This window comes from Geotrypetes seraphini, chromosome 5, assembly GCF_902459505.1.
Source record: "Geotrypetes seraphini chromosome 5, aGeoSer1.1, whole genome shotgun sequence".
Taxonomy (NCBI): Eukaryota; Metazoa; Chordata; class Amphibia; order Gymnophiona; family Dermophiidae; genus Geotrypetes; species Geotrypetes seraphini.
In genome coordinates, this window is record NC_047088.1 from 41887127 (window position 1) to 42411875 (window position 524749).

At 43.8% G+C, this 524749-nt stretch overlaps 2 protein-coding genes across 6 annotated transcripts; one reads left to right on the forward strand and one right to left on the reverse strand.

Moving 5' to 3' along the window:
- The first annotated feature begins 84965 nt into the window (after positions 1 to 84965).
- Positions 84966 to 374364, forward strand: MAP7D3 (MAP7 domain containing 3). Of its 4 annotated transcripts, none has more exons than XM_033945723.1 (20): positions 84966 to 85360; positions 103909 to 104010; positions 104112 to 104192; positions 135269 to 135432; positions 175944 to 176058; positions 188470 to 188550; positions 204270 to 204368; positions 211776 to 211874; positions 229755 to 229880; positions 232387 to 232412; positions 238818 to 238951; positions 247982 to 248229; positions 270798 to 270909; positions 292895 to 293075; positions 310018 to 310122; positions 330811 to 330864; positions 342376 to 342451; positions 343967 to 344180; positions 354526 to 354821; positions 372340 to 374364. In XM_033945723.1, the coding sequence occupies exons 1-20, from the start codon at positions 85315 to 85317 to the stop codon at positions 372345 to 372347; spliced, it is 2367 nt and encodes a 788-aa protein (XP_033801614.1). In that variant the 5' UTR covers positions 84966 to 85314; the 3' UTR covers positions 372348 to 374364. The 4 variants fall into 4 exon arrangements, with proteins under 4 accessions (XP_033801614.1, XP_033801612.1, XP_033801613.1 ...); XM_033945721.1 differs by having other exon boundaries at positions 84967 to 85360; positions 232279 to 232412; XM_033945720.1 differs by having other exon boundaries at positions 84968 to 85360; positions 232255 to 232412.
- Positions 374365 to 389726: 15362 nt separating this feature from the next.
- On the reverse strand, positions 389727 to 483592 carry FHL1 (four and a half LIM domains 1). 2 transcript variants are annotated; one of them, XM_033944493.1, is made up of 7 exons: positions 483494 to 483592; positions 483210 to 483252; positions 400256 to 400437; positions 399398 to 399572; positions 397880 to 398049; positions 396039 to 396225; positions 389727 to 391305 (listed from the first exon to the last, which is right to left on the reverse strand). In XM_033944493.1, the coding sequence occupies exons 3-7, from the start codon at positions 400409 to 400411 to the stop codon at positions 391151 to 391153; spliced, it is 843 nt and encodes a 280-aa protein (XP_033800384.1). In that variant the 5' UTR covers positions 400412 to 400437; positions 483210 to 483252; positions 483494 to 483592; the 3' UTR covers positions 389727 to 391150. The 2 variants fall into 2 exon arrangements, with proteins under 2 accessions (XP_033800384.1, XP_033800383.1); XM_033944492.1 differs by lacking the exons at positions 483210 to 483252; positions 483494 to 483592 and adding an exon at positions 439460 to 439608.
- Positions 483593 to 524749: the final 41157 nt, after the last annotated feature.

Here is a 524749-nt window from a genome sequence, read left to right on the forward strand (position 1 = left end):
GTACCTAGGGCAGATTTCTGCATAATTTATGTTTCTGTATGTACAAAAGAACAGCTTACTGATCATAACTTTTAAAACCACGTCACATAAGCAGTCATTCATTTGCAAAAGTTGCTGCTCAAATAATTCAAAATGACAAGGTACACTAAAGGCAGTATTCTTTCTATGATAAGGTTTCTCTTGTGACAGTCTTGATGCTTTGATAAACTTCTCTAAATTAATGGCCTTGGAGAGAATGAGAGCCAGAAGGCCTTGAGCATGCGCAGATGCTCAAGGCCCAGCCCAGGCAAGAGATGGGATCTTGCTGTCACTCGCACCGGCAAGCACAGATGGGGTAAAAAGCCGCTTCCAGCACGGGGGTGCGATGCGGTTCTCGTGGAGGGGGGGGCGTTTTGGGGGAGAGGGTACGATGCCAGTTTGGGGGGGTGCAATGCCGGTTGAGCGGGGGAAGGTGCTCGTTTATCGGGACATGCTCGGTTTGCGAGTTAAGGTTTGCGGGAGTGTTTTGCTCGTCTTGCAAAACACTCGCAAACCGTGTTACTCGCAAACCGAGGTTCCACTGTACTTATCTCATCTTATGTAGCCCCATTCAGTGTATCTATTTAAGATGAGATAAGTTATTTATTGGCTCTAAGTATATATATTTATTCAAAAACTATAAAATCAATTCAAAGGCCGATGAGGAGGCTGGCTACTTTCAGGCTCGAGCATATGATACTCGAGTGTAGCCGCTGAGGCCGTGTATGAACACTCTGAAAGAAAGTTTTTGAAATGTTTTGAATACAAGAAAATAAATGATCATGAAATGATGTAAGCAATAAGTGATATTAAGAACACTAAGGGCTCCTTTTACGAAGGCGCGCTAGGGCTTTAACGCGCTTAATAGTGCACGCTACATTGCCGCAGGCGCTAGACCTTAACGCCAGCATTGAGCTGGCGTTAGTTCTAGAAGGGTAGCACACGGTAATTTTCTGCATGCACTAAAAACGCTAGCGCACCTTAGTAAAAGGAGCCCTAAGATATAGGAGAGTGCGGTATTTATTGATATTTTTTTACATACTGATAAACTTCTCAACATTGGTTGTTAAAATGAACAGGGGTTTTTTTTTTCTTCAGATACTACACTTCCCTCTGTAACCCAACAGTTACTGAAAAAGACAGTTCAGTTATAAAATCTTGTCTGTTAAAACAGTAAAGTTTACTAGACCAGTGTTCTTCAACCACCGGTCCACAGACCAGTGCCGGTCCACAGAAATTTCCTGCCGGTCCACAGGGCCAGCACATGCATCAGGCCCAAAACAGTGTTCTTCAACCGCCGGTGCGATCGATGCAGTATTATCTTCAAGCCAGCTCCCTCTTCCTAACTGATTCAGTGCACAAAGCCACGGGCAGAGGCTCCTACGGGCATCCTGCGCCTGAACCGGAAGCCTTCTCTCTGACGTTGCAACATCAGAGGGAAGGCTTCCAGGATGTGCAAGGTGCAAATAGTACTATTATGGGGGCGGGGTCTGTGGTGGGGTCTTGTCCACGACTTAGCCAGTGTTCTTCAACCGCTGGTCTACGGACTGAGATCCACAGAATAATTCTTTTATTTCTGCCGGTCCATAGAAGTAAAAAGGTTGAAAAACGCTGTACTAGACAATGGAAGAGAGAGTCCGGAGATTCCGTTCTGTTCATACCGAGCCACTGGAGTCGACTGCCCCCTCCCCCCCCCCCCCGCAGATTTGATGCCTTGAAGGGCTCCTCAACGACAGGAAAGCAATAAAAACATATCTCTTCACCTAACCCACCCTGCCCTTGACCGATGCATTACAAAGAAATGTGAATTGGCAGCAGTACCCGGTATGTGTCACGTAAGGAAAACTTGTATTGTAAAATCGTATTCTGTAACTATGGCAAATCCAACCTGTAAACTGTCTGTGTGTCAATTAGGATAAAACTTGTACTGGAAAACCTGCTCTGTAAGGATAACTATGACAAATTGTAACCAGCAAACTGTATATTATGCATATTAATATTAAACTCCTAGTATGTGTCTAGATAGGATAAAAACTTGTATCTCAAACTTGTACTGAAATTACGGCAAATCCTATGTAAATTGTAACCTGTTAAATGTATGTTTAACTCAGGGATCTCAAAAGTCCCTCCTTGAGGGCCGCAATCCAGTCGGGTTTTCAGGATTTCCCCAATGAATATGCATTGAAAGCAGTGCATGCACATAGATCTCATGCATATTCATTGGGGAAATCCTGAAAACCCGACTGGATTGCGGCCCTCAAGGAGGGACTTTGAGACCCCTGGTTTCACCTGTTCTGAGCTCTTTGGGGACAACGGGATAAAAAAACAAATTAAATAAATAAATACACAGTGAATTAGCTCAGCGAGAGAACTCTCTAATACAGGGGTGTCAAAGTCGATCCTCGAGGGCCGCAATCCAGTCAGGTTTTCAAGATTTCCTCAATGAATATGCATGAGATCTATGTGCATGCACTGCTTTCAATGCATATTCATTGGGGAAATTCTGAAAACCCGACTGGATTGCGGCCCTCGAGGACCGACGTCGACACCTGTGCTCTAATACAATGGTTCCCAACCCTATCCTGGAGGACTACTAGGCCAATCAGGTTTTCAGGCTAGCCCTAATGAAAATGCATGAGAGAGATTTGCATATAATGGAAGTGAGAGGCATGCAAATCTGCTCCATGCATATTCATTAGAGCTATCCTGAAAACCCGATTGGCCCGGTGGTCCTCCAGGACAGGGTTGGGAACCACTGCTCTAATACACAATGTATATTGAGAATAATAAATAGTACTTGGAAATGTAGTGGATGAAGCAGGTTCAGTAGCATTGGCTGTGGGAGCTTCAGTTGAAGGCATAGATGTGGATATAACAGTGGACGGAGGCGCCGCAGCTACTGATGATGTGGTTCTCAATGTTCGATCAGGCGTCACTGTTGATGTTGTTCCCGCAGGTGTCGCTAAAGATAAAGATAAAAGGCTAATTTTAATTTATCTTGAAGCAGAAATGTCATTAGCTTTAGTACAGTGGCATATCTAGACTTTCAGTTTTGAAGGGGCCTGAGCCCAAAGCAGATAGGCACGCCCAAAGGTTTGACCCACACCCCACTCTCTTCCCCTACCCTGTTCGCCATACCACCCCCCAAATCCACCACTCAAACTTTAAATACTTGAGCTGGTGGGGAACCCAAGCCCTACCAGCAGAAGAGCTCCTCCTCCAGTGGCTGGAAACTGCCCAGTGCTTGTAGTCAGCAGAGTTTTCTGTGGGCTCTTACTGTGCTCCCCCCCTCCCGCCCCACATACTTGCATGCTCAATTTTTGTGCATGAGCGAAAAACAAGCACGCATGGGGGAGGGGCCAGCATGGCAGTAGCCCATGGAAAGGGCCACTGACCTTGAGCATTAGGGAGTTTCCAGCCGCTGAAGAAGGACTTCTGCTGGTGGGGCTTGGATTTCCCATAAGCCCCAGCAACAGTGCTACAGTTTGAGAGGGGGGGAGAGGGAAGATCTGAGTCCTTGTGGCTACATCACTGTTTAAGCTAGATGACTGCCAAACAATAAGGGTGTCCAGTTCAGTCCTGGAGGGCTGTGAGCAGAAGTATGCCCGAGATTGCTTTGTCCGCTGCCGCCACGGAATACAAATCTCAGACGGACTCTTCAGTAGCATAGCGAGGGTGAGAGGTGCCCCTTCCCTACCCTCATCTCCACCCCTCCTCGCTCCTTCCCTGGTCCCCTCCTGCCATGCGCGCTCCCCCTTCCCTTCCCCCGTACCTCGAGTTGTTCACTGCCGCGAGCAACAAGACCTTTGACGTGCTCCTCGTGAGCCCGTCGGCTCTTCCTCTGATGTCACTTCCTGTGCGCGGCACCCCGAAGCGACATCAGCGGGAGAGACGGCGCGGTCGCGAGGAGCACGTAGAAGTTGTTGCGGTGAACTGCTAGAGGTGCAGGGGAAGGAAAGGGAGACCGTGCATGTGGCGAGAGGAGGAGTGGGAAGAGACGGGGGTTGGAGAGGATGAGAGGTGCTGACGTCCCCACCAACATGGCACCCAGGGAGGACTGCCCCATCCCGCCCCTCCCCTTACTACGCCACTGGTACTCTTTAAAATATATATGGAGGGCCTGATCTGTCTGAGTCCCTCAAGGACTGGAAGTGGACATGCCTGCCTACACATATGGGTCCTGTTCTTCATCCCTAGGAAATTAGCTTCTCTGATTGGAACCGGCAGAGCAAACTTTAGGTTGTCTGCACCAAACAAATTTTAGCTGCCTCCCTCCATGTATATTTGTTGCATTTTACTCATACCTGCACTTTGTAAAATGCATTAGAACTTTTTAATGTATGTGACAACTGACCTCAAAACATTCGAAGTCTCACTAAAAAGCTGCATTGGTTGCCGATGGAGGCCAGTTTTATTTAAATTTGCAAGTATCTGTTTTAAATCAATTTTTGGTATATCTCCAGGTTACCTGGTTTTCCATTTCTCCTCAAACTATTCCAATAAGCCTACACGTAGAGTTCATCTATTTACATATCCTACCATAAAGTCTTGTTGCTTCAAGAGATTTCTTGACAGAACTCTCTCTTTTCAGGCAGCCAAAATGAACGTCTGGTTTGGTAAAATTATGCCAGGTGTCTCATCTTATTATTTTTTTAGAAAATTAGTGAAGACACAATTATTTGACAGATTCGTAACCTAAGCCTAAGCCTTCCACTGTTTTTATCAGTCATAATCATGTATCTTTTTATGACTGTACAAATGTATGTACACGTCCCCCTCGATATTCACGGTTTCGTTAACCACAGTTTCAATTATTCGCAGTTTTTCATTCTCTGGCTCCGCCCCCAAATTTACATCACAGGAAATAACTGCTCCCGGCGTTGTACAGAGGAAATCGCTGCTCCTGGAGCAAATCAGGTTAGGTTATTTGCAGTTTTTTTAATCTTTTTAGGAGTTTGTTACCGAAAAACCACGAATAACATATGAAAAGTTATTCGCGGTTTTTCGGTATTTGCTGTTATGCTTTTCCCCGATCACTGCAAATGCAGAGGGGGAAGTGTATCTTTTATGACTTGCATATATTCGCTGCTGTCCAGCTTATCTTTGTTGTAAACCGCCTAGAACCGCTAAGGTCTGGCAGTATATAAAAATAAAGTTATTATTATTATTATTATTATTATTAATAATAAAAACACTTTTGTTTAAAGAGGCATACCCCTCATGAAGATCTGAAGTAATAACTGTATTGCATTACCACAGAGTAGTTGTGTAATAATCAGTCACTAGAACCCAAGGCCGGTTTTAGATGTGCAGGAGCCCAGGGCAGAAATTAAGGAGGGGTCCCCTGATCCCCCTCCTCTCTGCACCCTTCCTCCAATATCACCATCTTCCATTACCACTACACATAAAACAACTTTAAATGATTTTTTTACACACAAAATATAGACAGACCTTTATCAAATATAAAACAAGGGATCACAAATGGAAATTGAACTGGGAACCCCGAGAAATTAAACTCAACAAGCATTACAACACTGGCGGAATAAAACCATATATTATACACTTCTTTCTGTATAGAACACACAGAGGTCCAGGTCCACCAAAAATTAGCCACCTTCCCTGCTGTGGCTAAAGGGGATCCCCAAACCCTGCCAGTTGAAGACCACCTCCTCTGGTCTGGCAGCCAGAAATCTCCAAGCTCTGCAGCTAGCAGCAGTGTCCCTGAGCTGCCACAAGCTGCAGAGCTTGAAGAGTTCAGGACGCCAGACTAGAGGAAGAGGTCTTCAGGTGGCAGAGCTTTAGGAAGACCACCAACTTAAGTATTTATATTTTGCATTTGGGCAGGAGGCATGGTGGGTAGAAAATTTAGTGCCCACCCACTTTGGGCTCAGGGTCATTGCCCATCTCCACTGAACACAATACAAATACTGTATCTTTGATACACATATCCCAAAGCTAACGTATTCCAGGTAATACATTTTAAAATAAACCACTTTTATTATACCTTTGTTGTCTTGACATTTGGTCCCATTTTGTCATCATGTTGGTCCCATTTTGTCTCTTTTGCTTTCCTGTGTCTTCTGATAATTCCCTTTCCAGTGGTTACTGTCCATATGTCTTTTCTCCTCTTTCCTGTCTTGTTTCATTCCCTCACAACTTCTGTCTTTGACATACTGATTTTTCCTTTTTAGCTCTTCCTGTCATTTTTTTTTAACTTTTCTGCCTCTCCTTCCACTCCAATTTCATCCTTGTTCTTCTTTTTACTTTTCAGCTACTTACCAACTTTCCATCTCCCTTTCTCAGGTTCTAGCTCTTCCATTTCCTTCACCAGCCTCCTATTTCCTTATACCTTTCATCTACGCCTCTGTACTTATTAGCCTCCTCTCATCCATCTACTTGCCACCTCTTCAGTCTCTCTCACATGATTCCACAGTTTCCAGTATATCGTCTCCCTCCATTCTGGTAATCCAGCATCTCCTTTTCCTCTGCCCCTCTTAGTCTGACATCTCCCTGTCCTTTTACTCCACTATCTTCCTATCCAATCTCTCTTCCCTCCTGTCCCTCCCTCCCCCCACCCCATGGTCCATCATCTCACATCCTCTCTCCTTCCATTCATTTATTTATTTATTCAATTTTCTATATCGTTGTCCCAAGGAGCTCAGAACATTTTACAGAAACAGGAAATTGTATCACAGGGGAAGCTTCAGGGCAGCTGCTGGCAGCTTGTAAGAATGCCTACTGCGCTGAGGCCCTTCTGAATATGAAAACTTTGATTTTCAAAGGTGGCTGCAAAGGTAAGGGGAAGGGAGGGAGCTAGACCAACAAGGGGAAGAGATGTCTGGACCATGGGGTTCCCCGGAGCTGTGGGGCCCAGGGCAGCTGCCCTGTTTGCCCTCCCTTAATGCTGACCCTGCTTTAGGTATACCATTTACTCAAATTAGCAGCATTAATAGGTGAGGAGGGGGATCTGTACAAGTTCTTCAAACTCGCAAAAGAGTAACTACCTGCTCCTTATTTACTGAACAAGTAAAAGAAAACCAAGGTTGCAGCCCTGACAGGTACTGCTCTTTCTACCTACAGGTTGAAAAAGCTTCTGCATTAGTGCAGACTGATTGCTTGAGCCATGGTGAGGGCCTGGTTTCATATACAAGTTTTATGCATGTTGAATCCCTCATGAAAGAAGTATAAGACCTAAGAGATGACTAGGGGACATCTGTAAAAATCAGAAATCCATCCCAGATTTGCATATTGATGCATCAGGGATCTCCAGCAAAGGGGATGGAGACATTGGGCTAAAAGAGGACAGTTGGACACAAATTACCAGACTTCTGTTGGACTGAAGAACCGATTTGCAGCCCTAGAGGTAGAAGATAAAATAATGAACCCCCCCCCCCCAATGGGGGTGGATTTATGAAAGCTTGCAAAGAAGTGTTTGTGAACAGTGGATTTAAAACAAGCAATTATTTGTCTGTGTTAAAACTGTAAAGGGGTTTCCATCTGCCACTGCAGGAGAAGTGTATCCAGTTTGTGAGTCACATGGCTGAGTATGCAGAAAGATTTGGTTAACACCCTATGCAAATTATACACTGAGGGATGAACACTCAAACACTTGGGTGAAATGTTGTGCATTTTAAGAGATTATTTCATGAGTTTATGGCCTCAAATGAATAAGGGATATGAGCAGAGCTGAATCAGAATAGGGGAAGTGGAAATCCACTCCCCATAAGTTCAAAGAAGGAAGGAAATAGTGGTGATGCAAGCTCAGGGAGTTAGAAATTGGTTCTAAGGAGTATAAAATCTATGCATTTGCATTGCATAGAATCAAATCTGTGTATTATGCTCATTTATGAGATAGCTCTCTAGAAGGGACATTTTTTTATTAGCTGATAAAGAGCACTTTTTAGAGCCGGTATGCTGTGTACTAGCAAATGTATACCATTAGGGAAACTCCTGAAGAAACAGATCAACAGTTCCAGGGGGGAGCTCAAGGCAGAAGACCAACAGCTCTTGGGAATTAGATTTAAGGCAAGCAGCCTTTGAGAGCATCTGAGGGCAGAAAAAAAGGGTCTGCGGAGGCACTATCGGTGCTTAAGGACCAAGAAAAGCAGAGGCAGCCTTCTAGAGGGAGCCCAGTTACTAGTGGTTGCTGAGCCCTGCTGAGAGCTGATAACTGGGGCCCCAGCATGGAGCTACCCCATAGGCTCCTCTGATCAGCATTAGTAGCCCAAAGGAGTTGCCTGGCTGTTGGGGTGCAATCATCACCAGTGGCGTAACTAGAGAGAAGGCTCCCTGGAGACTAGCAGCAGAGGTGGAGGGCTCTTGGGAGAGCAAAGGCCCTCAGAGCTCAAGGATAGCCACCAGGGAGGCAGGCCCACCAGCCAGGAAGGACAGCACCCACCTACCCCTAAGAGCCTCCACAGATTGGGTGAGAACTTGGGATCTGGGTGAGGGTGGATTGGAAAGGATAGATCTAGGTACACAGCCATGCCTACCTAGTGAGGAGCCATGGGTCTGACCAATGGGCCATCAAGCCCAGTAGCCCATTCTCACAGTGGCCAATCCAGGTCACTAGTACCTGGCAAAAACCCAAAGAGTAGCAACATTCCATGCTACCAATCCAAGGCAAGCTGTGGCTTCCCCCATGTCTTTCTCAATAACAGACTAAGGACTTTTCCTCCAGGAAATTGTCCAAACCTTTCTTAAAACCAGCTATGCTATTCGCTCTTACCACAACCTCTGGAAATGCCTTCCAGAGCTTAACTATTCTCTGAGTGAAAAATTATTTCCTCCTATTGGTTTTAAAAGTATTTCCCTGTAATTTTGTCGAGTGTCCCCTAGTCTTTGTAATTTCTGACAGAGTGAAAAATCGATCCACTAATACCCGTTCTACTCCACTCAGGATTTTGTAGACTTCAATCATATCTCCTCTCAGCCTTCTCTTTTTTAAGCTGAAGAGCCCTAACCTTTTCAGTCTTTCCTCATATGAGAGGAGTTCCATCCCCTTTATCATTTTGGTCGCTCTTCTTTGAACCTTTTCCAGTGCCGCTATATCTTTCTTGATATAAGGAGACCAGAGATAAGGAGACCAGGTGAGGTCTGAAGAACAGGTGAAAACAGAGCTCAAAAATCTCAAAACTGCTGGAGCAGTAGCCAATAAGAGGCAAAAGGTAATGGTGGTTGGCGATTCCCTTCTGAGGTACAGAGGCACCCCTCTGCCGGCCAGGCAATGTGTCATGAAAGGTGTGCTGTCTGCCTGATGCAAAGATTCGAGATGTAGCAGAACATTTGCCGAGACACATAAAGCCTAAGGACTGTTATCCTATGCTACTTATCCATATTGGCACAAATAATACTGCTAGGTATCCCACTGAATGTATCAAAAATGACTTCATGAGCCTGGGACAAAGGCTGAAGCAATTAAGTGCACAGGCATTGTTCCCATCGATCCTTCCTGTCTTAGGTAGAGGACAAATGAGAGAAACTTGCAACATGGAGCTGAATGCTTGGTTGCTTGGGTGATGCCAATGCTTGGATGAGCGTTTTGGATTCTTAGACTATGGAATGATTTGCCTAGACCCGGTCAGCTGAGATGGTGTCCATCTATCCAAGAAGGGACGAAGTGTCTTCAGTAACAGATTGGCTAATGTACTATAGAGGGCTTTATGCTAAATTTACTGGGGATGGGTATAAAATGCTCCGAGATAATTAATAACTCTCAGGAATATAAAACATCAAATGCCATTATTGAAATGAGACAAAAGAGCGATAGCTGGAAAGCTTTGTACATATACTAATGCCCATAGTATGGGAATCAAAATTCCAAATCTAGATGCTCTAAATAGTAAAAACTGAATAGGAATTAGTGCCAGTCACAGAGACGTGGTTCATAGAGAACCATGATTGGGATGTAGTTATTCCTGGCTATAAACTATTTAGGAGGGATAGGGTAGGTAAAAAGGGTGGAGGAGTAGCGCTATATGTTAAGAATAATATTAAAGTGACAGAATTGCAACACATAGGGATAAAGAAGAAGCACTGTGGGTTAATCTGAAGAGAGGAAATGGAAAATGTATTTAGATTGGTGTGATACAGGCCTCCTTCACAGTCAGAAAAAATGGACAAGGCTTTAAATAAAGACATTCACAAGATAGCTAGGAAAGGGGAAGTACTACTGATAGGTGATTTTAATATGCCAGACGTTGATTGGACTGTCCCTGCTGTAGGGTCGTCTAGAAGCAAGGAGATCTTGGGTTTGCTACTGGAAGAATTGTTCCGGCAATTAGCAAAGGAACCCTTGTGGGATAGAACTATTCTGGATTTAACGATTACAAACAGGGAAAGTGTTTCTGAGGTTACAGTGGATGATCATTTGGCATCTAGTGAACACGGAATAGTGAGGTTCAATATTAAAATGTGGGATGAGAGGACTTACTAAAATTTGAAGATTCTAAACTTCAAAAGAACTAACTTTGTCAAAATGGGGGGGAATATCTGAAGGAGGGGTTAGTTTGATGGGAACAGCTAAACGAAGTATAAATGCAGTGTGCAAAACTGAAAGGAGCTATTCTAAAGGTGGCAAGCCTTTATGTTAGGTAATTACATAAAGGTAAAAGGAAAATAAGGCCACTTTGGTTCTCAAATGTAGTAGCTGAAAAGGTGAGAGAAAAAAGGTTAGCCGTCATAAATTACAAAACATTTCAGAAAGAGGAAGACAGAAAAAATATGTGGAAAAGCTATGAGAAGCGGGAAAAGCTGTCAGAAAAACAAAGATACAAATGGAAGAAAAGACAGCTGATGTGGTAAAATTGGGGGACAAAACATTTTTTAGATATGTAAGTGAAAGGAAGAAGTGTCAAAATGGCATAGTGAGGCACAAGGGTGAAGGGGACAAATATGCAGAAACCAATAAGGTTAAGGCTAAACTGCTTAACAATTACTTCTGTTCTGTGTTCACTGATGAAAGACCAGGAGTAGGACTGTAGAAAATGAATGCAAATGCAAATAGATGTGTAGTAGATCCAGTATGATTCTCAGAAGACTATGTTTATGAGGAGCTAGCTAAATTAAAAATAGACAAAGCGATGAGGCCTGATGGGATACATGCAAGGGTACTCAAGGAACTCGGAGAAGTTCTGGTGGCTCCGTTGTCTCATCTTTTCAATGCTTCCTTAGAGTCTGGTGTAATCCCAGATAACTGAAGAAGGGCGGATATGGTCTCTCTGCACAAGAGCAGAAGTAAGGAGGAGGTTGGGAATTACAGGCTAGTTAGTCTGACCTTGGTAGAGAGTAAATTAATGGAAATGCTCCTTAAGTGGAGGAGGATAGTGAGATTTCTAGAATCAAATGGACTCTTATGTAGAAGAAAATGAAGCTGGAGAAATGATGAGTATTAAGAGAGGAAATGGGGGCCACAAAGTGGATAAAAGATGAAAGACATGTGAACTATGGAGGTAAAGTTTAAACTGTGCCAGGAAGGCTATGAAAAACCAGTGGCATAATTGCAGTAGAGGTGCTGCATTCATCCTTTCTGGACCTCTGAAAATCACACCAGTGGCCATAATAGGTTTGCAATTTAATTTCTTGGAGACTCTTTTACTAAAGGGTGTTAAGCTCTATTGTGTACTTAGAGCATGAGAAATGCATTCTCAGTAATTTTGCATTTGTAATGAAATTTTGAAATTATTTTTATTCAAGGGGGGCAATCCATGGACAGGGAATGGTCATGTCTGCATTTACGAGCTATCACATAGGGCTCCTTTTACTAAGCTGCGATAGTGGTTTTAGCACGTGCAGAATTGCCCCGCGCGCTAGATGCTAATGCCAACATTGAGCTGGCGTTAGTTCTAGCCGTGTAGCGCGGGTTTAGCGCACGTGGCAATTCTGCGCACGCTAAAAACGCTATCGTAGCTTAGTGAAAGGAGCCCATAGCAATTAGCATAAGCTACATGGTTAATGTAGAGCAGTGTTTCTCAACTTGGTCCTGGAGTAACCCCTTGCCAGTCAGGTTTTCAGGCTATCCACAATGAATTTGCATAAACTTGATTTGCATACACTGCTTCCACTATATGCAAATGTCTTTCATGCATATTCATTGTGGATATCTTGAAAACCTGACTGGCAAGGGGATACTCCAGGACCGAGTTGAGATACACTGATGTAGAGTAAACACAGGAGCACCTAGCTGCTCTTAAATTGGAGGCGGTAAATGCTCTTGCATTAATCGTTGAGCACTAATTGAAAAATTAACCTGGGACCTGCTAAAATAAAGGGGAAAAAAGCCCTTTTAGAGGGCAAAGTGTGTGAGGAAAGTCCCATGTTAAAACATGCAAAGTCTATTTTTTAATGCATTTTAGTAAAAGGGCCCCTTAATTCTTTGGGTATATACTGGTCCTGGTGATATTTAATTTATTTATTTGTTCAATTTTCTATACCATTCTTCCAGGGGAGCTCAGAACGGTTTACATTAATTTATTCAGGTACTCAAGCATTTTTCCCTGTCTGTCCTGGCAGGCTCACAATCTATCTAATGTTCCTGGGGGCATTGGGGAAATTAAGTGACTTGCCCAGGGTCATAAGGAGCAGCGTGGGTTTGAACCCACAACCCCGGGGTGCTGAGGCTGTAGCTTTCCCCACTGCGCCACACAGTTTACTCTAGCGCAAGGATGCAAAAGTTCATTTCTTGAGGGCCACTAGCTGATCAGGTTTCAGGATAGCTTTAATGAATGTGCACTGAGACAGAGGGCTCCTTTTACAAAGGTGCGCTAGCATTTTTAGCGCGCGCTACCCGAAAAACTACCGCCTACTCAAGAGGAGGCGGTAGCTGCTAGCATGCGTGGCAATTTAGCATGCGCTATTCCGCGCGTTAAGGCCCTAACGCACCTTTGTAAAAGGAACCCAGAGTTGCATATTCATTAGGGCTATCCTGAAAAGCTGACCTGCTTCCAATCCTCAAACCCTGAACTTATACAGAACGGTGTCAGGTCAAAAGCGCGCCGGGACAAAGGCGCGCCCAGACAATTGAGCGCAACGCGGAGGCGTGCACTGCTCAAAATTACTGTTTTTAGGGCTCTGACGAGGGGGTGTGGGGCGGAACTCCCCCACTTTACTTAATAGACATTGTGCCGTGTTGTGGGGGCGTTGGGGGTGTGTGGGGGGTTGTAACCACCCACATTTTACTGAAAACTTCACTTTTTCCCTGTTTTTAGGGAAAAAGTTAAGTTTACAGTAAAATGTGGAGGGTTACAACCAGTGGCGTACCTAGGGTATGTGGCACCCGGGGCCCATCATTTTTTGACAACCCCCCCCCCCCCCCCCCCCATGTAAAAAAAATTTTTATTTTTTTTTTTTTGCAATAACCATGAAATGGAATAAATGGTCAGAATAGAAACAGGCAGTGAAAATTTTCTTTTATTGAACCTCATATATGTAACCATTATTCCAAACATAACATAACATAAATTATGTCTAAATTGTCATGACATTAGAAGTACATATGGAGTAGTTGCAGGTGATGCTTGGGACAGTTCTGATTGTGTTAGTTCGGTTTTATGTGTTTTTTGAATAGAAGGGTTTTTATTTCTTTTTGAAGGTTTTGCAGTCTGTGGTTGATATCAATTGGTTGTAGAGTTGGGGGTCGAGTGTTGCAGCTCGAATGGCTAGGAGGTTGTCGAACAGTTTTTTTCTTTTGACGTTTTTGGTTGGAGGGTGTGTGAATGGTGCACAAGTTCTCCTATGTCTGTTTGAAGTGGATTGAATTATTTAGCTGAAGAAATTAGTTACCCCCCATTCCACACACATTAATTCTCTTCCATTTTTGTTCCCATTATAAAAAACACTGATAAGTTCCCAGAAAAAAAATACATTAAAATAAGAAGTGAAAACAAAGGCCCCTACAGATGAGAACATAACATAAGAATAGCCTAACTGGGTCAGACCAATGGTCCATCATGCCCAGTAGCCCATTCTCATGGTAGCCAATCCAGGACACTAATACCTGGTCAAAACCCAAAGAGTAGAAACATTCCATGCTACCGATCCAGGGCAAGCAGACACTTCCCCCATGTCTTAATAACAGATTATGGACTTTTCCTCCAGGAATTTGTCCAAATCTTTCTTAAAACCAGCTACACTATCTGCTTTTACCATAACTTCTGGCCACTTCATTTTTAAGTTTAGATCTTTCCTTTCAAACAGAGACCTTGCTAGATGTCAAATACAGCACAAGGTAACTTCACATGGACTTAGCTGTGCAGGAAATGTGAATCTCCTCATACACCCACCATATAGTGCAAAAATGTGCAAAGGTCTGTTTTTTTCTTTCGATCACTACATAGCCTAATGCCACACAAGCAGCGCTGTTACAAACATATTCTGTAGGTCAATGCTAAGGATAACAAAGTTTCCTTCCTTGGACCAGAAGGAGATAAACCACTGGAAGAGATCCCAAAACAACACCCAAAGACCAACTCAGTGTGTGAATCAGTTGAGTGGAGTGGACTAACTGGGGGGTGGAAATGGGCCCGTAGTTTGCTCAGCAGAATTTCCCAGACCACCTCTTCCTCTCAACACATTGACACGCTGCCACCATCACCACTAGGAACACCTCACTGGGTAGGCCAGCTATGCTATAAACTTTATAAAACACATTATTATATTTTCTTATAAAGCACATATTTTAACTGACCTCTCTGACATCCTCAGCCTTTCCATTCACAAAAATAGAAGGAAGAAAAGTTCCCATTTCCTGCTGTCTCATGTCCCCGGCCTATACAATATTTTTTTTCTGCAGACCCTTCAAAAGTCTGACCAAATCCTCGTTTCACTTGCATTATAAAGTACTGAGGATGCCATCTCTCCCCAATCCCAGGTCCTAAAGTCTAAGACAGTAGCGCAAACTAATGCTGCCAGATACAGGAAAAAAAAATTTTGATTCGATTCAGCCCTATTGAATTGGTTTTTCAATTCGATTTTCCTGCCCAGTTGGGTGATTTTTTTCAAAACTCCTGGTGGGTTTTATAGCTTTTTCACCCCCTTTGGCTTCTCCTAACCACACTGGCGCTGTGGTGTAAATAAAATAAAGAAACAAAAAGGACTTTTCCTCTTTCTGTTAAATCCTAGCTCACGTTTGCAGTCCAACACCAGCTCTGGCAGGATACACATTTCAAATCTGACATGTTATAATCACAAAACAGAAAATAAAATTAATTTTTCTACCTTTTGTTGTCTGGTTATATTTCAAATTTTGTTGGTCCAAGGCTCTGGTTTTCTTCTGATAACTTGCTTGCCAGGGTCTCCTTCTTTCTGCATGCTAACCATCCATCTGCCAACTCTGTCCTCCCTTTCCATTTCCCTTCCCTTCCCAGGAAGTCTGGTATCTTTCCTTTTTTTCATCTCCCTCCACAGATCCACCTTTTCTTAAATACCCTTTCATCCGGCATCTCTCCCTCCTTCCCCACCATCCCAGAGTCCACCATCTCTCCGTTTCTTTTCCTAATTACCCTCCTATCCAGTATCTCTATCCCTCCTCCACACCATCCCTTGTGTCCAATTTCTCTCCCTTTCTGTTCCTTCCCTCCCTAAATCCCATGGTCCATCATCTCTCTCCCTCTCCTCTATTTTCAGACCCATTATTTCTTCCCCCCCCCAAAGTTTGGCATATGCATGTCTCTTTGAACACCCCCTTCCCTCTGTGTACTTCTAAATCATGGTCCCCCCCCAAAGGCCTGTCCCCCCTTAAAGGTCTGCCTGTCCCACCTTGAAGGCCTGCACCCCCCTTGAAGGCCTGTCCCTTCCCCTTGTAGGCCTGTCCCCCCCCTTGAAGGCCTGCCTGCCTGTCCCCCCCTTGAAGGCCTGCCTGCCTGTCCCCCACTTGAAGGCCTGTCCCACCCCCTTGTAGCTTCTCCCCCCCCCCCTTGTAGGCCTGTCCCCCCTTGAAGGCCTGCCTGCCTGCCTTTCCCCCCTTGAAGGCCTGTCCCCCCTTGAAGGCCTGCACCCCCTTGAAGGCCTGCACCACCCCCCTCGAAGGCCTGCACTCCCTTGAAGGTCTGCACCCCCCCCCCGAAGGCCTGTCCCCCACTTGAAGGCTTGTACCACCCCCTTGTAGCTTCTCCCCCCCTTGTAGGCCTGTCCCCCCCTTGAAGGCCTGCCTGCCTGCCTTTCCCCCCTTGAAGGCCTGCACCCCCTTGAAGGTCTGCACCCCCCCCCCCGAAGGCCTGCACCCCCCTGAAGGCCTGCCTGCCCCCCTTGAAGGCCTGCACCCCCCCCCCCGAAGGCCTGTCCCCCCTTGAAGGCCTGCCTGCCTGCCTGTCACCCCCTCCCCCTTGAAAGCCTGCTTGCCTGCCCGCCCGCCCCACCCTGAAGGCCTGATGCCCCGACCCACCCCGAAGGACCGCTCGCCCCCCTGGCCTCCCCGCACCACCTATGAACAGCCGCAGCAGGATCGCGAAGTCAGCGTCAGCGATCCCTGCGCCACGGTCCCGCCCCTCCTCTGACATCAGAGGAGGGGCGGGATCGCGGCGCAGGAAGCAGCGCAGGGATGCTGACGCTGACTTCGTGATCCTGCTGCGGCTGTTCATAGGTGGTGCGGGGAGGCCAGGGGGGCGAGCGGTCCTTCGGGGTAGGTCGGGGCATCAGGCCTTCAGGGTGGGGCGGGATCGCGGCGCAGGAAGCAGCGCAGGGATGCTGACGCTGACTTCGCGATCCTGCTGCGGGCTGCTTCACAGATGGTGCAGGAAGGTCAGTGGGGCGAGCGGTCCTTCGGGGGTGGCGGGGGACTGAACGGCAAGGCCGGGAACACCCCCTTAGGGCTGGTACCCGGGGCGGCCCGCCCCCCCCGCCCCCCCCTAGGTACGCCACTGGTTACAACCCCCCAAATCCCCCATAACGCCGGCACGATGTCTATTAAGTAAAGTGGGGGGGTTCCCCAACAAACCCCCCCGTTGGAGCCCCTAAAAACTGTAATTTTCTTCGGCGCGCGCCTCCATCTTGCGCTCAGTTGTCGGCGCGCGCCTTTGTCTTTCGCGCCGTTGTCTATGAACCATACAGAACTATTGAACTGAACTGAACTATTACATCTTCAACAGTTTCTCATTATTTGCTTAAATTCCCCTGAAACACCATCAAAAGAATATTTCCAGCATGGATATCTTCCAGACTTTCTCCTCAGTACAGATCAAAGCAAAGAATTTAGATCTTTTTTAAACTATTGCTTTTTGTTCCCTGAGTGTACCTTTTAAGCCAACTTCCTTGCAGGTTTCATGCTTTGAAAGCTGTTTTAAAATGTTTTATCATTAATTTTTTGTCTCCCTTGCATGCTTCTTTTTAAATTTTCTCTTGGCCTACCATAATTAAAATGTAAAGAATAACACATGCTACTTTTTACACATTATGTTTGCATAATTTACTTTTTATTTGTAGCTCTTAATCATATAAAAAAACTAATATACCCCCTTTTTACAAAACCGCAGAAGTGGTTTTTAATGCAAGCCGGTGCACTGAATGCTCTGCGCTGCTCCCGACGCTCATAGGAACTCTATGAATGTCGGGAGCAACTTAGAGCATTCAGCATGCCAGCCAGTGCTCAAAACCGCTTTTGCGGTTTTGTAACATAGAGGGGGGGGGGGATAATTCATAGAGGGCAAAAGAGATAGGGGAAAAGCATAGAATATGGGGTGATGAATCAATGACATTAGAAAACTGTCAAGCTGTATAAACATGAGCAAGTCAAAGAAAGCTCTGCATAGAGAACTGATGCTCCAGAATTGTCCACCTTCATATTGAAGACGGCATTTGATGATGAATAAAATTAACTTTCATTTAAAGTTATGCAATTAATATGCAGTTTCCATACCAACAACTTGATTCTTCAGACTGCATAGCTCTCTGTATCCTCAGAAATAAATAATTTCCTACGTTTTCTCATGCATTCCCACCACAAAGTTGCTGGTGTAGGTAATTAGGGTCTTTTATGACACATTTACAGAACATAATCAGTGTATAACTGAATTACTGAATTTTGACATACAACTCAGAGGCTGTATAAATCTAAAGATATTTGTCATTTAATTTTTGTTCTTCCTTTTTCACAATCCATTGCTGAAAGTAAGCAAATGCTTTCCTGTCTCTGCTTAGCAACATGAAGTACTTAGGCATAAATTCCACAGTTGGCTGGAGAAGTAATAAAAAAAAAAAATGGAGAAGAAAATTTACAAAGCAATAAAAATATGTGAAGGTTTAATGTCGTAGCAGTTGACAAATTCTCAAACACAATTAAAATTTACAGTCTCAGGTGGCAATATAATGTACAACCCACTTGTTCCTTCTGACTAAAGATTGCTCACTTCACTATATATATATGCATATATATTGCTGTCAGCCACTGTGGCAACTCGTGTGCTCGTACTCCATTGTTAAATTTATGTTCTGTCCCTGTACTGTGAATGAACTGTACTTTTTTCCCTCCAAATAAAACATATTTTGTTTTTAGACTGTGGTGCAGCATGGCCTCACAAGAAAGAAGACGTGACAGAGTTCAAACACGTGAAAAGAAGTGACTTACAGAAGTTACGCTGGCAGGAAGAAATGAAAGGTGGAAGTGAAAAGTTCCAGGGGAAACCCAAAAACAAGAGTGAGGTAGAATATAGAAACATAGAACAAAGAAATATGATGGCAGATAAAGACCAAATGGCCCATCTAGTCTGCCCATCCGCAGTAACCATTATTTCTTTCTCTGTCTGAGAGATCCCACGTGCCTATCCCAGGCCCTTTTGAATTCAGACACAGTCTCTGTCTCCACCACCTCTTCTGGGAGACTGTTCCATACATCGACCACCCTTTCTGTAAAAAAGTATTTCCTTAGATTACTCTGGAGCCTTTCACCTCTTAACTTCATCCTTTGCCCTCTCATTGTAGGCAGAGAGTGGTTAGGACTGCAGATCCCACAGGAGGTGGAAGCAACAAGAAGGCAACAGGGTGGTCCATTCAGGTTCTAAGAGCTCTAGAATAGAGTTACAGCTTCAGATCCTTCCACTTTTAATGAAATTAGGCATTTCATTTTTTAATTGACTAACAAATTAAAAACATTTGTAATGATGGGAAATGTTAATATCCCAATAGTTCCTGATTTGTTAGAATGGGGAAGTGTGAGGTTTTAAATTTTATAATGGATCCGTTTTTTTTTTTTTAGGTCAGAAGGTAGATTTTTCCAGCTACATTTTGCATACAGTTTTCAATCATAGGAGGGCTTATTCAGAGTTAATTTAAGAGGAGACGGCACCTTCATAAAGAAATAAACAGGATGAAGTATGTCCAGAAAAAGACTACTAAAATGGTTGGAGTATGGGAACATATTTTAAGATCTCAAAATGTATACTTTGGAGGAAAGCCACGACAGGGGAGATATAATAGAGATGTTTAAATACAATCAGCAAAAAATTTTTTATTAGTCTAGTGGTGGACGGAGCAGGAGAGAATGTGATTGCCCTGACGCGGCTGTTGTTCGGCGAAACAAGAGCCTTGTTGGTGACATCCAGTTCCTTGTCTTTTTTTCAGCGTGAGAAGTGCTATAGCAGGAAGATCTACTCGCTGCTGTTGTTGCCATCGTTAGAAGATAAGTGAACTGTTTTGTTCTTTTTCTGGCTCCCTGTGCACAGTGGTGGCTTTGGTCCTGTTTTGAAAAGTTACATTTTGAAACGTGTGGAGTTCTTTTGCCTATGATACAGAGCAGGACTGGCTTAAGAACTCATTGGGTTGCCTTCCGTATATTGTTGATAAGTTGAGGCTTTTTCTCCACCTATTATAAATGTACTTCCATGGGGTATCTCCACTACTAGGCTAATAACAATTTTTTTGCTGATTGTATTTATATTTTGTTATTGCGATTTGGATTCTTGAGAGATGTTTAAATACCTATGTGACATAAATGCGCATGAGGCAAACCTCTTTCAGATGAAAGGAAACTCCAGAGTGAGAGGGCATGGGATGAAATTAAGAGGTAATAGGCTCAAGAGTAATCTAAGGAAATACATTTTTACAGAAAGGTTGGTAGATGCATGGAATAGTCTCCTGGTAGAGGTGGTGGAGACAGAGACTGTGTTGAATTGAAGAAAGTGTGGGACAGGCACATGGGATCTCTTAGGGAGAGGAGGAGATAGTGGATGCTGCAGATAGGCAGACTAATGGGCCATTTGGTCTTTATCTGCTGTCATATTTCTATGTTTCTGTACTTGGTCTGACCACCAATTGATTCGCTTCCTTTTGGACTCAGGATCAGAAGGTGTCTAGGAATTGGGCTGTGATTATAAATCAGAAAGTGTAGGTAGTGTTGTTCAAAGTACTAGGTCACAGAACTTAAGTAAAGGTAAAAATAAATGTATATTTTAATACTTAAGTAAAAGTCAAAAGTATAGTGGAGAACATATTTTAAAAATGTACTTAAGTGAGAGTAGAAAAGTTATTGCCTAATATATTTTTAGGGTACAAAGTAAAAGTACCACAACTACAATGACTGCAACTATTGTTAATAGTTTCATACCGACAACTTTACTGTTCTGTAATTCAAACCACTTTGCTTTAAGTAAAACTACATTTTGGAAATGACAGCCACTCATGCAAGTGTGCTTGTGAGTCATTAATCCAACACAGCAAAAAAGGCATTCAACAGCTGCACTGGCAGGAAGTGGAGTATTCAGTCTGATAAAAAGTTCCTTCAAATCAGACAGGCTGACTTCCACATAAGAAAGAATGCTTTATCATCATCATTGTCATTATCATTTGCATTAGAATTAATGCTATGTAACTCATCACTTGCGTCTTCACCTTCACTTGCGTTATTATAATCATGCTGCCCTATTACAGAGAAGGCTTTCACAAAATTAGAATCATTGTCTGTTGTTAAGAACATAAGAACTGTCATACTGGGACAGACTGAAAGTCCATCAAGCCCAGTATCCTGTTTTCAACATTGGCCAGCCCAGGTCCCATGTACCTGGCAGAAACCCAAATAGTAGCAACATTTCAAAGCTCAGATTGTGATATCATAAAGCCTCATTCCACCAATACCTAAGAGCAACCTCATCAGTGATGTCACAATGCCTTGATTGTCCTATACTTGGCTCACATAAGAACAAAAGACCATGCATTGCCATACTGGGACAGACTGAAGATCCATCAAGCCCAGGGCAGGATTAATTCTTTGAGGACCCCTAGGCACACAAGTACACTGGGTTCCCCTGGCCCTGCCCCACCCCCATTTATCTGTTTTCTTATTTACCTATTTATTTCCACTTGTATTTCTTTTTTTTTTAAACAAACAAAGATTAGCATACCAGTGCACAGGTTTTCTTCTATGCAACCCCCAAACATCTCTGAACAAATCCTCCTTCCTTCCCTGTGAACTGCATATGTAATTTGCATAAATTTGCTTGAGGAGACAGCTGTTGATAAAAAGGCTTTTTTGAATTAGTTTAGGATCTTTTTGAGGCTTGGGGCATAGCAAGTGGGAGAGAGGCCTAGAAAAACTGTTAAGTCAGGCCATGCATACCATAATTCACAGGGAGAGGGGGGGGGATGAATCCTCTCACCCTAACCTAAAAGAGCTCCTTGAGAAGAGACCTCTGGCTGGTTTTAACCTCTTAGGGTTAAATTTATTAAGTTTTCTGAATCAGAACAATCTGTTTTGGGTAGATCTGATGATTTCAGAACTCTAAAATATGCAGATGGAGGTGACTGGAGAAATCCCACCATCTGCCTGTATGGATCATGCATGTATGGATTGTGCAGACCTGTCTAAACTGTGACTTTTTTTTTTTTTATCTTTAAACTTTTGTGAGCCTGTGGGTTAAACTGCTTTGGGTTAAAACCCACAGGTTTGGGCAGGCATGTTTGAGGCTGACTCTCCTGCTTTTATGTGGTGGCAGCAGCCCCTTCCCTTCAGTGCCAGACTGTGGGGAAGGGCAGCAGAGTTGGGGCGAGCAGGCAGGAGAGATTGGGACAAGCAGGGGGGTTCAGGTTTGGGGCAGGTGTGCTCGGGGTTGACAGGGTAGAAAGCAGGGGGGCAAAGGTCTTCAGCAAATGGTCCTCAGCAGTCGCTTTTTTTTTGATCGGACAGCCTAGTCGGTGTTGCAGAGTTTTGTTTAGTGAACTGAGTTCCTGCCTAGTTTGTATGCCGTTGCCCTCATTTGCATGCGTGGATCGGAGGATGGTCATCAGAGAGGTAAGTGAATCGGGCCAGGGTATCTAAGTGGTCGCAAACCGATCGGTACACAATCGGTTTGCTTTGTGAATCTAGCCCTTAGTATGAAACTGAACTCTGAGAACTTTCTTAAGAGATCAGATTGCACAGGTGATCCTTGAAGAATCTAGCTTGGGGCTAGATTCACTAACCTTCTGATCCATGTGCAATTGAAGGCAGGGTGACCGATTGATTCACCAACCATCTTCATATAAATGGGGGTGGTTGGAGGCATGCATGCATGGATCGGATTGAGTCAGGCCACAAAATGAGAAAAAAAAGCCTCCCCTACCTGAAAAAGCACCCCTGTGCTGATCACCCCTCCCTCCATCCGTGCCTGGCCTGGCACCCCCCCCCCCCCCAACCAGCACAGCTCACCTATGGCAAGGCACAACCCAACTCAACACCCTCTACCTAAAAGTTGGGAGCAGGAGTGGTGCTCAGTCCCTCCTTCTCCATAGGCATCCCTCCTACCACCGGCACAGCCAACCCCTGGCCCAACCCAACACCCTCGTACCTAAAGGTTGGTAGCAGGAGGGGTGCTCAGTCCCTCCTGCTCCTCTGTATTCCAGTGACACATCTGTCTGGGCCTTAGGCCTCTCCCCAGTGCATCATATGATGCACAGGGAGGAGCCTAAGGGCTGAGCCAATTAGGGACTTCCTTAGGGCTGAGCCTAAGGAAGTCCCTGATTGGCTCAAACTCTCAATCAACCTGGTTCTAAGAGAAAGGTTGTAAAGGGTCTGCATTAAAGATAGTTTTCCCAACGGTCTATGAACTGCATATATAATTTGCATAAATTTCCTTGAGGAGAGAGCTGTTGATAAAAAAGCTTTTTTTGGATTGGTTTAGGACCTTTTTTAAACTTGGGGAGTAGCAAGAGGGAGAGAGGCTTTGAAAAACTGTTGTCAGGCCATGCATGCCATCTTTCATTGGGGGGGGGTGTAAGTGAATCCTCTCACCCTAACCTTAAAGTACACCTTGAGAAGAGACTCCTGGCTGGTTTCAGCCTCAGTATAAAAGGGAACTTTGAGAACTTTATTAAGGGATCAGAGTATACAGGTGACCTTTGAAGAGGAGACACCTGGCTTAGACTAGATTCACTTACTTTCTGATTCTGTCTGATCTGTATTCAATTGGAGAAAGACCAACCAGTTCACCAACCATTTTAATGCAAATGGGGGTAATCAGAGGCATCCCCTGCAGTAGTGCATGGTCAACAAGTAGTCTATGTGTGTAATACTGAAAGGGTTTCAGTGCTGTAGTTAATATGCACAGTAGATGTTAACATATGATATATGAAAATATATATTATAGAGACTATTAATTAATCCACAGCACTGCAGAGAAGTTAAAGCTGTATGCTGATTACCAGGCAGGCACATTGTGAGAAATGTACTGCCTAATCTGAGATGGCAGATAAGGGGATCCCCCCCAATCTGAACCCCCTGCCCTTATATAGCTTTCTGCATCAGCTCCAATATCCCTGGTAGTCTAACAGCACCCTCCCTATCCCTCAACCTAACCTGATCTCCCCCCCCCCTCCACTCTTCTGACTTAAAAAATAATTCTGTGGTATCTAGTGGCAACACAAACACACACATGGCTACCTCCCCTGATTTAAAAAAAACAAACAAACCTCCCTCCTAATTTAGAACTTGCTGTCTGTTGCAGCTTACCCTATTAGCTAGGGTTACCAGATTTTATATATGTAAAATCCAGACCCCCCTAGACCTGCCCAGTTAAACTCATGCCATGCCCAGCCTTGCCCCTATCCCCGCCCCCTCAGCCTGCTCATATCAGTCAGGAGGGCATGCACGGATGCCCCTCCTGACGTGATTTGCTTTTCAAAACCCGGACAAAGTGCTGGGTTTTGAAAAACCGTCCGAATGCCCAGACATGCCCTCTAAAAAGATGCCATGTCTGGGTAAATCCAGATGTCTGGTAACCCTACTCTTAGCCATTCTCTGAGCATAGCATTGTACACAGATGCCTAGAATTTCAAGGCGGGGTGTTAAACGAATGAAAACCTGAAACTTTAAATAAATAAATGGATAGATACCATGTAATCCATAGATAACCACCTGACAAGCAGAGTCTCTAAGTCCTCTCTGCTATATAGTTCACCACAGTGCCTGCACCACCCAATGGAAAGAGAGAAAAGCAGTTCACTTACCACAGCGCAGACGCGGGTCATGGGTTGGATCTATCTCGTGAAAGTCCCACATCTCTGTTTTCCAGTTGATAATATTCCCTTCTGAACAGTTGTCAGAAGGCGGTTTCAAGTAGTCCCACATTTGAAAGAAGTACAAGCACCCTACAAAGTTTGTCAGATTCATCACTTGAATATCATTCCCATTCTTCGTATGGTTATAGCCTAACACCAAGCTGCCGTTTCCTTCTAAACTCGACGAAGAGGAGTATATACTAGTGTTCAGTATGCTGGTGCTGTTCACATACAGTTCTAGCTGGTGGTTCTCACCGTTATACAAGCAGCACACAGTGTGCCACGTCGAGAGCGCCAACTCTTTCTCAATCTCATAAACAGCATCAAAATGATGTAGTAGTAGTTTTTTACCAGATCCTACTAGTCCAAACTTTTGGTTTTTTTGTCCGCTTACATAAGTAAACACTGTCCAGTCCATATTGTCGACGGTTCTCTGCAGGTCAATGCACACCGTGAACTTGAGAAGACTAGGGATGCTTTTATTGTTTAGTGCCACATACTTTGTGGAGTTTCCAAAATACTCCACCTTATTTTCTCTTAGCGAAGCTGTATCTGCAAAACCGGAAAGGCAAAATTGTCCGTTATTAGCAGGACTAGAATTAAGCACACTGAGGGCGCAGGGGAGAACTAATGAGTGAGCCTGGCGCTACATTCGTCTAGCAGCACTATAGAAATGATAAGTAGCAGCAGTAGTAGTAGTATTATTTTGCACAATAGTTTATATTGGAAATAGAGCACTACAAATAAATTATGTAAATTTGGGGCGATAAGCTCTCTCAGAAGTTATTGCATCACTTGTCACTCTGAGTTTGGTGCAAAGTTAGCCACCATAAACACACTGTGGCTTTTAGTTTCAGTTTTAATTATTATTATATTATATTATTATATTCTGGCTTGGATACTGCGGGTTTAGCAGAGGGATGCAGACTACAAGTTCTGACAATCCCCAGCGGTCCTCACTGGTTCATATTCACACAACCAAACTAATTTTTCCCAGAAATATCTCTGCTACAGCTAGTTTTATTTTAAACCCAGTGGCGGAAGAACCAGGCACAGAACTGACGCCCCTTGGCTATTGAAGCTGAGATAATTGGGGAAGGGAATATATTGCTTGCAGCAAGATAAAGACTGAGCATGGAACCAAGATTGTAAGAAAAAAAAAAAAAATACAGGCTTTGTTCTTTGGGTTTCTTTTCTCCTTTTTGAAGCTTGATCCTGATTCTAACTATTTCTCTTTATAATTAGCTGCTCATAATAAATAAAACTACCTTGGATTTTCTGACTTTACCTCCCTTTCAGTTCTCACTCACTGGTTACTGCAGATGGGCATACTAGAAGGGCCATTTGGCCTTTATCTGCCATCATGTTTCTTTTTTTTTTTTTTCAGATAAGACACTATTGGCTGTCTTGTATTTTAAAAAAACTATATCAGTTGGGTTTTCAGGATATCCACAATCAACAGGAATGAAATAGACAAGCACATACCCTTGGATTCTATATAGGTCAGCCAAAGTTTGGTGTCCAAATTTGGGTCAAGAGCCCAGAAGCAAACATAAACTAATTAGTCTATCAGGTGCTAACAACCAATTATTGAGTTAATTGAAACTTAATTGGCACAAATTTAAATATACCTATGCGCTATTTTATAACACTGTATGCTCATAATGTTTTGCACAGAACCCAAAAGGTGATGTGGCCATGAGAGAGGTATGGGTGGTCTGGGGTATTCCAAATATTTTAGAGAAGTGCAGTGTTATAGAGCACAGTTCTTCAACCGCCGGTCCGCAGACCGGTGCCGGTCCGCAGAAAATTCCTGCCGGTCCACGCAGGACCGGCAAGATCGAGGAGCTGTCCTTCACGCAGGGCCGGAGAGATAATAGGAAGCCTCACACTGTGCTTTCTCCCCTCCCAGCGGCTCTCCTTAGAAACGCAGCGATTGAAGAAGGAAGCCTTGGAGCTTTTGGGCCGCCTCTGATGATGCAACTTCCGCTTTCCTCAGAGGCGGTGCAACCCAACAAAGGACCCGAGGCTGCCTTACTGAATCGCAGCGCTGGCAAGTAAGGAGAGTTGCTGGGAGGGGAGAAAGCTGCTGGGCATGGTGAAAAAAAAAGGGACAGCTGCTACTAGACCTGGATAGGGAGAAGGAGAGGCTGCTGGGAGGGGGGAGGAAAGGAGTCTGGGAAGCTGCTGGGCAAGGGGAAAAAGGGACAGCTGCTACTGGACCTGGATAGGGAGAAGGAGAGATGCTGCTGGGAGGAGAGGAGGGAAAGGAGTCTGGGAAGCTGCTGGGTAAGAGGGAAAAAGGAACAGCTGCTACTGGACCTGGAGAGGGAGAAGGAGAGATGCTGCTGGGAGGGTTGGAGGGAAAGGAGTCTGGGAAGCTGCTGGGCAAGGGGGAAAAAGGGCAGCTGCTACTGGACCTGGAGGGAGGGAGAAGGAGAGATGCTGCTGGGAGGGGAGGAGGGAAAGGAAAGGGAAGAGAGTTATTGCTGGACAGGGGGAGGAAGGAAGGGAGAAGAAAAAAGGAAGAAAACAGCTTGCAGGGAGATTAGAGGAGGGGAAGGGGAGAGACAGGAATGAGATGGGAAGGTAGGTCAGCAGAGAAATTGAGAGGGACAAAGATGCTAGATCTGGTGTAGGAAAGATAAAAATGAAGTGAGCAGTGAAGCTGGAGTGAATCGTGTAAAAAGGAGAGAGGGGCATAGACTGGATGGAAAGGGGAGAGGGGCATAGAAAGAAGACAAATACCATATGGACAGTAGATGGAAGGAGCAGATGATGGATTGAAGAGACAGAGAGGGCAGACGCTGGAAGGAAGAAAGTGAAAAGAAGATGAAAGCAGAAACCAGAGACAACAAAAGGTAGAAACAAATAATTTTATTTCTATTTTGTGATTAGAATATATCAGATTTGAAATATATATCCTGCTAGAGACATAACTGGGGACTGCAGTATTCTGTTAGCATGATATTTCTATAAACTTGGCTTGTTCAGTTTTCTTGATAGTAGAGGGGATATATGTGAAGGGGAGGGGAGATAAGGGTTTTGTTGGTCCGTGCTCTGTATATTTGTATTTATAAAATCACAATTGTTCAGAATATTGTTTCTTTTTATACTTTAATAAAATACGTTCAATATAAAATCATAATTGCGGCTTGTGCAGATGGGATCAGATGAGTTGCGGGGACCGAGCTCGCAGAGATGGGGCGTAAACGGTGTTTTTAAATTTTAGTCCTAGTAGTTTGCCAATCCACAAAATAATTCTTTTATTTCTGCCGGTCCACGGGTGTAAAAAGGTTGAAGAACACTGTTATAGAATACTGGGCTTGACAGGTCCCTGCATGCCAAGATTTATATCAAGTTTCAGCTGGCGTAATTCCTTGTGCCCAAAGGGTGGGAATCCACTCTAAGCATTACAGTTCATGAGGTCAAGAAATCTCCAGATGTATATCGTTTCCTTCACTTCAAGGAATAAAATCTTTACGATACTTTCCTGGATTTTTTTCATATGCTTTTACATTTATTTGGAATGAACTTCCAGAAAATATTAGAACTCTTCCTTTACTTTTAAGTTTTAGGAAATCTTTAAACACACATCTTTTTAATAGATCCTATTGAAGTTGTGGATTATGTTTAAATCATTTGTCTCATAATGGCTAATTAGATCCGATCTAAATTTGTTAAATATCTTTATGTAAACTGAGTCGAGCTTCTTTTTTGGTAGAAGAATCGGTATATAAACCTAAGGATTGGATTAAGCACTATTCTAAAAAGGGTGCTCAGCCCATAGCACCTTTAATCAAATAGCGCTTAGCACAGATCTTTTACGCCGCCTAAATTTGAGCGCCTCTTACTGAATCTGACCCATAGAGGGTATCCAAACTATGCACATATATCTCATGCATTTCATTGTGGATATTCTGATACCCGACTGGCTGGCTGTATGGCTGTTTAGGCACCCCTGAGCTTAGCTGACTGCGCTGAATGTAGCAGTACGTGAGTCGATCCTCACCAAAAATCCAATATTTTTTAAAAGACTGGACTTAAGCAGAAAAAAGATCCCCTTAGAAAAAATAAGTGAAAGTTGTTTTTTTTTTTAAAATAAAAGTTCAACGATGAAAGCACTGCGGCCACTATGGAATACTCACTCCTAGTGTGAGGTTGTTATAAAGTATTTTGCTTGGATCTTTTCATTATTAAATGGAGATATCTCCTAATAAAGGCAACATGTAAGGCAGCAAATTTAGGGTCTGGCGAACAAATTGCATAATCTGCAGTCATTTCCTGCACACCTGCAGCAACATTTTTATTTTCTTTTAATAAATTCTCAGGCACCAGTGGTCTTCCCATCAACATAAAAAGGTTATCTTGCAAAATTTGTCAATATTGCTCATTGGCAACTGGGTTACCTGAGAAATTGAAACTAGTAAAGAGAATCATCGTGCAAAGAAGCTCAATGGATCGCTTATCCAACTCAAAGTATGGCCTCATTTTTGTAATGCTGAATCTGAAAAAGAAAAATACATGTTTTTTCTTAAACAGAATATTCAGACACTCTCAAAAGTTTGTTTAAACCAGTGGTCTCCAACTCAAACCCTTTGCAGGGCCACATTTTGGATTTGTAGGTACTTGGAGGGCCTCAGAAAAAAATAGTTAATGTCTTATTAAAGAAATGACAATTTTGCATGAAGTAACACTCTTTATAGTTTATAAATCTTTCCTTTTGGCTAAGTCTTAATAATAATAATATAATTTATAGCTAAAGAGACATATGATCAAGAAACTGTTTTATTTTACTTTTGTGATTATGATAAACATACCGAGGGCCTCAAAATAGTACCTGGCGGGCCGCATGTGGCCCCCGGGCCGCACGTTTCAGACCACTGGTTTAAATCTACAGGACTAATAATTATTGTTGCCTAAAGACCACAAAATGTTGTAGCCAACATTTTTATATAGCGTGGATATCTGAATGTGTGCTAAACATTCCTTTACCATAAATGTATTGAATCAGTCTACGCTTTCTCCGTGTTTGCGGTTTCAGCAATCGCGGTTTCGATTATTCATGGTTTTTAGCTTGCTGGCTCCTCCCCGCAAATTACATCAGTTTGCATAGAGAAATCGCTGATTCCAAGCGTTTACAGAGAAAATCGCCGATTCCCAGCACTTTCTTCACTGTATTTTGCCTCTCCTTCAGGAACAGGCCAGGTCTCCCACCATATTATTCACAGCGGTTTTTAATAGAAAACAGCGAATAACATATGAAAAAGTTATTTGCGGTTTTTCTATATTCACGGGTCTGTTATTCCCCTATCACAGCGAATACGGAGGGAGAAGTGTATATAGTTATTATGACACATTGATTCATTACATCCATATTTCTAGCTGAAATAAATGTATGCCACATCAATCATCTAAAAATGTGTATGTAATGTTTTACCTACATTCAAATTGTTTTAGCTTGTTTATAGTCCTATGTGATTAAAAAAACATATAGGAAAATGTAAATGAACAATATATAATTACCAGGATCAAGATTCTAATCAAGAATCTGTCTACTTTGCCTGGTTTCTTCTTAACTGCTGAAGTATCAAGGCATATTGACGGAACTTTCTTTAACAAAGTGACAGCAACTAGTTTTCAGACATATCAAAACTACAAAATATTAGAAGACCACTATTAAGTAGGGTGGCACTCTGTACTGAAAGCAAAGGTTTTTCCCTTAATTCTTTTATACCATGAACAAGATAATCCAATATTTGTATTTATTTATTTATACCCCACCTTTCCCAAGGCAGGTAACAATAGAATACATACACAAACAGAATCACACACAGTACAACAAATCAAACATGAATAAAACATAATAGTGATAATGTAAAGCCTCCTAAAATTACAAAGAGGCTACCAGCGCCTCGCATCAAAAAAACTATAAATCAAGTCCCTTATTTCATTTTACAGAAGAGGTATTTCTTGCGACATTTTCTTAAAACTACTCAAACATGTTTGCTGTCGTAAACATCCCGGAAGCTTCCACTCCCGAGGACCCACACACGAAAATATGCTAGCTCTAGACACAGCTAGCCGCAGCTGTTTCACTGTCGGAATAAGGAGATCATCATGAGTCTCCAAGCGCAACATGCGCTGTGGTTCGTGTGGCAGAACGCTATCCATCAAATGTTTCGGTGCCTTATTGTGTATCCAAAGATGCACCAAGACCAGTAATTTATAAAGGATTCGATGTTCTAATTTTAACCAGTTGAAAGATCTATAGCATTCTGTCACATGATCACTCTTTCTTAATCGAAACAGAGTTCGAACAATCCTTCCCACACCTGCATCAAATCCTTTCAACTTTCTTCTTGTGCTTTTTGACATCATACAGTGAAAACTGTATTTCTGTTGTGCACTTTCTTGTGTTTTTAAAGAATTTCTAAGCATCAAATGCAAGTTATCATGCCTTATCAGTATAACGTTTGCATTTATCTTAGCACTGATATTGACTTATAAAACAAATTATTTGCTCCTAGAACATCTTCTTTTGACCTGTAGCTTTATATTCTTCAGTGGATACATGTTTTTTTGTTTTTTTTTGCTTACTTTGATTAAATCTTCAACCCATACCCACGACAAAGAAAACTAATAGACTGGGATATAATATGTTATCTACTTGAAATTAAATTGTACTGATTAATACACTATAACACAAAATATATCCTTACAGAGTAGATTCAGATGTCAAACAGATATCAAACAATCCCAAATCAACCAATCAAGGTTTATAACCATTTCACGATTTTATTATAAACTTACTTCCAAAGCTCCAGCAAATAGTGAGCGACAAGACTCCAAGAAAACAAAAATATTTCAAGAAAAACAAATTGGAGATAAATAAAAAAGTATACACAGCGCTATAGAGTCAGAAAAGTTACATAAGTTAGAAAAGTGCATGGAATGTAATGATAGAGGATGTCGCCCCTGGGTCACATTCTGTTGAAGTCAGTGGAAAATGTTCTGGCTTCTCTGCTGCCGTCTTTGTTACTGCAGGTCTCGTCCTGCTGAAGTATTATATCACCGCCCAAGCCTAGTGTCTAATGATCTGATATACAACATCACAAAGATATCTCCAGAAGGTTAGCCATACTATGGATAGAGGAACAAACTATGCAACATGTTATCAGATAAGGTACTTTTTTTTTTTTTTTTACTTCTGTTTTGTGATAGATGTGTAAACATTCCCATCAGTTTCCTGCTTGAACTTGTACATTCTCAATACAATAACATGCAGCCTCAAACTGTAGAGTCAGCTTGTGCTCTGGCTTGGTACAAAAGGGTTTGAGCTTCATTCTCCTTATCTGGGGATGTGTTCCTGTTCATTTGGTATGGTTGGGGGTGGGTTGGGTGAAAACCTGATGGCTTCTGGTTTGATCGTTTTCTCTGATGTTGTTTTCTGCTTTGGACTGCTTTTGTTACATTGCCTTGCTTGTTTGTGGTGTTTGTCATCAATAAAAATCGTTTCAAGCTAAAGGGTTTGAGAACTCAAAACATGGGTAAGTGTCAGTCACGTTGACCTCAGGACCTCAGAGCAGAGCAAATCAGATTTTAGAATTTAAGTACAAATCCCATTGCGGTCCACAGGCTGAGCAGTAATAACTTTGAAAGTCTTATTTGATTCTGCAACTCATTCTATCAGATGCAATATTTTTGCCCTTTAACTATAGTTATTGTTGCTTATCTAGATTTCTTCTTTGCATGATATGCAGGTACGTTAGATAGATTGTGAGCCCACCGGGACAGATAGAGAAAGTGCTTGAGTACCTGATTGTAAGCCGCTTAGATCAGTGTTTCTCAACTCGGTCCTGGAGTACCCCCTTGCCAGTCACGTTTTCAGAATATCCACAATGAATATGTATGAAAGAAATTTGCATATAATGGAGGCAGTGTATGCAAATCAAGTTTATGCAAATTCATTATGGATATCCTGAAAACCTGACTGACAAGGGGGTACTCCAGGACCGAGTTGAGAAACACAGGCTTAGATAACATTGATAGGCGGTATATAAATACATAAATAAATAAATGGAACAAAGTTGTGTAGGTAAATTTGATTAAAGACAAATCTAGACAGACACATTGCATGTGATCGCAGAAGAGGTTCATCTAATCCAGGGTTTTCAGCTCAGTCCTTGGGACACAATCAGCCAGTCAGATTTGCATACAGTGGAGGTAGAGCAAGGAAATTTATCTCTTGCCTATTTATTGTGGATATTCTGAAAACCTGACTGATCGAGTATCTTGTCTCTTGGTCTTCACTCCCAATCCTCATGGGCCAGCTATGAATCAGATTTTCAGGATATTCGTAAGAGGGATCTGCATGCCTACTACCTTCATTCAATGCATATCTCTCTCGTGCATATTAATTAGTGATATCCTGAAAATCTGATCCATTGAAGGCCCTTGAGGAGTGAAGACCAAGGATTTAGTATGACTAGTTTCATCCCTGTTGCAGTGCTACAGACCCCAGTTTATTTCTGGCATTCTATTGCCCTCTTTACAACCCCATGCTTTCTTGAATTCTATCCTTGTTCTTCTTGTAAAAGAATAATGAAATGAGAGTTGATACCATTTTCAACTGTGCTGAAAAATAAACTGCTGGTAAACCCCAAAAAGAGTCCCTCAACCTAAGAGTGCACAAAACCCTATCCACCCACTTGCACTCTTAGGTCTATAAACAATCACAAACTAGTTCTTCCTGACTCTTTCCAAACCAAATGGGAATTAGCACAGAATAGAGCATTTTTCTTTATAGCACCCCCTCCCCACCTCTGAAATGTCTTGCCTTTATTTCCTTGCTCAGAGCTATCATGCCTGTCGGACCTTACTGAAAACATATTATTTTAATATAGTCTTTGGTGGGCTAGCAGGGTCTAAGCTGCAGGCCTTGACTCTGTTGAACTGGAACAATTAAGACCATCTTAAACTGCTTGGGCCCAGTTCTATTCAGTCTGTTTACTAGTAGTACGGCACTAAGCGCGATTCTACAAAAGTTAGGCACGGTTTATAGATTCAAGCTTAGGGCCGCCTAAGTGGGCTTAGGCATAGCTAGGCATCCTAACTTTAAGCGTACCCAATTTATGCCAGGGTTTTCTTTGTCTAAATACCTGCGCCTAATTCACAAAGAAGCACCTAACTTGAAAACATAATAATAATAATAATAATAATAACTTTATTTTTCTATACCGCCATAGTCAGGCGACTTCTAGGCGGTTTACAATGTAAGAAGGCTGGACATTCAGCGAATAACAAAGGTCTTAGTACAGTACAATGCTAATACAATACAATAAGTCCACATATAATACAATACAGTAAGTCTAAATACAATACTATACAATAAGTTTAAATACAGTACCGAACAAAGAGTCTAGATGCCGTACAATAGTCTAAATGGTAAACTTACATATTAATTGGAGATCTAAGGGTAATGAGTGTCTGAAAGATTTAGAACATCCATGAGGGGGGTCTTAGTGGGGGAGGGGACCGTTTTAGTCAATGAATTTAGCGAATAGGGTGGTTTTGATCGATTTGCGGAATGTATTATAAGTCATATTTGGTTCGTTTATGTGGTTTTTCAGCCAGGTTTGCTGTCTGTTCGCTTGGAACTTAAAGGTTCTGTCCAAGAAGGATTTGTATCTGCAGCCTGTGGTCTTTGGGTATGCAAAGATGTTTTTGTTTCTGGTCGTTCTTGTGGGGTTGTGTAGGGTGAAGTGAGTTTGTAGGTATGAAGGTGCTAGTCCCCAGGCTTGTTTGAAACAGGTGCAAGCGAATTTGAATAGAATTCGCGTTTCTATTGGAAGCCAGTGCAGCTTTTTGTAGTAGGGGCTGATGTGGTCGTTTTTTCTAAGTCCGAAAATTAGGCGAACGGCGGTGATTTGTATTAATCTTAGTTTTTTTATTGTTTTTTGTGGGATGCCTAGGTAGATGATGTTGCAGTAGTCAAGAAGGGATATGCCTATGATCCACCCCGTAACCACACCCATTTTTAGATAGGCACTTTGGACTAGGCTCCTACTTTTTATAGAATTGTGTTTTTCAAGTTAGGTGCCTAATTTTCAATTAAGTCCAATTAAAGCCAATTATGAGGTGTTAAATGACAATTATCGGCGCTGGTTAAGCCTATTAATCAATTAAATTAGGCGCTTACTTAGGTCACTGATGTAGGTGCTTAACCTTAGGCAGACTTTAGAATTTGCCAGTTGAGCGTATACCGTTGCTATTTATTATGGCGTCCTTTCATTTTTCTTTTGAGTGTACATCATTTTGACTTGCTTTGTAAATGAAATGGTAGAGCAAATCATTAATAAACCATAATGGCTATGCAGGCTCAATAGGCTTCTTAACACAGTCATATGCAATTTCAGATTTATAGTTATATATTTATGAAATACATTTCACTAAGGTTCACCCCCCCCAAAAGATAAGGCTTGATTTCTTGATTAATGCCAAGGCAACAATAACCTAAGCAAATTACGATCTGATCTAGTACCCTAACCATGTGGTATGTTAATTTGCACTGAACTTGGCATGATCCACGTAAGGGAATGGGATTGTGACTTGTATAACGCCCTTTTCTAGTTATACAACCATATTCAAAGTGATATAACATACAGGTACTTCAAGCATTTTCATTATCTGTCCCGATTGGCTCACAATCTATCTAATGTACCTGGGCAGTGGAGAATTAAGTGATTTGCCCAGGGTCACAAGGAGCAGCGTGGGTTTCTTTGAACCTACAACTGTGGAGTGCTGAGGCTGTAGCTTTAACCACTGTCCCACTCTAGAAATGAAAATGTAGTTGAAGTGAGTCAAGTATAGGACAGAGAAGCCATTGTGACATCACTGATGAGGTTGGCTCTTAGGCAATGTGGAATGAGGCATTATGATGTCACAATATCAGCTCTGGTTATCACAGGCTGAAACTTTTCGCACTATTTATTTATTCAGTTTTCTATACTGTTCTCCCAGAAGAGCTCAGAACACTTTACATGAATTTATTCAGGTACTCAAACATTTTCCCCTGTGTACCCCAGTGGGCTCACAATCTATCTAATGTACCTGGCGCAATGGGGAGATAAGTGACTTGCCGAGGGTCACAAGGAGCAGCATGGGGTTTGAACCCAAAACTTCAGGGTGATGAGGCTGTAGTTCTAACCACTGCACCACACTCCTGAAGCAGTCTTAGGTGAAATGCAAGTTTTAAATGAATCAATGTCAGAGCTCCAATGACTTCACCTCTTCCATGCAAAAAGTCAGCCATTATTTTGATCTCCTGCAAATTTTTGCTTTCATGGAGCTAAAGAGAGAGCCCTCTCACACTACCCTTTCTACCACCAATGAACATCTTTTCTAGAGGTTTCATCTTTTTTTTCTTGTAACATTAGATGTGATGAGCCTAAAGTTTGACATAGCCCATACAATACTTCTCATGCATTGTTGATCACAAATAAAGGCCAAAGGCATCCTATTTAATTTCACATTTCAACAATGAACCTCTTTAAGCTTAATTTTATATTTTGGATCTAATTTTATACTGTTGTTGCAAATTAGAATTTTATAAAAGCTCATAAGACACATACAAGTTAGAAATTGCATTATATCCATTTGGGGTTTTTGGACAAAAAAAGAGTATGCCTTCTTCTTTAAAATTAAGGCGTGAGGAAAAGATTTTCTTCCAGGCCTTGAATAAGTGATTTTGGAATATCCTTTATTATCATCTAATATAATAAAACGCTAGGCCGCGCATGCGTACTTCCTATGTGTGTGCCGGTTTTACGTGAGCTGTAGCGACACATAGGAAGTGCACATGCGCGGCTTACGTTCTGTCCTGTTCCCTGTTCAAAGACGCAGCGGTCGTCGTCTCTCTGCTCTCTATCTTCCTCTCCCCCCCCAGGCGGATGTCGACCGCAGCAGCCAAACCCCTGTGCCGCTCACATCAAAAGCCAATCCTTCCAGGTTTTAAGTTGGGCACTGCTTCTCCTGCGGCACGGCGGCACGGGTCGGATGTCGGCCTCCTCCTTCCCTCCCCCCCAACCCGGGCAGAGGCGCAGCCGATAAACCTACCCGGAGCTGGAAACGAAACGCCGAGGTAATCTCGCTGTGGGAGGGGCGGATGGGAGGGTCAATGGGGTCGGATGCACGGTGGCGGGAGCGGGGGAAGATGGAAACAGGCTGATCACCGGTTCTACTGCACAGGGGGGGATGGGAGGGGGGTACAAATTTAAAGATGCTGCTCATTGGGTCTACTACACAGGAGGATGGGAGGGAGGCAGGCAGGCTGGCTTCGGGGGGTGGGGTTGGGTCAAAGTCTGGAAGGCAGTGAGGGGGACATAGGAAGGAGGCACTGGGGGCCACTAAGGACATAGGAAGGGCCACTGAGGGCACTAAGAACACAGGACAGAGGCACTGGGGGCACTAAGGACACGGGAAGGAGGCACTGGGGGCACTAAGGACACAGGACGGATGCACTGGGGGCACTAAGGACATGGGAAGGAGGCACTGGGGGCACTAAGGACATGGGAAGGAAGAACTGGGGTACTAAGGACATAGGAGGCACTGAGGGCACTAAGGACATAGGATGGGACAGTATGGACATAGGAAGGGGGCCATTGAGAGACAGGCAGGCATGGCACAACAGAGAAATACAGAGACAGAAAGAAAGATAGACAGGGGGCCAGGGTTAGACACAGACAGAAAGAATGACAGACAGACAGCATCCAAGGAGAAAGAGACAAAGAAAAAACAACAACCCCAAAATAGATGTCTACTCTAGCACCCGTTAATGTAACGGGCTAAAATACTAGTATATAATAAAACCCTAGCCGCACATGCGCACTCTTACCTGCGTGATCTGTGATCCTTAGGTCCGTGGCCGGCAGGAGTGCGCATGCGTGCATACATCGCTCCCTCTATCCGTGAACGCCAGGACTGGCCGGCAGCGCTGGACTCCCTACACTCCACCTCTCAAGCTGCAGTGTCGGCTCCTCTCACGAGCCTGTACCAGCGTCGGAGAAGGCTTCCGACGCTGGCGGGGATTGTGAGAAGAGCTGCTGCCGGCACTTTTAAACTTAAAAAAAAACCCTTTGGCCGCAGCAGGCCAGCTCGCGGGAAGGGAAGGGGGGGGCGAAAAAGAACAGGACTCCAGGTACAGGAACACAGGCTAGACCAAGGGAAGGGGAGGGGCCGAACGGAGCAGGCTAGATCACGTTAAGAGAAGGGAGGGGCCGAACAGAGAAGGACAGCTCGTGGTAAAAGAAGGGAATGGGGGGTGGGGGAAAATGCTGCTATTGCCTCATAGGGACCTGGAGGGGAAGGGAAATACTGCTGCTGCTTCTGCAATAGAAAGTGGGGGGGAGAAGAGAATGGGGGGTGGGGAAAAATGCTGCTACTACTTCACAAGGACCTGGAGGGGAAGGGAAATACCGCTGCTGCTTCTGCAAAGGAAAGTGGGGGGGGGGGAAGGAGGGAAATGCTGTTGCTGTTGCACAGGGAAATGGGGTGAACATGCTGCTGCACAGGGAAAAGTAGGGAAATAATGACAGACAGACAGTGGGAGGAAGGGAGACAGAAAGAAAGGAAGAAAGACACAGGGGCAGGGAGAGGGACAGAAAGACAGACAGAGAAAGGGGGCCAGGGAGAGAGAGAGGGAGGGAGGGAGAGAGACAGAAAGACAGACAGACATATATTCTAGCACCCGTTAATGTATTGGGCTAGTCTACCAGAAAATGAAAAACTTTTGCCAGGTTAGATAGATTGTGAGCCCACCGGGACTGATAGGGAAGCAGAGAGATACAATGGGTATAGTCTGACAGTAAAAGCCTGCTGAATCCTGCCTGCCACTAATAGTGCACTTTTACTAAAAGGTGGAAAATAGCCCCATAGTACTATTTATGTAAATGCTTTTTTAAAATCCATTTTCTGACAGCTTGAGTCTCATTGTCGATGAACTCTTCTGCTGCATAAATTGCCCTTTGATTGACTTCAAAGGCCTGAGCACAAGGCTCAGAGCCTTACATATTCAGCATAAGCTGAGCTGTGACAGAGGATCCCACACCTGCAAGCACCATCTCTTAAATAACTCTCAACCTATGAATTAGACACAGGAGGAGAAACAATTTCCTCCACGATTCTAGTAGGAAAAAAATAGCAACATGCTCGTATAGCCTTTGAGATGTGCATCCGGTGTGTAATTAATAGAAGGATCAGACAGCTTTCAAGCTGTCTTTTCTAACATGATTATTGCACAAAATAAGCAACATTACGAAGGGCCGCTGAAAAGTCCTCAGCCCAATCAACAAAGCTGGGGCAGTCTCCTTTGAGGGCTATACACTTAGGGGCTCATAATCAAAACAAAAAAAAACATCTAAAAAGTGGCCTAAATCGGTACTTGGACGATCAGGTAGCCAATGATACTCCTTCAAAAGAGAGGTAGCAATTTTTATTCTTTACTTTTTAACAGTCTGCTGTGGCAGGATATATGTTAGAAACACGGAAAAACTTTAGACAAATAACAGTTAGAGCACATCAGTATTAAACAGTAATATTTTAACTCCCAAAATTGTGTAGTAAACATGTTTTGATTGCTTTAAAATTCATACAGATAGAATATAACTAATTCATACTTACTCAGAAACTCAGCTACTGGTAACATCTTAAAGGTATTTATCCATAAAGTAAGATTCAACTGCAAAACCAGAAGGTTGATAATAGCTCCTGAAGCAAGCCACCGATCGAAGATCGCTAACCAGCAAGGACTTCTGTAAGAGCAGAATTACGGGTTATAAGTAACACATTACATTATAAAACATAACACTATGAGTTTGCATTATGAAAGACCCGGGAAAGAAATTATATGACAATCAAATAAAAGATAATTCATTTTATCTTATTGGTTGCAAAAGAGGCAGCCACGATAAAAATAAAAAAAAGGGCATTGTGACGAATTTCCTATTGGATAATCAGGATGGCAAAATGTTAGATCTAGCCATGACCTTGAGTTTAAGCTTTGAGCAAGCAAAACTGATGCCGATTCCAATCGATGGTATTTCCTGCATCTGCTCTTGTTTTTAACTTCAGGGAAGGCTCTGCACCTCAGTCAGTCTGAGATTGAAATGTTCTGGTGACAACAACAAAAGTGGAAAACCATGTTTAATATATCCGAGAAAGGGATTTAAATATTCATTACATTCTATAACATTTCCAGGGTTGCACAACATGAAAAGAAACTCTCCATGCCCCTCCCCACAATTTATATTACCTAGTAAATAATGCTTTAAATAGCTTTCTATAAATAGTTCAGAGATCTGCTTAAGTAGAAATTTGTTTAAAGTCACTCAGAGGTATGTAACTCTTCAAGGACTCTGGTTCACCACTAGGGGGGCGCGGTTCCCTCCTTGAAGAGTTACATACCTCTGAGTGACTTTAAATGTGGCGGTTACAATTCTGAGGTTTGGTCACTAATCTGAATGTGAGGTCAGTTTGACTTGTTTGGACTTTAGCATTTTTCTGACTTCCTCTAGTTTCTAACTAGTATTACCCCAGTGATATCATAAGGAAATTGCATAAGTAGAAACTTGAGCAGTATTTGAATGAAAATGCCATCATTGGCTCAGGAATAGCCTCCCATTTTCACTTCATTTCTCACATAATTTTACTGGATTTAGAATGAAGAAATCAAGAGAGAAAATGTGAAATTGAAAGAGAGGCCGATGCTCAAAATCTAACGTTGGCGCTAAAAGCGATTAAACACCAGCTTTAGTGTGCTGCCTGATGCTCTAATGTTTTTAGCGCAGGTACTGAAACCATTAGCACAGACCGTATTTAAATGCATTTAAATGTGGTCATTAAATATCCCTCAGTAATGCAATCAGATGGCTGAACACGTTGAAAACAACTATGGGGATGACACTGGAAGACCTTTCTGGACTAGCAAAAAACTGATTTTTTTTTTAGATCCACAATTCATGAATCGCTAGGACTCGAACAAGAGTCGATGGCATCTAACAACAACAGCAATGCTAAACCAAAAATGCTGACAGGCACATTCAGTGCCAACACAAATAATGCCAGGTCCGGAGCAGCGTTAGAAAGATTGGTTGAGAGAGGGGCTATCAAATAACACCCCTTCTCTAACACCAACTCAATCATCCTGCCTCAGATGAGTTTCCTGTGGCACCCCCCCCCCTTCCAACTGCCCTGCCTTGCCTTTCCCTTAAAAATATTCTCTGGTGGTCCGGTAGACCCTGAACCCCCAAAGGCCCAGTTGTCCAGTGGACTTCAAACTCAAACCTAGACAAAACCCTGGTAGTCCAGTGGACTCTGACTCCAAGATCAAACCTAGACAAAGCCCTAGTAGTCCAGTGGGACCCCGGGCTGGGCCAAACCCCCCTCCCCACCTCACTGGAGTCTTCCTTGGTGGCCTAGGGTGGCACTGACATACCCTTAGCCCAATATACCTTTGCTGATAGAGAGGAAGGAATAGGCATTCTTTCCTCCTCCCTCCTGGGTGGCATCATCAAAATGGCATTGCCCAAACCCCACAGTGCATTCTGGGATGCACTGGGCGAGGGTGAGGCCTAACTATCAAATAAGTGAAAAACTATTTGTAATGGTTTCCACTATTTTGCCTGGAATTGTAGTCAGACTTACAGGGTCGGTAATTTCTGAGATCACCCCTAGAAGATAAATAAGAAAACATTAAGAATTACTACTGAGAGGGTTTCGAGAGGGAAGTGACGTCACCTCGCTGAATGGCAGCGTGAAGCAAAAGCTCCGTCGGGCTTTTGTGTAAATTTGCGAGTGGCGCTTCCACAGAGTTGATTCTTAGCCACTATTTTTGGCTGCCGGGGCTCCCCTGCTGATGGCGACTCGAAAACGCCTGGATAAATTTAAATTTTTCGGCGATCCGCCGGAAAAATCGGGCCCGGAGGTGGTGAGTGGCATGGGAGAGAAAAAAAAGATGGCGGCCGGGCCGGCGACTCAGTCTGAGTCGGAGGATGAAGGCATCTCGGATCAGCGGGGGGAGGCTGGAGAGGCACCGAAAAAATCCATGGCTGCCTGGTTTACGGAGCTGAAGGCTGAAATAATTGGAGTGAGGGGAGATGTGCGGGCGGCGGTTGCAGAGCTCCGTACGGAGGTCAGTGAGCTGGGAGCTCGGGTTTCGGCCTCCGAAGACAACGTGGTGGCTCTAACTGCCACGGTCTCCACCACCTCTGATGTTACAGGTCGCCTAACTTCTGAACTTCGGGAATTACAGGCTCAAGTTGAGGACTTGGAGAACCGCTCTCGGAGATGCAACCTGCGGTTCAAAGGTATTCCGGAAACAGAAGCATTTCGGGACAGTAAAGAGGTGGTGAGAGCCTTTTGTGCACATCTATTACGGGCTGATGGAGCTGAAGTTCCTGAGTCTATCGTTTTGGTAAGGGCCCACCGCAGTCTGGGAGCACCCAGGGTCCAGGGCACACGAGATATAATAGCCTGCTTTGGAGAGTTTACACTGAAGGAACGTATTTTACTGGCTGGCCGCAGACAAGCAGCTCTCCGATGGAAAGATCTGGCAGTGGGGGTTTTCCAAGATTTGGCGTGGTCTACTTTGCAGAAGCGCAGAGCGTTTAAAGATGTCACACAAGCGCTGCGCTCTGGGGGCCATAAATATCGATGGCTATTCCCCTTTGGCATATGGATGACCATTAACGGCACTTCTCGTCGAGTTACTACGGTGTCAGAAGCTTGGGCGGAGATGAGAGCCCTGGGCTGCGGGATTCCGACGGAAGGGGACGGACCTCCGGCAATAGCATCCACTTCTGCGCAAAGTGAACCTTGGAGAACAGCGTTGCGATCTGGCAAGAAATCTGCGAAATCCCAGACCTGACCATGTTTGGACACTGGTAAAATCATTTTGATCTGCCTCGTTGCGGGGCTTTGCCTGGACCTGTTGAGCGCAAGCCCTTGGAACTGGGGGAGAGACTTGGAGACCTTGGTTTGACACTGCTCCCTTTGAATGGGGAGTGGTGGTTCATTATTATGTACTGTTCTCATAGTGTAAGTTTGCAGTTGGATGGTTCTCTGGTTGGAGGGGTCTGGGTTCCGGGGGGTTCAATGTTGGCATGTATGGGGTGTGTGAGAGTGGGGGAGTGCTTGGTAGATGAGTGCAGGATGGAGAGGGGTGGAGTGGCATATAGTGATAGTGGGGGTATTCATTTGCTGGAAGTTTCATTGATTTTATGGATGAGTGATGATTGCCTTTGGGGGAGGATTGCACTTTCTACACGCTGGCGAATCCTGAGGCTCGGGATTCGAATCAGCAAAGGGGTGGGGGGAGGGGGGAGGGTTCTGGGGGGGGTTAGGGGGGGAAGAAGGACAGGGAAGGAGGGTGATAAGCTTTTCATTATAGGTTCGTGGAATGTTAATGGACTTAATAGTCCGGGTAAGCGCAGTATTGTATTTAAGGAATTGACACGCTTGCAATGGGATGTTTGTTTACTCCAAGAAACACATTTAAGGCCTCGAGATGTAACAGTCCTACAATCTCCATATTTTGATCAAATTTGGACCCACCAGGGGTCGGTGCCGGGGAAGAGGGTGGGAGGGGTGGCCATTTTGGTTCGAAAGGGACTGGGTCTAGAGGATCAACAAGTCTTTCGGGATGGGGCAGGGAGATGTTTGGCTCTAGTGGCTACCTTACAGGGCCGTTCCATCACTATTATAAATCTGTATGGTCCCAACACTGGTCAAGCAGCATATTTTAGGTCCCTTAGAACTGAATTGGTGGGTTTTGTGAAAGGCTCTGTTTATCTGGGTGGAGATTTTAATGTTACCCCGGATGTTCATCTGGATCACTCTGTGGGGGGGACACGTTCTCCGACTAGGACCGCTAGAATGGCTCTTCTCTCTTTGTTTTCTTCTCTGGGCTTGGTAGACAGTTGGAGGTTGTCTCATCCTGCGCAGCGCTCTTACACTCACTACTCTCATGCGCATAGATCGTATGCGCGTATTGATGGGGTTTGGGTACATCGTAATTCCTGGGGTGGGATTCGACAGGCTGAAATTGGAGCTATCCAAATTTCTGATCACGCGCCAGTGTGGGTAGCCTGCGTGGGTTATTGGGAGGGGGTGGGACGTCGATTTTGGCGACTTAATGAGTCTTTATTGAAAGATCCAGCGGTAATTCGAGAGGTGGGTGCGACCGTGGCTCAGTACCTTCAACATAATGATAATAATACGGTCACTGATGCGACTCTGTGGGATGCACTGAAGGTGGTGGTGCGGGGCGTTTTTATTAAATGGGGGGCTCGCCGAAAGCGTTTGCGGGCGCAGCGTTCTTTAGCGCTTCATGAACAGCTGGAGCGATTGACGAAGTTGCATCAGAGACATCAGGACCCCTTGGTGTATGACCATCTTGTTAAGGTTCGTGCGGAACTCTCCTTACTACAGATGGAAGAGTATGAGTTCTTGCGGCTGCGCCTACGCCACACTGTTTATGAGTATAATAACACACCTGGATCTCGTTTAGCTCGACTTATTAAGCTAAAGCAGGCGAGAGCGAATATTACAAAGATTAGGGATACCGCGGGCACTGAGCATCGTACCGATTCGGCTATTAGTGCTGTGTTTCTCAATTTTTATTCAGACTTGTATCGGCCATCGGGAGGGCATGATTCCACTGCCATTGAGGGATATCTTTCTGAGTTGCGGCTGCCGCAGCTTTCGGACGCTGATAGAGATTTGCTTAATGAGCCTATTGAATTAGGGGAAATTTTGGGAGTCATAGCTAATTTGAAGTTGGGTAAATCGCCTGGGCTAGATGGGTATACTAATCAATTTTATAAACTTTTTCGGGAGATTTTGGCTCCGTTATTGGTCCGCGTAGCGAATGGAGTGCGGGGAGGGTCCCCGTTGCCCAATTCAATGGGGGAGGCAGGGATTTCGGTCTTGCTCAAGCCGGGGAGAGATCCTATTGGATGCGGGTCGTATAGACCGATTTCGTTATTAAATACTGATGCAAAAATTTTAGCGAAAGTTTTGGCTCTTCGTCTGGGAAAGGTTCTACCCTCCCTGGTACATTTGGATCAATCTGGTTTTGTTCAAAAGAGACAGGTTTGTGATAATATTAGACGAACGTTGCATCTTTTGTGGGCAGCACAACGGACTTCGGCTAAAGTTGCCTTTTTGGCGATTGATGCGGAAAAGGCTTTCGATCAAGTGGCGTGGGAATTTTTATGGCAGGTGATGCATCGGATGGGGCTGGGCTCTTTCTTTTTGGCGTGGGTGCAAGCCTTTTATAGGGCTCCTAAGGCTACTGTGCGTATTAATGGGATTTATAGTGATTTCTTTGCCATAGGGAGAGGCACTCGACAGGGCTGTCCTTTATCTCCCTTGTTATTTGCTCTTTCTATGGAACCCTTAGCCATTCGTATACGGGAGCATGGGGATTTATTGGGGGTGAAAGTGGGAGATCTTGAACATCGTTTAGCACTGTTTGCCGACGATGTGTTGTTGTATGTTCGGGACCCGGAGGTTTCATTGCCGATTCTTGTTGCCCTTTTCTTGGAGTATGGGAGGGTTTCGGGATTTACGGTGAATATGGATAAATCTGAACTGTTGAGTGTTACCTTGGGTGAAGAAGACCAACGTCGTTTGGCTGCTCGGTTTCCTTTTCGCTGGGCACCAGGGGTTATTCGTTATTTGGGGATTCGGTTGCCTGCGGACTTATCCCAATTGTTTACTGTTAATTATGCGCGGCTTATACAACAAATTAAGACCGATATTCAACGCTGGAATGGGTTTTGGTTGTCCTGGTGGGGTCGTATAGCAGTTCTTAAAATGAATGTTTTGCCCCGCTTGCTTTTTCTTTTCCAAACACTGCCGATTTCGGTCCCTACTCTAGTTTTGAAACAGTTGCATACTCTGTTTTTTCGCTTTATTTGGCAGGGGAGGCCTCCTCGTATCTCTAGGGCAGCGCTGTGGGCGGCCAGGACTAATGGGGGGCGGGCGGTACCGAATTTATTTTGGTATTTTCGAGCAGCTCAATTGCGACTTTTATTGGATTGGGAGATTGCAGATTATAAATTGGCGGTCCGTCTGGAACAACACTTTGTGGGGCGCCCCTGTTTGAAACATTTACTTTGGTCATCTTCCATTGGTACTAGGAGGTTCGAGGTTCCGGGAAACCCATTTCTGGAACACCTTTTGAAAGTGTGGTGTGATACCCGTCGCCGTTGGGGGGGGGGGGATGGTTCCGTCGATGTTGGGGGCGGTACGGGAGGAACCCCTGTTCCCTGTTGGAAGGGAGAGTTCTGCATTTGTGAGGTGGGCACACTTAGGGATGCATACTTTTAGGGATGTGCTTCACAGAGGGGTCCTGATGTCTTTTGAGACCTTCCGGCTTAGTGCTGCCTTGCCCAGAGGAGACTTTCTAGCCTATTCTCAAATACGTCATTTTCTTCATTCTCGGGAGTGGGATCGGGGATCCTTTCAGTCTACTGATCCCTTTGCTCACATGTGGTTCACTCTTAAGAGCCTTCCTAAGCCTATCTCTGTTCTTTACCAATATATTAGAGGCTCCTATTCCTTTCCGTCTCTTTATCAGCGAGCTTGGGAGGTGGATTTCAATTGTACATTTTCTGTTCAGGAGTGGGCCCTGATCACCACTGAGGTAGGCAAGGCCACCTCGTGTGCACTCATTAAGGAAAATGCTTACAAGGTGGTGATGAGGTGGTATTATACGCCGGAACGTCTTCACCGTATGTATCCCGGGGTTTCCGCTTTGTGTTGGAGATGTGGGTTGGCCTTGGGGACCTTTTTGCATATCTGGTGGGCCTGTCCAATCCTACAGCCTTTCTGGAGGCAGGTGGTGGGGTGTTTATCACAATTGTTACAATTATTGTTACCTTTTTCTCCGCAGGGGTGCTTGCTAGGCCTTTACAATGTATGTTTATATTCCTGGCAAACTAAGATCAGACGTTGGGGCCTGGCAGCGGCTAAATGCTTGATAGCTGCTCGTTGGAAACAGGGGCAAGCGCCCACCCAATTGGAATGGACTGTTAAACTTCAGTTTATTTGTAATATGGAACTGTCTATAGCAAAGCGTCATGGTTATTATTATACTTATACCCGGACTTGGACACGAATCCTTGACAAAATTACATCTTTGTCTTGAGCTTATTTCTGTGGGGGGGGGGGGGGTTGAGGACTGAGGGGGCTCTCCTGAAGGAACAACTGGGGGCCCTCTTTGCTGGTGGTAAAGTTTGGGGGTGGGGGGGGAGGGAATTGTGGAGTTTTGGTTGTTGCTGGGTATCAGGGGCTTGACTGTATTAGTGGGGGTACTTCTGTGATTTGTACATTGATTGCAGTGCTCTCTGATTGATGGCTATATGTTATGTTGTCTATGATATTCATGGTATGGTTTGTATATTTACAAAACTTTTCAATAAACATTTATTGATTAAAAAAAAAAGAATTACTACTGCTAGTACTATTTATTATTTCTATAGCTCTACCAGATGCATGCAGCGCTGTACATTAAACATGCAAGAGATGGTCCTTGCTTAAAAGAGCTTACCATCTAATGATGAAAGACACACTGGACAAAAATGGTGAATCAATATATGCTGCTCATGTAGGGAAATACAAAGGGATGAAGAAGTGGAGAGGTTAGAGGACTATGAGGGAATGACATACAAATGTGGTGGTTTACAAGTTGATAGGGCTAGGACTTAAACACAGCTCTGCACTAATCTTCATATAATTGGTTTCCCAGAGAAAGCTGAAGGTTCCAATATGGTGGACTTCCTTGTGAGATGGCTGCCCAGGGTACTGGGTCTGGAGATGCAGTCCAATTGCATTAAGCTGGATTGGGCCTATCATTCTCACAGAGCCTAACCACACACCTAGAGCAGTAATTTTGTACCTGCACAATTTTGGAGATATGTGTCACATTCTAGAGGTAACATGATTTAAAAAAACTGTATTATGAGAATAACCAGATTTATATCTTCCAGGACTTTTCCCCTAGCCTGCAGAAACAGAGGCAGAGGTTGGTTGGTTTTTTTTCCTTCACTACACCATCAAGTTTCAAGTTTAATAAAAGGGAGCCATAGTGCAAAATATAGACAGCAGATATAAATTCTCAAAATGGACACATTTTGATCACAACTTCTAGCAGCAGCAGCCTCTCAGTTCTAACATTAGTATCACGACACTGCCACTAGAGCTCATGGACAGCCATCTTGAAGCCAGGAAATAGATCAGGATAGTGAGGGGTCTTGTTGGAGGATCCAGTTCTCTTCAGGGGGAAAACTGAAATCAGGGGAGGGAGGGAGGAGGTATCAGAATTGGAGGGGTGGGGATCCCAAATAATATTCAGCCAGGGCCTAGATTAGATCTGGCAGCCAGCACATACCCTCAAGTCCTCAGATATTCAATGCTAATGTTCTGACATGGCCCAGCATTGAATACTGAAGCCTAATCCTGCCTGCAGCAGTCAGCATTGAAAAAAAAACACTGACCATCACCAGCTGAGTATTACCCAATTAGTGGATCAGACCATAACAGAGGCTGAAATATATTTGAGATTTTGAGTACGGACACGAAGCAATCTATGTATTGTTATCCAGCATATTGCGTTATTTCTTGTCTATTGCTAATGAAAAATGGTACTCATCATACCTGTCAGACTGCTGAAACTGTGACATCAGTTCTCTAGTTCACTTTATTGGAAAATCCTCTTCTTCCTCAGTTGCTAATAAACATTGATTACAATAATTGCTTTCGAAAGGACTCTGTTTCAAAACCTTTTATTGCTCAGCTGTAAAACATGATTGCACAAATTAAACTTCATGTGCTACTGGACTTTGAAACAGAGAGATAATTGGAGTTTGGAAATATTTCACTCAATTGGACAGTAATCAAATAAGATCAAACATATTCTCATCTCTTTTTTCAAATAAACAGGGTAATTCTGTAAAGGAACATAGGTGCCTACTTTCCTTTTTTTAATACTAGCACAACTCCTTAAATACATGGAGGGGCATTTTCAATAGGATGTCTTCTAAGTCCAACCTTGGATGTTTCCCGCAAGACATCCAAAACCAGAGGCAGAGAAATGGCCATTTTCAAAACCAACACTAGACGTCAAAATTTTTTTATTTTTTTTTTTGAGGGGGGGCCGAATTAAAAAATGGTGAACAAAGTTGGATACTCCAAGATCTGCATCGGCTTCAGGAGACTTTTCTGAAGTTGACCACTCAGCCCAGTTTCTGCAACAGCTGAATCACTCTTTGAACCGCTACCCTGCCTTTGGATTCGGCTCTAATCAGCCAATCGTCCAAATATGGATAGACTTGTATACTCACTCTGCACAGATGTGCTGCAACTGTGACCATCACCTTAGAGAAGGTCTGTGGCGCTGTGGCCAGCCCAAAGGGTAAGGTCACAAACTGAAAGTGTTGCTCCAGTACATCAAAAGGCAAAACCTTCTTGTGATCTGGAAAAAAATGAGAATGTGCATATAGCCCTCCGTCAAATCCAGTGAGGTGAGAAATTCCCCAGGCACCACTGAAGCAATCACCGACCATACCGTTTCCATCCAGAAATGGAGTACAGTACTCCCCCGATATTCACGGGGGTTCCGTTCAGTTCCTAAGGGCTTGAAGTCTGCTGCCGGTAAAGACTTCATCTTGCGATCCTGCACATTGGCCATAAGATCATCTAGACCTTTCCCAAAGAGTAAATGTCCCTTAAATGGTAATTTACTCAAGGTTGCAAATCCCCCCACCCACTGTCTGTTCCATAGTATCCTGCGGGTAGAAATAAAATAAGCAGACATTTTGCTCCCTACTGAAAAGATCATACAGAGCATCAGCTACATAATCCACTCAAAACATTGGAAACTGGTGATCCCTTCTAGCAATTGCCTCCAGTCCAGATCATGGTGGAGTGGCAAGCTACTGCAGCTATTTTAAACCTGAGGCTGTGGCTTGGAAAAGCTGCTTATGAATAAAATCCAGCCTGTGGTTCTGGACATCCTTTAATACCATGCCACCTTCGCTGGGAAGGGAGGTACACTTGGTAACCTGCGCCACCAGGGAATCCACTTTCAGTGGAAAAAAGAGCTGGTTAAATGCAGCATCCATCGGATAGAGCTTCGACCACCAGAAGGGACCCCTCCAGGACTTCCCAATGGTCCGTGAGCATTTTTTTTTTTTTTTGCGATGTCTTGATGAGAGGGAAAACAGATGGTCTGTGCTGCTCAAAAGTGAGCACTGTGTAGTAGAGGACTGCAAAGTCTATCTTTAATTCTTGAAGGGATTCTGTGATCAGTTCCAAAAGCGCTGAAAGCTTAAACAGCCTGCACACAGTTAGATTCTCTCCAAGATCTAGGGACTCCACCAGATCCGAATCTGTCCTCCCCCTAGAAATTAAGCAGTATCTCCTGCTAAAGAGGACCCTGAATGGAAGAGTAAAGGCATTTGAATAAAGCCCTCTTCATCCCAGTCTTACTCAGACTGGACCTCACCATCTTGTGCATGGCACTGTTCATTGTAAATTGCACTCTTCAGAGTAAGAATCACCATGGAACTCGAAGTGTTCCATACAGCCCTTATTAATCATGTAATCTTCAAACATCATATTTATGAATTCAGGGGAAACTCCTGTCCAGGATGTCCAGACAGCCTCTGTGGATGCTTACGAGCTTCTTTCTGGGGTGTTGCAGCTACACTTTGCCCGGTAAGCACTGGCACTGCTCCCCAGTTCAAACCTGGACTTTTTTTTCCAGGCCCTTGCACCACCTGGACACTAACACTCCCCCAAGGGAGGGTTACCATATGGCTCCAGAAAAAGGAGGACGGATTGAGACATCCGGGTTTTACTTCCAATGGAAGCAATAAAGACAGATAGAGACATCTGCGTTTTATTTCCATTGAAAGCAGTAGAAGAAAACCTGGATGTCTCTATCCGTCCTCCTTTTTCTGGAGCCATATGGTAACCTTACCCCAAGGGCCTAGAGGAGGCTAAGCCAGTGACTCCTGCTCCCTTCATGTACCACGTGGGATAAGGATGATCCCCAGATGGCCATCCATCGCAAATCTGGCACAAATCCAAGGTATCTTGGCCTGAAGAATCCTGTTTTGAGCAAAATCGAGGTGTTTTGAGGCAAATCGAGGCTTTTATTTTCAAATCAGGAAATCCATTATGGCCACCACAGCAGCAATTTTAGCACCAAAAACAGCCTGGGAGAGCTACACATGGGTCCAAAAACTAGCAATTTTGAGATTTTAGAGGTGGGGGAACCTGGGAAGGAGAGAGGTGGGGGAACGGCCTATTTCCAGCTGGAAAGTTTCATTGATTTGTCTTCCTGGTTTGTTTGTTTTTATTTGCGCCATGTTTTTTTGGCTTTTCTTACCTCTCTTTTTTTCAACCTCAGGGTTTTTGTGAACCATGGAGATGATTTCTGATATGAAGTTGATTTGATTTTCTTTGCTATTGCCAGGCTTTCATAGCATGCTTTAACTTATTTCATGCTGAGGATGCTTCTTCTAGGGAGAACATAAGAACATAAGCAATGCCTCTGCTGGGTCAGACCTGAGGTCCATTGGCCCAGCAGTCCGCTCACACGGTGGCCCAACAGGTCCAGGACCTGTGCGGTAATCCTCTATCTATACCCCTCTATCCCCTTTTCCAGCAGGAAATTGTCCAATCCTTTCTTGAACCCCAGTACCGTACTCTGCCCTATTACGCTCTCTGGAAGCGCATTCCAGGTGTCCACCACACGTTGGGTAAAGAAGAACTTCCTAGCATTCGTTTTGAATCTGTCCCCTTTCAACTTTTCTGAATGCCCTCTTGTTCTTTTATTATTCGAAAGTTTGAAGAATCTGTCCCTCTCTACTTTCTCTATGCCCTTCATGATCTCATAAGTCTCTATCATATCCCCTCTAAGTATCCTCTTCTTCAGGAAAAAGAGACCCAGTTTCTCCAATCTCTCAGGGTATGAAAGGTTTTCCATCCCCTTTATCAGATGCATCACTCTCCTTTGAACCCTCTCGAGTAACGCCATGTCCTTCTTAAGGTAAGGCGACCAATATTGGACGCAGTACTCCAGATGCGGACGCACCATCACCCGATACAATGGCAGGATAACTTCTTTCGTTCTGGTTGTAATACCCTTCTTGATTATGCCTAGCATTCTGTTTTCCTTCTTAGCGGCCGCTGCGCACTGTGCTGTCGGCTTCATTGTCATGTCCACCATTACCCCCAAGTCCCTTTCTTGGGTACTCTCATTTAATAACATCCCTCCCATCGTATAGTTGTACCTCGGGTTTCTGTTTCCCACAAGTAATACTTTACATTTCTCAACATTGAACTTCATCTGCCATCTCGTTGCCCATTCCCCTAGTTTGTTCAAGTCCCTTTGCAATTCTTCGCAGTCCTCTTTAGTCCGAGCTCCACTAAATAGTTTGGTGTCATCCGCAAATTTTATTATCTCACACTTCGTCCCTGTTTCTAGATCATTTATGAATATATTAAATAGCAGCGGCCCGAGCATCGAGCCCTGCGAGACCCCACTCGTGACCCTCCTCCAGTCCGAGTAGTGGCCTTTCACTCCTACCCGCCAACCAGTTTCTGATCCATCTATGTACGTCTCCTTCCACCCCATGGTTCTTCAGTTTCTAACTGGTTCCAGTTTTCTTGTCAGTTTGGAAATACCAAGTTAGAAAGATTCAAGGTTGAGGATCAGGGTTGAGGATTGTATTTATTCAGGGTTTATCCATGTTCATGATTAGTTTAGTTTAAACCTCCTGTCTTTTCTATTTAAACTACAGTACTCTGAAGTGACTGAGGTCACGTGGTATCATGCACGAGTGAGGACGTCTCCTCGTTTGCTCCGGGGCTGCCCTGAAAAAAACTGATCAGACCGAGCCTAATTCTGCCGGCCGCCGCGATCGCAGCACTTTCGGAGGACCCCTATTACATGGACAGATACCTCACGAGAGCACGAGACTCCATGCAGGCGAAATCAGCTAGGAAGGAGCGCGAACGAGTGCGGCCGACCGACTCCAACATGGCGACGAGCCCCGCGGCGGCGGTCTCCCACCTAACAGAGACTGCACTCAGCGACATTAAAACTGCGTTGGCACAGGTCCTGGGACCCCAAATGGACACCTTGACTGCTCAGATTTCTAACATCGAAACTCTCCTGGCTGCGGCCGCGACTCGTACCACAGCATTAGAGCAACGGGTGTCTGACCTGGAGGATACTTCCACAGCACGTGCCACAGAGGTAGAGACACTGCAGGAGCAACTGCGAGCCCAGTCCGATAAGCTAGACGACCTAGAAAATCGCTCGAGACGCTCTAACTTGCGACTGATAGGGGTCCCTGAGACCATTGCTGACCGTCTCTTGCTGGAAATTATGGAAAAATGGTTGCAGGATGAATTTCCCTTTCCATCTTCTATGGGGCCTCTGCGCCTAGAACGGGCACACCGCTTGGGCCCTAAACCTGGACTGGAAACGCGACCCAGGGTGGTAATACTGAAGATCTTGAACTTCAGACATAAAGTGGCTCTATTACAACAATATCGTGCTAAGAAAGAGAGTCTGAAATATGATGGGCACTCGATTCGCATGAGTCAGGATTTTTCAGTAGCTCTACAGGAACGACGGAGGCCTTATTACCCTCTTTGTGCAAGACTTTCTGAATTGAAACAACGCTTTCAATTTAACTACCCGGCCTTACTGCGGGTCCAAAGCAACGGAGTCTGGAAATCCTTTCAAACCCTGGAGGCCGCAGATGAGTATATAAAACACCTAGCGAGTCCTGGTACCGGAGCGGATTGACTGATTGCTTTGAACCATTCTTAGAGGGGCATGTTGACTGTTTGAAATGCTGACTTTTGCAGTTACTCAGAGAAAGGGTGGCCTATTGGCTCTTTAGAGACTATTATTTTGATGATCGGGGTGGCCCTGGGGGAGATATCTTTCGTGACCGCATCCCCCCACGGGATGGGGGTACTTGGGCATGTTGGGGGATACAAGGGGGAAAGGGATTTCTTGGGGGCAGCAGCGGTGTGGTATTGCTATTTTATATGTTATTTTGCTTTTTGCTTTAGGTTGAACTTTGTACAGTGGGGTGGATGGACTACTTGGGCGGAGTATGTGAAGTCTAGGGGTGAGGCTGGGCGCCCTGGGACATTTACCTTTAGGTGGTTTACAGGCATATACATGGGGGGTAAGGATGCTAATAGGTGAGCGGAAGATACGCATACTCTCCTGGAATGTATCGGGTATTACATCCCCTGTAAAGCGCACAAAAATATTATCACAATTGAAACATCATTCAGCAGACATAGCTTGCTTACAAGAGACTAGGCTTACTGATCTTGAACATCAGAAACTTTTGAGAGGTTGGGTTGGGGAGCTGTATTATGCATCCGCACCTGGGAGGAGGGCCGGGGTGGCCATATTGATTCGGAAAGGCTTCCTGGGCACGGTGCAGGTCCTGCGGCGCGATCCGCAGGGCCGGTACCTTCTGGTGAAAGTGGTGGGACCTGGTGGGACCTTTCGACTATTGGTGGGATACGGTCCTAATGGATACCAACACTCATTTTTTCAGAACTTGGTGAATATTTGTGTGCAGGATTCTGGTTGCCCGCTGATTTTGGTGGGCGACCTGAATCAGGTCCACAACCCCACTATGGATCGCTCTGGGTTGGCAGGGGTGGCGACGGTGAGGCAGACTAGGGGTATTCCTTATCTGTGTAGAGCTTTGGGGTTGGTGGACCCGTGGAGACTGCTTCACCCTACTGAACGAGATTATACCCACCAGTCTAGGGCGCATAGCTCTTTCTCAAGACTTGATTACACTTTAATCTCGGAAACTTTATTTGCTCGGGTCTCTGAGGCCACGATAGGCCCGCTCGAAATATCAGACCACAACATGATCTGGATTGATGTAGCACTAGGTGGTAAAGCTGGACTAGGGTCTGGATGGAGATTTCCCTCATACTTACATAAAGATACCCATTTTCAGAAATTCTTAATTGAAAAGTGGGAGGCGTATTCCACACACAATGCCCAACATGTCGACCAACCAGCCCTGTTTTGGGATACTGCCAAGGCGGTATTGCGTGGGGACATTATTGCTTATGTTGCTGCCAGAACTCGTCGCATTGCACATCGCATAGTACAACTCGAACGGCAGTTAGCACGGTTGAAACAGGACTTATTGCATGATCCCTCGGAGGCTAATAATGAGGCTTATAGAGCTGTGTTGGTGGCGCTTAACTCTCTCATTCATGAACGTACTAAGAAACTTTTGTTTTACCGTAAATTTCATTTCTACAAGTATGGTAATAAAGCAGGGAAATTGTTAGCATCTATAACTAAAAGTTGGAAGGGATCTAGATACATACCTTCGATACGTGAGAGCTCGGGGAGGTTTCTAACATCGTCGGCGGATATTTCGTCCGGCTTCCAGAAATATTTTGAAGCCTTTTATGCGTCCCCAGATCCTTATACAGGTCCAGATGTAGGTGACTACCTAGAAGATGCAGGATTGCCTCGTCTGACGGCAACCCAGATATCCAGATTAGATAGGCCGTTGCATGTTCAAGAGGTAACGCAGGCCATACAAAAATTGAGGCCTTGCACTGCACCGGGGCCGGATGGTTATTCGCCAGAGTTTTATAAAATCTTGTCCCTCTCCATAGGCGACTCTCTTTTGGATTACTATATGACTATACAGGACCGAGGGGCTTTTCCCCGTTATTGTAACGACGCACTGATTACATTAATCCCTAAACCATCTAAACCTCCGGAAGACATAGAATCATATCGACCGATATCTTTGTTGAATGTTGATGTTAAAATATTTGCTAGAATATTGGCTGATAGGTTAGCACTTATTTTGCCTTCTATCATTGTACCCGAGCAGGTGGGCTTTGTTCGGAACAGACAATCAACAATTAATGTTCGGCGGGTTCTTTTGGCTTTCTCTCGCGCACAGCAAGAGCATTGCCCTGGATTGCTGGTTGGGCTGGACGCGGCTAAGGCCTTTGATAAGGTCAATTGGCATTACTTGTTCCAGGTGTTGCAATATATGGGGATCCCCGCCAGTTTCTTGACATCGGTACAAGCATTGTATACTGGACCAACAGCCTCGGTGTTGGTCAACGGAGTGAGATCGTCCTCCTTTACTATTGGTAGGGGGACCAGACAGGGCTGCCCACTATCTCCCTTACTCTTTCTATTATATTTAGATCCCCTGTTACGCACCTTGCAGAGAGATGATGTGCTTACAGGTTTAGCAGAGGGTACGTCACAATTGAGGGTGTTAGCCTTCGCGGATGATCTCTTGCTTGCATTAGGTAATCCTCATAGCTCATTACCACGAGCACTGGAAATACTGGATGAGTTTCACATTTATTCAGGTTTGGTTTTGAACAAGCAGAAGTCATTGGCACTTCCTACCTTACCAGAGGTGCGACAGACATGGCAGGGTGAGTTTCCTTTGCAGTGGGCCCCCTCTTCTTTGACATATTTAGGAGTGATTATCCCCCAAAATTTAAATAGACTCTATACGGCCAATATACAGCCCTTGCTTCATCGAACCTCAAATCTGCTGAGTGGCTGGCGGAGGTTTCCTATTTCTTTATCTGGCCGGATAGCACTCTATAACATGATGATATTGCCCCAGTGGATATATATATTACAAATGCTTCCTGTTATGTTAACCTCGCGGCACATGGCGCTCCATAGGTCCCACTTGTCCAAATATCTATGGCAGGGTAGGCGAGCGAGGATATCATTGGCCAAATTAATGCTTCCACCTACTCAAGGGGGGTTGGGACTATTAAGTATATCTAGGTTCAACTTGGCGTGCCAATTGCGGCACATTCATGATTGGTTTTGTAACACTACAGATTTTTCATTACCTGAGATTGAATGTTTTCCTTTTCAGCCCTACCATTTCAGCTATCTTTTACATGTTCCTCAGTTGCCAGACTTACCGCAGTTAAAGTCCCATCCACTCTTGCCAGCGATGCGTGGGGCATGGAAGTTGCTGTGTAAGCTGTTGCAGATTTCCCCGCACAGTACGCCCTGTCTTCCTATAGTGGGCAACGGGGACTTCCTACCAGGCTTGGACTCTACAATATTTCGACGTTGGTCCAGTGTGGGCCTTCAATATGTGTCGCAGATGGTGCAGAGTACTGGTTCTCCACTCTCTTTCATTGACTTGCAAACGAAGTTTTGTTTATTACCTAAGGACTGGTTTGCATACCGACAACTTCATCATTACGTGCAGAACCTGACCCCGACGAGGCTTCAGGAGGAGGTTCAGGACAAACTGCGAGAGGCGCTATCCCTTACAGCTCAAGAGTCAGTACCGCTACGATTTTATCACAGGTGGCTGCAGGAAAGTGCTGGTGACTTGGATTTCTCCAACCTGGCTCAGAAGTGGTCAACAGATCTTCAACTGCCTATCTCAGCCGATGCGATCCGCAAAGGCCTGCGCTTGGGACGGACCACGACCTCGTCTTCGGTGGAGAGGGAACGCAACTATAAGTTCTTATTGCGTGCATTTTACACACCGAAGAGGGCCCATGTGATGGGGATCGGTACAGGACACTGTTGCGGGAAATGTGCCTGCCCTATGGCATCATTTGGACATATGTTCTGGTCTTGCCCCCTGGTATCTTCATTTTGGATACGATTGGTGACCTTGGTGGCACAACTTTGGAATTGCTCTTGGAGACTGCACCCCAGTTTCCTCTTCACTTTGCAGATTCGATTTCACCCACCTAGGCCAGGGTGTGCAGCCTTCCTCCGAAAAACTGTGTTGCTGGGACGGAAATGCATTCTGTTACAATGGCTTTCGCCACAACCGCCCACTATTCCCCAATGGAGAGCGCTAATGCTGCACCAAATGTTATTGGAACGACGGGAAGTTGTGGATATGTCCACTAAAACTGGACGATTGTTTTATCAATGTTGGTACCCCTTTAGCTTGACTTTTACTCCTTACGTTCAAAACCAAGTTTGGAACACTTAATTGTTTTACTTTTTCTTCTATACATTTAATCCACCTTGTTACCGCTGCTGCCAGGGTGGGAAGGAGGGTGGGTGGGTGGTAGGTTGGGTGGGTGGGGATTGGTTTCGTGTTATGTTATAAAACTGTGTTGGTAATGAGCATACTTACTCTTGTGAAACTTAATAAAAATGATTTAAACATAAACTACAGTACTCAATTTAGAGGAGTTTCTATAATGTTTAATATTTTTTTATATATATACAGATTATTCTTACATGATCCGAGTTACATACAAATTCAACTTAAGAACAGTTTTTAAAAAAGGAACTCATTCTTAACTCGGGGACTACCTGTAGTTTTGTTTGAACTGCAGGTTGTTTTATGTGGTCTTGTATGATAAAAGTTGAGGGTAGGAGTACACTTCTCTCTCTGTATTCGCTGTGATAGGGGATTAACAGACCCGCAAATACAGAAAAACCGTGAATAACTTTTTCATATGTTATTCGCTGTTTTCTATTAAAAACCATCGTGAATATGGTGAAACCGCAAATAACATGGTGGGAGACCTGGCCTGTTCCTGAAGGAGAGGCAAAACACGGCGAAGAAAGTGCTGGGAATCGGTGATTTTCTCTGTAAACGCTTGGAATCATCAATTTCTCTAAGCAAGTGATGCAATTTTGGGGGGGGGAGGAGCCAGCAAGTTAAAAACCGTGAATAACCAAAACTGTGAATGCTGAAACCGGAGGGAGAAGTGGAGAAGAATTGGGTTTAAGGAGTGGAGGAATAGCCCTCTAGTTAGTGCACTGGGCTTTGATCCTGGGGAACTGAGCTCAATTCCCACCACAGCTCCTTCTGACCCTGAGCAAGTCACCTAAGCCTCCTTTGCCTCAGGTCCAAAAACCCCCCAACAACTTAAGATTGTGAGCCAAAAGGGACAAAAAAAAAAGTGCCTGCATGTAATGTGTACAGCACTGCATATGTGTACTAGTCTATAGGAATGATTAGTAGTAGTAATCAGCTTTAGTTACCTGTATTTATTAACACCAACTTGAATAGATAATCATCCCCAATGTGTGTAAATGTTTGATCATTAGTCTGCCTTTTTCTCTGACTAGCAGTTTGCATATCCAGCCCACTGTGCTGTTCTGTTCACTGAATGTATCAGAATGTTACTTTTTCAGAGGTCTCCAGCCAGAGCAGCACAGAGCATGTCCGTTATAATTTAGCTCAGACAGGTCTGCCTTCCAAAATCACTTCAATAAGAGATATTTCTTCTTTCCCTTCTTTTTTTTTTTTTCTGAAAACTCTCTTCCTTTAGGGGAAGAGGGTTCCTTACTTTTAATTGTAAAGTATAATTATTAAAAAATTAAAATAAATCAAAAAATAATAATAATACAGGTTTGTAGTTCTTTTGTTCAAGATTGCAAATCACCTCAACTGAAGAGTCAGCATGGCAAAAAAATAAAAACATTTGGATTACTTTATTTTACAGGTGAATGCAGGGAAATATTACATGTGCCAAAATGCTGATAAATGCAAATAGAAATGGCTAGAACATAAAACCAGGAGCTCCATCAGATCTGCAGTGTAGGATTTTGTTTGTAGTCAGCGATTATTCTGCTCACCCACATGATGGCACTGTTGGTCTGCACATAAAAGTATTATTCTTCTGCTATAATCCTATCACTGCTGTTTGTCTATCATACCACAACATACAGTATGCAATAGATTCTATAAATGGTGCTCAAAATATAGTGCATTAAATTCTGTGTGGATTGTGTGCCTAACTTTGGGCACCAAACTTACACCTGCTGGAACCCTTTGTAAATGCTGCCACCCGTTAGGTTTAATGATCCAGAATTCTATAACTGCGCACGCAAATCTTCAGAATGCCTTCCCATGGCATGCCCCCTCTTGAGACACATGCTGTAGGTGTTGTTAGGTGCACTGCATTATAAAATAGCACACAACCAGATGCACATACAAATATTGAGTGTCAATTAACATTGAAAATTGGTTGTTAGCACTCAATTATTGATGTCATTGAGCTTGTTAAACAATTACCGTAATTTGTGTACACCTTCAGCACGCAAATATGTGCGCCATATATAGAATTCATTCCATTTAGGCCCCGATTCACTAAAGATCGCTGCTAACTGACCCGATTCACAAAGCGGTCTATCGCGTGTTTTCCCCCTCAATTGCCCATTTTCCGATCCGGCCATGCAAATTTGTAAAACTCCATGTAAAATAGCCAAGCAATTGATTCACTAACATTTGCTTGGCTATTTTGCATCGGGTTTTACGATCCTAAAACCTGACAGATCTGCCTGGGGTTTTTTGGGTTGTTTTTTTTTTATGGCACTGATATTTTGCGTGTATTATACACGCAATTTTTTAAAAAACCTGAAAAAAGCCCCCCCCCAACTGACAAAGTGCCTCTCCCTCTCTGAACCATATAAAATGGCAGGAGGGATGCCCACTCCCTCTTGCCATTGCCTTCCCCGCACAAACTGATATGGCAGGAGGGATGCTCACTCCCTCCTGCTGTTGGGCCCCCTGCCATCTCCCTCCCCCTCCCTGTACCTTTAGTTGGGAGCAGGAGGGGTGCTCAGTCCCTTGGGAGGGGCCTGAGGCATCTGAGTTAATCAGAGACTTCCTTAGGGAGGAGCCTAAGGAAGTCCCTGATAGGCCAAAACAATGCACGTGTGCGCATGATGTCCTTGCGTCGCATCCGTGCATGCACGGATGACATCTTGAGGCAGAGCTGGGGGCAGAATGGGGTATCACACAGGTGGAACAGGGCAGGCCTGGGGGTGTGGTCATGGGTCCCAATAAATTATACTCAGCAAGTATTATACTACTGGAGAAATAAAAACAGATATGCATTTCTTTTAGTACTGAACACAAAGGGGGTCATGGGCCCAGGTCCACCAAAATTTAGCCACCCCCCCTTGCTGTGGCTGGTAGGGATCCTAAAGTCCTTCCAGTTGAAGATCACCTCCTCCGGTCTGGTATGTTAGCAGCAGTGTACCTGAGCTGCCACCAGCTGTAGAACTTGGAGAGCTCTGACCATTGGACTGGAGGAAGAGGTCTTCAGCTGGCAGGGCTATGGGATCCCCACCAGATTAGGTATATATATTTTGCATTTTGGGCAGGGGGCATGAGAGAGGGCAGAAAGAATTAAGTGCCCACCCACTTTGGTCTCAGGGCTACTGCCCACCCTCATCTCTCATCAGCTATCTGGTAAGCCACTGGACACAATATAAATATCTGTAATGCACATATCCCAAAGCTAACATAGTCCAAGTAATAAATTTAAAATAAAACACTTCTTCCTATCTTTGTTGTACAGATTTTTATTTTTGCATCATGCTGGTCCCATTTTGTCTCTCCTGCTTTCCTATGTTTTCTGATAATTCCTTTTCCAGTGGTTGCTGTCCATATGTCTTTTCTCCTCACTGCTGTCTTGTTTCATTCCCTCACTACACCTGCATTTAATATACTGATCTTGCTTTTTTTGCTCTTTCATCTCTTTTTTCTTTTTTGCATCTCCATGTACTCAAATGTCAGCCTTTCCTTCATTTTACTTTTCAGCTACTTATGGTAACCTACCCATCTCCCTTTCTCATGCTGTAGCTCTCTCATTTCCCATTTCACACCTTTCCCAGTCTCCTATACCCTTCTATCTTTCATCTACTCCTCATTACCACATTTCTATTTCTGTACTCACTCTCCTCCTCTCATTCATCTCCTTGCCACCTCTGTCCCTTGGTCTTTCCCACATGATTTCACAATTTCTAGTATATCCCCTCCCTCTATTCTTGTAGCCCAACATCTCCTCTCCCTCTCTCTCTCATGGCCTGACATCTCCCTGTCCTTTTTCCTCCACTATCTTCCTATCCCATCTCTTTTCCCTCCTGTCCCTACCTCCCCCCCACCCCGATCCTTCATCTCTCTCCTCTCTTCCCTTCCCCTCAAGGTCCAACATTGCTCCAGCTCTCTTTCCTGCTGTTCTTTCCTCTTATGATCCATACCAACTCCCGCCTGCCCCTTCTAACATTTCCCCTTCTCGCCCTCCCTCTTACCCCCTTTTCCAGCATACTGTATTCTTGTTCTTCCTGACTGCCCTTCATCCAACATCTTCCCCTCCCCAACCTTGCCTGTCACCCCTGGGTTCAACATCTCTGCCATCCTCTTCCTCCCAGGGGTGTAGCCACAGAGAGGGGGGGTGGCTGGCTCATTCTCCCCAGTCTGGCATTCTCCTCACCATATCCCACAAACTATGCAATCTAGTAAATTTCTCCTTTTCCTCCTCCCCATGGTCTGGCTTTTCCTCTAGCTGGCCCAAAAACTTTCTCTCTGCACAATGCTGGACTGTGCAGAAGGGGAAAGACATGCCAGACTGTGGGAAGGAGGGAAAAGAGAGAAACACGTGACTAGATCATAGGAGGTGGGAGAGGAAAGAAAATGCATATGCACATACCAGGGGGTAGGTGAGAGGAATATATTGAACCCACAATCTACCCATGCCCTCCCTCCAAACAGGAGGGCAGCCTAAGTCCTTGTAATCCCTCCCTCCCATTGTCCATCATCTCTCTCTCTCTCTCCCACTCCTTATTTCATAATTTCTTTTTCTAGTCCCTCCCCTCACCTCTGGTCCGCATTTTCCCATCTCTCTCATCCCTCCCCACCCCTGGGCTAACTTAAAACAGCTCCAGGGGGCCCCATCATCCGGGCATCTATTCTCCTTCTTGTCCACCTCCTTCATTTCCCCTCACCTTCCTGGTCTCCTTTCAACATCCAAATCTTCCTTTTCAGAGGGGCCCTGGTACGGCAACTATTTTCAGAAGCTGTCGGTGGCTGCCCCAAAGCTTTCCTTTTGCCTCCTCCACCCCCTCTGATTCAACTTCCTGTTTCTGCCTGGGCAGATTGCAGCAGAGGGAAAGCTTTGGGGGCAGCAGCCAGCTGCTTGTGAGAATGGCTACCGTGCTAGGCCCCCCCCCTAAAAAGAAAGATTTAGATGTTGAAAGGAAACCAGGAAGGTGAAGGAAAGCGAGTGAGATGGACAGAAGGGGAAGAGATGTCCAGACCGTAGGGCTTCCTGGAGCTGTGGGGCCCAGGGCATCTGCCCTGTTTGCCCTCCCCTATTGTCAGCCCTGGTTGGGCAGGAATATTTACATGAACTTTTGACAAGTGTAAATGATCACATCCAAAGTTGGGTGCAAGAAGTGCATCAAGTTCCAGCATACCAAAGGTGAGTGGTGGGGGTGATCTGCCCCAGAAGCAAGGAATTGAGGGGTGTTGTGGAGCAGTTGTGGGGCCAAGGTCGCTCTGCTCGCCTCTGCCCCCTCTGATGCCAATTTCCAGGTAGCCAGGAAGCTGGTATTCTGTAAAAGACACTGAACACTATCTTAGCACGTATCATAATGGCACTTAACTTTGGGTGCCATTTATTGAATCTGGCACCCTTAATGCGGTTTAGTGAAAGAGCCCCTGTGAAAAAGTTTGGTCCTCATAATGAAACAAAAATCTTAGGGCTCCTTTTACTAAGCTGCGATAGCGGTTTTAGCGCATGATCAGCGCATGCTGAATTGCCACGAGCGCTAGACCTTAATGCCAGCATTGAGCTGGCATTAGTTCTAGCCACGTAGCGCGGGTTTAGTTTGCGCTAAAATCCTGCGTGCGCTATAAACGCTATCGCAGCTTAGTAAAAGGAGCCTTTAGTAAATCAGACACTAGAAATATACACAGAAAATTTTTAATTTTATTTATTTCTATTTTTAATTTTATGTGATGTTTATTGCAGTTAATTTAATTTATTAAAAACAAAATAAACATCAAAAATTTAAATAAAAACATAAAAGGAAATGTAGGGATATCTGCTGGGAATCCCCAGTACTCTCATTCAAAATTTTAACCTCTAGGTCTTCCCCACGCTCCTTTCTCTTGATGCTACAGCAGGGGTGTCAAACTCAATCTCATACGGGGCCGAAATCTAAAACATAGGCTAAGTCGCGTGCCACTTTTTTTTTTTTTTTAAGATATGTAGGGGTCCATTTATTATTAAGGTATGCTTTTGCAATTTAGTGCGCGCTAAATGCGCACCTTAATAAAAGGACCCCTTAGTCTTAGTAGAAGTATAGAGTTACAACCTCTCCAACCCTACGCCAGCTCTGTGATGTAAACAAAATAAATAAAAAAAGACTTTTCCTCTCTCTTTTAGGTCCTAGTTCACGTTAGCTATCTAACACCAGCTCTGGCAGGATACTCATTTCAAATTTGACATATTGTAATCACAATGCAGAAAATAAAATTATTCTTCTACCTTTTGTTGTCTGGTCATTATTCAAATCATGTTGGCCCCAGACTCTGGTTTTCTTCTAATAACTCACTTGCCAGGGTCTCCTGCCCATTTGTCGTTTTCTTCTTTCTCCGTGCTAACCGTCCGTCTTCCATCTCTGTCCTTCCTGACAATGGAGGAACAAGTGCATCCAAGTAATATGATTCAGGTGGATAGTTCTCCTGCAGTGAATTGCTCTCACACAGCCTGCTGTGTCCACTTCTGATCAACACTTGGCATTAGGCTGCATCTGGGACACCCTCCTTCCAGAACCTGCTGGCAGGAAGCATGGGAGTGACTCATCATCCTCTATCAGGAGCAGGGCCACCAGCTGCTGGATCTGCTGAAGGGCAGACACTGGATCTTGGATTAACAGTGGAGGTAATGGAGCTTTCTTCTTCTGACTCTTTTTTACTTTGATAATTATGAAGGAAAAAACTGTAATGTAGCGTCCGCAGCACATTCCCTCTGCCGCGGTCCCACCTCTCCTCTTATGTCAGGGATGTGACCGCGGCAGAGGGTACGTGCTGCGGAGGCTATGGCAGCCTGCTAGGATCGCTACAGCTGATCGGTGATCCTCTGCAGGCTATTTTGGAGGTGAGACTGGGAAACCGGGATGGAGGGAAGGAACAGAGTGCCCAATCTTGGGCCAAATTTAATTACCCTGTGGGCCAAATTTAACCTGCAGACCTCAGTTTGATACCCCTGTGCTACAGTATTATTGGATCTCCATAGCTGAAATGGGGGAAGAGTGATTCCTAGTCTCTCCTGCCCTCCAACTGGTCATCATTTTTGTCCCTTTCAACTACAAAGACCCCACAAAAAGGGTGAATGGCAACTGGGAGGGAGGTCATAATGGAAGGCCCAAGGATGTTCTCTTTTTTCTGTATGAAATAACATTAAACAAAAGCACATTTTTGTTACTTTTCTTTTTTACAAAATTAGGGGGAAGGAGTTGTTGCTTTTTTAATTATTATTATTTTGGCCCTATTTATCAAGCCGTGTTAGGGGTTTTTTTTATCGCTGGCCATTGCAGTAAAAGCTCCGACACTCATTGGAATTCTATGAGGGTCAGAGCTTTTACCGCAGCAGCTGGCGATAAAAACCCCTAACGCAGTTTGATAAAAGGGGGCTCTTATCTAAAAATGAATGTATGCCCTTATTAGATGCGGATAATGGTTTTGTTAAAATTTCATGCAGAAAATATTAAGCAGGGACACTACAAATCTGCAGAGATTTTGTGAAAGCTAGACCCTTCTCCACCCAGTGATTTAGATATAGCTTTCATCTTTTTATTGGGAGCTCTAGACCAGTGTTTTTCAATCTTTTTACACCTATGGACCGGCAGAAATAAAAGAATTATTCTGTGGACAGGCGTCGGTCCGTGGACCGGCGGTTGAAGAACACGGGGCTAAGTTGTGGGCCAGACCCCGCCCATCTCTACCCCAGACCCCGCCCCCCCTAATAGTACTAATTGCACCTTGCACGTCCTGTGCCTCATCTGGAAGCCTTCCCTCTGACGTTGCAACGTCAGAGAGAAGGCTTCCAGTTCAGGCGCAGGATGCCTGTAGGAGTCACTGCCCGTGGCTTTGTGCACTGAATCAGTTAGGAAGAGGGAGCTGGCTCATCGATCGCACCGTAGACCGGCGGTTGAAGAACACTGTTTTGGGCCTGATGCACGTGCTGGCCCTGTGGAGCGGCAGGAAATTTCTGTGGACCGGCACTGGTCCATGGACCAGTGGTTGAAGAACACTGCTCTAGACAACATTCAGTGTATCCCTGTTCCCAAAATACTTACAATTTAGACATACCTGAGGCAACAAGACCGTGAAGTAACTTGCCTCAGGTTCACAGAGATGATCAGAATCAGCAGGATTTGAACCCCAACTTCTCTGTTACTTGCCTCCTGCACTAAGCAGTAGGTCACCCCTCTATTTGAAGTCACTTAGAAGGTGCAAACATATATGTGGCAAACACCCCCCCCCAAAAAAAAACAACAAAAAAAAACACCCCAAAACAAAACAACATACACATTACAGGGGAAATGTCAACCACTATTCCTGAAATTTTCTGGAGCATTACCACTCATATTGTTTCTGAGTTCAATATGTCAGTGCTTCCCTGAGTAACAGCATAGTTTCTCCCAAAAGAGGAAGGGGAAACGTAAAATGTTTGCTCAGATTACAGCATGTGTCTGATTCACTGGAGCTGTAGACATGTGACAGGGCATTCCAAGACAGATGACTTTTTATCATATAATGTTGAACACATATGTGTTTTGCTGCTCATTTTACTTCATCCCTTTTGCCCACTATGATTTTCAAATCTGTCTCTGATCTCTCCAGCTGATGATTTGGCTTCAGGAAGTTAGAGGTCCAAAACCCTCACCTCATAATCTTGCAAAATAAAGAAAAAAATATATATATTGGAAATAAAACTTAAATTACAAGGAAACTGTGAAACAGCCTCCCATCTGTAGCTTTCTGTCCTGGAGACTGCATCTCCAAATATACTCCACTGTGAATGTTTGCTTGTAGGCCGTTCTGAGCTACTGGGAAGACCGGATAAAAATCGAAATAAATAAATAAACAGAATAGAGACAGAAGACTACCAGAACGATGTGGTCTCTGCACTAGAAGTCCTTTGTAGATAGACTTCATGGCCTGCATATACAGTATATATCCTGAGTACTGGGAATTTGAGAGAGATTTGGATGCCTATTTCTCTGGAAACACAGAGGGGCATTTTTGATAGAATATCTAAGTCCGATTTTGGCCGTTTTTAGAAAAAAAATGTCCAAAATTCAGGTGGAGAAAATGTCCATTATTTCTGCGTCTCGGCAAGAGGGAGAATTAGAAGTCCTTGAGCATGTGCAGATGCGTGCTCAAGGCAGGCAGAAGCCGGAAGATCTTCTAGGCACCGGCACGATCTGTGCCTGCGTGCCGGTGCCAGATGGGGGGGGGGGTAAGTTTAAGTTGTTCGGGAGGGGGGCCGGTTCGTGTGTGTGTGGGGGTGCCGGTTGGAGCGAGGAGGGCCTTTGCAAGCGGGGGGGGAGCGATGCCGGTTTTCGGGGGGGGGGGTGCTCGCAAATCGAGTCAACACTCGGTTTGCAAGTCAGAAGTTTGCTGAGTGTTTTGCTTGTCTTGTAAAACACTCGCAAACCGAGGTTTGACTGTATTTTTTAAATCATCTATCTATATGTCCAGGTATTTCATCGTCCAGACCACCACTACGTTTATCTTTATATCACATTGTCGACCAAAAATTCACCCAAGTCTAAAACGTCCAGAACAAAACTATTTGGACATTGGAGGGGCCAGAATTGTGATGGACTGGCCACCCAAACATGACAACAGAGCAGTGGGGCATCATATAGGGCACTGCTGTGAACTTCACAAAAAGAGTGCCATATAAACATCTCACCAGAACTCCCTTATAGGTTATGGTGAGCCCTCCAAACCCACTATACTCACCTGTCTACAACCCCAATAGCCCTTATGGCTGCAGGTGACACCTATATGGCAACAGAGTAGGGTTTTTGGTGGGCTCACATTTTCTACCATGAATGTAGTAGTTAGAGTGGTTTATGGACCTGGGTCCTCCTCTCTATGGTTCACTAGCCCACCCACCAAACTACTTAAGCCACCTCTGTGCAGCTCTACTAAGCTTTCCTATACGAGGTGCTGATATTCTGGAGGCAGGTATGTACGTTTTGATTCTGAACTTTGTGGGGCTGCGACAGGGGTCAGTGAACACGGGAGGGGAGTCTTTTCTTTGTCCCTGCAGTGATTATCTGGTCACTTTGGATACATTTTGGGCACTTATACCTGTCTTTACATCATCTAACTCACAGCGTATATGTTCCGTCTAGGTAGTCTCATCAAACATTTGATTATCCCTGCAGGGTGACTAAGTCAAGGTTGGCCCACATCCCACCCTAACCACTCCTCCAAAAGTGCCCCTTTCAGCTCTGGTGCACAGCAGGATTCAGAGGCCTAAAAGGTCCCCGGATACGTCTAAAGAGATGTTTCGATTATTGGCACTTGAACAACCTGTCTTTTAGATCATCCAAGTCCTGACTTCGGCAGGTTTATAGACGTATTTAAGTTTCAGTTATGAGCCCCATATTGTTTGTTTTTTTTTGCACCGGTGAGACTATTTAACATAAATATAATGTAAGCAGATCCCAAAATTTCTAAATATAACCAGAAATAGTGCAGTTTAGGACAGGATGCATGTCCAGTTTTAGCATAGTTTTCTACAGGAAGAATTGTCCATTTGCAGAGCTACCAGAGTGCTTCTCAGGAGCTAAGCTGAATCAGGTCTAGGAATACCTAGGAAGATGAAATAGAGCTGTCCACTGGCTCCACATTCATCTGACATGTTCCAGTTCTGGGGCTTACCTCACTGCATGCAGGGACATGTAGTTCTGATTTCCCAAGTCCATTTTCTAAGAGAGCAAACCTAATCCCTGTATGCAGTGGGGTAGACTCAGGACCAGATCAACTGTGTTAGGCAAATCTGGAACCAGTAATCAACCTCACCATTAAGATCAATGTGTCTCTCTGTCCCACACCAATACCATTTATCAAATATAATTCAAATTTTTGTACCACAGTTAGTACAGTAGCAGTGCCTCTCAGACTATGTTTCATGGGTTTCCAGCACTTTCAGCTCTTATAATCTTTTCTGTTATTTACAATAATGAAACAGACCAGTTTCAATGATATCTCAGTGATGTCGCACATCACAGCCCACTGAGTTGTCATTGAGCATTTTGCAAATTGTCCTGATGTTGGTTAATAATCACAACCATATAAAACGTTCTGTACCAAAGAAGGAAACTTTACATCATGAAGCAGACTTTGGTTCTTGAAAGGTCTGGTCTTTATAAATTAGTCTATAAGATGCCTCCGTTCTATCATCATATTTGCTACCCCTCTGAAAATTTTTATCATCATCCTGGTGTATTTGGATGCAGATCTGCGTGATTTCCTTGTGAAAAAAGACAGAAACCTTACATAGTCTAATGGCCTGATTAAGGGCTTCTCCATAGGTTCAGATAAAAAAAAATCTTCTATATTAGGCACCAAAAACATCCTCATTAAATCCAAATTCATGTCTAAATAAGTTAACATGTTTGTACTTTTCTTAAAAATAATCTGACAATTCTGTTGTGGAGCAGGAGGCTGATGTCTGAAATCTGAAATGAATAGTTAATTTTTTTCATAATCTGTCTGGAATACAACTCTTTGTACATAAAGGAAATCAACCGAGTCCCCGCCCCAACTGGTTTCACAGAGGTCACCAAACAACTTCCTTTTGTTAGCTAGCCAGTTTCCTGCTGTTCCTCTGGGCTTCCAGCTCAATTAGAATTTGCCTCCATTTTTAGTATTTGGTAATTGATGTCACCTTTCATTCTAGGGTTGGGGTGGTAATAGGGAGATGATAGTAATATATGTGGAATAATTTGAATTGTATTTTGTTTAATTAATTTATTACAATGTTATAATTAAAAATTATGGGGGGATGGGGGAGAGGTGAATAGGGAAAAGGGAAGGGGGAAGGAAATAGGGGGAGGGTATTGAGAGATGTAATGGGTAATTTGGAAGTATATTTGAAGAAATGAAAGACATTTGATGGAAATTAATATGATTAATTTTAATGTAATGACTATTTTATTGTATTATATTATTGTATATTTACTGGATTTCTTCAATAAAATGTTATAAATTAGAATTTGCCTCCACTGGAGTTAATGGTGCCAAAATCCTTAATTTCCAATTAGGGTTTAAAAATAAACATTGTAACCTTCTTCCTCCCTCATCTAGCCCAGCCATCACAGTAACAGTCCACAATGAAGGACCACATACTATGGCTCCTAGTAGAATAAGAGGCCACAGTGTGTGGTTCTCTGAGTCTGGGCACAATGTATTGCTGCTGTGTGCCATAGGGATTCTCTTTGCACCCCCCCCCCCCCAGTTTGTTCCAGGCATATGGTGCAGCAAGGTATAAGGGACAGAGTCTGGAGATAGCTGTAGAGGAGAAGGGTAAAAATATTCCTCTTCCCCACCCACCCTCTCCTCCCTGTGGGTTTTGGCATCTAACTCCTTCCCTTCTGCCCCCCCCCCCAACAGCCTTAGAGATCTATTGCCAGTGACATAAACTGACTACCGGCTCCACCAGGGCCTTTCCACTGCTATATCCCTCCTCTCTGATGTCACTTCCTATGAGAGGGATGTGGCAGAGGAAAAGCTCTGAAGGTTCTGACAGTCATAGTAACATAGTAAATGACGGCAGATAAAGACCTGAACAGTCCATCCGATCTGCCCATTAGTCTTTATCTCACTGACTCTGCCAGTCACCCATTATCCACCACGGTGGGGAGGGGGGGTAATACCAGACCTGAGGGTAGGATTTCCATATGGCTCCAGAAAAAGGAAGACGGATTTGGATATCCAAGTTTTACTTCCATTGCTTTCAATGGAAGTAAAGCCAGGATGTCTCTATCTGCCCTCCTTATTTCCATTGCTTTCAGTGGAAGGAAAACCCGGATGTCTTAGTCCGTCTTCCTTTTTCTGGAGCCATATGGTAACCCTACCTGGGGGGGGGGGGGGCCTGAGAGAGGGGAGAAATGTTAGGGGAGAAGAGGTGCCAGGACAGGTAGTAGATGAAGTGCCTGAAGCAATGGAAGATTAAGGAAGTTGTCCAAAATCACAAGGAGCAACAGTGAGATCTGAACCCTGGTTTCCCTGGTGCTCAGTCTGCTGCTTTAACTAATAGACCTCTCCTCCACTCCAATAGACTAAATAACAATAAAGTCGCTCATTTTGTCATCGCAGTACTACAGTCTTAGAACAGCGTGAATCCATTATTAGCTTTCTTATTTTAATTTTAAGAAATATACATATAGGAACAAAATGTGTAAGCAAACAAAGAGAGGAACAAGCCAGTAGCAGAGCTGCCAAAGGGTCCAACCCACTCAGCTCCACCCCTAGCAGTGCCAGTTGGCAACCAAAGGCAAAAAGAGTGGTCTCCCAATGCCACGGCAATAGGAAACGCCTTCATAAAAGGTAATCTCCTGCTGCTGCGGAATTAGCAGCAGCAGGAGATTATGTTTTATGAAGGCATTTCTTGATGCCACGGGACAGGCAGGCAACTCAGTGGGAGATCGTGGCTCATTGGCAGGACAAGATCCACAAAAGTAGGAGACTTGGCAGGTCTGCAGTAGGGAAGCTTTACTTTTGCAAAAACAAAAAGTTAGGAGCAGGGTGTCTGCAAACAGGGCAATTGCCTTAGGTCCCCTTGATACTGAGGTCCCTATCGGGCCCAAACCAGCCTGAAGCTCTGTTAATGGTATTTACATCTACTATAGTCTGCCTTTCTTTCATCTGTATACCCACTGTGTTCTTTGTACACTGGAAAGTTGATAGTCTTTGTGTTAACCTTGTTCTTTTGTAGCTCCTTGTGTATACACATGAGTTCTTGACTTTATACATCGCCTTGATCCTTTATAGCTGGGGTCTCAAAGTCCCTCCTTAAGGGCTGCAATCCAGTCGGGTTTTCAGGATTTCCCCAATGAATATGCATGAGATCTATGTGCATGCACTGCTTTCAATGCATATTCATTGTGGAAATCCTGAAAACCCGACTGGATTCCGGCCCTCGAGGACCGGAGTTGCCCACCCCTGGTCTAGACTCTGAAGCTAATCTAGAAATGTAGTACATTGATCAAATAAAAGGGAACTTCATATATTTTGGTTGCATCTTTATTTCTATGCAAACAAAGGTAAGGTATAACTAGGCCTAGTAGTTATGCATTCGGTTCTGCCCTAGCCCAGTTGTAAAAATTGAAAACACCCCCCAAATGTGCTGAAGGGGAGTAAATCCTGATGGAAGAGAGAACCTGTCACAGTGCCTCCCTTCCCCCACCACCCTAACAGAAGCGAAGCAATACAGTGATTGCTGGCACCAGGGAGTGTAAGACACAAGAAGAAACACCGAGAGAAGCACAATAAAGCGAGCGACAGCAAAACATCTGCACAGCAGCAACAATATTATAATTGTTATGGGATTTAGAAGAAATTCCAGCCCATTCTCTCAACATGGATCTGGCTTTAGAGAGAAGTCTGCTCTGGGGCTGGACAAGAGAAACAGCACAGAGATCAGTATTTTCTTAAATGCTAGAGTGGAAGCTTTGACAAGTCACACTATACCTCACAAATTTCAAACATATGTTAACTTCACCCCTTTGTGTATATTTTGTAAACAAAGATAATTAAAAAAAAAATGTTAACAATGACTATCTTGAGAAAGTAAAAGAACATTTTTAAGACTAAAAATTCGGTGTCAGGTCAAAGGTGTGCGCAGACAATTGAGTGCAGCGTGGAGGTGCGCGCCGCAGAAAATTACTGTTTTTAGGGCTCCGACAGGGATGGCGTGGGGGGAACCCCTCCCACTTAATACAGATCGTGCCGCGTTGTGGGGGGTTTTGGGGACTGTAACCCCCCACATTTTACTGAAAACTTCACTTTTTCCCTGTTTTTAGGGAAAAAGTTAAGTTTACAGTAAAATGTGGAGGGTTACAACCCCCCAGACCCCCCACAACGCCGGCGCAATCTCTATTAAGTAAACTGGGGGGGCTCCCCAACAAAACCCCCTGTCGGAGCCCCTAAAAACTGTAATTTTCTTTGGTGCGCGCCTCCGTCTTGCGCTCAGTTGTCGGCACGCGCCTTTGTCTTTCGCGGGGTTGTCTATGAACCAAAAATTCATGTTTCTATAGGGCACACAGCGTTACACCCCAAGGGACATGGAGAGTACAATTCATCAGATATAATTGGCTACACCACTAGGGATACTCTCAACCAAGCCCAGATGTCATCTGCTTGTTCCTTAGGTTGTTGAACTGCTTAACTCAGTGCATTGCAAACTGTGTGCTGCAGCAGATTCCAGGTGTGCCCTAATGAGATGCCGGTAAGGAGCAGAGGCGTTGGCTGACTGTTTATAGGACGCGCCTTTCACGAGAGGCACGTCCTGTAGGCAGTCAGCCGGCACCGATGACTCTCCTTCTCCCCCCTCCTCCAGGATCCCCCACCGAAGTGACAGGTTCAGGGTCACGGGCCTTCGCGCATGCATGGACATTGATGTGATGACATCACGCATGCGCGTGAGGCTATCGCATCGATGTCTGTGTACGTCTGGGTGCCTTCTGGCTGGGGCACCGGATTTAGTGTTCCACCAGCCAAAATGTTTGCGGGACAATGTCTTAACTAGATGCTCTGCACTGTGAGATAAGCCCTCCTTGGAATCTTCTTCAGGTTCCTGGGTTTCCTCAAAGGGGAACACTACAATACCCACAATAACAATTCCTCTCTTTCCTCCAAGCATAGAATGGTTGGATAATGTGAGATAATTTTTTTTTTTAAATAAATAAGTGCCAGAGCCACCCGAAGATTATGCAAACTTCTTGACTGTATCCAGGGAGGGGTAATTTACACTGGGCTTAGCATCATCATTCATTTTGAAAAGTTGGCTCCTATGCCTCCACAAACTGACTCCCCCTCATCCCTCTTTCTCCATTTCTGAGGACTGAACTATTATCATCCTAGTCCCCTCAGTCCGTCACTTTGGAGTCATCTTTAACTTCTCTCTTTTATACACACATCCAAAATATTGTTAAATCATGTAGGCACTTTATCCATAGATACTAAGTTACCCAGTTCCAGGCTGGAGACTTTTTGGCAGTCCTGGTTTTCAATGTATATCCCAAAACAGTATAGGATTTGTAGTGCCGAATTATGTCTATTGAAATCAGTGTGCAAGTCTCAGAATGCACCAGAATAGAGTGTCCAGAAATCTAAGACTATCCCATAATCTACAGCCTAGAACTGGGTAACTTGGCATTTTTTTCCTTCCTGAAGAATAGTGGAGCAAATACTTTACTGACTAAAGGGTTTCTCTCATTTTGCATCAGTACAAGAAAACGCTTTGGTAAATTGTACCCTGGAGTGCGAGAGATGTACATATCACAATTAGAAGTTCTTTTACTAAAGTACAGTAAAATTTTGCACTTACCACTTCCCAAACTGTGGGTCGCAACTCTGCATGCTGCGTTTGGAGTTGCAGCCTAGGCGGGCACTACATAGGCACATCATTATGACAAACCTTGGCGGGGTCACAGGTGTTACTCCAGCCACAATCATGGGGTCTCAGTCAAAAAAAGACTGAGCAGCATTGAAAAGTAGTTTACTGTGTGGTAACTGCAATTTTGGATAGGAGATGGTAAATGCATTGGTGTTATCTGAATCAGTGACAGCATGCAATATGACCACACAGTAACTGCAATGTACAGCGCATGTTCATTTTCCGTTCCTTTTCCATCCCATAATAGGGTATAAAGTTAGCACAAGAATTAGTACATACTATCATGCCAGTACGGTATCAGTTACTGTGGTCATGCATTAATAACGCATGCTGTTTTATGCATAAGTATACTTTAGTAAAAGGGCTCCTTAGTCCCAAAAAGTTTCCAAATTTTACTAACTGAACAGAACTATTGTACTTAGATGGGACCATTGGATTTACTTTTCAGGGAAACTTCTATGCAGACTTTTTCATATGAAGCCAAATAGTAACATTAATGATCATTTATCCTCATCCATATACCTATTTATCTCTTGAAAGCAAAACTGAAGCAGAGGCCATGTTCGATACACTGGCACCTGGGACATAAATTAAGAACATGGCTGAGCCAGTGCCAGATACTACAAAGTTCTGCTTCAGCATCATCGCTTAGCTTTGCCAAGAAGACTTCTTCTGGTATATGGGCCCCATGCAGCTGCCCTGCATATTTTCCTTCCTCTATGGGTCTGCAAAGAAAAAAGTGTAATTTTCTTTAGCTCTCCATATTGTTTGCACCATTTTGTTTCTTTTTCTTTCAGGTACAATATCATTAAGAGTGCACCATATAAACTGTGAGCCCTCTGGAACAGGTAGGAAAATATGTGGAGGGGCATAATCAAAACATACTCTAAGTCTGATTTGGGTGTATGGCACTAGACGCAAAAGTCGGCAGTGGAAAAATGCCCATTTTCAAAAAAATACATCTAGAATAGTGTTTTCCCCCAAAATTGTCTATCTGGATGTCCAGGCTACTGTTCATCCAGACCGCCAGGACGTCTATCTTTTGACCACATTTTCGACCAAAATTTTGTCATGTCCCAAATGCCCTGAACAAGACCATTTAGACGTGGGAGGGGCCAATCTTGTAATGGACTGGCCACCCAAACATGGCAACAGAGCATTGGGGCATCTTACAGGGCACTGCTGTGAATGCCCCCCCAACCCACTCTACCCACCTGTCTACAACCCCAATAACCCTTATGGCTGCAGGTGGCATCTATATGACAGCAGAGTAGGGTTTTGGTGGGCGCACATGTTCCACCATAAATGTAGTGGTTAGAGTGTCTTATGGACCTGGGTCCTCCTATGGTTCACTAGCCCAACCCCAGGCTATTTAAGACACCTGTATACAGCTCTATTAGGCTTTCCTATACAGCTCTACTAGGCTTTCCTATACCAGGTGCAGATGCTCTGGAGACAGGTATGTACTTTTTTATTCTGATCTTTATTGGGGTGTCAGGGGGTCAGTGAACACTGTGTGGGGGTCTTTGTCTCTGAAGTGGTTATCTGGTCAGTTTAGATACCATTTTGGCACTTATACCTGTTTTTTACATCGTCTAACTCACAATGTTTAAGTTTCATCCCTGCAGGATAACTAAGTCTAGGTCGGTCAACATCCCGCCCACATACTGCCCTAACCACTCCTCCACATACGCCCCTTTCAGTTCTGGGCGAACAGCAGCATTCAGAGGCATAAAAAGTCCCACGACACATCCAGAAAGTTGGTTTGATTATCGGCACTTGGACGACCTGTCTTTTAGGTCACCCAAGTGCCAACTTGGGCGGGTTTTAGATGCGTTTATGTTTTGATTATGAGCCCCTTACTATTCAGTTTAAATTGCTTACGATAGATAAGCAGTATATAAAAAATATAAATATTTGCAAAAATTGCACCCTATTTGCCAAGAGTATGCTCTTTGCATAATGCACAATCTTTGAACACTGTACTGTGCATATTAACAACAGATGAAAAGTGATGACATTTTTTTTACTGTCATTAGAAAATGACATGAATCCAGATGACTGCATGTTGTTAGCTTCAGCTTCTGCCCTGAACTGCAGATCAGTACCATCAAAGAATGAGTTGTTGCTTCATATTCCTGTTACATTTCCCAGCCTAGCCAAAGCCAGCAGATGAATCAAGAGTCAACGAGGCTTAAACAAGGAACTTTTTATTCATAGAACTAGAGAAAGCATAAACACATTCTGCCTGGCAGGGTCAGTCCAAGGATATCTAATGTCCTAGGTGACCTTTCAGCCATGCATTCCTCCTCCCCCTCTCCTTCTGCCCCCGCCCCCTGCATAGTCCAACATTTCATGCACTGTAATCCAGCACATGGGATCTCTGAGAGAGAGAGAGAAAGAGATAATGGTTACTGCGGATGGGCAGTCTAGATGGGCCATTTGGACTTTAACTAACATTATGTTTCTATCTTACTTTCCCTATCTCTAGCCCCTCGTATCTAGTTCCTTCCCTCCCCTTCACCACACTGTGCCAGCATCTCTTCTCTCCTACATCTACCATATCTAGCATTTCTCCTTCACTTCTCTCTGCTACAACCTCCACCACCTTATTTCCATCCTCCGCCCAAGTAGGAAATGCGGTATTGGGCCTTTAGTAGGTGATTCCCCAAAAATAAAATATCTACAGTTCTTCAAAGTCAGGCAAAGCAATACAAAATAAAAAATGGTAAATCAGGGTCCTTAGACTTGAAGTACTTCTTAAAACATCTTCTTCCTTGTTCTCTTTTGGGTTGGTCCTAATTGGGACACTTCCTTCCTCCTCATCCACAATGCTTTAGTTCTTTCAAAGAGGCAGTATTTTCAGATACATGAACATTTAAGTAGGGCACCTCCTGAGCCCATCTCCCTGTAGCACTGCTGCTGGAAGTCCTGGAAGCCATTTTGACCCGGAGCTGCCATGTGCAGCAGTGAGTGGGGACGCTCCTGCACCCATTCTTGCCAATGACAAGAAAAGCCCAGGAGGGGGGCTGCTGCTACTGGGGATGGAGGAGAGGGTTCAAGAAGGGGCTATTTTTAGTTGGGTTGGGGGTGGGAACGTGGGCTGAAGCAGGGGGGAGGGGGCCAGTTTAGTTTTCAGCTTTGGTTTTTCCAAAAATAAGCAGACAATTTTGGTCATACTGTAGATTCAGTTTCAGTAGAAGCAGAAGATCTTGTTTTCAGTAGGGCTCTATTTCAGAAGCATGATTTGGTATTTAGAAAAACATAAACATCTAAATCCTGATTTTACTGGGATATACCCTTTAAAACTGAAAAATATGTATCTGGCAAAGGGTGTGGTCTGGCATGTTTTGGATGTGCCAAAAAATAAATATACCCCATTTCAAAAGGGGAATGCATATCTAAGTTCATAAAGATTTGGGATTTACATCTGCTACCTAGGCCACCTTGCTTTAGAATACTGTTCCTATTGAGCAGTGCTTCACTAAAACGATTAGAGGTGTCACCTCCTTAATCCCCCAATGATTGATGTCCCCCCACAAATGCAAAACGTGCAAGGGATACTGGACTCAGGCCCAGTTGCACTATAAATGGTGGCTCAAGCCGATTAGGTTGTTGAGGTCTGCCATAATCCTACCCCACCAGTCTTTGGAAAACCAACTTTGACACATGTGCAGAGCTGGTAGGGAAGCCTGAACAGCTGAGCTGCAAGGAAAGCCACAAAGCAGTCTCCTGCTGCTCAGCTGTTTGGGCAGGAAGACTTTTATTTTCTTTTTTACGTTCAAACAATTTTTATTGCTGAAAAGAACAAGCATAAACATACATAGAAAAAGGAACAACCATAGAACAATAAACTCTACGTTTCTAAATTCAGCGAAAATGGTACAATACAGTAGAGCCACAAACTCCATCATCAAATTTTTTTTCAAATGCAAGATAACAAACCAATAACTGACCTCCACCCCCCCTCATTAAAAACCCATCTACATTTGATCCCCAAATCCAATATCCAAGACCTTGTGTTCATATAGGCCCTGGAGAACATCTATACCCAATCTCCCAGTCAACCCACCTAAGCCCCAGAAAAGAGAAAAAACAAAAAAAAACAAAAAACAATCCACCCCAAGTCACCCCTCACCCACCCAACCAACCGGAATGAGGTATAGAGAATGCCCTAGACTTAGCATAAGAATAGGAAATTACAAATTAGCAATATGAAGCACAAAACTTCTGGCCCGGGTGGGAAGATCCGTTATATAAGTCTCCCAAATGGACCAAAACCTCCTTTTCCGTTTATAGGTAAAGGAGGCTTTGAAGAGAAGGGAACTGGTGAAGGGGGGAAGAAGGGGGAGTTGCGCTGAGGGGGGTCCAGGTTAGGGTTAAGCCATCTATAAATTTTTTGAATAGGTCTGTTGCCCTTACAATATCTCCTTTCAATTTTCCCTACCTAATTCCAATTTCTTCCAGAAGTTCCCATCCAGACAATTCCTTGATGTAATCCCCCATCTGAACAAAGTTATTTTTTTTTTTATTTTAGAACCTTTTTTTGAATAAGCCTTCTCTACACCTGTCTTAATATTAAACCACACCATGCATTGATCACTGGATGAAAGATGATCACCCACTGTAACATAAGAAACACTTTCCCTTTGTAAGTTCTAAGTCCAGTATGACCCCAACCTGCGTGGGTTCCATTACCAACTGCTGGAACAGTTCTCCTTGTAGAGAATCCAGGATCTCCCTACTTCTAGAAGACTCCGCAATAGGAATACTCTAATCTTTATCTGGCATGTTAAAATCAACTATTAGTAATACCTCCCCTTTTACAGCTATATTTTGAATGTCTACTATAAAATCTCTGTCCACTTCTGTCTGTGAAGGAGGCCTGTTATGTTATACCAATGAAAATACATTTTCCATTCCCTCTTTCCAGATTGACCAACAGTGCTTCTTCCTTACCCTGAAGATCCTGCAATTGTGTGGCTTTAATATGATAGATCCTGCAATTGTGTTGCTTTAATATGATTTTCCTTGGGAGACAAGTTGTTTATCTATCTTTATAGCATAAAGTTTTAACACTGCACCACACAGAGCTTTTTCAATCAGTGGAGGTTGTTTTATGCCAGTGAGGTTATCACCCCGCACACCCTGAACCACACTTGGAAGGGGATAGGTTGGAAGGGGATAGGTTCACTTCTGAGGCTTTTTCCTCCTCTGATTTCTTTGTTCAAGCCTGTGAGATTGCAGAGTGTGTATTTAAATTGCTCATTGCTTCATTTTTTTAGTACCTAGCACTGTCTTTGTGGAAGGATTATTTATTTATATTGTTATTGTTTTTAATATGATCTTTAACATATAACAACACTCTCTCTCCTTTTCTTGTTACCCTTTCTTGAACAGATTATAGTCCAGTATAACTTTATCTCAGTCATGGTTCTCCATGAACCACGTCTCTGTGATTGCAACCTAATCCATCTCAGCCTCTTCCATCACAGCCTCTAGATCCAGAACCTCGTTTCCCATACTTCAAGCATTAGTATTGCCCCCTTTTCCCATTTGTGAGAGGAATTTAGTGAATCTCTTACCTGAGGGCTTATACTCACCTGGGGGGCTGTGATCACCCTGCCCCAATGATTCTAGTTTAAAGCCCTCTTCAGTAGGTTAGCCAGTCTGCTGCTGAAGACTCTTCTTCCCTTCTTTGATAGATGTACATTATCCCTGCTCAGCAGCCTTTGGAAAATCATCCAATGGTCCAGGAAGTCAAAACGCTCTCGACATCACTATCCATGCAGCCAAGTATTCATCTCCATCCCACTACCCATCCTTACTCTAGAAATTCCATAGTATTGAAACAATCCTCCTTGACATCATAGATGACTGCTAGAAAATCATGGATAAAGGAAAAGATATCCTTCTGGTGTTACTGAATCTCAGCACAGCCTTCGACACCATTGACCATCCACTCCTCATTACACAACTCTCTGAAATTGGCATCCAAGACAACACATTACACTGGTTCACTTCTTTTCTGAGTAATAAATTTCAAAGTGTACTACTCAACACGGTCCTATCGGAACCTAAACCAATCAAATATAGTGTTCCACAAGGGGCTCTACTTTCCCCACTATTATTCAATCTCTACATTAGACCCGTCCTAGACAAACCTAGAAAACAGCAAATCCAAATTCACTCTTTCACTGATGACATCCAACTGTATCTACCACTGGGTGAAATCGTGATGCCCAGATTGCGAAATTCATGAACTGCCTCTTGGAAATCAAAAGCTGGATGATCATTAACAACTTACAACTAAATGCCTCTAAAATGGAACTCCTTTGGATCCACAAAGAACATTGTACTCGCACCCACCCTTCTCTATTTTCCAATCATATCTCACAGGTGGTCTCTACTTCATTCTACTACCTACAGCAACTCCGGAAAATAAGGAACTGCTTCTTGGAATCTGACTTTACACAACTTCTAGATGCCTTCGCCCTTTCCTGCATGGACTATGTGTTATTCAATGGTCTCACAACAAAAAATATACACCGTTTCAGAGGCTCTATCATCAGCCCACTGGCTACCCATAGCCAAATGATGTATCTTTAAGGGCATGATGTTAGCATACAAATCCCTGCACAAAATGGCATTGGCCTACATGACAACCAAACTTCCCCCTTACGTACGTTCCCAAGAAGAAACATGCCTCCAAACACCTCATGGCCATGCCCTCCAATTGCAGACTGCAATATGATAATCCTACTCGCATTTCTTACCAAACTACTGGAAACAAGTACCCCCACAGATAAAATCTATTGAAGGGCTCCTGAACTTTAGGAAAGCAATAAAAACATACCTCTTCACCTAATAACTTGCCTACTACTACTGTAGGTTTACTAGGACAATCACATTTTTATGTATGTTATGTATGTTAACAATGTCAAATAGTAAACCATCTGACTTTATATTATGTATGTAATCATGACAAATTGTAAACCGTCTATATATTATGTATGTTAGAACATAAGAACATAAGAATTACTGCTGCTGGGTCAGACCAGTGGTCCATCATGCCCAGCAGTCTGCTCATGCGGCGGCCCTCTGGTGAAAAACCAGCGCCCTAACTGAGACTAGCCCTACCTGCGTACTTTCTAGTTCAGCAGGAACTTGTCTAACTTTGTCTTGAATTCCTGGAAGGTGTTTTCCCCTATGAAAGACTCAGGAAGAGCGTTCCAGTTTTCTAACACTCTCTGGGTGAAGAAGAACTTCCTTATATTCATACGGAATCTATCCCCTTTCAATTTTAGAGAGTTCCCTCTTGTTCTCCTTACCTTGGAGAGGGTGAACAACCTGTCCTTATCTACTAAGTCAGGGGTCTCAAAGTACCTCCTTGAGGGCTGCAATCCAGTTGGGTTTTCAGGATTTCCCCAATGAATATGCATGAGATCTATGTGCATGCACTGCTTTCAATGCATATTCATTGGGGAAATCCTGAAAACCTGACTGGATTGCGACCCTCAAGGAGGGACTTTGAGATCCCTGTACTAAGTCCAATTCCTTCAGTACCTTGAATGTTTCCATCATGTCCTCTCTCAATCCTCCTCTGTTCACTGTACGGCAACTCCTACAGCCCCTTAACCATCTTAGTTGCTCTTCTCTGGACCCTTTTGGATAGTACCGTGTCCTTCTTCATGTACGGCGACCAGAGTTGGACGCAGTACTCCAGGTGAGGGCGCACCATGGCCCGGTAGAGTGGCATGATAATCTTCTCCAATTTGTTCATGATCCCCTTTATCATTCCTAGCATTCTGTTTCCCTTTTCGCCACCACCGCATATTGCGTGGCTGGCTTCATCGACTTGTCAATCATAACTCCCAAGTCTCTTTCCTGGGAGGTCTCTCCAAGTACCGCCCAGGACATCCTGTATTCGTGCATGAGATTTTTGTTACCTACATGCATCACTTTACACTTATCCACATTGAACCTCATCTGCCATGTTGATGCCCATTCCTTGAGCATGATTATGCCACATTGCAGATCTTCGCAATCCCCCTGTGTCTTCACCACTCTGAATAATTTTGTATGTTAACCTGTAACCCATTCTGAGCTTGTTGGGGAAAATGGGATAGAAAACAAATTAAAAAAAAAAAAATATTGTAACCTCCATACTTCAGCAATAAAATAATTTAACACGTCATACAACTATGTGTCAAGGAACTTCTTGCAAAATGAACAGGCAATAGAAACTGGAACTCCTGGAACCTGCTTCTTTAAACACTTTAATCCACTCTCTAGTAATCTAATATATAGATATTGCAACACCATCCACCCAGAAATCTGATAGACTGTTCAACGATCACCTACAAAAGCATCCCTCCCAGTTGGAGAAAAAGGCCTTCTCCCAAGCCAAAAAAACCCAACAATCCATAACACCCATCCAAACCAAGAAGCCTCCTCCATCCAAAATGCACCCACACTCCCAATACAACGTATACATCAATAGCCTGTGCATATATGAACATAAGATCGATAAACCCAAAGGCAGACCTCACTAAGGACTGGATAATCAAAGAACAACTAGGCTACCTATTCCTAGCTGAAACAGATCTAAACGGATACAATTAAAATATAGGTTCTTAAAACTTACCTACCTGTCCCAATTATTAAGTAGTAAAGATATAACAAAATTCAATAATAAAAAAGATTAATTATAAATAATTTTAAAATATAATAAAAATAATTTAAGGCAGAAAAAAAAGAAATAGAATAAAATGAAACATCACCATCGGGCCGCAGCACCGACAAAAGAACAAGATGAATGTAAAAAAAAAATCAATAAACCAAAACAGGTGAAAGCAAAAACCAAAATAATAAAAACAAACCTTAAGTCCAGTCTGAGATCTACTCAGCGCAAGATATCTGTTCAGGAGTCAGGCTGCAGGAAGCAGAAACCGCTCACAACAGAGACAGCCATAAACATCCAGCAAACACGGTACGGCAGGCCAAAGACAGCGGCAGAGAAAGAGGCAGACCACTGCCAGAGATTCCAGCAACGAAGACTCCACCCATAGGGAAGCAGCGTGCAACCACCGCCAACCGAGCACAGCATCCGATGGCAGAGCTGCCGCCAGTATGTAAGGGAGCTGAAGTGAAGCCATCTGCGGGGAAGCAGCATAGCATCCACCCAGCAATAAGACCAGGCCCTGAATACAGGAAGCTGCCAGCGCAGCCCTTGGGCACGGCTCAGTCTCGTCAACAGTGCAACTAAGCCACACTGAAGCTGGATCCATCGCCCTCAACGGAGAAGTCGAGGAGGTGGAAAAAGTGCGTCTTATGGTGCGAAAAATACGGTAATTACAAAATCCTTCCACTGACATTTAAAACTCTTTCAAGTAACCAACCTGAATTCATCAACAGTCTTATCATACCTTACTGTCCATCTAAAGCTCTCTGTTCAAAGACTGAAAATCTCCTAACGATTCCCTCCCTAAAGCACATACTATTAGATCAAATAATTTTGCGGTAGTCGCTCCTTCTCTTTGGAACTCTATCCCTAACTATCTTCGCCTAGAAGCATCTCTTTTCCACTTTAAAATTAAGTTAAAAACATTCTTATTTCAAGATGCTTTTGATATTTAACTGCCCTCATCAGGGTTAAACTCTTTCCATCAAAAAGTACTCAGACCTCCTCCCTTTCGTTTTTTCCTTTTTATGTCATCTTTCCTTTAATTACTGTAGTTCTTGCCTCTTGTTCCTGTCCGTCTTAAGTTTGTGTCTTATTCGTTCTACTAACTTACCCTGTAGTCTATTTTTGTAAAGTTTTAACTTATAATACCGTTTTGTATGTTGATAAATTTTTAATTGTACACCGCTCAGCATATCAGGCTCAGAAGCCTGATTGAGCGGTATAAGAAATTTTAAATAAAACTTGAAAAAAAATAAACTTGAAAAAACTTGCTGGGTTTTACTAAACAGTGCTAGAGGTTTTTAGCATGGGTCAGCGAGGTAAATGCTCCACCACTCATAGGAATTTTATTTACTTAGCAACTCTCTCCCTCTCTATGGCTTTTAGACAGTGTACATTTAAAATGTACATACCATGTTTGCTGCATTGGGAGTAAAACATTCTTTTTTTAGTACATGTATTAGAAAACTGGATGCTGTAGTTCAGTGCACAGTTCTAAGATGTGGCTTATTATGTGGATTTAGAGAGCAATAATAAGAGCAGGTTGGGATGGAGTTATATTCTAAAAGGAAACTTTAATGCTCATCTACCCAAAATTAATAGACCAAAAGGGAAGCAAACTAACTTAGGGTCCCCTTTTACTAAGCTGCGTTAGGCCTAATGTGTGCATAATGCAGCTTAAATGGTGTGCTGCAGGGCACACTCAGGTATCTTGTGTTAAGTGGCAAACGTATATGCCGACCACATGCTAAAATCTAATTAAAAAAAAAAAAATGTTAGGGGGGTATGTCTGGGGGCCATAGAATGAGCAATTTCTGTGCTAATCAGAAATAGCACGTGGACCGTTACTGCCTGCAAAATGGGGTGGCGGTAAGTGCACACGCACTAAACTTTTTTTTAATGGCTGAACGCTAAGGACAATATTACTGCATGTACGTAAAGTTAATGGCAAGGATGCTAAAAATAATGAATAATTTCTATCATCCTTACCATTTACTTTATTTATATTATCTATTTTGTTTAAATCTAGTATTAATATTACGGCATGGTCATTAATAGAAAAAGGACGTTTTTACAGCTGTGTAAAAAAATGGCCTTGGGTGTGCAGGAAACTGTGCAAGGATGCGCTAGGGTCTTTTTTTGCTGCAGCTTAGTAAAAGGCCCCTTAGATAAGAACCATAAATATATGACTATATCGAAACAATTGATTTTGATTTATTCAAACATTTTAAAAATACCAACAGTTGCATTTCTTGTGGTCAGCAGACAAGACTGCGGTTTAATTTTCCTAACACTAGCTGCTGGACCAATTCTGAAAAAGGCTCTTCTCCTTCCTCCTCCACACATAGGGGGAAGTCGGATGCTTAGCTAACGTTTCGGCGGCAGCGTCTGAGGAGGGGCAGGGGATCCGGGGGGCCAGTGCTGCAGGGCCGCACAGTTTGCACCCGCACCTTGGCAACAGCGGCGGCGGCGGCAGCAGCACCCTGCGCATCCCCGCGCTCCTGCTTCCCGCGCGCTCTGGAGCCTGCGCACTGCGGAGGCAGCGGCAATAGCGGCATCAGCAGCTCGCAGCTTCGGACAGGCGGCCGAAGATGGCGGAAAGCGGCGTGTCTCTGAAGGGACTGCGGGAGCAAATGGGTAAGACAGCAGCAGTCTCTCGGCGCTCGCCTCTCGTCACGGTGTTTTTTGGGTGTTTTGTTGTTTTGTTTTTTTTTTATTGCCTTCGAGCCGGTTGTTCGTAGCTGTAGGCGGGACAAGCCGAGCTTCAACGGCCAAGTCAACTCCGTTAAGTGTCGGGGGAAGGGCGGGTAGGTTGCGGAGAGGGTGGTAAATAACTTTTTTTTTTTTTTTTCTCGGGAGCACTTAATTTAAGTGGTGCACCTCCGGCAGTTGAGCTCTGCTATGGGCTAGAATTTAGAAAGTTTCGCGGCTGGGTACAAAACAGACACCCGGCGCCTGTGACGACCGGAAACTGACAGTAGAAAAAAAAAAAGAGAGAGAGAGAGAGAGCGGCTCAGAGATTGAGGAGTGAAGAGGTTGTTATGCACTGTCGTAGTTATAGCCTCTTCTCCCCACCACCAAATTCTCCCAGCATGATTATGAAACACAAATTGAACATATAAAGCGAAAGGGAAGTTAGGGGCTGAGAGTGGGGTGTGAAAAAAAAAGCACTCCGGGGCCGACGACTTCCCTGTACCGTTAACCTCAAGTAGCAGAAAGTGCTGACAAGAAGAGCAGAGCTTCAGATGTGGAGCGTTCTGTCTCCATAAGCGTGACAGTATAGCAATAAGCATTTTCATTCAAACGTAGACTTCTTGAATTTCCCAAAGTTTTTTTTTAAATTTAATTATACGCCGTAGATTAGTTTGGTTTGTTTTGTACTGCACGTACTTGGCTGCAGGAGAACGTCGGAGACATGATTGCTGTGAAAAGTAGCATAATATACAGTAGATTCTAATTGGGACAGTTCACCGTAAGCAAAATCGTACGGTAGGAAAAAAGAAATAGTTAATTCCTTTGCAGACCCAAAGATAATAATTAAAAGCCTTCTCTTTGCACTTATTCCAAATTTAATATACACAGTAACTATTTTTTAGTCTCAAATAGGCTTTACAAAGCTGCCATGGTGGTAAATGCACTAAAGTCCATTCATATCATTATCACTGCTTTTAAAAGGGGCCCTGAATCTAGGAGCCAGCTTAAAAACTTAGAATATAACTATTATTTAGCCTCAAATTAGTCAAATTGTTGCTAATGAAATTAGAAGCTAGATATGTAAAATAGATTGCTTCTACTGGATGCAAAATTTAAAATGGAATGATTGTTGGTGCATCATAATTCAGTTGTTGATATTCAGCTTTAAACAATGCACATATCAGAGACAATATGATGCATTTCTCTATAAAATATATATGGTATATATATATATATATATATATACACCAAATGTCTAGGAACATATCAAAAAGCGTCTACAAAATGAAGTGAATTTTACATATTGAGAGGACCAGCATCATGGTTATGTAATAAATAGGCAATTAGGTGCTTTTGAAAAACATTTTCAAGAGAAGACAGTGCTCTAGCTGTGAAAATAGGCTTTAGAAAATTGCCTATGTAATTTGTAGATGAGCTTATGCACATACACCCTGTCGGTGTCAGACCTAGGGTATTGAATATCCTAGGGCAGACCATGTGTTCTTAACCATTGGTGAGAACAGGTCAGATGCAGTGTGAATTGTCTTGAAATCTAAAACAATTTATTGAAACTTTCTAGACAAGTGAAAGTAGTTGGACAGTTATTGGAATATAACGGTAATACAGTACTGTAATTTTAGTGACATGTAAACAGCAAGCAGTGTTAGAGGTTAACAGTGACATACTGTAGTTAGTTATTAGTATTCTTTTTTTTTTTTTTTGTAATATCATGTTTATTAGGCAATCGAAACCATGTACAGGATGCAGGAATTCAAAAAAGACAAAACAGTAACAATATACATGTGGCATCCAAGAGCAAACACATGAAGAGCAATACAAAAATCGGTTCACAATTGCACTTTTCTAAACAAAACAAGGAGATAGAAGTATAAAGAGAGCCATGCGAATCCCCAAACGATTTCACAATTGAAACTCACTCGCAAACAGTTCAAACACTCACGCACACCCATTCAACCAAAGGAAATGAAGAATACGCTAGTCTGGGCTCACCAACATCAGTCAGCGAATAATAATAACAAGTAAGAAAAAGAAAAAGCTACAAAAAACACAAAAGCAGAAATGAGAACCAAGCAGTCCATATCGTGAGGACAAAAAGGTCATTGAGATGCAGGCGAGGGTAGAGCCAGAAAACGTTCCCATAAAGCACAGTAGGCAGTCCATAAGGCCTGGGGTCTGACAGAGTAAGAGTCCAGTTCAAAGCGTGCCTGCAGGGTCATCTTGGCAAGCCAGAGGCTAAAGTCGGGGGCCTCTACAGCAGACCACTGATGCAAGACAAGTTGTTTGCCCAAGAGAACAGCATGAAGAATGAATTTCTGAGCAGGGAAGTCCACACTCTGCTGAATCAAATCCTGAACATCCCCCCAGTAAGAGTGCCACACAATTCCAGTCAAAAGAGCATTGCAGTACCATTTCAAGACAGTGATGTATACGACTCCAAAGGGAGAGCTCTGGACATTCAAAAAATGTATGAAGGAAGGTTCCGGGCTGCAGTTTACAACGAAGACAGAAAGCATCAGTCCATAAATGCATATGCATACCTCGGATTCTGGTGATATACGCTCTATGGAGGAGTTTAAACTGTGTCTCCTGCAAAGATACTGCTTTAACAAAAAGATAAATGTTCTGGAAAAAGATATGCAGATCCTGGACCGTAACAGGCCTACCCAGTTCAGAAGACCACTCCCTAGCAAGGGGCATCAGACACAAGTCAGGTTGATAATCTCTGCTTGCAGAATACCAGCGGGAAACAGTATTCATGGAAGTCGGGGTATCCAGAAAAATTTTATCAAGAGACCCACACTCCCATCGTCCGGTATAACGAGCAAGCAGAGGGGTAAGGTAATGCTTGATCTGGAAATAGGTGTGAAAATTGTGTAAGGGAAGACCCCATTGGGAGTGGACCTGAGAAAAGCCCACCCCCCAAATCCAAAACCGCCCCCACAGTAATGTCCCGTTCCCCTCGATCCAACAGACCCCAAAGACGCTGCATACCAGGAGGGAAATCAGGGTTGCGAAGAAGGGAGAGAAAAGGAGAAAAACCAGGCATCAGTTTCTGTTTCGTGCGCCACCACGCCCAGGCCTTCTGAAAAGAGAGGAGAACGACCATGCAAAAAGGAGGAAAAGGAAAGAGGAAAACAACAGGCCTCCAAGATTGTCATGGAAGGGGGTCAGGGGTCAGGTACCAGCTGGGCATGGATCCAGCAGAACAATGCCACAACATTGTAAGTATTCTTTAGTAAACGTGTATTTTAGGTTGGAGGTGTGAGGGTTGAATTAAAAAGATGCAGGAACCAAAAAAGGTTAAGAACCCTTGCCCTCTAGGTGAACCTTTAGCTACATGCCCCTCCTTCCTCATGGACTATCCTGTATTCTACCATTTCCTAGCCTCCCCTCCCCCCCGCCCAGAGTAGCCAATATCTCTCCTCTCTAAGGACCAGCAATTGCTTTGTGCCTCCAGCAATTCATCTCTTTCACTTCTCACCTTAGCCATTATCCCAGGACAAGCAGGCAGCATATTCTCACATGTGGGTGACGTCATCTACGGAGCCCCGACGCAGACAGCTTTTCAAACAAACTTGATTGAAGATTCAAGTTTGCTGTGCTGCACCACGCATGCGTGCCTTCCTGCTCCACTAGAGGGCGCATCCCCTCCTCGTGGTCTCCAGTTCTTTCGTTTCCGTGGAGCCAAGAAGTCCTGTTTTTTTGGTCTCTGCCCTAACGTGCCTTCTAGCACCGCGGCTTTCTTATTTTTGTACCGGAGAGTCGCTGTGCGTATGTTGTTTGTTGTTTTGTTCGATCTTTTTCCAGCCCGGGGGCTCCCGGGTTGTCGTGGCTGCGTGGCCTCGTCGGCCGCGGCCTTAATTGCTTATGTCCCGGCCCTTGACTGAGTTTAAAAAGTGCACCCGGTGCGATCGTCTCCTTTCCATCACCGACCCGCATCGCTGGTGCATTCTTTGTTTGGGGGCTGATCATCCGACCGAGTCCTGCCCTAAGTGTGCCACGTTTCAGCACCGGGCTCTTCGTCGGCGTAAGGCCCGAATGGCGGATCTTTTTGCGGTCGACCAGGCCTCGACTTCGGCCCCGTCCTTGACCTTGGCCTCGGCCCCGCCTCGGGACTCGACCCCGAAGATCTCGGCGAAGACCTCGGCTCCGGGTAAGTCCCCTCTTCCTCTCGCAGGTTCTACTCCGGCGAAGAAGCCTTCCTCGGGGACGCTGACTGGGCCTGGTGGGAGCTCCCAGCCCGTTGCTTCGGCGAAGTCCTCCAAATCCTCAGGTTGTGCCTCCGCTACTAGGGAATACTCTGCATTGAGGTCGCCCTCAGTGGAGTGCACGATGGCACCGGACATGCCTTCGATGATGTCCGTGCTGGTATTCCAGGATATGCTCTGGGCGATGATTTCATCGGAGCTGTCCGCCGCGCTGGCCCATCTTCAACCGGCCTCGACCTCGCGTGCGCTGGACCAGCCTGAGTCACGCATCGGAGCTCCGGAGGCCAAGGTGCGCCGTTCCCGACGGTTGTCCTCGTATTCGGACTCCTCCCCCCGGGCCTTGAGGCGCTCTTCCCCCGCGGGGCTCCGCGGGGTGAAGCGTCGATCGAAGCACGATGCGACCTCGATCCGGAGGTTCCCCTCCGAGGCGGGGTCGCTCGCCGACTTCTCGTGCGGTGGGACCGCTAAGGGTTACTGAGTTGTCTCTCGATAACCCTCGACTTTTGCTCACTCCCCCTCGGTCCGGGGCTCCGGACCGATGCTCAAGGCTTTCGCCGAGGGAGTCCGGGGACAGGTCCCCGACCCGTCGTCGGTCGGTACCCCGTACCCCGGCATCGTCTCCGAGGGGCTCCTCGAGATGTCGCAGGTCCTCGACCCCTGCGTGCCCTTTGAGTGCCTCTTGGGGTTCGGAGCGTGCTACGGAGCGGGAACCTCACTACTCGAGGGAGGCTTCCCCGTCCTTTTCAGCCCCGAGGCGGTCTCGTTTGGCATCGCCTACCGAGGCCAGGGGGGCGTCCCGCCCATCCTTCACACGATTTGTTCAGGACATGGGTCGGGTGCTTAACTTAGACCTCCAGTCTGACTCCAGGTATTCGAAGGAGTATCTGGCGGAGTTGGACATGCCGTCTCCGCCTAGAGAGTCCCTTAGGCTGCCGTTGAACCCTGTGCTCCGGCAAACCCTTATTTGAAATCTTGAGACTCCCTATATGGTGACGGCTGTCCCTTCTAAGATGGAGTCCAAGTACCGTACGGTGCCCTGCCCGGGGTTCGAGCGTCCGCAACTGTCTCACCAGTTGTTGCTGGTGGAGTCGTCCCTTAAAAAATCTCACCCGTCCTGTGTCTCGGCGGCGGTCCCACCGGGTCGAGAGGGCAGGACCCTTGATAAATTTGGCCGCAGGCTTTATCAAAACTCTATGATGGCCTCTAGGGTGCTGAATTATTCCTTCACCTTTACGTCCTATTTGAAACACCTGATTGGATTGTTGACGGCCTTCCAGGCTGACTTGCCGGCCTCACGCCAGGGGGCGTTTGGCCTGCTGCTGGAGGATTTTTCGAATTTACGGCTTCATCTGTTCCATGTGGCGTATGATGGGTTTGAGCTATCATCCAGGGTTTCCGCTTTTGCGGTGGCCATGCGCTGGCTGGCTTGGCTGCGCCTGGTCGACATGGATCCAAATCTGCAGGATCGGCTGGCAAACCTCCCCTGTGTGGGCAAGGAGCTGTTTGATGACACCTTTGAGGCGGCTACCAAGTACCTCTCGGAGCATGAGAAGTCGTTTGCTTCCCTGGTCAGGCCGAAGCCGAAGAGATCCACGTCGAGGCCATACCGGGCCCCCCCGCAGCGTTATCCGCAAAAGTCTACTCCGGCGTTCTCCTGACCGCCGCCCAGACGTCAGCAGGCGCATCCTAGGGCCTTACCCAAGTCCCAGCCAACTGCCGTTGCTAAGCTTTCTCCGTCTTTTTGACGGGATGAGTGGATAGGGGTAGGCCCTCTCCGCTTTGCAGTCAGATCCCACTCCGATCGTGTGGTTCTAGTCCGTACGGACAATCAGGTGGCGATGTATTATGTAAACAAGCAAGGGGGAACGGGATCCTGGTCCCTGTGTCAGGAAGCTCTTCGTCTCTGGGAGTGGGCGATTTCCCAAAACATCTTTCTTCGTGCGGTCTACATTCAAGGGGAGCGGAACTGTCTAGCGGACAAGCCGAGCCGCCTCCTACAGCCGCACGAGTGGTCTCTTCACTCTCAGGTCTTACACCAGGTGTTCGAGCGGTGGGGGACCCCTCAGATAGATCTGTTTGCCTCCCCCCCTCAACCACAAGCTGCCTCTCTTCTGTTCCCGGATGTACTCCCTGGATCGTCTCGAGGCCGATGCCTTCCTCCTCGCTTGGGAGGGGAAGTTCCTTTACGCGTTTCCGCCTTTTCCCCTAATTTTGCGGACGCTGGTGCATCTCAAGTCTACGCATGCCACTCTGATCCTGGTTGCTCCTCGGTGGTCTCGCCAGCTGTGGTTCTCCCTGCTTCTTCAACTCAGTGTCAGGGAGCCTCTGCTTCTGCCTGTTTTTCCGTCTCTGCTGTCTCAGAGTTGGGGTTCGCTGTTACATCCCAATTTGCGGTCTCTACATCTGACAGCTTGGTTCCTTTCCACCTGAATTCTCTTCCCTTGTCGCAGTCGGTCAGGGAGGTTTTGGAGGCTTCTCGTAAGGTCTCGACTAGACTCTGCTATTCTCAGAAGTGGACTAGATTCTCTTCATGGTGTTCATCTCATCATCTGGATCCTTTGTCAGTTCCGGTGTCCTCGGTTCTGGAGTATTTGCTTCATTTGTCTCAGTCCGGTCTTAAGACAAATTCAATTCGAGAGCATCTTAGTGCGATTGCTGCTTTTCATCGGCAGCTTGATGGGAAGTCCCTTTCTCTTCATCCTTTGGTTTCTCGTTTCATGAGGGGTCTCTTAAATGTCCATCCTCCTCTCAAGCCTCCCCCAGTGGTTTGGGATCTCAATGTAGTTTTGGATCATCTTATGAAACCTCCATTTGAGCCTATGGATAAGTCTCATCTCAAGTTCCTCACTTGGAAGGTGATCTTCCTGCTTGCGTTCACTTCTACTCGAAGAATTAGTGAGCTGCAGGCATAGGTAGCGGATCCGCCATTTACTGTATTCCATCATGACAAGGTGGTTCTCCGCACTCACCCTAAGTTTTTGCCTAAGGTGGTGTCTGATTTCCATCTCAATCAGTCCATTATTCTTCCGGTGTTTTTTCCGAAGCCCCACTTTCATCCTGGCGAGGTGGCGCTTCACACTCTTGACTGTAAGAGGGCGTTGGCTTTTTATATTCAACGCACTCAGTCTCATCGGACGGTTCCTCAATTGTTTTTGTCCTTCGATCCTAATCGGTTGGGGCGTCCTGTTTCCAAGTGTACCTTGTCCAACTGGTTGGCGGCTTGTATTTCCTTTTGCTACGCTCAGACTAGTCTCGCGCTGCATGGTCAGGTCATGGGACATAAAGTCCGAGAGATGGCGGCTTCTGTCGCTTTTCTCAGGTCAACGCCTATCGAGGAGATTTGCAAAGCTGCCACTTGATCTTCGGTTCACACTTTCACCTCCCACTACTGCCTGGATTTTTTGTCCAGGAGCGACGGCCGGTTTGGCCAGTCGGTTTTGCGTAATCTGTTTTCTTGAATTGCCAACTTCCCTCCGTCCCTTTTTGGTTAGCTTGGAGGTCACCCACATGTGAGAATATGCTGCCTGCTTGTCCTGGGATAAAGCACAGTTACTTACCGTAACAGGTGTTATCCAGGGACAGCAGGCAGATATTCTCGCAACCCTCCCGCCTCCCCGAGTTTGGCTTCTTAGCTGGTTATATGAACTGGAGACAACGAGGAGGGGATGCGCCCTCTAGTGGAGCAGGAAGGCACGCATTGGTGGTGCAGCACAGCAAACTTGAATCTTCAATCAAGTTTGCTTGAAAAGCTGTCCGCGTTGGGGCTCCGTAGATGACGTCACCCACATGTGAGAATATCTGCCTGCTGTCCCTGGATAACACCTGTTACGGTAAGTAACTGTGCTTTATCTCCTTTTTTGATCATTCCTCAGATCCAGCTTTTTATTTCCCCCCTCACCCAACTTCAGCATTTCCTCTCATTCCCTACTACCTCCCCCATCCCCAGCAGCTTGCATCCCCTCTCCCTATCGGTTCCAGCTTCTTTCCTTCCTCTCCCTCCTGAGTGTAGCATCTCATCTACCTTTTCTTACCCTGATCCTGTGTTCAGTATGTTTCCCCTGCCTCTGTGACTCCTGCCATTTCACTTCTTTCCAGTCTTTTTGAAATTACTGTATGCTGGTGGTGGTCCTTTTAGTAGAAACAAACCAACCAAACGGAAGGAAGAAAACCCCACGGATAAACAAGAAAAAAACAAAGAAAGAGTGGGGAAAGGACAGAACACATCAACCTAAGGAACAAATGTAATTTTATTGTAAACGAAAATAGCTTAAAAACATATCATATATGTAAAACCAAGCCTTATGTGAAGTCCAAGTCTTGTTGATTTAATGGACCCAACATGTCCGTGTTTCGGCTTCTGTAGAAAAGCCTTCCTCAGGGGTCTGCCCAGTGGGTGATGCACAATAAGAGACTCTTCAAAAGACAAGGCTTAAAGGCTGGAAAAACAGGGTCAAAATGATCATATAGTCAAAACGCACTGGAAATCTACACACAGCATTAAAACTAAAACCTTTTAGTAGAAGCCCACACTCAAGCGCTCCTCCTTCCTATCCTTCCCTAGGATGAAGAACTTCATATTGGGGGAAGGGTGGGCCTGGAATTACTTTAGAAGTGGCTGGGAAGAGATACAATGGCAGTAGCGACAAGGGAAATGCATTCAACACAGGACTTGGGTGGAAGTGGAGGTTAGAAGACATCTCCTACTGTGCTGTCACTTCCGGAGTGCTGCCATGTAGGTTGATGCCTAGTCCAGGGTTCTTCACCCTTTTTACACCTATGGACTGGCATAAATTTTAAAAATTAATTTGTGGACTGGCACCGGTCCATGGACCGACGGTTGAAGAACACTAGGCTAAGTCGTGGGCTAGACCCCGCCCATCTCCACCTAATCTCCGCCCCAGACCCTACCCCCATAATAGTACTAATTATAACACTATTTTTTCCATTCATTTTTCATATATACATACAATATAATCTTATTAACAACACAAATGGTTAACCACAAAATTAAACTACACAAAGCACATTGTATGCAATAATGCATCTCAACCAGAACACAGATAACCCCTATGCAAATACAGGACCAAAAACTAAAAATACTAATATATACAAACAAACCGTAAGATGCAAGACAGAGACTGTATCTGAATTCAAATGGGCCTGGGATAGGCAGATGGGATCTCTCAGAGAGAGAAAGAGATAATGGTTACTGCGGATGGGTAGACTAGATGGGCCATTTGGCCTTTATATGCCATCATGTTTCTATGTTTCATTTCTTCCTGAACAGTGCAAAATAAAGACAGCAGATGTAAATTCTCTAAATTGACACAATTCAATCACTAAATTCAAAAATAAAATCATTCCCCCTTATTTAGTTGTCTCCCTCCCTCCATGTTGTGCCTTACCTTCTGGCCTGCTCCCGTCTGGCTGTTTTATGCCGCCCCCGGTGTTATCTTTGGACCGGCTCCCCTTTCATCAATGACGCAGTGCACATAGCCGCGGGCAGAGAGAAGACTTCCGGTTCAGGTGCAGGATGCGCCTAGGAGCCGCTGCCCGTGACTTTGTGCACTGTGTCAGTGATAACGCTGCATTGATCGCACTGCAGAGTGGTGGTTGAAGAATACTTTCTCGGGCCCAATGCACGTGCCAGCCTGTGGACTGGCAGGAAATTTCTGCGGACTGGCAGTTGAAGAACACTGGCCTAGTCTGCCTAGGGAGAGAGCCTGCCCTCGCTGGCTCAAAGGATTATGACATCCTGAGCTAACAATTTATTTTTCTTCTCCATCTTTGGGCCAGTTTGTGCAGACAAAGGTAAAATTTAAGCCAGTATGGGACTGTCTAAATACCAGTGCTTAACTTAATCTGCATATTCCACACCACAGTCTGTAAGAGCATAAGAATAGTCATACAGGGTCAGAGCAATGGTCCATATAGTCTAGTTTCCAGCAGTGGCCAATCCAGGTCACAAGTACCTGGCATAATCCCAGATAGTAGCAAGGTTCCATGCTACTGATCCCAGGGCAAGCAGTGGTTTCCCCCATAACTATCACAACAGTAGACTGGACTTTTCCTCCAAGAATTTGTCCAAACCATTTTTTAAACCCAGATTTGCTACCTCTGTAACCACATCTGGCAGTGAGTTCCAAAGTTTTAATTAACTATTTGTTGAGGGGAAAAATATTTCCTCTTAAAAAGATATGGGATCAGAGAGGTCCAGCAGAACAAAACTTGAGTCTCACGAGGGACGGAAAATGTACCCTTAAAGTGACACCTTAAGTTTGGACACCTGGGAATACTTCTGAGATAGTAAAGATAGTTGTTCTGAATATACAGAGTGCATTGACTTTGCTGGCACTGTCTGTTTAATGTAGGGACTGCTATTTGGCAGGCCTAAACTTATCCAGATAACAGCCAAATATTGCCACTATCCTGTTTCTTTCATTAACTTAGCCTGTAAATATACAAATAGTAACTGGCTCTTTAGTGATTGAACAGCCCAATGTTTTCTGTATAATTTTTTAAAAATATATGAATAGGTTAATTATGTGTTTGCTGGTGAATGCATAATGCCTTTGAATAATGGTAAAACAGAGCAGGCCTCAACAAATTTTTTATTAAGGGTCCCTTTTACAAAGCTGCAGTAGTGATTCTGCTGTGGTAAATGCACCAAAGCCCATTCATATCATTTTAAAAGGGGCCCTGAATATAGGAGCCAGCTTATAAACTTAGAATTCAGCAGTCAAAAACTCATTTATCTTCCACCCCTCCACTGTCTGCAGTGAATGTTGGGGGTTTTTTTGAGGGGGGGTGACAAGGAGGGGAAGAGGGGTGGAAATCCCCTCACAGTTTAGCATTAGCTCTTTTAGAAACTGATTTCCTTAGCAACAGCAGCAGATGAATCCAGAGACCAATGAGATAGCACACATCTACCAGCAGGTGGAGATAGAGAAACTGATTAACAGGTGGTCCTATTGGCTGGCACACCTCATGCATCTTCAGTATGCTCTGTCTCCCAGCAGGTGATGGTCGCTATTCAACTAGCTCCTGAATTCTGGCTATGACTGGAAAATTATTTTCTCCTGTTGAGGTTTCTCTTCAGTGAGATGGCAATTTTATTCTCCTGTTGAGGTTTCTCTTCAGTAAGATAGGGGTGTCCGGCTGAATGGTGCCGGCTTTAGGGGTTACACCTGGGCCCCCTGCCTCACCCTCCCTCCAATGATAGAGGGTCTGACTGGGTCTCGATTTTTCTTCTTTCCCTTCACTGTAAAAAAAAAAAAAAAAGAGACCACAGTGACTATTAAACAATTCTGCCCTCATAGTGCTGAGCAACCGGCATCTCCCTGCACTGTCAACAAAGTTGTGAGTATTTATTTTATTTGCACTTCTTTTCTGGTTTCTGGTTGTGGTGGAGCTGCGGGTTCGGTGTGAGCCTACAGAAGGAATATGTTTTTTATCAAACACTATGTTTTGTAGAGTTGTGGAAATGGTTTAGTGACTGATCAGTAAATTTACATTTGTATGAAATTTATTCAGTAAAGGGCTTCGAGTGTATGGATAGAGCTCCATTGACGGAACTAGTGCCTTCCCGCGTGTTGTAGGCGCGCGCTTGTTTTCATACTCTGGCAGCAGCGCCGCCACAGCGGTAGCAGAGTCCCTGCTTGGCAGTTCCTGCGGCCGGGTGGAGGTAAATATTTGTACGGCTCCGGGTGTGTTCTTCACATAGCCGGTTCCTGACTGAGCGCAAGAAGCGTGTGCTTATTTTCTTAAGTTGAGAACGAAGCAGCATTCCTTTATTTCTCTCCAATGTTTATTTTAAACTAAGCTAAACTAAACCTTGGGTTTGTATACCGCATCATCTCTACATTCGCAAAGCTCGACACAGTTAACAAGGGTTAGGGTAGAAAGGAACTCCAGTGAAAGGAAAAGACAAAATGAAGAGAAAATTTAGGACAGAGTAACCAGAGAGAGGAAGAGTTACATTTTTGAAAATAACCAGGTTTTCAGATTAAGCATTTTATATACCATGACAGTGGGAAAAATATTTTAATGGTTGGCTCCGGGTAGGTTTTTAATGCATTGTTGATAGAGCCAGCTCATTTCAGCATGAAACAGGCACACGCTTGGGTCTCCGGCGCTAGCGGGACCACCACAGTGTTCACGGAGTTTATTTTGCAGCTGACTTAGGTCACTATCCCACGGCTTCCCTTTTTTGGGGGTTCTACGTGTCAGGAATGTTTCAACAGCTTTTGCCACTGTTGCGGTGATATACCTTGTGTGTGTGTTTCCCCACTCTCTCTGCTTGAAAAGACTTAACTACTTTAATTGCGACTGTACTGTTATGCCTCACGGTGCTTAAGAAAGAGATTCATACATTCTGGTGGAATTCGTTGTGCCACATTTACAAAATGGAAAGAACAATTGCCATACAAAAAGGGTATTATAATAATTTTAAAAAGATTTGGGGACCATTGACAAATTATTGCAATGATTAGACATCATTTTCTATTGAAAGTACATTTATATTTAGGGGGAGGGGGATGGTATAAAGTTCTATTAAAGATTTAATTAATAGATAAGAATATAATATTTATATGCTATTTATGGATAAATTATTTGTGAGGAGGGTATAAATTTATGTATTTAAGATGATATAAGAAAGAAATTCAAGTGTTGTATACAAATTTTACCTGATGTAATATTGTGTACTTGATGTAAGTTGGAAAAATGAATAAAGAATTGGAAAAAAAAGAAAGAATCATAGTCCTCATCATGTTGCCCTATAGACCTGGAATGGTGGCAGGAGCGACAAGGGGAGCACCCAGCATGTCATCTGGTCATGTGTGCTATGATGTCTAGGAGTAGAGCTATGACCTCGGGGGGAGTGTTGACGTGGCTGCTGGGAAGGCCATCGAGACTCATAGGATGTGCTCTACCCCCCGATGACATTGTGGCAACCCCCAATGACAATGTGGCCATAGACACAGGATATAGGTCTGAGTCATTGACACCTTCATTAAGTGTACATAAAGCACAAGCAGGAGTCTGTGCCTAGTGGTCTGTGGTATCTCTTTTACCTTGCTCGGACTCAGTCAAGGCTAGGCATGTTGATTGGATTTAGCACAGCGTGCGACTGCAGTAGTCCAGCCAGCCCATTTTATAGCAGCATATTCAGGTGATTTTGGAGAAAAGGGGCCTTTATTTTAGACGGTACATATGGCGCTTTTTGTTGGAGCTGGAGCGCCTGTGTGATTGGTGGCACAGAGTTCACTTGCTGCTGTGAACATAGCGCTTGAGTGAGTATCTGTCCATTGCCTTTTTGATGGAAAACCAAAAATAATTCCTCACAGTGTCAAATTTCTTAACATTTTAGTCTGTTTTGACTTTATATTTTATTTATTTAGATTATGATTTTCACATTATAAAGCACAAATTGTTCACAACACGTTGGTGGCATCCTAAGATGGTATGTCAGATGGAAGTGGTTAATTTTACTCTTTCCTGGTCTGTGAAATCCTAAGCAATGGAGTGTTAAATCTTTAGGCTATTTTAGCTTATAATGTCACATTGAGAATACTCGCATCTAATATTAGTTAAATTGAGCAGTTTTATTATACGTTATGCAGAATATTATAAAGTGTCCCGAACAGACTAAGATTTTGAGAAATTTGACACTCAGGAATTTTTTTTAGATTCACTAGTTAAGTGTTCCTCTATCTTGGGGTGTTACAGATTGTTTTTTGATGGAGAAGACATTTGTGATTCAGCAGCAGCAGCAGCATTGGAGGGGGAGCAGTGCATGTACTTCTTAGCTTTCTTACACTGAATCTTCTAAAATAGATATACACTGTTCCATTTCTGATGTTCTTGTATTACAACTAGTCATCTGCACTGAAATACAGTGGAATCTCGGTTTGCGAGCATAATTTGTTCCAGAAGCATGCTCGTAAACCGAAGTGCTCATATATCAAAACAACTTTCCCCATTGGAGGTAATGGAAACGCAGGCGATTCGTTCCACATCCCAAAAAGACCCCCCCCCACCCAAGGTTACTGGCGCGCTTCCACCCCATCCCACCACATCCCAAAAAGACCCCCCCTTCTGAGGCCACTGGCACTTTCACCCTACCCCACGCTTGAGAACCGGCATCACCCCGCCCAAACTTACCGCGATCGGGCACCGGCATGCAGCACCAACCCACAGGACGTGCTGGTGCCGAAAGAACCAGCCACCTGCCGCTGATCTCTGCTGGGCCTTGAGCATCTGCATATTCTCAAGGCTTTCTAGCTCCCGCCCTCTCTGAGAGTCTAATGATTCTAATTCTTGGTTTCTCATTAGAATCTCGGAGAGAGAGGGAGCCAGAAGGCCTTGAGCATGCACAGATGCTCAAGGCCCAGCAGAAATCAGTGGCAGGCTCTTTTGGCACTGGCACCGGCATGTCCTGTGGGTTAGTGCTGCGTGCTGGTGCCCAATCGTGGTAAGGGTTTGGGTGGGAGGGGGCGATGCCGGTTCTTGGGGGTGGGGACTCGCATATCGAGTCAACACTCAGTTTGCGAGGCAAGATTTGTGAGAGTGTTTTGCTCATCTTGCAAAACACTTGCAAACCGAGGTTTGACTGTACTTGCAACTTCTTGTTGTAAGGCTGAGATAGTAACAGAACTTTCTTTAATCATGTCCTTTTATAGCTGCCAGCTCCGTCATAACCAGCTCAATCACTTCCTCTAGCTACTTACTTTTGTTGTGCACAGTTTGGGTACGCATAAAAGCTGGTTTAAAACATTCTCACAATGGTCCTGTCTCAGAAGATATTTAACTACATCTGCATTGATTAGGGAACCTAGACATGCCTGATTTGTTGAGAAGTCCTTGCTAAAATCACTTTCCCAGTTGTCAGCCTGTGCTTGCAGTTCTTGTGACTAGAGCAGCGATGGCGAATCTATGGCACGCGTGCCAACTGTGGCACGCGAAGGCCTTGCAGCTGGCACGCGCAGGGCCGCCATCAGGGCAGTACTACCAGGGGGTGCACAGGAGAGAGAGCTGAACGGGGACGATGGGGGACCCGCGGGGTTAAATATAACTGGAGCCGCGAGGCTCGTCTTCTACTCTGACTGCCCTGCCGCTCACACAGCCGATCGGAAATCTTCCGCAACGTCAGCGCTGACTCAGCAAAATGTAGCTCGAGCCGCGTAGGCTTGTCTTCTATTTCCTGCCTGTCCCGCCGCGCACACATAGCCGATCGGAAATCTTCCCCGACTTCAGCGCTGACGTCGGAGGGAGGGCTTAAGCAAAGCCCGCCCTCCGACGTCAGCGCTGAAGTTGGGGAAGATTTCCGATCGGCTATGTGTGCGCGGCGGGACAGGCAGGAAATAGAAGACAAGCCTACGCGGCTCGAGCTACATTTTGCTGAGAAAGTTGCTAAGATGGGCTGGGAGACAAACGGGGAACACAAAAGGGGGAGGGAGTGCGTGCGTTTTGGACACAAGGCATGAACTTGGGAGAAAGGAAGGGAGGGAAAAAGATGCTGAGGTGGGGGAGGGAATGGGTTTTTGGACACAGAAAGCATGAACTTCGGAGAGAGGAAAGGAGGGAAAGAGATGCTGAGGTGGTGGAGGGAATGGGTTTTTGCACACAGAAAGCATGAACTTGGGAGAGAGGAAAGGAGGGAAAGAGATGCTGAGGTGGGGGAGGGAATGGGTTTTTGGACACAGAAAGCATGAACTTCGGAGAGAGGAAAGGAGGGAAAGAGATGCTGAGGTGGTGGAGGGAATGGGTTTTTGCACACAGAAGGCATGGACTTGGGAGAGAGGAAGGGAGGGAAAGAGATGGTTGTGTACACGGGGAATAGAAGAAAGGAGAATTTTTGGTCATAGGGAGGGAGTGAGGTACAGACAGTGGCATACCAAGGTGGGGGTGGGGGCGGTCTGCCCCGGTTTTACGCCCCAAGGGTGTGCACAGCTGGCCACCCTCCAGTGTTCTCCCTAGGCTGGCAAACTGCGTCTCTTTAGCCACTTGAGTGCTACCGCCGCCATTGGGAACAGGCCGGTGCCAAGTTCTCCCTGCTTTTCCCTGTGGGGCCGACCAACTCTCGCCACCCGCGTCAATTCTGATGTCGGAGAGGACGTTCTGGGCCAGCCAATCGCTGCCTGGCTGGCCCAGAACGTCCTCTCCGATGTTAGAATTGACGTCAAGTGGCGAGAGTTGGTCGGCCCCGTGGGGAAGAGAAGCAGGGCGAACTCGGCGCCAGCCTGTTCCCGATAGCGGCAGTGGCAGCCTATTCCCCAGTGGCGGTGGCAGCATTTTCCCAATGGTGGTGGCATAGGGGAGGGCAAGGAGAAAGAAAGAAAGGGGGGGACAGGGAGCCAAAAAAAAAAAAAGAAAGAGGGCTGGGTGAAACAAAGAAAAATGGGGCACGGAGAGAGAGAGAAAGACAGACATACAGAATGAAAGGGGATATGGAGAGAGAGAAAAAGAAAGAAGGGGGCAGGGTGAAACAAAGAAAAAGTTTGGGGAGGGAATGAGGTCTGGAGGAGAGAAAGCATACAGGAGGCTGAAAAAAGGGAAGAAATATTGGATGCACAGTCAGAAGAATAAAGTGCAACCAGAGACTGATGAAATTACCAAAGGTAGGAAAATGATTTTATTTTCAATTTAGTGATCAAAATGTGTCCGTTTTGAGAATTTATATATGCTGTCTATAGTTTGCACTATGGCCCCCTTTTACTAAACCGCAATAGCGTTTTTTAGCGCAGGGAGCCTATGAGCTTCAAGAGCAGCGTGGGGCATTCAGCGCAGGTCCCTGCGCTAAAAACCGCTATCGCGGTTTAGTAAAAAGGGAGGGGGAATATTTGTCTATTTTTGTATAGTTGTTACTGAGGTGACATTGCATAAAGTCATCTGCCTTGACCTCTTTGAAAACCCGCGGAATATAAATGATAATTAACATTTTCTCTGCGTACAGCGTGCTTTGTGTTTTTAAAATTTTATTGTTGGTAGATCATTTTGACTTGGCCACAAAGGTAAGGGGGAGGGAGGGGAGCTGCTGAAAGAGTCTACCTTGACGTGGTTGCAGGCTTACAAATCTTTTGGTCAAAGAGTGCGGCGACAGAGAAAAGTATGTGTGTATTCGGCCCATGAATGAAATCATTAAAACATTATAAATTGCCAATAAATTGAAATGAAAACCAAAGGATTGTGAATCAAATTGATTCTCTGACAATACAAAGATTCCAACCTTTAAAAATGATGTTACATAATTCAGGCAACTTTATAAAGAGTTTTTAGATACTAAAATCTTGTTATTAAGGTTTAATTGACGTGCTGGCACTTTGAGGAAATTCTTTGGTTTTGTGCGGCAGTTTGGGCACTCGGGCTCAAAAAGGTTAGCCATCACTGGACTAGAGGATAATAATCTCCTGTGGGTTTAGCAGAGGGCTACTGACTGCAAGCTCTGATAATCCTCAGTGGACCTCGGTGGTTCACATTCACATAACTAAACTTTCCATTGCGATAGAGATATTATGCTGTACTGTAGGGTAATCGATCTGATTCCGCCAGCATATGCAGAAGGTCCCACTCAAATTCTTTCAGCCCCTCCTCTATGCTCATGCTCTCTGCAGTTCTTCCTTCTGCAAGCCAGCTGGAAGGTGTTAATCTGCTCTGCCTAGCTTTTCTTATTTTGCGGGTTTCTGCAGTTGTTTCGTGTTCTTTTTTGTGGGTTTTTCTTGCTTCGCAGAGTCCTAATTCCTGGTGGATTTCTGCTTGCTCTGAGAAGACGCAGACGTAGGTTCTGCAGCTGGCAGGTTAATCTCTTGGGGACCTGTTCAGCCAGACTGCTGAGGATTTCTGGAGCTTGGGGTTCTTTGTTCCTCTCAGCGCTTTGCTTGCATCCTTGACTGAAAAACCTGTGTTCAGGTGGTAAGGCACTTGTGCATGCGTGGTATGATGCTACTAGAAGTTTCTACATAATAATAACTAGTTAGTTCCTTGCTGGGCCAGATGACTTCACTCAGCTATGAGAATATTTGGCCTGCTATCCTTGGAGGACACCTGCTACAGGTTAAGCAATTTTGCTACATCTCTCTTTTTGACTTTTCTCCTTGTAGAAGACCCCTAACTTATTTAGCAGTTTATATACGTAGTTTGGTTCATAAATACAGAAGTTAATTTGTATGTTGGACTTACCAATAAGCTGGTTGCTGAAATTCAGGGCTAGTAGGTTCTTCATTTATTTGTGTTTAAAATTAAAATGTTTTTCTCCCCAAACAGTTGCTGCAGCACAAGCAATAGCAGATGAACGAAGAAATCAAAGTGGAAGTACGCCAGTCTTTGTCCAGTCACCAGCAATCATAAAGACATCAACCAAGCCAGGTATAAGTCACATAAAATGATGTATTCAAATTGTATTTTCTTTAAAGGTACATTTTTCATATTCAACTTTAATTTTAAAAAATGTTTGTTTTTGTTTGCAGTGATAGATGGTTCCTCTTTGAAAACAGATGAACGGCAACGACTAGCCAGGAGCCGTAGGGAAGAGTTAGAAAAGCATAATGGTAAGTTACTACTACTACTACTACTTACCATTTCTGTAGTGCTACGAGACATACGCAACACTATTCAAAACATAGAAGAGACAGTCCCTGCTCAAAAGAGCTTACAGTCTAGTCAGTACAGACAAACTGGATAAGAAAGTGCATCTATACACAGTACTAAGGTGGGGGAATTATTGAGGGAATGATAGGACAGATATTGGTGCTTAGCAGGTGGGTTGGATTTTAGAATTGAAAGCATCTTCAAATAAGTGGGCTTTGAGTCTGGATTTAAATACTTACCTGAGACGGAGCTTGATGTACCAGGTTAGGTAGTTTGTTCCAGGCATACAGTGCAGCAAAGTAGAAGGGACAGAGTTGGCTGTAGAGCAGAAAGATAGAGATGAGAGAGAGTTAACTGATGAGGGGAGTGTGGGGAGAAATGAGAGAGGAGAAATACTGAGGAGCTGCAGAATAAATACACTTGTAGGTCATTAAAAGAAGTTTGAACTGTATGAGGAAAGGGATAGGGAGCCAAGGAAGTGACTTGAGGAGAGGACTAATATGGGCATAGTGACATTGGCAAAATATAAGGCATGTAGCAGGTTCTGAACAGTTTGAAAGAGAGAGAGATTAGTGGAAGGCCAGTGAGAAGCAGGTTACAGTAGCCTAGGTGATGAGGGTATGGATGTGTGTCTTAGCATTGCGCACAGAATGGAAGGGTCTGATTTTAGCAATATTGCAAAGAAAGAAATGAGAGGGGTTGGCAGTCTGTTGAATATGTGGAGAGAAGGAGAGAAATGAGTCAAAGATTACCCTGAGGTTGTGAGCCAACGAGACAGGGAGGATTAGGGCGTTGTTCACAGAAATAGGGAATGGGGGAAGAGGAGAGATGAGTTTAGGTGTAAAGATAAGGAGCTCGGTCTTGGCCATGTTTAATTTTAGATGGCAGCAAAACATCCAGGTAGCAATGTCAGACAAGCAGGTTGAAACCTGGTTTTGAATATCTGTTGAGATTTCAGGTGTAGAGAGTTCAAGTTTAAGTTTCAAGTTTATTCGTTATTTGATTGATCGCCTATCACAGTTACTAAGCGATGTACATAAACTATAAATATAAGGTAAACAATAACAAGAATATATAAAAAATATAAAAATCTTTTAAAAATAGACCAATTACAACAGGAAACACTAGGATAGAAGGGAGCGAAATACATTTTATGATAGGTAAGGAAGAACATTTAAGGGTAATATACAAAGGGAAAGGGAAAACGAAATAGTTTATTGGGAGTAAAATACACAATTGAACAAAATGAATGGCAGTTATAAAGAGCAATTGGCATTTCAATTAGATATTGAAAGCGTCTTTAAAAAGAAAGCTCTTAAGTTGGCTTTTAAATTTATCAAAATTTTTCTCCTGTCTTAAGTAAAGTGGGAGAGAGTTCCAAGTTTGTGGTGCTGTAACGGTAAAAATATATTGCCTTCGTGTATTAATCATTTTAAGGGTAGGAATAACCAATAAAAGTTGTTCATTCGATCTTAAAGTTTTTTGAGAAGAATATGGAATTAAAACTTTGTAAATAAATGATGGAGTTTTGTATAGCAATGATTTAAAGGTGAGTAAAGATAATTTATAAAGAATGCGGTGTGCCACAGGGAGCCAATGTGCCTTTTGAAGTAACGGGGTGACATGATCAAACTTTTTGGCCCCCATAATTAATTTGATGGAAGTGTTTTGGATAATTTGTCGGCATAGAGGTGACACTGAAAGCCATGGAGGAGATTAGAGCACCAAGGGAAGAAGTGTAGATGGAAAAAAGAAGTGGTCCCAGGACAGAGTCCTGATGTACACTGACTGACAGCAGGATGACAGTGGTGGAGGATCCATCACAGCATGCACTAAAGGTGCAATGGGAAAGATAGGAAGAAAACCATGAAATAACAGAGCCCTGAAATTCAAGCGAGGACAGTATATCAATGAGTAGATGGTGATATACTGTGTCAGAAGCTGCGGATAGATCAAGAAGGATGAGAATGGAGTAGAGGCATTGGAGACTTTTGTAAGGGTAGTTTCTGTAGAATGAAAAGGGTGAAAGCCTGATTTGAACGGGTCAAGGATAGCTTGAGATGAATGAAAGTCAAGATAAAGGCGTTGTTTCTGTTCTTCCAATCAAACTACTTCTCCCTAGTCTCTGTCCTCCCCAACCTTCCAAGCTGCCTCCACTATCTTCCTCAACTGCCCTACTACCTCCTGACTGCTCCAAACTCTCAAATTATTCTCATTTCCTTAGGTGACAAGATGCATCCTTGCCTGACGCCACATTTTATTGGAAACTAATCAGTGTTGCCATATTCAGTTCTCACTGCAGCTTCTTGATTTTCATAGAAACTCTTTATCAGCTGAGTTATGTGTTTGGGTATTCTCATTTGCGGTAGAGTTCTCCATAGTTTATCGTGATCCACTCAGTCAAAAGCTGTGCTGTAGTCGATGAAACAAAAGTATAGTGGTTTTGGTATGCTTTGCTCTTCTCCAATATCCATCTAATATTGGCAGTAATGTCTCTTATTCCTCAACCTTTTCTGAAACTAGCCTGAAGTTCGGTTAGAAAAGTGATGCATTAGTCACAATGAAAATCAAAGAAGATAGACAATTTCTAATCATGCATAGGCAAGATGTTTCATCATGCAGCATGGCCAGCATTGACACTGTACTTGGAAAGAGCATAGTAGTAGTGGTAGAGCGCTAGAAGAATGATTTAATAAGTTTTGCAGTCAAAGTAGAGGTGGAGAATGTCATTGTCAATAGTTCTACACAGCCAACTGCTACTTCTCTCCCTCTGACTAGTGGATTATCTGATTCCAAGAATATTGCTGAAGTTGATAGTTGTTCAAATTCAGATGCTGTTTTGAAGTCAGCAGAACCCGTTGCTCCAGTTCTCGGTCAGAATGACCAAAGGTAAACATCCTTGCACATCCTGAAGTTGCTGGAGTGTTAGATCGTGTTAATGTGCCACACAGGGGTGTCACAATTGTCATTCCTTAGCAACAGCAGCAGATGAATCCAGAGACCAATGGGATAGCACACATCTACCAGCAGGTGGAGATAGAGAAATTGATTAACAGGTGGTCCTATTGGCTGGCACTCCTCCTGTATCTCCAGTATGCTGTATCTCCCAGCAGGTGATGGTCGCTATTCGAATAGTTCCTGGATTTTGGCTGTGACTGGAACTTTATTTTCTCCTGTTGAGGTTTCTCTTCAGTGAGACTGCCATTCTATTTCTCCTGTTGAGGTTTCTCTTCAGTGAGACAGGGGTGTCCGGCTGAACGGTGCCGGCTTTAGGGGTTACACCTGGGTCCCCCCAGGTCCCTGTCTCACCCTCCCTCCATTGCTAGAGGGAGACCACAATTGCTATATTCTGCCCTGTTAGTGCTGCACAACCAGCTCTTACTGGCTTCAACCGGCCCTAACAACAAGCTTGTGAGTATGTATGTGTTTTTTACTGTTGTTTGAACTTCAGGTTCTGTTTGGGAGTCTTAGTACTGTAGGTTCGGTCATCGTATGTTTAAGGAATGGATATTTTATTGAGGCTAAGTTTTATGACTAGAAATCCGTTGAAGGAGCTGGGACTTTCCCGCCCTTTGCATGCATGCGCTTGGTTTCCTTGTTGATTACAGCGCGGCAGTAGCGGTGCGATTTCATGCTCGCACTTGTTCTCCTCATTGGGTTTCAGTGCAGCAGTAGTAGTCCTGTTTATTCCCAGGCTCTCTTTCGTCGGTGTTTGTCACGGCCATGTGCAGCTAATTGTGCAGGTGCCGGTTTATAGCAGCACGCATGAGATGGGACATGTTTTTTCCCGCACTGTGGGAAGCACCGCACCATTCTTCTGGTTATTCCCTGAGTCTGATTTTCTTACTATGCAGGCTGCAGCAGGGTAAATTTTGCGGGGCTTGAATCCGACTATTGTTTCTAGGAGCGTTGATGCAGCGGCCATGTGTCAGCGAGAATTAGGCAAGCGCTAGGGTCTTCAGTGATGGCGGGAGAGCTGCAGCGTTCCGGTAGTTTATTTACAGCTGACTTTGGTCAGGGTATGCCGCGGCTTCTCTCCTTTCCGGTTCAGACAAGTTGTATGTGTTTCACCAGGTTTGGGACAAGCTTGGGCAGATTTATATGTCTATGTTTGTGTTACTGCTGTATTCTCTTGAAGGAAGCTGCTAGTTTAATTGGACTCTGGGGTTAGCATTCAAGGGGATTACCAGAGAGACTCTGCCCTGTGCTAGGTCACCCAGTCTCGGTTTGTCTCCGGACTGGGTCAACATACAGCAACTCACGGCACAGTGAGATCGGCAGTAAGATAGTGCCCTGTATTTCACACGGGTATCTCATTGTCTCTCTTAGGGTCCCTGCGGATTGAGCCTTTGACTGTTGGTAACTGTCCTTCTTATTTGGGCCTCTGTGCTGTGTCTAGTAGTGGCATAGGATATATATGCCTAAAGGTTTATATGGTTTATATATGCCTAACAGTTTCCAAGTTTGTGCTGTCTCTATGGGCATAATGACACTTCGCATCTTCCTGCGGTCAGGACTCTCTTTCTCTATTTCTAAGAGGGCCTGGACTTCAGATTTCCATGCTTATCATGCTGATTTCTCCTGTCGTCATCTTCTCATGGCACATGCTAGACGGACCCCCTGACCAGACAGGAAGGGCTATGCAGCTCCTTCTAACCAGGAGCCAGTTACCTATTCTATCAAACCCGCAGAGGAGTGCGCACTATGTGGCTGTAGCCTCAACCTGAAGCTCTCATTAGCGATGTGAGCTTTGTCTGATACCTGTTAGGATGCTGTTGTTTTCCATGGGGCGGTAGATGTAGCAACTTTATTGCGTCTAGTACATATTCACTTTAAAGGACATACGTATTTCGCTCACGTTGCATGGAGTTTGTACTGTTTTCATGGTTCCAGTATACTCCTCTTTACATTGCGGAACTTGATTTTTCCTAGGATAATTTCTTTCTTCTTACAGATCCTACAGTTCTCATCCTGCCGTTCTCTGACCTTCTGCACTTCATTCTGAGGGGATCTTGACTTCTTCCAATGACTCTTCAGACTTTCCCATGAGGAAGAAGACGCTATAATGTCAGGTCAAGGGGCTGTGAACATTTTTCAGGTTTCCGGTTCGTTCTTGGAGTCTCTATGTTTTGTGTTTCCCTTTTAAGTTTTACTGGTCCTCAGGGAAGTTCTTGTAGTTCTTCAGGAACTAAGGGATGTTGTTCCGCTTACTTCATGGTGCCCAAGACGGGGGTATTGGGCAGGCTGGATCCCATTCTGCTGAATTAGTTTCTCAGGGTTACACATTTCTGCAGAAAAACTGGGAGAATATTTACATTTTCACTATGGACTCCGAATCGGCACTAGGTTTGCTTGCCTCTCTTGGAGCAGTGCTTTCAGTTTTGGCACATGCCATTTCGCCTACCCAAGGCTTCACGAACATTTTAGAAAATGTGGGCAGTGGTACCATTTTGGTGCTACCAGGCGATTCATCTAATTTCTTCTTGACTGACTGCTTGATTCGGACAACTTCAAGTCGGGCCATTTGACTGACACGAAAAGGGTGGTTTCTCTTCCTCAGTTCTTTGGACGTGAATCTTCGAATTTGCACAGCGCTCTTTTCTCCTGTACTATTTATAGGTATATCGGGGAGATATTTTTATTCATATAAGAGAGAAATGTGTTTTTCCCCAGAGACTAGGGTGATGGGTCACAGTCTCAGGTTTGCATTCTTCTTTGGTCATCATGACCCAGAGTATAGGATTCTGTACAGGTTCTAGGATCCATGTTGCTGACTCCACTGGGAACTTCGGCTTGCTTTCCCATTATAACGTTACAGCAGTCGATTTTGTTCCGGTGCTTCCCGGTATCTCAGGGCTCCAATTATTTGATAGGCTCCTCAAGCATCACTCTGTATGATTTGGTGGCTCAGCGAGATTTCTCTTTTCAAAGGCATGCCTCAGTCTTTGCTGGACTAGCTAATGGCCACCAAACATCCCGGGCTGTTGGGTTGGGGGGCTCGCTGCATTCCATCCTCAGCTCCAGGAGTCTGGTCTTAAGAGGTGACTCAGTACTTGTTCATTCTTCTACTCTGGAGCATGGTCAGGCTACCGTTTCTGGAGTTTCAGACCATTCTTCTGGAATGACGCTGAAGGTCTTTTCAGTCAGTATTATGATGGGGGTATTTCTCTACAGCTTGGGCACAGTAGGTGATGTACTCAGTTGGCGGGTAAAGTTGTAGTTCTACTTCAATGGGTGGACCCTCATCTTCCTCTTCTGTTGGCAGATCATTTTATGGGTCAGGAAAAGAGTTTGGATAGACTTTCTCTCTGTGAAATCTGAGCATGGTCCATTTATTGTATGTTACAGTGTACAGTGCTGTGTACGCTCTAGAAAGTGTAAATGTTAGTAATAGTGAAATCTTCTACATCCTGGATATTGAGAATTTTGGGTCAGGCGTTCCAGCTCTTTTTATGGAAGTGAGATCTCCTGGAACTAGACCTCATGGCTTCGTCTCAAAATTCTAAGCTTCCTAGCTTCTTCGGCGGGCACAGGGAGTGGGAGTCAGAGGGGGTAGCAGCGTGGCTTCTTTCTCGCCTCTGGTTTCTCTTTTTTCAATGTTTTCCCCTGGCTGATGATGGCTTGGATTTGCCATATCAAGCTCGCTTTCAGGGCACAGTATTTGTAGAATCTCTGGATTGGCTGCGCCATCTTTGCTATGCGGATCTGTTGAGTCTTTCGACAGCAGGTCTGTTGAGTTTCCTGATATCTCCGGATTTGGGCTCACCTAGGGTCTGATCAACATGGATATTCGTACTACTTTGGTATTGCGACCTAGTTTTTGAAAAGTCATGACTGACGTGTAAGGGTTATGCGAAGCAGGTTGTTTCTTCTCTTATCCAGGCGATACAGACGTCTTCACCTGTGGCTTCTGCTTCCTTTTGGAGGTTTTTCCTTTCTTGGGTACTTCTCAACATTTGCACCCTTCCAGAGTTCTTTTTTGGCGCAAGTGTATTGCCAAGGGCTTAGTGTTCAATTCCCTTCAGCTTCAAGTGCCATTCTTAGCTTGTTACAAGGGCTAGGTATATAGCTCTTCGCTTACTTCTCAGTTCCTAAACAGAGTACGGTATATTCGTACACCTCTTAGAAAGCCCTGTCCGGAGTACAGTCTTAGGTATTTCTTCGCAGTTTACCGAAGGCTTCATTTCATCCTTGTCCTTTGAGACTCTAAAGGACTGTGCCATTGAACACGGGGTTTCTTGTGGCCATGGCTTCAGCTCGGCGGTTATCTGAGTTGCAGGCCTTGTTTGGCGGGGATACCTATTTCTGATTTACAATATCTGGGGTGTCAGTTTGGACGGTACCACAATTTCTTTCTTTTTTTAATTCTTTATTTATTTTTAACATGAAAACCATCAAGAAAAAATAACTTTCTTGTTCAGATTATTGAGAAAGACATTACAATATATAATAAATGAATATAAAATATAAAGAAAATAGTTTTCTTAATCAATCTTTAGTCCATTATTTATAGATCCAAGAATGTTAATGAGTGAAAAAAAAAGAGGAAATGGAATCATCCAATTAAACAATAAGATAGTGATTTCCTGACTGTGGTTACAGGATTAACTACTAAATTAACTTGATGTTATTGGACCCCCTTCAAGGCGTTTCATGGTGAGAAAACCTGTTAACTGAGATGGTTCAAAGAATATATATGTATTGGATCTATATTTTACAATACATTTACATGGATATCGTAAAAAGAAAACTCCCCCCACTGCTGCCACCCCTGGTTTAAGAAGCAAAAACTGTCGTCTACGTTTTTGGGTTTCCTTTGTCACATCCGGGAACATCTGTATCTTATGTCCAAGAAATTCTTTGTCTCTATTTTTGAAAAACAATTTCAGTAACCAATTTTTATCAGGTGTTAATACCACCGTAAGTAAAAGAGTAGCAGGTTTTACTATTTCTTTAAGAGAAGTTTCCAAAATTGTTGTTACATCCATTGGAGAATTCTGATTTTGTTCCAACTGAGAAGATTCTTCTTTTATTTTTGTTGGCAAGTAAAACACTTGTAGGAAAGGAGGAAGCATATCTTCAGGAATATTTAATATTTCAATCAAATATTTTTTCAACATTTCTTTTGCGGATATCGTTGAAGTTTTAGGAAAATTCAAAATTCTAAGATTATTTAAACGCGAAGTATTTTCTAAACTTTCAACTTTCCTTCTTAAATTGGTATTATCTCTGATTAAAGTACCCTGTACCTGTTTTACTTCTAATAGTTCCTTCTCAATTGTGTCTACTTTAGTTTTCAGTAGAGAAGTATCTTCTTTCACAACTTTAAATTCTTCCTTTTGTTCCAAAACTTTCTTTTCCAAATCCAATATTTGTGGAGATAAAGTCTGTCCCAAGCTTGCAACTAGGTCCCAAATTGAATCCAGGGTGATATTAGTAGGTCTTATTGAAGCAAATGTACCTGGTTGTATTGATTGAATTCCTCCAGTCTCAGGGCTTATCTCTCCTTTGCCTTGTTCTTCTAACTGCTCCACCGCTGTTTCTGCCTCAAGATTGAGAACTTCCGGGGCCAAGCTCAAATTAGCCTCCCGGGGTAGAGAGTCCACCACTTCGGTTAGACTGTCGTCCCTCGGTGAGCTGGCTCTCTGGGGCTGTGGAGGCGGGGATCTTACGTCGGGGCTCAGCGTCGACTCGAGCCCAGGGAAGTTCACTGCCGCCTCACTCGTTGCCGGAACTTCCAGCGGGCGAATCCCCGACAAAATTGGATCCCGTTGTAGGCGCCTCAGAAACTCATCTATAGCCACCGTAGGAGGGGTATCTGCACGCCGCGAGGCTCCGACTGCGCTTCTACCCCTTCTCTTCGGCATTTTGCGAAGGTAAAGTAAGAAGCTATTCCGAAAGCGTCTCACCCACAGTCATTCAATCGCGGCCATCTTGGATCCACAATTTCTTTCTAAGGAGGTGTCATCCTTTCTTTTATGACACTCTCACTTTTCCTTCCTTCTTCCTGGGAGGAGAAATGGGGAGACGTGCTTTTATTCACTGCATTTTTTTTTTAAGTGCTTAGCGTTCTCCGCAAGCTTGGTTTCTAATGACTTTTAGTTGTTTAGATCACCTTTTTGTATTCTTCATATGGCGTCCAAAGCCTCCATTGCTCGATGGGTCCAGGAGGACATTATTTACGCTTGCTTGATGGCAGGGAAGTGGTTGGCAAAAGAACTTCATGACCATTCCGCCAGAGCGATGGCTACTTTTTGGACTCGGTCCAGAAGTTTTTTTCCTTGGAGGAGTTTTGTCTTGCGGCTAGTTGGTCTTCCGAGAGTGCTTTCTCTCAGCATTACTGGTTGGATGTGGGGGCGCATGCGGTAGATGCGTTTAGTGCTTCGGTTGTTGCAGAGACGGCATTTGCTTCCCACCCAGATTGAGGATTGCTTTGCTACATCCCATTGGTCTCTGGATTCATCTGCTGCTGTTGCTAAGGAAGGAAAAATTATGTTCTTACCTGTTAATTTTCTTTCCTTTAGACGCAGCAGATGATTCCAGAGCCCCACCCTTTCTGGATATTGTCTGTCGTTTTTTTCTTTTCCAACTTTCGAAGTTTGTTATTATTGATGGTTCTATTCTGTATTATTGCCTTTTGAGATTTGTTATGGGAAAGAAGTTTTTTTACATGATATGCCTATTGATGGTTACGGATGCTTGGGCAAGGAGCTATACTGGAGATTCAGGAGGAGTGCCAGCCGGTAGGACCACCTGTTAATCAGTTTCTCTATCTCCGCCTGCTGGTAGATGTGTGCTGTCCCATTGGTCTCTGGATTCATCTGCTGCGTCTAAAGGAAAGAAAATTAACAGGTAAGAACATAATTTTTCCTTAGTGCTGTTGCCAAAATACTTAGCTATGATGTAAATGATATGACATTGTCAAGAAGCTCAGTGTGCAAGAACTGTGAGGAAGAAGCCACTCTGAAGGATGAATTTATTTATTTATTTTTTCTCAATTCTTTATTTTCAAAACTTACAATAAGTGTAACAATAACATACAACATTATCCCAGGACAAGCAGGCAGGTATTCTCACTAGTGGGTGATGTCATCCGACAGAGCCCCGATACGGACATCTTGCAAGCATGTCTTGCTTGAAGAAACTCAGAAGTTTCGAGATGCTCGCACCGCGCATGCGCCAGTGCCTTCCCGCCCGATGTACCGGGCGTGTCTCCTCAGTTCTTTTCTTTCCGCGGAGCTGAGAAGTTTCTCTTCATTCTGCGCTGACTGAATTTCAGTTTTTTGCCTTCTTTAACCCGCGTTTTTTGTTTCTTTGAATTTATTTCACTTTTAATTTATATTTTCTTAAAAAAAAAAAAAGTTAAAATTATTTCTTCCGGCGGTTCGGCCGGGTCGGCCTCGTGGCTGCGGCCTAGCGCCTTCGACCTTGCAGCGTCGATTTTCCGGCCTATGTCCCGGCCAATCACCGGTTTTAAAAAGTGCAGCAAGTGCCAGCGTGCGATTTCGTTGACGGACCCGCATCGACGCTGCCTTCAGTGTCTTGGTACAGAACACGTTCCGAAATCGTGCCGGCCTTGTTCCACGCTCACTGCGCGCTCGTTTAAACGGCGCTGCTTGCTCTGGGAGTCGATGTTCAAGATGGAGACTGCCAAGGACATGTCTGCTTCTACGTCTGTTGAGGTTTCGCCGGTCCGTTCGAAACCTGCATCGACGACTCCTGCATCGAGCATCGTGAAGCCAGCATCGTTCACACCGGCTTCAGCATCGAGTTAAGCATCGGCGCCTGCCTCCGTCTCCTCGGTTCAGGTACCGCCTTCCACTGTCCCTCCCGTGGTCATCAAAGTGCCTAAAGCTAGTAAGCAGAAGCACTTGGCCACGAAGGAACGCGAAGACCGTGCAGGAGGACCCCCTTTCGGTGTGGATCCCTCCATATCGGCTTCGCTGCGATCCCTGCTAGAAGCTCAGTTTGTCGAGCTTATGCAGACTATGGGACCCCGGCTTATTGCCACCATTCAGGGTGACATTCCAGCCCCGGTTCCAGGGGGCGGTCCGCCCCCTCCCCCTCGTCGTTCGATCTCCCTGCTCGACGAGGGGGATCGGCGGAGGGCGGCGGAATCCTCCAGGAGGGCTTCCCTTCCTGATATGCCGCCTTTGGAGCCCATCACACCTCCACGACAACAGGGTACTAGATCGGCCCCTGATAATCGGAGTCCTGGGCATACTGCATCGCAGGAGGAGTTCTTCCGCACTCCATACCAGACTTGGGTGGCGCTGCGTGAGTCCGCATCTCTACCACCTTTGCGATCCACTGCATCTAGTCCTATCCATTCCTTCGAGACTTCGAGGGATCGATCGATGCATAGAAGATCTCGTTCCCCGTCCCGTCATCGGGAGGGGCATCGATCTCGGCACTCTTCTCGACACTCCTCACGTCATTCGGAGGTGTCTCCGCAAAAGAAGATGCAGCGTTTGGGATACTCCTCGTCTGATTTATCCCAGCCGGAGGGACCAGAGTATGAGGAACCATCTACCTCCTATTCTCCATGCCGCTCCCAGCTCTCCCTGGAACCGGAGGCTTCCACTTCTTCTAGTCCGTCTCGCCGGCCGGCCTTGGCGGACCAACTGTCTTTTTCATCCTTTCTCCGACAGATGGCGGATGACTTGGATGTGACTTTGGACACTGGGTCTCGATATTCTAAAGAGTATCTGGACACCATGCATTTGCCTCATCCTCCGGCGGAGACGCTTCGGCTTCCTCTGCATAAACTGCTGGACCAGACTTTCATGCGTTGTTTTGAGACACCGTATTCTATACCCGCAGCTCCCAGTAAGCTGGATGCTCGATACCGCATCGTTCACCACAAGGGGTTTGAGGGAGCTCAACTTTCTCATCAGTCCCTTCTAGTCGAGTCCTCTCTCAAGCGTTCTCATCCCTCCCAAGTCTACGCTTCCGTGCCTCCGGGCAGGGAGGGGAGAACGATGGATAAGTTTGGCAGACGTATCTATCAGAACTCGATGATGGTGACTCGAGTGCTCAATTACAACTTTTTCTTCTCTTCATATTTGGATTTCTTCTTGCCGGTACTTCGCAAGTTCATCCCTTTCATCGATGCTCAGGCTCGTTTCGAGTTTGAAGAGGTGGTGGCGACCCTGTCCCAGTTACGCCTGCAGCTGATGCAATCCTCCTACGATGCCTTCGAGCTCTCGGCACGTGCTGCGGCCTGTTCGGTCGCCATGCGTCGCCTGGCATGGCTTCGTACCATTGATATGGATCCGAACCTCCAAGACAGACTTGCAAATGTGCCTTGTGCGGGAGCGGATCTGTTCGATGAGTCTATCGAGACTGTTACTAAAAAGCTTTCGGACCATGAGAAGTCCTTTCAGTCTATTCTGCGACCTAAGCCGAAGCCTCAGCAGTCTCGTCCCTCTAGACCGCCTCTAATCTACCAGCGGCGTTATCAACCGAGGCAGACTCCTCCTGCGAGACAGCCTGCGAAGAGACAGCCTCCCCAGAAGACTCAGCAGAAGCCTCAGATGCCGGCTGCACCCAAGGCTACTCAGCCTTTTTGACTCTCTTCCAGGGAGCATAACCGACGTTCTGTCTTCCCCCGTTTTTCCCATAGGGGGTCGTCTCCATCATTTTTCTCATCGATGGGAGACAATCACCACAGACCTTTGGGTCCTTACCATCGTAAGAGAGGGATACTCTCTTCATTTCCAGCGGGTCCCCCCGGACCACCCTCCAAGAGAGTATCCTTCCAACTTAACGCAGACCGCTCTTCTCCTCCAGGAGGCTCAGGTTTTGCTTCGACTTCGGGCCGTTGAGCCGGTCCCGTTGGATCAGCAAAACCGAGGGTTTTACTCCCGGTACTTCCTGGTCCCGAAGAAGACGGGCGATCTGCGTTCCATTTTGGACCTTCGAGTCCTCAACAAGTTTTTGGTCAAGGAGCGGTTCCGTATGCTGACCCTTGCCTCTCTCTATCCCCTCCTCGAGCAGAACGATTGGTTATGCTCTCTGGACCTCAAGGAGGCCTACACTCACATCCCGATTCATCCTGCCTCCCGCAAGTTCCTCAGATTTCGGGTGGGACATCTACATCTGCAGTATCGAGTGCTTCCATTTGGCCTTTCTTCGTCGCCCAGAGTCTTCACGAAGTGTCTGGTGGTGGTGACTGCTGCACTCCGAAACATGGGTCTCCAGGTGTTTCCATACCTCGACGACTGGCTCATCAAGGCCCCATCGGCTCCACAGGTCATTTCGGCGACCTTGACTACAATTTGTTTCCTGCAGAATTTGGGCTTCGAGATCAACTTTCCCAAGTCACATCTTCAGCCCACCCAGTCTCTCCCCTTTATTGGGGCGGTCCTGGATACCACTCAACTTCGAGCATTCCTTCCTCCTCAACGCATGGATGCTCTCCTTCTACTCTGCCAGTCGGTGTCTTCTCGCCAATCCATCTCAGCGAGACACATGATGGTCCTCTTGGGCCACATGGCATCTACAGTTCATGTGACGCCTTTTGCCAGACTTCATCTCAGAATTCCTCAATGGACCCTGGCATCTCAGTGGACTCAGGTGTCCGACCCGTTGTCCCATCACATTGTAGTCACTCCTGCTCTACGGCAGTCTCTTCTCTGGTGGATGACCTCTTCGAATCTATCCAGAGGTTTGCTGTTTCACTCTCCTCCCCACCAGAAAGTTCTCACAACCGATTCATCGAACTATGCGTGGGGGGCTCATCTGGATGGTCTTCGCACTCAGGGGTTCTGGACCAGTGCGGAACGACTTCATCAGATCAATCTTCTAGAGCTCAGAGCCATCTTCAATGCTCTCCAAGCTTTTCAACATCTGCCTCACGACATGGTGGTCCTTATTCGCACCGACAATCAGGTCGCCATGTATTATGTCAACAAACAAGGGGGCACGGGCTCGGCCCTTCTTTGCCAGGAAGCTCTTCGAGTCTGGGATTGGGCGGTCCGTCACAACACCTTCCTCAGAGTTATCTACATTCAGGGGAAAGACAACGTCTTGGCAGACAAATTGAGTCGTCTTCTCCAGCCTCACGAATGGACCCTCCATTCCGACCCCCTTCATCAGATCTTTGTACAGTGGGGGACGCCTCAGATAGACCTCTTTGCAGCCCCCCACAACTTCAAACTGCCTCAGTTTTGCTCCAGGATCTACACTCCTCATCGCCTCGAGGCAGACGCTTTTCTACTGGATTGGGGGAATCGCTTCCTATATGCGTTCCCTCCATTTCCTCTCATTCAAAAGACTCTGGTCAAGTTGAGATCAGACCATGCCACCATGATTCTGATTGCTCCTCGGTGGCCCAGACAACCTTGGTTCTCCCTTCTACTTCAACTCAGCAGCAGGGAGCCAGTACTTCTTCCTGTGTTTCCTTCACTACTCACTCAACATCAAGGTTCACTACTTCATCCCAACCTGCAGTCCCTCCACCTGACAGCTTGGTTCCTTTCAACATAACTCCTCACCAGTTTTCTCAAGCAGTGAGGGAGGTCTTGGAGGCTTCCAGGAAGCCTGCTACTCGACAATGCTATTCCCAAAAATGGACTAGATTCTCTTCCTGGTGTATTTCCAATGCCACGGAACCTCAGCGAGCTTCCCTATCTTCTGTATTGGACTATCTTCTACACCTGTCTCAGTCTGGTCTCAAGTCTACCTCTATACGAGTCCACCTGAGTGCTATTGCGGCTTTCCATCAGCCTCTACAGGGGAAACCTTTATCTGCTCATCCTGTGGTTTCCAGATTTATGAAAGGACTTTTTCATGTAAACCCTCCTATCAAACCTCCTCCAGTGGTTTGGGATCTCAATGTTGTCCTGTCTCATCTTATGAAGCCTCCGTTTGAACCTCTCAACAAGGCTCCACTTAAGTATCTCACCTGGAAGGTGGTTTTTCTGGTGGCCCTCACGTCAGCTCGCCGGGTCAGTGAGCTTCAGGCCCTAGTGGCGGATCCACCGTTCACTGTATTCCATCATGACAAGGTGGTTCTTCGTACTCATCCAAAATTCTTGCCTAAAGTGGTCTCTGAATTTCACATCAACCAATCCATCGTGCTTCCAGTGTTCTTTCCAAAGCCTCATTCTCACCCTGGGGAATCTGCTTTACACACTCTGGACTGTAAACGTGCTTTAGCTTTCTACTTGGATCGCACAAAGCCACACAGAACTGCTCCTCAACTTTTCGTCTCCTTTGATCCTAACAAGTTGGGACGACCTGTATCGAAGCGCACCATCTCTAACTGGATGGCGGCTTGTATCTCTTCCTGCTATGCCCAGACTGGATTATCCCTTCCCTGTAAGGTCACAGCCCATAAGGTCAGAGCAATGGCAGCCTCTATAGCCTTCCTCAGATCGACACCGATTGAGGAGATTTGTAAGGCTGCCACTTGGTCCTCGGTTCACACATTCACCTCTCTGGATACTTTCTCCAGACGGGATGGACAGTTTGGCCAAACAGTGTTACAAAATTTGTTCTCTTAAATTGCCCACTCTCCCACCATCCCATTGGGGTTAGCTTGGAGGTCACCCACTAGTGAGAATACCTGCCTGCTTGTCCTGGGATAAAGCAATGTTACTTACCGTAACAGTTGTTATCCAGGGACAGCAGGCAGCTATTCTCACGTCCCACCCACCTCCCCTGGGTTGGCTTCTCAGGCTAGCTACCTGAACTGAGGAGACACGCCCGGTACATCGGGCGGGAAGGCACTGGCGCATGCGCGGTGCGGGCATCTCGAAACTTCTGAGTTTCTTCAAGCAAGACATGCTTGCAAGATGTCCGTATCGGGGCTCTGTCGGATGACATCACCCACTAGTGAGAATAGCTGCCTGCTGTCCCTGGATAACAACTGTTACGGTAAGTAACATTGCTTTTTCTTCAATACCACACTTAATACTCTATTAATATCTATTTCAGAATTAATTCTCCCCTCCCTCCTAAACAATCAGAATGTTTAACATATAAAATTTCTATATTGACCCTCAAACTAATATATCCAAATTTATTATCCTGTCAGACCCTCAACCTCCCCCCTCCCGGATGAAGGATGAATTTATTGACAAAACAATAGAAACTCCATTACTGCTGCATTGGGATGGAAAGCTCCTCCTGGGCATTACTGGAAGTAATGAAATGGTTGACAGAATTGTGGTACTTGTTATGGACAACAGAAAAGAGAGATTACTCAGAGTTCAAAAAATAGGTCATGGACCTGACAAATAGCAAGCTGAAGCCTGGATGAGTAGAGTCTTTGGAGATGAGTCTGGGAACTGGTGTTTGATACAGGCCTGAGGAACGGTGCGTGCACCTTCATTGACTCATCAGCAGGACGAGAGTTAGCATGGTTCGCCTGCCAATATCATATGATAGAACTGGTGCTTGGAAGCATCTTCACCTAACTGTTTGGAGTTAGTAGAGGACCAGATGTTGCGGTGTTCAAAAAATTTCAGCAAAATTGCCAATATATAGACCAGGATTCATACGAGGTTGCCATGGTGATATGTTTGATGCAGACACATCAGACCTTTGAAAAAAAATTGCAACTTTCTGCAGAACAGCCTTGAATGCTTTACAGCCAAGGGAAGACTACAAGGAGTTTCTTGAGCTCTGAGTTCATTCCATACAAACTGTACAAATTTTCAAAATGATCCCCACCTTACCATTTCCAACTTCAATGAAACTTGGCACATAGATGCTCTGACTTGAAAAACTAAGCCATGCAAAGTTTCAACCTCAAAAACATGAAATTCATGTATTAAGAGGTGCCTAAATAGAGGCCCTAAAATTTTTGTGCGTGTTGTACGAAACAAATGGTCAACTTCAAGGACCTCCTGTACACAAAGTATTGCTAACATCAGCCTGAAATTTGATCTACATGTACAACCTTTTGTACTTAATAAGCTTTTAGAGTTCAAAAGTCTAGGCTAAGTATTCTTCTAATGCCTCAGTACCAAAGTTGGCCAAAACTCAATTCACTAATTTTTGGCTTCATCTTTGGGGTACAATATTCTTCAAAAAAAGAGTCATAAAAAATTTTAAATACTATAAAAAAAATTTTAAATTCTTAATTTATTATGCTTTATAACAACCAACACACACTATACAGTAAGCACAGGACTCTATCAGGTCAAACTTCAATCATTATTAGACTACTCCCTCTCTATTAATAAATAATTCAAATAGCAGTAAAAAAATAGCAGCACACAATAATGAGAAGAGAGGAGTACTTATCTTCACTGAAAAAGTTGGTTAAGTCCTGGGCTCCGCTGCAAATCCAAATCCAAAGTGCTCAGTGCTCTCCAATCACAAAAACAAAAACAGCTAGCAGCTATTTTTTGCTGCTATTTGAATTATTTATTAACTAGTCTTTAAGCCCGTTAGATTAACGGGTGCTAGAACATATGTGTGTGTGTCTGTCTTTTTTTCTCTCTCTCTCCTTAGCCGCTTTCTTTCTTTCTGCCTTTCTTTTTCCTTGGCTGTCCATCACCACCCCTTGCCTGCTCCCCCTGTCCATTTTCCCTTCCTTTTACCTCTACTGTGTCCACCACCACCCCTTCACTGCTCTCCTTATGCAGCAGCAGCCCTTCTCCCTTTGTTTTACCTCCCCCCTGTCCAGCAGCACCTCTTTCCTTCTCCCCCTGTCCAACATTAGTCCTCCGTTCTTTTTTCTTCACCTCCCCTGTCCATCAGCATCTCTTTCCTTCTCCCCCTGTCCAGCAGTAGGCATCCCTTCCTTTTTTATCCTCCCTCCTCCTTCTTATCCCTATGATACTCTTACCTTGCTCTGCCCCTGATCAGAGGTTCCCGACAGCTGCCCAGTTGCACCCATTGGAAAAGTTCCCACTGCCGCATCCCGCACCCCTCCTGACGCGGCTCCCACTGTCCTTTCTGTCTGTCTCTGTCCCTGGCCCCCTTTGCCTGTCTGTCTTTCTGTGTATCTCCCTGACCCTGTGTCTTTCTTCTTTCCTTTCTGTCTCCCTTCCTCCCTCTCTCTGTCTGTCCAAAGCAGCATTCCATCCCCCTCCATTTCCCTCCCCCCACACCAGTTCCCTGAGCACCTGCCCCTGTGTATTTCTTATTTTCTTTGTGTTTCCCTTCCTCTCTCTGTCTGTCTGTTCGTCCAAAGCAGCATTCCCTTCCCCTCCATTTCCCTCCCCCCCCCACCAGTTCCCTGTGCAGCAGCATTAGCGTTTCCTCTACCCGCCCCTGTCCCTTCCCCTTCCCGCAGGCCGGACTACAAAGGTGGTGATTCCAGCAGCGCTTTTATCAGTCTCCACACGCTGCTTCGGGCCCTTCTGCCCTGATTTACTCTGGCACGTCCCTGATGACATCAGCAGAGACGCGGCAGAGCAAATCAGGGCAGTAGAAGGGCCCGAAGCAGCGTGTGGAGACTGATAAAAGCGCTGCTTGAATCGCCATTCGGACCCGCGGGAAGAGAAGGGGGTGGGCGGCAAAGGAGAAACGGAGATCGGCGGCGGCGACAGGAGAAACGGAGAACGTCGTCTGGCTGCGGTCCGGCTTGTGGAGGCGATCTGGTTGTGACGTATTCGCGCGCATGCGCACTCCTTCGGCCACAGACCTACAGCGCACGGAACACGAAAATAGGACTGCGCATGCGCGAGTTAGCCTTTTATTATATAGGATAGAGAGGGAGGAGTCTAATAATGATTGAAGTTTGACCTGATAGAGTCCTGTGCTTACTGTATAGTGTGTGTTGGTTGTTATATAGCATAATAAATTAACTATTAAAAAAAATTTTTGACTCTTTTTTTGAAGAATATTGTATTTTTAATAAGAGAATTTTTGATTATAATAATTTGATACTTCCATTTCAAGTGAGCATGTTCATCTTTGGGGTGCCATAGATTTGTAACAAATTTAAATGGTTTCCTCTTGCTTGGTTCACCTGCTCAACTACTGATTGTTATCGATTTGTGAAAATTAAGGCCTGCTTTCGTTTATATTACTAACAAATTTTACCCATTTTGAAGTCTTGTATTTCAGTTTTGACACCAGCAATCACTTTGGTTCAAAAAGTATTGGATAGAGCAATTTTTTCTCTACCAGATATCAAATTTTCATGAGGGTGTTTTGTATAGGGAATTGAATTCAGATAGTCTCAGCAGCGTAACTAACTATTTATGTTCAAATCTCTTTTTATTGTATAGCATAGACAAAATACAAAGGAGCATCAGCCAACAATAACAATATTCACAAACAACAAAGGCCAGAGAGCATTATCCCCCTCCCTACCCACCCCATCTCACACCCAGCCCACCAAAACCCCAGTACCCCAACCCCTCCCTTAAAAAAAAGAAAGAAAGAAGGCAAAGAATAGGAACAGAACCAAAAGCAACCAATAGGTCTCAATCACTCTAAGAACCTTTACTGTTGTGGCCCCTGGGACCTCAAAACTTCCTCCCCCCCTAAAACTCCCCCCAATAAAACAACAGATTTAAATGTGTGCAGTGTCCAATCCCAATCAAAGCAGTTTGTCCACAAGACTCTTTAAGATGTAATATTTATAAGCAGGCTGTGGCCTCAGGGCGATAAGGAAGCCAAATAAGCTCCCCAAACAAGCAGAAAACCTTTGTCTGCGAGCATGGCCTACCGCCTCTTGCGCCTCCCATGAGGTCAAAATATGCACCAGCGATCTCTAGCCCCAAAAGGACGGAGGTTCCAAAGCAGTCCAAGATTGCAAAGATACATTTACGAGCAAGGAGACACACGATACTTAAAGTCCTAGATTTCAAACGAACGGACTTTAATGCAATGGGAAAGTACCTGAAGAAAGAGCTGTTAGGATGGGAGGACATAAGAGAAGTGGAAAGACAGTGGTCTAAGCTGAAAGGAGCGATAAAAATGGCTACGGATCTTTATGTGAAGAAAATCAATAAAAATAAGAGAAAAAGGAAGCCAATATGGTTCTCCAACCTAGTGGCTGAGAAAATAAAGGCAAAAGAGTTGGCGTTCATGAAATATAAAAAAACCCCAAGAAGAGGAGAGCAGAAAGGACTACAGGGTGAAACTGAAAGAAGCCAAGAGAGAGATACGTTTGGCGAAGGCACAGGCGGAAGAACAAATGGCTAAAAATGTAAAAAAGGGAGACAAAAATTTTTTCAGATATATTAGTGAAAGAAGGAAGATGAAAAATGGAATTGCTAGGCTAAAAGATGCTGGGAACCAATATGTGGAAAGTGATGAGGAGAAAGTGAATGTGCTAAACAAATACTTCTGTTCTGTGTTCACAGAAGAAAATCCTGGAGAAGGACCGAGATTGTCTAGCAAAGTTACATGAGAAAATGGAGTAGATTCTACGCCATTCATGGAGGAGGGTGTTTATGAGCAACTTGAAAAACTGAAGATGGACAAAGCGATGGGACCAGACGGGATCCATCCCAGGATACTAAGGGAGCTCAGAGAGGTTCTGGCGAGTCCTATTAAAGACTTGTTCAACAAATCTCTGGAGACGGGAGTGATTCCTGGGGATTGGAGGAGAGCGGATGTGGTCCCTATTCATAAAAGTGGTCACAGGGATGAAGCAGGAAACTACAGGCCGGTGAGCCTCACTTCAGTTGTTGGAAAAATAATGTAAGTGTTGCTGAAAGAAAGGATATGTACATCCTTGAATCTAATGGGTTACAGGATCAAAGGCAACATGGCTTTACAAAAGGTAAATTGTGCCAAACGAACCTGATTGAATTTTTTGATTGGGTGACCAGAGAGCTGGATCGAGGACATATGCTAGATGTAATTTACTTGGATTTCAGCAAAGCCTTTGATACAGTTCCTCATAGGAGGCTGCTGAACAAACTTGAAGGGCTGAAGTTAGGACCCAAAGTGGTGAACTGGGTCAGAAACTGGCTGTCGGACAGACGCCAGAGGGTGGTGGTTAATGGAAGTCGCTCGAAGGAAGGAAAGGTGACTAGTGGAGTCCCTCAGGGTTCGGTGCTGGGGCCAATCCTGTTCAATATGTTTGTGAGTGACATTGCTGAAGGGTTAGAAGGAAAAGTGTGCCTTTTTGCAGATGATACAAGATTTGTAACAGAGTAGACACCGAAGAGGGAGTGGAAAATATGAAAAAGGATCTGCAAAAGTTAGAGGAATGGTCTAATGCCTGGCAACTAAAATTCAATGTAAAGAAATGCAGAGTAATGCATTTGGGGATTAATAATAGGAAGGAACCGTATATGCTGGGAGGAGAGAAGCTGATATGCACTGACGGGGAGAGGGACCTTGAGGTTATAGTGTCCGAAGATCTAAAGGCGAAAAAACAGTGTGACAAGGCAGTGGCTGCTGCCAGAAGGATGCATATTCAGTAGAAGGAAGAAGGTGTTGATGCCCCTGTACAGGTCATTGGTGAGGCCCCACTTGGAGTATTGTGTTCAGTTTTGGAGACCATATCTGGCGAAAGACTTGAGGCGGTCCAGAGGAGGGCGACGAAAATGATAGGAGGCTTGTGCCAGAAGACGTATGAGGAGAGACTGGAAGCCCTGAATATGTATACCCTAGAGCAGGGGTGCCCAATACGTCGATCGCGATCGACCAGTAGCTCAGGAAGGCAACGTGAGTCGATCGCAGAGCCCATCCCGGGCTCCGTGATAGACTCGTGTTGCCGTCCTGATCTACGGGCCGATCAGCCTTCCTCTCCAGTGTTCTCCCTAGGGCCTTTTAGCTGGGCGGTCCGCCCAGCTGTCATCTGCCGCTGCTGAACATTTAAAAAAAACCCAAAAAACCGACTTGGAGATTTCAGCCCGAAGCGAACTTATGCTCCGGGCTCTAACGTGTGCGTGCCGGCTTCTCTTCTCTTCCCTCCGAAACCGGAAGTTATCCCCGGGGGTTGGGAGAAGGGAAGCCGGCACACACATGTTGAGAGCCCTGAAGCAAGCGTTTGCTAAGGGCTAATGCGGGAGACAGGTTAGTGAAGCATTTGTTCTTCTTCCTGCCGGGTCCTGCCTACTTTCTGTTTCTGCGAAGGCAGGACCCGGCAGTATTTCCCCCAATAGGTTGATCACGATCTTGGGCTGATCAGCCTTCCTCTTCCCGACACAGAATTGACGTCGGAGAGAGTAATGCTGGTTGGCCGAAGCAGGGAGAGCTTGGGGCCTGTTATTGGTGGCGTTTGGGTCCTGGTCCCTGATGGCGATGGCAATGGCAGTGGCAGTGGCTTGGGGGAGGGCAGGGAGAAAGAAAGAAAAGGGGCAGGCAGGGAGACAGAAGGAAAGAAGAGAAACAGAAAAAAAAGAAAGGGAGGCAGAGAGAAAGAAAGGGCAGGGAAGAGGAAGGAAAAGTTGGGGGAAGGAATGAGGTCTGGAGGAGAGGAAGCATACAGGCTAAAAGAAGGGAAGAAAGATTGTATGCACAGTCAGAAGAAGAAAGTGCAACCAGAGACTCATGAAATCACCAGACAAGGTAGGAAAAATGATTTTATTTTAAATTTAGTGATCAAAATGTGTCTGAATTTATATCTGCTGTCTATATTTTACACTAAGGTCCCCTTTTACTAAACCGCAATAGAGGTTTTTAGCGCAGGGAGCCTATGAGTGTCGAGAGCAGCGCTGGGCATTCAGCGCAGCTCCCTGCGCTAAAAACTGCTATCGTGGTTTAGTAAAAAGGGAGGGGGGTATATTTGTCTATTTTTGTATGGTTGTTACTGAGGTGATAGTGTATAGAGTCATCTGCTTTGACCTCTTTGAAAAACCCTGGAATAGGAATGATAATTAACATTTTCTATGCGTACAGTGTGCTTTGTGTTTTTTTAAAATTTTATTGTTGGTAGATCATTTTGACTTGGTCATTTAAAAAGTAGCTCGCAAGCCCAAAAAGTGTGGGCACCCCTGCCCTAGAGGAAAGGAGAGACAGGGGAGATATGATTCAGACGTTCAGATACTTGAAGGGTATTAACGTAGAACAAAATCTTTTCCAGAGAAAGGAAAATGGTAAAACCAGAGGACATAATTTGAGGTTGAGGGGTGGTAGATTCAGGGGCAATGTTAGGAAATTCTACTTTACGGAGAGGGTAGTGGATGCCTGGAATGCGCTCCTGAGAGAGGTGGTGGAGAGTAAAACTGTGACTGAGTTCAAAGAAGTGTGGGATGAACACAGAAGATTTAGAATCAGAAAATAATATTAAATATTGAACTAGGCCAGTACTGGGCAGACTTGCACAGTCTGTGTCTGTGTATAGCCGTTTGGTGGAGGATGGGCTGGGGAGGGCTTCAATGGCTGGGAGGGTGTAGATGGGCTGGAGTAAGTCTTAACAGAGATTTCGGCAGTTGGAACCCAAGCACAGTACCGGGTAAAGCTTTGGATTCTTGCCCAGAAATAGCTAAGAAGAAAAAAAAAATAAAATAAAATAAATTTAAATTGAATCAGGTTGGGCAGACTGGATGGACCATTCGGGTCTTTATCTGCCGTCATCTACTATGTTACTATGTTACCTTACGACACCAGTGAGGACCCTCCTTAGGAAGGTCACGAAAAGTACCCGGTATATCAAGAACTAATTGCTCCACCATACTCAGAAGAGCACAACGGAAGAGACTTTTTTATATAATGCACTATAGACATCCAAAAAGATTGAAAAATCCAGCGATCCCAAAATGAATGAGCAAAAGTATTAGGTTCCCGGCCATATTTCAAACAAAGAGGAGAATCACTGTGTGTAATAAGCCCTATAGAGCACTCTAACATAACATTCCCGAAACAACTCTCCCGCAGTCAACCTAGGGATCCTCCCTACTGAAGCCAGTGGAAGTAAGGAAGAAGTAGGGAATTACAGGCCGGTAAGTCTGACTTCTGTGGTAAGCAAATTAATGGAAACACTTTTAAAACAGAGAATGGTCAAGTTTCTAGAATCCTGTGGATTACAGGACCGGAGGCAACATGGATTCACTAGAGGTAGGTCTTGTCAGACAAATCTGATCAATTTCTTTGACTGGGTGACCAGAGAATTGGATAAAGGATGTGCGCTAGATGTGGTGTATTTAGTTTTTAGCAAAGCCTTTGACAAGTGTTCCACACAGATGTCTAATAAATAAATTGAGTGCTCTTGGGCTGGATCAGGAATAGAGAATGACACGGTGACAAAATTCATCACCGTTCCCGTCCCTGCAGAAAACCGCGGATAATAAACCCATGTCATTTTCTAGTGTCTATTTCATCCTCTGTCCTTCTACACCAGCATTATTCAAAGCAAAGCTTGCGGGTCAGTGGTTGTGGCCATTCATATTCTGATTCTTCCCTCTTTCCTTAAAGAATGACATGAAGATGGTTTCCCGTGGTTATTCGCGGGGATGGGAACGGTGATGAATTTTGTCACCGTGTCATTCTCCAGGAACTGGTTGAGTGGAAGGCGACAGAGGGTAGTGATCAATGGAGATTGCTTTGACGAAAGGGATGTAACCACTGGTGTGCTTCAAGGTTCTGTTCTTGGGCCTGTTCTTTTTAACATTTTTATAAATGATATTGCTGAAGGGTTGTCGGATAAAATTTTCCTCTTTCCAGATGATATAAAAATCTGCAATAGAGTAGACACGCCGGATGGTGTGAATAACATGAAGAAAGACCTGGTAAAGCTTGAAGAATGGTCTGAAATTTGGCAGCTAAAATTTAATGCTAAGAAATGCAAGGTCATGCATTTGGGCTACAAAAACCAGAGAGAACGGTACAGTTTAGGGAGTGCACGACAGAAGAGTGGAACTTGGATGTGATTGTATGTGATGATCTTAAGGTGGCCAAACAGATTAAAAAGGTGATGGCAAAAGCTAGAAGGATGCTAGGTTGCATAGGGAGAGGTATGGCTAGTAGGAAAAAGGAGGTATTGATGCCCCTGTATAAGACTTTGGTGAGACCTCATTTAGAATATTGTGTACAATTCTGGAGGCTGTACTTTCAAAAAGATATAAAAAGGATGGAGCCGGTCTAGTGGAAGGCTACTAAAATAGTATGTGGTCTTCATCATAATGCGTATGGGGACAGACTTAAAAATCTCAATCTGTATACTTTGGAGGAAAGGCAGGAGAAGGGAAATATGATAGAGACATTTAAATACCTATGTAATGTAATGTAAATGCGCATGAGTCGAGTCTCTTTAATTTGAAAGGAAACTGTGCAATGAGAGGGCATAGTATAAAGTTAGGAGGTGATAGGCTCCGGAGTAATCTAAGGAAATACTTTTTCACAAAAAGGGTGGTAGATGCATAGAACAGTCTCCCAGAAGAGGTGGTGGAGACAGAGACTCTGTCTGAATTTAAAAGGACCTGGGATAGGCACATGGGATCTGTCGGAGAGAGAAAGAGATAATGGTTACTGCGGATGAGCAGACTAGATCGGCCATTTGCCCTTAATCTGCCATCATGTTTCTATGTTTCTACTATAACAACATTTTCTGGCAGCAAAGTCTGTGAGTTTATGTATGTGCTGAAAAAAACAAAAATGCACAGCCATGTATTAAGGATTGCTTGTATTTGCTTTAAGGTTCCTGAGAAAAGCACTAAGCACTGTACCATTGGTTTGGTTTTACACTGAAAAAATGCTCTGTTATATGCATGTGATATTCTGATATGTTTGTAAAAGTGTCTTGTTTTGCTCACAATAAAAAAAAGCAAGAAATTATTTGCTGTGAATTTGTGAACTGATTAAGAATTAAAATTTTGGGAAGAGGACTGAATAAAAACAAAAATTAACATTGTTGACAGAACCAGAATTAAAGAAGAATTAAAATTTTGTGTTTGCACATGAATAATAACCTCTGTAGAACTAAAATTATTTTCTGGATTAAAATATCACTGGTGAAGAAGACCTGTGTGCTTCTGGCTGGGCAGTTGGGCAAAGAGCTACCAGTCAAACTAGAAACTGATTCTGCCTACAGTGCTGAATACTTGGAGGCCTTAGATTATGATGGTATTCTCAAAGAGACTTTTCACAAGAACTGGGAAATGCCCCTAACCATTACAGTGGTTCCCAGAAAATTGGATACTCTGTGTAAAATAATTTCTTTTCCAGGTTTTGGCAAACCACAGCTTCAGCACCAGTCCCTAGTGGTAGAGTTGACTTTGAAAAAATCTACTCCTTCGAGAATCTATGCCTCCACCAGGGCGTGAAGGACACATTATGATAAATTTGGACATCACTTGTACCAAAATTCCATGTTGGCAAATAGAGTTCTAAATTACAATTTCTATTTTTCCTGCTATGTAAAGCACTTTGTTAAGAAATTGCCTTCTTTTAATAGATACAGTCCTCCACAACATTTACAGGAATTTTATCATATCTCTCGCACCCTTGCCCTAGCTAGAAGATATATGTCAAGATCTGCTTATTATGCATTTGAATTATCTTCCAGAGTATCAGCTATGTCAGTGACAATGAGAGATCTCGCATGTCTAAGAGTATCAGATATGGACATCAATCTTCAGGACAGATTAGCGAACATTCCCTGCTTGGGAGATGAGGTGTTTGGTGACTCTTGAAAATGCCACACAAAAGCTCACTGATCATGAGAAACATTGGGATGCTTTGGTTAAATCCAAGCTTAAGTCTTCAACTTTTAAATCTTTTAAGCCTTCTTCATATCAAAGGCGTTTTCTTTAAAACCAGCTGCTCCTCCTAGACCGTAGCAGAAAAAGCAAAAACAACAGCATCCTCAGAAATCTCAATCAGCAGCTCCTGAAAGGCCTGCTCGGTCTTTTTGACGGGCTTCTTGATAGCATAGCCACTGTTCCTCTTTCTGAGCCTCTTCCTCAACCAATCAGAGGTTGGCTCCAAATGTATTATCCTCGTTCCTTGTTGGGAACTGATAACCACAGACCTCTGGCTCGGAAAAACTATGCAAGAGGCTACTTTCTATTTTGATTTTAGAAAACTGTTAAAGACACATCTGTTTGATAGGTTGATATTTTAATGCGTTCTGTTTTAAACTATCTCGTTTTTTAATTGATGTATTTTAATATTTGCCTGTTTATCTGTATGTTATTTTATTTGCACTGTATGTATCAACTTTTCCTGTTGTGAACCGCTTTGAACCTTTTTGGTATGGCGGTATATAAAAATAAAATTATTATTATTAAAAGTCAATCGAGAGGAATACTCTCTTCGTCAATATGCCTCCAGATCAATCTCCAAGAGAGTCTTCTTTCAGCCCTCAGTAGATGTCCCTTCTTCAGGAGATAGTATCTCTTCTTCTTCTCAATGCTATAGAAAATGTTCCACCTGCGAGAGAAACCGGGGGTTTTACTCCCGGTATTTTCTCATCCAAAGAAGACGAGAAGTCTATGTCCAATCTTAGACCTCAGGGGCCTGAACAAGTTTCTAGTAAAGGAAACATTTTGGATGTTGTCCCTGGCAACTTTATATCCCCTCTTAGATCGCAGCAACTGGCTATGCTCTCTAGATCTCAAGGAGGCTTATACTCACATTCCAGTGATTCCGACCTCCAGGAAATTCCTCAGATTTCAGATAGCACGGCACCATTATCAATACAAGGTCCTGCCCTTTTGCCTTGCATCCTCTCCCAGAGTATTCACCAAGTGCCTGGTTGTAGTGGCAGGGGCATTGCGGGCTCAGGGTCTCCAGGTGTTCCCCTATCTGGTCGATTGGCTGATCAAAGATCCAACCTCTCAAGGGATGATTGCAGCGACTCGCCTAACAATTTTCTTCCTTCAGCAATTGGGTTTTGAAATCAATTTTCCTAAATTCCAAATTCAGCCCTCTCAGACTGCAATTTATCGGAGCTCTGCTAGACACCATTCATCTCGGATAGTTTCTCCCTCAGCAAAGACTAGAAAATTTTGATTCAGCTTTGCACTCGGACTTCTCATCTTCTATCACTCTCGGCCAGCAAATGATGGTACTATTGGTCACATGGCTTCCACGGTGCATGTTACTCCATTTGCGAGACTTCATCTCAGGATGCCTCAATGGGTATCTGTGGTCTCAAGCTCTCGACCTACTGTCTCAACATGTTATGGTCACTCCTTCACTTCGACAATCTCTGCAGTGGTGGATGAACTCTTCCAATCTTCCAGAGGGTTGTTGTTCCACACACCTCCACATCAGAAGTTTCTGACAACGGACTCGTCCACCTAAGCTTGGGGGGCTCATCTGGTCTTCACACTCAAAATCACTGGTCTACCCAGGCCAGCTTTGCCAAATCAATCTGTTGGAACTCGGAGCCATCTACAATGCTTTCATAGCTTTTCAGCACATTGTCACCAATCAGGTTGCAATGTATTGCATAAATAAGCAAGGCAGCAAGGGCTCTCTCTGTCTTTGTCAGGAGGCCCAAAAGATTTAGACCTAGATGATTGCTCACAACATATTTCTGCAAGCAATATAATTCAAGTGGAACAAAATTCTCTTGCAGACACTCAGCAGGTTTCTTCAACCACAAGAGTGGATGCTCAACTCTGTAGTTCTGCATACCATCTTCTCTCAGTGGAGGTCTTGTTTGCGTCCCTCCCCCAACCAGAAGCTGCTCCAGTTTTGCTCCAGGCAGTACTCTCTCCTCAACGTCTAGAAGCAGAAGCTTTTCTACTGGATTGGACACAAGTTTTTCTATGCATTTCCTCCAATCCCTCTCATCCTCAAGACGCTTGTTAAGCTCAAACGGAAGGAGACAAACTATGATTTTTATAGCTCCTCGGTGACCCAGACAACCCTGGTTTTCCCTTCTACTTCAACTCTGTATCAAGGAACCAATCCCTCTTCAGATTTTTCCATCTCTTCTCACACAGAGTCATGGATCTACACTTGACAGCTTGGTATCTCTCGGGCTGACCTTCATCTTTCCCAGCCTGTCAGGCTTATCTTAGAAGCAGCAAGAAGACCGTCTATGTAACAGTGTTATCAGCAGAAATGGAAACGGTTTTCCATGTGCTTTACTCTTTTTCATCATGATGCTAAATCCACCTCTGTATCTTCAGCATTGGATTACCTTCTACATTTATCCAATTCAGACCTCAAGACCACTTTGATTAGAGTTCATCTCGGTGCTATCGACGCTTTTCATAGACTAGTTGATGGAAAACCTCTCACTGCCCATCCTCTTGTATCCAGATTTATGAAAGGACTTTTCAATGTCAAACCAACTCTCAAACCACCTCCAGTGGTTTGGGATCTTAATGTTGGTTGTTGCTAGACTAATGAAGCCTCCTTTCGAACCAATGTCTAAGGTTCATCTCAAATACCTCACTTGGAAAGTAGTTTTTCTCATCTCCCTTACTTCTGCTTGAAGAGTAAGTGAACTTCAAGCGCTGGTGATGGACCCACCCTTCAGTGTTCCACCATGACAAAGTTGTGCGTCACACCCATCCAAGGTTCCTTTCTAGTCATCACTGAATTTCATCTCAATCAATCTATTGTACTTCCAGTGTTTTTCCCTAAGCCTCATTCTCATCCTGGAGAGATGGCTCTTCACACTCTAGATTGCAAAAGAGCTTTGGCTTACTACTTGCAGAGAACTCTGCCACATAGAACTTCTCAACTTTTCATCTCCTTTGATCCTAACAAGTTAGGACATCTTGTATCCAAGACAACGATTTCTATATGGTTGGGGGCTTGTATCGCCTTCTGTTATGCTCAGGCAGGGCTCCAACTGGAGAGTTGAGTCACAGCCCACAAAGCCCGAGCTATGGAAGCTTCAGTTGCTTTCCTATGTTCCACTCCTATTGATGAAATCTGTAAAGCTGCTACTTGGTCCTCAGTTCATACATTCACATCACACTACTGTCTGGAATCTTATTCCATATGGGATGGTCAATTCGGCCAAGCAGTATTGCAAAATTTATTTTCCTAATGGCCAACTCTCCCTCCATCCCATTCTAGTAAGCTAGGGAGTTCCTACATGTGAGAATATGCTGCCTGCTTGTCCTGGGATAAAGCACAGTTATTTACCGTAACAGGTGTTATCCAGAGACAGCAGGCAGCTATTCTCACAACCCACCTGTTGGCTTCTTAGATTGCTTATGAAACTGAGAAGCCGTGAACAGCGTTGTGCGGGAAGGCACTCATGCATGCGCAGTTCAGGCAGTTCGTGAACTTTCTCAAGTTCTTAAAGTGGCGATGCACTTTTAAAGCTGTAGTTCCATGGATGACTTCACCCACATGTAAAAAAATATCTGCCTGCTGGATAACACCTGTTACGGTAAGTAGTACATCATATAATGATGAAGTAGTACATCACATAATGATATCACATTTACAAGAGATTCAGAACTGAGTTTAAAATAATATTCACAACCCTTTATTAATACATTCACAATAGCTGTTTTTAGTTTGTTTCAAAGATATACATATCTTTATCTTTAATATTTTCACATTTTATTACCAGAGAACTTGGGAATGTAAATGTAGTTATCCACTTGTATCCGTTTATTTAAGAAACTTCGAAATGACTATGATTCTTTTTGTTAAATTCATTATTGTTTATCATTTACCTTGATTTGATATATTGTAAAATATTATCCAGGCTTAGGTAGTTTATATAAAATCTAAATTATAGTCGGAGAAAGGTAAAGGAACTCCATTGTAATATAGGAAATCCTAACAACATGCATAACAGGCAACTTATAACAGTATAAAAGTTAGATAAAATTAAAATTGCAGGCAAACTTGATGATCTCGACCACAGAATACAGAAATACACAGAAATAGTTGCACAGAATACACAGAAATAGTTGCACCTTCAAAAGTACCTTAAATATTAACCTGAAGTTGCAGTGGTAATTGATTCCAAAGTACTGGGCCCATATTCTGTTGGATGCTACCAACATTTGTTCACTATAGGGTTAAACAGTCTTGTCTAATAAAATTTATCAGAGCAGAGAGTAGGAATAAGGAAACGTGGAGAATATTTTGGAGAACAGAGACAATATTTTCTTAAAATATAAGGTGTGCTGCTCTCCCACTGCTCTTATCTATTGTTATGTCAGGTTAAAAAAAAATTCACAGCACATCTAAGGTAGATTGTCTTTTCCAGCTAACATTCCCAATATTTTGTCTTATCTGCTAGCTGCAAAAGAGTCACAGATATTGGAACGAGAGAAGAAAGCAAAACTACAGTATGAAAAACAGATGGAAGAAAGACAAAGAAAACTGGATGAGCAGAAACAGAAAGAAGAGCTGCGAAGAGCTGCAGTAGAGGAGAAGAGGAAACAAAAAGTAGAAGAAGAAAAGGTATAGTCTGTGTTTGTAAAGTAGTTTTGTCATATGTATGACCTTACTCATTTGATTTGTGGTATAAAAAAGAGTAGTTAAATTTAAAAAAAACCTTTCTTTCTGGGGTAAAGATGACTTGGGAAGGCAATGGCAGCCCCCATAGGTCGTTCATGATTTGGTACTTGTATACGAAGGACTGTCTTTATTTTTAATCTTTGAGCTTATCTACCCTAGAAGAAAAAGTTAATTCCAGTGCAATAGGAATAGTATTTGCCCATTCTTGTGAGCATACTGCAGAAAAATGTCAATCACAGTTATTGAAATAGAGAGTTTTGCGGGGACAGAAATTCTGCCCGTTCCACCCACCCGCCAGAATCCCCTCCGTCTCCACCCGTCCTCGCGAGGAATCCCCTCCGTCCCTGCCCGTCCTCATGAGGAATCCTTTTTGTCCCCGCCCGACCACGTGAGAAATCCCCTCTGTCCTCGCCCATCCCCTCAAGGAATCTCCTCTGTCCCCCCATAAAAGTTACTTGTCCCCATAAAAAGCAGCAATTACTTCTGACAGTTTTGATTTTTTTTTTTTTTTTTAAGTCTTAGTTTATTTAAACCAACAATAAAATATAATATAAACAAATAACAGTGAACAGAAATAAGAGATGCATACATTTCATGTTCCAAGCAAGCAAACAGCAGTCTTTGTTAGGTAACTATATCAATGGAGCCAGACTGACTTACAGCGCCTTTCGGAAAGAAATTAAAATTGTACTGTTTGACAGATTTATCTCCTAAACAGAAACCACACCAAATTTGTGTATTCCTTCTGTCTATTTCTTGTATAATATGTTGTACTTTCTCCATTTGCATTTTGTAACTTGCTGATTGTCCATCTCTCTTCAGTGTGAACCACCTAGAAGTTATCCGACTATGGCGGTATAGAAGAATAAAGTTGTTGTTGTTATTATTACATCACCAGAAAGAATTAGACATTAGGTCATGTGACTAGGGTCGACCATTTCTTGTTAAAAGAAATAAAAGAGTTGGATTTTTTGGCGATATAAAGCTCATGACTGTAGTGCAAACAAATCTGGTTCCACCATCTGACATAGATAACTTGTGAGAGGTCATTCCAAGATCCACAAATGGTTTTTAATACAACAATGAGGAAAGAATCGGACAATACAGCATCAAAATCATTTAAGAGAGGCACTTTTCAGGGCAATGGTTGCATAAGAAAAATGTGCCAAAACTGAACTGGAAACCCTAAAACAAACTTAGCAAGTACAGTGGTGCCTCACACAACGAACTTAATTGGTTCCAGGAGCAAGTTTGTTATGTGAAACGTTCGTTATGTGAAACGCGTTTTCCCATAGGAATACATGTAAAAAAAAATAATTCGTTCTGCAGCATAAAATATGCTAAGATGACATAAAAAAGATAAATTTTTTGTTATTATTTTTATTTAGATACATCTAAAAACATACATCTCCCTGTCCTTTTACTTCCACTATCTTCCTATCCCATCTCTATTCCCTTTTGTCTCTCTCCCCATGATCAATCATCTCACCACCTCTCTCTGCCCTCACCCTCAGGGTTCAAGATTGCTTCCACTCTTTTTCCTGTTGTTCTCTCTGCCTGTCACCCTATGATTTAGCATCCCTTCTGCCCTTGTCCAATATTTCCCCTTCTCTCCCTCCCTCTCATCCCCTGCTCCAACATGTGCTTTCAGCGGCCTTCTCCCCCATTAAGCGTCTTTTCTTCTCCACTCCACCTTTCCTCCCTCCCTGCCTCCACCTTTGTGGCGCTTTTGCACCCGACCGACAACAGAACAGGCCCGGTCGGACAAATCTCCCTGTCCTGTAGCCGCGAATCTAAATTACCTTCTTACAGCAGCTGGATTATTGAAGCTGCTGTAAGAGGTAATTTAGATTCGCGGCTACAGGGCAGGGAGGTTTGTCGGCCGGGCCTGTTGTCGGTCGATCAGGGGACCTGACCAGCTGTGCACATTCTTCGAGGCGGACCGCCCCCTCCCCCCTCTTTCGTTCGCCATTGCCTTCTTCCTACTCGTAGACACTTCTCAATTCTTATAAAGCAAAAAAGTATTTGGCTATTAGTACTTAGCTTTTATCCGGGGCCCAGGGCAACTGATGACTGTATATGATGATAAATACAATCAACACTCGGCTATGATTAAACGCTCAACGGAGCGTCTCCGTTTCGCTCTAACTGTAGGTTCCTCGAGAGATGAAGTCTTCCTGATGTCAGCGCTGACGTCGGAGGAAGGGAGGGCTTTGCTTAAGCCCTCCCTCCGACGTCAGCGCTGACATCGGGAAGATTTCCGTTCGGCTGTGGGCTGCGACAGGGCAGGTAAGGAGAAGGAACCCCGGAAGGATGCAGCTCGGGCGACTTCGTTGTGTGAAACGAAGTCCGTTGTACGAATCACGGCATAAAGTTCGTTGTGCGCAGCGTTCGCTGTGCGAGGCGTCCGTTATGCGAGGCACCACTGTACTTCATTTTGTACTAAACACAATTGGTGACATAACTATGAGAGGGGGCTGGGCTTCCTACTTTGAGCATAGCCCCCCTCCAAATGAACCTCTCCCTTGCTGTAGCTGTAGTTTGTTTTTCCATCATCTTGGTACCAGTTTCTGCTTTTGTCTATCTTCTACTAATTCTCTTTCCAGGCCTTGGGAACACTTGTTTCATCCCCGCGGGAGTCCTGTGAGCCTGGTGGGGATCCCCACGGGAGTCCCGTGAGCCTGGGGGGGGGGGATCCCTGTGGGAATTCTGTAAACTTGGGGTGATCTCTGCGGGACCCGCAGGATTCCCGTAATCCCCATTCCCGTGCAGACCTTTATTTTGAAACCTCCTTCTCATGGGAGTCTGCTGCCCCTTCAGTTTCTCTTTCTGCAGTTGAGTATGAAAGGTGTCTTCTGATCTGTTCAGTTTATTTTTAATTTTATGATAGTTTTATGGTTTTTTGCTCTCATTGTGGTCTTCATGAAATCCAAGATCCCTTTTGATGGATGGAGAAGAGCAGATTTTAAATCTGCCACTGGCAGGTGTGTTTGCTCACCCCTTTGACTTGGTCAGGGACTAGAGTGTAGACTGTCCAGGTACTTATAGTGTTCCTTTGGGGTGCTCACGGTCTTGGTTGTATTTTGTCTCCTCCACCCCCCACACACACACTTTTTCACCCGAAGATCACAGCAAAGTGGCTGAGGGTCTCTCCTAGAACAGTTACACCTGAGAGGAGCTGAAGCAGCCAGAAACAGCAATTTTCCTAGCATATGGCCTGCGAGTAAGGTTGTGTCAGCCAGTAGGTAAAATGGGGGTGGGTGGGTGATTGTCTTCAACGCTGTTTTTAACTCTTTCTACAGCTAGGGCTTTGGTCCCCTCCCCTAAAATCCTTGTTTTTTTGAGGCTTTTGGTCAGCCTTGAGGTGATTGAATGCTGTTCTTTAGCACTAAAATTTACCAGCTTTAGCCATCTTGGATTTTCCTGATTTTTTTCTAAGTTGGCAAACTTCTCCAAAGCACCTCGTTTCCAAAGTGCCAGAGATGACTTTAATACCCCTATATCATGCCTTGTTAGTGAAGGACGGGCAGCAGAAGAGTGCTGCGTCGAGCAAAGCAGGGAGGTGGGAACTTCAATTCTGGGGCATGGCCCATGCTTTTGAGCCTGTTAGGGGAGCGAAAATTTCCCCAGGAGCCTCGGAACAGCGGTACAGCATGCCGAAATGGCGCAGAGGCTCCGTAGCTTAAGAAGAGGTGTCTCCTTCCTTCTAAAGGGGAAGGAGAGTTGCCTATTAAGGTCTTTACCCTAGAGTTCATTAATCTGCTCTGGTAGGTGTATGTGCACGGCCAAAATACATAATTTAGGTCTGCTGAAGAGCGACTCTCGGTGCATGCGTCTGAGTCCTCAGAGTGCTTCTTATATGGAAGCGGAACTTCGGGGATGAAAGTTCAGTCTTGAACCCCTTACTGTCTCAAAGTGAGGCCTCCCTAATGGGAGATTTAGCCTCCTATGTTGAGAATCAGGATGAAGTCCTGGCTGCGTATCTGGGAGAGGAGCCTGCCATACGGCAGCAGTTCATGTCTTCAACCCTTCCAGAGGTTATTACAGAGCTCAAGATTGATCCGCCTCAGCCCCAGTCATCTCAATGTTCTCTTTTGAGCAGGATCTGATCTCAGCCCACATCCTTTCCTTGTCATCCAGACATGAAACTCCTGGACAGAACCCTGGGAGGTCCCACTAGGCTCCCTCAAAGGGTCAAAAGCCATGACTAGGCTGTATCCTCTGGATCAGGAATTCCAGCAAATGTTTGCTATGCCAAAGGTAAACTCCTTGATGGCACAAGTGACTAAAGGCTCGTCCTTACCCAGTGAGGGAGGAGTCGTGCTGAAGGATACACTGGACTGCAGATGCAGAATGGATATGGTCCTCAGGAGGCATTTTGAGGCCCTAGCCCTAGATGTTAAAGTAGTGTCAGCTGCTTCCTTCATAGCATGCGCCTGCCATTCATGGCTGCGAACCCAGACTTGATAGCAGCTGAGCCATTACCTCAGCTCATGCTAGCAGGAGGGCAGCAAGAGTCTCCACATACTCCATCTCTGCCCAATGCATGCTGTGGATCAGACAATGGGTGCGCGATTCAGCCTCTAAGATTATGCTTAGCAGGCTCCCTTTCAAGGAACAGATGCTTTTTGGCAAAGGCCTGAATGATCTTATGGCCAGGGTTCAAGATCATTGTCCCAATTCCTTACTGAACAGCAGACCTCGAGCAGCTAGAAGCTAGAAATTGAGCTCCTTTTGGGAGTTCCGATGTTTTTGCCAATACTCCTCTGTGTGGAGGCTCATCTCGGAGGACCTATCAAGGTTCCATACGGAGATATTTTGGAAGCTAGAAAATCCAAAGTACAGGTTCCTTGGCCACAATGGTAACCAAGAAGCCGCAATGATGCTAGGCCTCCAGCCACCTTTCAGAAAATTGGGGGTCGGCTCTTGGACTTTCTGGAGGCCTGGGAAAACATAACAACAGATCTTTGGGTCTTGGATATTGTTAGTGAAGGTTACAAAATAGAGTTTGCATACCCTCTGTATGACTGGTTCATGGATTCTCTGGCGGGCCGACCAGATTGGGTGATCCAAACCTGTGCAACATTATACAGATTTCTGGATATTCAAGCCATAGAATCAGTTCCAGAAGTATACTCAGGCTCGGGCAGATACTCAATATACTTTGTTGTGCTCAAGAAGGATTCTGACAACTGGAGGTCAATTCTGGATCTCAGCCATGTCACTGTGGCCCTGAGGGTTCCGTGTTTCTGGATGGAGATGGTGAAATCTGTCACTGCAGCAGTCAAGCTGGGAGAGTTTTTGGCCACCCTGGATTTGACAGAGGCTTATCTCCATATTTCAATTTTCCTGGCACACAGAAAATTCCTGAGATTTCATGTGTTGGAGAATCACTATCAATTCTCTGCGCTACATTTTAGGCTAGCAGTGGCACCCCAGACATTCACCAAGGTGATGGTGGTGGTAGCAGCTCATCTCCACAGGGCCACAGTGCAGACTTTCTAGTTCATCCTTATTTAGATGTGGCTTTTCAGAGCCCCCTCTTGAGAAGAGGGAAAAAGAGCAGAGGGGCAGTTGTGCAAACTTCGCAGAGTCTGGACTGGATTGTAAACTTTTGAAAGAGCCAATTATTGTTTATTGTTTTTGATTTATTTATAATCCGCCTTTTACATGATGAAGTACATCAACACATTCATAAATATACACAAATGACATTATAATCATTTTACAAAAAATTAAATATCACCAAATTACATGACAAACTAACATAAGAACATTAATCTCTCCAGACAATAGAAACATAGAAACATGACGGAAGATAAAGGCCAAATGACCCATCTAGTCTGCTCATCCACAGTAACCATTATCTCTTACTCTCTCTGAGAGATCCCATGTGCCTATCCCAGGCCCTCTTGAATTCAGACACAGTCTCAATTTCCACAAACTCTTCCGGGAGACTGTTCCATTCATCTACCACCCTTTCCGTAAAAATGTATTTTCTCAGATTACGCCGGAGCCTATCACCTCTTAACTTCATCCTATGCCCTCACATTGCTGAGTTCCCTTTCAAATGAAAGAGACTCGACTCATGCGCATTTATATTATGTAAGTATTTAAATGACTCTATCATATCTCCCGCCTTTCCTCCAAAGTATACAGATTGAGATCTTTTAAGTCTGTCCCTATATGCCTTATCACGAAGACAACACACCATTTTAATAGCCTTCCTCTGGACCGACTCCATCCTTTTTATATCTTTTTGAAGGTGTGGCCTCCAGAATTGTACACAATATTCTAAATGAGGTCTCACCAGAGTCTTATACAGAGGCATCAATAACTCCCTTTATCCCAGGACAAGCAGGCAGCATATTCTCACATGTGGGTGACGTCATCCACGGAGCCCCGACGCGGACAGCTTTTCAAGCAAACTTGATTGAAGATTTCAAGTTTGCTAGTGCTGCACCACGCATGTGTGTGCCTTCCTGATCCACTAGAGGGCGCATACCCTCCACATGGTCCTCAGTTCTTAGTTTTCCGCTGAGCCAGAAAGACCTTGTCTCTCTTCTCTGCGTTCTTCTAAGTGCCTTTCTGGCACCGCGGCTTCTTTATTTTGTTAGGGAGTTGCTGTGCGTTTGTTAATTGATCGTGTATTTTCTTTGTTTCAAAAAAAAAATTAAAAAAAAGGACTTTTTATTGTGTTTTTCCACCGGCAGGCCCTTCTTGGGCCTCAGCCATGCGGCTAGGCCTCATTTGGCTGCAGCTGTATTTTCTTCTTCCCTGGCCTCTCTCTGGGCTCACCTCGTATGAGCAGAATGGCCGGGACCCTCTTTCCTTTGTTGGAATTGGACTGTGCATCTTCGATCCCCGGTAAGTTTTTCTTTCTTTCTTTCTTCTAGGTGCGTTACCTTGGTAACGCCACCGGCTGAGTCTCAGGCATTCCAGGCATCGAGTGCGATCGTGCCCGCCTCTACGAGACCTCCGATGCGTGCCTCCTTTCATGGGAATACTCTTCACGAGGTTGCCCTTATGGAGCGTACTGCTGCACCTTTCTTACCAGTTTCATTGGTACGGTGCCGACTTCTGAACCTCGACTTCGGTGTCCCTCGACGTCGACTGGGGCTTCGTGCCTCGACGTCGACTGAGGCTGCGTACGTCGACTGAGGCTTTGTGCCTCGACGTCGACTGAGGCTTTGTGCCTCGACGTCGACTGAGGCTTTGTGCCTCGACGTCGACGGAGGTTTTGTGCCTGGACGTCGACGGAGGCTTTGTGCCTGGACGTCGACGGAGGCTTTGTGCCTCGACGTCGACTGAGGCTTTGTGCCTCGACGTCGTCTGAGGCTTTCTGCCTCGACGTCGACTGAGGCTTTGTGCCTCGACGTCGTCTGAGGCTTTGTGCCTCGACGTCGACTGAGGCTTTGTGCCTCGACGTCGACGGAGGCTTTGTGCCTCGACGTCGACGGAGGCTTTGTGCCTCGACGTCGACGGAGGCTTTGTGCCTCGACGTCGACGGAGGCTTTGTGCCTGGACGTCGACGGAGGCTTTGTGCCTGGACGTCGACGGAGGCTTTGTGCCTGGACGTCGACGGAGGCTTTGTGCCTGGACGTCGACGGAGGCTTTGTGCCTGGACGTCGACGGAGGCTTTGTGCCTGGACGTCGACGGAGGCTTTGTGCCTCGAGGTCGACGGAGGCTTTGTGCCTGGACGTCGACTGAGGCTTTGTGCCTGGACGTCGACTGAGGCTTTGTGCCTGGACGTCGACTGAGGCTTTGTGCCTGGACGTCGACTGAGGCTTTGTGCCTGGACGTCGACGGAGGCTTTGTGCCTGGACGTCGACGGAGGCTTTGTGCCTCGACGTCGACGGAGGCTTTGTGCCGCGACGTCGACGGAGGCTTTGTGCCTCGACGTCGGCTGAGGCTTTGTGCCTCGGCGTCGGCTTAGGCTTTTTGCCTCGACATCGTCTGAGGTTTTGTGCCTCGACGTCGACTGAGTCTTTCTGCCTCGACGTCGACTGAGGCTTTGTGCCTCGACGTCGTCTGAGGCTTTGTGCCTCGACGTCGACTGAGGCTTTCTGCCTCGACGTCGACTGAGGCTTTGTGACTCGACGTCGTCTGAGGCTTTGTGCCTCGACGTCGTCTGAGGCTTTGTGCCTCGACGTCGTCTGAGGCTTTGTGCCTCGACGTCGACTGAGGCTTTGTGCCTCGACGTCGACTGAGGCTTTGTGCCTCGACGTCGACTGAGGCTTTGTGCCTCGACGTCGACTGAGGCTTTGTGCCTCGACGTCGACTGAGGCTTTGTGCCTCGACGTCGTCTGAGGCTTTGTGCCTCGACGTCGACTGAGGCTTTGTGCCTCGACGTCGACTGAGGCTTTGTGCCTCGACGTCGTCTGAGGCTTTGTGCCTCGACGTCGTCTGAGGCTTTGTGCCTCGACGTCGTCTGAGGCTTTGTGCCTCGACGTCGACTGAGGTTTTGTGCCTCGACCTCGACTGAGGCTTTGTGCCTCGACCTCGACTGAGGCTTTGTGCCTCGACCTCGACTGAGGCTTTGTGCCTCGACGTCGACTGAGGCTGTGTGCCTCGAAGTCGACTGAGGCTGTGTGCCTCGACGTCGACTGAGGCTTTGTGCCTCGGCGGCGTCTGAGGCTTTGTGCCTCGCCGTCGTCTGAGGTTTTCTGCCTCGACGTCAACTGGGGCTTGGTGTCTCAGCATCGATGGATGCTTTGTACCTTCGACGTCGGCTGAGCCGGGTGCTCCGCGTCGCCTGATGCTTGTGCTTCGACGTCGACTGAGGCTGGGGGCCTCATCGTCGGCTGGAGCTCTGTGCCTCAGCGTCGACCGAGGCTTCGTGCCTCGCCGTTGACTGGAGCTTTGTGACTTGGCGTCGCTTGGGGCTTTGTGCCCTTTGGTTGACTGTGGCCTTGTGCCTCGGAGTCGACTGGGGCTTGGTGCCGCAGCGTCGTTATGGGCTTTATGCCTCGGCATCGGCTGAGGCTTTGGGCCTCGGCGTCGACTGCGGGTTTGCGCCCCGGTTTCGACAGGGGCTTCGTGCCTCGACTTCGTCTGTGGCTCTGTGCCTCGGCGTCTCCGGCTCCTATTTGGTTGTGCTGCGGAGTTTGGTTTCCTGGAGGAGACTCTCTCCCTGCTCCGGCTCTATTGCTCCCGCCATGCGTCATCTCGCTTGGCGCAGAGTGTGGCTGTGGATCCGACCCTCCAGGATCGTCTCACCACCTTTCCTTGCGTGAGTACTGCGTTGCTTGAGGCCTCTCTTGCGGAAGCCACTAACCACCTTTCAGACCGCGACCGGTCCTTCGCCTATCGGGACGCCTTCAGCTGAATCCCTTCTGCCTTGGTGGTTTGGACTCCTTCTCCGGAGGGGCCCTCCGGATACCTTTCTTGTGTTATCTCGGCCTCCTTCGCAGCAGTCGCAATAGCTGCAGCAGCTCCGGGTTGTGGTCCAGCCGGCTTCGGCGACTCCTGGCCGTCTTTTTGACTATCCTTGCATAGCCTCCGGGCTGCTCTCTTCTGGGGATTCCTTCCCTCCCTTCGGGAGGGGTGTCACCGTGTCTACGCACTGGGAGCATAGCCTCGCCTCTGTCGGTTGGGCTTTCCCATCCTCCCGGCTACGTCTGGTCCTGGCCCTTCGGGACCTGCACTAGTTTCTAATCTGGGAGCGTTTCAGTCTCTGTCCGCCCCAGTCTCGGGAGTCCGTCAGGGCGGACCTGGACCCAGTTTGTCTGCGCTCCTTCTTGTCTCGACCTCAGGGAGAGGGCCTTGTCTGTTTATACCGGACGATGGCCCCTCTGTCCTCGATCCGCCTCCGGTCTTTTCTGCCACTGCCTCGGCAGGCCGCCTGTCTGCGCCTGAGTCAGCTGGTGACTCAGCGGTTTTCGACCTCGGCCGAGCTGATGCTGATGCTTGGGGATCTTGGGTCTCCACGGTTCATGTCCCGATGTTCGCCTGGTCTCCTCTTCGTGTTCCCCACTGCACCCGAGCATCTCAGTGATGGCAGGATAGGGATCCCGCTTCCAAGCGCTTTTGTGGTGCGCTGGTTTCGTTGGTGGGCCACCTCTTCGTATCCCTGCATCAGAAGGTTCTGCCGATGGACTCCTCGGCAACGGCTTAGGGGCGCAACACTACAGCCTTCGGACTCGGATTCTTTGGTCGGGTGCGGACCGTCGCAGCCGCATCAATCTGCTGAAGCTCCGGGCCATTTCCTGTGCCGTGAAGGATTTTCGTTATTGGTTGCTGGATTGCGGGGTCCTTGTGAGTCCCGTCATCCCGGGGGCGATGTATTCTGTGACCAAGCCAGGGTGTACAAGGTTCCCTGTTACTTTTCAGGGGAGCCCTTCGTCTTTGGCAGGGGGCGTTACACCGCTACTTCTTTCTTTGGGCGGTGTATTTCCGGGGCGTGCAGCATTGTCTGGTGGACACGTTGCGTCACCCTTTTTAGCCGCATGAATGGTCGCTCCATTCTCAGACTCTGCGGCATGTGGTTGCTTGGTGGGGAACCCCACAGGTAGTTCTGTTCGCTTTGCCCCTCACTCACTGGTTGCCTCGATCTTGCTCGAGGATGTTCTCCCAGGGTTCGCATCGAGGTGGATGCTTTCCTTCTCGATTGGATGGGCAGGTTCCTCTATGTGTTCCCTTCCTTTACTCTGATTCTCAGGTCTTTGATACTCCTCCTGTCGGTCTGCGCCACCATGATCTTGATGGCTCCTCTGTGGCCCTGGCAGCTGCGGTTCTCCCTGCTCCTCCAGCATGTCAGGGAGCCTCTGTTCCTACCTCTGCTCCCTTCTCTGCTGTCTCAGAGTTGAGGTTTCTATTGCATTCCAATCTGCAGTCTCTACACTTATCAGCTTAGTTCCTCGCAACGTGCCTCCCTCCTTCTGTTTCAAGTCGGTGGGGGTGTTTTCGAGGCCTCTCGAAAGATCTCCACTCGGCAATGCTATTCCCAGAAATGGTCCTGATTTGCTGCGTGGTGTGCTGAGCACCACATGGATCCGCTCTCTGTCTCCTTGCCTTCAGTGCTGGTTTCTCTGTTTCACTTGTCTCGGTCTGGTCTCGAATCGACATCTATTCGAGCCCACCTCTGTGCTTTTGCTGCCTGTCATCGGCCGCTTGATGGGATGCTGCTCTCCGTCCATCCGACGGTTTCCCGCTTTATGAAGGATCTCTTCAATGTACATCCTCCGCTCAAAGCCCCTCCGGTGGTTTGGGATCTTTGTGTGGTCCTGACTCAATTGGTGATACCTCTATTGATTCCATTGCTAGAGCTCTTTGAATTATTTCACCTGGCAGGTGGTATTCCTGGTTGCTCTCACGTCTGCTCGCAAGTCAGTGAGCTGCAAGCTTTGGTTGCGGACCCGTCTTTTCCTGTATTTTTTCATACACGGTGGTCCTGAGTACTCAACCCCAGTTCTTGCCCAAGGTGGTTTCGGACTTTTCTCTCACTCATTTCATTGTTCTTCTGGTCTCTTTCCTGCAGCCCCACTCGCCTCCGGGCGAGGTGGCGCTTTACACACTTGACTGTAAGAGGGCGTTGGCTTTTTATCTTCAACGCACTCAGTCTCCTCAGACGGTTCCTCAATTGTTTTTGTCCCTCGACCCTAATCGGTTGGGACGCCCAGTTTCCAAGCGCAACTTGTCCCTGGTTGGCTGCTTGTATTTCCTTTTGCTACGCTCAGACTGGTCTCGCGCTGCATGGTCGAGTCGCGGGACATATGTCCGAGGGATGGCGGCTTCTGTAGCTTTCCTCAGGTCGACGCCTATCGAGGAGATTTGCAAGGCTGCCCCTTGGTCTTCGGTTCATACTTTCACCTCCCACTACTGCCTGGATACTCTGTCCAGGAGCGATGGCCGGTTGGGCCAGTCGGTTTTGAGTAATCTGTTTTCTTGAATTGCCAACTTCCCTCCGTCCCTTTTTTGGTTAGCTTGGAGGTCACCCACATGTGAGAATATGCTGCCTGCTTGTCCTGGGATAAAGCACAGTTACTTACTGTAACAGGTGTTATCCAGGGTCAGCAGGCAGATATTCTCACAACCCGCCCGCCTCCCCGAGGTTGGCTTCTTTGCTAGCTATCTGAACTGAGGACCATGTGGAGGGTATGCGCCCTCTAGTGGATCAGGAAGGCACACACATGCGTGGTGCAGCACTAGCAAACTTGAAATCTTCAATCAAGTTTGCTTGAAAAGCTGTCCGCGTCGGGGCTCCGTGGATGACGTCACCCACATGTGAGAATATCTGCCTGCTGTCCCTGGATAACACCTGTTACGGTAAGTAACTGTGCTTTTCCTGCTTACTATACCTCTCTCTATGCAACCCAGCATCCTTCTAGATTTCGCCGTCACCTTTTCAATCTTTTTGGCCACTTTAAGATCATCACATACAATCACACCCAAGTCCCGTTCTTCCGTGCACATAAGTTCTTCAATCCCTAAACTGTACCATTCCCTCTGTTTTTTTGCAGCCCAAATGCATGACCTTGCATTTCTTAGCATTAAATTTTAGCTGCCAAATTTCAGACCATTCTTCAAACTTCACCAGGTCTTTCTTTTTGTTATTCACACCATCCGGCGTGTCTACTCTATTGCAGATTTTGGTATCATCCGGAAAGAGTCAAATCTTACCTGCAATATCATTTATAAAAAATGTTAAAAAGAACAGGCCCAAGAATAGAACCTTGAGGCACACCACTGGTTACATCCCTTTCCTCAGAGCGATCTCCATTGATCACTACCCTCTGTCGCCTTCCACTCAATCAGTTCCTGACCCAGCCCATCACTTTGGGATCCAGCCCAAGAGCACTCAGTTTATTTATTAGACATCTGTGTGGAACACTTGTCAAAGGCTTTGCTAAAATCTAAATACATCAAATCTAGCGCACATCCTCTATCCAATTCTCTGGTCACCCAGTTAAAGAAATTGATCAGATTTGTCTGACAAGACCTACCTCTTGTAAATCCATGTTGCCTCCGGTCCTGTAATCCACAGGATTCCAGAAACATGACCATTCTCTGTTTTAAAAGCGTTTCCATTAATTTGCTTACCACAGAAGTCAGACTTACCGGCCTGTAATTTCCTACTTCTTCCTTACCTCCACTTTTGTGGAGAGGGATCACATCCGCCCTTCTCCAGTCCTTTGGTGCCATTCCCGACTCTAGAGACTCATTGAAAAGGTCAGTCAGTGGAGCTACCAGAACTTCCCTAAGGACTAGATTTGTGTCCGTTTGCATGCAGGCTGACAAATTCACTAAAGTCCTGCATGCAAATGGGGACGATCGTTGGGATGCCCCAACCGACTGCACGGATTGCTAGAGCCCTGATAGTAGTGACAGGAGAAGCAGCCTCCTGTCACTGCTGTCAGGGCTTCTGCCTGCTTTTTAATTTTTTTTATTTTAATTGGGCAGATATTTTGCCTCTCCCGACAAGTGCCCCATTCCCCCCTCCCTCCCCGAACCCCCCCAAAATGTGTCATGCCGCCGTCCACCTTTAAAATTATGGCAGGAGGGTTCTCACTCCCTCCTGCCATCAGTCCCACTCCCAACTTTCCCACTCACCCACCAACCAAAAACAAATGGCAGGAGGGATGCCAACTCCCTCCTGCCACCCACCGGATGCCCCCTCCCCTCCCCACCCCACCTCCCTGTACCTTTAATGGAGCAGGAGGGGTGCTCAATCCCTCCTGCTCCAATGTCTCCCATGACGCGGCTGAGGCCTTAGGCCCGCCCCAGTGCATCATGTGATGCGCGGGGTGGGGCCTAAGGCCCTGATTGACTGAAGCGCCTCGGGCTTCTCCCTTGGGAGGGGCCTGAGGCGCCTCAGTGAATCAGGGACTTCCTTAGTGAGTACCTCAGGAAGTCCCTGATTGGCAAATCAGGGGCTTCCTGAGGTACTCACTGAGGAAATCTCTGATTGGCTGAGGCGCCTTAGGCCCGAGGTGCCTGAGCCAATCAGGGCCTTAGGCCCTGTCCTGTGCATCACATGATGCACTGGGGCGGGCCTAAGGCCTCAGACGCATCACGGGAGACATTGGAGCAGGAGGGATTGAGCACCCCTCCATTAAAGGTACGGGGAGGTGGGGAGGGAAGGGAAGGGGGCATCTGGTGGGTGGCAGGAGGGAGTTGGCATCCCTCTTGCCATTTGTTTTTTGGTTGGTGGGTGGATGGGGAGGCATTGGAGCAGGAGGGATTGAGCACCTTTCCTGCTCCGCGGGGAAGGGCAGGAGAGTCGGGTCTGAGAGCAGGGATTTTGCACAAGCTACTGGTCCTCACCAGTTGCTTGCTTTTGGATTGGCCAGCCACTCGGTGTGTCAGGAAAAAATTAGTGAATCGCGTCCTTCCTGCTTTACATGCTGTTTCTCCTCATTTGTATGCATGGATCAGAATCGGATTGGAGGAGAGGTTAGTGAATTAGTTCGGAGGGAAATCGGGTCACAAAGGCTCGCACACCGATTGGTACACGATCAGTTTGCTTAGTGAATCTACCCTAAGTTCTTTCAGCACCCTCAGATGTACACCATCCGACCCCATCGCTTTGTCTACCTTTATTTTAGCTAGCTCCTCACGAACACAACCCTCTGAAAATCAATCAGGGTCTATTACTCTTTCTATTCACATTTGTCTTCTGAGGTTCCGTTCCTGGTGCTTCAGCCATGAACACAGAACAGAAATATTTGTTAAGCAATTCGGCCTTTTCTTTATCAGCTTCTATATATTCCTCCCCTTCACCTTTGAGTCTCACAATGCCACTTTTGCACTTCTTCCTATCACTAAAATATCTAAAAAATACCTTGTCTCCCCGTTTTACTGTGTCAGCTAGTTTTTCTTCCATTTGCATCTTTGCTTTTCTGACTACACGACCAGCCTCTCTTAACTTTTCCAGATATTTTTGCCTGTCTTCCTCTTTCTGCGATCTTTTGTAGTTTATGAATGCTATCGTCTTATTCCTTACCTTCTCAGCTACTGCTTTTAAGAACCAAAGCGGCCTTCTTTTCCTCTTACTTTTACTTACTTGCCTCACAAAAAGGTTTGTCGCCCTTACAAACGCTCCTTTCAGTTTTGCCCACCACATTTCCACTCCTTCCAGACGTTCCCACCCAAACAACAATTCCTTGATGTAAACCCCCATTCGAACAAAGCTAGTTTTTTAAAAGTCTAGAACCTTTGCTTTTGAGTCAGCCCTCTCTATATCCATCTTAATATTAAACTGTATCATGTAGTGATCATGGATGCCAGATGATTGCCCACTGTAACATCAGAAACACTTTCCCCGTTTGTAAGCACTAAGTCTAGTATAACCCCATCCCACGTGGCTTCCATTACCAACTGCTGGAACAGTTCTCCTTGTAGAGAATCCAGGATCTCCCTACTTCTAAAAGACCCCGCAATAATAATAATAATAATAACAGTTTATATAGCGCAGTACTGTGAAGTTCTATGCGGTTTACAAAAGATTAAGTAAAGGTACAAATTGACTGACTTAAGAGGGTAGAAGAAAGAGAGTAATAGGACATACCCCAGCAATAGGGATACCCCAGTCAACATCTGGCATGTTAAAATCACCTATTAGCAAGACTTCCCCTTTTTTAGATATATTCTGAATGTCTGCTATTAAATCTCTATCTACTTCTTCTGTCTGTGAAGGAGGCCTGTATGTCACACCAATGTATTCACCATTCCCGCTGTCTAAATTGATCCACAGTGCCTCTTCCTTGCCCTTCAGTTCCTACAATTGTGCCATCCATAAATAAATAAATAAATACATATATGAGACTGAAGAATTTTTTTTCTCAGTGGAATTATATCAGACTTTATTTTCTTGTTAAATATTTTCTTTGTGTGTGGGGTTGTGGGTTCAAATCCCGTATTTCTCCTTGTGACCCTGGGCAAGTCACTTAATCCAAAATTTATATATACAGGAAATACGAGAGAAGAAAAAATCTTTCCAAAAATACCTCTCTTCTGGATTCTTTAAACTTTATCTTGGAGAAATGGTGGTGAAAAGTCTTCTTCCCCACTTCGTCTCTCATATATTTTTAAAGTATATAAATCAATTAAAAAGGGGAAGGAGCCTCAGATCCCCGTGCGTTGTGTAGTATGTTAACTGAACAACCGCACTAGAAAGGGAAAACTCCTCACTGGCTCCATCCCGCTCCTGCCTAATGTTGTCGTTCTGTGCTAACTCTTTAGTATGTTAATAAGTTAGTTTCCCTAGCAACAGCAGCAGATGAATCCAGAGACCAATGGGATAGCTCACATCTACCAGCAGGCGGAGATAGAGAAACTGATTAACAGGTGGTCCTATTGGCTGGCACTCCTCCTGTTTATCTAGTATTCTCTATCTCCCAGCAGGAAAAGGTCGCTATTCAACTAGCTCCTGAATTCTGGCTGTGGCTGGAACTTTATTTTCTCCTGTTGAGGTTTCTCTTCAGCGAGACTGCCATTCTGTTTCTCCTGTTGAGGTTTCTCTTCAGTGAGCTGGCAGTGCTATTTCTCCTGTTGAGATTTTCTCTTCAGTGAAACAGGGCTGTCCGACTGAACGGTGCCAGCTTTAGGGGTTACACCTGGGCTCCCCCAGGTCCTTGCCTCACCCTCCCTCCAGTGATAGAGGGTCTGACTGGGACTCAATTTTTTTCTTCTTTCCCTTCTCTGTAAAAAAAAAAAAAGAGACCACAGTTGCTATATTATGCCATGCTTTTGCTTCAAACTGGCTTCAACCGGCCCTAACAACTAGCTTGTGAGTATGTCTGGCTTTTACGGTTGTTTGAACTTCAGGTTCTGTTTGGGAGTCTTAGTACTGTGGGTTCGCTCACCGTACATTTAAGGCATGAATATTTTATTGTGGCTAGGTTTTATGACTAGAAATCCTTGGAGGGAGCCGGGAATTCCCGACCTTTGCATGCACGCGCTTGGTTTCCTTGTTGGTTACAGTGCGGCAGTAGTGGTGCGATTTCTTGCTCGCACTTGTTCTCATTGTTGGGTTTCAGTGCAGCAGTAGTCCTGTTTATTCTGAGGCTCTCTTTCATCGGTGTTTGTCACGGCCATGTGCAGATGATTGTGCAGGTGCCGGTTTATAGCAGCATGAGATGGGACATGTTTTTTCCGGCGCTGTGGGCCGTTCTTCTGGTTATTCCCTAAGTCTGATTTTATTTCTATGCAAGCCGCGGCAGGGTAAATTTTGTGGGGCTTGAATCCAACTATGTTTCTAGGAGTGTTGATGCAGCGGCCATGTGTCAGTGAGAATCCGGCTTGCGCTTGGGTCTCTGGCGATGGCGGGAGAGCTGCAGCGTTCCGGTAGTTTGTTTCCAGCTGACTTTGGTCAGGGTATGCTGGGGCTTCTCTCCTTTCTGGTTCAGACAAGTTGTATGTGTGTCACCAGCTTTGAGACAAGCTTGGGCAGCTTTATATGTCTGTGTTCCTGCTGTACTCCCTTGAAGGAAGCTGCTTGTTTAATCGGACTCTGGGGTTAGCACTCAAGGGGTTTACCAGAGAGACTCTGCCCTGTGCTAGGTCACCCAGTCTCGGTTTGTCTCCGGACTGGGCGACATACGGCAACTCACAGCACGGTGAGATCAGCAGTAAGATAGTGCCCTGTATTTCACACATGTATCTCATTGTCTCTCTTGGGGTCCCTGCAGATTGAGCCTTTGTCTGTTGGTAACTATCCTTATTTGGGCCTCTGTGCTGAGCTGCATGTGTCTAGTAGTGGCACAGGATATATATGCCTAAAGGTAGTACAAACAGTTTCCAAGTTCGGGCTGTCTCTATGGGCATAATGACACTGCGCATCTTCCTGCGGCCAGGACTCTCTTTCTCTATTTCTGAGGGGGCCTGGACTTCAGATTTCCATGCTTATCACGCTGGTTTCTCCTGTCACCATTTTCTCATGGCACATGCTAGACGGGCCCCCCGACCAGACAGGAAGGGCTGTACAGCTCCTTTTAACCAGGAGCTAGTTACCTATTCTATCAAACCCGCGGAGGATCACGTGCTATGTGGCTGTTAGCCTCATCCCTGAAGCTCTCATTAGCGATGTGAGCTTTGTCTGATACCTGTAAGGATGCTGTTGTTTTCCACGGGGCGGTAGATGCAGCATCTTGATGAGTGTAGTATGTATTCACTTTAAAGGGTATTTCGCTCATGTTGCATGGGGTTAGTACTGTTTTCATGGTTCCAGTACTAACCCCATGCAACATTGTGAAACTTGAATTTTCCTAGGAGAATCTTCTTGCAGATCCTACAGTCTCATCCTGCCATTCCCTGACCTTCTGCACTTCATTCTGAGGGGATCTTGACTTCTTTCAATGACTCTTCAGGCTTTCTCATGAGGGAGAAGACGCTATAATGTCAGGTCAGGGGGCTGTGAAGATTTTTCAGGATGCTTGCATCTTTGCATCCTCCTCAGGTTTCCAGTTCGTTCTTGGAGTCTCTATGTTTTGTTTTTCCCTTTTCAGTGTTACTGGTCCTCAGGACAGTTCTTGTAGTTCTTCGGGAACTAAGGGACGTTGTTCCACTTACTGCATGGTGCCCGAGACGGGGGCATTGGGCAGGCTGGATCCCATTCTTCTGAATTAGTTTCTCGGGGTTACACATTTCTGCAGACAACATGGTAGTATATTTACATTTTCTCTATGGACTCCGAATCAGCACTTGGTTTGCCTGACTCCCTTGGAGCAGCGCTTTCGGTTTTGGCACATGCCAAAGCCTACCCAAGGCTTCACGAACGTTTTAGGTGATGTGGGCGGTGGTACCGTTTTGGTGCTACCAGGCGATTCCTCTAATTTCTTCTTGACTGCCTGCTTGATTCGGACGACTTCCAGTCGGGCCATTTGACTGACACGAAAAGGGTGGTATCTTTTCCTCAGTTCTTTACACGTGCATCTTCGAATTTGCACAGCGCTCTTTTCTCCTGTACTATTTATAGGTATATCGGGGTAATGTTTTTATTCATATAGGAGAGACATGTGTTTCTTTCCGGAGACTTGGGCGTGAGGTCTCGGTCTCAGATTGGTATTCTTCTTCGCTTACCATGACCAAGAGTATGGGATTCTGTACAGTTTCTGTGATCCATATTGCTGACTCTACTGGGAACTTCGGCTTGTTTTCCCCTTCTTACGCTACAGCAGTCGCTTTTGTTCCGGTGGTTCCTGGTATCTCAGGGCTCCAAATATTTGGTATGCTCCTCCTGCATCGCTCTGTATGATTTGGTGGCTCAGCGCGATTTCTCTTTTCAAGGCATGCCTCGGTCTTTGCTGGACTAGCTCATGACCACCGACCATCCTGGGCTGTTGGGTTGGGGAGCTCGGTGGCTTCCATCCTCAGCTTCAGGAGTCTGGTCTTCAGAGGCGACTCAGTACTTGTTCATTCTTCTACTCTTGAGCAGGGTCAGGCTACCTTTCTGGAGCTTCAGATCATTCTTCCGGATTGGCGCTGAGGGTCCTTTTGGTCAGTATTATGATGGGGGTATTTCTCTACTGCTTGGGCAGTAGGTGTTGTACTCAGTTGGCAGGTGAAGTTGGTCTGCTTCAATGGGTGGACTCTCATCTTCGTCTTCTGTTGGCAGATCCTTTTATGGATCAGGATAAGAGTTTGGATAGACTTTCTCTCCGCGGAATCTGAGCATGGCCCATTTCTTATATGTTACACTGTACAGCGCTGTGTACGCTCTGGAAAGTGTGCATGTTAGTAATAGTGTAATCTTCTGCATCCTGGATATTGAGATTTGTGGCTCAGGCGTTCTAGCTCTTTTTATGGACGTGAGATCTCCTTGACCTAGACCTCATGGCCTCGTCTCTCAATTCTAAGCTTCCTAGCTTCTTCGGCGGGCCCAGGAAGTGGGAGTTAGAGGGGGTAGCTGCATGGCTCCTTTCTCGCCTCTGCCTTCTTTTTTTCAGTGTTTTCCGCTGGCTGATGATGGCTTGGATTTGCCATCTCGAGCTCGCTTTCCGGGCACAGTATTTGTAGAATCTCTGGATTGGCGGCGCCATCCTTACTATGCGGATTTGATGAGTCTTTCGACAGCCGGACTAAGAAGTTTACTGGTATCTCCGGCTTTGCTCGCCTAGGGTCCGATCAACATGGATATTTGTACTACTTTAGTATTACGACCTAGTTTTTTGAAAAATCTTGGTTGACGTGTAAGGGTTATGCGAAGCAGGTTGTTTCTTCTCTTATCCAGGTGCTACAGACGTCTTCTCCTGTGGCTTCTGCTTCCTTTTGGAGGTTTTTCCTTTCTTGGGTGCTTCTTAACGTTTGAAACACTCCAGAGTTCCTTTTTGGCACAAGTGTATTGCCGAGGGCTTAACTTTCAATTCCCTTCAGCTTCTAGTGCCATTCTTGGCTTGTTACAAGGGCTAGGTATATTGCTCTTCGCTTATTTCTCAGCTTCATGTAGTTCAGTTCCTAAACAGAGTGCGGTATATTCAAGCGCCTCTTAGAAAGCCCAGTTTGGAGTACAATCTTCACGTACTTCTTCTCAGTTTACCGAAGGCTTCATTTCATCCTTGTCTTTTGGGACTCTAAAGGGCTGTGCCATTGAACACGGGGTTTCTTGTGGCCATGGCTTCAGCTCGGCGGTTATCTGAGTTGCAGGCCTTGTTTGGCGGGGATTCCTATTTCTGATTTCTGAAATATGGGGTATCAGTTCGGGTGGTACCACTATTTCTTTCTAGGGGGGTGTCATCCTTTCTTTTATGTCATGCTCGCTTTTCCTTCCTTCTTCCTGGGAGGAGAAATTGGGAGCAGTGCTTTTATTCACTGCATTTTTTGATACGTACGTAGCGTTCTCCGCGAGCTCGGTTTCTAACGACTTTTAGTTGTTTATATCTCCTTTTTGTATTCTTCAAGGGACGCCTCAAACGTATGGCGGCGTCCGAAGCCTCCATCGCTCAATGGGTCCAGGAGGACATTCTTTATGCTTGCTTGCTGGCAGGGAAGCGGTTGGCGAAAGAACTTTATGACCATTCCGTTGGAGCGATGGCTACTTCTTGGGCTCGGCCCAGAGGTTTTTTCCTTGGAGGAGATTTGTCTCACGGCTAATTGGTCTTTCGAGAGTGCTTTCTCTCCGCATTTCTGCTTGGATGTGGGGGCGCATGTGGTAGGGGCGTTTTGTGCTTCGGTTGTTGCGGAGGCGGCATTTGCTTCCCACCCAGATTGAGGATTGCTTTGCTACATCCCATTGGTCTCTGGATTCATCTGCTGCTGTTGCTAGGGAAGGAAAAATTATGTTCTTACCTGTTAATTTTCTTTCCCTTAGACGCAGCAGATGAATCCAGAGCCCCACCCTTTCTGGATATTGTCTCTCGGTTGTTTTCTTTTGCAATTTTCGCAGTTTGTTATTATGGCAGGTTGTTTTCTGTATTATTGCATTTTGAGATTTGTTATGGGAAATAAGTTTTTTACATGCTATGCCTATTGATGGTTACGGATGCTTGGGCAAGGAGCTATACTAGATAAACAGGAGGAGTGCCAGCCAATAGGACCACCTATTAATCAGTTTCTCTATCTCCGCCTGCTGGTAGATGTGAGCTATCCCATTGGTCTCTGGACTCATCTGCTGCGTCTAAGGGAAAGAAAATTAACAGGTAAGAACATAATTTTTCCATATAATGCTACTTCAAAACTTATGCAGTCAATGACATGAAGGTAATACAAAGAACTTACACAACACATGGGGATCTGATGCTCCTTCCCCTTTTTGATTGATTTATATACTTTAAAAACATATCAGAGACAAAGTGTGTTAGATGACTTTTCACCATCATTTCTCCAAGATAGTTTTTTTTTAAAGAATCCAGAAGAGAGGCATTTTTGGCAAGTCACTTAATCCCCCAGTGCCCCAGGTATATTAGATAGAGTGTGAGCCTGCCGGGGCAGACAGGGAAAAATGCTTGAGTACCTGAATAGTTTGTAATCCACATAGAATTGTAGGTTATTTGGAATATAAATAAAATAAAATACATAGTAAATGATGGCAGATAAAGACCCTAATGATCCATCCAGTCTACCTAACCATACACACTCTATAAATTAATCATTTAATTTAAATGGTCCTTTTTCTTAGATATTTCTAGTGTGCTTAGGTTCTTTCTAATGGAGTCTCCGTCAAGCTTACTCCAGCCCATCTAAACCATCCTAGCCATCGAAGCCTTACCCAGCCCATCCTCAGCCAAATGTTCATATACGGGGCACAGACTGCAAGTCTGCCCAGTACTGGCCTTAGTTCCTTCAGAGATTAGGTTACTATCTCAAATAACAATCTTTCGAAAAATGTTAAAAACATATATTTATTTCAAAAATCTCTGGTTGATTCTTCTGTTTTAAGATAAGTGTAAGATAGAAATTATCTTTATCTAGTTGTTCTTAAAAGAAAATTTTTTAACCGAGTCGAGCCCTTTTACAAGGGATGAATCGGTATATAAAGTCAAGGATTGAATTGGATTATTATCCCAGGACAAGCAGGCAGGTATTCTCACTAATGGGTGACATGATCCATCGGAGCCCCGATGCGGACGCTTCTTTGAAGAAAAACTCGAAGTTTCGAGTTGCCCGCACCGCACATGTGCGAGTGCCTTCCTGCCCAGACCAGGGCGCGTCTCCTCAGTTCTTACTTTTCCGCGGAGCCGAGAAGTTCATCTTCGACCATCTGCGCGAAGTTTTCTTCACTTGTGCCTTCTAAGTCCGTGGTTTTGGTTTTATTTGACCCTAATCGCTGACTTTCGTCGTGTTTTATTGTTTTAAAAAGAAAAAAAAAATTTCATCATTCCATTCATAGCACATAGAAACATAGAAAGGTGACGGCAGAAAAGGGCCACAGCCCATCAAGTCTGCCCACTCCACTGACCCACCCCATTAAGTCTGAGTGCTGATGACTTAGTTCCTTAGCTCGACCCTCGTAGGGATCCCACGTGGATATCCCATCTATTCTTAAAGTCGAGCACGCTGGCGACCTTGACCACCTGCATCGGAAGTTTGTTCCAATGATCCACCACCCTTTCCGTGAAGAAGTACTTCCTGGCGTCACCACTAAATTTCCCTCCTCTGAGTTTAAGCGGGTGCCCCCTTGTGACCGAGGGTCCCATGGGAAAGAATATGTCGTTTTCCATCTCGACACGACCTGTAACGTATTTAAATGTCTCAATCATGTCACCCCTTTCCCTGCGCTCCTCTAGAGTATAGAGCTTCAACTTGCCCAGTCTTTCTTCGTATGAGAGACCCTTGAGTCCGGAGACCATTCTAGTGGCCATCCGCTGGACCGACTCGGCTCGAAGCACATCTTTACGGTAATGCGGCCTCCAGAATTGCACACAGTATTCCAGATGAGGTCTCACCAATGATCTGTAAAGTGGCATGATGACTTCAGGTTTGCGGCTGACGAAGCTTCTCTTGATACATCCCATCATTTGCCTTGCCTTGGATGAGGCCTTATCCACTTGTTTGGCAGCCTTCATGTCTGCACTGATGATAACTCCCAAGTCCCGTTCTTCTGAAGTCCTAGCTAGTGCTTCTCCATTCAAGGTGTATGTTCTGCATGGATTTCTACTGCCAAGATGCATGACCTTACACTTCTTAGCGTTGAAGCCCAGCTGCCATGTCGAGGACCAGTTTTCTAACTTGATCAGATCTTGCGTCATACTATCCATGAGATTGCTTTCACTTACTATATTACACAGTTTGGCGTCGTCAGCAAACAGTGTTACTTTTATCCCAGGACAAGCAGGCATGATATTCTCACATGTGGGTGACGTCATCTACGGAGCCCCAGCGCGGACAGCTTTTCAAGCAAACTTGCTAGAAGTTTCAAGTTTGCACACTGCACCACGCATGTGCATGCCTTCTCGCCCACTAGAGGGCGCATCCCACCTCGTGGTCCTCAGTTCAATTTTTTCCGCGGAGCCAGAAAGCCCTGTGGATTTGAGCTCCAATTTTGCATTGCCTTTCTGCTGCCGCGTTCCGTTTTTTCTAATCGATTCGCGGTGCTCTTTTCTTCTTTGTGTTTTTCGTTCGTTTTAATTAAAAAAAAAATAAAAAAATATATTTTTCTTTTCGTTGGGCTCCGGGGGCTCCCGGCAGCCGTGGCCGCGGGACGTCGGTCGTTCCCGGCCTCCTTTTCCGTTGATGTCCCGTCCTGTTACGGGATTTAAGAAGTGCAGCCGGTGTGAGAGGTTACTTTCCATCACTGACCCTCACCGGTGGTGCATTGTTTGTCTCGGGCCGGATCATCCGACAGCTTCGTGTGATCGCTGTGCTACTTTTCAGGCCAGAGCTCTCCGCCGCCGACGAGCCAGAATGGCGGAATTGTTCGCCGTGGACGCGCCGGCAAAGGCCTCGACGTCGGCCTCGGCCCCGGCCTTGACCTCGGCCTCGGCGCCCTCGGGGGCCTCGGCTTCGCCTCGGCCCTCGACTTCGAAGGCGTCCTCGGGAAAACCGGCTTCGGGTAAGTCCTCTGTTCCATCCCCGTCAGCGAAGAAGCCATCCTCTGCCCCGGCTAAGGCAAGTGGGTCGACCCCGGCCCCGCCTCGGACCCCGGCATCGCACACCCCGAGGGAATACTCGAGACCGAGGTCGCCCTCCAGGGAGTGTGCTCCGGACGCGGAACTCCCGACCTTCGTCGGGATTCCGGCCTTTCAGGACCTCCTCCGAGCTCTTATTTCATCGGAGCTGTCGGGGGCCCTGGAAGTGTTGCAGCGAGCTTCGGTTTCGGCGGCCTCGACCTCGGAGGCCCCGGCCTCGGCGGCCTCGACCTCGGAGGCCCCGGCCTCGGCGGCCTCGGTCTCGGGTACTGTGGCCCCTTTAACCTCGGCCCCGGCTGTGCCCTCGACCTCGACCTCGGGGGTGCCGCCTGAGCGGAGTGTGCGGCCCAAGGACAAGTTGCGCAGAGTGCGCCGTATTTGCCCCCCGGACCCCGGGGTCCTCACCCAAGGGTTCTTCGAGACGGAGAAATTCTCCTTCCCCCTCAAGGGCCTTGGAAAGGGAATCCTGGGGCTCGGGGTCGGCCAGGGATCCTCATTATTCCCGTGAGGCCTCTCCCCTTTCCTCGGTGGGGAGGTCGAGAACCCCGTCTCCTCCAGCCAGGCCGTCCTCATTTTCCACTTTTGTTCAGGACATGGCCCGAGCCCTGGGGTTGGACCTTATGGTCGGTTCTCAATATTCTAAAGAATTTTTGGAGGAGCAGGACCTTCCCACTCCTCCTAGGGAGGTGCCTAGGCTCCCCCTCAATAGAGTCCTCCTGCAGACCTGGTTGAAGAATTTGTCGAACCCTCTTACAGTCACGTCTGTACCTTCTAAAATGGAAGCGAAGTATAGGACGGTGCCCCCTAAAGGGTTTGAAAAGGCGCAGCTCTCCCACCAGTCTCTTCTGGTGGAGTCTGCCCTTAAGAAATCACAGCCCTCACGGGTTTCTGCGGCGGTCCCACCCGGCAGGGAGGGGCGGACCCTGGACAAGTTTGGCCGTCGCCTCTATTCAAATTCCCTGATGGCCACTAGGATTCTAAATTATGCCTTCACCTTTTCCTCCTATTTGCGTGGCATGGTGAAGGACCTTCCTCAATATCGAGACTCCTTACCGGACTCCCAAAGAGCAGGATTTGAAAAGTTTATGTCCAACCTGTCTCAATTGCGGTTGTACCTCTTTCATGCGGTGTACGATGCATTTGAGCTTGTTTCGAGGGTGTCGGCCTTCGCAGTGGCCATGCGCCGTCTGGCCTGGCTTCGCACCCTCGATATGGACCCAAACCTGCAGGAACGTCTTGCAGACTTGCCTTGTGTGGGGTCCGAGCTATTTGATGAGTCCTTAGATGCGGCGACCAAACGGTTGTCGGAGCAGGAGCGCTCGTTAGCATCCCTGGTCCGCCCCAAACCTAGGCCCCCGCCGCAGAAACCTTTCCGTCCTCCGCCGCGCCGATACCCTCAGAAGTCGACTCCGGCTTTTTCGAGGCCGCCTCCGAGACGTCCGTCTCAGCGAGGCAGAGGGGGACAAACCCAAGCTCCGGCGCAGGGTCCTTCTAAACCCGCGCCTTCCTTTTGACAGGCGGAGCGGACGGGGCGGGTTCCCCTCCGCGAAATCACAGGAACCCCTTCCCATCGGGGGGCGTCTTCGGTTCTTCTACATGGCCTGGACCGAGATAACATCAGACGCTTGGGTGCTCCAGACCGTCTCCGAGGGCTACTCGCTCAACTTTGTGTCCACGCCACCGGATCAACCCCCAGGGGTTGCCTCTTGCAACCGAGCGCAACTTCCCCTCCTTCTGGCCGAGGCCAGGGCTTTGTTGAAGCTTCGGGCGGTCGAACCGGTCCCCAAAGACCAGCTGGGGACGGGATTTTACTCCCGTTACTTTTTGGTCCCAAAAAAGACCGGGGACCTACGCCCCATACTGGACCTCAGGAAGCTCAACAAATTCCTGGTCCGGGAGAAGTTTCGAATGCTGTCTCTCCCGGTTTTATATCCTCTCTTGGAGGGAGGGGACTGGATGTGCTCCCTCGACCTGAAGGAAGCATACACCCATGTTCCGGTGCATCCCGCCTTCCGAAGATTTTTACGGTTCCAGGTGGGAGAGCTGCACCTTCAGTACAGGGTCCTGCCCTTCGGCCTGGCCTCGTCCCCTCGAGTCTTCACAAAGTGCATGGTGGTGGTCGCGGCAGCCCTGAGGTCTCGTGGGCTTCATGTGTTCCCTTACCTGGACGATTGGCTCATCAAAGCCCCGACCAGGGAGGGGGTTATCTCAGCGACCCGACTGTCTATAGCCTTCCTGCAGAGCCTCGGGTTCGAGATAAATTTTCCCAAATCACAGTTATCCCCGGCCCAGTCTCTTCAATTTATAGGCGCGGTGCTGGACACTGTGCGCCTGCGCTCGTACCTCCCGCCTCCGCGGTTGGAAACCTTGGTTCGGATGGGCCGTCGAGTTGCTCAACTGCCGGTGGTGTCGGCCCAGCGCATGTTGATACTGCTCGGCCACATGGCATCGACGGTCCACGTCACTCCGTTCGCCAGGCTACACCTGAGGATTCCTCAGTGGACCCTAGCTTCCCAGTGGCGTCAGGATTGCGATCCGATGTCTCGTCGCATTACGGTGACTCCGCCTTTGCGGAAATCGCTGCGTTGGTGGACCAACTCTTCCAATCTGTCCAGGGGCTTGCTGTTTCTCACCCCTCCCTTTCGCAAGGTTCTAACCACGGACTCCTCGGAGTACGCGTGGGGAGCTCACCTCGACGGTCTTCGAACGCAGGGCCTATGGGCTGCCGAGGACCGTCGGTGTCACATCAACGTGCTGGAACTTCGTGCCATTTTTCTGGCGGTTCGAGCGTTCGACCACATTCTGCGAAATCAGGTAGTCCTTGTTCGCACGGACAATCAAGTGGCGATGTACTATGTGAACAAGCAAGGTGGGACGGGTTCTTGGCCCCTCTGCTCGGAGGCTCTTCGCCTGTGGGAGTGGGCAGTCTCCCGGAACATCTTCCTTCGGGTGGTTTACATCCAGGGAGAACAGAACTGTCTGGCAGACAAACTCAGTCGACTTTTACAGCCCCACGAGTGGTCTCTACACACAGGAGTCCTGCGCGAGGTTTTCGATCGCTGGGGAACGCCGCAGGTGGATCTGTTTGCCTCTCCGGAGACCCGCAAACTGCCCCTGTATTGCTCTCGGATGTACTCACGGGATCGTCTGGAGGCGGATGCCTTCCTTCTAGATTGGGAAGGGAGGTTCCTGTATGCGTTCCCTCCCTTTCCTCTGATCATGAGAACGTTAGTGCGTCTCAAATTGTCCGCGGCCACTATGATTCTCATTGCGCCTCGGTGGCCGCGTCAGCACTGGTTCTCCCTGCTACTTCAGCTCAGTACCAGGGATCCTCTGGTTCTGCCTGTGTTTCCTTCTCTGCTGTCTCAGAGTCAAGGATCGATGTTGCATCCCAATCTTCAGTCATTACACCTGACAGCTTGGTTTCTTGCTCCTTAACTTCGCCCGGTCTGTCTCAATCGGTGAGGGAGGTGTTGGAAGCCTCCCGCAAGGTTTCGACTAGGCTTTGTTATTCGCAAAAATGGACCAGGTTTTCCACCTGGTGTTCTTCTTTGCACCTGGATCCTGTTTCGGTTCCGGTGTCCTCGGTCCTGGAATACTTATGGCATCTGTCGCACTCTGGTCTGAAAACAACATCTGTGCGGGTTTATCTTAGTGCTATTTCGGCTTTCCATCAACCGATGGATGGGCGTGTTCTGTCGCTTCATCCTCTGGTGTCACGCTTCATGAAAGGGCTACTCAGGGTTTGTCCCCCTCTTAAGCCTCCTTCCGTCGTATGGGATTTGAATGTGGTTTTGGCTCAACTGATGAAACCTCCGTTTGAGCCACTCGACAAGTCTCTCTTGAAATTTCTGACTTGGAAGGTGATTTTCCTGATTGCTCTCACATCCGCTAGGCGGATTGGGGAGTTGCAGGCTTTGGTTGCGGACCCTCCTTTCACTGTCTTCCATCATGATAAGGTGGTTCTCCGCACCCATCCTAAATTTTTACCTAAAGTTGTGTCTGATTTCCACCTCAATCAGTCCATTGTCCTTCCTGTGTTCTTTCCTAAGCCCCACTCCCATCCTGGCGAGACGGCGCTTCACACGCTTGACTGTAAGAGGGCGTTGGCATATTACCTTCAACGCACCAGGTCTCATAGGAAGGTTCCTCAATTGTTTTTGTCCTTTGATCCTAATCGATTAGGTCATCCTGTTTCCAAGCGCACTCTGTCTAACTGGTTAGCTGCTTGTATTTCTTTTTGCTATGCTCAGGCTGGACTTCCGCCCCCGGGCCGAGTCACGGGGCATAAGGTCAGAGCAATGGCAGCCTCTGTAGCCTTCCTCCGTTCTACACCTGTGGAGGACATTTGCAAGGCTGCCACTTGGTCTTCGGTTCATACGTTCACCTCCCACTACTGTCTGGACACTTTGTCCAGAAGCGACGGCCGGTTTGGCCAGTCGGTGTTACGTAACCTGTTTTCTTAATTTGCCATCCTCCCACCTGCCCTTTTTTTTTGGTTGGCTTGGAGGTCACCCACATGTGAGAATATCATGCCTGCTTGTCCTGGGATAAAGCACAGTTACTTACCGTAACAGGTGTTATCCAGGGACAGCAGGCATATATTCTCACAACCCGCCCGCCTCCCCGGGGATGGCTTCTTTGCTAGTTATGGAACTGAGGACCACGAGGTGGGATGCGCCCTCTAGTGGGCGAGAAGGCATGCACATGCGTGGTGCAGTGTGCAAACTTGAAACTTCTAGCAAGTTTGCTTGAAAAGCTGTCCGCGCTGGGGCTCCGTAGATGACGTCACCCACATGTGAGAATATATGCCTGCTGTCCCTGGATAACACCTGTTACGGTAAGTAACTGTGCTTACCCTGAAGCCCCCGAGTCAAGTCCCCTATGAATATGTTGAAAAGGGATGGTCCCAGGACTGATCCCTGCGGCACTCCGCTAGTCACCTCCGATGTCTCAGAGAGGGTGCCGTTGACCACCACTCTCTGAAGTCTTCCACTCAGCCAATCAGTGACCCATGCAGTTAGTTTCTTACCCAACCCCATCAATTTCATCTTGTTTAATAATCTGCAGTGCGGGACACTGTCAAAAGCTTTACTGAAATCCAAGTATACTATGTCTAGAGACTCTCCCGAGTCTAGCTTTCCTGTCACCCAGTTAAAGAAGCTGATAAGATTGGATTGGCATGACCTGCCCCTAGTGAATCCATGTTGACAGGGATCCCTCAGATTTCCCTCATCCAATATTGTGTCTAATTTACCTTTAAGCAGGGTTTCCATGAGTTTACACACTATTGATGTGAGACTCACCGGCCTGTAGTTCGCAGCCTCTACTTTGCAGCCCTTTTTGTGCAGAGGAACAACATTGGCTGTTTTCCAGTCTAGGGGGACTTTCCCCATACCTAGGGAGAGATTGAAGAGCGTGGCTAACGGTTTCGCCAGAACATCGCATAGTTCTCTGAGCACTCTTGGGTGCAAATTATCCGGTCCCATAGCTTTGTTCACCTTAAGTCTTGACAGTTCTCTGTAAACATCAGTTGGTGTGAACTCAAAATTCTGAAATGGGTCTTCCATGCTTTGCTTTGCTTCCAGCCGTGGCCCGTGCCCTGATGCCTCGCAGGTGAAGACTGAACAGAAGTAATCATTCAGTATTTTGGCCTTATCAGAATCTGTATCCACATAGTTTCCTTCTGGCGTTCTAAGGCGTACTATCCCGTCTGTGTTCTTTTTCCTGTCGCTAATGTACCTGAAGAAGGATTTGTCCCCTTTCTTAATGTTCTTCGCTAGAGTTTCTTCCATTCGAAGTTTGGCCTCTCTGACTGCTGTTTTGACCGCTGCAGACTTTGTCCTGTATTCAATGTTTGTTTCTTTTTTCCCCGTGTGTTTGTATGAGAGAAATGCTTTTTTCTTTTCTTTGACGAGGTAAGAGACCTCTTTAGTGAACCATTGGGGTTTCTTTTTTCTTTGCTGTTTGGTTACCGATTTTATGTAGCGTTCAGTTGCTTCATGAAGGGTCAACTTCAAGGTTGACCACATAGCTTCCACATTATCAGTTACTTCTTGAACCTGCAACATCTGATGGACGAAATCTCCCATGCGTGCGAAGTCGGTGCCTCGGAAATTGAGTACCCTTGTTTTTGTTTGTGACCTGGGGAAGCCTTTCTTAAGGTTAAACCATACCATGTTATGGTCACTGGTGGCCAGCGTCTCTCCCACCGAGACCTCTGAGACGCTCTCCCCGTTCGTAAGTACCAGGTCCAGGATGGCCTGGGCCCTAGTGGGCTCTAGTACCATTTGTTTGAGCCGTGCTCCCTTCATGGATGTTAATATCCTCCTGCTATCACAAGTTTTCGTTGAGAGTGTGTTCCAGTCTACATCAGGCATGTTAAAGTCTCCCATCAGAACGACGTCCCCCCGTAAGGTGATATTCTCAATGTCTTCGATTAATTCTGCATCCTTGTCCTCCAATTGTCTTGGGGGTCTGTATACCACACCAAGGTACAGGCATTTTTCTCTGCCTCTGGCCAGGTTCACCCAGATGGATTCCCCAGTATACTTGACATCCGTGATCCTGGTTGTCTTGATGTTCTCTTTGATATAAAGTGCAACCCCTCCTCCTAACTTACCCTCTCTGTCTTTTCGAAGCAGGTTGTATCCCGGCATTGTTATATCCCACCCATGAGAGTCTGTGAACCATGTTTCGGATATTGCTACAACGTCTAGGTCTGCATTAACTATTTCTGTTTCTAGTTCTAGAAATTTATTCCCTAGGCTGTGTGCGTTAACATACATAGCTCTCCACTCTTTCTGTCTGCTAGGCTCCTGTAGTGAGCCATCCATTTGAATTAAAGTGTCACCTAGTGATTGTTTTGCAATAAGGGTACTTACCTCAGACTTAGAAGCGGAGATTTGGTTCACCCCATCAGGATTGTTACTTACTGCTCCGGTGTAAAAGTGTGTACCCACCCCCGACTTACCTAGTTTAAAGCCCTTCGAAGTAGGCGGGCTAGCCTGTGTCCGAAGACATTCTTACCTCTGTTGGTCAGGTGGAGTCCGTCTGGTCCCTGTAGTCCCTGTAGTGCCTCTCCGTGATTCAGGAATCCGAAGTTCATTTCCTGGCACCATCGTTGTAGCCACTCATTCGTCTTCAGGATACGTTCATCCCTGTCCCTTCCTCTGCCCCTAACTGGAAGAATTGAAGAGAATACTACCTGTGCTCCTGTCTGCTTTAGCCTCTTTCCCAGAGCTCCGAAGTCTCTAGCTATGTCCTCCAGGGAGTTCTTGGCAGTGTCGTTCGTCCCGACGTGAATGAGCATCATGGGGAAGTGGTCTTGGGGCCTGAGAAGTCTATCCAGACAGGTGGTCACATCTCGTATTCTGGCTCCGGGTAGACAGCAGACCTCCCTTGACTGCATATCCGGTCTGCATACTGGTCCCTCGGTGCCCCTCAACATGGAGTCCCCAATTACTATCACTCTACACTTCTTTTGGGGGTGTCGATCCATTGTCCTTGGAGATGCGTGTTGTTCCTGTTCCATGTCCACATTGGTAGTTTCTTCCTGCAAGACCTGGAATCTGTTCTTCAAGGTCAGATGTGGAGTCGATGTGGAGCTGCCCTGGTGAGAGAAAGAGTGAGAAGGTGAAGAGATTGTAAATGGGGGGGGGGGGTGTCTCCTACATTTACCTGTGGAGGAGGTCACTAACTGCCAGGAGTCAGTGTCTCCATCCATCTCCTGAACAGCAACAGTTGGTTTCTTTGTTGACTGCCCTGGTGTTATCATGGGTGATCGGTCACGAGCCCGTTCTGTGATTTGGGATAGCTCCTGCACTATCCCATCGATATAGGCCTCATCCTCTCTAATGCCTCTCAGACGTTTCACCTCCTCCCTGAGGCTCCTTAGTTCCTGCATGATGTCATCATCTTGCTGGCCGACCTCCTCTGTCTGTGTAGAGGCCATAATGTACTGCCGTGTGATGAGCTCGGTTTGCACGGAGACGTCCCTTCCCGGTGCTTTGTCCTCCTCTGTCTGCGCGTAGGCTGAGGCCATCTCCCGGATCACCTCAGTGCAAGGGATGCCGACCTTGCTTGTAGATTTCACACTTCTTGTCCGCCCTGCCATAACAAAACAAAAAGGGAGAGAGAGAGTTAATGCGATAGAGTAAATGAGGGAGAGTAAATGTGAGAGTATGAGGGTATAAGAGAGTATGGGGGTATAAGTGTGAGAGTATGAGAGATAGTATGAGAGATAGTAAGAGAATGTGTGAGGTTAGGGCTTCTGATAGGTAAGGTTGAAATAAAGTTGAAAGTTAGGTGTTAGAGAGAACAGTAGGATATCAGAGATGACGAATTTGCCCTAATGTGTCCTGGTGTCCCGAATTTTCGCCGCGCGCCAAACGGCTGCGCGCCGTTGGCTCGCCTCCTTTAAAGGAGGAGCCCGGTCGCAAGCTGCTGACGCTGTGGGGGTGGGCAGAGTTACTCTCGCCGCTGCCCCGAAGTTTTCTCCTCGCGCTCCGGCGCTCCTAGCGCCTTACTCTGCCTCCCTGCCTGTTCGCCTCTCTCCTCCTAGCAGCGATCAGTGCTGCGCCCGTTGGCTCGCCTCCTTTAAAGGAGGAGCCCGGTCGCAAGCTGCTGACGCTGTGGGGGTGGGCGGAGTTACTCTCGCCGCTGCCCCGAAGTTTTCTCCTCGCGCTCCTAGCGCCTTACTCTGCCTCCCCGCCTGTTCGCCTCTCTCCTCCTAGCATTCGACCGGGCAGGCCACGTGGCCGCAGTCCCGCAGCTTTGATCTTGCGGCGGAGCTATATCCCGGCCTATCACCGGTTTTAAAAAGTGTGAAAAGTGCTGGCGCGCGATTTTGCTAAAGGACCCTTATCGACGCTGTGTTCAGTGTCTCGGGCCTGAACATCTCCCAAAATCGTGCCGGCCTTGCTCCAAACTCACCGCACGTGCTTTCAAGCGCCGTTGCATCTTGTGGGAATCGCTGTTCATGGAGTCCTCGACGGAGCCATCGACCATGAAGGGACCTTCGTCTTCGACATCATCCGCAACTCCACAGCCTACCACCTCTGCAGCGCCGAGTCTCATCAAGCCCGCCTCGTTTGTTCCGGCTCAGACTCCGGCGCCTGCTGCGATGCCTTCCTCAACCTCCTCAGGTCAGGTAGCCCAGCAGCCCATTCCTCCAGTAGTGTTAAAAGTGCCCAAGGCCAAGTCCAAGCACTCACACACTGCTCCGAGGGAACGTGAGGCCCGCGCAGGTGGTCCCATTTCAGATGCGGATCCATCCTTGCCGGCCTCGTTCCAAACCATGTTACAGAAGTAATTCATCGAGCTCTTTACCACGATGGGGCCTCAGCTTCTTTCCCAAATCCAGCCTGGGCACGTGGAGGCCTTCTGCGGGGTCGAGCCCCCTCCAGTGTTGCAGTGGGGAACACATTCTCAATAGGGAGCAAAGTCTCTGTGAGTGTCTGGTCTGGCAACAACGCATGCATTGCAAGGAGCAGAGTCTTTGCCCATGCCTCCATTGGAACCGATACACTCGATGCAAGGAGAAGAGTCTTTGCGAGTGCCTCCATTGGAGCTGATCACCCCGACGGGGTTCGAGCCTCTACGGCAACCACCCCTACTTCGATCGACCGCTTCCAGCCCCATCCACTACCTGGGGGGCCTCAGCGAAGACCTACTCGCCTCGCCCATCGAGGCCGACCTCTCGACACAGTCTGCATCACCGATCGAGGCACTCCTTGAGGCACTCGTCCAGGCAGGCCTCGCCTCATCGGAAGCAAGCATTCCTGGAGTATTCGCCACCGACTACTACTCCTCCACCGATGCCAGAGCTCGAGGACACAATGGGATCTCTCTCACCTGTCCCCCATGGATCCAGAGGCCTCGACCTCATCGAGCCCGTCCCGGGGCCCTGCAACAGCTGACCAACTGTCCTTCTCCTCGTTCCTTCGACAGATGGCTGATGACATGGACATCCCCCTGGATACGGGGTCCAAATTCTCGAAAGAATACCTTGAGACTATGCCCCTCCCTCAACCACCTGCGGAGTCCCTCAAGCTTCCCTTACACAAGCTGCTGGACCAAACCTTCGCACGGTTCCTCGAGACACCTTATTCGATCTCTGCAGTGCCGAGTAAATTGGACACCAGATACCGCACTGTCCACCGTAAGGGGTTCGACGGCTCGCAGTTTTCCCACCAATCCCTTTTGGTGGAGTCCTCACTGAAGCGGTCCCATCCCTCCCAGGTCTACGCCGCCGTCCCACCTGGTAGAGAGGGAAAGACCATGGACCGGTTCGGCAGGAGAGTTTACCAGAACTCCATGATGGCCTCGAGAGTTCTGAATTACAATTTCCACTTCACAACATATTTGGAGTTTCTTTTGTCCGTACTCCAGAAGTTTATGCCCTACGTGGATCCTAGGGCTCAGTTCGAGTACCAGGAGGCGCTGGCCTCGTTATCCCAACTTCGGGTACAGCTTATGCAATCCTCCTACGATGCCTTCGAGCTGGCGGCTTGGGCCGCAGCATGTTCAGTGGCCATTCGCTGGCTGTCGTGATTGCTGTGACAGGTAAGCTCCTGTCCCAGTGAAAACTACTGCTTAAACTCCCCAGCATGCAGCACAGGGTTCTGTAAAACCCGACCTGGAGCCAGAACAGCTGGCTCAGCCCAGAGAATGCAAGAAAAGGCAGGTCCCAGCACAGCTCAAGAGCCAGATAGGGAGGGCTCTGAAAACCACTAATTTCCCCTATCACTCCTTTCCCCAAGGCAGGGAGAAACTTGACACCAATTTGGAAAGGGGTGGAGTCAGCCCACGGAGTTTGGAGGCTGGGAAGCCTCAAAGCCAAAGTCAGTTAGAGAGGAAAGGGGAGGACACAGCTGGCTCTGATTACAGAAGCCAAACGACTCACTGAGATGCCAGCTCTCACAGGTTGCCTAAGCCCCAGCAGGGACGTGTTGCAGAAGGCCAGCTCATAAGGAGAGGCAGTACAACACCCGGGAGGTACAGTGACTGGCAGCTTAAACCCCAGAGAGAAGGGCTGGAAGATTACCCCCATGGAAATGCTGCAGGGGATTTGGCAGACATGCAGGAAGGGGGATGGGATGTAAAGCCTGGAATGAATGTGGAAATGGAAAGCCAGGGTTCCCAAGAGTGCGAGTGGGAAATGTGTAGGGATCCTGGGGATAGTGTGGGTGATGAAGACATGGACCTAGGAGAGTACAATGTATGAGGGTCCCGTCCATTCCTATAAAGAAAGTTTTCTGTTTCCTTTAAACTTGAGCCAGAGCATGGCTGCATGCAGGGCTGAGGCAGCCCTGCTTAATTAAGTGAGAATGCTTGTGTAAATAAACCCCGTATTCAGACTCCCTAGGAGCAGGAACTAAAGAAGATAAGGGTCACATCAGGAGGGCCTGGAGACCTTAAACTAAAGGAAGGCGTGGCCCTCACAGCCTGGCAGGCAGGGCTGTGGATGTTCCTTGGGAGAACAGCAGAAGCAAAGTTAAGTTTGTTTATACTGGGACTGTGAAGTAGTTGAAACGTGAGCAAGCTGGCACGGGACGTGCTCAGCTGTAAAGCAAGGAACTGTGGTCAGGAGAAACTGATATACCCCAAAGGGGATATGAGACAGTGAAGGTACTGAACTACTGGGGCAATTTTGAGTTTTGGAATTTTGATTATTGTGGTGAAAATGGGCTATCCAGTCCCTGAGTTAAGCCCAATTTGTCAGATTCCGGGTGGGAAATCTTCATCTGCAATACCGAGTGCTCCCCTTCGGCTTGGCCTCATCCCCCAGAGTCTTCACCAAGTGCCTAGTAGTCGTAGCCGCTGCACTCAGGAACCACGGCCTCCAGGTGTTCCCATACCTGGACGACTGGCTCATCAAGGAATCCACGTCTCAAGGAGTCACCCTCGCGACTCAGAAGACAATTTGGTTACTACAACATTTAGGTTTCGAGATAAACTTTCCAAAATCCCATCTACAGCCTTCCCAGACTCTCCCCTTCATCGGAGCGATTCTGGATACTACCTGTAGTAATATTTATGGTAGATACTAATCAGTTACATAAACAAATTACGTCTCTGTTAAGTTTGTCTAGGGAAAACCATAAACTCTTATCCAGGTCCAAATATCATGGTCTATTTATATAACACAAAACCCAGGCTAATGAGAAATATCTTTATTATGAAAATAGAAAAATATAATTCATAAGCCAGCTGCAAAATCTAAATATTGTTCACAAAATATCTGATTACACAAATGAAACTCAGTACATAATTATCACAATACAATTGTTAGACAATTAAGTAATTCTACTTGTTAAACACACACTAAACAATTCCTTATAATGATAATCCCTGATTAGCAAATGATTATATTATCACCAATGGATCTTTACGAACCTTGTCCTTATCACAATTGGATCCTCAACTAATCCAGCTGATAAGAGGTTAAATTCCGTATTCTCACTTTAGGATCAGCCGCTCAGGCGAAATTAGGTGGAAGGGAAAACTTCTTGTTAGCTTTGGAAGACGTCAGAAATCCTGTTGTTAAAGGTACACGTATTGACAATCCTTGATGAGGCTATAAATCATCCGCAAACAAGTCCCGTTTAGTGCTGAATTCAGAGCTGTTTAAAAATTCCGAATTTCTCTCTCTTAGGCAGAGAGTCACACGAGGTAACTTACAGGTCTAATTATTAAAAGAAAAAGTTTACATATAGAACATCTGTGAGAAGATCTGAGCTTCCCCGCACCTTATCACAGACTAATTAATTAATTAGCCGTCTTTCTTGTATCCCATCAGATGACCTCCTCGGACCAATCCAGAAACAGACTTAGATGAATAGCCTTTCTGTGTAAAGTATCATATAGGCTGGTAGACCCAGGGCCGTTAGACAGATAAGAACAGGATAATTTCTTCAAGATTCACACTGTCCCATTATGAATGCACAGATGAATGTCCTTGAGTAGAATAACATTCTGGTACATACCCATAATGCATCAGGCAGAAACAGCAAAGCTGTGTACTTCTTTCTTCTTGCAATTCATGCTGGAAAAATCTCTTGTTCAGCAGAAAGATTTCTTGAGAATGGTTCAGGCTTTGATGACATCAGAGAGGCCTAACCCACAGGTGTGAATACGGAAATATCCCTACATACCAAACTCTGAGCATTCCTCCCTACCCCACACATGGAGGCTCTGCTTCATCTTTGCCACTCAGTGTCCTCTCGCCCATCCATCCCGGCGAGACAGATGATAGTCCTGCTAGGCCACATGGCCTCTACAGTACATGTGATTCCGTTTGCCAGACTTCACCTCAGGACTCCTCAGTGGACCTTGGCGTGTCAGTGGTCCCAGACGTCCGACCCTCTGACTCAACATATCCAGGTCACTCCTGCTCTACAACAGTCTCTTCGCTGGTGGATGCTATCCTCCAATCTCTCCAGAGGTTTATTGTTCCAAACCCCCCGCCATCAGAAAGTCCTCACGACCGACTCGTTGACTTATGCCTGGGGGGCTCATCTGGACGGCCTCCGCACCCAGGGTTACTGGACCAGCGCGGACTGCCAGTGCCACATCAATCTCCTGGAACTCAGGGCGATCTTCAATGCTCTCCAGACCTTTCAACACCTCTTTCGCAACCAGGTTGTCCTCATTCGCACAGACAACCAGGTCGCCATGTACTATGTGAACAAGCAGGGAGGCACAGGATCGGCCTCCCTCTGCCAGGAAGCTCTGAAGGTGTGGGAGTGGGCGACTCGCAACAACACCTTCCTCAGAGCGGCCTACATTCAGGGGGCGGACAATGCCTTAGCAGACAACTTGAGCCGTCTCTTGCAACCTCACGAGTGGACTCTCAACTCCTTGCCCCTTCATCACATCTTCTCCCTGAGGGGTACGCCTCAGATAGACCTCTTTGCAGCCCCCCACAACTCCAAACTGCCTCACTTCTGCTCCAGGATCTACACCCCTCAGCGCCTCGAGGCAGATGCATTCCTCCTGGGCTGGACGAATCGCTTTCTATATGCGGTTTCCTCCATTTCCTCTCATTCAAAAGACTCTGGTCAAGCTGAAGTCAGACCATGCCACCATGATTCTGATTGCCCCACGGTGGCCCAGACAACCTTGGTACTCCCTTCTACTCCAACTCAGCAGCAGGGAACCTTACCTCCTACCAGTTTTTCCATCTCTGCTTACACAGCATCAGGGATCTCTGCTTCACCCCAACCTGCAGTCTCTACACCTGAAAGCTAGGTTCCTCTCAACGTGACCCCTCTACAGTTTTCCCAACAAGTGAAGGACGTCCTAGAAGCTTCACGGAAGCCCGCTACTAGACAGTGCTACCACCAGAAATGGACTAGATTCTCTGTCTCTCAGCGCCAGGAGCCTCAACACTCCTCCTTGTCTTCGGTTTTGGACTATCTTTTGCACCTGTCTCATTCTGGCCTCAAGTCTTCCTCGATACGAGTCCATCTCAGTGCAATCGCTGCTTTCCATCAGCCTCTTCAAGGGAAACCTCTATCTGCTCATCCTGTGGTTTCCAGATTCGTGAAAGGACTGTTCCATGTCAGTCCTCCCCTCAGGTGGTTTGGGACCTCAATGTTGTTCTTTCACAACTTATGAAGCCTCCATTTGAGCCTCTTCACAAGGCCCACCTGAAGTATCTCACTTGGAAAGTGGTGTTTCTCATTGGCCTCACTTCTGCCCGAAGAGTCAGTGAGCTACAAGCCTTGGTTGCGGACTCACCTTTTATAGTATTTCATCATGACAAGGTGGTTCTCCGTAAACACCCGAAATTCCTTCCTAAAGTTGTCTCACATTCTCAGCCCAGAGAATCTGCCCTGCGTACTCTGGACTGTAGCGTTCTTTAGCCTTCTACCTAGAACGCACCAAGCCTCACAGAACTGCTCCTCAACTTTTCATCTCCTTTGATCCGAACAAGTTGGGATGCTCTGTTTCCAAGCGCACCATCTCTAACTGGATGGCGGCTTGCATCTCACTCTGTTATGCCCAGGCTGCATTGCCCTTTGACAGAAAAATCACAGCCCATAAGGTCAGAGCGATGGCAGCTTCTGCAGCCTTCCTCAGATCAACGCCGATTGAGGAGATTTGTAAAGCTGTCACTTGGTCCTCGGTTCATACCTTCACTTCTCACTACTGTCTGGATACCTTCTCCAGACGGGATGGACTGTTTGGCCAAACTGTATTGCAAAATTTATTCTCCTAAGTTGCCAACTCTCCCACCATCCCTCTCTGGTTAGCTTGGAGGTCACCCATTAGTGAGAATACCTGCCTGCTTGTCCTGGGATAAAGCAATGTTACTTACCGTAACAGTTGTTATCCAGGGACAGCAGGCAGCTATTCTCACGTCCCACCCACCTCCCCTGGGTTGGCTTCTCTACTAGCTATCTAATCTGAGGAGACGCGCCCTGTTCTGGGCGGGAAGGCACTCACGCATGTGTGGTGTGGGCGACTCGAAACTTCGAGTTTTTCTTCAAAGAAGCGTCCGCATCGGGGCTCCGTTGGATCTTGTCACCCATTAGTGAGAATAGCTGCCTGCTGTCCCTGGATAACAACTGTTACGGTAAGTAACATTGCTTTATCTGATTAGAGATCCTCTGTGTTCATCCCACGCTTGTTTGAACTCTGTCACCGTTTTCCTCTCCATCACCACCTTCAGGAGCACATTCCATGCATCAACCACCCTCTTCGTAAAGAAGAATTTCCTAATATTACTCTTGAGTCTACCACCCCTCAAACTCAAATTATGCTGTTTGGTTTTACCATTTTCCTTTCTCTGGAAAAGATTTTGTTCTACATTAATACCTTTCAAGTATGTGATATAATACAATAATACAATATAATATAATATATATATATAAATAAAATATATAATGTAATCAAGTATAATACAGTATTTTTAATTTAACCAAGACATTATTTTCTTATAGGAACGATATGAAGCAGCTCTACGGCGCACTTTAGAGCGTAGCAAACGATTAGAACAACGACAGAAAAGATGGTCATGGGGAGGTGCGCCAACTTCAGAACCAGATAGTAAAACCAGTAAGTGAAAGCTTTTGTTTTGATGTAGTTAAAATTAGATACCGAGACAAATTAAATGTTTCTGTCAGTAGCTGGTTTTGACGAAAAATTTGTAAAGCATCGTTTATTTATTTTTTAAAAATGTATATCCTACCAAATCCACAGTTCTGAGCGGGTTACAGAGATGATGTCAGGTAAAAACTGTCAGAGTTGTCTTGTTTATTCATTATCCTGATTCTTTTAACCAGTGTCAAGCATTTTGGTGGGGAGATGTCACTGGTGTTGTGCACATAAATTTTGGGAGAGAGGAGTCGCGCCATTTTATGCTGGTTATACTTTGTTATCCCAGGACAAGCAGGCAGCCTATTCTCACATATGGGTGACGTCATCCACGGAGCCCGGATGCGGACAGCCTTGCAAGCAGACTTGCTGGTAGAAACTCAGAAGTTTTGAGTCTGCCACACCAAGCATGCGCAAGTGCCTTCCCGCCCAGCACAGGGCGAGTCTCCTCAGTTTTCCGCGGAGCCGAGAAGTCTGTCTTTGACGCTCTGCGCTGAACTTCGTTCACTTCGTGCCTTCTCTTCACCGCGGTTTGTGTTATTTTATTTTAGCCGAATCGCTGTGCCTTTTTTCTTTCTCTTAGTTGAAAAAATAACACTTCTTTTTTTTTTTTTTTTGTCTGACTGGCGGGATGGGTCACGTGCCTGCGGGCTTCGACTTTGCAACGGCTATCTTCCCTCCTATGTCCCGGCCAGTCATGGGCTTCAAGAAGTATATCCAATGCCAGCGTGCAATTTCCCTCACGGACCCACACCGCTGGTGTCTTCACTGTTTCGGGCCTTACCATAGTCCGAAGTCGTGCCCGCGCTGTGCTACTCTTCAACCTCGAGCCCTTAAACGTCGTCAAGTTCAAGTGGAAAAGCTGTTCAGGATGGACTCTTCAGCTACACCCTCTACCTCAATTTCTGACTCGGTCAAGACTTCATCCGGGGGTCCTCCTGTTTCCACAACTCCGACCTCAAGTCTCATCAGATCTTCCTCGTTTGAATCATCTTTGACCTTGAGTACATCTGCTTTATCTTCCCCTGAATTTCCCTCAGGTCAGAAGGTTCCTGCAGTGGTCCTCAAGCTTTCCAAGCATTAATCCTCCAAGCTGAAGCATGCTTCTACTGCCGCCTCGGAGCCTTTAGCCTCAACAAGTGGTCCAGTTTCAGTCTCGGATCCACAATTGCAGGCTTCTCTCCAGACTATGTTAGAGCAGAAGTTGTTCATTTATTGAGCAAATACGGTTCTGCCTCAACTCTGCTTCCTGCAGTCCAGCCTGGGCAATCAGCAGTCTCCCACGAGGTCGAGTACCTGCCTGTGCCTCGAGCTGAGTCTACACACTCTATGCAAGGAGTTGAGTTTTTGCGAGTGTCTGGTCTGGAATCTACACACTCTATGCAAGGAGTTGAGTCTTTGCGAGTGTCTTGATTGGACTCTTCACACTCTATGCAAGGAGTCGAGTCTTTGTGAGTGTCTCGATTGGACTCTTCACACTCTATGCAAGGAGTCGAGTCTTTGCGAGTGTCTGGTCTGGAATCTACACACTCTATGCAAGGAGACGAGTCTTTGTGAGTGTCTGGTCTGGAATCTACACACTCTATGCAAGGAGTCGAGTCTTTGCGAGTGTCTCGACAGGAATCCTCACACTCCATACAAGGAGTACTCCAGATGCCGGCACACCATTGTCCGATACAACAGCAGGATGACCTCTTTCGATCTGGTTATAATGCCTTTCTTGATAATAGCTAGCATTCTATTCACCTTCTTAGAGGCTGCCAGCACTGTGCCGACGGCTGATGAGGTCATCAGTCATTTGACGAAGAAAGGAAGAAAAGGACAATTGATCCGTCAGAGCCTGGCCTCGAGAAGGACTCGATAACCTTGAGGCGCCTCGAGTGGAAAACGAAGGCAAAGCCTCTCTGGAGCATTGGTAACCCAAGGAATAGACAGACTTGGAGGAGGCATTGGAAGCAGTTGAGTCCTCAGGGTCTGCAATTGGTGACCTCGATCGAGGAGTTGGAGGCCTCGAAGAGCTGGAAGGCTTGTACGAAGAAAGCTTTTCTGCAGAAGACCTGCACCTCGATGGATGCCTTGATGAGGGCCTCGATCTATAACGAGAGCGCTGCCTGGAAGTAGGTCTCGGTAGAGATCGAGGAGACTTTGTCCTATGCCTGGAAACGGGCAGTGCCGCTGGTGAATGAATAGGGCTAGAAGCTGTAGATCGAAACTCCATAGATTCAATGGTTTGGATTGAGGAATCTCGAAGCACTCCCAAAGATTTGGCTCCTTGTATGGAGTGTGAGGATTCCTGTCGAGACACTTTCAAAGACATTTCTTGAACAATATCTCTGGAAGCTGAACGGGTGGGATCTTGTATCTCTATTAGCTTCAGCTGCAGGGCAATTAAAAGATGATCCCTCCCCTTTGGGCTACCTGCCCGGGAGCTTCCTGTCTTGTTCAGTTTGTTCCTGCAGCTTCACTGCTTGGTTTCATCTCAGTTAATTCTGCTCATGATTTGTTTTCACTTCCTAGTCTTTTTTTTCTTTGCGGGTTTGCCCACGTGCTGCAGATCAACTCTGTGTGAGTGATCCTTCGGCGGGAGATCGCAGACATTTTAAATTTTGTCTGCTTCTGGAGGGTGCTCTGTAAGCCTGAAACTACAGTAAGCCATCTGGACAGCCTGCAGATTGAATCGGGTCTCCAGGTTAGGGAGCCATCTCTCCCCTGGTTCGTCCTCAAAGGGGTAGAGCGCAGGCTGCTGCGGTTCTGAGGAGGTACACCGGGATCGGAACTGCGCCACGTGTCTTCCCTGATTTCCCTGAGGGGTCCTGGTGGCCATGATCTGAGGTGCAGGGAAGTTGAGGTGGCCAGAATATCTGAAATTCCAGTTTAATCAGCTCCTGAGGTAATGATCTCCCTATGCTTGCACTGTGTAATGCTGGCTGCCATTGAAATGCATTGCAGCACTTGTCTCTGTGGTGTCTGAGTCACAGAGTCTGCTGATTTTGGGGGATCCTCAAATCGGGGGTTTGGGGGGTTTCCCTGCATGCCCTGGTCTCCCCCCCCCTGTAAAATCCTAAAATCACCATTTTTAGCATTTTCCTGCATTTTAACGGCTGTTTTTCTGTCAAAATCAGCACCTGTGGCGGCCCGCCATCTTGGATTTTCTTTAAAGTTTTGGGGTTTTTTTCCCAATTCTTTATTCATTTTAAAATCAAACAAGTGCACAAAAATATATCATACATTGATTCCAATATAGCACTTTAAAATCTAACACATAAAATCTAATAGACCATTAATGATAAAAACCCTACCCACCCACCCTTCATCAGTTATTCTATATAAAATATATTATACTATTATTATAAACATAATTATAAAATTTCCTCCCTAAATCCTCCCTCCCCCCTGAGTGTGCATATAATAAATCTAAAAAAGGAAGAAAAATGATGCCTATTCATTACAATACTTTTCCAATGGCCCCCAAATAGCAACCCCAGTCAAGATTAATAATAGTTTGTTATTATGTGCTGATATTTAATTTTTTTTTCCTCAGAGCCATGCCAAACAGAATAGTATTACAGGATAATGCAACATGGTTTTCTAATGGACAATTTACTTGAGTCCAAATTGAATTCCAAAATAATCTTATACAGGGACAATGGTAAATTAAATGATCAAGTGTCCCCGCTTCCAGATTACAATGCCAGCATTTATTAGACTTAGAGCTATCTAACTTTTGTAAACGAACAGGGGTCCAAAACTCTCTATGCAACAAAAAGAACCAAGTTTGCCTCATAGATGCTGATACTGTACATCTCATTCTCCAAGACCAAATTCGTGGCCATTGAGATGCAGAAATTTGCTGCTTAATCTCAATGCTCCAAATGTCTCTAAGACCGTTTTTTGGTTTTTTATTCATATCTCCAGATATAAATTTATCGTCAAATATATTTTATTGAGCATCAAGAACATCAACAATCCAGAACAAGGGCAAAGATCAACAAGGCAGCTCAAATTTTTCACACCAGAAGGCAACCAACCCACCCCACCAACCCAACCCACACTCCAGTCCTCCCCCCACCCACTCTCACTGATGCCAAACAAAAAACAGAAGAAACCATGAGCAAAAAGACAAGTACCAAGGGGTTAACAGTTCAAAAGGCGGCTACAAGCCACCGGAGACAATGTGGTCCAAAAGGGCTCCCAAATTCGTTGAAAGGCTCATCCTGGCAAGGAAGAAATGTCCGGAACTCCTCTCCGTTCCCAGGAAAGCAACGTAATCATGTGGCAACGCCAAAGGGAATAGGCAGGTGCCTCCGCTTCCATCCATTTAAGCAAAATACATTTGATAGCAATCACTGATGTCCAACGCAGGAATGCGGAGGCCCCGGGCCGACGGGGATGGAAGTGTAAGGAGGCTCCAAATAACACCAAAGCTGATCTCTGAACCGTTATGTTCCAGATGTCGTCAACAAAAAGAAAAACAGCATCCCAAAAGGTCTGAATGGCTGGACAAGACCAAAACATGTGGCCAAGACTGGCGTCCGGAGCACCACAGCGTCGACAGTCCGCAGTCGGGCACAGCCCTGCCAGAAAAGCTATCCGAGGAGAGATATACAGGCGAAGAGTCAATTTGTAGTGTTTTTCCCAAAAAATAGCATATTTACTATATAGAGGTAACTTTTTGATAGCATTCAAAATTACTTCATCAGAAAATTCCACATTCAAATCGCCCACCCAAGCATCCCGCAATCTAATAAAAGCAAGCATAGGGGACTCGTCCTTCAGATGTCTATGGTAAAATTTCGATGGGACAGGCTGTTGAGAGCCAAATGTAAAGGCCTCCAGCAACAGTTCCCGACTAGAGGCCAAAAGATGATTACTAGACAAAGAGGATAAGTAGTGGCGAATCTGTAAGTAGGCATAGACATCTGTGCGAGGCAGAGTAAATTCCTCACAGAGCAGGTCAAAGGGTTTGATCCGACCCTCATCATCAACCAAATGAAATAAAAAACTAATCCCCTTTGCTTCCCAATGCACAAAGCTAGCATTGTCCACCCCCGGAGGAAAGCGAATATTATAGCGCAAAGGTAAAAATGGAGAGACCAGAGGACTGAGAGAATGAAACCTACAAACCCAGTGCCAGGTCCGGCGAAGAGGGAAATGCAACAACGCACTGGGTGCAGATTCCCACTTAGAAAGCAAAGGAGAGTGAAGAAACGCACTAAAGTGAGTAGAGGTAAAGCAAGAAAGTTCCAACGAGGTGTTAGTAAACGTGGAGGTACCACTAAAAAGATCATTAATGTGGCGCATACCACAAGCAATCGTTAAGAAACGAAGATTCAATAACCCCAAACCACCTTTGTACCAAGGTAAGGCCGCCCTCTTATAAGGAAGGCGAGCACGCTTACCTATCCAGAGGAATATGCTTCTCATCGTGAGGGGACAGATAGAGGGGAAGAACCTGAAAGACATACAGCCACTGTGGTACAACAAGCATATTATACAGATTCACCCTACCCAACAAAGAAAGTGGAAGACCCCGCCACAACTGCAACCGTGTCCCAAAGGTAGAAAACAAAGAGCCAACATTTAATGAAGGGCAAGATCCATAGGTATGCGGATGCCTAAATAGCGAAGCTCTGACTCCGCCCAGCATAAAGGGAAGGAACCCTTCCAAGAAGTACGAACTGCCGGAGTAGAAGGCATAGCCAATGATTTGTCAAGATTAAGGGAAAGGCCAGAATGAAAACCAAATTCTGAAATAAGGTTCAACGCAAGGGGCAAAGACACCTCCGGACTGGTCAGGATTAAAAACATATCGTCCGCAAAAGCCAGAGTCTTCAGAAACTCACCCGCAACCTGAAGGCCCCGTACCTCATCAAAATGGCGTAGAGTACAAAGCAAGGGTTCCAGAAACAGAAGAAAAAGAAGAGGAGATAGGGGGCAGCCTTGTCGAGTACCTCGAAAGATAGGAAAGGAATCCGTGCGAGTACCATTAACCAAAAGAGACGCCCTCGGGTTAGAATATAAAGACTGGATTGCACTAAGATAAAACCCACCCAATCCCACATGTTCAAGGGTGGGAAACAAGAAGGACCAATTGACACTATCGAATGCTTTAGATGTGTCTAGGCTAACAAAGAGTGAGTCAATGTGCAAGTCCTGGCAATGAGCCAGCGCAAAGAGGACTTTGTGCACATTGCGAACTGAGTGCCGACCCCTAACAAAGCCCACCTGGTCTTCATGGATAACAGAAGGAAGAAGGGGCGCAAGACGGTTGGCCAAAAGACGAGAAAACAATTTTAAATCAACATTAAGTAAAGAGATCGGGCGATAAGACCCCGGGTCATCTGCCGCTTTACCCGGTTTTAATAACAAAGTAACTAAGGCCTCGTTCGCATAGCGTGGAAAGGAGCCCCTATTTACAGCCGCATTGTAGTAGTCAAGTAAGGGCCCACAAACGCGGTGTGAGAGAATACGATAAAACTCGCCGGAAAACCCATCTGGACCAGGAGCCCGACCCGATCTTAGAGATTTGATAGCAACCTGTAATTCTAACACCTGAAGGGGCTCATTGAGACGAGTCACTACGGCTGCATCCAAGCGCGGCATGCCTGACGAGTGCAAATAGTCAGAAATGAGGTCCCCAGAGATCTCTTCCGGTGCAGCATAGAGGTGAGTAAAAAAATCAAGAAGTGTGTCTGCCACCTGCGAAGTTTTTGTCACTCGAGCCCCACCCGGGGTCTTGAGAGTCAGGATCGGTTTGCGGCCCAGCCGAGCATCGACCAGACGGGCCAATAGTCGCCCCGGTCTGTTACCAAATCTGTGAAATCGATGTTTGTGGAAGGCCGCCCATTTCATCGAACGAGAGTGGAGTAACGAGTTAAGCGTACCCTGAGCAGACAGATAGTGTTCTCTGGTAGCAGGAGAGGGAGTAGCTTGAAAGGCTCGCTTAGCTGCACCAAGATCACGTTGTAGAGTTATAATACTACTGTTAATGTGTCGGTGTCTGTTACAGAGGAAGGAAATGATGTGACCTCGAATCACGGATTTGGCAGTCTCCCAAAACAAGACGGGATTGTCTTGATGTGGACCATTATGTTGGAGATAGTCATCCCACTGAGTCTCCAAAAAAGTTTGAAACTCCACATCCTGGGCCAAATAAAAGGGAAATCGCCAAAAAGAAGAACGAACATAGGAAGGATCCAGATCGATATCAATCCAAATAGGCGCGTGATCGGAAATGGCCAAAGGGCCAATCTCCGCTGACGAAACTGAGGGGAACTGACCTACTGATATAAAAATGTAATCAATGCGAGACCAAGTATTATGGGCTCTGGAGAGATGAGTATAGTCCCGGACCTCAGGATGTAAGAGGCGCCAGGGATCCACCACAGAGAGGGTGTCGCAAAAATCAGCGAGAAGTCGGCCTCGAGCCCCAAAGGCAGAGGGAGGAAGCCCCGATTTATCTAAATCAGGATCACTAACCAAATTGAAATCACCTACCAAGAACAAGGGATCGCCAGAGAACCGGGAATGAAGCGCAACCAATGCTCACAAAAATGTGGATTCCGACGAATTAGGACCATAAACCACCAGTAACAAATAGCTCCGGTCTCCCAACGAAATTCGCAAAAATAAATAACGACCCTCCGGAGATTTGTCAAGGACCTGCACTCCCAGAGGTGAAGATTTTCTAAACAACACCGCAACCCCACCGTGGCGTCCAGGGGAAGACGCAAAATAAACCTCTCCCACCCATGAACGCTGTAACTTAAGATGTTCCTCATCGGTAAGCCTAGTTTCCTGCAAACAGGCAATATCAGCATGATGTCTCTGCAGCGCCACCAAAATTTTAGGCCTCTTAATCGGGGACGTAATGCCCCCAACATTCCAAGAAATTAGCCTAAAAGGCGAGCTTATAGCAGCCAGAAAACAGAAGGAGTAGGACCCACAGCTAAACGATACCACAAAAGCAAACCCCCAGGAGCCCAGCCTCTCCCAGGGATATCAGTCTCACTAAGTACTAGAACCCAAGACAGGGAAAAGGAAAAGCACTCAAAAACCAGCAGCTCACATGGGCAAGAGGTTAGTGTCACACAGAGAAATACGGAGAAAAGAAACCCCAAACTCCCAGGAAGGAATAAACAAAACAGCAGGTAGCTCAAACCCAAAAAACAAACCCCAAGCATCTGAGAGTAAAACCAAGCCCCCCATGTCCCCAACAACCAACCCACGGTCTAGCCCACCGAAGTGGAGTGAAGCCCCAACCAAACCCAAACCCCAAAGGCCCCATCCAAAAGGCGCTCTCCATCCCACACTTGTGGAACGGAGAAGGAGTCACGCTGAGATGTAGACGGGGCCCCCTGGTCCCCCCACTTCATTCACCTCAGACACACCCCACCAAAACCCCAGTCAAGACCACCCCTCAAACACAAGCCCATCAAACCCATCCTCCCCACACGCATTCAGTCAGCCCCCCAGGAAGTCCAAAACCCAGACAAACCCCACTCAACACAGGTAACAAACCAGGGTCATCTGGTGCCCCATACAAACTAATAACAAACAATCGCCCCCCCCCCCCAGGAAACCAACCCCCAAAACACAGTCACACAATCCACCCCAGTGGAGAGTGAAGCCCCCTCAAATTGGCCACAACTACTTTAAAACAACAAGACAGGCCAGCAAGACTAGGACGGCTGGCAAAGTCCGATCACCCAGCTGCCAACAGAGTACCAGAGGAGCAAGAAGATGCCAGTCGAGCGGCCAACACACAAGTGAAGGGCCAACAAACAAGGCCACAAAGCCACAAAACGGGGTCCAGAAAATCAAGTGGCAACCAAGATGATACAGGCCAGGAGTAGCATAGCAAAAACCACCTGCAAGCGGTTCAGCTATACTGGGGGAGGAAGGCACAACGAAGGTTCAATATCCAGCCTTCCGGCGGTTGCAGACCAAACTCCATCAGGCAAGGAGAAGTCACATGTTTGCGCCCAACCATGTTAAGGAGCCGAGGACGGCCCAGACTCTCCCGGAAAAGCATCCACAAATGCCTGGGCCTCCTCCACCGAGGCATAAGTCTTCCATCCCGTTGTCGTCCAGACCTTCAACAGGGCAGGATAAAGCAATTGGAAGCAAAATTTCCGATCAAAAAGTGTCGAGCACACTCTGGAGAAGCGACGCCTTCGTTCCTGGAGTGCAGGAGAGTAGTCTTGAAAGAGACGAACTGGGGTGCCTTCATAAGTAACAGTATTATGTTTTTGGTGGTAAGTTCTCATTAACTCCATCTTGTGGGCTGAGTTATGCACTTTAAAAATGGTGACTCGGGCCCTGGTATGGTCATCAGCACGTCTCCCAAGACGATGGGCTCGGTCCAACCGCAAAGGCCCCATACCTTCAGGGAGCGGGGACTCAGCACGCAGCCAGGCCTCTAACACCGCAATAAGTTGGGACTCGGGCACCGTTTCCGGCAGGCCAATAAGGCATAAATTGTCCCGTCTCGAGCGATTCTCGAGGTCCTCAAGTTTGTCGGCCTGCCGGGATAACTGATCCTGCAGAGATCTCAAGTCCGTCCCCGAGGCTGTTTGGACCTCTTCCACATGTGCTAGTCGGGTTTCCAGTTCTCCTGTTCGTCTAGTCGTTTCTGACAGGAGGGACTCAAGCGATGTCAGTTGACCCGAGAGCTGATCAAAGCGGGCATCTAAGGCCCTGACAATGGAAGCGGACAAAGCTGCTATGTGAGCTGCCGACAACGGGAGCTCCGAGCCCGATTCAGCCCCCACCGCCGCCATCTTAGGATCGGGTCGCAGCGTCCGTCCTTCCCGATCCTGGTTGCTGCGCGTTGATTTACCGCTCATAGCAGGGCTCCCGGGTTGTACAAAACGATCCATAAAGAGCCAAACAAAATCAGCGGTGCAAGTTCACGTAGGCTCTGGGAAAAGGTGCAGGGGGGAACCCGAGGCCCCGGAGCTCGAGCAAGGCACGTCCTGCTCGGCTCAACACATCACGTGACTCCTTTCCAGATATTAATTTATGAAACAATGCGGCTTGATGTCCCAGGAAGTCCGCTTGAAAGCATAGGAACTCTAGACTATACTGATTATTCAATGTTTTCCATTCAGGGAACCCCACCTGAATAGCCTGCTTCAGCTGCAACCATTTAAAACTTTGTGATTTATTAAGACCAAATTTATGCTGCAGCTGTGAAAATTCAAGCAGTTTACCATCTGAAATAACATCATTCAGAGTTCGAATACCTGCAATAATCCAGTTCTTCCATAAGATTTTAGATCCGCCAATTTGAATCTTGGAGTTTATCCATAAAGACTGATTCGTTGATTTACTAATTGGAATAAGTGTTAAGTTACTAATGTATCTCAATGTTTTCCATGTATCAGATAAAATTCTGTTATCCTTATACCTTCTCGGCATTTTAATACTAAGAACATGAACTAAATTTAAAGGAAAAAAAGAGACGCCACTCCAAATACAGCCAATCCGGGGCATTATCTATGAGTTCTGGGAGGATCCAATACATACCCTGACGTAAAATATAGGCTTGATGATACGTTTTCTATACTCTTGTTGATCTAATTGTAATTCAATCCATACTCCTGCATGGTCAGATATAATAATTGGATCTATAGAAGCTTTAATCACATGTTGAACTTTATGAGTTGGTATAAAAATATAATCTATTCTTGAAAAAGACTTATGAACCTTTGAACAAAATGAAAATTCCTGATCATTAAAATGAAGAATATGCCAGATATCTTTTAAATCACATGACTGAACCAAATTATCTAACCCTAATGATTTTATATTTTTACTTGGTTTTTTTTTTTAAATCAATTAATGGATCCATCACAGCATTAAAGTCTCCAGCCACTACTAAATTAGAAGGCTGTGTTTCTTATTGCTCTCACTTTTGCCCGTCAGGTCAGTGAGCTTCAAGCCTTAGTAGCGGACCCTCCTTTCACTGTCTTCCATCATGATAAGGTGGTGCTCCGTACCCATCCTAAGTTCTTGCCTAAGGTTGTTTCTGAGTTTCACATCAACCAATCCATTGTTCTCCCTGTGTTTTTTTCCAAAGCCTCATTCTCACCCTGGAGAGGTGGCTCTGCATTCTCTTGATTGTAAGCATACGCTGGCCTTCTATTTGAAGCGCACCGCTCCTCATCGTACTACTCCCCAGCTGTTCATCTCTTTCGATCCTAATCGCTTGGGTCGTTCTATTTCTAAGTGGACCATTTCTAACTGGTTGGCCACTGGTATCTCTTTTTGTTACGCTCAGGCTGGTCTCTCTCTCCCGGGTCGAGTCACTGGCCACAAGGTCAGAGTGATGGTGGCGTCTGTTGCTTTCCTCCGCTCGAGGAAATCTGTAAGGCTGCCACTTGGTCCTCGGTTCATACGTTTACCTCGCACTACTGTCTGGATACTTTCTCCAGGAGTGATGGCCATTTTGGCCAGTCTGTTTTACAAAATCTGTTCTCCTAAATTGCCAACTTTCCCTCCATCCCATTTTGGTTAGCTTGGAGATCTCCCACATGTAGAGAATATGCTGCCTGCTTGTCCTGGGATAAAGCAGAGTTACTTACCGTAACAGGTGTTATCCAGGGACAGCAGGCAGATATTCTCGCAACCCACCCACCTCCCCGTGGTTGGCTTCTTTGCTAGCTATCTGAACTGAGGACACGCTGAGGAGACGCATGCCCTAGACCGGGCGGGAGGGGCATGCGCGCATACGCGGGCCAATCACAAGCTTGAAGGTCTTCTAGCAAGTCTGCTTGCGAAAACGTCCGCTAGGGGGCTCTGTCGGTGGCGTCACCCACATGTAGAGAATATCTGCCTGCTGTCCCTGGATAACACCTGTTACGGTAAGTAACTGTGCTTTGTAGTTAGGGGAGTTTTCCCCTACCCCTCCTTCACATGTGTTTCTATATTAGGCTATCACCCGCTTTGGTACAAACTGAAGGGGGCAGCAGAGCACTCCAGGAGTATTCAAAAGCTGGAGTGGATTCCTTCTGCACGGTTTGTGAGCATGGGGATATTATCCATCTGTCCAGAATGACATCTATCCATTAGAAAAGATATTAGCAAGATAAGAACCTAATCTCTTTTATGATGATCTGGAAATTTATATATGTAGGACATATTTGTACAGCTTTGCTAATACAAGCTTCCATGTGACTAATGCTGAGGTTTGATAAATCACAAAACAGGTTAAAAAATCATTTGATAGTTAAATAATAGCATTTAGAATCGACATTCTGAAGGCAATTATTGTAAGTGACCACTGCTAAATCTACACTTCAGTTTTTGAATCTTTTGCTCATTGTTATAAGAATTGCTTACATTTTCCCCATGATTTCTTTTATTTAGGCATATCAAGAGATAACCCATCCACTCCTGTAGATTTAATTGACAAAATTCCCATGGAGTCGGCGGCTGCAAATGAAAGCGGTATTAATTTCATAAGTACATGTTTGCTTTTCATTTATTGTAACCACTAATATTTTCAACTAAAAAGTCATTTTCTTCATTTGGGGAATAAAGGAGAAGTTTAAAAAGTCAGTATATTTTGACATATTTATTGAGATGTTTTAGTCTTACAAAAATGCATGTTTATTAATAAATTAATACATTAGTTTGCAGTTGAAACATATTCAACATTGAGGCTTTTCAAACCTATCAGTATTATAAGCATTACTAACCTGTGCTCCATCCACGTTTTACACATGAAATAAAATCTATTTTCTTGTGTAGGGTTACCAGACATCTGGGAAAATCCGGACATGTCCTCTTTTTAGAGGACTGTCCGGCTGTCCAGATGGATTTTCAAAACCCAGCAGTTTTTCCGGGTTTTGGAAGGCCCTTAGCTTGGGGCTGTGTCTAGAGGGCCTCTGAGTATGCACAGATGTAACACGATGACATCACGCACACATGTGACCTCATCACGTTGCATGCTTGGAGGCCCTTCAGACATGGCCAGACTCAGGGAAGGAGAAGAGACAAGGTTTGTGTAGGGGTGGGGCTGAAGGAGGAATGGGGTGGGGCCATGTGTCCTTTTTTTTTCTTTCTTTAACAAATCTGGTTACCCTATTCCTATGCAAACAGCATATGATTCCTTACATATGGGTTAAATACCTCAGCTCGCGAGTTGCTTGCAGAAAACCTCAATCATTTTTTTTTTTTCTCTCGATCTCCTTGTCTCTCTGGACAGCGCCTCCGCTCCTCAGACTTAACTTCTGCAAGTGAGTTGAAAAGATGTCTGAATTCTGTTCTTGTTTGAAGCTTCCCTGTGGTAAGAGGTTCCAAGTAGTCCTGGGACAGCTCTGCCTGGGAGAAGGGCCCGATGTTGCAGTCTGTAGCCAGGCGGGTCACTCTTTTAAAAGGCCTAAAGAATCGTATGGGAACCTAAATAAAAGGTAGGCTGAAGACACAAGCCGTTGGAGCTACCCCTGCTTGGCTGAGACACAAATTCCTTCTCCATTTCCAGCTGCAGTGAGAAGATGAACAGGCACAGCATATGGCAGTTCTATGTGTATTAGAGAATGTCATGGGTAACCTGCAGGAACTGGGCGATAAAAAGACTGGTAGCCGCGGATACGGGGACACGGCCATTCACCACCCACTGGAGCAGTGAATGGCCTTGTCCTTGCAGTATAGTATCTGCCGCGCGTTGCCTCCCTTCCCACCCCGCCCGGTCAGCAGTCCTCCTCGTGATTGTGCGGACCAGCAGCTGTGGTCCAGGCATCTCTTCTGGCCATCTCCCTCCCTTCCCCTCGCCTTCACTTGTGCTTTTCAGAGTTTTCTCTCTCCAAGTGGCCCGGCGCCACAGCCTTCTCACAAGTCGTATGCAGTCCTTAACTCTTTTTCTTTAATTAAAGCAAGAAATAAACAACTCTACGAGACCATTAAGAAATGGTTGTAGCAGATCACACAAGGTCATCACCCTAGACAGTTTTGGTTTTGGTGTTTTAAACCTCTAGGGCATTTAAAATGAGTTTAATGGTGTATAATGAATAAAGCTTTTTGGTACCACTTGAGTGTTGTGATGAGAAAGTGAGTCTTACAAAGACGCGACTGCCTTACGCTAGCAAAAACAAAAAAGGTTAAAAAAAAGTAGGTGACTTAGAAATAGTCACTATATGGAACCATGTTCCCCGCACTGAATAAAAAGGATTATAAAACAAAGGATCTATGATAAAGGTACGACCTAATTTAAGCATTAGAATAATAGCAAACAGTTCCATGTGATGCTATAAAAACTTGCACACGCAAACTTGTACCCTTGCATATTCATTTCCTCTGTCCAGAGATTGAAAATGAACTATAATAATAATAATAACTTTATTCTTCTATTCCACCATAGTCGAGAGACTTCTAGGCGGTTTACATTCGAAGAAGGCTGGACAATCAGCGAATTACAGGAGGCAAGAATGAGAGTTACATAAGAAATAGAAAGAGGATATTAAATTGCATTGTGAAAGATAGGGAATATATCCTTGAGAGTGGAGAGGCTTCTGTTTAGGAGATTAATTTGTCAAACAGAGCGGTTTTAATTGATTTTCGGAACGCACCGTAAGTCAGATTGGTTTTATTTATGTAGTTATTCAGCCAGGATTGCTGTCTGCCTGCTTGGAACTTGAAGGTTCTGTCCAAAAAGGATTTGTATTTGCAGCCTGAGATCTTTGGGTATGAAAAGATGTTTTGATTTCTGGTTGGTCTTGTGGGGTTGTGTAAAATGAAGTGAGGTTGTAGGTAGGAAGGTGCAAGACCCCAGGCCTGCTTGAAACAAATACAGGCAAATTTGAACAGAATTTGCGCCTCCATTGGTAACCAGTGCAACTTTTTGTAGTAAGGGCTAATGTGGTCGTTTTTTCTCAGTCAGAAGATTAGACGGACTGCCTTGTTTTGCACTATTCTTAATTTTTCAACTGTTATTTTTGGGATAGCTAGATAAACGATGTTGCCGTAGTCCAGTGTTGATAGGATCAGAGACTGTACCAGTAGTCTAAAGGATGTAGCGTCAAAGTATTTTTTGATGGTCCTTAGTTTCCAGAGTGTACAAAAACATTTCTTCATCACTAGGTTTGTGTGGTCTGCCATGGTTAGGTGTGTGTCCAGTGTGATACCTAGTATTTTTATGGTTTTGGAGATTTGGTAATTGTGGCCGTTTAATTGTATTGTTGTGCTGGAGATTTTGTCTTTGGGACTTGCCAAGAAGACTTTTGTCTCTTCTGTGTTTAGTTTCAGTTTGAAGTTGGTTGTCCATATTTCGATTTCGGTCATTATGTGAGAAAGGTTATCAGTTTTTCCCTTGCCCAGCAGCTTCCCAGACTCCTTTTCCTCCTCTCCTCCCAGCAGCATCTCTCCTTCTCCCTCTCCAGGTCCAGTAGCAGCTGTCCCTTTTTCCCCTTGCCCAGCAGCTTCCCAGACTTCTTTCCCTCCTCCCCTCCCAGCTGCATCTCTCCTTCTTCTCCAGGTCCAGTAGCAACTGTCCCTTTTTTTCCCTTGCCCAGCAGCTTCCCAACCTCCAACAGTGGCTTTCTCCCTTCCCAGCAGCTCTCCTTACTTCCCAGCGCAGCGATTCAGGAAGGCAGCCTTGGGTCCTTTGTTAGGTCGCACCGCCTCTGAGGAAAGAGGAAGTTGCATCATCAGAGACAGCCGTGACTCAGCAAAAGCCCCAAGGCTGCCTTTCTGAATCGCTGCGCTGGTAAGTAAGAAGAGCTGCAGAGAGGGGAGAAAGCCACTGTCGGAGGCTCCCTATGATCTCTCCTGCCCTGCGCGAACCAACTGAAAATATCTCGATCTTGCTGGCCCTGCGAGGACCGGCAGGAAATTTTAAGTTAATCAATCTCACCAGCCCTGCGCGGACCGGCAGAAATTTCCTGCGGACCAGCACCGGTCCACGGACCGGCGGTTGAAGAACAGTGGTCTAGCCAACTGGCCTTGCCAGGGAAATGAACTTTTTGATGATTCTATTGAAGCTGCTACAAAGTGTCTCTCTGAATATGAACGCTCTTTTGCTTCCTTGATTCGACTGAAGCCTAAGACTCCTCCTGCTCGGCCATACAAACAACCACCACATTGTTATCCTCAAAAAATGACGCCAGCTTTCTCCAGGCCTCCGCCTGGAAGGCCACCACAGCAACAACAACAGCAGAAAGCTCAGACTCCTGCTACGGCTAAACCAGCTCAGTCTTTTTGACATTCCCAGTCTGAGCATACCAACCTCCCTTCATCAGACTTCTCTTCTGCCAATAGGAGGTCGTCTTCACTATTTTTATCACCAGTGGGAGATGATCACCTCAGATCTCTGGGTTCTCACCATCCTTCAGGAGGGATACTCACTTCACTTTCTTCAAGTGCCTCCAGATCACCCTCCAAGAGAGTGTCCTTCAAATTTGTCACAACTTCCCCTTCTTCTTCAGGAAGCTCAGGCTCTTCTTCGCCTTCGAGCTGTCAAGGAAGTTCCCTTAAACCAATGGGACATGGGCTTTTATTCTCGTTATTTTCTAATCCCAAAGAAGATGGGGGATTTGCGACCCATTGTGGACCTCAGAGCCCTCAACAAATTTCTAGTCAAAGAGAAGTTTTGGATGCTTTCTTTACCAACCTTATATTCCCTGATGGATCAGGGAGATTGGCTATGCTCTCTGGATCTCAGAGAGACTTACACTCATATCCCGATTCATCCAGCCTCTCGCAAATACCTTCGATTCCGGGTGGGGAATCTTCCATCTACAATACAGAGTTCTTTCTTTCGGACTCGCCTCATCCCCCAGAGTCTTCACGAAGTGTCTGGTGGTGGTGGCTGCAGCCCTCTGTGCCCAGGGTCTTCAAGTTTTTCCATACCTGGACGACTGGCTCATCAAGGCCCCCTCTCAAGAAGGGGTTATTGCAGCAACCCAACAGATTATTATGTTCCTCCAATGTCTTGGGTTCGAAGTCAACTTTCCAAAATCCCAGTTGACCCCCATCTCAGTCTGTTTAGTTCATTGGGGCCACTCTGGACACTGTCCAACTCAGAGCGTTTCTACCTCCACCAAGTCGGGATACCCTCATTCGCCTTTGCCATCAAGTGTCTCATCTCACATCAATTTCAGCAAGACAAATGATGGTTCTGCTCAGTCACATGGCTTCTACAGTTCACGTGACACCTTTTGCCAGACTTCACCTTCGCATACCTCAGTGGACCCTGGCATCTCAGTGGCAACAAGCTACCGATCCACTTTCTCAACAAATTACAGTAACTCCTTTGTTGAAGCAGTCTCTCCACTGGTGGATGCTTTCTTCCAATCTTTCCAGATGTTTGCTGTTCCACACTCTCTCTCATCAGAAGGTTCTCACAACAGACTCGTTGACAGACTAGATGGGGAGCCCATCTAGACGGTCTCCGTATCCAAGATCATTGGTCTCCTGCAGACCATCTTTGTCACATCAATCTGTTGGAACTCAGTGCGATTTTCAATGCTCTCAAAGCTTTTCAACACCTTCTTCATGACCAGGTAGTCCTTGTCCGGATGGACAACCAAGTCAACAAACAGGGAGGTGCGGGATCTCACTCCCTTTGTCAAGAAGCTCTGAAGCTGTGGGATTGGGCAATCCATCACAACATCTCTCTCAGAGCTGTCTACATTCAAGGTCGGCACAACTGTCTGGCGGACAAATTGAGTCGTCTTCTGCAACCACACGAATGGACCCTCAATTCCTCGCTTCTACGTCAGGTGTTTGCTCGCTAGGGGACTCCTCAAATAGACCTCTTTGCCTCCCCCCTCAACAACAAGCTGCCTCAGTTCTGCTCTCGAATATACTCTCCCCAGCGTCTCAAGGCAGATGCTTTCCTCCTGGATTGGACGGGTCAATTTCTCTATGCCTTCCCTCCATTCTCTCTGATTCTCAAGACTCTTGTCAAACTCAAGACAGAACATGCCATCATGATTATGATAGCTCCTCGGTAGCCCAGACAACCATGGTACTCCCTTCTACTTCCTTCTACTTCAACTCAGCACCAGGGAACCTCTGCTTCAACCAGTTTTTCCCTCTCTACTTACTCAGAGTCAAGGGTCCTTGCTACATCCTTACCTGCAGTCTCTACACTTAACAGCTTGGTTCCTTTCAACATAACAAACTCTTTACAGTTCTTTCAGTCTGTACAGGATATTATAGTAGCTTCCAGAAAGCCGTCCACTAGGCAGTGTTAAGGCCAGAAATGGACTAGATTTTCTGTTTGGTGTTCCACTTGCCCTATGGAGCCAATGTCTACCTCCTTGGCTTCTGTTTTGGACTATTTACTTCACTTATCACAATCTGGACTCCAGTCTACATCTATCCGAGTCCATCTCAGTGCGATTGCTGCTTTTCATCAGCCTCTTGATTTGAAACCTGTCTGCACGAGAGGGCGTGGCTTAGCGCGAGCACGGATGGAGGTGTGATCCTGAAGCTCCTCACCATTCAGGCAATGAAATAAAGAAAAATTTATTTTTCCTTCAAAATAATAGTATATAAATTTATATACGGAAAGCTGAATAAAAGATACAAAACAAAATCCTAAATTGCGATATTTGAAGAAGGGTATGTGCAGACAGGAGACGGAAAAACGGAAAGCCGTTTGAGCTGACGGTTACATAGAATTGAATACAGCGCTGAAGTATGTGCTTATATTCTGATCAAATATAACAAAGAAGCTGAGGGGAATTGAGAAAGTAGTCTGTGATTTCGGATGCTTGGAGAGGCTTGAAAGCAGCGCTGAGACGGAGAGACGAACGTAAACTAAAAAAAAAAAAAGCTGAAGGGAATCGGTAAGCAGAGAGCTGTCAATGTCGGCGATTTCAATAGACTATGAGATATATGTTAGATTGAGGAAAAGTAAAGAATGAATATGTTCTAACAAAATATAACTAAAGAAAAAAAAAAAAGCCGAATTACTATATTTAAAGCGAGATTTGTGCGGATGAGAGTCGGGAAGACATAGAACCGTTTGTGCTGGCGGTTTATTGAAGTTTGAATGCAGCGCTGAAACCGCGTGGTATACGTGATTGAACAGTTTGGCGAAATAGAGGAGAAAAGTTTATAGTCTGAACAAATATATACTGAAACATAAAAAGGAAGCTGTTTAAAGTCAGGAAAGTTGAGAACTGTCTGTATTTCAACTGATTCGAAAGACTTTGCAGCAGTACTGATACTGTTGAATGTGAAAGACCAGAATGTGATCTGATCAAATATAGCCAAAAAAAAAAAAATATAACCTGAATTGAGGCAGTTGAAGTGAGATAAGTGCAGACAAGAAACGGGAAGGCAGAAAACCATTTGTGATTTTGGCGGTTTCATAGAAATTGAGTGAAGCGTTGAAACCAGCGAAGTACAAGTGAAAGATCAGTATTGATTGGAAAAAATATAAAAAGGAATTTGTGTTCTGACCAGTTATATTGAAAAAAAAAAAATTACTCTTTGATAAAAAAGGGGATTAAAAAAACTGAGAGAGAGGAGGACTTACATTTCTCTTAGAAATTGGGTGCTGAAGCACTGAAGACAAATAAATGTCAGCTTACTAATAAAAAACAAATACTGAACTGAACTGAATATCAATTTCCTCTGGCAAAGCTGCGATTGGGCTTGTGAGAGAGGAGACAGAAAAAAAAAGGTTCAACGGAATTTTAAAAAACTGAAACAGCAAGATATTGAGGAATTTGAGAGACGCTGATAAAAAACAGAAGAAAATTGCTTAAAGCTGGTCAAAATAGAAAAAATAACTCTAATAAAGAGTTGCTCTCCTTAATCAGAGCTGCGATTGGGCTTGTAAGAGGAGAGAAAAAAAAAAAAGAGTTCCCCTACATCATTGAAAAAGTGAAAATGAGAAAAGAATTTTCAAACTAACATAGGTAAAGGAAAAAGAAAAGAACTTAAAAAGAAAAATTTCTAATTCAAAGATATAACAAAATCTTGGAAGAAAAGAGATTAAAAACCTAAGAATACCAAATCTAAAAGATTTAAATACAAGAAATAATAATAAACAAGGAAAAGAGAACAATAAAATGGCAAGTACTAGACAAAACAAAAATGAGACAGGTACATCTGCAAAAAGACAGAAACAAGAACAAATAACACCAAGTAAAATACCACTTCCTATCGAAGAATCAGACACATTAAGCAAAGCTGAAGTCATGGAAGAATTAAAACAAATCAAACAAATGCTGAAAGAAACTATTACTAATATGTCTGAAATGAAAGAAGAAATTTTAAATATACATAGACAAATGGAAGTCAACAACAAAAGAACAACTGAATTAGAATCAAAAATGGAAATTATAGAATGTGAATCAAAAAGATGTAAAAACGACAACTTGGAATTAAACAAATTAAAAGATCAACTGGAGGATTACGAGAATAGAGGAAGAAGAAAGAACATCAAACTCTTTGGAATACAAGAAAATCTAGAGGGAAAAAATACTATCCTTTTCCTTGAAAATTTAATTCCAAAAATTCTACAATTAGACTTGAAACAAACAATTGAAATTGAAAGGGCACATAGAATCCCAATAAAAAATTCAGAAAATAAAAACAGACCAAGACCAATCATTTTCAAAATGTTGAGATACCAACAAGCACTAGAGATACTAAATGCTGCAAAAAAAGATAAAAACTTAAACTATAAAGGATCAAGATTATGGTTTTTACCAGATTTCGCCAAAAACACAGCAACAAAAAGGAAAAGACTACTAGATATGAGACCTCTACTCAAAGAAAAAGGATTTAAATATGGTCTATACTATCCAGCGAAAATGAGAGTGTCATCTGGAGACAAGTCGTTATATTTTGAGGATCCCGAAAAACTAAAAGAGTTTCTTTCTAAACCAGAACCTATGATATATTAAAAAAATATATTAAAAAGGTTTTGAAGACTCTATGAAAAATTAGGAAATACAACATATCGAAATATTGAAGAAATGGAGGAAAACAATACAAAGAAAAGACAATAATAATTATATGAAAGAAAGAACAGAATATATGAAAATTATTAAATAATACACTGCATATAAGTTTAAAATAATTATATGTTGAAATCATAATACTAAGGAAATACAAATTAACATATTGTTAAATGGAAAATGATACATTAATAAAATGTTATGAAAAATGATTAAATAAATATAAAAGATCAATATAGATAGATAGAAGGGAAATTTGTTTAAACAATTGTATATTGATTGCCTGGAATGGGGAGAATGTTAGGATTATATTTCCAATGTGTATCCTTAAGCAGCCAATGTATTGGGTGGGAAAGGGAGGGATAAGAAGAAAATTTATTAGAATAATTAAGGGAGATACATTAGGGTTTAATATGTGTGTCATAAAGAAAATTTTTTGGTTATTAAATATGAAAGAGGAGAGGAAGAATAAGAAAATGAAAAGTATTAAAATATATAATGTCTTTTAAAATATATTCTATTAATGTCAATGGCCTGAATCATGTAATTAAAAGGGAAAAAATATTAACATATTTAAAAAAACAAAATGCAGATATTTATTGTCTGCAAGAGACCCATCTTAATATAAAGGAATCACAAAAATTATCAGGTGGATGGATAAAAGAATGTTTTTTTGCTCCAGCAGTGGGTAAAAAAGCAGGGGTTGCAATCCTTATAAATAAAAAATGTATGGCCAATATAAAGATAAAAAATTCAGATCCACATGGAAGATGGATACATATCGATATAGGTATGGGAAATGATACCCTGACGTTATTTAATATATATGCCCCTAATTCGAATCAATCAGAATTTTTCAAAAAGCTACAAAATATGTTATTACCACTGGCTGCCTCTAATTTAGTGGTGGCTGGAGATTTTAATGCTGTAATGGATCCAATATTAGATAAAAAACCAGGTAAAAATATTAAATCTTTAGGTCTAGATAATTTAGTTCGATCATGTGATTTGAAAGATATATGGCGTATTCTTCATTTTAATGATCAGGAATATTCATTTTGTTCACAGGTTCATAAATCATTTTCAAGAATAGATTATATTTTTGTTTCAACAAATAAAGTGCAACAAGTGAGTAAAGCCTCCATTGATCCTATTATCATTTCGGATCATGCAGGAATATGGATAGAATTACAATTAGATCAATTAGAAAATAATAGACCTCTTTGGAGATTTGATAATGCATTGCTTGTAGATGACAAATTTTTGGAAAATTTTAAAACACAAATTAATGAATTTTTTCAAATAAATTTAGTGGAAGATACATCTATAGAAAATGTATGGGATGCATTTAAAGCAACTATGAGGGGTAATATCATATCATATTCAGCTTTTATTAGGAAACAAATTAAAAAACAACATATAGAATTAGAAAAAGAAATAAAAATATTAGAAGCTAAATTGATAAGCAAATGGGAATATGAAGTTTTGCAAGCTCTTTTGAAAGTAAAAGGTAAATATAATGAATTAACTTCAAAAATGATAAGAAAAGATTTGTTTTCCAAACAAGCGATGTATTATGGAAATTCTAATAAGGCGGGAAAATTATTAGCAAATTATCTTAAGGCAAAAAAAAGGAGAACAATTATTAATGGAATTAAAGATGATAATGGTATAATAACAAATCAAACAAATATAATATTAAAACAATTTTTAAATTTTTATAAGGATCTATATTCTTCCGAACCTTATTTGGAGAAACAAAAAGATGGAAAAAAATTTTTAGATCTAATAAATGGACCTAAGATTCCTGATCATATAAAACGAAGTTTAGAAGAACCTATATCATTAAAAGAATTAGAAACAGCATTGAGATCTCTTAGAGTTGGATCCGCTCCAGGTGGTGATGGTTACACAGTAGAATTTTATAAAACATTTCAAAATATCCTCTCCCCACATTTATTAAAATTATATCAGACACAACTTATTAAAGGTAATATAAAAGGTACTATGGCTGAATCAATAATAATTGTTTTGCCTAAGCCAAATAAAGATCCTACTTTGGTTTCAAACTACAGGCCTATATCTTTGATAAACGTTGATAATAAACTTTTGGCGAAAATTTTGGCTTTGAGATTAGCCAAAGCTCTCCCACATATTATAGATATGCATCAAACGGGTTTCGTTGCTAAAAGACATTCCTCCAATAACTCTAGACTATTATTTCACATGCTAAACTTGTCAAAAAAAATGGATGAACCGGCATTTACAGTTTCATTAGATGCTGAGAAAGCATTTGATAGGGTAGAATGGAATTTTATGTATCAGGCTTTAGAATGGTTTGGTATAGGTTCTGGATTCATACAAATGGTAAAAACATTGTATAGCTTCCCGATTGCAAGATTAAATATTAATAATAAGATATCTGATGGTTTTCAATTGCAGAGGGGAGTTAGACAAGGTTGTCCTTTATCTCCTTTGTTATTTGATGTTGTATTAGAACCCTTATTGTTAGCAATACAGCAAACGAGGGAGATACAAGGAATTCCATATTCAGATATGGAATATAAAATTTCGGCTTATGCTGATGATATTTTGCTTTATTTGAGAAATCCAGAGTCTACCTTATCTTCTTTATTGGAATTAATTGATAAGTTTGGCAAATTTTCAGGTTATAAAATTAATTGGAATAAATCTGAAATTATACCCTTGAATGTTTACTGTGTAAAAGGATTATTTGATACTTTTCCATTCATATGGAAAGAAGAAGGATTTAAATATCTAGGCATTCAAGTTAAAAAAACAATTGAAGATACTGTAAAAGAAAATGAAAAATATGTATTAAAAAAAGTTACGGAGTTATGTGAGCAATGGAACCCATTACATATATCTTGGTGGGGCAGAGTTCAAACTATTAAAATGATGATCTTGCCTGTGGTTTGCTACCAAATGAGTATGATACCTATTTATTTTCAGGGGTCCTTTTATAAGAATCTTAATAGAATTTTAACAAAATTTCTTTGGCTTGGTAAAACATCTAGAATAGCTTTAGTAACCTTACAAAAATCAATTAAGGAGGGAGGGGTAAATTTTCCAAATTTCTATAGGTACCATCAAGCCTATATTCTACGTCAGGGTATGTATTGGATCCTCCCAGAACTTATAGATAATGCACCAGATTGGTTATATTTAGAATGGCGCCTTATGTTTCCCCTAAATTTAGTACATTTACCAAGTATTAATATACCTAAAAGATACAGAGAAAATAAAATAATAATGGATACTTGGAAAACATTGAGATTTATTGATAAATTAACACCCATCCCAATATATAAATCAACTAATCAATCCATATGGATAAACTCCAAGATCAAAATTGGCGGAGCTCAAATCCTGTGGAAGAACTGGATTATTGCAGGAATTAGATCTCTAGATGATATTATTTCAGAAGGTAAACTGCTGGATTTTTCACAATTGCAACATAGATTTGGTCTTAATAAAACACAAAGTTTTAAATGGTTGCAATTGAAGCAGGCCATTCAGGTTGGGTTCCCTGAATGGAAATCATTAAACAATCAATATAGTTTAAAGTTCTTATGCTTTAAAGCAGACTTCCTAGGACATCAAGCCGCATTGTGGTATAAATTAATATCTGGATATTTGAATAAAAAACCAAAAAACGGTCTAAGAGACATTTGGAGCATTGAGATTGGACATCAAATTAATGCATCTCAATGGCCACTAATTTGGTCTTGGAGAATGGGATGTACAGTGTCAGCGTCTATGAGACAAACATGGTTCTTTTTATTACATAGAGCTTTTTGGACCCCTACTCGTTTACAAAAACTAGACAGTTCTAAGTCTAATAGATGCTGGCACTGTAATCTAGAACCAGGGACATTAGATCATTTATTATATCATTGTCCTTATATTAAAATATTTTGGAATTCAATTTGGCCACAAATTAATAAATTAATGGAAAATCATATTGCAATATCATATGATACAATTTTATTTGGAACAATGATGAGAAAAAAAAGTCAAATTTCACCAGAAAATAATAAACTTTTATTAATTATGACAGGGGTTGCCATTCAACATATAACTAACAATTGGAAAAATTACAACAACCTAAATTATACATTTTGGTGGAATACAATATGCCATGTTTTTAAAATGGAAAGAACAATATCAATACAAAAGGGGACATATAATAAATTTATAAAAATATGGGGGCCATTGACAAAATACTGTAATGATTAAATAATAGAATACTTTTTCTTCCTTTCTTCTTTTAGAGATCTTCTTATGACACACATATAGGGGGGGTAAGGAAAACAATTTAAATATAATATATTATAATATATGATACAAAATGTAACAAATGATTAAGGGATAATAGAAGGGTGGGGGGAGGGAAAATGAATAAAATTTATACAGAATATATTGCAGTAGATATAAATATGATATTGAATAATTATCAATTGTATTCAAACATGTTATATACTTTTATAGAATTTGAAAAAATTATATTAAAGTGATGAAGGGGTGGGGGGAGGGTGAAGGGGAAAATCAAATTCAGACATACATTGTGATAGATATAAAAGTGATACCATGCATGTATCAAATATATTTTATTATTATGTACACTTTTTATGAAATTTGAAAATAAAAATATAATGGAAAAAAAAAAAAAAAAAATGAAACCTGTCTGCACACCCTGTGGTTTCCCGCTTTATGAAAGGACTTTTTAATGTTCATCCACCACTCAAACCACCTCCAGTGGTCTGGGATCTCAATGTTGTGTTGGCTCAGTTGATGAAGCCTCCATTTGAACCAATTGATAAGGCTCATCTCAAGTACCTTACTTGGAAAGTAGTTTTCCTGATTGCCCTCACGTCTGTTCAAAGAGTCAGTGAGTTACAAGCTTTGGATGCAGATCCACCTTTCACAGTTTTCCACCATGACAAAGTGGTCCTCTGTACTCATCCCAAATTCTTGCCTAAAGTTGTGTCAGAATTTCACATCAATCAATCTATTGTTCTTCCAGTATTTTTTCCAAAGCCTCATTCTCACCCTGGAGAAGTGGCCCTCCATACTTTGGACTGCAAGCATGCCTTGGCTTTCTACTTGCAACGCACTCAACTTCACAGAACAGCCCCACAACTTTTCATCTCCTTCCATCCAAATAAGTTGGGGCATCCGAAGCGAACCATCTCCAACTGGATGGCTGCTTGCATCTCTTTCTGCTATGCTCAGGCTGGTCTCCCTCTACAGGGTCGAGTCACGGGCCACAGTTAGAGCAATGGCGGCGTCTGTAGCTTTCCTCAGATCAACTCCTATTGAGGAAATCTGCAAGGCTGTCACTCGGTCCTCGGTTCATACATTCACCTCTCATTACTGTCTGGATACTTTCTCCAGAAGGGATGGCCATTTTGGCCAATCTGTTTTGCAAAATCTCTTTTCTTAACTTGCCAACTCTCCCTCCATTCCATTATGCTTAGCTTGGAGGTCACCCACTGTTGAGAATATGCTGACTGCTTGTCCTGGGATAAAGCACAGTTACTTACCGTAACAGTTGTTATCCAGGGACAGCAGGCAGATATTCTCACAATCCACCCTCCTCCCCTGGTTGGCTTCTTAGCTAGGTATCTGAACTGAGGTACCTCGCAGGAGACGCACGCCCTAACTTGGGCGGGAAGGCACTCGAGCATGTGCAGTGCAGCACTCGGAAGCTCTTACAAAGATCTTCAAGCTAGTCTGCTTTCGAGGCTATCCGCTGCGGGGCTCCATTGGTGACGTCACCCACTGTTGAGAATATCTGTCCCTGGGTAACAACTGTTACGGTAAGTAACTGTGCTTTTCAGTTCCTTGATGACCCTGGGATGGATGCCATCCGGTCCTGGGGATTTATCGCTTTTAAGCCTATCACTCTGCCTGCATACCTCTTCTAGACTGACCGTCTAGTTTCCTGTCTTCATTTCCAGCATATAGTCTGATGGGTTCAGGTATGTTGTGTCTATCCTCTTTGGTAAATATAGACGCAAAAAATGTGTTCAGTTTGTCGACAATGGCTTTCTCCTCATTTAGCACTTCCTTTATTCCATGGTCCCACCGCTTTATTCGCGGGTCGTTTCCCCTTAATATATCGAAAGAATGGTTTGAGGTTTTTCGCCTCCTTGCCTATTTTTTCCTCGTAGTCTCTTTTGGCCCCTTTTACTGCTTTATGGTACCTGTGTTGATGTTTGTGCTTATTCCAGTTTCCGTCTGTTGCCCCTCTCACCTGCCTTCTTCTGACCTTCCCCTTCTTTCTCTGTTGCTTTTCTTCATTTGATTTTCTTCCTTCTCTTTCTACCTCCCAACTTCTCCTGGCTGCCCTGCTCTCTGACTTTTGATTTGACGAATAAAATTGCACACCAACAATATTCTGGACCTCAGCTGTTGTTCTTGGTTCTTGAACTTGTTTGCAGAGGTTCTTCTCCTGGTTTTGTCTTGCCATTTTACCTCCCTAGTCACTGCCATTGCTTTGGTACGTCACCTAGTTTACTGAATCTTGAAGGGATGTAACAGAATGGAAGATTAGGTTTTCACCTTCGATAATCTTCTTTCTGTTAATCTCTGGAGGATTCAGTATGGCCTACACTCTCTGTGTAAGCTCAGTTGTTTGGAATTGCCTGCTTTCTTTAACCTCGGTTATTCTTTTTATAGGCTTCAGGATCTTCCAACCAGTAGACTGATCCTGTGGGGAGTTTGCTCTTCTGTGAGTATGTGTGTTATCAAAGGTTGTTTCTTGTGGGTGCTTGTTATTAGTTCTACATTGTTCCTCAATGTTTTTTTTCTGTATTGCCTTTTGCCTGTTTGTTGCTCGTTTTCATGTTTTGCAGAGCAGCCCATAACAGAAATTTGTTTATGATACCAGGGAGGTTCCCCCGTGCCCTTTCTTTTGTCATGGATTTCTTCCGGTATGTTGCTTGGCTTTGGGAGTGAACTGTAGAGGGCTCTAACTCTCTAAGGTAGGAGTAGCACATGCTCAGAAAAGTGCTTGGATTTCTACATCGTCTGGATTGCGGGAAGGGATTGAACACCTAGCATATTGAATCCTCCAATGATTAAGAGAAAGTAGATTATCGAAGGTGAAAATTTGCTTTGTTGCATTACTGTTGCTTGTAGCTGATATTGGGATATTATAGTTTCTAATTTTCTTATAAAATTGTAATTATTTAATCATATCATTTACACTTTTACTTACAGGTATAAAACAGAGAAGTGCCTCATTAAACAGACTGAATAACAAAGCTCCTGTTCATTCCCAGCAGCTCCTATCCAAAATGGCACATATGGAACAAAAAGGTGCAGGAAACTCTGTGTAGATTTTTGAGTTAACAGTACAAGAAGATTACATAAATGAAATCTGAATTTTCTAATTATAAGAAAAATACTTACTATACAATGTTCTCCCCAGAAATTTTTTCCAGCTGGGTGGCATGAAAAAGTAGCCATGCAGGACGGGGAAATTTGGTGGTGGGGAAAATTAAAGGGTCCTTTTACTAAGGCGCGCTAGCCGTTTTAGCGCTCGCTAAATGCTAATGTGTCCATTATAGTGTATGGATGCACTAGCCATTTTAGTGTGCACCAATATTTAACGTGCGCTAAAACGGCTAGTGTGCCTTAGTAAAAGGACCCCTAAATGTGCACTATTTTTATTAGTTGATTGTTATTAATTATTTTCCAATGCTCAATATGACTTTCTTTTTTAAGGTTTGACACTTAGGCAGTGTTCCAGTAGCATTTAAGCCACCCTTGAAAAAAAGTAATGCAGATCCTCTTATTCTGAATAACTACTGGCCAGTATCAAACCTTCCATTTCTTTCAAAACTATCAGACTTGAGAGAATGGTATTCAACCAACTTCAAATTCATGTTGAATCAGTTAATGCTTTGCATCCCTGGCAATCTGGTTTCTGTTTAAGACATAGCACAGAGACAGTAGTTCCTGCCTTAGGGCTCCTTATACAAAGCTGTGATAGCAATTCTGCCACAGCAAATGCACTGAAGCCCATAGTAATTGGATGGACTTTGGTGCATTTGCCATGGGAGAATCACTACTGTAGCTTTGGAAAAAGGGGCCCTTACTGAGTGAACTCCATAGTCACCTAGACCAGTGTTTCTCAACTTCTTCAAGCCAAGTACCCCCTAAGTCTAACAAATACCAACCAAGTACCCCAGCCCAAGCTCCGCCCCTGACCTCACCCCTATTATAATAGTACTAATTGTAATGCAATTTCTTCCATTCATTTTTCATATACACACAATATAATCTTATTAATTCATAATGGTAACCACAAAATAAAAAAAAAAAACAAAAACCCACAAAGCACACTGTATGCAGAGAAAATGTTAATTATCATTTATATTTTTTTATTTTTCAAAGAGGTCAAGGCAGATGACTTTCAAATATGCAATGTCACCTCAATTATAGAAAAATAGACAAATATAGTGCAAAATATAGACAGCAGATTATAAATTCTCAAAACTGACATATTTCGATCACTAAATTGAAAATAAAATCATTTTTCATATCTTTGGTGATTTAGTTTCTGGTTGGACTTCCTTTTGACTGTGCATCCAACATTATTTTTTCTGCCTCCTGCATGCTTTCTCTCCTATGGACCTCATTCCTTTCTCCAGTCAACATCTCTCTCTGTCCCTCCATGAGTCCAACTTTTCTTCCTCTCTCCTCCACCACTGTTGGCAACATGTCTCCCTCTCTCTCCCTCCTCTGTTATGATCTTGCATCTCTCTGTACTTCCTCAGAGTCTCTCCCCCTCTTGTCTCTTCTGTCTGCATTTCTCATAGTCCAGTATCTGCCTCTTGTCTTTCCCCTTGGGTCCAGGCCTCTCTCGCTCTGTCTTCTGCTTACAACAACCCCCTTCCTCCATATGTCCAGCACTGAGTCTAATAAGTGCTCCAAAAATGAGCAACGCAGCACTTTTTCAGTGTTCAAAGAGCACATTATGCAGCCAACCAAGGAAGGCAAGGTCACCTATGCTCTTAGTCACTGTTTCTGACCTTCCCTCAGTAAAAACAAAACTAATAGCCAGAACAGAAAGCCGCCAGCACACATTTAAGACTGAGCACCCTCAGGGTAGGCCCTGCATATAGTTTTTGAGTGCCTCCAGAATATCACAGGTCATGAGTCCAGAATCTGCCATAATACAGACCACAATAAATAAATAAATTTATGCCATAATACGGCCCTTGGAGGTGTGATGCTCAAAGACTCCCGGGATCGCAGAGTGGCCCTTATCTTTTTCAGGTATTAAAGCTGCTGTGGCAGCCTCCTTCGGGGTGCCTTCAAGTCATTTGAGATTGTGCAGGGTGCCCTCTGTGAATGTGAATGCCTGTCCCCACCTGGTGCTGGGGGACGTGGATTATGTGACGGATGCCCTTTATGCTCTTATGCAAGTTCTCAGTAATATCTCAGCTTATGCAGTGTCAGTGCACCAGACTCTATGGATTTGTCCTTGGGCAGGTGATTTTGTCCCTAAGGCGACTCTGCGCAGACTCTCCTTCAAGGGTCAGCTACCTTTTGATGTCTGGAGGCCATTGTGGTGGATCCCATCCTAAGTCTCTCCCTGAGAACCAGTTTCGCTGTGCTTCATGAGGGAATCACCATTCCTTATGTCCTTCCTGCAGATTTTGCCAAGGTCCCTTGGGCTCTTCATCTCACATATATTCCCTGGGATACTGCCATCTATTTCCAGACATTCATATGCATCGGGATACTGTTCCCGAGTGGTGCCTACAAAGTCACAATGATTCCGAAAGTCCCCCTCAGATTGGGGGTTGTCTTTCAAGTGCATGTTGGACATCATTCGGGAGGGCACAAAATAGATTTCTTTCGCCTCCCTCCACAACTGTTTCTGTACTCCAGGCAGGTCGACCGGAGAAGGAGTAAAGGTATACACTATCCTGCAGTATCTTTTGGCCATCTGAGTGATGGAGCCCATCTAGAATTGGGCTTAGGCAGATACTCCTCCTATTTCATCGTTCCAAAAAAAATGGATCAGAGGAATAGAGACCACTTCTGGATCTCAAGTTGCTCAAGTAACTGCTTTTTATGCATTCCTTACTTTTGGATGGAAATGGTGTGCATGGACATAGCTGCCGTTGTTCCGGGAGAATTCCTGGTCTCCTTGGATATTCTGATCTACCCGAATCATTGCGCTTTCGTGTTCTTCAGCAGCGTTTCTGGTTCACAGCTGTCTTTTGGATTGGTAACTGCGCCATTCACTTTTACAAAAGTTATGGTAGTGGTGTCAGTGGTCTTTCTTTGCAGAATGGGTGAGCAGGCCCATCCTTATTTGGACAACTGGCTGATCCGGGCTCTGTCTCAACAGGACTGTGAGAGATGGAGATGGTAGTGTCTCAGCTGCAGCGCTTAGGCTGGATTTTAAACTTCAAGAAGAGTCAGCTTACAACGTTACAGACTTTGGAATGTTTGGGGGTTCACGCTAAAGGGACGTGTTTCTTTTTCCCGAGCCCTGCAAACAGAAGCTTCAGAAACAGATCTTGGATCTCCTGGCACTCCCAATTCTCATGGCCTGGCATTTTCTGCAGGTATTAGGGTCCATGGCAGCCTCCTGGAGGCGGTGCCCGGGGCCAGAGTGCACATGCGTCCTCTACAAGAATCGCTTTTCTCTTGGTGGTGTTCACAGCGTCATCCCCTCCCTTCAGATACTGCTCCCTTGGATGGAGCTAGCTCGCAGCAGTTTGCGCTGGTGATTCCAGGGGGAGGTTCTTTGGCAGGGCAAGCCTCTCCGAATTGAGGAGTGAACCACTATCCTAACGGATGCCAGCCTAAAGGCCTGGGGAACTCTCTGTAAAGATCGCTCCATTCAGGGACAGTGGACTCCATCTCAGAAGCATTGGTCCATCAGTCATCTGGTGGAGCTTCTGCCCAGGAGTTGTGCATTCGGGTCCCAGTGCTTCTCCTTGTGTCCCTATGCAAATCACTTAACACAAATGAGAGAATGCCCTTTATTCTCTTCAGGTCAGTTGAGCTTTTCTTCATTGCATCTCCTCCTCCTGCAATGCATTCTATTCTTTTCTTCTATTCACAATTTTAAATTTCAGCCTCCAGACTATGATCACCTGGCCGCCTGGCATAGAAAAGCCTAGTCGTCCAGCCCAGAGGCAGCTTAAGTCATCTTGGGGGTGGGTTAGGGACCCAAAGAGAGGAGGACCCATGCCCATAAGCCCTTGTAATCACTGCATTGATACTTAAACATGGGCACTGCCCTATACACCCCCAAAACTCTTTTTTACTGGCATATAAGTGGCTCCTGCAGCCATAAGGGCTATTGGGGTGGTAGATAAGTGGGTCTAGGGGATTCTGGAGGTGGTTTGGGGGGGCTCATCGTCACCTATAAGGGAGCTGTAGTGAGGAGAAGCCATAGCACCCTTTTTGTGAAGTTCACAGCAGTGCCCTGTAAGGTACCTCATTATTTAGGTGGCATGTCTGGGTGTGCAGTCCATCACTTTGCAGACCCCTCCCACGTCCAAAAGGACTTGTTCTAGGTGTTTTGGACTTGGACGGAAATGTGGTATAAATATGGATGATTAAGTGGCTTGGACGATCAGATCGGCAGGACGTATAATTAGATGATTTTCGAAAGTAAAAAAAAGTTGGATGTATTTTTCGAAAATGTGTCTTAGGCTCTTTTTAACTTTGGACGACTTGCGAGATGGATGTAAATGAACTTAGACGTCCCTTTCGATTATGCCCCTCAATGCCTTTCCTGTCTGATTATTTTCATAACTATTTTTCCCAGCCATCCAGTCACTCCGGAGTTCACTTCCATTGGACTGCATTTCTTTCTGGCTATACTCCTCTTTTGATTGCATCCACATTCTTGATTACTCTATTCCACCTTTCCTACCAATTCTTTGAATAGGAAATGGTCCTATTTCTCTTCATTAGCCCTCCAAAACCTGAGCGCTGTACTCTAGGCTGTCTCTCAGTACAGCCTATAGCCAGATTCTGCGTATAAATTTGCATATTACGCTCTCTTAATTTTCAAACCTTACTGCTTCAGTGGGAGCATTTAATGGTTTCGATCTCCTGTTCACTATTTATTCAGTCACTTCTCAACTAGTTCCCCTTTGTTTTCTTTCCAACATATATTGTGAGAGGAACTGCTTCTACTAGTGCTGCCCGATTCAGGAAAAAATTTTTTGATTCAATTCAGCCTATTGAATCGATTTTTCAATTCAATTTTCCTGCCCAATTGGGTGTTTTTTAAAACATCCTGGTGGGTTTATTTTATAGCTTCTTCACCCCGTTTGCCTTCTCCTAACTACACTGGCGCTGTGGTGTAAACAAAATAAACAAAAAAGATTTTTCTGCTCTCTGTTAAATCCTAGCTCACGTTTGCGGTCTAACACCAGCTCTGACAGAATACACTTTTCAAATCTGACAAGTGGAATCACAAAACAGAAAATAAAATTATTTTTTCTATCTTTTGTTGTCATTATTCAAATCTTGTTGGTTCTAGGCTCTGGTTGTCTTCTGATAACTTGCTTGCCAGGGTCTCCTGCCCATTTTTTGTTTTTTTCTTTCTCCGTTCTAACCATCCATCTTCCATCTCTGTCCTCCCCTTCCATTTCCCTTCCCTCCCCTGGAAGTCAGGCATCTTTCCTTTTTTTCGTCTACATCCACAGATCCACCTTTTCTCAACTACCCTTTCATCCAGCATCTCTCCCTCCTTCCTCACCACCCCAGGGTCCAACATCTCTCCCTTTCTGTTCCTTTCATCCCTAAATCCCATTGTCCACCATCTCTTTCCCTCTCCTCTGCTTTTAGACCCAATATTTCTTCCCCCCAAAGTCTCTTTGAACCCCCCTTCCCTCCCTCCTTCTGTGTACTTCTACACCAGGGCCCCTTCCCCTGAAGGTCTGTCCCCCCCTGAAGGTCTGCCCCCACTGAAGGTCTGTCCCCCCTTGAAAGCCTACACCCCACCCCTGAAGGACTGTCCCCCCCCGTAAGGCCTGTGTGTTCTCCCTGACCTCTCACGCCTGCAGAGAGGATCGCCAGTACTTTAGCAATCATTGCAGGTTGCCATAGACCTTTGAAGCTGTCTTCCCTCTGCCGCGGTCACGCCCCTCCTCTGATGTCAGAGGCAGGATCGTGGCAGAGGTCTATGGCAACCTGCAATGATCGCTAAAGTACTGGCAATCCTCTCTGTAGGCTGCTCCCTGCTGGAATCAGGTAAATGGAGGCGCGGGAGGCCAGGGGGGGAGCCGGACACTGTAGCACTTTACGACTGACCCTCACCCTCTAAAGGAGGAGCGGCAGTGGCTGGCCAGCAAGAGGCAGCGCTGCTGATCCTTCTTTAGGGAGCGAGGGGGGAGGGTTAGAAAATGAATCGGGAGGCCAATTTTTTTTTTTTTTTTTTAAATTTTAATTTTTTTGGTTTTGAATTGATTCACCCGAAATGAATCGGTAAATCAATTTGAATCGTGAATTGGGCAGCACTATCTTCTACTCTGTTTTTCTTCCATTGGCTAAGTTCTCTTTATAAGACATACCAGAGCTCTCAGACAGCCCCCTGGCAGAACTGTTCATATATGACTAATCTTCATTCAGCTTGTCTTTCATTTCAGTTCTATTCTACCATCCATAGTACGGAATTTCTCTCCTTTCTATGCTTTTGTTCCCTATCTCATCCTATAACATTAGTATGTTCAACAGGAACCACTCTTTAATTTTGATTTTCCCTTTAATTTTTTGTTTTCTCAAACTAGGAAACGAATGGCTTTGTAGGTTTTTTTTCATTTGTCACTCTTATATGTGCCACTTTCTATTACCCTTTCTACTATTTCTCCTTGAATCCTTGTGGCATCTCCTTCACCTATACTTGGACTCGCCTGCCCTTCTGAGGTTGTCTTCTTTAGAGCCTTCCTGCACATTGCTCTTCTTACATTGTTGCCCTTTCCCAGGAGCAGATGGTTCAGTGTGAGGTATCCTTGGAGGAAACTATTGAAACAGGATATTTAGGGAGTCCCAGTAGAGAGGTTCTAATAATGATGAAAGAAAGCCAGTAGGGTTTAAGAGGAATGCAGAGTAAAAGACTCAAATTTTCCCTGTCTTCTCAACAGCCTGTATTTGTAAGGAAAAAACATAATTTGAAGTGTCTGTATACAAATGCAAGAAGCCTAAAAAATAAATAGGAGAGTTAGCGTATATAGCACTGAAAGATGAGATAGATATAATAGGCATCTCTGAGACCTGGTGGAAGGAGGACAATCAGTGGGACACTATGTTACCTGGGTACAAATTATAACTAGGATAAGCTTGTCTAGAGATGTGCATGCTAAAAAGTATGTACTTAGTGCATTCTTTTGTATGATAAACATGTATTGGCATTCCGGGGGAGGGGGGAAAGTAGATGGAATTATGGGCAGGATCAGCATATATGCTATGATATGCATACATATGTGTCAAATCCTATTGGCATGTATACATGCAATTACACCTGCATGAGAGTAGATGTAAAGTTGGGTAGGAGTTTCCCAGTAGGCTATTTTATAAGGGCACATAAGTGCTTACGTTGTCTTTATAGGCTTTATAGACATATGAGTGCACCCGTGAAACTTTTCTACCTAGGCACTGTGTTATAAAATTACCCCATTAATATAAAATTGTGTTTTAATTAACTTGCTGAGAAATAATGTCTCTTTTGCCCTTGATCTTTAGGAGGATTAAACCAGAAGAGAAGCTCATCTTTGAGTAGACTGACTAGTAAGCCTCACTCTGCTCCACAGCTAGAGAAAGCAAAAAATGAAGAAAAATCAGGTGGCTAATTATCTGTAAATCATTCTACGTATGTAGCCTTAAAAGCAAAACACAAAAGCATCTGGAAAAATGTTGTTAATGAAACAGTTGCATTGGCTTGTTTAAATAAAGAAATGTACTAATTTCAGAGTTAAGTGAAAACTAAAACTGCTTTTCTGATCTGCTTTACAAATAATAAGGTAGATGAAATAATGCTGCAGTTTCTATTTGCTACAAGTTATCTGCAAATTGTTTATTATTTCAGATGCTAAATAGTTTTTCCTTGTAATCTATACTGAGTAATAAGTATTTTAAAAAATTAGAAAAAGTCATAAACTTATCCACTTTTACAAAGTTTGAATTAGGCTTCTATGTCTGAAATAACCTGAGGTGATTAGATTAGAAAAGATAATTGAGAAGATTATTTTCATAATTTTTTATGCACTTTTAAAATACTAATTATAATGATATAATTATTAGTAGTTCTTGTACAATCCCACTTTATTCTGGGACCAGTGGGGTTGTTTACCTCCTCCTGCCAGGGATCTGTAGGAAGCCTTAAACATTTAAACTTTTTTACCCCCTCCTTCTCACAACTTACCGCTGAGCATTCTCCTCTGGACTCCAGTCTAAATTCTTATAGGACAGGCTATAGGAGCTTATCTTTTCTGCTCGTGTTTCTTTTGGTGATTTTTTCCAGTAATTTTGGTACTTTTTGGTCGCGGTTTCACCCTCGTGCTGTGGAGGTTCCCTGCGGAGACATCCTTGCGGCGGGAAATCACAGACTGTTGGAGAACTCTGATTCTGGGGGGTTCCCTGCTCAGCAGTAAGCTCCTGGACAGCTTGCACATCTGATTGGGGTTCCGGGACTTTTTCCTTGGGAGCTAGCTCACCCCAGGTTCGTCCGCTAGTGAGTGTAGTGCAGGCTGAGCGGTTCCATTGAGACGTGACCAGGATCGGAGCCAGACTGTGTTTCTCCACCAAACATCAGTGTGGCGTGTCCACGGGTGGCAGAGGTCTCCGGCTGTGGTGGTCAGGCCAGTGAGGCAATCGGAAGACTTGAAATCCAGATTTCCAGTTCCATGAGGCTCAGGATCTCCCTGTATGCTGTGTTCAGCTTTGCCTGCAGCTTCTATCAGACAGTACATGTAACAGCTGACAGCCTGAATCAGCGATTTTGGGAGGTATTCTAAAGGGGTTTTTGGGTGGGTTTCCCTGCATGCCCTACCCCTTCCCACCTCTGAATCGCTGTTTTCTGAGGGTTCCTGTACTTTTCCTGGGTGATTTTTCTTCAAAATCATGGCAGCCATCTTGGATTTTTCCCAATTTTAATTTAAGTATATTTTTCCTACTTCCAAGCTTTGTTTTTGCATGAAACTTCATAGATGGCCTCCCCAGAAGAGGATGAGATGAATTCATGCCTCATTTGCAGTGGATGACTGTCGGATGCGCAGCTGTGCTCTATGTGCACTGTGGCCTGCAAGAGGAGATGAGGTTTGCCCAGATGTGGTACCTTCTATCTCCAGGGAGGTCCTTCAAGTGCCTTCTGTCCGACTCCTGCAAAATTGGCATCTGGGTGCCCTGGTGAGTGCGATGGCAGCGTTTCGGCGAAAATCTTCAAGTCTTCCAAGCATTCCAAATCTGAGACACAGAAGTCGGCTCCCATCGTGGGGGAACTTCCCTCCCCCCCCTCCCCCCCCGGATTTTGTGAATATGCTTTATCGGCATACTTAGTTAAAAAGTCTCTGCCTGTTTCCCTTCCTGCGGCTTCTGGGCCGGTCACAGGGACTTCTGCTCTACTGGACCAGGGTCTATCCTCTTGTCTTCCTATGGGGGTTCTGGAGTATAAGACCGTGGTGCCCACAGTTGTGGAGGGCACTCTTTCAATTCCTATTCTTTCACCGGGTGTTACTGCGGCGGCCGCAAATGTTGAGAATCTTGCAGATCTCCACGATCCAGATTCATGTGGGATCTGTGATTTGGAGGACGACCACACAGTGCACAGATTTTTCAAGCCGCACACCTTATGGATTTAATATCTGAATCTCTGCAGGACTTGAAGCTGCAGTCAGATCAGCCAGTCACTGCTGAATGTTTTCTCATGAGTGACCAGAGGCCACAATCTGCCTCTTTTCCTGATAATCCTGATGTGGTTCATATCCTTTCAGATATCTGGGATAATCCAGAAGGCCCCTGAAATGTGCTCGGGCCATGGTGAAGCTTTATCCCACGATAGATGGTTTTAACAAGCGCTTTGTTTCTCCAAAGGTGGATTCCTCAGTGGCGCAGGTCACCAAGCGCACATCTCTTCCCACAGATGGAGGGGTACTCCTGAAGGATGTTTAAGATCGAAGCAAGGATTTCATCCTTAAGTGTCTGTTTGACTTGGCCGTGGCTGGTGTCAAAGCGGCAATGGCCTCATCTTTCGTTGCACAGGCGTGCCATTCCAAGCTGTGCCATGATCATGACACTGTGGTGCTGCGTGAGTTGGATTTTCTCATCTATGGAATGGATTACATGGCTGATGCCTTGTATGACATCTTGAAAGTTTTCACCAAGCTTGGCGCCTATTCTGTTTTGTCTCACAGAATGCTCTGAATAATGCAATGGTCTGGTGATTCATCTTCTAAAGTTACATTGAGCCGGTTGCCCTTCAAGAGTCAGCTCTTGTTCGGCCCAGGTCTGGATGACCTTATGGTCAGTGTTCAGGATCGCAAACCGAAAGCATTGCCTGGGAGCAGGTCCCACCCTTCTAGGAGTTCAGGGTGTTCTAATTTTCATCACTTTCGGCATTCCCGTCCATACTCAGGTCCTTCCTCAGGACAGCACTTCTTTTCTTCTGCTAGACCACGCTACAGTGGGACTAACCGTCATGTATATGTATATTATTTTATAACCTGCCTTGGCAAGGGCGGGATATAAATAAATAAACCATAAACCATTGGATGATCCTGTCGACAGATGTGAGTCTAAAGGGCTGGGGAGCAGTGTGCATGTCTATTCCTGTGCAGTGGGCGCCCTTGAAACGTAAGTGGTTGACCGATTGCTTGGAATTGCGGGCGATTTGGCTGGCTCTTCTCCATTTCCAGGATCATCTCTGTCATCGAGCCATACGGGTGTTCTCGGCCAATGCCACGGCTCTCAGGGTGGCACAAAGAATCCATCTCTGAGCATGGAGGCTTGGCTGCCCTTTTGCTGTGCAGAGAGGCACCTTGTGGTGCTGTTCACGGCACACATGGCAGGTGTGGAAAATGTTCAAGCAGACTTTCTTAGTAGTCAGATGCTAGACCCCGGAGAGTAGTCTCTCTCGAAGAGCATTCGATTGCATAGTGCACCCGTGGGGGTTCCCCATGTTTGATGTCATGGCGACTGTGGTGAACAAGAAAACTTATCGATTCTATAATCGTTATCGAGAGGCCTGGATGCTCTGGTTCAGCCCTGCCCCGGGAGGTTCTTCTTTATGTCTTACCTTTATGGCCCATGATAGGTCATCTTTTGAGATGGATATCAGATCACGAGGGGTCAGTGATCCTGGGGGCTCCCGATTGGCCGATGTGGCCGTGGTATGCCAACCTGGTTTGGGACCAGCGAAATCGGGGGCTCAGGTCACTCGCCTCCTCACACAGGGGCTGGTCTTAAGGCATGACTCTTGAGCATGCAACCTTGACAGGCTGGGGCTATTCGTTGGCAGTGCTTGCCACATTGCTTCACAGTAAACGGAACTCCATGGTAATGGCCTACGTGAAGGCTTGGCTGTGTTACCAAGTGAGGTGCGCACTCCAACAGGAGGATCCTTCTCTTTCTTCGATTCCTTGGGTCCTGGAGTTTCTGTAGGATGGCTTGAAGAAGTGCCTTGTGGTGGCTTTGCTCTGGGTTCAGATTGTAGCTCTTTCATGGGCCCTCTTCCTTTGAGGGGCTCATTGGTTGTACATGCGGATGTGGTATGTTTTCAGCGGGGTGCGGTTCAACTTTGGCCTCCTGCACCTTCCCTATCCGACGTGGAATCTAAATCTGGTTCTGTGCGCTCTGGCTCGTCTGCCATATGAGTCTTTGGATCTTACGGTCAAGACGGTCTTCCTTATGGCTATCACTTCAGCCTGGAGAGTTTTGGACCTTCAGGTTTTTTCCTGCAGGGATCTCTTCCTGCGTATTATGGATTCCATGGTGATGCTGCGTACTGTTCCTTCCTTTCTTCCTTCTGAAGGTGGTTTTCGCTTTCCATGTGAATCAGGAAGTCCAGCTTCCTAAGTTTGCTTCCTCTGGTTTGAAGGACCAGGACCGGGAGCTGTGGTCCCTAGACTTTTCTTGTGGTATTTGGAAGTTACCAACGAGTTTCGTTTCTCTGACCACCTGTTTGTTCTGCTGCACAAGTAGGCCAGCCTCTAAGGCTACCATTGTCAGGTGGATTCACTCGGTCATTTCAGCGGCTTACGTGGTGAGTGGGAAGAAGGCCTCCCTAGGGATGCGGGCTCATTCGACCAGAGGAGAGTCTTCCTCTTGGGCAGAGTCGTCTGCTGTGTATCTGGATGAGGTTTGTAGGGGTGCTACATGGTCCTCCTTGCACACATTCACCAAGTTTTACAGGATCGATGTGGCAGCCAAACAGGATGGCTTTTTTGGTTCCTCTGGGTTGGCAGCAGACTCATCAGTCCCAACCTGACTTTTCGGGACTGCTCTGTTATGTCCCACTGGTCCCGGAATAAAGTGCAAATACAAGAACAAAAGATTAGGTTCTTACCTTTGCTAATCTTCTTTCTTATAAATCCTCACTTTATTCCAGGAATCCAACCTTTGTCTTCTGATTCACTGATTGTCTGCCTTACAGGTACTGGTAAGCTAGATTTCTGACCAGCCCTTATAAGAGTTTAGCACTTAAATTAGGTGGGTTCCCTTGTTCAGGTGTTCCTTTCTGACAGTGCAGGCTGTGTCTTCTCTTAGCACTGTTTTGTCATTCAGGTTTTCAATGTTTCATAACCTATTTTTGTGTTTTACATTGTTGCATTTGTTTTTATGAGCAGAATTGCTTTGCTTGTCAGGGAGTTCCCCGTTCCGCTCTCTTGTTTGTTATCCTTACAGATGTTCCTGGCTGCTTAAAGACTGACTGGAGTCCAGAGGAGCATGCTTAGTGGTAAGGTGTGAGAGGGGAGGGGGTAAAAGCTTCAAATATTTGAGGCTTCCTACAGATCCCTGACGGGAGGAGATAAACAACCCCACTGGTCCTGGAATAAAGTGAAGATTTATAAGAAAGAAGATTAACAAAGGTAAAAACCTAATCTTTCGTTACATTTTAATGTATGAATGTTTATTACTGGTTTTTAAAATTGTCATCTAAGGTTAGGCTTCTTCTCTGTTCTGCAAATCTCTTGCTTCCTACTTTCATTCTGGGAAAGCTATCTGTGTATTTATGCATTTTCTGAATGTTTATATTTGAATGATGAAAACATTAAGATTGTTGTGTCTGTGCAGTAGTGTTTTGCAGAGGGTTGTTTTTTGTTTTTTTTTAATTAATAAAACATTTTCTTTTCTGATAGCCAGCATAATGCTTTGCTACAAGCTTCTGACAAAGAAAAGGAAATCATTTTTTATTAAATTAAAGTGTCTTTAATGATTTGGTGGTATTCATAATTTAGAGCAGTGTTTATCAACTTCTTCAAGCCAAGTACCCCTAAGTCTAACAAATATCAATCGAGTACCCCTGCCTAATCTCCACCTCAGACCCGCCTAAGCTCCGCCCCTGACCCCCACCCACATACTGTGTTTCCCCCGAAAATAAGCCCTAGCATCATTTTAGGGGTAGGTCTTAATATAAGTCCTACTCCAAAAATAAGCCCTAGTCCCGGGATTCACCGGCAGCAACTGTTCAACCCGCTTCCCCCACCACCGCGCAGCAGAACCCCTGCTGACCCTCCATCTTTCCCTCCCCGCTGACCGCGAGTGAGCCCTACCTTGATCCAAAGCAGAGTTGGGCTTGCAGCACTCTAAACAGGCTGCTTGGCCTTATCCGTCAGGGAATTCAATCTACCGCGTTACTGATGACATCATCAGTAATGCAGAAGAGTGGAATCCCCGATGGACAAGGCTGAATTTCATGATGATTTCATGAGTCTCTGGTTGCACTTCCTTCTGACTGTGCATCCAATATTTCTTTCTTTCTGCCTCCTGCATGCTTTCTCTCCTCCGGACCTCATTCCCTTCCCCAGCCAACATCTCTCTCTGTCCCTCCATGAGTCCAACTTTTCTTTCTCTCTCCTCCATCCCTATTTGAAACATGTCTCCCTCTCTCTCACACTATCCATCTGTCTTTCATTCCCTCCCTTTCTGCAAAGGGAGTAGAGAAAGAAAGAGAGAGAGAGAGAGATCCAGGTTGCATCTATACCACCTACTTCCAACAGTTCTCTCTCATCCCCTGGATTATGTGCAGCATTTTTCACCACTGCCCACCAGCCCCACACCCATTTCTCCTTATATCACCCTCTTCATACCATGCCACATTTTTCCTTCATCACTATGTCCAACATTTCTATCCCTTGTATCCCCTTCAATCTGTTTCTCTTTTCCCTCTTCACCACTATATCCAACATTTCTCCTTCTCATCCTTCTATTCTCCATGTATCTCTATCTCACTCCTCTTTCTATGCCTAATTTTCCTCTTTCTTCCTTTCCCCATGTGCACCATCTCTTTCCCTCTCACACATTCATACCCAACAATTCTCCCTTTCTATTCCCTCCCTCCCATGTCCCAAGTTAGTGCCCCCTTCCTCCTTCCCTTCTGGGTCCTATATTCATGCCCCATCCGTTCCTTCTGTGTCAAGTTCTTGCCCCCCTCCTTGCCTTCCAGCCTTTGTCCCAAATTTGTGCCCCTCCCTTGCCCCAACTTGCTCCTTTCCTCCCCCCTCTTCTTTCTCCCTTTGTCCCATGATCATGTCCCCTCTCTCCCTTACTAGCTCACTCTTGGGCTACACTCGCTTCCTTCAAGGCTTTCCAGCTGGGCTGCTCCTTCAGCAGCACAGGGACGTGGGCAGCGGCTCTTGCATGCTGCACGTGGCTGACCCACAAGCCTTCCCTCTGACGTCCCTGTGTGGCTGAAGGCAGGAAGGAGCAGCCCAACTGGACGGCCCTGAAGGAGGTAACTGGGATCCTCCACTGACCCGGAAGGCTTCCCTCCAATATCAGCTTTGACATTGGAGGGGAAGCCTTCCGGTTCGGCTTCGGCGGAGTGGGGAATGTAGCTGGAGGACAGGAAGCTGTCAAGAGGAAGGGGGGGGGGCGGGAGACCCATGTAGTACCGTGTACCCCAACAAGTGGCTTGCATACCCTTAAGGGTACGTGTATTGCTGTTGAGAAACTCTGATTTAGAAGAATCAGAAGGGCTCAGTTTCAAGGCAGGCAAAACCTCTTTAAAAATTCACAGTTTAAATCAAAGTTCATAAAATTATAACAGTAAAAGGCATTCAATTATTTGGCATCAGTCTTTCTTCATCAGTATTCACAACCCCAACAGAAATAAATTGCTCATTGAATTTGTGCTTCTTTGGAAGATGACAGAGGTCTTGTGTACAGATGTTTGTAGGGCAAAGGATTTCAGACGATAAGTTTTCTACCTCTGGTTACAAATTGATTGCAGAAGGATGTCATCCACATCTTTGGACTCCACCTCCTTCTCCAGTGGGCTGTACTGCTACCTTCAGTTTTTCCTTTTGCAAGCGAATTGAGAAGGTGTCTTTCTGATCTCTGTTTAATTTTATTATTTTGGGGAATTTTCCCATCTTTTTTGAGGCTGTAGTACCCAGAGGTTCCCATTTTGGAACAATTCTGTGTGGGAGAGGACACAAACTCTCTGGGAGTAGTCTGCTGCTAGCAGGGAAACCATCCAGTGTACCTGTGTAGCTAGCCTGCACTAACAGATTTTGGAGCTCAAGGTCCATTCCTCTTAGAACTAGCTTGCACTCTGATTTATTAGGGGCTTAAGTCCATTGGGCTTAATAATAATAATTTATTTTTTATATACCGCCAAAGCCATTAATGGGTGAGCTGCAAATTTTTTCCTTCCCACCCATCATGGCGTGCTGTCTAATGGGGGTTTGAGGTTTCAGTTAGGCTTAACCCGACTGGCTGCAAGGCACAGTGAGTTCAGGCTATTATAGCCTAAGGGGAAAATTGAGGGTATATGTGTCTAAATTTGCCTGTTTTTAAAGCTAGAGTCAGGGTCCCCCCCAACCTCTAAAAGGCCCTTACCTGACTTTTTTGAGGTTCAGGGTAGTTCCCCTGGGCTATTTTTGGTGCGCGTTCACTGCCACAGTGGCCATCTTGGATTTTCCTGATTTAATTTTAAAAGCCTCTGTCTTCCTCAAAACCCCTCATTTTTGCTTAAAATTTTCAGGAATGGATTCCCCAGACTGTTCTACCCGTATATCATGCCAGCTTTCTGCTGAATGGTCAGTGGATAAACATCCATGTACTGCGTGCCATGGGGGGGGCACATTAGGAAGGGCAAGAGCCATGTGTTCAGCCCCCCCTCACATATTTCTAGGACTGGGAAACCACAGGGGGTTTGGGGAAAAAAATTCCATTTTGAAGGCACAAAATAACATATTACGTGAAATATAAATAAATATTAATTTGGGAATGTCTGTAGTACTGACCTGTACTATAACCCAACACTGTATAATATATCAGGACTATATATTTAGAACATTAAGGAAGAACTAGATTCTTATTTTACAGAACAAGTTTTATTTACAAAATTATGCAGGCATTGCAGTGGTTTAAGCTATCAATTTAGGAATCTTTACATAGGGAGAATTGCCACAAGATAAATAGTGTTAGAGAGAGAGATACTGATTGATTAATTATACTGTCCAAGAATGTAACTCGCTCTGGTAATAGAGGTCTTGTGTCTGCAGAAGATAGCTTTAGGAGATGATGGCTTATTGCTAGAAGAAAACTTATCTAGTTGCAGAATGGCTGGGAGTGGGACATGGAGACTTAGATGCAGAGGAGATGTCCAGCAAGGTGTGTTGCAGGTCCAGCAGTGACCCAAAAAAGAAAGAATCTTAGGTCTATCTTCCCTTTTATAGACTAACATTTTGTGAGGCAAGTAAGTAAGAGGAAAAGAAGGCCACTTTGGTTCTTAAAAGTAGTAGCTGAGAAGGTGAGGAATAAGAGGTTAGCTTTCATAAACTACAAAATATCGCAGAAAGAGGAAGATAGGCAAACGTATCTGGAAAAGTTAAGAGAGGCTGGTCGAATAGTCAGGAAAGCAAAGATACAAATGGAAGAAAAAATAGCTGACAGTAAAATGGGGAGATGACATTTTTTAGATATATCAGACCATACAGGCATCGAGTGTATTCATGCCGGCCACACAGAGACCCTTAATGCGGCTTGCCTCCAAGCCTCGAGGAGCATCTTCTTAGATGTCTTCCTCCCCAGAGCACACCGAAGCACCAATAATACTGGCGTCTACACCTACGGTATTGGTGCAAGTCTTTAAAAAGAAGCTCAATGCTTTCTTTAAGTTGAATGCTCACTCCCATGTCGGCATCTCCAATACCAGTTCAGCCTGAACATCACTCCATGCCAACTGAAGGTATCAAGATGCCGATGCTGCTTCGAAGACATTGATCCTTGTCTTTGAGCCATGCTTCTCGGTATTGGTCTTCGAAGCATCGATCTGCCTCACCAAGGCATCACTCCTCGAAGTGTAGCTCTCCACCAAAGCGTTATTCTTCGCCTTCACCAAAACACCAGTCTTCATCTTTTTTGAAGCATTGCTCATCGAAACATCGATCAATGTCTCCTAAATATCAATCATCGAGGCATCGATCCACTTCTCCTAAACATCACTCATCAAAGCATTGGCCTTTTCCACTGAAGCAGCTTTCTTCCTCGGAGCGTCAGCAGAAGCACCGTCGTACTTCGAGGCACAGGTCCAGTTTCTCCAAACATTCATCGCCATCTTCAAGATTGGGGAAGCATGGCTCCAAATCTAAAAATCTTTTGCCTGCATGATCCGTTCGGCATCACCTGATCCTTCAACTCCACACCGTTCTAGGCAGCAAAACTTGTCTTCCTCCATGCACAAGGATTCAGACATTCATTTCAAGTATACGCATGGAGCTTCAGCTTCCTCCACGGAGGCATATGGTTCTCCAAAAGAGGATTCTCCTCATTCCACCTCTAAGAGGGAATTTCCACCATCTGAACCAGTTTCTTTTACCTGGTTCATTCATCAGATGAGTAAGGACCCTTATATTATACTGGAAGCAGAATCCAAGAATACCAAAGGAGTACACGGAAGAGTTAGAACTCAAACACCCTCTTAAGGAATTGCTTAGGCTTCTCATAAATGGCATCCTTATCACACTTTTCATAAAAATTTGAACATTCCATACTCAGTTCTAGCAGTTCTGGGGAAACTAGACTCTCACTACAAGGTCATCCCGGTTAAGGGGTTTGAGCAACCTCAGCTCTCAACAGTCTTTGGTGGTGGAATCTTCTCTGAAGAAGTCTAACCATTCTAAAGTGTACTCTATGGTACCCCCAGGGTGTGAAGTTAGATCCATAGACAAGTTTAATCGCAGATTATACCAAAACTCTATGATGACTAACAGAATTATAAATTATAATTTTTTCTTTACTTCAAATTTGAAATTTTGGATAAAGATCATACCAATTTAATTCAAATATTTGCCTTCGCATCGACTGTCAGAATTCAAACATATGTATCATACTCTCACTCGACTTCGAGTACATCTGGTGCAGTCGTCATATGATGCTTTTGAACTGACCTCTTGAGTTTCTGCATACTCAGTAGCCATGCCGCGGCTGGCTTGGTTGCGGATCGTTGATATGGACCCTAATCTTCAGGACAGATTAGCAGACATCCATTGTCTTGGAGACCAACTCTTTGGGGATTCCATTGAAAATGCCACGAAGAAACTGAACATGAGAAATCCTTTACCACACTGATCAGATCTAAGGCCATAACCTCTACTTCCCAAGGATACAAACCTTCTTCCTCTGATCAGAGGCATTATCCTCCAAAGTCTGCGCCTTATACCAGACCACCACAAAAGAAGCAACACCAACAACATCCGCAAAAAGCTCAAATAACTGCTGCATCCAAGACCTCACAACCTATCTGACTATCTCAGCCAGAGCTTAACGTCAATCAGTATATCTCTGCCTTCTCCTCTTCCCATCAGAGGTCGTCTTCATCATTATTACCATTTCTGGGAGCTAATCACTTCCAACCACAATCATCATGTCCTTCAAATTTCACCAGATCACCCACCAAGAGAGTTTATTCCAATCCCTCACAGGCCTCTCTTCTTCATATAGTCCAAGCTCTACTCATTCTCAGTGCCCTGGAGAAACTTCCTCTAGAAGAGCAGAACACAGGGTTTTACTCCCGCTACTTCCTTGTCCCAAAGAAGACGGGAGGTCTCCAACTAATATTGGATCTCAGACTCCTAACAAATTTCTTGTCAAAGAAAAATTTTGGATGCTATCTCTAGCATTTTTATATCCCCTTCTGGATCACAATGATTAGTTGTGCTCTCTGGATCTCAGAGGCTTATACTCACATCCCCATTCATCCAGCCTCTCGCAAGTTCCTGAGATTTCAGGTGGGAAATCAACATTTCCAGTACAGGGTGCTACATTTTGGTCTGGTATCATCTCCCAGAGTTTTCACCAAGTGTCTAGTAGTGGTAACAGAAGCTTTACAAAGTCATGGACTTCAGATTTTTCCATATCTGGATGATTGGCTCATCAAAGATCCCTCATCTCAGGGGGTTACTGTAGTGACACAACAGACTATTTGTTTTCTGCAAAATTTGGGATTCGAGATCAACTTTCCCAAATCTCAACTGCAGCCTTCTCAGACTCTACAGTTTATTGGAGCTCTTCTAGATACGGTGCAACTCAGAGCATTCCTTTCCCAGCAGCGTCAGGATGCTCTTGTACAACTGTGCCAAAAAGTGTCCATCCTCATATGATGGTTCTCCTTGGTCACATGGCCTCTACAGTTCATGTGACTCCTTTTGCCAGACTTCACCTAAGGATTTCTCAGTGGACCTTGGCTTCTTAGAGGTCACAGGCTTTTGACCCACTTTCCCAACACATTATAGCGATATCGGAGACCTGGCTCACAGACTCCCACGGGTGGGACATGGTCATACCAGGTTACAACTTGCTTCGCCGGGACAGGGAGGGTAAAATGGGAGGTGGTGTAGCATTATATACTAAAGATGACATTAAGGTCACCAGAATCACAGATGTAGAGTACACTGGGGAATCCCTTTGGGTAAATTTGGCCAGAGGACAAATGCCTGTATCTTGGCGTAGTATACAGACCCCCAAGACATCAAGATGACCTAGATATGGAATTAATCGGAGATATAGAGAATATCACCTTGCGGGGGGACACAGTATTGGTAGGTGACTTCAACATGCTTGATGTGGATTGGGTCACACTTTCCTCTGCTTCCGGCAGCAGCAGGAAGCTATTAAACTCCTTGAATGGAGCAAGACTCAGGCAACTGGTATTGGAACCAACAAGGGATCAGGCAATACTGGACCTGATTCTTACCAATGGAGAAAGTGTCACAGAGGTCTCGGTGGGTGACACATTGGCCTCCAGTGACCACAATATGATATGGTTCAATCTCAGGAAAGGATTCACAAAATCTACCACGCTGACCAAGGTTCTCAAATTCAAGGACACAAACTTCCAAGACATGGGAGACTTCGTTCACCAGGCGCTACAAAGCCAAGCAGAAACCGACAGCGTGGAAGAAATGTGGTCAACTTTGAAAGCCACCATACAGGAAGCAACAAACCGCTATGTTAAATCAGTAAGCAAATGGAGTAGGAACAACAAGCCACAGTGGTTCTCTACGGAGATCTCGGACCTCATCAAAGAGAAGAAAAAAGCATTCATCTCTTACAAACAATCAGGGAAACAGGACTCTAGAGTAGAATATCTGGCCAAGTCAAAAGCCGTCAAAGCAGCAGTTAGGGAGGCCAAATTCCGCATGGAGGAGTCTCTAGCAAAGAACATCCAGAAAGGTGATAAATTTTTCTTCAGTGACAGAAATAAGAACTCGGGCGGGATAGAACATTTCAGAAAACCAGACGGAGACTATGTAGAGACGGACTCGGAAAAAGCCCAACTGTTAAATGAATACTTCTGCTCAGTCTTCACCTGCAAGGCGCCAGGAATCGGCTCTCAGCTACAGACAAGGGTTGAATCAGTTGACCCGTTTAGTAATTTCAAGTTTACACCCAGCAGCAGTGTCAAAAATCAAGGTTAACAAGGCAATGGGGCCTGACAACCTACACCCCAGGGTGCTCAGGGAGTTGTGTGATGTCTTGGCAGAACCGCTATCCGCGCTCTTCAATCTCTCCCTTAGTACAGGTTACGTCCCAATGGACTGGAAGACGGCTAACGTCATTCCACTCTACAAGAAAGGCTCCAGGATGGAGATGGCAAACTGCAGACCAGTGAGTCTCACATCAATAGTGAGCAAACTAATGGAAACTCTAATCAAACACCAATTGGATAGGATCATGAACGAGGAGAATCTACAGGATCCCCGCCAACATGGATTTACTAAGGGGAGATCCTGCCAATCCAACCTGATCAGCTTCTTTGACTGGGTGACGAGGAAGCTGGATGTTGGGGAGTCCCTGGACATCGTTTACCTGGACTTCAGTAAAGCATTTGATAGCGTACCACACCGCAGGTTGCTGAGCAAGATGAGTTCTTTAGGATTGGGCGACACATTGACCAAATGGATTGGGAACTGGCTTGGAGGTAGGCTTCAGAGGGTAGTGGTGAACGGCACCCCCTCCGAAATGTCAGAGGTGATAAGTGGAGTGCCACAGGGCTCCGTCCTGGGCCCGATCCTCGTTCAACATCTATATAAGAGACTTAGCAGAAGGGCTCCGAGGTAAAATAACATTATTCACCGATGATGCCAAACTAAGCAATGTAGTGAGCAAAAGCACAACAGACAAAAATTCAATGGCAGACGACATGATGCATGACCTACTTCTACTGGAGCGCTGGTCTAGGTCCTGGCAACTCAGTTTCAATGCCAAAAAATGCAAAGTCATGCACCTGGGAAGCCAAAATCCATGCAAGACTTACACCCTAAATGGCGAGATCCTGACAAGAACTGAAGCAGAAAGAGACTTAGGGGTGATTGTCAGTGAAAACATGAAGACTGCAAATCAAGTGGAGCAAGCTTCATCCAAAGCAAGGCAAATCATAGGTTGCATACGCAGGAGTTTCGTCAGCCGTAAACCTGAAGTCATTATGCCATTGTATAGATCCATGGTGAGACCACACCTGGAGTACTGTGTGCAATTTTGGAGGCTGCATTACCGTAAGTATGTGCTGAGACTGGAATCAGTCCAGAGAATGGCCACCCGGATGGTCTCGGAACTCAAGGATCTCCCATACGAGGAGCGGTTAGACAAGTTACAGCTCTACTCACTCGAGGAACGTAGAGAGAGGGGAGATATGAACAAGACATTCAAGTATCTCACGGGCCGCATCAAGGTAGAAGAAGATATCTTTTTTTTCAAGGGTCCTGCGGCAACAAGGGGGCATCCGTGGAAAATCAGGGGCGGGAAACTGCACGCTGACACTAGGAAGTTCTTCTTCACTGAAAGGGTGGTTGATCGCTGGAACAGTCTTCCACTTCAGGTCATTGAGACCAGCAGCGTGCCAGATTTTAAGGCCAAATGGGATAGACATGTGGGATCTATTCGCAGAGATAGATAGGGAGGGTCATTGGGGGGGGCAGACTGGATGGGCCGTGGCCCTTATCTGCCATCTATTTCTATGTTTCTATCTTCTCTACGGCAATCTATTCAATGGTGGATGCTCTCTTCCAATTTTTCCAGAGGTTTGCTCTCTTCCATTCTTTCCAGAAGGTTCTCACAACAGATTCATCAACCTACACTTGAGGGGCTCATCTCGATACTCAAGGGCATTGGTCCACCACAGACTGTAAAAATCACATCAATCTGTTGGAACTCAGGGTGATCTTCAACATGCTCAAGGCTTTTCAGCATCTTCTTCAAGATCAGGTGGTCCTCATTCGTAGAGACAACCAAGTAGTCATGCACTATATGAACAAGCAGGGAGGAATGGATCTCTTCCCCCTTTGCAAAGAAGCTCAGAAGATTTGGAATTGGGCAATTCCCCACAACATTTTTCTGAGAGCTGTCTATATTCAAGGAGAGAAAAATTCCCTGGCGGACAAATTGAGTTGTCTTCTGCAACCTCACGAATGGACACTCAATTTTCTGTCTCTCCATCATATTTTTTCTCAGTGGGGAACTCCTCAAACAGATCTTTTTGTGTCTCCCCACAACAACAAACTGCCCCAGTTTTGCTCCAGAATCTACTCTCCGCATCGCCTGGAGGCAAATGCTTTTCTCCTGGAATGGGTTCCTCTGTGCGTTCCCTCCATTTCTTCTTATTTTCAAGACACTGGTCAAACTCAAACAGGAACATGCCACTATGAATCTGTTAGCTCCTCAGTAGCCCAAACAACCTTGGTTCTCCCTTCTACTCCTGCTCAGCAGCAGGGAACCACTACTTCTACCAGTTTTTCCTGATTACCTGGTTCGATCAGGCTCTTATGTTTCAGAGCATGCACTTAGCGACACAACAGACTCTCTTCACTCAGGGTGTTTCATTACTCAGTAATGTCAGAACACTCTTTTTGCATTTAGTCATATCTAGCCCAACTTTTCTACTCTCCGCATAGGAAACATAGCCTTCGCAATACATATGATTCCCTTTGCAGGGCTTCATCCATGGTTACAGATTACTCACTCTATTCTTGCTGAGTTCATCGACTTAATCTTTGCATTAAAGTCTAGTTCTCTCAGATTTTTTAGTCCGTATGGACCTTCAAATACAAATGGCTTACTGCCTAGCCAAGTGGAGTGAAGTTTTTTCTGTTTTAACTAACAAAAGCCTCGAATAGTTCGGAATTAGGCGCTTCCCCAAAGCAGTTTTTTCTCAAAACTATTTTTCATTTCAGGGAGTGTATTTCTCAGCAGAGCCTCCCATCAGTGTACAACTCTGACAGGTTGTTCACACTCTCCAAGGTAGAGAGAACAAGAGGGCACTCTCTAAAGTTAAAAGGGGATAGATTCCATACAAACGTAAGGAAGTTCTTCTTTACCCAGAGAGTGGTAGAAAACTGGAACGCTCTTCCGGAGGCTGTTATAGGAGAAAACACCCTCCAGGGATTCAAGACAAAGTTAGACAAGTTCCTGCTGAATCAGAATGTACGTAGGTAAGGCTAGTCACAGTTAGGGCACTGGTCTTTGACCTAAGGGCTGCTGTGTGAGCGGACTGCTGGGCACTGGTCTGACCCAGCAGTGGCAATGTACTGTTTTCAGGCATAATTTAGCAGAGCCTCCCATCAGTATACAATATGTTGGGGGAACTCTCTGCTACTCACATTGTGCGGAGTCCAACAAGAACTGTCAGCAGCCATTCAGGGAGTGACATGGGGCCAGGCAGGAGCGCAAAAAGCTCACGCTTGCCTTGTGTGCCACTCTGCCGCAAGAGATGAGGACTCGGAAGCAGCCGTCCAGCGAGGGAAGGGCAGGAGCGTGGAAAGCTCCTGCCGATACAGCGCTGGACTACCAGAATTTTAAAAAGGTACCCGGGGGGGCGGGGGGGGCGGGAAAGGAGAGAGGTATTTATTCTATAAGACGCACCTACATTTCCACACACTTTTTTGGGGGGAAAAAGTATGTCTTATGGAGCAAAAAATACGGTAGGTTCTTACCGTGATAATTTTCTTTGTAGTAGAAGGGCAAAGGATTCCAGATGTCCTGCCCTGTCAGTTACTTCACCTGCTTTCTGCCTTGGACAGATTTTGTGAGTCTGGAAATGGAGATCTTTTCCAGCAAGTTGGTTAAGAATGTACTGGAAAAAAAAGAGCAAGAGAATGGAAGTGATGAAACTAAGAAGTCTTTAAAGCTCCAGAGCTGTTAGTGCTGGTTGCACATTAAGAGGTGGATTGTTAGTTCCATCTAGAGTTATACTGTTTGGTTTAACATTTTTCACTTTATTTGTTACAGAGCAGTACAGAAATGTATTGGCAGGGATGTTTCCCCATTTCTCTCCTGATTTCTTATATTATAGTAGTGATTGACTGCTTTGGTACAAACTGAAGGTGACAATATAGCCCACTGAGGAAGGAGGCAGAGTTGAAAGATGTGGATGGCATCCTTCCGCAACCAATTCACGACCAGAGGTAGATAACCTATCATCTGGAATCCTTTGCCGTTCTACTAGAAAGAAAATTGTCAAGGTAAGAACCTAATTTTTCCATATTTACCATTCAGCATGATAGTATAAATTACAGATGTTTAAGAATGCATTGCCTGCTGTTCATTGTGCAGCAGCATTTTTCTTCAGATGTGCTATAGCACTTCTCTGTCTAGTTTTGATTATTTACAATTAGGTATTTGTTTTTATTTTTAGCAAAACTACTATGAACTAATATTTTTGCAATTAGTTTTGAGGGATCATTCTGGAAAATTAAGAATCCAAATGATGTTTGTATGTGGTTTGCTTTTAGCATTTGTTTATTCTTTCTGCTAGGCTAAATTTATTTCCTCATCTTTAGTTTGGTGCAAGCAGTATTTTGTCAGATTGACATATATAATCCAGCAGGACAATTGCTACATATTTCTTTTTAACTTCTCTCTGATTTTACTTTATCTTTCTTTTTATTATTCTTAAGACATAAGTTATAATGGTGGTCATTAATCATGTGTATTTTGCTTTGTTGTATTATTTTCATCTTTGTATTACTTCCATTTGAATCTGTTTAATTTGTTCTTGTCATTCAGCTCGACGCTATCAGACTAATCCTCTGGATAGTAATATAATCAGTCGCCTCCTCGCCCCCACACAGGCCTCCTTAGCTAGGAGTAAAAGTGCTGCTGTATTATCGTCTGATGGAAAAGATCCCCCAGGTAACAGGCATAGAGCAGATGCCTGAAAATGTAGCTGTTGCTAAAGAAGCCATCTAGTTTATAAAAACACTATGTTTGAGAACAAAATTATAGTTATATGCAAATACCATCACTGTGATTCTTCCTTGCCCATTTTTGTTATCAGAATAACTCTAGAAAAATGAATCTCTGCAAACAATGCATGATTGATTTGATTGGCTCAATTTAGTTTTGAGAATCCTTAGAGATTGCCAGTTTCTCAGATATAAGAACAATACAAGGATAGATGCTATACTAACTTATCTTTTAGTATCCTGTTTTTGATCATAAATTTTTCTATCTGGCGGCGGTGGTAGCAGCAACAGCTCAGTTCTGGAAAATGATTAAAAAAAGACCTGAGAAAACTTCCTCAAATTTTGAATGGAAGCCTAAAAAAGAAGAGTGAACAAATCCTATTTCTTAGCTAGCCAAAAATAAAAATGTGATATAAGAAGTCTGTTCAAAATATCTTAAATTCAACCTTGATATGGGGCACTAAAGTAGTCCTGCACTATTTGGAAAGTCACCTTCTTTTTCCATCTGTACATACATCACCATTCACCACCTATATTCCATTATTCAGATATGTATTATGATTTTTTAATTTTTATTTGCACATTGTCTTTTGATACCAGTATCTATTGACAGCTCCCACTGGCAAAGAAGAAACTGCTACAGACCACTTTTATATCAATGTCTTTCTTCATAGGCTATGAGACCATGAATGTGCATGCGTCCTTCTAGTTTTTCTGTGTCCTTTGTCTTGTGGAATATGCTTTTCCTGCTGTGCACTAAAAGTATTTGAAGATTTTAGTTACCATTAACACTTATCATTCATAGGGTAGAATATTACTGCATGCTTCATAAGCTAAGAGCCAGTAACCATAATTCACAGTATCTGAAAGTATTCAGCTTGCTGTTCTGCTTGTACCACAAATTGATATAAAAAATATAGTTGTTAGTATATAATTTTCAATAGATACTTGAAATAAAATGTTTATCCAGTCTGCCTGGTCTGATATCAAGATACGTAGTGCTTTGAATTTTAGAAAAATACATTTAGTATCATATTTGTGCTGATCTCTGAATACATACGTCTTTTACAGCCTACAGCATTATGTATCGTACAATAGTCCTGTGAAGCTGTGTGTTATAAATTTGTAGCTATCCTAGATATATTACATGAATTGGTGTAGTTTTAGTTGCTAGTTGAATCATACTTTTTTATTTAAATGGATCAAGTATATCATCTGTAGGTCATATTTATTCAATGTGTCTTCCCCATTCCAAATAAAGTTTATTACATTTCAAAGAGACATAAAAATCATTATTTAGGAGTAATACTTTAGTTGACAAGGAATCATGTAGTATGTGCATATTTTTGACATACCTCTCAACTTGCTGACTTGGCAATAAGCAATGTGGCAAGTGAAAATTTGCATTATTACTTACTGTGGTTCCCCGAAAATAAGCCCTAGCATGATTTTCAAGGTAGGTCTTAATATAAGCCCTACCCCCGAAAATAAGCCCTAGTCTTAGGCATCCGTGTTTCCCCTTGCCCCCCACCGCGCAACTGACCTGCCAAACCCCTGCTAACCCTCCACTCCTGTGAGTGCTGCTGGCCCAATGTTCCTCTGCCGGAAGGTATTTATGATTGCGGTCAGCGGGGATCGGTTGGGAGGGAAGGATAGAGGGTCAGCGGGGGTTCAGCTGCGTGGCGGGGCGACGGCAGCAGGTGTTCAAGGGTTCTACACGAGGGATGGGAGGGAGGGCAGGATGGAAGCTGGGCAAGGATTCTGCTGCACGAGGGATGGGATGGAGGACAGGATGGAAGCTGGGCAAGGGTTCTGATGCACAGGGGGATGGGAGGGATGGAAGGATAGAAAGATGCTGTAGAGGGAGGGCACAAGGGGATGGGTAAGAGGGGAGGAAAGATGCTGCACATGTGGGAGAAAGGAAAGAAGAATTGGGGTGAAGGAGAGGAAGGGAGAGATGATCATGTACATGAAAAAATAAGCCCTACCCAAAAATAAGACCTAGTGCCTTTTTTGAGCCCTAAATGAATATAAGACACTGTCTTATTTTCGGGGAAGCATAGTAGAGAAAAACATTTTATTTGTATCTAAAGTAAAGCACAGCTTTTATAATGGCTTGTTCTGATGCTTTTGCTTCTGGAGTACTAATTATCTGGTGATAGTATCTTTTGCCTATAACCCTTTGCAATATGTATGTGCTTCTTGTATTGTGTTGTCTGTATAGTTTCTAACAGCACAAACTGTTTCTTTCTTTCTTTCTTGTTCCTATTCTTATGCTCTGCACTTTCTCTGTTTATCCTATCTAATTCCTAACTTTATAGAATCTCACCTCTGTCCTCGTTCAGCTTCAGCCATTTTCATCAGTGCCCCAGTTCACACCCCTAAGGGGCCCATACGTAGTCGTAGCATTGACAGACAGAAAGTAACCTCAGCTGCAAGTATATCATCCACAGATGCAAGCTCCCAGGAATCTGCACAGGTTAGTTGAAATGCTTGAAATTTTAGTCACTATGTCAGAAATATTTGATGCTTTTTTTAAAATTTGAAAATAAAGCACAGTAATGTATTTTGGATGTGCACAGTAATGTTATGTATTTTGGATGTGCATATAGAAGATATTTCTTGGGAGACTGAAGATAGGAATTAGGCTTAATGCATATTTCTATTGTGATTGTTTAGTAAACAGTCAACAGATGCTTAATTGTAAGCACTTTTATAAGAGTTCCATCATACATTCTCAGTATAAATTTGTCTTGTACATTAGGGCTATCAAGATAAGCATCTGAAACATTTATTTCTCCGGAGACAAGCAGGGGATATGCAGGCACACTTGTTGGTGAAGTCCTCTGACTGAGCCTGTGTGTCGGTACTCTCCCCTAGCTATAGTAAGCTTTTAGCTTACTAAGTATGTGCAGGATGCCCTACACCTGGAGCCCCTCCCCTCATCATATCAGTTTTTTCTTCAACTGCTCCTGTAAAGTCACAGCTCTCCCCTCCGTCTTTTCAGAAAAGGAAAGAAAAAAAAGAAAGCCATAAGGCTTTCTAGCCATTTAAGCCATTAGTTCTTTCCATTAATTTAATTAAAAAAAAAAAAAAAGAGAGTGTGAAGAAAGCCTCTCAGAGAAACACCAAACCATTGACGTACAATAGACACGGTCTTAAAAACCGCCTAAATACTGCGGGCTTTAATACCACGAAAACATTTTTTTTCCTTTTGCAGCTGACACCCTCTTTGTGCCAGAACTGTAATGAAGGTGTCGAGGCTGTCAACTTTGCCGTTTGCTCCCTCCCTCTAGGACACTGTCTAGGACCTCTGCTGAAGGGAAGCTCAGCACCACCAATGCCGGCAGAGAAAAAAAAAATGGCAGTCATGCCAGAACACAAAAAGAAGCCTATCCAGAGGGGTGATACTCCCTCTCCACCAGCGGCAGTTTTAGAAGCACTTTCCTAACAGACACTGGGGCACTGCTGTTTACAGTGGATGTTTCTGGGAAGGCTCCCGGGGGCTCATTTTCGGTCTTATAGTACTCTTCCAGCTCCTTGCTGAAAAATTTGGCTACAACTTTGAAAACCATGTCAAAATCGGCAAAAACCCATGCTAAAACTAAGCGGGTTGCCTCTCCATCTCCTCTGGACCATAACCAGGTACCACATAAATGTCTTGCTCTGCCTATTTTAGCTCCAGAACCTCCTTTTCAGGGTTCTGAGTCTATTCAGTCATTTTCAAATTTTTTTTGCCAATCTTTTACAAAAGTTTACCCAGGATAGTGCTGTTTTACTTCATTTAGCATTCCTCTCCTGCTCCTGCTATTCCTCTCCTCAAAGCACAGCTTCTGTACCTTTTTTGCAGCCAGTCCCAACAGAGGAGTTTTCTTATCCTAAGTTCTTACAAAAGGTTTCTGCTCTTCTGAATCTTCATCAGGCTGCTGTGCCCACAGGCAGTAAGGATTTTCAAGCTAGCCTTCAGTTCTGTAAAACTCCATCAAAGGAAATTATTTCATTGCTAGGGTCTTCAAATCCAAAAAAGATCGTAATTGATCTGATGTGAAAAAAAAACATATTTAGCTCCTAGAAACTTTACTAAACATTTACACAGATAGACAAGTAGAAAAGTTGCTCCAAGAGTTAGAACATAAGAATAGCTGCTGCTGGGTCAGACCAGTGGGCCATCATGCCCAGCAGTCCGCTCACGCGGCGGCCCTCTGGTCAAAGACCGGCGCCCTAACTGAGAATCCAGGAACTTGTCTTGAATCCCTGGAGAGTGTTTTTCCCTATGACAGACTCCAGAAGAGCATTCCAGTTTTCTACCATTCTCTGGGTAAAGAAGAACTTCCTTACTTTATTACGGCATCTATCCCCTTTCAACTTTAGAGAGTGCCCTCTCGTTCTCCCTACCTTGAAGAAGATGAACAACCTGTCCTTATCTACTAAATCTATCCTCTTCAGTACCTTGAATGTTTTGATCATGTCCCCTCTCAATCTCCTCTGTTCGAGGGAGAAGAGGCCTAGTTTCTCTAATCTTTCGCTGTACGGCAGCTCCTCCAACCCCTTAACCATCTTAGGCGCTCTTCTCTGGATCCTTTCGAGTAGTACCGTGACCTGCTTCATGTACGGCGACCAGTGCTGTAGCAGTACTCCAGGTGAGGATGCACCATGGCCTGGTACAGCAGCATGATAACCTTCTCCAATCTGTTCATGATCCCCGCTCCTGCTTAGTTCTAGTGACGTCAGGGAACAACCACACTTTTTTACCATAGAACAAGGATTGAGAATTATGAAAAAATAATTTCATGACCTTATTCAAGTCTTTTTCAAAAACAAAAGATATTAATAAAGTAGCCCTTTCCGTGTTTTCAGAAAGTGTGGATTCCAACAGTTCAGTGACATTTAAAGATGTATCTTCTTTCTTCTGTATCTCTGCCATAGTTCCAGTGGCTTTTTTACCAGGCAAATAATATATATAATTTATTAGAGATATATACTCTGAGGAAATTTTTTTTTTTCCTTTATTTCTTTCAAATAAAATTCACAAGAACATCTTGCTACATGAAACAAAGAGAAGGAAAATATTTCAAAGGAAAAAATTTCTTACAATATAACCAAAACTTAATCCCCTTTCTTAGACCACAATTTCAGTGAGGGTAGTTAAACATATTAAGGGAGAAATTATTTACATATCGTTTGCAGTAAGGCTTAGTGTGAAACAATGACTAATTCAGTAATCCCTTTTCCATTCATTCCTTGATGATTTTCTTAATATCTAGAAACTGCTTCAAATGTTCTGGAGAATAAAATGTATATTTAACACCCAAGTACCTGACCAGACACTTACATGGATAAGCAAGAAGAAATGTAGCACCTAATTTAATTGTCTCTTGACGCTGAGAGAGGAAATCCTTTCTTCGTTCCTGAGTAGTTTTGGAAACATCAGGATATATCCATACTTTCTGGCCTCCAAATAATTTCTGAGAATTCTTAAAATATAATTTCAAGATCATATTAGTGTCTTGTTCAAAAACGAAGGACACCAAAATTTTTAATATTTCTATCAAATATTTTTTCAGAATATCCATAGGAGCTACACCATAAGATTTAGGAAAATTCAAAAAATGAATATTTAATATTTGGTTGTAATTTTCCAGTTGTTCCATTTTCTTATGCAAAAGCATTCTTTCTTTAACCAAATTATTAGTTACTCCTTGAACCTCTATGACACTTTCTTTAATTTGTTTAATTTCCTTAACAAATTCTTCTTCCTTAGTAGTTTTGAGTGATTTCCCAAGATCATCCACAGTATTTACAAGATAGCAACTTGTAGAAAAGACCCAGACACAGAAGAGTTCAATCTCTCGAGTGTATCCCAAATCGCCTTGAGGGTAATCATTGCTAGTCTTGCTGTTTCCAGGCCAGCATTCAAGCCGGCTCTCAAATCTCCTTGCCTTGCTTGAAATGTCATGAGCCAAGCCCTTTGATCCGGGGTTTCTCCTGACTCCATTTCCACGCAGGGCTCCTCCAGCAGGACCACAACCCCGGCAGGGTATTGAAGTAGGCCGCTGTCTAGGCCTACCTCGTAATGGAGACTCCACACACTATATACTGGTTTCAATAGGTATACATTTATTAGCAAATCAGTAACAGCTTACAATTTCAAATCATTCAGCATATAATGGAACAGATGTGATCCTCAGGCCTGAGGGTCCTCTGATGTCTGTTCTCCTTACTTCTGCTTATAGGCCTGGTTTTATACATTTCTTGGTGGTCAATACCACGTTAGCCTAAATCACATGATACATCTTTATTGGTTATTTTTCTTATACGTCAATACATAAGTAGATTCATTTATTGGCTTATCTATTTGTGTCATCTTATACGTCTGTTCAGTTTGCCGTAAGGCCTAACCTTTTCCCGCAAATGTCCTTTTCCCCTTACCATATATGCAATTCCGAGTCCAAAATTCCTTCTCTGCTGTGGTAACACATGATATATCTTGCTAAATAATGTTCTTGAGTACTCTGTTTTTCTGACCATGAGCTGTGTTCCTCTTTGCATAATATCCGGCCAGGTGCCATGTGTCGGAATTTAAGTCTTGTTTCTTACAAGTTTTTGCTTACCATAGCTAACTCAGAAACAGAACATTTCTCAATCATTATAGGCCAGCTGGCAAGTGGGTTATGAAATATCTTTTACAGTTCATATACTGATTTATTAGAGCAAGAGGGAGGGGAGGGGGTTTTTCTCTTGTGAGGTCTGGTTACTTCACCTTTATCCAAAGGACTTGTTTTGCTTCACCTGTATCACACCAGGTCTTCTTCTTCTTCATCTCATCCTCTTTTCCCTCTCAGTATGGCAGTGGAACAGTACCTGGAGGGCAGAGCGATACCTCCAGCTCAAAGTCTTCAACCACTCGGGTGTTCCTCCGGGTATTCGTCGGTTGTAGGGGTGGCGATAAAATGCAAAATTGAGCGCTGTGCCGGTGTAGATGTCCTATCCGCAATGGGGTCAGCTCAGACGCTACCCTTGCGCTTCAAATGTGGCATTTCTCAAAGAGTTAGAAAGAAGAATAGTCGGTAGCAGGTTCAGGCATTACACTTATCGCCTCCACGCTGCCGCCATCTTGGCCTCTCCCCCTTATAGCACTGTTTTTGTTGTTCAGTTTCTAATGTTTAATTACCTAGTTCCATTATGTTTATTGTTGCTGTTTTGCATTTATAGGGAGAAAGAGACTTCAGTGTCTACAACCGAATCAAAATCAACATATTTCATTCTAGTTCGGAGCATATGTAGCTAGCCTCCTAATTGGTCATTATCTCCACCTTCTACTAAATCAATTAATTTTAGCTTTTTTAATAAATAATGTTTTTTTTAGACCAGCACTTATCTTGACTTTTAAATAATAATAATAATAACAGTTTATATACCGCAGGACCATGAAGTTCAATGCGGTTTACATTGATTAAAAATGTTACAGATTGAGTAGAACTAACAAGAGTTAAAATCTAGAGATCAGTTATTTTGGGAAAGGTTGTGCAAATCAGCTACCTAAGTACTTTAGGAACAGATATGTTTTTCGGTGTCTCCTAAATTCCCCTTAAGTATTAGTAAGCATGAGTAATTGTTTCAGATCTTTATCCCTTATGAGAAAAGATGTTGATGATGTCTTTTAAATTCGCATCCTCTAACCCAGTGTTTTTCAACCTTTTTACACCTATGGACCGGCAGAAAGAAAAGAATTATTCTGTGGACTGGCATTGGTCCATGGACCGGTGGTTGAAGAACACTGGGCTAAGTCGTGGGCCAGACCCCGCCCATCTCTACCCAATCTCCACCCCAGACCCTGCCCCATAATAGTACTAATTGCACCTTGCACGTCCCATGCTTCATCTGGAAGCCTTCCCTCTGATGTTGCAACGTCAGAGAGAAGGCTTCCGGTTCAGGCACAGGATGCCCATAGGAGCCACTGCCCGTGGCTTTGTGCACTGAATCAGTTAGGAAGAGGGATCTGGCTCGAAGATAACGCCGCATCGATTGCACCGTGGATCAGCGGTTGAAGAACACTGTTTTGGGCCTGATGCACGTGCTGGCCCTGTGGACCGGCAGGAAATTTCTGTGGACCGGCACTGGTCTATGGACCGGTGGTTGAAGAACACTGCTCTAACCGGTGGAGAAACAAAATTCAAGTTTGAGCTTCTCTTATGTCTATTGGTTGAAAAAGAGAAAAGGTCAGTTATATATTTGGGGGCTAGATCGAATAGTACTGTCTTAATTTCTTTTCGTAAGGCGTCGTAAGATAGCATGGTTCCGCTAATGTAGTTACCCAACCAGGACTGTTGTTTACTTGCTTGAAATGCTGTTCAGTGCCCCTCCTAATTGGTCATTATCTCCACCTCCTACTAAATCAGTTAATTTTAGCTTTTTTAATAAAGAATATTTTTTTAAGACGAGCACTTATCTTGACTTTTAAACTGCTCTGTGCCCTGACATAAAATTCATGTTTCGCTGGACTACTGTTGAATGGGATTGCTCCTTGAAACAGCAGGCCAGCGAAACATTAATTTCATGTCGGGGCACCGAGCAGTTTAAAAGTCAAGATAAGTGCTTGTCTTAAAAATCATTTATTAAAAAAAGCTAAAATTAATTGATTTGGTAGGAAGTTGAGATAATGACCAATGAGGAGGCTAACTACATATGCTCCGAACTAGAATGAAATATGAGGTTTCTTTCGCCCTATAAATGAATTTCCTTAAACTCTATTTTGAAACAGCTGTTTGAACTGAGTTAAAGGAGATATCTGAGGGACAACTGAATATTATTTCTATAAATTTTGAATTATTCCAGTGTCATTAACATGAAAAAGTCTAATATAAAATTTCTATCTTTGGAGTAGAAATCGGAGATAGAAAAGCAGATGGCATCTCGTGCTGGGAAGCGCCCTCCGTCTCCTTCCAGTATATCTTCTCGTAGAAGATCTCCATCCCCTGCCAATATGAGAAAACATCCTCCTTCTCCCTCTACAATTAAGTAAGCTTTCAAACTGAAACCTCAAACCAGTAGTATATTAATGCTGCTTCCCCTTTTTTAGTTTTATTTTATCATTACTTATTTCCATTTTTTGAAGACCCATATTCATATTAATACCCATACTTTAAAATTGTATTAATGTAGAATTTTCAGATTTTGAAATCAGATATATACTGGGTTTTACTAAATGGCTGTAGAGGTTTCTTTCATAGACAGGTGAGGTAAATGCTCCAGTGCTCATAGAATTCCTGTGATAGAAACCTCTAGCAAAAGGAGCCCATAATTAGCAGATTGATTTATTGGATAAAGATGTTCTGGTATACAGTTCTTTCATAGTGAAACATCACACTTGTATTAGAAATTGCATCAGAATTAACACAATTTGAATGAGTAGCCATATTCTTGCCATTTATATCTATACTAAATTGGTTATCCCAGGACAAGCAGGCAGGTATTCTCACTAGTGGGTGATGTCATCCGACAGAGCCCCGATACGGACATCTTGCAAGCATGTCTTGCTTGAAGAAACTCAAGTTTCGAGATGCCCGCACCGCGCATGCGCCAGTGCCTTCCCGCTAGAGAGTTGCGCGGGGACAGAAATCCCACCCGTCCCCACCCGTCCCCGCCAAAATCCCACCCATCCCCACCCGTCCCCGTGAGGAATCCCTCCGTCCCCACCCGTCCCCGTGAGGAATCCCTCCGTCCCCACCCGTGAGGAATCCCCTCCGTCCCCACCCGTCCCCGCGAGGAATCCCCTCCGTCCCCACCCGTCCCCGCGAGGAATCCCCTCCGTCACCATCCTTCCCTATAAACTTCAGAAATAGTTATTTTATTTAATTATGCTACTGAATTAAAGGCTCTGGTAGAGACCCATTTACAAATAAGCAAAGAGACTATTAATTTGGAAATATTAATTGGGAAGAATACATACTTTGTAAATGGGTTTCTACCAGAACCTCTAATGTAAATATAAAATATAAATACTCAGCTGATGAGAACCCACAAACTGTCAGCTGAGGACTTCCTTTGCAGTTGGCCTGGGGTCCCTTTTGCCAAGCTTGGCAGGCAGCAGTAGCGTCCCTGAGTCACAGATGCTGGCACCTCAGTGGCTCATGGATGCTGCCAGCGACTGCTGCGCTTGGTGGAGGGGAGTTCTGACCATCTCTAGAGGAGGTCCTCTGCTGGCGGTGCTTGGGGATCCCCACCAGTCACAGCAAGGGCCAACAAGTACTTCAACACTGTAGAAATAAAACCAGAAATGCATTTCCTTTTCTTTTGAACACAAAACAAAGATATCTGCCATATACATTTCCCAAGGCAGATGACTCTATGCAATGTCACCTCGGTAACAAAATACAAAAATAGACAAATACACCCCCTCCCTTTTTACTAAACCACAATAGTAGGTTTTAGCACAGGGAGTTACGCTGAATGCCTCGCGCTGCTCTCAATGCTCATAGGCTCCCTGCGCTAAAAAACAATATTGCGGTTTAGTAAAAGGGAGCCATAGTGCAAAATATAGACAGCAGATATAAATTCTCAAAACAGACACATTTTGATCACTAAATTGAAAATAAAATCATTTTTCCTATCTTTGCTGTTTGGTGATTTCATGAGTCTCTGGTTGCACTTTCTTCTTCTGACTGTGCATCCAATCTTTCTTCCTTTCTTTCAGCCTCCTGTATGTTTCCTCTCCTCCAGACCTCATTCTCTCCCCCAACTTTTTCTTTCTGTCTCCCTGTTCCCCCTTCTTTCTGTCTCTCTGTCTGCCCCCTTTCTTTCTTTCTCCGTGCCCTCCCCCAAGCCACTCGGTTTGCTGCCACCGCCATCGGGGAATAGTCCCCAAGCCACCGCTGTCCCAAGCTTTCCCTGCAGAAGCGTCGCGCTGACCAGCATTCCGCTCCCTGACGTCAATTCTGACGTAGGAGAGGAAGTTCCGGGCCAACAAGGCATTTCTCCTCATTCCATCCAGCCTGAGCCCCATCTCTCCTTGATCCAGCATTTCCCTTCTGTGTCTGTCAGAATTACCATTCCACCTATTTTCCAGCATCACCCTTCTTTGTGTCCATCTCACCTATATCCCTATCTCACCACTTTTTCAGAATCTTCATTTGTCTCTGTCCTTGTCTTTACCCCATATTCACCATTTGCCCTTTCAATGTCTTTATCTCCCCCCCCCCACACACACTTTTTCAGCATTACTTCTATGTCTCTATTTCACCTCCTCTTCATGTCCCCTCTGTATCTCTATCCTTATTCAGAAGGTCCTGCTTACCCTTTCTCTTCTTTGTGTCACTATCTCCATTTTCAGCTTTCCCCCCTTTTCCTTTGTTACTGCACCCTGTAGCCAGAATCTTTCCACCCTCTCTCCACTCCGGCCCAGCCCAGTATGAAATATTTCCTTTTGTTTCTCTCCCCTCTCTCTTCTCCTCCCTCACCCACGAGTCCTGCATCTGGCCCTCTCCCTTCTACCTGCACCTGGCAACACCCCCCTGCTCCGCGGCTCTCTTAAGCAACTCGTCAGCAGCGGTGATCAAGACAAGCTGCCGACATCGAGGCCTTCCCTCTACGAGTCCCACCTTTGTGGAAAAAGGAAGTTGAAACAAGCGGGACTCGCAGAGGGTAGGCCCCGACGCCAGAAGCTTGTGTCGATCGTTGCTGCTGAGTTGCCGAAGAGAGCCGCAGGTAGAAGGGAGAGGGAGATAGGAAGGCTGTAGAAGCTCCGGAGCATGACACCGAACCCGGCCAGGATGATTTCTTTTTCAGGCTGCTGCTGCCGCTGCCATCCCCCACCCGAAATGACAAAAAACAGCCTAATGCCCGCGTCGGGAAATAGCCATGCTGAGCAGTGAGCTCAGCACGTACACAGATGAAAGCCTTGCTTGCTGATTGGTCCGGCGGCACGGTGGGGCGGGGCCGCCGGACCAATCAGCAAGCAAGGCTTTCATCTGTGTACGTGCTGAGCTCACTGCTCAACATGGCTATTTCCCGACGCGACGCCAGACTTGTAAGCTGCATGCTTGCATCGCCAGAATTTAGGTAGGTTGTTTTCATCCCCGTGGGAGTCCCGTGGGTCAGGGGGCGTCCCCGTGGGAGTCCCGTGGGCCAGGGGGGGAACCCGCGGGATCCCCGCGGGATCCCCGCGATCCCCGTTCCCGTGCAGACCTCTACTTCCCGCCCGATGTACCGGGCATGTCTCCTCAGTTCTTTTCTTTCCGCGGAGCTGAGAAGTTTCTCTTCATTCTGCGCTGACTGAATTTCAGTAAATTTGCCTTCTTTGTACCGCGTTTTTTGTTTCTTTGATTTATTTCAATTTTACTTTATATTTTCTAAAAAAAAAAAAAAAAAAAAGTTAAAATTATTTCTTCCGGCGGTTCGGCCGGGCCGGCCTCGTGGCATAGGCCTTGCGCCTTCGACCTTGCGGCGACGATTTTCCGGCCTATGTCCCGGCCGATCACCGGTTTTAAAAAGTGCAGCAAGTGTCAGCGTGCGATTTCGTTGACGGACCCGCATCGACGCTGTCTTCAGTGTCTTGGTCCAGAACACGTTCCGAAATCGTGCCGGCCTTGTTCCACGCTCACTGCGCGCTCGTTCAAACGGCGCTGCTTGCTCTGGGAGTCGATGTTTAAGATGGAGTCTGCCAAAGAGCCGTCTGCTTCAACTTCTGCTGATGTTTCGCCGGTCCGTTTGAAACCTGCATCGACAACTCCTGCATCTGGCATTGTGAAGCCGGCATCGTTCACTCCAACTTCTGCCTCCAGTTCGACATCGGTGCCTGTCCCCGTCTCCTCGGCTCAGGTACCGCCTTCCACTGTCCCTCCGGTGGTCATCAAAGTGCCTAAAGCTAGCAAGCAGAAGCACTTGGCCACAAAGGAGCGCGAAGACCGTGCTGGAGGACCCCCTTTCGGTGCGGATCCCTCCATATCGGCTTCGCTGCGATCCCTGCTGGAAGCTCAATTTGTCGAGCTTATGCAGTCTATGGGACCCCGGCTTATCGCCTCCATTCAGGGTGACCTCCCGGTCCCGGGGGGGGGACCGCCCCCTCCTCCTCGTCGTTCGATCTCTCTGCTCGACGAGGGGGATCGACGGAGGGCGGCGGAAGCCTCCAGGCGGGCTTCGTTTAGTGATATGCCACCTTTGGAGCCCATCACGCCTCCTCGACATCAGAGTACTTTGTCAGCTCCTGATAATCGAAGTCCTGGGCATACCGCATCGCAGGAAGAGTTCTTCCGCACTCCATACCAGACCTGGGTGGCGCTGCGTGAGTCCGCATCCTTGCCACCTCTGCGATCCACTGCATCTAGTCCCATCCATTCCTTGGAGGCTTCGGGGGATCGTGCGATGCATAGACGATCTCGTTCCCCATCCCGTCACCGGGAGGGACATCGATCTCGACACTCATCTCAACACTCCTCACGTCATTCGGAGGTGTCCCCGCAAAAGAAGATCCAGCGTATGGGATACTCCTCGTCGGATTTATCCCTGCATGAGGGACCGGAGTATGAGGAACCATCTACCTCCTATTCTCCTTGCCGCTCCCAGCTCTCTCTGGACCTGGAGGCTTCCACTTCTTCTAGTCCGTCTCGCCGGCCGGCGCTGGTGGACCAACTGTCCTTTTCCTCCTCCCTCCGACAAATGGCGGATGACTTGGATGTAACTTTGGACACTGGTTCTCGATATTCTAAGGAGTATCTGGACACCATGCATTTGCCTCACCCTCCGGCGGAGACGCTCCGGCTTCCTCTGCATAAACTGCTTGACCAGACTTTCATGCGTTGTTTTGAGACACCATATTCCATCCCTGCAGTTCCCAGTAAGTTGGATGCTCGATACCGCATCGTCCACCACAAAGGGTTTGAGGGGGCACAACTATCTCATCAGTCCCTTCTGGTCGAGTCCTCCCTCAAACGATCTCATCCCTCCCAGGTTTACGCCTCAGTTCCACCGGGCCGTGAGGGGAGGACGATGGATAAGTTTGGTAGACGTATCTACCAGAACTCGATGATGGCAACTAGAGTGCTCAATTACAATTTCTTCTTCTCTTCATATTTGGACTTCTTCTTGCCGGTGCTACGCAAGTTCATCCCTTTTATCGATGCTCAGGCTCGATTCGAGTTTGAAGAGGTGGTGGCGACCCTTTCCCAGTTACGCCTGCAGCTGATGCAATCCTCCTACGATGCCTTCGAGCTCTTGGCACGGGCTGCGGCCTGTTCAGTAGCCATGCGTCGCCTGGCCTGGCTTCGTACGATTGATATGGATCCGAACCTCCAAGACAGACTTGCAAATGTGCCTTGTGCGGGGGCGGATCTGTTCGATGAGTCTATCGAGACTGTTACTAAGAAGCTTTCGGATCATGAGAAGTCCTTCCAGTCTATCCTGAGGCCTAAGCCTAAGCCTCAACAGTCTCGTCCCTCTAGGCCGCCTCTGATTTACCAGCGGCGTTATCAGCCGAGGCAGACTCCTCCTGCGAGACAACCTGCAAAGAGACAGCCTCCCCAGAAGCCTCAGCAGAAGCCTCAGATGCCGGCTGCACCCAAGGCTACTCAGCCTTTTTGACTCTCTTCCAGGGAGCATAACCGACCTCGTTCTGTCTCCCCCCGTTTTTCCCATAGGGGGTCGTCTCCATCATTTTTGTCATCGATGGGAGACAATCACCACGGACCTTTGGGTCCTTACCATCGTAAGAGAGGGATACTCTCTTCATTTTCAACGGGTCCCCCCGGACCACCCGCCAAGAGAGTATCCTTCCAACTTAACGCAGACCGCTCTTCTCCTCCAGGAGGCTCAGGCTCTGCTTCGGCTTCGGGCCGTCGAGCCGGTCCCGTTAGATCAGCAAAACCGAGGGTTTTACTCCCGGTACTTCCTGGTCCCGAAGAAGACGGGCGATCTGCGTTCCATTTTGGACCTTCGAGTCCTCAACAAGTTTTTGGTCAAGGAGCGGTTCCGTATGCTGACCCTTGCCTCTCTCTATCCCCTCCTCGAGCAGAACGATTGGTTATGCTCTCTGGACCTCAAGGAGGCCTACACTCACATCCCGATTCATCCGGCCTCACGCAAGTTCCTCAGATTTCGGGTGGGACATTTGCATCTGCAGTATCGAGTGCTTCCATTCGGCCTTTCCTCGTCGCCCAGAGTCTTCACGAAGTGTCTGGTGGTGGTGGCCGCTGCACTCCGTAACATGGGTCTCCAGGTGTTTCCATACCTCGACGACTGGCTCATCAAGGCACCGTCGGCTCCAGAGGTCATTTCGGCGACCTTGACTACAATTTGTTTCCTGCAGAACTTGGGCTTCGAGATCAACTTTCCCAAGTCACATCTTCAGCCCACCCAGTCTCTCCCCTTTATCGGGGCTGTCCTGGATACCATCCAACTTCGAGCATTCCTTCCTCCTCAACGCATGGATGCTCTCCTTCTACTCTGCCAGTCGGTGTCTTCTCGCCAATCCTTCTCAGCGAGACACATGATGGTCCTCTTGGGCCACATGGCATCTACAGTTCATGTGACGCCTTTTGCCAGACTTCATCTCAGAATTCCTCAATGGACCTTGGCATCTCAGTGGACTCAGGTGTCCGACCGGTTGTCCCGTCACATTGTAGTCACTCCTGCTCTACGGCAGTCTCTTCTCTGGTGGATGACCTCTTCGAATCTATCCAGAGGTTTGCTGTTTCACTCTCCTCCCCACCAGAAAGTTCTCACGACCGATTCATCGAACTATGCATGGGGGGCTCATCTGGATGGTCTTCGCACTCAGGGGTTATGGACCAGTGCGGAACGACTCCATCAAATCAATCTTCTGGAGCTCAGAGCCATCTTCAATGCTCTCCAAGCTTTTCAGCATCTGCTTCACGACATGGTGGTCCTTATTCGCACAGACAATCAGGTCGCCATGTATTATGTCAACAAACAAGGGAGCACGGGCTCGGCCCCTCTTTGCCAGGAAGCTCTTCGAGTCTGGGATTGGGCGGTCCGCCACAACACCTTCCTCAGAGCTGTCTACATTCAGGGGAAAGACAACGTCTTGGCAGACAAATTGAGTCGTCTTCTCCAGCCTCACGAATGGACACTCCACTCCAAGCCCCTTCATCAGATCTTTGCTCAGTGGGGAACGCCTCAGATAGACCTCTTTGCAGCCCCCCACAACTTCAAACTGCCTCAGTTTTGCTCCAGGATCTACACTCCTCATCGCCTCGAGGCAGACACCTTTCTACTGGATTGGGGGAATCGCTTCCTATATGCGTTTCCTCCATTCCCTCTCATTCAAAAGACTCTGGTCAAGTTGAGATCAGACCATGCCACCATGATTCTGATTGCTCCTCGGTGGCCCAGACAAACTTGGTACTCCCTTCTACTTCAACTGAGCAGCAGGGAGCCAGTACTTCTTCCAGTGTTTCCTTCACTACTTACTCAACATCAAGGTTCACTACTTCATCCCAACCTGCAGTCCCTCCACCTGACAGCTTGGTTCCTTTCAACATAACTCCTCACCAGTTCTCTCAAGCAGTGAGGGAAGTCTTGGAGGCTTCCAGGAAGCCTGCTACTCGACAATGCTATTCCCAAAAATGGACTAGATTTTCTTCCTGGTGTATTTCCAATGCCACGGAACCTCAGCGAGCTTCCCTTTCTTCTGTATTGGACTATCTTCTACACCTGTCTCAGTCTGGTCTCAAGTCTACCTCTATACGAGTCCACCTGAGTGCTATTGCGGCTTTCCATCAGCCTCTACAGGGGAAACCTTTGTCTGCTTATCCTGTGGTTTCCAGATTTATGAAAGGTCTTTTTCATGTCAACCCTCCTATCAAACCTCCTCCTGTGGTTTGGGATCTCAATGTTGTCCTGTCTCATCTCATGAAGCCTCCGTTTGAACCTCTCAACAAGGCTCCACTTAAGTATCTCACCTGGAAGGTGGTTTTTCTGGTGGCCCTCACGTCTGCTCGCCGGGTCAGTGAGCTTCAGGCCCTAGTGGCGGATCCACCGTTCACTGTATTCCATCATGACAAGGTGGTTCTTCGTACACATCCAAAATTCTTGCCTAAAGTGGTCTCTGAATTTCACATCAACCAATCCATCGTGCTTCCGGTGTTCTTTCCAAAGCCTCATTCTCATCCTGGAGAATCTGCTTTACACACTCTGGACTGTAAACGTGCTTTAGCTTTCTACTTGGATCGCACAAAGCCACACAGAACTGCTCCTCAACTTTTCGTCTCCTTTGATCCAAACAAGTTGGGACGACCTGTATCGAAGCGCACCATTTCCAACTGGATGGCGGCTTGTATCTCTTCCTGCTATGCCCAGGCTGGATTATCCCTTCCCTGTAAGGTCACAGCCCATAAGGTCAGAGCAATGGCAGCCTCTGTTGCCTTCCTCAGATCGACACCGATTGAGGAGATTTGTAAGGCTGCCACTTGGTCCTCGGTTCATACATTCACCTCTCATTATTGTCTGGATACTTTCTCCAGACGGGTTGGACAGTTTGGCCAAACAGTGTTACAAAATTTGTTCTCTTAAGTTGCCAACTCTCCCACCATCCCATTGGGGTTAGCTTGGAGGTCACCCACTAGTGAGAATACCTGCCTGCTTGTCCTGGGATAAAGCAATGTTACTTACCGTAACAGTTGTTATCCAGGGACAGCAGGCAGCTATTCTCACGTCCCACCCACCTCCCCTGGGTTGGCTTCTCAGGCTAGCTACCTGAACTGAGGAGACACGCCCGGTACATCGGGCGGGAAGGCACTGGCGCATGCGCGGTGCGGGCATCTCGAAACTTCTGAGTTTCTTCAAGCAAGACATGCTTGCAAGATGTCCGTATTGGGGCTCTGTCGGATGACATCACCCACTAGTGAGAATAGCTGCCTGCTGTCCCTGGATAACAACTGTTACGGTAAGTAACATTGCTTTTTGGATTATGTTAATTCCCTAATGTGTTAGAATCCCCAAGTGGTTTACAAAATTACATATATCAGATTATTTCATGATTGCAAAGTAAATTTTGCATCATCTTAAGTTTTCTGAATAAATATATTTTTTAAATAGGCTGAACAAAAAATATCATCCACCTTCACCTAGTTTATTAAAACAGCGACCACCATCTCCTACTTCCGTCCTTAAATCAGCACCTAGTCAACGTTCATCTCTAATACCAGCTGTTACATCTGTCACCAAAAAGAAGTCTGAAACAGAATCTAAACCAAAGAACAAATGTGAAGAAACAGCAGAGCATGTACCTGGTTCACCATCATCAGAGAAAGAAGTAGGAGCAGTCTCCACAAAGACCAAAGAAGGTAAAATCTATGGCTCAGCATGTCTTTCCTCTTTTGTAGGCACTGTCTGATGTTGTTCTAAAATAGCCTTAGGAGGAAGAAGCTTTTTCTATTACAGCATAACTAAACTTGGTGACAATAAGTTAATGCAAATCTTAGTGTTGACAGAGAAGACAGCCTAGATATTGACTAAAGCATTGGTTTTCTAAGAAGCAAAGTTGAAAATGGCAGAGCTTGAAATGGCCTAGTAGTCAAGGTGATGAAGACCATTATTGGTGTAGTATTTGGACATGCTTCTTCCAGAGATGGAGGACATATGGGTGGGAAAAGAGTTGAAAGGACAAGTGACAGACATGGGAAAAGAGGAATATAATGTGGGGGGTATAAAGGATTTCATATAGATATCTACCTAAATTAAATGAATGTGAACTGGTCAGACCAAATGGGACATTTTTGTGCCTTTATTTCTGTGTTGCATTGTGATATAGTTGTGTATGATATATACCTTGCCAGTACAATACATACCTCTTTCTGCTTTTTTAATTTGATTCGTTATCATTAGTTAATACTCTTTTAAATTAAGTTTATTATATATTTTCCATTCTTAATATGCTCATTTTAGAAATGAAATCTATCTGGTAATACATGAATTATGAACAGAACCAATAATTAGAATTTGTAAGTGTAATTCTAGTGCAATAGGTATTTCTTGTACAATCCCTCTTTATTCCGGGATGATTGGATTAATTCCGTATATCCGCCAGGACTTTGTAGGAAGTCTCAAATTCCAGAAACTTAAGTTGTCTTTGCAGCATTTTCACAGTGAATACAGGCTTAACAGCCTGAATCAGTGATTTGGGGGGGTCTTAAAAAGGGAGTTTTGATAAATCTCCCTGCATTCACTATATGCCCTATCCTCCACCCCTTAAAAATCCTAACATTTTTTCTGTTGTACACCACTTAGATACTTAAGTGGTATATCGAATTATAAATAAACTTGGAAACTTTTTTGTATTTTTCCCGGGCTATTTTTAATCAAAATCGTCACCTGTGGTGGCCATCTTGGATTTTCCCAATTTTGTTTTTTTTTTTATTTATGCTTTTACAAGTTGAATAATCAATACTTGAAAGGAAATATAACAATCCAAAAACAGGAAACAAATAATACAAATTATAAAATAATTCCACACTAATGACTATGACTAAAGTCCACAGTTGGAGTCAATTAACTAATGGCCTGGTTGGCTGATTCTATGGAAGTCTCTGGAATTCTTATAGTTGCTTTACCTTCAAGAAAAAATTGCAATTGATCGGGTTCATAAAAAATATATCTATTACCCTAATGTGTAATGCAACATTTACAAGGAAAACGTAATTGAAAGGTTGCTCCTAAACTCAAAACAGACTGACGACAAGCCAGGAATTTCTTCTTCTGGCTTGCGTCCACTTCAATACATCAGGAAAAATAGAAATTTTGAATCCATTAAATTCCAACTTTTCAGTCCTATAGAATAGACAAAGAATTACCAGTAAAGTAGCTCTAACCATAATTTCCTCTTGAGATGTTTCCCAGCATGCCAGTGAGATCCAGTTCTCCTGGTAATGCATTCCCTTTTTCTTTATCCTCTTTTGGTAAGTTTAGGTAATTTAACTTATCACAGGACAAGCAGGCAGGTATTCTCACATATGGGTGACGTCATCAAAGGAGCCCTGATGTGGACGCCTCGCAAACAGACTTGCTTGAAGAAACTTAATGTTTCGAGTTGCCCACACCGCACATGCGCGAGTGCCTTCCCGCCCTGCGCAAGGCACGTCTCCTCAGTACTCAGTTTTCCACGGAACCGAGAAGTCCATCTTTGACTCTCTGCGTTTAACTTCGTGCCTTTGTGCCTTCTCTCAACCATGGTTTGTGTTTTTTCCTCACAAATCGCTGTTTTTAGTTTATTTCTTTTATTTTAGTTTAAAAAAAAAAAATTTTTTTTTCTTCTTCTGTTTGTTTTCCGGGACAGGCCGCTCGGCCGCAGCCCAAGGGCTTCGATTTTGCGGCGGCTATTTTTCTTTCTATGTCCCGGCCTGCTACGAGCTTCAAGAGGTGTAGCAAGTGTCAGTGCGCGATCTTTCTTACGGACCCTCACAGACGCTGCCTCAAGTGCCTTGGGCCAAAACATCATCCTAGGTCGTGCCTGCCTTGCCAAATACTTCAGCCTCGTGCTTTCAAGCGTCGTTGCATTTTGGTGGACAAGCTCTTCGAGATGGAGTCTCCTACTGATCCCTCAACTTCGAAGGCGTCTTCGGCCTCGACTCCCATCGAGGCTCCTTCGGCGCCTACTACTTCCACCTGGAGCCTCATCAGACCTTCGTCGTTTGCAGCGGCTCTTGCTTCAATGTCATCTGCTGTATCTTCCCCTGTTTCCTCAGGTCAGATAGCTCAGCAGTCAGTTCCGCTGGTGGCGATTAAAGTGTCTAAGACTCCCAAGTTGAAGAACACTCACACTACCTCGAAGGAACCTCCAGCCAAAGCAGGTGGTCCAGTTTCAGACACGGATCCATTCTTGCCGGCTTCTTTCCAGACCATGTTAGAGAAGCAGTTTATTCAGTTCCTTACTAACATGGGACCCAAACTGCTTCTTCTTATCCAGCCTGGGCTTTCAGCAGACTCCTGCGAGGTCGAGCCGCTTCCTTTGCCCCAGTCTGAACTTACACACTCTTTGCAGGGAGCAGAGTCTCTGCGAGTGTTTGGTCTGGCATCCAAGCACTTAAAGCAAGGAGCAGATTCTTTGCGAGTGCCTTGACGAGAATCCTCACACTCTAAACAAGGAGCAGAGTCTTTGAGAGTGCATCGAGGTTCCTCCACCAAGCCTCTGGAACTTCGATCTACAGCCTCATGTAAACCGTTCTGAACTCCCCTGGGAGAATGGTATAGAAAAATTGAATAAATAAAAAAAAATAAAAATAAAATATTCATACATCGGCATCGGCTGCTTACATCTCCGAGGTGAAATCTCGATCCTCAAGATCTGGTTCCAGACACAGTTCTCACCGACATTCGAGGCCTTCATCGAGGCATCCTTCCAGGCATAGTTCTTCTTCTCATGACAGACCATCTTCCTCAAAGCCTCGATCTACTCCAACCTCGACCAGACCACCGACTCCTTGTTCGAGGTCTACGATGCCGGACCTCGAGGATGTTCCAGTCTCGATTGCCTCGTCCAAGTCACCAGGTTTCTTTGATGCCTTTTTCCCTGCCGAAGCTTCTTCTTCGACACAGGCTGCCTCGACGTCCCCGAGTCCTTCTCGAGGCAAAGCATTGGCAGATCAGCTATCTTTCTCGTCTTTCCTGCAACAGATGGCTGTAGACTTGGATATTCAATTGGATACTGGCTCCAAATATTCTAAGGAGTATCTCGAAGTCATGCATCTTCCTCAACCTCCGGCAGAGTCTCTTAAGCTTCCACTTCATAAGCTTTTGAATCAGTCTTTTGGTCGTTGCATGGAAACATCTTTTTCCATACCGGCTCTTTCAGGGAAATTGGACTCTAGATATAAGACTGTGCCTCACAAAGGGTTTGACAACTCTCAGTTATCTCATCAATCCCTTCTTGTCGAGTCCTCCTTGAAAAGGTCCCATCCTTCCAAGGTTTACGCCACCGTCCCTTCTGGAAGGGAAGGGAAAACGATGGACAAATTCGGACGTCGCATCTACCAGAATGCTATGATGTCCTCTAAAGTCCTCAATTATAATTTTCATTTCATCACTTACTTTGAATTTCTTCTTTCTCTTCTACCAAAGTTTTTGAATTATTTGGATACCCAAATGCATTTTGAGTTTCAGGAAGTCATTGCTCTGTAGCTATGCGTCGTCTTGCCTGGCTTCATACCATTGACATGGACTCTAACCTACAAGACCGCTTGGCTAACATTCCTTGTGAGGGCAACGACCTCTTTGATGAATCCATCGAGGCAGCCACCAAGAAATTGTCTGACCATGAAAAATCATTTGCTTCTATAGTCAGACCTAAGCCAAAGCCAGCTCCTGCCAAGCCTGCACGCCCTGCTCTTATCTATCAAAGGCGTTTTGCTCCAAAGCCGGCTCCTTATACTCACCCTCATCTGAAAAAAACAGCAACCTCAGAAACAACAGAAACCCCAACCTTCTGCTGCACCTAAGGCTTCTCAGCCTTTTTGACTGTTTACAACAGAGCATAACCTCCACCATTCTGTCTCTGTCTCCTTTTCCCCCTATAGGAGGTCGTCATCATCATTTTTACAACCGATGGATGATAATTACATCCGACCTCTGGGTGCTTACCATCATCAGGGAAGGATACTCTCTTCATTTCACTCAGGTTCCACCAGAGCTTCCTCCAAGAGAGTATCCTTCCAATCCATCCCAGACCGCCCTTCTTCTTTAGGAAGCTCAAGCTCTGCTTTCTCTCCATGCCATCGAACCAGTTCTCTTGGAGCAGAACAGGGTTTTTACTCCCGCTACTTCTTTGTTCCAAAGAAGACGGGCAATCTGCGACCCATTCTGGATCTCAGGGCTCTCAACAAATTTTTAGTCAAAGAAAAGTTTCGAATGTTGTCCCTGGCATCTCTTTATCCCCTTCTCGAGCAGAATGACTGGTTATGCTCTCTGGATCTCAAGGAGGCCTACACATATCCCCATTCATCCGGCCTCCCGTCAATATCTCAGATTTTGGATGGGGAATCTGCATTATCAATACAGAGTACTACCCTTAGGCCTGGCCTCGTCTCCCAGAGTGTTCACCAAGTGCCTAGTAGTGGTAGCAGCAGCTCTAAGGAACCGTAGTCTTCAGGTTTTTTCCTACCTCGACGACTGGCTCATCAAAGATTCCACATCTCAAGGGGTTATTGTAGCGACCCAACGGACTACCTGGTTCCTACAAAGTTTGGGGTTCGAAATCAACTTTCCCAAATCTCAACTTCAGTCCTCACAGACTCTACAATTCATTGGAGCTGTTCTGGACACTGTCCAACTCAGAGCATTCCTTCCACAGCAACGTCTGGAAGCTCTTCTTCAACTCTGTCATACAGTGTCTTCCCGCTGTTCCATCTCAGCGAGACACTTGATTGTACTTCTGGGTCACATGGCCTCCACAGTACACGTGACTCCTTTTGCCAGGCTTCACCTCAGAATTCCTCAGTGGACCCTGGCATATCAGTGGATGCAAGTTCCTCCTTCTTGACACATTTCAGTCACTCCTTTCTTCAAGAAGTCTCTCCGTTGGTGGATGCTCTCTTCCAATCTTTCCAGAGGCTTGCTTTTTCAAACACCCCCTCATCAGAAGGTTCTCACGACAGACTCTTCGACCTACGCTTGGGGTGCTCATCTCGATGGTCTTCTTACTCAAGGCCACTAGACCAGTACGGATCATCAATGTCACATAAATCTGTTGGAACTCGGAGCGATTTTCAAGGCTCTCAACGCTTTTCAACATCTTCGTGACCAGGTAGTCCTCCTCCGGACGGACAACCAAGTCGCCATGTATTATGTCAACAAACATGTATTATGTCTGCCTCCCTTTGTCAAGAAGCTCTGAAGGTTTGGGACTGGGCAATCCGCCACAACACCTTCCTCAAAGCTGTCTACATTCAAGGGGTGAATAATTGCTTGGCGGACAACTTGAGTCGTCTTCTTCAACCACACGAATGGACTCTTCATTCCTCGTCTCTTCATCACATTTTTTCACAATGGGGAACCCCTCAGATAGTCCTCTTTGCGGCTCCCCATAACTTCAAACTGCCTCAGTTCTGCTCCAGGATATACTCTCCTCACCGTCTCGAGGCAGATGCTTTTCTTCTGAAATGGAAGAATCTCTTCCTATACGCATTCCCTCCATTCCCTCTCATTCTCAAGACTCTGGTCAAGTTGAAGAACGATCATGCCACCATGATTCTAATCGCTCCTCGGTGGCCAAGACAACCTTGGTACTCCCTTCTACTTCAACTCAGCACAAGGGAGCCATACCTTCTACCAGTTTTTCCTTCTCCACATAGAGTCAAGGATCTCTGCTTCATCCCAACCTGCAGTCTCTACACCTGACAGCTTGGTACCTTTCAACGTAACTCCTCTTCAGTTTTCTCAATCTGTAAGAGATGTCTTAGAAGCTTCTAGGAAGGCTACTACTAGACAATGCTATCACCAAAAGTGGACTAGATTTTCTACGTGGTGTTTTTCTCATCATACGGAACCTCAGCATTCCTCCTTATCTTCTGTTTTGGACTATCTGTTGCACTTATCCAATTCTGACCTCAAGTCTACATCTATCCGAGTCCATCTCAGTGTAATTGCGGCTTTCCATCAGCCTATTGAAGGGAAACCCCTCTCTGCTCATCCAGTGGTTTCCAAATTCATGAAATGACTCTTCAATGTTAAACCTCCTCTCAAACTGCCTCCTGTGGTTTGGGACCTCAATGTTGTCCTTTCTCAACTCATGCAGCCTCAATTTGAACCAATTCATAAGGCTCATCTGAAGTATCTCACTTGGAAAGTGGTGTTTCTCATAGCCCTCACTTCCGCTCGAAGAGTCAGTGAACTGCAAGCTTTAGTTACTGACCCACCTTTCTCTGTGTTCCATCATGATAAGGTGGTTCTTCATACTCATCCTAAATTCCTACCTAAAGTGGTCTCGGAATTTCATCTCAACCAATCTATCGTGTTTCCAATGTTTTTTCCAAAACCTCATTCTCATCCTGGAGAATCAGCTCTTCATACTCTGGACTGTAAACGTGCTTTGGCCTTCTACTTGGAACGCACCAAACCACACAGAACTGCTCCTCAACTTTTTGTTTCCTTTGATCCAAATAAGTTGTGCCATCCTATTTCTAAGCGTACCATCTCCAACTGGATGGCGGCTTGTATCTCTTTATGCTATGCCCATGCTGGATTACTCCTTCACAGTAAAGTCACAGCCCATAAAGTCAGAGCAATGGCAGCTTCAGTAGCTTTCCTCAGATCTACACCTATTGAGGAAATTTGTAGAGCTGCTACTTGGTCCTCGGTTCATACCTTCACTTCTCACTATTGTCTGGATACTTTCTCCAGACAGGATGGACAGTTTGGCCAAACAGTATTACAAAATTTATTCTCCTAAATTGCCAACACTCCCACCATCCCATTCTGGTTAGCTTGGAGGTTACCCATATGTGAGAATACCTGCCTGCTTGTCCTGGGATAAAGCACAGTTACTTACCGTAACAGGTGTTATCCAGGGACAGCAGGCAGCTAGTCTCACAACCCACCCACCTCCCCTGGTTGGCTTCTCTGCTAGCTATCTGAACTGAGGAGACGTGCCCTGCGTTGGGCGGGAAGGCACTCGCAGATGCGCGGTGCGGGCGACTTGAAACTTCAAGTTTCTTCAAGCAAGTATGCTTGCGAAGCGTCCACATCTGGGCTCCGTCGATGATGTCACCCATATGTGAGAATAGTTGCCTGCTGTCCCTGGGTAACACCTGTTACGGTAAGTAACTGTGCTTATTGTAGCGGTGGAATATTATTTTCAGGAAATTTCAAAACTATATTTAAAAAGGAATGAAATAAATCCCTAGGCGATTGAAATTTGGAGACAGGAAAGTTTAAAAGTCTCAAGTTCAAGTTCCTATTTGCATTTTCCAAGTATTCAATTTTCCTAGTGAGTAGAACCTTTTCCTTCAATTGTAAGTTAGTAGAAACCTTCACTTCTGCCATTGATTTCTCCAATTTGTCCATTCTAACAGACTGTTGTTGGAATTTCTCTTCAAAAGTTTTAAATTGAATATTAGTATTCTGTACTGAAGCAACAAACTGGGAGCATACCTTATGCAGTCTCCAAGGCATTCCAGATCGCCTCCATGTCTTATCACCGCTGGTTTAATCAGGGGAGCAGGGATAGATATTCCAGAGGACTGCACCAAAGGTTTCACTTTCGCATTCTCTGCTACACTCTGAGGTTCAAATCCTCCAAGCACCAGTGCCGACTGTGAGAAAGTCGGCAAGTTGTGATTCCCATCCGGGGTCAGGGGTGAGACCTGCTACACCACCGGAGACATCAATTCCGGCGCTTCCTGTGCAGCTGAGGGCGTCCCTGACATCGTCCTGGGATGCGGAGAAACTCCAGGCCCCAAAGGGCTGAGCGATATTTCGCCCTCCAAGACCGAGGTCTGCTCTCCTCAGTCAGCAGAAACGCCCGCTCCAGCTGGAACAGCATAAGCTGTTATTGCCGCTTGTCGTGTCAGAGAAGTGGAAGAGGAGGCGAGAAGAACACTCTTCTGCTTACCCCTGCGCTTTGGCATAGCGAAAAAGGTAAATTTTCTGGAGAAAAAATGTAAAAGTTGCCGACAAGAGCAGGAACCACTTGAAGCATGACTCACTCCGTCGCCATCTTCATTCCCTTTCCCAATTTTGTTTTTAAGTTATTTTTAGCACTTGCAAGTTTTGTTTTTGCAAGAAAACCACTCAAATGGACTTCCCAGGGCAGGATGTCATGGATTCATGCCTTGTTTGCGGTAGATGGCTGATGGGTATGCAGCCGTGTTTTAATGTGTGATGTAACCCTTAAAGGGAGCAAAATTTGCCCAGACCCTATGCCTTCAACCTCTGAAAGGGGTCTTCCCACTATTGCTGCTCGGGTACCTATGAAAATGACATTGGGAGATCCCAGAGAGTGCGCCAACGGCTCTCAGACGAAATGAAAGCACACTTTGAGGGCAAAATCTCAAAGTTAACACAAACATTCTACAAAGGGTCCGCAAGAAATGGATGGATTTCTATCGATTTTATTAATTTGATGTATCAGGCTTCTTTGGATAAGAAATCTCTGCCTGCCTTTCCGTAGATATCTTTGCCGAACCCCCTCCTCCTCTGGACCAAGGTATTGTCTCTTGCCTCCTTTCTGGGGTCCCGGTCAGTGCGCTGGTTATGCCTACGGTTGTTCTAGATGCCCTTTCAATGCCTCTGCTTACGCAAGGGGGCACCACGGCTGCTAGAAATGTGGCAGCCCTGGCGGATCTCTTGGATCCAGATTAAAGTGGAACCCAAGTTCTGGGGGTGGATCCCCCTGTGCACAGATTTTTTCAGCCTGCGTATCTGGTGGATTTGATCTCAGAATCTTTTCAAGAATTGAAGCTGCAGGCTGACAGCCTGTCACTGTGGAGTGTTTCCTCATGAGGGCCCTGAGACCACAATTCATCTTTTTTCCTGATCATCCTAACATAATTCGGATCCTTAAAGGCATTTGGGAGGTGCCTGAGGGACCTTTGAAACGTGCTCATGCCATGTCTCAGCTTTATCCTATGGCGGACACTTTTAACAAGCATTTCTCTTCTCCACAGGTGGATTCCTTGGTTGCTCAGGTCACCAAATGCACTTCTCTCCCCAGTGACGGGGTGGTCCTGAAGGATGTCCAGAACTGGTATGTGGATTCCATTCTTGAACACCTGTTTGACTTGGTGGCCGCTGGCATACAGACAGCGTTGGCCTCTTCCTACATGGCCAGAGTCTACCATTCCCAGCTCCACCATGATTCTGACACTGTTGTACACCGGGACCTGAATTCCCTGGTCTTGGGTATGGACTATGTGGTTGATGCCCTATCTGACATTTGAAGGTTCTCTCTAAGATGTCCACCTCTTCCATCTCAGTTCACAGGAGAGGTCAGAGAGGAAAAGGAGCAGGAGGCATCAAGTCTGGCTTTGGTAGGGGTAAAGAAAATCCCTGCCAGGTCTTTTGCCCAGATGAATGAAGTGGCTTGCTTAATAGAGTCTATCAGGCAATTACAAAAAGAAATAGCCTTCTTGAGAACACAGGATAGTGCTATGCCTATTCCAAAGGTTGAGAGAGAAGTAGTGGATACTGTGGCGACTATGGACCAAGAGAATAATTTGAAGACCCTAGTGGCCAAGCTGTGCCACTAAGTTGCAGCCCCGAAAAAGGTTCAATTGCACAAAAGAGAGAAAGCCACAGAGAAAAAATTCTGGAAAAGACAAGAAATACTATGAGACTCAAATACCACCCAGTACATACAACAGTAATGAAAAGGTGGGCTTACTTCTCACTACAGGTATACAGAAGGAAGCTACTGGCAAAACAATAATCCACTGGCTGGAGAGTACAACGTAGAGCTTCGCATGAAACTAAGCCTACCAAATCCTCACCTCTGCATGTCGTGTGAGTGAACTTCAAGCTCTTTTATTGGAGACTCCCTTCTCAAGATCTACCATGATAGAATAGTACTTTGAACTCATTCAAAATTCCTATATAAAGTTGTCTCAGAATTCCACCTCAACCAATCCATAGTTCTTGTTTTCTTTACAAACCTGCGTAACCATCCTGGAGAATCAGCTCTTCACATCTTAGACTGCAAATGTGATTTGGCATACTATCTGGACTGGTCTAAACCTCATAGAGCAGGGGTCTCAAAGTCCCTCCTTGAGGGCCGCAATCCAGTCAGGTTTTCAGGATTTCCCCAATGAATATGCATGAGATCTATGTACATGCACTACTTTCAATGCATATTCATTGTGGAAATCCTGAAAACCTGACTGGATTGCGGCCCTCAAGGAGGGACTTTGAGATCCCTGTCATAGAGGATATTCCCAGTTTTTTGTGGCTTTTGACTCTTAGCAGACTTGGAGTTCCTGTTACCAAGAGAACCATCTCCACTTGGCTAATGGATTATGTATATCTCCTTTGCATATACTCAGGCTGGGCTAATGCTCCAAGGACAAGTAACAGCTCACAATGTCCGATCTATGGCTGTTTTGGTGGCTCCACTCTACATCTGTGAAGGATAACTGCAATGTGGCTACTTGGTCCTCAATCCATACCTTTACTTCTCACAACTGTTTGGAACCAAACTCCAGAAGCAACAATTGGCTTTGACAAGCAGTTCTGCAAAATCTTTTTAATTCCTGAGTGCCATCTTTCCCTCTAACTCTCTTGGGTTTCGCCAGAATTATGTTTAAATATCCGTCCTCTTTGTCCGGGCAGCTTGGGGGAGTCCCACACGTAAAAATATTATGCCTACTTGTCCTCAGAGAAAGCAAAGATTCTTACCTGAAGCAGGTGTTCTCTGAAGACAAGAGTCATATATTCTCACAACCTGCCCACTTCCCTTAGTTGGTTGCTTAGCTTTTTTACTGAATTGATAGTCCCATAAGCCGACATCAGACGGGAAGGCACTGGCACATGTGTGGTATGGGCACTGCCTAAAGATTTAAAGTAACAGTGCATTTGCTAGTGTCTGTACCAGGTTCCATTGGGGGGGAGCAAGCTTTTAAGAAGCGACATACCTGTTTCCCTCTCGTTACTTCCCTTCCCTCTACCCTTCCTTTTATTTTCATTTTTCATTGTAATTAAAACTTCCCTATCCCCCAAAACCTCTCGTTTCTAATCAGTCTTAATTCGTTATAATTATAGGTTTATCCTCTTTATTTTACCTTACCCAAATCACAAATAATATTAGACCTTTTTAATTTTTAACATTGTAAACCGCCCAGATACTTGTGATGGTCAGTATATTAAGCCATGAATAAACTTGAAACTAAACTTGAAACATGTCATCCCCTTGTTGAGAATATACCATATATGCTCAAATACAAACCTAAATTTGGGGGCCAAACAAATGGCCCAAAAATGGAGGTCTCAGTTTATATTCGGCTCAGCGCTACCCCTCCCCCCCACCTCATGAACCTGTTGCAGGCTTCTGGTGGTCTAGCGGGCTGGGACAGGAGGGATCCCTTCCGTCTCCTGTCCTGGCTGACTCTAATAACTTTTACCTCCCTCCCCCTCCCCGGTATACCTTTTAAATCCCGGTGGTCCAGCGGTGGGCCGGGACAGCAGGGATACCTCCCGCATCCTGTCCCTGCCGATTCTAAAAATGTTTACCTCCCTCCTGCTTCTCCCACGTATCTTTAGAATCCCTGTAGTCCAGCAGTGAACTCGCGGCAGCCAATCATCTAGCGGCTCTGCACAGGCAGGAGCGAAGGAAGGTCGCTTCTGCTGTTGTTCACCATTGGACCACCAGAGATTTCAAAGGTATGTTGTGGAGGCAGAAGATAGGTAAAAATGTTTAGAATCAGCTGGGACAGGAGACAGGAGGGATCTCTGCAGTCCCATCCCACTGCTGGACCACCAGGAGTTATGGCAGGCCCAATGGAGGCCTGCGAGACATCGGGAGGGAGAGGGGACAGAACCTGGCAGGGAGGGAGGGGAGCTGGGTGCAGAGATAGGGATGGAGGGAGGAGGGCTGAATGCAGAGCCTGGCAGAGCAGGGATGGAAGAGAAACAGGGCAGAGCAAGGCACTGCACTTGAATATTACCCCCCCCCTTTCTTGGTTTATATTCAAATTAACCTTTTTTCCTCCTTTTTTTGGGGGGGGGAAGGTTAGCTCAGTTTATATTTGGGTCTGTTTATATTCTGCTGTCCTTGGAGAACACCTGCTGCAGATAAGTATCTTTGCTGTATCAGTCTGCAAAGCTGCAGCCACTACACAGTTCTATGCTACTGATTTGCAGTCATTTTAATAAAAACTCAAAAATAAAATATTTGAACACTGAAAACAGTGTTCTCCCCAGAAATTTTTTCCAGCTGGGTGGCATGAAAAAGTAGCCGGGCGGGGCAGGGAAATTAGGTGGTGGGGAAAATTAAGGGCTCCTTTTACTAAGCTGCAATAGCTTTTTTAGCGCGTGCAGAATTGCCACGCTACACGGCTAGAACTAATGCCAGCTCAATGCTGGCGTTAGCGTCTTAGCACGTGCAGCAATTCTGCGAGAGCTAGGCACGCGGTAAAACCGCTATCGCAGCTTAGTAAAAGGAGCCCTAAATGTGTATTATTTGTATTAGTTAATTATTATTAGTTATTTTCCAATGCTCAATATAACTGCCTTTCTTAAGGTTTGACACTTGTTCCATAATATTTTTATTAAATTTAAGAAGTATCCAATTTCTAGAAGTGAATAATTAGATATTTGCCCTCTTTCAAATGGTATAGAGCAGCGTCTCTCAAACTTTTTTAACTCCGACACACTAAACGGAGCAAATGTTTTTTGTGGCACACTAAATGCAGCAAATGTTTTTCATGGCTGGAAAAAATTTCTGGGGAGAACACTGTTGCCGTTAGTTTTCAAGGTCCAATCACATCAAAGAATGATGCTTATCTGGGCAGTTGTATAATAAAAAGAATGGATAAGATAACATGAGAAGTGAAATTGTCTTGAATCAGAGGGATACATACCCTGTAGGTCCTAAAAGCAGACTTGTGGATTAAATATAAACTATGAAGGCAGTGGCGTGCCTAGCATATGTGACACCCGAGGCCCATCATTTTTGACACCCCCTCATCTGTATGAAAAACATGATTTTTAGTAACAATCCACACATCACATAATAGTGTACCTAGGAAAAGGCAGCATCTTACATATTGCAGTGAACAGTACATCAGTACACCCATTGTAAAACTAAACAAGCCAGACTAGTACAGATCAATCCTAACTGAAAACCATGTCTTTCGAACACACAGAACACAGAAAACACCTTCGCCTAGTATGGAATATGTAATCACAAACTAACCCCTCTCCCTTTTACAAAACCGTAATGTGGTTTTTAGCCATGGTGGTAACAGTTCAGACTCTCATAGAATTCTAAGCAATTACCACCATGGCCAGTGCTAAAAAAATGCTCTACAGTTTTGTAAAAGGGGGGATAAAATAGAAAAATGTAGACATAGGTTAAATTGAACCACCAAGAAGCTGGACTCTGCATACAATGCAACACCACAGAAACAGCGATGCATCTCCCCTAAAGCAAAAAAATAAATAAATAGAATTTTTTTGGTTTCTGCTTTCCTCATAGTCTTGTCACTCTCTTCCTTTCATCCACTGTCTACCCTCTCTCTGCCCCTTCTATATGGCATCTTCTCTCCTTGTATTCCCCTTCCATCTCTCCCTTCACCCCTATTATTCTGGCATCCATCTTCTACCATTCCCTCCTCCAATGGTCTGGCATCTCTCTCCTCTTCTTCCCTTCCCTCTCCCACACCCCCATGGTCTGGCATTTCACTCTCTCTTCTCCCTTTCCCCCACTTCCATTAGCATCTGCCCCCTTTCTTTCCCTCCAACCCAATTCCATCCAGTATCCTTCCCCCTTATGTCTCTCTCTCCTTTCCCTGCACACCAATTCCATCAGCATCTGCCCTCTTTCTCTCCCTCCACCACCCTTCCATACCACCCTGACCCCCTTTTTCTTCCTCCGCCACCCTTCTATGCTCCTCTCTCCCTCCAATCCAGAAAGGTCCCATGATGACTGCTTCTGTTGCCTCTGGAAGATGTAAGTGACGTTGGAGGGGGTGGGACGGCAGATGCAGGGAGTTGCGGCAAGGTTCCACAATGACTGCAGCTGCTGGTCCACCCCTTCCGACATCACTTACGTCTTCTGGAGGCAGAGGCGGCAAATGCAGTCATCGCAGGACCTTCCTGCACTTCAGTGCGACTGCCGACTCTGCTTCGGAATAAGTACGGCAGCCGTGCTGAGGTGCAGGTGCCATTTAGAGCAGCTTGGAAGGTTCTGGATCCAGCCGGCTGTGTACCCCCCTAGGGCTGGCACCCGGGGCGGTCTGCCACTGTATGAGGGGACAAAAAATAATAAAAGAATGGATACTTGACCGATTTAGACATGTCATACAATTATAACCACAAAAATATTTCATTAAATGTAATTCTAACCTCAAAAGGCTCCAGACGAAAAGCAGACTATAGAAAGGAAACCAGAAAGACCAAACACATATTACTAAGATCCAACTGCTAAAATCGGACATGTCCATTATGAAGAGATGTGTGGATCACCGCTACTTATAACGAGTGAATCTTTAAATGAGACAGTAACGAATAGCCAGACCTGGTGGATGGAAGTGATAAATACTGGAGCCAAAACCAGAGCACCATGATGAAACTTGAATGGAAATATGGTTACCTATTTATACTTTTGATTAAAATTGCGATGCGAACATGTCATAGAAAAGAATAAATAATGTGTAAACTAAAAACCAAGAACAACATATTGTAACACTGAACTTAGAATTAATGAAATAATATGCTAAAATAACTTAACCCCCCCCTCTAAAATAGGGGGGGTTACTTAAAATAATGGCTGGTTACAAACAGTATGCCTAGACTATATAGACTAGAGAATGACACGGGGAAAAAATCTGTCCCCATCACTGCATCGTCCCCGGCCCACCATCCTCTGCACCGCCCCGTCACCGCCGTTCCCTTCACCGCCATCCCTTTCACCGCCTCGTCACCGCCACTGCCCCCGCAGCATCCATATAAGCCTTAGTACTGTGAAACACCATGAAGACAGAAGAGATTACTGCCACTACTACTACTGCACTGAGAATCTGTTTCAGTGCCTCTGCCCTGTAGTAAAAACAGAACATAAAATAAATCAATTGACTTGTCCTCCCTTGTAATGACGTGTCCCCCATGTTCACCTATAGCTCGAATCAGGTCAATTGTGCACACTAAAAATGCAGGAGGATCTGGAACGTGAGCGCAGGCAGGCAGTGATACAAAAACAGCAGACACCCATAAGAACATAAGCAGTGCCTCCGCCGGGTCAGACCATAGGTCCATCATGCCCAGCAGTCCGCTCCCGCGGCGGCCCAAACCTGTCTGAATCACCAGAAGGGGCCCCCTTGCCACCTTGGTTTCCCATTCAAGTCCCATCCTCCCATCGAAGTCCCAACCCTCCGGTCCTGCACATGCACGACCTGGTCGGGTTTCTATACTTATTTCCTGGATACTTCTCTCAGTATCCCACGATCCCTTTATCCCTCAGGAATCCGTCCAATCCCTGTTTGAATCCCTGTACCGTACTCTGCCTGACCACTTCCTCCGGTAGCGCATTCCAAGTGTCCACGACCCTTTGGGTGAAAAAAAACTTCCTTGCATTTGTCTTGAACCTATCTCCCTTCAGTTTCTCCGAATGCCCCCTCGTACCTGTTGTCCCCTTCAGTCTGAAGAATCTGTCCCTATCCACCCTCTCTATGCCCCTCATGATCTTGAAGGTCATAGAGAGGGTGGATAGGGACAGATTCTTCAGACTGAAGGGGACAACAGGTACGAGGGGGCATTCGGAGAAACTGAAGGGAGATAGGTTCAAGACAAATGCAAGGAAGTTTTTTTTCACCCAAAGGGTCGTGGACACTTGGAATGCGCTACCCGACCGATTGCAGTGTTCCGCCATCTCTCTCCCTCCATCTCACCTTAGATGTAGAGTATGCCGGCTTTCTTTTTCACCCAGCCGCACGTGCGGGTGCTCATTTGTTCAATATTCTCCTCTGACGCAACCGGAAACAGGAAGTTGTAAGAAAGGAGAAGATTGATCAACTCAAGCAGCCGCGCAAGCGCAGCTTTTTGAACGCATGCGGCTGGGCGAAAAAGAAAGCTGGCATACTCTACATCAGTGTTTTTCAACCTTTTTACACCCGTGAACCGGCAGAAATAAAAGAATTATTTTGTGGACCGGCAAACTACTAGGACTAAAATTTTAAAACTCTGTTTCCGCCCCATCTCCGCAAGCTTGGTCACCTCAGTAACTATAGAAAAATAGACAAATATAGTGCAAAATATAGACAGCAGATGTAACTTCTCAAAACTGACACATTTTGATCACGAAATTGAAAATAAAATCATTTTTCCTACCTTTGCTGTCTGGTGATTGATTTCATGAGTCTCTGGTTGCGTTTCCTTCTGTCTGTGTATCCTTTCTTTCATTTCTTTCTTTCTGCACTCAGGCCCAAGAATTGTCCCTTTCTATTCTCTCCCTCTTTCCTTCCTATGTCCTTAGTGCCCCCAGTGCCGCCTTCCCATGTCTTTAGTGCCCCAGTGCCTCCTTCCCATGTCCTTAGTGCCCCTTCCTGTCTTTAGTGCTCCCAGTGCTTCCTTCCCATGTCTTTAGTGCCCCCATTGCCTCCTTCCCATGTCTTTAGTGTCCCCAGTACCTCTTTCCCATGTCTTTAGTGTCCCCAGTGCCTCATTCCCATGTCCTTAGTGTCCCCAATGCTTCCTTCCCATGTCCTTAGTACCCCCAGTGCTTCCTTCCCATGTCTTTAGTGCCCCCAGTGCCTCCTTCCCATGTCTTTAGTGCCCCCAGTGCCTCCTTCCCATGTCTTTAGTGCCCCAGTGCCTCCTTCCCATGTCCTTAGTGCCTCCTTCCCATGTCTTTAGTGCCCCCAGTGCCTCCTTCCCATGTCTTTAGTGCCCCCAGTGCCTCCTTCCCATGTCTTTAGTGCCCCCAGTGCCTCCTTCCCATGTCCTTAGTGCCCCTTCCTGTCTTTAGTGCCCCCAGTGCCTCCTTCCCATGTCCTTAGTGCCCCTTCCTGTCTTTAGTGCCCCAGTGCCTCTTTCCCATGTCTTTAGTGCCTCAGTGCCTCCTTCCCATGTCCTTAGTGCCCCTTACTGTCTTTAGTGCCCCCAGTGCCTCCTTCCCATGTCTTTAGTGCCCCCAGTGCCTCCTTCCCATGTCTTTAGTGCCCCTAGTGCCTCCTTCCTATGTCCCTCTCACTGCCTTCCACACTTTGTCCTACCCCCACCCCCGAATCCTGCCTGCCTACCTTTCTCCCTCCCTAGCCAAAGCCAGCCTGCTGCCTCCCTGCCGCTCAAATAATTAAAAAAAAAAAAAGCCTCCTTCCTTTTCCCCTGCTCTTACCGCCATGCTCATGCTGCAGCTACTAAAGCCAACTCAATTCTGAAGTCGGAGAGGACGTTCTGGGCCAGCCAGGCAGCGATTGGCTGGCCCAGAACGTCCTCTCCGATGTCAGAATTGACGTCGGAAAGACTTCCTCTCGGCTTTAGTAGCTGCAGCATGAGCATTGCGGTAAGAGCAGGGGAAAAGGAAGGAGCCTTTTTTTTTTGCGCGGACCAGCAGAAATTCAACCACGGGGCGGTGAATGGCCTTGTCCCCGTCCCGCAGAGGCCACTATTTTTTCTTCCCCGTTTCGGCGGGTTACCCGCGGCTAAATGCGACTAGCCGTGGGTAACCCGCCACCGTGTCATTCTCTAATATAGACCTAAATAGGGCAAAAGTAAACGTATGGGAAATGAACAGCTGATAATACAGAGTGTATCTTGAAAACATAAGCCAATAGTAGCTCAAAGACAAGCCGACCGGGTAGATGAAAAGTGAAACCTGGGAAAGATCTAAATTATTGTTCAAATGAGCTTCTATTAAAACCAAAGAATAAAACCACAGCACTCAGGAAAGTAAAAAAGGGAGACTAAAATGGACTTACCGAAAAGGTCTCTGCACTGATGAGATAAACTTGTACACAGAATAAATGTGAACACGCAACAGTGGGGCTATGATATTTGATCTGTTGAAAGAGGCGCCAAAAAAGTGTCGGCAGTGGATTGAATGTACACTGATAGGGGAGGGGCATCGGGCTGTTAAAAAAATGCTGCTTTAATAAATAAATGAAAATACTGGTGAAAAACTAAATAAAAAACCAAAACCATGATAAAATGCTGAACCTGACTGCAAGTGGTAGTGAAAGTAGCATAAGGCACCCGTAGTACTGTTAATGCCAGAAAAAAGAAACGTGCTGTACATGAGGAGAAAAAAGAATGTGGTGATAAGATGTAAAGTGCTGGCCCCTCACCACACCACTTGATAAAACTAAGGAGCGATGTTCTAGAGCAGGGGTGTCCACACTTTTTGGGCTTGCGAGCTACTTTTAAAATGACCAAGTCAAAATTATCTACCAACAATAAAATTTTTTAAAAAACACAAAGCACACTGTACACAGAGAAAATGCTAATTATCATTCCTATTCCGGGGTTTTTTCAAAGAGGTCAAAGCAGATGACTCTATGCACTGTCACCTCACTAACAAACAGACAAATACCCCCCTCCCTTTTTACTAAACCACGATAGCAGTTTTTAGCGCAGGGAGCTGCGCTGAATGCCCAGCGCTGCTCTCGACGCTTATAGGCTCCCTGCGCTAAAAACCTCTATTGCGGTTTAGTACAAGGGGACCATAGTGTAAAATATAGACAGCAGATATAAATTTAGACACATTTTGATCACTAAATTTAAAATAAAATCATTTTTCCTACCTTGTCTGGTGATTTCATGAGACTCTGGTTGCACTTTCTTCTTCTGACTGTGCATCCAATCTTTCTTTCAGACTGTATGCTTCCTCTCCTCCACACCTCATTCCCTCCCCCAACTTTTTCTTCCTCTCTCCCTGACACCTCGTCGCCCACTCTTTTAGTTTGTTCAGGTCCCTTTGTAAATCCTCACAGTCCACTAAATAGTTTGGTGTCATCTGCAAATTTTATTACTTCGCACTTCGTCCCTGTTTCTAGATCGTCTATAAATATATTGAACAGCAGCGGTCCGAATACCGATCCCTGCAGAACACCGCTTGTGACCCTCATCCAGTCCAAGTAGTGGCCCTTCACCCCTACCCTCTGTTTCCTATCCGCCAACCAGTTTCTGATCCATCTGTGTGTGTCTCCGTCCACCCCATGGTTCTTCAGTTTCCGGAGTAGACGCTCGTGAGGCACCTTGTCAAAGGCTTTTTGGAAATCAAGGTATATGATGTCTATGGGATTTCCTCTGTCCATTCGTTTGTTAATTCCTTCGAAGAAGTGCAATAAGTTCGTTAGACACAATCTTCCCTTGTAGAAGCCGTGCTGGCTTGTTTTCATCAGTTTGTTTCTATCTAGATGTTCATCAATGCTTTCTTTTATCAGTGCTTCCGCCATTTTCCCCGGAACCGAGGTCAGATTCTCCGGTCTGTAGTTTCCCAGGTCACCTCTCGATCCTTTTTTAAAGATGGGCGTAACATTAGCTATCCTCCAATCCTCAGGGATCACGTCTGTTTTCAGAGATAGGTTACAAACCCGCTGTAGTAGTTCTGCTATTTCCTCCTTTAGTTCCTTCAAAACCCTGGGGTGGATTCCGTCCGGGCCCGGAGATTTGTCACTTTTTAATCTATCTATCTATCTGCTTATGTTCGTCCTCGAGGCTTACCTCCATTGATGTTAATTTTTCTGCTTGATCTCCTGTGAATATTTTTTCAGGTTCCGGCATGTTGGATGTATCCTCTTTTGTAAATACCGACGAAAAGAACATGTTTAGTCTATCCGCCACTTCTTTTTCTTCCTTCACCATTCCTTTCTTATCTCCATCATTCAGTGGTCCCACCTCCTCCCTTGCCGGCTGCTTCCCTTTAACATATCTGAAGAGCGGTTTGAAATCTCGCGCTTCCCTGGCTAGCTTCTCTTCATATTCTCTTTTTGCTCTTCTGACTACGAGGTGACATTCTTTTTGATGCTTCCTGTGCTCTTTCCAGTTCTCCCCGGTTTTGTCCTTTTTCCATATCCGGAATGAATATTTCTTGTCTCTTGTTGCTTTCTTCACTTCTTTAGTTATCCATGCTGGGTCTTTTGTTCGGCTCTTTTTGCATCCTTTTCTAATTCTGGGGATATACAGGTTTTGTGCCTCACTCACCGTGTCCTTGAATAATGACCAGGCTTGCTCTACAGTCTATGATTTCTTTGAGCTGTTCCTAAGTTTCTTTCTTACCATTACTTTCATCGCCTTGTAGTTTCCTTTCTTGAAGTTCAAAGTCGTTGCTGTGGTTCTCTTCCCCTTCGATATTCCTACTTCAACCTTGAACTTGATCATACTGTGATTGCTGTTTCCCAACGGTCCCACTACCTCCACTTCCTTTGCAGGTCCTCTTAGCCCATTAAGGATTAGGTCCAGAGTGGCATTCCCTCTCGTTGGTTCTCTGACAAGCTGTTCCATGAAGCAGTCCTGTAAAGCTTCCAGGAATCCGGTCTTCCTAGCACATTTTGAGTTTCCAAGACTCCAGTCTATCCCGGGATAGTTGAAGTCTCCCATAACAATCGTGTTACCACTTTTGCATTCTCGCCTTATCTCTGCTTTCATATCTTCATCGTTTGCTTTGGATTGCCCAGGTGGACGATAGTACAGGCCCATCTTTATCTCGTGCCCATTTCTTCCCGGTATTTTAACCCATAGTGATTCCAATTTGTTGATCATCGCCACTGTGTCTACACTGGTCGAGTGTATGTTATCCTTTATGTATAGGGCTATTCCTCCTCCTTTTTGACCTGGTCTGTCTTCACGATAGAGTTTGTACCCTGGCAATACTATATCCCATTTGTTTTCTTCATTCCACCATGTTTCAGAGATCCCAATGATGTCTATGTTCTCTTTTTTGGCCATGACTTCTAATTCTCCCATTTTGTTCCTTAGGCTCCTTGCATTAGTATACATGCAGTTTAAGTCCTGGTATTTTTTTGTCTTCATTTTCATTTCCTGCGCTACATTCTTATCATCCTCTTGATCGGTCAACTCTTGTTTTTTGCCGGTTGTGTCTTCTCTGCATTTTTCCGAATCATCGACATTTGGTTGACTGTCGGCTTTCCCCTTCTTCTTAGTTTAAAGCCTGCTCTATTCCTTTCCTGATGTTGTTTGCTAGAAGTCTTGTTCCCACCGCACTCAGGTGTAGTCCATCTCTCCTGAAGAGCTTGTTCTTGCCCTAAAACATTGTCCAGTTCTTCACGAAGTGGAACCCCTCTTCCTCACACCATATCCTCATCCATGCATTTACTGATTGCAGTTCCGTCTGCCTCTTCACATCTGCCCTCGGTACTGGTAGGATCTCTGAAAATGCTATCTTCTGAGTCCTCATCTTCAGCTTCCTTCCCAGAATCTTGAACTGCTCAATCAGTGCAGTCCTGCTATAGTCTCTCCTGCTGACATCATTTGTCCCGATGTGGATCATCACTGTGGTCTCTTCCGTCTCTTCTCCTTCTAGGATCCTTTAAATTCTGTTGACGATATCTTTTGTTCTTGTTCCTGGGAGGCAGGTCACTAGTCGATCCTTTCTCCCTCCTGCTATGTGGCTATCTACTTGCCTTAGGATTGAGTCTCCCACTAGGATCACAGATTTTCCTCTTTCAGTTTTCGCTCCGGCCGCAGGTCTGTGTCTTCGATGTGCTTCACTGCTTCCTCTTCTAGGCATCGGCCAGACCTTGCCTCCCCTTCCTGCGGGATACCTCTATGGGCTTCTTCTTCCTTGAAGTCGGATTGCTCCTGTTTACCATTCCATGTGGGTGTATCTTCATCTTCCCTATGCTGTGTTTGTTCTTCCACCCTCCTGTAAGCCTCCTCAATAAACTTCTCGAGCTCCCTGACTTGTTGGACCACTGAGGAAGGCGTGTTCGCCAAAACACGGACCGTGTAGGGTCCGGTTGGATTTTTATCACTGTATTTTTTATCATTGTACTTTTTAAATTGAATTTTCATGTTTTTATATGTCAGTGTTTAATAAATTATCTCCGGAACATCTGTATCCACAGGTTTTTGTTTAAATAAACAGAAACATACATATAAGTTGCAAAGTATGGGTAAAATGTAATGCAGAATAATTAAAATGAAAAGTATCAACTAAAACACATTTGAAGTAACCCTAGAGGCTGAGTATGAGTATATAAATTCATATTTTATTAGCTTAATTTTGTTACCTTAGAATTCCATATCAAAAATATTTCAGGGACCACAACTGCTGAAGAAGCTGCTAAAATCTTGGCAGAGAAACGGCGCCTTGCACGGGAACAAAGAGAGCGTGAAAAGGAGGAAAGCATTCAGAGACTGGAGGAGGAGAGGTAATTTTTGTCCATTGAATGAATAATATTGCCTTACTGACATATTTATAAAGATTTCAGCTTTTAAATCCATCATTTTATTGTTGACACTTTTTATTTGTATTTATTATTATTTTTTTAATGTAAGATCATTTAAACACACTTATTCTCTGAGGACCAGCAGGATGAAATTACCACACATATAGGTGTTGTCATCTAACAGAGTCATGCACAGAAACTGCTTTCCAGCATCTTCTGAAAGGTTTTGATGGCAGTCACTACGCATCCCTGCACCTTCCTTCTTGCCATCATTGTATGAGACCAAGCCAGTCTTATCTTTTATTCGGAACTGAGAGATCATGTTTGATCAGATCTTATTTCATTCTTCATTTTCTTCACTTGTATAAATGTTCACATGGAGCCAGTGCCTTCTATCCCACTTTAGTGTTTTAGTTAGATTTTCAACACTTTAGAAGTTTCCTTTTTTTTGTTTTGCCTTGGCTCACTAGGCTCCCTTAAGCCTCCAGCATCTCAGTCAGGATAGACTTTTTGTCAAGGTCAGGTTGTTTGATTTTGCTTATGCTATTTTTCCCAATTTGTCTCTTAAAATTTTCAGTGATCAAGGGTATTTATTAACTCTGCTACAGTGTTCTTGATGTCTAAAGGAAGATTAAATCTTCTGCTTCTTTGCAAATTAAGTTACAGATTGATGAGACATCTTCAAACTTCATACTTGCAAAAGAGTAGCTACCTGCTCCTTATTTTCTGAACAACTAAAAAAAGCAGGATTGCAACCTTGATAGACACTGCTGTTTCTACCCACAGGTTGAAAAAGCTCTTTCAGATACAGTAATGACTAAAAAACATCGTACCTCCAAAGCTGGTGCTGCTCCCGTTACAACTTCTGCATCAGTTCAGACTGGTGGCTTGATACATGATCACTGTCTGGTTTCATGTACAAGTTGTATGCATGTTGAATCCCTCGTGAAAGAAGTACAAGAACTAAGAGACAAGGTGGCAAGACTAAGAGACATCAGTGAAAAACTGAAATCCTTCCCAGATATGGATTTTAATGCATCAGGGATCTCCAACAAAGGGGTTGGAGACATTGAGCTAAAAGAGGATGGTTGGACGCAAATCACCAGACCCTGCAAAGTAAACCTAATTACTTCATCTTCTGTTGAACTGAAGAACCGATTTGCAGCCCTAGAGGTAGAAGATATAATATTTTAAAAACAGGAGAAAATGGAGCTCAAAAATCTTAAAGCTGCTAGAGCAGCATGAGGTAGTGGTGGGTGGTGATTATTTCCTGAGAGGTACAGAGGCACTTATTTGCAGACTGGACATGATATCAAGAGAGGTGTGCTGTCTGCCTGGTGCAAAGATTCAAGATGTAACGAAATGTTTGCCGAGACTCATAAAGCCTAAAGACAGTTATCCTATGCTGCTTATCTATGTTGGCACAAATTATACTGTTAGACACCCCACTGAACGTATCAAGAGTGACTTCATAGCCCTGGGACAAAGGGTGAAGCAATTAGGTGCACAGGCAAAGTTCTTGCCAATCCTTCCTGTCCTAGGTAAAGGACAAATGATAGAAACTTGCATGATAGAGCTGAATGCTTGGCTGCATGGTTGGTGCAGACATGAACACTTTGGATTCCTAGAACTATTCAGCACAGATGTCGTCCATCTTTCCAAGAAGGGACGAAGTGTCTTCAGTAACAGATTGGCTAATATATTGAAGAGGTCTTTAAACTAAATTTACTGGGGATGGGTGTTAAAATGCCCCAAGGTGATTAATAACTCTCAGAAATATAAAACAAAAGGGTAATAGCTGGAAAGCATTGTATACTAATGCCCATAGTATGTGTAACAAAATTCCAGATCTATAAGCTCTAATAGTTGAAGCTGAATTGGATTTAGTGGCGGTCATGAAGATATGGTTCACAGAGAATCAGGATTGGGATATAGTACCTAGATATAATCTATACAGGAGGGATAGAGTAGGTAAAAAGAATGGAGGAGTGGTGTATGTTTAGGATATTAAAGTGACAGAATTGCAAGATGTAGGGGGTAAAGAAGCACTGTGGGTTAATCTGGAAAGAGATAATGGAAAATGTATTTACATTGGTGTAATATATATAGGCCTCCTTCACAGTCGGAAGAAATGGACTAGGATTTAATTAAAGACGTTCACAAGATAGCTAGGAAAGGGGACATACTACTGCTAAGTGATTTTAATATGTCTGACGTTGATTGGACTGTCCCTGCTGTGGGGTTGTCTAGAAGCAGAGAGATCTTGGAGTTGTTACGGGAAGAATTGTTCCAACAATTAGTAACAGAATCCATGTGGGATAGATCTATTATCCCAGGACAAGCAGGCAGCATATTCTCACTGATGGGTGATGCCATCGACGGAGCCCCAGTACGGACACTTTAGAGCGAATTGCACTCTAAGAACTTAGAAAGTTCTGGCTAGCCCGCACTGCGCATGCGCGAGTGCCTTCCCGCCCGACGTAGGCACGCAGTTTCTTAGTTTCCGCGGAGCTAAGAAGTCGCATTCCAATGGCTGTTGAATTTTTTCTTCGCTGCCTTCCCACTCACGCGGTATTTTTTCTTGACTTTTTTTGTCTCTTTTCATTTCTTTTTTATTTGTCTATAAAAATAAAACTTTAATTTTTTTCTTTTTTTCTGGCCACGGTCCGGCGGGGCCTGTTGCCACAATTCAAGACTCGACCTTTGAGTTTGCTGCGGCCGCGTTTCCCTTCATGTCCCGTCCACAGTCGGGTTTCAAAAAGTGCCAATGGTGTGCTTGCCCTTACAGATCTGCATCACTGGTGCCTCCAGTGTTTGGGTCCAGACCACAGGGCTGATTCCTGCACCCATTGTTCTTCTCTTCAGAAGCGGACCCTCAAAAACCATCAGATTCAGCAGCAGTTATTGTTTGGCTCCGGTATGAAGGTATGGTTCGACACCGGCTCCGACGTTGGCGTCCACACTGAAATCGGCGTCCCATCAGTCAACACTGCAAGAATCTTGCTCGGTGTCACAGCCAGTAGGTAAGCTGGCTAAGAAGCCTTCCCCTACCCCATCGGGCCCTCAGGTCGCTTCAGCAGTGAGCCAAGTCCTGCAGACCTCGAGGCATCCCAAGAAACGCTCGGATCCCATTGAGGTGAGTGCCTCATCATCGGCCTCCTCATCTCTGGAGCGCAGAGTGGCATCAAAGGTACCGGCGAAAAAGCAAGCGGTACCAGTGCAGTCTCTGGACGACAAAATTGCAGCCATACTGCAAGTCCAGTTAAGGGAGCAGTTACAACATATACTTCCTGCCTTGCTGATACCGGCTCCCTTGGTGCCCATCCAGTCTGAGCCTTTGACATCGGCATTGACCCTTACTGCACCAGTTTGCTCTGCCTCTTCGGTGTCGATGCCAGTTCTTTCGGCTGAGCCTGTCTCCTCGGTACCGATCTTTGCGGAACCAGTGTCTACGGTTGTACCGCCTCAGCAAAGGGTTGTTTCGGTATCGCCGGGCCCGGGGGTCGATGTCGGAACCAGTTCGACATCATCGTTCTTCCCTTACCTCCCCTGACGCGATGTTAGTCAGATCGGGGAAATCGGTGCGGAAGACCAGAAATATTGAGCCCTCAACTCTAGATTCTCGGGGTCGATTATCACCGGTGAGGGACCCAGATCTCTGGGATGATTCTGAAGAGCCTCTTGTGACAGAGGATGAGGCTTCTTCTGATAAAGATCCTTTTTCTCAAGAGCCTGTTCCTAAACCAGAACAGACTTCTTTTTCAAAGATTTGAGGGAAATGTCAGATACTTTCTATCTTTCTAGAATCTAATTCCAAAAAATATAAAGCATTTTTGGATGCATTGGAGTTTGATCAGCTTCCTAAGGAGTTCCTGACATTTTACGGGAGACTTTTTATAAAAATCTTGAAACTCCTTTGACAGTACCTGGTGCTTCTCGCAAGCTTGACACCCCTATATAGAGTGATTCCTATTCTGAGCTTTGACAAGCCTCAGCTTCCTCATGAATCCCTCCTGGTGGAGTCTACTCTAAAGAAGTCTGCTGGGGCCAGTGTATATGCTTCTGTTCCTCCTGGCAGAGAGGGTAAGGCCATGGACCACTTTGGCAAGCGTTTATATCAAAATGCCATGCTTGCCAACTGGTCTGGTAATTATGCTTTCCATTTTTCCTTTTATCTCAAGCATTTGGTTCAGCAAGTGTCTGCCCTTCAGAAGTATCTTCCTTAACACAAGGTTCCTTTTCTACAACAGTATACTTTCATTATCCCAGGACAAGCAGGCAGCATATTCTTAACACATGGGTGACGTCACCGACGGAGCCCTCGGTACGGACCTTTTTAACTAGAAGTTTCTAGTTGGCCGCACCGCGCGTGCGCGAGTGCCTTCCCGCCCGACGGAGGAGTGCGTGGTCCCCAGTTTCTTCGTTTCCGCGGAGCGAAGAAGACGCGTGTGTTTTTTCAACGGCCGTTGAAACCACTTTTTGCCTTCCCGCTCGCGCTTTTTTCCATATTTTTTCTTCTTTTGCCTTCGGGTTTCTTTTTTCTTTGCTTTGTAAAAAAAAATAAAAATAAAAATTTGCTTTTCCCCCCCCTTTTTTCGATTTTGCCCCGGCGGGGCCTGTTGCCATTATACAGGCCTCGGGGTTCGATTTTGCGGAGGCCGTTTTCCCCTTCATGCTCCCGCAGGTCGGTTTTAAAAAGTGCCAGCGGTGTGCACGCCCGATCTCCCTCACTGACCCACACAATTGGTGTTTGCAGTGTTTGGGTCCGGAGCATCGGGCGGACTCCTGCACCCGCTGTGCCACTCTTCAAAAGAGAACCCTTAAAAACCGAAGAATTCAACAAACTCTTCTCTTCGGCACCGGGTCGGCGATGGACTCCTCGACATCGACAGCGGTACCACAGAAATCGGCACCATCTACGTCGACACCGCCCGACCCCACATCGGCGTCTCTGGCGCCAGGTAAGCCGGCTAAGAAGCCTTCCTCTTCCCTCGAGCGCCCTCCAACTACGGTGGCGACACCGACCTTACCGGCATCGCACCGGTCCCGCAAGCGCTCCGCCCCGATCTCGGTGAGTGCCTCGTCATCGGCCTCCTCATCGCCGGGGCGTGGAGCGGCATCTAAGGAACCGAAGAAAAAGAAAGCGGTTCCGATGCCACCCCTAGATGAATGTATCTCGGCCATCTTAAAAGTTCAACTCCAGGAACAGTTACAGCAACAACTCAAGCACCTGTTGCCCACTATCCTGGCACCGCTCATTCCGGTACCAGACCGGCCCGAGCCCCGTACCGAACCCCCGGTATCCACCCCTTCGGTACCTATCAACACCTCCATGCCGATTCTTTCGGCTGAGCAGCTTCATACCCATCCAGTGGTTCACACCCATACCACATCGGATCCTCCTCGGCACCAGGCAGTGCGTCATTCTTCCCGGGACCGGGATCGACGCCGATCTTCCTCTCCTGGTACCGTTTCGGTGCGCTCTGGCAAATCTTTATCCAAGACTCACCATACCGCACCTTCCACCCCGGTGTCCCGACATGCACCAGAGGTCCGGGACCCTGACTTATGGGAGGACTCCCCTCTCGGTACCGAGGAGGATCCCTCCTCATCTGATGAGGACCCATCGGCACCCGATGCCACATCCAAACCGGAGCAGTCCTCTTTTTCAAAATTCCTGAGGGAGATGTCTGCAGCCCTGTCCCTCCCTTTGGAATCTGACTCAAAGAAGTCTCAAGCCTTCCTGGAGGCTTTAGATTTCGAACAACCTCCTAAGGAATTTCTCAAGCTTCCCGTGCATGACATCCTACGGGAGACTTTTTACAAAAACTGGGAGAATCCCCTTACGGTACCGGGGGCCCCCCGCAAACTAGACAACCTCTATCGGGTCATCCCTATCCCAGGGTTCGACAAGTCTCAATTGCCCCATGAGTCCCTTCTTGTTGAATCCACCTTGAAAAAGACTCAGGGCTCCAGTGTCTATGCCTCTACCCCTCCTGGCAGAGAGGGTAAGACCATGGACAAGTTTGGCAAGAGGCTCTACCAGAATGCCATGCTGGCCAACAGGGCGAACAACTATTCATTCCATTTTTCATTTTACATGAAACATTTGGTTCAACAGCTATCCGCCCTCCAAAAATACCTCCCGGAACGAAAGGTTCCACTTTTCCAGCAACACATCTCTGGCCTCCTTCAGTTGCGCAAGTTTATGGTCCGCTCGATATACGACTCATTCGAGCTCACCTCCCGTGCCTCTGCCATGGCCGTAGCCATGCGCCGCTTGGCCTGGCTGAGAGTCTCCGACCTGGACATCAATCACCAGGATCGCCTAGCCAATGCCCCCTGTCTCGGGGATGAGCTTTTTGGAGAGTCACTGGATTCCACCACCCAGAAACTCTCCGCCCATGAAACAAGGTGGGACACCCTGATCAAACCAAAGAAGAAGGCTCCGCCTGCCCGACCTTATCGACCTCAGTCATCTTATCAGCGCAGGTTCTCAGCCAGGCCACTCAATCAGCCGCCTCAACAACCTCGGCGGCCACGTCAACAGCAGCACCATGCCCAGGCTCGTTCTCAGGCCACTCAACCCTCCAAGCCTCTTCAGCCTGCTAAGCAATCCCAGCCCTTTTGACTCTTCTCTCCAGGGCATAGCCAGTCATCCACCCTCGCTACCTCTTCCGCAACCAATCGGAGGTCGTCTCACTGTATTCTCCAGCCGTTGGGAGGTCATCACATCGGACCAATGGGTCCTCAACATCATCCGCCACGGCTACTCTCTCAACTTCCAGACTCTTCCAACAGACAACCCTCCCGTAGAGTCTGCTTCACACTCATCTCAAGCCCCCCTCCTTCTGAGGGAGGTTCAATCCCTCCTCCTTCTCAACGCCATCGAAGAAGTACCTCCAGATCAAAGGGGTCAGGGATTCTACTCCCGCTACTTCCTGGTACCCAAAAAGACGGGAGACCTCCGTCCCATTCTCGATCTCAGGGACCTCAACAAGTGTCTGGTCAAGGAGAAGTTCAGAATGCTCTCCCTTGCCACGCTCTACCCTCTTCTTTCTCAGCACGACTGGCTATGTTCCCTGGACCTCAAAGAGGCCTACACTCACATCTCCATCAATCCGAATTCTCGCCGCTATCTGCGGTACTACACCGCCACTATCAGTACAAGGTGCTACCGTTTGGCCTCGCTTCCTCACCCAGGGTCTTCACCAAGTGCCTCATAGTAGTGGCGGCCTTCCTCAGGTCTCACAACCTCCAGGTGTTCCCCTACTTGGACGATTGGTTGGTGAAGGCACCTACATCTCAACTTGTGCTACAGGCTACTCATCACACCATCTCTCTCCTCCACCTCCTGGGGTTCGAGATCAACTACCCCAAGTCGCTTCTGCTTCCCACCCAGCGACTTCAATTCATCGGAGCTGTTCTGGACACCACTCTAATGAGGGCCTTTCTCCCCTCCGATCGTCAGTGCACTCTGCTCCACCTCTGTCGTCAGGTGCTCCAACACTCCTCCATTCCTGCTCGACAAATGATGGTCCTCCTGGGACACATGGCCTCGACAGTACATGTCCTTCCTCTGGCACGTCTCCACCTCCGCACGCCTCAATGGACTCTCGCCAACCAATGGTCACAGACTACGGATCTTCTTTCTCATCCCATCTCTGTGACATCATCTCTTCAGCAATCTCTCCAATGGTGGTTGAACTCCTCAAATCTTTCCAGGGGTCTGCTCTTTCATCTGCCCCCTCATTCTATGATCATCACCACGGATGCGTCCCCCTATGCGTGGGGAGCTCACCTGGGAGATCTACGCACCCAGGGCCTTTGGACCCCACAGGAGCGTCGACATCACATCAATTTCCTGGAACTCAGAGCCATGTTCTACGCCCTCAAGGCTTTCCAACATCTTCTCTGTCCTCAGGTTCTCCTCCTGTGCACGGACAATCAAGTCGCCATGTATTACATAAACAAGCAAGGCGGCACCGGATCTCGCCCCCTTTGTTTGGAGGCTCTACGCATCTGGACCTGGGCCACGGACCGCAATCTCTTCCTCAGGGCAGTCTATATCCAGGGCGAACAGAACTCCCTGGCCGACAATCTCAGCCGCATCCTTCAACCTCACGAGTGGACGTTGGACCCTCCGACTCTACTCTCCATCTTTGCTCGATGGGGCACTCCGAAAGGTGGACCTCTTTGCAGCACCTCACAATCATCAGCTGCCCCTCTTCTGCTCCAGACTCTTTTCTCCTCACCGTCTGGCACCGGATGCATTCCTACTCGATTGGAGGGATCGATTCCTGTATGCCTTCCCTCCACTTCCTCTGATGTTGCGGACCTTGTCCAAGCTCCGCAAGGACCACGCCACCATGATTCTCATTGCCCCTCGGTGGCCTCGTCAGCACTGGTTCTCCCTCCTGCTCCAACTCAGCTCCAGGGAGCCCATTCCTCTTCCTGTGTTTCCTACTCTACTTACACAGCAACATCAGTCTCTACTGCATCCCAATCTGTCTTCCCTCCACCTGACAGCTTGGTTTCTCTCGGGCTGACCTCTCCGGAGAATCTATCTCAACCTGTCCGCCTCATTTTGGACGCCTCCAGGAAACCGGCCACTCTCCAATGTTATCATCAGAAGTGGACCAGATTCTCCTCGTGGTGTCTCCGCCATCATCATGAACCCACCTCTCTAGCGGTGGAACTTGTATTGGATTATCTGCTCTCGCTGTCCAATGCCGGCCTCAAGTCTACCTCCATCAGAGTCCACCTCAGTGCCATCACTGCGTTTCATGAGCCTATTCTCGGAAAACCCCTCACGGCTCATCCTCTGGTTTCCAGATTTATGAGAGGTCTCTTCAATATCAAACCGCCCCTCAAGCCTCCTCCTGTCGTCTGGGACCTGAACGTGGTTCTATCAGCACTCATGAAACCTCCGTTTGAGCCTCTTGCCACAACTTCGCTCAGGCTTCTTACCTGGAAGGTGCTTTTCCTAATTGCCATCACCTCTGCCAGGAGAGTTAGCGAGCTGCATGCACTGGTTGCTGACCCACCGTTCACTGTTTTTCACCATGACAAGGTTGTTCTGCGTACTCACCCTAAATTCCTTCCCAAGGTGGTCTCGGCTTTTCACCTCAACCAGTCCATTGTGTTGCCCGTCTTCTTCCCTAAACCTCACTCGCATCCTGGGGAACAGGCGTTGCACACGCTGGATTGTAAGCGTGCACTTGCTTACTACCTTGATCGTACCAGAGCTCACCGTACATCCCCTCAGCTCTTTTTGTCTTTCGATCCCAACCGTTTGGGTCGTCCTGTCTCCAAACGGACACTTTCAAATTGGCTTGCTGCCTGTATTGCATTCTGCTATGCTCGGGCCGGTCTCTCACTAGAAGGAGCTGTCACGGCCCACAGAGTCCGAGCTATGGCTGCTTCTGTAGCTTTCCTCCGTTCCACGCCCATCGAGGAAATCTGCAAGGCGGCCACTTGGTCCTCAGTTCACACGTTCACTACTCACTACTGTCTGGATGCGTTCTCCAGACGGGATGGACACTTCGGCCAATCTGTGTTACAAAATTTATTTTCATAATGGCCAACCATCCCACCTCCCTTTTTGTTAGCTTGGAGGTCACCCATGTGTTAAGAATATGCTGCCTGCTTGTCCTGGGATAAAGCACAGTTACTTACCGTAACAGGTGTTATCCAGGGACAGCAGGCAGATATTCTTACGTCCCACCCTCCTCCCCGGGTTGGCTTCTTAGCTGGCTTATCCTAACTGGGGACCACGCACTCCTCCGTCGGGCGGGAAGGCACTCGCGCACGCGCGGTGCGGCCAACTAGAAACTTCTAGTTAAAAAGGTCCGTACCGAGGGCTCCGTCGGTGACGTCACCCATGTGTTAAGAATATCTGCCTGCTGTCCCTGGATAACACCTGTTACGGTAAGTAACTGTGCTGTTTGTTACAACTCCGGAAGTTTTTGGTACGTTCAATTTATGACACCTTTGAGCTTACATCTCGAGCTACCGCCATGTCTGTGGCTATGAGGTGCTTAGCTTGGCTTTGGTTATCTGTGCTGGATGTTAACCATCAAGATCGTCTAGCCAGTGCTCCTTGTTTGGGCGATGAACTCTTTGGGGAATCCTTAGATACTACTACCCAAAAATTATCAGCTCATGAAACCAGGTGGGATACTTTGATTAAAAACAAGAAGAAGCCTCCACCTGCTCGTCCTTTCACGCAAAAGTCTTCTTATCATAGGCGTTTTACTGCTAGAACTCTGCAGATCTCTCAACCTCGTAGACCAAGGCAACAACAACAGTAGCAACCACGCAGGCAGCAGCAGAACAAGCAAGCTGTGCAACCCAAAGCTGCTCAGCCTTTTTGACATGTTTCTACGGGGCGTAGCCAGTCTTCTCATTTCTTACCCTTGCCCTCAACACATCGGGGGTCGTCTTCAGTTATTCATCAGTCGTTGGGAACTCATCACCTCAGACCTTTGGGTCCTCAACATCATTCGTCATGGTCACTCTCAATTTTCAGACTCTTCTACCAGACAGTCCTCCAAAAGAGTCTGCTTTGAACCCTGCACAGTCCTCCCTTCTTCTGCAGGAGGTACAATCTCTTCTGCTGAATGCCATCGAGGAAGTTCCTCTCGATCAGCGGGGAAAGGGATTTTACTCCCGTTATTTCTTGGTCCCCAAGAAGACCGGAGGACCATTTAGATCTCAGATATCTCAACAAATTTCTGGTGAAGGAGAAGTTCAGAATGTTGTCTCTTGTGCTTCTTTATCCTCTCCTCAATCAAGACGACTGGCCACTACTGTCTGGTGTCTTTCTCCAGGCAGGATGGGCACTTCGGCCAATCTGTATTACAAAATTTAATTTCCTAATGGCCAACTTTCCCACCATCCCATTCTGTTAGCTTGGAGGTCACCCATCAGTGAGAATATGCTGCCTGCTATTCCTGGGATAAAGCACAGTTATTTACCATAACAGGTGTTATCCAGGGACAAGCAGGCAGATATTTTCATAACCCACCCACCTCCCGGGGTTGGCTTCTTAGCTGGCTTATCTTAACTGAGGAACCGCATGCCTACATGGGGCAGGAAGGCACTCGCGCATGCGCGGTGCGGGCTAGCCAGAACTTTCTAAGTTCTTAGAGTGCAGTTCACTCTAAAGTGTCTGTCGATGCTGTCACCCATCAGTGAGAATATCTGCTTGCTGTCCCTGGATAACACGTGTTACGGTAAGTAACTGTGCTTTCTGGACTTGGTGTTTACAAATGGGGAAAGTGTTTCTGAGGTTATGTTGGGTGATCATTTAGCATCTAGTGTTCACAGAATGGTGAGGTTCAATATTAAAATGAGGGATGAGAGGACTTACTCAAATTTGAAGGTTCTAAACTTCAAAACAACTAACTTTGTCAAGATGGGGGAATAACTCAAGGTGGAGTTAGTTGGATGGGAACAGCTGAACAAAGTAGAAAAGCAGTAAGCAAAACTGAAAGAACTATTCTGAAGATGACAAACCTTTATGTTAAGAAAGTACATAGTAGTAAAAGGAAAAGAAGGCCGCTTTGGTTCTCAAATGCAGTAGCTGAAAAGGTGAGAGAAAAAAGGTTAGCCTTCATAAATTACAAGATGTTGCAGAAAGACTAAGACAGACAAAATATGTAGAAAAGCTATGAGAAACTGGAAAAGCTTGTCAGAAAAGCAAAGGTAAAATGGAAGAAAAGATAGCCGATATGGTAAAATTGGGGGACAAAACGTTTTTAGATATGTAAGTGATAGGAAGAAGTGTCAAAATGGCATAGTGAGGCTCAAGGGTGAAGGGCAGCAAATATGCAGAAACCGATAACGATAAGGCTGAACTGCTTAACATTTGTGCTCACGGATGAAAGACTGGGGTAGGACAGCAAAAAACAAATGCAAATGGGAGTAGAGGTGTAGTAGATCTGGAAAGATTCTCAGAAGACTGGGTTTGAGAGGAGCTTGCTAAATTAAAAATAGTCAAGGCAATGGGGCCTGACAGGATACATCCCTGGGTACTCAAAGAACTTAGAAGTTCTGGCGGCTCCATTGTCTCATCTTTTCAGTGCTTCTTTAGAGTCTGATGTGATCCTGGAGGACTGGAGTAAGACAGATGTGGTCCTTCTGCACAAGAGTGGAAGTAAGGAGGAGATTGGGAATTACAGTTCATTTAGTATGACCTTGGTAGTGAGTAAACTAATGAAAATGCATCTTAAGTGAAGGATAGTGAGATTTCTAGAATCGAACAGACTGCAGGACCTGAGGCAGCATGGATTTTTGAGAGGCAGGTCTTATCATACGAATCTGATCGATATCTTTGACTGGGTGACTAAACAGTTGGATATGGGAGGGGCACTAGATGTAGTGTACTTGGACTTTAGCAAAGCTTTTGACACCGTGCCACATAGGAGATTGATAAATAAACTAAATGCATGCGGTATGGACCCTAAAGTGACAAACTGGATTAAAAGTTGGTTAAATGGAAGGAGACAGAGTTTGCTTGGAGGAAAAGGATGTTGTTAGTGGAATGTCTCAGGGATCTGACCTTGGGCTGGATCTATTTAACATTTTTGTGAGTGATATTGTGGAAAGACTGTCTGCTAAAGTTTGTCTGTTTGTTTTTTATTGAGAGCTTCTATACCGCTACTAATGACTGGGGAGTCGATTCAGAGTGGTCTACATGAGCCTTTGCAAAGGTGCTACAATAAAGCTTCTGTGAAGGTGTTATGATACATTAGCTTCTGTAGAGATGTTACCATAAGGTGTTGTGAGGTGTTACAATACATGGGCACTGTACTGAAATACACGGAGCTCTGTAGTTATATGCAGCTAAATACTCTATACACGTCTTTTATTTTTATTTTTTTACACACCTCTTAAGGAGGTTGGCCATTTCAACTAAATATAATCTATTTACATGCATCCCTGAAAGTTCTAATTTCAGTTGAAGTAGTTTTAGAAAAGGATAGTCTTAACCCCTTTCTTGAATTTTCCTGTATTCTTTTCTAGCTTTAATTCCTTCAGTAGGGCATTCCACCACATCAGGGCCATTACCAAGAATATTCTTGCTCTAGTGCTTTTGTATTTGATGTCTTTGAAGGAAGGTATTTGTAGTAAAGACTCTTGGCTCGAGTGCAGAGCACGCCGGGGCGTATGATTATTTAGTCTGGCTATTAGTATTGCGGTTCCGAGAGGTGAACAGTTGTGTGCATCAGCAATAGGATTTTGAATTTCACCCTGTTCTCAATTGGGAGCCAGTGTAACTCATTCAGTAGTTGGGTGGCACTCATCTGTTTCAATTTACCTAGTAGAAACTTAGCTGCAGCATTTTGTACTGTTTGGATCGGTCTGATCATGTATTTTGGTAAGAAGGTTGCATTGCAGTAGTCAAAGATTGTGAATACCAGGGATATTACTACATTGGACCTTGCTTGGTGGAAGAGGTTTCTAAGTCTTTTTCTTTACTTTTAGGTATGGGTTTAATGGATCAATCATAAGGGCGTGGCTTGGACGCGAACTCTGATGGTTGGGTGAGTGAGTAGCTTGGTGCATACAAGCCTATTTATAGAAAATACTACAAAAAATAATTAAAGTTTAAAAGAAAAACGGCTAAATAACATCAAAATATGGCATCTAGCAAACAAAATAAAGGAGAATCGATGGCTGGAGGATCCGGTACAGGAAGCAACAAAAGATCAAAGCCGGAGCCTAGCACTCCTCCTTCAAAGGTGCCATTACCATCAGACGAAAGCCCCGACGTTATGGAGGAACTACGGCAAATAAAGGAGATTGTTTTAGATAGCAATAAAAAATTACAAAAAGCAATGGACGATGCTGCAATCCTCACTAAAAGAGTGGAGGTGACAGAAAACAGAATAACTATTTTGGAAGAAAACTCGGAGCAAATAAATATGGATATGAGACACAATAAAACAATATGGAAAGAGGTCACAGAAGTTAAAAGAGATCTTGAAGATAGCCGGAATCGAGAACGAAGAAATAATTTAAAAATTATCGGGATGCCGGAAGGGGTGGAAAAAACGACCCTATAACTTTCTTGGAACAATTTTTGCCTAAAGTGCTGCCATTAAAATTCAAAACTGCATTAGAAATAGAAAGAGCACACAGAATTCCAACTCAGAGGAAAAACTCACAAATGGGTCCAAGAACTTTAATTTTTAAACTCCTGAGACATCAACAAGCAGTAGAAATTTGTCAACTAGCCAAAGAGAATAAAAATCTCAAATGTCAGGACGCAAAAATACACATTGTCCCTGACTTTGCAAGAGAAACGGCATTGAGAAGAAAACAATTTCTAGACTTGAGACCCCAATTAAGATCCCTGGGGGCTAGATATGGGCTCCTATATCCGGCAGTAATGAAAATTACAATTAATAATACAACTCAAAATTTCTCGGACCCGAAAAAACTACAGGAATTTCTTGAGCAACATGAACAACCAATGTCCTCTTAAGAACATCTGAAAGGATCTTTTCAAAATTAATTATCTACATATATTATAACTTTTGACTTTTGATAATATGAACATACAGGAAAATTTCAGTTAAAACTCAAAACTTCTAATACGACGGATAGAATCGCACGTGGATGGAACTATAATTTGAAATACATGGAACGTTCTTAATAAGAAACAAGAAGAGAACATTACCCTCAGGCCAACTTAAGGACATAAATTTTATCTGATCTTCATAATTTGATTCTGGATTCTATAATAAAATAGACTTACATGTAACATCGTGGAACTGAAAGGGATCCGATTGAAATCTTAGCGCAGAATACTGCTTTTGACTCACTGACCTTAAAGTAAAATAGTTGCTGATTGGCTATAGAAATGTAAAGGGCGTTACTTGCAAGGGAAGAGAAAAACTCCTTCAATCATATTAACAAATATAATGTCAAAGATAAAAATAGAATATGATTGGTTAAATTAGGTGATTTCCTGTTAGAGGAGGTACTTCCGGATAAGTTTTGTGTTTCAAAAGGATCGGAAGGGGAAAAAAAAAATACACAAGGCGTTCTTATTTTATCTACTGATCCTCCCGGTAAGTTCCAAATTTCATCTTAGAAATTATCCTGTATATTCCAAAAAAAAAATAAAAAAAGTCATATTTTATGGTTTAATAACGTCTTATTCTAATGCTTCGAAGTGATAGCACTGTTGCTATTTTGATTTGTTGGCTCTTCTAGTTTTCATCTTAGGAATTCTCCTATGCTTATGATGCATTATATTTTCATATATATATATATATATATTATAAACTAAGAATATGTCATTTTGATGTTTAAACACTGTTATATTGTTGTTCATGAGGTTAAAGCTAACTCCTGATTTAAAAAAAAATAAATAAATAAATTTTAAATCATCTGGATGCAAGGATCTTATACTATATTATTGAGGATAATGAACAAGCTTATAAATGATTAAGTATAGATAAAGATTCCCTTATAATTCCTATATAATTCGGATAGAGATCCTCAGATTTTATATTTAGGATAAAAAAGAAGGGGGAAAAAAAAAAAAGGAGTAATTTAATTGTAGTAATTAAAGTTGAATTTGGTAATAGCTTGTGGAAGTTATACCTAACCTCAATCTGCGTATCCAAGTTTTCGTATTTAACTGGGGGTGGGAGGGAGGGGAAGGGGGGGGAGATATTTAATGAAGGGATGGGTGAGGGTAGGGGCTGGTACATTATAAAACATTTAGTACATTGGGATAAGTTATTAAAAATAATTATTTACTGTTCAACTTTGGGATATTTGTGCTTTAAAAATTTAAATGGATCTTAAGATTCTATCTTTGAATGTTAATGGTCTAAATCATATAATAAAAAGGAAAAAAGCATTATTATTTTTAAAGAGGCAAGATGCGGATATATGCTTTATACAAGAGACCCACCTTTCAAATATTGAATCAAATAAGTTGGAAGGAGGTTGGGTCAAGCATTGTTTTTTCTCACCAGCTATAGGGAAAAAAGCGGGTGTTGCTATTCTAGTGAATAAAAAATGCTCTGCTTCATTCAAATTAAAAGCATCAGATATTCATGGAAGATGGGTAAATGTGGAAATGAGCGTGGGAAATACTACCATGACGTTGTTTAATATATACGCCCCTAATTCGAACCAAAATGAATTTTTTAAGACTCTTCAACAATTGATTTTGCCACTGGCTACTTCAAATCTAATAGTAGCTGGGGATTTTAATGCTGTTATGGATCCTCTATTGGATAAAAACCCAAGTAGATTTATGAAATCTATGGGATTAGATAATTTGGTACAATCTTGCGATTTGACAGATATTTGGCGAATACTTCATTTTGATGGACGGGAATTTTCTTTCTGTTCTCATGTTCATAATTCTTTTTCAAGAATAGATTATATTTTTATTTCAAATAATTTGGCACATCAGGTGTCACAAGCTGCCATTGATCCAATCATTTTATTTGATCATGGTGGGGTCTGGATTGAAATTAAGATTGCAGATCAAAATACTCATAGACCAATTTGGAAGTTTGATAATACATTGCTTGTTGATCCAATATTTTGTGAGAATCTTCAAACAAAAATGAAGGATTATTTTCAATTGAATGATAAAGACGAGATCTCTATGGAAATATTATGGGATGCTTTTAAGGCATCAATGAGAGGACAAATAATTTCTTATTCGGCTTATCTTAAAAAACAGATTAAAAAACAATTTTTAAATTTAGAAAAAGAGATTAAAATTTTAGAATTAAAACTTATAGAAAAATGGGAATATTCTATTCAACAAGAATTGTTAAAACTTAAGGGGAAATATAATGAGATTTCATCTAAATTGATCAGGAAAGATATATTTTCTCAACAAGCTTTGTATTATGGTAACTCAAATAAGGCGGGAAGAATATTGGCAAATTATCTTAAAGCGAAAAAAAGGAAATCAAAATTAATTGCCATTAAAGATGAAAATGGTGAAACATTTACACAAATTGAGCCTATTTTAAAACAGTTCCTAAAGTTTTATAGATCTCTTTATTCTTCCGAGACTTATTTAAATAAAGAAAAAGATGGTTTAGAATTTTTGAAAATGTTAGAGGGTCCAAAAATTCCTGAACATGTAAAACGAAGTTTGGAAGAACCAATATCACTAAAAGAATTAGGAACAGCTTTGAAGTCCCTTAGAGTTGGATCCGCTCCAGGTGGTGATGGATATACGGTAGAATTCTATAAAACATTTCAAAATTTTCTATTGCCCTATTTATTAAATCTTTATCAATACCAACTTAATAAAGGTTCTATTAATGGCACTATAGCAGAATCTTTAACTATTGTTTTGCCAAAGCCAAATAAAGATCCCACTTTGGTTTCAAACTATAGGCCAATATCTTTAATAAATGTAGATGGTAAATTACTAGCAAAAATATTAGCCTTAAGATTGGCTAAAGCTCTCCCTCATATTATAGGTATGCATCAAACAGGATTCGTTGCTCAAAGACATTCATCTCATAATACCAGATTGGCATTCCATATGTTATACTTAACAAAGAAAATGAATGAGCCTACTTTTGCTGTTTCTTTAGATGCAGAAAAGACTTTTGATAGAGTAGAATGGACCTTTATGTATCAGGCATTGGAATGGTTTGGTATAGGTCCTGGATTCATACAAATAATACAAACATTGTATAGCACTTCTGCTAGATTATATATTAATAATACTTTTTCAGAAAAATTTAATTTACAGAGGGGAGTTAGACAAGGTTGTCCCTTGTCTCCTTTACTGTTTGATATTATTTTAGAACCCTTAATATTAGCTATCCAACAAGTAAAGGAATGTAATGTAATTTATTTCTTATATACCGCTACATCCGTTAGGTTCTAAGCGGTTTGAAGAAAATATACATTAAGATTATAAATGAGAAGTAAGAAGGTACTTAAAAAATTCCCTTACTGTCCCGAAGGCTCACAATCTAACTAAAGTACCTGGAAATTAATAAAGAAGAGAAAATAAAGATGGTTGAAAAAAGAAAAATTCTATGTGAACTTATAGGATGGAAATTAAACTGACAGTGAAGAACTGTATGAAAAATACATATGGAATGTAGTTAGAGAGGGTAGGTTACAATCTATTTATGGTATTTGTTTAATTGGAAGGTGTTACGGTGGGTAATTTGGGGGAAGGTTATCTGAAGGTAGGTGAATCTTCTGGAGGTAAAAGAGGAGGGGTTAAGATATTTGGATGAATTTTTTGAAAAGCAGGGTTTTGATTTCTTTTCTGAATGTTTTGAAGTTGTCTGATATTGTCATAAGATTGGAGATGGAATGGTTGATTTTTGCTGCTTGTGTTGCCAGAACAAACTCCAGCGCTTCCACTACAAAGACGGAGGTGAATCACCCCGCCTGCACACCATCATCGGGCATCCCTAGTGGGTTTTCAGTGTGATTCACTCTCTCACTAGTTCACTGTTTGTGACTTATTTATTGTTATTAATTCTGCACAGTTGATTTTGCACACTAGGGACGCCTGATGATGGTGTGCAGGTGGGGTGATTCACCTCTGTCTTTGTAATGGAAGCGCTGGAGTTTGTTCTCCCGTCGCTAATAACCTCACACTGAGAGCGTCCCTACTCCTCAATTGACATTTGGTATTTGTGTGGTTTGGTCTGTTAGTAGTGATTAGCTGATAGACACACTCATAGAGTCCTTACTGACATCTTTTGCCTTCTTTTTTGTATCTTTTTAAGCACCTTTTGGCAAACGTATAGGAGTTTATAGTTTAGTTAAGGTTATATAAAGAGCATAAAATATTTATGGATACTTGGAAAACTCTAAGATATATAAGTAATCTAACTCCTATTCCAATAAGTAAATCAACAACACAAACGATTTGGTTAAACCCCAAGATCAAGGTTGGCGGTTTTAAAATCATCTGGAAACATTGGATGATAGCAGGTATTCGTATTTTGGATGATGTAATACAAAATGGTAAGTTGCTGGAGTTTTCACAATTGCAACATAAATTTGATCTTAATAAGTCACAATATTTTAGATGGTTGCAATTGAAGCAATCCATTCAGGCAGGGTTCCCTGAATGGAAAAATCTTACTAATTATCATAGTTTGGAATCTTACTAATTACCATAAATAGTTTGGAATTCTTATGTTTCCAGATGGATTCAACAGATCATAAAACCGCACAATGGTATAAATTAATATCTGGATTTTTAAATAAAAAACCAAAAAATGGTCTTAGAGACATTTGGAGCATTGAGATAAAGCACCAAATTACTGCATCTCAATTGCCACGACTTTGGTCTTGGAGGTTAAAATGTACGGTGTCAGCATCCATGAGACAAACTTGGTTTTTTCTATTGCATAGAGCTTTTTGGACCCCTGTTCGTTTACAAAAGATAGATAGTTCTAAGTCTAATAGATGCTGGCACTGTCACGTTAAAGTCGGAACATTAGACCACCTTTTATTTTATTGTCCATTCATCTTAACATTCTGGAAGTCAATTTGGCCTCAAATCAATAGGATGTTAGAAAATCTGGTAGCCTTGACATATGATACTATTTTATTTGGCACAACTATGAGAGCAAGAAGTCAAATTTCGGCAAGCAACAACAAATTACTGTTTATTTTAACTGGAATAGCAATACAGCAAATAACATATAATTGGAAAAAACATGACATGTTAAACTACAATTTCTGGTGGAATTCTGTATGCCATATATACAAAATGGAACTCACCATTTCAACACAAAAAGGCTATGTGAGTAAATTTCAAAAAGTCTGGGGACCGTTAACAGATTTCTATAATGAATGATTAACTTTTCCCATGATAAGATATTTGAATAGAGGGGAATGGGGTGGGATTTTATTTCTGATTATTACATACTATATCAATATTTGAATGAATTTACAATAAAGTTGATTTTATGTATTATTGATTGGGAGGGAGGGGTGGGGGATTATTATATTCAATAAGAATTATATAAATTTAGATTTCTTGCATAATATTATAACTTTATATAATATTAATTTTCTAAAGAAATGTTAAATTTTGTGTTAATATATGAGTTAATCAAGTGTGTATATTCAAGTTTCTAATGAGTTTATTTGGAACACTTGTTGTAACATAAGAAAATGAATAAAGATTTATAAAACTGAAAAAAAAAAAAGGTATGGGTTTAATGATGGAGAGTTTCAATTTAAGCTGCACGGAGGTGGAAGTGTCATGGTTTAGGGATGCTTTGCTGCAGCAGGACCTGGCCAGCTCACCTTCATAGAATCCATCATGAATTCTTTGTATCGGAGGGTGCTTGAGGAACATGTAAGAAAATTAAAGCTGAAGCGGAACTGAACTCTGCAACACAACAATGATTCAAAACATACCAGTAAATTCACCAAGGACTGGCTGAAAACTAAGAAATGGAGAGTCCTGGAGTGGCTGAGTCAAAGCCCTGATCTTAATCCCATTGAGATGTTGTTGGATGATTTGAAACATGCTGTACATGTGAGAAACCCCTCAAACATCTCAGAGCTGAAAGAATTCTGCATTGAAGAATGGACCAAACTTTCCTCAGACCAATGTCAGAGATTGGTAGATGGCTACAAGAAGCATGCAGTTATTTTAGCCAAAGGGGGTAACACTATCTGTTAGGGTGTAGGGTGTCCTAATTTATTCCTCAGAATACACATTTTTGTGGATATCTTTTGTTTTATGAGTAAATCGAGGAAAATTTTTGTTGTTTACCTGCAATTACATTATTTTCTTTTCCAGAGATAAATAAAAAAAAAAGATTTGACATTGATATGTGAACATTTCTTAAGAAAGAACTGAATATTTCATGGGATGTCCTAATTTTTTCGCATAACTATATTTTTTGTATTGGTTCTGCTCATTCTTGTTGCCAGCCAGAATATTTTCCTGTTTGTTTTATGTGTTTTTGGGGGTGGAGGTCAAGACAGCTTGCTAGCTAAGGATTTCCAAGGATAAAAATAACTACATGTCCTCAGAGAAAACAAAATTACATACCTTTAGCAGATACTCTTTAGAGAAAGCAAGATGATTATTCTTACTTACCTGTCCATCTTTCCTTGAAGTTGAATTCTATCAACTATTCATAGTAGACTGATCTGATCCTGCATGATGGTGACAGGTGAAAAGGGTACAAAAGGAAGTTGGAACAGACAACGAACACTCCACTGAAGATCACTGATGTAAAACTAACTTGTTTATTTCAGAAAAAGGACATAAGCAGAAGCTGTGGACCCAACACAGCACTGTGTTTGCCTGCATCAGGGGTCACTGTAGCATATATGTTCACAGATGACAGGTCTGGGATAAAACAAAGCTCGGTCCAACTAACATGCCAGAGTAACCAAAATCACTGGCATGTTAGTTGGACCGACCTTTGTTTTATCCCAGACCTGTCACCTGTGAACATATACGCCACAGTGACCCCTGATGCAGACGTTCCTTAGACGCCGAAACACAGTGCTGTGTCAGGTCCACAGCTTCTGCTTGTGTCCTTTTCTGAAATAAACAAGTTGGTTTTACATCAGTGATCTTCAGTGCAGTGTTCATTGTCCATTCCCACTTTCTTTTGTACTGTTTTATACCCATGGGTTCTCTGTCCTGTTGGACTTTTTGGTGTTGACAGGTGAAAAGACCCACACATGTAGGTTGATGGTCTTCCAAGAGCTTCTGGAATAGTTGTTGGGAAGCGTTCCCACATAGGCTTCATCAAATGATGTGTCCCAAGACTAAGAATATTCATCCTGCTGTCCTTAAAGAACACCTGCCACAGGTAAGTAACTTTGTTATATTGCAGCATACAAAGTACAAAATAACTTTCAAAGATTTTGTTGAACCTTTTTTTTTTTAAACTAGGATACTAACCATCTATAATATATTTTTGGGATAATAAATATTTGGCTATATAAACAGGATCAGAAAAGAAGAAATGGTTGAAAAAGAAGCAAAAGAGAGTGCTGAAAGGGGAGAAGAGGAACGCAAACTAGAAGAAAAGAGAAAACATATTGAAGAAGTGGAGCAAAAAAAGGCAGAAGAGGAGAAAGTTCTTAGAGAGCTGGAGGAGCAAGGGCACTTTGCAGAGCTTCAACAACAGGTTTGCTTAAATTTGTCTATACATTTTGTAGGTGCTCACAGCCAGATCAATTTGTTCATAAAGGTATTAGTTAATATTGTAATATGAAATGAAAATTATCTTCAATTCATTTTGGCTTATCTTATCTATCTATATACAGCTATGTGTCTTTCATAGGGTCAAAAGATGTTCTTTATGCAAAATATTTTTCTCAAAATAGCTGTTACTGCTGAACATTTATATAAGAATATAAACATTGGGAATCAATCACAAACATGATCTGTATTCCATAAATGTAATAATGAGCCTGATTTTTTCTATTTGCCAACAAAAATAAAGGGGCAACCATAATATAACTGTGTTACTTATATGAGTAACGTCCATTTAAGCTCCATTTCATCTGGGTGAATAAATAACTTTTCTTTAACATCCCTCCAGACCGGCATAAATGAATAGGTTTATGCTCCTCTGCCAGCAGGTGGAGACTGAGAACACACTGAATTTTTACAGTACAAGTGGACTGTATGCAGTCCCTCATAGAATCAGTCTGTTCTCAGTCTTCAGCAGGTGGAGTGGTAAGCCTGTGCAGTCTTCTAAATTTAGACCTTGGCAGGGTCTGTTAGAAAGATTAGGTAGTGGCCTTTTTGTCTGCCCATATTTCTGGTCAGAGTGAGCTGGGGTCCTGCGGGACCATTACCACCTCGGGGGTGTCACACTCGGTTGGTCGAGTCCCATTTCCCCCATCTCCCCATTTTTCTTTAGAGGAGACTCAACTGTACACCCAAGGCAGTGCTTTTCTCTCTGCCAGTTTGCAGGGCTGTGTTCATTCATATTTTTTTTCCCCATTTAGCTGCTGGTTTTATTTTGCCTGCCTCACAGTTAATGTACGCATGTCTTGTAAGCCAAAGAAGTGTGCTGTGTACTTTCCGAGGGCTTAATGCAGCCGGCCTTTGATTTTGCTCGCAGCTGGAAAGAGAACCCTTGCTATCTTCAGAGCCGGCCAGCTCGAGGGTTTTCCTGACAGCTGCGGCAGGTGGGTGGGTGGTGGAGAGGCTCATGGTTTCCTAACTGCCAAAAGTGCTAGGGATTCCCAGCAGGGTGCCAGCAGGGGGGAAAACGGGGATTCCCTTGCTGGTGCTCGGGTTTTTCTGGGGATTCCCTTACCACGGCTTTGCTTTTTCAGACTTCTTCAGTGCCCTTGGCCTCGTGGTTGCCTTTTTCGACAGGCTTTTCTTCTTTGGTAGGAAACTCCACCATTTTGGCTGTCTTCTCAGGAGCTCCTGCCTAGATTGGAGAGGCAGGAATAAGTTTTGCAGGCCTCTTCCTCTGCTGGAAAGTGTGATTCTGTCCTGTCTTGGTCTTTCCCGGATTTTGTTCTTGCCATCTACAAAGGCGTATTGCATGCATACAGTTGGTGGTCCTATTCCGCCTTCGGTGGCTTTGGCCTTGTCTGGGGAGTTGTGTTTGTTGGCACTTGTGCCTCCTCCATTTTTTCTACCTCCTCCTCCCCTGTCTAAGCGGTTACGTGGAAGGACGCAGGTGGCTGGCTGTCTGAACTGCCCACAGAGGACGATTGTTCTGTGGTGCATATTTTTCACCAGGAAGAGCTCCAAGAGCATATTCTTCAGGTGTCCTCTGTTTTGAGTTTGGAGGAGAACACCAAAGAGGTTTTGCAGGTGGTTGATCCTCTTCTTAAGGTAATTTGGATGGCTCCGTGTTCCTTTTCCATGCATCAGGATCTCCAGGATATAGTTCAAGCTCAGGGAAGGCTCCAGATGCCCCTTTTCGGCTTTCATAGTCCATGCCTTGGCTTTATCCTATTTCTGAGCCTGATAAGGATTCTTTTAGGTCTCTAGTTGTGGATGCTATGGTTTCGGCCATTGCCAAGGGGCATACTGTTCCGGTGGAGGAAGTTTCAGCCATGACGAACCCCCAGGACCAGAGGATGGAGTCTCTTCTGAAACAGTAACATAGTAGATGACGGCAGATAAAGACCCGAATTGTCCATTCAGTCTGCCCAACCTGATTCAATTTAATTTTTTTTTAATTTTTTCTTCTTAGCTATTTCTGGGCAAGAATCCAAAGCTCTACCCGGTACTGTGCTTGGGTTCCAACTGCCAAAATCTCCATTAAAACCTACTCCAGCCCATCTACACCCTCCCAGCCATTGAAGCCCTCCCTCCACCAAACGGCCATATACAGACACAGATCGTGCAAGTCTGCCAGAACTGGCATTAGTTCAATTTTTAATATTATTTTCTGATTCTAGATCATCTGTGTTCATCCCACGCTTCTTTGAACTCAGTCACAGTTTTACTCTCCACCACCTCTCTTGGGAGCGCATTCCAGGCATCCACCACCCTCTCCGTAAAGTAAAATTTCCTAACATTGCCTTTGAATTTACTACCCCTCAACCTCAAATTATGTCCTCTGGTTTTACCATTTTCCTTTCTCTGGAAAAGATTTTGTTCTATGTTAATACCCTTCAAGTATTTGAACGTCTGAATCATATCTCCCCTGTCTCTCCTTTCCTCTAGGGTATACATGTTCATGGCTTCCAGTTTCTCCTCTTACATCTTCTGGCACAAGCCTCCCATCATTTTCGTCGCCCTCCTCTGGACCGCTTCATATCTTCATATGTCGTTCGCCAGATACGGTCTCCAAAACTGAACACAATACTCCAAGTGAGGCCTTACCAATGACCTGTACAGGGGCATCAACACCTTCTTCCTTCTACTGGCTACGCCTCTCTTTATACAGCCCAGCATCCTTCTGGCAGCAGCCATTGCCTTGTTACACTGTTTTTTCGCCTTTAGATCTTCGGACACTATCACCCCAAGGTCCCTCTCCCCGTCCGTGCATATCAGCTTCTCACCTCCCAGCATATATGGTTCCTTCTGATTATTAATCCCCAAATGCTTTACTCTGCATTTCTTTGCATTGAATTTTAGTTGCCAGGCATTAGACCATTCCTCTAACTTTTGCAGATCCTTTTTCATATTTTCCACTCCCTCTTCGGTGTCTACTCTGTTACAAATCTTAGTATCATCTGCAAAAAGGCACAGTTTTGATGTTGCGGCTTTAGCTGTCCAGGTGACGATGTATGGTGGTCTGGTGGCCTGGGCCTGTTTCCGCTGGGCCGAGCATGTGTTGGATCGGGCTGAAGCAGAACTGGACCCTGCAACACAACAGTGATCCAAAACATACCAGTAAATCCACCAAGGACTGGCTGAAAACTAAGAAATGGAGAGCTCTGGCCGAGTCAAAGCCCTGATCTTAAGCCCATTGAGAAACCTGCAGGAGGAACAAAAATTTCTACAAATCCCTCCCTGTGGCCCACGAGACCTGTCCACAGGTAGCAACTTAGGGCACCTTGGAGTCCGTCAAACTGTGAACCAGCTTGTCCAATTCCTCTCCAAAGAGAAAAGAACCTAAAAAGGGGAACATACTGAGTTTGGATTTGAAGACCGTGTCTGCCAACCAACCACAAAACCATAAGTATGTCTAGTAGCTACCCCAAGGCCACAGACTTAGCTGAAGCACGCAACAAGTCATACATGGCGTCAGAAAGATAATTTTAGTAACCTCCTGATCTATCAGCAACTGGTCATTAGATGCTCGATCCAACACAAAGAAGACAGTCCCTGCTTGAAACAACTTACAATCTAAACAGACAAGACAAACAAATAGGTTGCCATGGATACAGTTAAGGGGAATGGTTAATTGCTGGCTAGTTTGGTGGGCATTAGGGAATGGGGTTATTGATAGGTGCCTATCTTTTGTAGAATCGCTCCTAAGAAGATAGGCGTCTATCTCCCAATTAATTTTTATTTCTTTCAGTTATGAGCTTGTTAAAGTTAATTATTGAAGCCAATTTACTAATTAAGTTAGGTGCCTAACTTTAGGTGTCTTATTTTACGAATCTAAAACAAAACTACTCTGGCTCGGCCCAAAATTCGAACACCTGCCCACACTTTTCGCACTACCCACAGGCGATACACTACAGCTTGAGTTCTCATGCAAGGTCCTTGGTATCACTATCGATTCCTCTCTCTCCCTCAATGACCACCTCAACTCCTTGGCAAAATCATGCTTTTTCAGCCTTCACATGCTGAGGAAAGCTAGATCCTACTTCAGCCAACAACACTTTGCCATCCTTGTCCAATCCATCATCCTCTCCAAACTAGATTACTGCAACGCCATCTACTTAAATCTATCAAAAAAAAGTATTCTAAGACTCCAGCTAATCCAGAATACTTCAGCCAAACTGATCTTCTCAAAACGCAAGTCTGACCATGCCTCCCCACTCCTTGCCAAACTTCACTGGCTCCCAATAATCTCCAGAATCCATTTCAAATGTTCCTGCCTGGCTTTCAAGATCATTCACGGAATCCTGCCTCCTCTTATCCCACTGTCTTTCAACTCCTCCAGTCCCGACTCCTCCAGAACTGCCCAAAGGCTTAAACTAGCCTTCCCCTCTCCACGCGGCATCCTCTATTTAGGCAAACTGGGAAAATCCCTTCTCTTCAAAATCACAGATCTTTGGAACGACCTCACCACCCCGCTGCGGAATCTGAGCTCCCTTCAGTTATTCTGCAAACAACTGAAAACCTGGCTTTTCAGCAAATTGTAGCTCTATCCTTCCCCCCTTTCTCTCCCCCCTTCTACACATAAGTTCATGTAATCCTTTTTCTTCTTCTCTACCCACTATTTTAAGTTCTTGTAAACCGTGTCGAGCTCCATTCTCATGGAGATGATGCGGTATGTAAACTTAAGGTTTAGATTAGATTAGATTAGATTATAGAATTTCCCCCATAAGATTTTGACTCTTGAAGCAGGCAGCCCTCCCACCGAAACACGACTCTATGTCGAGTCAGTTCCACCTCCATTCGTGGCTTTCTGAGCAAACTCACCGCAGGTTTGGCTGTCATTTGTCTTGAACTTATTAATATTTTATGATGACATATAGGAGCTATTTTCCCAAGAAGCCTAAGTAGGTACCTACTTGCTGTCTTAAGCTAGGCTCCCTCTTGTAAAAATTACCCTCATAGGTTCAGATTCTATGACTGGTGCTGAGATCTGAGCATTGAAAAGATGGGCGCTGAGCACAACTCTGCAAAGGGTTTGCCACCTTGACAGAGTAGCACTCAGCGTCCATTTTCTTCTGCTGATGCCTCTGGGGCTGGAGGGAAAGGGGTAGAGTTGTTAGGTCAGGAGCACGACTTTGGACTTTGTCTGAAGAGCATGGGAGACAATTTTTTATTTTTTTGCCTACAATTTTTTTTTCAGGTTGGTTAAGAGTGCCGGTTAACTGAGAGTGTGATATCTCAGTCCGGATTTGAGTGAAGATCCTTCCATCTGCAGGCTCTTCAAATCTGTTTCACCATCTCATCACAGATTCCATGAAAGAGTTCAATTTGGAATCTCAGCCCTCTACATCGCAGTGTTCGGTCACGAGTCACTCTAATACTCTGACCTCTATTTTTTCTGGTGCATCCGGTGTTCATGGGCCTGATTGCAGAGCAGTGGGATACTCCCGAGGATTCTTTCCGGCTGACTAAAGCTATGTCTTGGCTTTATCCTATGGCTTCTGATTTCTAGCAGTTTTTTGAGCAGCCAAAGTTGGATTCCGCAGTGGCGCAGGTTACCAAGCACACGGCCCTCCCTAGCAATGGAGATACGATGCTCAAAGTCTCTCAGGATTGCAGAGCGGAAGTTAACATGAAAAAGCTTTTTGATGTGGCTTCTTCAGGTATCAAGGCTGCTGCGTCAGCCTCTTTCGCAGCGCGTGCATATCACCCGAGATTGTGCCATGTGCCCTCTTCTGGAAGAGGATGCCTGTCCCCAGGTAGTGATGGGAAGGCGTGGATTATATGGTGGATACCTTCTACAATCTTATGCAAGTTCTCAGTAAGGTCTTGACTCATGTGGTATCGGCTCACCGGACTCTTTGGATCCGTCATTGGGCAGGTGATTCTGCCTATAAGATGATTCTGAGCAGACTTGCCTTTAAGAACCAGCTACTTTTTGGTAAAGGTCTGGATGACCTCATGGCCAGTGTGGCAGATTGCCGCCCTAAGTCGCTCTTGGAAAATAAGTCTCAGTATGCTTCAGGAGGGAATCATAATTTCTTTTGTCCCTCCCTCAGATTTTATTAGGGTCCCTCATCCTCTTCATTCCAAAGATATTCCCAGGGATACCACCCATGTTATACTTCCAATTCCAGATGTCCACAAGCGTCGTCCCAGAGCGGCACCTAAAAAGTCGCAATGATGCCAGAAATCTAACGGTTGTCAGCTCTCTTTGTTTTACCAAGAGTGGGCTTGAATATCCTTGGATCAGTGGGTGCTGACACAAGATAGACTTCTTTCGCCTCCCTCTGGATTTGTTTCTGAACTCCCCGGCAGGGCGACCGGAGGAGTCAATGGTTCATGCTACCTTGCAGTGTATCTTGGCCATCCAAACAGTGGAGTTCATCCCGGAAGAAGAATCAGGCTTAGGCAGATACTTTTTATACTTCATCATGCCAAAGAAAGAATCCGAGGACTGGAGACCCATTCTGGATCCCAAGTCGGTCAATTGCTTCTTGCAGATTCTGCACTTTCGGATGGAAACAGTGCATATGGTGATAGCTGCCGTTACTCCGTGGAAGTTTCTGGTGTCCTTGGATCTCACGGAAGCTTACCTTCATATTCCAAACAATCTGGATGCGTTTTCATGTTGTTCAGCAGCATTTCCAGTTCACAGCTCTTCCTTTGGACTGTAAATTGCTCCATGCACCTTCACAAAAGTCATGGTTGTGATGGCTGCCTTCCTTTGCAGGATGGGTGTGCAGGTCCATCATTATCTGGACAACTGGCTGATCTGGACTCCATCTTGACAGGAATACAAGTGAGCTGTGGAGACAGTAGTGTCTCAGCTGCAACACTTGTGCTGGATTTTGAACTTCAAGAAGATTCAGCTAATGCTGTTGCAGACTTTGGAATTTTTGGATGTTCAGTTCAATACGCTACAGGGAAGATTTTTCCTTCCTGAGCCACACAGACAGAAAATTCAGAAACAGAACTTTGATCTCTTGGCGCTCCCAGTGCCCAAGGCCTGGCATTATTTGCAGGTGTTGAGGTGTATGGCAGCCTCCCTGGAGGTGGAACCCTGGGCCAGAGTGCACATGCATCCTCTACAGGAGTCGCTCCTCATTCGGTGGTCCCTGCAACATCATCCTCTTCAGATGCCACTTTCCTGGACGGAGCCAGCACACAGCAGGCTGCGCTGGTGGATCCAGGGGGAGGGTCACCGGCAGGGCAGCCTCTTCAGATCAGGGAATTGACCACTATCATGACGGATACTAGCCTAGTGGGCTGGAGAACTCATTTCAGGGAAAGTGGTGCAATTGTTTTCAGACAGCGTCACCATGGTGGCATATGTGAATCGACAAGTGGGCACAAAAAGTGCACCCTTAGGCCAGGAGGCTTGAGTGCTGTTTCAATGATCAGAGGTGCATCTTCTGGATCTCTCTGCGGCACATGTGGCTTTACATAACATAACATAACATAAAATGCACTTGTATACCGCAAATACCATTAGGTTCACAAAGACTAATAATACAAATGAATAAACATCCAATATCTAACTTCCAAAAAATTCCCTAAAAAGATATGTCTTTAAGGCATATCGAAGTTGTTGATACAAATTTGAGACTATGAATATATGAGTTAAATCCCTAGTTCATAAGGCTGCCTGAAAAGATAACAATCGTTCCTGAAATTTCTTATATTTACAACCCTCTACAGAAGGGAATGAAAATAATGAATGAGATTTTCTAGAATGTTTAGAATTTGTAATGATAAAGGATTCCATAAGATACTCAAGAATTGAACCTATTAATGCCTTAAAACAAATACAGCCGAGCTTAAATTTAACCTGAGCCTCAACTGGCAGCCAGTGCAATCAGTGATAGAAATCAGTGACATGTTCATACTTCTTTAAATTAAAAATCAATCTGACTGCTGCATTCTGAATCATGCGCAGTCTTTGAAGATTCTTCTGAGTACCAGCAAGATAAACAATATTACAATAGTCCAACTGACCAAGGACCAGTGATTGAACCAACAATCGAAAGGAGTTAATATCAAAATGTGCTCTAAACATAGTAACATAGTAGATGACGGCAGATAAAGACCCGAATGGTCCATCCAGTCTGCCCAACCTGATTAGTTTTCATAAAGTATAGAAACCCTGATTTTTCATAGTAAGGGTACAATCTTGAATTACACAAAGTATCTTTATGGTTGGCTGGATGCTATAGATTTTATCATTTAGAACAATAGATGTAACATCTTCATTTAAATTTGGTGATGCAAAGAAAAAATTGGTTTTTTTCTGTATTAATTTTCAATTTAAATTCTGACATCCAAAATTCAATTATCTGTAGAATCTCAAGTGGACTTCCTGTCGATAGATCCTGGATACTGGAGAATGGTCTCTCTCCCAAAGAGTGTTCTATCTTATAGTGCAGTGATGGGGTGAGCCACCGATGGACTTGATGGCTTCAACCAAGAACTCAAAAGTCAGACATTTCTTCTGTCGAAGGACAGAACCAGGAAACTTGGGTTTAGACACATTGGTTCAGCCATGGCCAGCTCACGAGCTCCTTTAAATGTTCCCCCCGTGGACTCTGGTTGGTTGGGTCATCCGCTGGATAGCATCACATCCTGGATTGGTGATCCTAGTATCTCTGGACTGACCTCACCGTTGGTTGGATATGTGGATCTGGCTCATCTATAATGAGAAAGGAAGCTCACGCTCCCTCTTCATCGCGACCTATTCAATCAGGTTCTGGTTCCCATGGAGAACTCACAGTACTTTGGTCTTTTGGCATGGCTCTTGAACACTCAGCCTTGATGAAGCAGGGATACTCTGATGTGGTCATCTCAATGCTTTTAAAGTCCAAGAAACCCTCTACTATGGCTGCTTATGCCAGAGCATGGAAGGCTTTTCAGCAGTGGTGTGCCAAAGACCAGGTAGAGCTGGCAAGGGTTCCTATTCTGATGGTTTGGGCTTTCCTTCAGTCAGGTTTAGATAAGGGTTTGGCAGTGGCCTCCCTTAAAGGTCAAGTGGCAGGTCTTTCGTGTTTATGAACACACAATGGTTCCAGTTCGTTGACGGTTCATCCAGGGATACCGCCCATGCGAAAGCCTTTTCTTACATGGAATCTTAATATTGTTTTGCAGTATCTCGTGGAAGCCCCTTTTGAGCCACTGAAGTATGCTACACTTTTGGATCTGATGTTCAAGACTGTCTTTCTAGTGGCTATTGTCTCTGCAAGGCATTCTTCGGAACTTCAGGCTCTTTTGTGTAGATAGCCCTTTCTACAGAAAACAGACTTGGGACCATGAGAGATCAAGTCAACTCACTGGTCAAGAAGGTCTTCTTTCGATTAAGACAGCTGAGAACGATCAGGTCAGCCTAAGCCCAAGAAACTTCAGGACAATGGTCCAAGAAGTCCTCCTCCCCTATTTGGACTACTGTAACTCCGTCTACTACCACTTCGCAGAGAAAGACCTTAAGAAACTGCAAGTACTCCAAAACACAGCAGCAAGGCTTATTCTTCGCAAAACCAAATATGAGAGGGCAAGTCTACTGCTTTTTTTTTTTGAAATATTTTTATTATAATAAAGGGTACAACAAGGCAACTGGCCATACAAAGAAAAAAACAAAAAAAAAACAATGTTCATGTACAAAGAGATAAGAAAAGTACAATAGTACAGAAAATTATGTAGCCACAGCTGCAGTACACCAAATCCATAAGGAGAGCAGATAGTGAGCAAGCAGCAGCAAAAAACATAAACCACCAAAGAGCAAAATAGGGCTGAGCAACACCCCCATAAAGAAACGCCAAAAAGAAAGAACAAAGAAAAGAGAAAATACAAAAGGCGAACCCAGGTACCCCGCCAACCCTCTACATTTTTTAATAAGAAAGCACACGCACCCAGTCTCAACAACCCCAGAGACATACATGCAAACAACATACACACCACAATCAAAAACACAAAACATTCACCCCATTCATACACCCCCCAACCCTCCCCCAGAACGTGCGACCAAGGGCAACTGCAGAAACGCCTGCCAGAGAGCCAGATATGCCAGCACCTCAGGATTAAACGAGCCAATTCAGACATCTGTCCCAACCAGCTCTCAAGAGGAACATCCCCAGCCTGGGTCCAGTAATGCAATATAGTGCGCTTGACAGCCAAAAACGTCAAGTATATAAAGCGCCACTGGGGCAGTGTAAGACCCTGATCCTCAAGCAAGGTCTGGTCCCCTAAAAGCAGCGTCCTATAATCCCATTCCACCTCCACCTGCAAGACCAAGCGAAGCTGCGCAAAAGACTGGTTCCACAAAGCAAGGGTGGGACACTCCAAAAAGGAATGCAAAAAAGACCCCTTCGCATTTGGAACATAAGTCAGTCTCCCAAAGCCCCAACCGAGCGCCCCGTGCCCTGGTAATATACGCCCTGTGAAGAATCTTAAATTGGGTTTCCTGCCAAGCCGCGGACTTCACAAAGACCTTCAAAGTATGAAAATGCTCCTGAAAGGTCTCCGGTGTATAGTGAGCCGACAGATCACGGTTCCAAGCGGTATGTAATTGAGAAAGGCGACCTGCCGCACAACCCAAACCGGCCACCTTATACCAGACAGACAAAGAGCCCCCCTCAGCAGGAATCCGAAAGAAAAACTCATCTAGGGGCCCGCACAGCCACCTAGTCCCATGAAGCTGCTGAAGACCAGAAAAATAATGTCTGGCTTGCAAAAAAGTGAGTATTTGGGAGATCCCATCGGTCCCTGAAAGAGGCAAACGAAGAAAAATAAACCGGATCCCCCTCCATCATATCATGAAGAGTAGAGGCCCCACGAGCAGCCCAATCAGCACAAAGTCGACTGCGAAGACCCGGTGGGAAATCAGGGTTACCCGAGAGGTTGAGAAGTGGAGAAACACTGGGGGTCTTACCTTGAGCCCTGCGCCACCATCTCCATGCCAAACAAAAAGGTCGCAAAAACCGAAATTTGGAAGACAACCCCCCTCCTCTCGGGATTGTGGGAGAATGTAAAAGATTCAAAAATGTATACGGGGCACACCAAGTCGGCCACCAGCCTGTGGGGGAAAACCGGGCAACTCCCGAGATCCCCTCATGCACAAATCGAAGGAGCGCTGCCACATTGTAAACTCGAACATCCGGAAGGCCTAAGCTCCCCTGGCCCCCAGGAAGAGTCATCTTGGCATAGCTAATACGCGCCGAACGGTGACGCCACAAAAAAGCAATGAAGATGGATCGAAGTTTACCAATATCACGTTGAAGTAGCCAAAGAGGCACCGTCTGCAGTGGATAAAGAATCTTCGGCAGAAGAATCATCTTAATTAAAGCAGCCCGTCCGAACAATGACAAAGGAAGATCCTTCCACGCACTGCAAAGCAGTCGAATTCGTTCTATGGCATCCAGAATATTAAGCTGATAGAGAACCCGCGGAACCGGGTGTAAATAAATGCCAAGATATCGCATAGCCGATTTCACCGGGGGAAGTCTACTGCTTAAGGAATTACACAGGCTACCAGTTAAAAGCACGGTTCAGTTTAAAATTGCATGTATGTTCCATAAAGCCATATATGGAGAAAACTCAGCCAGACTCGCTTCTGCCATCCCAGTCTTACAGTCCTTCAATGACTCAGACAATTCAGCGCTGGAAGCTACCCCATGCCAGATCCGGAGAAAATCTCTCTTCAAGACCACCTTTGAATTCCAAGAACCCAAAGCCTGGAACGAACTCTCAAGCAGCTTACAACGACTTACCACGCACTTCCAATTCAGGAAGGCATATCTATTCTCTTCACTACACTGATCTGTTACAACGTATTCATGTTCATGTGGTATACACCTCTGTATCATTTCTAATACTGTGTAAGCCGCAATGATTCCTAGTCAACATTTGCGGGATACAAGAATCAGTATGGTATGGTATACTGTTCCTTCCTTTCCAAAGGTAGTTTCTGATTTTCATGTCAACCAGGAAGTTTATCTGCTTTTCATTCCACAGGGTCGGCATGAAAGGATCAGATTTTGTGCAGATTGGACATGCGGAGAGCCCTCCTCCACTATTTGGAGAAAACTAATTTCTCTTTTCTGATCATCTTTGTACTGATGGCCCAGCTTGCCGAGGTAGGCCAGCATCTAAGACTTCTATCGCCTGTTGTATCCGTATGGCCATTTCATCAGCTTTCATCGCCAGTAGCAAGCAGCCACCGGTTTCTCTCAAGGCCCACTTGACTAGAAGTGTTGATGCATTGTGGGCAGAAGCTCAAGCAGTTCTTACAGATGAAATTTGAAGGGCGACTACTTGGTCTTCTCTTCATACCTTTTACCAAATTCTACCAAGTGGATGTGGTGGCTCGTTCTGATGCTGCTTTTGGAACCTCTGTGTTGCGGGCAGGCACTTCCGTCTCTCCTTAGACAATGACACTGCTTTGGTACGTCATCTTGCGTATAGAATCCAGAAGGGATGTACCAGAATAGAAGATTAGGTTCTTACCTTCAATAATCTTCTTTCTATTAGTCCCTGGAGGATTCTATACAACCCGCCCTCTCAGTATAGGGTGTAAAGATTCAGTTTTTTCTGAATTGCCTGCTTTTTTTTCTCACTCCGTTTTTTCCTCCTTTTTTTCTTCCTTACAGCCCAAAGTATCTTCCAGCCAGCAGATGGGCCCTTTAGGGGATTTTACTCTTACATGGGTACAGTTGTTGCCAATGACAAGTTTCCAGTTCGTGCTCATTGCACACAGCCAGTTAGTTCTACATTGTTCCTAACTGTTCTCTGTTTTGTCTTTTGGCTGTTTATTAATATTGTTGTTTTTTTCTTGCAGAACAGATTTTACTTATGTTTCATGGGTATTTCCCAGTGTCTCCTCCTTTGTTGTTATCTTGTTCCAGTGTGTGTTGCTTGTCTTTTTGACATAACTATAGGTGGCTCTGTCTCTCTCTCAGTAGTAGGAGGAGCACATGGTGAGAAAGTGTTGGTTTTCTGCAAGTACTGGATCACGGCTATGAATTGGACACCTTGCATATAGAATCCTCCAGGGGCTACCAGAAAGAAGATTATCGAAGGTAAGAACCTAATCTTCCATTATAAAAGTGCAACACCTAAAGTGGAATATGTTGTATGGTGGAATACAGTATGTATCACCACCAAATATGAGAGTGTTATAGCTGCAAAACACAATTCTACCAGTACATTTCTCAAAGTATGGGACCCTGTTCAATCTTATTGTAGTAAAGACCATTGATGTATTAAGGCTAATGTCTGTGTCAAACCTTCAAAATTTGACTTGGCTGATTGTTGTTGCATGGTGCTTACTGGACACCCACCCCCCTTTTTTTCTACTACTATACCTGCCGATATATTTTTATTCTAACATTTTAAGCTGGTTTTGTGCTACGAGTTTGACATGTTTTGATTAGTTGTAACATGTTTAAAACACTATTATTTACACAGATTTTAATGTAGCTTGTCTGTAACATGTCCTGCTTCCATTTCTGTACTTACAGTTTTTGTTATGTTTGGATTTATATCATATATATGCTATAATGTTATATTATTAATTAAAATTTCAATAAAAAAATAAACAATTTTTCTTTTGAATAAAATAAAATTGCAAAACCAACAAAACATTAAATTTGAGAGTTATGTATTTAAAGTTCTTTAAGCTATGTATGGTAATTGTAACAATGATGAAACTAAAATAGATAGAATAGAATTGCTAATCAATGTGATGGATGTGCTTGTTTTTGAGTACAAATTAACTCAAAACGCAGCTTGATAGTTGACAAGCAAACACGCATTTCATCATCCACTATCTGCAGTCGTTCTCTTTTTTTTTTCCGATTTAATTTCTGTCAGAGCTGAAAATCTAAGTTCGCAAAGATAAGAAGATCCAAACAGTTACAAAGCCTTGACTACTTTGTTGCTCAAGTTAAGATAACTACTGTATAAAAAATATAAATAAAACTAAAATTATATGTCGTTAGTTTTCAAGGACAAATCATGACAAAGAATGATGCTTGTGTGGGTGGCTGTATCCTTACGCACACAAACATTCATATGCAACATTCACAGACTCCTGCATATGCGACATACATGTTATCTATTCTATTGTATGCTTAAGAAGGGAAATTTTAAAAATAAAGTAAAATTCTGGAATCTCTTGTGGCACACCTGGAATCTCTTCGGGGCAAACCACTGTGTCGTGGCACACAGTTTGAGAGACATTGGCCTGTCTAGTCTGCCTAATCATACCATCTATTTTCCTTTCCTCTCTCCCAGAGAACCGATGTACTTGTCCCAAGCATTCTTGAATTTAGCTACATGTTTTGACTCCTCCACTGGGAGGCCATTTTATGCACTCACCACCCCTTCTATGAAAAAATATTTTCTGAGGTTACTTCTTAGTCTATCCCCTTTTATTTTCAACCTATGCCTCCTTATTCCAGAGTTTCCTTTCAATTGAAAGAGACTCGCTTCATGTGCATTTATGCCATGTAGGTATTTAAACATATCTATAATATCTCCCCTCCCGCCTTTCATCCAAACAGTGGCATAGTAAGGGTGGGGGGGTCCATCCCATGTGCCATCTTGGTGAGGGCGCAGGCACCTGTTCTCTCCATGCCGCATGTGTACGCCACTTCCTTTCTCCCATACTTCTGTATTATTCCTAGTGCAAGCAGCAACCCCCAACCTGCTTTTGCACTAGCTTCAACTCTTCAACTGACTTCACTTCCTGGACCCGCTCCTAGGAAGTGATGTCAGGAAGAGCTGGCACTGGCGCGACAGCAGGTTGGTGGTTGCTGCTCACCTCAGGAATGTTACATTTGGCAGGAAGGAGGGCGGGAGGGGCACCACCACCCCGGGCACCTCTCACCCTTGCTACGCCACTGCATCCAAAATATACATATTGAGATCTTTAAGTATGTCCTCATATGCTTTATGACAAAGATCGCCGACCATTTTGGTAGCTATCCTCTGGACCATCCTGTTTATATCTTTTTGAAGCTACAGTCTCCAGAATTGTTTACACAGCATTCTAAATGAGATTTCACCAGAATCTTTACAGTGACATAATTACCTCCTTTTTTTTTACTGGCCATTCATCTTCCTATGCACCCAAGCATTCTTCTAGCTTTTGCTATCATCTTTTCAACGTTAGGCCACTTTAAGATCATCACGTACTATCATAACCAAGTCCTGCTTCTCTTTCCTGCACCCCCTTAACTACACCGTTCCCTTGGGTTTTTGCAGCCCTAATGCAGGACCTGTATTTATTTTAAAAAATTTTATACTTTAACACCTATTCCAGTTCATAAGTCAACATATCAAACTTTATGGCTGAACTCCAAGATTCAAATTGGCGGATTTAAGGTCATCTGGAAATATTGGATGAAGGCAGGTATTCCTACTTTGGATGATGTTATTGTTGATGGTAAGCTGCTTGGTTTTTCACAATTGCAACATAAATTTGGTCTTAACAAATCACAAAGCTAAAGATGGTTGCAGTTGAAGCAGGCTATTCAGGTGGGGTTCCCTGAATGGAAAAATCTTAATAGTCAGTATAGTTTGCCAGTGTTATGTTTCCAGGTGGACTTTATGGGACATCAGGCGCTGCTCAGTGGTACAAATTAATATCTGGCTTTTTAATTAAGAAACAAAAAACTGGTCTATGGGACATTTGGAGCATTGAGATAAAGCATCAAATTACTGCGTTTCAATGGCCACGGATTTGGTTTTGGAGGATGAGATGTACAGTGTCAGCATCTATGAGACAAACATGGCTTTTTTTGTTGCATAGAGCATTTTGGACCCCAGTTCGTTTACAAAAGTTAGATAGCTCTAAGTCTAATAGATGCTGGCATTGTCATCTCGAAGCTAGGACATTAGATCACTTGCTATTCTTCTGTCCATTGATACTTGCTTTTTGGAAATCAATTTGGGAGCAAATAAATGATTTGTTAGAAAATCCGGTTTCATTAACTTATGATACTGTGTTATTCGGAACATCAATGAGAGCTAAGAGTCAAAGTTCATCTAATAATAATAAATTATTACTCATTATGACAGGGGTTGCCTTACAACATATAACGAAAAATTGGGATTGCTTAAATTATAGCTTTTGGTTGAATTCGTTATGTCACATATTTAAAATGGAAAGGGTAATTGCCATACAAAGGGGGGGCATTAAGAAATTTCAGGATATTTGGGAGCCATTAACAAAATACTGTAATGATTGAATATCATGTTTTTCCCCTTAAATATACACATCCAAGAAGGGGGGGGTGGGGATTTCTTGGTTTTCTTTGAGAGTAACAATGTGGGGAGGGGGGAGGTTATAATATATTTGTCTTGAGTTGAATGTTATTGAATAGGGAAGGGGAGGGATAAGGAATTTGAAATTGAGTTTTGTATAATATTAAGTGATGTATGTAAGACAAAATGGATGTTATATAGTTTCACTTATTGTGAATGTTAAAATGAATAAAGATTTAAAAAAAAAAAAAAAAATTTATACCGCCAAAACCTCAGAGGTTTCTTAGCATTAAATCTTAGCTGCCAAATTCCAGACCATTCTTCAAGCTTCTATAGGTCCTTCCTCATGTTCCATACCATCAGGAGTGTCTACCCTATTGCAGATTTTGGTATCATCCGCAAAGAGGCAAATTTTACCAGACAGCCCTTCAGCAATACTGCTAACAAAAATATGAAATATTAGGAGGAGGAAGAGAAAATATGTGGCTCCTGTGCCCTGCTGCCTTCCGGACTGCTGAATATGCTCTACCTTAATCATGTGATTAATTGCGATTACAAATTTTAATCGAAATCCAGCTCTAGTATTAATGCTCTTTTTGTTACTATTCACTATTCTTTAGAAAGAGGAAGCCGAAGCTAAAGCACAAGAAGAAGCTGAAAGACAAAGACAGAAAAGAGAGAAAATTATGCAGCAGAATATGCAAGAGAGACTTCAGCGGAAGAAGGTGAGATAATGTTTTATGTATTGATGAATATAGATTTCTCTTACCCCATGAGTGTAATTAAATTTAGGAGATGATATATTTGGGCCCCAATTTAAATAGGTGTATTTGATTTAATAGATATGCTGACCAGTGGTAATACTTAAATATAGTTAGGATGATATTTAAAAAAGTCCAGATTCTCTGGCAGTCAATGAACATTTGTTTTCATTGTTCTTTTATCATAAGTAATAGAACAGAATATGATTTGTTGCCGGTGAAGTTCCCTGTGCCCCTTCTCCTTTTTTCTGCTGTTTCAGTAGAATTCAATTGCTTTGTTACCACCTGTAGAGGGAGCTGTTCTGTACTTAGTGTTTGAGTGACACCCTTCTGCAGATTCACTTCTAATGGGAAGCAATAGCTCCAGTACAGAATCCTATGTCTTCAATCAGAAAAAAAGATTAGCAAGGTTAAAACCTAATATTTCATTTTACTATTTTTCAATTCAGATTCAAAGCGGATTACAACAAGAAAAACATTAGATTAAAGGGGACACATATACTTAAAAATTATTACACAAAGGGCTCCTTTTACAAAGGTACGTTAGGGCCTTAACGCACGGAATAGCATGCACTAAATTGCTGCGCGCACTAGACCTTGACGCCAGCATTGAGTTGGCAATAGTTCTAGAAGCGTAGTCCGGGTTTAGCGCGCGCTAAAATGCGTGCGCTAAAAACGCTAGCGCACCTTAGTAAAAGGAGCCCAAAGAGTTAAAATATCAAGAATAACCGTTATCAAAAAAGTAGGTCTTTAAAGCTTTATGAAAAATAATATACAAATCTAGGCTTCTTATATCTAATGGAAGACTGTTCAATGTCTGAACAGCTTGATAAGAAAATGATCATACTAGTTGACTCTTCTTAATACTCTAAAACAGTAAAATTCTGCATTTACAGTATTTGTCATGTTATAAAATTTATTATTAAATGAAGGGAACTCCACCAATAATATATATCCTTCTCTGGCTTAGAGAGATATATATTATAAATGACTTAATTTGGGGAAAGTTAGCTCGCTTGATTAAAACTTAACTGTAATAAATATTTATTCAAGAACTAAGATTCAGAACATTTATAAGCAAGCTGAAATTTATTTAAAAGCACTATAATCAAGCAGGTAGATGAGTTACAGATAGGACCTTTAAGCAAAAATAATAGAATACACTCGACAAAATTTCTCTAAGGTTAAATGATTAAAGTTACTCACAAATGCTTGTAGAAAAAGTCCTTAGAAGACCGCAGGATAGGGCCCGGCACATGTTTTCAGAAAGCACATGGCCATCCCCAGGAGAAAAAAGAGCGTCCAGCCTTGGTGATTCAGGAAAAAGTTGTTGCAGCTTGATCCAAAGAAGAGTTGTTGCAGCTTGATCCAGGCTGGTTCCAGAGGAAGAGAGAGAGCGTCTTCCCTGATTAGAAAGCATTCTACTTCATATTTATAGGGTTGAAACCTGTTCTAAAAATAGAATCCTAGGTCTCTGGACCCATGATGCATAGCAGTCTAGCCTTTTTCCTAGGTAGTATCATGATTGAATTACAGTGGCTTAAAATGGTGTCCCAATAGAGTATTGTTACTGTCCTTGCTGGATGTGGTGTGAATCTATGTCTGAGTGGTTTAAAATGGAGGATAGGCAGATGAGGTTATCTGATTGAATCTTCTTTGAGTGGCTTAAAATGGTGTGATGAGCTTCTATTGTTCTTGCCGATTGGAGTAGTCCAGAGATGAATTTGGTGTGAAGAGCTTCTGTTGATCTACATCCTATTAAAATTCTGTTTAGCTCTGGTATCCACCCTGGCCATGTCTTTGTACTTAACACTTTCTGAAGGTGATGGCTCAGTCCTTTCTTTTGTGCTCTTTGAATGAGGCATTTAACACCTTTCTGAACAGATGGCTGTGCTGGCTCAAAGACCAAGGGCTAGATTCACTAAGGACACTGATCATGTTGCGACCACTTTGCGACCTGATTGTTCCCCGACCTGATTCACTAACCTTGGTGCTGATCAGCCTTCCGATCTGATCTGCTCATACAAAAGAGGGAAATGGCATGCAAATGAAGAAAGGCAGTGATTCACTAAACAATTTAAGGAACACCGACTGGGTTGGCTGATCCAAAAACAAGTAACGAGTGAGGACCAGTTGCTTAAGCAAAAAAACCCTGTTCTCTACCCCGACTCTTGCTGGCTCTCTGCTGCGATTCTCTTGCTTGCCGCCCTTCCCTGCAGTGCAAGCCCGTGGTTTTAACCCACGGGTTAAAACCACAGGCTCGTAAGTAAAAATGTTTTTATTTTTTTTATTTTTTAAAATTCTTTATTCATTTTAAATCTGACAACAAGTGTACAAAATTATAACAATACTTAATCATATAACACTTGAAAATCTTTCTCATATGATCATAATAATATAAAAATTATAACCTATCCCACCCATCCACCCTCAATTACTACAAATAAACATTCCAATTAAAATCCGATCAAATTAAAATAGTTAAAATATTTCTCCCCAAAAAACCACCCCCCTTCCCCCCAATTTATACATGTATCTAACAAAGGAAAATGATGTTCACTCATTACAATATCTTTCCAATGGCCCCCAGATCTTCCTGAAATTATCATAATTTTCTTTCTACAAAGCAATTGCTCTTTCAATTTTAAAATATGACAAAGTGAATTCCACCAAAATGACTAATTAAGATTGGTATAATTTTTCCAATTATTAGTAATATGCTGAATTGCAACCCCTGTCATTATTAATAAAAGTTTGTTATTATGTGATGAAATTTGACTTTTTTTACTCATAGATATGCCAAAAAGAATAGTATCATAGGATAATGCAACATGGTTTTCTAATAGACAATTTACTTGAGTCCATATTGAATTCCAAAAAACTTTAATACAGGGACAAAAATAAAGTAAATGATCCAATGTCCCTGCTTTTAGATTACAATTCCAGCATCTATTAGACTTAGAGCTGTCTAATTTTTGTAAACAAACAGGGGTCCAAAACGCTCTATGCAACAAAAAGAACCAAGTTTGTTTCATAGATGCTGACACTGTACATCTCATTCTCCAAGACCAAATTCGTGGCCATTGAGATGCAGAAATTTGCTGCTTAACCTCAATGCTCTAAATGTGTCTAAGACCATTTTTTGGTTTTTTATTCACAAATCCAGAAAGTAATTTATACCACAATGCGGCTTGATGTCCCATGAAATCTGTTTGGAAGCAAAGGAACTCCAAACTATATTGATTATTCAGATTTTTCCATTCAGTTGCAACCACTTATAACTTTGTGATTTATTAAGACCAAATCTATGCTGCAACTGTGAAAACTCAAGCAGTTTACCATCTGAAATAACGTCCTTCAGAGTTCGAATGCCTGCAATTATCCAGTTTTTCCATAAGATTTTAGATCCACCAATTTGAATCTTGGAGTTTATCCATAAAGATTGATTTGTAAATTTACTTATTGGAATAGGTGTTAAATTACTAATATATTTCAATGTTTTCCATGTATCTGATAAAATTCTGTTCTCCTTATATTTTATAGGCAATGTAATACTAGGAACATGGACCAAATTTAAGGGAAACAAGAGACGCCATTCTAAATACAGCCTATCCGGGGCGTTCTCCATGAGTTCTGGGAGGATCCAATACATACCCTGACGTAAAATATAGGCTTGATGATACCTATAAAAGTTAGGAAAATTTACGCCACCCTCCTCAATTGGTTTTTGAAGAGATACTAAGGCAATTCTAGGCATTTTACCCAGCCAAAGAAATTTCGTAAAGATACCATTAAGCTTTTTATAAAAGGACCCATGAAAAAAAATCGGTATCATACTCATTTGATAGCAAACCACAGGCAATATCATCATTTTAATAGTTTGAACTCTCCCCCACCAAGAAATGTGTAAAGGATTCCATTGCTCACATAACTCTGTAACTTTTTTTAATAAAAGATTTTCATTCTCTTTAACTGTCGTCCAAATTATTTTTAATCTTAATACCTAAATATTTTAATCCATCTTCTTTCCATATGAATGGAAAATAATCAAATAATCCTTTATAACAATGCACATTCAAAGGAAGAATTTCAGACTTACTCCAATTTATTTTGTATCCTGAAAATTTTCCAAAAGAATCAATTCCAACAAACAAGGAATGGTAGTTTCCGGATTTCTCAAATAAAGCAGAATATCATCCGCATATGCTGAGACTTTATATTCCCAATCAGAATGAGGAATACCCTGTATCCCCTTTACTTGTTGAATGGGTTCTAACACAACATCGAACAGCCTAACTCCCCTCTGCAAATTAAACCTCTCAGATAAATTATTATTAATATTCAATCTTGCAGAAGGGGAGCTATACAACATTTTAATCATTTGTATAAATTCAGGACCTATACCAAACCAATCTAATGCTTGATACATAAATTTCCATTCAACCCTATCAAAAGCTTTCTCTGCATCCAAAGATACAGAAAAAGCTGGATCATTCATATTTTTGGTTAAATTTAACATATGAAACGCTAATCTAGAATTGTTAGATGAATGTTTTTAGCAACAAATCCTGTTTGGTGCATATCAATAATATAAGGGAGAGCCTTAGCTAAGCGCAAAACCAATATCTTTGCCAAAAGTTTACCATCCATATTTATTAAAGAAATAGGCCTGTAGTTGGAAACCAAAGTAGGATCTCTATTTGGCTTAGGCAAAACAATAGTTAATAATTCAGCCATAGTACCTGTAATACAAACATTAGTAAGTTGTGACTCATATAAATTTAACAAATGAGGTAAAAGAAGAATTTGAAATGCTTTATAAAATTCTACTGTGAAACCATCACCACCTGGAGCGGATCCAACTCTAAAACGCTGTTTCTAATTCTTTTAGAGGAATTGGCATTTCTAGACTTCTTTTTATATGAACAGGAACCTTAGGTCCAATAATTAAGTTTAAAAATTCTACTCCATCTTTTTCCCTATCTATATAAGGCTCAGAAGAATATATAGGTCCTTATAGAAAGTTAAAAATTGATTTAATATCTTTTCAATCCGATTATGTGTAATTCCTTTATCATCTTTAATTGCCATAATATTATTCTTCTTTTCTTTGCTTTGAGATAATTTGCCAATAATCTTCCCGCCTGTTAGAATTTCCATAATACAATGTTTGTTTGGAGAACAAATCTTTCCTAATTAATTTTGCTTTTAAAAGAGCCTGTAAAGTATTATGCTCCCATTTTTTAATCAATTTAGATTCCAATATTTTTATTTCTTTTTCCAACTCAGAATATTGCTTTTTAAATTGGTTATTTTTGTTACATAGAGTGTTTTGGACCCCTGTTCGGTTACAAAAATTAGATAGTTTTAAGTCCAATAGATGCTGGCACTGTAATCTGGAACCTGGGACATTAGATCATCTACTTTATTTTTGTCCCTATATTAAGATATTTTGGAATTCAATATGGTCTCTTTTTTTTTTTTCCCATTATTTTTTATTTTCAAATTTTACATAAAGTGTACAAAATATTAAAATACAATTGATAAATACATAGTATCACTTTTATATCTAATACATTATATATCTAAATTTGATTTTCCCCCTCACCCTCCCCCCACCCTTTTATTACTTTAATATATAATATTTTTAATTTTCAAATTTTATAGAAAATGTACAACATGTTAAAATACAATTGATGAATATTTCAATAACATTTTTATATCTAATACAATATGTTTTAAATAAATTTTATCCCCTCTCCCTCCCCCCACCCTTCTATTACTTTTCATTCATACATTTCATATTGTATAATATATTATAACATATTATGTAGAAATTATTTTCTTTACCCCCCCTTTATGTGTGTCATAAAAAAGATCCCTAAAAGAAGAAAAGAAGAAGAAAAATCCTACTATTTATTCATTACAGTATTTTGCCAATGGCCCCCATATTTTTATAAATTTAGTATATGTCCCCCTTTGTATTGCTATTGTTCTTTCCATTTTGAATATATGACATATTGTATTCCACCAAAATGTATAACTGAGGTTGTTGTAATTTTTCCAGTTATTAGTTATATGCTGAATGGCAACCCCTGTCATAATCAATAAAAGCTTGTTATTTTCTGGTGAAATTTGACTTTTTTTCCTCATCATCATTCCAAATAATATTGTGTCATATGATATTGCAATATGATTTTCCATCAATTTATTAATTTGTGGCCAAATTGAATTCCAAAAAGTTTTAATATAGGGACAATGATACAATAAATGATCTAATGTCCCTGGTTCTAGATTACAGTGCCAGCATTTATTGGACTTAGAACTATCTAATTTTTGCAAACGTGTAGGGGTCCAAAAAGCTCTATGTAATAAAAAGAACCAAGTTTGTCTCATAGATGCTGACACTGTACATCCCATTCTCCAAGACCAAATTAGTGGCCATTGAGATGCATTAATCTGATGTCCAATCTCAATGCTCCAAATGTCTCTTAGACCATTTTTTGGTTTTTTATTCAAATATCCAGATATTAATTTATACCACAATGCGGCTTGGTGTCCTAGGAAGTCTGCTTGAAAACATAAGAACTTTAAACTATATTGATTATTTAATGTTTTCCATTCAGGGAACCCAGCCTGAATGGCCTGCTTCAATTGCAACCATTTAAAACTTTGTGTTTTATTAAGACCAAATCTATGTTGCAATTGTGAAAAATCCAGCAGTTTATCTTCTGAAATAACATCGTCTAGAGATCTAATGCCTGCAATAATCCAGTTCTTCCAAAGGATTTGAGTTCCGCCAATTTTGATCTTGGAGTTTATCCATATAGATTGATTAGTTGATTTGTTTATTGGGATAGGTGTTAATTTATCAATAAATCTTAGCGTTTTCCAAGTATCCATTAATATTTTATTTTCTCTGTATCTTCTAGGTATGTTAATACTTGGTAGATGAACTAGATTTAGGGGAAACATAAGGCGCCATTCCAAATATAACCAATCCGGTGCATTATCCATAAGTTCTGGGAGGATCCAATACATACCCTGACGTAGAATATAGGCTTGATGGTACCTATAGAAATTTGGAAAATTTACCCCTCCCTCCTTAATTGATTTTTGCAAAGTTACTAAAGCTATTCTAGGTGTTTTACCAAGCCAAAGAAATTTTGTTAAAATGCTATTAAGCTTTTTATAAAAAGACCCCTGAAAATATATAGGTATCATACTCATTTGGTAGCAAACTACAGGTAATATCATCATTTTAATAGTTTGAACTCTTCCCCACCAAGAAATATGTAATGGGTTCCATTGTTCACATAACTCCGTAACTTTTTTTAATACATATTTTTCATTCTCTTTTACAGTATCTTCAATTGTATTTTTAACTTGAATGCCAAGATATTTAAATCCTTCTTCTTTCCATATGAATGGAAAAGTGTCAAATAATCCTTTTACACAATGAACATTCAAGGGTATAATTTCAGATTTATTCCAATTAATTTTATATCCTGAAAATTTACCAAACTTATCAATTAATTCCAATAAAGAAGATAAGGTTGACTCTGGATTTCTCAAATAAAGCAAAATATCATCAGCATAAGCCGAAATTTTATATTCCATATCTGAATATGGAATACCTTGTATCTCCTTCGTTTGTTGTATTGCTAATAATAAGGGTTCTAATACAACATCAAATAACAAAGGAGATAAAGGACAACCTTGTCTAACTCCCCTCTGCAATTGAAAACCATCAGATATCTTATTATTAATATTTAGTCTTGCAATCGGGAAGCTATACAATGTTTTTACCATTTGTATAAATCCAGAACCTATACCAAACCATTCTAAAGCCTGATACATAAAATTCCATTCTACCCTATCAAATGCTTTTTCAGCATCTAATGAAACTGTAAAAGCCGGTTCGTTCATTTTTTTTGATAAGTTTAGCATGTGAAATAATAGTCTAGAGTTATTAGAAGAATGTCTTTTAGCAACGAAACCCGTTTGATGCATGTCTATAATATGTGGGAGAGCTTTGGCTAATCTCAAAGCCAAAATTTTCGCCAAAAGTTTATTATCAACATTTATCAAAGATATAGGCCTGTAGTTTGAAACCAAAGTAGGATCTTTATTTGGCTTAGGCAAAACAATTATTATTGATTCAGCCATAGTACCTTTAATATTACCTTTTATAAGTTGTGTCTGATATAAATTTAGTAAATGTGGGGAAAGGATATTTTGAAATGTTTTATAAAATTCTACTGTATAACCATCACCACCTGGAGCGGATCCAACTCTAAGAGATCTCAATGCTGTTTCTAATTCTTTTAATGATATAGGTTCATCTAAACTCCGTTTTATATGATCAGGAACCTTAGGTCCATTAATTAAATCTAAAAAATTTTTTCCATCTTTTTGTCTCTCCAAATAAAGCTCGGAAGAATACAGGTCCTTATAAAATTTTAAAAATTGTTTTAATATTATATTTGTTTTATTTGTTATTATCCCTTTATCGTCTTTTATTCCATTAATATTAGTTCTTCTTTTTTTTGCTTTAAGATAATTTGCCAATAATCTCCCCGCCTTATTAGAACTTCCATAATACACTGCTTGTTTGGAAAACAAATCCTTTCTTATCATTTTTGAAGTTAATTCATTATATTTACCTTTTGCTTTTAAAAGAGCTTGTAAAACTTCATATTCCCATTTACTTACCAATTTAGCTTCTAATATTTTTATTTCTTTTTCTAATTCTATATATTGTATTTTAATCTGTTTCCTAATAAAAGCTGAATATGATATAATATTACCCCTCATAGTTGCTTTAAATGCATCCCATACATTCTCTATAGATGTATCCTCCACTAAATTTATTTGAAAGAAATCGTTAATTTGTGTTTTAAAATTTTCCAAAAATTTGTCATCCACAAGCAATGCATTATCAAATCTCCAAAGAGGTCTATCATTTTCTAATTGATCTAATTGTAATTCAATCCATACTCCCGCATGATCCGAAATAATAATAGGATCTATGGAAGCTCCAATCACCTGTTGCACTTTATTTGTTGAAACAAAAATATAATCTATTCTTGAAAATGATTTATGAACCTGTGAACAAAATGAAAATTCCTGATCATTAAAATGAAGAATACGCCATATATCTTTCAAATCACATGATTGAACCAAATTATCTAACCCTACTTTTACCAGGTTTTTTATCCAATAATGGATCCATTACAGCATTAAAATCTCCAGCCACCACTAGATTAGAAGCAGCCAGTGGTAACAACATATTCTGTAATTTTTTAAAAAATTCTGATTGATTCGAATTAGGGGCATATATATTAAACAACGTCAGGGCATCATTTCCCATACCTATTTCAATATGTATCCATCTTCCATGTGGATCTGAATTTTTTACCTTAATCTTGGCCATACATTTTTTATTTATAAGGATTGCTACCCCTGCTTTTTTACCCTCTGCTGGAGCAAAAAAACATTCCTTTACCCACCCACCCGATAGTTTCTGTGATTCCTTTATATTAAGATGGGTCTCCTGCAGACAATAAATATCCGCATTTTGCTTTTTTAGAAATGTTAATACTTTTTTCCTTTTGATTACGTGATTCAGGCCATTGACATTAATAGAATATATTTTAAAAGACATTATACATTTTAATATTTCTCATTATAATTTTTCTCTCCCTCTCTTTTATTTTTAGAATCCAAAAAATATTTTTCACGACACACCTATTTACCCCTAAAATATCTAATCCCTTGTTTATTTTTTCCTTAATCATTCTAGTAAATATTATCTTTTTTCCTCCCTTTCCCACCCAATACAATGGCTGCTTAAGGATACACATTGGAACTGCAATCCAAACATTCTCCTCCCATCTAGGCAATTAATATTCAATCAAATTCCCCTTCTATCTATTTATATTAACCATTAATATCTTTAGTCATATTTTCATATCATTTCATTAATGTATCTAATCCATTTAACAGTTTTTATTTTATTTTTCTTTGGTATTATTATTTACATCTTAAATTTTCATCTTAAACATATATTTAGTATGTTGTTAATGTTTTTCCTATGTCTTGTTCTTTCTTTCTTATAAATTTTTATTGTATTTTCTTTGTATCATTTTTTTCTTTCTTCAGATATTTCAATATTTCATATTTTTATAATTATTTCATAAAGTCATCAGAACCCATCTTAAAATTTTATATTAAAATATCATAGGTTCTGGTTTAGAAAGAAAAGCTTTCAGTTTTTCTGGATCTTCGAAATATAAGGACTTATCTCCAGATGACACTCTCATTTTCGCCGGATAATATAGACCATATTTAAAACCTTTTTCTTTTAGTTGAGGTCTCATATCTAATAGTCTCTTTCTTTTATTTGCTGTGTTTTTGGCAAAGTCCGGTAGGAACCATATTCTAGATCCTTTATAATTTAGATTTTTGTCTTTCTTTGCAGCATTTAATATTTCCAATGCTTGTTGGTATCTAAGCATTTTGAAAATTATTGGTCTTGGCCTGCCTTTATTTTCTGTATTTTTAATCGGGATCCTATGCGCCCTTTCTATTTCTAGAGGTTGTTTCAAGTCCAGTTGTATTATTTTTGGAATTAGATTTTCTAGAAAAAGAATAGTATTTTTTCCCTCTAAGTTTTCTTGTATTCCAAAAAGTTTAATGTTTTTCCTTCTTCCTCTATTCTCATAGTCTTCCAGTTGATCTTTCAATTTGTTTAATTCCAGACTATCATTTTTGCATCTGTTTGTTTCGATTTCTAAGACCTCCATTTTTGATTCTAGTTCAGTTGTTCTTTTGTTATTACTTTCCATTTGTCTGTGAATGTTTAATATTTCTTCTTTCATTTCAGACATATTTGTTACTGTTTCTTTAAGCATTTGCTTAATTTGTCTTAGTTCTTCCATAACTTCTGCTTTACTTAATATGTCGGGTTCTTCAGCAGGAAGTGGGATCTTGCTTGGTGTTATTTGATCTTGTTTTTGTCTTTTCGCTGACGTGCCAGCCTCATTTTTGCTTTGTCTGGTACTTGCCATGATGTTATTTTCTTTTTCTTTGTTTTTTCTTTCTTTATATTTTTAGGAGACTGTATAATCTCTTTTGGTCAGAATTCACAGTAATCTGTCTTGTTTCAGTTTTTACACAGTTATAGTTTTAACAGCACTAGTTTTTGAACAGCCTTGAAATTTTCCTTTTTCCTCCTTTGGCCAATTTAATTTTTTTTTTTTTTTTTTTTTCAGCCTGTCTTCACTGCCTTTCTGTATCAGTCAGAGAAAAGCCAATAAGAATTATCTTCTCCTCAGCCTTTTTTCAGTGTCAGCAGTTTCTTGTCTGTTATCTACCTCAATATCTATCTAACGTTGAGGGAAAACAAACAAGTAGACTGGCTTCAGGCAAAAGCTCAGTTAGTCACTCAGAGCTCTGTTTCTTCATTAAACTGGAAATGGCTGCCTCAAACCGCCACACTTAAGAATTCTACTGACAACATCCACACATTAGGAGTCGATCTCTCTTTTACTTTTTTATCATTAGTTAGTATTTTTCCCTTTAAACAACTCTCTTCATAATTACAGCTTTAACAGTGTTAATTTTAAAACTGCTTTGAAACTTTTTTTCTTCCGTTTGCCAATTCAATTATTTATCAGCCTTCCCTCACAGTCTCTCCACATCAGCACAAAGACAAGCCGGTAGAATCAGCAATTTATCTTTCCTTAGCCCCTCTTCTTTTCAATGTCAGCTATCTTTCTCTAGTGCCTCGCCGTTCCAGCGTTAAGAAAAAAAATCAATAATCTCTTTCTCTGTTTTTTTCCTCACAAGCCCGCTCTCAGCCTCGGTGTAGGAGGACAATATGTAATCTATCAGTTTTTTTCCTTTAGGTTTCGTTCAATCACGGCAGCACAAATCTCTTTCACATTAATTTTTTTTTTCAGCTCTGTCAGTCACTCACCCTCGATGCCTCGCCGTTTCAGCGTCAAAAAAACCGGCAATCTTTATCTTTGATTTCACAGATTCGAAAGAGGGTAAAATTTAATCTGCCAGTTCTCTTCCCTTTCCAACTCTCTTTGCCACCAGTCACTCTCAATATTCAGTAGATTTTTCCTTTGACAGATTTTTTCTCTCTGTCAGTTATTAGCCCCGATGCTGTGCCGATCCAACACTGAGAGAGAAAAAACCGGCAATCTTACTTCGGCTCTCTCCTCTCAAGTTCTGTCCCGATTTCAGTCGAGAAAGTTAATATCAATTACCACAATTTCAAGTTTTATTTAGACTTGTTTTTCACCTGAATTCATTAGTAAGAGGATAAAATTATTCTTAAATCATTGCCTATTTGAATAGGAGCGTTTCAATCACACCTCCATCCTGTGTTCGCGTTAAGCCACGCCCCCAATTCAATATGGTCTCAAGTAAATACATTATTGGAAAATCATGTGGCACTCTCTTATGATACAGTGCTATTTGGCATGATGATGAGGAAAAAGAGTCAAATATCAGAGAACAACAAGCTTTTATTAGTTATGACAGGGGTTGCCATCCAACATATAACCAACAATTGGAAAAATTACAGAAACCTTAGTTATACATTTTGGTGGAATACATTATGCCATATATTTAAAATGGAACGTGCAATAGCAGTACAAAGAGGGACATATACTAAATTTATAAAAATATGGGGGCCATTGGCAAAATATTGTAGTGAATAGTCATCACTTCTTCTCTTTTCCTTTTCTTTTTTTTTTTTTTTTTTTTTTTTTTTTTTAGCACACTAAAGGGGGGATGGAGTTAGAAATAATGTTACATATTATGTTATACTATGATATATAATATGTGTATATTTTTATTGACAATATGATGAAGAGTGGGTGGTAGGGGGGGTTATTGATTTTACTAGATGTTTATATGGCAGATATCAAAGTGCTATTCTGGATTAATTTGTTGTAATATATTCTTTTGTGCACTTGTTGTTTAATTTGAAAACGAATAAAGAATTAAAAAAAAAAAAAAATTGTTTTCTAATATAAGCAGAATATGAAATAATAGAACCTCTCATGGTAGCCTTAAAAGCATCCCATAAATTTTCCATGGAACTATCAACTGATAAATTAAAGTGAAAAAATTCACTAATTTGTGTTTTAATGTCTTCAAGAAATTTTGTATCCACAAGCAATGTATTATCAAATCTCCAAACAGGTCTACTAAACTCCTGTTGATCCATTTGAAATTCAATCCATATACCCGCATGATCAGATAAAATGATTGAATCTATGGAAGCTTTTTTTTTTTTCAAATTCTTTATTCGTTTTCAATCTTACATCAAGTGCACAAACAATACAATTAAACACATCACTTGACAAGCTTTCTGATTTATCTTACAATACATAAAATTACCACCCTCCCCTCCCATCATTCCTCTATTATTTCCCCAATAAAAAAATGTAAAATATACCTCCCCCTCCCCCCAATCATTAGACGGTATATATTACAATAGAAAATGGTGTTTACTTATTACAATAAGAAGTTAATGGAATCTATGGAAGCTTTAATCACTTGTTGAACTTTTTGAGTTGAGACAAAAATATAATCTATTCTAGAAAAAAAATTATGAACCTGTGAACAAAAGGAAAAATCCTGTTCATCAAAATGAAGAATACGCCAAATATTTTTTAAATCGCATGAATGAACCAAATTGTCTAACCCTAAAGATTTTATATTTTTACAAGGTTTTTTTAATCCAATAAAGGATCCATAACAGCGTTAAAATCTCTAGCCACCACTAATTTAGAAGCAGCCAGTGGGAGTAACAATCTCTGCAATGTTTTAAAAAATTCCTGTTGATTCGAATTAGGAGCATACACATTAAACAAAGTCAGGGTATTATTTCCCATACTCATATCTACTTGTAACCATCTACCCAGAGGATCTGAACTTACTAAATGAAAATTGACATTACATTTTTTATTAATAAGTATAGCCATCCCTGCTTTTTTACCAACTTCAGAAGCAAAAAAACATTTATCTCAGGACAAGCAGGCAGGTATTCTCACTAATGGGTGACGTGATCCAACGGAGCCCCGATGCGGACGCCTCACAAGCAGTCTTGCAGGGCGCGTCTCCTCAGTTCTTACTTTTCCGCGGAGACAAGAAGTCCATCTTCGACTCTCTGCGTGAAGTTTTTTCACTTGTACCTTCTAAAGTCTGCGGTTTTGGGTTATTTTTCTCTTAATCGCTGCTTTTCATCATTTTTTTCTTGTTTTTAAAAAAAAAAAAAATTATTCCATCCGTTAGACCGGGCAGGCCATGTGACCGCAGCCCCGCGGCTTCGATCTTGTGGCGGAGCTTTTCCGGTCTATGTCCCAGCCTATTATCGGTTTTAAAAAGTGTATCAAGTGCCAGCGTGCGATTTCGCTGACAGACCTTCATCGACGCTGTCTTCGGTGTCTCGGGCCTCAACACCTTCCGAAATCGTGCCGGCCTTGTTCTACACTTACAGCCCGTGCTTTCAAGCGTCGTTACTTCTTGTGGGAGCAGTTGTTCACGGGGGAGTCTTCAGTAGAGCTTTCGTCATCGAAGGGTGCTTCACCATCTGCCTCACCTGAGGCTCCCCAGACTTCCACGTCTTCTGCTCCGAGCCTCATCAAACCTTCCTCGTTTGTACCGGCTCCATCTTCAACGCAGGCTGCGGTGCCTTCCTCTGTCTCTTCAGGTCAGGTAGCACAGCAGCCCATTCCCCCGGTAGTGCTTAAAGTGCCCAAGCCTCCTAAGCCCAAGCACTCTCACACTGCCTTGAGGGAGCGCGAAGCACATGCAGGTGGTCCCATTGCTGATGCGGATCCATCCTTGCCGGCTTCGTTCCAGACCTTACTTGAGAAGCAATTCATTGAGCTCTTTACCACCATGGGGCCGAAGCTTCTCTCTCAAATCCAGCCTGGGCATGCGGAGGCCTCCCGCAAGGTCGAGCCGCCTCCAGTGCCTCAGCGGTACATACACTCTACAGGGAGCAGAGTCTCTGCGAGCGTCTGGTCTGGCTTTTATGCATGCATCGCAAGGAGCAGAGTCTTTGCCCATGCCTCCACTGGAACCGATTCACTCGATGTAAGGAGCAGAGTCTTTGCGAGTGCCTCCGTTGGAACCGATCCACTCGATGCAAAGGCTCGAGTCGTTGCGAGTGTCTCGAGGTGATTCCAGCCATCCACCTCTGCTTCGATCAACCGCTTCCAGCCCAATCCACTTGCTGGGGGCCTCAGCGAAGACACACTCGCCTTGTCTGTCGAGGCCTGCTTCCAGGCATAGCTCGCACCATCGATCGAGGCATTCTTCAAGGCGTTTGTCCAGGCATGCCTCGCCTCATTGGAAGCAGCCCTTTCTTCAGTATTCACCACCGGCTACTTCTCCTCCTCCTATGCCGGAGCTCAAGGACACGATGGGATCTTTTTCCCCATCGAGATCCCCGTCCTCATTGGATCAAGAGGCTTCGACGTCCTCGAGTCCATCTCGAGGCCCTCCTTTGGCTGAACAGCTGTCTTTCTCCTCTTTCCTTCGACAGATGGCAGCTGATTTGGGCATTCAACTGGACACTGGGTCCAAATTTTCAAAAGAGTATTTGGAGACGATGCATCTCCCTCAGCCACCTGCTGAATCCCTCAAGCTTCCTCTTCATAAGCTGCTGGATCAGACCTTTGTACGCTGTCTTGAGACACCCTACTCCATCCCCGCTGTGCCGCGTAAATTGGATGCCAGATACCACACGGTTCACCATAAGGGTTTTGATGGTGCCCAACTATCCCATCAATCCCTCTTGGTGGAGTCCTCATTGAAGCGGTCTCACCCCTCCCAGGTTTATGCCACCATTCCACCTGGCAGGGAGGGAAATACGATGGACAGGTTTGGCAGGCACATTTACCAGAACTCAATGATGACATCCAGAGTTCTTAATTATAACTTTCATTTCATAGCTTATTTTGAATTTTTCCTGTCTGTCCTTCACAAGTTCATGCCCTACTTGGACTCTCGGGCACAGTTTGAATACCAGGAGGTTCTGGCTTCGTTGTCCCAACTCCGGTTACAGATGATGCAGTCCTCATACGATGCCTTTGAGTTGTCTACTCGGGCTACTGCGTGCTAGGTGGCCATGCGACGCCTGGCGTGGCTCCGGACCATACACATGGACCCAATCTACAGGACAGGCTGGCCAATGTCCCATGTGCTGGTACCGAACTCTTCGACGAATCCATTGAGGCGGTAACCAAGAAGCTCTCGGACCACGAGAAGTCTTTTCAATCTATCCATCATCCGAAGCCCAAGCCTGCTCCTCCTCGTCCATCACGTCCGCCTTTGATATATCAGCGGCATTTCCCGCCCAAACAGGTTCCTACCATCCATCAGCCTGTTAAGAGGCAGCATCCCCAAAAGCAGCAACAGAAGCCTCAGCCGTCTGCTGTCCCCAAGGCGCCTCAGCCTTTTTGACGGTCTCATGGAGAGCATAATGTCCGTCGTTCTGCCCTTCCCAGTTTTTCCCCCGATAGAAGGTCGTCTCCATCATTTCTATCATCGATGGACGACTATTACCACCGACCTCTGGGTCCTTTCCATCGTACGGGAGGGATACTCCCTTCAGTTCCATCAAGTTCCTCCGGAACATCCTCCAAGAGAGTATCCTTCCAACTTGACCCAGACCGCCCTTCTTTTCAGGAAGCTCAGGTTTTGTTGCAGCTCCAGGCTGTTAAGCCGGTTCCTTTTACTCCCGGTACTTCCTTGTTCCGAAGAAGACAGGCGATATGCGTCCTATTTTGGATCTCAGGGTGCTCAACAAGTTTCTGATCAAAGAAAAGTTTTGCATGCTGACCCTGGCATCTCTGTATCCCCTCCTCGAGCAGAATGACTGGTTATGCTCTCTGGATCTCAAGGAGGCCTACACTCACATTCCCATCCATCCGGCCTCCCGTCAATACCTCAGATTTCGGGTGGGACATCTTCATCTTCAATACCGAGGGCTCCCTTCGGCCTGGACTCGTCCCCCAGAGTCTTCACCAAGTGTCTGGTTGTGGTAGCCGCAGCGCTCAGGAACCATGGTCTTCAGATGTTTCCCTACCTGGACGACTGGCTCATCAAGGATTCCACGTCTCAAGGAGTCGTCCTGGCGACTCAGTGCACTATCTGGTTCCTGCAGTCTGGGGTTTGAGATCAAATTTCATCTGCAACCTTCCCAGACTCTTCCCTTCATCGGAGCTGTTCTGGATACCATCCAACTCAGAGCGTTCCTCCCTCCACAATGTCTGGAAGCTCTCCTCCGTCTTTGTCATTCGGTGTCCGCTCGCCCGTCCATCTCGGTTAGACACATGATGGTTCTTCTGGGCCACATGGCCTCTACAGTACACATGACTCCTTTTGCCAGACTTCACCTCCACATTCCTCAGTGGACCCTGGCATCTCAGTGGATGCAGGTTTCCAACCCTCTGACTCACCACATCCAGGTCACTCCTGCTCTGACTCAGTCTCTTCGCTGGTGGATGCTCTCTTCCAGTGTATCCAGAGGCTTACTGTTCCACACGCCTTCCACCGACTTCGACTTATGCTTGGAGGGCCCATCTGGATGGTCTCCGCACTCAAGGCTATTGGACCAGTACCGACCGTCAGTGCCACATCAATCTCCTGGAACTCAGGGCGATTTTCAATGTTCTCAATGCTTTTCAACATCTGCTTCACGACCGTGTGGTTCTCATTCGCACGGACAACCAGGTCGCCATGTATTATGTCAACAAGCAGGGAGGCATGGGATCGGTCTTCCTCTGTCAGGAAGCTCTGAAAGTTTGGGATTGGGCAATTCGCCACAACACCTTTCTCAAAGCTGTCTACATTCAGGGGGCGGACAATGCCTTGGTGGACAACTTAAGTCGTCTCCTGCAGCCTCACGAGTGGACTCTCCATTCCACACCCCTTCATCACATTTTCTCTCTGTGGGGAACGCCTCAACTTGTTTGCAGCCCCGCACAACTTCAAACTGTCTCAGTTCTGCTCCAGGATCTACACTCCTCATCGCCTCGAGGCAGATGCTTTTCTTCTGGACTGAATGAATCTCTTTCTAAATGCGTTTCCTCCATTTCCTCTCATTCAAAAGACTAGTCAAGCTGAAGTCCGACCATGCCACCATGATTCTGATTGCTCCTCGGAGGCCCAGACAACCTTGGTACTCCCTTCTACTTCAACTCAGCAGCAGGGAGCCCTTCCTTCTGCCAGTGTTTCCATCGCTGCTTACGCAGCATCAGGGATCTCTGCTTCATCCCAACCTGCAGTCTCTCCACCTGACAGCTTGGTTCCTCTCAACGTAACTCCTCTCCAGTTTTCGCAGCCTGCGAGGGATGTTTTGGAAGCTTCATGGAAGCCTGCTACTAGACAATGCTATCACCAAAAGTGGACTAAATTTTCTACTTGGTGTTTTTCTCATCATCAGGAGCCTCAACATTCCTCCTTATCTTCGATTTTGGACTATCTTTTGCACCTGTCTCATTCTGGCCTCAAGTCTACATCGATACGAGTCCATCTTAGTGCAATTGCTGCTTTCCATCAGCCGCTTCAAGGGAAACCTCTCTCTGCTCATCCTGTGGTTTCCAGATTCATGAAAGGACTTTTCCATGTCAATCCTCCTCTCAAACCGCCTCCAGTGGTTTGGGACCTCAATATTGTTCTTTCTCAGCTTATGAAACCTCCATTTGAACTTATTGACAAGGCTCATTTGAAGTATCTCACTTGGAAAGTGGTTTTTCTCATTGGTCTCACTTCTGCTTGTCGAGTTAGTGAGCTTCAAGCATTGGTTGCGGATCCACCTTTTACAGTGTTCCATCATGACAAGGTGGTTCTTCGCACTCATCCAAAATTCCTTCCTAAAGTTGTCTCGGAATTTCATCTCAATCAATCCATCGTACTTCCAGTGTTTTTTTCAAAGCCTCATTCTCATCCTGGAGAATCAACTTTTCATACTCTGGACTGTAAGCGTGCTTTGGCTTTCTACTTGGAACGCACCAAACCGCACAGAACTGCTCCTCAACTTTTCATCGCCTTTGATCTGAACAAGTTGGGACGTCCTATCTCTAAGCGTACCATCTCCAACTGGATGGCGGCTTGTATCTCTTTCTGCTATGCCCAGGCTGGATTACCCCTTCACAGTAAAGTCACAGCCCTTAAGGTCAGAGCAATGGCGGCTTCTGTAGCTTTCCCAGATCTACACCTATTGAGGAAATTTGTAGAGCTGCTACTTGGTCCTCGGTTCATACCTTCACTTCTCACTATTGTCTGGATGCTTTCTCCAGACGGGATGGACAGTTTGGCCAAACAGTATTACAGAATTTATTCTCCTAAGTTGCCAACTCTCCCACCATCCCATTGTGGTTAGCTTGGAGGTCACCCATTAGTGAGAATACCTGCCTGCTTGTCCTGGAATAAAGCAATGTTACTTACCAGGGACAGCAGGCAGCTATTCTCACAATCTGCATCTGCTGATTTAGACTTACGACTTCCTCCTTTACTTCCGTTAATTTGTTTGCATTATCCTGCAGCATTAGTTTAATTTTGAACAACTCCGCAATAATGTCAGCCTTTTCACATTTCTTTAACTTCAAGCGGGATCAGCACTTTCATCGGCGTCAGCTGTGTGATCTTTGACCTTTTCGCTGTCACATCCGATATACTCGACTTCTCTGACTTTCCCTGCCGCATTGCCACCATTCCCGACAAAGATTTCAATTGTTTTTAGTAAGGAGAGATGTTAGTAAAAGACTTTTACTTTCAGTTAGTTGCCTGGGCTTGAGGAGCTCCGCGGTTATGCCTCCATCTTGCGCACTCTAAGCCACGCCCCCTGAAAATGTTTTTTAAAAAGTGTTTAAAAACCCACAGACAGCAAACGCATGTACAGACCATCTACAGGCAAAGTAGGTGGTGCATTGGGATCGCTCTCAGGCGATCTGTGCAGTCGGTTGGGGGCGTGATTATAATCACCCTCATTTGCATGACGGTGCTTCGTGAATCAGCCCCCTAGCCACTGATCGGATCAGATCCCTCATGGATCGGATCCATGGCTTTAGTGAATCTAGCCACAAGTCTGAATTTCACTTTTAAATCCATCAAATGAATATACTTTAACTTAAATTCAAATAGAAGTTCACTCTATTATAAATCCATAATTTAAATCACATCCTGTCTTGGGTCAGGCAATAATTCCAGCAAACTTACATAATTTATCTCCAACAAAACCAAATAGATCCTGCTACATATTTCAACTTCAAGCAGAATTATAAAATCATTTCATGCTACAGTCATGTTTTGTTAAGGGAAGAACAACAATGTTGTTTATTACATATTTGTAGTTGGGCAAACTATTGTGACCAGTTTCCTAAACAGTTATCGGAGAAGCAAGATTTGAAGGAGTTATTTCTGGCAATCCCTTGGTTCATTATTTTAACTGGCAAACTAGTTTTTCTGCTAGATATTTAAATGAGATTGACACACAGTAATTGAATTCTGCCTGATTTTGTTATCTGTTTCTTTAATAGCAGTAGAAGTTGATGCTAAATGTAAACTTGGAAAATTTGTAATTTTGTACTGTTTGATTTATTTTCATTTTTTCAGAGAATTGAAGAAATAATGAAAAGAACCAGAAAGACAGATCAGAATGATGCCAAAGTAAGTTTGTGTTCCTGGTTCTTGTGTTCTTTGGTTTGCTCTTTTACATTTGGGGGAATTCTACACAAAACATTTGAGCATTCTATGCAGAATATTTTAAGATTCTATATAGTTCATGTGTGAGGTGTATATTTTGATTTGCTTTTGTTTTGTGCAGAATTCTCTCAACATAATATCTAATTCCTCCCCTAGGACTGAAATCCCTTACCTCACCTTAACCCTCCTCAGGCTCCACCCTTCCCTCTCATGTTCCAACTGCAGTTCTCTCTCCTCAAAACCCCCACCTCCCAGGCCTTCTTTATTCCCCTTCTCCATCTCTCTAATGCGCAGTAAATCCCTAGTTCTCTGTTTCCCCTCTCCCACATATATATGTCCCCAGCACATACCTCACCTCTCTTCCTTCTGTTTCCCCACCCCCACTCCAAGGTATACCCTCAAGCAGGCTCCCCACATGCCCATGGCATACCTTCAGGCTTGCTGCTCCCCCCATGGCACATTATCAAGCTTGCTATACCCCCAAACCTACCACCAACACACATTCCAGAATTTGCTCTGCCCCACCTCCAACCCCATCTTCAGTTAGCTCACCATACCTCAAGCTTGTTATGTCCCCCCACCTACAAGGTACACTGCTATACATGCTCTTCCTCTTCAGTCTGCTCTGAAAACACTCCCTGTGGCATCCCTTCTGTTTACCCCAGGCTGCTCTAGGAGCCCTTCCCATATATGGTGTCCTCCTCCATCAGCACTTATCCTGAGCTTGCTGTAGAATCCCTCTCCATGGCATCTCCCACAGTCACAGCATTTACCCCAGCCTGATTTATTCCTTCCCTTCCCCAATCATGTGGCACATTGTACACATTAGGCTGTGTCCTTACTCCTCTGCCATCCTGGGCCTGACTGTTCATTTAAATTACTGAGCTGTAATGGCAGTTCAAATAAGCAGTCAGTGCTACAATAGCAAATGAGGAACAGCCCAATATGGCCTTCTGTCTGTGTAATAAAGATAGGGAAGAGGGAAGAGAAAATAAAGAAAAGCTGCCAGTGCTGATGTCTGCACAGAATTCTGCATAGGAACTGTAGAATTGTGTGCAAGTAGGAAATTCTGTGCAAATTCTGCACTTCGCAGTTGAGCAGAATTTTCACCAGAGTACCTGCATATGTCCTCTCCAGAATGGATTACTGCAACTCCCTATTTAATGGAATAACCAAAAAAGATCTCAAGCGCCTACAACGTGTCCAAAATGCAGCTATCCGCCTCCTACACAGCCTCAACTACCATGATCCCATCTCCCCAGCACTCCACGCTGAACACTGGCTCCCAATTAGCCAACGCTGAGCATTCAAGGCCCTGGCAATAGCACACAAAAGAATTTATGCCACCACCCCCTCCTACAAAAAATCCAAGCTACCCATCTACATTTCCACCTGCACCCTCCGCTCAGAAACGGAGATATGCCTATGCATTCCCCCCGGAAAGTCCCTCCTCTCAGAAATCGCCCGCAAACGCTCCTACAGCCACTTCATTCCCCAACTCTGGAACCAACTCCCTCCTCAACTCAGACTACAGAACTCACTAATGACATTCCGGAAAATGGTAAAGACCCTCCTCTTCAACTAAAGGTCACCCTCAGTCTACACCCAACCCCTTAATCCCCACCTCTACCCCTCTTTCTCCATTCTAATCTTCTGCCAAAAATTTCTGTATAGTCCACTCTCAGCCTATACTCAAATAACTTGTATCTAAACTAAACTACTTATATTTAAACTACTGTTCTTAATTTGCTGTATAGTCCCTATATTTACACTGCTGCACAGTCTCGTATGTCCAAGTATTTAAATCTACTGTATAATCTTGTATGACCAATTCACTCCATTGTGAATGTTTACTTGTAAACCGTTCTGAACTACTGGGAGGACGGGATAAAACTATAAATAAATAAATAAATATTTCTACCTTTGTATTGCTAATTTTTTCAGAATTTTGTGTGTCTGTGTTTCCAAAGTTCTTTGCAGATGTTTCTCTTTGTAGGAATTAATTAGAATGAAAATTCCAGTGAATGATATTGTCCACTGTTATCTTACAGCTTTGTTGGTAACTTTAGTGCTGGATTTGTTCTCCACAGCAAATGTTTTTTATATTTATAAAAGGACTAGTACCGTATATACTCGTATATAAGTCGAGACCCCCATTTCCCTCCCAAAAGGAGGAAAATTGGTTGATTCGAATATAAGTCGGGGGCTTAATATTCAAGTGTCCTGCCCTGCCAGGATCTGCACCTAGTGTCCCCTCCGTCACGTCCTCACCTGCAAGGTTCTGCACTCAGCCCCCCTCCCTGCTAGGCTCTGAATACTGCCTCCCCTGCCAGGCTCTGAACACTGTCCCACCTTCCTTCCCTGTACCCTCTTCCCTCTAAAAAGAGCCAATCTCATCAGTGATGTCACAATGGCTTGATTATCCCGTACTGCCCTCTAACCCAGCCAGCAGTGATAGCTAGCACATGGTTCAATACCATGCACTAGCTGTCACGATTGGTGATGGTGCAATTGAACGTACCGTCACCTGAAAAAGAGGCAACAACTGTTGCTTCCAGTAACCTGGTAGTGCAAGGCACTGTCAGGATAGGTGCTGTGGCAATTCTCCTCCCCAATCACAAATGCTAACCCCCAACAGCACCCAATCCCTACCCCACACCTCCTAATACAAACAAATTCCCTTCCACCAACAGCCCCTTAACTTAAACCACCTGTCTCCTGCCCCGGCTGACACTAATAATTACCACCCTCCCTCCCTTGCGTACCTATTTCCCTGGTGGTCCAGCGTGTATGTGCTGAAACCCTCTTTTGTATAAGTGGTAGCCAGTGGCTCACGCAGGATCAAGCTTTTGGTGCTCCCGGCTAGCCCTGCACTGCTCATTGATAGACTGCCTCAAGTTCTTGCAGGATTTGCAGTTCTCGCGGTAGCTTATCAATGAGCAGTGCAGGGCTGACTGGGAGCACGTAAAGTTCACTCCTGCATGCGCTTCTGGCTGCCACTTTTACAAAAGAGGATTTCAGCGCATACACGCTGGACCACCAGGGAACTAGGTACGCGAGGAAGGGAGGATGGTAATTATTAGTGTCGGCCGGGACAGGAGACGGGAGGGATTCCTCCTGTCCCGGCCTAAGGCAGGCCTGCAAAAAGTCCGGGAGGGTTTGGGGTGGTCACTGGGGGATGACCTGAATATAAACCGTGACCCCCATTTTTGGGCCAGTTTTTTGGCCCAAAAATCCCGGTTTATATTTGAGTATATATGGTAATCTTTTGACCTTTTTTTTCTGGCTTTTTCTTTACCCCTCTTATTGCCTTCTTTACATTTGTTTGCTTTTTTTGTTTGTTTACTTATAAGAAGGCTATTCCAATCATGGATGACTAAGGTGGATGGCCATTTTGTGACATTGCCATGTGGGACTGCCATATGGGAATGATCCCTGCAACTATAAACAGCTGAGGAAAGTTTAAATTAATATGAGACTCTTAAACTAAGAAGCACAAATGTGATAAAATGGTGCAATCTAACTTCCAAATATTTTCACTGAACTGAGCACTTGGTGATATCTCATCTGTCTTAAGAAATGATACTGAGCAAATGCAGAGCAGGCCAAGTGCACCGAAAAAGATGAAGACATCAAAACAATTAATAGCAAACTAGATACAGTCAAAAATTGGCTCAGCTCTAATAAACTATCATTGAACATACAGAAAACTCAAACAATGTTTTTTACTTGGAGAAAAGACATCACCCCAATTTCTTCATTTATACTCGACAATTCTCCAATAGAATCAGTATCTTCTTTAAAAATTCTAGGCGTAATTATTGACATTAATCTAAATTTTCATAACCACATTAGCCAAATCGTTAAATCCTGTTTTTATAAACTCCGTTTAATACGATCTATTTCTTCATTTTTAGAACCAAAATCCATTAACATACTTATTCATTCTATGATCATTTCAAAACTAGATTACTGTAACTCTCTGCTGTTTAACGTACCGCAAAAAGAAAAGAAGAGACTTCAAATAATCCAAAACACTGCAATAAAACTCGTTCATAAAGCAAAAAAATACGACCATGTAACTCCACTACTGATCAAATCCCACTGGTTGCCTATTAATCACCGAATTACTTTTAAAATAGCATTTTTAGTTTTTAAAGCTCTGTTATTTAACGAACCACAATTCATATCTAAAATGATTATTCCTTATTATTCTCCCCGATCTCTCCGGTCGTCATCTCAAGACCTATTATCAGTCCCTTCTTTAAAAATAGTGGGTACAAGGAGAAATGAATGTTTTCTGTTTTAGCTCCTCAAACTTGGAACGCTCTGCCACTCTATATCAGAAAAGAAAAAGACCTTATCTCGTTCAAAAAACTTTTAAAAACATTTGTATTCAATGATGCTTTTATTAACTGATAATTTAAAATTTTTTTTTTCTCCTCTTTTCTCTATCTTCTTCCTGTTCCATTCTCTTCTTCCGCCCCTCCCTTATGTGTTTTTACCCTTTTTTGTTTCTTTTTTCCTAGACCGATATAATTGTAACTTTTCTCCCTTCTTCCTAGTGTATCCAGTTAGTCATTAATTTATATATATAGTGAAACCTTTTATGTCTCAATACTGTTTGTTATCTATATTATTGTTTTAAATTTGTTAAAATTTGTTTTAGGACTGTTTGTTCCCCCATAAGTTGTTTTAATCTGTACATCGCTTAGAATATTTTATATAGGCGATTTATCAAATAAAATTGAACTTGAACAAAATATTTATTCAAACATAAGAACATAAGATTTGCCGCTGCTGGGTCAGACCAGTGGTCCATCATGCCCAGCATTCCGTTCATGCGGCGGCCCTTAGGTTAAAGACCAGTGCCCTATTTGAGTCTAGCCTTACCTGCGTATGTTCTATTCCAATAGGAACTTATCCAACCTTGTCTTGAATCCCTGAAGGGTGCTTTCCTCTATAACAGTCTCTGGAAGAGCATTCCAGATTTCTACTACTCTCTGGGTGAAGAAGGACTTCCTTACGTTTGTACGAAATCTTTTCCCTTCTAACTTTAGCAAGTGCCCTCTCGTTCTCTTCACCTTGGAGAGGGTGAACAATCTCTCTTTCTTTACTAAGTCAATTCCCTTTAATATCTTGAATGTATCGATCATGTCCCCTCTCAGTCTTCTCTTTTCAAGGGAGAAGAGGCCCAATTTCTCTGGCCTTTCATTGTACGGCAACTCCCCCAGTCCCTTAACCATTTTTTGTTGCTCTTCTCTGGACCCTTTCGAGTAGTACTGTCTTTTTTCTTGTACGGCGACCAGTGTTGGATGCAGTATTCCAGGTGGGGGCGTACCATGGTCCGGTATAATGGCATAATAACCTTTTCAGATCTGTTTGTAATCCCCTTCTTAATCATTCCTAACATTCTGTTTGCCCTTTTCGCTGCCGCCGCACATTGCACAAATGGTTTCAGTGATTTGTCTATAAGTACTCCCAAGTCTTTTTCCTGGGGGCTCTCTCCGAGTATAACATCGGACATCCTGTATTCGTACATATGATTTTTGTTACCGACATGCATCACCTTGCACTTATCCGCGTTGAACCTTATTTGTCATTTCACGGCCTATTCCATTCTGTGTCCTCACTACTTTGAGTAACTTTGTATCGTCCGCAAATTTAATCACCTCACTCATGCCAATTTCTAGGCCGTTTATAATATGTTGAAGAGCACAGGCTCGAGCACCGAACCCTGCGGTACTCCACTCGTGATACTTTTCCAGTCTGAGTATTGTCCATTTACCCACATTCTCTATTTCCTATCCGCCAACCAGTTTTTAATCCACGTGAGTAGATCACCCTCGATTCCATGGCTCACAATTTTTCAAAGTAGATGTTCATGCAGAACCTTGTCGAACGCCTTCTGAAAATCTAAATATACAATGTTGACCGGGTCACCCTTGTCTGTCTGCCCATTTACTCCTTCGAAGAAGTGCAGTAAGTTTGTCAAGCAAGATCTTCCGTTGCTGAAGCCGTGCTGGCTGGACCTCATCAGTTTGTGTCCATCAAGATGATCGATGATGCGGTCCATTATCAGCGCCTCTACCATCTTTCCCGGTACCGAAGTCAGACTCACTGCTTTGTAGTTTCCAGGATCTCCCTTCAAACCTTTCTTGAAGATCGGCATAACATTCGCCACTTTCCAGTCTTCTGGAATCTTCCCTGATTTGATCGACAGATTGGCTATTAGTTGGAGCAGTTCAGCTATAACCCCTTTCAGTCCTTTGATTACACTCGGGTGGATGCCGTCTGGTCCCGGGGATTTATAGTTTTTAAGCCTATCAGTCTGCTGCATACCTCTTCTAGACTGACAGTCATCCCTGTCAATTTCCCATCTTCATTTCCTGTGTATAGCTTGTTAGCTTCTGGTATATTGGATATATCCTCTTCGGTAAATACAGACGCAAAAAATGTGTTCAGTTTGTTGGCGATGGCTTTGTCCTCTTTTAATACTCCCTTTATTCCATGGCCATGTAACAGCCCCACCGCTTCCTTTGCGGGTCGTTTCACCTTAACATATCGAAAGAACAGCTTAAAGTTTTTGGCCTCCTTGGCTATTTTTCTTCATAGTCTCTCTTGGCCCCTCTTACCACCTTATGGCACTTGCTTTGATGATGTTTGTGCTTTTTCCAGTTTTCGTCCGTTTTTGTCCTTTTCCATTCCTTAAACGAAGTCTTGTCCCTGATCACTTCCTTCACTGCTACAGTGAGCCACACCGGTTCCTTGTTCTTCTTCCTCTTGGAACCCTTGTTAATACGCAGTATATATAAATTTTGCGCATCTGTGACTGTGTCCTTAAAAAGGTACCATGCATGCTCTTGCATATTTACAGTGCTTATCATCTTCCTAATCTTTTTCTTCACCATGACTCTCATCCCTTCGTAGTTCAGTGCTATAGCCGTCATTCTGGATCGATATTTTTTTTTTTTGTTCCTGTGTTTAGGTTGAAGTGGATCATGTTGTGATCACTGTTTCCCAGTGTCCCTTCTACTTCTATACCTTGTGCCGGTCCTCATAGTCCATTTAGAATTAAGTCTAGAATTGCATTTCCTCTCATATTTTCCATGACAAGTTGTTCCAGGAAGCAATCGCCTACAGCATCCAGGAACTTGGTCTCTCTACTGCAGCTGGAGTTGCCTAGGTTCCAATCTATCCCCGGATAATTTAAGTCAAACCAAGATAGAATTTAGCATTGTCCTTCTTATCATATACCCACTAGAACTTCAAATTCATATTGCTAGAATTTAACCAACCAAAAAGTCTAATAGTTCCAATTCTTCTTGCCAGATCATAACTATATAATCTATAAATCTGCACCAGAAAATTATCTTATCCTTATACAGATGTTTGTGCAAAAATTTATTTTCAAAATTTCCAACATAGAAGTTTGTCAAGGAGGATGTTGTTGTTTCATTAATATGTTTGTAGAAGTTACCCTCAAAATAAAAATAATTTCCTAGGACAAATAGGCAGTATAGTCTCACATTTGGATGATGTCATCCGCAGAACCTGGCACAGACAGTGAAAAAGTGTGCTGTCACTTTAAACTTCTTCAAAAGTTTCTAGACTGCTTGTATGTGCATGCCCTGGTATATTTCTGCCCAGTGGCTAGCGGGACCATCAGTTCTCAGTTTACCATGGAGCTGAGAAGCTGTGTTTTTTGGTCTTCTTTGAAGCATATCAACTTTTTGCCTTTGTGCCTTTCCGTTTTTATTTTTTCCTCAGTATATTGTTCATTTTTTTGTTGTTTATTGACTTTTATTCAATTTTTTAATATTTTAATGTTTTGGGCCCTCTGAACCTGTACAGCCTGTTTTCAAGCTGGGAGGTTCACCTATTCGACCTCCCCAGGACCATTGATTCCTTTAACTTGACAGCGGCAGTTTTTTCTTCGATGTCTAGGCCTTCTAGCAGATTCAAGCAGTGCACCTAGTGCAGCAGAACTATCTCAGGTACTTATCCGCACAATTGGTACCTCCGATGTCTGGGACCTAACTCCTGGTTGAGACCTGCAAGCACTGCTCCCAGCTACAAAAAAGATCCTTGAAGTCTATACAGTTTCAACACAAGAAATTTTTGGGGTCGTCATCTGGTGTTTCAAAGATGTCCCCCGTTTCTGATTCTGAAGCCCATAGTTAGGTATTGGCATCAAAGACAACACTATCATTGATGTTGCCACCAGCAACAACAACCCACTTGATATTGGTTTCATCTCAATTGCCTCCATTAGGGATGCCAGCTAAGAAGCAAAATTATGCTTCCTCGACCTGTCGGAGTCTTCAATGATTTCCACTCCAATGCATACTAAGCGTTAACATCCGGAGGCTCATTCTCTTTCCCTGCAGGTGGTGTCATCTGTGAAGCTGCCTCATTTTTGAGGTCACCAATGCCTCAACACCCTCGGTACCGGTGCCGACTATCCAGGACCAGATCAGGGAGCTTCTACAGAGGGAGTTAGCAACTATGCTGCAAACCCACACAGTTCATGCCACCACTGTGACACCACTGGTACTGGCCTAACCTGAGCATCAATTATCAGGGGCCTCAAGGACCAGGCACGCACTCCCCATTGACAAAGATCAAGATCTAACACAACCAGGCATTGAAGTTGTTCTTTCCAGTCAATGTTGAGTCAACATTGTTGACATTCCAGGAGCAATTTCTTTGACTGGGTGACCAAAGAATTGGATAGCGGGGGTGCACTAGATGTTGTTTATTTAGATTTTAGCAAAGACTTTGACAGTGCTCCACACAGATGTCTAATAAACATAAGTGCCACCAGGATGAGACCCAAAGTCATGGGCGGGGTCAGGAACACTGTGGCTTTTCAGCACATTGTGACCAACACTGTTCTTCTTATCCACATGGACAATCGGGTCGCAATATATTACATAAACAAGGCAGCACGTGGTCGTCAGGAGACCCAGAAAATTTGAACATAGGCCATTGCTCGCAATAAATTCCTGAAAGCAATATATATTCAAGGGGAACAGAATTATCTTGCAGACAAACTCTGCGTCCCATATTTTCTCAGTAGGGGACTCCTCAGATAGACTTGTTTGTGCCCCCCTCAACCACAAGCTGCCCTAGATTTGCTCCCAGCAGTAATCTCACCATCTGGAAGCAAATGCTTTTCTACTGTATTGGACTCACAAGTTTCTCTATGGTTTTCCTCCAATCCCCCTCATTCTCAAAACGCGTGTCAAGCTCAAGCAGGAGTCTGCCACCATGATCCTTATAGCTCCTCGGTGACCCAGAGAGCCCTGGTTTTCCATGCTACTTAAACTCAGTATGAAGGAACCAATACCTCTTCAAATTTTCCCTTCTCACACAGAATCGCAGATCTCTTCTACATTCCAGTCTTTCAGCATTGCACCTGACAGCTTGGTACCTCTCAGCCTAGCATTGGCTGATCTTCATCTTTCTCAGCCTGTCAGACTAATTTTGGAAGCATCCAGAAAACCGTCCACACAGAAGTTTTACCAGCAAAAATGGACACGGTTTTCCATCTAGTGTGCTCTTCATCATCATGAGGCTAAATCCACCTCTGTCTCTTCAGTATTAGACTGTCTTCTACATTTATCCAATTCAGGTCTCAAAACCACTTCAATTAGAGTTCATCTCAATGCTATCACTGCTTTCCATGAGCCAGTCGATGGGAAACCTCTCACTGTTTGTCCTTTTGTGTCCAGATTCATGAAAGGACTTTTCAATATTAAACCACCTCCAGTAATTTGGGATCTTAATGTGGTCCTTGCTTCTTTGATGAAGCCTCCTTTTGAACCAATGTCTGCGGCTCACCTCAAGTACCTTACTTGGAAAATGGTCTTTCTCATCTCCCTTACTTCAGCTCGAGGGGTCAGTGAACTTCAAGCACTGATGGTGGATACTCCTTTTACAGTGTTCCACCATGACAAAGTGGTGCTTTTCACCCATCCTAAATTTCTTACAAAGGTTGTCACAGAATTTCACCTTAATCAATCTATTGTACTTCCAGTATTCTTTTCTAAGCCTTACTCTCATCCTGGGGAAATGGCTCTTCACATTCTGGACTACAAACGAGCATTGGCCTACTATTTGCAGAGAACTCGTCTCATAGAACATTTCCTCAACTTTTTGTCTCCTTTGATCCTAACAAGTTGGGACATTTAGTATCCAAGAGAATGATTTCTACATGGTTGGCCTCTTGTATCTCCTTCTGTTATGCTCAGGCTGGGCTACAAGTGGAGAGTCGTGTCACAACCCATAAAGTAAGAGCTATGGCAGCTTCAGTTGCTTTTCTTCACTCCACTCCTATTGATGAAATCTGTAAAGTTGCTACTTGGTCCTCAGTTCATACATTCATATCTCACTACTATCTGGAATCTTATTCCAGATGGAATGGTCACTTCAGCCAAGCAGTATAGCAAAATCTATTTTCCTAATGGCCAACACTCCCTCCATCCCATTGTAGTAAGCTAGGGAGTCCCACATGTGAGAATATGCTGTCTGCTTGTCCTGGGATAAAGCACAGTTACTCACCGTAACAAGTGTTATCCAGGGACAGCAGGTAGATATTCTTACAACCCACCCACTTCCCCTGGATGGCTTCTTAGCTTGCTTAAAGAACTCAAGAGCCGCGAGCAGCGTCGGGTGGGAAGGCACTCGAGCATGCACGGTGCAGGCAGTTCGCAAATTTTTTCAAGTTCTTAATGTGACGATGCACTTTAAAGCTGTCCATACCGGGGCTCCATGGATGACGTCACCCACATGTGAGAATACCTGCCTGCTGTCCCTGGATAACACATGTTACAGTAAGTAACTGTGCTGTCTGAGCAGAGGATTAATAGTCAAGAGTTCCCCACCCAGTGCTCCTAGTCCATTGAAGAAAAGAATAATCTTAGCTATTTCTTTGAACTATGGTTTATAAAAGACACCCTCAAAAGCCTTCCAGAAATTTTGAGGCAACAAATATTGTACTAATTCAAATAGTCACATTCTACGTATGCAAGCAGAAGGAACACATAAGCTTCTTTTTTTTCAGGAAATGTGGGTGTAGAAAAGTGGGCCATTTCCCATGGGATGACCTTAGAAGCCACATACCTGGCGAGAAGGAAAATGTTCCTGTTAGATATAATAAATTTTATTTCCTTTTTTTGTTGGCCTTTCTCTCCTATTTAGCCTCTTTCCCCTTCTGATGTCTCCACTTCTTTTGCCCTTGTTCCCTTCTGTATGTGTAGGCTGGCACATGGCACCATTTTTAGGTACCCAGCATTTTTTTTTTCACTGTAATCAGCATTTACAGGTTCTAATAATATATTTTATATGATGAAGTAGGATAGAATATAATAGACATGATATTGAGAAAGTTCAAAATAAATGTAGCAGTTTCAACTTACTTTAACAGTTACAAAACTGGCCTGGTTATAATTGCTGACATTTTGTTGACAGAGTGAAGAAATATCTGACCAAGGTATTGAAGACAGTGAAGAAGGACCATTAATTCTTTATCAGACTGATCAACTCGGTAGGTAGAAATCAGAAAAAATCAGTCACTGCAGAAAATCACTACTTGGCTTTGAGAAAATAAATTATCTGTAAATCTATTAAAATCAAAGGACCTGCTCTTTACCACCTCAGAAACTCAAATACTTGTCACTCCAATTTTACTGGAATCCTGACCTGTACCTGTACCTTTGGTCCCTACAATCAAAATATTTGGTGTCACTCTTGACAATAGACTTAACTTTCAAAAGCAGATCTTCAGTGGTACAACACAGTTTATCAAAACTTAGAATGATCAGTTTCATAAAGCCTTTACTGGAACCCTCTGCCCTTAATATATTACTTTAATACATTCTTTAGTAATATCTCAATTAGACTACTGTAACCCTTTACCATGGCTTAAGACAAAAAAGATATATACTGCCTTCAGCTCCCAATCGTTTGACATTGGATGCCTTCTTCCTTGACTGTTGGGGCAAGTTTCTTTATGCTAGTCTTCCAATTCCTCTAGTTGGGGAAAATCTCAATCAAATTTTGCCAAGAACAGGCCACCATGATTCTCTTAGTACCTTGATGGCCACATCAACTATTGTTCACTCTCTCTTATAATTGCAGACAGGAATCCATCACACTTCAAATCTTTCCTGCATTGCTGACACAATGAATGTTCTCTCCTTCATCCAGAAATCTAACCCAAAGCCCTCCCAGAAAATATTCAAATTACAGTAAAAAAAATCCCATCTAATACATACAAATTACTGAAAAAAAATCTCATATCAATCTCATACACATTCTCTGTAGTCCACAGAGTTCCACATCAATAATATACACATACAAAATTTAATACTAATTAGTTAGGTAGCTTTATTTGATTTGATTTATTGTCTTCATTATCGCCTAATACAAAGTTTAAAAGTGGTTTACAAAAAGAAAACAAAATATAATGAAACACAAATCTCAATACAAATTAACCCCCTCTTTACCTAAAGCCAGCAACGCCGACCGGTGCGGTAAATGCTCATAGGAATTGAATGGGCTTCAGAGCATTTGACGCATAACACTTGGCTTTGTGGCTTTATAAAAGTGGGCCTAAATAAAATATAAAATAACAGTCATAAAATCCATAATTCACAGTCAGACATCAAAGGAAAAAGAAAGCAACCAAGACTTCAGGACTTTCCGAAAAACAGAAAACACAGTTCAGAAATAGTAGAGGGCAAGATGTTCCACATCAAAGGGCCCTACATAAAACAACTTAAGAGAACGACCTATTCCCTTGATGTACAACATAGCACTCTACAAAAGTTTTATAACATGTTAAAAGTGGAAGAGAAGTTATTTTGGTTGTCTTTTGATACATTTTTTGGTTTTTTAATTTGTATTTGAAATATTTGGATAACTTTGTGCATAAAACTAATAACTAAAATTCCCTTTCATTTCCATATATATTTCATTATTAATGAGACATTTTCATTCTGTCCCTCCCTGTAGTTTGGTCTGAAGGATATTTAATGATTGTTTGGGTTTTTTTCCCCAGATAAGATAAATAATGATGGCTTATCCCAGGAAATAATTACATCTTCGGAAAGTGGCTCAATAATTGCTTTGGATTTGTGTTCACTAGAAGATTCATTACAGGATACAGCAGACGTGCAGACATGTGATATATTTATGAATGGAGATGAGCAGAACATTGATCAGAAAAATAACAACAAAGAATCTTTAGATATATTGCAGGAAATGGAACCTAGGTCAGTAACATTTCCAGTGAATGAGTTTATTTCTGAGTCATATGCAGCCTATTTAATTTGTTCTTTCTTTAGCATTTCTCCAGACCGGTACAGTTCAATGATTGATAATATCTCACCATGACAAGGAGGTGGAGACTGAGACAAAACTTTAGCTGTAATACTAATAGCTGTGATTCCCTCTAGTCCAGACATGTCAAACTCTGGCCCGCAGTGTCATAAAATTTGGCCCGCCAGACAATGAAAAATTTGCAATTAAGCTGGCCCACCGGAAGGTATCAGCTGTAGAGTCACATGCCTCAAGTCTTTACTACTCTGCCGCGAGACTTGATGTGCGTGTATCTACAGCTGATGCCTTCCGGCGGGCCAACTTAGCAGTAGAGAGCATCAGGAGCACAGCATCGCACAGCAGGTGGCCTTAAGACTTGAGGTGCATGGATCTACAGCTGTAGATTCACATGCCTCAAGTCTCATGGACGCCACGTTGTGCTCTCTACTGCCACCGCTCTTTACGCTCGAGGTCACCTGCACCCTTCCAGCTGCTGTTGTCATTCGGGTCCGCCTATTCCTCCCGGCTGCCTGCCTGAAAATTTTAAAGGAAAAGCTATCGAAGGGTTGAGTTCCCAAACCATTTGCACATTGTTGAGCCAGATGTGATACAGCCTTAGTTTGAGTGTCTCCATTGTAGTTGAGGGCTCAGAGCTTGCCAGTATAGGCAGTTATGATGCTTCAGATGGGAGATGCTGAAGTGCCTGCCACAAAGGGGTTCATCTGTGATTTTACTGGTGGCTTAGATCCCATGGCGGATAACATCTTGAATATAGACAAAGGAGGTGAGAGGGTTGAACCAATGGAAGCCTTCATTCAGTTGCTCCTAAGACACTACAGAAGCTACAGCAGGGGCACAAAAATTAGTGATGAAAGAATTGATGGTTCCATGTTGTTGCAGTCCAAACCCACCAATGTGACCTTAGATGCCATCTGAGTATATTTTGGAGCTAAAAAAGCAAGGTCTCTTTTGAGAGAACAAAAACTGATTTGTCCCAAGTTTTTAATTTTGGCCCATCATAGAGCCGACATGGGGTTGGAGAGGTTGTAACACTATACTTCTACTAAGAGTAAGGGGTGCTTTTATTAAGGTGCACATTTAGCAATCGCTAAATCGGTTAGCGTACCAAATAAAAGGACCCCTAAGTATCTTAATTAAAAAGTCGGCCTGCGACTTAGCCTATGGTTTAGATTTTGGCTCCTTATGTGATTGTTTGACACCCATGCTCTAGTCTAACCAGTCTGTTCTCAGCAGGTGTGGTAAGCTGTGCCAGTCTTCCCTTGGTTAGTGTATGCCTGTTGGAAGTTGTTTAGTGGCCGCCTTGTCCCCGTTTGGTGCCGGACTGAGCTTGGGGGACCCTTTTGGAAGTCTATCTGACCTCGGGAGTGTCACATTCAACGGATCACGAGTTGAGTCCCTCTCCCCCATTTCTTCCACCTCGCAAAAATTTTTCGAGAAGTGCCTCAGCTGTAAGCTTTGCCACCAATACTGGCAAGGCATATGGCTTAGAGAGCCAGTGGAGTCTGTTCTGACAGACAAAAATAATCCTGAGCCAGTGCCAGTCTGAAGGGAGCCTTCAGTTCATTTTTATTGCTAACCGTCTAATCTTCCCATTGCATGCTCTCTTCTATCCCCAATCCAGCTGCATATCCAGAACTCATATTTAGGGTGGGCCACTGGGCAAACTGGGTGGCCACACATGGTCTCCATATCCCCTCCCCCTGTGCCAATTAAAGCATTAAAAATAACTGAGTTGGTTGGGATCCACAAGCCCCACCAACTGCAAGGGCCCTCCAGCAGCAAGAACTCCTCCCTCTCCCACTTGCTCCAGCCCATAGATCTATCTGTGCATCTCACCTGCCCCGCCCTCCCCTTGTATGCTCAGTTTTTGAGCATGTGGTGGTGGTGGGGAGACCAGTGCTTGGACAATGCTGTGGGCTGGAGCAAGTGGGAGAGGGAGGAGATCTTGCTACCAGAGGACCCTTGAAGTTGGTGGGGCTTGAGGATCCCCACCAGCCATAACAAGGGCGTAAGAATTTGCCAAATCATGTCCTTTGAGACCACTATTTGAAAATATTTTCAGGAACATACAATTGTGCCAGTTTTCTGCTCTCCTTGAACTCTTCCTGGAAGGTAGAGAGCTGCATAGGGTTAGGAATCAAATCCGTCCCCGCAAGTAATCTCTGCCATCCCTGTCTGTCCTCATAAACTTCAGAAGTAGTTATTTCATTTAATTATGCTACTGTATTAGAGGCTCTGGTAGAGACCAATTTACAAAGCAGAGACATTTTTTTTTAACTGGCTTTTCAAATTGTCATATACAATCTACAAATATCATTAAAGAAAATGGAAATTCCTATTACATAAAAAAAAATTATTTCACAATATTCATTAAGCCCACATCAAGGGTGAAGTGATTCCTTAAACTTGCAGAAAAAAAAAATCTATAGGAAATATAAGGATAAAAAATCCTAGCATTAAACAGCATTGCTACATTCCATTCAAGATTGTATATAATCCCAGGAAAATCAGGCAGCATATTCTCAACATATGGGCGATATCATCCACGGAGCCCCAATGCAGACAGCTGCAAAAGCCATTTTGCTTGTAGAACTGTAGAAAGTTTGCGACTGGCCGCAACGCGCAGGCCCGTCTGCCTTCCTGCCCGAAGTAGGGCACGTGCCTCCTTAGTTCTAGTTTTTCTGTGGAGCCAAGAAGTCCTTCTTCGGGTTCTGTGTGGTAACTAGTGCTGCCTTCTCCACATTTTTGCCCTTCGGGTTGTCCTTTCGAGGTTTTCGAGTACTTGCTCTTTAAAAAAAACAACTTTTTTTTTCTTTTTCTTTCCATTTTCTCAACAGCAGGGCCTACTCTCTCACTTCAACCTGCAGAATTTGATTTTGCTGAGGTGGTGTTTCCACCCATGTCCCACTCTTATCACTGGGTTTAAAAGGTTTACGAGGTGCCAGCACGCTATATCTATCACAGACCCTCACAAGTGGTGTATTAACTGTTTGGGACCAGATCACTGAGTGGAGTTGCAGGGCTGTGGAGTCTCAGAGTCGGAGGAAATTTCGGGTACCTGGAGTCGGAGTCAGAAGTACAAAAAACTGAGGAGTCGGAGTTGGAACATTTATCTACCGACTCCATTTTTGAACTTGGCATACCAATCACAAGCGATTCTTTCAGCTATAGCACCCACTATATACACAGCACAAATGTTGCGAGCAGCTTCTGCGGCCTTAGAACTTTGATTAAAAGCAAAAAGAAGGTGGTGTCGAAAATGCTCATTTCTCTCAACTTGACATTCCATTTTAACGATCTGAAAATTAACCAGTGCTGTGGAAGTCGGAGTTGGAGTCGAGGAGTCGGAGTCGGAGGAAATTTCGGGTACCTGGAGTCGGAGTCTGAAGTACAAAAAACTAAGGAGTTGGAGTCGGAACATTTATCTACCGACTCCACAGCCATGTGGAGTTGTGTGCGTGCTGTGCTACTTTGGAGAAACGATCAATACGGAATCATCTTATTCAACAGAGAGCCATCTTTGGTAATATGGATGCTGTTACCACACCCTCAACACCAGCAAAACCAACGACATCGAAGGATTCAACATCTCCTGAAACACCGGTGCTGAAGTCAGTGCCAAAGTCAAAGCCGGAGTCCAAGTCGGTGTCGCCATATCCGACAGGTAAGCCAGCTAAGAAACCTCCAGCCACAGTCTCAGGCCACGATGGTATCAAGTATAGTCATACTAGCCAAACAGAGACCCCTAATGTGGCTTGTCTCCAGATTCCGAGGGGCATCATCTTCGAATTCGTCCTCGCCGGACGAGCCCCAAGCATCAGTAATCCCGGTAGGGATTGATGCAGGAATTCAGAGAGAAACTCGATACTGTCTTTCAGTTGCAGTTTGGGCACATGTTTGCTAGGTTTAAACCCATGTCGACATCTTAGGTACCTGTCCAGCCTGAGCATCGCTCCATACCAGCTACAAGTACTAAGGAGGTTTCATTGGTGCCACCTCAACGACATCGATCGTCTTCATCGAGTCAGGTCTCTCGATACCGATCCTCGAAGCATCGCTCCGTTTCAGCTAAGCACCGTTCTCCTAAACATCACTCTCCACTGAAATGGGTTTCTATATCACCAAAGCAAAAATCATCGAGGCATAGCTCTCCTTCTCTGAAGCGAAAATCTTTCAAGTACCGTTTGTTTTCTCAAGATCGTCATGTTTCCAGACATGAATCCAGTCTGTCTCGGCAGTCTACTCCAACTTTACAGTCTGGGAAGCATCGCTCAAAGTCTAAACATATTTCTCCTGTATAAGTTCCTAAACAAAATAAATCTCTTATCTCCTGCATCCTCTACTCATCGATCCAGAAAAAGATACAGTACTCCCCCGATATTCACGGAGGTTCCGTTCCAGGAACTCCTACGAATCTTTTCTTTTTTTTTTAAATTCTTTATTCAGTTTTAACTCTTGCAACAAGTGTACAATATTCAATCAGATAATTCGTACAAATCACTTGACATTCTAACAATTATTGTCAAATGCATATAAAAAAAACCCATGAATCTTGAAAAACTGCAAATATGGTTTTTAGCAGGGGAGACAGGAGAGAGCAGCTGGAGAGGCAGGAGAGAGCAGCTGGAGCGCCAGCGAGTGAAGGAAATCACTCGCGGTATGCTCCTACCACCTCTTCCTGCACTAAAGTCGGGCCTCACCAATCAGCGCTTGCTAGATCTCAAAGCGGATGTTCCATTGTCCCCTCAGGAGTGCAGCACCGGCTGGTACGCCATTTCCTTTGTGGTGCCCTTAGAGGGAGGGGACCTTTCGGCCCCTCCTCAATTTAAACAGGGGTCAGCAGGTCTCTCAGAATTCCCTTTTTTTGCATGGACACACTGCAGTCTGTCTTGGTGGTTCAGCCGGGGAGTTCCTGACTTCTCTTGCTCCGGCGGAGACTTACTTGCATGTTCCCTTTTGGTCCTCTCACCAGCGCTTCCTTCGCTTTGCGATCTTGGGTCAGCACTTTCAGTTCTGTGTGCTTCCCTTTGGCCTGGCCACGGCTCCCCGGACGTTCACCAAAGTGATGATAGTCGTCGCGGCGGTCAGAGGGCATTCTGGTAGATCCCTACCTGGATGACTGGTTTATTCGGGCGAAGTTGTTACAGGAGAGCACCCGGGTTACGGCTCGGGTGGTGGAATTTCGCCAGTCACTGGGCTGGGTGGTCAACCTTGCAAAGAGTTGGTTGGTCCCGGCTCAGCGTCTGGAGTACCTTGGGGTTCTGTTCAACACCTCCATGGGGAAGTTCTTCTTTCCAGAGGCCTGGGTAAGCAAATTGCAATCTCAGGTTCGCCTCCTTTTTGGCGTCCCGGTGTCCTCGGGCGCAGGATTTCCTCCAAGTCTTGGGGTCCTGGCAGCGTCCCTAGACGTAGTGAGGTGGGCGTGGGCCCACTTGCGTCCTCTTCAGTATGCTCTGCTCCAGAGGTGGTCGCCCCAGAGGCACAGTTTGGATGTCCCTGTCCCTCTGCGAGGCTTGGTGCTCTACAGTCTTCGGTGGTGGATCCAGACCTCTCATTGGGTTCAGGGGGTGAATCTGGGTCTACCGCAGTGGACGGTGCTTCTCTCGGGTGCCAGTCTCCTCGGTTGGGGGCTCAGTGTCTGGGTCTCTCAGTTCAGGGCACTTGGTCCACGTAGGAGGCATCCTGGTTGATCAATATGTTGGAGACCAGAGCTGTCCGACTGGCGCTGTTAGCCTTCCGCTCTCTTTTGTTAGGCAAGTCGGTCAGAGTTCTGTCGGACGTTGCCACAGTGGTGGCTTACGTCATTCGGCAGGGAGGCACCAAGAGCACTCAGGTGGCGCAGGGGGCGGCTCTGCTTATGTTTTGGGCGGAGTTGCATCTTCAGGGCCTCTCAGCCTCTCACGTAGCCAGAGTGGAGAATGTTCAGGCGGCCTTCCTCAGTGGTCACATCTTAGATCCCGGGGAGTTGTGCCTCAGCCCCGTGGCCTTTCAGTTGATAGTGCAGGCTTGGTGTCAGCCCCTGTTGGACCTGATGGCCACAAATGGGAACGCTAGAGTGCCCCGCTTCTTCAGTCGTCGCAGGGACTGTCTGGCCGAGGGTCTGGATGCTCTGGTTCAACCATGGCCAATGGAGGGACTGTTGTATGTGTTCCTTCCGTGGGCAGAGTTCTTCTCCGCAATGTTCGCCATCCGGGTCTTGTGGTTCTGGTGGCTCCGGATTGGCCTCGACAGCTGTGGTATGCGGATCTGGTGAGGCTTCTGGTTACGGATCTTCTTCCTCTGCCCCTCTTGGTCAACCTTCTGACACAGGGTCCCATTCCCATGTTAGACCCGTCTCCCTTCTGTCTTACGGCTTGGCTCTTGAAAGGGGTCGCCTAGGTAAGAAAGGGTATTCAGATAAGGTGATCTCTACTCTCTTGGGGTCCCGGAGGCTTTCTACCTCTCGGGCTTATGTGCGGGTTTGACGTCTCTTTGAAGGGTGGTGCCATGGGCGGGGAGAGGTCTCTTTTCGTGCTCTCTGCCTAACATCCTAGAGTTCTTGCAAGATGGCCTGGATAGAGGTCTGGCTTGGCCTTCTCTTCGGGTTCAGCTTGCGGCCTTGTCAGCCTTTCGTGGGTTAGTGACAGGTCAACGTTTGACGGCCCTTCCTGATGTGGTTCATTTTTTGCGGGTGGCCAGGTTGCTCAGGCCTCCCGTGCGGCCCTCTATTCCATCTCGGGATCTTAATCTGGTTCTTTCTGTTCTAGTGCGCCCGCCCTTTGAAGTATCTTACTCTGAAGGCGGTCTTTTTGGTGGCCATTACTTCATGCTAGGCGTGTTTCTGAGTTACAGGCTTTCTCTTGTAGGACTCCCTTCTTGGAGTTTTTTCTAGGGAGCGGGTTGTCTTGCGGCCTGTTCCTTCCTTTCTTCCAAAAGTAGTTTCTCCTTTTCAAGTCAATCAATCTGTAGTCCTCCTGGTGTTAGGTAGTTGGGAGGGCTCTTCTGAGCAAATACAGCTGCACAAGTTAGAGTCGGTTGGGTCCTTTGCTCTTATGTGCAGCGGACCCAGGAGATCAGGAAATCTGGTCTCTTTGTCCTTCTGGCAACTATTGCGCGTTGGATCAAGGAGACTATTGGTTCTGCTTATCTTCTGAGACAGGAGCCTGTTCCGGAGTTTCTCAAGGCTCATTCCACTCAGGGTCAAGCGGCTTCTTGGGCTGAGTCTTCGCTCATGCCTCCAGTGGACATTTGTAAGGCTGTGTTTTGGTCTTCCTTGCATTCCTTTGTCAGCCACTACCGGGTAGATGTTCAAGTGCGTCGGGACGCGGTGTTCGGTGAGCATGTTCTGGTGTCGGCCCTTCGGGGGTCCCGTCTGTGATGGGATCTGCTTTGGTACGTCCCATTCATAAAGATTAACCTCTACTGGTCTGGAGAGTGCTAAAGAAGGAGAAATTAGGTTCTTACCTGCTAATTTACTTTCTTTTAGCTTCTCCAGACCAGTAGAGGTCCCCACCCTGTCTGTTGATGTGTCGTTGGGGCTGTTGCACGGGCAGTTTTGTTTTTTGCTGCGGGTTCTAGTATTTTTCTAGGGCCGTTGAGTATTAAAGAACAGCAACTGTGGCTTGGCTGGCTTAGCTGGCGAGCTGTGGGGACATTTTTCCTTCTGGTATTTCTCCTCTGCATTTTCCAACAGCATTTTGAGTACGTTAGTTGTTACTCCTGTTCGGAGTATTGTTTATTTCTGTTTTCAGTTCTTGGTTCTTCTTGGCTATTCGGCAGACTGATGAGAATAGAGAAGGGGATATCTTATGTACTATCTCACAGTTTTGTTTTCAGTCTCCACCTGCTGGTCATGATTGGATATATACCCATTCGTAAAGATTAACCTCTACTGGTCTGGAGAAGCTAAAAGAAAGTAAATTAGCAGGTAAGAACCAAATTTCTCCTTCTATTAAAAACCATCGTAAATATGGTAAAACTGCGAATAACATGGTGGGAGACCTGGCCTGTTCCTGAAGGAGAGGCAAAACATGGTGAAGAAAGTGCTGGGAATCAGTAATTTTCTCTGTAAACGCTTGGTATCAGCGATTTCTCTATGCAAGCAAAGAACACGTAGCTATACCACAGAACTTTTGAGCAAAGTCTGTACCGGCACTATGTTAAGTCTTATCGCTACCCCTGAAGAAGCCCGTTGAGCGAAACGGTTGGGCCTCCGTTGGGCCATCAAGATAAGTGCTTGGTTTATCTTATATAAAGCTGCCGGCTTAGAGAAATTTTGAATCACAATATTTAAACACTATTATATATTATATATTGCATTATAAAAAAAGTTAAAAAAGCAGTTTAAATAATCACACAGGGGTTTTGGACCGGTGATGAAAACCTAACCCCAATTGGTTATAACTTTATTGACTATAATCTAGGGGTTTTTTGAGGTCCTTTTTCCTCTGTTTTAATTACATTATATACAACATTGAGTGTTCCACATATATTTGTTGATCTAAGAACATAATACAAAGACATCTGCTATATACATTTTCCAAATCTAACGTATTCCAGTCAATAAATTCCTTTTTTTTAACACCTTTGTTGTGTGGAGATTTATTTTTCCATCAAGTTGGTTCCAGTTTCTCTTTTTTCTGCTTTCCTGTCTTTTGCAAATTCTTCTTCTGTTGCTGTCCATTGGTTCCTTCCACCATGGTCCAGCATTTTTCCCTCTCTCTTCCTTCCCTCCTATTGTATAGCATCCTCACTTCCTTCTGTCCTGGATCAATCTCCCTTTACCCCTCCTTTACATAATTTATTCTTCTCCTCCACCCCATGTGCAACATGTCTCTCTCTCTCTCACTGTCCACCATCTCTCTTTCTCTCATTCCCTTCCTTGCTGCAAAGGGAATGGGGAAAGAGATATAGAGAGTTATCCAGGGTTCATTTCTTCCACCCCTTCTACTGCCATGTACATTTCTCCCTCTCTTATACCTCAGACCCTGCATCTTTCACCCCATGCCCAACATTTCTCCTTCTATTACCCCTCTCCAGCACCATGTCATATTTCTCCCTCCATTCTCTCCACCACAATGTCCAACATTTCTTCCTCTTGCATCCCTTTCCATCTGTCCCACTGTTCCCTCTCTTCCACCACATTGAACATTTTCCTTCTCATCTCTTTTCCCCATGCATCTCTACCTCACTCCTCTCCCACCATGTCCAATAATTCTCTCCCTCCCTATGCCAAACAATTCTTCTTTTACCCATGTGTACCATCTCTTCCTTCTCATTCAGACTCCCATGCTCAACAATTCTCCCTTTCTATTCCTTCCCCACCTCAGCATCTCTTTCTCTCCATCCTTCCATCTTATATCCCAGTTCATATCTCATCCCTCTCTCCATTCTGTGTCCCAAGTTCACCCTCCCTCCATTCTGCATTCCAAATTTGTTTCTTGCCTCCGTCCTTCCTTCCTTTGTCCCAAGTTCATGCCTCCTCCTTCATTTCTGTATCCCACCATGCTCCCTTCCTCCATTCTGTGTCCCAAGTTTGTGCCATCCCTCCCACGGTGTGTACCTGTCTCTTCACGGCCTCCTTCAATCCAGGCAGCCACACCTGTGTCTTCACAATGCCATGGGCAGCAGTTTCAACACGCTGCTCACGCCTGACCTGGAAGCCTTCACTGTGATGCTTCTCTGACATCGGAGAGAAGGCTTTTGGGTCAGTCGTGGACAGCGTGTTGGAAATGCTGCCCATGGCTTTGTGAAGAAACACATGCGGCTGCCTGAATAGAAGGAGGAGGAGACCACCAGGAGACAGGTACACACCATGGGAGCCCTGCAAGGGATGTTTCCATCCCCAAGGGATCCTCGTGGACCCACAGGGGAGCCCTCTTGGGATTCCCGTTGGCCCCATTCCCATGCAGCTCTCTAATGGAATGTTGTACAACTCCCAGTTTTTCCCACTACATTGACCAGCAAACCCCTGAGTACCTTGCTTAGTCATAAAAGCCATGAATGCCAGAAGGAGGAACAAAGAGGAAAATATAATTGGGTATGATCACAATATGCTTTCTTTCCATGCACACTTTGTGATGTTTAACCACAAGTTAATTAAATCTTATTTTACTTGTAAGTGGCTTTTTATCAAACTTGATGCATTTTTTTTCTAAGCCTGTACTAAAATTGTTTTGTTTGTTTTTTTTTTTTTTTTGCAAATTGTATTGCAAAGGCCTCTTAATGTTAAATTTTGCACTACTTGAATTATAAAAGTTGAACGATTTTAATATATACTTGATTTCTTTTTTTACCTAGCTCTCCATCAAAAGAAATTAGTATTCAAAACTCAGGACCACTTCAGGTTAATATGGAGAGTTTAACAGTGGAACTTGTACAAAATTTTAATGGGAAATCCAGTACATGGACTTTTGAGCAGATTATTGATCTTGGAGTTAATTCCAAGTCATCCAAATTAACTTCAGATGGCATAACTGCTGAAAACCAGAATCAGAACTTGATAGATGATGCTAAAATTCCTTCTAGTCCTATTTTGGCATTTGAGGAAGTAGAAGCAGTGAATTCCATGACTAAACCTATTGAAGCTACATCAGGTGAGATACATTTTCTCTCATTTAAAATATGATTTATGGCAAGTTTAGAAGTAGTTTTATTGGAAGCTTATATATGAACACATTCTTCTTTTGTTTACTGGTAATTAATAATATAATGATATAGTCAATGGCAATAACACCTATTTGGGGAATCTTCAAAACCCAATGTCCAAAAACTCAGTATTGGATATTTTTCTCTGCAAAATGTCCAAGTGTTGATAATCAAAACAAAGAGATGTTTTGCAGGATGTTCACCCTCCAAAGCGTCCAACTCAGAAAAGTTTGTGCTTTGGGCGGAATATGAGGGGGCTAGGTTAGACTTAGATGTTTTTCGGTGATAATCGAACCTTTTGTAGGATGTCCTAGACTGAACTTAGAAGTTCTGAGCTAGACCTGTTTTAGAGGCGTCTTCTTGTTTCCCCGAAAATAAGCCCTACCCTGAAAATAAGCACTAGCATGATTTTCAGGGTAGGTCTTAATATAAGCCCTACCCCAAAAATAAGCTCTAGTGGGATTCACCGGCAGCGCTGCCACCGCGCAGCCATCCTACCCTCCCATCTAAACTGCCGATTGCGAGCAAGCCCTACATACCGGTACCTCCCTCCAAATCAGCGTTGGGCCGGCAGCATTCTAAACAGGCTGCTTCGGCCTTGTCTGCCAGTGAATTCTCTCTGCGGCATTCTGCTACATAAGGGATGGGAAGGATAGAAGCTGGGCAAGGTTTCTGCTGCATGAGGGATGGGAGGGAGGGAAGGATGGAAGCTGGGCAAGGGTTCTGCACAAGGGAGGAAGGGAAGGATGGTAGCTGGGCAAGGGTTCTGCACGAGGGAGGGAGGTAAGGATAGAAGCTGGGCAAGGGTTCTGCTGCACAGGGGGATGGGAGGGATGGAGGGATAGAAAGATGCTGCAGAGGGAAGGCACAAGGGGATGGGTGAGAGGGGAGGAAAGATGCAAATGTGGGAGAGAGATAGGAAAGAGGAAGAATTGAAGTGAAGGAGAGGAAGGGAGAGATGATCATGTACATACCCCAAAAATAAGACCTAGTGTGTTTTTTGGGCCCAAAATTAATATAATACATTGTCTTATTTTCGGGGAAACACGGTAAGTGTCAAAAAGGTACCCAAACTAACCAGATGACTACAGGAGGTGTCAAGTGATGACTCCACCCCACATTCCCCCAGTGGTCATACACCCCTCTCACCTCACAAAACTCTGAGCTGGCATTGTAATGTGTTGGCTACATAGACATCCCAATAGAGCAGTGGGGCACCTTAGAGGGCACTGCTGTGAACTTTACATAAAGGGTGCCAGATATACCTTTCACCATGGTGATCCCTCAAAACCTCTTCCAAAACCTATACCCACCTGTCTCCCACTCTAATAGCCCTTATGACTATAGGTGGCATTTAATAATAATAACAATAGTTCTTTAGCACTCTCCAGACCAGTAGAGGTTAACTTTACGATTGGGTATATATCTAATCATGACCAGCAGGTGGAGACTGAAAACAAAACTTTGGGACAGTATATCCTAGCCCCTCCTCTCTATTTCCCTCAGTCTTCTTTCAGTCTCCAGCAGGTGTTGAGTGATCTGTACCCATCTCCCTTGGTAGGGCTGTTGGAATTTGTTTAGAGGTTTATTGTCCCTGTTTTTAGCCGGACGGAGCTTGGACGGACTCTGTTTGGGGGTTCGTCCGACCTCGGGGGTGTCAAACCCGGCGGGTCACGAGCGGGGTCCCTCCCCCCACTTCCTCCACCTCCCCATATTTTTTTAGAGGAGCCTCAGCAGTAAGCCTTGCCCCCTAAATCAAGCAAGGCATATTGCTTCGAGAGCCTGTGGAGTCTGTTCTGTAAAAAAAAAAAAAAAAAATCCTGAGGTAGTGCTGGTCTGGAGGGTTGTATCCCTTTAAGAAAACTGTATTTTACTGTATTTTTTTTTTTTACAGCTAGGTCGCGTATGGAGCAATGAGCACTTCTAAAGGGAAAAAGTGCTCATTGTGCTCCAGACGCGAGGCACTCGCGGCCGGCCTGTGCAAGCGGTGTTCAGGCCGGTGCGGTGGAGGAGCTCCGTCGGCAGCGGCTGCAGGCGCCCAGAGCTCCCCGCCGATGGTGCCTCGCGAGTCGGCAGGGAACGGTGGAGAAGCCCGGTCTTCTCCGTCCGCCCACGGAGGGATTCCCCGAGCCGCCGACGGTCGGGTTTTAGAGGATTCCCTCTCAGCTGATATTTTGACAGCTGATGCCGGCTTGCCTGTTTTAGCGGCTGAGACTATTCAGGTCTCTCAGCCGCTGCAGGCTATGGAGGGAGCTGTTTTGGCGGGAAAGACGCCATCTTCTCTGTCTGGCCCCTCCATTTTGTCTTCCACCTCAGGTGACCTTCCCCCTGTTTTGGCTAAGCAGGGGCAGGTTTCTGCTGGGTCCCCTGCTGTGGCAGGGAGTCCCTTGGGACCCTCGGGGGGTTTTTTCCCCTGATTTTTTCTTTTCATTATGCAAAGCCTATTTTCAGGCGGCTGGGGGTCCCGGTTGCGCCCAGGGGGTCTCGGGGGGTGGGGTTTCCTCCGCGCTCCCTGCGGCTTTGCCTCTCTCGTCTGACGTGACGTCCCCTCCGCCGCCTCTCTTGTCCAAGCGTCCGCGGGTGTCGTGGGACGAGGATTTGTGGTCGGAGGAACGTGTCGGTCTGGAGGAGGACCTGGACCCTTCTGAGGAATTCCAGGACCCTCTGGAGGGGACGGAAGCTGGCGGCGGGTTGTCGGGTTTCCCGTTCTCCAGTGACGAGGCGTCCGTGGTGCGCCTTTTTCAGAGAGATGAGCTGCCTGACCTTATTCAACAGGTTTCTTCGGCTTTGCGTTTTGAGGACGCGCCGCCGGAGACTCCGCGTGTGGGGGACCCTCTGTTACGAGGGATCCGTTCCGTTTCCCGCTCTTTTCCTATGCATCAGGATATTCGGGATATTATTCTTGAGCAGTGGAAAACGCCGGAGACGCCGTTTCGGCTGGCGCGCAGCATGGCTCGCCTGTATCCCATTCCTGAAGGGGATCGGGCTACGTTAGCTTCGCCAGTCGTGGATGCGGTGGTCTCGGCTATTTCCAAGCGGCATACCGTGCCTGTTGAGGGCGGTTCTGCCTTACGGGACTCTGAGGAGCGCAAATTGGAGACCATCCTTAAGCAAAATTTTCAAGTCTCTGCCTTTGGGGTCCAGGCGGCTATTTGTGGGGGACTGGTCGCTCGCGCCGTGTTTCGGTGGGCGGAGCGGGTCTTGGATCGAGAGTCTGACGACTGGTCTCTGGTGGATCAGGAGGTAGCGAAGATTGAGATGGCTGCCTCATTCCTCTCGGATGCTCTGTATGACTTGGTGCGGATCTCGGCTAAGTCCATGGCTTTTGGCGTGGCCGCACGGCGTGTGTTGTGGCTGCGCGCTTGGGCGGCGGATGCTGCGTCCAAAGCTAAGCTTACTAAATTTCCCTTTCGGGGGTCATTTTTGTTTGGAGAGGACTTGGATAAGTTGATTCAGACTCTGTCGGACTCGAAAGTTCCCCGTCTGCCGGAGGACCGTGCCCGCCCGGCGTCTCGGGGTGGTGCGGCCCGGGGGCGTTTGCGGGAATTTCGCAAGTATCGCCCTGGGCGTGGGGCTGCTTCTTTCCAGTCTCCGGGGTTTTCCCGGGGTCGGTTCTTCCAGCGCATGCAGCCCTTTCGGGGGGCCCGTCGGGGGGCAGGGAATCCCTCCGCCGGTTCCCCCGCTTCCCGTCCTGCACAATGACGCCTTGCCGGCGCCCCCCTTGGTTCCGGTGGGGGCCCGGCTGCGCGACTTTTTTCCCAAATGGGCCGAGATCACGTCCGATCAGTGGGTCCTGGAGGTGGTGCGGGACGGTTATGCCCTGGAGTTCGCCCGCTCTCTGCCGGATTTTTTCCTCGCTTCTCCATGTCAGACTCCTGGGAAGACGCTGGCGTTTCGCCAGACCCTTCAGCGCTTGCTAGATCTCAGGGCAGTAGTTCCAGTGCCCCCCCCGGAGTGGGGCACGGGCAGGTACTCCATTTACTTTGTGGTGCCCAAGAAGGAGGGGACTTTTCGGCCCATCCTCGATTTGAAAGGGGTCAACAGGGCTCTCAAGGTTCCCTCTTTCCGTATGGAAACGCTGCGGTCGGTCATTCTGGCGGTTCAGCCGGGGGAGTTTCTCACTTCTCTCGATCTGACGGAGGCCTACTTGCATGTTCCTATTCGGGCCTCTCATCAGCGTTTCCTGCGCTTTGCGATCTTGGGTCGGCACTATCAGTTCTGTGCGCTTCCCTTTGGGCTGGCCACGGCTCCCCGGACGTTCACCAAGGTGATGGTGGTCGTCGCGGCAGCCTTGCGGTCGGAGGGCATCCTGGTACACCCCTACCTGGACGACTGGTTAATTCGGGCCAAGTCGTTGCAGGAAAGCTCCCGGGTGACGGCTCGGGTGGTGGAGTTTCTCCGGTCGCTGGGCTGGGTGGTCAACCTTTCCAAGAGTCGGTTGGTTCCGGCTCAGCGTCTGGAGTACCTCGGGGTGCTGTTCGACACCTCCTTGGGGAAGGTCTTCCTCCCAGAGGCCCGGGTGAGCAAATTGCAGTCTCAGATTCGCCTGCTTTTGGCGTCCCGGTGTCCTCGGGCGCGAGATTTCCTCCAGGTCCTGGGGTCGATGGCGGCGTCCCTGGACGTGGTGAGGTGGGCGCGGGCCCACATGCGTCCTCTCCAGTATGCTCTGCTCCGGAGGTGGTCTCCCCAGAGGCACGGGATGGATGTTCCGGTTCCCCTGCGAGGCTTGGCGCGCTGCAGTCTGCGTTGGTGGCTCCGGACCCCTCACCTAGTTCAGGGGGTGGGTCTGGATCTTCCGCAGTGGACGGTGCTCCTTACGGATGCGAGTCTCCTGGGTTGGGGGGCCCAGTGCCTGGGTCACTCAGCTCAGGGAACCTGGTCCACGGAGGAGGCCTCCTGGTCGATCAACGTGTTGGAGACCAGGGCGGTCCGGCTGGCGCTGTTGGCTTTCCACTCCCTTTTGTTGGGCAAGTCGGTCAGAGTCCTGTCGGACAATGCCACGGCGGTGGCTTATGTCAATCGTCAGGGGGGCACCAAGAGCACTCTGGTGGCGCAGGAGGCGGCTCGGCTCATGGTTTGGGCGGAGTCGCATCTTCTGGACCTCTCGGCCTCTCACATTGCCGGGGTAGAAAACGTTCAGGCGGACTTCCTCAGTCGTCACTTCTTGGATCCGGGAGAGTGGTGTCTCGGCGCCGAGGCGTTTCAGTTGCTAGTGCGTGCTTGGGGGCAGCCCCTGATGGATCTGATGGCTACAAGTGGCAACGCCAAAGTACCCCGCTTCTTCAGTCGTCGCAGGGACGGTCTGGCCGAGGGTCTGGATGCTCTGGTCCAACCGTGGCCAACGGAGGGGCTGTTGTATGTGTTCCCTCCTTGGCCATTAGTGGGCAGAGTACTGCTTCGCATTGTTCGCCATCCGGGGCTGGTGGTCTTGGTGGCTCCGGATTGGCCTCGTCGTCCGTGGTATGCGGATCTGGTGAGGCATCTGGTGGCGGATCCTCTTCCTCTGCCTCTCGGATGCGATCTTCTGACGCAGGGTCCCATTCCCATGTTCGACCCGTCTCCCTTTTGTCTTACGGCTTGGCTCTTGAAAGGGGCCGCCTGAGTAAGAAGGGATATTCCGACAAGGTGATCTCTACACTGTTGGGGTCCCGGAGGCTTTCTACCTCTCGGGCTTATGTACGGGTTTGGCGTCTTTTTGAGGAATGGTGCCGAGCGCGGGGAGTGGTCTCCTTTCGCGCTTCTCTGCCTAACATTCTAGAGTTTTTGCAGGATGGCCTGGATAGGGGCCTGGCCTGGTCTTCTCTTCGGGTTCAGCTGGCGGCCCTGTCGGCTTTTCGGGGGCTGGTGACAGGTCAGCGTTTGTCAGCCATTCCTGATGTGATTCGCTTTCTTAGGGCGGCCAAGTTGATCAGGCCTCCCATAAGGCCTTCGATTCCCTCTTGGGATCTCAATCTGGTTCTCTCTGTTCTAGTGCGCCCTCCTTTCGAGCCGTTGGATGGCTGTTCGTTGAAGGACCTTACGCTGAAGTCGGTCTTTTTGGTGGCCATTACTTCCGCTAGACGGGTGTCGGAGCTACAGGCTTTCTCTTGTAGGGCTCCCTTCCTGGAGTTTTCGAAGGAGCGGGTTGTTTTGCGGCCTGTTCCTTCCTTTCTGCCGAAGGTAGTTTCTCCTTTTCATGTCAATCAATCGGTGGTCCTCCCGGTCTTGGGTAGTCGGGAGGGTTCTTCTGAGCAACGACAGCTGCGCAAGTTGGATGTCGGTCGGGTCCTCCATGCTTATGTGCAGCGGACCCGGGATTTTCGGAGCTCCGATCATCTCTTTGTGCTTCTGGCGGGTCCTCGTCGGGGGGCTGGCGCTTCTAAGGCTACTATTGCGCGCTGGATCAAGGAGATGATTGCTTCCGCTTATCTTCTGAGTCAGAAGCCGGTGCCGGAGTTTCTCAAGGCTCATTCCACTAGGGGTCAGGCGGCTTCTTGGGCTGAGTCGTCGCTCGTGCCTCCGGTGGATATTTGTAAGGCGGCGGTTTGGTCCTCCTTGCATTCATTTGTTCGGCATTATCGGGTAGATGTTCAGGCGCGTCGGGACGCGGTGTTCGGTGAGCGTGTTCTGGTATCGGCCCTTCGGGGGTCCCGCCCGTGAGAGGGACTGCTTTGGTACGTCCCAATCGTAAAGTTAACCTCTACTGGTCTGGAGAGTGCTAAAGAAGGAGAAATTAGGTTCTTACCTGCTAATTTACTTTCTTTTAGCTTCTCCAGACCAGTAGAGGTCCCCACCCTGTCTGTTGTTGTTGTTGTTGGGGCTGTTGCGCGGGCAGTTTTTGGTTTTTGCTGCGGGTTCTAGTATTTTTCTAGGGCCGGGGAGAATTGAAGAACAGCGGCTGTGGCTCGGCTGGCTTAGCTGGCGAGCTGTGGGGACCTTCTTCCTTCGGGAATTTCTCCTCTGCATTTTCCAACAGCATTTTTGGGTATGTTATTTGTTACTCCTTTCGGAGTATTGTTTTTTCTCTCTGTTGTTTTCCAGTTCTTGGTTCTGCTTGGCTATTCGGCAGACTGAGGGAAATAGAGAGGAGGGGCTAGGATATACTGTCCCAAAGTTTTGTTTTCAGTCTCCACCTGCTGGTCATGATTAGATATATACCCAATCGTAAAGTTAACCTCTACTGGTCTGGAGAAGCTAAAAGAAAGTAAATTAGCAGGTAAGAACCTAATTTCTCCTTTATTTTTATATACCGCCAAACCATCAGTTCTTGGCTGTTTACACAATAATAATTACAACAAGTAATTAAAATACAGATCCAAATAGCAATGTCTTATAAAAGGAAATAACACAATTCAATAAAAAATACTGACTAACAAAGTACAACCCTAACTTATTCAAACTAAAATATGCACAATACAGATTATTTATACTAAAATAGATAAGCAACTGTAAACCTTACTCCATTTAAAAAAAAAATTCATCTATCATAATAATTTTGAAATCTATTAAATATTGTATTGTTTAAATAGATAAGTTTTAAAATAACATAGTAACAAATGTTTCTGAAATTCATTACTCCTGCTTGAAAAGCCAGAGTCCTATCTAAAAATTTCTTAAAACGGCACGCTTTCGCTGAAGGAAAATAAAACCAACTGGTTCTACGTATATTTTTTTTACATTTAAAAAATCTAAAATGTAAAAAAGATAAAATGGAGTTAACCCAATTAAAACTTTATAGAAAATACATCCAAATTTAAACAACACTCTAGCCTCCAACGGTAACAATGAAGTTTTTGATAATATAAGCTGATGTGATCATGTTTTTTTAAATTAAAAATCAAATGAATTGCTGTGTTTTGAATTAATCTTAGTCAACTAGTTGTTGTTTTTATAAGCACCCAAATAAATAACATTACAATAATCTAATATTGAAAGAATTGATGATTGAACCAGTATTTTAAATGATATAAAATCAAAATATTTTCTAATGGTACACAACTTCCAAAGAGTTGACCAATAAATCTGTATGAGCCTTAAATGATAAGTACGATCTAAAGTAACTCCTAATATTTTTAAAGTAGGGACTATTGGAGAGGTTTGACCGTTTACCGTCAGCATCGTTTCGGTAAGCTTATCATTATGGCTGGCCAGAAAAAACTTTGATTTATCTGGATTCAATTTCTTTTTTTAAAAAAAAATTTTTATTCATTTTTACATTACATTACATTAAATTACATTAGTGATTTCTATTCCGCCTGTGCCTTGCGGTTCTAGGCGGATTACAATTAGAAGAGATCTGGACATTACCGAGAGAATTACATAACAACGAAACAAGTAGTTTACATATTGTGGTAGAGAATTACAAATTAGAGGATATCTGGAGTTTTTCTGATAGAATTACTTAGCTAGATTCAGTAATTACAGGATACAGTGGAGAATAACAATATATTCGGCTAACAGAAGAAAGTTACCTTACTTGAAGGGATAGGATTGTTGGATAGCGATGGGTGATGCTTATTTGGGAATCTAATATTTTTGGCTGGTGAGGTTCGAGGAGTTGACTGATGTGTTATTCACGGGGGAGAAAGCGTGTGCGATTAGGGAGGAGCTTAGTAAGTAAGGACGTGTTTTTTGAATAGGAATGTTTTGATTTCTTTTCGAAATACTTTGATGTCTGTTGTATTGATCATCAGATTGGTGATGGTGGGGTCAATTTTTGCTGCCTGTGTCGCTAGAAGGCTGTCGTAAAGTTTCTTACGTCGGGTATCTTTATGAGGGGGGAAGGTGAATAGGTTCTGAGTTCTCCTTGATCTGGGTACTCGGTAGCGGTAAAGGCGGTTGTTTAGGTAACTGGGGGCGGTACCGTGGGTTACTTTAAATAGTAGGCAATAGAGTTTGAATTGGGTTCTTGCTTTTATCGGGAGCCAGTGAGAGTCTACATAGGCGGGGGTGATGTGGTCAAATTTGCTAAGAGAGTAGATGAGTCTGATGGCTGTGTTCTGAATGGTCTGTAGTTGTTTTATCATGTTGTTTGGGCATGGTAGGTAGAGTCTATTGCAGTAATCTAAGGAACTAAGTGTGAGGGATTGTACAATGATCTTGTAGTGTTCTTTGGTAAAGAATTTTCTTATTTTTCTTAGGTTTCGCATGGTGAAGAATTGCTTTTTGTATGATTTTGTTTATTTGTGTTTGCATTGTGCAGCATCTGTCTAATTTAATTCCCAGAATTTTGAGAGTGCTCTGTATTGGATATTTGATTGCGTTTACTTCCAGTTCTGTTAGGGATGGTTTTTGTTCCTTCTCTAGTAGTAGGAATTTGGTTTTCTCCGCATTCAGCTTCAGCTTATGGTTCATCATCCATTTTTCTACGGTTTCCAGTGTTGTTATCAGGTGTCCATTGGAGATGGGGGTTTTGGGTGTCGAAGGGGAGGAGGATGGTTATGTCATCCGCGTAGCTGAAAGATGTTATGTTTAGGGCGTCTAGGGCTGTGCCTAAGGAAGCTATGAAGAGGTTGAATAGTATGGGCGATAAAGGGGATCCTTGTGGTACTCCGCAGGGGTTTGTCCAAGGATTGGATAAAAGATCTTTTGACTTGACTCTGTATGATTTTGTTTTAAGGAATCCTTGGAACCAGTTGAGAACTTTACCTGATATTCCTATGGCATCTAGTATCTGGAGTAGTATGGTATGGTCCACTAAGTCGAAAGCGGCTGAAAGATCGAGTTGGATGATTAGTAACTTGTTTCCTTTGCTGAGGTGCTGTCGGGCTATATCTAGTAAAGATACCAGTAGTGTTTCTGTACTGTGATTAGCTCTGAATCCAGATTGAGTTGGATGCAGAATGTGGTGGTCTTCTAGGTAATTGGCGAGATATTGAGCTACTAGACCCTCTATGAGTTTGACGTATAGAGGGATAGAAGCGATTGGTCTATAATTTATTGGGTTGTCTATTGGACCTTTAGGGTCTTTTAGTATGGGAGTGATTATGATTTCGCCAAGTTCCGGAGGGAACTGACCTTCCCTGAGGGTGGTTTGCAACCATAGCGTGAGACATGCTTTGAATTTAGTGGACGCTGTAGCTAGTAGATAGGGAGGGCAGTTGTTCAAATCACAAGAAGATTTGCTGTATTTTTTGTACAGTCGGTCAAGGTCTGACCATTGTGTCGTTGGGAAGTTGGACCAGATCCTATCTGCTGAGATGGCTTCGTCTATTGTGGGTTTTATTAGTACCTCTTCTATGATGTTTAGAGCATTGTTGAATGTGGTTCTGATTGTGATGATTTTATGTTTGAAGTGGTCCGCTAGTTGAGAAGCTGTTGGAGTCTGTGTTCCTTGGGTGGCGAGGAAGGGTTTGGTATCAGTGAGGTTTTTTACAATGCTGAAAAGTTTTTTGTGTCTGGTTTTTCGGTGCCTATGAGTTTAGAGTAGTAGTCTTTTCGTTTTTCCTTCAGTTTGATTTTGTATTGTTTGATTTGGGATCTCCATTCTATTTTATTATGGTCTTGTTTCTGTTTTTTCCAAATCCTTTCTAATTGTCTGCATTGCCTTTTTAGGTGTAGGAGTTCAGCGTCAAACCATTTGTCTGATGGTCTGCATATTTTGTTTTTTGTTTTTAGTGGTGCTAGTTTGTTCAAAGTGGATTCACTTGTGTGACGCCAGGTGTTTATGAATTCTTTGGGGTTGTTTAAATCTATTGCTGGGTCTATTGTGTCCCAGAATGTGGTAGGTTCGATTTTCTGTCTGGACTTGAAGTTTGTTATGCTTGGAGAAGGTTTGATGTTATTGTGCTCCCAGTTAATAGTGAAGGTGTACTTGTAGTGGTTGGACCATAAGGTGGGATGCCATGAGCCGTTGGTGATGTGGATGTTTTGTGTGTTGAGGTTGGGAGATGTGTAAGGAGCAATGTCAAGTTGATGGCCCTTTTCATGCGTGGGTTCGGGATTGAGTATCTGATAAGAAAGGGTGTTGAGGAATGAGAGAATATCCGTTACTTGTTTGGAAGTATGGTCTTCTAAGTGGAGATTAATGTCTCCTAGGATCAGGTTATGTGTGGAAGAGAGGGAATTCTGGAAGATAAATTCTTCGAGATCTTGTTTAGCGGTGTTCCATTTTCCTGGCGTGATATAGCAGAGAAGGCAGTTCAGAGTTCCTGTGAGAGAGTTGTCTGAGAGTTGGCAGGCTAGAAGGTCTAGGTGAGGGGTGGAGTGCTTGGTTAGGACTTTAATGTTGAGGTTGTTTTTTACAATGATTGCTAGACCTCCACCTCTTCTGTTTTTTCTGCATACTAGCTATAGTTTGTATCCGTTTGGGCAAAATTCAGTAATGCGAGGGTCTGAGTCGGAAGTGAGCCAGGTTTCGGCTAGGAAGAGGCAGCCTAAATTATTTTTGATCAGCCAGTCTTTGATTAGTTCTGTCTTTGGGCTGATAGATCGTATATTCATGTATGCGCATGCTATTGATGTGAATTTAGTGGGAGAGTGAGCTGTGAGTGTATTGATAAGTGTTCTAGATGGTGTTTGAAGTTTATGTGTGCTTGTCTTGAGTTTTGTTGGTGGTCTTTTTCCCCAGATTGTGGGAATGTTTTCGTTGTTGGATGATGGACAATGTATCAGGGTTCTGGGGGTTTGGAGTTTCCTATTGGGATGAACCAGTCTGGGTGTTGTTGTGAGGATAGGTATGGAATGAGTGTGGTATCCTGCTGTTTTCCATTTATCTATGAATAGGGAGAGCAGTAGTAGGACTAGTATGAGCTTAAGTGTGAGTGTTGCCATTTTTTTGTGCGTGGCTAGGGGAGTTAGTTCTGGAGATTTTTTTTGCTCTTTTGGTGTTAGCTGTATTTTTTGGAGGTCCTATGTCTGTGAGTAGGGGTCCTGTGTGAGTTTTAGAGTAAGTTGAGTGAGTGTGAGTTGGGACTTGTTCTAAGTGCTTATAGATGTTTAAACAGGATAGTGCAAGATGTCTATCAACAATTAATTATAACAAGGTATGCCAACATTAAGTATGACCGACAATTACGTATGACAAGTTATATAACAAATGTACTACAACAAATGTATCATAGAAATTTAAATGATCTCATAAAATATACACTTGATTTTCTTTCATGTACCACTGTAAATACAATATATCATTCTAAATTCATGTACAATAATAACTGAAAATGTATGTATTACATAATATGTATAACAATTGTTACTAAAATTTAAAACCTTCCCTTCCCTCCCCTCCCAATACAAATAACAATTATAATAAAAATATTGACAAATACATATATATTGTGAGATAAATAAAATAATACCCACCCACCTCCCCTCCTAACAAATAATTTATTATGGGAAAATGATATCATTCATTACAGAAGTCTGCTAATGGTCCCCAGATCTTCTGAAACTTACCAAAGTAACCTCTCTGTGTTGCTAATGCACGCTCCATTTTATATATCTGGATTCAATTTCAATTTGAAACTAGAAGTCCAGAATTCCACTTGTGTAAGAATGAAAGAAATCTGATTTAAAATTTCTGGTGTAAATGCAGTTAAAGGGATCAATATTGAAATATCATCTGCATAAATGAAAAATTTTACTTGTAAACTATAAAGAAAATGACCCAATGGTGCTAAATATGGCAGTATAGTAGTATTTTGGTGGACTAGCCCTTTCCACCATAAATGTAATGGTTAGAGTGTCTTAAGGTCCGGGCTCCTCTCTATGGCTCGTTAGCCCATCCATCAGGCTACTTAAGACACCTTTCCCATACCGGATGCTGCTGTCCTACAGATAGGTATGTACTGTTTTATTCAGATTTTTGGAGGGTACCAAAACCTGCCAGAGCTGGCCCCTCCTACATAGTACCTATTTGGACAATTCTAACTTGAACATTTCTGTGTTGAAAATGGCGAATAAAGTTAGATGTCCTGGTGACCAAGACATTTCAGTAGCGAATTTTCAAAAAAAATAAATAAATAAATAAAATTATTTGGGCATCATGTTCAAAAATGGCCATTTCTCCATCTCCAGCTTTAGACGTTTTACAGGAAATGTCCAAAGTCAGATTTAGACATTTAAATTTTTCTTCTCCATCTCCCATCACAATTGGCTGTCCTCTAATTCTTCAGTTTTTCTCTGTAGATGTGAGATGGTAGGAGTTCATCTGTTCTGCTCATGTTTATTTTTCTTTCATTTTTGGGTTTTATCCAATCATGAGGCTTTTTAGTGCTGCAGAATATCCCTGTTAGTGGACATCTCTGGCTGCAAGCAGGCACATACTCTGTGGGCAGAAATCTGTAGCAAAGAGACAGCCTGCTTTGCAGGGCACTTGCTTAGCCAACCTGCATTAACGGTTCATAGTCTTAAGCGTGCAAGACAGACGTGCGCCAACAAACGAGTGCCGACAATTCAGTGCAAGACTTCAACGTGCCGCAGAAAAACCTTCTTTTAAAGGGCTCCGATGGGAGGTGTTGGTGGGGAACCCCCCCACACACACTTTACTTAATAGTGATTGTGCTGCGTTGGGGGGGTTTGGGAGGTTGTAACCCCACATTATACTGGAAACTTAACTTTTTCTCTATTTTTTAGGGAAAAAGTTAAGTTTTCAGTATAATGTGGGAGGTTACACCCCTCACATAAGTTTCAAGTTTATTTCAAATTTACTATACCACCCACTCAAACCTTCTAGGCGATGTACAAAAATGCCTTAACAATATATCAATTAGAATATAATTTAGTCTAAAACAAACCAAGGGAAAAAACGATTTAAGGACACAGAAGAACAGGGACAGAAGGGATTAGAACTACAATTGATAGAAAGAAAAGAAAACACTTAAAGGGAAGAACAAAAGGTTGGGGAAATGAAAATGGAAATATTACTTAAAACTAAATCGTCCTGAAAAGGACAGTTTAGGTTACAAAGGCATCACGGAAAAGGAATGTCTTTAGCATTACCTTAAATTTGATCAGTGTGGTATTTTCCCACAAGTAGTTGGGTATGCTGTTCCAAAGAAGAGGAGCATTAACAGAAAAAATTGTAGTCCTCATAGTACTGATTTGTTTCAATGAGGGAACAATAAGGAGATTATTCGCAATAGATCGTAGAGACCTAGTTTGATTATAGGGGATAAGTAAATTATTAATAAATTCTGGCTGGCTATTTGCTTTCGTTTTAAAGGTTAGAAGATTTTGTAAGTGATCCTGTGCTCTATAGGCAGCCAATGAGCTTTATGTAAAAGGCGTGACATCATATTTTTTTGCGTTAAATAAAATTTTTATTGCAGTATTTTAAACAATTTGGAGCCTTTTTATTTCTTTTTTTTGTAGCCAGAGAATGAATTAAAATATTCAGAGACGCGGGCTCTAGCAATTTTGTTAAGGCTTTAATCATGCGTAGCCGATGAAAACAACATTGGACCACCGTACTAATATGTTGGTGATAAATAAGTTTGCAATCGAAAATGACTCCTAGTAATTTTAGAGAAGGTACAGCTTTGATAGGGAGATTTTTGAGTTTAAGAGGTGGCCTTGTCTCCGCAGTGAAAGGAGGGAATACACGCGTTCACCGATCGTGCTCCCTCCCTCCTTACTGATAGCCGCCACCCGATTGCCGCCACCGAAGCATCTCCATCCTGATTGCCGCCTGAGCCCGATCGCCGCCCAAGCATCTCCCTCCTTCCCTCCATCCTGATCGCCGCCGCCTAAGACCGATCACATCTCCCTCCCTGCCTTACCTTCGCAGCAGGGAATTTCTCTAAATGTGCTTCTTTACCAGAAGCCAGAGCATCGAAATCACATGTGGCTGCCGTAAAGGTCATCTCTGATGCAACCAGAAGTTGCATCAGAGACGACCTTTCCTGCAGCCACACACGATTTCAACGCTCCGGCTGCTGGTAGGAAACATATTTAGAAATTGCCTGCAGCAAAGGTAAGGGGCAGGGAGGGAGAAAGGGAAGAAAGATGGGGTGGAGAAAAACAGATGTTGAAGGGACCTGGGGAAGGGAAGAAAGATGGGGTGGAGAAAAACAGATGTTGAAGGGACCTGGGGAAGGTGGGGTGGAGGAAGTGTGGAGAAGACGCTGGGAAATGGTGAAGAGAGAGTAGGGAGAAGACGCTGGGAAATGTGGAAGAGAGAGTAGGTAGAAGATGCTGGGAAATGGGGAAGAGAGAGTGGGGAGTAGACGCTGGGGAATGGGAAAGAGAGAATAGGGAGAAGATGCTGAAGGAAAGAAGACAGAGATGCCAGACTATGGGGGAGCGGAGGGAAGGGTGCCAGACCAATTGTGGGGGGGGGGGGGGTGAAGGGGAGGCACAGTAGGAAAGAAAGAGTAGGGAGAAGACGCTGGGAAGTGGGGAAGAGAGTGGGGAGAAGACGCTGAAGGGAAATGGGGAACAGAGAGTGGGGAGAAGACGCTGAAGGGAAATGGGGATGACAGTGGGGAGAAGACGCTGGGAAATGGGGAAGAGAGATTGGGGAGAAGATGCTAAAGGGAAGAAGACGCTGAAGGGAAATGGGGATGACAGTGGGGAGAAGACGCTGGGAAATGGGGAAGAGAGAGTGGGGAGAAGATGCTGAAGGGAAGAAGACAGAGATGCCAGACTATGGGGGAGTGGAGTGAAGGGTGCCAGACCAATTGTGTGTGGTGGGGTGGTGAAGGGGAGGCACAGTAACAGAGCAAATTGAAGGCGCAGAGAGAAGACAGACAGTGGATGGAAGGAATTGAATGAGAAGATGAGGAAAGCAGAAACCAGACAACAAAGGTAGAAAAAAAAATTATATTTATTTTCTTTTTCTTTTTTTGCTTTAGGATAAAGTAGTATATTAGTTGTTGATAAAAATGTATAAACAAAGCCCTGCCAGCTGAACATCTCTTTCTCCAGTTCAGAAGCCAGAACTTTGATTTATAAGGAAGGAATAAGCTAAATATTTCAGTACTGAGGCTTGTATGGTTGCGACGGGCACAGGGCGGTGAAGGGCATGCGGTGACAGGGCGGTAAAGGGGACGGTGAGCCGGAGACGGGGCAGAAACAGGGATAGATTTTTATCCCCAGGTCATTCTCTATTCCTTGTCGGGAATGGATTATGTGGCAAATGTTTATATGATCTGTTTAGGGTCCTGAGCAAGGCTGAATAGGAAGGAAGGATTAGGCACATACCTCGATAATCCTCTTTCCTGTAGAACAGGATAAGATTCCTTATGCCCTGCCTTGTCAGATGTCTAAAATGCCTGCATTGGAGTACTGTCTGGGTTTGAATTTCCAGTGGCTTGGCTCGTGGTAGCCAAAGAGAAGAGAATTTTTTGGGGTGGCAGAATAACAGAGTCTCTCCAATTAGAGTACACTATTGATGAAGAGCTATACAAAGTTGCACACAGGTAGGTGCAGTTGAGTTTGTCTTTATGTTACCAGTTTACTGCCTTATTGTTTTCTAGTGCAGAGCAGATTGCTCTGCACTAGAAATTTCTCTCTTCAAGGGTTATCACTTGCTTTGGTACGGACTGAGGATAGAGAGCATTACCCAGGGAAGCAAGGAGGCAGAACTGAGAAAAATTATTGGTATCTTCTGCAATCCAACTCACGAGTTGGTGTATAGAACCCATCTGTAAGGAATTGTATGCTGTTCTAGAGGAAAGAGGATTATTGAGGTACCTAATCCTTCCATAGCTGCATTCTGCAAGGTCTAGAGCCATTTCAAATTAGTCAAACACATTCCAGTATAAATTACATTCCCATAATTAATCTGTAAAATTAAGAACTATATGGAATAAAGTATGTAGAGCTGCTTCATAAAAAAGATGTCACAAAAATCTCAATAGGTATAATACAAAAAAATCCTTTCTTCATTACATGGGATACTTGGTCCAGAAAAGAAAGCTGGTAGAGCAGATAAGTGAAGGCACCTACAACTATTGGTAGAGAACCTAATAATAGTGGGACCAATGATGGACAACAAGCACAACCTGTAATCTAATATGCTATTGTCTTAGAAGTATTTAATACTAGAGCTGCATTTTAATCAGTTAACTCTGCAATTAATACATTTAATCAATAATCACAACTAAATCAAATGCAGACGCCAAATCCAAAGACACCACTAAAACAATTTGCAATTTTACTTCTGTTCAGAATACTATAAAGTTCACTGAAAAAAGCTACAAGAGATTCACAGCTATGCTCTGACCTACAGTGATATGCAAAAGTCTGGAATAAGCAACCCAGTGATGTTTTACAGCTTCATTATTTGGACAATAGTGAGAGGATTGCTGCAGACTGATTTTATTAGAATCTATCAGTATTTACCTGTAGACCATGGTCAGAAGCTATTCATTCAAATTGCAGAAATGATTAAGGCAAAATCTTTAGAATAAATTATTAAATCAGATCTTCCTTGCCACTTTCATTGAATACTATTAATAATATACGGAGATTGAACAGTCAGTCATTATGCATACAAAACTGCTTGAGAATATTACTGACAAAAGCTTCTCTTTTTTTTCACAGAAATGTGACACTACAATCCTGAAGTAATAATGTGTTTGCACTCCAGTATCAAGTGTTTAACCAAGTACTTACCGAAGACCTTGTTTGAGAAGCTGCTTGTTAATTTTTTTTGTTTGTTTGAACATAAGTTTGGATAGAGTTTGGGGGCGTACATACCTGAGAGAGGCTATAAGGTCCTACCTAGATCTGCACCTTGAAATTTAGTCAGGGAAAATTCTTTGCCTTTTGTGGTAGTTTTACAAAGTTTCCTGTTGAAGTATCATTTTGTCATTGCCTAGTTTACATGAGCACATTTGTTTCTTTTCATATTAGTGTAATGTACAATATTGTGCCATTATTTGATCACAAATTGACAACAGGCAACTGTGTGACATATTTCTGAAGGAATACTTTGCAAGATAGTGAAAATATTCAATACAAATGTATTAACAAAACCAGATAGTATTTACAAACAAGCTCCTTACACGTTAATGCTGAGTATTTAAAAATCACAGATCTGAGCAAATGAATCATTTTTAGTAACACAGCGGTCTAAATTAAAAATTAACTTGTGATTTTTTATTTTTTTTATTTTTTTGTTTTTGGAGGGGAGGGAGGGATTGATTCAACTGTGTCTGTTCCTGTAGACACTCAGTTCAAGCTGAATCAGACTTGGAATCCTAGTACTGTGAACTTTCAGTCACAACTACCTGGAAGATTTTTGTAACTTCTTTAGTTTTTGCGTCTTCCCATCCTTCTTCCCATCTTACTACTTTGTATGATCATTGCAATGTTGGTCCAAGTCCAGGGGTCATGCATCAGGGCTTCTTCTTGAACTCTGCAATTATGACCCCTTATTCTAGATGCTAGGTGTCATCCTTGAACAATGACCGTAACAGCCTCCCTCTGAATGCAGCATCTTCAGCCTCAGCTGACCTTGGAGCTTGGGATCAAACCACAGAAGTTTGGCACGGCAGTACAAAATATTTGCCATCTGATCCTCCGTACTGGTCCTGTCAAGTCATTTTCTACTATGAAAATATTGGTAATTTCAAATTAGAGACACACTTTTGTTATTGTTATGTGAACTTCAGTAAAGGCAATTTGCAATACAGTGTATCTTAGTGCATATCCACTAGTAATGCAAGAATAATGTTCTTTACATACAGGTGTTTGTCATGATGCAGTTAAAATTTGTTCTGTTTTGGGTTTTTGTTTTTTTTGTAACAATATCAAAACCTATATTTAAGTTGCATATGTAAGTATTTTTGTATATATAAACAGTATTAGACTATTATGCCGTTTTTGTTCCTATTGGTTATTCTAAGGTAGCTTTTCTAATGACTGTAAGTTCATACTGTGATAATATAATATGCAGCCAAAGTTGACCTGCTTTTTATAGCTTCATAGGATTAAATTAATATTATTGGAAATAGCTGCAAATGAAAGTACAATGCAGCTTCTGTAATACATGTTCATGATAAGTGAGTTAACAACAAAAAAAGAGCTATTTCAAAAATCTGCTTTAGCTATTGACTAATAATTCATCAATACAGATTGATAAATTTAGGGGGTAATTCATCAAGGTGCGCTAATGATTAGCACGAGCTAAGTACTAAGATGCCCATAGGAATTTAATGGGTGTCTTAGCTTTTAGAGCACACTAAATCCATTAGCATCCCTTGATGAAATTCCCACTTAACATCTAATATGCTTTTTTAATACAAGAAAACGTTTTGTGACTTTAAACACTCATTTTGTAAGAAAACTGTTAACATAGAAATTCTCACTCTTTCTAATGCCTCAAACCTTTGCAATTCTGAGTTTGTTAAAATTGTATTAGACTAGAGCAGTGCCTTAGGTAAATATGTATTTTTGTATGAAAGCAGTTTTCTTGTGGCAAAGACAATCATTCTAACTGACCAGATGCTAATTTTTTTTTTCTGTGCACATTTGTTCAATGCTCTTGTTACTGCAGTTTATGTAAATATATGTGCATTGTTAAATAAACTTTACACCTTAAAAAAATATTTATTGAACAGGTTATTGATGATACTAAACTTAACATTCTATTTTCCTGAAGGTATGCTGAACTGTGAATAAATATCCACAAAATTATATAAGAAAATGCCATGAGTGCTTTATTAAAGTACTGTAAATGGTTTTATGTATGTTATTTCCTGTAGTACCACAAGTTGCCGCAAGAAGTCATGACAGTCATTTTGAAAAGCCATCACAAGGGGGCTGCACTTCTGCCCCTGAAGACTCCCGCTGGACCACCAGGTATGTAGGTAGGTCTGGGGTGCCAACCTACACATTGGATGTGTTGGGGATGGTGTTGTGAGCTGCAGGTGGGGGTGGGGAAGGGGGAAAGACTCCAGACCGGTATAGGACCCTACCCTGTCTATTATTGTGTTGTGCGTGCTGTTTTTGCTTTTTCTGTGGGTTCTAGTATTTTTCTAGGGCCAGGGAGATCAAAGAACAGCGGCTATGGCTTGGCTGGCGTAACTGGCGAGCTGTGGGGACATTTTGCTGCAGGTGTCTCTCCTTTGCATTTTCCAACAACATTCTTGTATATTAGTTGTTACTCATGTTCGGAGTCTTGTTTTTTTCTGTTTATAGTTAGTTTTTTGGTTCTGCATAGCTATTTGGCAGACTGAAGGAGATAGGGAGAGTCACTTATGTACTACTATATTCCAAAGTTTTGTCTCAGTCTCCACCTGCTGGTCATGATGAGATATAACCCATCTGTAAAAAGCCTATACTGGTTTGGAGAGTCTAAAAGAAAGAAAATTAGCAGGTAAGACCCTAATTTCTCCATATTTGACACCCAGAGCCGATAACAACACCATCCTCTATATGAAAAATTATTTTTAGTAATAATTCACGAGTCACACAACAAGGGGTGTAACTAGGAAAATGCAGCATCTTAAACACTACAGGGAGCACTAGAATGTCAATCCACCCCTCCCTCTATCCAATCGTGTGCAACATTGCCCCTGAGTCCCCCCTCTTCCCCCTTGGGATGGATATCTTTTCTCCAGGGCAGGCTGCCACTTCCAATCTTCGGGCTGCCGGCAGCATCAGTCAGCTGAATACACTGCCTTCGGCATCAACTTCCTGTCACCACAGAGGCAAAGTTTCAGGGCTGCTGAAGGCAGCATGTTCAGCTGACTGAGGCTGCCAGCAACCTAAAGATAGCATAGAAACATGATGGCAGATAAAGGCCCATCCAGTCTACCTTTATTTTTTTGCAATCATATATATTAAATTTTCAAGACAATACAAGCAAGTACAATAATGCAGCATAGAAGCAAAGCTGTCATATACAACAAAACAAACAACAAAGACAATGTCACAAAGGTCAACAATTTAAATAACGTTCCATCCTTACACCCATCCCAGGAATGTGAGGGGAAAAGACAACAAAAACTCAAGTCAGGGGCAACCAAGTAAGACATGGCTGTGCATATATGGAGTTAAGATATCCAAAAGGACTACCAAATATTAAGCAACACTCGTCCCTATTTAGTATCTCAGTCAGACAAATGCATGGTGTCCATAGTCAGAAGGTGTAGTGTATCCGAGCGCCAGTGGCTATAAGTAGGACTCAGGGGACTTACCCAAAGAAAAAGAAGAACCTTCAGGCCTGAGAGAATCGCCCGTCGAAGAAAACCCTTAAAGCCTCTGGGTATAGGATGCTGAAGGTCAAAAAGCCAAAACAGACTATAACTATTACAGTGCCATCTGGTTTGCTACATACAACCGACCTGGAGAAGATAGCAGACCAGAAAGTTTGCACCAGGGGACAGTTCCAAAACCTGTGTGACAGGGTGGCTTTATGGTAACCACACTTCAGGCAAGAGCCCGCAGAGACAAGTGTTGCTCTATACGTGCGCGCGCCAATGCGCTATGTACAACCTACAAAGACATTTATAGCCTATTTCAAAGTAGGAAATGTCAGGCAAAAGGCCATGAAGTAATTTCAGGAAGTGTTGTATGTGAGGGCCCTGCAACTTATTCTTCAATTCAGTATTCCAAGCCTGGGCCACCTTAGCATAATCTAAAGAAGGAGAGAATTCCAACAGTGAATGGTGAAAATATTTAAGGGGTACCATCAGGTGGGCATCTACCCATTTTATTTAAGGGGGGAGGGAAACCCCACTATTAAAAATCATAGTCTTACATTAACCCATCAGTTATTTTTTTTTTTTTTTTTTAATAAATTTATAACTTTCAGATACAGTTCACAAGAACTCTTGCTGAGTGAAACACAGGAAAAAAAATTTATTGAAAGTAAAAATCATAATAACCATATCTTAATATCCTTTCTTAGATCACAATAATAATAATGGGGGTAGTCATTGTATATATCAGTGATTCCCTACCCTGTCCTGGAGGAACACCAGGCCAATCGGGTTTTCAGGCTAGCCCTAATGAATATGCATGAGAGAGATTTGCATATGATGGAAGTGATAGGCATGCAAATTTGCTTCATGCATATTCATTAGGGCTAGCCTGAAAACCCAATTGGCCTGGTGTTCCTCCAGGACAGGGTTGGGAACCACTGGTATATATAAGGAGAAATTAATTACATAGTCAGTTGGGGGAAAAGGCTTAACATGAATCAACGACTAAATTAATCTAAACAATCCCCTTTCCAATCATTCCTTGACGATTTTCTTGATATCTAGAAACTGTTTCAAGTGTTCTGGAGAATAAAATGTATATTTAACACCTAAGTACCTAACCAGGCACTTACATGGATACGCAAGAAGAAATGTAGCTCCTAACTTAATTGTCTCTTGACGTAATAAAAGAAACAACCCATCAGTTATTAAGCTTTTATCAATGTTCTATCAGTTATTAAGTTTATATCGATGAGGACAGTCTTAAAAGATCTCAATCTGTATACTTTGGAGGAAAGGCAGGAGAGGGGAGATATGATAGAGACGTTTAAATACCTACATAATATAAATGTGCATGAGTCGAGTCTCTTTCATTTGAAAGGAAACTGCAATGAGAGGGCATAGGATGAAGTTAAGAGGTTAGGCTCCGGAGTAATCTGAGGAAATACTTTTTTACAGAAATGGTGATAGATGCGTGGAACAGTCTCCCGGAAGAGGTGGTGGAAACAGAGACTGTGTCTGAATTCAAGAGGGCCTGGGATAGGCACATGGGATCTCAGAGAGAGAAATAGATAATGATTACTGTGGATGGGCAGACTAGATGGACCATTTGGCTTTTATCTGCCGTCATGTTTCTATGTTTCTTATCCCTCTACCAAGAATTGCTAATTATTTAAAACCCACACCTATGAATATAATATTGTATTTCACCAACTATAGGACCTTTAATTTGAATGGAAATCTGGGGAATTGAGTATATTCTGCCATGTTTTCAAGCTCAAGAAATGCACTCGGTGGGGGCTCCTTCATTCTAGTTGAGTAGGTTAGTTTATAATTAAATCAACAGGCACGATCAGCTAATAAAAGTTCTATTCCTCATCCACCTCACAATATGCTCTTCAATAAAATCATCTTTAAAATCCTTGATTTTATCTACCAGTTCATTTCTCGAAGTACAATTACTGATTCTTATATAATAACTCTGGAAGCTTCACCATAGGGTCTTGTAACCTTTCTAGCCTTGGCTGCAGGACTCAATTAATTTTTGTCTCCTCCCTCTAAGGGCACCTTCCTCAGACAGTTCCCATATGCCTTTGTTCATACGGGCTCCAAGTCTAAGGAACGTGTTTTGCGGTCTCTGGATGTGCGGCATCTCCTTTTGAGATACCTGGAGGCTACAAATGACTTTCGTCTTTCGCACCATTTCTTTGTTTTGGTGGGCCCCGCACGTGGGGGTTGGCCTGTTTCCAAGGCTCACTATAAAGTGGGAGTATTAAATACTTAAACCCAATTCTTTACTATTTGAAAACTTCTACAAAGAAGAATTGTCAATCTTAAATACTATAACAAAAAACTATTTAATAAATACATAATATTACTCAGTGTAACTAGTGCAAACTGCAGAATATATAGGCATTTCCAATTCATCAAACTAACAATGCACTCCCCTACCAATAAATATAACAGTAAAAACAACAGTCCATAAAAGTAGAGGAGTACTTAGAACATAAGAATTGCCGCTGCTGGGTCAGAACAGTGGTCCATCATGCTCAGCAGTCCGCTCACGCGGCGGCCCTCTGGTCAAAGACCAGTGCCCTGACTGAGACTATCCCTATCAGGGTACGTCCTTGTTCAGCAAGAACTTATCTAACTTTGTCTTGAATCCCTGGAGGGTGTTTTCCCTTATGACAGACTCCGGAAGAGCGTTCCAGTTTTCCACTACTCTCTGGGTGAAGAAGAGCTTCCTTATATTCGTACAGAATCTATCCCCTTTCAACTTTGAGAGTGCCCTCTCATTCTCCCCACCTTGGAAAGGGTGAACAACCTGTCTTTATCTACTAAGTCTATCCCCTTCAGTACCTTGAATGTTTCGATCATGTCCCCTCTCAATCTCCTCTGTTCGAGGGAGAAGAGGCCCAGTTTCTCTAATCTTTCGCTGTACAGCAGCTCCTCCAAACCCTTAACCATCTTAGTCGCTCTTCTCTTGACCCTTTCAAGTAGTACCGTGTCCTTCTTCATGTACGGCGACCAGTGCTGTACGCAGTACTCCAGGTGAGGGCGCACCATGGCCCGGTACAGCGGCATGATAATCTTCTCCTATCTGTTCGTGATCCCCCTTCTTTATCATTCCTAGCATTCTGTTCACCCTTTTTGCCGCCACCACACATTTTATGGACGGCTTCATCGACTTATCGATCAGAACTCCCAAGTCCCTTTCCTGGGAGATCTCTCCAAGTACCGCCCCGGACATCCTGTATTCGTGCAATGAGATTTTTGTTACCGACATGCATCACTTTACACTTGTCCACATTGAACCTCATCTGCCATGTCGATGTTCATTCCTCAAGCCTGATTATGTCACGTTGCAGATCTTCGCAATCCCCCTGCGTCTTCACTACTCTGAATAACTTCGTATCATCTGCAAATTTAATCACCTCACTCGTTGTACCTATGTCCAGATCGTTTATAAAGATGTTGAAGAGCACGGATCCAAGCACTGAGCCCTGTGGCACCCCACTGGTGATGCTTTTCCAGTCCGAGTATTGTCTATTTACCCCCACTCTCTGTTTCCTATGCTCCAGCCAGTTTTTAATCCACATGAGTATTTCACCCTCGATTCCATGGCTCGCAATTTTACGAAGTAGTCGTTCATGCAGAACCTTGTCGAACGCCTTCTGAAAGTCCAAATATACAATGTCCACCGGGTCGCCTTTGTCTATCTGCCTGTTCACTCCCTCGAAGAAGTGCAGCAAGTTTGTCAAACAAGATCTGCCTTTGCTGAAACCGTGCTGGCTGGTCCTCACAGACTGTGTCTGTCAAAGTGATCAATGATGCGGTCCTTTATCAGCTCCTCTACCATCTTTCCCGGTACCGAGGTCAGACTCACCGGTCTGTAGTTTCCCGGGTCTCCCCTCGAACCTTTTTTGAAGATTGGTGTAACATTTGCCACCTTCCAGTCCTCCAGAATCTTTCCCGTTTTGATCGACAGATTGGCTATTAGTTGAAGCAGTTCAGCTATGGTCCCTATCAGTTCCTTGATGGAATGATTGTGTTATCCTGGGCTCAGCTGCAGGTCCAAAAGTGCTTCGTACTCCCAAGGCTACCATCTCTAGATGGATCCGTGCTGCCATTTCCACTGCTTATGTGTCAGCGGGGAAGATGCCTCCCCTTAGGGTGAAGGCTCACTATACCAGAGGAATGGCATCCTCATGGGCAGAATCCCGTGCGGTCTCGCCTGAAGAAATTTGTGAGGCAGCCATTTGGGCCTCTCTTCATACGTTTACCAAATTTTACTGACTTGATGTGGCAGCTGAGCGTGATACAGCTTTTGGGGGCTTCAGTCCTGGCGAAGGGCGCATCGGGCCCCCCTGATGTTTTGAGACTGGTGAAGTTTCCAGAGTTATTGTACAAGAATGAAAGATTAGGTTACTCACCTCTGCTAATCTTCCTTCTTGTAAATCAGGGGTGTCCAGCCTTTTGGCTTCCCTGGGCCACATTGGACAAAAAAAAAATTTCTGGGGCGGCACAAACACTAACACTAGCTGATGAGCAAAAAAAAAGGCTGAGCAGGTCCCAAATTTGCAACCACTAATATAGAAGAGGTACGTATCTAATAATAAACCTTCATTAAAGGGACACTGTGGAGAGGAACCCAAAGAAGCAGTAATTCTTACCCTGACTGAGTGATCCTCCACGTGCACTGCTGACAGTGGGAGCAGCCACAGGCTTCCGCATCCCCACTCTAATAAGCAGAGATGTGCGCTCCTGGTTCTCTCATTCACTTCTATTACAGCTACGGTGAGCCTCTTCAGAGGTGAGCCTCATCAGAGCGAGGATGCTGCTTCAGCTGTCAGCAGCGCACATGGAGGATTGTTCAGTCAGGGTAAATATTATTGCTTTTTTTGGGCCTCCCACTTTGAGCTTAGGCTCCCTCAAAATGAACATCTCCCCTGCTGTAGCTAGTAGGGATCCCCAAGCCTCACCAACTGACAGCCACCTCCTCCCCTCCAACTTCCCAAATTCTGCAGCTGACAGCAATATTGCAGAGCTGCTGCCTTCCCTCCTCCCTGCCCCCCCCCCCCCACTTTGGCTTTCATGCATGCATGAAAGCAGTGGCAGCTTGAGGATATTGCCATTGGCTGCAAAGCTTGGAGATTTTGGGTTGCCAGACTGGAGGAAGATGTCTTTAGGTAGCAGGGCTTGGGATTCCCCAATAGTTCAAGTATTTGTAAATTGCACTCAGGCGGGGAGAAACTTTGGTGCCCATCCACTAATTTTGGGCTCTAATCCTTCCCCTAAATCAGCTGTATATGACTAGGCCACTGAATACAAAAATAATTGTGATGCACATATCCCAAAACTAACATTCCAGTTAATAAATTCAAAGTAAAACAATTTTTTTCTACCTTGTCTAGATACTTTTTTTTCCATCATCTTGGTCCTAGTTTCTCTTTCTGCTTTTTGTCTATCTTCTACCAATTCTCTTTCTAGTGTCTGCTGTCCAGTTTTTCTCCTCTTCTCAATACTGTTCCATTCCTTCCTTTGCCTGTCTCCATCGTATTGATTTTTCCCTTTCAGCTTTCTTAACTTTTTATTTTCTTTTTTGCCTCTGTCCACTCAAATCTTGCCTTCTTTCTCACCCTTCTTCTTTTTAAATGTTCAGCTACCTCTCAATTTTCCATCTTCTCTCAGTCCCTAGCTCTCCCATTTCCAATCTCACTCCTTTCCCAGCCTCCTATTTCTTTCTATATGCTTCCCATTACCACATTTCCACCACTATATTCACTGCTCTCTCACTCATCACTTGTCACCTCCCTTTTGACCTCATCCACATGGCTCACCATTTTCAGAATCCCCCTCCCTCTCTCCCCTTTCTTATCATCCTCTTTCTTATCCCAGCTCTCTTCCCTCCTGCCCTCCCATGGGTCCATCTCTTCTCCTCTATCCCCATGGTCCAACGTTTTGCTCCCTCTCTTTTCTGTTTTTCTTCTTCCCTCCCCCCTTGATGTTGAACAATGAAATGGAAGGAAAAAAGGGAGATGCTGCATCTCTCTGCCTTCCATCCACAGGCCTAAAATTTCTCCCTTCCATCCCTAGATCCAACTTCTCTCCCTTTCTCTTCCCAACTGCTCCCCACCCCATCTCTCCCCCTGCCTGCCTTCCTCCCTCCCCCAGGTCTCCAATTTCTCCCTTTCTCTTCCCAACAGTTCTTCAAGTCTCTCTCCCTCTTCTTCCACACCACCCCAGGTCCAACTTCTCTCCCTTCAGACCATTGCCTACCATCTCTCTCTCTGTGTCCTCTATTTCTGGCCCCATAAGCTCTCCCCCCACACCCAATATAGCACTTCTTTTAATACCCTCCCCCTCTGTACATAAAAAAACAAAGCAAACCAGTCCAAGAGGCTTCCTTGGCCCAGCATGTTCTCTCCCTCCTCTCCACACCCATGCATCTCTACCTCACTCCTCACCTACCACCATGTCCAATAATTCTCTCTCTCCCCCTCCTTCTTTTCTCTGCCCAACAGTTCTCTTTCTTCATCTCTCCATTTGCACCATCTCTTTCCCTCTATCAGACACCCAATTCTCCCTTACTGTTCCTTCCCCCTCACTCCCTCCATTCTTCAATCATATGGCTCATGCGCCCTCCTTCCTTCATCATTTGTCCAAAGGTTATGTTCCTTCCCTCTGGCATCCCAACATGACCTTCTCCCTCCCTTCTGGCCGGCTCCCATGCTGCAATTATTTTTTGGTGAAAGTTGTGGGCGGTGGTGGCTGGCTTCTCAAATGATCCGTAGCTGTGCTGGAAGTATTTATTTTATGGCTGTTGCCAATCTGAATAGGGGACTGGATAAAAGATGGATTCCCCAGGTGCTGTGTGGAAACTAATCACTAACCTACCTGGCTCTCCCATTTACTTCCTAAACCCACCACCTGTAGTGCCCACACAGTATATCAGGGGTCTCCAAAGTCCCTCCTTGAGGACCGAATCCAGTCGGGCTTTCAGGATTTCCCCAATGAATATGCATTGAAAGCAGTGCGTGCACATAGATCTCATGCATATTCATTTGGGAAATCCTGAAAACCCGACTGGATTCGGCCCTCAAGGAGGGACTTTGAGACCCCTACATTATATCCATGAACACACAATCTGCAGCACAAGAGAGATGGAGGCAAAAAAAAAAAAAATCTCATTTTACAGAAGTAATCCTCCAACCGTCATTCTAGCCTACTACAATCCTTTGAACAGAAAAAAAAACCCACAAACCCCATGCTTTTTTTTTTTTTTCTAGAAAACGTCAGCACAGAGCATGCGCAATAGTGCAACTACAGAACTGAAGGGAGCTGTGGCAGTCGTTTTGTTAACTCTCTGTTGGGTAGTTTTCTGGCCGACTCCCTTGCTGCAGTTGTCCGTGGGCAGCGGCAGCTCCTCGTGTGTGATTCACGGCTGATTCAGTAGCCTTCACTCTGACATCGTGATGTCAGAGGGAACGTTTCTGACATAGCCGCAGATCACGCACGAGGAGCCGACACCGCCCACGGACAACTGCAGCAAGGGAGCCGGCCAGAAAATTACCTGCCAGAGGGAGGCACAGAAGGGAGGGAGGGAGAGAGAAGCTGGGCCGCACAAAACTCTTTGTTGGGCCATGGATTGAACACCCCTGTTGTAAATAGACTCTGGAAGCTTCACGCCCACACGTCTATTCTGTCCGATTCGCAGGTCGCCTGCAAGTAACTGGCAAGCTGCATTTCTGTCTTTGACCAGCCTCACTAAGAATCTCGTCCTTTTATGTTTGATTAAGGGGTTAGAGGGGTCCCTGGATGGTGCCCTTCTGATCTTCAGGCTGTGTCTCCTATAGTGAAATGTTACTCAGTGTTGTAGTTTCTGAATGTTCAAATTTGTTGTTCAGCTAAATTTGGCCTTTTTGGAATTCATTGATTATGTATTTGTTTATCATGAGTAGAATTGACTTGTATCAGGGAGTCCCCGCACTCCTCTCTCTTTGCTTGTGTTTCCTGTTTGTGCTAGATCTACCTGGCTTTGCTACCAACTGAGCATCATGGGAACTGTCCGAGGAAGGTGCCCTTAGAGGGAGGAGACAAAAATTAATTGAGCCCTGCAGCCGAGGCTAGAGAGGTTACAAGACCCTATGATGAAGCTTCCAGAGTCTATTTACAAGAAGGAAGATTAGCAGAGGTGAGTAACCTAATCTTTCAATCCCAAGGGCTGTACTCCCACTTATGATTAGTTGAGTCAAAAGTTCTTTACAGTTTCTTTCTGATAAAAACCTTCAAAACCACTGAATGGTATTCAAATACAAAATTGTTTTTCTTGCTGCAATTTCAACAGGAGAACAAATTCTCGGCTGCTTCGGAGAAAGGCAAAAAAGCCTGCAGGGCACTGCAGGACTGCAGTGGCGGGTGTGAGAGAAAGGGGGAGGTCAGGCAAGAGCCATGTGGTCCTGAGGGCTGCTGTTGCAGTCGATGAGCTAGTTTGATTGAAGGAGCAAGGGACTTCAGGTTTCAACCATAGAGGACCAAATCAGCCAGAGCATCCAAAGGCCAAGGCCATCTCAGGAGGAAGGAGTGTGGGGGGCATGTCATCTAGACATGTATCAGGTGTCGGAAAGGGTGGGACTAAGAGAATGGAGGAAGCACAAGCAGGGCTAGTCCGGCTCTGGAGGTCTGTGGGACAGAAGGAGCTTCAGACAAAAGGATTGCAAATGAAATGAGTTAACAAGCGGAGGAGAGTGCTGCAAGGATGGAGGATTCAGTAGGCTGCTGAGCAAAAGAAGGTGGCATGCACTGATGTGCTAAGGGAAGGGCAGGGGTTCAATTAACTGTACTTGTGTCAAGAAAAGCAGACTATTTTATGTTAGTACTAAATTAGCTTTGGCACTAGGTTTAGTTGTAGGAGAGCTATAAATTCACTTAAATTTGCCTTTGGATGCCCAGACAAAATCAGAAATAATCAAAAGCTGACCAGATGCCTGAGAGACCCCTCATAAAGAGGACATCTGGTAACCCTGCACAATTGCCCACAAACTGCCTCAGTCCCAAAATCTACACTACTGCAAATGACCCATCACATTACACATTGCACCACTCCCAAAGCCATACCCTCCCCCCAACTACACCTACATGGTCTAAACTACTGCTTCCCCTTCTCCATCCCCCTCAAGCATGCTGCTCACAAGTGCCCCCCACCTCGACACAACACATGCCCAGCACATATACAACACAGAACAGAAACATGCAGACTCCAAAGATGCATAAACAGGGAATTTTAATATTTCCCTATACCTTTATTTCATTTTCTTTGTGGCTAATTCTACTGTGAAAACTAAGAATTATACAGTTTTCTTATTGGTTACTTTTTCTGTTTTCAAGTAACATCTGTTGCTGTGTGAGTGCCAAATTAAGCCATTGACATACTTTATACATCCTGGGCTAGATTCTGAAAAAAATTAGCACTATTCTACAAATGACACTCCAAGTTGGGCAGCATTTATAAAATAATGAATATATATTGTAAAGACTTTAGGTGATGTATAAAGTGTAAAATGTATTATTTTCCTTGTATTCACTTAATGAAAGTATTAAAAATGAATAAAGATTATAATCAAAATAATGAATAGCACCAGGATCCATGCCCAACTTTGGGTGCCTCTGTTTTTGAAATATCAAAAGCATTGCAATATCTACACTCCTCTTTAGTTGTCTTAGATAAGCTACTATTTTCAGTTTTAGCTAGAACTAGAGATACTATTCTTTCTCTAGTGACCTATTTAGTCAGTCTTTCTTTATAGCAAGGGGTAATTCCCGAGAAACTTAAAGTTACTATTGTCATCCCTTATATGAAAAAAATCATAAAAAGATGGCTATTCTGCTTATAGACCAATTTCTATTTGTCATTATTCAGTAAGGACATTGAAAAGGTAATGTTTGATCAGCTACAGGACTTTGTTGATAAACCTCAGCTATTACATTGCTGTCAGTCTGGCTATAGGCAATATCATAGCATTGAAATATTATTAAAATCTATAATTGATGATATATTGATCAAAGGTGTGGCTAGATGGCTCCTTTTGACAGTTTTTCAAGTCAAAATGCTTAAACTGCTGGAGGAATTTGGAGTTTGACAATCCTAGAGCAGTTTCGATCTAATTTTTTGAATTTCTCACAGATAGTTCAATGGAATTTGGAGTTTTCAGGAAAAACAATGTTAAAAACTGGAGTCCCACAAGGGTCACTTCATTCTCCCCTTCTTTTTAACCCATATTTGATTCCTTTAACTAAAATACTTGACTGTTGGAATTATAAATTCTACCTTCTTTAGCAACAGCAGCAGTTGAATCCAGAGACTAGTGGGATATCGCACATCTACCAGCAGGTGGAGATAGATAACTGAATTGCAGGTGCTCCTCTTGGATGGAACCCTTTCTTGCCATTTAGTATGTTCTATTTCCAGCAAGAGGATGGGTACAAAGTCCAAAGCACCTGCCACCTTTCGTGACGCGTTACGGTCGTTGTTCCAGGGACTGAAGGCCCTTTCTTGGAGTGCTTATTGCATACGACAGTTTAGTTCTACATTGTTCCTCAATGTTTTTCTGAGTTGACTTTGTGCCTGTTTATTACTTGTTCATGTTTTGCAGAGCAGACCAGTTGAAGAATTGTTTATGTTGCTGGGGATCTTACCCCATACCCTCCAGGTATGTTGCTTGGCTTTGGGACTCAACTGGATATGTCTCTAGCTCTCAATATAAGGGAGAGGAGAGCATGTGCTCAGAAAATGTTGGATTTCTGCAATTCCTGGATTGCGGGTTGGGATTGAACACTTAGCTTATGGAATCCTATGGGGACTAACAGAAGATTATCGAAGGTACGTAAAAACCTAATTTTCCATTAAGTAGAGATAATGTCAAAATGAGTATAAAAATCCGAGTGTATAAGAGAATACACTTCTCCATCCGTATTCATTGTGATAGGGGATTAACAGAACCGCAAATACATAAAAACCGTGACTAACTTTTTCATATGTTGCTCGTTGTTTTCTATTAAAAACCATCGTAAATATGGTAAAACCGTGAATAACATGGTGGGAGACCTGACCTGTTCCTGAAGGAGAGGCAAAACATGGTGAAGAAAGTACTGGGAATCAGTGATTTTCTCTGTAAACGCTTGAAATCAGCGATTTCTCTATGCAAGCTGACATAATTTTGGAAAGGAGCCAGCAAGCTAAAAACCGTGAATAAGCAAAACCGTGATGGCTGAAACCGCGAATACGGAGGGAGAAGTGTAACAAGGGGGTGTGATACCTTATGGTCGCAACCCTCCAAGTACCTAATAAAAAGTCCCATCATTGAAAAATATTTTTCAACCTTCTTCTATTGTTTACCTGCAATTTGTTGGTACAGGTAGGAGGAGTCCCATCTTAGAAGAGGAGATGTAATCTCATCTCTGGTGGGTCTAGTCCAGCCATCTTGATGGGACTGAAGCAGCCAATTCTTTTTCTTTTTTTTTTTACTGTGAGCACTCCAGAAACAGAAAAATACCTACTGTACATAAATATAGAGTGTGGGCCAACGGCAAGCCTGAACGCTATTGAAGTGGTATACATTCAGATACAGTATACTTTCCTGTTGCTGGAGGGCTCACAATTACAAAAATAAGAGTTAAAGTGGGATTTGACTTGTCTTGGGATTTGACAGATCCTTGTCTTTGCTTTCTTGCCATTCATATGTTGAGCATTCCAGTTTGTAAAATGGCTGTTCATACTGGAGGTCCTCAGCACACAAATATCCATCTCATGTATATATATATCTCTTTTTTTTTTTGCATTTTAACCTACAATAAGCACATGTTAGTGCTTACCACAGCTTAATAAAAGGACACCTTTATGTTGGGTGGTATTTTGTTTTATCTTGCTTATTTTTATAATTACCAGAACAAAAATAACTGATTTGTGTTTGATCATGTATTTTTGAACAGGAAATCCTAATGTATTTCATGTTGGAAAATAATGTAAGCTAGGCATCCACTTTGGACATTATGAGTTGGACATCTCTATTCTGACTTGGGACATTTTCAAAAGGATATCCTCCATGTGTCTTTAAAATATTGGTCACAAAAAAGCATCTTTGTGCCCTAAGTCCAAGCAACCAGTTATCAAGTTTCAAGTTTAATAAATTTTGATTTTTACGCAATATCCAACATTTCAATGCATATCTTCCTAGAATCTAGTACATTCTGAACTTTTCCAAATGTGAAAAACTAAAATATGTCAAGTTTAGGTCATTTTTTATGCTTGTGCAACAGCTAGATGTACTTAACTTTTGGATAGCTTATCTGAATCTCAAAATACCTGGGCTCCTCTTTGTTCTGCACAAGAGTGAACCTATTTCATGAGAAAGGGATATCTTCAGCCCTTCTTTACCCTTTCAGGGCCCCAGTGCAGAAAGATGTGCAATCCTTTAATGCAGTGGTTTAATCCTGCTTTTCCCAACACTAATCTTGCTCCTAAAATATTGGTGCAAAACTCAGCATGGAAGTATTGTAGTAAAGAGTAGCATTGAAATTGCTCCCAATGTAAAAAATAAAAGTTAAAATATAACAGGTTGTTTAATTTTTCTATTGCTGAATCTTAACACCAGCTCATAGCTGGAGTAAATGCTTCAAGGGAATAAAAGGGTGATGTGAGATGAAGTGTTGCACATCACCTCAGATCACCTAAGTCCCTGATAGCCCAACTTGAATGTAAGAACAGTGCCATTCTAGATCAAACCAATGATATGCTGCGTCAAATATATCTTCCTAGCAGCCTGTTTCTCTTAGAAAAACCTAGGAGGTCCTAATGATGAGATCATTTAGGGGTCCTTTTACTAATGCGCGCTAGCTGTTTTAGCACACCCTAACACGACCATTATATCCTATGGAAGCACTAGCGTTTAGCATGCACTAAAACAGCTAGTGTGCCTTAGTAAAAGGACCCTTTAATGTTTAGCATTTCGATATTGTCTTTATTTTTCTAAATATTGCACAGAGACAAAATGAGGTAATTGTTTTATTTAAGATATGTTTTATTAGGTGTAATTCAAAATTCAATAAGAAGACATATATATTTTACCATTTCATTCCCATTTTATAACTTTGGAGTTTAGAATGAAAAAATTAATAAATACCATATGACATTTGGGAAGAGTTGTTAATAATGTATAAAAATTTCATTAAGTACTCATTTTGGAGCCCTTTTACTAAGCACTAAAAAATGACCTGTGCTATCCCCAATGCAGGTCTTTCCAGTGTGCCAAGGCCACTTTTAGTGCTGCCATGAAATGGCCAATTTTTCTATTTCTACAATAATGGCCACATGTTAATTTTCCCATTAGCGCATGACAATTACCATGTGAGCACTTACGAACACCTATTTTGTAGGTGGTAAGGGTTCACACACTAATCTCTCACTGATTGGTTAGCATGCAGCTGCACTAACCGATTCTAGCAGAGTACGCCCACTCTCTGCCCCCAGTGTTGAAAAATAAAAACTTTGTTTAGCACATGGGTAGGTAGCATGTAGACATGCAAAAACTACCACGGGAACTCTGAGCACGCCCTGCAATAGTGCATTTTAACTTACGATAAGCACATGTTAGTGCTTACCACAGCTTAATAAAAGGACACCTTTATGAAGTGTTGGGCGGTATTTTGTTTTTTCTTGCTTATTTTTATAATTACCAGAACAAAAATAACTGATTTGTGTTTGATCAATTAAGACAAAACACGTTTTGCAAGCAAACTTTTATTAGATATACTTTTGACAAGAAAAATTCTGAGCACCAAAGATATATTACAAAAATTAGGCAATACGAGTAACATTTTTAAAAATGACAATTTTTATTGATGCCTCACCTTTTTTCAAGGGGGGAGTATGTGGTTAGAGCTACAGCCTCAGCACCCTGAGGTTGTGGGTTCAAGCCCAGGACTGCTCCTTGTGACCCTGAGCAAGTCACTTAATCCTCCATTGCCCCAGGTACGCTAGGTAGATTGTGAGCCTACCAGGACAGATGGGGAAAATGCTTTGAGTACCTGAATGTAAACCTCTTAGACAACCTCCATTGAAAGGCAGTATATAAATAATTAATAAATTTGGAAACTTACTTCCTTATGCTTCCAACTTTATTTATCTGTAATTTTTAAAATCATATTCTAATGCTTAATATGAACTTAACCAGAATGAGAATAAATGTAATGTCGCTAACAAGGGCTGGTTAATTTGGCAGAACAGTCTTTTAGCACATGAGACTCATTAATAATAAACAACTATGAAAGATGGATGAAATAGTAGGATCATTTAATAGAATTATTGTTCAAATTAGTAGTTTTATAAATGTGCATGTACAGGTAGGGATCTTTATCTCTAAATCTATAACAGAAAATGCTGTGTAAGAACAGAATGGATGAAATCCTAAGTATGCTTTGCAATTTCTCATAAACACATAATGGAAGGAACCGTTAGTACATGTGGCCTGAATTCAGTATTCTTATAAATCATTTTAATATTGATCAGTTTTAAGCAAAGTAAGCACAAAAAAAGAAATGCAGGCATGCCATGTATAATTGTAAGGGCATCATTTGACATAATATGAATAATTTTATACCAGTTGCCACAAATAAACATGTTTGTGTAAATGTGTGTGTCTACTATACATGAAATTATTTATCATGAATGCAATTTAAGTGCAAGTTTAATGCATTTATGATTAGTGTTACTAAGAATTTAGATTGCTTCATCTCCGTATAATAATTTCCTTGCTTTTCGTTCTTTACTGCTAAAATCACATCATTAAGTACAAATCTAAATCCAGAACAAAAGCTAAAGGAAAGTTACATAACTCATGCAGGAGAACTATGGCTACCTTAAATGAAGTATATATGTGCTTCTTACCATAAACCTTTGTAATGACTACATGAAAGCAAAACTTCAGCTTTGTAGAAGTTAGTTTACTGCTGTTTGTTTTAAAAAATATACTATCACTTTTTTCTCTCTGAAAGCTTCTGTAAAATGGCAAAAGTAGAAATTAAGTATAATTTTGCATATCTGTTTAGTAAATTTTACTTTTGCTGGTGTTCAACCTGTTTTAGCATATAATAGTTATACTTTGCATATATTAGGTTAAACTCCATTTTACAGCGTGTACACTTTCTCTTTAAAGTTTTTTGGCACAGTCAGGACAGTAAATCTGATCATTGTGACGTACAAAACGCTTGTTAGCCAGAGAAAGGGAACATTTTTTGCAGTTGAAACAATATTCATGCCAAGATTCCCCTTCATAGCTGACAACATTGGATCCTCTTCCAAATCCTGTATCAAAACAAAAAGAAGTATTATGAGATAAGTTGTTCCCTAGTTTTCTGTGTATAAATATATACATACACACAGTGATGTGAAAAGTTTTCCTTCCTCTGATTTCCCCTGTTACTGTATATATGTCACACTGAATGGATTCTGATCTTTATACAAAATATAATATTACACAAAACAGAATCTGAATAAACACAGGAGGACCCTGAAATGAGCAGTTCATGTATGAAAACCTGCAAATGTGAATTAAAGCAGTTCTGGAAAGAAGTAACATAGTAGATGACGGCAGATAAAGACACGAATGGTCCATCCAGTCTGCCCAACCTGATTCAATTTAAATTTTTTTAATTTTTTCTTCTTAGCTATTTCTGGACAAGAATCCAAAGCTCTACCCTGTACTGTGCTTGGGTTCCAACTGCCGAAATCTCCATTAAAACCTACTCCAGCTCATCTAAACCCTCCCAGCCATTGAAGCCCTCTCCAGCCCATCCTCCCCCAAATGGCCATATACGGACACAGACTGTGCAAGTCTGCCCAGTACTGGCCTTAGTTCAATATTTAATACTAGCTTTATAGCCCGTTACATTAACGGGTGCTAGAATATGTGTGTGTGTGTCTGTCTTTATTTTTTTCTCTCCCTGTCTCCTTAGCCGCTTTCTGTATTTCTGTCTTTCTTTGTTTTAGCTGTCCACCGCCACCCCTTGTGTGCTCCCCCTGTCCATTCTCCCTTTCTTTTACCTCCCCTGTGTCCACCACCACCCCTTCACTGCTCCCCTTATCCAGCAGCAGCCCTTCTCCCTTTGTTTTACCTCCCCCCTGTCCATCAGCACCTCTTCCTGCTTCCCCTGTCTAGCAGTAGGCCTCCCTTACTTTTTTTGCCCCCCTATCCATCAGCACCTCTTCCTGCTCCCCCTGTCCAGCAGTAGGCCTCCCTTCCTTTTTTTCCCCCCTATCCATCAGCACCGTTTCCTGCTCCCCCTGTGCAGCAGTAGGCCTCCCTTCCTTTTTTCCCCCCTGTCCATCAGCACCTCTTCCTGCTCTCCCTGTCCAGCAGTAGGCCTCCCTTCCTTTCCCCACCCCCCACCAGAGCAGAATCTCCCCTCTGTCTATCCCCCCAACAGTCTAACATCTCCCTTCTCTCTATCTCCCATCAATCCATCATCTCACTTCTGTCTCCTGTCAGCCTCTGCCGTTCACCATGTAGTCAATCTGCTGCCGATAGGCGGGGTCCAGCTTCAGCGCGTCGCTCGCGCACAGCAGCAAGAGCAGCGCCACCAGCAGCAGCACCGACATCGGGAGCCCTTCTCGAGGGGGCGGGTCAGGCTGCTGAGGAGCTTTGGGGGCTGCTGAGACAGCAGAGACAGCGGCCGAGCTGAACTGGCATCCCCCCCTCCCCGGTGGCAGCGCTGCTCTCCCTCTCAGTGGGCCGGAAAAAGAGGAGACTGTTGTGTGGTGATGTATAAGCGTGCATGTGCACTCTTGTGGCCACATCGCGACGGATCAGGGAACATGGCTTTAGAGTTCACATGCGCGCTTACCATTTTATTATTATAGATTATTTTCTGATTCTAGATTCTCTGTGTTCATTCCATGCTTCTTTGAACTCAGTCACTATTTTCCTCTCCACCACCTCTCTCGGGAGCGCATTCCATGCATCCACCACCCTCTCCGTAAAGTAGAACTTCCTAACATTGCTCTTGAATCTACCACCCCTCAACCTCAAATTATGTCCTCTGGTTTTATCATTTTCCTTTCTCTGGAAAAGATTTTGTTCTACGTTAATACCTTCAAGTATTTGAACGTCTGAATCATATCTCCCCTGTCTCTCCTTTCCTCTAGGGTATACATATTCAGGGCTTCCAGTCTCTCCTCACATCTTCTGGCGCAAGCCTCCTATCATTTTTGTTGCCCTCCTCTGGACCGCTTCAAATCTTCTTACGTCCTTCGCCAGATACAGTCTCCAAAACTGAACACAATACTCGAAGTGGGGCCTTACCAATGACCTGTACAGGGGCATCAGCACCTTCCTTCTACTGGCTATGCCTCTCTTTATACAGCCCAGCATCCTCCTGGCAGCAGCCACCACCTTGTCACACTGTTTTTTCACCTTTAGATCTTCGGACACTATCACCTCAAGGTCCCTCTCCCCGTCAGTGCATATCAGCTTCTCACCTCCCAGCATATACGGCTCCTTCCGATTATTAATCCCCAAATGCATTACTCTGCATTTCTTTGCATTGAATTTTAGTTGCCAGGCATTAGACCATTCCTCTAACTTTTGCAGATCCTTTTTCATATTTTCCACTCCCTCTTCAGTGTCTACTCCGTTACAAATCTTGGTATCATCTGCAAAAAGGCACACTTTTCCTTCTAACCCTTCAGCAATGTCTCTCACAAACATATTGAACAGGATTGGCCCCAGCACCGAACCCTGAGGGACTCCACTACTCACCTTTCCTTCCTCCGAGCAACTTCCATTAACCACCACCCTCTGGCGTCTGTCCGACAGCCAGTTTCTAACCCAGTTCACCACTTTGGGGCCTAACTTCAGCCCTTCAAGTTTGTTCAACAGCCTCTTATGAGGAACCATACCAAAGGCTTTGCTGAAATCTAAGTAAATTACATCTAGCATATGTCCTCGATCCAGCTCTCTGGTCACCCAATCAAAAAATTCAATCAGATTCGTTTGGCACGATTTACCTTTTGTAAAGCCATGTTGCCTCAGATCCTGTAACCCTGTGGGCTAAGATTTATCAACAGCAATATGATAGACTGATATAAAATTATAGGAAGAGTTTGGTTATGATTATTACTGGTGCAACCAGTTATTTACTTTAGGTGCAGTTACTTTTTCATATTTAATAAAAATTTATATACTGCAAATGTACAATTCTATGCGGTTTACAAAACAAACCACAAAAAATATTAATATATCATTTTCTTAGACATACAAATACCAGAACAGTAATTCAAATTAATCATTTCTAAACAAATTACTAAAAACCTAAAAAAAAAAAAATTTTTTTTTAACATTCAGTCAGTCCATCTTAAACTCTTTGGAAATACATCCATCGTAACTGAATATTTATACATTACTGAAATGCCTGAGAAAATAGATACTTTATGTTTTTAAAGATTTTCTAAAATAATTCAAAGATTCAATCAATCTTAAACTTTTTGAAAGTGTATTCCATAACTAGAGACCTACAGTCATAAAAATCGAATCTCTATACATATTAAGACTTATTTGCTTAAATCTGGAACATCCAGTAAAGCCTGGTAGCCTGAATGTAAAGATCATCCTGGTACATAAATCTTTAAAGTTGCAGCCAGACAAAGAGGTTGCTGATCATGTAGTATTTTAAGAATCATTGTCAATATCTTAAAGTGAATGTGTCAGAAATGGGTAGCCAATGTAGATCTTTAAGTATCAGCGTAATGTGACTATGGGTGTTAGATAACTTTATTCCTTAAATAAATGAAGTAATAATTTTAACATTACATTTTGTTTAAAGATCTCAAACAATTTAGGGCTTCTTTTACAAAGGTGCGTTAGGGCCTTAACGTGCGGAATAGCATACACTAGCCGCTACCGCCTCTTTTTAAGCAGGCGGTAATTTTTCGGCTAGCACGCACTAATTTTGTGCATGTGTTAAAAACGCTATTGCACCTTAGTAAAAGGAGCCCTTAGTGTGATATATGCAGTTACAGATGAAATTGTGGGGGAGGGGAATACATCACTGTACATGTAGAAGGGCATAATCAAAAACAACATCTAAGTCCCCTTTTGGCCTAAGGCCTTAGGCAAACAAAGTAGACATCAGGGAAATGTCCATTCTCAAAAAAAACCCATCCAAAATAGGTTTTTTTTTTGAGAATGGCCTACCTGTACGTTCAGCAGTTTAATCACTCAGACTGCCACTATGTATATGTTTAGAACACATTCCCTGCAGGATCTATCTCCATCCCTGTTCTGCCCCTGCCCCATCCCTGCAAGCTCTGTCCTCATCTGAACATGCCTTGAGCACTTTAAAATCATAGGTGTTCGAGGCTTGTGCAGATGACAGATATTGCAGGGATGGGGAAGGGACAGAAGCCGCAGGGATGGAGACAAATTTGTCCCTGTGTCATTCTCTAGAGTTTGTATTACTTTCAAAATATTTGCTGGTGGAGAGTTTGAGTTGCTGTTATTGAGGTGATTCCAGAATTTGTATATATATATATGTACTTTGTCCATTTATGATTTTGCAGATGCTTCATAGATTAATACAAAAATTTTAATAGTTCTGAATTTAATAGAGCTGAATTTCATATTGATACAACTTGGTTTATTCGTTATGTGAAGTTTTGTGAAATAAGTCATAGGTGGGACAGTGGTAAAAAAAAATATGGGCATGTGGCTTGGATTTATCCCTTTTAAAATTGTCTACCCCCTCCTGCCATCCCTATTCTGCCCCTGCCCCATCTTATCCCTTCAGCCTCCCCAAGCATATGAATCACCAATGACCTATGCTCTTACTGTCAGAAGCAAGCAGTATCTGAATCTCCCAAACCTCAGAAATAACAGGCATGGCCCCATGAGCTTTCCTAGCACAGAGCAATTGGCAATTAAATCCAGGTCCTCAACAGTGCTGCAACTGGTGCTACTGTGCAATTAGCAGTATCCTATTTGTCATCTTAATATTCTGCTTTTGCCTAATGTTCACAAGAAAGCCAAAGGCTGAAGTACATACCGGTGATAGGGTTCTTGCACCCGGCACACTTCTTTGCAACAAAGGTCTTGTAACAATCCACACAGTAGAAGAGATCTTCCACAGCAGTAAAGCGCTGCCCCGCAAGCTTCTTCTTGCATGTTTCACACACAAAGCACTCACCATGCCAAGGTTGATCTTGGTAAGTAATTCCTCCAGAAGTAATGGGCTAGTAAACAAGTAGAAATAAGGAGATCATTTTACAGAAGTTTGATTATTGTAATTCATTGTACTGTGGTATTATAGGTTGCAATTACTTCAGAACATGAGCGCATCTGATATTCAAAGCTAAGAAATATGATCAGGTGTCTCCATTTTTAAATCAATTGCATTGGTTGATGGTTGAAAAGAGAATAAATTTGAAAGAGTTACATTGATATATAAAATGTTATATGGTATGGGACCTAAAGGTTTATTAAGACATTTATCCTTTCCAGTAAGTAGGACTAATTCTCATTTCTAGTATTCTCTGAAGCTCAGTTATTCAACAAGTAAATATATTTGTTTGAAGTTTTTGATGAGTAAATCTTTTGAATATGTGGAAATCAAACTTAGGAATGAGCTTCCTGCTGAATTAAGGAAAGTTTCTTCATATATCTTTTGAAAAATTTTAAAAACTCATTATTTTAATTGTAAATTTGCTGAGAACTTTGATGTATTTTAAATATTGTTATCTATCTAGAATCTGATTGGAGATTAGTGGGCTATAAATGTTATATAGAATAGAATTAATGAAAAGTAGAATTACAGATTTGTTCCAATATATAAGATTACAAAAAAAAAATGCCTACAACATATAAGATTACAAAACGCATAAGTTTCCAACATATAAGATTATAAAAAAAATGTCTGTGTTATTAAAAAGGACCTTTAAGAACAGCAGACTTATGCAAGAAACCAGAAGTGGTCAAAAAAATAGGAAGAATAATGTATACATGCTGCTTCAAATTATACTATCATAATCTAGTGCTGAAAACATCATACTCAGAAAAAAAAATTTTTTTTTTTAAATAAAGGGAAAATGCATTTTAAATGTCTCTAGTTCTTTGATATTTCTAGTTTTTCTTCTAGGAAGTTTCGCTTAAGACCTGAGGTTTATTTAATTTTTGTTCACTCTTAAATATATTCCAGTCTAAAGATTAAGCAGAGTTACTAAGGCCAAGCCCACCAGGATTCGGCACATGGAATAAAAGAACTAATTTTATTGTTTATAGGATTTTCCACATTTTCAAGCATTTTTAAAAAATAATTTATATTCCTCATATCCTACAATTCTATGCAGATTACAAATTATTCTGGTACTCGAGCATTATTCCCTAACTGTCCTGGCAGGCTCTCGCTCTGGGGATTAAGTGACCTGCCCAGGGTCGCAAGGAGCAGTGCAGGATTCAAATGCACAACCTCAGGGTGCCGAGGCTGTAGCTCTAACCACTGCACCACACACTCCCACATTTTAAATTTGTTTTCGTAATCTCATGCTTTCATTCTTCCTTGACTCCTTTCTCTGACAAATGGTGTGTATATTGGCCCAAATTCCAGGCTGAAATTTCCTAACAAACAAATTCTATAAGAAAATCTCCTAAGATATTCCTGTTCTGTTTCATAGTATCATATTCCACTGACCCAAATCATCCTCATCTGTGTGTTAGTGCCTTTATTTAGACAGTACCAACCTTCGCTATATAGATTCTAATGGACATTTATATTTTATTTTCAGTAAATTATTTTAAAAAGTTAATGCAAACTCCTGTACCCTGGCTCTTTAAAGGTGCAATATGATGACTCCCTCAAACAAAACCCAAAAAAAAAGTATTGGGACTTACATTCTTGCATTTCACACAGTTCTTGCCAAATTTCTGCTCATGACAATTGACACAAAAAACCTCTTCTCCTTTTGGAAAGAAGCTGCCAGCACCAATGGCTTTCTTGCATTGACTGCAGATAAAGCATTCCTCATGCCAAGCACTGCCCTTGTATTCAACACTTTGGCTTCCTGTAATAAGCAAGATACAGAAGTTCATGCAATTGGCCAAGGGTGTTGCATTTGGTCAGGAGCAGTATTTGTTCCAACCCCCATGTTGTGAGTTTGGCTTATAATAATTTTCTGCCCTATAAACAAAATGGGAGCAAACTTAATAAATTAGGTTTGACTGGTTACACAGGAAATCAAGTGGCAAAAGCATGGAGAGGTTGAGCATGTTTATGAAATTCTTTCCAATTCCTTGTATGTGTGTGTTTTGCCTCTTGTTTGTGCGTATCTGACCTGAAGGAAAGAGGGGTGGTTAGAATGGAGTAGTACCCCGTCTGTGAAAAAATAAATGAAACCAAGTGTTATGTACAGGCTATCAAAAAAATTGTTAAAGCATTTTGTGGCAATTTGCCTATTTCCATGTACTAGTTTCACATTTCTTTTTTAGAATTTGGGGAATGAGCAAAATAATAAAAACCCTAATTACAGCAGTGTAGGATCTGGGCTTAGCACACAGGAAAGTCCTGCATTAAAATGCATTAAGCCCAGATCTTAATATATTTTAGTAAAAGGGACCCAAAGTTTGTAAAGTGTGTATTATCCATGGATACTCACAAATATATTTTTTTCCCATAACAAAAGTTAATAATATACCTAGTGTGAATTTGGAACCAAACATTTCAGTTTGAAGGATCAATCAAGGGGGGGGGAGGTGCTTGGGAACCTGAGCATCCCAATTTGGGCTCAGGCCCTATCCACAACCCAGAGTACCTGTTGAATGGCTGGCAGGGGTGCCCAATCCCCTGTCAGCTGATGAGATCCACTGCCTCAGTGCTGCCTCAGCAGTGAAGAAGTCGGTGACCTCCTTTCCACTGCCAACTCTGGCACTCCTCATGAATGGCTGGAAAGGAGGCTGCTGATGTTGTTCCAGGCAGCAGATCTCATCATCCCCGCCAGCAAAGATAAACTTATTAATGGGGGGAAGGGGAGTGGAGATAAAATGCATTGGCCCCTAGTCCACCCTTAGGCACCCCAAAAATTGTATCCTTACCATGCCCCTCAGACCAATGATGGTTTTCCACATGTTATTAAATTCTCAGATAATATGCAGGCAAACCATAGTCTGTATTTGTTTTTGGCAAAATTATGCAGATCTGGTCTGAAGAGCTTTCCTGGAAAGAGAGCAACTTTCAAGCTTGTGTAAGGGAACAGCAGAATATCTGACCCTGCCAGTAATACAGCTTTTCACAACCCAATACAATGAGCAACAGAGTGGCCCAACAAACAAAAATGTTAGCCTGTGGTTTGTGTCCTTATGGGTTTTTTTTTCCAGCTTAGATATGTTAGTTCCTGATAGTTACAGAGTACAGACCTGGTAAGATATGTTTGTGGCATCCATTGCAGCGAGCAGATTCCTCTTTGACACCACATTTGCCACAGATAATCTTGTTGTCCTTTAAAATAAACTGCTCGGTAGCCAGAGGGTGATAGCACTTGGCACAGCGGAAGCAGGTGTCATGCCAGAAACGGTTTTTGTAATGGAGCTCCTATGAGAAAATAATTTCAAATCAATGTCATGTCAATCTCTTCATTTTATTATATGGTGTGTACCAGCTGCAAAAGTTGAGATTTGTAGCATGTTTTCATTTGCTTCTATACTCATTGGGTAATAAGTTTACCTTGTCTGTTGTTTATTGCTTCACAATTGTAAATTGAATAACCAAATTCTTGTGTGGCATGCAATGATCAGCAGTGACGTAAGGGAGGGCAGGGGTGGAGCACTGCAGGCACCTCTCTTCCTGCCCCCCTCCAGTGATGGGAGGAGTCTCTGAAATGCAGTCCCCACCATCTTTTCAAATCTTCACCAGCAGCAAGCAGGCTCTCCTTCCTTCTACTTGTGCCAGCCTCATCCCTCCCCTTGATATTACTTCCTGTTCACACATCCAGGAAGTGACATCAGAAGGAAGGCTCAGCTGGCATGAGAAGAGGATAGGAAAACCTGCTTGCTTCTGTTTAAAGATGTAAGTTTTCAGGACTCTGGAACTTTCTTCTACTGGCATTGCCTGAAGAAAGGCATTTAGCAATCTTGAACAAGTTTCTCTATGGATTTCTCATTCTTCTGGTGAAATTTCAGTCAAAATTTACATATGTTTACATACCACATTCAACATGAACATTCGTTATTTTGTAGGAATATTCAGCAAAAATCTATTCAATTATCTCTTCCTACCTTAGAATCAGCACCAATGGGTTTCTTGCATTCTGCACAGGTGTTAGCACAGATTTTTTCAAAGCACTTCACGCAGCAGTGGTGACCATCCTTCTCCACGTACTTTTTCCCGTGCAGTTTGTCTCGGCAATAGAAACAGTCAAAGCGTTCTGTCATTGTGCCCACAGCGTAATGGCGGGGACCTTGGAAAAGATCAATTTTTTTTATAACTTAACAGAAGTATAGCAGTAAAACAGCTATGTTCATATATCATAATTCCCGTCTCAAAGTAGCAGTAATCAAAAAAAAAAAATTCAGTCCTGAAGTGGCTCGCTGTCCTCTCAGAATGAATTTACACTGAACACAGTCACAATTAGTGTTTCTACCTGATCTGGCCAGTTGTCCGCTTTGGTTGTTCCATAGAAAGTATATCAAGAATCTTGAAACATAAACTAGGGGCATATGATGGAGAGAGGAATACACATTGCATTCCAATCCTCACCCCTAAAGCAATGTCGTGTCTATTTTAGTAGATGTTTGGTTGTAAATGTTTATAACTCTTCATTTCTACACAGGGTAGTGCAGAAACACAAAATAATTCCTGCTTCTTAGAGTGTCCCATAAAACAGACAGGCAAATGATCTGCAAGATCCAATCCACGATAAAAAAAAAAAGCCAAAGCAGACCAATGTAGTAAAACTTGTATAAAATTATACTGAACATCATGCTGTATTCCTACTTTGTACTTGCCAGATAGGTGAAAGTCTGGAATTACACCTAGTTCTGATGCAACCTTGGAGGAGATGAAACTTGGCCATGTGGCTTTTTAGAGAGTGTTTTATGTTCTTAACGTACAAGTTTAACCACTTTGGTCTGCTTTGATTTTTTTTTACTTCCTAGAGTGTACAATCTAATCAAGACAGACAAAACATAAAGAATAAATGTGAGATATTTTGATACAACAACAAGGCTCTGTGACTGAGAAGAATTAAAGTAGATAGGATATTAATTATGATATATGATGTTGGAGTATGTAAATGAAGGAGAGTTATGAATATGTGTACTGCTGGCTGTCAGCTTTTTCTTATATAAATAGGCATAGAACATCTATGCTAATTCTGTCTAAGAAACTGGAGAAACAGATTCCCAGTCTAGAGCCCAGATTGATTAATCTGATGCAGGCGCAGAGATAATCAAATTTGAAGGGACACCATGATGAGCAGGAACTAAGCCAAGTAAGTTATGGCCCTTATTTTAGAAGAACAATTTGTGATATGGATGTGAATAAACAGGTATTTAGACAAGCATATTGCTTACATGTCTAAACCCCAGTTTTACCAGAATATATATGTAATGTAATGTAATGTAATTTATTTCTTATATACCGCTACATCCGTTAGGTTCTAAGCGGTTTGAAGAAAATATACATTAAGATTATAAATGAGAAGTAAGAAGGTACTTAAAAAATTCCCTTACTGTCCCGAAGGCTCACAATCTAACTAAAGTACCTGGAAATTAATAAAGAAGAGAAAATAAAGATGGTTGAAAAAAGAAAAATTCTATGTGAATTTATAGGATGGAAATTAAACTGACAGTGAAGAACTGTATGAAAAATATATATGGAATTCAGTTAGAGAGGGTAGGTTACAATCTATTTATGGTATTTGTTTAATTGGAAGGTGTTAAGGTGGGTAATTTGGGGGAAGGTTATCTGAAGGTAGGTGAATCTTCTGGAGGTAAAAGAGGAGGGGTTAAGATATTTGGATGAATTTTTTGAAAAGCAGGGTCCAAATTTTCAATATGCGCATGTGGCAAAAGAGACATGGAGGGGAATAATCAAAACATACAGTACATCTAAGTCCGATTTGAATGTATGGTGCTAGATGCCCAAAGTCAGCAGTTGGAAAATGCCCATTTTTGAAAAATATAAAATTCCCCAAAAATCATCTATCTATATATCACATTTTCAACCAAAATTTCATCCAAGTCCCAAACGCCTAAAACAGGGGTGTCAAAGTCCCTCCTTGAGGGCCACAATCCAGTCGGGTTTTCAGGATTTCCCCAATGAATATGTATGAGATCTATTTGCATGCAATGCTTTCATTGTATGCTAATAGATCTCATGCATATTTATTGGGGAAATCCTGAAAACCCAACTGGATTGCGGCCCTCGAGGAGGGACTTTGACACCCCTGGCCTAGAACAAGACTATTTGGATGTGGGAGGAGCATAGCACTGTTGTGAACTTCACATAAAGAGTTCCACATAAACATCTCATCAGAATTCCCTTATAGGTTAGGGCGAGCCACCCAAAACCAACTATACCCACCTGTCTAAACCCCCAATAGCTTTTATGGCTGAAGGTGGCACCTATATGCCAGTAGGGTAGGGTAGGGTTTGGGGGGGGGGCTCACATTTTCCACCATAAATGTAAAAGAGTGGCTTATGGGACTTGCTACTCCTCTTTCTAGTTCACTAGCCCACCCCCCAGGCTACTTAAGATACCTGTGTGCAGATCAAAAACACTGATCATCCAAGTACCCATAACCAAAGCTGGTTTTAGACATATCTAAAACCAGCTTAGGCCTTTCCCCTGCCTCTAAACGCATAGAGCAAAAAGAGGTGTTTTTAGAGGAGGGGAAAGGGTGGGAGGTGGGCCGACCTATACATAGACATACAACAGGTATAACCAAAAGTTTAGGCAGGTTGCCTAGTCGGCACTTATATGTTTTGACTTAGACCAAGTCAAAACAGGTATAAGTGCCGAAAAAAGGGCCGCTGAGCTTATCGCGGCTGTCGCGATGAGCTCAGCGGCCCCGGCAACCTGTCCACCCCCCACCACAACCATCACGGCAGGAGAGATGGCTCATCTCCCCTGACGCGATGGCGATCAGCCACCCCCTCCCCCCGAACCACGCCACTTTGGGGTAAGGATGCACGAGAGAGATTATCTTAAAAGTAATCCTGGAGGATATGAGAAGCCATTGTTCCTTTTTCATCTCCTTGCTCCCTTTATTAGTCTTATGGTCATGTTCTGGAGTATTGAAATCAGCAAATATCATTGTTCTTGATTCCTTTTAATAGTTTCACTAAACAATGTCACTTAACACCACAGCGATGATTATTAATTTCAGAATATCAGTAGTCAAAAGAGATCTGACCAAATGTATGAGAGCATTGTTGCTCTTTATTTGTAAAATGGCTGCTCCCACTGAACATCCCTCAAAACATCCAAAGTCAGGCTTAAATGTCATATTGAAAATGGCCCTCTATATATGGTTTACAAAAGACTCCACATTCAGTGAGCTGCAAATTGTGAACATCTCAACTTGGTCATCCCTTTTCTGACCTATTCAAAATTAGGTTTGTAACCAATGAGCATTACAGTAACATCAAGTAAGATTAAATTATAGCAGGATCCAGTGGTGGACAACAGAAATTACAGCTTTCTTTCCATAAGCTTATAATTTTATTTCCTGGTAATTTAATTTATTATTCATCTGCCTATGACATCGATATTTTTCATGCCAGTGTCCAGGAAGGAAATAGTTCATGATGCAAGTATTTCCGAGAGAGAGGATGTACAGCTTTTGTCTCTGCAAACTTCTGCTTACTTAGCACAGGATTAGAGATATTTCTAGAACAAAGATACTGGGCATGTATTGATCATAACTTAAAAACCTCGGGTAACAAATAAAAAGACTAAAACACATAACTATATCATGAAGCCAAATATCTACTGAAAAATCAGCCTGCACCAGTTTCTTTTGCAATAAGCAGTGGTACAGAGAAATGTTCTCTTCTGCATAATTTTCTACATAGGCATTGCTGAATTATGGATGCAATAATTCCTTATCAGGTGGAACCAATTTGCATGTTGAACACAGGCTACCTCTTCATCCTTTTGCTTCTGTATAGAATAAGGTTTCAAATTTCAATACCCTGTAGTCATTTTAACAGAATATTAAGTGTTGTTTGTGAGGAGTGTGGCGCAGTGGTTGGATCTACAGCCTCAGCACCCTGGGGTTGTGGGTTCAAACCCCGCGCTACTCCTTGTGACCCTGGGCAAGTCACTTAATCCTCCATAGCCCCAGGTACGTTAGATAGATTGTGAGCCCACCAGGACAGATAGGGAAAATGCTGGAGTACCTGATTGTAAAAACCGCTTAAATAACCTTGATAGGCGGTATATAAAATCCTAATAAACTTGAAACTTAAACTTGTATTTGAGTTTAAAATGTTATAAATGCTGTTACACTTATTGTAAATTTTTTTAAATGAATAAAGAATTGGAAAAATGAAGAAAAATATTTTACCTATTCGTCTACATTTTATCCTTACAATACTAATACGTGGGCTTTTTTTCTCATCCTCCACCTCCATAACAGAAAAAAATCTGAGGCAATTTTTTTTTTCCAAGGAAAAAAAATTATAGGTGAATTTATCATTTTGGCAATTTCTGTATTTTATCATTTAAACAATTGTATGACTTGTTGACTGGGATAACAGTAAGTGTTACTCAATGCATCCTAATTATCTTCTGATTTTGTTCAATTGTTGCTTAGGAACTGCCCTTTTGTGGGGGAAGGCTAAGTGCTTCTCAGCGCCCTATGTAATAAATAAAGCAGACTACATAGATTCTAAAGCATTGTGGACTGCAGCCTATTCCTGCTGCCTGCATAACACAGAAGAGTTCACCTGAGCAGGGCATTATCTCCACTTCTGCAAGTTGAGTCACTCAAGTGAGTCCCTGGTTCTAGTGAAGTTGCTTTCTTCTGGAAGAATCCACATCATGTGGACTCCTCCAGTGGGCTCCACTGTTTTTCCTTTCTCTTCATCCATTACGAAGAGATATAAGGAGGGGCCTAAGGCTCCCGGGCCTATTCTGATTGGCCCAGGCGCCTTAGGCCCCACCAGTAGGCGGGGCTTTGGTTAGGCTGGGCCAATCAGGCCCCATTCTTCTCTGGGCTGCCTGCCGGACGGACGGGTTTGGCACCCGTCTGTCCGGCCAACCTAACAAAGGGACGGGGAAGGGGGGTGGGGGGTCATGGGGTCAGCCTGGGGGTCGCAGGTCAGCTGGGGGGGGTCGATCGGGGGTTCGGGGGGGCGGACGTTGGGGGGAGGGGGGATCATCGAGGGCAGGAGGGCTTGGGCTCCCTCCTGGCCCGATCGAGTCGGGGGGTTGGGAGGTCGCCTGGGCCAGGAGGGCTTGGGCTCCCTCTTGCCCCGTTCGTGTCGGGGGAGGGGGTTGGTGGTTTGACATGGCAGGAGGGCTTGGGCACCCTCCTGCCTGGATCATTGTGGGGGGGGGATTCTGTAACCGGTGTTGTTTTTGACAGACACCGGTTACAGAATCCAGCTTTTAGGCGAAGGACTGGCTCCTCCTTTGCCTAAAAGCCCTTCTGTTGGACGTTTGGGGCTTAGGCGTTTTTTTGTTTCATTATGGCTAAAAAGTGTAGGCGTGCTGTGGGGGTACTTTTAGAAGTAGTGGAGATTGGGCGTTTAGGCAGAAGAAGGCCATAATCAAAACATGGATGTTTGGTTTGGTTATGGACACTTTCCCTGCTTCTGGGATGAACGTTTAAGGACTTAGGCCAAAAGGGGACTTAGACGCTTTTTTTGATTATGCCCCTCCATGATTTTTTTCAAATTTATACTATATTCCCCAAAAGAAAAAATCCACCACAGAACAAGGAATGGATCAACTGGTGAATGTAGATCTAAATTTAACTGATTTCCTGGAAAATTCCCAGGATTTGATCCAGACGAAGGCTACATTGTTGGTTACCTGATTAAAGGAAATTGATAAAACTTTGATAATGAAGCTCTACTTCAAAAATAAAGAATTAAAGTTTTGTGGAGATAAAATTTTGATTTTTCCAATTCTTTATTCATTTAAAAAAATTTACAATAAGTGTAACAGCATTTATAACATTTTAAACTCAAATACAACACTTAATATTCTGTTAAAATCCATATCAGAATTTATCCCCCTCCCTCCTAAACAATAACATTCTTTAAATTCAAGAAAACCTACCATAAACCCCATTCCTATATACCTTATTTAATATTCAAAAAACCCTTCCCCCCTGTCCCCCCATCCTGGATGTGCATTTTTAAGTGGAAAAATAATATTCAATTAGATTTGGCTGGTAGGCAGGAAGGAGGGAGGGGGGCCGTGTGCAATCGGTGACCGCGAACCTTCCCTCCCTTAACTGTGGGGACAAGGCCATTCAACGCTCTACGGAGCAGTGGATAGCCTTGTCCCTGTACCCGCAATGAGCACTCCCCCCCCCCACCCCCCCCCCCCCCCCCCCCCCCCCCCCCCCCCATTTCAGTGAGTTACCCGCGGCTACCCGTGAGTAACAGCCACTGTGTCATTCTCTAGTTTATACCAAATTAAAATTCAAAATGGCAGAGTTAGGGGCAATTTAGTTTCCATAAGACTGGAATATGCTCTTAAGATTCAGAACCAGGGAGCAGTCAGATTTGAGTTCAGAATTATTTAAAATGTATCTGGCTGAGTGCAAATCCCCAGAGAAAGGTTGCATCTATTACCTTTGCTTGCAGCACTCTTTTTTTATTTTTAAGATGAAAAGTAGCTCTCATTGATTAAAAAAGGAAACTTCAAAACTTCCCTGGAGATGGCATCAAAAGGCAGCCTTCTGTTTCTTTTGCCCCATAATTTCATCAAGCATTTATAGGAGTAAAAAAAAGCAGGTCTTGTGTCTGACCCAATTAAAAAGGAAAAGGTTTCTAGCTGTGGTTTCTAAGCTAAGTACAGCTTTCATCCTTGGCTACCCTACCAAGTGTGTGATTATAGATAATGACTTAGAAGATTTTTTTTTTTTTTTTTGGATCTGGCACAGCTTTGCCATTTTCTTTTCTAAAAACACCACAGCAGGATTGTCTGAGTCATTTTCTAAGTGAGATCAGTTTTCTGACTATAGATGGGTCACAGAGCAGTGAAAATTTTCTTTTTTTTTTCTGACATACATAATAGAAAATGGCACGGGGACAAATTTTCCCCCGTCCCCACGGGAACTCATTTTCTCATCCCATCCCGGCAAGTCTTTTCCTGTCCCTGCCCCCATTTCTGCAAGCTCCATCCTCATCTGCACGAGCCTCAAACACTTTAAAATCATAAGTGTTCGAGGCTTGTTTCAAGTTTCAAGTTTATTAAAATTTGATGGTTCGCCTATTAAATCTAAGCGAATTACATAATAAAAACATTATAGTATAGAATAAAACAAGTTATTTTACATTAACAATTTTCAAGGTGCTACAACAAACTGACATTACAGACGGACTATGAGACATAAGGAAAGAACGTTAGGGGAAAAAAGTTACAAATTGTGGTTTCCTTAAGGGAAGAAAGGGGGATGAAGTGGGAAGGAACAAACGAGTAGGTTGGGGAAGATGTGAATGAAAGTATTAATTGTTTACAAGTACTCCAAATAGTTGTACTAAAGGTTAAATGAGGATTTAAAGAGATAAGTTTTTAAATTAGTTTTAAATAAATTGAGGTCTTTGATGTTTCTGATATAAAGGGGGAGGGTATTCCAGATAAGAGGAGCCATAACTGAGAAGATGTCATGGCGCCTGGTTCCTATTATTTTCAGTGAGGGAACCATTAACAAACCCTGCGAGTTGGACCTGAGTGAACGATTTGAAGTATGAGGGATTAAGAGCCGATCTATAAACTGTGGCTCGTTAGTATCTAAAGTTTTAAATACCAATAAAGCTATTTTATATGTTGTGCGTTGATTAATGGGCAACCAGTGAGATTCTATGAAATAGGGAGTTACGTGATCGTATTTTTTCCATGGTGAATTATTTTGATGGCGATGTTTTGTATTATTTGTAATCGTCTTTGATCTTTTTGAGTGATGTTCATGAAAAGTGAGTTACAATAATCGAGTCTGGATATTATAAGGGAGTGTATTAAAATATTTAGAGACTTTGGTTCCAGATATTTTGACATAGAACGGATTAAGCGTAGACGATAGAAACAACTTTTGACTGTATTGTTGATGTGTTCTTGGTAAGAAAATTTGTTGTCGATTGTTACTCCTAGTATCTTAAGGGATGTGACGAGTTCGATTGCTGTGTTATCAATTGAGAAAGGCATAGATAGCGTGGTCAAGGCAGAGCTTACAGGAATGGGGCAGGGACAGCTATAAAAACTTGCAGGGATGGGATGGGGAAATCGAGTTCCTCCGGGGACGGGGAAAAATGTATCCTCATGTCATTCTCTAATGCATAATTTTTATTTTTATTTTTTTTGTAATATGGCATTTCAGGGTCCCACCCTAGGTTGCAGCTGCTCTACTGTTTGCGAGTTGACATTATCTTTTCAAAATTTGTTTCTAGTAAAAACCAGTCTGCCCAGTAAGATTTTTAGGATTGTAACTGCCACTTGGCACAGTGTTACTAGAAATGTAGAAGTCCTGTCACTGATGCTTTTTTCCTGAGTTGCCCTCTGTAGTTTTAATTTTAATTTAATTTATTCAATTTCTATACCATTCTCCCAAGGGAGCTCAGAACGGTTTACATGAATTTATTCAGGTACTCGAGCATTTTCCCCTTTCTGTCCTGGTGGGCTCACAATCTAGCTAATGTACCTAGGGCAATGGGGGGATTAAGTGACTTGCCCAGGGTCAAAAGGAGCAGCGTGGGTTTGAACCCACAACCCCAGGGTGCTGAGGCTGTAGCTTTACCCACTGCACCACTCTAGAAATCAAAATGTAGTAAAGATGAGCCAAGTAAAGGACAGTCAAGCCATTGTGACATCACTGCTGAGGCTGGTCCTTAGGCATTGATGGAATGAAGCATTATGACATCACTATCTGCTCTGGTTACCAGAGGCTGAAGCTTTTCACACTATTTATGTATTCAATTTTCTATACTGTTCTTCCAGGGGAGCTCAGAACGGTTTACATGAATTTATTCAGGTACTCGAGCATTTTCCCCTTTCTGTCCTGGTGGGCTCACAATCTATCTAATGTACCTGGGGCAATGGGGGGGGTTAAATGACTTGCCTAGGGTCACAAGGAGCAGCGTGGGTTTGAACCCACAACCTCAGGGTGCTGTAGCTTTAACCAATGTGCCACACTCTCCCACTCTCTTTACATAAGAGCATAAGAGTTGCCATATTGGGATAGGCCGAAGGTCCATCAAGCTCAGTATCCTGTTTCCAACAGTGGTCAGTTTGGATCACAAGTGCATGGCAAGATCCCAAACAGTAAAATATATTTTATGCTGCTTATCCTAGGAATAAGCTGTGGATTTTCCCAAGTCCATCTTAATAATGGTTTTAGGAAATTATCCAAACCTTTTTTAAACCCTTCTAAGTAACATAGTAAATGACAGCAAATAAAGACCTGAACGGTCCATCCAGTCTGCTCATTTGTCAATTGCTTTCACCACATTCTCTGGCAATGAATTCTAAAGTTTAATTACATGTTGAATGAAGAAATATTTTCATTTTGTTTTAAATCTACTACTTAGTAACTTCATGATATGCCCCCTAGTCCTAGTATTTTTGGAAAGAGTAATCAAGCTATTCACATCTACCCGTTCCACTCCACTCAGTATTTTATAGATCTATCATATTTCCCCTGAGCCATCTCTTCTTCAGGCTGAAGAGTCCTTCCTCATAGGGAAGTTGTCCCATAGGCAGCAAAATGCTTTTTTTGTTTGGGAGAGCCTTAGACCCCACCAAAGCTCCACCCCAGACTCCGCCCCATAATAATATAATTAATTGTAACACCATTTCTTCAATTCATTTTTCATATACCCACAATATAATCTATTAACAATACATAATGGTAACCACATAATTAAACTACACAAAGCACACTGTATGCAGAAAATTTTTTAATTAATTATCATTTATATTCTGATTTTTTCAGAGAGGTCAAGGCAGATGACTTTAAAATATGCAATGTCACCTCAATAACTGGTATAGAAAACTTCAGTGCCAAAGAATTACATCAAAAAATAATACAAAATCCTGCAAAGAGCATAAGAATAGCAATACTGGGTCAGACCAATTATTCATCTACATTGTGAACCAAAAACAATCACACCAAAATGTTTTTTTGTCGTTTCTTCCACAGAGCTCTGCTGTTCTGTGAGTTCTTCAATACCCACTCTCAACACAAATCACCACAAAAATACAGCAGGCAGTAGGACAGTGGTCTTCACTAATTTTTAAACTGGGACCATTTTGAGTCCAAAAAAGCTGAAGGAAAGCTGCAAATATCTTCCTACTTGGGGCCACAACAACAACCAAAGTTTCTGGACTTCCATCCCCATCAGAACACAAGCAGAAAACAGGGGGGAAAAAACCTTTTCAAATACAAACCCGCAAACCAAAAGTACTATTGTACACAAAAGAAAAATCCTAATATGCCAGACTCTGCAAGATATGGAAAGAAATGCATTTCTTCCTGAACAGACCAAAATATAAAAACAACAGATGTAAATTTTCAAAATTGACAAATTTCAATCACTAAATTGAAAATAAAAACATTTTTCCTACCTTTCCCCCTCCTTTACAAAGCTGGCCACGGTGGTAACAGCTCGGACACTCATGGGAATTCTATGAGTGTCAGAGCTGTTACTGTGGCAGGTAGCACTGAAAACCCTAGTGTGGCTTTGTAAAGGAAGGGGTTTGTTATCCGGCAATTTTATTTTTCTGATCATCTTGTTCCCTCTGTGCTCTTAACTCTGTTTCCAAGGCCTCCTTACGCATTTGCTGTTTCCTTCCTCTCCTTCACTTCTTGCACTACATCCATCTGTGGCACTGATTTCCATATTCAGTTTTCTTCAATTTTTCAGTCTCCATCTTAAATCTTTCTACCTTTCCATCTCTTTCCCTCCTCTTCATCCATGTGCACCATCTCCTCCCTTTCCCCCTCTCCTCCCCTTCATCCATGTGCACCATCTCTTCCCTCTTCTCTTCTCATACCCTTCTCCATTGAGAATATTGACCATTTAATCTTACTCTTTCTTTTCCAGATTTTAAATAGTTCTTAATCCATAGGACATTGCATCCTATCCCATGACTTTTTAATTTCCTCTTGTATGGGGTATTTTGTCAAATACCTTTTGAAAATCCAGATACACAATATTGACTTGATCACCTTTATCTACATGTTTGTTCACACCTTTGAAGAAGGCAGTTACTGACGGGTCTAGACCAGTTGGTTTTTCCAATCGCTAAACCCCCCCCTTTTTTTTTTTTAATAGCCAAGCGATGTTAGTGCATCAATCACTTGGCTACATTGCATGGGGTTTAGCTAATTTGTATGGCCAAATCGGAAAATGGGCGATCAAGAGGAAAAACACGTGGTGGGCTGTTTTGTTCATCAGGTCGGTAAAAGCGATTGTTGCTAAAGCTGTGAAAAACAGGTTTAGCGATGATCACTGACTTTAGAGCATCTAGCCCTAAGTGCTTCCTCATGCTATCCTTACCATGTCAACACCCCTTTAGCAGTTCTGTGCTAAAGGAATTAAGATTAGTGTAGTTGCGTGCGCACATACAAACTTGTGCCAATTAGCACCAATTAACTCCAATATAACCATTATTGGGAGTTAATTGATAAATTAGGCTCTAATTGGCACCAACTTATGTGCACTATTCTATAACCTCTGGGGCTCATAATCAAAACAGAAATACATCTAAAAACCCGCCCAAGTTGGCACTTGAACGATCAAAAGGACAGGTCATTCAAGTGCCGAAAATTGAAATGACTTTGTAGACGTATCCAGGGATATTTTAGGCCTCAAAATCTTGCTGTGCACCCAGATCAGAAAGGGGTGTTTTGGGAGGAGTGGTGTGGGCGGGATATGCGACAACCTAGACTTAGTCGTACTGCAGAGATAATCGAAAGTTTGACGAGACCGCTTAGACAGAACTTATACATTGTGACTTAGGCGATCTAAACATAGGTCTAAGTGCCCAAAAGGTATCCAAAGTGACCAGATAACCACTGCAGGGACAAAGTACAGACCCCCACGTCCAAAAGGTCTTAAGAACATAAGCATCGCCTCTGCCGAGTCAGACCTTGGGTCCATCATGCCCGGCAGTCCGCTCCCGCGGCGGCCCCCCCAGGTCCATGACCTGTAGTAATCTTTTACCTAAAACATTTTATTCCCTAATCATTTACTATTCTGTGTAGTAACCCTCTAACTATACCCTTCAATCCCCTTTTCCTTCAGGAAATCATCCAATCTCATTTTGAAACCCAAAATCGTACTCTGCCCTACCACCTCCTCTGGAAGCGCATTCCAGGTGTCCACCACCCTCTGAGTGAAGAAGAACTTCCTAGCATTTGTTCTGAATCTGTCTCCTTTCAATTTTATTGAATGTCCTCTTGTTTTTGTTGCCCCCGCTAGTCTGAAGAATCTGTCCCTCTCTACCTTCTCTATACCTTTCATGATCTTGTAAGTTTCTATCATGTCCCCTCTAAGTCTCCGCTTTTCCAGGGAAAAGAGCCCCAGCTTCTCTAGCCTTTCAGCATATGAAAGGTTTTCCATGCCTTTTATCATCCTTGTTGCTCTTCTCTGGACCTTCTCGAGTACCACCATATCCTTCTTAAGGTACGGCGACCAGTATTGAACACAGTAATCCAGATGCGGGTGCACCATCGCCCGAAACAGTGGCAGGATAACTTCCTTCGTTCTGGTAGTGATACCTTTTTTGATAATGCCCAACATTCTGTTCGCCTTCTTTGAGGCCGCTGTGCATTGTGCCGCCGGCTTCATTGTATTATCCACCAAAACCTCCCCATCATGTAGTTATACATCGGGTTTCCCTTCCCTATGTGCAAGACTTTACATTTCTCTACATTGAAGCTCATCTGCCATTTATTTGCCCACTCACTCAGTTTGTTCAGGTCCCTTTGTAGTTCTTTACATTCCTCAACAGTTCTAACCCTACTGGAGAGTTTTGTGTCTTCCGCAAATTTTATAACATTGCACTTCGTCCCTGATTCCAGGTCATTAATGAATATATTGAATAGCAGCGGTCCCAGTACTGACCCCTGCGGGACGCCACTCATGACCTCTTTCCAGTCAGAGTAGTGTCCCTTTACTCCTGCCAGCCAATTTCTGATCCATCTGTGCACGTCCCCTTCCACCCTGTGGTTCCACAGTTTTCTTAGTAGGCGCTCATGGGGTACCTTGTCGAAGGCTTTTTGGAAGTCCAGATATACGATGTCTATGGAGTCCCCTTTGTCCAATTGTTCGCTTATCCCTTCAAAGAAGTGCAGTAGGTTCGTTTGGCATGACCTTCCTTTACAGAAACCATTCTGGCTTGTTCTCATCAGATTATTTTTTTTCTATATGCTCATTGATACTGTCCTTGATCAATGATTCGGCTATCTTCCCTGGAACTGAGGTTAAGCTCACCGGTCTGTAGTTCCCCGGGTCACCTCTCGATCCTTTTTTGAAGATAGGTGTAACATTCGCTATCCTCCAATCCTCCGGGATAACCCCTGTTTTCAAGGACAGGTTGCAAATCTGCTGCAGTAACTCCGCTGTTTTGTCTCTGAGCTCTTTCAGTATTCTCGGGTGGATTCCGTCTGGGCACAGAGATTTGTCAGTTTTTAATCTATCTATCTGTTTGAGTACGTCTTCGAGGCTTACCTCCATGCATGATAATTTTCTCTCATGATCTCCTTGAAGATTTTTTCCGGTTCCGGCACGTTCAATGTGTCCTCTTATGTGAAGACCAACGAGAAGAACGTGTTTAGTCTGTCTGCCACCTCTTCTTCCTCCTTCACCACTCCCTTCCTGTCTCCCTCATCCAAAGGTACCACCTCCTCCTTTGCCAGCTGTTTTCCTTTCACATATCTGAAGAATGGCTTAAAATTCCGTGCCTCCCTGGCAAGTCTCTCTTCATACTCTTTTTTCTGCTTTTCTGACCACGCGGTGACATTCTTTTTGATGCTTCCTGTGCTCTTTCCAATTTTCCTCGGTTTTATCCTTTTTCCACTTCCGGAATGATTTTTTCTTGTCTCCTATCACAATCTTAACTTCATTGGTTATCCATGCCGGGTCTTTTGCTTGATTCTTTTTGCACCCTTTTCTAAATCTGAGAATATACAGGTTTTGCGCTTCGTTTACCGTGTCTTTGAATAAGGACCAGGCTTGCTCCACCGTCTATCCTTTCCTGGAGCTGTTCCTGAGTTTCTTCTTCACCGTTTGTCTCATGGCATCATAGTTCCCTTTCTTGAAGTTAAGCATTGTAGCAATGGTTCTTTTCCCCTTTGGCATTCCTATTTCCACTTTGAACTGGATCATGTTGTGATCACTGTTTCCTAATGGTCCCACTACTTCCACTTCCTTGGCAGGTCCTTTCAGCCCGTTGAGGATTAAATCCAGAATAGCTGTCCCTCTCGTTGGTTCCTTGACAAGCTGTTCCAAGAGGTAGTCCCGTACAGCCTCCAGTCTTGTTTTGGATGTTTCTGACTTGGATGTACAGAAGGACGATTTTCAAAAAAATGTATACCGGTACTTTAGACATATTTTTCGAGAATGGACATTTATGCCCTGCCGGCTTTGGGCAACTAGCGCCCTATGTCCAAATCGGACTTAGACGTTTCTTTCAATTATGCGTGCAAGTTTGCATGTTAAGTGTAAAAATGTGCACAGAAGATGATAGAACAAGCAGGTTACTGTTTAGAGCAGGGGTGGTCAACCTTGGTCCTCAAAGGCTGCAACCCATTTGGGTTTTCAGGATTTCCCCATACAGTGGAAACAGTGCATGCAAATAGATTTCATGCATATTCATTGGGGAAATCCTGAAACCTGACTCAGTCCCAGCCCTTGAGGATCAAGGTTGTCCATCCCTGGTTTACGATGATGCTCAGGAAACCAGGCAACAAATATTCAAATCCTGTTTCCCCCACTAATATTTCTTGGGCACGTCATTTTGTTGCCTGAGATGTGAGCTCTTAGGGACAGAAACTCATTGTACTTTTATGCAGTGTGCTGTTGAGAACTTTATAATTCCACTAGGATAATTTAAATACCCAGACAAAGTAAAAATAAGTTGCAAAGTTATTTACTTCTCTAATTTCAAGTCTGGCCTAATGCAGGGATTTTATGTTCACTCTCCAGCCTCTGATGGGTCCCTCAGGGATTTTGCGGGCACATGATGCTTCTTGACAGTCCTGGTGACTGTTACCAGAGGCAGAGGATTTAGCATCCTTTGGGAACTGCCAAGTGAGCAGCGATAGCAGCTCCACTGCCACATATCTCAGACAACTCAATCTACACCCCTGACAAAGATGTGCTGCTCACAGGGAATCCAGAAAACAGCTAGATCCAGAGCAAGTTTTTAAAAAAAATTCAGAAAATAAAGTCCTTTAAATTGAAATACATTTTTAGCAGTCCTGTGACCCCCACACAGAAGCATTTCTACACAGCCGACTTTCAGACCGATGTACCCCTTCTTAAAAGGGGCTTGACGTCTTTGCATGGACAACATGAATAGGCAGAGCTTAGGATTTATTTCCTGGAAATAGCTAAGTTAGTCAATCTGGCCACTTTACCCCTTTCTGGTACAGAACTGATGAGCTTTTGGTTGGAAAGAGGAGTGCCAGCATAGTCTGACACCCACTTTAGATAAAGCTGTGTGATTACTGCGGTAACCTGAAGGGGGCAGCAGTTACAACATTAAGCAGCTTACTGGCAAACTGAAAGGGTCATGCTGGTCTTTACTATGTTACTGTGTTTATCCACTGGGAGGCAGGGGAATAAAGGTCAGCAAAATTAATAGCCTCTTCATGGCTAATAAATGGTATGTAAGAATTATAAATGAATACATGTAAGGTGATACCTTGTTATGGGACAATACTTTTCTTGATTTGCTTTCAGGAGTTACATTTCCTTCCTCAGGTCTAAATAGAATCAGCAGGTCAAATCCAAACCTACTCTGCAACTCATATAAGAGGATTTAACAGAAACCTGGGTTTTATTTCATCTCATTAGTAGAACAGGCTCAGCTGCATCTCTACCACCTTCTTGTCACTAACATATCAAACCCTGCTTCCCCTTCCCATTCACTCTTCCATAAATCAAGAATCCTGGGTACCATAGAGAGACATTCAACCTTACCCTTCCCCCCCCAATTAATTTTCAGGATCCTATCACCACCCCCAAAAAGGCTTGGATAATTAAACTCAATGTTCATGATCATCACATATCAACCCTACAAAAGCATACAGTATAATTCAACATCACATTTTTAAATATTAAACTTTGTTTTGTGCATATGTGTGGGCTGAAAAGTTCTCAGCCCAACCAACAAAATTAGGGTGTTCTCCATCGAGGGCTATACACATAGTCCAACGATTTTCTATTTTTTTCATTTCATAGTTTTCTGACTGAACGAAAAAAAAGTAGAAAATCACTGGACTACGGGGTCCTTTTATCAAGCTGCGGTAGGGGTTTAACGCACGTAATACCGCATGTTAAACCACCTGCCACGCTAGCTGCTAAGGCCTGCATTGAGCAGGCATTAGTTTTTTAGCCGGCCGCAGGGGTTAGTGCGTGATGAAATGTCTGACGCGCTAACCCTTGATAAAAGGAGCCCTAAGTGTATAGCCCTCGGAGACTACCCTAGCTTTGTTGGCTGGGTTGAGAACTTTTCACGCCCCCCCCCCCTCGTATACTTATATACATCCACACCCACATACACTTACGCACAAAACAGAGAGTAGTTTTCCAAAGTCATATAGGGGTCCTTTTACTAGGCTGTGGTAAAAAGTGGCCTTAGCACACCCCGATGTGGATCTTTCCTGCTTTCTGGGCCACTTTTACTGCAGCCATATAAAATGGCTGATTTTTTCTATTTTTAGTATTAATGGTAATGCACTAATGTTGCCATTGGCATGTGGCAAGAGAAACCACTTTATGACAGTGTGGAAATTTCACGGTGATATTTCAACTTTGAGGTTGTTTTTCTATGATACATTTTACTCTGCAAGGCATAGTTCATCGATAACAAGGCTCCTGAGGCCGTTTAGGCCGTAACATGTGCATGTGGTTTGTACATTCGCCATTGGCATGTGGCCATTTTTAACCATCATTGCACGCCACCCAGTTTATAGGTCAAAAGGGCCTGGTTCTATAAATGGCAACTAGCAGCCCCTAACTCCTAGGTACCATTTGGCGCAATTGCCAATCAGTCGCTAGGCATTGTTTATAGAATCATGCCTAGGATTAGCAGATTTTACTTTAGTACAATCTGGACCCCCATAGACCCACCTCTAGGCTGTCCAGTGCCACCCATCCCCACTCCATTATGCCCCAGTCCCGCCCCCAATCCTGCCCTAGCACACACATACACACACACACCCCGCTGTCTGCTCTAGTCAAGCAGGAGGGCATCCGCGCATGAGGAAGCTTTTCAAAACCTGGACAAAGTGCCGGGTTTTGAAAAGCCGTCCAGACCCCCGGACATGTCTTTGAAAAGGAGGACATGTCTGGGAAAATCCAGATGTCAGGTAGCCCTAATCACGCCTAGCAGCACCTAACTCAACTTAGGAATCAGTAAGCATCATAAGTATATTAGACCATTGTTTTCCTGACCTAATTTTCCTACCAATGTCTAAGTCATACCATGCCCATTCTTTGCCCCCTAACCATGCCTACTTTGTGGCTAGGCATACATAGGGACCTCAACTTAGGTGTTAATAGGCGCTGCACTGCTGCTGAGGTTCGCCAGCCGGCTGTAGCGTACCTCACAGGCCGCTCTCCACCTCGGTAGCACGTGATCGCGTCAGAGGGAACGTGCTATCAAAGTGAAGAGTGGCCTGCAAGGTTCGCTACAGCCGGTCGGCAAACCTCAGTAGGCTGCTTTGAAGAGGAGTGGCAGCGGCGGCATCAGTTCGTGCCAGTGGACCAGAAGACAACAGGAAGCCAGGATAGAGGGAGGGTAAAAACAGGCATGCACAACAGGGGCAGGCATGGCACAACAGGGGGCAGGGGGAGAGGGAAAGGGGGCTGCTTTGGGGGGAGGGGTGTGCTGGGGGGCAAACATCATGCTTTGTTCTGGGAGGGGGGAAACAGAATGGGGCCATAGAGCAGGCAGGCATGGCACAACAGGGGGCAGGGGGAGAGGGAAAGGGGGCTGCTTTGGGGGAGGGGTGTGCTGGGGGCAGACAGCAATCATGCTTTGCTATGGGAGGGGGAGAACAGAAGGGGGCCACGGAGAGACAGGCAGGCATGGCGCAACAGAGAAATACAGGCAGGCAGGGGGCCAGGTAGACAGACAGAAAGAAAGGCAGGCAGACATGGGGCAGGGATAGACACAGACAGAAAGAATGACAGACAGACAGCATCCAAGGAGAGAGAGACAGAAAAAAAAACAGACATCTACTCTAGCACCCGATAATGTAACGGGCTTAAACACTAGTTTTTTTTTTTTATAAAGTACTTATCCTAACTTGAGCAACAAATCAAATAAAGGTTTTGTTACCATTTGGATCTTCTTATCCTTTGGAAATTTGGATTTTCAACTCTGACAGAAATTAAATTGAATAAAATAGAACGACTGCAGGTAGTGGATGATGAAATGCGTGTTTGTCGACTATCGAGCCACATTTTATGTTAATTTGCACTCTAAAACAAACAAATCCATTGCATTGATTAGCAATTTTATTTTATCTACTTTATTTTCATCATTTTTACAATTACCCATACATAGCATAAAGAACCTTAAATAAATAAATTTCAAATTTAATTTTTTGTTGGTTTTGGAATTTTATAATTTAAATTATAATGTGCCGCAAAAAACATTTGCTCTGTTTAGTGTGCCAGAGCTTAAAAAGTTTGAGATTCACTGCTCTAAATATTAATGTGATTTAGATGGCATTCAAGCTTTTTGGGCAATTAAAATAAAAGGTTCCTATAAAGTACAGCTTATTTATCATTGTTTAAAAGCCCTATCCCTTCATAGGCACAACTTACAGAGAAAAAAATTTAGCGGGAGAAGTAATAACAATAAGAATAAACAGATCATATTTATAGATGTGCTGGTCGGATGAGTAAGTACCACAGTAAAAGGCTGCACCACATTTAGATGCTGCATCTGGTTGCAAACGAGAATGTTTCACTTACAAAGAAGGTCAAAGAGCTGAAAGTAGAGCTTTCAAAGGTCACATTCCATCTAGTTGAGGCTGACTTTTGGAACACGTTTGTCATTAGCGTATTCAATCTGGCATTGCAATGGAGAGCTCAGAAAGATTGTGGGATCATTAATCCCTGTGGTCATTTACACAGCAGAGACCAACATTTTCCTAAGAAAGTCAACAGACTGGAAATACTGAAAAAAAATGGCAGTGTTTGCCAAGTACGAATTGTGCAGGCTTGTGAGTCAAAGATCAATTTGATACCATCTGTTTGTTTTGTGTCCATAAATCCTGAAAATGTACCAATTGCTCAGAGGTATAGCATGAAGGAAAGGCAGGAGAGGGGCGATATGATAGAGACGTTTAAACATAACATAACAACAGATTTATAGACCGCGTACAAGCGCCAGTCCCACAATCCTTCCCTCCCCCCCCCCCCACGTCAATTCAGACGTTGGACAGGAAGTTCCAGGCCAGCTAGTCAGCGATTGGCTGACCTGGAACTTCCTCTCCGACATCAGAATTGACGTTGCGGGGGAGGATTGTAGGCCCGGCGCTTGGCCTGGCTCGGGGAGGCAGGAAGAACAAGATCGCAAAGGCAACGCAATCGACTCGCATTGCCTTTGCGATCTACTGGGCAATCGCAATTGACCATTTGGGCACTCCTGGTCTACAAGATCAAATGCACTACTCCTTTGGAGGAAGGCAGGAGAGGGGTGATATGATAAAGATGTTTAAATACCTACGTAATGTAAATGCGCACGAGTCGAGTCTCTTTCATTTGAAAGGAAGCTCTGGAATGAGAGGGCATAGGATGAAGTTAAGAGGTGAAAGGCTCAGGAGTAATCTAAGGAAATACTTTTTTACAGAAAGAGTGGTGGATGCGTGGAACAGTCTCTGAAATAAGTGGTAGAGACAGAGGCTGTGTCTGATTTCAACAAAGCCTGGGATAGGCAAGTGGGATCTTTTAGAGAGAGGAAGAGATAATGGTTACTGAGGATGGGCAGGCTGGATGGACCATTTGGCCTTTATCTGCCATCATGTTTCTATATGGCGGTACTTGAGAGAGTCCAAAGGAGAGCAACGAAAATGGTAAAAGGGCTGGAACACTGCCCATACGCCGAGAGGTTGGATAGGCTGGGGCTCTTCTCTCTGGAAAAGAGGAGGCTCAGGGGAGATATGATAGAGACCTTCAAGATCATGAGGGGCATAGAGAGGGTGGATAGGGACAGATTCTTCAGACTGAAGGGGACAACAGGTACGAGGGGGCATTCGGAGAAACTGAAGGGAGATAGGTTCAAAACAAACGCAAGGAAGTTTTTTTTCACCCAAAGGGTCGTGGACACTTGGAATGCGCTACCGGAGGAAGTGATCAGGCAGAGTACGGTACAGGGATTCAAACAGGGATTGGACGGATTCCTGAAGGATAAAGGGATCATAGGATACTGAGGGAGGAACTGGGATGTAACACAAGTATAGAAAGCTAACCAGGTAATGAGTATAGAAACCAGGTCGTGCATGTGCAAGACCGGAGGGTTAGGACTTCGATAGGAAGACAGGACTTAAATGAGAAACCAAGGTGGCAAGGGAGCCCTTCTGGTGATACAGACAGGTCGTGACCTGTTTGGGCCGCCGCGGGAGCGGACTGCTGGGCGGGATGGACCTGTGGTCTGACCCGGCAGAGGCACTGCTTATGTTCTTATATTAATTATGTGCACTGTAAATTATGCACAGTTCCTTAACACATGCTAAAAAAAGAAGAAAAAAGCCTGCTTTACTTCTGATTCAGTAAACTAAAGCTATACAAATTACTAGGGGATTTTAAAAAGTGAGTAGGCAGAAAAATGTGCACACAGACCTGCATTGGATCTTTCTGTGCACAGATTTTAATTTATTCACTGTACCTCAGCAATGATTGGTCTCTTCACTGACGAGGGGCCAATCTTTGTTCAGTATTGAAAATTGAATGAGGATTGATCCCTTTACTAATAAGGGGACCAGTCATTGAAAAAGGTGCAGCACCTAATATTCAGCCCCCCCCTCCCCCGCCTTTCCTCCTCCTGTTGAGCTAAGTGGACTTTTTCTTTTAATATGTTTATTTAATTCGATTTCTATCCCATCCTCCCAGTAGCTCAGAACAAGTTGCAAGCTAACATTCACAGTGGGTTAAATTGGACAGACAAATGACGATACTGCAACTTAAGCACAAGTTTGGAAGAATAGTGATTTGAGGACAGCTTGGAGGGGGGTTATTTAAGGAACTACATTGGGTAGAAGCTTTGGAAGAGCAATGACTTCTGGTCTGCTTGAGGGGAGGTATTCAGAGAGAATTCTTGGGGGGAGTATAGGAAAAAGATCTAAGAGATTAGCAAAAGGTGGTTGGTAGGGGAGGGGGTCAGAGGAATTGACTTTGGCTGGATTATTAGTTGAAGAGGAGGGTCATGAGAGGAGCGAGGCTCCATTATGACTTTTATGGACCTGTCACTCAGCATAAAATATATGACTGAGCTTTTTGTTTGAATTGTATGTATATTTGATTTGTATGTTATTCATTTCAATTCTATTTATTGTGTGTATTTTCAAGGCCAAAAGGAAAGGCATGAAATAAATAATTATTATTAATATTGTGGGCTCTAGGCATTATGCCTATCATGCCTAATGGATAAATCTACCCTGGAGAGGAGGTAAGTGAGCAAAAAGAAGGTGAATCCTGCTGGCACTATAGAGATTATAGTTTATTCATTTATATTCCGCCTGTTAACTATGTGGATGCCATAAAGCATGTAGAATCATCGTTAGACTTATGAAATCAAAGAAAGCCCAATGCTGATTTGTGCTTACCCATTCCTAGATGTTTGAATTTGTGGTACATATTACCCGGCTTCAAAATACTTCCGTATCAGACCAGGAATTAAATTCCTAGCATTGAAAAACTATGCATTCTGGGACTTCTATGCACGTCTCTATTTTGAGAGGTAATACAGTAGCTAATGCCTCCATTACAGGGTGATGGTACTGTGGATCCCCCGGCAGTAGAGCGATGCAACTATACTTCTCCCTCTGTACTCGCTGTGATAGGGGATTAACAGGCCTGCGAATAACTTTTTCATATGTTATTCGCTGTTTTCTATTAAATACCATTGTGAATATGGTGAAACTGTGAATAACATGGTGGGAGGCCTGGCCTGTTCCTGAAGAAGAGGCAAAATACGGTGAAGAAAGTGCTGGGAATCAGCGATTTCTCTATGCAAGCTGATGTAATTTTGGGGGAGGAGCCAGCATGCTACAAACTGTGAATAATCGAAACCGTGAATATGGAGGGAGAAATGTACTGCTACTAAATATAAATTGATGGAAATGTCATGGTGTCTAGTAGGGTTCCCAAATAACACGCAGCCAAGGAATTCAACAAGAAAAAAGTAGCAATTTATTAAATAGAAGCAAATGAAGAGTGCTAGGTAAGCTCTTCAGATGGGTACCAATGGTAATAGATACATGGTATAAAGCAGATGGTACAAGATGTTAACTAGGGTAAATTACAAAGGTAATAGGATGTAACAGTTTACTCTCTAAAGCTGGCAAAGGTTCAATATTCACTTTAACTAAAACCTACAGAATGCTCTCTATATGTTTACACCTAAAACTTTAATTATTGTTTCCTTCCTCTCAGTAATTCAGCTGCTGGAACTCAATTCTGCTATTAACAACTTTTAAAGAACATTAACATCAGTTAAGTACAAAACTATTCCTCCTCACTTATATAATGTCAATTCTCTCCACTAAGATTTTGGTTCTTTGTTCTCAAATTCTCCTACATTTTTCCTTACAGATGTCAAAGATTTGCAGTTAATCAGGATTCCTTCAGAAAAGTATGATGCAATAAACATTTAGGGGGAAATTCTGTATAGGACACCAGTTTCTGCAGCTGCTAAACTGTATTGGACACACCGGTGTCCAATACAGAATCGTGTCTGCCCTAAGGGACAGATGCTCAATCCCGCCTAACCAGTGCCCATGTCACAGGCACTAATTAGAGAATCGCATTGCTGCTGAGCTGATCGCGGTAAGGGAATCTCCCTGCCGCAATCAACTGAGCGGCGGCAGTAGTGACACACACCACCACCCCCGACACTGTCCATAGCAAGAGGAATGCGCAATTACTTCTGCCGCCACCTGACTGTCTGCTACAGGAGGGATGCCCAATTCCTCCAGCCACCACTCCCGAACCCCCCTCCCCTCAAAATCCCCCAGCAGGAGGGATGCCCACTCCTTCCTGCTGGAACCCCCAAAACAATCCCCCAACCACGCTAGGCAATCTACGATCCCCCCCACAGATCCAACCCCCCCTTTATATCTTTCCACCATAATCCCACCTTCCCTCAGCCCCTCTTTTCTCAGTGCCACACAGCTATTATCGATCTCTCTCAACTTCTGTCTGTGTCTCCTCTGCCTGCTCTTCTTTCTCTCTCCCAGATCATGTCTCCTTCCCCGACACAGCCCATGCTCTCCCTGAATTCTTCTCACCCTCACATCCTGTTTCTACTCCTCCCCCACAGCTGCACTATCAGTCACTGCCCCCATCACCCAGCCTCTTTTCACTTTACAGCTTTCTGCCTCTTGCAGTATTTCAGAGCAGCATTGTCTCTCCTAACCAGTGACCCCTTTCCATCCCCTTCACCCCTTCCTTGTCCTCTCTTTTTACTTTCATCCCCTCCTTGTCATGCTAATAAAGCTATCTGAATCTGTCTGTTCCTTTTGTGAGTGTCAGTCTGTTGCACTTGCCTTCCCCATTGGCAGCTGCTAGGCAACAGCAACTCCTTCCTCCCCTGTATGCTATTGGACAGGCTGCAGGGGAAGCAGGAACAGTAGCTAGGATACAGAAGCACTTCCTTCCTGAGTTTTCTTGTAGCTCTGCAGCATGGAGTTTGCTGCTACAGATCTCCAAAGTTACATGGAAAATATTAGGGGTACTCAGGCACCCACAGAGCTGGCGCTTATGAAGGTGATCATCAGTGACTGAAAACCTTTTTTTAATTTACCGATGCAACACAATCATAAGATTCTAGCAAAGTGTTATTCCAATTCTTAACTTGTTCATCTGCTCCTCTTCCCCCATAATTTTTATTCACATCTACAATTTCAATTATCTACAAAATATCTGATATTAAGTGTATGGCAATGATCTATTTCTTCCTTTTCATCATGCCCCGCTAGCAGTCAATTTTAAAAATTTGCTAGTGAACTCAAGGAAAGAGTGTCTGCCTAAGAGTAGGGTTACCAGATGTCCAATTTATCCAGAAGTGTTCTTTTTTTTAGATAACTGTCTGGGTGTCCAGATGGATTTTAAAAACCCGGCAGACTGACCGGGTTTTGGAAAACCCCGCTCTGACAAGAGCTCGGGATTGCATCTGGAGGACCTCTGAGCATGTGTGGATGCAACGTGATGATGTCATCATTTTGCATCTGCACATGCTCAAGAGTCCTCTAGATCAGTGGTTCCCAACCCTGTCCTGGAGGAACACCAGGCCAATTGGGTTTTCAGGCTAGCCCTAATGAATATGCATGAAGCAAATTTGCATGCCTATCACTTCCATCATATGCAAATCTCTCTCATGCATATTCATTAGGGCTAGCCTGAAAACCCGATTGGCCTGGTGTTCCTCCAGGACAGGGTTGGGAATCACTGCTCTAGATACAGCCCTGAGCTCAGGGAAGGAGAAGAGATGAGGTTTTTGTGGGGATGGGTCTGGGCTGGAACAGGAGGGATTGGGTGGAACTGGAGGGATTGGGGTAGGGCCACATGTCTTTTTTTTTTTTTTTTTGCTTCAACAAATCTGATAACCCTACCTAAGAGGGGCATTTCTAATGTCTAAGTCCGACTTTGGATGTTTTCTGCAAAACTTCTAAAGTTGGAGGCAGAGGCAGAGGCACAGACATTTTCAAAACCAGCAACTCGCAAGATGTCACAATTTTATTTATTTTTTTTTTTTAAATCACCTACTTAAAAGTCTTGACTGCCAGGATGTCCAGCTTAGGACATCCAACATTGTTTGCTGTTTTCGACCAGAAAACCGTCCAAGTTCAAAATGTCTAAATCCAGACAACCCTTTCCTCATTCCCCTACCAGAATAAGCAAACTTTGGAGGCATAACTGCAAGTAAAATAAAGTATGAATCTAAAAAACCATCTCAGTTATGCACAAAGGATCAAATTCTCTAAACCACCGCCTAACTTAATCATTGTGCCGATTAAAAACCAAAACACAGTTAAAAAAAAATAAAAATGGACAAAACGGTGCCTTTGTTCCAACTAAAGAGGCACCTTGCAGCACCTAAAGCCGCTATAGGGGTGGTTAACACTGAAAGTGGCCTTAGATGCCTTTAGCTGCCTCTGTAGACATGTAGGATCTGGAAATGAAGGCCTTTAAACCCTGGCTCACATTTCCAGCACCTGCCTTTCACATAGTCGTGATTATCCAAATGGCGCTGTTGCGTGATTGACACGCAATCAGCACTGCTTTTGTAAGCGGCCACCGATGGAGGCACTGTTTGGAGAATCTAGCCCCAAATATCTAACACGCCTGTAGTTTCACAATAAATAAATGATAGATTACCTTATTCTTTACTATTCTTTCTTTCACCAGATCTCTCCGAATAAAGTCTAAACTTGAATCTATGGACGCATTTTATTAATGCTGAGTTTCAGATTTAGTGCTCCTTTGACATAGCCACAATAACGACTGCTGCTGTGGTAATTGTCCTGACGCTCACAGGGATATAATAGGCATCGAGCGTTTGTCACACGGCAGCCGCTACCATGACTTTGTAAAAGGGGGGAGGGGGTTAATTACGTACTCACATTAAATTGCATTTTTGTTTCTGTTTTGAGCACTGTCCTTTGGGATTGTTGACATGAACATCTGCTCAATAGTCATTGGTGGATTTTGAAGTTGGCATCCTTGATTCAAGAGAAAGCCATCTTGGATTTCATGAATGTGTCCAGTTCCCTGACCCAGCATGGCAGTGAAACAAAGGCCTTTGTATTATTGGCCGCCTTAAGATAAATTTCTATTGCCAGTCTGTTTTATTGCTGAAGAAGGCTATTTAACACAATTGGTTTGGTTGTGGAGGTTTTGTAAACCCACAACTGATGGTTGATTTTCAGCCGGATTGTTATTAAACAGCAGTTTTGTATATCTGAAGTCTTTTTTCTCCACATTTTTAAAAATTGCATTTCAGTATAACTAGATTGATTTTTAATTTCTTTTTATTAAATTTAAGTATATGATTTCAATTTGCACAGTTTTTTATCTTTATATTTGTGAGTTTTAAGAGCACTGCTGGTTTTGTGAATCTTGGGAACTGCCTCATCCACCCTCAATCTACCTTTAATCATTTACCTGTAAAAGCAATACAGACTGATCAAATTGAACACATACCTTTCAGTTGCACTATGCATTTTACAAATTTGTTTCTACTGCTAATTGTATCAAGGTGAGTTGAGATATGAGGTGGTGCTGAAAAGTTCTCAGCCCAACCAACCAACTTACTAAATTCTGAGTAGAGAGTTGCGTGGGGACAGAAATCCCACCCGTCCCCGCCAAAATCCCACCCATCCCCACCCGTCCCCGTGAGGAATCCATTTAACATCTTTGTAAGGGATCTGCCTCAGGGACTTTGTGGCAAAATTACATTATTTGCCGATGATGCTAAACTATGCAATGTTGTGGGCAGCGTAGCAGAACCTGACAGCACAACTACGTCCGACACTATGAAACAGGACCTGCTTTTACTGGAACAATGGTCCAGAACTTGGCAACTGAATTTTAATGCCAAAAAATGTAAGGTGATGCACCTTGGTAGCGGAAATCCATGCAGAACATACACCCTAAATGGTGAAAACTTAACAAGAACTGTAGCAGAACGGGACTTGGGAGTGATCATCCGAGAAGACATGAAAGCTGCCAATCAGGTGGAGAAAGCTTCAGCAAAGGCAAGACAAATGCTGGGTTGCATCAGAAGGAGATTTATCAGCCGAAAGCCTGAAGTTATACTGCCGTTATACAGATCCATGGTGAGACCTCACCTGGAGTACTGTGTTCAGTTTTGGAGGCCACATTATCTAAAGGACATGAAGAGAATAGAGTCGATTCAGCAAATGGCCACTAGGATAGTCTCAGAACTTAAAGATCTCCCATATGAAGAACGTCTGAGCAGGCTGCGCTTATATTCTCTTGAAGAGCGCAGAGAAAGGGGGGACATGATAGAAACATTCAAATACATCACGGGCCGCATTGAGGTGGAGGAAGAAATCTTTTTTCTTACCAGTCCCACGGCGACTAGAGGACATCCGCTAAAGCTCAGAGGGGGAAGATTTCATGGGGACACCAGGAAATACTTGATCGATGGAATGATCTTCCAAGTCAGGTAGTCAAGGCCAGCAACATGCTCGACTTCAAGGGACGATGGGACAGACAGGTGGGGGTCGCTCCAGAGGAATGCTTAATAGATGAGAGGGAGGGAGGGTTCTTGGGTGGGCAGACTTGTTGGGCTGTCGGCCCTTTTCTGCTGTCATACTCTGTTTCTATGTCCTCACTGTCCCCGTGAGGAATCCCCTCCGTTCCCGCCAGTCCCTATAAACTTCAGAAATAGTTAGTTAAAGGCTCTGGTGGAGACCCATTTACAAATAAGCAAAGATACTTTATTAATTTGGAAATATTAATTGGGAAGAATACATACTTTGTAAATGGGTTTCTACCAGAGCCTCTAATGTAAATATAAAATAGAAATACTCAGCTGATGAGAGGACCCCCAAACTTTCAGCTGAGGACTTCCTCTGCAGTTGGCCGGGGGTCCCTTTTGCCAAACTTGGCAGGCAGCAGTAGCGTCCCTGAGTCACAGATGCTGGCACCTCAGTGGCTCATGGATGTTGCCAATGACTGCTGTGCTTGGTGGAAGGGAGTTCCGGCCGTCTCTAGAGGAGGTCCTCTGCTGGAGGTGCTAGGGGATCCCCACCAGTCATAGCAAGGGTCAGCAAGTACTTCAACACTGTAGAAATAAAACCAGAAATGCATTTCCTTTTCTTTTGAACACAATACAAAGACATCTGCCATATACATTTCCCAAAGCTAACATATTTTAGTCAATAAATTCTGTTTTTCACCTTTGTTGTCTGGAGACTTATTTTTCCATAAAGTTGGTCCCAGTTTCTTTTTTCTGCTTTGCCATCTTCTGTAAATTCTTCTGTTGCTGTCCATTTGTTCCTCCTACCATGGTCTAGCAATTTATCCCTTTCTCATCCCCCAGACCATGTGCAGCATCTTTTGCACCCGGCCCACCAGCCCCATGCCTAACATTTCTCCTTCTATCATCCCTCTCCAGCACCATGCCACATCTCTCCTTCCATTCCCTTCACCACTATGTCCAACATTCCTCCCTCTTGCATCCCTTTCAATCTGTCCTACTGTCCCCTTTCCACCACTTTTCTCCCTCTCATCTTTTTCTTCCCTATCATCTGTACCTCACTCCCTCCCTATGACCAAAAATTCTCCTCTTTCTTCCATTCCCCGTGTACACCATCTCTCTTTCCCTCTCATTGACACACTCATGCCCAATTCTCCCTTTTACATTGTATTTTGTTTACCTTCTGTCTATTACTTCAGACCCATCAGTTGACTCATTTCCGTCCTGCACTTTGATACATACACTGACAAAAATAATTCTTAAATGCTGATTTCCCCTTAAAAAACTATATAACAGTACACTATGATATGCATATGATCAGAAGTCAATAAAACACACACAGAAAATACGGAACGGGCAGTCTAAAAAAAGCTAACCCTTCCCCCACCCCCCCTCGCCTCCAATGCCGAAAAGCAAAAATCCAGAGAAAGTGCAATAAACTTTGAAAGGACAAAGCCTAAAGGAAAGCCCCCCCAAAATGCATTTAAATGATCACTTACCAGATATGGGGTCTGAATACACAACGCAAAACAGCCCTGTTTCTCCCGACTGACTGAAGTGCACTTCTTCACAAGGCAGCGGTCCCTGCTTTTTCTGCCCCCTTCCTGTCTCCCGAGTGCTGCACTTCTTCGCAGGGCAGCGGGCCTTGCCTTTTCTGTCCACCTCCAAGGCTCCCGCAAGACTTTACCTCTCCCGAGCGCTGCACTTCTTCACACGGCAGCGGGCCCTGCTCTCTCTACTTGGCTGACCTGAAGCCTTGCCTCCAACGTCAGCTCTGACATCGGGGGAAGACTTCCGGTCGGCTACGTGTGGTGTGCTGGGAGCAGAAGGGCATGAAAAGAAGACGAGCCATTTGGCTCGAGCTGCCTCCCAACCCCGCGGGATCCCCACGACCAAAGGGTGCGTCCCCACGGGATCCCCGTGACCTGAAGGGGGAACACGCGGGATCCCCGTCGTCCCCGTTCCCATGCAGCTCTCTAATTTTGAGCGTTATTTTGCCCACTGTAGCTGAAAAGAGTGTTATCTTATTTTGTTAAGTACCAATTTTCAGAATCTACATTCTTTGTTTTGTTTTGACATTGGTTCAGATCATTGATTGAACCATATCAACACCATTCTCTTCTTGGTTGGGCAGAGAACTTTTCAGCACCCCCTGGTAAAAAAAAATAAATTTAAAAATTGTGAAGAAGATAATGGTTTTCTTGTGCACAATAAGCATTTCCATGAAGCTTATTTTTCATTCCCTCACTGCTTGTAAATAGTCCATTCCTTTGAAGAGAAACATTATCTTCTTGCTTATCTCTAGCCATGCTGGCTGAAACCTGACTCTCCCTCACATACCAAAATCCATGGCTATCTTAGCCTCCATCTGTGCCTGAGACAAAAAGATCACCCAGTCACTAGTCCCTAAATAGAATGCTTATAAATAACATTGTTGTCATTATTTCCCATTTTATTTCTCTGTGTTCTGCATGCAACACAAAATACTGTAAAGTGTAGTTACTTAACCTGTAATGTAGATTCTCCATGGACAGCAGGATAGTCTCCGCAAATTGGGAGCTGTTGGGACAACACCCATATGTGGCTGACTCATCCTGATTGTCCTAGGAGAATATAAAAACATACAATTCTTAAAGCACAGTTTATTACATTAAGGGGTTATTTTATAAATTAGCACAGAGATGCCACAACCGGGTGCGCTTAGTGCCAATTCTATAATGGCTTCTGGGCAAACAGAATGCTAGGAATGATTAAGAAGGGGATCACAAACAGATCTGAGAAGGTTATCATGCCGTTATACCGGGCCCTGGTATGCCCCCACCTGGAATTATCCGTCCAGCACTGGTTGCCGTACATGAAAAAAGGACATAGTGCTACTCGAAAGGGTCCAAAGAAGAGCGACAAAAATGATTAAGGGACTGGAGGAGTTGCCGTACAATGAGAGGCTAGAGAAACTGGGCCTCTTCTTCCTTGAAAAGAGGAGACTGAGAGGGGACATGATAGTTTAAGTTTCAAAGTTTATTAGGATTTTTATATACCGCCTATCAAGGTTATCTAAGCGGTTTTTGCAATCAGGTACTCAAGCGTGTTCCCTCTCTGTCCCGGCGGGCTCACAATCTAGCTAACATTCAAGATATTGAGGGGAATTGACTTATTAGAGAAAGAGAGATTGTTCACCCTTTCCAAGGTGAAGAGAAAGAGAGGGCACTCGCTAAAGTTTAAAAGGGATATATTCTGTACAAACATAAGGAAGTTCTTCTTCACCAAGGAGTAGAAGAAATCTGGAACGCTCTTCCAGAGGCTGTTATGGGGGAAAGCAGGCTGGGATTCAAGAAAAGGTTGGATAAGTTTCTGCTGGACCAGAACATATGCAGGTGAGGCAAGACTCAAATAGGGCACTGGTCTTTGACCTAAGGGCCGCCATGTGAGCGAACTGCTGGGCACAATGAACCACTAGTCTGACCCAGCAGCAGCAAATCTTATGTTCTTATTATAGATAATACACAAAGCTGTTTTGACATGCCAAAGGTTAGACATCTGCTTCTTTTCATTCATTAAGAACAAGAAGTGACCTAGGATACAAGCATCCTGTCAGTGCAAATAAAAGCCCATCCCTATCTGAAAACATCCTTTACAAGAGACTCCTCAGAAAATTTAATCATCATGGAATAGGAGACAGCTACCCTGTTGTGTTCTAGAATCTGGCTAAAAGACAAGAAACAGGGAGTAGAGCTAAATAGTTTTTTATATGGAAAAAGGTAATTGTGGAAGGCACCATAAGGTTCTATACCAGAACCTCTGCTGTTTAACATATTTGCAAAAAATCTAGGGGGAAAAAAACACCCCAACAAGAAGTCAGGTGATCCACATTTGCGGATGGTCCAAATTATTCAAAGATGTTAAGATGGCAGAGGGTTGTGAGGATTTGCAAATTAATTGCAATGTGGACAAATATGTAGTTAATTCCAACTACAGAGGCAAAATGCTGGATTTTGAGTTGTGAGTCACCATATAAGAAAAAGATTCTGAAGTCATTGGGGACAATATGTTGAACTTTTCAGCAAGGGTGACCAGGATACTCATTCCGGAAGGGAGACTTTTTGGCCAGACCTGGATTTCTGACAGCCTCATCCTGGTGCATTATGGGACCTGCAGCACTGATTTCAATGGATAGAATCATGGACTACAAATACTGCTCTGGGATATAATTTTAAAACCAGGATTAGCAAAAATGTCTTCCTTCTGGAATGGGTAACCTGGTCACCCTATTTTCAGCCCTGTTTGCAAATGCTGCTAAAAAGGCAAATAGAATGTTAGGGATTATTCAAAAGGAGATGGAAAACTAAATTGAAAATACATCTATATCTCTGTAGAGGTCCATGATGCACACCCCCACTCCCACTTGAGTATAAGTGTGCAGTTCTGGACACTTCATATCATAAAGGGCATAGCAGAACTAGAAAAGATTCAGAGGGTGATAAAAATGATAAAGGGGATGAAACATCTTCCTTTTGAAGAAAAGATGAGCAGTTGGAAAAGGGACAAGAGAAGGGAATATGATAGAAATGTGATAGAAATTCATTAGTTGGATAGAGTAAGGACAACATTAAAATGAAAGGACATTCCATGAAGTTAATGACCAAGCAGTTCGAAAACAAATTATAGAAAGACTTTTTCACATGGTGCAGGAACAGGAAGTTGCTACAGAGAGGCAGCTTCTGGGGCAGGCTGATAGCAGCAGGCTCACCTCATTGCCACTGCCAGCTGCCAAAAGATTCAATTGCAGCGGTGGGGAGGAGGTAGGTGGAGACATGGGGGAGTCGGAAGAACCAGGGGTGTAAGCTAGACGGTCATCGGAGCAGCACACTGGCGTCCGGCCTCCCTGAAGTCTTAAGGCCCGAGGCACATGCCTACTAGGCCTACCCTTTAATCCAGCCCTGCTTGTGGATCAAAGTCATGATGCTAAACAATGCCCTTGGTCTGACTTTACATGGCATGTTGTTTGATCTTGTTTTCTTACATATTTTCAAAATCCCGCTGTTAGAAAATGAGAATGCATATCATTGACGCCCCATCAAAGACCTCAAAATATGTAATTTTAGTCAAAACTGTTGATGGGCTCTTTCCTTAGACAAGACCTAAGGTCAGCATATAGAGATTAATGACTCACTTGTTTATGGAAATATGAGAAGTACTGTTATGTTAGCAAGGACTCTAACTAAGGCAGCCACAAAGTCCAAGAAACCTCTATGGCATCAGCTGCCAATTTTTTTTTCCAGTGCTCTGAGGAGCATCAAGACCAAACTGTAAGTGAGACGGGATCAACATAACCCTTGAAGATAACTTGTGTATTGGCTTTGCTCCCATGAATTCTGGAATGTATGCACACACTATATTAACATAGTAAATGATGGCAGATAAAAGACCTGAATCGTCCATCCAGTCTGCTCAACAATTAAGGCTATGTACAGACTGCCCTAAATTCAAGAATTACTAAAAACTCCGTTGTTTGTTGACGCCTATATGCAGAGGTTGCATTAAGTTTCATATGTTTAAATTCTTGGAAACTTTATTATGCAAGCTGTTACTGCTTGTATGTAGGTTGCAGAAAATATGTTGTAGGTGGACAAGATGGCTGAAAGTCATTTAATTTTATGAATGTGTACTGCTTGGAAACCACTCAGAACTTAGGCGGTATACACATTTTTAAAATAAAAAATTTTTAAAAATTAATGATTAGATTGTCTCTTTGGCATTTCTGGGATACAGAATGTAGAAGTCTGCCTGACAATGTCCTTAGGTTCCCAACTACTGGAATTGCGCAATAACCCGGTTTTGTAATAATGCACCAACCCATTCCAAGCTGATGGCGTTTTGAGCTAATCAGAGCAACTGTGTCAGTAAAACCAGATTATAATCAGTTTGTGAATGCTTCCACCAAAGTGCTAGCTAACCTGTGCAATAACACACCTCAGCCCTCACTCTTGGACTCATGGGGCTCAAATCATTTATGATCATTTATGCATAAACGATGCCCTCGTTATGTTGTAATTTTGTACAATCATATCCCAAGCTGTAACTCCATGTAATGCTCCAAGTGTGGTCTTATATAACGGCACATTGTAACCTGGTAAAAAAAAAAAATACCTGCTCTCGGTTCTCGATAAGCTCTAGGAACTGAGGGGCTCTTAAACACGCTGTTTCCTGAATGAAACAATGTTCTAATTGATAAGGCTCAGGGTGTTCAGTCAGTTCATGGGAACTTCTTTGGCATCAATAAAAAGTTCACCGGGGTTTACCTAAGCATCTAGCACTCTAGAGTAGAGGTCTGCACGGGAACGGGGATCGCGGGAATCCTGTGGGTTCCGCAGGGGTCTCATGGGAATCCCCCCTAACCCACGGGACTCCCCCCTTTGGCCAACGGGACTCCCACAGGGATGGAAGGCTTTGGAAGCAGGGTTCATCCATATAATATAATGGACACGTCATCCTTAGTACAAGAGGGGGTTTATAAGTTAATTGCCTGAACAGAAAACAAAAAAAGGGTTCCACCAAAGAGATTCCACAAGGAAAACAGCAGTGCAAACACAAAAGAAACTGTGGAATTGATGATCCTGTCAGAAGTAATTGCTGCTTTTTATGGGAACGGGCGGGGATGGAGGTAATTTCTTGCGGGGACGGAGAGGATCCTGACGGGAACAGGTGGGGATGGAGAGGATCCTGATGGGAACGGGTGGGGATGGAGAGGATCCTGGCGGGGACGGGTGGGGATGGAGAGGATCCTGGTGGGGACAGGTGCGGACGGAGAGGATCCTGACGGGAATGGGTGGGGACGGAGAGGATCCTGGCGGGGACGGGTGGGGATGGAGAGGATCCTGGCAGAGACAGGTGGGGATGGGTGGGATTTCTGTCCCCATGCAACTCTCTACTCTAGAGTGCTTTGCAGGAATAAGAACATATGAACATAAGAAATGCCACTGCTGGGTCAGACTAGTGGTCCATCGTGCCCAGCAGTCCACCCACGCGGTGGCCATTAGGTCAAAGACCAGTGCCTTATTTGAGTCTAGTCTTACCTGCATACGTTCTGGTTCAGCAGGAACTTATCTAACCTTTTCTTGAATCCCTGGAGGGTGCTCTCCCCTACAGCTACCATGAGGATCTATTTTAACCCCCTCTTCTATGAAACTGCGCTAGCGGTTTTTAGCGCAGAGAGCTGCGCTGACTAGCCCACGCTGCTCCCAACGCTCATTGAGTTCCTATGAGCGTCGGGAGCAGCGTGGGCCATTCAGCGTGGCTAGCGCAGTTTTGTAGAAGAGAGGGGTAAGTGACTTTACACTATTTAGTGTTTTTGAATTCTTGATTCTGCACTTGGCACTTTGGGCAATTAAACTAAACTAAACTAAACCTTAGGTTTGTATACCGCACCATCTCCATAGTCGTGGAGCTCGGCACGGTTTACAGGAATTGGGATGAGAAAGGAACTCCAAGGAAAGGATGAAGATCGGAGGAAAGAAGAATGTTTAGAGGACTAGGATAACAGAGGAGGAGGGAGTGTTACATTTTTGAGAAAAGCCATGTTTTCAGATGTTTACGGAAAAGTTGGAGAGAGCTCAGGTTCCGAAGAGGGGAGGTAAGGTTGTTCCAGAGCTCAGTGAATCTGAAGGGGAGGGAAGTCCCCAGCTTTCCTGGATGGGAAATGCCTTTTAGTGAGGGGAAGGATAGTTTCAATTTTTGGGTAGGTCTGGTGGTATTAAAATTTGAGGAGTTCCAAGAAAGTGGAATAAATGGAGGAAGGATGCCATGGAGGATCTTGAATGTTAGGCAGATGCATGTTTTAAAATATATTTGAAAACAAAAAATTTGTTATAAAATTTATTAGATTAGCGACAAGGTGGACATTATGATGTTTATGGGCTATTCTTGCAAAGCACTCTAGAGTGCTAGATGCTTGGATAAACCCTGGTGAACTTTTTATTGATGCCAAAGAAGTTCCCATGAACTGACTGAACACCCTGAGCCTTATAAATTAGAACAGTGTTTTTCAACCTTTTTACACCTATGGACCAGCAGAAATAAAAGAATTGTTCTGTGGACCGGCATCGGTCTGTGAACCGGCGATTGAAGAACACTGGGCTAAGTCGTGGGTCAGACCCCGCCCATCTCTACCCAATCTCCACCCCAGACTCCGCCCCCATCATAGTACTACTTGCACCTTGCACGTCCTGTGCCTCATCTGGAAGCCTTCCCTCTGATGTTGCAACGTCAGGTTCAGGCGCAGGATGCCCATAGGAGCCACTGCCCGTGGCTTTGTGCACTGAATCAGTTAGGAAGAGGGAGCTGGCTCGAAGATAACGCTGCATCGATCGCACCGTGGACCAGCGGTTGAAGAACAATGTTTTGGGCCTGATGCACATGCTGGCCCTGTGGACCGGCAGGAAATTTCTGTGGACCAGCACCGGTCCATGGACCGGTGGTTGAAGAATACTGAATTAGAACATTGTTTCATTCAGGAAACAGCGTATTTAAGAGCCCTCAGTTCCTAGAGCTTATCAAGAACCAAGAGCAGGCCTTTCTTACCAGCTTATGTCTTGTGACCCTTCTCAATCAGAGTAGGCTATTTATTATCTTACAGTACATTGTAACACCATGACTGTAAAACTATAACCCATTCTGAGCTCTTGGGGAAGGACGGGATATAAAACCAAATAAATAAGCATGCTGTAATAACATTTTCTTCTTAGCTTTTCACACCAAATTCTGTCAGGTATTAACTTATCCATCCAAACAGCCAATAACACACTCTTAATAAAGACCCAAGGTCTAGATGTACTGAAACATCTCCATGATTAAAAAAAAAAAAAAAGACAGCTTGAAAGTGGGTGTCGGGGTCACTAAATTAAGAAGTCTTTTACTACGGCACGCTAGTTGACTTAGCACACGCTAATCGATTTAGCGTTCACTAAAGATTAGCGCATGCTAAATGCTAACGTGCTCATGATATTCTATGGGCGTGTTAGCATTTAGTATATGATCGAGACCTTCAAAATACTGAAAGGAATTGACAAAATAGAGCAGAGAAGATTATTTACAATGTCCAATTTGACACGGACAAGAGGACATGAAATGAAGCTAAGGGGGGGCAAGTTCAGGACTAATGTCAGGAAGTTCTGCTTCACACAGAGAGTGGTTGACATCTGGAATACTCTCCCAGGGGAGATTATTGCGGAATCGACAGTCCTAGGCTTCAAAAGCAAACTAGATGCATATCTCCTTCAGAGAGGCATATAAAGATATGGTTGGCTATAAAATAAGCCAGGTGAATACCTAGCAGGGCCTCCGCGTGTGCGGATCGCCGGACTTGATGGACCGAAGGTCTGATCCGGAGATGGCGCTTCTTATGTTCTTATGTTCTTATGTGCTAGTCTTTAGCGGGCGCTAAGGGGTCCTTGTACTAAGGCGCACTAGCCAATTTGGCACATGCTAAATGCTAATGTGTCCATTATATTCTATGGACACGTTAGCATTTAGCATGAACTAAATCGTCTAGCGCGCCTTACTAAAATAGGGGGTAAATCAGTGCATGCTAAATCGGTTAGTGCGCCTTAGTAAAAGAGGGGGGTAAATCAGTTAGCGTGCGCTAAATCGGCTGGCGGGCCTTAGTAAAAGAGGGGATAAATCAGTTAGCGCATGCTAAATCAGCTAGTGCACCTTAGTAAAAGAAGGGGTAAATCAGTTAGCACACACTAAATCGGCTAGCGCGCCTTAGTAAAAGAGGGGGTAAATCAGTTAGCGCGTGCTAAATCGGCTAGCGCGCCTTAGTAAAAGAAGGGGGTAAATCAGTTAGCACACACTAAATCGGCTAGCTCGCCTTAGTAAAAGAAGGGGTAAATCAGTTAGCGCACACTAAATCAGCTAGCGCGCCTTAGTAAAAGAGGGGGGTAAATCAGTTAGCGCGCGCTAAATCGGCTGGCGTGCCTTAGTAAAAGAGGGGGTAAATCAGTTAGCACACGCTAAATCGGCTAGCGCGCCTTAGTAAAAGAAAGGGTAAATCAATTAGCGTGCACTAAATCAGCTAGCATGCCTTAGTAAAAGAGGGGGTAAATCAGTTAGAGCGCACTAATTCAGCTAGCTCACCTTAGTAAAAGAGGGGGTAAATCAGTTAGTGCGCACTAAATTGGCTAGCGCGCCTTAGTAAAAGAAGGGGTAAATCAGTTAGCGCACGCTAAATCGGCTAGCTCACCTTAGTAAAAGAGGGGGTAAATGAGTTAGTGCGTGCTAAATCAGCTAGCGTGCCTTAGTAAAAGACCCCTTTAGTGTCCATGCTCAGCATTATTTATATGAACGCAAACTGAAAATATTTGTTTTTACGTCCTCTTCCTCCAGCTGAGATACAGTTTTTCACATTGGTTCAATTGGAGGTTCATCTCATCACTCAACAGATCCTTCCTCCAGAGAAAACAGACAGGTAAGCAGCAATAGAGGTTTGTTTGTTTTTTACCATGGCCCTGGTTGCTAAATGCTCCAATGCTCATAGGAATTATATAACCTTCGGAGCAGTGCAGAGCATTCAGCATGCCAGCCGGTGCTAAAAACCTCTTTGGGGGGGGGGGGGGGGTGGAGGGTAAGAAAAGGGACAAGTCATGTAAGAGTAACTGCCTGAGGACACAGAAATAATACCAAAGCTGTAGCTGATAAGTAGAGTCATAATACAGGACATGCGGTAATGTGAAGGAAGCTCCTCCGGGTGTGATAAACCTTAGCACAGGAACTCACCCTTCTTGCCAAAAATAGTTTAGAGGCTGTATTTTTAAGTCAGGAATATTTGAATTTCCTTTTCTCCCCCTCTTGGAAGTGTTGAAAAGCATTAATTTTCCTTTAATATTTTACCAACTTGTTAGAATTATTTTTCATTAAAACAAGAAAAAGTGCTCATATTTAGCTCTGAAACTATTATTGTTAACACATTTTTCTGCCTTGCAATACTTTTGGTCACTGTAATCCCAGGGACAGACTCTACAAAGTGTGAATTCTGCCTTATTAACAGAAAACAGAAGTCAGTCATGTTTCAGATTCTGCATTTTTGGCATCAGAAAGACCCAGATAATGTGTCCCCCCCCCCCACCACCACCAAAAAAAACAAAAATCAAACAGCAAACTGGCTAATTAAGAAAAAAATTCATTTAAAAATCAAAGACCTAGGTTTACAAATCGATAGTGTGACTTTATGCATTTTTCAGTTCCTCATTCTCAGGTACATCAAGGTATTCTTTTTGGCTGAACACCTCGATTGTGTTCCCTGAAATCTGAAATATAATCTTCTTGTAATAGTTGTGTGCTAGCTAGAAACAAAGAAACACCTATTAAGACTTTGATAGACTGAAGACATTTGTAGAATTTTCACACATTCCCTGCTATTGGCTTAGAATTATTTCTCCCGAGAGAGTCCAGTGTCTGTTCGGGCACTTTTGCCTCTCAACAGCTGCTCTTCCGCAGACTTTCATTCCAGAATCACACCTACGAGGCTGTCCCTTGACAGCAGAAGTCACATTTTCCTGCAAGTTGCACTGTCTTAATAAACTGTAAAGCATAAAACGCCGCGTTGATCGTCATCTTACCTGAATGTCTCTGGTAAGCCATCTTAACAAAGCAAAGTTCACGAGGCAGCCCCAATTGGATAACTCTGGGCACTTTCTGAGTTGATAACAAAATCTACTATTTGATGGCAAACATTTCTGGGGAGCTATTAATAAAGAAGTAACAGCAGATGTCCACACCCATCCTCGAAAGGATCACCACTTGAATCCTACTTGAAAAGTCAGACCATTTTTGGTTATCGTACAGAAGAAGAATAGGATCCAGTAAAACTACTGTACCCAACACATAAATACTTTGGGGGTGATTTCAGCTTCCAGAATAGCTCCAGAGTTGGTCTGGCCACTCCCTACACCAGCACAATCTGTTCTTGCATCTTCCCGTTGATATGCTAGTTTGCAATATGTTAGCAGCCTGCTTCTAAGGCTTTGCTTGCAATTGCTACACCATGTTCGACACTTAGTGCTCTTGAGTTGTACCTTCCTAACTCAAAGTCTGCCAAAGGAAGATTTTATTGACTCTCAGCATCTGTAGTCCCAGGCTTCGGCCCAGTCAGAAACTGTCTGCTACCATTACTGGGCTGACAGTGTATGTTACAGTGGTTGTAATGCAAAGCTACCAATCTTGAAACCCCAATTTCATTCCCTGTCACACAGACAGTAACTTCGCTTCACTGTTTCCTACCACAAGGGTCATCCAAATGCTTTGCTTCCCAGTACAGCAAAGAAATTGCATGCAAATAGGCTGAATGCAAAAATGTGCGCTAACAGAGGGAGAGCACATCTGACCCATGCACATAGAGATCTGCGCTATTGGCAACTGTCATGTACTTAAAACAATTGTATCATCACTCGTCATACTGTGTGTGCATACATCCATGCATAGGCTGAAATGCAATTCTGGGGGGGGGGGGGGGGGGAGAGTGTGGCACAGTGGTTAAAGCTATAGCCTCAGTACCCTAAGGTTGTGGGTTCGAACCCACGCTGCTCCTTGTGACCCTGGGCAAATCACTTAATCCCCCCATTGTCCCAGGTGCATTAGATAGATTGTGAGCTCACCAGTACCTGAACAAATTCATGTAAACTGTTCTGGGAGGCCAGTATAGAAAACTGAATAAATAAATACATTTTTGCGGTTCCATTATCTATTTGCAGAATGGCATTCCAGCCTATGTACAGATGGATGCAAATTAGAAAGCTGCACAGGAATGAGGATTGCAGGAATCCCATTGAACCCGTGGGATTCCCACGGGAATAAAAAATGTTTCCATGGGATTCTCACAATAGTGTAGTCAAAATCTCAGGTGACTCCAGAATGAGAAATGAGGTTTGGAATGCACTGAGAGAGGCAGCTGGAACACAAAACTAAGGCTTGGAATATTCATTGGCTGCATAGTGACCCCAAGGGGGCTGTGGAGGTCAGGAGGAAAGAGAAGGCTGTAACCAAATAAATAATGGTGTTGCCATGTGCAAATAGGGGTAGGGATGGAGAAGATTAATTTTGGGGATAGGTGGGAATGGGAGGTACAGGGCAGATTTCATAAGATCATCAGAATAGCCTTACTGGGTCAGACCAATGGTTCGTCAAGCCCAGTTGCCTGTTCTCACGGTGGCCAATCCAGGTCACTAGTACCTGGCCAAAACCCAAAGAGTAGCAACATTCCATTCAGAATCCTAAAGAATAGCAAGATTCCAGAATCCCAAAGAGTAACAAAAGATTCCGGAACCCCACACAGTTGCAACATTCCATGCAGCCAATTCAGGGCAAGCAGTGGCTTCCCCCATGTCTTTCTCAATAACAGACTATGGACTTTTCCTCCAGTAACTTGTCCAAACCTTCCTTAAAACCAGTTATGCTATCCGCTCTTACCATATCCTCTGACAACGTGTTCCAGAGCTTTGGCCTCTTCTACAAAGCCACACTAGCCCTGCGCTCACGGCCCCGAAGCCCATAGAGACTTAAAGAGCTTCAGGGTTGTTGCCACATGCTTTGTAAAAGAGGCAGCTTAACTATTCTCTAAGTGAAAAAAAATTTCCTCATCTTGGTTTTAAAAGTATTTCCCTGTAACTTCATCAAGTGTCCCCCTAGTCTTTGTAATTTTAGACGGAATGAAAAATCGATCCACTTGAACCCGTTCTACTCCACTCAGGATTTTGTAGACTTTAATCATATTTCCCCTTAGCCATCTCTTTTCCAAGCTGAAGAGCCCTAACCTTTTTAGTCTTTCCTCATACAAGAGGAGTTCCAACCCCTTTATCGTCTTGGTCGCTCTTCTTTGATATAATTTACTTCGATTTCAGCAAAGCCTTTAACATGGTTCCTCATAGGAGGCTCTTGAACAAACATGACCAGTTGAAGTTAGGACCCAAAGTGGCGAACTGGATAAGAAACTGGTTTATGGACAGATGTCAGAGGGTGGTGGTTAATGGAATTTGCTCAGAGGTAGGAAGAGTGAGTAGTGGAGTGCCTCAAGGATTGGTGCTGGGACCGATTCTGTTCAATATGTTTTTGAGCGATATTGCCGAAGGATTAGAAGGTAAGGTTAGCCTTGTTGTGGATGATACCTAGATTTGTTACAGAGTGGATACCCCAGAGGATGTGGAAAACATGAAAAAGGATCTACAAAAGTTAGAATGTTCTAACGCAACTAAAATTCAATGCGAGAAGTGCAGAGTGATGCATATGGGGGTAGAAATACAAGGGAACCGTAGGTGCTGGGAAGTGAGAAACTCATATACACAGTCAGGGAGAAAGACCTTTGGGTGATCATGTCTGATGATCTGAATTCGTCAGAACAGTGTGATAAGGCGGTGGTTGTAGCCAGAAGGATACTAGGCTGTATAGAAAGAGGAGTAACCAGCAGAAGAAAGGAGGTATTGATGCCCCTGTACAGGTCGTTGGTGAGGCCCCACTTGGAGTATTGTGTTCAGTTTTGGAGGCCAAATCTGGCCAAAGATATAAAAAGACTTGAAGGGGTCCAGAGGAAAATGACGAAAATGGTAGGAGGTTTACGCCAAAAGAAGTACAAGAAGAGACTAGAAGACCTCAACATGTATACTCTGGAGGAGAGAAGGGAAAGGGGTGATATGATAGACATTTAAATATTAAAAAGGTATTAATATAGGACCAAATATTTTCCAGAGAAGGGAAATTGGTTAAAACTAGAGGACATACATTGAGGTTGAAGGGTGATAGACTTAAGAGGGAGGTGGTGGAGAGGAAAATGGTGATGGAAGTTTTAAAAAGTCTGGGAGGAACATAGAGGATCGCTAATTAGAATATAAATGAGCAACCTTTCACAGTCTGAACCCAGCAAAGGAGATGGTTTGGATAGGCTAAAGTGAGCTTCCATGGCAACTCCAGTAGTTGGAACCTAAGGACAGTAGCAGGTAGACTTCTAAGGTCTATGGCCCAGAAATAACTAAGAAAAAAGACATTTTAATTTAATCATGAAATTGTAATGCATGTAATTACAGGGCAGACTGGATGGACCATTCAGGTGTTTATCTGCAGTCATTTACTATGTTACTATATATTATAATCTGCGCTATATTATTGCAGAATTATTCACTCACTTCACAGAGAAGTTTTGAAATGGTCCTAGTATTAGGTGAAGCAGGAAAAAAGACTAATATAAATTACAGTAACAGAAAAGATAAAGAGAGAGAACAGAACGTGAAAATAGAAGCAGAACCCAAAGGGAATGGGAATGAGGGGAAGTGAGGATGACACATTTTTCAATCCTTCCTTCTGTCTTCTGCCCCAAGACTTATTCTTCCTGTTGAACGCAGCAAGCTAATGGCCAAAAATCCATTTTATTACCCAGCTGCATTGTTTCAGAAACCCTGGCACTCTTCGTTTTCAGCTGTTGGCATCAGTAAGCCTGTGATTCACTGTCCAGAATCGGATATTTGGGAGCTAAAGAAGCGCTGCTTGGTGCATCCAATCCCTGCACACCCAGCTGTTCTAGTCCTTCAGAAGGGCAGCTCTACCCCTGGCTGATAGTCGTCTATTAAAGAAAGAACAGCAGGCAGGGTTGGAAAGGCGGACTTGAGGGAGTGCACACAGTTTGTTTGGTTTACCTTTAGCAGTTATTTTTAAAGGAGAGGGTTGATGTGAGTTCATGTGTATGGCGAGAGAGGTTAAATATGGAAAAGCATGGGGGGACTTTGTTCAGTGACCATAAGAGGGTGCATTTGTCAGAGATGTGTGTTGAAGGATGTGCATGTGTGTGTGTGTGTGTGTGTGTGTGTGTGCTCCAGCTGCCAGAAAAGGAGTGTGTGTGTTTTTAGCAGGGCTGACTCAGAGGGGACTTTTTACTAAGCTGCGGTATATAAAATACACACACTCTCGCACCCAAACATATAGCATATCATACACACACATACACAAACATACTGAAAATTCCCTTGTACACTACACACACACACACACACACACAGAGTGGCATAGTGAGGGAGTTGGCGCTGGGGACAGTGGCACCTGGCACCTCCATGCCATGCACCCCCACTCTTCTCTGCTGCACCATGTGACCCCTAGTCTTCTCCGCTGTACTGTGTACCCCCCCCCCACATACCTCTTGAAATGTTCACCAGCACACGCAGCACCTTCCACCTGCTGCTCGCGCTGGCCTCAGCAACCCCTTTGACGTCACACTCTGGTCCCACAGCTAGAAAGTGACGTCAGAAGGGAGCCGAGGCTGGCGCGAGCAGCAAGTGGACGATACGGCTCACACGAGCAAACATTTAAAGAGGTACGTGGGGGGGTGTGTGGAGTAGAGGCACCGGCGCTGGCGCCTATTCCAAAGATGGCGCCCGGGATGGTCCACCCTACCCACGCTTACTACACCACTGGAACATATGTGTGTTTCTGCCAGGAACTTGTGACTTGACTTGGTCACTCTGGATGCAAGATACTGGGCTGGATGGACCATTGGACTGACTGTTATTAAGTTTTTATATGGTATATATTTGTGTGTGTTTCTATGTGTATGCCTATATTAGTGTATTGCACCAGTGTGCCTCCTGAGATTTCAGGTGTGCTGCGACACACTGGCGAGGAGGAGAGTCATCCACGCTGGCTGCCTGCCTACAGGACGTGCCTCTCAGGCACGTCCTCTTGGAAGTCAGCCAGCGCAGGTGACTCTCCTCCTGGCCGGCGTCTCTCCTCCTCTCCCCGCACCTCCCGGATCCCTCCACCAAAACGAGTCGCGGCCCGATGGGCCTCGGCGCACTTACGGGCGCCTTCCTGCCGGGGCATTGGATTTAGTGTGCCTCCGGCCGGAAAGTTTGTGAGACACTGACCTAAGCAGTTCACATCATACACACATAAGTCGCCTTGAGCCTGTATAGGTATGCGCGACGCACAAATAGAAGATTAGATTAGATAATTAAACACACACACACACACACACCCCATTACAAAACTATAGCGTGGTTTTTCGCACCAGCCACGGTAGTAACAGCTCCGACACTCATAGGAATTCTATGAACATCAGAGCTGTTTCCACCGTGGCCGGCGCTAAAAACCGCACTATGGTTTTGTAAAAGGCGGGGGAGGGGGGTAAATGACAAAACAACAATAAATAAATTACATACAGATAAAAGCTCTTCTAAATCAAAATCGTAAAAACAAAAAGAGGCTTCAAGGAAAGGCCTCTATAAACAAAGTTGCCTTCAGCGCACTTTTAAAATTCTGAATATTAGAAAGCATTCTAAGAGGTTCAGCCAAATTATTCCATAAAAAGACTCCTGCCACTGATATAATTGAGGCTCTAACCAAACTAAACATCCCCTTCGACCTCAAGGTCTACAATTCAGGGGTGTCCAACCTTTTAGCTTCCCTGGGCCGCATTGACCGCAAAAAAATTTTTCTGGGGCCGCACAAATGTGCAAACGCTTTAGCAAGACAGAGGAGGGAGCCGGCAAGATGATAACACTAGAACACAGTTGCTGAGTGGTAGGGCCAGCTCTTCCCATAGATCTCGACAACATACTGTGTGCAGTTCTGGAGGCCACATTACCGTAAAGACGTGATTAGAATCGAGTCGGTTCAGCGGATGGCCACTAGGATGATCTTGGGGTTCAAGGGTCTCTCATACGAAGAGAGACTGAGCAGACTGCGGCTCTACACTCTAGAGGAACGCAGGGAGAGAGGGGACATGATTGAGACATTTAAATACATCACAGGACGGGTCGAGGTGGAAGATGTCTTCCTCTTGCCCAGGGGACCCTCGACCACAAGAGGGCATCCTCTTAAACTCAGAGGAGGAAAGTTTAATAGTGACACCAGGAAGTATTTTTTCACGGAAAGGGTGGTAGATCACTGGAATAAGCTTCCGGTGCAGGTGGTCGAGGCCACCGGCGTGCTTGACTTTAAAAGTAAATGGGACATGTACGTGGGATCCCTACATAGCACGAATCACTAGCATCTAGACTTATCGGGGTGGGTCAGTAGAGTGGGCAGACTTGATGGGCTATAGCCCTTTTCTGCCGTCATCTTTCTATGTTTCTATGTTTCTATACAAGGACCATAACATCCATGCCCTGTTTAAATCTCTGCATACTGCCGCCTGTATGTTTAAGCTACATCTTTTCTAAAACTAATTCTTATGCACGTATGATTTGTCAGGAAGAGCTGCAGTGGGGGAAAATAAAGATGTAAAAAACACACCTTTAATCGCATGATTAATCGTGATTACAATTTTAATCAAATTGCAGCCCTAGCTTTTATGTAATAGTTTTGATAGGCAAAATTTTTAAATGAATTAGAATGACGAAATTAGAATGATTTAGTAGCAGTTGGAGTATATTTGACTGTGATTACAAACCCAAAGGACTCCTTTTATTAAGCTGCGATGGCGTTTTTAGCGCACGCAGAATTTTAGCACGAGCTAAACCCACGCTAAGCAGCTCAATGCTGGCGTTATCATCTAGCATGCACTAAGCCCGCTATCGCAGCTTAGTAAAAGGAGCCCAAAGTCTCAGAAAATAAAAGAGAAGTTTGCCGAGTACAGTATGGCCATTTCTGTTAAGTGACACAATGGGATCTAAATAGAATTATATAATCTCCTGCTAAGTTCAAGAAGGTTTGTGATGACTGAATGGATGGATCTCAAGTACAGAAGCTCCACGTGCCTCTGCCAAGCACATTTCATTAATAAATGTCAGGGGTGTGAGTCAGAGAGCTGATAATATACTGCGGGCTGGAAAAACAGTTCAATCTTTACTCGGTGTTCTTTTATTTATGTTTTAAATGTTTTATAAGCTCTCCAAACAAGATCCTCAGACACTGCAAAAAGTATTGAAAAACCCAACCGAGAATCAAACACCCATCAGAGGCTGGATAGCCAAAGGTTTGTTAAAGCTATATCATCTATTCTATTGTACCAATACAACCTTCAGAATGCTAACACAGCTAACAGAAAGCCCACTACTGAAAAGCCCGTTAGCTATCATTATGACCAACAGAATCCAGATAGAGCAGAGGGTAAACCTCTCGCACACAAACGAAGTCCCAAAATGCCACAACCCAATAACGAGGACAATTGAGGTAGTCACAGGCAACAGACCCCAGAAGAAATTGCACAAGAAACCAGACCACAGTAGTTAGATCAAGTTTTTATTAAAATTTGATTGAGTCGCTTATCCAATTTCTAAGCCAGATACAAATTAAAATTTAATAGGGAAAACAAAAACATGACTACATAAAAACAAATGCCAATAACAGGATAATTAAAAGATTTTAAATGAAACATCAAATAAATGGCGTACTAATGGTTGACAGATTGATAGACAAACATGAGACAAAAGTAAGCTGGGTAGGAACTACAATTTATATAGGAAAGAAAGATGAATAAGGAACAAACAAAAGGAAGGGGAACATTGCTACTTGTTTCTTTAGAGAAATTTGAAGAAAGAAAAGAGTGAAAAAAATCAAATGTTGTAAGCTTCTTTAAATTGGTGGCTCTTGAGTAGGCCCTTGAAACAAACAAGATTATTCTCCTCCCTTACAGGAGCTGGAAGGGTATTCCAAAGTTGTGGGGCCACTACTGAAAAAATGTCATGCCTTTGTTTCTATTATTTGAAGGTAGGGAACTATAAGCAATTTGTGATGGATGATCTAAGAATCCCAAAAGATTAAACATAACTCCTCCCCAAACAACTCCTCGCTCACAATCCCCGGCTACACATTATATTAATGCTAGATCCCAGATAAACAAAACAGACCTAATCAATGACTGGCTAATGTAAGACCATCCAGGTTTATTACTGATAGCTGAAACATGATTGCAATTACAGGATAGAAACATAGAAATTGACGGCAGATAAGGGCCACGGCCCATCTAGTCTGCCCACCCTAATGTCCCTCCCCTACCTTCGCCCTGTGAATAGATCCCATGTGACGATCCCATTTGGCCTTAAAATCAGGCACGCTGCTGGCCTCGATCACATGCAGTGGAAGACTATTCCAGCGATCAACCACCCTTTCTGTGAAAAAGAATTTCCTGGTGTCAGCTCGTAGTTTCCCTCCCCTAATTTTCCACGGATACCCTCTTGTTGTCGTGGGACCCTTGAAAAGGAAGATAACTTCCTCCTCCTCTATGCGGCCCGTGAGATACTTGAACGTCTCGATCATGTCCCCCCTCTCTCTGCGCTCCTATGCAGAAAAAAAAAGAGGAGGAGGGGCATCAATCATCTATAACAATGTATTGCAAACGGTGTGCCGCGGCAGATTCCAGGTGTGCCGCGAGACGCCAGCAAGGAGGAGAGGCGCGAGCTGACTGCCTACAGGACGTGCCTCTCGCAGCGAGAGGCACGTCCTGTAGGCAGTCAGTCAACACCAAAGACTTTTCTCCTCGCCAGCACCTCTCCTTCTCTCTCCTAGCGATGAAGTAACAGGTTCAGAGTCACGGCCCGAGGTCCTCTGCGCATACGTGGACATTAACGCAATTATGTCTTGAGGTGGGTGGTACTGTCTTGAAATGGTTAAATTCGTACTTGATAGATCGCACTTTTCAAGTAAGGAATGGAACTAAGATTTCGAGTATTTTTCAGGTGAAGAGTGGAGTTCCTCAAAGTTCAGCGCTGTTATTTAATACCTATATGGTTATCATTGGCCAGTTGTTTCAATCTTTAGGAGTTGAATACCGCATATATGCGGATAACATCATTTTTTTCTTCCCAGTATGTGTATGGGGAGATGAGTTGGAAAAATTGTTGAGTAATTATATGAGTGAAATTACTGGATGGATGGAGAAACAGGGCTTAAGATTGAATGTAGACAAGACAGAGGTCATGCTTGTGGGGAAACTGGATCATGTTAATTGGCCAAAAACACTAAAAGTATTAGATGAGGTATTACTGGTGAGGGAGTCCATGACAGTCCTGGGAGTAAAATTGGATCCAGGGCTTACTATGAACTGTCAAGTTGCAAAAAGAGTGCAAATATGTTTTGCTCAGATACACCTACTGTACCGTGTGAAACCTATGCTGCCATCACCTGACTTCTGTGCTGTTGTACAGGGAATGGTCTTGTCACGGCTGGACCACTGCAATGTCCTGTACCTGGGAATAACTAAGGCTAGGTGTAGGGCATTGCAGGTGGTCTAGAATGTCACGGCCAGATTGATAATCTGGAACATCAAGATATGAGCACATTACTCCATATCTTAGACAACTGCATTGGCTGCCAGTTGTGTTTCGAATTTAATACAAAGCAATCATGTTATGTCATCAATTTCTATATGGTACAATGCCTGAAATTTTTAAGAACATGATGTCTCGTTATCAACCTCAAAGATCCTTACGTTCTGTAGGTGCGACATTGTTGAAACAAAAGGCCAACCCTAAACATGTAGATACGAGTGCCATGACTTTTATGTGTGCAGGAGACAAGTTATGGAATGGCCTTGTTGGCCAGATTAGACAATGTGGAGAGAGGAATTCCTTTAGGAAAATGTTGAAGACTCAACTATTCGTTGAAGCATTTTTCTGAGCAACTGACTTTGTTAGACTGAATATGTCTGTTTTGATGGTACTGATGCATTTTTCCTAACATTGCTCCTGAGTCTTCCTCCCTGCAACCTCAAATTATGCCCTCTAGTTTTATCATTTTCTCTTTGGAATACATTTGGTTCTATATTAATACCTTTCAAATATTTAAACCTCTGTATCATATCTCCCCATTCTCTTCTCTCCTCCAGAGTATGCATATTTAGGTCTTCCAGTCTCTTCTCATACTGCTTAAGCTACGTTTGCACAGCAAATCATTCTTTCAGGACTTAAATAGGTTACCCTATTTTATCTTTGTAAACCACGTTGTATTTTGATTTGGCAGTATATCAAATTAAAAAAAAACTTGAACCTTGAAACCTGAAATCCAGCCTCAAATCTGGACAAAGACGTTTCAAACCAAAGATATTTTGGCAAAATATTTCTCCAAAGAGGTACCAAGATATAGAACGCTGAAACTCTTGTGGGCTCCAACTGCGCCCTGTGATCTCCATAGTTCAATGAAAAGTTACGAAATGCCTTCTGTCATATCCAGATTTAAACATACAGCAGTGCCTGGGATTTATAGTTTGTGTCTGCACAGCTGTTCCTGTTCTGACCCTCACAAGGGGTCAGCTATAGTGGGTATCCTTGTATTTATAGATGCTGAAAAGAATCGTTGGGATGTGATTGTCTACATTTTTTCGCCGAGGAATAAAATAACCTCAAGCAGTAAATCTGTCTGCCCACAACTCTGTGGAAAAAAAACTTATTTTAATCAATTCTTGCTTGATGAGACCAAGGGCTCCTTTTACGAAGGTGCGCTACGGGTTTTACCGCACGCACCGGATTAGCGCGTGCTAGCCAAAAATCTACCGCCTGCTCAAAAGGAGGCAGTAGCGGCTAGCGCATGCGGCATTTTAGCGTGTGCTATTCCGCGCGTTAAGGCCCTTGCGCGCTTTTGTAAAAGGAGCCCCAAGTTTCGTTTCTACCCTTTAAAATATTGTCTTTAGAACAGGAGCAGTGAATATAGATTTTTTTTTGTTTTTTTTTTTTTGAGGGGGTGATTTGTTTTATGTTAAAAGGATGGTTAGTAAAGCCTTATTATTGGGCATAAACGTTATTTTACTCTATGGCTGGACATTGCACCGTCCTTAGTACACGGGAGAGCAACTCTGATACAACTTCTCCAGATGGAAGGACAGGCGATTGCAGACGTGGACTCTGTGGGTGGGAAACAGCTACAAACCACTTGGGCACCTTTATGGAATTCGCTAACACCCACTGTTTGAAGTCGCCTGTTAAATTAGGAATCATACTACATTTTCTGTTATAAGTATAAATATCCAAACAAACAAGACTGTGGAAACACAATGTTCTCGGACCTTTGGTTGTGTATAGTTTATTCAAAAATCTCCTTAATAAAAGCAATAACAAATCCACATGTATCATGAAAGGACCCAACATGGGCCGTGTTTCAGCTAAACACGTCTCCTTCAGGGATCCAAGATGTAATGATACAGTCATATACAGAATAGGAGAAAAGTCTTGAGAGTCCAAATGTAGGAGTCATAAAACTGGACTCTCAAGACTGTATCATTGCATCTTGGATCCCTGAAGGAGGCGTGTTTTTGAATAAACTGCAACCAAAGGTCCGAGAACATTGTGTTTCCACAGTCTTGTTTGTTTGGATGTGTTCTTCTCCGCCTGTGGAAATTTGGGTCTTGTTTTTTGCTGTTCTTTTTATAAGTATATATGTATTTACCATTAGATTTCTAGGATCACTGTTTTTAAACCCTCCCCGGTAACTTCAAATCTTTAGTTCTTCACCAGCAGTGAGCAGCAACACAGTCCCTCTACTTACGCTAGTCCAAGCCTTCTTTCTCTGCCACTTTTTGTTCACAGAACCAGGAAGTGATGTCAAAGGAAAGGCTTGGAGCCAGTGCGAGCAATTGGAATGAGTTGCTGCTCACTCCCAGTTTTTTCAAACATCCTGGTGGGTTTATTTTATAGCTTTTTCACCCCTTTTGGCTTCTAACCACACTGGCGCTGTGGTGTAAATAAAATAAAGAAACAAAAAGGACTTTTCCTCTCTCTGTTAAATCCTAGCTCACGTTTGCGGTCTAATACCAGCTCTGGCAGGATACACATTTCAAATCTGACATATTGTAATCACAAAACAGAAAATAAAATTAGTTCTACCTTTTATTGTCTGATTATTTTTCAAATCTTGTTGGTCCAAGGCTCTGGTTGTCTTCTGATAACTTGCTTGCCAGGGTCTCCTTCTTCCTTCTTTCTGCATGCTAACCATCCATCTGCCATCTCTGTCCTCCCCGTTTCCCTTCCCTCCCCTCCCCAGGAGGAATTGCATCTTTCCTTTTTTCGTCTCCCTCCACAGATCCATCTTTTCTTAACAATCCTTTCATCCAGCATCTCTCCCTCCTTCCCCACCACCCCAGGGTCCACCATCTCTCCCTTTCTTTTCCCAACTACCCTCCTATCCAGTATCTCTATCCCCCCTCCACACCATCCCTTGTGTCCAACTTCTCTCCCTTTCTGTTCCTTCCCTCCCTAAAAACCATGGTCCATCATCTCTCACCCTTTTCTCTATTTCCAGACCCATTATTTCTTCCCACCCAAAGTCCGGCATATGCGCATCTCTTTGAACCCCCCATTCCCTCCGTGTACTTCTACACCAGGGCTCCCCCTCCCTGAAGGCCTGTCCCCCCCTTAAAGGTCTGCATCCCATCCCTGAAGGCCTGTCCCCCTCCTCGAAGGCCTGCACCCCCCCCGAAGGCCTGTCCCCCCCTTGAAGGCCTGTCCCTCCCTTGAAAGCCTGCCTGCCTGTCCCCCCCACTTGAAGGCCTGTCCCCACTTGAAGGCCTGCCTGCCTGTCCCCCCCCCCTTGAAGGCCTGCTTGCCTGCCTGCCTGTCCCCCCCCCCCTTTAAGGCCTGCCTGCCTGTCCCCCTGACCTGCCTATCACCCCCCCTTTGAAGGCCTGCCTGCCTGCCTGCCCGCCCCACCCCACCCTAAAGGCCTGATGCCCCGACCCACCCCGAAGGACCGCTCGCCCCACTGGCCTCCCCACACCACCTACGATAGAGAAGCAGCCCACAGCGGGATTGCGACGCCAGCGATCCCTGCGCTGCTTCGGAACTGCTTCCTCCGCCGCAGTCCCGCCCCTCCTCTGACATCAGAGGATGGGCGGGACCATGGCGGAGGAAGCAGCGCCGAAGCAGCGCAGGGATCACTGGCATTGCGATCCCGCTGCAGGCTGCTTCTCCACCGCAAACGGTACGGGGGGAAAATCCGGACGTTGGGGGGGTGGAACTGGCCACCAAGACTGGGAGCACCCCCTCAGGGCTTGCACCCAGGGCTGATCTCTCCCCCCCGCCCCTCTTGGTATGCCACCAACTGAATTATCATCTTTTGATCTCAAACCCCAAAACATTACTCTCAAGAGCTCTTGCACCCGAGTAGGTGATATTGATAGGATACAGAATAGAAAGCGAGGGGCACCGTTTGAGGGTGAAATCTGAAGGTTCCAACACTGCATACCGAAACTCTCCTTGTAAGTCAATATACTGGTGCCTCACTGAGCATGTTCTGAGGACATTGACATTTCAGTGTGCTGATTCACAAAGGCACTGGATTAAGAGGCAAATGCAGGCATGTTTTCTCAGTACAGAGTGTCTCTAACTTTAACAGTGAAATTATCTGGTGTCTAGCGTACACACTATATTAAGGACATAAGATATAAATATTCTTTCATACAGTAAATAAGAGTAAACTGTCCCACTGCAGTCACATAGGCTTATCTCTCTTACTGAATTAATTTGTAAGGTCTTGAATACAAAGCCCTATCCAGGTCAATATATCCAACTATGACTGGCATTGAAATGGGGCCAGTCCAGAGAATCTATTACCATGCAAAGGACTTGGCTGGCCAGAGCTAGGAATGTTGCAGAGATCCCAGTCATTGTGCAATGGCAACACCCAGTGGCAGGACTTAGGGCCTATGATTACAGGCTTCCAGATGGAGCTCTGCTGTATTTACTTAGCTATAGAGGGATGTGCTTATTCTGATGCATGTCTAATTTTTATCACACTCTCAGCTTAACACTGTCACAACCGTCACTTGAGTAACTTGGGAAGAGGGCATAAAATAGAACAGTTGTGAACAAAGACTTATGGCCCTGTAGCCCTTTAGAAGTCAGTTCTGATTGAGCTTGAAACCCAAAGCAGCAAATTGATGCTATCAAGCCGGACAAAAATGTTATGAATCACCCATTGAGTGCTTTCTTCATCTGAAGCAATGGTGTACTCATGGGTGAGCCCAGGTGAGCAAAGGCCCACCTACTTTGGATTGTGGCCCACCCAGTAAGGGCACCTTTACTATGGCTGGCAGGAATCCCCATAGCCCTGCCAGCTGAAGACTCCCAGCATCTCTTCCTCCTGCTGGCGATCTGGTTTTCTGGTCTCTGAAAAACAACACCCTCCTCCCCCATGTACCTTTCAAAAATTTCCCTTCCATAGATTGCCAGCAGTGAGCAGCAACTTCCACATGCTGTTTGAACTAGCCCCAGAGCCTTCCCTCTGACAAGGTCCAACCTATGCAGAAACAGAAGTGAAGTATTTAAAAGGTACACTGAGGGGAGGAGGGGTGTTGAGAGACGGGGAGAGATGCCTGATATCCAGCAGGGGAGGGGAGGGAGAAATGCTGGGGGTGGCTAGAGGGGAGGAGGAAATGTTGAGCCTGGACCCACCCAAAATTGGCCATCTGGCTATGCCACCAGTTTGAATTACTTATATTTGGCTGAAACTGGTGGCAGTTTTTTTAGTAGGCCTTCTGCAAAAATACTGCCATGAAGGAATCTGAAGTTGGTTAATGCTGACAAAACAGCTAGCCTTATAAGGTGAAATTGCAGTGCTGTTTGGGGATAACAGATCCTTTTAGATGGTTGAAGGTATATCATCCCAGCCTTGGCTTGATGCCGTGTATGAGGGAGTGATCTATTTGCAAGAGGAATGAACTGCAAGCCATCAGATCTCAGTTCAATTTCTGTCTGTGACTCTTGCTGCTGACAAGTCACTTGGTCTATGGGTACTCAGCGTAGAAACCTTCTGGGGCAGATGTTCAATGTATCTCTGTAAAAACGATGAAGTGCCCTCTTCTCTTTGAAAGCTTATGCCTCAATAAATCTGTTAGTTTATGAGACATCGCCAGCCATCTTGTTTTTGCTACTAAAGACGAACATGGCTTCCCGTCTGAAATGTAGTGGTGTAGAATTTTACTCTAGGGGTATGTGAATTGTGTGGTTGCAAAGGGATCACCACTTCAGGAACACCACCATGGTTTCATAGGAACACTGACACCCACAGAACTTCAGAGCAACCCCTATTTCAGGTCATTGAAAGCTCTGTCCCTCCCTCTTTCAGACCATGGAGAGCACTGCACCCCTCCCTCCATCCCATACCAGGCTATAGAGAGCGCCCTCTTCAGGACATGGAAAGCATTGTTTCCTTCACTCACACAGAGTGCCATTGCACCGATGCTACCTGCCTTTACATATGTAAGATTAAAACAGCCCCTCCCTCAACTCCATCTCGGAGCACCTTCCTGGACTTTTTTTTTCACTAAGATACACACTGAGATGCCATTATTCACTTTTTCAGCTGTCTGCTATAAAAACTATTTTCAGAGATTCAACTGTCTGGCTTTCATTAATTCAGCTGTAGGGTCTACCAGATCATGTGTTGTAAAACTAATACTACTATTTCACATTTCTATATTTCTACTAAATGTGTGCTAGTGCTGACTAGTGAAGACTGCTCTCTAAGTGGTTTCTGTCATGGAGGAAGCCAAAGCCACATAGAGGGATTAGAAATGCTAACGTCAATGCATATTACATGGAATGAGAATAAACATATGTTCTGTCACAAAAGAACTCAATGGAAAGCCACAAGTTTATAAAAAGAAACATTGTATGAAGCTTGAGCAGCAAAACAAACAAAAACAAAAGTTCCTGTTTAAAAGTTTGAATGGGTCCTAGAAAAGTAAATTGTTGTCTTTCATTCCATTGCCTGATTGCATTAATTTTGATGCAAGATCTTTTAGTGATTGAATCAACTAAGTACTGTACATATGTCGTACATAAGTAATCCTTCTACCCTCAGTACTCATCAGTTGTCTTTCTCTGCTTTGGACTCTTCATGCCATTTTTAGTGAGACCTACACAAACAAAACTGAATCTGAGGTGCCAGTAAATTTCTTTGGTACTTTATTCCTTAAAAATGATAATGTTTTTTCTGGGATGATGTTTTTTTCCTAAAAATTAAAAGGAAATATTAATTTTTCAGCTGTACTACCAATACGGACCATTAGATGGTAGCATTCTGTCATTATGATTGATTTTACTGACACCCTCTGGCCACTGTGAGCACTGCAGCCAATACAGATGGATCCAGCCTTCAAGCAGGGCTGGCTCTGCCATTAAGCAGACTAGGTCTCTGCCTAGGGCAGTGGTCGACAAACCGCAGATCGCGAGCCACATGCGGCTTTTTAACCAGTTGAGTGCGGCTCGCGGCTCATCTAGAGCAGGGGTGCCCAACCTGCTTCCCTTCCCCATAAAGAGAACGCTGAAGCGCCGGGCCGACCAACCTTCACTACCCGATGTCAATTCTGACATTGGAGAGGAAGTTCTGGGCCAGCCAATTGCTGCCTGGCTGGCCCGGAGCTTCCTCTCCGATATTAGAATTGACGTCGGGTGGGGAAGGGTGATCAGCCCGGCGCTTCAGCATCCTCTTTACGGGGAGGAGTTCAGAACTTGGCGGTGGCCTGTTCCCCGATGGCGGTGATAGCGGCCTGTTCCCCAATGGCAGTGGCTTGGGGGAGGGAATGGAAAAAGAAAGAAGGGGGGGCAGGGAGACAGAAAGAAAGAAGGGAGACGGAAGACATAAAGACACAAAGACAGACAGAAAGGGGGTATGGAGAGAGAAAGATAGGAAGACAGACAGAATGGGGGCATGGAAAGAGAAAGAAAGAAAGGGGGCACGGAGAGAGAGAGAAAGACAGATAGAAATAAAGAAAGGGGGCAGGGTAAAAGAAAGAAAAAGTTGGGGGAGGAAATGAGGTCTGGAGGAGAGGACGCATACAGGAGGCTGAAAGAAGGGAAGAAATATTGGATGCACAGTCAGAAGAATAAAGTGCAACCAGAGACTGATGAAATTACCAGACAACAAAGGTAGGAAAAATGATTTTATTTTCAATTTAGTGATCAAAATGTGTCCGCTTTGAGAATTTATATCTGCTGTTTATATTTTGCACTATGGCCCCCTTTTACTAAACCGCAATAGCAGTTTTTAGCGCAGGGAGCATGAGCAACGCAGGGCATTCAGCACAGCTATCGCAGTTTAGTAAAAAGGGAGGGGGTATATTTGTCTATTTTTGTATAGCTGTTACTGAGGTGATATTGCATAAAGTCATCTGCTTTGACCTCTTTGAAAACCCATGGAATATAAATGTTAATTAACATTTTCTCTGCGTACAGTGTGCTTTGTGTTTTTAAAAATTTTATTGTTGGTAGATCATTTTGACTTGGCCACGAGGGAAGGGGGAGGGGTGTTGCTGAAAGACATCTAGTAATCCTTGCAGGCTTGACTGTGCAGGGAATTATTTTTGTAAAATCATGCTTTGTTATGTGACTGGCATTATTTAAACTTTAATTTCTATGAATGAATAGAATGAAAATGATATAAAATTGCTTGCTTGTTTTTATGTGCATGCGCTGAAGGGAAGTGGAGAGAGAGTGGGCTGACACTGAAGGGAAATGGGGAAGAGAGAGTGGGGAGAAGACGCTGATTTATAAATTGACAATTGTACAGAATATTGTTTCTTTTTATACTTTAATATAATAAGTTCAGTATAAAACTATTTGAGGTTTGTGTAGATGGGATCAGATGGTTTGTGGGGACGGGGACCGAGCTTGCAGGGACAGGACAGGGACAGAGACAAATTTTTTCCCCATATCATTCTCTAGGCTCTGCCACAAATTGATTTCGACTACATGTAGGTGAGCGGGGTGTCAGTCAGGTTGACGTAGCCGTCATAGCACAAGCGGGCGCGGGGTATGGCTCTCAAAAGAAATCTTAATCGTTGTACTGCTGATCTTTGGCTCTTTTGACTAATGAGTTTGCCTACCACTGGCCTAGGGTAACAGTATTTAGGGGGTGTCAAAATAGTAGGAGAATAACATCTTATCTTACCTTCCCTACCCCCACCCATTGTCCAGTATCTCCCCCACCACAACCACTGTTCCACTGTTTCCCGGCTCAAAGCTACAAGAGGACTCTGCTGATTTAGTTCCTTTGGGCACAAGCTTGCATCAAGCACTGACATTCCTCAGACAGGGAGTTGCATTTGGGAGGGAGACACAGCAAGACTACGCTAAAGGGCCCCATGAATCCTCTTACAGATTTAGCCCAGGAAGAAGTAGGGTGGCAGTACACTTCTTCCTCCATATTCACTGTGCTAGAGGATTAACAGAACCGCAAATACAGAAAAACCGCGAATAACTTTTTTATATGTTATTCGCTGTTTTCTATTAAAAACCATCATGAATATGATGAAACCACGAATAACGTGATGGGAGACTTGGCCTGTTCCTGAAGAAGAGGCAAAACACGATGAAGAAAATGCTGGGAATCAGCAATTTTTTTCTGTAAATCCTTGGAATCAGCGATTTTTCTATGCAAGCTGATGTAATTTGGGGGGAGGAGCCAGCAAGTTAAAAACCTTTGAGTATAAACATCCGGGGGGGGGGGGGGAATATACCATTAATTTAACTTGGGAAAGGTTATTGAAGGAATTTAAGGATTTGTGTTTTTCTTGATTAGTCATTTGGGTGGGTGGGTAAAAATGATAAAAATGGTGGGTAAAAATGATTGCTTATGTATTTCAGTAAGATGAATGTACAACTACTTATTTATTGCACAGTTGATAGTTGGAAAATCAATAAAGAATTTATATATTTTTTTTAAAGCTAAAAACCGTGAATAATCGAAACCGTGAATGCTGAAACCGCGAATATGGAGGGAGAAGTGTAGTGGCAGTGGCAACAAGGAAAAGGAAGAGAGGGGGGATATGCTGGATGCCGGACATTGGACCTGGAGTGGGAGTAGAAAGGGGAAGGGTTGATACTGGACTTTGAGTGGGAATGGGGAATAGAGTAAGACCTTGAGCTGTCCAGGGAGATGCCCGACTGAAACTTTGCCAAGGGCATCAGATACCGTTAGCCCTGCCCCTTTCTCTAAGGCTGTCTCATAGGGAAAATGTATTCTGAAAGAACACTAAAATGCCATCTCTGGATGTGTTATAAAGCTTAAGCATTCTAGAAAAATTCAGGACTTTGTTAAAAAACATAATATATTTTTTTTTAAACCCTCAGGGGATATTTCTTCTGCATATCGCTCTCTTGAATTAAGAAAGAGGTGAGAACGTAGGAGACAGTGCAGGAACTGAGGGCACTTCAGTATCAGGTTCTAATTATAATGGAGGTCCCAGGAGTTTGCTTTGTTACCTCTAACAGTGGCTATTAATGTAAAGAGCCGGCATATGTGTAGCAGCTTCAGGAGTCAGGAACATCTTCCTAGAGCGCTTAGGGCAGGAGTGTCAAAGTCCCTCCTCGAGGGCCGCAATCCAGTCGGGTTTTCAGGATTTCCGCAATGAATATGTATGAGATCTGTTAGCATACAATGAAAGCAGTGCATGCAAATAGATCTCATGCATATTCATTGGGAAAATCCTGAAAACACGACTGGATTGCGGCCCTCAAGGAGGGAATTTGACACCCCTGGCTTAGGGGAAGAGTGGGAAAAGAGAGAACTTGTGTACTGTATTCTTTTCTGTAAACAAATTAGGCATAACAGCTACAGCTTTTCTTGAATTTCTTTTTGGGCAATTGCTCATGTTTATACTCAGCATTTATAAATGGTTGATGCAAGAGTTGGCAGGCACTTTGCATATTTCTTTAAACATCTGTTTATCATAACATTGCAGCTGGCAACGGACCAACCTTTTTATCAGGGCGGATTAAATCACAAACATTGCATTGTTAGAGGCATGAGATCATAGCTAATTTGAGTTCTTTAAATTAATCATCCCTCCAGCCATATGCCATAGCTTTTCAATTACATTTATTAGCTGTTTGAATTAAACTCACAAAGCAATATGGAAAATTTCACATTCACAGTAGCACAGACACAACGCAACAAGGCATTAGGAAAAGCAAGCAAATATTTGGGGGCTTTATTATGGAAACATGATGCATTACGATTACTGTTGGCTTTGGTCACTGGTTTCGTTCCAAGTCATGAAGGGACAAAAACATTTTGCTGACTTATTTTTAAGATACCAAACTGAGATACGCTGAGAATGTTTGTTGGATTTTTTCCTCCCGAACATTGAACTAAACAATTTAGCTGGCACTATCCCTAGTAAAAGTGACCACAAAGGTCAGTTTCTTAGGCTGTGTGCTCTAATCAAAACCAAATGCCAGAATCATTCTTTGTAATGCTCGTCAGTGTATGCAGAGAGTAGACAAAAGGAAGGGAGTTCTGTGTCAAGGTAGCAAATAGAAGAATATAAAAAAAGAAAGCAATATGAATACCATAAACGCACCTGTGTTACTCAAGAACGGAGAAGATTGTTGCTATCCTTGAGATGGGAAACCATTAATATAGGAGCAACTTTTCTGCTGGCATATCCATGTAAATGCCTAGTACACTATTTGGGATCCAAATATATCTTTTATTCCCTTGAACAACTGAAGGATTTTTTTTGATTTAAAGAAAATTGTACGAGAACTGTGTTGGAATTAGAAACCATAGTACGAGTATATGAATGGTATCACATTAGGCTTTTCGGTCTCCTTACTTTTCCTTTTGATCACTCCCTGATATTAGCAGTCTAATGAAGGGTTAAAATTGACACTTCTTGGGTGTAATTCATCTTTTTCTATATAAAGTCAAACCTCGGTTTGCGAGTAACACGGTTTTGCGAGTGTTTTGCAAGGTGAGCAAAACACTCGAGAAAACTTTAACTCACAAACCGAGCGTTGACTCGGTATGCAAGCATGTCACCCCACCCCAGGAACTGGCTTCTCTCCTCCCACGCGGCCCACCCCCAAACCCTTACCTCTATCAGACACCGGCACGCACTAACCCACAGGACATACGCGTGCTGGTGCAGAAAGAGCCTGTCGCTGATCTTCTATGCTGGGCTGGAGCATCTGCGCATGCTCACGGTCTTCTGGCTCTCACCCTCTCCGAGATTCTCATGAGATTCTCGGAGAATCTCATGAGAATCTTGGAGAGGGTGAGAGCCAGAAGGCTGTGAGCATGCGCAGATGCTCAAGGCCCCGCAGCAGCCCAGCACAGAAAATCAGCGGCGAGTCCTAGCCGAAGACGGTCAGCATAAACGGTAGCCGCCCCTCTATCTGGCTTGTCCTGCTGTCGGGGCGTCGAGGACAGAACGCTGTGTGCCCAAACTTGGGTGCGGTGGGAGACGGGGAGAATCATGTGCTGCGCGCGCGCCCACCCTTTCTTCCTCTGCACTGCCTCTTCATACCTTGCAGGGTGTTACTGGAGGTAAGGGTTTGGGGGTGGGCCGAGGGGGGAGAGAAGTTGGTTTCCGGGGTGGGGTGGAAGTGGGCAGCGCCAATGGTCTCGGGGGGGGGGGGGGATGTGGAACAAATCATCCGAGTTTTCCTTACTTCCTATGGGGAAATTCGCTTTGATATACGAACACTTTGCTTTACGATCATGCTTCTGGAACGAATTATGCTCGCAAACCAAGGTTCCACTGTATATTTCTCATCTCTGTGTTTCTTGTAACAAGAGTTTTGTCCTGTGAACTAAGTTTGAAATGCTAATAAAGATAAAGTTAAATTTTAAAAAAAAACTGCTAATCTCAACGTTAAGATTAAAACATCTGAAAAATAGAGTCACCTACTCGTCCATCATGTGGCTAGTAGTGAATGAAGGCTCATTGCCCCTGATTCTGTAAACGACGTCTAATTTGTAGGCGCTGTTGAACGTGATTGAAAATCATCCACTAGATGCTGTTTTTTTTTTTTTTCTTAAGAATATATTTTATTAAATTTTCCAGAAATAAGCAAGATACTCAAATATACATGGTGTACAACAGAAGAAGTGGATACCAAAATACATCACAAATTTACCGTATACCTGAGCCTCCCCCCCCACCCCACTCCCACCCCCAATCCCACAGCCTAAACAAGAACAAAAATCCATTCCAGTGCAGTCTCAACAAAATGCTCATGCATTCAACAAATGGCTACGAGCTCTAGGTGTTAAAGTGTCCCAAAATGGTGTCCAATAAAGACAGAATAACCGGCCCAAGGCAGAGTCCAATGATGAAAAACATAATCTCTCCATGGATGCTTGGTGTATCATCAGAGTGCGCCAACGGGAGAGCGTCGGAGAATCAGAGGAGATTCAACAGAGCAAAATCGCTTTCTTCCCCAACAACACAGATCGAGCTAGAAAGCTCCGAAACCCCTTTGGTGCAGACAGGGGAATATGGTCCAGCGTAAACAACATCACCGGATCTAATACAAATTTGTAATTATAGATGCCTAGCAGCGCCTAAGTGGTTTTAGTCACCGAAGGCGTTGAAACTTTAGGCACAATGCCATTTAGGCCAGGGTTTTCTTGGCTTAAATGAGTGAAACTAAGTTAGATGCCTACTGATACCTAAGTCAAACTATGCCCATAATCTGCCCACAATCCGTCCCTAACCATGCTTATTTTCTGGTAGGCACCTACCAGGTAACGAATATTTTTAAATTGTTTCTAAATGGACTTTTTAATTACACTTTTCAATTATCAGTGCTAATTAAGCAATTTAAAATTTTTTTAATTAGGAACCTAACTTTAGGTGGCTTTAATAGAATAGGGGACGTTGTGCTTAAGAACAATAATGGCTGTTTCTGATCGAAATGAGGACTGCCAGTTAGGCAAAATAATGGCTAAAAGTGTAAGTGGAGTCCTTGCACCATATCAAAGATAGAAGAGATGGATGTTGCTGTTGAATGCCACACCAAGCGCCTTCTCGAAAATGAGTACACAAATGTCCTCTGAACTAGATGCCAAGGCCAGATTAGGAAGACCAGAGACCCACAGCCTCATGGTAATGATGTTAGTATTAGTCTATCAAGCTTTACGCAGGGAGATAGAAGAAAACCATAAACCGTTTGTATTTCTGTTTGCTAATTTCTTTGATAGCTGGGCCAACTGCAACACGTTAAGCCCATAATGCTAGAATCATTTGGTCAAGATTTTCCCTGGGGATTGGCAACAGAACAAAGACAGTCCATGTCTGTAGACTCATAGAACTCTTGCATGTTTTTATAGAGTATTACTTTGGGATTAGCTCATCATTTTCCACAATGAATTTGGAACTGGCCCAGAGAGTTTGTGGGACTTCCTTGATCGTGCTGCAAGGTTGAGCCGAGAATTACATTTCATGGTTTTCTGCTGGAACCCTGATCGGCCGCCACTGCTTTCCCCAATCTAGGACTAGCAGTACAAAACACCTAGGGCCTCTTCTGTTAAACTGCACTAGCAGTTTCTAGCACGGGGAGCAGTGCTGAATGGCCTGCGCTGCTCCCAACGCTCATAGAGTTCCTATGAGCGTCGGGAGCAGCACGGGCCATTCAGTGCAGCTCTCTGCGCTAAAAACTGCTAGCACAGTTTAATAGAAGAGGGGGCTAGATTGTGAGCCCACTAGGGATAGAGAAAGCACTTGCATTATAGTGTGTACAGCACTGCATGCATTTAGCACAGGGGTGGGCAACTCCAGTCCTCGAGGGCCGTAATCCAGTTGGATTTTCAGGATTTCCCCAATGAATATGCATTGAAAGCAGTGCATGCACATAGAGCTCATGCATATTCATTGGGGAAATCCTGAAAACCAGACTGGATTCCGGCCCTCGAAGACCGGAGTTGCCCACCCCTGATCTAGCAGTACTATAGAAATGATTAGTAATATCAGTAAGGTGTGCTAATGCATTAGTGCACACTAAAGCCATTAACATACCATGTTATTCTACCGCAAGCCCAATGGAACAGAGCAGAGAGAGCTTGGTCTTCAAATCACACTTTAATTGCAACCAGTGCTAAAGAACATACATAAAATCATCTTGCCAATCATGGATTCATACATAAAAACATCTGGCAAGTCATGGACTCGACATGGACTGTGTTTCGACTACACCACCTGCATCAGGAGTCCTTATTAGTTACAAACCAAAAGTGAAAGCCAGGTCCTTAAGGATAACGCAAAGCCACTTTGGCGCGCCAGAACCTAGCACGCTAAATTATGCATGTCAATGGCTGAGGTGCTCCTTTAAGCCATTATAGAATTAGTGCTTTGTAAGCTTCTTTGTGACACCTAAAATGAGACACCAGTCTATAGAATTGCCCTCTAAAGCTTCAAACTGTTATCATTTGAAGAACATAAAGGTGCTTTTACTAAGCCGCAGTATGTTCTAATGCATGCATAACGCAACAAAAAAGGCCTTACTGTAGAATGTGCATCTTGCGGGAAATTTTGTGATCAGCACGTACTTCCCCCGTACTAAAAAACTAATTTTTATTTTTCAGTGCTGGAGGAGGTCAGGGGGCAGACAGTAGGCATGTTCTTTGCTAATCAGTTATCACAGCTCCGTTGCCATGTGCTAAGTCATCAACACGTGATTTAGCACGTGAGTTAGCGCAGCTATATTGCTGCGCATTAACTCATTAGCACGTGACTAGAGTGTGAGCCCTTAAAATCTACAAAATGGGTGACCGGTAGAGGCACACGTGCTAATGGCACTTGCTCATGAGAAAATTGGGACATGACCGTTAACTCAGGAATAGAAAATGCACAACTTTACTGCTGTGGTAAAAATGGCCTTAGAGGCTCTTTTCCAAAGCTGCAAATGCACTGAAGTCCATTCGATTCCTTTGGGCTTTGGTGCATTTACCGTGGCAGCATCACTATGGTGGCCCTGTAAAAGGGTCTCTTAGTGTGCAGGAATTAATAATTATCCATGTTAAGGGCATGCTTAGGCCACTTTTACTCCAGTTTGGTAAAAGGGCTCCGTAATCACTTCCCAGACATCTCCCTATTTTTTTTGTGTGTGTGTAGGTTCAAACCCTGAATTGCTCCCTATGTCCCTGAGCAAGTCACCTCCAAAAATGCTTGAAGTATCTCTATGTAAACCACTTTGGGCTCCTTTTACTAAGGTGCGCTAGGGCTTTAACGCGTGGAATAGCGCACGCTACATAGACCTTAATGCCAGCATTGAGCTGGCGTTAGTTCTAGAAGTGTAGCGTGCAATAATTTCCTGCGTGCGCTAAAAACGCTAGCGCACCTTAGTAAAAGAAGCCCTTTGAGTGTGGTTGTAAAACTACAAAAAGGCAATATACAAGTCCCAAAAAACTGTTTTGTGTGTGTGTGAAGGGGAGGTTAAACCATGCTACTATGGAAACATTAGATAATTTTTGTGGGCTTTAGTCCAGTGTAGTTTGTGACACAATCTCTCAGGAAGGGGAGTTGGCACATGGAAACTTGCATTTTGCCTAAACAATATTTACAGGTTTCAAAATTCTAGTCTTTACGGAACCGTCCGGTTAAAGCTCTTTTCCAAAGTAATCTACATGGGTCATGTGCTATGTTCCCTCTAAGCTGAGCAAATGAGCAATCGCTCATGAATTCTAGACGTGTCGCTCACAGACTTTACACAGTCGCTCACGCAAATCTGGAAAATCGTTGGATTTTTGAACTTGTTGCTCACATGAAAAATATATTTTAGAACTTGTCACTCACATGTCAAATAATGTGCATGCACCCAGCCAATCTTTAGAGGGAGCATTCATGTGTTTCATTCTCCCTTTCAGAGACATTCTGCCAAATTCATAAATTATACACCAAAGCTTCAGTGGTTTCATGTCTCTTCACTAGAACAAATGGAAAGCCTATTGAAATGATCTTGCTAGTCCTAATTTGGTCACGTTTAGAATGTGGCGTTATGTCCTGGCTTTGGCAAGCAAAAGAACGTTTGTGGGCCAAAAGCTATAGAAAAATGTAAGCAAAGCTTTGAGAGATAAATATTACTGGGAAGTGCCTTCAGCTAGCATTATGTGGGCTTTGTATTGGGGTAGGACCACAGGCTTCTTCATATACCCCCGGATTCTATATACTGCGACTAAAGCTGCACACGCAAATCTGTGCACATTGCCAATTTGGGTGCACAACTTAATTAGTGAACAAGCACTGATAATTGCCGATTAACACGCAATTATAGGCACTAAAGGGCAATAGTTAGAATTTACATGCAGAACTTTCTAAATGAATTCTACAAATGATGTGTATAAATTCTACTACTCGGATTTTAATATGAGGGCGTGGCCAAGAGACAAGCCATGGGCGTTCCTTTTTTTTTTTTTTTTTAAATCTTTATTCATTTTGCATCATATAACAAGTGTAACAATAAACAACAGTTAAAATTGAATACAACACTTGTACCTTTATCATATTCAGCATTAAAACATTATAGTTTTAACCCAATCCCTTCCAACCCAACCATAATCTATGCATTCACAAAACTCCTATATACTATTCTTTATTACTGGTCTAAATATTAATAAAATTATAAAATTTCTCCCCCCATCCCTTCCTTTTTATTGTATTTATAATGGAAAAATGGTATCTATTCATTACAATATCTTGTCATTGGCCCCCAGATTTCATTAAATTTATTATAGTTCCCTCTTTGTATAGCAATTACTCTTTCCATTTTATGTGACATAATGAATTCCACCAGAAGCAATAATTAAGTCTAAAAGTTGGGCCCACTGTTATAGAATACACTCAATCTGGAAACAATTTAGGCAGTAGGCATTAATGCCAGGTTTTAGTTGAGATAAATGGCTATTCCTAAATTTTAGAAACAAGGAGAAAAGCAAAATCTTGCCTCGAGAAACAATGCAACAAAAACACAAAGAGACACGTGAGATGCCTTAAACCAGCCACATGCATTGTATTTATTAGTCCATAAAACAGTCCAAGAAAGAGAAGAACTCTCTTCTGTAAAGGTCCCAACTAGGATCCCAGTTTCGGCATAGGCCTTTCTCAGGGGACGAGTAAGGTACTGATAAGGCAGCGGCGAGACAGTCACTATTACTTTCATTTGTGCCTTATCAGTACCTTACTCGTCCCCTGAGAAAGACCTATGCCGAAACTGGGATCCTAGTTGGGACCTTTACAGAAGAGAGTTCTTCTCTTCCTTGGACTGTTTTATGGACTAATAAATACATTGCATGTGGTTAGTTTAATACAGGGCTGCCCAATTCCGGTCCTCGAGATCTATTGGCAGGCCATGTTTTTAGGATATCCATAATGAACATGCATGAGAGAGATTTGCATACCAAGAAGGCAGTGCGGGCAAATCTCTCTCATGCATGTTCATTGTAGATATCCAGAAAACCTGGCCTGCCAGTAGATCTCGAGGACTGGAATTGGGCAGCCCTGGTTTAATACATCTCGCTTGCCTCTTTGTGTATTCACTCCTAAATTTTAATCACAGGGACAGCCACTACACATATTCTATGAACTGCGCCTAATTCCAGATGCAGTTTACAGAATAGCACTATGCGTGGATTTTTTCAGTGCTGACATTTTCCCCATAGAGTATATGCTTTACCAGGGCTGCCCAAGTCTGGTCCTCAAGATCTATTGGCAGGCAAGGTTTTCAGAATATCCGCAATGAATATGCCTGAGAGAGATATGCATACCAAGAAGGCAGTGCAAGCAAATCTCTCTCATGCATGTTCATTGTGGATATCCTGAAAACCTGCCCTGCCAGTAGATCTCGAGGACCGTTCTTGGGCAGCCCTACTTTAATCCAAAAGTGGATGCTTTCAGAATGATCAAAATGAAGAAAAAATACTAGTCCATGGACTGTTTATGCTTATTAGTATTTATAGACTGCACTTTGCTATAACATCAATGCGGTTTACAAAATACAGTAAAACCTTGGTTTGCGAGCATAATTCGTTCCAGAAGCATGCTTGCAATCCAAAGCATTTGTATATCTAAGCGAATTTCCCCATAGGAAATAATGGGAACTCAGACGATTCGTTCCACAACCCAAAAACTTTAATACAAAATACTATACGTACTTATATTGCAAGACCTCGCTCATTTAGAGCAGTCACTACACTCCTGCAGCGTCAGAGAGAGAAGAACCATCAGCTCAGTTGTGATATGTACTTGTATTACAAGGCATTGCTTGTATATCAAGTTAAAATTTAATCAAATGGTTTGCTTGTCTTGCAAAACACTTGCAAACCAAGTTACTTGCAATCCAAGGTTTTACTGTATATAAAAGAAAGGAAGTGAAAGTGAAAAGGTTGAAAATAAAAACAATAAAATCTGTAAAAATAGTCAAATAGCTTTAATTGACTCCATGTACACAAAGAAGAAGGTTCTCCTACTATGAGTCTGATGTGATCTACTTTTGTGCTGCAGCTGGCTAAGTGAACTTGTGCAAAAGGCCTTTTCAACAGATGGCAGTAGACTCTTCTAGCTACAGACATGTTGAACCTATCACAGAGGAAGAATGAGTAAGAATAGATGAATGTCAGTACCAGAGCAAGATACTGGTGGTTCTAGGAAATGAATTGATTAGGTCAGAATCTAGACTTAGAAGGCTCTTTTAACTCAAGAAGTGCTCAAGACCATGGTGAGGGGGAAGAATATTCTCCTACGAAAGAAGATAAGTTGCTTTTAAGACTCAATACGATCACATTCAGCACTTCATCCAAAGAGCTGGGAATCTGGTGCTGATCCAATCCCATTTTCTTTTACTTGACACAGCCTAAGAAGGGCCACGTGTATTCTAGGCAAGTAGTAACTCTGTCCTTAGCCTAAATCCTATTGGTTAAAACACAAAAAAAAGGTGAAAAGACCTTTATTGTTATAGTACCACATTCGTCGAATGACCTTGGGCAGAACAATTAACCTCTATTGTACAAAGGGTTGGAAAGATCTTGGATAAACTTGTATGGCTATATACGTGGATAAAGAGTAAGCAGTGCAAAGGTTGTGTGCACTTTACATAGACTGCACATTGCCTTTCCCAAGGGGCTACTTTGGTCTGAATGGAAGCAGAGCTGCAATGTACTTGAAGATTTTAGAAAATATGTGGGCAAATGCATTGGATACATGCACAAATTTGCATCATCCTTGGAGCGAGTATAAATTTGTGGATGTGAATTTGCATGCCTTTGGGCTCGTACTGGATGGGTATTTTATGGAAACACAAAGGTGCCCATGTTGCCTTTAAGAAATAGGCCCTTTTTTAGACTTTCAACTAGGCACCACATGCTCTAAGTATGGACCTTTTAGGCCTGATTTTCTAAAGGATGCTGATCTTGGCGGCTACCTGAGAAGTGGCTGCCGATCGCATGTCCTTTAGAGCAGTGGTTCCCAACCCTGTCCTGGAGGAACACCAGGCCAATTGGGTTTTCAGGCTAGCCCTAATGGGGAATCCCTTTGGGTTAATTTGGCCAGAGGGAAAGACAAATGCTTGTATCTTGGCATAATTTACAGACCCCCAAGACAACAGGATGACCTAGATATGGAAATAATCGGAGATATAGAAAATATCACCTTGCGTGGGGACACAGTATTGCTAGGTGACTTCAACATGCCTGATGTGGATTGGGTTACACTTACCTCTGCTTCCGGAAGCAGCAGGAGGCTATTAAACACTATGAAGGGAGCAAGACTCAGGCAACTGGTGTTGGAACCAACAAGGGATCAGGCAATACTGGACCTGATACTTACCAATGGAGAAAGTGTCACAGAGGTCTCGGTGGGCGACACATTGGCCTCCAGTGACCACAACATGGTATGGTTCAATCTCAGGAAAGGTTTCACTAAATCTACCACACTGACCAAAGTCCTCAAATTCAAGGACACAAATTTCAAAGAAATGGGAGACTTCGTTCACCAGGCGCTACAAAGCCAAGCTGAAACTGATAATGTGGAAGAAATGTGGTCGACTTTGAAAGCCACCATACAAGAAGCAACAAACCGCTATGTTAAATCAGTAAGTAAACAGTGAAGGAACAATAGGCCACAGTGGTTTACTGCAGAGATCTCAAACCTCATCAAGGAGAAGAAAAAAGCATTCATCTCTTACAAAAAATCAGGGAAGCAGGACTCTAGAGCAGACTACCTGACCAAATCAAAAGCCGTCAAAACAGCAGTCAGAGAGGCTAAATTCCACATGGAAGAGTCTCTGGCAAAGAACATCCAGAAGGGAGATAAATCCTTCTTCAGGTATATCAGTGACAGAAGAAAAAACTCAGGCGGGATTGTAAGTCTTAGGAATCCAGACGGAGACTATGTGGATAAGGATTCGGAAAAAGCCCAACTATTAAATGAATACTTCTGCTCAGTCTTCACCCGAGAAGCGCCGGGGCTTGGCCCTCAGCTACAGACAAGGGTTGGCTCAGTTGACCCTTTTAGTAACTTTGAGTTTACGCCCAGCAGTGTCTACGGTGAGCTGTCAAAGCTCAAGGTTAACAAAGCAATGGGGCCGGACAACCTGCACCCCAGGGTGCTTAGGGAACTGAGTGATGTCTTGGCGGAGCCACTGTCCACGCTCTTCAACCTCTCCCTTAGTACAGGCAGCGTCCCGTTGGACTGGAGGACTGCTAACGTCATTCCACTCCACAAGAAAGGCTCAAAGATGGAGACAGAAAACTACAGACCAGTGAGTCTAACATCGATAGTGAGCAAACTAATGGAAACTCTAATCAAACACCAATTGGATAAAATCCTGGATGAAAAGAATCTACGGGATCCCCGACAACATGGATTTACTAAGGGGAGATCATGCCAATCCAACCTGATCAGCTTCTTTGATTGGGTGACGGAGAAGCTGGATATTGGGGAGTCCCTGGACATCGTGTACCTGGACTTTAGCAAAGCATTCGATAGCGTACCACACCGCAGGTTGCTGGGCAAGATGAGTTCTATAGGATTAGGTGACACATTGACGCAATGGGTTGGGAACTGGCTTGGAGGTAGGCTTCAAAGGGTGGTGGTGAATGGAACCCCCTCCGAAATGACGGAGGTGATCAGTGGAGTGCCACAGGGCTCAGTCTTGGGCCCAATCCTATTCAACATCTTTATAAGGGACTTGGCAGAAGGGCTTCGAGGTAAAATAACATTATTCGCCGATGACGCCAAACTAAGTAATGTAGTGGGCAAATGCACAACAGACAAAGATTCAATGCCCGACAACATGATGCACGACCTACTCCTGCTGGAGCGCTGGTCTAGGACATGGCAACTCAACTTCAATGCCAAAAAATGCAAAATTATGCACCTGGGCAGCCAAAATCCATGCAAGTCTTATACCCTTAATGGCGAGATCCTAGCAAAAACGGTAGCAGAACGAGACTTGGGGGTGATCGTCAGTGAGGACATGAAGTCTGCCAATCAAGTGGAGCAGGCTTCATCCAAGGCAAGACAAATAATGGGTTGCATACGAAGGGGTTTCGTCAGCCGTAAGGAGGAAGTCATTATGCCATTGTATAGATCCATGGTGAGGCCCCACCTGGAATACTGTGTGCAATTTTGGAGGCCACATTATCGCAAGGATGTGCTGAGACTGGAGTCGGTGCAGAGAATGGCCACCCGGATGGTCTCGGGTCTCAAGGATCTTCCATATGAAGAACGGCTTGACAAATTACAGCTATACTCGCTCGAGGAGCGCAGAGAGAGGGGAGACATGATCGAGACGTTCAAGTATCTTACGGGCCGCATCGAGGCGGAGGAAGATATCTTCTTTTTCAAGGGTCCCACGACAACAAGAGGGCATCCATGGAAAATCAGGGGCGGGAAACTACGAGGTGACACCAGGAAATTCTTTTTCACTGAAAGAGTGGTTGATCGCTGGAACAGTCTTCCACTACAGGTGATTGAGGCCAGCAGCGTGCCTGATTTTAAGGCCAAATGGGATAGACACGTGGGATCTATTCACAGAGAAAGGTAGGGGAGGGTCATTAGGGTGGGCAGACTAGATGGGCTGTGGCCCTTATCTGCCGTCTATTTCTATGTTTCTATGTTTCTATCACTTCCATCATATGCAAATCTCTCTCATGCATATTCATTAGGGCTAGCCTGAAAACCCGATTGGCCTGGTGTTCCTCCAGGACAGGGTTGGGAATCACTGCTTTAGAGAATCACCTATTTGTTGTTTTTTGAACAGACGTCTTAAATGTAGACCACACAATAGTTATCCAAGATTATTAGCTGACAAACAGTAACTAAGTATATTCTACTTTTAACCCTTTTGATATTTATCTAATCTTAACTAATGGTAGTATCCTTTCTATATGGCCTATTAGTATGTTATCTATTTTTTAATGAATTGTAAACCGAATTGAATGAGTGAAAGAAGGGCTGAGAGAACCAGAAGAGGGGCAGAAGAGGGCAATTGTGCTACAGTGATGCCTTCATTTGATTTAGCCATTAGGCAGACCAGACAGTTTCCTTGGGTGGTAGCCTTTGGGGATGGGATTGAGGCAAAGAGCAGCTAAAGCCAAATCAAAATGATAGATTCTGAATTAGCAAAATCCTGGGGGGGGGGGCGCTGCTTTTTGGCATCCTCATAGCCTGGTACCCTAGGCCAGGGGTAGGCAATTCTGGTCCTCGAGAGCTGGAGCCAGGTTAGGTTTTCAGGATATCCACCATGAATATGTATGAGATGGATTTGCATGCACTGCCTCCTTGAGATGCAAATCTATCTCATGCATATTTATTGTGGATATCCTGAAAACCTGACCTGGCTTCGGCTCTCGAGGACCGGAATTACCTATCCCTGCCCTAGGCAGTTGCTTACTTTTTTTCATGCCTATGTCCTGAACTGGTTGCCAGTTTGTCTTGGCATGTTAGGCCCTCTGGGACAAAGAACAAGAGTATTAAATCAAGGGCTGACCTTCATGAGCATAGATCAGCAACTGATAGTCAGCCAAGGATCAGCAACACTGGAGTAGCTCATGCAGGTGTAACACATCTTTTATAGTGGGGATATGAGAGAATAATATGAGCCCCTCCAATTGCCTATTGCAGGGGTGTCAAAGTCCCTCCTCGAGGGCTGCAATCCAGTTGGGTTTTCAGAATTTCCCCAATGAATATGCATGAGATATATTTGCATGCACTGCTTTCATTGTATGCTAATAGATCTCATGCATATTCATTGGGGAAATCCTGAAAACCCGACTGGATTGCGGCCCTCGAGGAGGGACTTTGACACCTCTGGCCTATTGGATGGGAACAAGACCAGCAAGAGTTAAGGAAGGTGTTCCAGGATGAAAATTTAAAAAAGATGGTGAGAGAGTTTTTTGTGTCTGGAATGGGAAACTGCATCACAGCTAGGAATGCAGAATTTGGAAAATAACTGTCAGTTGTCTCTGGGCTGTTTCTCCTCCCCCCCCCCCTAATAGAAAAAAAAATAGTTTTTTCTGGAATTTCTGTTGAGTAAGTTAGGAACTCTAGAAGCCTTATTTGGTTACAATCAATACAAAGTTGGATTTAGTGTGAGCAGAGATTTGCATGAGTCATAACAGGACAATTTTTTTAAATATACAAAATATGGCCAGTTTTATAGCTGTTTATGACCTTCTGAAATTAAACACAAATGGAGACATATAGACACCAGCTTTTTATATGGAAATGACACACATTCCAGTGTCACCACAGAAGTATAAATAATGCAGAATGTCAAACATGTTTCAGTGAAAAAGAACGTCTGTAACAAAGAGTTTTGCAGGCTAGGATACAACATAGCATGGAGGCGTAATCTGATGGCTAGAGCTGCAGGGAAGCCTGGCCTCAAATCCGGCCGATGCTCCCAGTGATTTTGAACAAAGTCACTTAACCTCTTTTACCTCAAGCAGTTCTACAAATAGACAGCAATACTGCACCTAAGTAGTAGCGCTTATGCAGTGACGTATTAAGGGGGACGGGGGGGGGGGGCGCAGACCGACCTAAGTGCTGTCTTCGCAAGGGATGCCGGCACCTCTCCTCCTTTCTGCCCCCCGTGTACCTCTTTAAATGTTCACTGGGGTGAGCAACAATTTCCACGTGCTGTTCGGGTGTTGATGCCCCTGTACAGGTCGTTGGTGAGGCCCCACTTGAAGTACTGTGTTCAGTTTTAGAGACCGTGTCTGGCAAAGAACATAAGAAGACTTGAAGTAGTCCAGAGGAGGGTGACGAAAATGACAGGAGGTTTGTGACAAAGGATGTATGAGGAGAGACTGGAAGCCCTGAATATGTATACCTTAGAGGAAAAGAGGGACAGGGGAGATATGATTCAGATGTTCAGATACTTGAAAGGTATTAACTTAGAACAAAATCTTTTCCAGAGAAAGGAAAATGGTAAAACCAGAGGTCATAATTTGAGGTTGAAGGGTGGTAGATTCAAGAGCAATGTTAGGAAATTCTTCTTTACGGAGAGGGTGGTGGATGCCTGGAATGCGCTCCAGAGAGAGGTGGTGGAGATGAAAACGGTGACGGAGTTCAAAAAAGCGTGGGATGAACATGGAGGATCTAGAATCAGAAAATAATAGTAAATATTGATGAGCTAAGGCCAGTACTGGGCAGACTTGCACAGTCTGTGTCCGTTTATGGCCGTTTGGTAGAGGATGGGCAGGGGAGGGCTTCAATGGCTGGGAGGGTATAGATGGGCTGGAGTGACTTCAGCAGTTGGAACCCAAGCACAGTACCGGATAGAGCTTTGAATTCTTGCCCAGAAATAGCTAAGAAGAAGAAAAAAAAAATTAAATTTAATCAGGTTGGGCAGACTGGATGGACCATTTGGGTCGTTATCTGCTGTCATCTGCTATGTTACTATGTTCGTGCTGGCCTCGGCTGTCTTCTTTTTTTTAAATTTATTTATAAAGTTTCAACTATTTATCAAGCATTTAACATCTTGTACAGAAAAGTTTGATACAGTCACATAATTTCTAAAGAAAAGGAAGAAGAATTATCGACTAATCAATCCCAAGTCCACAATTAGTGATCCAAGACTACTATAAAGTGGTTAACGTAAAGAAAAATATTAGATTACTCTAAAAGAAAAAGAAGATGAAACATCTGAGGCCTGGAGTGAGAGAGAACTAATCTTTTTCATTAAGAGCTCAAACTTTGCTCTCCCTCGAGGCATTTCAAGGATAGAAAAGCTGGTCATTGAAAAGGCTCAAAAAAGCACATATTTCACTGAGCGATACTTTACTATACCTAACATTAGACATTACTTCAGCATGGAAAGGCGTTCTAATCAAGGTAGGATTAACCAATAGGTCCAGTAATAACCTAGGGCCCGAAATGCCTAGGGTCTGAAATGGTCAGGGGATCCTGATGAAGGAGGGCATCAACATTGTTTTTTCCAAACGGCGATGGGCGCCTCCAGCATCGATCGGCAATGCGGACCCCACCATGATCGGCAATGCGGGCCCCTCCCCCCCCCAATCGACGGAAAGTAAGACAAGCAAGCAACGCTGGTAAGAAAGGCAACGGGAACTGTAATTTTGCAAGCTGTGCTGCTTGCCCAAAGCTTCCCTCTGACACAGCTTCCTGTTTCCGCCTGGGCGCATGGTGGGGTGGGGTGGGGCAGGGGGCCCAGTGTACTTGTGTGCCTAGGGGCCCTCGACAAATTAATCCTACCCTGGTTCTAATGAATGCAAGGCACTGAAATGGGACAGATCCACACAAAAAAAAAAAAACCCCACATGCAGCCTTGTGGAGTCTAGTACGAGGCTTCGATTTATAGAACTGTCACTTTACATTGTAAGCTGGGCAAAGGAAAATGCCTATTAGACCTGAAATATAACTCATCTTGAACTACTGGAAATGGCATGAGCTAAATAATAAGAAAGAAAGAACAAGAAGTAGAGATGTGTGTTCAGCTTCTACTTTTGGTTTGCAAAATTTTAGCCATATAAAGAATGCATACTAAATCAACTGTTCACACATGCCCTCAATTTCCATAAAGTTGGGTGACCAAATTTACACTTGGCACACAAATTTGCACATGCAAGTTCTTGAAAAAGATCAGCTGTGTAGATAAATGAATTTAATAATGGGGAGCTAATGAGTGTTAATTGTGTGTGTGTGTGATATTAATAAATTAGTTCCTTTTTCCATTATAAAATTCCCCTTCACACCTTTAGATACCAAAGGCAGCATAGAACAGCCAGATCTATCTTTCCATATAGACAGAGATTTGTGAATAGGTCAAACCTCAAACAGGACCTTCTTCCAGAAATATGGTGCCATGTAGGAGAAAGTTCTCCTTCATGTAATCTCAGGCCTTGTCTCTTTCTGATATAAAATCACTAATATTTGTCTTCTTGGAAACTGCAACATAGTCACATCCAAGATTAGGCAAAGTACCTTAAATTGGATCCATCTCTACACTGAAGATCAATGCAATGCCTTCAGTATAGCAGTGTACTATGCTCACAAATATCACAGCCGTGTGGGATCCTGACAATTTGTTGGAAGACAATCGATAGAATGATAGTTGGTAGGCTGACAAATCATAGGAAGACAATTTGTAGGGTGCGACAATTCTTAGGATCTTCCTACCAATTGTCGTTTCAATTGTCAGCTACCAATTTCTTCCGGTGCTGCACCCCCAGGAACCCGACCCAACAAGATGTCTTCCTCCACTCCCTGAACCCGACTTGATGAGATGCTCTCCCTGCTCCCCAACACCAGGAACCCAACCCAACCCAATGAGATGCCCCTCCCCACCACAACACACTTGCTACTGGTCTAGTAGGAGTCTTCAGGGGTCTTCCTGGCTGAAGCATAGTCCTCTCACATGACCTCTCCTGATACTGGAACATGGCCCTCCCATGCAATGTCTCACAGTACTTGAGTGCAGCCCTCTCATGGTACATCCTGTACTACTGTGACTTCTCACAGTACTACAGGAAGTACCACAAGCACCCAGAAAGGTCCTAGTAGACACAGTAGGAAGAAGGCACTGAGAGGTCCTGCAGGTCTGTGGGGAGGGAAGAGGAAGGGATCTGTACACCTGGAAGGAAGAAGGATAGGAGGGAGGCATGAACTTGGGAGAGGGACATGTTGGGACATGGAGGAAGAAAAGGATCATGAACTTGTGCACAGAGGGGTATGGATAGATGTGGCACTGGAACACAGAAGGAAGGAAGAGAGAGAGATAGAGGTGAACTCGGGACATGGAGGGAGGGAATGGAAGAGATGCTGAGGTGGGGGCAAGAACTTGGGTTACAGAAGGAAGGGAGAGAAGGGGGGCACAGACTTGGAATCATCCACCTTAGAGGAAGGGCATTAACGGTGGTTCCACTAGGAAGTTAGGGAGGGGACATGAACTTGGAATCATGTGACCTGGAGGGAGAGAGTGAAAAATATGCTGAGGTGGGGGCAAGAACAGTGGTTCCACTACCTATGATTTCTAGAATGATAAAAGCAGTCTTGACATATAAATTATAGATTATGTAAATGCTTGATTAAATTCACTTTACCAATTGTCTTTCTACGAATTGACTTCCTTTCCTATGAATTGTCTTCCCATGAATTGTCATAGACCCCAGCTGTACTGCCACATTTTACATCAAACACCTGCCCTGTGCCGAGAGATCTACATACACAGCATTGCAGTAGTCTATGTGTGTCATGACTGTGACCTGCACTGGAGTAGCTAGATTGCTCTTGGTAAGCTTCTAGATCCTATACAAATGCTAGAATGCACAAGGAGTACCATGGAAGTCTCTGATCCTAGCTTCAATTAACTCCTTCCCTCCCAGAGAAGAACTCAATTTGCATACCTCAGTCTCAAGCAAAAATAGCAAGTGACATTTTTGCAACTAGCAAGACCTCTATTTTATGTGCATTGAATAAACATATCAAGCATGCAATCTTTTATGCGGTCAAATTGTCAGGCCAATCTCATTTCGCCACTAGAAAGCATTTCATTTATTTCAAGTTGGCTCGTGTGTGTGTTTCATTTTTATTTCATTTTCTTGTTTCATTGGCAAATAATTGGCTAGATTTACTAAAAGGGGCTACTGTTTTATCGTGTAGCAAACATAATTAGTAAATAAGTCCCATTGCATAAAACAGAATTTCCAATAAATTTAATGCGTTAGTGTACAGTTATGTAAAAGGTACAAGAACAGAAGATAATGAAATCTAGTTCCTTCTTTTCAGCCAGCACTTCTCACGTGGGATCTCTCAGAGAGAGAAAGAGATAATGGTTACTGCGGTTGGGCATTTGGCCTTTATCTGCCATCATGTTTCTATGTTTCCTTTTCTTTCCACCAGTCAGAACCAGGCTGAAACCTAAGGCCACAGGCTCAGACAAGTCATTGTAAACATCATCTTGGACCAGGTGGGCTTGCATCCTTTCACAACCATGAGCCTGACTGACCTTCCAGTATTACTCCCATGGATCAACCAAAAATGCCTTCCCCTCTCTCCCCCCCGCGTCCATCAGTACTGCCTAGTGCTGCCCGATTCACGATTCGAATCGATTCACTGATTCGAATCAGGTGAATTGATTCGAATCAATTCAATTACCCCAAAAATCGGCCTCCCAATTGATTGACCCTTCCCCTTCCAAAAGCAGGAGCTGCAGCGCTGCCTCTTACTGGCCATCCGCTGCCACTCCTGCTTGAGGGGAAAGAGTCAGTCAGAAAGGCCTCCCCCAGCTTCCTCACTCTTACCTTCTTAAGGTTAACACGGCAGCTTGCAGGCTCGTTGGTGTTATGGCGATCCCTGCAGCTGCCCGTTGTCCTCAGCGACACATTCTCTCTGCTACGTCCTGCCCCTGCTCTGACGTCAGGAACAGGATCACGGCAGAGAGAACGTGCCGCTGAGGACGACGGGCAGCTGCAGGTTTTTAAAATTTCTACAATGACTATGGATGAAATTGATTGGCGTTTACAGCTTCCAATGTGTGCAAATAGACCTCATCCACATTCATTGTGGAAATCTTGAAAACCGGACTGGATTGTAGCCCTCAAGGACCGTAGTTGCTCACTAGAAAATGACACGGGAACAAATTTGTCCCCGTCCCTGCAGGAACTCAATTTCCCCGTCCTGTCCCCATGAGTTTGTCCTTGTCCCTGCCCCATTCCTGTAAGCTCTGCCTTAATTGCACAAGCCTTGTACACTTATGATTTTCAAGTGTTTGAGGCTTGTGCAAATGAGGACTGAGCTTGCAGGAATGAAGCAGGGACAGGAAAAGAACTCGCAGGGATGGGACAGGAGAATGAGTTCACGTAGGAATGGGGAAAAATCTGTCCCCGTGTCATTCTCTATTGCTCACCCCTGTTCTAATATGAAGCATTGACCACCATTTCTTTTCCTGTGGCTTCAGTTCAAATCAACAGTAAGGGGGTCTTTTACTAAAGATTAGCACCTGTTATTTGCCACTGGTCCCATTTTATTCCTATAGGTCAGTGTATCGCAAACTGTATGCTGTGATACAAGGCAAGATTCAGGGTGCGCCACAAGATGCCGATGAGGAGAAGTGCCGTCACTGGCTGACTACCTACAGGACGTGGTGAGAGGCATGTCCTGTAGGCAGTCATGCGTGGACATCGATATGATGACATCACACTTGTGCGTGATGTCATCACGTCAACGTCCACGCATGAACAGAGTACCCTCCATCTGCAGTGCCATGTTCAGTGTGCCGTGGCTTCCAAAACTTTGTGACACACTGCTATAGGTCCAGAGCAGGATTAATTCTTCAAGGGCCCCTAGGCACACAAGTACAATGGGCCCCCTAGCCCCGCCCTGCCCATGCACCACCCACACCCCACACCCTTTATCTATTTTCTGAAAGTTAGTCAAAAATGTTTTAAAATTAGTCCAATAAAAGGATCACCTATTTCTAACCATTTATCAAAACAGCTACAATACTACTTTATCCTAAAGCAATAAAATTAAAAAATAGCATTTTTTTCTACCTTTGTCATGTGGTTTCTGCTTTCCTCATCTTCTAGTCATTCTCTTCCTTCCATCCACCTTCTGCCCCTTCCAGAAACTATCTGTCTCCCCCTGCCATCTCTCCTCCTGCCCCCCTCCCCTTTGGTCTGGCATCCATCATCTTCCCTCTGTTCCCCTCATGGTCTGACATCTCTCTCCTTCCATCTCTACTTTCCCCTGTGGTTTTTAGCATCTCTGTCTTCTCATTTCCTCCACTCAGATCTAATATCTCTGTCTCCTTCCCCGTTCTTCTCTGGCATCTCTCTCTCGCCTCTCTCTTCCCTTTCCTTTTCTTCTCTGGTCTTCTTTCTCTATTTTCTGTCTCCGTCTAAATTAAATTCTTTCTTACTATTCAGTCCTCAGTTTCCCTCTTTTCACTGTCTACTCACAGTTTGCCACCCCTTTCCTTCACCCCTCTGCTATCTCACTAACTCTATCTTCTTCCCTCCATCCAGCATATGCCCCCCCATCCAGCCCCTCACCTCCTCACTGCTGCTGCTTTCCCATATGCGCCTGCCGCTAACAGCACAAGTTCTCCCCACTTCCATCATCTGCCCCCTTCTCCAGTCCCCACTTCCATCATCTGCCTGACTGACTGTCAGTGCCACTGTATCTCTCTTTCTCCCAGCTCACCCCAGTGCATGCCATAATGATTCCGCTCAATCTATGACTTTCTACATTGCAAACTGCAGTCCATGAAAATGACACCACTATCAAAAACAGAGCAAAAGTAGAGGACTACCACAATGTCTTTCAACCATTGCAAAATGTTTATTCAAATTGAAGCTTTTACCCTTTTTAGTTTTTGCTGCATGACCACCTTTTAGGAGTTTCAAACCTCTGACCACCCCCACTCCCTTTTAGGAACCCGACCCCATTACAGAGCAATGCTTTCATAGCCTTAGGAAGCAGTATTTGTTCATTCCCACATTGGGAATGATTGTGATTTTGTTTTGCTGTGAAAGTTAAAAGCATGCTTGCTGCCACTTACCTGAGATCACCGACTCCTGCTCAAGGCTGCTGGGGAATGTCTTTGCCATGTCCTGGGGTTACGCTGCTCCTGCTCCTACTTTGCCCACAGCTCCTTATAACCCTCTTATACCACCCCACCTCCCCACACCACACCTTTGAAATCACCGCTGCAGACAGTAATTGGTTTCATGTGGCTTCCTTTGATCCTAACACCCTTCATTGTATCCTCTGCAATCCACATTAGGCTCCAGATTCAAACTTCTCCCTGTCTGAGACAGGGTCCCATCTTCCTTCCTTCCCCTCACCTTTGTGCGGGTCAGTCACCTGATTTTTTTTTTCCTTCAAATGGCGACAGGCCCCTGGGAAAGATTGGCAATGCAGGCCCCCCCCCCCTTGGCAGCGGTGGCAGCAACCATCCATTCTGTTGCAAGCGGTGCTGCTGCTTGGCCAAAACTGCCCTCTGACGCAAACCGCCCAGGCAGAAGCAGGAAGCTGCATCAGAGGGGAAGCTTTGGGATGAGCACCACTTGCAACAGAACGGTTGCCGCAGATGTTGGGGGAGAACCGATGCCAGGGGGCCCATGTTGCCAATCTTTCCCCGGGACCCGCCGTTTGGAAAAAAAAAAAAAAAAAAGCTGAGTTGTCTTCATGCTAACTTCTTTCTTCAGTGGGCCCCCTGGCAAGTTCGGGCCCTAGGCACGTGCCTCCTGGGCCTATTCATTAATCTGGCCCTGTATAGGTCCTGCTGCTATTCTTTAGTAAAAGACCTCCTTTCAACCCATTCCTTGGGACACACCTAGCCTGCCAGGTTTTCAGGATAACCACAATGAATATGAACCGCAAGGTATTGGCGCAAGGTACTGGCGGAATAGAAATCACTAATGTAATGTAATGTAATAAATTTGCATACAGTGGAGGTAGTGCGTGCAAATTTATCTCTTGGAAATTCATTGTGGTTATCCTGAAAAACCTGACAAGCTATGTGCGTCCCCAGGATGGGGTTTGAGAACCCTTGTCTTACACCATGTGGAACTATTTCAGACAATAGCATATCCCCAGAAATGATTAGTTTACTCACCCTTTTACATGTTCTCAAGGAAACAATTAGGGAGTAAATAAAGCTCTAAACATTAAATATTTCTAAACCCATTAAGAGCTAAATCAGTAAATGCCGAGGCAGCTATCAATGTTCCACCAAACATTACAAGCTGGCATCTTCCGCTCCCTGTCCTCAATTCTCTCCCAGAAGGGCAATACACTTCTTAAACTGATTATACTAGAATTCTGTTTTGTACTGGGTCCTGCAGTAATTACATTCCTACTTCCTGTTCTGAAAAAGATGTGGTTTCTCTTAAGAGCTATTATCAATTCAATATTTTCATTAGTGGAAGTAAAGCGGACCTTTCCTGTAAATGATTTATCAACCTTCCTAGTGACGTTGGGTAGCTGCCCAGCAGTTTTGCTGCAAACCCCTGGGGAGAACAAAAAAGAGATGTGCCAAAGTGCCACTTCTTCTCTGCATGACAGGGTTTTGGTTGGGGTTTTGTGTTTTTGGTTTTTTTTAGAACACGCCCAGCTCAGGATGCTTGACCACCCCCAAAATTGAACAAATTGCTTGACTGGGTCCAGGGAGAGGTCATTTCCATTGGGTTGGCACATCCAGTAATTTTGAAAAGTTGGCTCCCATGCCCCTCCCATTAAAACTTTTTATATACACTTCTCCCTCCGTATTCGCTGTGATAGGGGATTAACAGAACCGCAAATACAGAAAAACCGCAAATAACTTTTTCATATGTTATTCACTGTTTTCTATTAAAAACCATCGTGAATATGGTGAAACCGCGAATAACATGATGAGAGACCTGGCCTGTTCATGAAGGAGAGGCAAAACACGGTGAAGAAAGTGCTGGGAATCAGCGATTTTCTCTGTAAACTCTTGGAATCAGCGATTTTTCTATGCAAGCTAAAAACCGTGAATAATTGAAACCACGATTACTGAAACCTGTTTCCCCGAAAATAAGATCTATCCCAAAAATAAGCTCTAGTTAAGATCGACCCCCCGAGGGCCCCCCCCCCCCCGAATGTCCCCAACGCTCCCTGACTCCATCCCCGACACTAGAGCTGCATGATTTGCTGAAAAAAATCAGACTCGTCAATTCAGAGGCCTCGGAGTGGAGGTATGTCAGTCTCACGTTGGGAGAGTCGGTGGGGTACTGCTGCACAAGGGGATGGGTGAGAGGGGAGGAATGATGCTGCATATGAGGAGGAGGGGAAGAAAGAAAAGAGGAAGAATTGGGGGAGAGGAGAGGAAGGGAAAGATGATTGTTGTACATGAAAAAAAATAAGACATCCCCGAAAATAAGCCCTAGGCGCTTTTTGGACCCCAAATTAATATGACACTGTCTTATTTTCAGGGAAACACTGTAATAGTGGTCTACTTTTTTTTTTTTTTTAATTCTCCTTTGAAAAATATTATGATGATGATCCTTAGGAGTCAACTTTTCAGAATAATTGGGGGGGAGAGGGGTGCTAAACCCATTATAAAGTTGCCTCTCCTTAGCACAATATCGGGAGTGTTCAAACACCCTCAGCAACCCACAGAGCTATGGGATGATCGGGTCTTGAATGGATTCACCTCTACACTGACATAAAAGAGAGATTCTTATTTCCAGCCTTACCGTGGTCGTTTCTTGATCAGCCCCGAGTTGTCAGTCTTGTATCCTAGAAACAAAAAAAAACCACATTGGCTATTCAGATCTAAACTCTGATTTTCACAAACCATTTGGAAAAGAAAAGAGCGTGGCCTCATGCTACAGTGCTGGGTCGTCGGTGAGGTACCTTTGACCGAAGAATGTTTTTGCAAACCAGGAAATGCCCTTTATCACGCGCGCTCTCGTTTCTCTCTAACTAAAGCTCCGTGTAGGGCGCGCTGTACAAGAAATGCGAAAAGCGAACTCCTTACCGCGAGCGTCGGAGGTTCCGGGGAGAGTGGCTGCTGCATACAGGAGGATGGAGGTGGAGGAGTGATGCGACTCCCTCAGCCACTGGGCTGAAAATGAGGAAAGATTCTGTTCTCTGGTCATAAAACCACTCCCCACCCCTACCGGAGGATTCCAGAAGCGGAACTTGCAGCCTCATTAGTACATGAGCGGTACAATAAAGTGAGCTGATAGCCCATATTTAACTCTCTCCAGGAATCAGACAAGCATTGCTCCCAAACAATGAGACATATGGCCCAAAGAATAAAGTAAGAAGATGATGACAAATTTTTTCACAGTTCTAAGTTCTCAACTCATCCCTTCCTTTTCTTTTTTTTGTAAATCTTTATTCATTTTTAAAACTTTAAACAAGTGTAACATAAGATACAATCATTTCTACTTTAACATCACTTAATATATCATCAAATTCTAACTCACATCAAATATCCCCCTCCCTTATACCCAACAATTGTTCTTAAACATAAGAAATCATAAAATATTCCCTCCCCCCCTCCCCATCTTAGACATGTATGAACAAAGGGAGAAAATAATAATATGAATTCTGTACAATATTTTGTTAATGGCTCCCAAACATCCCTAAATTTCTTAAAATGCCCCTGCTGTTTAGCTATGAACCGTTCCATTTTAAAGATTTGGCATAACGAATTCCACCAAAAATTATAATTCAGCCGATCCCAATTTTTCCAGTTTTTCATAATTTGCTGTATGGCGACCCCTGTCATGATCAGCAAAAGTTTATTATTATTAGAAGAGATTTGACTCTTGGCTCTCATGGAAGTACCAAATAACACAGTGTCATATGATAATGCCACCGGATTTTCCAATAGATTATTCACTTGGCCCCAGATGGATTTCCCAAAACTAAGGGCTCCTTTTACGAAGCCGCGTTAGTAGCTTTATCGTATGCAACTTTTTATCACGCGTTAACCCCGAAAAACAACCACCTGCTCAAGAGGAGGCGGTAGCGGCTGGCGCGGCTGGCAAATTAGCGCGCGCTATTACACACATTAAACCGCTACCGCGTCGTCATAAAAGAAGCCCTAAGTATCCCTTCCTTTTCTTAAGAAAATAGGCCCACTCCTGGCTTTTCCCTTCTCCTGCTTGGCCTTGGATCAAGGTCCGTTATGGGCCCCTAGGTGTGGGAAGCCTATACTTCCCCCTCCCTACACTCATTCTTCTATAGCCCTTCCAATTTGAAGAACGCTCCCTACTAGGGTCTGTCAGACTAATGCTTCCTCTCATTACTTTTGAAGTGGACCCAGACCAGCAGTCAACCCTTGACGGTATATTCAGTGCCATTGATTATACAGGGTGGTTTGAAAAGTTGGCAAGTTAAACAACCTAGTAGTCTCCATCGAGAGTTGTACACTTACCTCCCCCCCTCTTCTAAGAAACCGTGCTAGCTGAATGGAACTCAATGAGCGTCAGGAGCAGCGCGGCTCTCTGCGCTAAAAACCGCTAGTGCGGTTTCGTAGAAGAGGGGGTTAGTCCAGCGAGTTTCCAGTTTTTCCCTAAGCTAACTAGAAACTCGTTGGACAAGTGTATAGCCCTCAATGGAGACTAAGAGTCCTTTTATTAAGGTGCACTAACCGATTTAGCGCACGCTACATGCTAAGACATCCATTATATTCCTCTGGGCATCTTAGCATGTAGCGTGCGCTAAATCGGTTAGTGCACCTTAATAAAAGGACCAAGTAGTAATTCAAGAATTGAACTTTTCCCTCTCATCTCTTCTCTTAATCCTCCTAATAGAAAGCACACACTCATATACCATCACACAAGTACACAGACACACCAAGATGTACACAAAAATCAACCAGCCCACACTTCATACACAGGAGAGTACCAAAGTGTTTTCCCCTGTCTGTCCTGGTGGGCCCACAATTTATCTAATGTCCCTGGGGCAATGGGGGGATTAAGTGACTTGCCCAGAGTCACAAGGAGCAGCGTGGGTTTGAACCCCAACCACAGGGTGCTGAGGCTGTAGCTTTAACCACTGTGCCACTCTAGAAATCAAAGTGCAGTAAAGTGAGCCAAATATAGAACAGTGAAGCCATTGTGACATCACTGATTTGATTGGCTTTTAGGCATTGGTGGAATGAGGCATTATGATGTCACAATATCAGCTCTGGTTACGAGGCTGAAACTTTTCACACAATTTATTTAGTTTCCTATACTGTTCTCCCAGGGGAGCTCGAACAGTTTACATGAATTTATTCAGGTACTCAAGCATTTTTCTCTGTCTATCCAGGTGGGCTTACAGTCTATCTAATGTCCCTGGGGCAGTGGGTGACTTGCCCAGGGTCACAAGGAACAGTGTGGATTTGAACCCACAACCTCAGGATGCCGAGCCTCTGGCTTTGACCACAACACCACACTCTCCCCCTCTATAGTAATCCCATTTCTTAGAACATCTTAATAAAAGAGCTCCTTAAACTATGCATTCTCCAGGGACAGGGAAATATCTAGTACAGTGGTACCTTGGTTTACGAGCATAATTCGTTCCAGAAACATGCTCGTAAACCAAAATACTCATATATCAAAGCGAGTTTTCCCATAGAAAATAATGGAAACTCGCTTTGATACGTTCCCAACCCCCCCCCCCCCAGGCCAGCGGCGCTGCTCTATTCCCCCCCCCCCACGAGAACCGGCATGGGATGGGACTTATATATTGCCTTTTTGTGGTTACACATTCAAGGTGGTATACATATAAACAGGTACTTATTTTGAATCTGGTGCAATGGAGGATTAGGTGACTTGCCCTGTATCAGGGAGCAAATCCCACAGCCTCAGGGTGCTAAGGCAGTCACTTTCCCACTAGACCACTCCTCACCTCTTATAATTCACTTTATGCTACCAACGACAAGTTGTGAGGTAAACAAAATATAGCCTGTACATAGGTTTGCACCGGCAACTCTCTGGCAGTGGATGGCTAAGTACAGATTGAGAACAATAGTGGAATCAAAAATTCTTGAGTAATATTTCTTCTCTTTGTTAATACGCCCAGAAAACACAGTAATATAAAATATTTTATACTGACCATGTTTTTGTGGTGAAGATTTGCACAATTCCGACATAGCCTGTACGGACTGCTGCCCTCTGCTTTGAAGGCAGTGGGAAGAAGTAGCAGATTCGGGATGAGAGGACACTGTCAATCTGCTATTTTGTTTTCATCATCATCTGGGATCACTTACATTTTTTAAGTAATAAAATGGGGTAATTGTGGAAAAATGTTTGGGAAGCACTGTTCTGGTCTGTTGTTTTTGGGTCCATCATTTCAGAGCTGGCAAGTTCCCCAGTTCCAGGAGGGAGAGTTTTTTGGGGGGGCCCATCTTGGTTTTGAACTTATATCCCAAAGCAGTGTAATATTTGTACTCCATGATTCTATCCTTTGAAATTGGTGCTACAGGTCCCATAATGCACTAGGATGAGGTTGGCAGAACCGACCAAAAGGTTTCCCCCCTGGAGTGGGTAACTTGGAAACTCTGGATCTTTCATCTTTGGGTCCCTGTCATTTTCAGAGCTGACAAGTTCGCCACTTCCAGGAGGGAGAGGGGTTTTTGGTTTTTTTTGGCTAGTCCTGGTTTTGAACTTACATCCTAAAAGGTAATTGTAGTCCCTGATTCTACCCATTGAAATCAGTGCTGAAAGTCGCATAATGCATTATGATAGAGTTATCAGAAATCCAGGCCTGGCCTTAAATCTCCCTCCTGGAACTAGGTAAACTGGAAGCTCTGTCATTTCCATTTTAAGATCTTAGAATGGACTTTGCCTTCATTTGTGGAAACGTTCCTCCCTTAGTAACTTCATATTTGCTTGTGTATTTTCTTCAAAACCTATTTACACATTGTTTTGCTAAGCCTGTGTCTTCATCTGGCTGCCCAGATCAACAAGCCGAAATAAAGAATGTTTTCTGAAACCTGCGTTTCATAGGTCGGCAGATTCTCTTCCCTTGGTAACTTATTTGAATGGCACATTGTACACAGTAGCTGAAGTGATGTTTTCTTGACTCAGTTACTGTACTGGAAACAGTGGAACACAAAACCAAGAAGACAACATATTGCAACAGAGCCCTCCGCAAACACTTAGCTCATGTCTGGATAGGGCATACAGCCTGTTGTCTGGGCCGATGGAATTTGGCCGCAATTGGTGCATGACTGTGCTGAATGGCACCAGGCAGTCAATTACATCAGCGATCAATCCCAAACTTAACACCAGAGCCTAAACATACTTAGAAATGCCAAATCAGGCAGTGCAATGTTTAAAAATCAGAAGCTGTTTAAAGGAAAAAATCACCACAACAGCAATACAAATAAACGGCCACGACCACCCAATATTAAAAACTATAAGAATATTAGGAATCACTCTAGATACCAAATTAACTATGACCGATCACATAAACTCGGTGACAAAAAAATGCTTCTCCACTCTTTGGAAACTGAAAACCATAAAAAAAATATTTCGACCCTCTATCCTTCAGATTACTAGTACAGTCGCCGATTCTATCCACCCTGGACTATTATAACATCATCTACTTGGGGATACCTAAAAAAACCGTAAGAAAACTGCGAATAGTTCAAAACACGGCCGTCCGCTTAATATTTGGACTAAAGAAAAGTGATCACGTTAGTCCCTTCTACAAACGGCTGCACTGGTTACCAATCGAAAAAAGAATTCTATTCAAGTTCTCCTGCTTTTTCTATAAATTAATCTGTGGAATGGCCCCCAATTTACCTTCTACCTCACTTCGAATTCTATTCCCCCATTAGATCTACCAGAAACCACAACCTGTTTGCATACCCGAAAATCGTTGGCTGCAGATATCGAACCTTCCTGGACAGAGCTTTCAAGTTTCAAGCTGGTAGACAGCAATCATGGTGGCTAGGCTATCTCATCAATACCGCTAGGTTGACCTACAGCATCTTCCGGAAAGAACTAAAGACCACTTTGTTTAAGAAATTCTTGTCCTAGCCAGACACTCTCCCGCGAACATAACTTCTACACCTTATCCTGAATTTCTTCCTCACACTAGGTATCCACATTCCCTGTCTGCTAAAATTCCCTCTTCATAATTGTATCCTGATATTCGCTGGTGTCCGACTATTTTCAATTGTAAGATGTAAAATAGTTAATTTCTTATAATTCAATCCTATGTGTAATTTTCCTTTCAACCACCTTGTATTCATCTACTGTAATTCGCTGATTGTACAGCTCTTCTTCTTTGTGAACCGCCTAGAAGTCGCAAGATTGTGGCAGTATAGAAAAATAAAGTTATTATTATTATCTTTGCCTAAAGCTGGTCTTTTCATATGGCTCCAGAAAAAGGAGGACGGATTGAGACATCCGGGTTTTATTTCCACTGAAAGCAATGAAAGTAAAATCTGGATGTCTCAATACATCCTCTTTTTTTCTGGAGCCATATGGCAACCTTAACAGGGTTTCTCAGCCCAGTCCTTGGGCACACCCAGCCAGTCTGGTTTTCAGGATACCCACCATGAATATGTATGAGACATATCTGCATGCATTGCTTCCATTGTCTGCAAATCGATCTCATGCATAGTCATGGTGGGTATTGTGAAAACCAGACTGGCTGGGTGTGTCCTGAGGACTGGGTTGAGAACCCCTGATTTAGATGTATATTGTGCTTGGTGCCATTGACTTGAGTTCGGACCCTAGCGACTTGAGTTAAGGGATCTCAAAGACCCTTCTTGAGGGCCGCAATCCAGTCGGGTTTTCAGGATTTCCGCAATGAATATGCATGAGATCTATGTGCATGCAGTGCTTTCAATGCATATTCATTGGGGAAATCCTGAAAACCCGACTGGATTGCGGCCCTCAAGGAGGGACTTTGAGATCCCTGAATCCAGAAAGAAGTCGTTCAAGTGCAAAGAGAATTGACGCATAGATGTTTTTTTAGCCTGCACATGCTTGGAAAAGTCAGGTCCTGCTATTCTCTCACGTCTAGACTATTGTAATTCTATCTACCTTAGCCTAACCAAGAACAGCTTGCATAGATTTCAACTGATCCAAAGTACTGCAGCTAGGCTGATTTTTGGTAAAGGTAAATTTGAGCGCGTCGCCTCTGCTCGCTAAACTACACTGGCTTCCAATATTACCCAGAATACATTTTAAATGTGCCTGTCTCACCTTTAAAGATCTTATTTGGCATTTGTCCTCTACCAATTCCTCTGTCTTGGAACTCCAAAAAATATGGGCTGATTAGAACTATGCAAAAACTAGAATGATCTTTCCCATCTTTGAAAGGCAAAGGGCCTGTTTTACAAAGCCGCGTGGCAACAGCCCCGAAGCCCTTTAAATCTCTATGGGCTTTGGGGCCGTTACCACACTTCAGCCGCTAGCGCGGCTTTGTAAAACAGGCCCATAGTTTCTACTAAAAAACTGGAGAATTCTCTTTTCTTTAAACTAACTGAATTATGGAATAATATCCCTTTCTGCCCAAGAGAACTAGGCTCTCTTCAAATCTTCCGTAAACATTTAAAAACTTGGTTATTCACCAAATTGTACATTTTTTCTCTTCCTTTAACATCTCATACTGTAAACCAAGTTGAGCTTTATTCCCATAAAGATGGCACAGTCTATAAATTCAAGCTTTAGTTTAGTTTAGTATATTTCCAGGCGTATACGAACCATGGTGGCTATCGGGCTGTTGCCCAGTTCCAGGAGGGAGATTTCATGCCAGGATTTCTGACAACCTTATCAAGATGTTTTATGATCGCAAAGGACAGAATGAGGGACCACAAAGGGCTCAATGCTCTGGGATATCAGTTCAAAACCAAAACTAGCCAAAAAGGTGCGGTGAGTAATTTTGTTGTTAATTAAGGCACAGATTTGGTTACTAGTAGCGCTTCTGTAAGAATATCCATCTACCTTGTTATTTTTATACAGTTTTTAGATTTGCCAGTCCGCTTGTTATAGAGGAAAAGGGTATTTCAATGGTTTCCTCTGGGTAAGTCTTAAGCATTTTAGTGCAGGAGACAAATGAGTGTCTGTGCTACTGTGTCCTGTTCAGTTTACACTGCGCTAATTACATAACACGGCTTATTAAAAGGACCTCTTAATTCCTATCCTCTAACCAGTTACCAGACCTAGATATGACATGCCTGCTAAACCAATTAAGGCAGTAAAGGTTTGGAGCAGTGGTTCCCAACCCTGTCCTGGGGGACCCCCAGCCAGTCAGGTTTTCAAGATATCCCTAATGAATATGCATGAGAGAGATTTGCATATAATGGAAGTGACAGGTATGCAAATCTCTCTCATGCATATTCATTAGGGATATCTTGAAAACCTGACTGGCTGGGGGTCCCCCAGGACAGGTTTGGGAACCACTGGTTTGGAGTATTCTCACAGAATAAGCAAGAAAACGGAGCCTTTTCTATGATTTAGAGCAGTGGTTCCCAACCCTGTCCTGGGGGACCACCATGACCAGTCGGGTTTTCAGGATAGCCCCAATGAATATGCACGGAGCAGATTTGCATGCCTGGCCAGTAGTGTACTAAGGGGGGGGCGGTCCCGGCCTTGCCGTTCAGTCCCCCCCATCCCCGAAGGACCACTCGCCCCACTGACCTTACTGCACCACCTATGAAGCAGTCTGCAGCAGGATCGCGATGTCAGTGAGCTGACGTCAGAGGAGGGGCAGGACCGTGGCGCAGGAAGCAGCGCCGAAGCAGCGTAGGGATTGCTGACATCGCGATCCTGCTGTGGGCTGCTTCATAGGTGGTACAGGGAGGCCAGGGGGCTAGCGGTCCTTCGGGGTGGGTCGGGGGATCAGGCCTTCAGGGTGGGGCAGGTGGGCAGGCAGGCAGGCAGGCTTTCAAGGGGGAGGGGGGTGACAGGCAGGCAGGCAGGCCTTCAAGGGGGGACAGGCCTTCAAGGGTGGGGACAGGCCTTCAAGGGGGGGACAGGCAGGCCTTCAATGGGGGGGACAGGCCTTCGGGGGGGTGCAGACCTTCAAGGGGGTGCAGGCCTTCAAGGGGGAGGGACAGGCCTTCAAGGGGGGGGAGGCAGGCCTTCAAGGGGGGGAAAGGCCTACAAGGGGGTGGGACAGGCCTACAAGGGGGTGGGACAGGCCTTCAAGATGGGGACAGGCCTTCGGGGGGTGCAGGCCTTCCGGGGGGGTGCAGACCTTCAAGGGGGAGGGACAGGCCTTCAAGGGGGGGAGGCAGGCCTTCAAGGGGGGGATAGGCCTACAAGGGGGTGGGACAGGCCTACAAGGGGGTGGGACAGGCCTTCAAGATGGGGACAGGCCTTCGGGGGGGTGCAGGCCTTCCGGGGGGGGTGCAGACCTTCAAGGGGGTGCAGGCCTTCAAGGGGCGACAGGCCTTCAAGGGGGGGACAGGCAGGCCTTCAAGGGGGGGTGCAGGCCTTCGGGGGGGTGCAGACCTTCAAGGGGGTGCAGGCCTTCAAGGGGAGGACAGGCCTTCAAGGGGAGGGGCAGGCTGGCCTTCAAGGGGGGGAAAGGCCTACAAGGGGGTGGGACAGACCTACAAGGGGGTGGGACAGGCCTTCAAGGGGGGGACAGGCCTTTGGGGGGGTGCAGGCCTTCGGGAGGGGTGCAGACCTTCAAGGGGGTGCAGACCTTCAAGGGGGGTGGACAGGCCTTCAAGGGCAGGACAGGCAGGCAGGCCTTCAAGGGGGGGACAGGCCTACAAGGGGGGGGAACAGGCCTTCAAGGGGGGGACAGGCCTACAAGGGGGTGGGACAGGCCTAAAAGGGGGGGGACAGGTCTTTGGGGGGTGCAGGCCTTCGGGGGGGGTGCAGGCCTTCGGGAGGGGTGTAGACCTTCAAGGGGGTGCAGGCCTTCAAGGGGGGAGACAGGCCTTCAAGGGGGGGGACAGGCAGGCAGGCCTTCAAGGGGGGGACAAGCCTACTAGGGGGGGACAGGCCTACAAGGGGGGGGGACAGGCCTTCGGGGGGTGCAGGCCTTTAGGGGGTGCAGGCCTTCGGGGGGGTGCAGGCCTTCGGGAGGGGTGTAGACCTTCAAGGGGGTGCAGGCCTTCAAGGGGGGGGACAGGCCTTCAAGGGGGGGACAGGCAGGCAGGCCTTCAAGGGGGGGACAAGCCTACAAGGGGGGGACAGGCCTACAAGGGGGGGGACAGGCCTTCGGGGGGTGCAGGCCTTTAGGGGGTGCAGGCCTTCGGGGGGTGCAGGCCTTCGGGAGAGGTGTAGACCTTCAAGGAGGTGCAGGCCTTCAAGGGGGGGGACAGGCCTTCAAGGGGGGGACAGGCAGGCAGACCTTCAAGGTGGGGACAGGCCTACAAGGGGGTGGGACAGGCCTTCAAGGGGGGTGCAGGCCTTCAAGGGGGGACAGGCAGACCTTTAAGGGGGGACAGGCCTTTGGGGGGGACCCTGGTTTAGAAGTACACGGAGGGAAGGGGGTGTTCAAAGAGACGTGCATATGCCAAACTTTGGGGGGGGAAGAAATAATGGGTCTGAAAATAGAGGAGAGGGAGAGAGATGATGGACCATGGGATTTAGGGAGGGAAGGAACAGAAATTGGAAAAATTGGACACAAGGGATGGTGTGGAGGAGGGATAGAGATACTGGATAGGAGGGTAATTGGGAAAAGAAAGGGAGAGATGGTGGACTCTGGGGTGGTGGGGAAGGAGGGAGAGATGCCGGATGAAAGGGTAGTTAAGAAAAGGTGGATCTGTGGAGGAAGATGAAAAAAAGGAAAGATACCAGACTTCCTGGGGAAGGAAGGGAAATGGAAAGGGAGGACAGAGTTGGCAGATGGTTGGTTAGCATGCAGAAAGAAGAAAGAAGGAGACCCTGGCAAGCAAGTTATCAGAAGAAAACCAGAGCCTTGGACCAACAAGATTTGAAATATAACCAGACAATAAAAGGTAGAAAAATTAATTTTATTTTCTATTTTGTGATTACAATATGTCAGATTTGAAATGTGTATCCTGCCAGAGCTGGTGTTGGACTGCAAACGTGAGCTAGGATTTAACAGAGAGAGGAAAAGTCCTTTTTGTTTCTTTATTTTATTTACACCACAGCGCCAGTGTGGTTAGGAGAAGCCAAAGGGGGTGAAAAAGCTATAAAACCCACCAGGAGTTTTGAAAAAAATCACCCAACTGGGCAGGAAAATCGAATTGAAAAACCAATTCAATAGGCTGAATCGAATCAAAATTTTTTTTCCTGAATCTGGCAGCATTAGTTTGCGCTACTGTCTTAGACTTTAGGACCTGGGATTGGGGAGAGATGGCATCCTCAGTACTTTATAATGCAAGTGAAACGAGGATTTGGTCAGACTTTTGAAGGGTCTGCAGAAGAAAAATATTGTATAGGCCGGGGACATGAGACAGCAGGAAATGGGAACTTTTCTTACTTCTATTTTTGTGAATGGAAAGGCTGAGGATGTCAGAGAGTTCAGTTAAAATATGTGCTTTATAAGAAAATATAATAATGTGTTTTATAAAGTTTATAGCATAGCTGGCCTACCCAGTGAGGTGTTCCTAGTGGTGGTGGTGGCAGCATGTCAATGTGTTGCGAGGAAGAGGTGGTCTGAGAAATTCTGCTGAGCAAACTCCGGGACCATTTCCACCCCCCAGTTAGTCCACTCCACTCAACTGGTTCACACACTGAGTGGGTCTTTGGGTGTTGTTTTGGGATCTCTTCTAGTGGTTTATCAGTATCTCCTTCTAGTCCAAGGAAGGAAACTTTGTTATCCTTAGCATTGACCTACAGAATATGTTTGTAACAGCGCTGCTTGTGTGGCATTAGGCTATGTAGTGATCGAAAGAAAAAAAACAGACCTTTGCACATTTTTGCACTATATGGTGGGTGTATGAGGAGATTCACATTTCCTGCACAGCTAAGTCCATGTGAAGTTACCTTGTGCTGTATTTGACATCTAGCAAGGTCTCTGTTTGAAAGGAAAGATCTAAACTTAAAAATGAAGTGGCCAGAAGTTATGGTAAAAGCAGATAGTGTAGCTGGTTTTAAGAAAGATTTGGACAAATTCCTGGAGGAAAAGTCCATAATCTGTTATTAAGACATGGGGGAAGTGTCTGCTTGCCCTGGATCGGTAGCATGGAATGTTGCTACTCTTTGGGTTTTGACCAGGTATTAGTATCCTGGATTGGCTACCATGAGAATGGGCTACTGGGCATGATGGACCATTGGTCTGACCCAGTTAGGCTATTCTTATGTTATGTTCTCATCTGTAGGGGCCTTTGTTTTCACTTCTTATTTTATTGTATTTTTTTTCTGGGAACTTATCAGTGTTTTTTATAATGGGAACAAAAATGGAAGAGAATTAATGTGTGTGGGATGAGGGGGTAACTAATTTCTTCAGCTAAATAATTCAATCCACCTCAAACAGACATAGGAGAACTCACGCACCATTCACGTACCCTCCAACCAAAAACGTCAAAAGAAAAAAACTGTTCGACAACCTCCTAGCCATTCGAGCTGCAACACTCGACCCCCAACTCTACAACCTATTGACCTCGACCACAGACTACAAAACCTTCAAAAAAGAAATAAAAACCCTTCTATTCAAAAAACACATAAAACCTAACTAACACAATCAGAACTGTCCCAAGCATCACCTGCAACTACTCCATATGTACTTCTGAAGTCATGACAATTCAGACATAATTTATGTTATGTTATGTTTGGAATATAAGAAAATTTTCACTGCCTGTTTCTATTCTGACCATTTATTCCGTTTCATGGTCATTACAAAAAATATTTTTTTACATGGGGGGGTGTCAAAAAATGATGGGCCCCGGGTGCCACATACCCTAGGTATGCCACTGTGCCTGGCACCTCCATTATATGCAGATCGCTCTCATGCATATTCATTAGGGCTATCCTGAAAACCCGACCGGCCTGGTGGTCCCCCAGGACTAGGTTGGGAACCACTGATTTAGAGGATAATTTAAGTAGGTCGTTTTCACATCCATTTGCCAGTATAAATACATAAAATGCCTCTTAGCAAATTACTCTGCAGGTAATTTGCTACGTGATTTGGGCAAAGGCATGTTTGAGAGCAGCTTTTGAGTGGAGCATGTACGGAACAGGGGGTTCATAGTAGATGTGATTTCTACAGGATTTGTGCTGGTATTTTTAAAGATACATATTCGCCTGTGTCCGTATCAAACAGGTTCAAATAGGCACCTTCTTGCTCTCTCAGACTAGATGAACTGCGTGTAAACTGGTTTCAATATAAGAAGCAGTTAAAAATTCAGCCGTTTGTTACTGCATTTATGTGATTTATTAGTCGGCATAAGAAGAAAAGAATCTGCAAAACCGTGAAAGTGGTTTTAAGCGCAGGCCGGCGCACTGAATGCTCTGCGTTGCTCCTGACGCTCATAGAGTTCTAAGAGCATTGGGAGCAGCACAGAGCATTCAGGGTTCCGGCCTGCGTTAAAAACCGCTATTGCGGTTTTGTAAAATGGAGGGGAGGGGCAAGTTTGCTATTGTAATCTTGCGATTTATTAGTTAACATGTGAAGAGAATAAATTGTTTAATTATGTAGATTTTATGAAATGGTTTGTTTTTATCTTATATATGTTTTAATTGATGTAAACCGTTAAATTTTTTTTTGTTTAAGTGATGGGGGGATATTTTATTATTACATATTCTATAAGATATTGGAATATATGGAGGAAGGGGTGGAAAGGGGGGAGGGATAAGAGTTTATGTAATGTACCAATGATAGCTTGTAAGTGATATATGTATTGTTAATGTGATTGAACATATATAACACTTATTGTCATTTTGAAAATGAATAAAGAATTTAAAAAAAAAAAAGTTTTTTTTTTTGTAAACAGTATAATAAAAAGTTATAAATAAATAAATAATACCCTCTTATAGGAGATCATTCTATGAAGTCATTTTCACACATATATAACCACATAAGTGTATAAATGGCTTTTTATAAAATACCTCACCAACAAAAATGGACTAAATGAGGCCAAAGTAAAATGACGCAATATGATAATGCACCTATAGAATATAATGGATGCACTAGCGTTTAGCGCACACTAAAACAGCTAGTGAGCTTTAGGAAAAGAACCCCTTAGCTTGCTTATTTTAAGAGGAAAAATAGACCTCAGTGAGTGGGACAGCCTGTGCCAATGATCAACATTCTGCAGTGCTGTGATACCCAAACTCACTAGGTCTAAAAAAAAAAACCGTGATATAATCTATTGCGGATATTCCCTGAAAAATGTGAATAATTCTTCAATCAAGAGCATTCAGATAAGTGCTGTTGGGTTAATCAAGATCACTAAGAAATAGTGCTGTAATCCACTGACGTCCACAAGAACAATTATCCTTATGGAGACGATAGTGATCTGTAGTTATACTTAATTATATTAAACAGACTGAATAAAAATTGGATTGAAGAATGTCATCTTGATGAAGAAACTAGTATTTATTAATTGATTTTTTTTTAAACTCAGCCATTTGTTACTGCAATTAAGTGATTTATTAGTCGGCATTTGAGGAAAATAATCTGCTTAACCAACCCCCACCTCCTCTTTTTTTACAAAACCGCAAAAGTGGTTTATAGCGCTGGCTGGCATGCTGAATGCTATTGTAATCTTGTGATTTATTAATTGACATTTGAAGAGAATAAATTGTTTAATTATGTAGATTATATGGCATGGTTTGTTTTTATCTTATGTATGCTTTAATTAATGTTTAACAGTTTAGTTTTTTTGTAAACAGTTTAAAAAAAAGTTTTAAATAAATAAGACCGTCTTATAGGATATCATTTTATGTTTCTTTTTAAAGCAGCACCTATGAAAAGGTGCCTACATACTCTTTTTAATCAGGCACCCTGTTATAAAATTATCCTCTCAGTGCCGTAATTGAAAGTGTAAAAGAGAATTTAACCTTTAATGCAAGTGAAAAAAAAAAAAAAAAAGACCCAGCACAATAGAAATAACCCAAAGGTCTCCGTTTTCCAGTGACTGCTATCCCCCAGAGGCACATTGGGTTGCTTTGCTTGCCTAGGAACACATTGTTTGGATCTGCAAACTGCTTGCTAGTGATTTTTCCTCCAACACCCATAAAAATTCCAAAGGAATGATTCAGGTCTTTCAGATTCATTCTGCTCCCCCACTAAGCAAGACATATTAAATATTCAAACTGATCCCTATGAAGATGCGAAGTCATACAATTATTCTGCTTTTCGCGTTTTTGTATTATTTTTCATCAAGCCTGACACGGACTGAGAGGCGAGTCTAGGTACGAGCGATGCACTTCCAAGGACACAAAGGAAGGCGAAAGGAGTAAACACCAAGTATTCAGCAATGTCATTGGCAGAGCTCAACCACTCAACCTGCCCTTTAATACCTCCCTATTTAACAAGTGGACTCAACCACCGCCAAACCCCCCCCCCCCTCCCCGGCGCAAAGGTTACTTTTGCATCCTTCCCATGCATAAGTAAATTCTGTCGCCATTTTGACTCAGAAATCCAGCAACCTTGGAGAAGGATAAGATTTGAAATTTGCGGGGCCTGTACATGTTTTTTTGTGTTTCTGGAGTTAAGAATGTTCCATTATTTACCAACCAGAACTGCACGATTTTCTCTTTTTATAACTAAAGTAGAAAACCAAGCACACAAATTGTGAACTTTGAATGTTTTCTAGCATAAAGGAATCTGCAGTCTTGATGAGTGTCCTCTCAGAATTCCTTGGAGGTCTATTGAAATTATTTGTATGCCTCTCACATAGCCTCGTCATTGCTGAGAATACTTAAATCAGGACATTGTAGTTAACATAAATATTTATTCAGCTGTGAGCAAAACCTTTTTCAAAACTCTCCTAAGCCACTTGGTGCAGTGGTATTTCCTCACACTCCTGAATGGTCTCTTTAAGCCCATCACACTAAGTGGTTATATAGTTCCGCGTTTCTAGATCTGTCTTCTGCAGACAATAGATTAAAATCTTACTTAAGTGCATGTTTTAAAGTAGAGAATGACACGGTGACAAAATTCATCACCGTTCCCGTCTCTGTGGATAACCGCGGTAAACCGTCTCCATATCATTCTTTAAGAAGAGAGGGTAGAATTAGAGTATGAATGGGCACAGCCTTGCATTGAAGAATGCTGGTGTTGAAGGACTGAGATTGAGATAGACCCTAAAGAATGACACCAGATGGTTAGAACATAAGACCATAAGCGTTGCCATACTGAGACATACCAAAGGTCCATCAAGCCCAGTATCCTGTTTCCAGCAGTGGCTAACTCAGGTCACAAGTACCCGGCAGAAACCAAAGAGTAGTAACATTCCAGAGCAGAGATTGTGATGCCATAATGCCTCATTCCACCAATGCCTAAAAGCCAACCTCATTAGATATGTCACAATGGCTTCATTATCCTATACTTGGCTCACATAAGAATCAGAGTATGAATGGGCACAGCCACTGATCCTCAAGCCTTGCATTGAAGAATGCTGGTGTTGAAGGACTGAGGTTGAGATAGACCCTAAAGAATGACACAGCATGGTTTCCGCGGGGACGGGAATGGTGATGAATTTTGTCACTGTGTCATTCTCTGTTTTAAAGCAAGCACCAGACTCATTGCTACAACTGTTCCTGTCTTAGTGATTGGGGAGCTGCACTCTAGGCTTACAGGTTGGAACAAGAGCAGAAATCCAGGCTTCTCACTCCTCAGGCCCTATTGAGTGTAGAGACAGCAAACCCTCAAGACCCTACTTATGTGAAAAACTGTTCTGCCCTCCAGAACCTCTGACTATAAACACACAATTTATTAAAGGGTATTCTTCAGACGAAAATACCACAAACACAGGTGTAGTTCAAAATCAGATCTTCCAGCAAAACAACTTAATGTAGTCTTCGTCTTCTCCTTAACTTCATTGACCAAGTACTAGCCAGATCTCTTCTTCCTTCTGCTTCCTCTGCTCTTTTTCCTTTTTGCTCAAACAATAAATCTTTCCTGAAGCACTCGCCTTCTTTATCTAGTGGAGCTGAGATAGAACTACTTAGTAGCTGGATCCCTTTTCACCAGTTCTAGCCACATAAGGACTAACACCCTCTCTCTGCAGGGTACAGGCACCCTGACCTCCAGCTGTTGGAGCTGCAGAAAGACACCAAACTCCTCCCCTCAGGACCTTTTGTACTGCTCCCTTACATCACACTTAGGGTACATTCTTTTTGCACGTGTCATACAAAATGTTCATCCCAGCATGCCGATTCTGTGGGAGAAGAGGTGTCAATCAAAGAGCAAGAGCAAGCCTCTATTTATCAGCTGAAACCTAAGGTGAAATTAGTTGTAGTGATGGGAGAGGAATAGAATCACCCCTTCAACAAATACACACACACGTTTTCTGCCTTTTTAGTACTTGTTGGGTAACAGGAGAAAAGGCAGATGGCTGCCAATATCCATCTTCCTACTAGAGCAGTGTATCGTAAACTGTGTGTCTCTTGAGATTTCACTGGCGAGGAGGAGAGTCATCCACGCCAGCTGACTGCCTACGGGATGTGCCTCTTGTGGCGAGAGGCACATCCTGTAGGAAATCAGTCAGCCTCCATCCTCTACGATCCCGCTCCTAACCTGGGAAGCTCCAGAAGGTTGTGTATTTAATTTTAAGGCCACATAGTTTAATTGCATGGTAATCCTGATGTTTCACTCTGACCTCAATAATATTTTTAACAAGTTTTCAGCATATCTAGAACAATATAATTTTCTAAGGCTGTTACAGTTCTTTCAGTTAACTCTTAAGTGTCAATAGAAACACTTTTACTTAGGTGGCTGCAGGGCCGCCGAGAGAAAATCTGGGCCCCGGAACAAAGATTTTTGAGATGACATGTTTAAGGCCGGTACCTGAAATTAAATATAGAACATAGAAATTTGCCGTATTGCTATCGAGAATTTTTTTAGTGGTTCTAAAATTAGGACAATATTGCTATTGTCTTTCTGATAACCATCAAATTGTTTATAGTCTTGAATCTCTCAATAAAGTAGACAAAAAGGCACGCGATGTCAGTGGGTCCTTTATGCTACAATTACAGGGAACTTTACCTGTGGAATTATTACTTCCTTCGTTGTCCTGTAAAGTCTTCTTTGTATCCACGATGAATCAGCGTGGTTCGTGTCCCATTTTCATCATTCTCCCGAGATTCGGTGGGAAAGCAAGGAGGAGTAATCTGAGCAATACGTTTGAAGTTGGGAATGAACATGTTCGTTGAAGCTTGAATCAAGTTTCAACTTTTATTAAAATTTGTTATACTGCCTTTAGTAACTTCTAGGCAACGTATAATTATAAAATGCACCGTATTATGTCAGGGCCTTCTATTGCTTCACGCTCACTCAACGCTTCCCGATCTTGTACACGAAAGTTCTCACGCCATTCTTTGTCTTAGTTTGTAAGGACGTCTCCTTCTCAAGACGACACGTTTCAGTTTTTGTGATGTTTCTTGGGCTTCATTGGGCCCCCTTGGGCTTCATAGGCCCTGGAGCGATGTACCAGCTGCACCTCTCTCTCCTCGGGCCTGGCTGGCTGTTTCTTCTATTCCAATCTAATCCAGTTTTAAGACCTTGGTGCCCAGAGCAGGAATGGAGAGCAGAAAGAAAGGGGGTAGTCCCTAAGGGCAGGGCCGGAGTTAGAGAAGGTGCAAGCAGGTCAATTGCTCTGGCTCCCACGCCTGCTTAAGGATGGAGATGCAGCCTGCTGGTCAGTTTTGAGCCCCCTTTCATGTTATCTGCCTTGGACCCCAGCATGTTTGACGGTGGTCCTAATCACCCATCCATCTTTCCCTGTTGCTCACTCTTTCACTCCACATCACCCTTACCCCTACAATTTTCTCCAGACTATCATTGAAACACTTTAATGTTTCAATTATATTTTTATAGTGTTTTTATTTGAAAGCCGCCGCCGCCGCCACAATTAGGGTTCGCTGGCCGCCAACGCTCAGCCGCACCGTGAGAGCCGGGTGAGAGCGGCGACCCCCAGCTGTGTATTTTTTTTTTTTTTAATTTGAAAGCCGCCGCCGCAGCTCCTCTCTCGATCCTGGTGCAGTTCGAGAGAGGAGCCGGTACCATGCTGTGAGAGCCGGGGGTGAGGAAGGCCGCCGCAGCTGTGTAACTTTTTTTTTTTTAATTTGAAAGCCGTCGCAGAACTATGCACAGTGAGAGGCGGGGCCGCACATGCGCACTGGTGTTTCCGCGACGGATCAGGGAACACGACTTTTGAGTGCGCATGCGCGGCCTAACATTTTATTATATTAGATATTTTTTTCTTTTCTGACCTGAAGAAGGTGGTTCTGCCTTTGAGAGCTTGTCATAAAATATAGTTAGCCCAATAAAAAAAAGTTTCACCTTATATTCCTTTATATGTATGTGCTTCTAAGCACGTTTTGCAATAGCGTCTAACACACACACAAACCTCATACAACCTCTTTCACTTTACCATGGCTTTTCATACTCAGTCAATGAACAGACAAGAAATGAGTTTGCAAATGAAGGGGGGGGGGGGGGAAAGGGAAACACCATTTTGTCAACTTTAAGTGCACAATTTTCAGCTTTTTTTTTTTTTTTTTTACTTACCCCTGTGCAAATTTGCAGTCAAGTAAGATCTTGAAAAGCTCTTAAGAAAGTTATTGCTGAAAGTTTATTTCCACTGCTCTGTCTTGTAGCCTGAGACTTAGCTGAGAAGGAGCAACACATTACATCAGCAGTGGGTGTGTCTCTAATCCAATGGATTACACAATTGCTCTCTCACCTTTCCTCTCTTGGAAAACATTGGTTTGAAAAAGATTAGAAGCTAAGAATTACCTGCCTTTTCACGCTTTTCCCTCTGATTTCCTGACACAGTGCTGGCTTAGAAACCATCCATAAAGTGGAGGAGTAATGCATAGAGGTTAGTGCAGGGCCTGGGAACTGGGTTCAGTTCCCACCGCAGCTCCTTGTGACTCTGGGCAAGTCACTTAACCCTCCATTCTCCCCAAAATAATAAAGTCTATTCAGTACTTCATAGAATGGAATGTGACAATGAGTGAGTAATTAATGACACTTTGAGAAAATGCTCACAGAATAGTGCCAGGCTAAGAGAAATAAACTATTTAAGGGTGAGAAAAGAAACTTTTATTTGCAAAGGTTGGACACTGTTAAACATATTGCTTTAATTGGCCAGACCTGTGTTGCTCCACATACATTAATTTGATATCATTTCGGCTGTAAGAAGCATTTTTTTTTCTATGCTTATTCTAGTATTACTCTTTTCTTAAGATGTATTCTAGCATGTCTATTTTAATATGTATTTCCCCCAAATGTGAAAGTATTATTATTCTATCCATAACAATGAAAAGAGTAAAATAAAAATGACTATTAATAAAACTTTGTAGTTTCAAAATTTTTGACAGACCATTTTTCTCCACTCATGTAGTTTCAGTAACCTGGACCCCAACACTACAGAGCAGGTCACTGAAACAGCATAGTGACCAAAGAGGAAGAGCAGAGAACTGTGTAGCCACAGCTATTTCCCAGATACATGTAACATGTGACATAAGAGTCATGTTAACAATGTTCATGAATCCAAACATGAGAAGGACATGTTGTGAAAAACAGGTTATCAACAGCTGACAATTATCAGGAGATATACAACTGTTTCCAAGGATACAGAAGGCTGTAACTACTACAGTATGGCATCACATGTCAAAGGTAATGTGACCAAATACTACTTTCACTTAAGCAATACAGACATTAACAATTTAAGCTGATGGGTAACAGGGTAATGGCAACATGTGCAGCTGAAGAGAGAAAGGGAGTGAGAGGGAGGTGGAGCCAAATGGGCTTGAGAAACATCAGGGATGGGCAGGGAACACTATAGACCAGTGGTCTCAAACTCAAACCCTTTGCAGGGCCACGTTTTGGATTTGTAGGTACTTGGAGGGCCGCAGAAAAAATAGTTAATGTCTTATGAAAGAAATGACAATTTTGCATGAGGTAAATCTCTTTACAGTTTATAAATCTTTCCTTTTGCCTAAGTCTTAATAATAATATTGTCATTTATAGCTAAAGAGACATATGATCAAGAAACTTTTATTTTACTTTTGTGATTATGATAAACATACCGAGGGCCTCAAAACAGTACCTGGCGGGCCGCAAGTTTGAGACCACTGCTATAGACATTGATGACTGAGCAAAGCAACTTCTCAGGCGCAGTGCAGGAGAGGACACTAGACATTAATATTTTTGAAAATCACCTAATTCGACATCCTAGCAGCCAAAATGTCCAACTTTTCCAGGCAGAAAGTCTAACTTATATAAGCATTCTGAACCACACAAACGTCCATGTTAAAAACAGCTAAATGTATACTATTTAGATGTGGGAGGGGCCAGCATTCTAATAGACTATCCACACAGAGCAGTGTGGCACCTTAGAGGGCCCTGCTGTGAATTGCACATAAAGGATGCCAGATGTACATCTCACCAGAACCCCCTTATAATGTTTGTTGGGCTCTTCATAACTTCCCCAAAACCTATTGTACCCACTTGTCTACCATCCCAATAGCCCTTATGGCTGCAGGTGGCACCTCTATGATAGCAGAGTAGAGTTTTGGATGGTTTTAGTGACCTCACACTTGCCACCATAAATGTAGTGCTTAGAGTGGCTTATGGGCCTGGGTCTTCCTCTCTCTGGTTCACTAGTCCATCTACTAGGCTACTTAACACACCTGTATGCTGCTCTGCTACGTTTTCTCATACCAGATACTGCTGTTCTACAGACAGGTATGTGCTGTTTTATTTAGAAATTTGAGGGGTGGAAGGGGGTCAGTGACCACTGGGGGAATGTGGGGGGGGTCATGCTTACTTACCTCCAGTGGTTATCTGGTCAGTTTGGGTACCTTTGTGGCACTTAGACGCTTTCAAAACAAGTCTAGCCAAGAACATCCAAGTTCCTTGCAGGAAATCTTGAGAAAGGTTTGATTATCGCCACAAGATGTTAAAGTTTAAGCATGCCCAAATCCTGCCCATAACATACCCTTCAACTCTCCCCTGAGAACTCTGGATGCACAGTGGTAAAAATGTCCTCCTAGATGTCCAGGAAACCAGTTTCAAAAATCAGGACTTGAATGTCCAGGCGAGTTGGATGTCCAAGTGCCAACTTAGTCAGGAGTTTGTTTTTTTTATTACCTTTTAGTTTTTTGTTTATGAGCCCCTTAGTGACTTGATGTTAGGGCCCATCTCATGACTGTAGAGTCCTGGAAGGGTTCTATTGCATGAGCCCTGGCCAAAGGCTGACACCGCAGTAATTGGTAAAAGTAAAGTTGAGAAGGAATACAAAGTATCTCTAGGTAGTTTATGCATTTATTTGGTCATTCTTGATTTTTCACCTTGCCATTCAAAGAATTTCAAGGCAAGTCAAAATAAGGTAGCACAAATACAAGTACAATGCCAATAGGTAGAACATAAGAATAGTTGGGTCAGACCAATGGTCCATCAAGCCCAGTAGCCTGTTCTCACAGTGGCCAATCCAGGTCACTAATACACACAGAATTGCATATGAAGACACAGCACCAGATCCGAGGCCTGGTTTTGAAACCTACCGAGTAAAAAAAGAAAAAATATGAGGAATTTTGCAACAGACATATTGTTTATTGTAAGCTTTTATACTTCTACTAATGACAGGGGAGCCAATGCAGAGCGGTTTGCATGAGCTTCTGTAGAGGTGTTACAATACATGAACTCTATACAGAGTTACAGGGTTTCTGTAGCGGTGTTACAATACAGTTATTAAGACTGGAAAATTATGAAATAATCAATCATCCCACTTATGTTACCAGCACATCGATCATCCTGCTTATATGCATATGTTCATACCAAATCAATCATCCTACCTATATTCACATCTAATTTTAGATTTACTATTGCAGCTAAGTACATAATATGTACACACCTCCTAAGGAGTTTGGCCTATTCAACTAAATATAGTCTATATACATGCATCTATATCGTGTTTTATGTTTACCTTTGAAGTATTATCTTCCTCAGAGTCTAGTTTTCTGGGCTTCAGTCCTTGGTTTATTTATATCCTTTTGTGTTCTTCCTATCACGTTCCTGATTGGGGGAGGGGGAGGGGAGAAAGAACATTTTGGAGAAGATCTTGATAAAAGGAAAGAGCTTAGGGATTGAAGGATAAAGTTGGAATAATGATAGTAATTGTTGTCAAAAGAAAGCACAGATTTGCAGGTATCACAGGTAATCCAAGACCTGCTGAATCATCTTCCTGCAGACTCACAGACAGAAAGGTGAACATGGGTAATTCTTGCCAGCATGCTCACCAGCTTCTGCATTCTAAGCTTGAGCAGTGAGCTTGGCATATGGGATTTATTTCCCAACAAGAAAGAATTGGATTATTTTATCTTCATAATTGTGGTGAATTTTGTTATTTTAAGCATTATCGGTATTTTTAGTTCAATGTGGTAGACAGCAGCCACAATGCAAATTTATTTATTTGTTTTAAAATTTCTAACCTGCACCATCTACTATTCTAGGCAGTTCACAAAATAACATTCACAATAAAACCAGGCCCACATTGTCCCCTGTGACCCCGAGTGGGCCACTTGGTTCCCCATTGCCCCTGGTACATTAGATAGATTGTGAGCCCACCAGGACAGAGAGGGAAAAATGCTTGAGTACCTGAATAAATTCATGTAAATCATTCTGAGCTCCCCTGGGAGAACGGTATAGAAAATTGAATGAATAAATAAATAAAATCAAGACAATAACTTAGAGAGTATCTAATTATTATAATTAATCTATATATATATAAAATTGGATATATGTATGAATGTTCCAGCATAACTCCAAAACGCATGGACAGATTTCAACCAAACTTGGTTATTATTATTTCGATGACTCTTTACATGTCACCCCCTTCCCACCCCCACAGTGTTTGTTCCCAGATAGTAAATCTTTAATAATAATAACTTTATTTTTATATACCGCAATGCCACAAACAGTTCAGAATAGTTTACAGAGGAAGAGACTATATATAGACAGCGATATTACAAAAAACTTTCAAAATTACATTAACATGGCAAGATTAATAAATTTTTCCTGGAAGTGTTTTAGAAGTACATCATGGTAGAAATGGAGTCAGAGAAATTTGTCAAAGAGATAAGTTTTGATTGACTTCCTAAAAGTTTGGTAAGAAAGAGCGTTTGAGATAAAGTTGGTTAAGCATTTATTCCATTTGTCTGCTTGGAATGATAGTATTCTATCGAGGAATCTCTTGTAGATATAGCCCTTCATGGATGGGCAAGCAAACAAGTAGGCACTACGTGTACTATCTGGGAACAAACACTGTGGGGGTGGGAAGGGGGTGACATCTAAAGAGTCATCGAAAAAGACAGATATTGCTGTCAGCATAGCTATTGCTAGCATTCAGCATTTTCAGTTGGCATTACTAATGTCAGCAAAGGCCTATGGGAAATTATATCAATCTGACTCTGGCATGTGAATGCAGATATACCCTGAGGGCAGGGAGACTGTTTTAAGAGCCCTGATTAAATCATGATTAGCTAAAAGGTGTTAATGTGTTAAAAGGTGTTAATGTCTGATTAAGAGGATGCTTAGGACAATGGGTCCAGGTGCACAGATAACTAAAGTTAATCAGAAACTATTGTCAGAGACAGATTGGAAATACATATATGACTACAGCCTATTTTTCTCCTGTCTACGACGGAGGGGGGAGATTTAACTTCTATTGAAGCTCAATAGATTCTGGTTTTTAAAATAAGTTTCCAAACTATAAAAGCCCCCTCGCAGCATCACCCCCCTCTCTTGGCTCTTGGCACTCTGGTCCTCTCTTGTTTCTCTTGAGCTCTCTATCTCTCTATCTATCCTTCTCTTTATCTATGGAACACGAAGCATCACCCCATCCCCCTTTTCTCTCTCTCTGCCTTTCCCTGGAACTTCACGCTTCCTTCTGGACTCTGTAAGGCAGGGAAACTGCTTTGCTCTCTACTTAATTGTAATGCTTATAAATATTGCTTTTCTGTAAGCCTATTTCTATAATATATTCTTTATGCAATCACCTTTAGCTGTGTTTCTTATTTGATTCTACTCCTGGTGAATCTTCAGTGAGGGAACTGAACCTGGGACCTGGCGTTTGTAAGGGCGCCTCTCAAGTGACCCCACCAACCATATATTGTGGGGGCCACTAACAAACCTTACAATTGCTTTGACCAATTGTGTGAAGCTTGGGGAATGATGTCACAATGTGCTGTGCTGTCATTGCTGTAACAATGCCTCCAAGGAAACGTAATGTAATTGGCCAAGTTTTCAAAGCTACATCTAGAGCTTCAGAGACACTCCAGCATCATAAGGCCTGACTACAGGATATGAAAAAGAGAGCTGCTACATCTAGAGCTTCATAGACATGAAGGCTCGATTACAGGATATGAAAAAATAAGTGTCTAATCCATAGTTATATGGCTCGCTGAGACATAGAGAGGACCATTCTTGCTGCTGAGATTGGGATATCCGGTATTGAGATATCTGGGCAACACCAGGTGATCAGCTAGTATGCATTATTGATACTCTGTATGTTATTGTCTAATTGCATTCATCAAAATCCATCACAAGCCTGCTGAATAAAAAAAAGCTTTTAGCTGTTTCCTAAAGGAGAGCACAGCCTGAGACTGTCACAGATGTAATGGGAGTGAATTCCACAGTCTAGGAGCCGCCATCATAAATATCACCTCCCTATATTCCTCTAATCTCACCTGTCAAAATGATATTTCAAGCAAATTCTGACTGCGATCTCAATGCATGTGTAGTAGTGTAAATCTTCAAGGTGGCAGCAAGGCAGACAGAGGATTTATCATATGAAATAGCCAATTGTTTTCATTAACAGACTTTGCACCTTTTAAAGCTGACAACTGAAAATGTAATTCGAACATGATCACACTTTTTATTCCACATTCCCTACACCTTTTCAAACAAAAGCAAAATGCCCATGACCACCAGACCCTAAACGTGGCTCTTCCTGCATAAATGTGTGCGAGGCAAGACTCAAGAGCCTTCTGTCCATACAAGGGTGTACAGTTTCTGCATGCTGCTTGGATTGGCTGTTCTTTCTCATTTCCCTTCTTTAGGCAGCCCTTACCCAGCTTGAGGCAGGGCAGGAAGAGATCAAGATGGATTTTTTTCAAGGAACTATGAATCATGCCTGTAACATCTAAATAATGGAATGCAAAATGTACAAAGACATTTGGAAGTAATGGTCTTCTAAACCTTAAAGGCACTTTAAACTTTACAGGGTTGATAGTCAAAGCAGTTTAATTGCTTGTACAGGCCTATCCACTGATATTCAGCGACACTTCATTGGTTAGCACTGCTGAATATCAACTCTAACCCTGAAACTGAAAATTGACTATTTTGAGGGTGGTCCGGGGTGGAGTCTCTTATGCAGTTAAGTGACGATACTCAGCTCTTACCTTGAGATAACCAGACAAATTGGACCAAAAACAAAATTTAGTCTTATCTTTATGTATTTCATCTTGGGCAGTTAAGTATTGAATATTGCAATTAACCAGATAAGAAATAGTTAACCGCATCAACCCAAATGGCAATACCAGTGCCCAGATAAGGCCTAGCATTGAATACCTGACAGTTTTGAAGCTTGTGACACATTGCCAGAGGTTGTGGTAAGAACAGATAGCCTAGCTGGTTTTAAGAAAGGTTTGGACAATTTCCTGGAGGAAAAGTCTATAGTCTATTATTGAAAAAGACATGAAGGAAGCCACTGCTTGCCCTGGATCGGTAGCATGGAACGTTGCTACTCCTTGGGTTTTGGCCAGTACTAAGGTCCTGGATTGGCCACTGTGAGAATGGGCTACTGGGCATGATGGACCATTGGTCCGACCCAGTAAGGCTAGTCCTATGTTCTTAATGTAAACCACTTCGATTTAGGCGGTCTATGAGGGGGTGCTGAAAAGTTCTCAGCCCAACCAAGAAGAGAATGACAAGGATATGGTTCAATCAATGATCTCAACCAATGTAAAATCAAAACATAGAATGTAGATTCTGCAAATTGGTACTTAACAAAATAAGATCACTCTCTTTTTAGCTACAGTGACAACGCTCAGAATTTAGGAAGTTGGTTGGTTGGGCTGAGAACTTTTCAGCACCCTCTCATATAAATTGTAAAACATAAATAAATGTGGAACAAAAAAAAAGGGAACAGAAACCTCACGTACAATCAAATAAGAGAGGAATTAGTGGGGAGTGGGATAGATCACATCAACCTTGAGATGGAACAATCTTTATTGTTGTGTTTACGAACTCAAAATAAAATACATATAAAACCACATAAATAAAAAGTCCCATAAATGAAATGTCCTATGTTGGAGGGATGCAAGCTCTGTCCTCATCTGCACAAGCCTCAAACACTTTAAAATCATAAGTAGCAACATTCTAAAGCTCAGATTGTGATGTCATAATGCTTCATTCCACCAATGCCTAAGCTCTGTCCTCATCTGCACAAGCCTCAAACACTTTAAAATCATAAGTAGCAACATTCTAGAGCTCAGATTGTGATGTCATAATGCCTCATTCCACCAATGCCTAAGCTCCATCCTCATCTGCACAAACCTCTAACACTTTAAAATCATAAGTGCTCGAGGCTTGTGTGATTAAGGCAGAGCTTACAGGAATGGGGCAGGAACAGGGACAGTGACAAAACTTGCGAGCAAATTGAGCTCCTGCAGGGACAGGGAAAAATTTGTCCCCATGTCATTGTCTACTGTGGAGTTCTGACACTGCTTTCTCAGGAGATAATGGCTTTAAATGAGTCAGTTTTTGCTTATATCATGACAGTAGTGATCCTCATTTGTAATTCAGGGATGAACATAAGTACTGGCAAGTTAGAGGTAAAATGGTAATAATACAGGCCAAATAAGGATTTCAAAAGAAATTGCAAAGAAAAAAAAACCCCAAAAAACTTATGAGGAGGATGTTGGGATTATACCCCTTAAACCCCACCTCTCTCTTCTCTCCCCTATTTAACTTCTCCTAAATTTCAGTATAGTCCTCTCTTAGTCTGTACTCTGAAAAATTGTCTGTACTCTGAAAAATTGTCTGTAGCCTGATAAATACTGCACAATCTTGTATGTCCAAGCATCTAAACCTATTGCACATTTATTTGCCTAATTACTTCTACTGTGTATGTTTACTTGTAGACCGTTCTGAGCTACTGGGAGAACGGGATATAAATCTAAATAAATAAATAAATATAGAAACTTTCTTTGACAATGCAAGTCCCTGTAAATCTAGAAGATGAAACAGAGCAAATTAACAAACTAAAGAGTAACAGATTACTAGGACTAGAAAGTATTGACCCCAGAGTTTTTAAAGAGCGCAAACATAAAATTGCCAGCCTGTTACTTGAAATCTGCAACCCATTATTTAGTACAGTTTTGTTTTGTTTTTTTTAATAAGCGGGGAAAGCATGTAGAGCATGGCTTATGGAGTTCTTTCAAAACAATATGATAACCAAAAAGTTCCACAGAAAAAAGGAAAACCCCAAAATGAGGGAAACTGTGGAAATGATGTACTTGATTTAAAAGTTTTAATAAATGTTCTTCACAAGCAAAAGTGATGCAGTTAAAATAAATTTATTGCATATAACACACAGCAAAGAGTGGTGGTCCATGCTTCGGTAACAAACAACCTTCTTCTTGGGTTCTATAAAGATGTGTACAGTATCTATGTGAATATACGTAATGATAAAAGATGTAAAAAATTTACTGAGAGTGTGTGGTGTGAATAATAATGAATGAATAAGGTGAGTAAGTGATGATGCGATGAAAGAGAGCCAGGATTAAAATTGAAGAATAGGAAAAAGGATGTAAAATATATATTGGTGATATGAAGGACTATGAAAAGATTATATACTTGGGCAAAAAAAGTGGTTTAAAAAGTGGAATTATATAGTATTGATAAGAAAGACAGTGGAAAAAATATATTTACACAAAAATGTGAATGGAACATGGAGAATTGAACTTAGAGCGCAGGAAATATACCAATCAAGAACCAATAGTGTGTGAACTGAAATGAGGAGGAGGGGAGAGGAAATGATACCTGTCAATAAACAAAATAATCACAATGGCAAGGAAAAATAAATAAAAAGTGCTAAAAAGATTGTGCAACAGATATCCAATAAGGAATAAGAAAATTAACCATATACCAGGGATGTGGGAACTGAAAATCATAAAAGGACTGAGCCAAAGGACTGAGAAAGCAGCATGATAATGCATAGTAACATAGTAGATGATGGCAGATAAAGACCCAAATGGTCCATCCAGTCTGCCCAATCTTACCCACTCTTTAAATTAATGATTTAATTTTAAAAATTTTTTCTTCTTAATAAAGAAGAGCTCAAATGAAGTAAACTGGGTAATCATAGTGAAACTATTAGAGAAATACCCGCTGTGAATGCTAAAGCAAAGAGACAAAGCCAACAAATATGTGTATCACTACGGCCGACTAATGAAAATGCGTGGGTTGGGGATAGTTAGTGATAGGAAAAGGTGTAGGTAGCTTTAGGGGTAGGAATAATTGGAGGGAATGGTGTAGCTGAGGATGGAAGACTCATTGTGGAGATATTTGGGAGGGTATAGTTGGTTATGGGAAATAGTTTTAGGGGTAGGAGTAATTGGAGTAGTTTTGGAGTTTGGGATAGTTGTGGGGAATAATTTTGAGAATAGAAGCAGTTGGGGTAGTTCTGGGGCTAGGATAGTTGGGATTGACAGGTCTGACCCAGCGGAGGCATTGCTTATGTTCTTATGTTCTTATGTTTAGTATGAGGTGTAGTTTTGTGAGCCAGGTGTAGAACGGGGATGATAAGAGTAGTTGAAGTGAAGTTTCTGGGGCTGAGGCATTTGGGGTAGGAATAGGTATGGGGTATTTTGGAAGATGAGTAGCTGTGTGAGGGAAATTAGGGTAGTTGGGATATTTGGGGGGATGGTGTAGTCATGAGGACAGTTTTGGGGTGTGGGGTGGGGTAGGTGGTGGGGTAATAGGGGATAGTTTGGGAGGATAGGGTAGTTTTAGGGAATAGTTTTGGTAGTTAGGGTGAAAGGGTAGCTGTGGGGATAGGGTAGATGTGGCAATGATTGAAGGGTCATGTGAGGTAGAAGAAGTCTTGTTTGGGGAAATAGGTGGGTTGTGGGCAGTAATTGAGAATAGGGGGTATTTATTGGATAGTTGGGTAGGAGTAGTTGTAAAAGAGTAGTTTTGAGGGGTGGGGGTAGTTTTTGGTGGTAATCATATTTTACTGATGTTGCTATAACTATCTTAGCTTTTCGTCCCTTAATTAATTTAGTTTTATAGCCCATCCTCCACAGGAGCCCAGAATGGATTACAAGGATAGGTTCCACAACACATATGTTACAGAGAATAAGACATGAAATTGTCATGCCACTAGTTAGAATCAGGTAGTCTAGTTTTGGGCGATGGGGGTCATTGTGCGAGTGCAATTGAGAGGTGGACAAAAATAGTTTGTGTGGTGATATGAATAGTCCAGGAAGTAGTTTGGGGGGGATAATGGGATAACTGTGGAAACTTTGCATTGAGGATGGGGGTTAGTTGGGGAGATGGGATAACTGTGGTGGTTTTTAAAGGGGGTCAGATTTTCAAGGGTGAGTAAGTTGAGGGTGGGGTAGTTATAGGGATTAGTTTGGGGTGTTGGGTAATTGGGGGCTTTTAGAGTAGTTGTGGTATGATTTTTATTTATCATCTTATCAGCTTTTTTTAAAGAAGGTTTAAAAATTAATATTTTTATTTATACATATTTTATCTACTATTTAAATGTATGGGTGTTCTTATTTTTATATTCTTTTTCCTTTATTATTCCATTAGTCATTATTATTTTATTATCTATGATTTCTGATATTTTGATAATTTATATGAACATTTTATATGATAACTCTATATGTATATCAACATTATTTTAAGATTCACAATTCATATTGTGGCAATGCTTGAGGGAGTCCAGAGAAGAGCAACTAAACTGATTAAGGGTATGGAAAACCTTACATACACTGACAGACTGAAAAGGCTGGGGCTGTTCTCCCTGGAGAAGCGGAGACTCAGAGGAGATATGATAGAGACCTTCAAGATCCTGAGGGGCATCGAAAAGGTTGACAAGGACAGATTTTTCAATTTGAAAGAAACCACAAGAACAAGGGGACACTCAATGAAATTGAAGGGGGACAGGTTTAGAACAAACGCAAGGAAATTTTTTTTTCACACAGAGGGTGGTGGACACATGGAACACCCTTCCGGAAGCCGTGATAGGAAATAACATAGTACAGGGTTTCAAGGAAGACCTGCATAGGTTCCTGGAGGACAAAGGGATTGAGGGGTACAGATAAGAGCAGTGGAAGGTTTAGAGATAAGTGTAGAGGTAGGTATAAAATTAGTCAGGGACTGCTGCTCAGGCAATATGCCTGATGGGCCGCCGTGTGAGCGGACCGCTGGGCAGGATGGACCTCTGGTCTGCCCCGGCGGAGGCGACTACTTATGTTCTTATATCTTACTTATTTTATGATTTATGGTTTTATGTTTTTATTATTTCTTGCTATTGACACATAAAGGAACAAAAAACCACTTCAAACGTCTTTTAACTTTCAATGGTGCTCAGATTCCAAGATGGAGGTTTAAAGTACTCAAAAGGGGCATACAGCCCGTGAGAAACTTTATATGGTATCAATCATTGCACCTAGTTATAGAAGATGTTTCAAAGTCCTTAATCAATAATGATTTGTAATATTTGAAAGTCCAAAAAGGTGAAAGCACTGATAATCCGAATTTTAAACTGTGTATATAGAAAGCTTTCAAAGTAAATCACTTAGCTGAAGCATAAAGAATGCGGTGAAACAGCTGGGTCCTGACGCGTTTCGCCACACAGGCTTCCTCAGAGAACCCGCTTGCAATTCCTTACTTTCAGACTGTAAGTGTTCAAATTTTCAATTCTGCTGTTGCTTCTGTACTCTTTTAATGTCCTATGACGTCATAGGACATTAAAAGAGTACAGAAGCAACAGCAGAATTGAAAATTTGAACACTTACAGTCTGAAAGTAAGGAATTGCAAGCGGGTTCTCTGAGGAAGCCTGTGTGGCGAAACGCGTCAGGACCCAGCTGTTTCACCGCATTCTTTATGCTTCAGCTAAGTGATTTACTTTGAAAGCTTTCTATATACACAGTTTAAAATTCGGATTATCAGTGCTTTCACCTTTTTGGACTTTCAAATATTACAAATCATTATTGATTAAGGACTTTGAAACATCTTCTATAACTAGGTGCAATGATTGATACCATATAAAGTTTCTCACGGGCTGTATGCCCCTTTTGAGTACTTTAAACCTCCATCTTGGAATCTGAGCACCATTGAAAGTTAAAAGACGTTTGAAGTGGTTTTTTGTTCCTTTATGTGTCAATAGCTATATCCCTTCAGGAACAATTGTTTAGAAATATACCCAGTTGTTTACATTGGGATTTATTATTTCTTGTACTGTAGTTTTGTCCCCTGAAGAAGGCAGGCCTCCTGCTGAAACCTGGATCCTTGTTGAGGCTATATTTAATGATATTTACACAAATAAAGCTTGCCTTGGCAGTATAAGGATATCAGCCTTGCCTTTTTTCTTGTGCTTCTTGCTATATTGGGCAAAGTTAGTCAGGCAATTAATTTTCACAGAGAGGGCAGTTGGAGATGGTACATGAAAATAGTGACTGGATTCAAAAAAGCATGGGATGAACACAGATGATCTCTAATTAGAAAATGAATGATATAAAAAAACAAAATTTAAATGGTTTCATGTGTGCTTAGATGGTGACTCTGGCTGTGAAGAACTACCTCATAAGGCCAATACTGGGCAGACTTACACAGTCTGTGTCCCATATATGGTAATTTGGTATAGAATGGGCTGGAGAGGGTTTCAACAGAAACTCCATTAATTTGGAACATGAAAACAGTGTTGGGCAGAATTTTACAGTCTGTGTCTCCCACAAATGGCAAGATGGTTTGGGGTAGACCGGAGTAAGCTTCAACAGCAACTTCAGTAGTTGTAACCTAAGGGAAGTGCTGGGCGGACTTCTACAGTGTATGTCCCAGAAATGCCAAAGAAAATTTACTCATAAATTAATGAGTGTGACTGTTGGACACAATAACTTACCACACACACTGGGTGTGAACATCCCCAATATTGAGCAAACTATCATTGTGTCCATGGAGGGGTAATTTGTATTGTGTTTCACACCTCCAATCATTCTGAAATGTTGGCATCCATGACTGCACAGGCGTGATAGCACATTCTAATTCACATGCTGTGTGCTATTATGGGGCATCAACTGGGAGGGCTTTCCTGAATTCCATCACCAGTTTGTCTTTATGAAAAAATATTTCCTGCCATTGCTCCTAAGTCTCCCACTCTGCAACCTCAACTCATGACCTCTAGTTCTACCATTTCTCCATATCTGAAAAATATTAGTTTGAATATTAATACCTTTTTAAGTATTTAAACATCTATACCAGAGGTGTAGCCTGGATGGACCTTGACCACCCAATTTAGTTTCAGGCCCAGCCATCCCCCCAACCCATGCAGCGATTCTCTCTTTCCCTCCCTTCTCACCCCATCCCATGCAGCGATTCTCTCTTTCCCTCCCTTCTCACCCCATCCCATGCAGCGATTCTCTATTTCCCTCCCTTCTCACCCCATCCCATGCAGCGATTCTCTCTTTCCCTCCCTTCTCACTTACCCCCAGCCATGTTTCTTTTCTTCAGGTCATTGCTGGCTTGGGTTCAAAGTGGCAGTTTCGATACCTACTGGTAGTCTCAAGCTACTATCGCTAGGGGTCAAGCTATCAAATAAGAAAAGCACAAAAGCCTCTGCATTTGTTGGTACTTGAGGATTTTCTTTTGTCCCACATCCACAGTACATAATACTTGCTTTATTCTTGCTTTCTCCTTTGCCATTGTCTTGTTTTCTTGCTCAAGCTTTGTATAAATGGAAACGGGAATGTCCCAGATGATAATGTCTTCATTTTCCACAGTTCTATTAAGATAATGATCCGATCCCAATGTTTTTGTGGTACAGCGATGGCTTCCAGTGGATGAACTAGTTACTTTATTGTGTCTTCTGACATCAGCACATTGCTTTCTGTGATATGCAACCATTCCCAGTTCCTCCTTTGAGATAGCACTGTGGCTGTTTTCACACAGATCAAGTTGTTGTAGGCTCAGCCTGTTATAAGGCAACAGAGACCTTTCAACAGTTAAATGCATCATAGCAGATGGATTAATTTACTGCAGCTGCTTTTGAGAGCAGACTGCAGGGAAGGCGAGAATGATGGGAAGCAAAATCCTAGTTAGAATGTTTTGAAAATGAGCTGTTGAAATCTATCTTGTTTGATGTAGCTCCACCTGACAAGGAAGCTTTGAATGCTAACCAGGGTGAAGAGACTGTCTACAGTAAGTCATAATGTATTGTGAAGTCAATGAAAGATGACCCAAAGTGCCATTTCTGTGCATGTCAAATTTGCAATCCTGCCTCTTCCTGTTAATATCGGCACTATCAACAATGCAATCCAAAACTCACTAGAAAACATAGCCTGGAGGCAAGTTACAGAGCAAAGGAATTTGGTACAAACTCTGGCCTCTAACAGGTTGCAGAATGGCTTTTACAGTACAGATGATGATGATAGATAATAATATTAATAATGTTATTCTTTTATACCGCCATAACCAAACGTTCTAGGTGGTTTACACTAAAAAGAGCTGGACAATCAGCAAAATACAATAATACAGTAAAAAATGCAAATATTTGTAAAATAGAATTTCAATAATAAAACTCACTAAGTAATAAACTTATTGCCCAAAGTGGTCTTAATTAATTTCTGAAAACTGCAATAGGATAACATAGCTTGCTGAATACATTTACCTAACCAAGATTGTTGCCTACCAGCTTGAAATACTAGGGTCCTATCTAAGAAGGTCTTATATCTACACCCATTAATTTTTTTTTTATTTTATTTTATTTTTTTTAAATATCATTTTTATTAAACAAGAAACGCTAGAAGTTTCTAGTTTCTCTTGATGGTCTATGCAACACAAAATGAGGATAAAGGTAAGCTGGAGACAATCCCGATATCAGCTTAAAGCAGATACAGGAAAATTTGAATAATACTCTTGCCTCCAAAGGCAGCCAATGAAGTGAACGATAATATGGTCATTCTTTTTTAAACCAAAAATCAATCGAACAGCTGTGTTCTGAATTATCCTTAATTTCCTTAAAAATTTTTTGGCCAGGCTACAAGAAAAATGAGTTTTATTATGTGAAAATGTGGCTGGTGGAAAGGGGCAGAGTAAACAAAAGTTTTTAAAAATTAAAAAAAATCTCTTATATTCCCCAAATCTAAGCCATTTACAACATACATTTATAAAATATATTAACACTAATACATAACATTTCTCAAAGCATTTACAGATTCAGTATTTCACATCTAAAACAAGTACTGTGAAAACAAGTACTGTATGTTTTTAAAGATTTTCTAAAAATACTCAGACTTAATCAATCTTAATTCCTTTGGGAGTGCATTCCATAACTGAGGTCTCACAACCACTACAAGAAACAGTATCATCAATATTCCTTATGAAACATACAGTAAATAAAGTCATACAAGGGCTGGCTCTGAGTATGCCTCAAACACAGGGTTGTAGATCCCCAAATAACAGTCCTCCAGACAGGTTTGCCTTCAACCTGCGCACCTAATATCTAAATCATCAAAGTGATTACAGACTTCTATCTTAACAGTCCTTCTCACAGGACCACTTTGCTTTCATGGGCTTATCTTCAGGTACTATAACCCAACCCAAATGTTGTGAGAATCCTGGAGACCTGGGCCAGTCTGAACTACCCAATTCCAGGGCATTTAAACTTCTCCCTTGGTTCAGCAGAGTTTTCCCATGTATTTTAAGGTGGCTTACTCTTAGCCTCTATGGGCTAGTGTCCCCTGAATTTCTTCTTAGGTGTCATTGACTCGTGCTCAAGTCCTAGTGACTTGATGAATTACAGATCTAAAAAGAAATTGGTTTTTATGCTAGTCTAGTAAGGACCTCCAGTGTCATCCCTATGGTTGTTTTCAATGTGTCCAGCCATCTGATTGCAGGTCACCCTCTTCACCTGGTTTCTTTGATCTTTCCAAACATGATGTCCTTCTCCAATGATCTTTCTCTTCTGACAGCATGACCAAAATAAGATAGTTGTAACTTCATCATTTGGGCTTCTAGTGACATAGCCGATTTGATTTCTTCTAGAATCAGTTAGTTCTTCTGGTAGTCCACAGCAGGCATAAAATCCTTATCCAACACCAAAGCTCAAATTAGTCAATCTTCTTTCTGTCTTGTTTCTGTAGTGTCCAGATTTCACATCCGTAATTGACCACTGCGAAGATGAGTGCTTGAACAAGTCTGATCTTTGTTTGGAGTGTTATTTCCTTGCCTTTGAATACTTTGTTGAGAGCCTTCATTGAAGAGCAACCAAGTGCTATTCTGTGGAGCATGTCTTCCAAGCTAGTTGCATCTTTATTTACAAAAGAGCCAAGAAGATAGAATAGAAGTTGTAAAGGATTTCAATCTCCTTCAAGCTCAAAATCTACATCATTTTCTGCGTTCATGATCTTGTTTATGTTCAGTTGTAATCCCATATTATGACTTTCGGCTTTGACTTTTCTCAGTAGATACAGCATGTCTTCTTTGCTGGTGGTGGTGAGCATTGTATCATCTGAATAGCGCAGGTTGTAAGGTAGCATAATTGCAGTATCAGTGAGGGAGTGCTCTTTACTAGTCTACTCACTCCCTCTCATATGGGAAAACAGAAGAAGGGACAATAAAACATAATAATAATAACTTTATTTTTATATACCGCAATACCACAAATAGTTCAGAGTGTTTTACAGAGGAAGAGACTGTATACAGACAGCAATAATACAAAAAAACTTTCAAAATTATATTAGCATGTTAAGATAAATCGAGATTATCTAGGAGTGTTTTAGGAATGCATCAAGGCAGAAGTGGAGTCAGAGAAATTTGTCAAAGAGATACTAGAAAAAGAGGGGGGGGTCAAGGGATATCCAGGCTAGAGAGAACAATAAACATGAGACAAAAATCATTGACCATCTGTACTTAGACAAATGAGAGAAGATAAGGCCGGGGGACCTGATGGAGTACAGAACACCCCAGAATACTGAAAGAAAGCACCGACTCCATCCCTCACAACTCTGTTCAACTTGTGCGTAAAAACTTAAAAGGACAAGTATATAAAAGGATCTATATAATCCCACGCCCCACTGCTTCACAACAGTGAGCACAAAGAGACAGCAACTAACTCAGGCCTGTCAGTCTAATGTTAATAACTCAGAAACTATGGAAATACTGGTAGTGCAAACCTTGGAATGATAGTTCTGTGAGACAAGGTTCTCCAAATGATCTTAGAGTTCTCTGGGTCACAATTTGGCTCCAGAAAAAGGAGGATGGATTGCGTCATCCAGGTTTACTTCCTTTGAAAGCAATGGAAATAAAGAGGATGGATTGAGGCATCTGTATTTTACTCCACAGAAAGCAATGGAAGTAAAACCCGGATGTCTCAATCTGTCCTCCTTTTTCTGGAGCCATATGGTAATCCTACTGATGAGGGCAGCAAAATAATGAATTTAGTAGTAGTAATCATTTGCAATTAGAACCAGCAGAGGTTGTGACCTACATGTATTCGCGGGGGTTAGGTGCCGAGCCGGACAGCGAATTGTAAAAAATCATGAGTAACTTCTCGGCCGGCTCTGACCCACCCCTGCCTCCCGGAACCTTACCTGGTGGTCTAGCGGTGAAGCAGGGCAGGAGCGAATTTCCTATGCTCCTGCCCCGTGCAGAGCTGTCATCAGAATGGCTACGGTGATTTCCCGTAGTCTCGAGACAACGGGAACTCACGGCAACCATTCTGATGATGGCTCTGCAAGGGGCAGGAGCATAGGAAGATTGCTCCTGCCCCGCTTCACCATTAGACCACTAGGTAAGGTTCCAGGGAGGCTTGGACGGCTTAAAAATAGCCAAAAAATGAAAATAGTTAAAAAATAAATAAATAAATAAATAAATAAATAAAAATCATGAATAACCGAATCTGCAGATACTGAAACCACGGATTCGGAGGGAGAAGTGTAGTCCTGCATTATAGAATTGGGAACAAACCAGCCAGCATAGGACTAAAGCAGAAAGTTATGAGTGACGAACTGGTTAAGCAAGCAAACTCACACAGTGATACTCAGCAGTACTGCATTCAGTCCCCAGGGCTCAGTGCTCCAGCCAGTTCTCTGCAATACCTTTATTAGTAACATTACAAAGAGACTCGAGAGAAAACTATACATGATTTCATACACACACATGTGCTGAAAGGTAGACACTCTGGGAGGAATGGGGAAAATGAGAGGGCTTGAATGAGGTCATGGGTTTGGAAGATCTGCTTTAATGAAACCAGTTGCATCAGCTGGCCATCTGGGAAGCTAGAGATGCTGGAAGGATGAGGAAGCGAAAGATGTTGTTTATGCAAATATGGGATCCATATTTGCAAGCCTTATTTCCTAAAGGTCATAGTGCGGTTTTAAGATGGGTGTCCTAACTGAGATTGAGGAGGGGTAGAGAGTACCATGGGAAGGGAGGGTTTGGGGAGGGAAGGTAGAGGGTATTAAATGATTTAAAACACTGGTTCCCAATCTTGTCCTGGAGGACCACCAGGCCAATCGGGTTTTCAGGCTAGCTCTAATGAATATGCATGAGAGAGATTTGCATATAATGGAAGTGAGAGGTATGCAAATCTGCTCCATGCATATTCATTTGGGCTATCCTGAAAACCTGATTGGCCTGGTGGTCCTCCAGGACAGGGTTGGGAACCACTGATTTAAAACATGTAGTCATACATAGATTGAGTGGGGTTTGATGGGAGATGAAGGTATTTTCTGGGTTTATATGGGACGTATTTTACTCAATGCCTCATTATTATACTAAGCACCTTGGTGTTGTATGTAATATTGACATCAATATGTTCATCATATTATTATATTTGATGCATCATCATTGTTATACAAGTTTTAATATTGTATTTGTTGTTGTTTGCATCAATAAAAATTGTTTGAACTTAAAATCAGGCAACCCAGGCGCAAAAATGAATGAGTCACCTATCAAATGGCAGGCAGGATCTGATAACTTCTACATCAGTGTATTAAAACAGCCTGGGAAGTTAACAGGATGCTAAGGTGCATAATGAAAAGTAATTCTGGTAAGCAAATAAGAGGGATGGGGATATTGCCCTTGTTAAAGTGCTTCCACTTCTTGAGGTTGTTGCAAGAGCATTGAAAAGAATAAATTATCCTTGGTCTATAGTTGCCAAATTGCTACAGCTCCCTCAAACATTGCAAAATTCTTATGACAGCTCACGCTGTCTCCAATTTGCAATTTGAAAGAAGAAAAATTGTACCAGATTTGGCTGAAGGTACTGCATGGAAAGGGAAGTCTTTTTTTAGACACGAGAGGCAGAAACACTTGAAATTCCTTGGAACCTGTTTTGAGCTACAATATCCAGCCCACATGCCTTTGAGTCAATTTATTTTCTATCCTGTTGTCCCCAAAGAGCTCAGAACGGATTACAGGTATTTCAGTACAAGTTTATGACATAAGTTTTTATCCAACGTGGAACAAACAAGGAGGTGCCCAAGTGTTCCACAGTCAGAAATGGAAGTCCAAAACAAGAGGCAGAAAACTGTGGAAGCCAATGATCTTGATGTGAAGTTTATTAAAATAAAACAAACAAAAAAAAACACAACACACCACTCTACGGAGTGACGATGTTCCTAAATGGACTTTATTTAAAAGTGTCAAAGTTCCAAAGGTACACTAAAATCATCCACATAAAATAATTCCATCCACATAAGAGCCTTAAAGGACCTAGTCCACTAGGGATACAGGACCCAACATGGTCCACGTTTCGACAAAAAGTCTTCTTCAGGGGTCCCTGGGGTCCTATAAAGGTGAGTACGTGGGAAACAATTGTGTAGTGAGCCGGAAGTGAGACACTGCTTAAAATGCAATAAAATCAAAGCGATCTCCACTTCACTGAGTGTCTGACATATAGTAAGAGACAGACCCAAAATGGTCCGCGTTTTGGCTAGCTATAGCTTCCTCAGGGGTCCGGGTCACAATACACTCGATGGAATGTGGAGGTGGATACAAATGAAAGATAAAATCCTTCCCGGGACCACACGGAGATCAACATTGCATGGCCACAGCTTATGGATCCTGGAGGGAATACTTCCTGGAGCCCCTCCCTCTGGCACTAAAAACCACTCTCACGGTTTTGTAAAAAAGGGTGGGGGGGGGGTGAATTATTATCTCTGCTGAGTTTAACCACATAAATTTTCAATTTATTACAGAAGGGGGGGGTCAAGAAAGTAAGCTTGGTTCTCTGCCATTAGGCTCATCTATTTGTTTTCTCTTAGCTGAGCTCTGCATGCCTAGAGGCTAGTTTTTTGGGGGGTTCATTTTTGTTATCCAAAACATACCCCCCACCTTTTACAAAACCGTAGTAACAGCTCTGATGCTCATAGGAATTCTATGAGCGTCAGAGCTGTTACAGCCACGGCAGGCACTAAAAACCGCACTACAGTTTTGTAAAAAGAAGGGGGGGGATAGTCTGATGAAGTCAGTGCTACTCAGCTTCTTTAATTCTCTGCTTAATGGCTCAAAATAATTACCTGTCCATTGCTTTTCTATCAAGGAATGTAAATGGGACATTAATGCATATGTTATATGAATGTAATGTTGTTTTCCTATTCTGGAAGGAGGTATGCTTTGTTATTTTGGATATTTTTAAGTTACAAGTAAAAATTTCCCCTTCCATTATTATTTTCAAATCTTGCTCACCCCACATTAGTTTATCAGATAGCCATAAATAAAACCTTTTTTTAATATGCTTCTAACTATAGCTCAAAAAATGTTCTTTCCATGTGGAAAAGTTCTGACTTTCTTAGCAATCAATTTTGCAGCATCATAAGCTTAAGAAACTGGGTTCTATGATGTTTAAATGGTCTCCTCTCAACTCTTACCTGCATAGCTCTGCCTCATCTAATACATTTTTAAGGATTGTTGCTTAATCTGACTAAGCTTGCCTCTGATTGGTTGGTTTTATTATTATGGTTTTTACTGTTATAGTTCTTTAGATGTTTTGTGCATTTATAGATGTACTTTGTACTTGTTCAATAAAATTCAACCAACTCTCAAGAACAAGAAAAGAAGTTAGTATTTTCCATGAAAAAATAAGACATTTAAGGGCAAGGTGTTGTTCTATAGGAGGCATGGAGCACTCACTTCTTTACCCCTACACTAAGGAACAATTTATTATTTCTATAGCGCTGCCACATACACGCAGTGCTATACATTGTACATGCAAGAGACAGTCCCTGCTCAGAGGAGCTCACAATCTAATTATGATAGACACACAGAGGGGACTATTAAGGGAATGACAGACAGATATGATCGTTGGGTCAGTGTTTAAACACAGCTTCAAATAAGTGGGCTTTTAGACTGGCTTTGAATACTACCAGAGACGGAACCTGATGTAGCGAGCCAGGCAGATTGTTCCAAGCATGTGGTGCAGCAAGTCAGAAGGGACGGAGATGGGAGTTGGCAGTGGAGAGACTTGTCTGATGAGTGTAAGGAGTCACAAGAGAGGAGAGATATTGAGGAGCCGCAGAGCGAGTACACTAGAACATCAGTAAGAGGAGTTTGAATCCTATGCGGAGACGGACCGGGAGCCAGTGAAGCAACCTGAGAACAGGAGTGATGTGGGTATAATGACCCTTGTGGAATACGAAGCACACAACAAATTTTCAACTGTGAAGATGAGAGGAAGTTGCATTATCTAGATTTGAAATATTTGATTTTCAGTTTTATCTGTAGTTATGTCCAGCTTTAGGAGTGTTCTTATGAAACTCATTTGGAAATATTATCCCCCGCTTTTACAAAACTGCAATAGCGGTTTGTAGCGCCAGCCCCAGCAGTATTAGCTCCGACGCTCATAGAATTCCTATGAGCGTCGGAGCTGTCACAGCTACGGTTTTGTAAAATAAAGTGGGAGGGGGTTTAAATAAATAAATAGCTAGCTTCTGCATT

Excerpts from the sequence above, each read along its gene's own strand:
- MAP7D3 (XM_033945720.1), top strand. The coding sequence starts at position 85,315 with ATGGCGGAAAGCGGCGTGTCTCTGAAGGGACTGCGGGAGCAAATGG. Across the intron at positions 229,881-232,254 it reads TGATGGAAAAGATCCCCCAG|AATCTCACCTCTGTCCTCGT; the intron begins GTAACAGGCATA and ends CTAACTTTATAG. Across the intron at positions 238,952-247,981 it reads CCTTCTCCCTCTACAATTAA|GCTGAACAAAAAATATCATC; the intron begins GTAAGCTTTCAA and ends TTTTTTAAATAG.
- FHL1 (XM_033944492.1), bottom strand. The coding sequence starts at position 439,481 with ATGGCTTACCAGAGACATTCAG. Across the intron at positions 396,226-397,879 it reads ACTGTGTGAAATGCAAGAAT|CCCATTACTTCTGGAGGAAT; the intron begins GTAAGTCCCAAT and ends CTTGTTTACTAG. Across the intron at positions 391,306-396,038 it reads GTGCAAGAACCCTATCACCG|GATTTGGAAGAGGATCCAAT; the intron begins GTATGTACTTCA and ends GTTTTGATACAG.